A 439,917-nucleotide genomic window follows, 5' to 3' on the forward strand; every position below is an offset into this window, starting at 1 on the left:
CGAGCACAAGCACAAATTACACGCACACAAGAAGCACAACCTACCTATGCTACCCATGTACGGAGTGGAAGGATCAGAATGGGGAAGGTATTCCAAGTCCAAGCACTGTAAGAAGCGGAGTTAGAGAGAGAAGGCCGGAGATGGAGATGGAGATGAATGGATGGATGGATGGATGGATGGTAATGGTAATGGTATCATGGTTACTGGTACGAGTACCAGCAGGGAGGAACAGGATGGTAGAATAGGAACAGGAATAAGGGAACAGGATCAAACCCCGAGACAATGTCCGTAGAGTAGTTAGGTTACAGTAAAGTAGTCAATTCTCGTAATTATAATCTATTATCGACTGAATATGTTCATGTCCTACCAGCAAAGGAAAGATATATCTACAATCCTGCATGTACACTCCGTATATGCAGAGAATACACAGAGTGCAGGTTGCGCCATGCCTCCTTGACAGTATGTTGAACCGATGTATCTCGTACAAAGCAGCACCCATAGTATCCGTCGTAGTGAATTTATAATTCTTTAGCATTAGTGATCATCATTAACTATCATAATTACTATTATTTTTTGCATGTGTGTGTAGTGTCAGTGTCTAAAGAGGGTGTCGTTGGTTGGTGGTCGAAAAGCGGCCGAACCGGCCAGGGAAAAGGCCGACGACCGTCGCGAAGAGAAAAGGTGGAAGGGAAAGGGAAGGGAAAGGCTCTCTTCAACGTCACCGTCACCGTCACCGTCACCGTCCCCTCCCCTTGGACTGTAACTGTTCCCACTTATCATTCCTTTATTATGGTTCTCAAACCTTGACTCTTGATCTACTTGGACCTCTCGATCTGCGGGGAGCCCATGGATTCACCCTAACGCCACACCAGTCACCAGTACCGCAACCTCTCACCATTCACTTCCATAGACTTGCAACATAGGGGATAAATCTACCACTTCTGCACCTGCACTGTAAGCCGCCGTGGACCGATCGCCGTGGGCTTCGACTGGCCTGTCTTGGGGATCCCCCCTCCGTCCCGCCTCGTATGGTGTGCTCTCTAGGAGCCATTCTCTCCTACAAGCAAGTACAGTACATACCTCCTAGCAGTGCTTAGTAAAACCTAGCCTAGACTTGCAATTTCTACTGTGTATGTGAATCAAAATCTGCGACTTGCTTCTTTGCTTTTGCTTAACAAACCACCGCCGCCAAAGCCAAGTGTGAGTTCCATGCGCGATGGGGGATGATGGTCTTGGTGATGGGCTAGACCTCGATGCGACACACCAGTATGCATCGCCTTTACAGGGAGAGAGACCTAGAATCCCCATCTCTGCGCATACTTATTCTCGTGTTCCGACTACACGTTCTTCCTGGCTTCTCAACCGATGGGTTTTGGATGTTCAGAAAGGGCAACTTGTCCCGTGGATCGGTCGCCCTAGAACGAACGCATCTTGCCCACTTCAATTATTTTATTGCAGTAAACACCTCACGATAATAATGCAATAATTCCAAACTGCACTCGAATTCAACATCAGGATACCTTGATGAAAAAATGCATAGATATCTGTTGGGAGAATAGCAGCATTACATCATCGCCATCGCCGCCTTCTTCATCCGGGAATCCAAGTCTCGGTGGAGTGATATACGATGCATTTTGTTAAGCAGCCACGCAGCTTAGGTATAGCTTGGTAGAAAACTTCGACGAGAATGATCTGACGTTTATTGTTGGGGGAGCAGAATGGTGATCACGAGTGGGAATCCTTTAGCACGTGAAAGAGATGATCTGCAACCAATCCCGCATTCCACCTCGTCGTTAGCGGGATCCCCCGTAAACCGCATCGTCCTCTGCCTGTCTGGAGATGCCGAGGGCCAACCAACCACACTCGCCAACTTCCTCCTGTCCTATATCCTCCTCACTCACTCACTCACTCACTCACTCACTCACTCCATCACCTACTCATTACTCCTCCTTAATATCACTCCACATCCTTCTTCCCCCTTCTCTTCCCTCCTCCCCTCATCTAATATAACACGCCACCTCTGTGTCCGCCATCAGTCTTCTCCAACCATCAAAGAATTCCTTTGTTCTCAACCGCATTCCCCCCTCAACCCCCATAACAAATAATACGCCACCCGATATCCCGTCCAACCCATCCCAATACCAATAATCACGATCCAAACAATCTCCTCCGAAACAACCCAATTCTCGCCATCATAGAGCAATGGACACGCAATCACAGCCACAACCGCAACCGCAACCACAGACGCCGCGCTCCTCGACCCGACGATCCTACCCCAACCTCCACAACCTCTCCCTCGCCCCACTGAGCTCCAAATACCCTCTCGACGCCTCGCAGCCTCCGTCCCCCTCGGGCGAGGACTCCCACCACGCCGTCTCCACGCCCCTCACATCCTACATAGCGCAGAAGTCGGCCCCGACCACCCCCGGAATCCTCTCCCTCTCCCAGTCCCGCAGCAATTCGCGGGGTCCCCGCCGCGCGAACCACCACGGCCACTCCAGACCGTACGCCTACGACGGCTACTTCGCCCATGCCGGTGCTACCAACCCAGCGGGCGACTACTCCGTCCGGGAAGTGGGCGACATCCCGAAAGCCAAGAGCACGAGCGCGATGATCCCCCCGCCAGGGACACGCCCAGGCACAGCAGGCACAGCAGGCGTCAGTTTCGCCGCCGACGACATGTACCTGGAGGGCGGAGCCGTGCGACGAAGCACCACCCACCATCGACGGAAGGGCACCGCGCCGATCTACCCCCTCCGCGTGCCCATGACCCCGACGAAGCACCACACGAGCGAGTCGCACGAGGAGTGGATCCACCGCGCGGGGCTCGCGATCGCGGGCGAGACGCGCGAGAGCAAAGGGCAGAGCTGGCTTGTGAGGAGGGAGAGCTCGACGAGCCTCGTTGGTCAGACGGACGAGTACGAGGAGCATCCTAGTCATGATCCGAGGCATATTGCGCTGCTCTCTGGGGAGCATTTCATCGGGGGCGGCGCGGGGGATGAGCATGGGTTCTTCACGCCGAGGTTGGTGGGTTCGAGGGCTGGGAGCAGGCTGCAGAGTAGGGTTGGGAGTCGGGTTGGGAGTAGGGTTCCTAGCGCGAGGAATAGCAGGAGGGGGAGCAGGGTCGATCTGATGATGTCTGCACCTGTCGGCGTTGGTGGTGCGAGGACGCCTAGTGCTCGGCATAGTCTGGAGATGGAGAGGGAGTTGGAGGACGGCATGGTGGAGCCGGATTTCGTGGACGAGGTGGAGAGCGACGGTGACGAGGAGGAAATCGCGAGACTGGCTAGGGAACGGGGTTTCGGGCTGGGCAGCTGGATGGACAGGCTTATCGGGTGGACACTGTTCAGCGTCGACGAGGATGGCGAGGAATCGGACGAAGAAGACGACGATGACGATTACGTCGAGCAAGACACTTTCCGCCCTGAGAACATGACCAAAGAGGAACTCCAACTTAGACGCGAAGTAGAAGCCAAGAGACGAAAGCTCGAACGCGAGGCCATCATCGCCGCCGCAGCAGTGAGGTCGACGGCCGACGGAGGGAAGTCAGACGAGGAAGACATTGCAAAGTTGCAGCGTTCGAACGAGGAGCCCGGGGGCTGGCAAGATGCTGCGTGGTTATTTAGCGTTGCATCAAAGGTCATTTTGTAGAGACGACCTGTTTATCTTTCTTTCTTCTTTATCTCTTTCTCGAAGTGATCCCTTAGTCGGGGGTAGGCATTTCTGCGAATTTCTGCTACTTCTCGTTCGATATACAATCAAGAGATGCACAGTCTAGAGATAAGAGTATCTTCACTGCCACAAATCCAAGATCAATTCCACGAAGCCAACCCTTCGGACAGTAAGAGGCTGTTATATTATATACGTCAATTCGAACACCCCATTGAGACGTCCAGGTGATGATTGAGATAGATCAGATTAGATATCATACATACTAGAATCTCGGAACCTTTTTCAGTTATATATGCTTGATGATCCACCAACACATCACATAGATACATGCACACACATTCATTGATGCACATCATCTTCCATGTACGATACATATATCCCACAACACCATTACATCCTTCCTTCCTTCCTTCCTTCCTTCCTTCCTTCCTTCCTTCCTTCTATCCACACAACAATTCCTCTCAGAAGAAGGAAAAACAACCAACCTACAAGACTACCTCCTAACCCCCCCATCCAAACACCAAACCACAACATCCCCCACCCGCCTCCAATCATCATGCCAATGACTATTAAACCCCCTCCAACACTCGCCATACCTCCCGGCCCCCTTCCTCCCTCCCTCCACCTCCTCCCCCTCATCCTCCATGCCATTCCCTTCAATGAACCCCCTCAACACCCCCTCCAACCCCCCAAAGAAGACAAGACGGCTCGGCCACTCCCTCGTCCCCTCCCCCCTTCTCGCCGCATCCTCGACGCCCACCCAGTGGCCCGCCGTGCGCGAGGACCCGCGCCGCGCCCGTACGCGCGACACGTGCTGCATGTTGTCGCGGAGCCAGGCGGCGGGGTCGGCGTAGAAGACGTCGGCTTCGTCGAGGTAGGCGGAGCGGAGGGGGCCGGGCGGGATGGAGAGAGGGGGTTCGCAGGTCAGGGCCCAGGCGGTCAGGGAGGCGTGGATGAGGTGCGAGCGCCAGGGGGTGGAGTGGCAGGGGGTTAGGAAGGCTACGCTTGTTGTTGGAGACGTTGATGGGGATTGGGGGGAGGGGGAGGGGGAGGGGGAGAGGGCGTGTTCGTGGGAGGTGCGGAGGTAGGTGAGGACGGAGATGACGCCGCGTTGGTGGACTTGCGATGTGTAGTATGAGAGGGAGAGGTTTGCGGTTAGGAGGGTCAGGAGGAGGAGTTTACGGGGGAGAGACGGGGTGAGGAGAGGGGATGGGGAGGTGGTGGTGGCGGACGAAGCAGAGGAGAGGAAGAAGTTGGTCAGAGGCTCTGCGGCCAGGACGTGGAGGAAGGGGAGGATGGGGTACAGGAAGCGGACTTCTTTGTGGGAGATCAGGCTGAGGGTGAGTGTCAGAGTCACGGAGGTGTAGGCCAGGACTTGGAGAATGGGTCTCTTGGGAGAAGATGTCGTGGCCGTGGATGGTTTGACAACAGCCGCAGGAGAAGACGAATCGCTCTTGGTCGGTGAGGTCGAAGCATGTTGTTCCGTTTCCGGAGTGCTTGACACCAGAGCATGTCGTCCGTCGGTGTGCGTCTGCTCCTCATCTGAGCTGATCTGTCCACGTAGAGCCTTCCATGTCCCCACGAGGGCGAAGGGTAGCGCCGTCGTGAGCAGAAGCGGTAAGCCTTCGGTCAGGTAGTAGTCGGGTCTATTCTTGCCATAGAAGACCGCGAGCGACTGAGCAATGTTGAAGTACAGGAACCGTAGCGGCGGAAAGGTCCAGGCCTCGTAGTAGAGCCTATCGGACAGTGTCGAACATGCAACGACAACAGATCTAAACACACAACGTTGGATTCGATTAGCCTTAACGGCAATTGGGGGAAGACCCGTCCTCCCGCATGGCAAGAGACAGGATTGCATATACCGATGCCCCAGTTCTATCTCTTTTTTTTTTCTCCATCTCTCGCCAGCGGAAGTGGGAAAGGATTGCCTACCCGCAGAAGAAAATTTCGCGGACCAACACATACCGCTGCCGCGATGAGGCCTGCCACAGCGTTGGGACAGATACGGGAAGCCAGATCAGAGCGTTGGTTGGCCGCAGTATGCACGCGCTCGCCGCGAGTAGCAATGAACAACGGAGCCTGCACGATGCACTACTTAGCACTGTCTTCACCAGAAATTAGGACGACGGGGTCAGGGAGCCAAAACGCATTAGATGAGATCCAGATCCAGATCCATCGTCATAATATCATCGTGCAATGCACAAATAATATTTTTCATGCTTTGACTTACCGTAACAGGGAACCGATGTTACTCTGGACTGCATTCTGCGAACGCTCTGCAGTAGGACGTGGATGGAGCCATTGCCAGGGCCAATGGCAGACGGCAATGGACGTCAAGGTCGTTTCGAGGCAATTCGACAATGTGCGGGTAGAACAGAACCATTGCCACGGGCTGCATAAAGATAGTGCGAGCTATAGTTACTCAGACTCAATCATTAGAAAACCTTTTGCATGAGAAAGGGTGGGGATGATGCTTTTTTTTCTTGGGGGGACACATGAAGTGGGAAAAGAATGTCATTGACGAATGGGAGCATGGGCACAGGAACGTACAGTAGCATATGCGGTGCGACTTGCTCGACCATACGTCTGCTCTGCAAGCTTCCAGGTATGGAAATCAAGCAGCGCTGCAAACACAGCTTGGGTAACCTTCGGCGCCGCGATGTATAGTTCGGCCTGACTAGGGAGGTTCAAGCCGCATAACTGTGATAGCTTTGCCGCCACCAGATAGACAGCGGCGAATATGTCAGGGTGTAGGGAGGACCGCAATTGGTTTCTCCATTCCTACAGTCATTATTGTGAGACATGAACATGGACATGGACAGGGACTTGGAAAGGGGATGGGCTTGCGGGGACAATACAAATGCAAATGCAGACGTGGACGTGGGTACGGGAAGTGGAGTTAGATAGACGTGGATGTGGATGCGTGGATGAATTGTGAATTATTTTGCAGAAACAGGTACGGGCAGGAAGGGAGAGTAGGATTCGGATTTACCCATGTGATCCAGGCATTACTCTCTCGGCCAAAGACAAGCTGCCATGCTGGCTCGAGAGATTGGAAGAACTCGTCTGGCTGGAAAAAGGTCCTAAGTGTTAATGCATTGACGATGCGGAATGCGAGCACAAGTGCAAAGATGCCTAGCGCCAAGTCACGATAGCGATGAGGGTCCAGTGACGATGCGGAGTGGGAGTTGGATTGGCGATGGGGTTGCGTGGCCTTGATGGGGTCCCTCGCGGGATGTCGATGCATTGGCAATCAATTCGATCGAGGCTTGCGGTGCGCGACGGGCAACGGCGGATAAGCGTCGGGCGACGAGGGCACGAACGGGCGAGGTCAAAGGGCCGCAGAATAGAGTAGGGTAGACTCAGTAGAGTAGAGTCGATGGGTTGGCTGTGATGATGGCGGCGGCGGCGGCGTTGTTGGTGGTGGACGTTCGCTATTGAACGATGCAAGAGGGAGGAACAGATAGAGTGATGGAGACGAGGCTTTCGCTGGCTGGACCGCGGCCAGAATGACACACGGACGCAGTGACAAGAACTCCTAGACGCACGACAACGCAAGGGTTTTCTTGCTGCACGACGATGAATCCTATCGTATGGGAGTTTTCTAATTACCGAATTGCATTGTCTCTGCCTGCCTCTATTGTGATAGCCGAATTAAAGCCTATGCTTTGCCACCATGTATGTACGTACATACATACATACATACATGTACTACATTCTCTGTACGGAGTACTGCCTATCTACCTACTCAATCATTCATTCATTCATTGTCCCGAGTAGAGCCTGAGTATAGCTAATATATCAAATCTAATAGGCAGTAAATGACACCGGAAGGTAGAACACAAGCTGTTGTAAGTCTTTAGGGGTCACACAGAGTCAATGCACAATTGTGATGGCCTGGAGACTGAAAAATCAGTCTGGCCTATTCCCGGCGTAGGGGGACAAGCAGTCTAGGAGCCACGATGCCGTGCGTGCTGATGAAGTGGCCAACCCCACTAGGCCCAACTGGGTAATTCACGATGATTGAAATTTTCTTAGCGAAGGGTGTTGAGGAGTGAATCAACGAAATCCGCGTCTTCTCCGTGTTCCCCCAAGTTCCGTATGTTCTAGGCGCCCCACTATCCGAAGGTTGCGTGCTCACTCACATCACGGGGCACCTGTAGTCCTTTCTCACCAGGCCCAGAAGGGTAGTCCACGATGAAATTCTGGCGGTGTTGAGTCAAACTCGAACTCGCCGAACCATGCACAAACAGCGTACACGAACACAGACGACGCACTGTGACTGACCATTGCAAATCCAGCGCGGGGCCACACGCCGGCGGGAACTTGCATGCGTCGCGGAGCTCTGTCAGCCGTACAAACCACACACTATCGCCCAATGCGGTATTTCACGATGCTGTCGGAGGACAGATTGCTAGGTGTTGAGTTTTGGTCTGGCCAGCTGGACCCCTCCCCTTACCACCCAGCCCATCCATCCATCCGCTTCCCCCTTCTTTTTGCCGGCGCGAGGTGTGGAACTGAGCTGTGCTGCTGTACTAGATAGTAAGAATCTGCAATCGTGTGATACGACAGAAAAGTCGGCATGGGTGTGGTACGGATTACAGAGAGCGTCGAGGTGTCTGCTCCGTATGGATCGACGACCTGTCACAAGCAATCTACGTCAGAATGTCGTATGCACTGCGCTCCCCGGAAAAGTGCGAGTGGCCCAAATAGGCAGTGCACGATAACAGGGGCGTCTTCCGTATGGGTGTTGATGAGGGCACGCACAATCTCAATTCCCAGGTGCAAGAGTATTGTATGCACATTGCACCGTACACACAACAAGTACGCACTCCCGTCCCTCGGCTAGGCTTGCTGAGTGCCCTGCTAGCTCTATTGGAAGCGAAGTCGCATTCGATCAGCCAGCCGCCGCGCGCAATTCGCTTTTGGATGGTCTGCCCCGCTTGTCTCCGCTTGCTTGACCTTGCTATCGTGAGAATAATTAATTATGGCCTGAGTCCTCCGTACTCCCTTACAGTAATTAACCTGGCTTTGCGAGTAGTCTAGGCGATGATTAATTGTTGGTTCGAACGCAATATTACGCCGACCATGTACGATACTGTACCGTTCGTTTTGCCTGTAATAATGATAATGATAATGATGATAACAACCCGCCACACCATGCTACTTTGATCCGCGATAGGGAGCTTGCAGATTTCAGTGGTGGATCCGATCCACAGCTGCTTTGGATGAATGGGTTTTCGTTTCATCAGGGTGGATTTGACCCGTGGAGACCCTTTGTTCGCCCAAAGGTTGGCTGCTGGATCGCATCCCTCGCAGACTCCCCCGCCATGACGATGGGAGTGCTTGGCGGTTAGAGGGTATTGCTTGCTTGTTCGCAGCCGGAACTCGCGGATGAAGCAGGAAGGCTTGGTGAAGTGTGTCTAATCCTGATCCTGTGGGTGTTGGGTATGAGGACAGGTCGCAAAGCACGGGATGAGTTTGAAGAGAGTTGCGCACCGCAGCGAAGTGCAGCTTGTCAAGGGTTAGTTGGTTGGCTGGTATGCCTTGCTCCTCAGTGGACGAGAGAATATGGAGATGAGGAGGGAAAATCTGGGGAACTGCGGCTGGACCTGCTTTGCGACATGTGCAGGGTGATGGAAGAGGCAGCAAAAAACGAGCTTGGTGCAGGAGGATGTAGGATGTGGTTGGATAGATGAATGGTTTGGAGAGTTAGGCGAGGCAGGGCTTGGGATACGAGATGGATCATGGAGGTACGAAGTAGGTTTGTTACGAGAAGATGATGATGATATGATGGCACAGCACAGGTGCGGGATGGCAACATCCGAGTCGGGCGGTGCGTTGGGGCGGTTTAGGAAGTATGATATGCAGCATCCATCGTGCTGGGCCCAAACGATAGCGACGAGAGCTAGGTGAGAGGTTTATCAAGGCGCTCAACGCGGCAGCCATGTAATTCCTCCTCCTCCTCTTTCTCTTCTGACTCTCGTTACCATACTCGTAACCGGGCCCGGGACTGGGACCAGGACCGCCAGCGTACAGACAATCAATCTATGATGCCTGTGGCCCTGTTGGACTGGATCGGTGATGGGAGGAAAGAAACGAGGCAGCTGCATGGCTATGCATCTGCGGGCGGATAGCAGTTCTGGACGGACGGTATTGTTCATATTCGAAGAGGGTTCCTTGATTGTATGAATGAATGTCTACTCGATTTGTAGTAGCTAGAATGCTGTAGAGAACCTAGCGCATGAATATCATCATGGGTGTGATCCGGACTCGGATAGGACGATCAGTATTTAGTAATGTTGATTGATGGATGAGTGGTGAGTGCATGTTCTGTAGCTGAGTGGTGTAGTTCATTCGAGGGTGTCATGAAGTTAGTGAAGTCAGCTCGGATGGGCCATCCATCATGTGCGCCCATCTGAAGATGTGTAGGTGTGTAGTTTCAGTTCCCGATTAGTTCAGTGTAGTTCAGTTCAGGAGAGACGAACGATGGAATGGTGTTGGGTGTCAAGGGTATCAAGGGTGGTCAAGGTGGTGTGAAGGAAGGTGATGATGATCGCGTAGTGTATTGGAGACTGGAGAGAGTATACGGAGGAGTAGAGCGTACTCGTAGTTAGAGTGTAGAGAGTGCGCGCCGCTGCAGCTTGTTGAGCTCATCGGTGATAGGATGGTGATTCCACGGTTGGCCCGAGCGCAGACACATGAGCCAATAGTATCGAAAGAGGTGGAGAAAACCCATCGAGTGATCTAACCTCTATCAGATCTAGCGGCATGGATGGCCCCCCTGGTCCTTTGATGAGCTGCAATCACCTACATGGATGGATGGCATGGGGACGCCATTACTGTGTATCTTCATCTTGCACATTCACTCTACTCCACTACCATCTAATTACTATCCGCTCTACTCGTATGTATGAAGTCAGTGCATAGGAGAGAAAGAGGAAGAGAGTAGAGTTAGTATATAGTATCTGGAAGAAGGCGAGAATGGAGATATGGCAGGATAGACATGGCCAAGGCTCCATAAGGAGTTGGACATTGGTATGCAATAATGAAATTAAACTGTCTATTACCGTCTACAACGTTCCGTACACAGTATGTAATGACAACCGGAATCTTTGCATTCAAATCAACATACGGAACTGCCTCCACGGAGAAAGCAACCGCTTGTCCAACTACGAATCCATTATTCATCTACCCAACGAATTGTAATAATAAAAACCATAATGATGATGGACGGCGATGATGTATGTACGGAGTACAGTGTCTCCTTACTGCACGTCTACTCATCTCCTTTTGACAATAAATAAATAGTTTGCGTCCGTTCACTACTGCAGCTGCAGGATACATGTACGATGGCCTGCACTGCACGCACTGCGCTGCAGACAGGAAAGAAAAAAAAAGCAGACATCATCTCTCTGCATACCGGGATGGAAACCCGTCTTTCCCCAAAGGCACCCCCCAAAGATGACCCGTCTCTCAACATTGTGCAGTGAGGCTTGTGTCCAGCTACTCTGTTGAGACGTTGAGTATCTAGATTGTGTGGTTTTGTGTGTCTGTGTGTCGGTGGCCCTGTTGTCGTGTGCCTCTGGCTATGCCTTTGCCGGTATGCGTGTGTCACTCTTTTGCCCTTATCAGCATCATGGCCGCTCCGCAAATTTGCTTGTCTGCATCTCAATAATGATAACTTTCTCCACTACTAATTACTATGTGTACAGTAGTTAGGGGAGTACGGAGTACTACCACAATAGCTGGTAGTACTTGTAATTGCTGCAGAGATACTGTTGAATTGTTGGGACGCCTCTGTTTCTTGCTGGGGCCCCGCCGTCTCTTCTTTGTTCTGCAGACCCCGTCCCCCGTCCATCCCGTTGCTGTGTCTCTTCGGCCCTTTGGTCTCCTTGGCCGGTCCCAACCAACTGATTCGCCTCGCACCTCGCATCGCATGGCCAACGATCTTTAATCTCCTGCTGTCCAATTCCGTAGATGATAAATGACTTCATCATTTACAGTACATACAGTACATGCTGCTGTGCGGAAGTGAGTACGGAGTGCAGACATACGGGGCTGCTGCAGGAGTTCGTGGTCGTTGGTTTATGGACTGTTGAAAGTGTACGAGTACATAGACGGGACTGGTCACTGTAGGGGCTGCTGTGCGGGCTGCAAGCCTGGGGTCGCCACTGGGGGGTTTTGTTGGTCACTGGCTGCATTGGCGGGCGGGCGGTCTTCCCTTCCTTTCCCTTCCATTTAGCTCCTCTCCTCTTCCATACCATACGCGTATCATAGAATACTGTAACAATCAGATAAACTAATAGCGATATTGATGATGATGATACCTGGATGGATTTAGGCTCCTATCAATCTGAGGATTTTTTCTAGCTGCCTAACATAGGTAGGATTACGTGGGTATGTTTCTACGGAGTAAATGTCAAGTGTACGGAGTACATACTGTATCGTAATTCACAGTAGGGTATTTTAAGACAGGATGGGTGTGCAGTGTATGAGCATCAACCACGGTGGTGAGTGTGTGACCATCACCATAACCATCATCGGACCAGAACTCGATCCATCCTCCCATTCCCATTGCGGTATTACTCTACTCCACCCGCTCTGTACCGAGCCCGCAACAAGCCCCGTACAAATTGGTTAAGTATCCCTCGTAAACTTTATTACAATACCAGTACATACCTAGGTCGTGGTCAGGTATACTTGTACAGAAGATTAAAGCGTATCGTCTAGTTAAGTTACTATTCTGTTATCTTTCCGCCTACTGTCTACTACTGGAAAATAGTAGGTGGGTCTGCTATGCCTATGCCCACACAGTATGGGACGGATGGTGGAGTGGGTGGGTGGATAGGTGGATGTGTGTGTGTGTGTGTGTGCGCCTCCATCCCTCCTCCTCCCATCCCTCCCCTCCCTCTCTGATCTCTCTGTGACTCCGTCTAATACTCTCTTCCTGTCCTGTCCTGTTCTGTTCTGTTCCTCTGTCTTTTCGGTGCCGTCAGGAATTAGACGAGTTAGACGTTCGGCCGCTGATCTGTTCCTCTCAGAAGTCTTCGTCGCTCGCTCAAGTCCATGTCCATGTCCATGTCCATATCCATGTCCATTCCCCGTTGGCGGTCCCAATCAATTAATTCAATCACATCCACCCTCGCCCACCACCACCACCACCACCACCACCACTACTACGCCAACTACGCCTACCACCACCACCACCACTTAGATACAACCACTACTCTCCCTCCACCTCCATACTCAACTAAACTTTGATAGTCCCCCTCCTCTTCCATCCTCTCCCTCAAACACTCTCCTACCTACCTCTTAACCTTCAAGACACTCTTCTTCTGAGCCATTGATCCACCTTTCCACCTTACAACTCGGCCTTGACGATTCACCTCGAATCCTTCCATTCTTCGTCTTCGCCTTCGTTTCTCGTCTTCGCCGTCGTCATCGCAGACAAATCTTCATTCACATTCACATTCACGCCCACCTTCACGCCCACGTTTACGCTCACGTTCCCGTCCTCGCTATCTTCGCTATCTTCGCCGTCATCGATCCCCCGCTATACCACTGCGATAACCCACCCCAGCATGACAATAGCGCTGCAGCTACCCATACGCTGATTCAACAACCCTCGAACCCCTCCTCCAGCGTGGATATGGTTGTACGGATCGATTAAATAAGCTCGCGGTCGTTGCTGCGAACGAGCGGCTGTCGTTTGAATGAATCCGAATCTACCGGACGCTGAGTTGATGGGCGTCATGGGTGACCCAGGAACATACGTGACAGCGCCCTCCGATCCACATGTCGAACCACATCCGCGACAAAGTTCACCGGCGTCAGCCGTGTGCTACATGAATCTGGATCAGGCACAATTCCCCCGTCCAGATAACACCAGACCCGCTAGCGAGAGCCCTGGAGCAGCAGGTGTTGCCGATTTCCCTCCGTCAAAGGCAGGCGATGAATCAGACAACACACCACGTTCAGAGGTGCCTTCCACGGCCGACACGGTCCCTGCTATTCCGCCAGAGCTCCAGCACCTCAATGATGAGCCCAGCTACTTCTCGCCGCAACCATTGCGCATGTACAGTGGCTCCAAATTCTCTGCGTCCACTCCCACATCGACCAATCCCTCCCCCACCACGAGCAACAATGCGTCCTCCACCTCAGTAAATAAGACCAGGACCAGGACCCGGACCGCATCTCCCTCTTCGTCCTCGCTGCGTATCAACGCTGACACAGTTGGACGGCCAGGCGTCCAGAGGGACCTTTCCAGCACTTCCACAGCCAGCGTAGCGACAATACGTGCTCATTCCGTTGACCCAATAGCATCTTTTGCACCTCTGCCGAGACAGCATCAGAGAGATGGACCCCACTACCCCAATCAGTCCTATGCCGCTCTACAAAACCAACAACACTATACAGTTCACCCTCCGCATCTCCCACGCACACGCAGCACTCACCCTGCCCACTCCTCTTCCCATTCTGCCGCCCACATCTCCACATTCGGCATCGCACTCGAGTACCATCGTGACCTCATGGAGTCTGGCTCGCGGACCGTGGGAAATTCACCTGCGAGCAGCCCCGGTCTCTTCAGCCCGACAACTCCTCCCTTCCATCACGGCAGCGGACAGCCAGATGATGGCCATTACTCCAGCCCCTACCTGCACCACACTCACAGACAGGCACCTAAGGAGACCCACACGGCCGATGTCGATGTCGATCCCGTTTCCGGAAGGAAAATCATCAACAATTACGAGGTCATTGATGAGCTTGGTCGTGGCGTGCACGGCAAGGTCAAGTTGGGAAGGAACCTCGCTACTGGCGAGTTCGTTGCCATCAAAATTGTTGACCGTTACTCCAAACGACGGCGATTAGGCAAGAACACGAGCCACGAAGACAAGATCAAAAAGGAGATCGCTATTCTAAAGAAGGCTCGCCATCCCAACATTGTAAGCTTACTCGAGGTCATTGACGACCCCTCACGCAAAAAGGTATACATTGTGTTGGAGCACGTGGAGCTTGGCGAGGTGAAATGGCGGACCCTCGGCGAGAAAGAGATAGCACGTGTTGAGTGGCGCCGCTTCCAACGTCACTCTCAAGGCATCTTTGATAATGACAGTGCGGATATGGAGGATAACAGGATACTCCACCACGCTCGCCAAAAGCTCGAGCGCAAAATACGTCGACGGGCGAGAGAACAACACCTACGCCGTTCACAAGGAACTGACTTTGGCGGGTGGAGCTTCGAGCATGGAGGAGATTCGGACGATGATGCGTCGGAGAGCAGTCGTGACCAGCGTTCAATCGACGACAGAGCCGCGAGTCGCGACAACTTGCCCGACACCAATATGGAAACTGCATACCGCTCACCCACACCCCTTGCCAACTCTCGTCAACCGGACCTCGAACTCGGTCTGCTCGATGGTACCATGTATGGCGGTTACGACACTCAGCCAACCCGGGGAAGGGCGCCAAGCCTCGCAGAAAGCAGCTCGTCCCACCACACCGATGACGACGAGGAAGTTCCCGAGCACTTCCGCTATGTGCCGCTCATGACAATCCAAGCTGCGCGCGAGGCCTTCAGAGATACGGTACTTGGCCTCGAGTATCTGCACTTCCAAAGCGTCATCCACAGAGACATCAAACCAGCAAACCTCCTCCAGACGAAAGAACATCGAATCAAAATTTCCGATTTCGGAGTGTCATATCTGGGGCGCGGCAGTTCCGGAGAGACTACTGGTGATCAGTCAGAATCCGATGCTCACGACTACGATGAGGCCATCGAGCTAGCCAAGACTGTGGGTACTCCTGCATTCTACGCGCCGGAGCTGTGCCGGACCGATCTTGATGCCGACGATGCTCCACCACCGGTTGGACCTGCGATCGATGTATGGGCACTCGGTGTCACACTGTACTGTCTCATCTATGGGAGGGTTCCGTTCCACGACCACAACACATTTCACCTCATGAAGTTGATAACGGACACCGACGTCTACATTCCTGATCAACGCCTGAAGGCTGTCACGGAGCAATCGGGCTCCAGGCCAAACTCCCATGGACGGATGTATCACTCCATGACCACGAGCAAGAGGGCCCCGCACGATCTAGAGCATGAGGACGTGGGCGAGCTCCTCCGGGACTTGCTCAAGAGGTTACTCATCAAGGACCCACGAAAGAGGATCACAATCCCTGAGATCAAACGGCATCCCTGGCTGTTGCAAGGTCTCGATGATTTCCACTCATGGGTTGAAGAGACGGATCCCAACCGTTCGGCCCAGAACAGGATTCGCGTCACCAAAGACGATGTCGAGCAGGCCGTCGTCCCTATTACTCTCATTGACCGAGTCCGCTCAGGTGTTCGCAAGACCATCGACACCATGTTTGGGATGGGAAGGCGCGGGGGTTCCAGGCGGCGCGCACAGAGCAATGCTACCAATCCCGACCCAAACCATCCACTGACTGCGAATTCCTCCAGCAGCACCATCAGCCAAGAAGGCCGACGACCCAGCTTAGCCATGGGTCAGTCCATTTTCGAGGCCCTCAATCGTTCTCGAGAGCCCGATCATCCGCTTTCTCAGAGCGTGACCGCCAGCCCAGAGGTGGCAGAGCGTAAGAAGTTTTTTGAGTCATCTGGCTCCAGAACAGGATCGCCAGCTCATAGTTTGGAAGGCACAGCGCAACCGCTTACACTGGCAACCGCATTCAGGCCGCTGCCTGAGCGAGCAAACTCGGCAACGTCGAATACTACTGCGTCGGGGCGCACAATTATAGGAGACAGATTGCGATCAGGCCGACCAGCTTCCCCAATAATACCACCAGCATTACCTGGGACCCCTACTGCATTGGAAAGTCCGGGGGGCACTCACCTAGGAGGCATTTTTGGCGGAGCACCTCGCCGGTTTGTCAACAGTGTGAGGAGCCGAGAAAGCCTTCTCAAACCCAACCACCTCCATAGCCGGGCCAAATCGATCGATAGGTTGGTCAATCCTGAAGAGGATGCCCATGCAGGCCCCAGTCTCGCGATAAGCAACACACTTGCTGCTGGCCATGTTGACCAATCTGATCTCCTGAGAGAGATGTCCCCTGGTCTTGCGCGGGGCACCTCGCCAAGCATCTCCGACTTGCGGTCTCCGGATCCGACCGAGCGAGCAGCTTCGCGCCAATCATCCGTTTCATCCGCTGCCTCGTATCACAGTCGAATGTACGCCGCGCATCATCAGATGGAGGTTGGACCGACCGACTTCCTTTCCTTCAACAAGCCTCAACTTGACCGTGGCGCATCTAGTGAACGCTTCAACCGTGCCAAGGACGAGCTTGTACGACAGAGAGTTGAAGAGGCACGGGAGCGCCCGCGGTCCAAGAATGCATCGCGCCCTGTTTCCATCGCTACGCAGTCCGAGTGTCCACCCAGTCCAGACGATGAAGTATTCTTCCAGCGACAGAAAGTAGAAGACTACCTCAACCAAAACCCAGGCTCAACAGAGACCAGCCCTGGCGGATTTTCCACGACCTCTCAGGCAGTCGCTTTGACGTCGAGCTCATCAGAAGATCACTTTGCCTCCATCTCCCAGTCTACATCCAACCCATCGATTCCATCGGTAGCCTCGGCCAATTCATCAGTGGCCCCAGATGAGTGTTTGCAGATGCAAATGGGCGCCTATCACGTCGCTCCGGAGACTTCAGAAGACTCAATCAAACACCACTTTTCCTTACGTGACGACACCTCTGGCTACGATGGCGATCATGCTCTGGAGAGCGGCGACGATGAAGATTCGGGCGATGACGACTTTCTTGTCATGGGCAAGAGGAAGACGAATTCATCTACACGCAGCGGATCGATCAGCAATGGCGAGCTTGCCCGCAGCCACGACCGAAAAGTGTTCCTCGCTGAGCGACAAAGGTCCTCCCGAAGCGGTAGCAATGGGACTGTCAAGAAGATCCCACCTCCCGAAGCCTCATCAGACTCCAACACCCCGACTGCTCAATAACGTAATCTACCCTTTTCTACATGTACGACTACTTGAGGCGCAATTTTCGATTTAGTCCATGAGGAACAATTCGCTGCACACATGTCCAAACTGCCCGTATCGCATACTCCACGGAGTCTTCATGTACAAAAACAGAGTCGCAACCTTTCGATCACGATACCAAATATCAGCTATTAGTCATTTCCCTGGCGCCGGAGCCTTTTCTCTCAACACATAATCAGGTCTTAGGGTTGGCGCCTTGGTTGGAAAGTCACCACCGGCAGTCATCAGCTGTCAGATTTTATTATTTCGAATCTTCCTTCTAGTATATCCCTTTAGTCTTTTCTTTGCTCCCCATGCAGGATTAGGATACCAAAAGACGGCGTTTATTTTTGTCTCTCCTCATACGTAATCTCCACCACAGAGGTGGAGTTTCATATACTTCCTTCACATCTATTTACTCGATTTTTGCATTGCGAGGGTTTTTCATATTTTTGGGGTTCCAACCGGCGGGACAGGGGGAACTCATGACGATGATGGGACGACGATGGGATGACGTACGAATGGGCTGCTTTGTATACCTCTCTTCTTTTATTCATGTTTCGCCACACACTTCCGAAGGCCTGAAATTGCCTGGATACATGTATCTTGTTTTTTATTTTGGAGCTGGGCGGAGATATCATTATTGAATTGAATGGGAAGGGAAGGGAAGGGAAGGAACAGAATGGGAGGAGGGAAGGGAGTGAAATCGTACGATATTACTTGCATGCATGATAGAAACACAACCAAGCTCTTCGAACTTTCCATCCACACTACATTCACAACTCGCTGCACACGTGTCTTCGCTCCATTGTCAAACTCTAACATTTCCATGGCGCGCACCTAAGAAGAGCACTGCCAATTAGACATTTTCACAGCCTGGCGAGTCGAGTCGAGTCATTCTACAATCATACGATCGATGCTCAATCCCCAGCCAGTCAGTCAAACTACCTATCACCGTATCATTCTTGCTATCTCTATCCCTCCTTAGAGACGGAACGGAGAAAAACCTCACCACGCAATTGCCAGAACAAAAACCAGACATCCCAGCATCCATCACCAGCCCAGAGTCCAGACCCCTCCATCCCCTCCTTCAGGCAATCAATCTATCGACACCCCCCTACCGGTCAAACGCATAGGGCTGAACCCCCCTTTACCCTTTAACCCTTTCCCACACCGTTCTCCTACCCTGGCCGGCCCCCGATCGAAACCACACACCTTCTGTGCACTTAAAAGAGCAAAAACAAGACAAAACCACCATAACGACAAGGACGGGGGGGAAGGAGGGGAAGAAGGAAAAACGCAGGGTGTGGGCTGCTGCTCGCGAGCGAGGTAAATGCCTGTTTTTCCTCAGAGCGATGTTTCGAGGGTGTCTAAGGCCGAGGGTATGCGTGATCGGTGAGGGAATAGGGTGGTTTTTCCCCCATTCGTGGACGTCGCTGTGTCGCCCTCTCCCTACGCGGAGAAGGGGGTGAGGATGGCATGGCATGGCGCGAGGGGATGAGGCGATGAGGCGAATGTCTTTTTCTGTATTTACCGTTTGATGGATGGGGAAAACGGTTTTGTACGACTCTTCGAAGATCGTGCGTGTGGGGCGATCGTGTTTGTGTGCGTACGGACGGGGTGAGAGGTGTGAGGTGAGGTGATTGATCCCTCGATCCCTTGATCGGTGAGCGCAGCGTAGACAGCATTGAGGGGTTGGAGGATTCTCTTCATCTTTTTTTGCGGCGGTTATGGCGCTATGCGTGTGTTTTCTGGGAAGACCGTTATCTCACGCACGCATGCACGTCTACACGCCTGCATGCCCGTAACGCAGGGCGTTGGATTGTTTACATATGTACTCCGTAGGTGTGTGTATTATTACATTTTCTGGGGTGGTGCAGAGGCCGTTTGCCTGGGGGAGTTGGGGATCGGTGAGGTGCATGTAGGTGGTTCTCGGGGAGGTAAGGCGTTGGGGGATTTGGAATTTGGGATCGGTCAGGGGCACGAGGGAGGACTCTTTTGGGTGTTGGCTGAGCTGCGTTGGATTATAGTGGTAGGAGGTGGTGTTTGTTCCACGGGGAGAAGGAGGGATGCCGACGATCAGTGGATAGATGTTGATGCATGGCGAAGTGACTACTCGTGTGCGGTTGGCAACGTTGCACGTTCGATCCAATTCATCGCCATGGCTCGAGATTTCCTTTCTGGGCTGTACTTGATTGCAGATGTGACGTGCTTGATGACTTGCAGCAGTGTTGCCGGAATGTAAGCAGGTGCGATGGATGCTCCGCGGCTCTTCTATGGGTGGTTGTGAAGTACATGTCGTTACATGTTTCTCCAGTGATGTTGCCAAACGTTGTTGCTTCGTGACCTTGGTCAACACATGGTTAAAATTCAAATATAATCTTACATTGAAGATAAGTTGTAATGAAGGAAACCTCAATGGACCACTCCATTCGCAAAGTTGTATCTCCTGCTGCTGCCCTTTGAAGCAATGGCTACAGTGACGGGTAGAACGGCTACCCAGAAAGCATCATGCACGCTGAATCAACAACTATCTCTTCCAATATCATTAACGTGATTGTCATCAATGTGACGATCCTGCATTGCCATTTCTCCCGTCCAATCTGCCGTGCCTCATTATGTCCACGTAAGTAGCACCCTCCCAACGTCACAAGCTACCCCTATCGTCGTCACGACGACTGTATGAACGGAATCTACCGAAAAGATTCAACTGCAGCCAAGCCTCCACGATGCTTCTGATTGTTCCGAACATGCGGCTCAGCAGCACTAATTGATGGCAAGCTCAGTGGAGAAGAGCTTGATACAGCTGGATATCTCTTGGCAGATACGCAATCCTCCGAGGATTTAGACTGCAAGGCTGGGTTCCGTCGCCTTGGCATTCACAAAAAGCTTCACGATCCAGATCATGTTGGCGGTAACATGTAATTTGAATGCTCGTGGTTGGGGTGTTTTGTGGTTGTGAGGTCGGTGGCCTTTCCCGAAAGGGAAATCGCGGGCCGTGAGCGTCAAGCCTTCATGATAGGCCGCGTACGCCATGTCGCGGCCGCGTCATGCGTTTCTCTCGAATCCCATCTGCATTGCACGAATCTCAAGGGTTGGCCCGGGAAATTTCTTTGACACTGACAGCTAGACTTTGTAACTATGGCTCTGTGATTGGCTCATGGCTAGTCCATCCATGAAACGAAACGGGGTGGAGTCTTGATGGAGGCAGTTCAACCATCATGGCGCATGCTGTCTATGCTGCTTGTTCATGTGGGCTATTCACGGGTTGACTGCGTGGTAGATTGTTTCGAGGGGCATCTTGCGTACGCTTGTGACGACTGGACGGCAATGGATCGACATGTTGTTGAGGGCGTCAAACTGGGGATTATATAGAGGGAGGGAGACGGTCTTGAAAATCATCACCAACCTCAGTCCATCGCTCTTTATAAAAACATTCCAGTCGTTCCTACTCGCCAAAACAATCCCGCTTTCGAATCAGCATCATGAAGTTCTCTGCTCTGCCCGCTCTTCTCGGCGCCATCCTCGTTGCTCAGGAGGCTATTGCTCATCCCGGAGAGAGTGCAGCAGAACATGCACAAGAGATTGCTGAGCGCAATGCCTACTTCAAGACTCACAAGCGATCTCTCGCCCACTGCGCTGAAAAGCTGAAAGCACGTGGCAACGATGCGGCCATGCATGCTCGCCGCAGTGCCATGGTCGATGGCCTTCGTAAGAAGCGATCCATAAGCCAAGGCAAGTATCGAGGGTTGAACGTCGATGGCATAGTCACTAACAACATTCCAGAAAAGCCTTATCTCCACGCTCGCGACGCAGAGGAAGTTCTTAACAAGAACCATAAGAGCAACTTGACAAATGTCCACCCCGACACCGACCCGGCCATCCTCTTCGCTGGTAACAACTCTTGCGTCTTGACCCCTGAGACCACGCAAGGACCGTACTGGGTTTCCGGAGAACTCATTCGTCAGGACATCCACGAGAACCAGGAAGGTGTCCCATTGACATTGGACATTCAGATCATCGATACCAACACCTGCGAGCCTGTCCCTAAGGCGTACCTCGAGATCTGGCACTGCAACAGCACGGGTGTTTACTCCGGCGTCAACGCAAATGGCAATGGCAACACCAACGACACGTCGAACTTGGACAAGACCTTCATGCGAGGTGTGCAGCTGTCCGATGATAGCGGTGTTGTGACCTTCAACACTCTCTTCCCAGGGCACTACACTGGTCGTGCAACTCACATCCACGTCATGTCACACTTGAACGCCACGACCTTGCCCAACAACACCATTTCCGGGGGCTCAATTACCCATGTCGGCCAGACATTTTTCGACCAGGACCTCATCTCTTTGGTCGAGGAGACTGATATTTACGCCAGCAACACCCAGGAATTGACAACCAATGCAGACGACACAATTTTCTCGGGTGAAGCCGATGGCTACGATCCCGTCGTTGAGTATGTGCTCCTCGGTGAGGATGTCTCGTGTGGTGTTTTCGGCTGGATCGCGTTCGGTATGGACTCCACGGCTGCCTACAACATCAGCGCCGCCGCCTACTGGACCGAGAATGGCGGTGTTGTCAACTCTGATGCTGGTGAGGGTATGGGTGGTGGCCCTCCTCCTTCTGGTAGCTTCCCCTCCGGTGCTGCACCGACCGGCGCCGCCCCAACTGATCTGCCTACTTCCTCGGCTTAAGCAGTGACTCGAAGGTCAGGGATCCAATCCATGTAGTGAACGCAAGACATGGTCCGCAATGTCAATCCATTCGTTTATCCGGCATTTAGCATATGCATATTTAGATACCTCTTCTCTTGATAGCTTCAACTTCCACTCGTTTATCTTCATAATCATTCCACTATTGATGTGATCCGTCAATCCAAGTCCTTCAGTCCAGCCAGCAAAGCTCCAAAGCTCTTCTCCCTCGAATCTTTCTTTCCATCATCTTTCGGCCTTAATGCGACCTCCACCCCAACGACGTCACCCTTATCCAATCCCCGTAAAGCTTCCTCTCTCTTGAGCACTGCCCTCGCCTCTTCTAATCCTCCAATGTCCCTCACGTTCTGATATCCCAACTCTTTCAACACCTGGAGTGCAATATTCGACCTTCTTCCGGACCGGCAGTACAGCGTAATATCGTCTGACTTCTGTATATCGATGCCTCGTTGCGCGAGGACTTCAGGCAAAGTATCGATCAATTGATACTCGATGTTGATGGCTTCTGAGGAAATGTTCGACAAAGCTCCGGTCGAGAACTCTGCCGGCGTGCGGACGTCGATTAGGACGGTATTGGGCGTGGTCATGGTGGGAGAGGGGCAATTAAAGTAAATAAAGAGAAGAGAATGAGGGGCACGAGGTATGTTATGTGGGATGTATTGGCAGGATACGAGAGTGTGGGGGTGGTTGTTGAAGTGGGATGCTGAAGCTCAATACTTAGATTAGTTTAGCGTGCAAGGTTAGTTGTACCACCTGATCATCCCAACATTGCTTTTGCCCATCAAACAGGAAGCCTATCTACGGCAATGCTTCATAAGGATTACAGATTGTCACTGGATACAATGGAGCATGACGGCTCAAGTACAGCAAGTCTTTGTTGGTAAGATTGTATCGATGTTTAGAAATCTCCAAGCACATGCTTCTACAAGCACCTCTCAACCCATGTACAAGAAGGATTCCATGTCCTTATATTTCTTCGCAGTAAGGACCGTAAAAGAAGAAGACTACCTCTTCGGCCTTGTTTGGAGTTCGCTTAACGGCGGAAATGATCTCGGATTGCTTGATCATGACATCAATCAAAAATTCCCTAGGAAGTTTAGATCGATCGTACGCTCTGATATCGACATCGCCAATGCAATCATGTTCGATGCCGCTGCAAGACTCAATGTGCCAATGCACCATAAATTCTTTAAGTTTGCATGTCCCTGGCAGGTTTGCGTACGCAAAGATGATCGTATCTGGGGAAAGTGAATCTGGGTGCGGACTGCCATCCTCCAACCCCATAGCGAGCCATTCTATAAAGGTATTGTTCATCGATGTCTTGAATTCTGGTGCCACTAAGCGGTCTCCCAGAATGTACGCTTTCAACATGTACAGTTGGAGTATTTCGGGATGGAAAAGAAAGGGACGGTTGGCCTTCTCGACTTTATCGGAGTGGATGGGGCCCGATATGTCTTCCCAGCCCTCTGCGCTAGACGGAATATCCATCGTGTATAGCCACGACACGAACACTCTGACTTAATTAAACAACGTCAGATCAATGTCTTACAACGCTTACTTGTTAGAACTTACAGGTAGCTTCTTCCACGTCTGCAAGGCTTACAACGCCGGTTCGCGCCTCTTCCCATGGCCCAGAGAGCGCTTTCTTGAAGAATTCGGAGTTTTCAATGAGCAGCGACTTGTGGATATAGAATCGAGTCTTCTTTTCTCCAACTTCGACAACGCATGTTTCTTCTAGAGCAAGCGTGCTAGGTGTGGTGAGTTAGGATGTCAGATGGACGTGTGCTTGAAAGACATACATGAAACGCTTGCCGCGAGGAAAGTCATCGTCATAGAAGGTATCCATGGTGCCTGCTCATATCAAGACGGTCAACCCGAGCACAAGTAAGACAGGTCTGAATTAGAGAAAAGGCCAACGCAGGTGGGGGAAAAGAGGAGAGAGAAGAGATTGTCGCTGGTTGCCAGGAAGCGGTGATGGCAGGGAGGCGATCGCAGCAAATCCCTCCAACGAAAGAGGAAGTCGCGACACAAACAGATGCTTGACCTCATTACGGATCTCGCCGTCCATACTATTGGTTCGGGGGATGAGCGTTACCGTCTAGAGAAATTCGTTGAGGTTCATGTCTCTCGTCTCTCCAGTCAGTCATGTGGTTCCTAACATGTTTGCTAGTTAGCATTATCACCCTTCGTCACGAGTTATTCAAAAATGAAAAGCAACCTTTACCATAAACGAGAGTCACAAGAACTGAAATGACTACATGGAAGGCATTGTATACTTGAAATTAATATTTGTTTCGAAAGAAACCTAGATACAAAGTGACGTGCCTCTGGCGAGGATTTGTTCTCAAGTCCTTCCAACGACTACCTTTTCGATATGATGCAGGACACTTGGAATTCATGTCAACCCAAAGCTGAAACGACTCACGGGGCTGGAGCGACCCACGGGGCTGGAGCGACCCACGGGGCTGGAGCGACCCACGGGGTTTGAGCCATCGCTCGGAGTTTCCGAGCCTATGCCGTTCACCTGCCTTTGGTGGAATCTGTCTTCTTTCTTCCTATGGTAGGAGTACTTATAAGTTATATCGCCGCGGCACTCTCTTTCCATGATCCGAACATTTCTGGAATACCTTATCATTACCTGTACCAAGAACTCATGCGGAAGTTCTGAGTAGAGCTTTTGTTTCTCGGGCGTATTCTCAGGGATTTTCCCGTCCTGACACTCGCGCTCAACGATGAATTGCACCAATCGGCCTTCTTGAGGTAGATTGTCGTAGGCATACACAATAGCCTCGTGGCAAGGTGTTCTGTCGTTTTTCAGAATGAAGTCAATAAATCCGCCTTCGGCTGCTTGGACGAATTCAAATGCCATGAAGCGGTCTGCGAGGACGCTGCACTTTAGCAAAAGAACCTCCCACTTGTTCATGGCTTTGTCGTTATCTCGGTTATCATTTATGACTTTAAAATCGAGTTCTTCCATGATGTGTTCTGGTGAATAATCTTCAATTTCACTCGAGTAAAGCCATTGAACGAAAATGTGGACTATGGAATAAACAATTAGCAACAACCATGCGCCAAATAGTATGACGGGACTTACATGGTAGCTTCTCCACATCCGCAAGAGTCACAACACCTGTTTTGGCCTCTTCCCATGTCCCAGACAATGCTCATTTGAAGTACTCGGAGTGATCCTTCAGCATGGATTTGTGGATATGAAATGGCGTTTTATCTTCACCAACTTCGACGGTGCAAAAGCCTCCGAAAGGCTGGACCCTAAGATGAAGATTAGTGAAATGCATACGACAGCGCTGTAAAATAAATACCTAAAGGATTTTCTTGGAGTTGATTTTCTTAGAATCGCGGCTCCATTCTTTACTGGATTTACACCACTACAAAACATTTTTGGAATTCTTGGAGGGTTTGATAGTTTAGCTGTTTAAGATGAATTACGACAGAATGTGGGAGGAGGGTGAGCTTTAGTACTAAGATAATCGATGTCTATGGGGCCAGAAATCGTCTCCTCCCAATTTAGATTCTGCCTTCACAATGAGCATCTCAATTTCGATTCTGCGATGGCCTCCTTCCATCACTGGCCACCGACCCGTGGTGAAGACAATGAATCAGTGAGCCGCAAACCCGATTCTGTACACTTGTGAGTGATTGAAGCTGCCTGTACTATAATTACTTTCTTTACGCAACCCTTTAAGCAATTGAACAAAGGTATAATGCTCACACGTGAAGGTGAAGTACCCGTCATTTCTTTGTCCAGTCATACCACAATGCAGTTTGTGAGGAACGTCAGAAAACGTGAAGTAGAGTTTAATCGGCAATTTCCTATTGCAGAATACGATACAGCAACTAAACATAGAATGCAAAAGTAGTTCTGTGTATGTTGACTGAATGCGGCGCTGACACATACTTTGACCCACTCTTGGATATCAACTTCTGTAGCATCAAGATATTCTATTTCAGAGACCAAGATATCCTACTGGCTGTCCCCGTCTGCATCCTAGTTGTCCTTGGTACGTTAAATTGTGTAGTGTTATTTGCAGCAGCAGTAGTTCATTTGTCGAATACTCTACTTATGGGGATACCGTCATCATTCTCGTTCTTCGACCCGTTCTCGCTCAACCCGCTGCCCAAACCAGACAAACCCATCCAAGCCCATGCAATATCACAACCCTCCAAAAATCGTCAAACAACGAAAAACATGCCCTATATCCACCCAATCCGTCAAACACAATCAGCCCCGAAACACACGCGCGCAAAATCCGGGGCGAAACCCCCAAATCGCAAGCAGAGAGAGACCAGACAAACCATGTCGGAGGTCGAGGCGGAGGCGGAGGCGGAGGCGGAGCATTAGTGTGTATGTACTGCTCTTATTCTTCCTTACTTGCCCGCTAGTCTTATCTTATGACTATCTACGGATTACACGCGACGGGCGATATGCGGATCGCATAATATTGCGGGGTGGGAAATAAAAATCTCCGAGAGGAAGCAAGGGAGCGGGAGCGGAGTCGAGGAGAGGGAAGGATGGATGATGATGATAGGGATGATGCTGGCTGGGATTTGAGGTGAAACGGGGCGCAGGTTTGAGTGATGATCAGCGGGTTTCTTGTTTGGACTTCAACGACACGTCTAGACTTCAACGACATCACAGGTAAAGGCAAGAGAATGTGTGAGTTGCAAAGACAAAACAGTGATTTTGATTTCCGAGTTCTTCATGAAATGGGGTATATATTTAGAATTTAAAGAGGTTAAGATGTTTCATTCCAAGTGCGCAACCCAGTCAGACCGAATTGCACCTTGGACTGCGTTCCGTCCGACCCTCCAGAAAAACTCCCCCAAGACGTGAAAACATTTCCAAGGTATCCAAAGTTAATTCCCTGTATCTACCAAGATAACAGTTTACCCTAAATGTGATTTACATTGTGTTGAAGAAGAAGTAAAGTCAAACGACGACAAGATGTTCTTGAAGGAGTGACAAGAAGATAAAAAAGCGAAATGACAATCAATAAACAGTCAGATTCCCGCCCAGGTGTGCAACGTGAAGACGCCTGAATGAGTTGATTCCATATTGATTCGGAGACCCCAGTGGATATTGATCCGCTTTGATGGTGACAAAAAGTTCGTGACAATTCGTGCAAAGCGCTGACCTGCCTGCGCTAGCGATAGTTCGATGAGAAATCTTTGGGTATATTGTAGCTGCGCAAAAGGCTGGTTTGAAAGAGTCTTTTACGAGAGATTGATCGATGAGCGCTTAGCGCTTACGACTCGTACCAGGTGGCCTGGTACCTGGTCTTCTCGTCGGAGCCGGTGAGAGCCTTCCAGGCGGCAACGGAAAGATCAATGTCGTACTCGCCGGAGCAGCCAGGGCACATGTCCATGATCTGGGCCTGGATGGAGTTGCCGTTGTACTCAACAGTGATGGTCTTTCCGCACCAGGGGTTGGTGGACTCGCCAGTCATGACATCGTAGGTGGACTCGCCCCAAGCGCCCTTTGCAAGAGCGACGATCATGTCACCGTCGGTCAAGGGCTTGCCGCAAGCGCCAGCGGCACCAGTGTTGTCGTAGATGGTGATGTCTCCAGAGTGAGAGTTGCCAGTGGGTGCCTTGATGGGAGCGACGGGCTTCTCAGGGGCGGCAGAGGAGACGGGAGCAGCGCTGGAGGGGGCAGCAGGAGGGGGAGTGTAGACAGAGGTAGGAGCCTCGACCTTGGGAGCAGGGGGAGCCTCAGTGGTGGTGGGAGCAGGAGGAGGAGTGTAGACGGAGCTGGGTTCCTCGACCTTGGGAGCAGGAGGTGGAGGAGCAGCAGAGGAGGAGGGAGCAACGTAGACAGAGGTGGAAGAGGGAACGGCCTCAGTTGAGTGTGGCTTCTCGAAGAAGAGGCCAGGAGTGGAGGTAGCCTCGGGGACGGGTGCCTCGTCGTAGACAGTGGTGTAGACGACGATTGTCTCAACGACGACCTCGGTCTTGGTGACCAAGTCGCGCTGGCGAAGAGGGATGGCGGCGGCGATGGAGCCGAAGAGAAGAGCAGAGAGAGCGGTGCAAGTCTTCATTTTGATTGATTTTTGGTTTGATTTGGTTTGCTGTAGAAGCGGTGGATTTTTACTTTTGTCGATATTTGATATTCTGGAGGTCCACAGGGAATGACGATGAATCGGCTAGCGACTCAAAGGTAAAACTGATGATTGAAGCGTGAAGCTGTTGTCGATTGATTGACTGACGGTTATGCGTGATGCGCCGTAGAGACTGGTGGTGTCAGGATATGACTGTGGGAGATGACTAGATCTCGAAGGAATGTGGGGTTTGTTGAAAGAAAGTGGACGAATGCAAGACTTCAAGCCTGTAAAGAATGAACAGGGCAAGGAGGCAGCGAACGTTTGTACTTATATAAAGAGTGGGAAGTAGGAGAGAAAGAGAAAAAGCCGGAGAAGCCAGAGAGTGGAGAAGGAGAAACGAAGGGGAAGGGGAAGAGCAGAGTTTGGTTCTCGGGAGAAAAGAATGGTAGCTAGAGTAGCTCCAAGGGGGGGCTAGCGTGGTTGGCCGACAGGGACTAAAAGCAGCTAGTCTCTAACCCCATCTGGTATGACTCCAGTCCACGTCGCTGGGGCCACCGCTCAGGTACGACGACGCCGTCCAACAAGCACAACACACACACAACCAGACACCAGAGACCACACAATCCACAGTACAGCAGCATCAAGCAACAGTAACAGCAGCATCCCGGCCCAACCCAAGCCCAGCTGGTAGAAGGCAAAGCAACGGAACCAGCACCTGCGACCCCCCCTCTCCTCCCTCCTCCAGAGGATGTGCCGCCTTCCACCGTCCACGCATCCTACACACTAAGGCTTTCTGTGGGACCTGACATTCAACACTTTCTATGGTACCCTGGACGCGTGGTCGTGGACTCGTGGTGGTGGACCTGGACGACTGCCTACTCTGGCTCGTCATCGATTGTCACTGGTTTCTTTCTTTTTCGCTTTATCTCATCTTTTCCGTCATCCAGAGCTGCCTTTGTGCCATGTCTTTGTTCAACCCATCTGCCGTCCTTCACCCGACGAACAAGACCCTTTCAAAATCTCTTATGCGCTGCGGGCAACTGAGGCGACCGATGCGACTCATCTCTTTCAAATCATTGTTCGATGTGATCGTCATCATGCTCGGTCGATACGGGCAGGTCATCTCTCTCAGTCTCTCCTCTTTGGGGGAGTTTGTCATGGTGCCATCTAATAGTGACTGCATTTGTCCAATCTTCCTTCAAGCGACGCACATCAGCATTTCGACTAATTTTGCTCAATGGCTAAATCCAGGAGCTGATCTGACCTGAGCTGTGCGCATGTGTGTCTGTGTGTCTGCTGTTCAATTCCTGTTCCTGTTCCTGTTGGACAGTTGTGTGCCTGTTTCAAAACCTTGATCCCAACCCGTAACCCCGGCCAGGATAGGCCAGGACAGGCCGGGACAGGGCATGGGAAGTGAGACGAGAAGGAAAAAAAAGCAGCGGCTGCATACCCAGCAGCAGAACATGGCGAATGGCAGCCCCGGATCCCCCGTGGATCTTCAGGTCCCCGTTGCCTTAGCGCGCCTCATCCCGCCATGCCGCCGGAGCTGTGCGAACTCAACTTAAGTCGCAAGGATGAGACAGGCCCAGGGACAGGGACAGGGACAGGGACAGGCAAAGAATGGAAGAGAAAGAGAAAAGAAAAACATGAATGGTGAGATCGAATCAGCGGCGAGGGAACTTTGCGACTCAGTGGCCCAGCCCATCCCATCAAATGAATTTCTTCGACTTGATTCGAATCTTCATTCTTACAAACATGCTGCGCCTCATCACACCTTGCGCGGTGCCGATTCGTCGTCCTCGGGCTTAATACGGGACAACTGGGGCTGGTCGTAAACGTGGTGGACCGCGACGGCGCGGTTCTTCCTCCAGCTCCCGGCGTCCAGACACGTGCAAATTCGCCAGCACACATCACTTAGGTAGGCACACTCTTAGGTAGGTACTCGTACATACCTCACCGGCCTTGGATGCCTACACAGCACGGAGAGTACAGCTCGACACCTACTCACTGGCTGCCCTGGCTGCCCTGGCTGGCCTCGAGCTGTCACGTCACCCGTCGCCGGTAACGGCATACGAAATGAAATACATACTCGCATGAGAGCGCTTGCACAAATGTATTTGCCTTTTCGCTGGGGCAACACATGTCCGTTCAAAACTCGCAGTGGTCGTCGCGCCACTCTGTCGCATGCATGGCGCGCATCATTCGGACATGTCTAAGTATCAGAATGTGTTTCTAACGCTCGCGGCGCTGCGCTGGAACGACCGGTTATCGTTCTACGTAGCATCATTCACCTAGAGCAACAGTATCCAAAATGTGTACCTCCGTAGGGTAGGATAGGGTCTGGCGGCGGTCTCAGCCTGTTCAGTCTGTGTGCATACCTACTATTACCGACCATGCTTCGTCCTGCATGTTTCTACCGATTAAACGGGCTCTCGTCATAGACTGCCTTGCCTTGCCTCGCCTCTCGTAAAGCTGCAGTTAAGTACAGAGTACGCAGGTATATGTGTGAAGTGGTGAGCATGCAGTGGAAATGAAATGTGGACCTCGATTGATGGCCCCCGAGCCCCGACTGGTCAGTATGGCAAGACACTTGGGATGGCACGATGGATACACGTTGGGCTGGACTACTGGGCTGGAGTCACTGGACTGGCCATCAACACTTTTACCAATTGGCCATTTTGCCTCAGCAATCCGAGGCCTTAACGGCTATCCTGTAAACCCACCAGATCGAGGAATCAGAACTACTCCCTCATGCGGCCTGCCCCCATGCGACAGAGATTTCCTGCCTTATCCACTTATCTGCTCTATCTGTCCACTTATCGCTATCGATACCCATCCGGTTCTCCACAGCATCTCCATTTACCATGCTACTACTGTAGAATCAACATAGCGAAGACTACACCACTCTATGCATCCATCCTTCGCCTAGGTAACTTAATGTTGAAGAGTTTTCTTCTTCCTTGCGTCTAGAACATCGAGTCCTCACATCAAATCTTACCGTAGTAATTGCTTATTCCAAGTTTCTCAACTCTTTGCGCCGAGCCGATGCGGCAAATAATCCTCACTCGTCGAAGGATTCTTTCCATTCGGACCACCTTCCATTCGTTCATTACTGATTCTGCTCTCCGAATGGCGCAACTAGAGAACTGGCACAGAAAACTGCTCTTCTGTGCTTACAACATCAAGACTAACACATTTGCCTCGGGATCTCTTCCACCAACGAAAGTCGCGAGCAACATGACATTCTCTGGTAATCTAGTTCTAGCCAAACGTCACTCACCTCGTGCTAGAAAAATTGCAGGCAGGTAAGCAAGCCGTCTATGTAATCCTAACCGACTTGTACAGCATGAATAAAATGCGATGTGATTGGGTACTTGCGTTACCATGCAGTCGCGCAAGGGCGACGACCATCAGTGGTTCAAACTGTACGACTCTGTTCTGTGCAGTTGCAGTGTTGTGCAGTGCAGTACCGCATCGCAATTGTGCGCTCCACCACTGTCGTCATGATGCCGTATCATTCATGTACATGTCCTGTATCGTACTGTTTGTCCATCGTTCCCGCACAAACATGCATTAGATTTCCCCGATCGGCTGCATTGAAATCTTTCCCTATGGTGTTAACATACCGAGCGAGCACGCACGCATGCGCCATGGGGATTCCTTCCCCGTTTTCGTGGATAGCTCGCCGTTCGAATTATCGTGCGTACGTGTATTGCAGTGACTATAAGCATGCGGGCGTACATAAATCACCTATAAGGGTGTGTAGTCATACGTATACTTGCATGTACAGTACAAATGTCCGGATTAAATAGAAACTCGCCCAATCGCCTAAGAGCTGACATGTTCGGATCTGGATGCATTCATCGCTTGTCGTCGTAACTCATGTCAATGTCAGATCTAAATTACTTTATGATTCGTTCGCACGTAGATCAGAGTCTAGATGTGATTCATTGTACGAGTAAGGTAACTCATTCATTGGGTTTTATTTGAACGAGTGTAGCAATGATCGGAGCCGTTTGCGTCGAACGTAAGACGAGGGTTGTTCCTTGTAAACGAATGGATGTCGGGAGAAATGATCGTCGGTGTTGATCAACATGATTGACATAGCTTATGTGCACGACATGCATTTCCCTTTCTTGCGCGGGGTATGTGAGCCGTGTCGAAACTTCCATGCAAGGATGGGTTTGAGCTCTGGAGGACATTATTGAAGTAGTTTAGTCGGACTCAGTCGATTCAACGTCTTCGTCTATCATGCACACGGTATGCCTATCTTCAATTCGCAATCAATATATTTGACATATCCCATAGTGAAGATGATTTGTCGTGATACAAGAACCTCCACGTTCGTCATTCCACACCTCTCGCCTAAAACGAAAGTTTAAAGTGGTGGTCATCTGCCTCCATCGCTCTCGATGTCGACGCTTGTTCGTTCGTTCGTCCATCCACCTCGAAGACCATGTGAACCTTCTACATGCGTTCACCCGCATCGAATGTCATGAGGGGTCGCAGCATCTTGCTTAACCTGCATCTCAACATAACTGACCTCATGCCAACATTCACCAACGCCCAGCCGACCAAGTATGCAGACAATTCAAATCGAGACGAGAAGAGACAAGACATGACCGACCGATCAACAACGAAACACCATGCAAATAAGACAGCCACCTGACCAAACACATCCAACTACATCAACAAAAATCCCGCAGATACATTGACCGACACGGAGAGCTCTACATGGTATCATCCAATGACTTTCTCCATACTCATAGATTTCGGGACCTTGCAGACGCCAACTCAACTTAATTTCAAGATACACCCTTTACGATTACTATACCCTCTACACACTTTCTATGCCTTCTTTTCATAACGCCATATGCTTTATCTCCTCCTACCCCTCTTCTGTTGAACCTCTAAGACAGAACGCAGACGCGGAAACTGAACATGTGAAGATGAGTATTCTTAGGTGTCACATGCATGGCTTGCGAGATAACGATAAACCGTACTCGTCCAATGTGCTCTTGCAGATCGTGGACGGACAGCCGAGGATTTTGACGGCTTTTTGTGTGATCTGAACAATAGATTGGGGTACGATACTCTATGGTAGTGTACCTTAATTGTGCTGTACATGAAAGATGATGATGGTACTGACTTCGATGCATGCAATCTGGACTGATTCAAAGCCTCACGATACGACGTGCAACGGCTTTAGATAATTATGCTTCTGGTATAGATGGTTGGCATGTGAGATATTTAGTCAGTCAGCATTATTTGTGAAGTTGTCTAAGTCGTGTTCTAAGAAACAGTTTGCGAATGTGTAAGTTGGCTAACTAAGTTATTGATCAATGATAAAGACATATCATTTCGTCTTTGAAATGTTCGTGCGAGGGGTCGAGGTACTGCTGAGGTGATCTCTGAGATGGGGTGCAATTGCTCTTCGTAAACGAGATGTGGAATTTTTGCTTTTGCATAAATACGAACGATCTCGAGAAAAGAGCAGTAGATATATTTCTTGCTTGGTCGATCAACCATTATGCTGTATCGTGAATGGTCGTGGGGGACCCAGCAAAGACACGATAAAGGGTGTGACTGCCCACCTGAGCCCGTAATGATTGAAGATAGAATAGGGTTTGTGGGGTAATTAGTGTTCTTGTATAATATGGAAGATGTAGATAGTTCATAATGTAGCAGTTTTGGAGATCTTTTGCTGGATCAAAATCCTTTTCTGGTTCTTTAAGGTTTATATGGTATTATTTCCAGGATCCCCGACGATAAGAATTGGCGTTTCATCAGACCAAAAGAAGAACTGTGTAGACACATGGGTATGATTTAAGCAATGAGCATCATTGGTGTTTTGCAATTCGTAAACAAGGCTACGTGAAGCTTGTGTCCACTCTTCTCATGTTTGGGGCTAAGAAGTCTTCACCAGTACGCATTACCCCTATACTAGCAAATTGACAATATATTGCGATGATTCTTCAATGTTTCTACATTCAGCCTTTTACTCTCGGCGATAAATCTGATCACTGTGCGTATTCTACTGTTGAAGAGATAGCCCGTGAGCTCCCCAATAGAACTTGATAATAGTACTGCTTAGACATTGGAGAGAATTAAGTATATGTAAACTTTTGGCTATTATCAACCGGGGAAAAGGAAGGGATGGGTTGCCTTGCAATTGTTGAGCATTTGATGTAAAGTAATGTTTTTGCTCGCGGAGTTGTTGGACGTTTACATTGGGCAATTGGGCGATTGGGCATCAACATCTCGATCACTCAGCAGCATCTAAGATGACATCGCAGTTGCGAAATATGTCCTTTACACAACTGCTTTTCCGTACGAACCAGGCGCGTTCCCCTTGGTGAAGCTCGAGGTATAATTCAAAGGGGGGATATTGTTCAAAGTGGTGAATGATCCAATCAGCAATCGGAGGGAGACGGAGTATGCGTACCTACGTGGATTGGTACTATTTGCTGACCTCTCGCTGCAGACACCATATCGACCATACAAGTAATTATGTGATCCTTTGAATGGTGTCCTCGACGACGTGATTTGCCTATGAAAGCAGGCAATCTTCCGGATGCGGACAGACTTGATCGGTCCAGTTAGATACGAGTTGCGAACCAAGGGGCGAATGGTTCTATCATATGTTTCCACGTAGACTAGAGGCTGCAGATTTGTACGACCGTACTTACTATTGTCATTGTACTGTATACTGCATACGATGTTTGATATGTGTATGTTGTAAGGCTGAGGATGAGGTCGAGAAAGGTTTACGTGATCGACGTTCCAGTCGCTTCCATCTGATCCAGTGCACGATCCAATGATAAGGCAGGCAGGGAGACGAGGGCAGGCGGATGGCGGATGGCGCAACCAGCGGCCGGCGCTATCCTCATTCCATCCTCAAATCTCATCTTCCTTGGTACGAGGGATGACTACCCTATCTATCATCATCATTGACAATCCAAATCACACACTCACTACTGCTCTACTCTCCCAGCCACCTAACAGCAGCACTCGCTTTGCTACCCCCATCACAGCCCTCCCCTTCTCTAGGCTTCACTTCTCGACCATCGTGCTCCTTTCTATTCCTGGCCCTTCTTCTCGCTTCCTCTCATTTCGTATTGATTTACTACCAAACACGAACTGACCCGCTTGCTTACCGTGCTTCGTTTCACCAACTTTATGACCTCGACTTCCCCCTCCCTCCTCCTTCGTCATCCTACACTTATTCGACACACTCGCGCGGCGATTCCCCCTTAACGACACTCGACGCATACTATACAAGACATCTTCTCCCCCAGGTGTCGTCACCATGGACCACTCATTTTCAGACTCGGACGCTCCGTTGATCGCTTCAGAGCTGACCGTAAGCGACGAAATACCAGAGGAACCCGACATGTTCCCCCTCCCCGATGATGCCGAACAAAGCGGCGGGACGTTTGCGCCTCCTCCGCGGATTGCTGCTCGGTTCTACCGCTCCTCGAACAATCGCCGGAAATCGTCTGCGGCCTCGTCGCGTCGCAACTCCATCTCCTCTACCCATTCGCATACCTCCAACCGCTCCTTTCGCAGCACGTGTCAGAACCACCACGTCGCTCAGCACCTCCGCCGCGCATCTATTCTCGAATCACGCAAAGCAAGACTCGCAGACCGAGCCGCACATGCCGAACAGGTCCGTTTGCGGGCTGCGCTGGCCAAAGCAACACCCCGCAACTCCAACAGCGAAGAGAGGGTCTTGGCTGCCCAACAAGCTCGTGAGCGACACCTTGCACAGGTCGCTGCAGCATGCGCCGAAGAGGTTCGCCGCGCAAAGAAGGTTGCAGAAGACATGAAGGAGCGTAAGGCCGCTGAAGAGCGGAGGTACAGATTGGAAATGGAGGAACGGCTCGCTGAAGCAGAGAAGAGGAGACTTGAATACAAGCGCAACATGCGCCGGCCTAGGACCGCAAGCTCACCGACGAACGAATCCAAGAAAGCTATTCCAAAGCCTGTCCTAACCACTGATGCCGCTGCCGAAAGGATCCAACATGCATGGCGAACACGAACACGAAGGAAGCTAGTGGATGGCTGGTTGGACTTGGGTCTATCCATCGACAAGGTGCATGCGACCAGCTTTGAAGACATCACTGCGCTCCTTGCAGAGGACAAGGTGCTCACCGTAACCGAGAAGATAATGTCACATTTCGGCTTGCTATCGGAAGGAGATGCGACCTCTACTAAGTCAGCTGTACGGACCTTCCTCTCCACATACCTCATTCTGGGTCACCCAGCTCATGTGTTGAGTCGGGATGGCGACCAAGAGCAGGACCTCATCACCAAGGCCAAAGACCTCATAATCTCATTTGAATCCGCCCTCTCCAAGTTGGCACCTTCCAACCGCTTCACCCCCTCTCCGACCTGGTTGGAGACCGTCTCCCTGGCTCATGGCGCTTTCATGACTGCTTTCAATGACTGGAAAGCCAGAGATTCGACAACTCTCATCGAAACAATGATTGCTTCCTTCGTCAGTCTCGACGCCATCTGGCAAAGCGTCAAGGACGATACCGTAGACGAGGTAGCCAACGAATACAGGAACGGTATCAGAGATAACCAAGCTATCCTTCTCAGTAAGATCAAAAAGCTCGCAGGGCCAGACAGAGCTCTGGCTTTGATACGAAAAGCTATTCGAGAGAGCCGCAGGTCTCGACCGAAGAAGAAGCCCGCCGGCGAAATTGCTCGTCCTCGCGTTGCCATTGATTCAGCGTCTTCAGACACACCAATTTCCGAAGAGAGTGCAAGAGCGCAAAATGCAGCCGTGTCTGAACTATCCGAGTCCAATAACTCGCACAACGGTCACCAGGCGAACTCGCTATCAAAAGTCTTTACCGTAGTTCCAACCAACCGCGTCCTCGTGCACGAACTCTCTATCGATAAAGAATATCGAGTCGATGCCTCGCCAACCGCCGACTTGAGGGATGCTCTTAACCGTGAGCTTTGTGATGCAATGTGCCGAGGCTTCGAGACTGGGGAGGGTGCATTGTGGACGGTTGCTATGGCTGATAATATCAGGGCGAAACTGCTACGCCTGTTGAAGCCCGGCAACTCAATGCACACTCTTATCAGTGAGACTCTGGATCCGGATCTAATTAACAGACAATGCTCACAGGGCATTTTCTCATATGAGAAGTTCTTCAACTTCATCGCCAGTATTCTTCCCAAGCTCTGCGCCCCGTTCCGCGACGCTGAGGTGAACGCGCTTGCAACAGAACTGAGAGAGGATGGAACTGTTCCGGAAATGATTGAGAAGCTGTTCAAACTTCTTCACGTCATTGATCTTCTCTCTCTCGACTACTCCAACTTTTTGCTGTTGAGTGCTGCGCCAACTCTGATGAAAGAAGCTGCTGGTTATGAGCAGCGTATGTTTTCGGAAGACCTGGAGGCCGGAAGAATAACGCTGAAGCGAACACGACGGTGGTGGCGTAGTGCTGCTGTCAACATGCACACGGAAGCTGACCGCCGCGATCCATGGAACGACCCCAATCCGGTGAACCGCCCTACGCCCCAGAAGATTTACGCGCGTGGCTTGGTTGATCTCGCCATTGCGACAACTGCACTGAGGGACTCTGAACTTCCAGAGACACTGGAGCTCGATCGTACCCGCATCTCGCGCATTCGAGCAGACGCCCTTCGCATCACCACGATCGGCGGAATTCTTTTGACAGCCAAGAATCTCCTGAAGCGAGATGTTCGCTCACAATGGAAGCATGAGGCCAACCGTGTACTAGAGTCGCTAAAGGATGGCTACTTGAAGGACCCGGCTACGCCCTCCAAGATTCTTTCGCTTTTGGAATCCTCACATCCCATGCCACCATCCACCCGCGCGCAGCTTTCGTCGACTATCAATCGCCTACTTACCCAGGCTGAATCAGGCAAGCTGACCGACCCTGTCATGAAAGTCCTGTTCCAGCGCCTGAAAACTCACATCTTCAACCGTGTCTCTGCAAGCAGCTCGGGTGAGCGAGTCAAGGCAGCCAGCACCGCTACTGAGAGCCTCGCTACTACCGGTCTCCCAGAATTTGTCGGGCAAGTCGGCGACATTGTCGAGCAGCTTGGAAGGGTTAGTGAAGTGGACCGAAAAGCACACGGAAAATGGTACGAGGAGATTGCTGAGGAACTGGAGCGACAAGGTGCCGATGGCGAGGAGTTGAGCAGGTCAAGCAGCAATGACTCGACTGCCTCCACGTCAAGCTCCGCATGAAATTATTGATACTATATTTCTTTTGGGTACTCTAAATGGTTCTTTGGTCTGGTGCCAACTCCTATCTCTAGAGCCCTGACTATTTCTTATCGTTTGCACTGTCTTTTTATTCATTTGGGCTCGCCCGTATCTCTTTCACATGGCGTTGGTGAGTGGGAGCATTGGCATCACGCGAGGTTGGCTATCTGGGTTCTTATTTGCTTGGTTGAGATATCATCGGACTCAATGTCCCCGCACATATATATTCTTATGGTTACGGAGGGATTCTGGAGGGAGGGAAACAGTCGTTGAGCCCTACTCGCGATTATGCACTAATGACATTGATATTATTCTTTCACATTAACGCTTCGTGATTTGCCCTATTGATTTCATTCCCTCCGAATGTAGTCCACTGATGGAGGGGGCCCATCATATTGGTTTCTTTATCACTACCCTCCGCGTTTTGGTGTATGTGCGAACTACAAGCTTAGGTGCATGCGGAATCGGCAAATAACGCAGTAACTCATCGTCCACTGAAGTACGGAGTACCAGTTCGACACAGGTAAGCGTTACGATGGTCGATGGCCAGCCATTCGCTGTTGGGTCGGGAAGTGGGACCTGGGGATTAACGATGATCCCTCTCCCCAGATTCTCTTTTTGCCCCACAATATATCAATAGCTTCCGTGCAACATGCTAGCCCCAAATCAGATCTCTGTTTGTTTATCTGATGGCGAGATAAGAGTGAGAACTCCAGATATTGGCCATAATTTAAGTTCGAGGCGAATGGCTTGCAGGACAAATATCATGATCACATATTGAACATCATTCGAGCAGCAAATAATTTGAAAAGCGATGGCTCTATTCTCCATCTCTGATGATTAATGAATTCATCATATTCTCCTCATTCGGCATTACATGTCTTGTATACAATATATAGTGCCAGCATAAGAACTGGTCCTACATTCTTCAATATTACTTCTCATCTATATCATTCCCCTCTTTGAGAGCAGATTAGAAAGTGCCCTCCTTCTCCTTGACGGCCTCGCCCATAGCCTGGGCGTCCGTTCGGTATCCCTTGAACTTCCTGGCAGGGACGCGCTTGATGAACATCTCATCCAACTCCTGTTATCACGAATTAGCATTTTCTCCTTCAACAGTATCTGGAACGGAATGGTACTAACCTCGAAAGAGCGTCCTGCGGTCTCGGGCTGGTAGAACCAAAGGTAGACCAAGCAGATGACGGCCAAACCGCCGAAGATGAAGCCGAGGCGACCGCCGAGGTTGAGCTTGTCGGGGTTGAACAGGTAGGGGAGGACGAAGGACCACATCATGTTGAGCATGCTCTGGCAGGCGATACCGATCGAGATGGTCTTGACGCGCAGCCTCGACGTGGAGACCTCGCACAGGATCGTGTAGGCGGTCGCGCCGATTGTCACATTGTACCACCAGCAGTAGAGGAGGATCATGGACACGGCGCCCTTGTTGCCGCCGACGGTCTCGAGGGTTGCGAGGCCGGCCATGAGGAAGAGGATGACGGTAAGGATGAGGAGGCCGTAGAAGGTTAGGTTTCGTCGTCCGACGCGATCGACAAGATACCTGAGTCATCTCTGTAAGCATATACAAATAGGGGAATGGGTCGGGGGATCTTACCAGGACATGACGTTTCCGAGCAGGGAGATAACTTGCTGCACGATCTGGAGCTTGAAGCTCATCTCGGTCGAGAATCCAGCGAGCTGCATGTAGTAGGTCGAGTAAGAGGCGGCGAATGCAATACCAGAAAGGGCCTGGATCGAGAGCGGGGCGATAGAAATAATGGTACGGCGGAGGTTGGACTTGCGGAAGCATTCGAGATATGTTGTGTCCTCCGTCTCCTTTCGCACTTCCTGGAGTGTCACGTTGATGAGAGCAAGTTTCTTCTGGCCTTCAGCGCCCTTGTGTCCAAGCTTGTTCAAGGCCTTGAGAGCATCGTCGTGTCGCTCCTTGGAGGCCAACCACCATGGCGATCTGATATTTGTCAGTCATTGACTTCTCGTGACACGTGTTGATGCACTAACTCAGGCATGAAGGGCCAGATGAGGGCGGCGATGGCAGCAAAACCGTACTGAGCGCAGAACACGGATCGGTATGCCCATCGGTTAGGATACGTTCCGATGGAGTTGATAATGAGAGCGACTGTTAGGGGGCCTATTGAACATTTGGTTAGCATCGCCAACTAAGTTAAGACAAGATCTATGCTCAAGGAGCCTTACCAAAAGTGTATGCCAAAGCAGACAAGCAGGTCAACAGACCTCGAAGGGCTAACGGAGCAATTTCTCCAATGTAGGCTATATCACAATTAGAATACACACTGGGCAGATAACGTCAATAGGACGTTACTTACTGACGGTGAGAGATGCAAGGGCACCGGTTGCAAATCCGTTAAGGAACTTGCCGCCAAAGAAGAGCTCATTGGAGGTAGAGACGAATTCCATAGTGATCGCAGCAAATGATACAACCAGGCAGCCCAAAACAACCATGCGGCGACCGATCCAATCTGCGAGCTGACCGCAACCAAGAGCACCAACGATAGCGCTGAACGAGCATTAGCCTGTGGCGAAAATCATCAAGACCAGATAGAACACTCACGAAGCAACGGGAGCACCTTGGAAGGCACTCTGCCAATTCGCCTCAATCACATAACCCGAGCCATCTGGGAGAGGATGTCCGAAATCCTTTCGGAATTCAGGGATACTGATGACAACACCGGCGGCTTGATTTTCAAAAGAGACGAGCAAGACGAGCCAGACCGCATACAGAGACCAAAGACACGCCCAAGGATACTTCTTGAAGGAAGCAAGCTTGCCAGTCTCGTGATCTTCGGCGTTGGCAAGATGACCAAGTTGAGCGGCAGAGTCAGAGTTCAGGTCAACAGGGACATGTTCGTTTGTCTCCACAATCTCCGTCTTTTCTTGGCGAGAAGTCATGGTGGTAATGTCGATGAGGTTGTATGGAGCTGAGTAGCTCTGATTGTCGTGATGGTGAAGCAAGCGATGTCGATCTCAAAGGCACGTCCAGAGGCTTCTTCTTGTATTCCTGTGATGTCTCGAACCCTTGTGATGCTGGTGGTTATACGACCCCATGGGGGACAAGGTGCATCGTAGAAATTCTTCATTCGGCGGTTCTCCGGATAGATCTTCACCAACAATGCGGAGGAAAGTCTGGAGTAGTGTGTGTCGGGTGAGGGCCCAGAATTGTCTATTGGGTGGAGGACTCGGGTCTTATCCGCTTTGGGGACAGTCCAGCGCTGCGAATCGACCTCCATCATCATGTCGAGATGTTTTGGGAATTGCCTGGCACAACTTCGGGACTTGCAATTCCATGCCTTTTCCACGTGGCGCAGAGCCATGCGCATTCCAGTAACCGGTAGACCTGCCCAGCCCTTGGGCGTGAGGCCATCACGAGATCGAAGCAGAAATAAGCCTTTCGACCTGGAGGCATTTTGGGGCAATCTACTCGAGGAGGCTCAACTATTACTCGCCCTCCGCAGATTACTGTACAAGAAGCCCCTTTGACACCACCGCACTAGGCTCTATCCGATGTACCGTGTGTATGGGAAGAGGAGGGCGACTGCAGCACGGGTGTCTTTCCGCCTCTTGGCCATTCACTGCACGGGTATTGTTCGGCAAAGAATCCGTACATATTGTCATAGATTATTTGTACAGAGGCTATGACTTCCCATTTCAAGCATCAATATTCAAACTCCTCGCAAATTCGAGATCGTGGCGGCATCACATTGCGAAACGAGTCCTTTCTGGGCTTTGCTGGCCCAGGAGGCCATTGCTACGAGTCATCAACACCCGATCAGTCCACCGTTCATGATATTCAATGATCTTTAGATCCAGACCGATGACCGGACTCTGCTAATTCACCATCGCCTTCAATTTTTTTCTTTTTTCTTCAATGTTCAAGTCCGACCATAACCTACTCTTTGCCGAAATGGAGATGGAGATGGAGATGTAGAGAGATATGCGAGAAGGCTGAGGCTCCGCCTCGGCGGTAGTCATCTGCGCAACATCCTCCCACAGCCGAATACTTTCAGCCTAGTCCAATGAGCCTCACTCTTGTACCACCTCGGTGTGTGGCACACATGTATGTGGAAAATGCCCCTCCTTCGCCCCTTGACACAGAGCAAACAACATGTCAAAAGGACTATCCCAGACTTGCGGCTCACACAGAGACAAGCCTTCTATGTCACAGTACGGACGACTTCGAGGGGCGACCTTTATCAACAAACAATACACAAATCATGCATTCACTGCATAGGTCTCTTCACTCATCATTTGCGTTCGTCCATCATATCGACACAGCCTGCTCAACGTTTGGTGAATCAAAGTCCCACTGAGGCAGCGAAACCTGGGGAATCGACGTGACAAACAAACACGATGACAGTCACGATCGAGTCATATCAAGAAAAATGCGTTCACATAGGTCTTTTCGCCGCAAGACTCGCACTTATAAATTCTTTTTTCAAGACATGTATTGCATGTTTAGTCCCTCATCGATCGCCACTATACAAAATGCTTCCATATACCAACTCTATCCGCCTATTGCGGATCCACTCGAGTCGATGGAACAAACGCATCGTCTGCACACTCGAGCCCGCACGGTTAGACGTTTCTAGTCCTGTTCCCGAGTACGAAGCATTGAGCTACGTCTGGCACCTCCGCGGCGGAGTAGCCAAAATCACTGTAAATGGCCATACCAAGTTTATTCAGCGGAATTTGTACGATGCTCTTCAAAGACTTCGTTATAGGAATAAGGAGCGGGTTATGTGGGTGGATGCACTCTGTCTCAACCAAGAGGATATGGTGGAAAAGAGCAAACAGTTGCGAATGATGCATCATGTATATCAAAAAGCTTGTAGGGTGATTGTCTGGTTGGGAGAGGACGACCGGAACGAAGCGCACAAGGCCTTCGATACCATCTGCGCCGTAGCAAATACGCAAGTCGATAAACCACTTTCCTATACTTCAAACCACAGGCGCAACAGTGTGCGCAAGGTGCCATACTCAGAAGAAATACCGTCCCCCGAGGATGATCGGTGGCTTCCAGTCGAGACGCTTTTTAACAATGTCTGGTGGACTCGGATCTGGGTTCTTCAAGAGATCACCAATGCCAGTAAGGCTTCTTTCCTCTGGGGCAAGGCAATGATCGATTGGAACGTCATTAGGTATGCACTCGAAGCGTTCTACGCAGACTACTACCTTCTGGTACGACTAGAGAGACGTGGGATGCAGAATGCCTGGCTCATGCATCATCTTTCGATGGACACACTAAGAGGAGAGTTCCGGCCCTCATTCTTAGATCTACTTGATGTCGCAAGAGGATTCGACGCGACAAAGGAGCAAGATAAAGTCTACGGCCTCCTTGGGCTTCCAACAAAGACGGGCGATGTGGAAGAGGAAGTTTTCCTTCAGCCTGATTGCGCCCTCTCCGTTGCTGAAGTGTATACGCAAGTTGCTTTAAAGATGATCAAACAACAACAAAACTTGAACCTCTTGAGCTACACGGTTCACACCGACCCCGACTTCGATAGCCACGACAATGAAGTCAACTTGCCATCTTGGATACCGGACTGGACTGTGAAAACAGCAAGATTTTCTCTTATCGGCATCAGAGAAGAACATAGACACAACGCAGGAAAGGGCAGAGATCTCGATTTGGCCTTGCTCCCTGACTCTATGTCTCCAAAGTCTCATGTTTCACTCAAAGGCAGTATCTTGGACAAGGTCACAGAGATTGAGGACGGACAAAAGCCTGTTAGCATGGAGAACGCTCTACTCAGTCTAACGAGCCTCTTAGAATGGTGTCTAGAGCACGCCAAAGGAATTTCATTGCAGACGCTCTGCCAGACCTTGACTGCAGCGCGGGACGCCGATGGGCATTTCGATTTTAGTACAGACAACAAGTATGTTCTACACTTCGCCGCATTCCTGAACACCATCGACGCCGACCGACTTGGACCCGACATACTGAACGAGATTGCTGGGCTTGGGGATCTGGTTAAGTCGGTTGGTGACGGCAATGCCGCGCGGGAAGCAGTATGGAAGTACACAGCCTATAGGTCCATGTTCGTTACAGAACGCGGGAAGCTAGCTCTTGGTCCCACGGCGGTGAAGGAAGGGGACTCAGTGGTTGCACTCTGGGGCGGACAGATGCTGTATGTAGTGAGGAAAGCTGAGTCTGGGGAGGAGTGGAAGTTTGTCGGGGAATGCTACATCGATGGGTGGATGGACGGCGAAGCCAGCCAACTCATTGAGCGAGGGGACGCAGCGGAGACTATTTTCCAGTTCATCTGATCGTCGACATCTATTTCTATTCTAAGGATAGACCATTAATAATATCTTAATGTACATTTGCGCAAGCTTGCTCACGGGAACTGGCAACAAACCGTGAAGCTTTGCTCATCTACGGAGTGCTCCGTACTGCCCACCAAAGCTCTCAACCACCACCACTGAGCAGTTTCTCAACAAATGCTCGCTCCCACATCACTCCATGCATCCTGTGCACTATGTATACGCAACACACACACCACTGCATACTCCGCCCCTTTACCCCGGACAAGGAGGAGAAGCGCTCACATGCTCCCCATATACACCGGACGCACCTCGATTACACCCGCTGGGGGGAGACAAACCCACTCAACCCACCGTAGTCCGAAAGTCTGCAGCAACAGCGTCCTTTGATATGTCTGCACAGAGTCGAGCTGCGTCTCGTCCCGCATCCACTTTCCCCGAATTCCGCTTGATCATCTGAACATCATCCCTGTCCTGGGAGGGGAAGGGTGTGCCACTCGCTGCCGCTGCTACTGCTGCTACTGCCGTGTAAGACAATCATACATGGACACCACTACATCGTCACCCGGTGACCCGGAAACCTACATGTTCCCCCCCATGTCGACAATCACCTACCCTATGAGAGCCTGACAGGAGTACACACGGGCACTGCGGCGGGAAAGACTGGGCAGTAGATGAGAGGAGAGCGAGAGGGAAAAGAGGGGACTGCAGCATACAATGTCGTACACCGCATGGCTGAAACAATGAACCCTCACCCTGGCCGGTTTTGTGGACTGGCAGACCTTGATGGGCTGCCTGGGCGGTGTGGTTGCACATGTCTTCCGCGCGAGAATCTCGAACGCAGAAGATGAAGAAAAATATGATCCGTATGCATATACAATATAGGGCATCAGGAGTCTGGGGGAAGGAGGGTTAGGGGGGCCCTGTGAGGCGTGTGTCAAGTTTATGACGAACATTTCGAACTCATGGGGACAGGCGGGCGGGCGGGCGATCGCGAGGAAAATGAAAAGATGCATATGCGTCTAGAAAACCGGGTATGCCGGAATGTCTGGTTGCATGCCGTGTGGGCAGGATACAGGCAGAGCAGACATGCGGGAAGAGAAAGCTGAATGCAGATGGGGTGTGGGCTTGCTTGCCCACCATCTGCCATCGATCGGGAGGAGATGCGAGAATTGGGCTTTGCACGAGGCACCACCGCTGCGACCACACCTTTTCGATGGATGCTTGAGGGCCGTTCAGTGTGTGTGTTATCGTACTGGTGCAATGTGTGAGGTGGAGGAAAAAGGAATTTTTCTCTGCTGACCATTCTCACTCCTCCTGCAAAGACGTACGGTATATGTATTAATCGCATATGCCTTTGGTCTTTTTTGGGTGAGGTGATGGTAGATGTGTGTATGTACGAAGACCAATATGGACGGGGAAACGGGCGAAGAGACCAGCTTGGAAGAACCTCGCCAATCTGATCGACCGGTCGGACGTATTCTCTTGACGCAAGATGAGATCTCCGTCCCGAGACCAAAGAAAGAAAATTGCCCGGTTCGAAAATGCGCGGTCGATCCCTGTCACATTCGGTATTGGCAGCCACACGGTTGACAGGACATGATGCACATAACAAGCAACATACATACTCTAGCGACATAGACGAGAATTGCTCCACCACCTCGAAAGGGAAATAAACGAACGTTCGGATTAACGTCCCAGTCAGCCACCATTCTCCCCCATCATGCATCCCTACGAGAATAAAACAATCTACCGATATGGGATACTACGCTTGTATGCACATGTACATACACATACATGTCCATACATGACTTGGTGGTGGCAGTGGGCAGGATTCGCCGAAGACTTGTCTCGACTTGACTTTTTGACAAGACCACCACACATACACCACACAGGCGCCCACACACACCTCGTGCGCACCGCCCAACGACGCCAAACTCACGCAAATGAGCAAGACATGCATGCAGCCCGCCGCAGTCAAAACGACGACGACGACGATAAATCCCAACCCCCCACCGCCCACCGCCTGTCCCACAGTGCAGCGTGACCGACAAACGAGACATTCGAACCCAGCCAATTTACTATACCTGCCTGCGTCTTCTGAAATGTCTCAGCCCATCATATTGCCGACTCCAACGCCCAGGGACCGGCAGAGTAGTAGTGGAGTGTATGCGTGTGTTCGAAGTGGCTTTTTCTTCTAGAATCCCCCTCCAGATGCAGGACTTGAAAGTGCTGTGCCCCGTAGACTGATTTCACAACAGGTAATTCTATCCCTAGAAAAGAAGAAAATCCATAATCAAATTATGATATCCCCCTCTTCATCCAATCCTATCATCTGTGAGTCCGTCCGTATGCATTTGCGTACGTATAGTTCGTATAAACGGAATACAGATACAGAAAATGTCTCTAACACCATGGGTATACTTTCCGAAATAAACATACCATGAACAGAAAAAAGAGGCAGAAGTGCCATATGACAAATTCCCTTGAGCCACGCAAGCAAGCACGCACTCCCCGCGCCTCCCCATCTCCGCACAACCAGTGCGTATCAAGGCACGACGGCACACTAGATACACGGCACAGTGTGTACACACTCGCTTCGCTTGAATCTACCATATAAGGCCTGTCCAGTCTATCTGTCACGACTGGTCACCTCTTCTGTACGACGGCCCACTGCCGCTGCCGATGACGATGGCAAACCTACCGGGGGGCTCGCTATTCTTCACTTGACATACCGCTACTTGAGGGTTTCGGGATTCATATGCTATCTATGATGAGGCAAACAAGAGTGAGTCCTCCCCCGTGAAGAGTGGGCAGTGGGAAGGTCACAGCCAACCTATCTTGAAAAAAGAGAGGGTTGGGGTTGCTACCATGTACTCCGTAGTCCAAGCACAAGTACACTCGTCAAGATATGTCGTGATACCCTCGCTTGCGGGGAAAGCGAGAGAGATATCAGGGAGGAAGAGGGACAGGGAAGGGGAAAAGTTCGTTTGATTAGTTGCCGGGGTGCGTTAATGAGCAATGTCTCACAATAATAGCGAAGTGCCTTTTGCTCTGCTCTCCTGATTTAGTTTCTTTTTTGTTTGAGGGTGCGGAAGGATGGGGAGGCTGGTTTCACCGATTTCTGTGGTTTCTGCTTTGCGGTAGGGTGGGTGTGGTGACGTCGGGAGGAGAGAGATGCTGGGGTTTGCGCTCTTCTGCTTTTGGGAATTGCTGGGGAGTTTAGTTTTTGGTAACAATGATGTTGTGACGTTGGTTATGCCAATTAATCACATGCCAATGTCGCTTCTCGCCAGCCTGCCGTGACATAGATCAGCCTTGCACTACTACATGCGCATGCCAGCAAAGTAGTGCTGCAGATGCGCATGAGTGCATAGGTGGGCGTATGCATCATAGATATCGAGCAAGGAGACAAGAAGAAAGAAGCAAGTTTTTGGTTTTGAAGATTGTTTAATATTTGTTTCAGAAGCTAGGGAAAATATAAGCTATTGGTGGAGGTGGATGCTGGCTCTGGCGGTTGGCGACTGGTACCGCTCTGGTACCAGAGCCATGGGAGCTTTCCCATCCATCCATCCAGCGGTGTGGGTTATTGTATGAATCCTAGCTCGCGTTCCTTTCTTTCTTTCTTTCTTCTTTTTCTTTTGTTGTTTCAATCCAACCCCTGAGGGTTCTCTTTCAGTTTTGGATCACCACTGAACCCACGACTGCGCTTGCCTTTCAAAACCATGCCTGCCAAGGGACAGGTGTGTTTGTTTGTATGCATGGTGAAAGGCCTAGCCGCCGATACGCAACAATCAGGTCGCGTACTGCCACCTCTTCTCTGCCAACACCCTCCGCAGACTCTCCGACAAATAAAAGTTAAGCACTAAACATCAAACAACAAAGGGGATCCGAAAAGTCAACAAAGCGACTTCGGGGCGACTGCGGTTGGCGATGGGGAACAATGCGCGCAACGCTTGCGTGAACAATGCCGAAACTCTTTCTTTTTGCGTGCGTGGAATAACCGCTTACGCATCCAACCCTGGTAATAGCAAGGGGGATGAAAACGCCTGAATAAACAATAATGGTGCTAAGATGCGCGTCGAAACACAGTGAAGTGTTTATGTACATCTGCAAATGCCGTAGACAAAATATATACAGCCGTGTCTAAGTAATGTCTTTTGGTGAACACAAGGAAATTCGTGATAAGGAGCGGTCGTGGCTTCGACAATGAAAAAAAAAAAGGTCGAGAGCCTACAAAGTGATATCATGTCATACAAGTCGTACCTCGTGAATGGAGCAACTGGGTAACGAGCAGAAAGATAACAATCAAGAAAACGATAATCGCACAAAATATCGACAAGGTAGGGGAATGGCTCGCGGACAAAGACGATGCTCGCTGGCACTTGCGCTACGTCGAGATCTATCGGCTGCGCACACCAGCCGATGACCGACTGAGGAAAGAGGCAGGAAACTTCAAGTCGCTAAAGAATTTGAAGAAAGCACGTTTGCGGGGGGGAGTCTTCTGGATCTGCGCGGCGATCTGGACCATGGGGCCGACAATGTCTTCGTCGCCAAGCTTGGGGAACTTGCCCTCGCCCTTTGGATCGTTTAGGGAGGGCATCTTGGAGAGCGGGGCAGGTTCCATGGGAGACGTCGGCTCTGGCTCCTCGCCTAGGGCTGTGGCACGGGAGATGGCTAGATCGTTGTTGGCCTTCCACAAAGCGTCGATCTCTGCCCACTTCTGGTCCGTGAGGAGGTACGTCTTGGAGGTGACACCGTGGTGCTCTGCCGTCCGAACCTGGTGCTTGGTGAAGTTGTGGCGCGCCTGCTCCCAGTCGCTGAACAGCTGTCGAAGAGAAGCTTTGTCAAAGGTCTCGGGGAGGTACGGTTCCGGCTCGATGGTGAAGTTTGCGTGGCCTAGGATGTCGGTCCATTTGTCGTTGGGATCGGCCAACATGAAGGGAGGGATGTCTGCCGCCGGTACCATGTGCGCGGCTCGCGCCTTGAACGAGGACACGGATGGCTTCGTCGATAGGGGAGGTGTCGGGTTGGCGTGCAGCGGAGGACTGTCAGCTGGCGTCGCGGCCGTGGAGGCGTCGGCAGCAACCGTGGGCGACTGGAGGGGCGACTGGGTAGGGAGGTCATTGAGGCGTCCGGTGATGAGCATCGGGGGCAGCAGCGGAGTGGTCGCGTATCTTTCAGCCTCGATCTCTTCTGGGTCGAAAGCGATGGCATTTGCCTTGGCGACGTCGATGGGAGAGGTTGCAAACGTCTCGTCCAGGCGGTCTCTGCTACGGGCCGGGGTTGGGATGGGCATGCTCTGGGTCATGTCGATGCCCTGATACTGGTGGATGGAGCTGGTAATGGACGGCGAGCGGGTGGAGGCGGCGCGAATCGAGGCAGCCCTGGAGGGTGTTGCACTGCGAGAGGACTTTGCACCGAGCGTCGATGCTCGCTTTCGTTCCTTGATCTTGCGCGTGATGGTGGGGAATTTGTTTTCGAATTTGTCGCTGATGCTTAGCGTGGGTGACTCCAGAGATCGTCGCCTCTTGGAGAGGTTTGGCTCCGAGTCGTTGCTGAAGTAGTCCTCTGCGAAGTCGTATGCTTGGCCAAATATGGAGCGACGGGTGGGTGGTCGCGAATGGAAGCAGTGGGCGCCATCGCCTATAGATATTGTCAATACACATGCAGGACGGGGTACCATATAGTTTTTAAACATACAGGAGCAACGATATGGGTCCACTGTCACGTAGTCGTCTTCGCGCTCGATGGGTTCCTCGGTGAGCTTGGGCAACTTGCCGGAGCTGTTGGGGCCATCCATGGAGCTGTCATGTGTGGGCGGGCTTGAGGAAAGCGACGAGGTTGAGCTTGGATATCTGAGGTGGCCACGCGATGGGTAGCTGGGAGTTGGGGGAGTTGAGCAATCCGATACTGAGTAGAAGCCAGAGTCGCCGCTGGAGTGGACGGAGGAGTGTGGGTCGTATGCCATATCAAGAGAGCTCTTTGAAGATTTGCGTGCAGCAACGAGTTGTGGGAGCATCAGAGGTTTGATGTCGCGCATGCTGACAGTTGCCCGAATGGGGAGACGTGAATTTTTCGCGATGGGTGCTGGGGTCCCATTACCCAATTCACGGAGGGCGGGACGGGGGTAGTAATAGCAGAAGCTACAGCTACAGCAACCGCAACAGCACTCGCAGGAACAAGTTTTCAAGCCGATCAGTGACGAGTTGTCATGCGGAGGTCTGGAGGGGAGTGATGTGGAGAAATCCTATCTGGGTTGTGGAGGCTGGCAGGCGAGGGTTTTGGAGGGTGCCACGACAGAGAGAGAGGGAGGGTCCACGTAGGTTTTGATGATGGACGGGATGGGATGGCTTTTGCGGTGACGGGCGCACGATGTACGGTGAGTGAGTGTGAGTGTGAGTGTGAGTGTGTGAGGGTATGTGCAGCAAGAGCAGCAGGGCAGAGTGGGATATGTAATGCACAAAAGAGTACGAGACTAGGTATGAGTAGTAACCTCTACTCAGTAGTGACTCTAGTGAGTGATGAGTGGTGACCACCAGAATGTGCGTGTGCGTGTGAGTGTGAGTGTGTCTATGCGGCAAAGCGGTTGTGCGGTTGGGGCACCGGGGAGAGGGGCCTCGCTAAGTTGGTGGCCAGTGGTGGCTAAAGGTGCCTGAGTGGATGGGAGAAAAAAGTCAGCGGTTGTCGGCGACAGGAACCCGATTAGGATAGCCACGTGAAGTCGCACCGAACAATGGGCCTGGAACTGGCACGGGTGGCTATGCGTAGTAGGCGTAGTATGCGTAGTGTGGGATAGGATGGAAAAGTCGGGGAGGTTGGGCAGACACGGAGGCGAACAACCGGCCGGTGAATACAAGTAATTGTAATGGAGGGATGGTGATGAACAAAAATGGTACAGTAGTAGTAGTAGTAGTAGTAGTAGTAGTAGTAGTAGTAGTAGACGGGAGGGTAGGTAATGGGTGTGTAATAGGTGAGGTACTGTTACATAGAGTGTGTAGAATAGGTGTGTAGGCGTAGAAATGGTAGGGTAAGAATCAAGATAGGTGGGTACCAAGGAAAAAAAAAAGAAAAGCCGCCTACCAGTCGCTGGGTTTCCCGGATTGGCCAAAGTGCCGTATGTCTGTGTGTACTTGTGCTGGTTGTACCTTTTCTATGGTACAGCCGTGAATAGGTACCTTCTCAATCTGTACTCGGTCGAGGGCGCGTATTTGAACAACAGAGAGATAAGAAGAATGGAGAGATGAGGATGATGATTGGCGATTGGCGATGACGAGAGGGGAAAAGAGGGCGGAAGTGATGAGTTGTGAGGTGTAAGGTGTGAGGTGTGAGGTGTGAGAGGTGTGTGTTGTTCAGTTATGTGTTGTTGTGTGCGAAGGTCAGGTATTGTATGTTTTTTGTGGAGGGTGGAGGGGGGGATAGATGGGATGGGGGGAAGGCACAGCTGGGCCATGGCTAAGTGAGTAAGTCACGTTAAGTCACTACCGGTAAGGTACGAGGGTAGACTGTAGGCTGTGGTGGGCGAAAGCTTTCCTTTCCTTTCCCTTTCCCCTGCCCTGCGTGCCTGCTTTGCCCAGCAGCCCGGAACGACGGTTGGAACGGTGGACCGAAGCCTGGCTTACCTAGAAAGATATAGTCCCAAAACGGGTCAAAAAAGTCACTCACAGGGATAGGGATACATATGATGGTGAAGGGGCACGCTTTGGCTGAGATCAGATGGCTTGATGCTTTCGCACTTGAATAGGAATGGTTGTACGGCGTAGTGTGTCTGTCTACTAATTATCAACTTACCATGCAGACGAAGTGCATCTTCACAACTGTAACTGAAGACATAGTCAAAGTGTATATGATTACCAGGAGTAGGAGTTCATAAGAAAGTGTGTATGGATGATGGACCTATAGCGGCCAATGCAGTGGGACGGCAGGCAGGGAAGGAAGGAGCAGGGAAAGAGCTGGGAAGGGGGAAGGAGGGAAGGAGGGAAGGACTGCCACTAAGCGTAGCCTGCGTAGGTCACGACTAGGGAAGAGACTAGGAAAGGGACAGGGGGGTTGGGAAGGTGCAGGGTAACGTTAGTAGAGAATTGGCAAACGTTGACAGGGAAGCTGCCAGTGTGCATTGTGTGCAAGGTAAACAAGGTAGACAAGGTAGACAAGGTAGACAGGGTGCAAGGAAGCTGCCAGGTGCAAGGAAGGTGCAAGAGAATGGAAGAGGTGGGAAGGAAGGTGCCCCAACCGGCGGCCGCTTCCTGCTTTGCTTCTAGCCCTACCTCTAGTCCCCAGTCCGTCTCTTCTTCAACACACAGTAGAGACAAGAGCATCATCATGGCGCTGCTGAGATCCCCCAACGATGATGATGGTATGGATGATGCTGATGGAACCATCTACTCCATACTCCGTGCCTACACTACTGTTCCCGTCGTGCAGATGGGCTGCAGTTCTTTTCCAACTGACTGCAGGACGGCAGAACTCTACGTTCTCTGCTTGCCTGCATGCACGTTGGAAAAATGACTGTCCACGTAACCTACTACAATCATCTGTTCATCTATTCGCCGACAACGAGAACTGTACAGAGTACTGTGTCCTGTACTTCACCACACCAGCGCGGAGCAGTATCCCTCTTTTCCATCTCATCTATGATCAATCGCATCAATGGTAATATTGACCACGGCAATGGCAATTGCAATGCTGCCGAGAGATTCACAACTGACAGCACGTTGACCATTTCTGCCACTTACACAACCGTACCGTACCATTTTGTTATACTCCATTGTTGCAATTGATGTCAAATATGAGGTATGTATGGGGTATTTACGGGACTACTGGATAGTTGGTTGTCGGTACCAAGTTATCAAAGTCTGTACCATCTTTTACCGTGTCCGTCGCCTTACTGTACCAAACAAACCCTCCTTCAGCTTCGGCCTGATTCTTCCACCCACTGAATCGACTTAACCAACAATGTGTCATCATTGCGGAACCAAACTACGGCTTCACTCTCACAGCTGAGAGAAGATAACTTCCTCGACTCCAACGACTCCAACAACTCCTCAAACGGCCCGACGGCCACATGGCATCCTGCAAGAACCATATTGTAGACTTTTGTTATTTTAGCCTTTTGAATTGTGCAATGCTTTGCAGCTTTGGCCCAATGATAAACCCTCCCCCGGCTCAGAGTCAGTCTCCATCATTGATGCCCATACGAGTGACTAGTTGTGCGCGCACGAACTCCGAAGACACACAGACCAGACATACTCCATCTTGTCTCCTTTATCTTCACGATCAGAAAACTCGTAACTTGCGCCTTGCATCTCCCTTGACGAGCTATCTCATCGATGATCGTAGATCTATTACTGCTTTCTTCCCTCCCGCCAACTACCCTTTTCGTACCCGTAATCTTGTTACAGAGAACTGTGCGCACCGCCTATTCCAAAGCAGAACAAACCAACAACATCTTGGGACAATCAACACTGCCCCCGTCGCGATGATGCGATGCCTCTTTACTGCAATTAGCTAGCTACAACCAACTTTGATGTTCATGACTAGAAGTAACTGAGAGTCCTTTGCACGGTACACAGTACACGCGCGGCCTCCCATCGGAGACTACTTCCGCACTTCACCAATCACCATCCTTCATACACCATACGGAAGGCCATCAACCGTTCTCCCAGCACAAGTTAAAAAAATGGACAGCGATGTCTTCTCTCTCGTCAGTCTTGTCAATTGATTAATTGATTGATCTATTGACAGTCACCTTCGGACTTTTCCACACTCAACACTTCTTCATACCCAGTAGCAATTTTTTCATTCCCTCTTCAACTGTGTCGTGGTTGGCTGGATATTTGGTGGGAGTGGATACAATACATTCTAATCCCTCCCGTGACTCCACCGAACCCTCTATAATTTTTTTCTTCTTCATGCGAACCCATCTGGGCGCTCTTCCTTACAAACTACCAACTACCACCAACACCAGAACTACTGTTACTATGTTACTATTGACCCCCACCAACATCTACCTATTCCACCTCCCACGTACCGCTGAAGCCCCCAACGACGCCATACGCCATACGCCATACGCCCCGCTCCCACCCCATCTCACCACTAAGTACCCAGACACACAGAGAAAAAAGAAGAGTGACGGAATTTTAGTGAAGAAAAGAAAAAATGGAGAAATGTTCTGGACCCTTTTTCTTTCGCCTTCGATCCCGTAGTCGATTGAACGATGCCTATCTGCCTGAATTTGTCCTTACCATAGATATCCTCATGTACCCGTTCTTCAAGCGCACCCACTCACTGAAACGGCCATGTATGCAAGACATGTCAGAGTCAAAGTCAAATTTGAATTTGAATCCGAGAGTATAACTCTGGTAACTTTCCCTTCACCACATATGTTTGAAACAGCAAAGAGTCGAAATGATATTTCGAGCCGAGAACCGAAATCATGACCCGAAACTGTGACCTGTGAACCCTATCCACGAACTTACCCCTCATATCCATCTCCATTACCAACAAATGCCAAAAGTCCTTCTATATCATTGGTGCGAAATGAAAAAGAAAATACGAAACGATGGATTGTGTGAAAGAGCGAGAGGTAATTGCTCGGTTGAGTTACCAACTCTCGCGGGCAACTAAGTTGATAGTGAGGTGAGGACAGGTCAGGTGGCCTCCCTACAGACTACGAACCCTACGATACTTTGGTAGACATCCACACAGACATCTACTCCGTACACCGGTAGTTACGGTCTCAGATGGAAGAGAGAGGCAATCAATTGATTGTCTTCTGGCCACATAGCATCAGGCGATGCACGATGGAGGGAAGGAACTCATTGACCTCAATCCCAATTCGTGCGATTTATTACACAGTATAATTAACGTGGAAGGCCTTACAGCAGCCTTCCTTCATAACGGCCCCGAGTGCTACGATGGATTCTCATGCCATCGGGGCGCATCGGGAAGCTGTTTCCTCCCCTTTTGCTTATTCTTGTTGTTGCGACGGAGACGTTCGAGGCCAACGAGGGGAATTGATGATCGACGAGATCTTCGCGGGAGTCGAAACAAAACAAAAACAAACAAGTCCCATTGCGCTGGTAACCTTCATCGTCGTTTCGGTTTCAAAACCATGATCTGGAGTTTAATTCGAGTCATTGACATCCATATGTTTCGAAACGCCTGACTACTGCCCCTTGGTATGTTTCGACCAAAAAGTATTACCTATGCGTCTCTCTCCTCTAACTACCGTGCCTAACTACACGAATCGCTCTGCGACGACGGCTTTGGAACTCTGGGAGGGTGTGGTCATAGGAGCAGACTAAATCACTTAGGCCTTCTAGGGAATTCTAGGGCCGAATTTTTGCCCTCTGGTTTTTTTCTTCTCTTGCGCACATTTGGAATCAATCCAAAAAAGACCGTCCGTTACTAAATTAACTACCACATGGACAAAACGGCGAAGGGAAACTCCGGTGGTGGCTGGGAGAAGCCAGGTACAGGCCAGGGCAGGGGAGCCGAGGGGAGAGTCCGTCGTCCACCATTGCGGACCAATCGGAGAAGGGCGACGGGGTCGAGAGTGAAGAATCAAGCCGTTGCCCGTTTGCTGATTGGCGGGCTGTCTTTTTTCTTTTTGGCTCTTCCAGTTACTCTACCTACTCGTACAACAGAGTACTTGTACGAGGATGTGTACGGAGTACCGTGTACGAGTTGGAACGGATAGATGTATGTAACTCGGGCCTGCGAGGTAGATACCATAACCACCTTGCCGAGGAAGAGGAAGAGAGTTTAGGGAAAAGGAATCCTTTCTAGGCCTGGCCTTCACCCATCCTATGATTCCTGTCAGGCACACGCTGGCAGGTGCTCGTATCGAACATGCACGCCTCGGCTCACGCCTCATGCCTCACCTCATTCTCACCAACGTCAAGCACGGGTACCTAGGTAAATCATGTCGTAAGGCCCTCCAGGGAACCCGCCAGCGCATCCATCCCATCCTTTCCCACAAGAGCCGACAAGAAACGAACGAACGAACGACACTGCGCCAGCAGGATAACGCCCTGTCCTCTTTGCTTTCTAAGGGGGGAAAAGGATCCCGGAGGGTACTTCACAATTAGTAATCTTTGTTCAGTGACGAGCTGGTCGCACGACAGACGGGCGAAATATTATCTATCATTTTAAAATTGACCACCAATATCCTGGCAGACAAGCCATTGGAGGGAATCCTACCCACGAGTCGAGGTATCCTCCGCGCAACTAGACTTGACGAACTGCTCGTGAAAAGTCCGTAGTGTTGAAAACTCGATCGCACTGATGCAAGCCCAGCAGCCATAGCGGTTCGCGACGGAGGGCCGGGGCAGCGGGTGAGGAACGTTGAGATGATCGGTTAGAAGCTGTTCCTGTGCATCTCCTCGTACTCCCTACAGTTACCAGTACGAGTAGATACTTGCAAGGAGTGAGTGATTGCTGTGTTGAAGTTCTTCATGCCAAGCATCCAGGGCCAGGCCCGAAAACGATTCGTTGGGATTGATCGACCGCCGACCGGCCGATGCGACGCCGATCTTCGATGCCTCGATTCGCTACAACCAAGATGTGGTCACCACCTAAACACTACAGTACAGTTACGAGTACGAGTTGTTACAGCTCTTCCCGGTGCTCTGTCACCATCCACGCCCAACGCCCAGCACGGCACACTGGTCCTCGTACCCGTACTGTGCCGTACACAATCATCAGCCATCTCATCGACTATCTCAAGAGAATTCCCAATCACACTTCTCCCAACTCGTATTCTGCTCCCCAACCTCTCTCATTTCGAAACCCTCCATTTCATCGATGACCCCCCATGACGAAAAGACGCCCACAACGCCCATGACGACAGCGGCACCCATTCACCACACACACTCACCATCCTCCCGTCCGTTTCCCCTTTCCCCACCCGTCTTACATACAGTAGTCCTGTACACCCGCACACCCTCTCTCTTTCTTTTGCGAGCCCTGTTGGTGGTTGCCAATGCAATCTGTATGCCATGCCCCCCCGTAGATGATCACTGGTTCATTTCATACTTGACACCTGCATGGTTCTGTACAGAAACATGCATTTTCGCATAGCCCTACCCTCGTGCCTCCCAACGATTGAATATTGGATTTCTACCTCCGGAGGCGTGGCCATGCGACGCTGACGAGGGAGGGCTTGACATCCTTTCCAACCAATCATGTCCATCCTCTCTGCGCTCATCCAACCATCATTCGATGGAGCAGAAGAGAACTGAAATCAATAATAAGATGTTCATGCTCATTCCCTGTCGATAATATATCCTCAGGCCAGGCACGGCTGCATATCCTCCGCTGCTTATTCGACAAACACCTCCCTCTCTTCCAATTACAAGTGGCCATGTAGAGATACCTTTTGAGTTGAAGTACATATTACACGCAGCTGGGTCAGGCAGGATAGGCAAGCGAAGCAACAACATAGGCGCCGCGCCGGCAACGACACCGGGACTTGTGACGAGTTTCCCGGTTCATGTTCTGTCTAGTCCTGTCTCCATGCTCCACGTTGTCAAAAAAATCTACCGGTTCCTACCCCCATATTGATAAAGCGCATGCATCGCATATGCGGTAAGAGAAAACTACCATACTAGGTAGTATAAACGATAGATCATTTGAACATACAGAATACTCCGTACATACACATTGTAATTGGTCGGATTTGACAATTTTCCTGTGTTGTAATATCCAAACACTCCAGTACTCTGGAGTCCCCCACGATATTGCCCATTCTCATCCCCACGGAACCGCACAATTGTTCTCCAATCAAAATCGACCCTGCCTCTGTCTTCGACGTGGCAGAGCTGGACGAAAAGGGAAGAAATAACCACAGTGAGCTATCTATCTTGCACCGTCTTCCCTCGAACAATGTCATAGAGACGGTTCGACCAATTGTACGTTGCACGCAGTCTCCTCCGCGTAACCTGTCGATACAACGGCCCGATAATCAAACCCTCACCATCTGTCCTTCTCTCTTCTCATAATTACTCTTCTCGTGATGTCAAAGCCAAGGCTCTATATCTATTCATGTCTACTCCATGTGGTACAATTTGTCTACCTACACAGTAGGTACCTACGTGGCGCTCGTTGTCATTTCCTCCACATCACGGCCACGGCACCTCGTAAACGACGTCATATATCTCTTCACTAGTAATCCAAACATCGAACGCGGAGCCTTTCCATCCCCATCGTTCCGTTATTGCTCGTACTCGTATGAATAATTGCTGCGTAAAAGCACGAGGGCGATGATACAATGCGGACCGTTACGTACCATACATACCTGGGACCGCCAGTCTGGAATCTGGAGTCTTCTACCCGTTACCAGACACCATCGCGTCACGGCGGCGGGCCACGGCCACGGTGATGGCAACGACGTCGATGGCAACGGATAGCACACCTCGCCTCCCCTTCGCCCCAACCATGAGTGAGCGGGTGCTCGATCCGCAAGAATACTCGGGGCGTGCGGTTTCTGGTTCTTCATCCGTCATGTCAACCAGCGGTTCTCGAAAGCGCACGCGACCCTGAACCACCATTCCAAATTCCAAACCAGAACCAAAGGAGCAAGTAAGAAGGCCCATTCCATCCATTCCATCGGCGTTCACGCCTTCTGACTGGGCGGTTTTCCCCATGGTACTCGTACAACGACCAGAACATTCTTTTCCATGCTTCCTTCTATGAGTATGTATGGTACTAATTACTCCCTCTCAATTACTCGTATTGTTGTCTGCAAAGAACGTGGTATTTGGTATTGGTATCTAGTACCGTGGGAATTGAATATGTTCCCCCACACACACTCGATTCCCACGTGTTCTTGTAACGCATGCACGCACGCCCGTCCATACCAGCTAACCTTGAGATACCAGCGTCTAGGATGGAGTACCTACTAGATCGAATAATAATTGCGACTTTGTCTGTATGATACATACATAGATTCACTTCAACATTATCCTCATGAACATGAAAAATAGAAAATAGAAAATAATCATTCGCAATTCCTATTCTAGAATTCCTCTACGGCAAGATGGAAGAATACCATGTGAAAAGAATCAAAAATACACACAATCGCACAACACCAGTATTACTTTTTTCCATTGAACAAGAATAAAAAAACGTGGGGAGATCCTGCGAATGAACAACTATAAAGGTAATTTTCCAATTGCTCAACTCAGGAGCATCGAATTTTGCACAACAAATGGCTTTCCAAACACATCCTCGCAATCCCACATGCCTTTGTGTCTACCGAGGAAGTGCTTTTCCCCATCCACCAGAGGAAATGCGATTATGAGCTTGGCTGATGGGGAAGGTGTCATGTTTGTTACATCACGACTATGAGCACAACGACATCGATATCAACAAGCGGGTTCGTTTCACGTCGCAACCTTTACCATATGCTGCTACCGCTGCCGCACCGGGCTCCCCACAATCAAGCCAGTAAGCAGTATGTCCGTCATTGCATTAGCTCCAGAGTTTGTTTTCGATTCTTCAATGTGAATTTAATGGTGTACGATGTACTGTGTAGGTAGTAGGTACGAGGTAGATTGTAACATTGCCCTACAGTGTTAGGAAGGTGGGTAGGCCGTGGAGGATTAGACTCCGAGAGCATACATCTCTTGCCTTCGTCCCAAATAGGCGATTGCAACCATACACACGGGAAGCATGCAAGATCCTTAGCGAAGGTCAGAAACACGGCAACGAGAAAGAAAAGTCACGGAAGCGAAGAGAACACAGCGTAAAGTAGCTATGTGATCGGCAATTGTCTAGAACATTTGATCAACAGATCTAATGAGTGAACAAGATTGGAAGAAATGCGGGTCGGTAATGTTTAATCTGGTTGGGATATCAAGACGACGACAACTGCTCGATGGTCGATGGCCGATGAGTCGGTCGAGTGAACCGGCCTTGACCAGTTTTTTTTCCAATCTCCACAACGCCTTGCCTCGTTCTGGTGTTCCGTCGGGTGGCCTGTTCGGCGCCGTTCAAAGCCAGTAACGGCTCCACAAACGCTTCTGCTCGTCATTGCCTTCGAACTATTGATATTCCCGCTGTCAGCATCGATTTTGTCGTGTCATGCCGTTTCATCGTTTTTGTTGCGGATATAACACCGATCGCAGGTGCAATCAAACAAAGTTTTTGTTAAAAATGCAAGGGTTCAAACGACGTACCTGAAAGTCAACCTTAACGATGTCTTGGAATCCCTCCGCGTCCTGTGGTTCGCGGTAGCGTGACGCGTAGCCCGTGAAGGCGAGCTTCGGGAGAATTTGGCGGGACTCGGGGTTAGTCTATAATTTCTTAAAGTTAGCACGCACTTTGTGGAGTTCGTCTTGATGCCATGCCGCTCTGACGGCGGTCGTTCGGAGCCTTCCTGTTGCGATGAGCAACTGGTGGAGACCGTTCACGAAAGAATGACTTTGAATCATGGCTTGCTAGACGGGCCGTCTGCACTGAATCTGGTGTCGAGGATCTTCCATGTCCAGGCCGCATGGGTTTCCCCACAACAAATGATGCTGCCCAGGGACGTGCTCCGCAAGGTCCTGGCGTTGCAAGCATTCGCAAGCGAGCTCATGCAGCCTGATGCTGGGCAGACAAGGGCCGACAAAATGTGTTGGGAACGTACCTCCGGACCGACATTCAAGGCGCGAACGGTATCGTTGTGTTCGCATAGCTTAGGCGAGGCAGTGAAGAGGACGCATCTGATCGGTACGTTGAGCTTCTTAGCCAGGGCCGTCCAGTGCGCCCGCGTGTCAGGATCTGCATTGGTGTTGTCTGTCAACGTTGTTAGTCGACGGTGGGCTGCATGCCATCTGGAGAGAAATGTGATGAACGTGCCTACGACTACAGATGTCCCCTCTTGGATGAATGCCGTGGCAGCCTGTAGGCACTTCTCGCGCTGTTTCACACGGTTACTCAAGAGGCGGGGAGTGACACAGCACGTGCTGTGCTCCGGATACTATTGTAGGCAACACATACAGACTTGAGAATGTCTTGATTCACACGACCGTATCCCAGTGGCTGAAGATGCCTCCAATAGAAAGACGACTTTCCTGCACCCGGACTGCCGACAAACAGCACAATGTCGACCGGGTTGGTGTTCTCGAATGGCTTTTGGGCTGCAGCATCCAGATGTTAGTTGCTGAATGGTAGGAACTTCCCCCTGTGGCTTGCGGATCCATGTACATACTCGCAGATTCTGGCTTCGCGGCCACTTCGTCGAGAAAAACGGTTGGATCAAACTCTCTAACGAACGGTCTCACGCTCTCCTGCAAGAAGTATTCCTCGGGAGTGTGAAAAGCAATGCCAACGTTTGCAGCAAAGTCTCTAAGACATAGTTAGCACATGTTTTCTTTTCTCAACAATATTCCTGATATGCATGCAACACAATCGCAGGACGTGGGATTTTCCAGACCTGTCGCCACATGAATGGTCTTTTGGCACGCCTCCCGTCACTGCCTCACGGCCACCTGCATCTCCAACGAAAAAGGAGTTCTCTAGATCCACGGCATCTGCGGCTTCGAGGTCGTAGTCCTCAAGCAACTCCTGCCACATCCCCGTCCTGGGTTTGCGATACCCATCCCTGGCCGTTGCAGCATACACGGAGATTGACAAGTCCAGCTGCGTGAATACAGCTGAAACCTTCCCCTTGAAATCGGCCAGCCGTTTCTGGTCGCTCTTGACGGTCTTCGGGTTGGGCTTCAAACTTATGCCGCCCTGGTTGCTCACGACGGCCACGAGATACCTATCTCCTCAACAAAATCGGGTTAACGTTACTGCTCGTGCCATGTAGAACCAACTCGCAGAAGGCATCTTCGACCTCGCTAGAAGTCACTCACCCGTCGTCATGCAAGCTTCGTAGTTTCCCAGGGACGCTGCTGTGCCACCATTTCCAATCCGTTGCATCTCGGCCGAATCGCTTCCCAGAGGCCGGCGTAATCAATGTTGAATCCTACGGCGCAAATGAAGCATTTAGCACTAACTCATCCTGCCCAATCCTCGTGACAATCAACAGCTAAGGAGGACGTACGAAGTCAAATGCTGCTATTTTCCGTCTACCTGCTTTCGGTATGAGTTGTGCAGCAGCATTGTACCGACCGATGAGAAGACTTTCGTTGACGATACGCCATGTCATCTTCTCGGGTTCTTTCTTGGATGCTGGAGTAAAGAAATTGGCAACTGCCTTGCCTTGAGAGATTTTTAGTATCATTCGATAGCATCCCTGCGTGAGGAAGACTCACTTGTCGTTGTGGACTGCTGTTTGCGTTTTGCTGGCGGCGGCGAGACTCCGCGATCATTTGAGCTTGGCCGCTTTGATATTGCAGGGCGATCAGACATCTCGAATGATCAGTAGTAATATGCCTGCATTGATAGGCCCCTTTTTCACTAATCAATTTACACTCGTGGTCGTTGTCGATGACCTTTTGATGGTTGTCAGAGTGGGAAGTTACGGGATCTGATCGCGCAAAACGCGAACTCGCGTAGGCACGTGCAAGACACGATGATCACTCACCACATTGAATAGATATAACGTTTATTGAGTCTTGTCAACATGTATAGTTTGACTTATCTTTGCAATTTGATCAATATTATGCGGCACAGCATGTATAGGAATTAACTATAAATGTTTACTCAGGCACCTGCTAAGATCTACGATCGATGGGAATATATTCTCAGGCTCACATGAAATCAGTAACTGTCTACAAGTTTTCTCAAAAACCAAAAACCAATTTCGAAGCTTCTCAGATATTTCTTATTGCTGCTGTGTACCTAGGTGCCTAAGACAACTACTTAGAAACTATATGAACACTTTCTCTGGGAAGCTCTCCAAAGTGGGCCTATAAAGATGAAGCGCTTCAGCACTTGATGCGCCTTATCATTTATCCAGTCCCCCATGGCCTCATTAGGTCCTATTTGCAAGACGACCGAGGCGATCGAAAGCTACTCTGATGTGGTCGTACTGCCAGTCCACAACTGCATTATAGGCTATTGGTAGACCGTCGCATAGAGTTGAGTGCGATAGACAACACCGAATCTGCAGCGATTACCCAAAGTGTGCTGCGTAGAGAGTACTTCCGGCATCAACATTCTCTACCGTGCCGATACATAGCAGCTACTTCTATGTTCCGGGTCCAATCAATAGAAGTCAAGCAGGCCGACTCTGACCTGGTTATCATTACGAGCCGGCGACTCTCTTCAAGTACGAAAGGCATCAGTTTGTCCGTAGGCGTCTAGCCTTTCTGATATTAAATAGCCACATGCGAGTTTCATCGGGCAGCGACTTGATGATTTGGTGGGGCGATACCCCTCGGCTGATATTTTACACGTGTGTCCAACGTGAGTCGGTCTGGCACATGCAATTCCACACAACCTTTCATGTGCTTCTTGAACCCCTGGAGCTCTTGTATTCCCGTATCTAGCAGCGCAGGGTTGTTCAAGTCCTGTACGCGAATCTTCGCCTCGAGAATGTATGCCCCGCTCGGGTCTAGGGGTGAGAGTGCGGAGAAAGACGGGAGGTCTATCTTTGGCTCGGTCTCGAGAGATCGGACGCCAGGCTCGTGAAGGATGCGGTGGAGGAAGATGACGACATTTCCGAGCACGTATTGATTGCCCTCAATGTAGAACTCGGACACGAATCTGGCATGGAGTCAGTATCGTTCGAGGCGCAACGAGCGATTGCAACTTACTTGTTACCCAGAGCAATGGCATAGGCGTGGGCATTACCCTCGATAGCACCGCTGTTGGTGGTCTGCCGAACGAGCACGCCTCTATCTACCGGATCAGGAAGATCATGCCATTCGTGAGACCACTGCGATTCCGAAACGGCATCTTGTTTGGCTACGGCAGGGTCGTCCTCTGTGGATCGGGTGTTCTCGCGCTCGAAGCTCTCGGGCAGGCGCTGAACGAGGTGTGTGAAGTATAGAGGCTTCGAACCGCCGGGTCGAGCTGTGTTCTTCACAGCAACAGCTTGACTACCGCCGCGTCGCAGGTTCGAGCCTGGTTCCTCCGGTTCTCGCGTCGGCCTGTAAACAATGTGACGTTTGACGATCCGGCGGGGCTGCATGGCGGCAACGCCCGCGAGGACCTTCAGGACTTGCTCATGGCGGGTTTGGGGGACCTGGCCGTAGAGCAGCAACTCGTACATGGCGGATGGATGGACGGATGGAAGGTCGTGGCAAGCAGTATGCCCTATGGCCGTTGTTAGTCCGTAGATTTTCGAGAAGTAAGAGCTAACACGGGCACGGCCTGGGCCAGGGCATACATAGAAGGTTCAAGGTTGTGGGGGACGCGTGGGTGGACGCGTGCGCAAGCGTGGTGGCAGAGGGCAAGCTTGTCCGCGGCGATTTGGGGGATGTTTGCGATTGGATGGCATGTGTAAGTCGGTATGAGGAATGAAGAGATCCACCACGATCATTGTGATTATTACTATTGTTACTACGGAGCACTCCTAGAACTAAGAAGTGTATGCAATTGCATACGATGATCTATCTACGAGTAGAAAGAAATATGTCCAGGCATCGGAGCCGATTCGGATGCACACGCTGTACACGCGGAACCGTCCTATGAGCCCCGCCTATGGCGAAATTGAAGATGTGCAGTGATTCATGGTGGGAGAGGGGGAGGAGTTACGGGTAGGGCAGGGTAAGGCAGACAGGGTACGAGTACGAGTAGGTAAACTGGAGTAAGTATACATGGACATGTGCAAGTACTCCGTAGCCTGGAGGTGGTGTGAAGACTGCCTGTGAAGCATCCCGGGGCAAATTACTCCAAAGGGTTCACATAGTCTACTATGGATGGAGGTGGAAAGTGATACTCATAGGACGGGTAACAATGTTTGGGGTAATGGCCGTAGTAGGTAATGCAATCCCTCCTCTCCTCCATGTTCGGAGGTGGGGAGACGGATGGAACAAATGGATGTGAATAATGGAGAGGGCGGAGGGAAGAAAGATGGTCAGTCGACTATGGGATGATCTTCATTCTTGCGTCTTCCGTCTTGAAGCGGCGTATTGTCTAGAGGGCGCAAGTGTACTCCCACTCTGCAAGTGTGTGCGAATGATGGCAATAGATGGGCCATTCCATTCCGTTCATCCATTGAACTACGCGTTGTTGTCTCAAATGCTACGAGTAGTAATACACAGTACAGTACAGTAATACCAAAACAAGGAATCATGCAATAGTGACTTGACTGAAGGGCGCCCACCGATTCCGAACCCGCCCGTACCGCCCACGTAGCGAATTTTCATGGTTGGATGGAGTTAACAATTCGAGAATGGCGACGAACAATTCCGAGTGTCGGTCCTGCTTGGATTGGAAATCAGCCGGTCGCTAGTCTCCGTCTGTAACAATTGTGTGCCCATGATCCACGATCTATCCCATTTCCATCTTACTGTGTACGCGGGAGGAGGATGGGAGAGAATGAGAGAGGGCGGAGGGTGGAGAGGGAGGAGTAAATGCCTGTGGTGGGTGGGCGGACGGGTGGGTGGTGGTGCATTTGGTGGGTGGGAGCTCATCCTTCGAGTTCCCATCCATCTCTGGCATTATTTTATGTCTAGCCCGTCTCCCCTCCGCATCTTCCCTCTTCTCTTCCCACCTTCCCATCCTTCTTCTTCCAACACACCCACACTCACTCTCCACCCCCCATCCACCTATCGACAACCTCGATACTCACCTCAATTCGTACCATCGCAGCTTTCGACACATTTAGTTCACCCGAAACCGCCAATTCTCGAGTTGTTGCATTCGCCAATCCGCACCGCATACCACTCGCTCTCTCAGAAAGAACGACAGCTCTCTCCACAACCAACTACACCCACAAACAACACCACATTCACAATGAACGCCACTCGAGTTCTCCTCCAGCAGAGGCAGCCCATGATCCGCTTCCTCGGCAAGCGAGCCATTCCTTCTCGTAGGCGCGCCCTTCTGAACGAAACTATATCCATGGCAAGCGAAAACTAACATTACTCACAGAGGTTGACCACACCCCTCACGTCCACCCTGCCTCTCCCAGCCAGTCTCTCCCCGACTCCTTCGCTTCCTACCGCAAGAAGGCCCAGCAGCACGGTCCTTTGAACCAATCCTCCCAGTACTCCACCATCGGTGGAAGGCCTGGCTCTCAGCTTGGCCCTGTCGAGGCAGGAAAGGGTCTCCACTTCGACCGCAGCGAGCTCCCCCAGCGCTTCCAGCGATTGGCATGGACCCAGGCCGAGATCGAGGCGGTCGAGTCTGGCGGTGCCAGCACATACGCATAGGCGAATCCTCCGTGAGGGGAAGCCGATCACCCATGGATGGATAGCGATGTGCACAAAATGCGCACAACTCGACAAAAGAAATGGCACGGACGTAGCTTTGCCTTGCGCACGGGCGATGTAGCGAAAAGAACGTGAAGGATCGAGAGAAGACGAGAGAAGAATGATGAACAGCATGCGACTTTCATTCAACAAAAATGGTCATTGGGTCGTTTGGGTTATTGTGTTGTTACCACCCAAAAGCATTAGACTGGCTGCTATTGCGATGTTATACCCCCCAAGACTGGCATTCACGGCGGGCGGTTCTTGATGAGAAGAAATCGTATCAGACCTATACGGACGGCCTACATCCATATGAAGAGAGTATTTCTATGAGGTCGATCACTCAACGTATCACCTCCTAAGTATTATGTCCAAATCAAAAACATTTCAAACTGTAATATCATGTCCTCCTCCATCTATAACCGTGATATCAGATGAACGAAGAAGTCGAAACACGGAGGATGGCTGACCAATCACGCGTTGCGCGCATCAAGAACCAACCGAGGACCAACACATTATGCGTCTGTAGGTACATAATCATACTCGAAGATACAGCAGTAGCGCCCACAGTAATGCAGAATCAAAAAAACCAACAAGTGAACAAGTAACAAGTCAAGACATTTGATAGATAACCCAAGACCATTCATCCATTCACATATACCGAACCATGTGCAAACGCATACATACGCATACAGGACTCTCCAAAATGGCAATCTAGCCCTGCAGCCGAAAAGCAGCTGTCAAATCAGCAGAACATCTCGCCACCAAATCACCACATCCCCACACACAATCACGTATTCCAGACACTCTTTGTAGGCATCTCCAGGCTACTACAGGCAAAATACCTGTCTCTTACAGGTAAAACGCAACGACTCCCTTGCCTCGCCCGTAGCGGCGGACCACCAGCTCGGAATTGGCTACCGACCGATATCGCGCGCGCTCGCCCCCGCCCGCCCGCCCTGATAAGCAACGCAGAATGGGTGGGCATTGCCAATTGATATTCCTAATCTGACTTGCGCGTTGCCCGTTGGAGAACTCGTTCGCAGCGGAGCTCCTCCTTCTCCTCCACCTGCCACTACCACTACACATTATACTGTACAATTCTCCAACAACGATGCAGATCTGAAGCTCGCCCAGCGTGTGGACGCCTACACGTTTTTTTTTTTTTTCGAAATTAACTACGGAGTACTCGAATAATGTCAAGGAGCTAGGTGATGTAATTGTGGATGGGTGTCCATGAGTTCGCATGAGAGAACTATTACTATTAGTATCCCTACGCATAACGCACCAATTTTGCAGCACATTGTCCCTCTGTGTGGAGAGAGATGTAGTTATTGTATACTGTACTCCATACCAATTCCTATGCCATGCACACATATTTTGATATTCGACCATTATGGGAAACTTGGGAATCGAGGTTCCACACTTGATTCCTGCGTTCACCACAACTTCGATGCAACAGCTAGTTCTAGATACTGCTCACACTTACAACAGGGTTTCTTTTGTTCATCCGTCATGTCTTTCTCGTATTCCATGATGCAAAACGAAGAATGTACTTTGTATGCGCACACCCCCGTGCCCGTACCTCGTAAGCGAGTGCACCCGGACTACCGACGGCCTGTCAGCCCGTAGATGCTCCCGACAACGAGTGATCTATTTGATCGACTGATTCACATTTACATCTTAAACAAGCATGACCGCCACAGTCGTCATTATAGTAATACTGAGAACCGCAAGAATGATCATGCGGGGATCCTAATCTTACGTGGCGAAGAGGGAACAGAATGTTCGAAATGCTCGTAAGGCTAGGCTACATGCATGATGGAAGGGTTGAAAGAATGGTATGATATAATTTTAAACCTACGTATGTACTTACGTACTTCATTGAGGAGTTGCAACGAAGAAAGAGGTGGTGGTTCATTGCTCCGACCGACTCAATTGTCCTTTGCATAGTCTGGGCTATTGTGTTCATACATGTGCGGGTGGACATGAGTATTGTGAATATACCTACTTGTCTTTGGCCCATTGATGGAAACATCGTCAGAGGCATATTGTATGATGCGAAGGAGACATGGCGAGTAGCTAGGAAGGAGTGTTCTAACGTCATTTGACGATAGAAGTGCATGTTTCTTAGTTGACATGTCAAGCAAAAGACTCTTTCTTCTTTTCTTCGATGACATAGGGACGTGCCGTTACTTATTCCTCATGTACATGTATGTATGTACTTATCTAGGCAGAATTTTTCTGCTTCAGAAACTATACTGCCGTAGGTGATAGTTTTCCCGTTTTCCACAGGTTGGTGGTTTATATGTCCTCATCGCTATTAACTTATGGGAATACAGCATAGGTCACCGACTACGGGCCGTGATATCCGTTCGAAGCAGATCAAACGCTGTACCTTTAAAGTTCAAGCAGACTCGATGCTTTGTAGCTTGTTGTCTTGCTGTAATGTTCACTTGCGAGACGTGTGATTTTGTCCCTTGGGTAATTGGGTCGTGGAAGTAACTCCAGAATTACTTTCTTAGACTATGGATAGTTAAAACTAATAAGAATGTACGACCAATGCAATTCTCACTCTACTTTAGCATGAGAATACTGATTCTCACTGATTTTGAAAATGGAGATTGGCAAATAACTGAAAAGTTACTTGCTGTCTTGCGGGTCATAGATACATATATGTTTGCGTCTATGTGGAGGGCCGAGTGTGCCGAGAAATATACATGTCCCCATCTAGATAGTACAGAGCGTGAAATAACCTCTAGAAGCATGTCTCGAATTTTGGAATAATTTTACTGAAGGAAGTAATCTTCTTCCTCGAAATTGCTTCTGGCCCCCATTATCCGATCTCTGGTTGTTCGCATCACTGATGAACGCCCAACGGCAGAGTGACCATGTGAGCTGGCAATGCTAATGCACAAAAGAGGTATGCAGCGCCAAAACCCTTCGACATGCATACCCACATCCGCCATGTTGAAAATTACCGAGGAATGAGAGCGTGAACTTCCTATTCTGGTCCTCGCGTGTAGGTCCTTACTTGGACACGAGTGAGTCTAGTAAAATGCCCGCCATCCCAGCCGATGCAATCTATTCGATCTCTTAATCTGACGACTACCGCGTTGTAAATGCTTCACCCAAAGGTAGATAATATGATGATTGAATGGTTCTATTCTATCAACAAACGAGTCATCGTTAAGCGAGTCGGTCCGTATGAATCTCTAGCAACCTGAATGAAGGCAGACAAGACACCACTATATAAAGGAAGAAACCCACAATTGACTTGGCCGTGCAAAGACACGGCTACAACACCAAGTAACCGACAGGGAGATATCGGCTACACAACCAATATCAATCCATCGTCCTATGAAATCAAATACATTAACGGAGTGCTTGCTTGGTATTGCTTAGCATTTTCTCAGCATACGTCTGGGCACATGTAATAGCGCGGTAGTCCGCTATCCGACCTCCTGCCATCACCAAATATGTTTGCGGGGTCGTCCGGGGAAACAAGCTGGGAAACAGCGGCATTGGGCGAGATTTGGGCATTTTGGGATCTCGAACATCTATCCGAGGGCTTGGTACCAATTGTGGCTATGATAGAGTGACATATATGTATTCCTTGTCTTCGCTGGAGATAGAGGCCTAGAGCATCTCTCATTGCAACTCTGATAAAAGCACCAAGATGGCAGATAAAGATCTCCCCACTCACGAAGAGAAGATTGGAAACAATTCTCCTGCCACCTCGATCAATGAGGAAGTCAGCAACAGGGATTGGACACCAGAAGAGGAGAGAAAGCTAGTATGGAAGATTGACTTTAGAGTATGTCGAGTGCGATATATGAAATGAGTTGGACCTAACAGACTCAGGTGTTTCCCATGCTCTGCTTTGTCTTCGGACTTTCTCTCCTCGATCGCACCAACATCTCTGCGGCATATATTGCTGGCCTAGCGGAGGACCTTCGCTTGGACATAGGATCCCGTTACTCCATCGCCCTTCTGGTGTTTTTCATCGGCTATGCAATCTTCGAACTGCCCTCCAACTATGTCATCCGACGTATTGGCGCACGATGGTGGTTGAGCTTCCTCATCATTGCGTGGGGATGCTGTGTACTTGGAATGGGCTTTGTGAATGACTGGAAGGCCCTGACCGTTCTACGAGCCTTTCTTGGTGTCTTTGAGGCCGGTCTGTTCCCCGGTTCAGTCTTCATCATCGGATCGTGGTATCGTCAGTTCGAAACCGCTCGGAGAGTGTCCATCTTCTACATGGCTTCTCTACTCGCATCCGGCTTCGGTCCAATCTTTGCGTACGCCTTGTCGCTCATCCGAGTAGGAGACGGCATGTATCGTTCAGGCTGGAGATGGATCTTCATTATCGAGGGCATCGTCACCATCGTTGCAGGATTGGTGTCACCGTTCTTCCTAATCGAGTTTCCAGAGCGCGTCACATTCTTGACTCCTCGACAGAAGCACATCGCCATCACCCGGGTCAGGCAAGAGCGAGAGAATACCGAAGTGGTGCACCCCACCGCGAAGGAGTCCCTGAAGATGCTTTTCGACTGGAAGATTGGAGTATAGTAAGTTGCGTTTGCAAGCGACGATGAAATCCTACTGACCCGTACCCAGCTCCATTCAGTACTTTATCTCAGCGTCGAGCGTGTACTCGCTCGCTTTCTTCAAACCCATCATTCTACGTCAGGGCATGGGCTTCGACTATGCAAAGGCACAGCTGCTCTCCTCGCCGCCATACGTCTTCGCCATCATCTGCAGTCTCGGGATGGCGTATCTATCCGACAAGCTGAGGATCCGCTGGCCGGTAATGTGCTTTCAAGCGCTCATGGCCATCGTAGGTCTCTTGATCATTCTATACGCGGGACCACCGGGCGTCCGCTACTTTGGTTTATACCTCGCAATTTGGGGCACTCAAGCGAATATCCCAGGTACCCTTGCGTACGGCCAGAACCAGACCGCCAAACCGGAGAAGAAGGGCGTGGTTGCAGCAGCAATGATCAGTGTTGGTGCTGCTGGCGGTATCTGCGGATCTACCATTTTCAGAAGCCAGGATGCGCCCATGTATCTGCCCGGAATGTGGGCGACGATCAGCATGCAGATACTGCATATTATCTTGACCTTCTGTATGTCACTGTACTTCAAGCGACAGAACAAGCTTGCAGACGAAGGACACCGACCTGCTTTGGAAGGGGTGGAGGGATTTAGATATGCGCCTTAAGGAGACATGTAGATTTGAAGTACAGAAACATTCGGTAATGGTCGAGAGAGTGTCCTATTGGTAGTCGTAGACATAGGTTGACAAAAATTATGCTTGTCTCGTCGTAGGACGGGAATTCACAAAGGAGCGAATCAACATTGCAATGGCATCATGCTACAATTGATATAATAATGTGGTCGAAACATCTTGGAGAATAATAGGTTTACCAATGAGCATTGGTTTAAAATAATCCAGCTCTGTAATGGAGTGACACAGGGATTAGTGATACCATGCCGATCTTGGCGTTGACCTCATACAAACATTTTGCGGCAAACCTTCGGAAGAGACCAAACATCCTACAATTCCCCCAGATCCACCTCATATTCACGATGTTTTCGAGGACAGCTTTCTCGTCGGTAATTACCATCCCATCTCCCACCAGCCCCATAGCATAACACTAAAAGCTCACCAAAATGATCAGGCTTTCCGCGCCGCAACCCACACCGCTCGTGCCCTCCCCAATGCTCGCGTCACCCCACGGATACTCACGCCCGCACAAATCCGCCACCTCTCCGATGCGACTCGCACCGCCATCGACAAGGCCGTGGCCTCAGCGCCCGTTGTCTTGTTCATGAAGGGAACGCCTGAGACACCGCAATGCGGGTTCTCGAGGGCGAGCATCCAGATCTTGGGCATGCAGGGCGTGGATCCGGAGAAGTTCACTGCTTTCAATGTGCTGGAAGACAATGACTTGAGGCAAGGTAAGCTATGGAATATATGAATTGGGGATACAGGGATATGCTATATAGCTATAGAGCATGTCTGGACGATCGTTTGTGGCGGAGTTTCTGGATGGACGTCGAGCGGTTTGGAGCTTGTGCTGACTATGGAATCGCAGGTATCAAAGAATACTCGGAGTGGCCCACGATCCCCCAGCTCTACGTCGATAAGGAGTTCATTGGTGGCTGCGACATTCTCATGACGATGCACCAGGACGGTTCGTTGGCGAAGATGTTGGAGGAGAAGGGTGTTCTTGTGCCGGAGGAGAGCACACCGGAGGAGCCTTCGAAATAGAGCATGGATCTCTGAGTAGGCAATGTACGATAATCCTGTATATATCCCGGGATGACACAGCAGGAAGGCTATGGAAATGTCTAATGAATCAAACGTTACCCGTGGATATGGTTGAATAATGACACGTGATGTACGGCTTCTATTTGTGCTCATTACGACAATAGAGGTCGTTCAATCAGGGATTCCTATACTCGTGTTGGCTTTGATTTATCTATAGTCCCATTATGTGCCCGTTTGGCTAGCTTTCGGTCTGAGGTTGAGGGGTTGTGTGACGCGATCGTGCTTTCCTTCTTGTGTCGCCCCAACTCCATCACTTCCACCCCAGTGATCGCCTTCACCCTCTGCACATCTCAGAATGTCGGTCGAAGTTCCAGCACACCATATTGCTAAGGAGAGCAAGATGCAGAAGTCAAAACAGAGGTCCAAGAAGGAGACCGTCTCCGCCGGTGCAGTCTTCAAAGCCATTGGCAAGACTCAATCGAAGCACCCCAGAGCCCGCAAAACAATCACGGGCATTGCGACAAGAACTGTAGACATACCGAAGCCACAGGATGACAGAGCCAGAGTAGTCAAGCGGAATCCAGGGAAAGTAACTCAATTATTCGAACAGGCAAAGGGCTCGGAGAAGCACCCGCTTGTTGTTGCCTTCAAAGGTGAGCCAATTCTCTCACTTCAGTGAAATCCTCCACGCTAAGTTTCAGTGAAGATGCGACAAAGACTTATAAGACCACGCTTCGCGAGAATGCAACTGTACAGATCGATGAAACCTTTGATCGTCTCATCCAGGCTTTGACAGCTACAGCGACTAAGATCCCCGACTCTAAACCCATCGCTGCGGCCTCAAAAACCGCGCCTGAGCCTTCACTCACAGACAGGATCCAGCGGGAACGCGAAGAGCTGAGCCGTCCCCTCGGTGATGTTACGTTCACCAAAGCACGCGTCAACCACGACGGGAAAACAGAGACAGGCCTCGTAAGGATCGGGGCAGCGACAGGGATCTTCGAAGAGCATTCTGCCAAAGCAGAGGCTCGATTGCAAGAGCTGCAGAAGCGATGGGAGAGAATCGTCGGTGAGATATGGAAATGTGGCGTCCAGGTTCTCGGACGGGATGAGATGAAAAACATGCTGTTACTCGACATGGGCTCTGACGACCTAGGGCCAAATGATACTCAGGGAGAAGAACCACTATTCGTCTCACAGGACTCTGCCAAATCGAAAAGGCGCGTTACGACCAAGGAGCCCCTACCAGACTTCATCAGTCGACCATCCTCATTCAGCGTTCCTCTGCGTGCTCTGGAAGGAGTGTCAAGTGAGGTCGTTAACGATCTACGGAGCGAAGTGAGCGAACTTGGCGAGTCACACGCTGCGGACCTGGAGCAACAGATTGATGATTATCAGGACTGGTGGAGGCATAAGCATGCGCAGTTCCTCAGCATACTGAATGACTAGCTGATCTCGAGAAAGACACGGTGTATGCTGTTTATGACATAAGGCTGATCAATGTGCATGGACATATACGAAGCCTTATCTTTTCATAGACAGCTTTGAGAAGCTGTAACAATCACATGGAATTAGTTGTATCAATTATTGTAATCAAATAACATAAAACGGGTTCTGAAATGTATAATCATATACTACTACAACTACAATAGAAATCGCCACAAAACGTGACCGCAAAAGTGCTTCTATGCCACGAAACATCTCCTCCATCTATACATGCATATATGCAGCATCTAAGTGGATCATCTAGTTGGTCTAGTCGGGTATCTACGTTCTCTCCTCCCCGGAGACACTTGCCACCACGGGAGAAAATGCTCGTCTATCTCTAATCAAACGTCCCCATCGCACATTACACCCACGCACACTGCACAACGCTTAATCGAACGAGCTCTTGAACGTCCACCTCTGGTCCTCGGCGGCGACGAACGGCACGCCGAGCTCGAAGAGCCTCAACACGGCATCGGAGAACTCCTTGAAGAAAGCGTCGTTGTCCTTGGCGTAGCGCTCGACATGGGCCCTGAAAGCCTTGTCCTTGATGAGCGCCATGTCGGTGGGCAACATCATGAGCGACTTGGTCTTGACGTCCTCGAACTGCTTGGGGCCGTTCCACTTCTTCCAGGCCCACTTCTCGTCGAGCAAGAGCTTGTAGTAGTCGTTAGTGAGGGTGGTAGGTGAGAAGGTCCAGGGGCCGTCGAAGCCAGAGCGGTCGGAGTGGCAGCGGCCGAGGGCGTGGGCGCCGGACAGGGCGACCATCTCCCGGTCGTCGAAGCCCATGCGGCCGAAGATGGCGCGGATGTGGTTCTGCTCCTTGGAGGCGTCGGGGAGGCGGCCGTCGGGCGTGCAGAACGAGACGTCGCGGTCCTGTCGGCCGGGGCGGAAGGGGATCTTGGGACCCTGCATCTCTTGCACGGCGGCGACGCCGGAGAGGATCCAGAGGTCGGAGTAGGTGATCCAGGGGAATTGCTCTATGGGGAGAGTGTCAGTCATGTTATGCCATATTTTCGAGTTTCAATTGAGAGATTCTCAGACGACAAGGGCTCACTTACGCTTGATGGGCTCGAGGAAGTCACGCGCGGCCTTGAGACCAGCGTTGGCGCCGTGGTCGCTCTCGGGTGCGAATCTCATGGTTGCACCGTTGGAACCTCCAGTGCCAGTTGCAGCATCGTAGCTATTCATACAAGTCAATATGCCATTATTCAAAATTCGCACAGTGTGTGCATGGAAATCCAATTGATGGAAATACTTACGTTCCAGAGGCATGCCATGCCAGACGCAGCAGGACGGGTCCGTAGCTGCCATCGTCGTAGTCATCCTCGTCCGCGAGCTTCTTCGCCACGGCATCATAGACCTTCTGGTAGTCCTCGAACCTGGGTTGGAAGATGCCCTTCGCCTTTGCCTCCTTGCCGAAGAGCTCAGGCTTGTAGTTGTAGAGGCCGTATCCGGCGGCACCAACCAGCAATGCACCCGCTCCCCACATCATGGCGGAGGGGTTTCCCTCGTAGGTGTCGGCCTGCTCGGGCTGGGAGGCATAGCCGCGGCGAGATTGCTGACGGAAGGTCTGCTGGGGGATGGCGAATCGGGCGGAGCGGGTTGTGGTGCTGCGCAGGGTGGGAGCTGTGGTGCGCAGAGCGCGGGTGAAGCATCGTGATGCGGACGCCATTGTGGTGTTGTGAGATAAGCTCGTATCTTAAGCTCGGAGGTGGTCGATTGAATGAATAGATCGGTCTATTGATCTGGGTCCGACGCACGAGTTATAGGGTGTGGTGGATGTCAATGGCTCGTGATGGTCTTTTGCTGTGCGATATGGTGTGAGGGTGACGTGTGTGTTCATATAGATCTACACTGGGGGGAGGGGAGGATTGCTTTTGGGGGCAAATGAGGAAGAAACGGGAGAGAGAAAGATAAGAGAACAGCGGTTCCGCAGCTTTAATAGGGCGAGAGTTCCAGGAAGTCGAACCGATACTAACGAGGTAAAGACTTCGGGGAGAGAGGGAGAGATTCCAGCAGTTTCGTTGATTCCTGCTAGTTACCCCGTAGGCTGCTGATGCGATGCCGAAAAAGAACGAGAAATGGCCATCATAACGGCAACGTGTGGGTACCGCTGTGGTCCTGGGGTAGCCGTGTCGACCAATGGAGATGCGCCAATTCGTAAAAAACCTGTGCTATGACCGACTTCTAGAATGCTGATGCTCATCTAATCCATTCCCCTCTGCTTTCACGAGCCAGTAAATTGTGGCCGCCTTCGCCGTCTGCTTTGCAATCGTGCCTTTGGATGCCGCGGAGTAAGGTCGGTTGCGAAGGCAGATGTTATTTTTTCTTGTTCCGCCTCTCCAACCAACAGGCTTCCACTTCCAACTTCCAGGGTCCAGCGGCATGTTTCCTCCCACGTTACGGCATTAAAAAAAAGACATGCTCATGCTTAAACCTCGTATGAAGGGCCTGCTTATTCCGACCAATCTGATTGGCTCCTGTCCTTCTGATTGGCCATCCATCTTCAACCACCCACGCTCGATCGGCAAGGTACCAGCCTACCAGCCATACACAGCAAATGAGGCTCATCGATATGCATGGCCTTTTTATATCCGTCGAAACATCATTTGAGAATGTACGTTCACTTGTACTCGTGCCCTATGTATGTAGATTGACACCCACTGTTCTGTGTACTGTGCATAGGGTAGTATGAATTATCCACCTGTTCGTTGCTTCGTATCAGTGGGTCGGTCCCTCCCCCAACTTTTCGCTGGCTGCCAATCAAGTGGCATGTGAATAAGCAAATGCGGTCAACGTCATCCGATTGACCTAGTGCGTCAAAGGCTAACGCTTCCAGCCAATTCGTCAATTAGTAATGGGCCATCATCTAGCCCTAGACATCTTCATTCACCAATCTACAAATAATGGGCTCTCCGTGAACAGTCAAGATTGCAAGATTATGTGATATTCTGCTATTTTGATGGCAATTATAGCAAGAATCATGTCGAAGAAAGTTGTCGTGTAATTAGAATCTATCGTTGATCGTAGAAGAAAAAGGCTGCAAAATAATTCCTCCCAGTAATATCGTCATCATATGTGTTAGGCATATATCCATATACCGATATCCCATTATGCCCAGCTCGTGATAGTCCCGAATACCCATGTACCTAATGCAAATGTAGAAACACCAAACAGCCCATGCAGAGAAAACGCCATAGCTACTCGGGAAATATTATCTGAATAAAAATAGGAGAGTAATGGAAGTCAAAGATGAAAGTGGATATCTTCGAGATCCCATGCAAAGAATGAGCCATTTATGGATGACTAGTGGGCTCATGACGAGTGGGCTCATGACTGGTAGGCTCATGACTGGTAGGCTCAGGTGTAGAGAGGCTCGTCGAGACGCCACGATGAGGTATGCTCGAGACAGGTGTGCTCGGAACAGGTGTGGATGCTGGTGCTGGCGGCGGAGGCGGAGGTCGCGACCGTAGTTCTGCGACTTCCTTTTCGAGTTTGGGTAATAATGCTAGCCACGATGTCATGTTGGGCTCTTTTGGGATTGCGATTGAGCGGCGGAATGCAGGACACTGTTCCATCTCTCTCAAGGTGGTCGGGGGATCAAGGTCGAGTCTCGAAGCCTTGTCAACGAAATATGTCTTCCGGGCCTCCTTCTTTCCCTGGTAGTTGAACGCTTTGGATGCACGCGTGTTGTCCTCCCAGGTTTCCATCTTCTTGGCGAACTCACGGCGGGCCTCGATGACTCTCTGTTTCTGCATGAGAAAGGTACGTAGCTCTGCATGCCACGTTGCGCGGTTCTCCCGGGCCCCCTGTGCCATGTCGGCCACGAGCTTATGAACATCAGCCGCCAGATAGATGTTCTTAAGGGAGTGTGTCTGAGCTGGCCCGACCCCCACGAAATTGCACCAGGAATCAATGACACCAGACCCCAGAGCTCGCAGAACGTGCGGAATTTCTTCGTTGTGCATCCCCTTGAACAAGGCCACGGCCTCATGCTCCCGCAGAGTTTTTTTCTGCAGGCAAGGCTTGCACCAACGACGAAGAAATGCCCAGTAGGTCTTGCGGGTGGAGGGAGTACCGCAGCTCATGCAGCCATGGCCATGCCGTAGGTGAGCATATTGAAATTCGGTGAGTTCAGCGGGCGGATTCGGCAGGCTGTCTCCGTAATAATAGGATCGGCTGTGCTTCCATAGAGTAGGATTGTCCCGCAGGAAGCGATAGCATGAGGCAATCTTGGTGCGCATCTCTAGGAGTTGTGCGGGATCGGAGAATGACAAAATCGTAAACCAGGAATCGAGATCTATCCTTTTAGAAAGCGTTCGTCCTCTCCTGAACTTGGTTGGTTTTGATAATTGGGGCCTCTGAGTTGGGAACGACCACGGAAATACCGACCTACTAGGAGAAGACTGGTCGCGGGAACCATGACTACTTTGACCATGACTACTTTCCTGGTCAGGTCTCCGAACAACTTCCACAGCTTGCACATCTGCCACCCGCTTCCGCTTCCTCTCTCTTTCTCCACCAGATACCTTGAGCAGTACTGCTGGAACCGGAACCTGCTGCGAGCGCACCTCTTCCCCGCCCTTTAAACTCCGCTTCCCGCGCGGCTTACGGCAGTTAATCACTGTGGCATATGGAAGAGGTGGAGGTCCCTGTATCGGTGCCTGCTTATCGACTTTGAAAGAGACATTCTTTGAGTTGACCATGACTGGTCAGCAGGCCAGCTGACGGATGATGGAGACGCCAGGGAGGAATGCGCGGAAAAGTGCGCACGATGTATTACAGCTCAGTTGGCCTGCATGTGTGCTGAGTTCCACGAGAGAAGGGTTGTCGTCGGCGTGGGGAAGGATGTCAAGTGCAAAAATGCCAAAGGAAGGTTGACGTTGATCTTGGGTTTCTGTCGGAGCTGTGGCGCTCCGATTGGCGGTGATTTGGCTTGGAAGGGCCCTGGCACCCTGAGTCAGCAGCTTGGACTTTGGGTGCTGGGGGGCGTGAATTGCCGGTACGTATCATCATCTCAATTGGAATCAGCCTGTATCTATCTAACTGGCTTGCATTCATTCTGTGAGAACTTTGAAACGGATGAAAGGCATCTGGTCGCGGCAATTGCTCGAGCCTACAATCTCATCACCGCGGTTGCTGACGGCATTAGTTATGAGAAGAGGAGAGGTTCACTTGTCTACGCTCTACCTCGGACGTTGATCATTCTTAGAGTTCACTACCAATAGTTAATGACTGAGGAACTAAGAGCAAAAAAGCCACATGAAGCAAGCCACATCCGCCACCAAGGTTTCCTTTCTTCATATTTTCTCCACCTTGGCTGCTGAAGCCGAGCCGAACCAACGATATGCAAGCCACTATGAAACTCTAACATTTCGTGCATGCGAGGTTCGATTCAACACCAGATGTATCCTGATTCCTCCACATCCACATCTACCAACCATTTCATCGATCCATGCTTTGACGAATACTCGTGTTCAGTCGTCTACCCCAGACTATGAACCTGGCCAGGCTTGTTCCCGTGACGATCATCAAGCTACGTACAGAGCATGAGGAAGCGAGATGTGACGATGACATGCCTAGTTCTAGCACTAGCGCGAAGGAGTTTGCACGATAAAGGCAAGTGGTTACAACCTGATCTGTCGGGGATGCGGGGGAGAATGTAACTGTGCGGTTCGACCGACCTCGGCGGTTTGCCGCTGCTCGTTCCGAAAAGTCGATCATAACCCTAGGTTTTCTCTACTGTGTGACCTGATTTTTTTCTCATCCTTCTTTCCTCATTTCCTTCCATAATCCAGACGGAGGTCTTGTGTCTACTTGTTTTGTTTGTATTTGTAACTGGTGCCACATTCGAAGAAGACGATCAAGTTCTGTCATATTGAGTCCTCGGGCCGTAGCGTCATGTTTTCTCCAAACGAGAGTGAGTCAGTTTGAAAGTCGCAAATTGCTTTGCATATCTAATATGTATGCATCAGAGCAGGATCCTGAGATCCAGAACGAAGCCGGAGCCCCTGCACATTACGACGCCGACTACCAGGATGATCGTCCAGCAGTTGTCTGTCCTGCGCATACGACAGAGAGACGATTGGTATACAAAATCGACGTCCACGTGATACCCTATCTGTGTATCATGTACCTACTTGCTTTTCTGGATCGGTCCGTACATTAATGATTTTCAAAAATCTCTTTAGAGCATGGTCTGACCAAAGCGATCTAGTGTCAATATCGCCAATGCTAATGTCTTCGTACGTATGCTTGCGTCTTTGTTGTTGGCAGTGCTAACGGATTACTACAGGGCATGTCCGAAGAGTTGCATCTTTTGCAGAACAACCGATATAACACTGCGCTTGTCATCTTCTTCGTCCCGTACATTCTTTTCGAAATCCCATCGAATGTCTTGCTCAAAAAGTTCAAGCCTAGAGTCTGGCTTTCTATTTGCATGTTCGGATTTGGCCTAGTAACCATGATCCAAGGTTTCGTCAAAAACTATGCAGGACTTCTGGCGACTCGTTTCTTCCTCGGCGTTTTCGAGACGGGCATGTTTCCTGGTGCCTTCTACTTGATTGGAATGTGGTATCGGTAAGTTGGAGGCTGTTCCCGTGACATTGAGACCCAGCTAACGATGACAGACGCCACGAAGCTCAACGTCGATACACTTTCTTCTTCTCAAGCACAACCCTGGCTGGCGCATTCGGTGGTCTACTTGCCAGTGCTATCGGAAAGATGGACAAAATAGTTCCCGGGTACAGAGGCTGGCGCTGGATCTTCATCCTCGAAGGTCTTCTCACTGTCCTTGTCTCCTTCTTTTTCTTCTTCCTACTGCCCAACTTCCCTGAAGAAGTGAAATGGCTCCAAGAAGACGAGCGAGAGTTTGTCAAAGCACGCCTCCAGCTCGATCAGGGTCGATCCGCTGCCGAGCGTGACATTACTACCCGAGACGTTTTCCGTGTTTTTAAAGACCCCAAGGTCATTATCGGTGGATTGATGTACTTTGGTCTCATTGTCCCCGCTTATGGCTACGCCTACTTCTCGCCATCAATTCTTCAGAGCTACGGATACAGCCCCATCCAGACCCAGCTTCACAGCGTTCCCCCGTGGGCGGCGGCGTTCGGATTTGCCATGGTAATCGCCTACTTATCCGACCGCTTCCAGCATCGATTCCTGTTCGCCATCTTCCCCATCCTTGTCTGCATTAGTGGATTCGCCATACTCATCAGTGTTCACAACAACCGAGAGGTCCAGTACGCTGCTCTGTTCCTCGTTGCCATGGGCGCCTACACTGCTATGCCGGTCATTGTCTGTTGGTTCAACATGAATCTCGGTGGCCACCACCGTCGCGCAGTCGGATCCGCCTGGCAGGTTGGCTTCGGAAACATCGGCGGAATCATTGCCGTCTTTTCTTTCCTCAAGCCCGACGCACCGAGATACACTAAGGGTTATTCCATTTGCATAGCCTTCGTCATCTTCTCAGCACTTAGCTGTTTGAGCTACTTCATAATGTGCAAGTGGGCCAACAGGAGTAGAGACAAGTCTGTCAGGGACGTTGGTCTGACGGAGTATGAGAAAATGGAGTTGGGTGACTTGAACCCTGACTACCGATATCTATTGTAAGAGTTACGGCAGAATTGATGTGGAAAAAAATATCGCCTAGGAATGGGACCACGCTTCGATGCAACTACCCCAACTATCATATTGGGATTGTATCTGTGACCATACCTATCGCTCTATGGGCCTGGAAAACTTTGTAATTAATATCTGAAGCGAGCTACTTATCCAGTGAGCATCTTTTGCAAATGTCTAGTCGGCTTTCATATGTTCATTTGAGCATGCAGGCCTGACCTTTTACCCATAGTTGATGATACAATGCATAGCATTTATCAAACTGCCCGCGTTCCAGATGTTTGGTGTATGTGTACTTGATCCGACGCCGGATCTTTTTTCTTATTGACGAACACACTTTGTTTAGGTGCGGTCTTCCACCCATAGGGGGAAACGTCGAATTCCGTGATACAGAATAAAATGTGTGAACCTGCATCAGGCTACGTAGTCCTCGCAGACGATTCTTCAAGTCGCATTCTCTGTGGTGGTAACACTCATAGTGTCCACACTCTCACTGTCATGCCAGATTTCTTGACTCTCCTTCTCTACCCCTTTCATCGCCCGAGCCACCTCCTCTAATCTCATGACTACCTCGAGAACCCCTTTGTTGACCTGTTCGAAATAGCGATCATTTGCCTCTCTCCTCCTCCGACTCAATTCTTTGTCTTTTTCCGATTCCTCCGCCAACTGGCTTCGCTCCAGCATCCCACCGATGCCACCGCCTTTCCTTCCAGATGCGCCCTCGGATGACTTATCTACCCTATCCGCGCCGAGCATGTCAGCTGCATCTGCACCTTGCGCAGACTTCTTGTCTTCCACACCGTGGCCCGACTCCTCTGCCTCAGACCGCGCCCATGCCTTGGCCAAGTCAATCTGCGCTCGTCGGAGGTCGTCCAGCGCGCGCGTGTGCTCCGATCCGAACACAGTCATTCCGGGCCCTTTGATGGCGCTCAGCTCCACCTCCTCCAGCGTGTTCTGCATCTCCGCCCATATTGCCTCTGCACGACTTGATGCTTCCGCGTCGGCGGCCTGATTGGCCTGCTTCTGGCGGCGGATGAAGGGCGCGGAAGGGTTAGAGGAGGTGAGGCTGAGTTGCTCTCCGTCGTAGATTGAGTTGCTGGCTGTTGGAGGCAGAGGTCGTTTTGAGTCTGGGGCGAGCAGCGAGCGCTGACGCGTGAGTGGAGCTCGCGACGGCTTGCCGGCGTCCGCACCTGGAGGCTGGAGGGAGGCGGTGGAGGCATTGCGTGAGGATGGGCCGACGAAGAGTGCCGGTGCGGGGAGTCGATTGTTTGTAGATACTCTGTTCATTGGATTGGAAGACATGGTCGCCTTTGCACGTTCAAGGTTCACATTGTCGTGTAGAGGATTGGGAGAGAGATTGATCAACTTCTTAGATCCGTGTTAGATGACGAAGGCCCCGAGGCATCAGATTAGATCAGATCTCCCAGAGGAGCGTGATCCATCAATTCAGAAGTGCGAGCCAGGCTTAGTATTTACATCTATACCATGAAAAGAAGAGCTACTACGGGAAGACTGTTTGAAAGACACCAGACAGTACAATTATACAGGTGAACCTATCATTACTACTTATGAGTAATTCACATATCGAGTCGTCCCCCTCTGGGTTGTATGCTGGGCATGTGCAGATGGTAGGGTGAGATGGTCCGAGCGCCTGTACAGACCTCGTTTGGGCTAGCCGGCCGCCAAGCCCACAACAACTCTCTCAATTTGCAGAGAACTCAACTTCAACTTTCGAACTCGATATCCACCACTAACCACCCATTCACCCAGGATTTCCCATCGATAAATCGGTACGCACACCCCGAAACAACTGCATTTCTGCCCCCAGAATCGACATCACGATTGTCAATTCATTCGTCCGCCCTCCGTCACCTCCTCCACGCCCACGGTACCTCTTCTTTTGTCAATTTCATTGCTAACAGTACACGCAGCCATCATGGGTAAGGGACAGCCAAGAGGTCTCAACGCCGCGCGCAAGCTGCGCAACACTCGCCGTGAGGGCCGTTGGGCCGATCTCCACTACAAGAAGCGTCTTCTCGGAACCGCCTACAAGTCCTCTCCCTTCGGTGGCTCTTCCCACGCCAAGGGCATAGTCCTCGAGAAGGTCGGTGTTGAGGCCAAGCAGCCCAACTCTGCTATCCGAAAGTGCGTCAGGGTTCAGTTGATCAAGAACGGAAAGAAGGTCACTGCTTTCGGTATGTGTCACACCACGGATCGCGAAGGATCGAGATATTGAGAGGCAATGTTAACGAAAAATCCGCAGTCCCCAATGACGGTTGCTTGAACTTCGTCGATGAGAACGACGAGGTCCTCCTCGCTGGTTTCGGTCGCAAGGGCAAGGCCAAGGGTGATATTCCCGGTGTCCGTTTCAAGGTCGTCAAGGTTTCCGGTGTTGGTCTCTCCGCTCTGTGGAAGGAGAAGAAGGAGAAGCCCCGATCATAGACAATCAAATCCACGCGGGAATGGGATGAAAAAGACGAGCCGATTGGAGCCCGAGGCGAAGACGGAGGTTGTAGTCTACGGATACAATGGTGGATAACGGAGTCTTACATCTGGGATTTCTTCTACGGCATGAAAACAAAAACGTTCATGACAGTCTTGATGAAGGTTAGATAGAAAATCTGATCATTTCGAGCTCCAAAATCACATATGCGACCAACCTTGATGGGATTTATGCTATCATTTGACATATGTGCTATTTTCCCGAGTCATGCTTATATTTGGTTTCATTTACGTGGCAGTCCAGCTGCCATATTTTACATAGTCCATTCGAGATGCGTGCTCCTCCATTCCGTAACAATGACCATGCCGTCAATCTAAAGAAAGGGTATCTAATCTGAATCCGACAACTCCATGTATGCTTCGACCCTCTCATGCGTGTACCCAAAAAAAAGCGTCGTACGCTCACTTCGAAAAGAGCCCATTGAATGTGTCCTCCAAGCCTGTCGTCTTATATCCAGCATAACCCTGATAGTCGTATTTGAGCTGTGGCTTCTGAAACAGCTCTTCGTCTCTCTTCACAACCTTTGGAACGCCCTCTACGATCTTCCTCTGGGACTCCGGGCTTTCCCCTTTCTTCATCATGTCCTGGAAGAAGTTCCTCTTGTTTTCGGGAAGTGCAGGCGCCCAAACGCCCGGCTTCCACGGGTCGAGCTTCTCCCTGGTTGGGTTCTTAGGGAAGGAGGGTACCCGCTGAGAGAATGGATTTGGATCCCGTTGGGCGAATATGGAGTGTGGTTGTGGTTCCTGGCGAGGTTGTACTGACGAGGAGGTGGCATGGGACCAGGCGATCGGTTCAATGTCCTGCTCACGTCCAAACCTCCGAGTCGTGGGCGTCCAGTCCATGGCATCCTCGTCTTCGACAGCGTCCAAGTGTGTGCTTGGTCGTCGACGAGGCCATGGCGTGCTTTGTTCTGTGGCACGAGTGGATATTGACGCTTCGGTCATGGTGGGTGATGGCGGGTAGTCAATTTGTTGATCATCCTCGGGTCCAACCAAAGAAGTGGCGAACGAATGTGCCATTGTGTCATATGTTGTAGCATTCGGCCGCACGGAAGTGGTACCAATGGGACTATTCTTGTGAGATAGCGCCGCCTGCGCGCTTGGAAGATGTGGAGTTATGTCTTGCATGAAAGACCTCGTAGACTGATATTCGATCCAAACAGCTTTCCAAGATACAAGGACCGAAAGCAGTAGTACCACAACAATACCCAAATGCCCATACGTAAAAAGATGATGATTAGTTGCATTCTTCATATGTTCATCGACTTGGAACAGACTAGCAGTCCGGAGTGCAATGATGATGCTTCGTACAAGCCAAAGAAGCACCAGACCTCGCATACGCCCTCCACTCCTGTTTGTCTTCTCTGCGAGTTTGGGGTTCCACCATATTGTGAGGACATCCCCAACGACCGCCCAAATCGTCAAACGCGATATAGTTGCTGATCTCAAGCATTCTCGATCATATCTCATATTAGACCGGAATTGAAGAAGACATTCGTGCCATGAGATTTCTTCTTGCACCCCGGGTATGGCAAAATATTGTAGAAGATGCCAAAAGATGCCCGTGACAATGCTTCCCACATACACCCATTTCGCTAACGAGATCGCCCGGAGAGTCCAAATTTGTCTCGGTGTAGAGTACTCCAGCTTGGACTTCTTTGATGTCTCAAGAATACGCCGGAAGTGGTCCGCTTTGGCAGCGTATCCTGCAGCGCGCATCTGGTCATGGACACGGCCTATGCAGTTGTCGCAGACTTGAGGGTATCGGGTTTCAAGCTCCGCGCGATAGCTATCGGCAGTAGCTACATGCTGTTCGTAGCTAGGATCACTCTCATCAGGTATGTAGTCTGCGAGCGCCTTGTTTATAAGTATCTGATGTCGTTGGCAGGTGTCGCAGAAGGGCGATTCAGCGGGCATGATGGAGGGCGAAGCTGGCCGCGCATGTCCGTAAGAGGCTGGAGGAGCGTTCGTAGTTGTTTCTGTAGGAGGGTCTGCGATATCTCCCTTCTATCTCGAGTTAGAAAGTGTCACTTCCCAGTTGTTGTTGTTTATGCTATACGCAAATGTTTACCTACTTCGTCTAGATAATTCACGGCTTCGCATTGCTTACAAAACCACGATTGTGGAAAGCCAGATTTTTCGTTGCGGGTATATTCACCGCAATAGAAGCAGCGCAATCGCCGCCGTGTAATACGAGCCATGTCGATTTAGTGTAGCTGTTGTCAGTAGATTCATTCGCATCCCCCAGAGTTGTGTTGGCGACACAATTCTGCCAATTCTGACCGCCTTCGCCAAGAGGTAGCTCGGAGGTCGGGCAAAGTTTTGGCGACGACATTTCACGAAAGGTAGGCGTGACAACCAATCTCAGTACAAACCTGCGCGCTTGCGATTGGATTCTATCCAAGGTTGCTCATGTATCTCTAGGGGGGTATTTTTTGCATTGAGCTTCTCTTGCGAACGTATACCCGGTCCTTTCACCGCTGCACGATCTTTATTTTCGCCCATTTCGACCATTTTACGAACCCCCCCACTCGACTGATCCAGTACTCAACCATCCATTGCCTATATATTCCTCGGACTCGGCAAAATAAAAATGTCATCAGCAAAGGCAATCCGAAAGCTCAAGCACATAAGGCAGATTAAATATGCTCTTCGCCTGCGTGAGCTCGAGCGGGAGCGTCTGGCTCCCATCAAAGAGGAGAAACGAGAAACGAAATCGTACATATTGAGCACCATGTCCACAAAAAATATCAAACAGAAGTCAGCAAAAGATGCACGGAGACGAGCCCGCGAAGACTTCAATCTCGGTCCACTCCGCCCCAATAGAGCGGTTGGCAAAGGTGCTTCAACTTACGGTGCCATGAATCAGGACGAAATGCGGCTTCCCCCTATCCCAGACCATTGGTTCGGTGCATCTGAAAGCCTACAGAAGCGACTGAAGGGTAGAATACCGGACAACGTCATGCGCGACCATCTCAGCATTGTTGAAGGCGATCGTGTGGTAATTCTCAGCGGCAAGGACAAAAATAAGGTCGGGGTTGTAGGAAACGTGGACAGGTCTACGAACTCTGTCACTGTTGAGCATAGCAATATGGTAGGTTCACAGAAGCAGACTACAATACCTCTCTCCTAACATACTACAGATATGGGCAGAGGGCAGTCTTTTCAATTTCCTCACGAATCAGAAGACGCCAAAACGAGAGTGGACTATGGCATTACCTTACGACCAAGTTCGCCTCGTAGCCAAGTTGGACAATTATGTGCAGGATGGGAGCGGTCGTCCGATCAAGACGGTCAGCGATTGCATTGTGGAGGCGGTTGACGTAGAAAAGCACACCACGGGCATCAATCCTTTCACTGGAGAGGTGCAATTCGACATTCCCGAGGCTGAGCAGATCGATCCAGAAACCGAAGCGGTCCCCTACCACCGATACGTTGCCGGCACACGTGTCCGCATTCCATGGCCATGGGAGAACCAAGCGCGGAAAACCAACACAGCTGGTGCAGGAAAATTGGATAATGTCGCAGAAGAAGTGAAGAGAGACGAGTCGTCGCCTGGTATTTTTGGGAGGTTGAAGAACGCCGTCGGATTCAAGGGCAAGGCTGCAGTAGTTGAAGAAACTGAAAGTTTGGAGGACGTGGCAGCAGTCGAGACGGACCGGGACGCAGCAACAAGGCCCAGCACCAAACCTAGAGAGCATAAGCCAACAGCATGGGAGGGTGATACCCTGCGTAACGTGGTTGAGGGGCAATCATCCTGGATCCCCTCTCTTGTAATGCCCCCCTTCCCCGAGACGGTCGTCGAAGAGATCCGCGAATCCACGAGCGAGCGTTATAAGAGAGAGAAGGAATCATCCGAACATGCAGAACTGTTGCAAGCCCGCAAAGCCAAGAAAGCCGAGGGCAAAGCGAGAGAGGAAGAGGCAAGACAGGTGCGCATTGCGGCAATGAAGACACCACTGCAAATCAAATGGGAGCTTGACCAAGCAAAGAAGCAAAAGTACGACGCATCACAACCCCCGAAGGTGTCGAAGAAGTTCCTTTACGCGCTAGGCAAGCACATGGCAGCAAATGGACAGCAATTGAGCAGGTAAAATCCCATGTAGGATACGTACGATTGTCGCATAAGCACATCACCTTGTAGTATATTGTAGATACTGGTGTTCTTGTATTGTACTCTTCCATTCGCATTATTTCACCTTGGACAACGACCCTGGGTATCTATTGTTATGAGCCCATGAACGCCTGTGCTATGCCCTCAAATACCTTTCCCGACCTTATACTAGAATCCCCCAGTATTCCGCGTGTCCCCCTACGTACCCGCCTTCGCCCTCAAGCTCCTCCCACTGTACCAAGAATCGATCGACCACGCCGGCGAGCAGCTTCGCACTCAAGCTCAACGTCTTCACGCGAGCAAAGCTTTCCACGTATATTGTTCTACATTTACTCCTGCTGCTACATCCTTTCAGATTGAAGAACTTCGCAATGAGAGCAGCAAGTACAACGATGACGCCGGTAGCAGGGCCGTTCGTGATAATCAAATCGGGAAGATCCTGAGCTGCGATTTCATAGGGTGTTGTAGGTGGTAGGTTCGGATGAAGCCGATCTGAGCGGAACAGGGGCGAGAAAGCCGATACAAGAGTGACTAGAGACGTGAATGGCGTAGTTAGAAGGGATTGGTGAATCTTTCTGGCTCGCGGAATTGTCGCAATATTGAAGTGTTCTGCTCCAACGCAGAGCGGTCTCTCAGTTCCTCTCCTCCTCACCGTAGTGGCTTTATTGCGCGTCTCGCTGGCTCGATCCTCGAGCGTCTGTTCAAACTCTACAGCCCTTTGTGCGCTGAAGGCGTCTCCACCGCTGACAATGTACGTCCTTTGCGTGTATCTGCTTGTGTCTAGATCTCGCAGCAGGTGAAACATCTCATGTGTGTGACCACCAGAGCCGAGAACGATTAGAATACGGGTGGCAGGCGCAGCTTTGCGAGGTGCTTTGGCAGAGTGGCAAGTTCGACCAGGCAGGATGTTGATAGCACGAAGACAGGCCGCGACAAGGAGGGTGACGAAGAGCGCAATGAGGAAGGACGTTGTGTAGAGAGAGGTCAATTGCGGGGCCATTGTGACACGTAGGATGGAGATTGAGTTATGAAGGAAAGAATGGATCTAAGATGGTTGAAATAGAAGCAATCGCCGGATGGTGCATGCTCACTTGGGTCATACTAGTTGTTGCTAGGAAAAGAAAAGGCATGCAGAGCAATAGTTAATGAAGAAGGTTGATCTGGCACGTCTGGAAAGTAAATGTATGTTTGGTGATGATGATTACCAGCTAGAGCGAAGGGGGTTTAGTGTCACCCAGCGTTACAGCCAATTGACTTTCGCTCCATGAAGCTATGCTACAACCCGCATCAGAAAACGTCAATCTTGGACGAAATATCATGACCATTATTGTCACTAGTTTAATCCATCCTCTCTTCTTGCTCAATAGCTGCTACTTTTTTCTTGTTGTCGGCATCGTGTGTCTCTTCTAAGTGGGTAATCTCTGCGCCTAGCCCGACACAGATATGTTTCTTGAACTTCCTGGTTGCTACGCGTTCCTGGAACATCTCATCTAATTCTTCCAAAGATCGATACTTGGTCTCCGGTACGAAAAAGAAGACAAAAAGAATGGCCACGACTGAGAATGCGCCATAGATGAATGTGACTTGTCCACCAAGAGCCGACTGGACGTATGGATTGACAAAGTTGATCGGTACAGAGGTGACGAAACTACCCATAGAGGCTAAGAACAATGTTCGTTCCCTCAATTGGCCAGTACCAACTTCTGCGGCAACGATCCAACATCCTATCAAATGTGTAAGTAAGAGAAGATCCTAAGACTGTTGCTATTCTGGCCTTACCTGGTCCCCAAGTGAATCCGTAGATAGAGTACCATAGGATGAGCATGGCAGCACAGCCATTTTGTATCGATGTAGACAGTGAACTGACACTGCCAGAAGACGTCGCGCCGCCTACACCAAGCATCATAGCGGCCATACCAACCGAGCCAACGATCAGTGAGTTCCTTCGACCCATCTTGTCGAATGTGAGGAATGTGACGAAGTGAACAGCAAAGCCGCAGCCAGTAACAAGGACGTTCGTTCGTAGAGAGTCAGAGAATCCTAGCTGCTGCATGAAGACAACGATGAAGTTCTGAATGAATGATACGCCTTGGGCTTGTTGTAGAATTTGGACACCTATTATTCCCTGTCAGCGGATCCATCGAAAATAATTGGATAGAACGGGACAAGTTCCTGATGTACACAGAAGATATATCCCTGCATGAACGGCTTACCCATGGCGATGATAGTTCGACGCAAGTTGGATGTTCTGAAACAATCGAGTATCGATGTTGCTTTGTGATACTCCCGTTGCTCCTCAACTTGCAATTTGAGCAATTCCACTTCTTCTCGGATCGTTTCGGGTCGATTGGACAGCATTTTCATGACTTCTTCGGCTTCTGAATACTTCCCGCGATAGACGAGGTAGCGCGGAGACTCGGGTAAGAAAACGTACAACGCGATGTAGCCGAGAGGAACGAACAATTGGCACATAATAACGATTCTGAAAGAGTTAGCATTGTCATTAATGTAATCATATTGGTATACCGACAAATATTGCCATTGATCTGTCCTGTTGCGGGATAGATATACTGTTAGAGTCGACAAGAATACCCCCAAGGAATTGAAGAAACTGTAGAGTGCAAGAAAAGCTCCTGTGAATATGGTGTTAGTTATGGCCTGAAGCGTTCGTTTGAAAGACGACCTACCCCTAACTCGTGGAGGAGAGCATTCACTCAAGTACATGGGAACGACATTAGTTGCCAGTCCGATACCCGAATAGACAAGAATTCTGCCGACGACAAGCTGCCAGAACGAGGTGATAGCACTCGTCTCCAAGACGATACCGACGATCATTAAGGACGACATGACGAGGAAGGACTTCTTGCGACCCAGGATCGATGTAGCGAACGGGGCTATGATACAACCGAGGATGATACCAGCCGATCCTGTACCTGTCCCGACCGAAGTCTTGTATGCTGGTATAGCCCATTTCTCGAGCTTCGGGTCGTACGCTCCATACTTTCTTTTGAACTGTTCCAAGCCGAGAGCACCTCCCCACCACCCGTTGTCAAAGCCAAAGCCCATAGCACCCAGTGATGATATCAGGCCTATCATCACTAGGCGCCAGTTGAGGTCCTCATACAGAGGCGATGTCTTGAATGAGGCCAACATTGTGCTTGCGGGATGATTCGAGACGCAAAAATGCTGGATGTGAACCTTGAATTCACTCAATACTTGTCTGAATATATATCAATCATAAGCCACAGTGAACTCCCCACGAAGGATTCGCGATCATGCCCACGCAATTACCCATGAGAGAGTTAGCTGCATGCTATGAGCCGTCAATTACCATTACTGGCAACTCGAGGCACTTCTACCATGATGGGTTTCATCTCCAAGGATCGGAGGCATGATGTTCGCCTATTGCTACAAACGCGCAATAGCTCAGGCTTATCCTCCAATGTCGGCAGACATCCGGTGTTAGTTGTGACCAATCTACGAGCGGGCTACCACCGAAGAGGAAACACTCCAAATCGTCCTTTGGGACAATGATCTACATAGAAGTAACTATCGCGACGGTCGGCGTATTAGACACAGAGTAAAAGGCTTTAAGCCTTCGATAGGAAGGGCTGACTCCGCATCCCCACAGTAGCTGTTTAGGCAAACCTTGTGGGGAAGATAGTCGAATTCCATAGCTGGAGTGTTGAGTACCGCCAGTAGGTACATGTTTTTTCAAAGTACTATAGAGATTACAGAGATACAATCAAACACTTGAGCCAATGTCAAAGCTTGTGACACAGGTGCGGAGATTATGGCACGAACCTGCTGAGGCACTTGCTCATCTATTTTCAATTTTAATCGGGATCGAACTATTGAATCATAGCCACCATCACGCTCTTCAGAACAGGCTCAAAAACATGTTCCAACCAAATCCTACACACGAAGCTACAATTACGCGCATATCCGTAGGTACAAAAATGAAGTTTGTCAAGGCCACCATGGGCCAGATTTTCCATCCGGCTTTTGTAATCGAGAAGACTTTTTGTTGAATATCATGTATGACGAGAGGTGGGTCGTACCAATTGCCAATATTCATACAACTCAGAAATATGGTGTTCATGACGAACAGACCGATCAATTGGTCTAGTGCAAGCTTCGTGAAGACATTGACCCATTCGATGTCTGCGTGGGATTGTGGGCCAGGGAGAGCTTTGCCGGTATCCTTGCTCGCACGCGCATCGGCGTCGTTGGTTTGGGGGGTCTTCCGCGTCGGAAAAGAGCGCTCCAGCAATTGTTGCCAGAATGAATTGACAGGGGCAGACAATAGGCCAAACAGCGCAAATTGAAAGAGGCGGAATGTGTCGATGGAAGGTAAATGTGTCTCGCCCTTTTGATTGACCAATTGTATCACCAGGTTTGCGGTAGTCTTCAGTACAACTGATGCTATACATGTCTGTACTAGCTTGGACACCATGGCGATGATTTGAATGAGCTCTGTGATGATTTGGCTGTAGCGAGGAGGAATGAGCGACTGTGATGTCTTCGAAAGAGTTGGATCGTGTGATGCTTTCTTTGTTGTTCAACAATTTCTGGTGATGCATGGTCAAATATACCGGAGTTGCGCGCTATTTGCTATAAACTCCCAAAATGGAAATCTCAAGCACTACAGATCTAAAGATCATCGACACCCGACCATTTCTGACTCCACAAGCGCCTGTCAACGTGGGGGTTACTTTCCCGTCTCGGACTTTGATGCGAAACCGATACATCCGTTAGAAGCTTCATCCACTAGCGAAATGTATGGTTTTTGTTGCTGAAGGACTCGGTTCAGGAACTTGGTCGACACCACTCCCACGGCTTTCAAGTTAAATACCTTCCACAGTAATCAAATGGTAGGGAGGTAGAGCCTAATCCTCCACGCAATGGCTAATATGTTCTCACTTCGCCATGCATGGGTTCTGATAGCCTTCTATGTATCACTATGCTTCTGCAATCAATGTGCATATGTCAAGGAGCAACAAGCGAGGCGCCTGTTTGTCCTAAGCGACATTGCCAATGAGCCAGATGATGCGCAGTCGTTCGTTCGCCTGATGGTTTACAACCATGAGTTCGACATCCAAGGATTGGTTGCAACAACTAGCTACTGGCTCAACGATACCACTCGTCCGGATCAGATGCTCGACATCATCGACGCATATGCCCAAGTACTTCCGAACCTCGAGAAGCATGCAGATGGCTGGCATAGCCCTGATCGGCTTCGATCCTTGGTCAAGTCTGGACCTGCACTGTACGGCATGGACGGTGTAGGCAAAGGTCATGACAGCGAGGGCTCCGAATTGCTCGTGAAGGCTGTGGATGCTTCGTCCGAACCGCTATACATACCGATATGGGGCGGCGCGAATGTCCTTGCTCAAGCTCTATGGCACGTCAACGCTACGCGTTCTTCCGATGAACTCAAAGAATTTGTTGCAAAGATACGAGCATATGCTATATCCGATCAGGACAATTCTGGACCATGGATCAGACGACACTTCCCCTCTTTGTTCTACATCGCCAGCGTGCATCATTTCAACAAGTATGCTGTTGCTGCGTGGGGAGGAATATCGGGAGACAACTACATCCACTTCCCAAGCGCTATTAGTGACGAGACCATATCTGCGGTGTGGAACAAGAAGAATATACAGAGTCAAGGGCCATTGGGTGCGAAGTATCCAGACACCGAGTTTTTGGTGGAGGGTGACACGCCCTCATTGTTGTACATGATTCCCAATGGCCTGTCAGATCCTGAGCATCCTGAATGGGGCAGCTGGGGGGGACGGTATGGCCCTGTGAATTGGAAAGAGGGCCATTATGCAGACAGCGTAGATTCTATCATCAAGCCGTCCTCTGAAGCAAACGGCAAGCCGACAATCTATATGGGCTCGCAGGTAACGGTGTGGCGCTGGCGCGAAGCATTCCAGGCCGACTTTGCGGCCAGAATGCAGTGGTCACAGAGCTCAGACTTTTCGTCTGCAAAACACGCCCCAGTCGCTGTAGTAAATGGAGATTATACTAGGGACATTATCCGTATCGAAGCTAAGAGTGGGGAGCTTGTGGAGCTGGACGCATCTTCGTCTTGCGATCCAGACGAGGGTAATCTAACATACAAATGGTGGCAGTACTTTGAGCCGTCATCGAACAATAACTCGCCCAAACGAGACGTGGCTATTCTAACTATCTCAGAAGAGACAGAAGGGATTGTGAGCGGTGGGGTGAGGCCGGTTTCTGAAGCTTCGAAAGTTACAGTGAAGATCCCGGAGGAGGCTATCCTCCGTAAACCGGGCCGGGGTGCGCATCCCGAAGCTGACAAACATTTGCATGTTATCCTTGAGGTTTCAGATGGGGGGTTGGTCGGTTACCGGAGGATAGTTTTGAGTATTCGTTCGTCCAAGAGCGAAGTTGGTCACGACGAACTGTAATGGCAAGCATAAGCTGAATTGATCATGAAAACGGTGCACATGGTCATGAGCTATGAGAAGAGGACCTGAAATATATTATGTCAGTTACTTTTTTGCTCTCACTCTTCCTATAGCCCTCTTGAAGTAGAAAATTCAGTGTAGAAAACAAGAATATTACACATGGTATAGTTTGATCTATCCCACCTGGATATCTTAGCGGGAAACTTGATCAATTCCTTGCATGAGCCTCTTCACGTATATTGCATCTCCTTCGCACCTTCGGCATTTAATGGCACATCTCGACCTTTGATATAATGATTACCATTGTTTTACACTGTTACTATCGACTCTTCACCGAACACAAATGCGTGGGCAAGGAGGATTGAGGATCGTGCCGTTCCAGCCCGTGGAGATGAGGTTTATTACCGTCCTCTGAAACGAGTATCGGACACTGGACTTAGCAGCACCTTTTATATGGGGACCATCCAGTGTCGTATCTCTTCACAATATGTCATGATTGTGGCTCTAAATGGCAGGTGGCAATTGCTGGTAGTACTGAATTTTATCGCCTTGTACGAATTGTTAAGACGAGCTCGCGCAGGTTGCGCCGAGTACGAATGCAAATCTAGAGAGTGATGTCTTCAGGCCGGTAATGGTCTGCGACAATTCGGTAGAGGAATGACGGGGCATGGCCACCACTAGATGAGGGATTAGCGTGCTAGCCTAGATAGAAGTAGGAAATAATCTTACAGATTGGTGATGTACAGATCAACCAGATCGGCTGGGACATAGTCGAAAAGAGGTGCTTCTACATCCACTTTATCGACAAAATCGCCATCCTCATAGGGAACCACACTCGAGGCATCGCCATATTCAATGAGCTCGTCCAAGTCGAACGGATATACGGGGCTCAGCTTGTAGACACCGCTAACAACAACTACAGGGACCTGATGGTTCTTCGCTGCTTTCGCGATCATATGGGCACCTGCAGCTGCGACAAGGCCACCATTGGCCAGGACCGTGTGTGTGGCTAAGATGACCTTGTTGACACGAGACATGATAGCGTAGACGTGGGAGTCGGGAATAACGTAGACTTCAATTCCAGCTGCAATTAGTGGCTTCCAATCAGCTTCGTCTACGGTGGAATTCTCCCTCTTCTTTCCCGTCAACAGGATTCCGTGAGTGGCTGTGTGATCATGTGGGAACGTTTCAGCATGCACGACTGTGAATTTACGTTTCCTGGCAGCCGCAAGCAGAAATTTCTGAACGCTGGTCGAGGCTGTGTGCGTGAGGATGATTTCGTTCGAATGTATGTGGTCCAATGCATTTGCGGCGATCAAATCATCCGACTGCTCTAGTTCATCTTGCAACTCTCGGATGCCATCCATAACTTCTGCCTTCAAATCAAAGTTCGTATTGGACTTGCTGAAGTCTGTTAGTCGTTCTAGATTGAGTGATGTCAACATCCCCTTCCCGATGGGAGATTGCTGCCCGGTAGGTGTGTTGGAGGCTGAGGGCGTTTCTGGCTGTGAGAAGATGCCGAAGAGGGACTGGGTGAGGCCAGTACCAGCGGATGCGGCATATGATGTGTGAGAAGCGAGAAGTGGTGGTCGCTTTGAAATATCTCCCGAGTCTGATGTAGCCTCAGATTGGAAGCTGGCATCCATTGGTTCTGCCGCGGCATGCTTGAGTGGGCTATATTGCGAGATTGACGATGTAAGCAGCGGCCGATGGAGGGAATCATGCTGTGCGGGTGCAGGGTGTCCCGGGTCACTCGTCGCATTTGTTTCGCCGTCGATATTCTCGTCGACAACCTCCCTCACCAGACCAAGAACGCGGCGTACAATGTTTCCTACTACCACTTCGCGTGGTTGTGCCGACGTCAATTGCCGCCCCACTTCACGGATACGCTTGACCAACTTCGCAGCATCTCTTCCCTTGAATTCGCCCACGACGCGGAGTAGGAGAGCCGTGGTTGCGATCGCACATGGTCTGGAGTTGCGGATTTGACGTCGCTTGAGGAGACTACAAACTCAAATGTCAGGGATTCAATGTATGCGATCACTGTGGGGCTCAGGCCATACGAAATGAAGTGCTCAACCGAAGGTTCTACGGGAGTAGTCTTCAGAGATTTGAGAAACGATGAGAGCCCTGGGGCTACTATCACCGTCCCCTGTGACATTCTGGAGTAGTGCTTCGAGGGGATAGAGGTCGTTGCAGCGCCAGGGATGGATAGACGGATGGGTGAATAGTGTCGTCACGGCGTTTGTGGGGGGAGAAGCTGGGTGAATTGGCGTGAACGACAGCTGAAGCTCAGAAGCAGCAGTTATTTTTGGACTTCCAATGCGAGTCAGGCGCAAGTCCCTGCCGAGGATGTCAAGATGTGGTGAAAATGGGGGTTTGTAGATAGGATTGTAGTATCGTGTAGTGGGAAGTGTAGGTAGATATTATTATTTTTGGTGGGGTCGATGTTAAAGACTCATCGCACATGAAAGAGGATCGGGCATTTTCCGCGAACAAAAGGTCCGAGCTCAGGTTTCGGTAGGAGGAAGGACGCTTAGCGTATGAGCGCTTTCATTTCGGGGCTGCGTCACTGCTACTGAACATCTGCATTCTTCCCCTGCCACGATCCTACCCACTTCTTCCTTTCAGCGCATAGCACCCTCGGCTTGTCGCTGGCCTTAGGGTCTTCACTGTCGCTGTCTTCCAGAATCTGCGACACCTTTGACTGATCATTCATCTGCCAGGTTACACGGCCGACAACAGCAGCTCATACTCCTCGCCGGGGGTTCAATCTCGCACAGGGACTCAAAACCGGTGACACAGCAAAGCCCTTTGTACTGGTCGCGACCTCAATCATCCATTTGGCAATTGTCTTCTGTCTCTAAAGGCCTCTTGCGCACGTTGGCAGCTTGGACTGAACGAAAGAGCCCCCCGAAGTCCATACACAGTAGTCTTACACCGGGAACACACCACCACCCCCGTATCCGCCCTTTTTGAACGCGCCGCATCCAAACCAAACATACCCCGAACGCAACGACTCAGGAACTACTATATAACCTTCAAATGATGCGGGTGGAGATCTTGTAGAATAAATAAACAATTAGGACACCATGAGGGCGAATGCTTCTGCCTACGCCAATGCGGAACCGCTCCATTCCGGATTCGATGAGAAGACGCCACTCCTGGACGAGTCGAATGAGAAGCCATTTCCCGAGGCGCAAACGTCCCGAACATGGCTAATCCCGAAACGCATATCAGAGGCCGTCATAGGGACAGTAAAGGCGTTGTTAGCCACGGTCATTGCCCCTGGAAAGTTCGTGATCGCATGCTTCCATGATGAGGAGGGCCATTTCTCTGTATTGTCCCCTGTATACAAGATATCACGAACAATTACGCGGAAAGAACGAAAATCCAGAAAGGATCATAAGCTTGCGAAAGCGTATGCCGAAACGAACGAGAAAGAAAGACCACATCGCAGACGATCTAGTGTAGCACAATCCAAAACAAGAAGACCACGTCGGTCGCCTTCGATCGCTTCGACGTCCACAGCGGTGACCTCGGACTCGGAAATCGATAGCGAGCGTCCACTGACGATTGACGAGGAGACAGATTCTCCTTCCCGGCACACCAGGTCCAAATCGAGCGCGTCTGGCGCTGATAGGGTTGCTCCAGCCCAGAGGACCATGCACATTAGGCTCACCCAACCTGAGGAGGTGGAGGTGCGGCAGCGTAGGAAAAAGAATGCCTCGCGGAGCAATGTATCGAAGAATGGCTCGAGCCAGGTCTCGGCTGAGGCGGCTGCGGCATTGAAATCCCCCACCAGCCCAGCAACGGTATCTGCGAAACAATTGACAAAGTTCCCACGAGCTCCTCAGCCCCCGCGTCCCCTTGTCCCGCGGCGCCAGCCGTCTTATTCTACGGCAGGGGCTTCAGCCGTCGGCCCGTACCAGAAAACGTTGATCATTGATCTCGATGAAACCTTAATCCACAGTATGTCTAAGGGGGGGCGCTACACGACGGGCCATATGGTTGAAGTCAAATTATCACAGCCTGTTGGTGCCGACGGTCAAGTGGTTGGGCCTCAGATTCCTATTTTATACTATGTACATTTCCGGCCACATTGGGACGAGTTTTTGAAGAAGGTAGGCAAATAACGATGTTGCAAGCTGAGACAGTCAGTTGACAATAGGCTATAGGTGTGCAAGTGGTACAATCTTGTTATTTTCACGGCTGCGGTCCAAGAGTACGCCGACCCGGTAATCGATTTGCTTGAGAAGGAACGAAAGTACTTTTCGGGTAGATACTACAGGCAGCACTGCACGTTCCGAAACGGGTCGTATATCAAGGACCTCAGCCAGGTTGAACCGGACCTGAGCAAGGTAATGATCATAGATAACAGTCCCATCAGCTATGCTTTCAACGAAGGTGAGAACTCCCACACGGAGATGCCGCACGTACGTGCTAGTGCTAATACCATAGGTAGATAATGCCATTCCCATTGAGGGCTGGATCAACGACCCGACAGACAATCACCTTTTGCATCTGGTACCCTTGCTGGAAGGCTTGCAGTACGCCACGGATGTCCGCGCTCTGCTTGCATTGCGGTCGGGAGAGCCACAGCACATATCGTGAGAGCGGCAAGGATCGATTGAGTAGCCAACATTTTAATATTCATTGTATACTATAGAGCATTGTTGGCCTGCGACGAGCCGCTGATTGGAGGAGATACCCAAGAAACTTTTAATTCGTCACAATGCCGTTACCCAAATTAGGCCTGTTGTTTAGTGATGTGTGGTTTCGTTGACTGTACCGCGAGCCCGGTCACCCCCATACGGCGGGCCCGGCCAAAAGCATTCGGACTGCCTGAATTCCCTGCCATCAACTAAGGTGTGCTCAGCCTGTCACTCGCCCACGCCCACCCAGGCCAGCCAGGTACAGTCGAATTCATCTTCGTCTAGGGGTATGGGGTTAATACGGGTTCAATGTGGGGGCTTGGCCGTGGACGCCCCCCACCCGCCATTGCCTGGACGTTGTTTCTCCCTCAGACGCGTGTGGGTTTTACATTTCACCATGACTTGCTTCTGCAGGTACCTGGTTCCGCTTATCTGCCCTCCACCCGCGTCTCACTATCCCCTCTCCTCTCCTCAAAGCATCCCAAGTAGACATAATTATACCCTTCCAGCGTGTTCATCATACAAAGCCACCGTAGGCCGGGATAATGCTCTGCATATTGTTCGTCTTTTAGAATAGTCTTCTTACCCATTGATGGTGTTTCTGGAATTCTAGGGACCACGCAATTGACACTGCAACCCGCCAACCAATGCATCACCCGTTAGGACCAAGCTTGTCCAGTTCGAAGAGATGTCGCCCCAGACAATCAATAAATTGGCTGTAACGGATCAGAGGTTAGTTTTAGTCTACCGTTTGCTCGTATCCCGCCAACGATTTGTAAACTAAAACTTTTAGCTTGGATCCTCTGTTCGACGAGGCCATAGACGCCATCCAAAGCACACTTTTCGAGGAAGATCGTAAAAGCTTTCGCCACTATGCCGATATGGAATCCATGTTGGTTGATGTCCGCACCACAATTGACGCGGCCGGGGAACATGAAATGAACTCCAAGACTTGCACGAAGCATGTCGCACGATTTGCCCATGCTTTCAAACCATATTTTGACCTTGTTAATCTTTTCACCAATGTGCGACCAGATTGGCTTGGTTGGTTTTGGGGCATCATCGCATTGGTCTTCAGAGTAGGTAGTTGCAACAATGCTACACCTGTGACGCAGGTCATCAGGCAGTTCAATCAAGCACATTGTGCAGCTTACGATGCCGAGGATATGCTCGAATTAGTCTCTGACACAAATAACAGACAGGCAGCCGCTACGAATTACTTGTACAAAAGATTGCCGAGCTTTTCGGATCAATTGCGCGAGCATTACCTGAATATGATGTCCTGCTGAAGTCTGTGTGGCAGCAGTCCCATGCGCCCACAGACGATCGACTTACCTTGCTGTCCCACGTATATGCAGATATCGTGCGACTATGCCTGGAATTATATTGCATGTTCTCACGGTCCCAAGGTATGTCTCACTTACGTACGAAGAATCACTTCGTGGGGTCTCCATTGAGTACCACTCTCCTATTAAAGGTGCCTCCCACTCGCACGTGCAACTCGAAGCGGGCCCTGCCAGTGCTGGCATTATAAAAAGTCTTGAATACTGCATCGCACAACGGATTGCGTGGTCGTCGCCTCGAAGGCGTCAGTTTACGGTGTGAAAGAAAAGAAGAAGTCACCGCTGACCTTCTGCAGGGGCCAAATTGCGACATCGCTATGACTTTGCTTCAGCCGCCTGGAAGCCACTCGATACACGATTTACACACCTCCAGCAACGTCTCGTTAGACACAGACGATGGGTCGAAGCTACCCTAGCGCAGGACGAGGAGGCATCAGCGCGCAATCGCCAAAAATATATCGACGTCTTATTTCCAAACGTGCGTACAAATAGTGACGCTACGGCGGAGGCTGATAGAATGGCGCGTCGCAGTAAGTCTCCACTGCAATCGAACGTGCAACACTAACACCCCTATAGTACGAAGATTGGACAAAGTAAAGGGTTGGTTGTCGAGCTGTTGTGCTTACCGGGATACGTACGAGCAAAGTCTCAATAGCAGTCATTCCGGGTCAGGCTCCTGGTTTCTGAATATACCGGAATACTGCAGGTGGAAGAACACCCCGTTCAACGAGACAAATGCAAATTCTACGGATCATCTCTCAGAAACTTGGCTCGGTCGTCTTCTGTTCGTTCAAGGTATGTACCAATCCTTGTTCTGCAGAGTTAAAATCATTAACGTCAGTGTAGCAAAGGCAGGGTTTGGCAAAACTTTCATCTCTGGCCGTGTAATAAGCGACTTGAAGACTGATGCAGAGGATATCAACATCGGAGCTGAGCCTCCGACAACTATCTATTTTCATTTCAATGCTGCCCATCTATACTGTACACATCCCAACGACGCCTTCCGGGCGCTAGCAACACAATTAGTAAACATTCACCAAAACGACCGGCCTACATTAGACGCACTATCATTGTTAATTCGAACTGCGTCCTTTCAAGATCAGGCATCTTCAGACGACGTACTGTCTGTATTGTCCCTTCTTGTACGACAACATCCAACTTTCATATGCCTCGACGGTGTAGATGAGTGTAGCGATATCAATCTCCTCTTCGAATCACTACCAAAGATATGTCGCAAATCCGATGCTAGAGTTATTCTTTTCAGCCGTCCTACCATCACCCTACCATTGGAATATCAAGAATGGGCATCCGGGTTACCTCACGTTATCACATTGGGGGATGCACACAACGCCGCAGACATCGACTCGTACATAACAGAAAACCTTACCCGTCTAGCTGATCAAGGATTATTTGGTACTAGCCTGGAACAATCACTCATTGCAAAAGTCTCCCAGCATGCGGATGGTCTGTTCTTGTGGGCGAGTCTATTCCTCAAATTTCTTCAGTCACCGTCCCTATCTCCAGAAGAGCGACGCATGACACTAGACCATATCGAAAACTTCAAGGGTCTAGATCCACTATATCATAATATCCTACAGGTACTGTCCAGGCAGAACGATAGGGACAGGAGAGTAGCCGCCGACATTTTCCGATGGTTGGCGTTATCGTTCAAGCAGCTATGTGTGCCTGGCTTCCAGACTGCGCTCACAATGGTTGGCTCCAAAGATAAAGTTATATCCGATCTCGCGGATGCTGTGCCGCAGCTGACTTGCGGTCTGGTTGAAGTGACGCCGAGTAGCGTAATGTTCATCCACAGATCTGTCAAGGAATTTCTGCAGTCGCCACACTGTCAAGATTCCGAATTCAGCCTTCATGATGAGGACACAGTGCATGGCCACCTCGCTGCACGCTGTCTAGCATTCTTGACCAACGAAGTCCCGAAGAGGCCACTGCAAAGACTGCAGCCCTACATTCGACCCCGGCCCATCCTCACACAAAGTAACCAGTCCGTCCGGACAGGGAGTTCAAGAGACAGCGGATACAAGAGCATGTCGTCCGACAACGATGGACCATCAGCAAGTGTCCCTCAATCGCCTAACATGCAAGGGCTCGGTGCCGACCTGCCATTCCTGCGGTACTCGTCGCTCTGTTGGCCTATTCACCTCACTCGTGCGTTCGCTAGACCGGCACGCCATAACACGGACAAGGCATCTTCAAATATGACATGGCTACCTGCTCTTTCCCATTTCCTGACGGACCGGGTGGCGGTTACTACGTGGGCGGAGGCATCCTGGCGACACAGTCTTCCACCTAACCTGTCCCGGCTGATACCTCTCCTATCTGCCATCAAAAGCGAACTATTGCCTTCCACAATGGAAGGAAGGGAGATCAGATGGGTGATACAGGGATTAAGGGAGCTCAGCGAAGCAATGTCGGAACTACGAGAGGAATACGGTGTTACTCTTCGAGAGAACCCCAGTTTGATCTGGCAGTGGAGTGGCACAGATGGCAACCGAGGTTTCTGGCCGCTTTGGGACGAGGCGAGAGGGTGTATTGTTGGAGAGGAGAGAGGAGATTGAGTTGGGTAGCCGTACCTTTCGGATTCACAGATTCTTCGTCATTTTGTTCCTTTTCATATTTTCAATCATGAGTACGGAGTACCATTAGAGAGATAGATACCCAGCCAAAGAATATCGTACCAGCACACACTTCTCCGACGGACCTTCACACACTATGCACTTCTTGAAGGTTTTGATCATTAATCAGAGAACAACGGAAAGGAAAGAAGAGGAAAAAGAAAAGAAAATTAAAATGATTAGGAAAAGCCGCATACCTCCACGCCTAGCACCCATCCCATCGCTCAGCCCAAGACCAAAAGAACACCCAACTAATACCTCCAACACATTGCCCTCCCCCCAGCTCACGTAGCTCGCACTCCCGCTCTACCATTGGTCGCCCCTCTGCACGAGACCCTTCGTATTCACCCTTGGCGACCTCCCATTGGCCGCCCCCGTGACTAGCTCCGTTCGCAAAAAGGGCGTCGTAGGCGCTGCGATGGACACTTTTTGACCTCAATTGCCCTAAATGGCAAATTCGCAACGAGTTAAGCGAAGGGGCGGGCGGGTGTGGGTGAATGGGGGGGATGGAATTGAAGTGGGTGGTGGGTGTGGTTGGGAGGTCATAGGTGGGAATGTGCATTGCTTTCTCTTAAGAGGGAGGAGAGGATGTATAACTGACTACGGTGGACAGCGTAAAGTGTTAGATACTACTCGCAAGACTGTCGTGGTCTTCTGCCGAATAGAGCTGTAATTCTGAAGAGAGGCGTGAAGGGGGTCATTCCAATTTTACTACTATGTACGGAGTACCTACAATGCACTTTCCCCTCATCCCACTACCCATAGGACGAGGTGTGTATGTACGTACTCTATACCATCGACCTTGATTGGACAATGGGGGTATGGAATGAAGGGAATGGACGAATTGGGCCGAGGCCAAAATGTGGCGGGGGCATGGAAAGGACGAGAAAGGCATCTATTCGCGATGGATTTACTGCTTGAGGTAGGTTTCTGGGATGCGCGATGGTGCTACTAGGTGCCCCGCCGGCTGCCCTCCTATATCTGCTAATTCATTGGACAGCGATGACGGCTAGGCGGCGGGCGACGGGTGCTACTACATTCTACGAGAGATAGATTCTTTTTAGTATTATAAAGGCCTGCATTTGATGAATGGTACAAGTATGATAATTCTATGCAAGTGTTGTTCCTGATTTACCGCACTGTAACTAGCGACGTCGAGAGTCAATTGACTACGTTCTCGTAATTTCTTAATCATCGATTTGCTACGAGCAAGTGCGGGGAGATAACGAGTAGCTTCAAAGCTAACACCAGTACTTATTCCCCAACTCTGCGAAACGTTGCTCAAAAAGCTTTCCACACTGTCTTTCACTCAACTTGTAATCAACTCGTGCCATTGGAAAATGTCGTTTCTCGAGCTTGAGGGACTACATGCCTTCGTTACAGGAGCAACCGGTGGCATTGGCTCTGCAATAGTAGAAGAACTCCTCGGTGCGTGACTACAGCACTCGGAACCATGAATTATCAGACCACATCATTGACATGACTTGCAGCCAGCGGATGCAAAGTAACTGCTCACGATCTTCGCCCTTCTGCATTACCTTCTCAGCCCAATCTATATGTACTGCAAGGCGACATGAGTGACGAGAGCTCAATCTCCAAGTCCTTCTCGGATGCTGTTGCCCACTTCGGACCCATAAACGTTCTTGCTGCCAATGCGGGAATAACAGATGAATCTAACGCTTATCCCATATGGTCTACCCCCCTTGATCTTTGGGAGCGCACCTACGCCGTCAATGTACGCGGAACCTTTCTCACCATCAAGCATTTCTTGCAATCCGTCGATTCCGCCCAGCAACGAGACAGCGGGCGGGAATTGAAGAACGTGAGCATCGTGGTTACTGGAAGCGAAACAGGCGTGTTTGGGCAAGCGGGCCACGTGGAGTATGCAAGTGGCAAGGCTGGTCTTCAGTATGGGCTCGTCAAGACGGTGAAGAATGAGATCGTGAGGTTGAATTCGAGGGCGAGGATAAATGCTGTGGCGCCGGGTAAGCTTATGAGCATGCAATCGACTGAAAAAAAATGCTGATGGTGAATAGGCTGGGTAGACACTCCGTTGATAGAGGGTCGCCTAGACGATCCAAAAGAGATGTGGAGGGAGGCACAGGCTACGTTAGTCATCTGATCCGTACATCAATCTGTCGATATACTGATGTGAATAGTGTACCATTGAGAAAGATTGCTAAGCCTACTGACGTAGCACGGGCAGCTGCCTTCCTGGCTTCTCATCGAGCTGCAGGACATATTTCAGGCCAATGCATCTCAGTGGATGGGGGGATGGAGGGTCGAATTGTGTGGAGTGAGGAGGAGATCCACAAAACCGCCAACACCGAGTCGAAAACACAAATGAAAAGTACAGAGGGCTCATCATCGGCAATACCGCAGTCACTAGTCCTCCCTACTAAGTCGCTCCCAAAGATCAAAGTACTAATATCAGTCGACTTTGATGCTGTATCAGGCTGGTTAGGAACTGGAGCCCATCCAGACAACAACCTCGCAGACTACAGTACTGGGTTCTTCGCTGGACATGTTGGCGTACCTAGATTATTGAAACTGTTCAAGAGGATTGGTATACAGGAAAAAGTCACTTGGTTCGTTCCCATGCATTCTGCAGAAAGCTTTCCAGAGGAGTTCAAGGGCATCATGGACAGTGGGGCTGAGATCGGTCTACACGGATACGCTCATGAGGCAAGTGACTGACAATGACATTATCAGCATGTAGAATTGACAACGACCTCCAGGGAGCACCCCAACTGACCTTAGAACAAGAAGTCGAAGTCTTAACCCATTGTATCGAACTCTGCACAAAACTTACCGGTCGCAAGCCCACAGGCTATCGAGCGCCGCTCTACCAACTCCGCGAATCTACCATCGCCCTACTCGAAAAGCACTCCTTCCTATACGACTCCTCGCTCTCCCACCACGACTCACGTCCATACTACCTCCCCAATATTCCACCCATCAAAGCTCCGGACTACGTCCCATCTACCTCCGCCCTAGATTGGATGCACCCCGTACCCAAACCCGCACCACCAACTCCATCCACCCTCGTTGAGATACCAGGAAACTGGTATGTGGAAGATATGACACCACTACAGTACTACCCCAACACACCCAATTCCCAGGGCTACGTCGACGTGCGCACCATCGAGCAGATGTGGAAAGACAAGTTCGAATGGATCCGCGGGGAGAGAGACGAGTTGGGCGAGGGAGACACGATGGTCTTCCCGCTCGTGCTGCATCCCGATACGAGTGGCATGGCACATGTCATTGGGATGGTAGAGAGGATGTTGAAGTGGTTCAAGGGGTGGGGGGAGGATGAGGTCGAGTTCTGCACTTTTGAGGAGGTGGCTAGGGAGTGGAAGGGGAAGAACCCTGTGGAGGGGTAAATGTGTGACAGAGCTGAATGGATTACGTTGAGTACTATGGAGATGAACGGTTATGATCATCTTCATATTTTCAATGTGCCCAGAATATTCTTCTGCACTTGATTCATTACACATCGAAGGAATACTTGCGCTAGTTCGCTCGAATCAGAATTGGATCATAGACCTGCAAGAAGAAACCCTTTCAAAGAGATCTCCTGTATCCCATCAAATATAACATCATGTCCGTTTCTTTGACTCTGGACTTGAGTGCCATAGAACATCGAAATTAATGATGTTCTAACAGTAACTGAACATCCTGCGCGGGATTTGATTGACCTTGGAACTATAGTTAACAGAGACAGTTCGATAATGGTTACCACATTCAATATAATTCCATTCTATAGACGTAAGGGCTCTGCACCTGATTCGGCGCGCACAAGGCATAGGCAGCTACTTCTAATTCATGTGAGTTCATTGATCTGTCAGGTGATGTCCAACGCTGTCCTTGGCCATGTGAATTTGATATCCAGTTTCGAAAAAGAAACTCTACATCGCTTCATCCACGTCTTCTCTGCCCGACAACAAACAGTTCTCGACCTCGGTGATACGCATAAAGTTACTGATCTAGCCGACGTTCCGTTTAATTTGTCATTCATTTGTTCAACAAAAGTGAGACCAGACCAAAATTGACGCATCCAATCTAGAGAATGACAATCGCATCGGCGAACTCTTCTTCGTAAACGACTCCAAACCCACCACCGAGGACACGGCGATGATGATTGTACTACTGCTATCTCCAATCTCTCCGCATGGTCCCCAGCATCCCCAACCGACCCATCCGGCCGAACTTCCCGCGAGCTCTGTCCACCGCATATCCAGAGCTCGCCGACCAAATTATCTCCGAGCACGTGGCCGTCGTGCGATATTGCAGCCGTGATATCCCCAAGTAAGATCCGACTAAGTATTTGTCGTCGCTTACCGTCAAAAGTGCGTTGGGCGTTCGAGATTCCAGTGCAAGAGTAACAACAAAGAAATCATTCCCATCATCACAGATCGCTCGCACGAGTTGACGATTTCAAAGCAGCGATGTCAAATATTCCCCCACCGCCACACCCCCACAGCGGTAGGAGTAATTAGTACGTACATGAGCCACACCGAACCCGTTACCTCCACGGAATCTCAAATCACCGTCGCGAGTGCGAGGGGAAGAAGACTACCATACGTCATTGGTAATGCGTTTGTAAAGCCCTCGTAACAGAGGCTAAAGAGTTCTAGGACGAATTTGATCACACAGCATCTCGATTCGATCCTTCCCGTGGAGGAACTACTCACGAATACAGAGAGCTTACGGCAGGGGCGCAGAAAAGTTTTTCCATGCCCTGGCCCATGGCCTTGAAGCTGTGGTCGCCATGACGTACATGCATCGCAAGCCAGTCGTTGATGAAATTGGAATAGTGTAGATGGTTTGAATTTCTCCTTAAGCTAAGTCGGCGATTCCCTGCCTAAGGCATGTATCCTAAAGTAGCTTCATTCCTCCGCATGAGCAAACGCTTATACTATCGCCGCGAAGGGGGATTCCTAAAACTTCCAGACTAGGGACTCGTATCGATCGACACGATGGGTCGCTTAGAGAAAAGGCGGACAGAATAGATGAATGTACGCTTATTGTGTGCGTTTGGAACCATTCACTTAAAGCACCACGTGGGGCCATTTTTCTTTTCGGTGTGGGATCTAATGGAAAGGGTTTGTAGGGCTGAGCGCCCCCGAGTTTAGCGTCGCTTTTAGGGCTGAAAGGGTTGGATGGCACGACGGGCGGATAGCTCTGGCCGGAGGCTATGGCCGGTGTGCGTATGCATATACGCATACGTCGATTATTAAACTAAGGTGAGATGAAAGAGCGGAATACTCGTAATTATTTAGCTTCGATGCGACCAGTTCAGCACTCGTAGCACGTACTAATCGTGACCATTGCTTCTTTGGATCTCCTTCAGTGTGCTGGGTACGACGCGTTGCGTACCCGGCGATCCGGCGGTTAGAACGCTCCGAGTAAGAAGCTGGTGACAGAGTATGACTGCCTATTCAAACCGAAGAGTCACTGGCCTAGGTTGTGGCCGAAAGTTATTATTATGCATTGGATATCGATGACAGCAGGAATGCCTCATGCGGTAGCCTGTTCAAGATCAAATGATGGATGACGGCTAGCTCGTGAGGAATGCCTCGTTTGGATACATGCGAGATCTGAATACGAGCTTGTGCGGCCATTTCTAGATTGCCGAGATCGCATTGTCAGCCAGAGCGGAGGAATTCGCTGTGAGTGAGATTTGTGGATTACAATTGCCATAGCGGAGATATCGCACCAGCACGGAGCGGAGTATGCGGCTAGATTCATTGCTGAATTCTACGTGCGTAGTGAGAGGAAGCTGAGCATTGAGGCGGCGAGCGAGATTGCGTGTGTTGTCAGCTCTGCATGAGCCTCCCGAGGTCGTCGCAACAAAAATGTCGCGCATGATACTTCCTGATTCTGACAATTTCACACTGATTAAGGCCGTACACTTGGATTTGTAAACTTTCGGACAGATTTGTCCCCCGATCATTCATAAACTGCATGTTGGAGTGGTAGAGTGTGTGCTGCTCGTAAGACGAGATATTTGGATGGGGTTGCTAAGGACAAATCGGAAAGATACTGGGGCTAGGCTGAATTATCCGAACGTAGCCTTCGGGAGCGGATGGATCTCCTCGTATGTACGAGGTCTGTTAAGCAATCGGGAGGGCGGATGGCGGGCCATATTCCAAGCGGAGAGAATGCCTACACGCCTCAAGTGTCCGCTTCACCACTTCCCCTCCCACTCCCACTTGAAGAAACTCGGCCGACTGCATACGAGGCACAGCGGATGTTTTTGGTTTGGAATCATCCAAACCCTTATCACCGACAGCTCCTTACGTGTACAGAGCTGGTTAAACATAATTAATGCATGCGAATAACTTCGGTGCAATCTCGCACGATATGACGGCGATTTCTCTGGTGTGCGCAATCATTAATTAATTGTCTCCAGTATTGACGCGAGGCTTGTGCTTGGCGAACTGCCCACACTGCTGATAGCCAACATTGCGGATGGGCGGATGCTCGGTTCGCATTGTGTCATCCAAGCCTCGCAAGATATTGGGTAGATATTGAATTTTCTGGGTCGCAGGACGTTTTTCCACAGCTTGCCCTGCATATGCAAAGCTTGCTAGGTTCCACGTGAGGATGGCTGGCAGTACCCGTTTCCCGCTGCGTCACTACCGGTACAGCAATACAATATTAATAGAAAAACAAGGTAGTTTCAATAGAACATGCCGGGCTACCTGTGACGAAGGTGCAGCGGGAATCAAGCAAACAGGATTCAGGAATGCAAGCAAGCAAGCAGATTATGGCTCCACGTTGTAACGTGCGACCGGTTGCAGCAGAATGAGGCCTGAGGCGTTACGATCAGCGGTCTACTTTACCACACGAGGAATGTGAAGCGGATGAAAGTTTTATCGAGTCGATGCAGGGCAAGCAAGGTTTGCGTGAGTTTTGGATGCTCACGGTTGTCCTTGGCCCTGGATCTACCTACAACCTACCCGTCCAGTGGACTTTGGCTGATACGCTAGCATCGAAACTCACATGGCGGCCGCTGGTTTAAGGGTTTTAAGGGTCTAAGGGTCAGAGCAGCGCGGGGCCGTTTCCACCAATTGGTAGATCTTGCCCATCCTCGGGATAAGATCGGCAGTGACGATATCGATATGCAACGACAGTTCGGGAATCAGGGAAAACAGGAAAGTCCAAGTTATGTCGAGATGATAGAAGGGATACCCTCACAAAGCATCGCGAGTAGAATATTGACGATGATGAGGAGGCTCAGTAATTCTGCAATAATCAGGGCTAGTATGAGGCAGCGCAAACACAGCCTGAAGTATTATCAAATCCTGATGAGGGGATATGATGTGTGATGCATGAGTATTTTGGTGGTGGTGATGCGAGGATGAAATTTTTCTCGTGGTGATGATGTCATCGACGATCTGCCGTTGGCTTGGCGTGACACAGGCGACACGCTGAATGTTCAACAGAAATGTTGGCAAGAGGAGAAGTCACGAGACAGCAACAGCCAACGAGTAATGGATATGCCGAGTGTAGATACCGAAGAATGCCATTTTCCTTGTCGTAGGATGTCTCGTCCTCCTCCGAATAGACGCGAACGGATTGGTAGCAGAGCCTCGGTTCGGAGACGAGTGGCTCAGCGCCTGTGGCTAGTATCGGCATTCTATGTGAGGCTTGTTGCCAATGTAGATCAATAACATCTTCGTCGCATTCAATATTTTATCGGTCCGACGTGGTGCTGCTGTAACAAGTTTGATGGAAGGAGATGGAGCCTCGGAGTAGCCGTGATGGAGGAGAAAAACCAACAGACAGGAAAACTTGGTCAATGCATAGGGCTGGCACAGCCACGGACCCTGTGGCTCGCCAATCGCGATAACTCGGCAGCCGGAAGACGCATTAATTGTCGTTCCCGACCAATCATATGAGTACAAGTTGCTGGAACAATTAAGCCAGAGATCGGCCGACATGCAATGGAGAGCATGTACTTGCCTCTTTAGGTTGCGCTATCTCCGCACCCACGTTTTTGTGGACTTGTCACCCTAGGAAGTCTCGGTACCAGCTCCCCATCAAAAAAACTCACAGCATGGCATTCTAGATTGCTTTTCCATGCAAAATACCATACTCGGAGCCTTCCAGCGACGGAGGCTCCGTGGTCCCGAGCGAATAGTCGAGTGGTCACATAACTTTGAAGCTCGTAGCGAAGTGCTGCGACATCTTGACTTTGCTGCATACAAGTGTTATACCCTGTCGGAGGGCACCGATGCATTGAAAAAAATCTGTACGCGACCTGCAGCATGCAGCCAGCACTCAGCTCATATTGTCTGGCAGAACGTCGGGGGATATTCGATCAATAACAACGCATGCAAGTCAAATGCACAGCTCAATCTAAACCTCTAGATGTGGTGTAGTGGTTGTTGACATCCAGCGCGTTGGTCCGATCGACCGTTTTACGTACGATTTCGGTAGATACTAGGACCTGACTATCGGTAGATGCACCTTGCTTTGTTTTCCACCTACGAGGTACCAAGAAATCTCCTTTTGGAGTACATGGATTACTAGGATCTGTTGACTATTGGCTTTGTGGAACTATGTTTGGAAATAGGTAGCTCCTTTTGTTGCGCTGCTCTTGTGTTGCGCGTGGAGGTCCAGACTGGCTGGGGAGTCACCCTAACCAGCTGAAAGGAGTCACCACCCCGAATAATGACTTTGAGATGAATCACAGACTGAACGAGAGAACAATCGAGGCTGCATCGCTCAGGTCACGCGGAATGGTCATGTGGACACTGTGTACTATACAATAATGCAACGGCTTCGAAACGGTACGCGCGGAGTACACATGTTTGCGTGTCGGCGGACTTCGTGCGTACCGGGCGCCAAGAATGTACTTGAATACGCAGAGCACAGCCAGAAAGAGTACGACGTTTGTCCGTCTTAGAGCCGCGAGAGGCTGTCACCCAGTGGAGATCGTGTCTCACCAAAGTTCCTCGGTCGCGGTGGAATCCAGGGTCCGGCTGCAAGCATTTCTCTACGTGCGGAATGCGCAGTTGCTGACGATGATTGGGCGGTTTGGACATCACGGGGGATGGGTGGTAATAGTGGTAGCTGTATGGCATTGCATGGCATGGCATGGTATGACTAACCGACCGACCGAGTTGGGAAGAAGAGAGTCGCAAGCGAACACGTTGCGACGAGGATGTTGGATATGGGGTATGGCGCAGCAGTTTGCAAGCGATCGCAGATTTCCTTGTAGGTTTGCTACGCTGACATTTGATTGAAGAGTATTCTTGGAATGTTGTCAATCGTTACTCATGTTGTCGAAGAGGTCGAGATTGCGACAGCTCGGATGGCAGCCGAGGGAGCAGGGATGGGTGGGAGCGGGCGCATCAGCGACAGAGATTTTCGGGTGTCTAGATGTGAGTGTAGTGGTAGTGCAGAGTGAGCGCAGGAGATATTCTCTGTACAGTAGTTGCAGTAGTAGCAGTAGTAGAGTGGTAATATGTGGTAGCGCAATCGGGTGGTATGGTGTGGTGTGTCCTGCACTCCTGGTGCGTCCTGGTGGGTTCTGGAGGGTGCTCCCGTCGAGGCAGTGCACAGCCATCATTCGATCACTCAACTCACTAATCCATTATCCATCCTTTATTCTCTTTCTCCTACTGCTCCGGTACTCTACGAATAGTTACGGATAAACGTAGTGTTCACAGGGACAAAAAAATACGATAGGTAACTATTCGGAGAAAGGGAGAAAGAGAAACCAAAGTAAAGATGATTTGGCATTCTTTACGATGGGATGATTGTTATTGGGTGCCAGGTGGTTAGTAAACGTACCCCCTCCACTAACCACTCTCTCCGTAATGGAGTTATGATGCCTGTCTAATGCTATCCTAATGGGTGACCACCCCCGGCCACGACCACCACACCCTTAGCCTGACCCCCCCAGTCCAGCCCTGCAGTTTTTCACAGCGTGGGTTGCTGTTTAGCCAGCTTCTAGAAGGGTACCGATCTGCGTCTAGTGCCATCCACCATCGTCCACCCCGGTCATGCTATGACGCAACATACACTCTTCTCAAAAAAAGAGACCCTTTCCCTTTAGAAAACCCGCACTCATCCACATCCCATCCCACCATAACCCTAAGCCCCCCATTACACACCAAGACTGAGAGAGAGAGAAAAAAAACAGGAAGAGAACAAGAATTGAAATACACTAGGGCCGAAAACATTCGCTCAGCAATTTGCAATCATTCCCGGCCCGCATACCATCCCAACTTACCAACTACCACTCTACTACTTCTTTTCTCCATCTAAGCCCCGAGTCTCCGCCCTTAGTCTACATACTCTCTTTCCTTTATTTCTAAGTCGAGTTACCTCGTACGGAGTAGTCCTCATTCACATTCCACTACATTCCATTCATCATTGTGGGATCACCTCATCAAGCATCCCTACCCTACCATTCTACCCTTACCCTAACCTACCCTACCCTACCCTACCCTACACCCACCCTCCAGTATCGAATCGGCCAATTCCACTCCGAGTGTCATAGTTCACAAGGACTTTTGGTCTATCTCTCCGATCCCCCCCATCGACTACTTTTCCTATAAATCAACTTGCCACCCGCCCTGGGTCACTATCCTTCCCCTTCCAAGAACGATGCTGGCCTTTCCGCAAAGACGTCAGCACAATCCACTACCACACCACCACCACCACCAATACAACAACCACTACAACAACCAGAACCCCACCACCACACTACCTTCACCTCCTACCCCTACCACTACACTCTCTTCTACCGCCACATCTCAACTCTCCTACGATACTATCTCACAACAACTACAACAACCTCTCTCAGCACAGCAGCTCTACGACCAACAACTACTTCACGACTACCTCGAGTCACAGCAGCAACAGTCGTTCGTCACTGGGAACTTCGTTGACGCAGATTCGAACAACTCTTCCAACCCGTTCATGACGGGCGAATTCACCTTTTCGAGCCCTTCCATCCGGGTACAGCAGTCGACTCCAACACCACAGCAGCTGTCTACCAGCTTCGCCCAGACTTCCATCATGCCCGGTGCCACCGCTGGCTTGGACAATTGGAATGCATATCAAAACAGCAGCCAGTCGTTACAGACTCCACGATCAGTGAAGGCACATCAACGCGCGTCGTCTTCATCTTCGATAGGATCTAACGGCTCCCAGTATCATCCTGTACAACCTGCAGCCAATTACCAGTATGTCGCTCTCCCCGAGTCTTCGCCTCCGTCTTCAGCTCGGCAACATGCGCATGACTCTTCTTTATCATTACTGAACAATGCTGACGACACTTCAAGAACCTTCTCGAACCATCTACCAACTCCAACACACACTCCTACACAAGACTCCTTCATCAACTCCAACTCCAACTCCAACTCCAACTTCACGAACTTTGCGCCCAACACCACGGGCATGGACTCAGCCATGGCAGTACATCTATCAATGAAGCAGGCTCTCATGGACCAAAACAACCCAGATGAGGATGTCCCTGGCTTTGGACATTCAGCAAGACATTCCGTATCGAGCTATGGCCACGACTCTCCGGCCACTCCACATACCGCCCAAGGAGAGGACTTTGACGATCGATACAAGATGCCTACCACTGGTGAGAATACCCTTACGAAGGTGGAGTCGTGGTTTGACATGTACCTTACTTACGATGATGAACCAGACATGAGACAACATACTGTGCCAAAGTTCGAAAGGACTTACACGGACGCTGCCATTGACAACTTCTACGACCCGACCACAATGATGTCGCATGCGCAGTCATTACCACAGACCAAGCAGCCATCGTTGCTATCGCCTTATCGGGGCGCAAACCACAACGACATCGTTCAGAAGACTCTCGCAGCAGCTCAGATCGCCCGCTCCCAATCTCCTTCAAGTTCGGCAAGCCGAGGTGTATCACCATTCCGTCAGAACTCGCCCTTCCGCCAGACAAGCAACAGCTTCAACTCTCCTCGCATGAGGGTGGGTACCGCCGCTGAGGCACGTGAGCAAAAGGTCGAGGCCGATGCTGCCTACGCGATGAAATCCAACGTCGCATCGAACACAGACCCGGAGCCAAAGACCATCTCACCAAAGGATGCAATGTTGGACTACCGTGAGCCAGATGAGGAAGCCAAGGTACCATTGTTCCCAGAGGGCGGCGCAACCGAGTACGACCAATACAACCGCGCCAACCAATTTGGAACCGCCACCCAGTCCGGATTTGACACAACAACTGGACAGTCATTTCAGCAACAAGAGAATTGGGCAGCACCTCAATTCCCATCATCAAACTTCTCGACGACATCCGCCGCTACCTCTCAACCATCTTTTGCTTACGTACCCACAACCATGTCAAATAGTCTACAGGGTCTGCCTTTCACTTCAGCACCAGCACAGTACCGCTCAACGACCAGTATGCCTGCTGTCACCGAATCGACGCCAGATTTCCCGGCGCATTTGACATCGATGGAGTCTAGCGCAAGCGAGGCTGGACCCGAGCCGTCAAGCCAGTCTAGCGAACATCAACAATTCCTCCACAAGCCAGGCCCTTCTGCAGCCGATTCGGGCACATACACATGTACCTATCACGGATGCACGCTACGCTTCGAGACTCCTCAGAAGTTGCAGAAGCACAAGCGCGAGGGACATCGCAGCACCAACACGGCCTCGACGATTGGATCGAGCATGACATCAGCGGCTCTTTTGGAGCGGAACTCGCAAGCGGGGCCTCACAAGTGCGAGCGCATTAACCCCACAACGGGCAAGCCTTGCAATACGATATTCTCCCGGCCGTACGATTTGACGAGGCACGAAGACACGATTCACAACGCACGCAAGCAGAAAGTCCGTTGCGCACTGTGTGTCGAGGAGAAGACCTTTTCGCGCAATGATGCCCTCACACGACACATGGTAAGAGTCCATCGACAGAGTCCCAGGCACAAGAAGCAGCAGCGATGCTAACCAAGTCACTAGCGAGTTGTCCATCCTGAGATCGATTTCCCAGGCAAGCACAGGCGCCGGGGTGGAAATTCCGATTAGAGACATGGACATTATTGCTACTATTCCTTGTCCTGTCATGCCCTTGTTCTATTTTTTCCCTCTTGTCGACTTTGTCCGGCTACGGAGTTTAGAGAGATGCAACTATTACCACTGAGGTACCCACGAGACCAGTAGAGTGGAAAGAATGGGGGAGGGAGGCCCTTACCCGACCTACCCGACCAACCCGACCAACCAACACACGCTTGACTCTCCCCCACCCGTCGGGCGGGCGTCGGCGTCGGCGGACGTTACCCCCTTCCAGGCGCCCCAACATTTTGGTCCGGTGCATTCCAGAACGCACTGGATGCTGGGGGAGTCGCACTCACATCTGCATCCTGCGATATTGCCATCTCTTGCGACCGGTCGAGATTGGAGGCTTTGAACGTTCCTCAACGTTCTTGTCCTTGCACCATCGTCTTTTTTCCCACCCTTGTTCAGCGATTTGTAACTTTCTAGATGCATCTCGTCGCATCTCGTCGCATCTCGTCGCATCGCGCGTTGTCATTCCTAAAGATATTCCTGGAACTGGCGTTCTCATCCCTTATTATTTTTTTACACTGCCAAAATCCCGTTCTCGCTGGTCGGACAGGATGCTGGATACCGCCTGGCGTTGCATTGGGTGCGACAGCCCCCCATGACCTAGTCACAATTTTCTTGTTACCTCTACCTGTATGTCTAATTATCTGTCATGTTTTCCCCTGGTCATGGGGTTTTGTACTTTAATGGTTTTCCCTCTCGAGCGTTATAAGCGACGAGGTGGAGTGATGAATCGATACGATACGACATGGGACGCGAAAGGTCTTCCGACCGAACGCCCAAAAAAAAGCGACATGGGATTATTAGACGGTGTCTTTGGGTTTGGTTACAGATGGACCATTTGTCCAACATTATTGGCAAATCATTTTTTCTCGATGTGTTCTGTTCCTTTCCTGTTTTCAGTCTTCTTTCGTCTACCTATATCCCAACCATCCCTATTATTGGATGCATTATTCTATATCTGTATGACATACCATTTTCCTTCTCCCAATAAGGGGGAAAATATTCATTTGGTCCCATGGTTCCCTCAAATTTGTCTTTGATCGAATTTTCCTTCTTGCGTAGATGTCTGCATGTATCCCTCTATCGATTTTCATCTCACCGTCTTGCCCTGCTGTTGTACAACCTTTGTAATCGTACCATCATCCCACTTAATTTTTCCCCTTCCTTTGCGCGCGCCGTCAGCAATCAAGATCTTCCAGCCTCAGGCGCCTGTCAGCGCACACAGATAGCTAGCTAGCTACCTAGAATGTTTTCCCGCTAGGGCAGAGACCTCTCTAAATTGCACTATCCGCACACCTGTACAACCAGAACAAGCTTCGTCTTTGCCTTAACTGACTTCACGCCTGCACACTTCCACCAAAGTATACAACTATTTCACACGGACCTGATCATTACAGAAAGAACGCAAGCAAGGAAGGATCAGTGGCGCATGGTCAGGAGGATCCGGTACGACATTCGTACGGTGGATGGGCTGTTCTTCTTGGTAGCTTAGATTGTTAGGTTTAGTTTCGTGAGCAGAAGTCAGGATAGTTAGGTAGATGATAATCATGATTTTTCTATTCCATCCCTCGTAAATCTGCTACAAGTGTGCTAGGCCGTGACAAATACTTGAATCGGATAGTTTATCTCCTTGGAGGACTTTTCCGAGAATAATAGTTACATCGCCAGAAGAAGGTCTGACTGACTCACTGGAAAAGAGGATGGTCATACGTGCATAGTGTAACTGCAAGTAACTAGACGAGTATGCTACTCTTTCCCTCATCACCACTCATTCCCAGCCATTGTCCCCTTTCTTGATATCTTCTTCGAAAGTGCCGATATCCGAATAGATTCATCGCGCACTATCGTCCGTCGTTTTGTCGGGTTGTATCTAGTGGTTGGGATAACTACACGAGTAGATGTTACGAGGTGCTATTGTTGTTGCTGATCTACCTCGTAAAGCACACGTTACTTTCTCCCCATTCGATCTACCCAAGCGCCAATAGTTTATGTGCATGTACTCCGTGTGTATCTTCCGCATCGGTCTACGAATAAGCCTAGTGACCAGCATCGAATACGTGGGTTCGCAGACGTGTTTCTATTTCGAGATCTCGTTCTCACCGGCGAGTTTGGGATTATCGAGAGGATGGGTTGGACAACAAAAACCGTTGAGATTTGCATCTAGACTCCTTGTATGTACAGGGGGCAGAGATGATTACAGCACGAGTAGATCTAGCACTTGCAGGCAGGGCTGGGCTGGGCTAGCAGAGCAAGACCCGTCGTGGTGCAGCGCAACGCAACGTAGCGCTCGCTGTAGAGCGAAAGAACTCCCCGGTGAACAGCACAGCACAGTTAGTAGGTCATTACAGAAAAGTGACGTTCAAGTGGAGCACTACTCGTAATAATGACTGACTGTGCTTGAAAGGCGCACTGAGAATCAACTGATTCTGATTCTGATGTTGATACTGAGTCTCCTGTCGCATGTCCTGATAGCCAAGTACCTAACGGGTAGTGCCATCGTGCCATGCAGCCATTCAGAGAAGCGCACAGCCGATCCCGTCCCCGCGCGACAACTTTTTCCTCCTATGGGAAGCCAAACTACACGAGCCCTTGGGTTTCGGATGTCGTCACTGGTCCGTATCCGCGACTATCTGTCCCGATGCTGTTCTTTCCTTACTATCTATCTCCATCGCTCTGTTATTTAGTATTACGAGGTATGAAGCGATATCAAGATGCACTTCATATTCATTGTGCTATTTGGTAGTTTCTTCGATAGAAAATCATAGCATCCAATCGAACGGGCATTCCACTTCAGTCATGACTTCATCAATCCCAATCCAGCAGCATCCTCCGCGGCGGGTATTTCAACCCCTCTGAAATCGACAAGCCGACTCATCATGACAAGTCGAAACCATCATCTATAATAAATGAATGTTATTCTTCTTAGATGAACCCACCAGACTATATTTCGGGACTATGCTGATTCAACACGCGCTACAGAGATCGCAACAGACTACATCTACTTGCAGTCTCATTACCCTTCTTTTCCCGCGCGAGTGAAGCATAACCCGCACCCCCGCGGCGCGACGGTGCGTGTTCCAATGAGTGCCATCGACGTCACGATGTGGGTCCCCCGATCTCTTACTCTCCCTTACTTCACCTCACCTCACATCACCTTACCTTACCTGACTGATATTGAATTATATCCGACCCTAATCAGGGCATCTATCCCGTGTCGGAAAGAAGTGCAACACCCTTCCAATGACTCGGGAACAGAAGCATGCAGTTGTGGAGTAAGCCTCCGCCGTCATCGTTGTGGGGACCTCTATTCTGATAAACCTCCTCCTACCGTGTGGTGTAAGACGTGAACATGACAGGTAGCAAAATACGCGGTTATTATTTGCCGAGACGAACGGACTAGAGATTGAGTTTCGCTGCGAGATGAAACCAACAAGATACCGTGCCGTGTTCGTGCAATACGAAACGGGGGCAGGTTAACGCTTATTTCGTATGCTCTGTTGGAATAATGATACTGGTGTGCGACACACGAGGATGGATACGGCTATCATGGCATTTCGTTTCCCATGCTTTGTGTCATGTGGTCGATACTCGTTGATATCATCAACAAAACATGATGCGGTCATGATTGTTTGGTTAGGAGACAAAGGATGCTAACTTTTAGACGGCGCAATTAATTCACATCTCGCTGCATCACCTACTCCTGCACATCTACGAATATTTTACCCATCACGATGCTGACTGGTGGCCGGAATGTATGAACTATCGATCGGACGACGAGATTGGGCTCGCGCTCGATGGGTGATCTGCACATGACGGGGTTCAAAGACGATACAATGACGATGCTGATAAGTAATGATGCGTGGTTGGCATTCTCCGCGACGTGCGACGTTGGCCAAGGAGCCCATGATTGGATGACGTCGGAGGTGCCCATCTATGTCATCGCTTCGGGCTTTTTTTATTATTCAAGGGTCCTTACGTTACCAACAAGTAACACGACACCACACCCTAGCCTTAACTTTGTCGGGCTGTTCGGGTGGTGGGTGAGTGTGTCTCCTCTTTCCCTTCTTGTAGGGTGATCGGCAGGCGGGGCGATTCTCAACGACTGCCAACAAGAGCAACACATGGGTGTGGAGCATCGAGATCTACGAGTAGTGAAGTCGAAGGTGACAAGAGTGGCTTGTGACGGTTTCCTATCGCGCAACGCTGGGAGGTTCGTGAGGAAGACGAGTGCGGGGTTGGAAGTGGACCCTGCATCCTTCTTGGGATCGTTCGGTCTCCGGTTTGGTGAGATGGAGATGGGAAGCCTCGCGGGAAGAGAGTTGGTCTTTCTAATAGTAGTCGCCATGGAGATGATAATACCTCTTCCCAACAAGGGAATGTATGAGTTGCAATTGATAGAAAGAATAGGAGGATGTTCTGTGACTCGCTTCTTGCTGCACTTCACCTTGAAACAATGGACCATGTAGTCTTAACCAACATACGGGCAACGAGCTAAGCATGTTTATTATCCCGAACAAGAAATACTAGTACTATTCTAGTAGACTACAGGTATTATGGTCATTGATTTATTCTCTGGATTTTTTCTTTTGAGAATAACCCATGAAAGTCTATACGGCGTATACTGTATCGCGTACAACAACCGTATCCTATAGAACACAGAGGAACACCCAGTGGACTTGTTCATAGTACCGAGTAGCCGAGTTGAGCTTTGCTTCAAAAGTATGACCGAAAATATAAATGGCAGTTTTTCTGGTATGTGGATCATACCATATATAATTAGTAGTTCATCTTTACTACTTGAGATCTACTTTGACACAATGCAACTTCGCCATGGGCTCAGTGAGCTTGACAGAGCATTTGGTATTGGCCGCAAACAGAGTGATATTTGAACTGTTATCAAGTTCCAAGCTGTATAACGCGCGAGAAACCATTTGTCGAGTCATTGCAGTGATGGTAAACAGTGGGTGCCAGGCTCCATCCATTGCTCCCATATTGTTCTCTCTGAGTAGAATCGCTACTCGTACTATCACTTCAGTAATTGTGCTTTACAATGACTCACGTGGTTTTGCTTCATATATTCATGGACAAAGTAAATCTCACACATGTGTTATGAACCACATACATTGCAGTGATTGTCTCCACGATATGAGGTGGTCCATGCGAATCAATCCTCCACACTTCATATTTATTTGCGTTTGTGAGAGCTCTCCACCCTATGTTTGGTGGTGTTGGATTTGTGTTGATGAATTCACCGACAATTGTTAGGCAGCCACTGTCTCTTGTTCTTTTCCGTGTAGTGGATCCTACTTCCGAAGTGAATGAAGTGAAATCTGAAGTGAATTAAGGAAGCGAATGCGTAAACATCTACTGGACCGTGTCCAATTTCTAGAAACTATTTCACACGTGGAAAATGAGTGAATGATCGATGTCTTTCACTCATTACCAGTAGTAATAGTAGTATATAATCACTAACTATAACAATCCTGAGCAAGATTAAACAGTGCAACGACTCAATACAACCGCGAGAATCGAATACAACCTACATCAACTCAAGTAAGGACCGAGACGAAACCGCACCGATACCCTTCCCAATCAACTCCTGAAGACAGATAATGGAAACCTACGCGAATGACGAATTAAATCCTTTGGACAGCCCGTTTCTCCGAGACGTCGTCCAGGCGGCCTGCGAGAAGCGAGGATGGTCAATCTACAACACCTATGTGGCCATCCAACTTGCCAAGTTCATCGAGAATACTAGGGAAATGGTTGGCAAGCTCCCTCGCACCATTGCTGGCGTATGTCTCCTTACCGTGGCAGTACGCCTCAACACTCACGAAACTTTGCGCGAGATTGCCTATTGCGTCGGTATCACGTGGCAGACGGTGCAAAAGCGTTACAACGAGTATCATTACCTCTGGGATCAGTTCCCCTGGGAAGATTTTCCCCCACAAGAGTAGAAATTCTACGCAGAATGTGATCACTTGGATACCAATAGCTATCTGGAGGGATATCTGGGGAGGGAAATGCATGGACTTGTGTCGAGCAGGGCAGCGGGTGAAGCGAGTCGTGCAGAGTGGGGGAACTGTGTGACCATGCCGGCCTTGGTCTGAGTCATCAAGCATGACTGCAGTAGTTATGACTTCAGCTGGAGATATGTGCTTAAAAGAATACCCAAAGCACAATTTCACAAGTTTACCACCAATATAGACTCGTTTTATGTGACTCCTTACGCTCTTGAGCGAATTCCCAGACCTCCTTCTCTCTTGGCCAAGATGAAATGGTACAAACTCAAACTATCACGACGTGGGCGACGGGCGGTGAGCAACGCAGAGTCAGAACCGGATACCTCCAGCAACAATAGGGCGGGACAAGCAGTGCAAGTCACTGACAAACAGGAGGAGGGAGAGACGTCAATCGAATCAGTGCCAGAGGTTAGGAACTATGCCACGTTCTTCGATCTGCCGCCCGAACTGCGAGATCAAATTTACGACCATCTGTGGAATGACTCCTGCATCGTTCACGAGCAAAAGGCGGAAAATATACAAATCCTGATTCTATATGGGGCGGAAACGCAACACTATTACGCTGGATTGCCGAGTTGGATCAACCTGAGCGATCGATTCCGTGACGAATGCCTCGGGCAGCTCAATCGCGCCGGTCGACTTACGATTGCGGAAGACATTCTCGTACCGCCAGGCTACGGCGGCAATTGGTACAAAACAGACGGCGAACTCACAGTGGAAACGCTACGGCGGATGACAACTTGGGACATCAAGAAGCTGCAGCTGAATTGGCGCCTACAGCACTCAAATAAGCCGTGCTATTTGGAAGGCAGACACTATCCTGAATATGATCCTGAATGCTGCAAAGATTACTTGAGACTCTACTTCAAGAATAGTGGAGCCATCGTCGATAAGTTGCGATGGCTGAAGGGCAAAGGTGTTGTTCCAAAAAGAATCCCTATCAACATTGTGTTCCAACCTGACTATGCGTGGGTATTGGGTTTGTTCCTTTCAGGCAGGGTCGATGAAGAGGATATATTATATGATCTCGAAGTACTGAGTGCTCTACCGCAGCAGTTTGACAGGCTCGAGATTCGTCTCTCTGGGTCGCTGTATTTTGGCGAGTCATCAGAATCCGAGGAAGAGACTAATTCCAATTCCGATTCATTGGAAATGGATGGCTATGATCTTGCCTGGAAGCAAGTGCACCGCGAATTTTACCGCAAATGCTGGCGGCTAGTAACAAATCAGTTTGTTGAAACCATGAAGGAATTAACAAATGAAGAAGAAGAAGAAGTCAATATACGATGTTGCGAATCAGGAAATTCGGGTCTTGATAAAGACGCAATCTGGAATATGGTAATTGAAGGGCAAAATTTGAGCTAGCCATATCGATGATGGTGGACAATAGAAATATCGTTTGATATGTTTACACAAACAGTGTCTCTGATCATGGGAAAATGCTAGTCAGAACATCTCCATATTGCTTGTACGAGAGACCCATCTTCTCAATGTCGTAATCGTTCCAATATCCTCCACCCGCCAAAGCACCTGCCTTGTTCCAGTTCGTGAACTTTGTCCGCGCCTGCGCTGCAGTTGTACCGTAGACAGGCTTGGAATCATTTGTTACCCAGATCAAAGGCACAACCTTCAACCCAAGGGTACTCTGCCAGCTGGCAGGATTGTTGTTTGCTCCGCCGTCGTAGCATTGTAGGTAAACTCTGTCCATCAGAAGATCGGGCTCCTTCAGTCCTTGATTCAACTGTGTCGTGACACTTCGCCAAAAGTTTGTGTTGGTGTATGGCGCAATGGTGTACTTGTATCCAGCATTTCCAAGCATCTTTGCGAAAGTGACGGTGCTGGCAACATCGTAGAGAGATTCGTCGTCGTTGTTCACAGCATCGAGGCTCCAAGCTTTCTTCAATGCTGCAAAGTTTCGATACAAGGGCGTATCGACGCCCGGTCCTGGTTTTGACATCAAATCACGGACATGTTGTGAGTTCATTGAGATCTCGATGCGATTGATGCCCGTGTCTCCTTCTTTCAGTGAACGGACCTTCGCAGCCAGCGCGTCGCCACCAACGTAGGCACCTCCGGATGCAACTAGAACGTCACTACTTCCAGGGGTGTTGGAGTAGTACATAATGCCACCGTCACCGAGAATGCCTACTCCAAACATGATGACTGAATTGAAGCCAGATGTTTTCAACGCTGTGGTGTTCGATTTCATCACATCTTTGAACAAGAAGATGCTCCGTATGCTCGCAGCAAACGCATACTGCGCGAGAAGCTGCAACAGCAAGAGTCTAGCAAAAGCGTATAGTCTCATCCTTCAATACTGGTGATATTGTACGTCGTGAAACCCGATCGAGTAATTACAGGCGTGGGCTTAGATTTTAAAGATCTCAAAGGTTACATTACATACTTTACCTTCTGCAGGACCCATATAATTCCTATTTTTCCGTTCATCGTTTAAAGAGGGGTTTCAAATCGTTTCTCCACGACTCAAATATGCGGATATCATGTAAACCACTATTGAATGGGTTCGGCTAAATGTATGTACATTGAGAAAAGATGGACTGAGACCACTGTAAACGGCATTAGACCTTCTTTGAGGTGCCAAGAAGGCTTAAGTCGGAATGTGAACAACTGAAATGCCTTATTTCGGCAGGCAGTCGGGAGATCTGCACATACCCTGGGCTGGATGTGTTGTGAGGTTTGGGAAAATGGCACCGATAACTGGGTGGGCCAACGAAGTTATCGATATCTCTAGTACTACACCAGTTCCCATTGAAATCACACTTTCCTAATCTCTACTAGTAGCCTTTGATCTCCTGATAGTTCTATCCTTATCCCATGTCATTTTTTTATTCTACGGGCCGAATTATCTCCCTCAGCATCAACTATACTGCATTCGTCTTTGTATTGTATCCCTGTACTAAGTTATTGGTTGAAACTGGCGGTTGAATTTGCTGTTTTCAATCAATTCCTTGCAGTCACATTTGGCTTTGTTTTCGGCTTGTCTATGCAATTCGACCTTTACAATTTCTTAGTGACACTCCTGCACCAGCCTCTTATTTCTACATGAAGACTTCGATGATAGACTCCATTCATGTCTGGTGAGAAATACAGAGCGATGTCAAAGCTGTCCATGATTTCTTGGAAAACGTAAAACCTTCGCTCGTTAGGCCTTGCCATTCCAGCAGTTGATCGCAACACGTCACTATAAGTTATATAATAAACATAATGATGCTGCACACGGTATGAAAGACGGATTGTAATTCCTTCAGAAGGGGTTGATACCATGTAAGAAGAGGGCATGCTTGAACTCAAATGCAATGTTAGGTGGAATAATTTCGCTTCTAGAGATAGTAGATGCCCTTACACATAATCATTAGGTACCCAAAACAAAAGAAGACCTGAATACGAAGCAACATGAAAAGTGATCATGGAAAAATGTTAAACACTGCAATGTATACAATTGATTCTGTGTTTTGTCGCGGAATCGTGGAAGCCATTCTACATTTTGGCCTGGTGAGTCCTCCCGAAAGCTTTCTTGATCTCATGATCAGCCCGGAAAATCATTACAATCCTCGAATGACATGAGAAATTAGTCTACGGGAGCTCCATAAAATCTAGCTCACATATTCTGAATTATGGAAAAATGATGACTGTAAGTGAAACAAACGCCATAATCAACCAAAAACCATTGACTTGCGCTTGCCCTGTAGCTTTGTAACAGATTGAATCACATGCCGTCGGATACCGTGCGAACAGAAATCACTAGCCGATCGGTACGTGACCGTAGAGTGTACTACTTCCTTTATTTGGTTGCTTTGAAGTACAATGTTGTTGATTCATCATATAATTCAGAGCTGTCTTCAACATATCCAGGTAGTTAGGGGCTCAGTCGAGCCCTCAACGAAGATAATCATGTCCTTTTGGTTGTTCAAGGAATCTTCCCCCAAAGAAGTTCAGATGTGAACGCTGCTTGATGTGGGCATGATTTCTCAATAGTAACATTCTGATTCCCATTTGAATACGTATGCGAGACCTCGTGATTACAAGGATGAGAAAGTAAACAGGAGGGAGCGGATCATGTTAGAGAGATAATTAGGCCGTTTGGGGTAAGGATCCTTTGTTCTGGTGTGTGGAAGAGTATATATAAATGATATGATATTCGTAACAGGACTATATGCATTGTTTCCTTTTGGATCTATGTATGCAAATGCACCGTAATCGTCATAACTCCGTAAAGTGCGTAAAAGACAAGATGGTTCCGTAGAGTAAGGAGTAAATCACCTCATAGACCGCAGCTGAATATCCCCATGAAAATCGTCATCTCCGTTATTATCAGGAACCATAAGGCCCCTCTCTTCTTCTCCGTTACCTCGTTCCTCCCTTTGAGACGTCTTCGAAGGATCTTGTTTGTTCATCGCCACATATATGGCAGAACCCAAGATCAATGACGAGCCGATGATAGACAACCACCCCGGCGTTGTTCCCCAGACCAGTTTATCAAAGGTCAAAGCGAAGAGCATCTGCGTGTAGACCATGTTGGTAGCGCGACTGGACTTTTCGTATTGAAGGCCTGCGGCGAGGAGGAACTGCATGATGAAGCCGCAGATTCCCAGGAAGACGAGGAAACACCAGTCTCTAACTCCTGAAGGAAGCAGGAAGCCGACCTCGGGGATCGCAAGCATCATTACGACTGACACTATCGTGCACCAGATTGAAAAGTAGTTGACGCTGATTAGGGGATGCGCTCGCTTTCCGATCCATCGAATGGTTGTATAAGCACCTGCGGTGGTCAGAACATGGAAGTAGGGAACAGATTCACCAGTCTTACCTGCAGCGCCGAAGACCCCCAAAAGCGCAACGCCAACAGCTCCTGCACGCTGAGCAGGCGTGACGCTGTCGTAATTTGAAGCAATTGGGGAAGTTGCATTTGTCGGAGCAGGGAGTAAATCGGCATTTGCGCTATCAGGTGGAGGATCTTGAGTGTTTGATAACGAGGTGAATAGCGAGACGGGGCGTGCGATCAGCACAACTCCGAACAAAGATATGTATGCAGCTATCTGCTCCATGCGAGTGAATGGTTCTTTGATGAGATACGAACATGCCCAACATGCTAATGATGGGGCTAAGAAGGTGATGACGGTAGCATCGGCCAAGGGAAGATACATCAATGAATCTATCGGAGTTAGTGAATCCATTCCGTATGTCGTGAAGTCATACTAACAATACATTCCAAAAACGCCAAAGAACCCAGAAAGACCTCTCGCGACAAGCAAAGGTCGGACTTCTCTCATTCCGAATGGGAAATGCTCCGTCTTCTTGTACCACATGAAGAGCGTAGCAAAGATAGCGGTGATGCTCATTCGAGCGAAAAGTATCTATATGTTGTCAGATCCGCGAGAAAATATTAAACGAATGACATCGTACCTGGAAAGGATGATATCCCTTGCCATTGTTGCCTTCAACTTCGAGCATTCGAGTGGTGACGTTCATTCCGGTACCAAAAAGTTGTGAGATGAGTACTAGCGCCAGACCCTTATTTGCCTTCCAGAAGGCAGAGATCCTGCCCTTCAACGTCCGTGGTCTCGGAGCTGGCGATAGAGAATCATGTCGGTGGGAATATTGTACAGGCAGGTAGTCTGGTTGTCTCCCGAGTCGTATATTGTTGGAATCATCAATAGAAATGAGTGATGGGGCTGGGGAGGATGCTCGGATTCCCCCTCCCAAAGTGACGTTCAGAGCGCCCTGGTCCGACTTTGCCGCGGACTTAACAACGGAATACTGAGTCTGCTGGCCGGTAGCATCTTGAGACACAGCAGGCTTGTCATCTGATTCAAAGGGTTTGGACTTGGGCGATAGGCTCATGACGGTTTCATGGAATAAGCCTAGAGTGAAAGATATCGAAATAAAATGTTGGGCGTGTCGTTGAAGAGATTTGGAGGCTATGTCAAGTCGAGCTGCACATCAATCACACAAAAAGTGCGAAGGCTGATGCGGCGGCACGGTAGGTTGACTCAGTCCGTGACTATACGGAATCTGGCGATAGTGTTTCCTATGGCGGTTGGCGGTAGAGCGAAAAGTCATGGCAGAGAGTTTACGAAGGGAAAAAGGCGAATCAGAGAAGAGCATAGGCACTCGTAGGCACTCGTAGGCACGCGACCACCCAATCAATTCCTCTTCGTCCCTCGGATGCCTTATCCCCGGTTCGTTCATCCTTCGTTGTAGTCCGCCACCGAAAGATACCGAGAGAGCCGCAGAGTTGAACTGATTGCCAAAGGGCATGATGCTGATTGAAGTGCTTATGCTGCTGCTGTAAGAGAATTAGGTACCGGATTGTTGGAGATTGTAGGTCAATTGACAGTTACCAAAAAGAAAACAATTGACATTGAAAGTCTTCTTCGGCTATGCGCACTGAGCACATTTCAATCCCTTCTTCTTCACACGTTCCAAACTGTGGGGGCGGTACCGATCCACGTGTTAAGCGATTAAAGTCACACTTCCTGTACCATGGAACTCTGGCGCGTGTGTAACCTCAATATCAACTTCAACCTCATTCTCGAGTGCTATTCATGTTTCTAGTGTCTTATACTTGCACCGGGAACCTGTCCAGTGAATCGCCGATATGGCACTAAGATAATAAAATCCTCAATGTAGAAATCATCCGGCGATTGGTCAGACTCCAGATAAAAGTAAGTCAACTTGGTGAATAAATATGATAGCTTGGAGACCATTATGACGCACAATGCTACCGGAAATATAGTGAAGCTCGCTTGTTAAAAGGACATTTCAAAGCTGCGCAGCTTTTAAAAAAACGGGCTTGTGCCCGTTCGCTTTCGAAATTTTGTATGTGAACGTACATGAACCATATCTTATGTATGGGGGTTCATATCGCGAAGACAATCTTTTCGCGGATGCATTGAAACAATGTTCAATATTTCGCCAACTAATGGTCGATTGTATTGACCAACTGATCATCTTGTGCTCGTTCGGCATCTTGGACACGCATGATGGTGATACATTGACTCACTCGAACGTTGGGAACCTACGCTTGCAAGTATCAATTGAAAGGTCCCGCGAAGAGCATGTAACATCGTATACGGAGTACTACAACCAGTACAACGAGACCAAGCGGGAAGGCAAACATACAGTTTGGGGTTCCGTTCGTTTGCACCATACCGCCATGGTCAAACCTCCTCAATTTCCCCCGTTGATCCTGCAACTCATTCGGCCCTTCTTCTGCGACATGACCTGCATGCTGTTGTAGTCACATCTGCATGTCATTCCACACCGACCGATCAAGCCACCCGTGCCGCATGAAATGGTGAAGGAATGCAAGCTTCCTGGATGGTAAAGTAAACAAGGAGGAATTAAGTTGCAGGGAGTGGGAAGTAGTAACAGTTCGTTCCTGAGCGGTCGAAATCTTCCCCTGTCCCGCAAAGTTTAATCATTGCGTTTCGCAACGAGGCGAACGGGTACGCGGTAACCATTGAACCTTACCAAATGAGACATACTCGCTTCCTGAAAAGACATCCCAATGGCGGTGGGGACGAGAAGGGATAATTAAGAAGTAACCTCATCTAGGGAGCAACAGCGGATCCTAGCGCTGGTTAGTAGGGATGCCTAGCCCGCGAGTCCAACGTTCCTGTCAAACCCACAAAGAGCCTAGACGTCATTCCATCTTTCTCAATCATACTCCGATCAGCGCGAGGTCAACCTTAATGATGGAACTCTTTTCAGACGGGCAGGATCCACTGCTTCGGCGTGAGACGTCGAGGAACGAATAGAAGTAATCGGAAGGCCGGCGCCATGGCTCCGACTGCTAATTCTCCCATATACACGCCGAAAGTTTATCAAATTGATTACACTCCTGACTCCTGAGTATGGAGTCAGATGGGGAGAGATCCACCGGAAAATTTTATTGCGGACAAAAAAGGTTGCGCAGTCTCAGAAATGCAGTTCTCTCAAAAACTAATCCATTTTCAATGTCATCCTTTTCGCCGTGGAGAGCCATGCACAAGTGGGTCGATGGCGGCTGGGATTGCGCAAACTGTAATTACTTTTTAAAGGTGGCACTGGGTGGTCACTGGTGACAGTGACACGCTAAGGCTAAGAATTGGGTGTGAGAGTTCAGGTCCAGACGACCATGCAACTTGCGCTGTACCAGAACAACTCATGACTAACGCGCACCAATGTCTGTTGAATTGGAAATCCGTCAATTGAGAAGTGCATGATCTATTTATATCGGGTGCAGCTTTACAGTGTTTGATAATACGATACTGATATTATATCCGGAGAAGCATCTCGTAAGGCATCCGTCTGCCAAATTGCTTTCAGTACCTCCCACCGTCCGTATTCGTACAACCCATGCAGGCGAAATGGCGGCCGGCAAGGACTGGCAATCTGTCAAATTATCTTGCAGACGCTCATGAAACACTTTAAGGTTTGCAAAGAGAAAGAACGGCCGCCCGGCATTATACTTGGGCAGGAATTCCCTCTTGGGACAACCAGAACGACTCATAAACCATACAATAGTACAGGATCTTAAGGCACGGCCCGGAGCACGCACCTACGCAATACTGGTTCTGTAAAGTTCCCCCAGAGTTGAAGTGTCCAATCACCACGTGGGGAGCATTGGAAGCCGAGCGACAAGCCCTCATGCGAGTATATCTTGCACAGCTTGTTGTTCTTTACGTAAACCCAGGACTGGAGCTGAATATTTGCAAGACGACGTATCTCAGAAGATGTAAATGTTGTTGAGGAGATGAAAGGGTAGCCGGAGTGCTCCTCCGGCCAATTCGCGAGTCAAGTCAATCAGGCTGGCGATTCCGTCACTTTTCCACATCATCAGCTCTGTGACACAGCGCATGCATCTCTTTCTATGGCTGCCCAAAGGTAGTCTCGCCCTCCAATTCTTAACGCAGTGACCCAGTCCAGCAACATCCAGCCTGCGCGTGATCAACACGGGCCAAAGATCGCTGGTCGAGTCATGGAAATGCAACGACAGAAAGGGTACCACTTCGGTACTAGTGTGCATTGCGCCCTCGCCGATGATGCGGAAGGATGGTGAGGCGGTTATGGCGTAGCCATTCAACAATGCCTCTTTTGGGCATTGCATTGATGAAGAATGTCAATTTCCGTGCAACCCCTTGCCGTACGGATGGAATTCTTGGGCTCCATGAGCGAAAAGAAGGGAAGTCAGACATTTGGCAGGATCTCTACACCGTACTCGTACTCGTAGGCTGCAATGGGAATCCAGCATGGGCTACCAAACCAATCGGTTGGTCCCTGCTCATGCATATGGTGGGAGGAAAACGAATGTAGGCAATGCCTGTACCATAGTTGCACCCATGCCCACCAGGATCTCAAGATGCACCTCTGGAGAGCCCACATAGCAAAGCGCTTGCCACTTCGAGATAAGTCCATTAATCATTGTATGCGGCGCGGCATGCTTTTTGTTCGCTACGGTGTTGCAGGCTTGTTCAGTACGATCTACTCAGAAAGCCATAGCGTCAAGCTGATTGGTATGCAAACCGATTGAGATTTGATGAGACCTCACTCAACATATTACATCAGATGCAAACCAGGAAAGGTCATAATATCAGAAGGTATGTGCCATAAGATGTAAATCCTGAAAGTATAGTATGAGTGCGGCAACATTGGGCACTCACGACACTCGAATGATGACCCGCTGCAGGTCGCAGTTCCTTCTTTGACCTTGGGTGCTAGGACCACGCCATGATAACAAAGAGGGGTGCATTATGTTAACTGGCAAGACCGTTTGCGTTACACAAACTCACACATCCCCCGCTGAATCCCACGAGCGGAACGAAGTACCAAGCGTATCCCTGTCCGACAGTTTAGAACAGGGTTCTAGCAGCTGGCACTCACTGGAAAAGCACATGATCGATGTACGGATCTGTGATATGATGGGATATCATTTCCAACTGTGGGCGGCGAGTTGTCTGATGTGAAGAGTTTGAAGACGGGGACAAGGGGATTCGAAAAGCAATGCGGGTAGAACATTCGATCAGCCACAAAGGCAACTCAACCCCCCATGTTAATTGGTACGTCTCTTGGTCGCGTCCATAAAAGAGTTATATACCTTGTACGCAATTATGCCTGCTCATGCAGAAATCGTCAGCTTTTCTATCACGAGGGACAAAGACGGGCTCGAGTCTCGCATATTCCCGATGCATATAGTACTCATTCTGGAAAAGTTACAGCCATGGAGAACCAAAACTTGTTTCAACCCTTTAAAGTATGTGTGGAGGGAGATCCCTAATTCGGCACCAGTGGTGTGGTGCATATGCAGAGTAACCATGGTATACCGCACTACGTTGTGCTGGCGGGCTTTCCGGGGCGACGATAGGATAGGTGTTGCATACTTTACGAACGGAAGCTAGAGTTCTTGAACGTGGGATGGTATAATTTCACGGTGCTATAGCATGACTTTTAATACGCGCCGGTGGTGACACTACTGCGGGGGATGACGGTAAAGATCTTATCAAAGGAGAATAAGGTGGTTAGATGCTTGCTCTTGAACCAGTGACGATGCACTTGATTTGTGAGCACGAGCGCGGGGAACGAAAAGCGAGCTTTCAGAAAGCCTGTTACCTGCTTTGGACCGAGCCACAGCATGGTCAATGATGTGTTCACTGTAGTGGGACGATGTCAGTACAGGCATGATCCTACTCAAAGCGGCACTCCTTGTATCTGTGCCTACAAAGCCACTCTTTCTCAATCTGGCGGCACGAAGACTATCGCTTGCCCTGAAACCATGAAACTTCTTTTAAATACCGGCATAACGACTACCAACGCCGTGTAACCCGACAACAGCGGCATTTCGTAGCTGGCTTCTCTACCCTGTTGAACAAGGCCAAACTCAGTGCCCACCATGCATGTTCAGTATAGATACGGCATCCATAATGGTAACTCCAGGGACAGGACAATGTGGCTCAAGTAGTTGGTTCGGGGGCTCATGCCGTACCCACACACATGTCCACATTCGCACGGAGTAAAGGGAACGGATATGTGGAATATACTCGCAAAGGGAACGGTATTGATTTGCCCACGGTGCTGATCTGAGGGCAAAAGTAAGGCCATGGTGCCGCCGGCCCAATTGTGTTATTCTGGTTTCCCACACTACCCACTATGCTGGACCCCTTCCAAGCAACGACCTAATACTGTCAGTTGCGAATATGGGTCGATCTCCATTTCGAGGCGCCATTGTGCCCTGAACCTTTGTTTCCCCACTTCCGCTATTGGTTTCCTCATCCAAGAGCAGCGAATCATTCGCAGCCAAGACGTGGCGGCGGTACAGCTCTGCAATGCCACTCTTACCCTGCTCTATATCATCGACATCACTCACGCCGTACAACCAATATCGCTGTTCCGTCTTCCCGGATCCAAATGACTTCTTCAATGCGGGTACGCCGAGATAACTTGCGGTACCATTTTGGAGATCACTTGATGACGTCCCTGCGAATCTCGAATCTATTGGACGACCAAACGTTGCCAGTTCAGATGGGAAAGCCAATCCACCAATTCTTTGTAGATCTTTGCCACGGGAAAGCTTCCCGTCAATCGTGAAATTTCCACCCGCCAGCTCACTGTACGTTGAATAGACATATAGCGGATAAACATACTGTTTTGAATACCCGCTATCAGAGGCAATGTCAATACCGGATGTGGATTGGTGCGTTATTTGGTCATTTCCTTTGTTGGTGAACAGGCCATCATTGGAGTACGTTAAATTCTGATACCAAGAGACGGACCTCGATCCAGTAGAGGTTCGGATTGTGGACTTGATCTCAAGATATCGAGAAACAGATACAGAATACTCCAATGATTTCGCGGTGCTATTTGCATCTCGGCTCACGGATGAGTGAAGCTTTAGTGAAGGAGTGGGTGAATCGATTGTTGGTCGCGTTCCCGACGTGATGCTATCTTCGCTATCCAGCCACAGAAACAATTTTCCAGTTACCACCCAATTTGAGCCCACGGTATTGGTCAAGAATCCGCGCCCGCTCCCGTCGTTATCGATTCCGGCAACTCGGATCTCAAAGGTATGCTCCTGGCCATCCGATAATATGGGTAGAAAAGGAGAAATATCGATTTCGTCTTCACGTAAATCGAATGCATCGATTCCAACAACAGGCCGCCAAAATCCTGGGACAATGCCTCCAGTGAAGATGACTGGGAAGGGCCATGATACACCAGCAAGCGTTCCGTCAATGTACAGCTCCACTTCTCGCCATGGGGAGTGCCCATAAAGCGTGGTGTCATTGCCGAAGGTCTGCGTGTCCGACCATAACACATTACTCCACCAAAACTCTTCGGCCGCTTGACCACAGGCAGCGATGGAGAAAACGGCTTTCCGGGCGTTGCGCGGCAGGACCAATGAGTTGAGGGCCTTAGCTTCGGGGAGTGCGAAGGCGCTCGGGCTGTTTTCAGCAGACTTCCGGGCAGAGACAGGCATGATCACATCGGCTGGGTCCACATCATCTGCAGTGAAAAACGTCGCCGTCATGGTTGTATTCCAAGATCCAGTGTAAGTGTCGTCGACAAGGTTGCCCAGGTCAAAAATCAGCTTATGTGGATCTTTAAATAGAGTAAGATAACCACTCATATCCTTGGTGTACGTCCAGACGATACCGTTCTGGGTCGGTTCTGCTGTCGAGGTGCGCCAGACTTCCGTATCGTCTAGGAACATCAAGGCAAGCCTATCAAACTGCCGCCCAGATGACGTGACCGTGAAGTTGATTGTTATGCGGTTGAAATCGCAGTCTGGAGGGGTGTAGTCTCCGACAAATGGCTTTCCGTATGACCAGGCAAAGGTGTGCACCATTAATGTCTGTTGACAGCTCGGGTTTGATGGTGACAGAATCGGCGGAGAAACCTGGAGACACTGTAGTGGCGCCGTGCTATTCGCGAAGTTCTGAAGAACTGGCCCTGAAGCAAGCAAATCGGGTCGTTGCGATAGAAACCCACCCAAAACTGAACGTGGGAGCGTGATTAGTATTAGGAAGGACAAGATAATAGGGGATATCCGGTATCCAAACGTGCCGCCGTGAATTCCTAGCTTGGTACCTTGGGGCAAGCCCAGGGACTCAAGTTCGTGCCTAAACATATCGACAAGCGGAAGCTATCTCCTGGCTTTTCTCCCGCTTCGCCAGAGGTGCTTCGGGTGGTAAAGGGCAGGTATACGGTTAAGTGGCCCGAACAGAATTTGTTGTTAACGCCGGAAAGAGGTATCATAAGAAACATTCGCCCAAGAAACACTTTCCCCTACTGCACAATATTCGCTAATGAAGCTTTTGACTGAAAACGCTATCAGTTATCAGTGATGGCCCTTTGAATTGTCCGCCTGATACCTACCTCAGGAAAGGTTTGAAAAACTCCACGCTTGCTGAAAATTGTTAGTCAAAACAGCTTGGTGGACAATGTATGGAGAGCATACAAAGAGTTGACACCGATTATGGCTTGGGAGCATCCCAATACCTCCTTACCGCCGAGCGGACTAGTTCTGAATCCCCGAAGCGTGATTTGTAGTAGTTGAAGAGGGCGAACTCGTCTGGTGGAAAGATGTATGTGTTTGGTTGAGCTTGTAACTTCGCCCAAACCTCAGCTAATCTTCGTTCCAGATGCTGTGCGAGGCGTTGGTCAACTCCGCCTTCGCTATTTTGTGCAATGTGAACAGCCTGGCTGAGAGTGAGGTAGCCGTGGCCTGCTATATATTCTGCGTTACCACCCATGTCTGAAGAACTGCGGCAAAAGATAACAATATATTGCTTAATCTGCACGAAACCACTAGCCGAGAATGGAGTGGGAAGGAGCGAACGCAGACGGATTATAAACCCAGCTAAAGGAACAGAGGATACGGCAGGTGTGATCGATGAAAGGAAGTAAAAGGTAGGAATGTGAAGTGAAGATAGGCGTAAAAGTGAAGTACAGCAATTGGGCTCGAGTGGGGATCGTGCGGGAGTGGGAATATATACGGAGACGGCGTAGACAAATCAGTTCAGAGATGAGATCAACCCACGTGGAAAAGACAGGAAGATCCTGTGTAATAAGTCATGCAGCAGCGTAGGGCAAGGTGCTTAGCTGAAGCCTCAAACAGTTGGCTCCGGGAGAGTGCCGTTTTGGGCGCTTTCAAGGTCTGAAGCGAAGGGTGGGTGCGACACGATGCTGCAGGCCATCCGTTCAACGGCCGAGTGAGGCAGAAACCTTAGCTCGAGAGACAGGGACAGCGGTGCTGCCGAGCTTCGAATTGTAGAATTACCAGAGTCAGCCGGGCAAGGTGGGTATGCAGGCGGCCGTTCTTGTCAAAGAGGAGCCCTGACGGCAACTGGAGATGATGAAGCGCACCAGTGCAATCGGTGCAAGCTCAAACCACAGAGAGGGCGACCCGATCAAGGGGCTACTGCGGCCGAGTAAAGAAAGAGCAACTATAAGCCTGGGTAGTTGAATAAGGGGAGTCTTCACTCGTCAGCAGCTCGATACCGATGGGCCAAAGTTTGCGACTGGCGTCGTAACAGGGCTGGCACGCCGAAAACTTTGTTTCGCGGCAGCAAACCTTCGCAGGGCCCCAGCACGGAAGTCTCGAGCGCGAGCGACAGGACGGGCTGCAAGCCTGGTGTGTTGCTCAAATAACAAACAAAGCGGGCGTCGGATGCAGACTACAGCGCGGGCGACGAAAAGCGGGCCTTCTTCTTGGGGCGGGCGAGCGAGATGAGGGATGGAGAGAGGGTCGCCCGACGTTTGAGTGGATGCCAAAGTCGAGTTGACAAAGGTCGCGCAGGCCGCAGGGAGACGTGAGGTTGAGTAGCGCCGTGTCGGCACTCGACTGGTGGCGTCGGAAGCTGGGGAGGTGGTCGACTGTAGAGCAGTGTGAGGCGTGGACTACAAAGGAAACAGACCTCACGCCTGTGGAAGGACGGATCCTAGTAGCACTCGCGCAAGTGCACATCCATGTGCATCCATGTCAGGGTCGAAATAGGCTAATCAGACGTTGTGGGATGCTGCAAGTCGGTTGCGTCCGCACGACATCAAACGCCCCTCCATCCAGGAACTTCCATGCGCATGTGGGCCATTACTCGCGGCATCAAGTCGACCATTGTCAAGCGTCATCAGGTGATTCCCAATGCTGTGGATGCGAGCCCAGAGTTTGGCCGACACGATTGCAAGAATTGGGTTGACTGGCTAGAATGGCTCGGCCCCAGGGCGAGCAGTTCGCAATCCGAATATGTAATTGATGTTCTTTCCTCTCTTTGGACTGCACTATCTGTCACGCTCTCGCAGTTCTTGTTCCATCATGCTACAATTCGTGTGTAGATGTGTACACATCCATCGTTACGCATGTATGTATCGCATAGAGTGCAGGGGTGTGAAGTGTGCGAGTGGAAGGACAAGGAGGGACTGGCGACGTGCCATGTCCAAGCTTGCCCCGCAGTTTAACATTCATTTTTTGTAGACATCTTGGGCATGCTCCTAGGTAGGTGCCTGGCCTGGCAGCAAGCAACAATGCCGCGATCGCCGTGGCCCTGCTGCAAATACATGCTGACAATACCCAACCAACGACAGGACGGCGACCAAGCCGCGCCATGGTATAGTCATCAGCTAGTTAAAAAGCCTTCTTCCGTGGCATCAAGCAACAAGCATCTTGTGACAACTGATGCCAAATGTCGTGGTGGAGCTCTGTGCCGTTCCTGATAAGGAAATGCGAGTGGGGGGAATATGATGGGGGATTGCATTGCATATATGCATATTCGCCCGGACCTGTTGTCCGAGTCGCTTCGAGCAAGTGCTGTGGCGAATTGAAGCCAACGTCGACTTCGAGACTTTTCTGCAAATCCCTTGGCCAACTCATGGCTGATGCACTGTAGCAGGGTTTGTATTTGTATCGATACCGCACCACGTGGTGATATATACTCCCCTGCAAAGAAAGGACTTACTACCAACAGTTCACGCTGGGGTACCTATATTTGCATGACGCAGACAGGAGCAGAAGTGTTGTATTCCAATCGATGGAACTAATATCCGTTCGCTTTAAGCATAATTGCAAAGGTTAATCGCAGGGAGTGATGCACATCGACACAACGAGCAGCGCATGGACGAGTAGACCCAGTCGATGTTTCTTAGAACCGCCGTTGCCGACGAGATCTTGACAGGACGCCAGTGCTAGTTATCATCGTCATGCAGCCTCACCAATTTGCAGCAGCAGGTTGCTGTGGAATTGAGCAAGTACTGAGGCGAGCAGACCTAGGTTACCAGCACTCTGGGCGCTACGGTTTCAGGTCATTCAGTTAGTGGACCTGAGTCGTGCGCGACATTGCCTAGAGCCTGACTGGATGGCGACGCTCTTTGTTTTTGTCTCTGTTGTCATTCTTTCTAGTTGCAAGCAAGTAACCTATTCCGGGAGTGGATGCATGCATGTACGAAAGAAGAATACGAAAGCGCAATTCACACGTTCCTGGCCACGGCATTTGTTACCGATCAGGGGACATGAGTTACGAAGCAGGGGTCCTTGTAGGTGGAGCTGGTCCTTGTGCATCACAGTCGACAACGTCCCAGTTTGGTAACCCTAGAGTCTTTTAGCACATACACAGTACGGCCAGGTAAGGTTGCTCTCCGCTTGTCCGCGATTTTTCGGAGTGGTAATTTGGATGAGAGCGATCGAAGGTTTTTGTGTTTGAGTTGCTGGCGGGATAGTCGTGATGTCTGTCATAGATCTTGAACTTATGTCTTTTTAGTTGAGGTTAGAATTCTGGTCGTTAGCTATGAAGCTGAGTGTCAAGTGCTGTCCGCTCGGAGGTGTTTCGGGCCGATCGGAGCCTCCGTCGAGAAATTTATCCGTGGTATCATCATCTTGATCTCACACGCACAAACACGCGAGCGCATCTCTGACGTCTGTCGTGAGACACGCCCATCTCGCAATCAGCGTCCAATTCTCACCTCCTGTAACCTCATCATCGTAGAGATCGGCTCAGATTAGCTTTCACCTCAGCTATGAGGCCCTCCCGCTCCTTGTCGGAGCAGCTCCTCCGAAGCGTGTTCTATCCAAAGAGCTCTACCCCACGCCATGCAGCTTTGCGAACTTTCTTCACATCATCGCAGGCGGTCTCTAAGGAGGCTCTCTCTTCTAGATTGATCATTCAGAGACACCACCAGCTAACACGAAACCAATTCTTCCGTCGCTTCCGCTCCCTTCGCTTTAACAGTAACAAACACACCCCCTCGCAAAGACCGAATCCTACACCACACCTTGGAAGTCCCGAGCCAGCCCTCACCTTATCGCAGCGCCTAAAGAAGCTCTCACGAGAGTATGGATGGACCGCATTGGGAGTCTACTTCGCCCTTTCGGCTTTGGATTTCCCTTTCTGCTTCCTTGCCGTACGGTATCTCGGTGCAGAAACCGTTGGACACTACGAGCACATCGTTGTAGAAGCAGCGCAGAATGTTATCCGTATAGTGTTCCCGAACTTCGGAAAGAATAAAGGAGGGCAGGAAGCTTCCGTCAGTGGCGATGTTGCTGAAGCCACTGCCCGCGAGGGTGACTGGACTGATGAGCTCGAGGCAGCGGAGGCTCAGAATCAAGGGTCTGGTGCATGTATGATACTTGAGGAACCCAACCCCATTGTAAACTACGCCCTGGCTAATATGTTGGACAGCAATCTGGACTCAACTCACATTGGCCTACGTTATTCACAAGTCATTCATCTTTATTCGAGTTCCACTTACCGCGGCCGTATTGCCAAAGGTCGTCAAGACGCTGAGAAACTGGGGTTGGAATATCGGCAAGCGGAAACCCCGAGCGGGCTGATTCGAAAATTGCACACCCAACGCGATTTGACCCCTGCCCAATCGCTATGGCAATGCAGTGCTCGAGGCTCACTTTGGACTAGACGAGTAATAGGTGCTTGACTTTAGCGAGCGCATGTATGTATATGTACGATAGATGTTCGCCATGAACATGTATACTATGTAATCTATTATCACTAACCAAATCACCTGATATCGGTATTACCTTACCTAATTGTCTGGGAGGAAGGGTGTGGTCGAATGATCACGAACCGCCGAAACCCGGAAAGTCTACCCACAAAAAGATACTGCCCCTGACGCGCAGCTCTCGAACTTTGCTTGAAAGATATTTGCTTGACTCTCATGAACCCGACAGTATGGTCCTCAGTAGATATACTTTTGGCCCAGCAGTCGGACGATCATCCGCACCATATTGGTCTTGCAAGACGGCCACAGGATCCTTCGTTTAACGATGCGCCTCATCTCGAGTCGAGAGCAACAATGGGAGCTCGTTGTTATTGTCGCGCCAGAGTTTCCCATGATCGGCTTGGTGTGTTGCCACGTAGATCCATAACGTTCTGGCTCGGTACATATCCCGTTAGCCTGTCTGTATCCGGCATGGAAGAGTACAATGAGTCTGGTAATCGATGCATAGGTTTGCATGACCTGCGAGACTAGATATGCCTTAGCACAGTCAAGTTCAGATTTGGCTTAGATGCATCACACTTAAGAGGGTACCTGGATCTCAACCCGCGTCCTTTCGGGACTACCAGTTGCGCAAACCGTGGTAGAATTGTTAATTGCGAAGCCTACAGACAGTCAAGAGGTGCTTAGGGTAAAACTATCCGAACCTAGTGGCCAGCGGCCACGTGTTTTGACACTTGAGTTAGTTTCGCAACCCTATCAAACGGATTTCGCACTCCAGAAGTGATCGGTCGGAACTTGGAAGGGAATAGGGGCCTTGCTATAGCTATGAGCGTTTCAACCCGTCACACGCGTTGGAAAAGAACGTTTCGCGCTGGATACGTTGTTTTGGAGGATGTGTATAGAAAACGTCGGATGTCTCCCACCTTTCCCTGTAAAGTTCCATTACAGTTCGCAGCTACATCTCTGAACTTTACTTCAGATTATGTAGCATTATACTTTGAGGACCTCTTTTTTCCAGAAAGAATCACATTGTGTGCGGAGTCCGAAACAACCTTAACCTTAGTCTGTCGCTGACTTAAGTAGGCAAGTAGACGGCGCAATGGTAGCAGCGATCTTGAACGGAAACCCCCCAATAATGGCTATCAAGCGACGCCAACTTTAGAGAGCTCCGCCACGGCAATTGGGTTTGCTCTATTTTGTTGCAACGAAGCAAGAAACTTTATCAAATGCAGTAAAGGTCGGCTGAGATACAGACCGTCCGACTTCTAGTTTGACCTTACACGGGCAGCTGAATTCCCTTGCCTTGGGCTGCTATCAAGCCCCCAGCTTTGATGGGCTGTTTGCATGATTCAGACCTCTTTCTATTGTGTTGTCACATTTCACCTTGTAGTCATTAATAGACATATCTAAATGCGAAATACGAAATGCAGGTACTTTAGTGGGCGCACTGTGTCCGAAATAGTTCTTGTGTGGAGATCGCAATCCTTCGAGAAGGCGACATTTTTGACGTGTTAGCTCTCGACCTAAGACTAGTGATAGTATAATTTCTAAGTAAAAACACCAGAAGCCGGACATAGTGCATCTCAACACGAGTACGGGTGTGCCTTCGTCCAATGAATCAAAATGAAGGCTAACCAAAATTCACACAAACATCAGGTGGCCAATGGTGGCCAAAGACTGATTTGATAATCGCATCGCAACTCTGATTCAGCCGCACACCAGTCCTAGATCGCATCTCTGTACAAAAAAAAACCATATCATGGAATCAGTGTAGCCCATTGCTCTCCAAAGTCACTGACATATTATAACCGTAGTAGGGATTCTTGCTGATATCTGAGGATTCCAATGCACTTTCGTGATTAAGTTCAAAGTATGACAGCCTCGAAATTTCCACCGAACGTACGCAGCTTCTCCACTGGCATGCAGCGATCATTTTGGACTTTTAGCTGCCGATTAGATTGCAACAACCCCTGAGTCTAAATGACGTATATAATGTAGTGTGAACACCTACAGTCGTAAGCTCCCATCTAATCCAATCATCTCTACTATTGTGAACCATTGTTGTCTATTCGGACCGTATGCCATGAGGTATCTTAATGATCTCCGCCACGGCTCATGCATGGCTTCCGCGTGCCGCTTCTACCAACCACGTTTGGCAAGCGATTGAAGTAGCTTCCTTCGGTCCGATCAGGCCGTCTGTCACTCTCACAACATAACTTCATATGGAACCACCATTTTTCGGGAGGTTTCTTGACTTTTTTTTATGGAGACTTTTCAAGTTATTCTCCTTCTAGATGCGTGAGGACATCTAACGTACCATTGGCTTAAGCTCTTAAACTGGGACTTTTTGTGTGATATACGACTATACGACCCTAAGACCATCCTCAGACTAGAGAAGACCACTGGCACAGTAGAATAGCATATCGGGACAATTCAAGTCCGCAAACAGTCCGCAAAAGGCAACGAAGTCGAGAAGCTAGATTCAGGCGTCCCGGAAATTACATGCATACAAAGTCTCTTCGGACTCCATTCCGGACATCCGAATCTTGCCTTTGTCCTCCTCATTCGTCCAATTTGGGTAGCGTCGACCACCATCCGACGCCCACGTCCTCCAGGTCCTACCCGCTTCAGATCGTCGGCTGGAAGGATCTCGAGTCCTACCACCTTCAAATCATCGGCTGTAGAGATCTCGATCAGTCATGATGAATGGGCAATGCCGATCCTAGCCAGCGAGTGCCCTGTGAAATCTTTGCGCCTATTCCTCCCGTTTGTTGATCTTGAACCCAAGAGCCTCGCCCTCAGTTCTCACATATGATGCTCCATCGCGTTTGTTGATCTTGAATCCGAGAGCCTCACCCTCAGTTCTCACGTATGAGGCTCCGCCTGCTTCACGTTTGTTGATCTTGAAACCAAGAGCCTCGCCCTCAGTTCTCACGTACGCGGCTCCATCTGCTTCGCGTTTGTTGATTTTGAAGCCGAGGGCCTCGCCCTCAGTTCTCACATACGAGGCTCCTTCTGCTTCCCGTTTATTGATCTTGAAGCCCAACGCCTCCCCGTTGGATCTCACATACGATGAACTCCCATCTTCAACCTCACGCTTATATTCTATCATAAAGTCAACATAGAACTTGGCCATCAAATTGGTGTCACGGAGAACTCACCAGCTGGAGCGGCAATGACTGCGGATCCGAGGACTGAAGCGACCAGGAGGCTAGAGAACTTCATGGTGACAAGTAAAGTATCAATCGAAGATGTACTGTGAACCTGATGATGCTAATGCTAACCAGGCCAGTGAAGCTCCTTATATACTCACGGTACAAATGGACATGCAGCAGCCATCAATACGAATGACTAGAGCTGCCTTTTTTTTTTGCCAGTGTTTCTCGAGAAACAGCCACCACCCACCACCGACAAACGCTATCATCCTTCACAAGATCCTTCAGGATAAGACTATCCTACGAACACAGAGAATCAGCGTCCATCCCTTCTTCTAGACCAATACTCGAGCGGGGCAACTGCCGTTGTAGTCTTTGGTGATAATATACTTATTTGACGATGCGGACCATCCTGCAGCTCGGAACATACTTGTATAGGATGGAGAAACTCAACCCTCGTATAGCCATTGATGACCTTCCATATACAGCTTTGCGCAGGAATTAGAATGGTCATAGAAAAGGTGAGCCCCAACTCTGGACGCCTCGGCACATGGTGTTCTGAGGAGGGTGCCTCCGAGACGGGTGAGTATTCTACGAATCAGCGAATGATTTCATGCCTTGTCTGCAATCCTGCACGCATTTTAAGAACCGTAGTTGGGGTTGGCATCGGCAATTCCACGGATGCGCGGGTTTAGAAGCTTGGAATGATCAAGCTCGTGGGCTAGTTGCAGTCTGAAGATAAGCATTGATGGCGCTTAATTCCCTATTGTGATTTCTGTTGGCTCCGGTGGTAGTATACATTGAGGGCCTTAAAAGCAAGGTATCGCAGAGAAAGTGGGTGTTCGTTGTGATTGGTGATGTACGGGACAGAATGGCTATGTTGCCAAGGCGATCAAGTCACAATGGGAAGGTCGAAGAATCCTTCTCGCATGCTTTCCAAAAGAAGATAGCATCAGGCAAACACCTACAGCCGACATTTCAATCTCAAAGTTTTCCATTGACAACTTCATACCATGTCATCCCCTTCGATCTCAACTTGCTCCCTCTGCACACATCATGTTTGGGTCGCGAAGTCCTCACTATGAGAAGGTTGCACACTCAGATACAGAGGCCGGTGAAGAAGCGCCACGACAATTGAAGAAGTCTTTCATATCAAGGTCTACGACCTACTTCAATTTCGGATTCTTTGTCGTGAATACAATAATATTTGTAACGACACTATGGGCAAATGGCCGAAAAGGCGCCAATTGGGCCCTCAAACAGACGAATTATGACAGTAATATTGAGCCCCCATGCTTTGCTGTGTTTATGTTGACATCACGAAGCTCCCTTGCTGGATCAGTTCACGTTCAAAATGACCGATGTCAAGCAAAATGCCAGTCTATTCAACGATCCATTCACAATATACAAAGCCGACCCATCCCCCGAGGTAGATGCAGCGTGGGATGCGATTGCAGACACACCAGTGCTTGTATTTTCAAAAGAGGATATTGTTAGAATTGGGAAGGATCCTGAATATACAACGTCAGTGCCGGAGGAATTTGGTTAGCAACCCTTTCAATCGTGGTTTACTTTACTCAGAGAGCTGATTTGGACGTAGGGTATGGGACAGACAAATACTTTGGAGTCATGGACGGCCAGCACCTGATACACTGCCTGGACGAACTGCGTAGATTTGCGCACTACGATTACTACTACCGTGAGAAGTGGGGAGATATGTCAAATATTCCTCCTATGCATGCTGCACACCGATCACATTGTATTGGTGTACTGCTGAATGCATTGAAATGCCAACCAAGCTTGAACATTGTGACTTGGACATGGATGGAGGACCAGCCAGAACCATTTCCAGACTTCAATGCTTGGAGAAAGTGTCAAAATACGGACGAATTGTTTGAGTGGATAGATAAGAGGCAAGTTTCCAGACAATCCATCAAGGACTGGGACTGGAAGAGGCCAGAAGGCCAGAAAGAAATTCCATTGCTCCCCCAACTGAAAGAAGAGGAGGGTAAAGGGGGAGAAAAACACGCAGACTTGGGCGTGGCACATAATCATGGGCAAGGACATACACACGACTCTTAGTGAGCGTTGGTAATCCAATGGTACTCTCAATGCCCTCCTAGAAAATTGCCATGCAATTGCTCGCCGAAGAAACCCCACCAGGCATGTTGAATGGGGTTGAGCTGACAAAAAATGACCACCTGCCCAATTCCTGGCATACCTTGGAGAGGCTTTCGAGATCGAATAGCTCACCAATGGGCATACCCCAGCCTGCAAGAAGATACTCATGCAACAAAAGCTTCACATCCTTAGGAGGGTACACTTCCCATCCGATCGAGTCTCCTGCAACTGCCGCAAAACCGCTATCCCAGTGCCATCGGATCATATCTTCCGTAACCTCTAACCCAGCATGTTCAGGAGTAGGGTTCGCTGCGTAGGCTTTCTTGTCTTCTTCGTTCATCTTAGTGTCCCATTCTCTTGTTATGCCGATCCTCACAAAAAGAATATCACCTTTCCGAAACTCAATGTTACACTCCTTCGCAATCTCCTTGATCTCCGACAATTTGACCTCATGTTTCGAAAACGACGAATACTGAATACCCTTCCGCTCGGCCCACCACGCATAATCAATGAGTACACCACGACCTGCTATACCTTCTTTCGCCCAATGGTGAATTCCGATTCTAGTGTTGCTTCTGTCCATAATCTCTGCAATGGTGGTCCCACCGTAAAAGACACGCTCAGTTCGCTCCTTTCCGCCTTCTGCCGGGTTTGGCATCGAAAAATGTCTGAGCCCATCCCATTGACTGCTTTGCTGTGGGTTGAAATTGTACGTGTCGTCGTAGATAACGCCTTCCAGAAGCGGGACAATGTTGTGCTCGCATGCTTTCCGATTGAAGCCCGCCGTTTCCAGCTTGGTGAGCTCCCAGTTTAAGCAAACCCTCCGCCCGGTCCGAATTTCTGCGGCGGCTCTAGCGACGACGTCAGGTGTGAGAATCGCGAGTTTTCCAAGTCCCTCTTCACGGCTTCCTGGGGTACCCTGCCAGACCCGCTTTTTGTCAGGGAGGGCATCGTACGGCGTGTCAAAGAGGGATGTCACGTTCTGCTCAGTCATCTCTTTTGGTGCTGGGGATTGTGATCGTCCAGGTATCCGTGTATGTGTATTAGTGTACTTGTATGTGAAAGGCGGTTTCGCTGGCCTTTTTTGGTCTCGGTTGTTGTTCGATTGTTGGCGAATGCGTGCTCGGGAACTAGAAACAATCGAGTTTAGAATATGCAATATCACACCATGATCCTTGAGCTTCGGAGGGACGGATTTTCAAACGTCTTTGTAAATCAAATACCCCATGTTGATTTGCTCCGAGACCAGCGCGACTCAGGAAACCTGACACAGTCATTAATATTGTATCATTGGAGGGGGAAAAGGGCCTACTTTTGTATCAGATGTTCAGGCACAGCAGCTCATCTGGGAAAATTATTCTTTACGCGTTTCTTGAACAATAAATACCCTCAAACGGATCACAACGGAAGCATGCGAGCGAAAGCATTGGGACGACAAGTTAGGATAGTTGTGGAGATAAAGAGGGCCTTCCCGGGATTAAGTGGGGACGGCCCGCGTCAGCTTGATGATATGTCATCGAAGTACTTTCTGTGTAGGTATGATTTCAATTCTAGGTCAGTAAATTCATCATGAAGCAATTGATGGTCACTAAAATGAAGAATATGCATGCACGCTCGTGATATCAATCTCGACCATTAATCGGACACGGAATGAGAGATATAATTTGTATGGTTTGTGATGTCTGAAGCGAATTGTCCTGAATTGTGGGCATTACTAAAATAAAACAGATAGATTTGTCGTCGTGAAAATTCACAATGAAACTCGCAACAATTGAATCATTGCTCTCCTCCTAGAAGTTGACACATGGTGCTACGGGGCACCGCATCATGCCTTTACCTTTTCATTCTGCAAGACAAAATCCCACATTGCATCCGCCGCTGTCTTCGCTCCATCCATGTTCCTGATAGTTTCGCCTAATGTCCTCGCATTGGCCGTGTAGTTCGGGTCATTCAAGATGGTCTTTACTGCTTGCCTGATTGCTTTGGCCTTCCAGAACTGTCTTTGAATTCGGATACCAGCTCCGGCGTTCATGACGTTGTCGAGATTGGTCTGCTGTTCGATCTGCAGCGCGACACCGACAACTGGTTTACCTGCTGCGACAGCAGTCTGTACGGTACCTTGGCCGCCATGGATCACAACAACATCGGCCAACTTGTTTGCTGCTGGTGCCGGAATGAATCGATCTGTCACTAAGATTCGTTTATCGCCAGCGGCCACCTTGCGAGCGTCCTCGACATTACATATTGAAGGCGATGCGAGCACCACGACATTCCAATCGTCGTCCTTGGACATTTTGAATGCTTTGATGGCCTCGAAAATCCAATCTTCCGTCCCAGAGCTACCCATCGCAACGAGAATGGCGGGGCCCGACCCCTGCTTCATGTGTGCCGCGATATCAGCATCAAGCTCTTGTTCGTTCTTTGCGTACAACGGACCCGCAATGACAATGTTCTCCGGAAGTCTATGAGCATAGTCTGCATGGAAAATGGGGTGATCGTTGACGATGTTCAGATCAGCCATGTTCATGTCGAATAGCGAAATAGGACCTTTGATTGGCCAACCGCATGCTGCAGCGGCAGCCCCGAGTCTCTTCTGGTGGAATATTGGGGCCTTCAGCATTAAGCCGCTGGCCCAATATGCGAGTCGCTGTCGAGCTGGTCGAGGTAATCTTGTGAAGAGTGGCATCATGTCGGGGAGATCTCTAATCAGTCCATTTCCAAAACTGCCAGGATGCAATGGCACCGGAAGGAAGTTGATAGTTCGCATGCCTAGCATGCGTGCTGCAAGGCTTGCCGGAGCCCACATGCCATGAAACACGACATCAGGCTGCAGTTCGCGCAGTGCTGCGAGCTGCCCTTCAATGAATGTTTGTGCGATCTCTTTCGAGCCAAAGAATTCGGGGAAGTCCCATCCAAGGTCGTGTGCAACGCTGATACCTTTTACTCGTGGCTGAGCGGCCGCAATGGGAAAGCCAGCATTTGTGATGAGGTGTTCGAATCGACTTCCGCACGACAGGAAGGTTATCTTGAGATCAAGCCCTGGTGGGCAACTATCCCGGAATGCTATGGCCATAGCGATTGCTCGCGTTGTGTCGCCAGCATCCTGAAAAGCAACGCTGACGACCATATGAAGATCCGAAGGTGCCATCTTCTTGAAAGAAATCTAGTCTTTGAGAAAGTGAATTGAATTAAAATGCGAAGATCTCAATTGCAAAGACCAGGGTCAAGATATATGTCTTCATCTATAGCCCAGCAATGGGTACCACGACTACGACTGATCGTCCGAGCCACATCCAGTAGATGCAGGACAGTAAGACATGAAATCCTTCCTCCGATGCTCACTCTCCAATTACAGTTACCCTTGTGCGACGTCAACTCCGTCGTTATTCCTCCCGAAACAGATCCACGCCGGGATCGCAAGGACGATAACGAGCCTCATACGCAGGCCTGCGTCAATTTACGAGATAATGGCCCGATTTGTGCAGTTTGTGCTAAGAATAAGATCACGGACTGCAGCCGTGGGGAACCGCAAAAAGCAGTTAGAAATTAGTGGGGTAAGCTCAGGTAGAAAGAGATGATAGCAAACGATCGGCGGGATGACGCTAGGTGAAGTGGTAGCTCACCATATGGCCAACGCCTAGGGCTGACCACTCGTTCTCACAGAAGTCGCAGTAACTACCGTGCGAATTATGAGGTCGCAATGTCAATGCATCACAAGGCATGAGGATGTCAACACAGAATTGTGCAGCAATGGCTGATGCAGGCCCCCCGAAATCCCTCAATCTGCACACTTTCGCTTCGAGCGTCCAACTGCAGCGACAAACGTGGGAGCTCGAGGCCACCCGCCGTCTGCTTATCATGGCCTGTCATCGAGGTCCCTATAAGCAATTGCTTGACGCTATCGGTCCAGGGCCAGCGTATCTTGATTGGCATGGCACATTCGTCTGTAGAACTACGCCAATTAATCGTCAGATTGGAAGCAATGCGAAGATCTCCCAAGCTTGTGGCTTGGATTGGCCAAGATTGATACTCCATGTCACTGCCAATTGCAACAAACTCTACCGTATCTCAGTTTCATAGTCCGATTGCGATTCGAGCTATATGTCCCGATGAAGCCGCTACATCCGTCCTAACAATGTTGAGGTTTCCAAATCGATGAATTTCAGTGGGCTTTTGGCAACCACGGTCTCTGGCCCTCGTACGGCTGAATCTGCCAACCGCGGCCTGGGCTTGGAAGTTGCACCTGTGCTACTCAGGGCTAGTCACGTCTCAGATGACAAGAATGTGAAAGGTGACTGCATCACGGAGCACAGCACTCGGATGCAAAGCACAAAGTCATAGTCAAATGCTCTGAGACTGTACGCTGTACAACATCCAACACTTAATTTGTTTGGGCGAGTAGTCGTCCAAATTACACGCGTTGATGGTGGTGTAGTAGATACTTATCCATATGCAGTCTGCAATTTATATTGGGTTGGTGATGTGGTGACCAAAAATCCCATATCAACCAGCGCTGATCAATACCATTGTTCTGGTATATTTGGACTGACCATGCTGAGATCCATGTCGTCGTTCGGGGAGGGGGAAAGCCGAACGATTTCGTCAAGTTTCTAGATGCTTATTCCATTGATGAATTCAGCTGCTGGTGGGGGTTCAGCCTGACAATGTCGCACGAGGCATGCATTGAAAGTGTTTCCCGTTGTCAGCGGATCAATCATCGTTCAACCTTCAGAACATGATCCACTGAAAGTTCAGAAAGTCGAGAAACCATGTATTGTGCTGCACATATTTCGGCTGTAGAATAGTAAAGGAAGGTTCCTTAATTAATGCATGTCAGAAAGCAACTCTCCTTACTGGTATCCAATGGATTTGCTCTTACGTGCAGCGGACACGCCTGGTTAAGGGGCATAATGGTGGCCTCAAGCTTTGAAGCGGCGAAGTCCCATCCTTTGGTATCAACGGTTGGATACGATCACTTACTTGCAGAACCACAACGTAAAAGTAACATCAATGACTATGAAATCAAAAGTCAACGCTATGCAAATATCAGACCCCAACAACGCCAAATGCGTGAAGATACTGAATCCTAGTAATGATCGTCGCTTTAAGTATGCCTCGTGATGTATCATCTTGAAGTCCTCTCAAGTTCTTCTCTCAGATCTGGATTCATCCTCTTGACAAGGACCCAAGAATACTCTCCCACCATTCGGTAGCTCTGCCTCCAACTCTTCCTCTTGTCCCTATTCGGTGGCTGCAGCAGCTCCCCAACGCCATCACCATCCCCAGATCTCGACTCCCCAGCACCTTCATTCACAGTGTCTAGACGTTCCTTCGTCAGAGCTACGCCATCATTCGCTTCTTCGTCCGATCTCTGTTGCACAGCAGGTTTCTGCATTCCCTCCTTGACACTCCTCCACTCCATTCCCAATGCCGCAGGTAGCGCTAGGCACGCCACAATCAAACACGCAAAGAATGGTCCATTAGTCAGCGCATAGTTATACGCATCGACAACCATCTCCCTCGCACTCCTAGGGACACCATCCAAAACCGCCGTCGCGCCCCCCTTGACAGCCGCCCTAGCATCAACGCCAGGAATCCCCTCCAGCCTCGCCACAAACTTATCAATGAACGTGTTTTGCCCCACAGCCACAAAGACTGCACCTCCTAGCGTCTGTGCGAGAGAGAGAAGTGCCGTGCCGGTGGGAATGTCAGGCTTGGGCAGGACGATCTGAATCGCGAGGTTGGGGTGCTGCATTGTGAAGCCAACGCCGAGGCCCAGTATGACTTGGTATGAGATCCAAATGCGTGCGGGGATGGGGATGTTCCATGTCGTGAGGAGACCTACGCCCACACTCATGAGAACGCTGCCGATGATCATGAACGGCGTGTAGTAGCCGATTCGTTGGACGAGAGCGCCCGAGAGGATGGATCCAACGACGACGGAGAGGACGAGCGGGATCGTTCGGATTCCGGATGCCATGGCGGAGAGGGACTGGATGGCTTGGAACCATAAGGGAATGTACATTGATACTGTGAGCATGGTTGCGCCGACGGCGAATTGAGAGAGTCCGCCGCAGGCGACACTTCGTTGGAAGAGCACGCGGGCGGGGACTGTAGCCGTGGTATTGCGAGTGTAGGCTTGCCAGGCGACGAAAGCAACAAATAGGACGGCGAATACGGTGAGGAGGGCGATGATGGTAGGGTCGCTCCAGGCGTATTCGGTGGCTCCCCATTCGAGCGCGAGGAGGAGACTTGTTATGCTGGGTAGGAAGAGAATCGTGCCCAGGGGGTCTAGCTTCTTGAAAAGATCGGCCCAGGTACCGCTTCTTTTCTCTTTGCTCTTATCTTCGATATTTAAGAGGAATACAACGGATGCTATCGTGATGGCACCGAGCGGTAAGTTCATGAAGAAACACCACCGCCATGTCGCTTTGGATCCCGTGAATGCACCTCCGAGTAATGGACCTGCAACAGATGCAACGCCAAAGCAGGCACCGAACAAACCCTGTAACAACGGTCTTCTATGCAGCGGCACAATCTCAAGGATGATCAAAATAGCTCCCGTGAATATGCCACTGCTTCCGAACCCTGCAATCGCCCGGCCGATGATCAGCATCAGTGAACTAGTGGCCGCGCCGCAGACTGCGCTCCCAGCCTCGAAAAGGAAGATCGAGGAAAGGAAGACGTGCTTGGTTGGGAAGAACGTATATACTCGGCCGTAGAGAAGAATGAAGCCGCAGGACGTGAGCATGTAGGCAGAACCATACCAGCCTATGTCGTCGATGCTGTGGAACTTGTTCGTGATGGCGGGTATGGCTGGACCCATGATCGTGCGGTCGAGTGCTACGAGGAATATGGCGATGTACAGCGATATGAGAATGAGTGCCAATTTTGCTGGCGGGGGATATTGCGTAGCTGGCTGTTCTTGAGTTGGCGCGGTGTTGTCTTCATCTTTTGATGGTAGTGGAGGCGTCGGTGCGCGAGTTACAGTACGAGATGTGTATCTCGATGTTCGCTGCGATTGGGAGACAGGTCGCGACAAGGGATACTCGTCTGGGTCAAGCGGTTCGAAAGAGAAGGTGCTGGTAGCCCTTCTGTGACTACTCTCGAAGTCCTCCTTCTCCTGCATGCTCAGGCTGTGGAGCAAATCTTCGATGACATCGCGTGATTCTCGACCTTTCTTCTGGAGGGAGACAGCCGAATCTGTGATGTCAAAGTTCGTACGCGTCGGTGTAGAACACGAAGTCGACGGAACTGCTGGTGGAGTTGGAGCTGTGAGGGCATTGTATGTCTGCGGGTCCATGCCTGAGTGGGTATGGTGATTGGAATTGAAATTGGACAGCGAAGAGTGTGGTCTTGAGGGCCCCGCCGAGTTGAGCTCGTGAGCCCTATCTGCGTTGATAGTATTCGTGTCCGGGAATGGAGGCACTTCGTCCTCTTCGTCATACGTTGAACGTGACATTCTGGTGTGCAATAGGCCGAGAAACTTCTCAGATTGTGATTGAATGTGATATAGGTAGTTATGTGTACCTCAGAGGCAGGCCGCACAAGAAGTCACTACCAGTCAATCCGTACATCCGAACTTCAGAAGCTTGCGATGATGTGTGCCGGAAAGTCGAAACGACCCCGAGTATGAAGACAACGATCCCAGCGTTGCAATATCAGCTCATCAGCACCCACCCACTCCACATCAGGCGCATGAGCTCATGAGCATCGTAACGAACCCTTCGAAGTCCCGATTCACCGACTCCCAAGGACAGCACTCCACACCCTCATGATGTCCATCATGCTCATCTCATCCCGCTTGCCCCTAAAAAGAACCTACCTACCGAGATGACTCTTGGAAATATTTGCTAGGCAGGCGAATATCGAAAATTGCAAAAACAAAAAACACCAATCAATGATCGTGGGGCGGAAACATTGCATAGTGTTGCATGGCGGATCTGCAAGGTCGGAGAATGGATATGGGGATCCGGTCCGGGGTGGCTGTATTACATTATCGGGCGCTGATGCGGCAAAGCGACGAAGATCAGAGAGAAGGATCAGAAATTGATTACAATAGGAATGCAAGCATGCCGCTGAGCTCCGTGTTAGCGTGATTGGGAAGCATGTGGTATTGTCCATAAAGGGTGGGCATGTCGTTGGACGGAGGATGGGGAGGTACTTCTAGCGTGGGTGCTAAAGAGATAAAAGTCTCCAGCCAACTTGTCATATTATCTGCAGCGACTATTGAAAGTCGGAGACTCTGATATAGCGATTCACCGACTCGGGAATTGAGAATTGAGGACTGCATACTAAGAGTGTGGACGCAACGCGAGTCTAGCAGAAGCAGTAGACGGAAATCAAGCAATTCACATTGTCATGTCGCACAGACCCGGCCAGGTCCAAGTCAAGTCCGGAGTCTCCAATCTTACAGCATCTAACTCTTGCACATACTCAATAGTTACTCAAGATGGAACAATTCGTAAAGCGTATCATAAATCGACGTTCGCTGGCTTCACATCACTAATACTATATACAAAAGATTGGTTCGTTCTTACAAGACTCCAATGATGCAAATCCTACCCGCATTTCCATTTTCAGGTCGCCCAAGCATTGCGCTCAAAATCTCGCTTCGACTTTCTGCTCAGTGTCTTGGATAGCCCACTCACTCCTTGCAGTACGCGACCTGACGGAGTCGACCTGCTCCTTGGTGAAGCCCTTTGCTTGTGTGGCAGGGTTGTATCCGAGACCGTTCGCCTTGCCGACCTCTGCGTCCGACAGGTCTGTCGCCGCCTTACCATCGGCCCTCTTGTAGACGGTGCACACCACTGCACCACCGAGACCAAGGTTGTGCTGAAGAGCGACGGTGGTGTCCTTGACGGAACGGTTGTTGGCCCATCCACGCATGTGCCAGACGAGCTCTGCGCACTGAGCAAGGCCAGTGGCACCGAGCGGGTGTCCCTTGGAGATGAGACCTCCAGAGGGGTTGATGACAACTTTGCCGCCATATGTAATGCCACCCTTTCGGACGAGCTCGTGAGCCTTACCGCGGGGTGCCAACCCAAGGGCCTCGATTGTGACCATCTCGTTTGCAGAGAAGCAGTCGTGCAACTCGCAAACCTTGACATCATCAGGAGAGGTGTTGGCCTCCTTCAAAGCGGTCTTGGCTGCAAGCTCGCTCATGGAGTATCCGATCAACTCAATTGCGCTGCGGTTGAAAAGATTGGGAGTGTCTGTAGCGAGACACTGTCCGGCGATGAGGATAGCTTGCGACTTGAGCTCTGGTCGCTTGTCGAGGAAAGCCTGTGAGACGAGGACGGCAGCAGCGGATCCGTCGGAGGTAGGGCAGCACTGAAGCTTGGTGAGGGGCTCATGGATCATGGGCGCCTTCACGATCTGCTCGAGAGTGTACTCATCTTGGAACTGGGAGTATGGGTTGTTCTTGGAATGGGCATGATTGACGCGGGCAATCTCAGCAAAGTCCTCGAGCTTGGAACCGTACCTATTTCAATGGATGTCAGCGTTTAATATCCTATGCGCGAATAGAGGACCAAAGGGTCGCACTCACTTCTCCATGTGCTCTCGTCCTGCATTACCGAACATCTGTGCTGCACCTGGGGCCTTGGTGATACCCCTAGTTTCCTTCATGATCAAGCTGCTGGTTCCGGTAGGGTTTGCCCTATCCTGGAAGAATGTCTGCAAGCTACCGGGGAACATCTTTTCGAAGCCGACAACAAGCACGCAGTCTGCAGCACCATGCGCAATCATGTTCCTTCCCATGTAGAGACCTGTGGAACCCGTAGAGCAGTTGTTGTTGACATTGTAGACGGGAATGCCAGTCATACCGAATTGGTAGAAGACGCGCTGGCCGCAGGTAGAGTCGCCATAGCAGTAGCATGCGACGCCTTGGTCGACCTCGTCGTAGTTGATATGCGCATCGAGCATGGCCTTGACACCAGCCTCGAAACCAAGCTCGGGGTAGTCAACCTTGCCGCGGGGCTTGATGAACTTGGTCATGCCCACACCGAGGACGTAGACGGGTTGCTTTTGGCCGACCATGGTGGCGGTTGTGAGTATGAGAATGCGGTGTAAGATGGGATGGCTTCTCGATGGAATTGATCAAAACTCGCGAATGGGGATGCAGATAAGAATGAAGTTTGCAAACAGCGCCTTCGACGAACCTGTACGATATAGTAAGAGGAGGGGATAGGAGAAGTGGGTGTGAATGGGAAGGATTGACAAGATAAGTAGGTACCTGGTTGGTAGTTATCTATTCGTTACGGGTAGAGGAACGTGGAGAAGGCGTGAACCGAGGCAGGTTCCATTTGGGGAAAACGCGGGGACCGTCACGGCTACTACGCCCAACTGCTTTCTATCCACCCATCGACCAACAAAAGTCGACGGTTATGAATAGCCGACACTCATTCCATGTGCCTTGATTGCCGTAGCCGTAGCCTCATCCGCCACCATTAACCAGTGGCACATCATAACCACCACATCCAACATTTTCGTCCTTAAATAATGATAATAATCCTTCCGAGATGCGTAGATTCAGCTACTACTGCCAGCCTTTCACTGATGCAACAAGCTTTCGGCTTGTGGTACATGACAATTACAGGATAGGGCCACTGTGAGCCGAGCGAATGATCTGACTACTGACCAGCATAGCTCTAGTCAGGTCTCTGTCGCCTGTGGCACTGGGAATATCTGTCCCCGGTCAGCAATAATACCGTGAAGACCGAGTACTTCTAGTACCCCAATAGTAATCATCTCAACGGCAAACGTCCAAGCCTTGTTGAATTACCGTAAATTGCCGATTAGTCCCCATGGTACTCATAGTCGTGTTCGAATAACACGCATGTGCACGTTTCCGACGCCTCTCCAGGTGCATGATATGATTCAAAGATGATATATTATAAACAATTGTTGGGCGTCATTTATCGACATGTAGTTGATGGCAGTATACACAATGAGAAAAGTCTCAGAAAATTAGACTCGTGAGTCTGGATATCGTTCAAAATGCACCTGTCCACCCACGATGCTCCCTTCCCATATGTACCTTGATCCTCATTAAAAATTCCGAAATTTCGGTCCGTTTCCCATGATGATGTACAAAAAGGAAAATGTCGAAAGCGCGTGCGTCGCTGTGCGAGGCTGGGGATATCTCCCATGAAATCTATAACGCCATGTTCTTAACTCCATTCAGTTATGCAAGACACTAAAAAATAAAAATAAAAGCTCGTTCAGCCATCGTAGAACATCGTCATCAGGAAATGATTTTGAAGATCGTCCGTGCTCATGTTGTCCGATGATTAGCTCTTCCGTTGGGAGCTCCTTCAAGCCATATAGGCATGGTCTCAAAGGTAGGACTGTCGTCGTAGGTTGGGAAGCTAGATGGAGACTCAACGGCTCCAGTAGTTGGGCGACTTGTCGGCGTCCTGGCTTCCGTCCAACTGGACCGTTCTCGATGCTCACAGGGCGGCGAATCTGGGGGAGCACCTTTGTTGCCACTGATGCTGAGGCGCTTGAAGATAGCTGAGAACATTCTCTTCTTCTCGCTTGTCGGCATTGATTCTTGCCGAGACCGTTGCTCTAGTTCGCTCTCTCTGCGCGTTCGTTCGTCCCTCACCGGATCCGATAGCTTTCTTGCTATAGAATATAGATTGAGCCAAACAGGGAATAAAGTACCAGCAGCATAGAACGCGATCACAACACAGAACGCATACTGGGCATTGTGGGCTTTCAAGGCCCCGTACATGATTGGGGGTACGATAGCCCCGCCGCCAATTGCTGCCGTCAGAAGAGCAGAAGCGTCTTTGGTATGTTTGCCCATACCACGAAGGGGCTGAACAAAGATGTATGCAAATAGCGGACCTTCGAAAAACATCAAAAGCACGATCATGGCTGCTGGAACCATGTCATGCCCTGCCATGACTGCAGCTGCAAATGCGATCGCACCAAGGTAAAAGAAGAGTAAGAGGTAACGAGGCTTGATCCATATGTTCAAGAATGCTGCGAGGAAGCGACCTACTGCAAAGCCGGTGTGACCATAGGCTTGGTGCGAGACAGTCTCCAACCCTGGCGCAACGCGCTGAGTGAGAGCTGCAAAAGTCGTAGAAACAGATTCCTGGCCTCCAACGTAGCAAAACTGCGAGAAGATAGCAATTCCTAGCGTAATGTAGATGACCTTAACCTTTGAAGTACCTAGCGATATTTCGGCGTCGCGCGGTATCGGAAGTCTGGCCGATGCATCTTCAAGCTCTTTATCCGTAGCTTCGGGTAGGGGGACGTAGTAATAACAAATCGCGAGAATGACGGTGAATATGGAAATCCCAAGATACGTCCATTGGACATCGATCAAACTGTTTGGCGACGCCTTGAACAGAACCTTCTTGGCGAGGAGTGGCGAGAGGATGCTACCAACGGCCTGTACACCCTGAGATAGATTCAATCTGACTTCGGCATACTCGGGCGGCCCGCAAAGCGCAATGAAAGGATTTGCGCTGATCTCGAGTGTGGATAGGCCTAGTCCAACGATGAAATTCGATATGAGGAAAGCGGGAAACGAGGTGAGAACAGCAGAGGGCCAGAACACGAGGGTACCGCAAGCATAAATGAGAAGACCAACAGTGTAGCAAGCCTTGAAGCCCCAGTAACGAAAGACCAAGCGGCCAAAAGTCAAAGGACCCACAATGTACCCTACATAGTATGCTGAGTGCTGGGCTACCGTCTGACCATGGCTCATATTGGCGATCTGTTGAAAGCGGGCGTTCAGGGCGTCTAGGAGCCCATATGCAAAGCCCCATATGAAGAAGAGGAGGGTGACCATCAGTATAGGGAAAATGGATTCACGATTGGTCCTCAGTGTGATATTCTTTCTTTTGCCAACATTGACGAAATCAAAAAATGGCACCGATCCCCGTCGAGTGCGCCCACCTGTATTATAGGTTGCAAAGGTGGTCATCTGTTGGAGCTGTGGCATCTCGTTCGAGTTAGGCGTCGTTAAGAAATCCATCATGTCTATATGCTCTTCTGGGCCATGTTGTGGGGCTGGCATTGCGACGGGAGGTGGTCGTGTGGTTAGGGGAGAAACTGGGGGCTGACAGGGGTCGGACTGGTTAGATCTTCCTCGCGAGCCAGATCCGGGGCCGATTATATCGGGATGAAGTACCATGTCGTCGCTGGTGTTTGTCGTGCTCTTGTCGCGGATGGTATGATCCAGGATCCAGTGTGGCAGGAACCGAGAGGCCAATGGCTTCAACGCCGGAACGCAACCACACATGATTCCGACATTGATCTCAATTGCGCTCCACATGAATGACAACGATGCGTACCAGGAAAAATCATTTGCATCTCTCGAATCTGTGTTGTCTTCAGCCTGGTGCATCTGGACAGCGCGGAGATTATCCCTGGCTGCCTTTTGTAGATAGGCGATGCGAACGACATCAACCACAGCCACAAAGATACCAAATCCGAACGTAACAACGAGAATAGTCTTTTGCTTCTTGGGTAGTCGCATGCTAGTAAGAATCGGCATGGGTAGAAACAAGATCGCAAGATCGGTGATGATGTTCAAAGGCGCAGAAGACAGATAGATTGTGACAATGCTGGTGCAGGATGCGGTGTCTGGCGTGGGTGAAAGGTAGGCGGCAGAGACTGGTGAGCATTGCAGTGTGTTGAGCAGAGTCAGGGCGAGTCCACCGACATTGACGACGACCATAGTAGCAATTGTCGCCCAACGGAATACCTTGTGCGTCTTTGACAGCGTTAAATAAAAGGTGAGGATCGAGGTCTTGGTCGCCATGAGGGCCGGGTTGTACAGGACGGAAAAGACGTAGGCAGTTTTCTTCATCGGTGAAGACCAGTCGCGGGGAATGTCATGCTCATGACGACCGAGCCCATATCGAGTACCATAACATATGCTAAACGATGTGCCGAATGCCAATATCCATGCAAGAATCATGAAGTAGTCGTCCCATCCTGGCTTCTTTACAATCCCAAATCTTGATATCAAACGGAAGAGGACGAAAACCGTACAGCATACAAGGGTGGCAGCGGTGACGGCGAGTACGGCAGGTCCACGGGTCACCAGTTCGTCGGTCGCCATCTTGTGCAGTTGTCGTGAGGCGATCTAGTACAGATCATGGCTCTACCCAACCAAGGATGAGGTCAGAGGCTGTCTATCTTGAATGTAGTCGATAGCTCGCGCAGAGATCGAATCGAGGCATCCTCCGCCAGTCGCAGATGATTGATATTGATACAGGGAGATGACTGTGGAGGCGACAGCGAGAGGACGTAAGGAAGGTTTTCGAGTGGAAGAAGGATGACTGTGTTTGGTGGAAAGGCGATCCAAGATCCAGACAGATCGGTGGGTACGATGGTCAAATGGCCAGATGGTCGATGGAGGACGAAGACTCGAGATTGATGGGTTGACTGGGAGGAGCAAGAATATGACCAGTGCAGGCTCTGACTAGTGCCTGCTAAACAGCGACCGGATGAAGGACCAGTTGCCTGGTGCTGGGTACCAGGGTCCGAAGTAGATCCCCAGAATACTGCCGCGTCGGTGTCTGTGTGGTGCGTGCAGACGCGGGAGAGGGAGAGGGAGAAAGAGGGAAGACTAATCAGCAATCATGAAAAGCGAAAGGAGGGAGGGAGTGGAGTGTCATAGCCGACGGATGGAACGAGGTGGCATGGTTCCGAGAGCCTCGTGCGATGGAGGGGGGCAATGGACGCCGTATTGGGTCCGAAAGACGATAGTGTATGAGCGTCATTGGGAAGAGATTCAGAGGACGGAAGAGGAGTGGGAGGACCAAGTCACCGTCACCAAGAAAGAGAATTGGCCGAGAGTGAAAGGAAAGAGGATCTGGGTTTTTCTGCGGAGAAGATGACGACGGTGGGACGGAAGATCCCTGACTAGCGCTTGTCCTAGTTTCGTCTAGTGTCTTTGCCCCATCTTTCCACTTTCCACCTCCCATCACGATTCACCATCGACAATCAGACTATTACATACATCTACACAATACTACATCGTACTGACAACTGCGAGTATGAGTACCGCTCCCTGATAACAAGGTAGTATTGTAAGTGTAGAGGAAGAAAGGCTGGAAACAATTAAACATCGCGGAGCTCTGTTGGAAGCCAAGACCTACCCTACTATGCTACTCCGTACTCTTCAGCTAACTATTCCTCCAGACTAAGAAGCATCTACCTATGAGGTGACCGCAAAAAGACATAAACTACCCGCCTCCAGCCACTTGGTCAATCGCCCTGGCTAACTACTCCATAGCTGATGCCAATTATCTAAACTTCAAAGTACCTGAAAACTTCATATCGATTATTGACTTCTGCTTCCCATCTTCCTCACCATGATCAGTCCCTTGCTAGGTCACGTAACCATCACAAACGCTCTCAGTCAGACCAAATCGAATCCCTACATACGAGGTATCTCGATCTGATCAAAGCATGCAATAATCATCCTTCATATCATATATCATTGATAGCCAGCCAACCATCGATATCCAACTAACGGAGATCATCAATCTCTGCGGGGTATCTTATCCTGCTCCCCAGTGACCAGCTAGCAGCCAGTTCGACACGAGCCGTGATATGCACGCATGCATACATGACATGATGAGAGTGAGCACCATCATTGAAGATCTCACATCAAACGAACCCCAACATTGAGGTTGGGGCGCCTGCGATCCCCCTCCAACTCCCATCTCTGCCCAATGGGGAGCCGGGATAGTACGCAAATCCAACACTTCTCAACACCACCCTCCAACGTCCTCTTTAAATCCCTCTTACACCAAACAAGAATAATGATGCGACCAAGTCTGTGGTTCTGTTGGGTTTGTTGGAATGATACGGAGTATAGAGTACGATCGCGTTGATTGAGCAAGAACTACCACAAGCATCACCGTCATCTTCTCCATAATCATTATTATCATCATGCGCTTCATTGTGCTGCGTTTCGCTGGGCCAACTGCCTTGCACATCGTTATGCAGCCCGTCGTACACGCTACCTGATCGAATTCCTTCCCCAGCCGTGCGCGCGCACACAGCGTGCGCCTGTCGCGTGGTGCTTACGTCCTGGCTCAGTCCGTCTGCAGTCTACTCTACTCGTACCTACGCTTTGAATGTAATGGTCTCTCGTAGTGGTCTCTTCCCCCAAATCCGTTGCAATGACTTCCCGCCAAGCGTCACACTTGGGTACGCCTGGTCTACCGCGGAGGGTAGCATCTTGCGCACCGGTCAAAAAGTAGCTCAAAGGCATGCGAGCAATCCGGCATGAGCGAGCATACGAGCAGGTCGCCCTACTTTTCGCGGCACCGCCTTTCTACTCCGTAATAGTCCATACCCTTTCTCCTACTCGTCCCGTACTCTTAGACTCGGTGTCGATTCGGCCACTCCACTATTCTCTCAATACACAGGCCCACATCTTGCCTTTTCTCTTTTGTCGCCCCTTTCGGTAGTTCTTTTGAGCGTGCAAGGGAAAAAAAAAAGCATTAGAAATCGAAATTCCTACCATACGGACGAATGTTCTCGTCCTTTGCAATACATAAATAGAAGCTCAACAAAACGAACGCCAAATACTGCGTCACGATCGTCAGCATCATCACCACGAAACGAGACTGAGATACGAGTACGAAAACAAATAGATAGACACCAAGACATGACCAAACAAGACATGACCAAACAAGACATACAAATGGTCACATGAACCAAACCGAAACCCAGTCATCAGTCTCGCCTCTTAGGCTTACGGTTTACCTACACTTACCTGGCTGGCCCCTCCCCTTCGACGCAGCGCAATCTCTGGGTTGTACCGGCCTAACGAATGCGCCGCACACCTGGCCTCTAGGCTCTCATCCGACTCGACCTCAAGCTTCGCCGCAGCCTCGAGCCTCGCCGCAGCCTCGAGCCTCGCCGCAGCCTCAATATCCACTTCTACTAAACCAGAACCCTTGTCCAGAACAAATCTCGTGACTGCAAACCTAACTGCGACGACAAACTCACCACGTAACACTCTCGTGGTCTTCTTCACAGTCAGTGACAACCAGCCAACCAGCGAACTAACTAAGACTCATACCCATTCATCCATCTCCCCACAGCATCCGATCTCAACACAGGCCGTGCAACTAATTCCGCTCCGTGGAGGACCGAAAAGAGACGGACCCTGACTAACTACTCCATACTCGTGCTACGCTTTCTCTTCCTAGATCTGGAGCGGGAATAATTGTGGATGGTTCAGGGTCCTTCTACTTGCTCTTGGTAGCCAGCTCGGTGGCCTGAAGGTAAGGTCTGGTGCTGTCTGTTCTTGCGCATGGTCGATCGGCCATTCCTCGACCATGTCAGGTAGGATGAATGGAGAAACAAAGTATTGTGGAGAAGCGACTCGACCCTATACGCGAAAACAAATCATCCAATTAAGTCATAGGATCATCACCAATGCGAATCAAGTCAGGGAAAAGAAAGGCAAGTTTTGTGTGAAGGTTTATGAAATGCAGACAAACGCTCCATTCAGATGATATCAATTACAAGAAACGACAACCCTATCAACACCCCCTGTTCCCCAGGCCTGGGAAACAGCTCCCTCATTTATTATGATCCACCTCCCTCGGCTTTGGTATCTCCAAACTTCCCCAACTCTCTGCGCCTAAAACATACACAATCCTTTTCCCCCTGGCTTCAGCTTGAGCTTCTTACAAGAGACCAGCAACACCCATGAGGAGAGCCATGACGCCGCCAGCAGGGGCGATCAAGGCACCGGCAGCACCAGGGCTGTTGGTGGCGGACTGAGCAGCATTGGTTCCGGTAGCGGTGCTCCAAGCATCAGAGTTGGTAGCGGTAGGGGTGGAGGAGCCAGCAGAGCTGGGAGGAGCAGTCTTTCCAGCGGCAGCGGCAGAGGACGAAGAAGCGGCCTTAGCACTGTAATCACGAATCAGTACACGCGCACGCAACCAAAGAGTTATTACATAGGAGGGAAACTTACGGAGCGGCAGCGTCGCAGTAGCTCCTGACCTGTTGGTCGACGGAGAACTTCTCGGGGAGCTTGGGGCAGTTGTTGTAGCAAGTGGCGAGGTTGGTGTAGTTGTCGCAGAGGCAGATCCAGTCGTTTCCTTTGCAGTTGTCGATCTGCTTCTGGATGCCCTCCTTACAGGCGTCGACAATGTTCTGGGCGTCGCAGCCTCCGGTGGAAGCTGGGGCGGCGGCAGAGGAAGTCTGCGCGGCAGCGAGGCTGCTGAGAGCGGCGATGGCGAGGACGGTGTAACGCATGGTGATGATGGTAGTAGTTGGTGGTTGTGTTTGAATTGATTGATCGTATGAGATGATGGGATGGGATAGAATGCTTTTTGATTGTTGACGATGATTAAAAAGTTGTTATTGTGAAAAGGAGCCCAAAGCGAGTGATGGGTCGATTGTTTTTATCCCTGAGGAAACGAAGAATGTAGATGCAGGAAGTAACGTTCAACGACAGACGGAGAGACGAGAGAGAGAAGGAGAGGAAGAAGGAGTAGTCAGTAAAGTAAGAAAGTAGTTATTAGTAGAACAAGGGCGCGGAAGGGGGTCACACTTTCTCCTAACAACACAACACGACACAACACGAAACGAAACAGACGACGAAGAGAGTCAGCCATTGATTATTGTTATTACCCTACCAACCCTACCTACTCCGTGCAGTACATTACCACCCTTTCCCTATTCCATTCATTCCCTTGCTCATGTGGCTCGGTCTTTGCCCGTCTCCCGTCGGCTCCTGCTCTCCTCATTCGCCTCTCCTCAATCCCGTTTGCCCTGTGCTGGATTGAAATTGTATGGATGGGAGTAAACTAACTACACTGTATATTGGTCGAGCATAACAATTATCGTGAGACTAACCCCAAATGGGGCGTTCGATCGCTGCTACGAGAATAGTTCCCCTAGTTTTCCCCCTTACATCTCTCAACGCACAAGCCACAATACAATCCAGCAGCCAGCCAGCCCAGCCTGGACATGGGAAGACGGGGACTGGGACTGGAAGGGGGATTGGAATTGGGGAGTTGAAAGTTGGGGAGAGACGGAGACAGGACCAGATTAATCTACTGGACGCTTTTCCTGTTCATCCAGAGTACGCAAGTATCGTGGTATAACCATAACTTAACATGTCTCTCCCGTTGGTGATACCACTGGGATCCAAACGTTGAATTCGGATCGCCACTCCGATAATGAGGGGTTGCAAAACATTGGCAAAGTAGATTGACTGTATTGTACGAGTACAGGGGTTTCTCTTGGGAGTATCATAAAGCCATTCTAGGAATCTAGCATAACCAACAACCGCACATCCCTGAAAGCATTTCAAACAAGCGGAACGTGGAGCAGCAACAGCAGTAACAACCGCAGCAACAGTATGAATTGAGGAGAGCAAGTCAGCCAACAGTTGACCATTCGCCCGCGCCAAAAACTCAATATCTCGGAGCCACGGGTCGGCCATGCATTATTGGCTCGGCTCTGGGGCGGGCGGGCATACCTAGCCGAGAGAAAATAGCTGGGTGCCTCTCCCTATTCCACACATTTGCTCTGAGTAACGTACCAAGTAATTAATTGTCTACCTATAAAGATATAAAAATGGAATGGCGTGTTCCATGTTTCCCCCGAGTCATGCCGCGACCGGGGTGGACGCCTACTTGGCGTTGGGAAACAACAAACAACGACGATAGTTGACAAGGCTCGCGCGAACCACAATGACAATTATGGCAATGCTGATTGATTTAGGCATACAGCAGTAACGGGACATCATTGACCATCATCTATTTTATGCGGAGAGTAACTATACTTCATAGCCCTCTGTTTTGACCGCAGGCACCGTAAGGTCAGCTCTTTAGTGCTAGGCGAAACATGCGCTCGATAATGCGGTGCGAGACATTGCGAAACGAAACCGTGAGGCGGGACGACATAAGCCAGTTTGTTCGGCTCACGACAGCCACTCTACTCAGCCTCGGATGCTATGCTTTAACATAACTACTATGCGCTTGTATGATCAGCCACATAAGATATAGAGAGAGAATGAAATATATCATCGTAATCCTCACAGCCTCGGTGGCCTACTAACTGGTACAGCAACAGCAATATTCACATGAGAATGGAAGCAAAGGGCAGAGTTGATCAGAAGCTCACCAGGTATATTCACGAGCTACAATCTACCATCTACGCGCGACTATAGTCCCCGTCTATCTCCCAGCGAAGATATCACAATGTCCACCCATCGAATATTAATTGTTACTCAGGTTAAGTCAAGTATACCCTACTCCGCAAATCAACATCAACATCAAAACCACAGACGAGCATCTGCCACAAAACCAAACTCGTTGAACCATGACCAGACCCGTCTCAAGAATACGCAGAAACGACGTAATCAAGGAAACTTCGTCTCTTGAATAGATGAGCACCCGTGTCCATCAATATAGTCCCCACCACCACCACCACCACCAGCGCTATCAACAGTATCAATCCATCACTCCAGAAACACTCCATCGCGTCAAAACTCACAGGCAACAACAGTAAACAAAAAAAGCAGCATCAGCAGCAGTAACGACAGCCCATACATCGCCATTACGACAGAACACGATACAATACTAACCCACGCTCACATGAAGCAAAAGCCGAACTTGACCCAAATCCACCAAGATTAGCCATGTAACAAACACCAGCCACAGGCGATGGGTACTTCATACTACAGTAACCCCTATAGTACCGTCCCATCAGACATAGAGTCAATGAGAAAAAGAAGCGGATAAGTGTACAGACGTACATACCATGGACGATTCGACTAACATGAATGGCTTCACGGGTTGAGTTTTTAGTTTTAGCAGTGTGTCGTTGAGGGTTGCCGAGGAGATCACTGAGGCCGTTGAGATATTAGTTCGCATGGAAACTGGACAGAAGCAAAATGTGAAAGGGAGGATGAAAACAACCCATCTTTATCGACAGTTGAACAGATAGAAAGACAAGATATCAAGCCAAAAAGAGTCACTTCGAGCAAAATCAGACCAGTCGAGAAAATCCAATTAGATTTATTTGGAAGAGAAAAAAGTATATGTGTGACGCCCGCTCCTTGTTTAAGAAGAAAAGAAAAGGGAAAGGGGGAAAAGCAGACGAGCAAAATCAGTGACAGACAAACTACCAACAAATTCCCTGGGCGAGGAACTACCAACCCATCTCTCTTTCGCATGCGTGCGCATCGCACCTACACGGGTCTCGCAGGGAAATAGATTTTGTTTGTACACAATGCATGGGAAACTCGCTCCCCCCCTTTTCCACCACACAGACATCGTCATCCAGATCGCTTGCTTGCTCAGCTTCAATGTATCTCTTTCTAAGTCGTCGCCGACAGAGTCCTCCCTGCTCGAGAGCAACATCACTTCCCCTTAAACAATGAACGTATCTGGCCTCTCACCGTGCCGCGTATATACCATAGCACATTTCCATGACAGAATTTCGTCGTCTCCATTCTCGCAAACATAAAAATGATGAGATTTCTTCAAGTTCCACGTAGGAATCTTGCTGTTTTGTCTTTTTACTCTTGTCCGAATCCAACAGTCTCCTCAACGGCAATGGTAAGTTTCTGGTTGAGAGACTCGAAAGACTTGTAAGGCGGGAGGTCGAGACGGTTGAAACTACGCCGAGCGTTAGTGGATGTATATCCTAATGCTGGGTTTGCAGAATTGAGAGATAACATACCAAGTATGCGACTTGGGCAATTGATTAGGCTCACCAGCCTTCTCAATCGTAAATCTACGCGGTCCGTCGCTACCCTGCAAATCCTTGAATCCGTTGACGGGGATACGCGAGGTACCCGTCGCGAACTGCAACAATCTTGACTTCTGTTCGGCGTCCCAGCTTCGGATGCACTGCAAATTCTCGAATCAGCCTTTCGGTTCGATACCACATAACAAAATGACAAACTCACCTTCCAGAAGTGGACAACAACCTCGTCATTCTCGGTGTAACCACGGTAATCGGTGTGCTTCTTCCAGTCTTCGACATCGATATCGGCGATACCGCCAATGAGGAGCTCGAGCTCACGCTCGTCGAAAACGTTAACTAGATCCGGTGGGATGAGCTCATTGAACCCAGACACGAACGCCTGGAACTGCTCCTCCACTCGCTTCTGAATGCGCCACTCGGTGATGAGGCTGTGATGATCAGTGCTTGCTTTTTGCATAAATGATAGAACTGCGCCACTTACTCCACGTATTCTTGCTTGTTTTCATTCGTGACCTCGATATTCTCGCCTCCAGGCTTCAATTCAATGCTGACAGTCTCGCCGAACCTCTCGTCATCGGTCGAGAAGGTGAGCTCTAGTGCGTCCGTGATGTCGTTGTTAAGCATCCACTCCAAGTTACGGTGGAAATCGGCATCCACACCCTCCATATCTTGGAGAGCGACCTTCTTCCTGAGAATCATCTTGTAGAACGCTCCAATGAAGAAAGCATCCAAAAATCTACGGTGGAAAATCGCTAATCCGACCACGCGACCAATGAACTTGAAGTAGTTGAGATGTTCGGGGTTGATGCCGGAGTGAGGGTTGATTTGGAGGGTGTAGTTGTCGTGGGCGGAGTACTCGAACAAGCAGTAGAAGGGGTTGAACATTTCGTGAGAGAGCAAGAAGAAGAATTCACTGTAGTAGATATTAGCATCGCTGTGTCGAATAGCAACAGGAAAGGACCGAAAAGGTTGTACACATACCGAGAAAGACCACCATAATCTAGACCGTCTTCACCGTCAAACTTGATCATTAACCGTTTCTTCAAATCAGCAGCACTTTGCCTCATGATCTCGTGATACGAGTCCTCGAAGATGTGCGTTCGCCTAACCTTCACATGGCACTGTCCAGAGACAATACGGAGCGCCGGCTGTGATCGGAAGTAGATCAGCTTACGGCGGAAATCACGCTTGTACTGTGGCACGTTCTGGTCCAGGGAGGATGGCAATCGCGGGTCGTCCCAGGTAGTGGTCTTGGTGTTGTGGTCTACGAAGTACACACGAGCAGTGTTCGTGAGGCGCATTTCCCAGCCAGATGGAAGAGGTCCAAGTTGCGAAACGGGTTGCTGTTGAATAGTGCTGTTTCCACCCGTGGCCTGTCCACCATACATCCGGATATACTGCTGCCTGCGTGGGTCGACCCAGGTGGTAGTGCGAGTGTTATGGTCAACGAAGTAGGCTCGTCCCTCCGGAGTATGTCGCTGCTCCCATCCCGACGGAAGCTCTCCAGTTCCAGCCGTGGTGGCTCCTGTAGCCATCATGGACACGGCATTGGAGGAAGGACCTGGAGGGGAGGGCTGGCGCTCTGACAACGTGGGCGAATTGGCTCCGGTTCGGTCCTCGGGCAGCATACGGTTCTGATGCCGGGTTCGCTCCTGTTGCGTCTGCGCGGCCAAAGCATTCCTCTGATCCGTCTCATTGAAACCTGCGCCGGGTCTGATCCAGGTCGTTTGCCGGGTGTTGTGATCAACGTAGTAGGTCCTGCCTAGATGATCTTCCCTGCGCTCCCAACCAGCGGGCAAGCGGCCCTGTGCGTCTTCGAAAGCACTGTATCCGCGTGTCGACGCGCTTGGCGCAGAGGCGCTTGGCGGGGGTGGCCCCATGGCGTTCGTGGGCACGGAAGGTGGGGGTTGGCTGAGGCGTTGGGAACTGTTCTGGGCGGGGGGCTGTGGACGTGCCTGTCCAGGGAATACGTCTGGGTGGAGGTTCTGCGAGGACTGGTGAGGGGTGGAGGGACCTCCCGGGGCGAGGCCGTTGGCGGAGGGGTTGGTCGATGCTGGCGGGCGACTGGCAGTGTTGTTCGCGGGTTGGTTGATGGGTGCGGCCAGATTGGTGGAGAGATTGAGAATGAGCTTTCCGTGGACGACCATGTTGTCGTTTGACTTTTTAAGGTCGCGCGTGAGCATTTCTATAAGAGGGGAAAGTTAGCTTGGTGATGATCAGGGCGTGTTTGTGTTTGTGCATTTGCGGTGCAGCGGGGGCGAAAAGAAGGGTGTTTGATTACCATCTCCGCCGGCATCGAGTTCAATAACGCTCCCTATGCGCACATTGATGACACCCAAGAAACCCTGGTCCTTCTTCTTGAACTTCTTCTGGTCAAAGATCTGTACCGCGAGAACGCTATCTTCCGTCACTCGCCTGTGTGTGTCTATGTTAGCTCCTCTTCTGCACATTGTTTATACGATGCACCGTCTGCGGCGGCCGGGGGGGATTTCACGCACATGTCGAAGCTCTCATTCCAGTAAGGGTTCAGCGTCTTTTTAATGACGCTCGTGGTGCGAGTCTGCTCGCCATTGATGGTAGCGACGGCGAAAGGGTCCGGGAATCCTAGAAGGGAGGAGTGTGAGCAGAATAGCTATTGTTGGGGAGAGGGAGCCAGGAAATGGCAACGTACGAAAGACATCACGCTTGTAGAGGCCATCCGCGGCAATGACTGTAGATGTTGTTAGTGCGATGTTTCATGGGCTGAGAGATTAAAGGTCGGGGGATTCTGGTACGCACTTGTGATCCGCAGGTTGGGTTGGCCGGCACCGTCCATGGTGGGAGGAGGTGTTGTTGCTGTTGAAGATGAAGTCGAGTCGGAGAGGAGAGTGTAGACGGAGAGGAGAAAGGGCGAAGAGGAGGAGGAGGAGGAGGAGGTAGAGGCGGAGAAGGAGGATGCAGCGGCTCACAGAGCGCGCGGAGAGGGACCAACCGCAGGGTGTTGCGGCGATGAAGGTGAGGTACGAGTGAGAGGAAGAGGAAGAGGGAGAGGGAGAGAGAGTGTGGATGGATGGATGAGCGGGCGGGATAGGTGGGTGGATAGATGGGAGGCCACAGGTAGCCTATGAAGGCGTTGTTGTGAGGATAGAGGTGTAGTCAGTCCCAAGAGATGTAGGTTAGGTCTAGGTAGTGAGTAGGTAAGTAGGTAGTTGGAAGTAGTAGTAGTGGTAGTAGAGTGAACTGACCGAGTGGTAGTGAACTGACGAGTAGTGGAGGGGAGGGGAAGGGACGGTCGGTTTGTTGGTTGGATGGGAGGGTGCGAGGGAGGCTGAGCGGTTCAGACGGGGGACGTGCGCGCCTTCTCTGCCCTCTTTTCTCCAAAACAGTGGCTAGGTACTTGACACTCGGTGGTACTCGTGCATGGGTGGGAAGATAGGTAGATGGGCAGGTACCTACATGAACGAGGAACTTAGGTACGGAGCATACGAGCACTGTTGTTCCGCCACAATCGTGGATTCCTGAGCAAAGTGCGTACGGAGTAATCGAGCAAAGTGGAACACAGGCGAAGCTTATGCAATGTCTTGCAAATCTTTCGATAATCAACTCTTCTACTATCGTCTTGCAAAGCTTTTACTATCCCCTTTTCTTACCTTTCCTGGATAGCAATCGCATTCATACCTCTACCTCTTACTCGTACTGTAGGATCTGCTTACATGATATCATATGTACCTACTCTGTTGACCTCCCTCGTTCCTTCCTTCATGATTCGCCCTCATCTTGGCGTTTCTACCCCACTTGACCTGTTTCTTCTTCCAGGATATCAAACTCTCACTACGGAGTACTCGTACACCAAAACATATACTGTGATACAACAACTCTAACAACTCATAACAACACTAACATTTGCATCTAAACTAACACCATCACACTTGCAACACGCACGCTCGCCTTTCTCCGTAACCGCACTCGTACCATCAACGCACCCCTGTCACGTACCTATTCTCGCTCGCTCTCGTTTGACATCATTGCCAAGCTACCTCCGAGATAGAGAGAGCTCATGTCTTCGCTGTGTACCGGATGGACACCTCCCCATAATCATCCCATCACGTCACCCCCTTCCAGCACCAATGGTTCCCTCCTCTAAATGGCAACTCTACTCTCCTGTTCTAGTAAACGTCCACTCATAGACCAATTTTTCGCAATGCTCATTGGATCGCTTTTAGACTTACATGTACGATCGATCAATATCTTTCCTCCCTGATTGCTTGCTCGAACCCAGTATCCACTGCGTAAGTATGTACGTAGTATCAAAGCCACAGCTCCGACCGTCATATCATATGTACCTAGGGCGACTCGACTCTTCCACGAGCTAAACTCCCATGGCTGTCTGTCCATCCGCTCCGCGCCGCCACAGTTAACCTCCCTACCTATGCGCGCTGCCGTGCATATGCGTACGTACGTGCAGTGTGGCGTCGCGCAAACCCATCCGTCTCATCCATCCGCCAGTGCCGAGTCATCCATCCATGTTCTCCTTCCTGTTCTTCCTCTAGAATGCTGTTATTATACTAACACACTAGGTAGGTAGGTAGGTAGCGATCGTGAAATATCAACTTGAATATAATGTCGTGCACGCTCAATTCATACCAATGCTGAAAGTCATTGCGAAGAAAAAGAAGAACAATGAGAAGAAAAGGGGCCCTCTGTGGTAGTGTATTCTTTGATTCGCCGCTGCCGTCCACACTCGTTTTCACACAAACGTATGTACATATACATATCAACAACGTGACACCTCTCCCCTGTGTCTACTCTACTACTCTTTGACTTCAATTCCGCAACAAGTCCGTCCATTCATTCATCCCTCAATCGGCCCCATCCCCAATGCTGCCCTGACCCTGAGCCAAAGCTCGAACCCTCCAAGCTTGACTTCGATCCTGAAGTGCCGTCCCCATGCCCTCAGGAACTGCCAGAACCCGCGCAACCCCAGGATCCCGGACGCCTTGAGGTTCTCGAGCTGCTCCTCATACACCGTGCGCGACGCGTACCGGGCAAGAATGAGGAATGTACGGAGTGGTCCCTGTCGCGTGTGGAGGTTCTCGTCAAGGGAGCGTGCTAGAGTCGAAACGTCAGCATTTCAAGATTCTTCATATGTAGATATGATGTTGTAGATGGAGACTTACTCAGATCGTTGGTCTTTAGGATCAGAAGAATCACGCGAGGGACCTTGCCCAACAATTGAACAAGTTGTACAATCATGCCGTCGCCCAGCGCATCCGTGATGTTCTCCTTTTCCTCTTTACTCCTCTTAGTAGCCACTCCGGTCTCCGACTTTAGAACAGACCAGTCTCGTCCCGTGATTGCGCTCGCAAACAGAGGGAAGAGTTCGCTGTCGATCCCGGCGACTTCGTACGCGTACTTGCGCATGTTTGGCTCATCAGAATCAAGCACGGCGAGCCACAGCTTCGCATAGCTCCGGCGGATGTCCATGGGGATGTCCCGGTAGAGACCATGGTCGTACATGATGATGTCGAAGTTGCCCTTTCCAGGCCGGGACGGGTTGTGGCGCACAGCGATGTTGCCTCCGTGTGGATCGCAATGGAGAGGTGCATTGGTGCCGAAGATCATTTCGTTGAAGATGCGGGCCAGAGCTGCGGAGACTTCGTCGCGGTCGATGTTGTGAGAATCAAGATACTCGAGATCATCCGGTCGGTGCCCGCTCACATACTCCATGACGAGGATCCTTCGCTTCGCCCAAAGAACCTCGGGGATGATGACGGGGGCGTCGCGAACGTTTTCGAAGTATCGACGGGCGCGAATCGCATTCTGTCCCTCACGAGCAAAATCGAGCTCTTGAGGAAGAGAAACCTCCATCTCTTCGCTCAGCCATGTCAAATCATACTCTGGGAACCAGTATCGCAACGTCTCGAAAGTGAATCGTGTCAGGGCAAGGTCGAGTTTGGCCCACTCGTCCAATGCCGGATGTTGGACCTTGACCGCCACTTTCTGCCCCGTGGCTCGAACAACAGCTGTGTGTACCTGCGCCAGCGACGCTGCGCCAATTGGCAACTCATTGAACTGCGAAAAGTATTCAGACAAGGAGTGACCGGTATCATTGCGCACCATCTCTTCGATCTTATCATATGACGAGACAGGGCATTTGTCTTGAAGAGGGATGAACGTATCGCACCATTCGGATGGCAGGAGGTAGTTCAAGCTACTCAGATGCTGGCCCAATTTGATGAATATGGAACCGTTCTTCTCGAGTGTCTTGAGTGTTCGTTTTGCGCAGCGGAGGTGGCATTCCTTGAGGAGGTTATCGTAGTCGGGATCGGAATCGCGTTTGAGCGTCTGGCGGTAGTCGTAGATATTCTTCCCCAGCGTGTCCAGCACCCTGGCACTCCTCCTTACAGCCGTTACAGCGTGTTTGGCATCCTCGTTGACTGCCAGAAGTCCTCCTGCAACGAGCCCTAGTCCAACACCTATCACGAGGCGTCTTCGCTTCTTGCTTCCGCCGCTCTTGGGTGTCGATGCTGGTGTCGCTGGTTGTGCATTTTTTGGTAAGGGTTTAGAGGCCGGTGCCTTGAAGGGAGATCGTTTTGTAGCGAAGCTGTTCCGTGGTATCTGTTGCGATATTCGACTCGTGGGTGTACGTGCGGTGGTAGTCTGGCGGCGAAGACAAGCACGGCATGTCCATCGTGCTGCCGCCGAGGATGCAGGGGCAAGAAACGTGAGGCTCAACATTGTTCACTTTGGATCTATGCACTCATTTTGGTAGACTGTCGCTTGTATTTTGGTGGAATGTCGCGCTGCAGCTGGAGAGGTCGTACGACCAACTCTGGGTGCGGTTCGAGGGTGGGCAGTTATGAACCGATAAATTACGTCTCTTCGAAGTTGCTCCCGGGCGGTCAATTGCTCACGATACGAAGATGTTGTTGTAGGAGGCGAAAGGCAAAGCAAGCAAATGCCTGTGGGAAGTGTGCACTACGAAGCGACCATCGGAGTCTGGAATATGGGGGAGACTGTTGAATTGGTGGCGGCGAGATTCAGAGGGCAGGGACACGGACCCAAAAACTTTTTAGGCGGTTTTCTCATGAGGCAAGTGCGAGGCGAGGCGGTGGGCAGATGGAGGGAAGGAACGACGTAATCGCAGTCTAGCGAATCATCCAAGCCTCGGCAGTGACTTTTCGATAACCACAACACAACCGCACCTGAGAGACATCAACATGTTATTAGTACATCATGTAGGCATACATGTGACCATTTCCTCAATTTCAGCTTTCATTTGCGTGCAATAACGATCCTCAATTGATTGATAATTGCCACGGAGATGGACTTTAACATGTTGCATATCTTGCAAACTTTCTAGGTATATAGCTAGCGGAGTATCACCACCATATCGGCATATCTGCCTAGAGCCAGTGACCCTTAACGTAATCTTAGCCAAAAGCCTTCATAAAAGCTTTTCATATCGCTGTGTGAAAACCAAGGACAATGGGAAAGAAATCAAAAAGCCAACCCATCTCAATTCCCAGTCTGTCTATATTCATGCCGAAACCCAATCTTTCAATTCGACTCACGCCCAAACCTTGAGACTCTCCCCAGATGCATGATGGACTTCTCCTCAACTATTTCTCTTCGATGAATAGAGAAGAGGTATTGAAGGGGAAATGAATATGATAATGAAATAGTGACCGTTATAATTTTTGCACACGCCAATCGACGCATTGTTGATGAGACAAGAGGTCCGAACAACTACATGTCAATAGTCTCGTTGAATCGTAAGACACCATTTGATCTCAAGAAGCCATCGACGCCATTGGGAACCGATTCTCGACTTGGTCTCGCGATCCCTAAGCTACCACTACTGCCGGTGTTGTTATCGGAATCCGAGTTGTCAGTTACAAGAACAAGGCCCGCCGTTTTGATAGATTCGATGAGTGCGGGTGCAAGATCCTGTCAAGGGTTAGAGACCTCATTCAATTCTTGGTGATATCAATTGGACAACGTACGAGTAGACGGGAGCTGCATATGAGACCCATGAAGTTGTTGTCTCTTGCTATCTGCACAGCCTCCTTGACGGACGTAGTTGTACGTCCGCTGCTGCTGATGGCATCTGCACGAGTTTGTAGCGCCGAATTTGAAGCTTCAGCGCCGAGTTCGTTGCATAGAAGGATGGGATCTGAACCGAGTTAGTTGTCATTCTTTCACGTTGTGGAAGGGGTTACAAACAGTTAGGTTGCTTCCAGTTGATGACCGTGCAGATGTCCTGGTTGAAAGAGCTGAAGACAATACTGCGCAGGGTACCGTCGATTTCGCCTGCACCATTGTCTCTTAGATCTCGCGCATGCTCGAAGACGACCGTCAGGATGCTGTCGGCAAAGTCATTCAGATCTGGTGTTGGGCCAAGCTTGAGCGTCTCTTCTTCTGCGCGCGAGGGGTATAGTACATGGAGCTCGATGTGTATATGGGCAGGCAACAGCGCCAGAGCTTCCTTGAGAGTAATGAAAGATGATGCCATGGCAAGGAATATGCTCGGTATATCATGGGAAGTGGCATTTTGTAGAGCATCCAATTGAGATCCAGGTCTATTCTGGGACGCTCCAATGGCGGTGAATTGGGCATGTGTGAGAATATTCACAGGAACTTCAAGACCTTGGTGGTTGATCTTCCAAGTCGGATAGAGCACGGGAATACCGTCCGCGGTCAACTGCACAAAGAGACGAACATACTCGCCGGATAGGCTTGACCCGGTGATCAGGGCGTGAGGTTGTGAATCTAGCTGGCTGGTGGCCTTCCAGTACGTGGCGAAATGTGTGATTTCCAAAGGTATACCCAAGAATGGCTTGACGACTTGGTAATCGAAGGTTACTCGACCTATCGCACGCAATCGGGGGTCAAAAAGCTCCAAATGCCATTGGCCGGAACTAGTTGCCTTGTGAGTGAAAACCTTGGAGGACGCGACTCCGCGGGCAATTATTTTCGAACCAAATGTAGGAAAGACGTCGAAATCTATGGAGAACGAATCGATGTTTTCAATCTGGAAGGAGATGACTTTGAACTCGTCTTGGATCGGGAGCATTATATTTCTGGGTATCAAATCGGAGCTTTTGGAGGAAATCGTAAGTCTAGAGGCGGGGTACTTTTGGGCATCGTAAAATTGTATTGCGTCCTTTCCGAGCTTTTCGAAACTGATGACTACGAAAGTCTTGGTGTCCAGAAAATTGTGACCGTATCTCCTAAAAGGTATTATGGGGGGTGGTAGAATAAATTCGGGAATGCCTTCTGCATCGCCTTCTAGTTCCATAGGACCAGGCATGGTACCTGATGCGGTCGCTGTTGATATTTGAGGAGAAACCTGATTTTGAGTTGTCAATCCGACACCACGTCCGACTGAAGCGAGGAGTCTCATGCACTCGAGATGTCCTTCCCAGGTGGCATAGTAAAGTGCAGATAAGCCCTTCTCGTCAACAACATCGACGTCAACCTGACATTGGAGGAGGGTTTTCACGCACTCGACGTGACCTTCGCTTGCGGCATGGAAGATTGGTGTCCATTGGTAGAGTTTGTCTGCCTGATTGAGATTGGCGCCATATTTTTGGAGGACGAGCAACATCTCAGGAGTTTTTCCGGAACGAGCGACAAGATGTTGAGGGTACAGCCCTTCGGCGTCGGGCAACATCTCGGCATGTCGCTGGAGCAGTAGCTCTACGATATCTATTGACGCATACTGGCAGGAAAGATTCAACGGGATGTGTTCCCCTGGACCTAGGCGGCTTATGTCGGCGCCATTGGAGAGTAAGATCTTGACGCAATCCAATTGTGAATGCACAATTGCATGGATCAATGGGGTGAAGCTGTCCTGGTCGCGGAAGTTGACAGTGTCAGGAGCTGTCTTGATGAGCTCTTGAACTATGTCGACGTGGCCATGCATGGAAGCGTAATGCAGAGGAATGCGGCCATACACGTCGGTTGCGTGTACATTGACATTAGCTTGAAGGCCGTGGTTGATTATGTCGCATCGGCCGTAGATGGCTGCTTTGTGCAGGCAGTTTCGTTCGTTGATTTCATCTTCCTGTCGGAGGTCAACCTGGTTGGTGTCTAGCAGGATCTTGAGTGCCGCCTCTGAGCCCTCTTGTATCGTGCTGAGGAACGCGCGCGATATGCGCTCTTGAGAATCCTGCAGTTTTGATAACCTCGAGAGACACTCTTCGATTTTTGAGATGTTTGAAGTGTTGATGGCCTGGACAATCTGGTTGTCTAGTTCGAGGTTGATCTCGAAGGAGGGTTCAAGAACCCTTGCCTCGCTTTGTTCGACATGCACAGGCGCGGCTTGCATCTTGTCACCATCGGCCCAGCCCGAGAAATCAAGAAGTGCTTGAGTGGCTTGGTCGGAAAGATTGCTAATCACATCACGATTGAAACAGGGTTGGACCTCGACAGCTCTTGAGAGGTAGAGTTGCTTTTCCCGTGACTAGACCAAATTAGAACAGGAGTCAGTGGGTGGGTGATAATTGAAGAGCGACTAACCTTTGACATCTTGTCCCACTACACAGAAGCGTTAGCATGGCGGTAAAGACTACGAATAGATATGGATATTCACAACGAACCTTCTTCAGTATTTTGGAGAACGCAGTCGCGTTTATCTCGACAAATTGCTATCACTGGTTAGCCTTGTCGCAGGATCTACCAACCGGGCCAATCACCTCGAGCTTGTTGAGGTCCATGCTAAACTGCTTTAGGCCCTCCTCGAGCGCAATGTATCTCGATGACGACTTGGAGACTGATTGTGGGTGCTGTTGCATGTTCTTTTTCTTGTCAAGCAATGTAGTTAGGCGGAGACGGAGCTACGGCCATGGTAAGTTACTGCCAGTGAATACAATGGGACCGGGATTGTGCGGATATACCTCTGCTTCTTTCTGTAAATAGAACTTGTTGACCTTCTCAAGTTCTCGTTCCTATGACGAATTAGATATTCACACATGAGTGATGATCACCTATGATAAAAGAGTAAAGCATACCACCCGGAAGAAGAAAGAAGCCTTATTGGCTTGTAATGAGGTCTGAGGATCAAGATGTTCCGGGCCATGGCTGATTTCTCCTTGGGCAGGGATGATTGGAGTTGCGCTGAGCTTTTTGATAAGCTGGCAGAGAGGTTAGAAATCTGGATGATGAAGACGAATCGTGGAATTGAGAGTAATGGTGGCGATGGAGGAGCAAACCTTTTTCAGGGCCTTGTAGTCGACAAAGCTGGCAGCATATTCGGGAATCTCCAGCTGCCGTTTCTGGATGTGCTTGCCAAACTTCCTAGAAAAGCGAGCTGCGTCAGTCTTGTCCTCCTTGGACGCGAGACTAGTGGAAGAAGCAGTCTTCCGTAGCACGGCGACGACAGGGACGGTGCGAAGGCTAGGGGAGTCCATAAGAGTAAGACATACATTTTGATGGTAACGAGAAATGAAAGACAGATGGAGGTCTTTTGCAGGAATGTAGCAGCTCAGCGCATATGATGCACGGACTAGAGTGCGCGGCTTGGAGACGGCGTTAGTTACCCATACACAAACAGCGTAGACAGGTTGTGGTATTTGGAAGACGCCGATAGGGTGAGGTAAGTGACCGAAAAAAAGGAAAGAAAAGGAAAGGTGAAATCAGGATGAGGCTGTTGGCTGTCGGGGACCTGGAGGGGAAAGGATGGGGAACGAGTTGCAGGTGTAGGCACTGTGCAGGAACAGGGCAGTGGCAGGAGCGGCAACGTGCGTGTGCATGTGCGTAAGGTGCCTCGGGTTCGGTTCGTAAGGAATTCGGTCGGAAGTAGAGGAAAAGGAAAGAAGAGAGAGGGGGGCGAGGAATGAGAATGAGGTCACAGCGAGGGGAATAGCGCTGCTAAATTTGGGAGAGGAAGGCGATGCGCAAAATTGGAAAGGGAAGTGGGAGAGTGGGGGGGAGGGGGAATGATGGAAGTGGAAATGAATGAACAAGATAGAGAGAGAGAAAGAGAAAGAGAAGGATACAGCAAGGGAGAGGAAGAGAGGAAGAGGATAATTGGGTGGGTATGATGCAGCTACTGCCAGGGCTGGAACAATCAGGAACAGGTATGTAATGTAAATACATGTACATACACTGTACAGGCCCCCGGTCTGGAAGTGGAAGTGTGACCATGAGTAGTAGTAGCAGTAGTAAAAGTAGTGGAGGCTGATGTGGGTAACTATATGGATGTGGTGGTGCTTGTAGTAATGGATATACTGTAATACTTAGAGATACTTACCTAAAGAGGTACCTGCTGATATACCCAAAGACTATATAACGTCTTTTGATATTGCAGATGTCGTTCCGTCTTCTTCCACGTGCGAGATCCCTCTATCTTCTGGTCAATTGATGATGATAATGAAGAAGAAGAGAAGGGCAAGCCTGTACGACCAAGATGTACAGGACAGGACAGTCCAATCCAAGGGCCTCTCGGAGATCAGATGATGTGAATGGACGGAAGTGTTAGGGATGTTAGGGATGGGAGTGCTAGGCGCGATGGAATATTGCAGAAAAACCTAGGGAGGGGCGAATGACGGGAAGCGAGAGAGAGGGGTTCATTGTGAGGAGGCCACGAGACGATGCATGTGCATGATAGATAGAGTGTATAAGGCGTGTGAGGTGGATATAATGGATGGTTTTTTTGGTGCTGGTAAGTTTTCTGGTGAGATGTGGGCGTATGTTGAAGTGGAGAGTGGTCGTCGTGGTAGGCTGTTGAGTGTCGTCCGGAAGAGATGAGGTTGAAAGATGGTCCTGTTGGAACCAATCAAAGGCCCCACGTGCCCGGGAAAGCTTGGCCTTGGTATCCGCAATCCACTGGGTCCAATGGAGATTCAAGCATCGTACTAGTCCCCTTCGAGATAACTAACCGGGGACCTCTACTTGTATTAGTTACCTACTTGTACTTGTGGAAGGACTCGAAGAGAAACTCAGAGAGAGAGAAACCCTTGCTTTGCCCTTAGTACTTACACAGAGCACTACTACTTCTGGACCACGTAGTAATACGCGTATAGATCAACAGTACACACTTACCTCTGATTCGTAATTGGCCATAGAGTTATACTGCTGACAATACATTACAGAGTACGGAGTAGTGTCGAATGTCTTTCTGTACTGTACAATTGGAAATAGACATCTATATAATTCAACACTCTTGTAATTCAGAACAATCCCCCACTCAATGCCATAGTCTCATACCACCCATGTCATGTAACGCATCTCTCCAACCAAATCCTGACTCTCTTACGAGTACGTTCGCTGTAGGCAATATCCCCGCCCATGTCCCGTATAATCGGATAATGGGATGCCCCGCGCTAGTCCCCATCCGGAGCACTATCATTCCTCTCTCTTCCTTATTCCCTAGCGCTATATTCCCTCCTCTGCTACTCGTGAGTCGTAATTCTTCTTTTCCTCATCAACCTGTCTAGGTAAGTATTGTCCTCTGCACCATAACGTTACATCATCTGTATGAATAAAAAACTACAAGAAAACCACCAATGACACTCCCACCGCCATCCAGGGTCCCGCCCGGTCCTGTACCTACAAGTCATGCACTCCCTCCCCATCTTGAACTAGCAATGATCAATCCAATAATCGAATCACCCGCCATTCGTTCCAGAGCCTCCTCCCAAATTCCCCATTAACTAAAAATCCACCCATGACTAAAATGATCTCGAACCAATTGGAACATCCGAAACCCTGTTCTTCCCTCGTAAGATCTACACCTGCATGCTGCTACCGATTGATGCCTTTCGGCGTTGGCCGATGCAACTCTCGATCATCGAGAAGAAGAAACGGAACAGCACGAAACGCAACTAAAATGCAGCGAACGAGGAAGCATTTTTTTTTTTCTTGAAGAGAGAAAAATTGACTATGTTCAAGGGAAGGAGTGTTTCCACTTCGCTTCGTCCGCCTGCATGCTTCCGGACCTCTTCCAGACCAGGCTCATGGAAGCGCCAGCTTGCCTTAACTATGGACATCAACCTTTCCTCCGGAGGTAGTAACTACGTACCCAATTGAGTAATTCCCTCGGTATAATTCCCAAGTTCAAAGCGTGCTCGAAACGTGACTTCATTACCCCGATGGCGGAGAAAGTAACTATGACACTCGAAGATGACAGAGAGTTCGGAAATAAAACAGAGTACCGTAGCGCATGTAGTCGGCCTAGTGTGAAGAAGACCCGGTGCCCCCACAACCGCATCACTAAAACGCGAGCAAGGCGGGTAGGTGAAATTGAGGAATATAAGCAAGCCACCGGCATCATCTGGGCGATCTAATGGAACAGCTGGGGCGAAGGAGTCGGGATGGATACGCATCGTGTGCGAGGGTGTGTGCTTTTATGTCATCAAATATATCTTTGAATATAGAAAATCCATCACTTCGTCATATCGGTTACATTATGCAGTCTTGCACATTAGAGCTTTCTGTCGAGTCACATGTGAGCCTCGCACCTTGCAATGATGCTTGGATAAAGAAGAACAAGAATGGAGAAGTCATTTCTACAGCTGTTGTCCAGGATATAATCATCTTCTTTCCTAACCTTGAGAAACCTAACCTTGCCTTGCTGCCTGCATACCTGCCTTATACTTTTCAATACACAAAAAGGATTCAATCGAACCACCCTTGCCTTCCTGAATGGTTCCCACCTCCTCCGATCATCTCGTCAAAGGTCGAAATCTACGTACAAGACATGCCCAATAGTGGCATTGACAGTTCCCATCCAGATAGACTAGCCATGATCATCCATCCATGACTTTGGATGGCAACCGGGCTCATCTGACATGTCACCCGAATGTGCCCGAATTGGCAATTTCTTCTACCTCTTCGCCCCTCTTGTCCAGGTTGTCCCAAGGCGTGCGCATCGCAGCACCCGTCTCCAGCTCTTCATCCAGTCACAACTCATCATCGTCCATCTCCGATGGCTTCAACAGACCTCCAACCTTCATCGCTCGTTCACGCTCCTCCTGCTTGGCCTTGTTGGCGGCCTGCTCCCGCTCTTCGGCGAAGAGCTCCGCGTTGTCGCCAGAGAATTCTTTGAGCGAGATCAAGAAATCACGCAGGATTATCTTGAAACGGTTGAGATCTGAATTGGTTGCGAACAATCCATCGATGAAGGTGCTAATTTGTGCCCTGGTTCAATGTTAGCAAGTCTGTTCTTGCCTTTCTTTCCCAAATGGAATGGGGGACTTACGTTTGAAGGTTCGGGAATGCCGTAGCCAATAAATTGCCGACAAAGTTGCGTAGGAATTCCTTGTTCGAAGTGCCGGCAGGTGCCATATCTGGGGAGGTGTAGATTGGCCCCTGCAGCTTGTCGGTCTCAACAAGCCAGAACATCTTCGCCAGAAGAATCGACTGTGACTTGAAACCGGCCTTGTGGTCGCTGTCCGTAATCACAAAGAAGACGTCTTGCAATATCGATGTGAAGAAGGTCTGGAAGAAGGTATTGCTGACCTGGGGGTCCGGATGGTCGGCCATGTTGGAGATCAACTCGAAACACATGGAAAGACCAGCACTTTCGACCTCACGGTTATCGTGCTTACTGGCCCACATGCATGAGTCGATAACAAACTTGAAGGATCGTGCATCTAATCGCAGAAGAGCAGGGAAGCAGCGGAGGTTAATCGTTCTCAAAAGCTTGAAGAATTCGACACGATGTTCAGGGTATTCAGAGAAGTCCTTGTTGATCATGTCCAGTGTGCACTCGAACACACTGTCCATGATGTTGATGATCTGGTCTTCCATCAAGCTCTGTAGTAAAGTCAGCGAAATCATCCAAAAAAATTCCCAGCGAGGCCAACCATATGTTTGCTCAGATTGGGTCTCCAACGTACATGTAATTTGTTGATGATCGTGGTCATAACATTCAGGACCTCAGCCTCGCGTGCGTCAGGAACATTGTTTTTGTAGTCGATGAGAACAGCCTCCAGGAGCTTGGGAACGAGATTGTTGTGGATCATCTCGTTATCATCAGCCTTCTCGACGTAGGTATTGATGAGCTTCAGGATCTCCTTTTTGATTGTTCGTAATCCACGGACTTTAGGCATCTTGGTCGCAATGTTACCTAGCAATCGTTAAAATACTGCATGTCTTAGAGGGGAGGGCTTGAACAAACCTTCTCGCTGCACGGCCTCATCGATGAGAGAGCTGCTGGCGCGGTACATGGTAAGCATGTCGAAGTAGATGCGGCCGATTTGTGGATAGAAATAGGATCCAATCGAACTGCAGGCGGCGACGTTGGTTTTCATGATGTTTCCGACAATTTTGATGACTTCCGCATCCTGAAGACAGATGGGGTTCTGGTTGGCTTGTGCGATGATGTTGTCCCACTGTATTCCACATTAGCAACTCTGTCAACGAAAATTAAGGGGGATTACTAACAGCTTGGTTGGGAAGAGCCATCAAATCGGCGATCAACCGCTCCTGCATACTCTTTTGGCCCTGCGCGCTGATCATGTAACCACAGGCCTCGTAGAAAGTGTGAACCTGCTGCGGAGATAGATCTCCTGTAATCTTCCGGAGCGTGCGAACGATCTCATCAATGAAAGGCTCGGTCTCGCCAGGCTGGAGAGCGACGAAATGCCGTCTGCACTTGTTGGCAATTTTGATGAATGTATCGCAAGCCATATCCTGGACACCCTCATGCGTCTCATGCATGAATTCGAAAAGCTTATTAACCACAGTCTTGAGGAACTTCCAATGCGCTTTGAGGAATCGGGGGTATTGACCAACAATGTACATGATGTTACTGGCAACCACAGCCTTGTTGTCTTTACCGCGCTTCATCTCGGTGAGGCCAAGGAGATCCTTAATGACGGTGACCAGGAAGCGCTTTTCGGTCTCCTCATTCATGGCACCAGAGATGGAACCAATCGCCCAGCAGAGGGTATTGCAGTTGGCCCATGACCATTCGCTGCCATCAACCTGTCGTGCCAACTTCTCAGACATGATCTGCTCAGTGTCGTTAACATCCAAGTGAGTCAGGAAAACCAGGCACTCGCGGGTCGACTTGTAGAGCTGAATGGTGTCGCTCTCTTTCACAAATTCTCGGACGATTTCACCCTCGTCGTTCTCCACAATCAAGACTTCTTCGGGTCGAACCATCTTCTCGATCATCACGGTTCGAAGATTGGATAGGATTTCGGCGTATTTGTGCTTGCGAAGGGGGTAGTTGGCCAGGACAGCAGGATCCCTTGCACCGCCATTCGTGGAGACCAGACCCATGTTCAAAAGCGGGTTCATGTCCGTGATTGGAAGGGACTGCATCTCATCATAGAGCTCGGAAACCAACTTTGTCCAATATTCGAGACAAATCTTGAAAATTTCGCGGTCGTCGATCTGGCTGATGCGGATCAAGTAAAAATGGCCATGCGTAAGGAAGTCCCGGTTCATAAGGTTCTCGATGACATTGAGATGCACAGTGAAGAAGTTGCAGAGAAAGAGTGCAAGGTTTTGCACAAACTCCTGGTCTTGGCTGTTGCTAGAGGCGTACGTAGTCTTGAGATCTAGGGAAAGAGGAATGATCTTGGAGATGGCGGTCAAAGTCTCAGTGAACATCTGAACGAGCTTATCGTCGTACGCTGGCTCGGTGTGAAGGCCAGCAATCTCAGTCAAACATTTCAAGGTGATGTTACGGAAATCAGGGACCTCAAGGAATCGGCTCCTTAAAGTTTCGATCAGACTGGCACCGCTTGGAGGAGTCTCGAAAATGTACCCGAGGGGGATCCAGTTCAGGAAACGAAGTAGTGTCTCTAACGTGGCCTTGATGAGGCTGGCTTCAGTGGCAGTCCGGAGGACTTCCGAGCAAAGCTGGTAAATTGAGGTGAACTCGTCGCACATGCTCTGCTTCAACTCGCGTCGTTTCGAAGACGTCATTTGATCCTCCGAATAGTCAAAGACTTCCTCAGACAATAACCGCAGAATTGCCATGTTATTCTCGCAAATCGCAAGGCTGCTGTGACAGGAGGAGATGATCTCGTTGATGAAGGTGGGCCAATTATGGGGCCATTCCTGCTTTAACACCGAGACGAGGACGAGATTCAACTTGTTCAAGAGCGTGCGGTCGGCCCGTCGTGCGTCTTCGTTATTGGATAGCTGAATGATGAAGTTTACAACAAAGTTGCGAATGCCTAAAGGTAGTCAGCAGGCTGAAGGGGGCAGAAGAGTTTCAAAACATACCCTGACACTGATCGCGCGGGAGCACCTTCCATCTGGTCATTATAACACCATCCAGTACCTGTAATCCCAGATCTAGGCTGCGTTAGCGAAAAGTCCTTCATCACCTAAAGAGAAATCCTACATTTTGTCTGTGGATACTGCGCCTCCTGAAGAATCTTATCCACCAGAAGCCATGCATCTGGATTCTCCTTGAACTACCTGGGGTCAGCGGAGTTTGGTATGCTTGGTGTATTCGGCCTACCTGGTTGAGTGTTGCTTGGGCTTGTTTTTGCTGTACACAGAAAGATTAGATGAGTCTTGTCTACTGTCATATGCAATATAGCAAGAACATACCGTTTCACCACGTCCTTCGTAGAAGGTACGCACGGTGGCGTCGAGCTCTTCGATCGACAAAGACATGACGCGAGGGTGAAAGCGAGCTCAGGCTCCTGAATAGCCTTGCGCGATTGGATTGTACCACAGAAGAAGCTCTAGAAAAGGCTGTGGAACAGTTAGTCGTGATAAGTAGCCTTGATCGGACGTTGTGGTATGCTATGTCAAAGTATGGAAGCTTCGCGAGGCAATGCAAACAAAGTGCCGCAGAATGGACAATCGAGCCACAACGGAAGCTATACCTACCAGCGCCAAGGAATTTTAGACGCCCAGGAGTCCAAAGTTTGACCAAGGTGAGTCTGATCCAACCGTTATCCTTGATTCCAACTATATCGGCAAAGGCCTTGTCTGTTTTGCCTTGTGGTGTTGTGTTTCGGTAAGGTGCAAATCGAGTGGTGGGGTAGGCGGCGGCGGACGAGATGCGGGGGGAGATGCGAAGCGGTTGACGATGATGAAGGTAGATTGTGGGTGGGAGCTGATGTTGATTCCAGAGAGAGGCAATACAGCCAGCTTCTCGCTGGATCAAAAGCTTGCAGTGTTGTCGAAGTTGAAGAGGTTGAGGGCGGAACAAGAGATGCGAAGTACTGGCTGGCAAAGCGCGTCGTTTCCATGCGCACAAGCCGACCCAAACCTAGCGCTAGTCCAGATCGGGACTGCTTTCATCGATTCCACCAGAAAGATAGAGAAGCTTACGGGGACTACGAGTCCGCAATATGGTTTGGATTGTATGTAATATCAATCTCTTCGGAAGCACGTGTACTCATAGAGTTTTGAATTAGACCTTTCTCAACGTTGGTGTAAACCTCAGTAGTACCGGTGGCCAAGCAGATGGGATTTGCATGTTTAGTTGAGCCTCATTTGATTAGTAAGGAGATTTCCCTATGATGGATAAGTCCCATCCTGGACGTCATAGAATGGTTTCACATTTCTCTTGGGGATTCCGAGGTATTATTTGATCTGAAACTTGAGCTAGAGCGCATGATATTTGGCTGTGTTCATATTTAAAGGTTTCAGAGCCTCTGATAGCTGTTGGTGTTGATTTGTCGAAAAAAGAACATGACATATACTTTGAGTCTATCCGAAGCCCATGATTGCCTTTACAATCCTAAATGTTGGACCAGTATTGGCCATGCAAGTAGCTAGCGGCATCATAGATGCTAGAAATGCCATGTTGTATGTCTGTACATGCAGATATGTACTGGACATGTATGCAGAACTCCTTCAGTAAGATTGGAGTAGTTACCATCTAAATTGGCAATAATATTCATGATGAGCTTGAAAGGCCGAGTATTTCGTGGAGCTCATACACAGCTGGATCATCCCAAAACTGTATGGAGCACAGAGTACGGAGTATTCCGTACATCCATGTCATTCAAAGTAGCGGCAAGCAAAACACAAAAGAATCCTAAGCGCGGGCCTGTGAAACTGATCCTATGCCTGATCAATGGACGGTACTCCGTACATAACTCTATTGTGGGGGATAAAATTTCCGTGGACTCATTCCGCCCAGGATACACAACAGACGTGTGGTGTGGTTGTGGTGAGAGGATAGAGTTCAGAGGTGGTTGGTGGCGTGCTAGCACAAGTAACTTGGTAAACAGCAGGTCGGACCCGGGAGTGAGATGGCGATGACGCTTTGGCCAAGTACTCAAAACTACAGCCGAGGGGCGGGTCAAACATTTAATCAATCAGCACGCAACAGCACAGCCGTACATTAGCAACACAGAGTTCACTTGTCGCCTGTTGCAAATCTGCACCGTCAATCGCAGCCACGTCTTATAGCCTCCGTACAACCCCAGACTCATCGCTGTCGCTTCTGTATTCGACCCCTGCAGATCTCCACTCGCCGATTCCCAGGCGTACTTGAACGAGCCTTTCCCCCGCAAGTTCGTGATTCCTGAGCAGAATCTCGCTCGCTATGTCATACTCAAACTCGATGGCAACTCAAAACGCTCAGCGCCCCTCGGGAAGTCAGACAACAACTGTCCAGTCGCAGCCCGTATTACGCTTATCAGCGCCGACTGTCACACTTCGATTGCGTGCTGAGCCTACCGAACAACGTCACATTCAATGGGCAGAGGATGTAGTTGACAACGAAGGCATGGGCAAGAAGTCCTCAAAAGGTTCGTGATTAATTCTACACAAAACACTCAACCGGTCTAACATTGCCTAGTTTGCTGCATCTACCACAAGCCACGTGCCGTCGGCGAGTCTTCCGACGAGTCGTCCTCAGATTCCTCTTCCGATTCCGATTCTGATAGCGAGCCCGATAACAGCACGGCACGCCCTGCTGGAGGACGTCCAGGTGGAAAAGGAAGAGGTCGTCGACCACACAAACATGACGAGGATGGCCACAATCATGACGGGGACGGCCATGGTCATGGAGAACCATCTGGTGCCCCAAAGCCGCGCCGCCGCCCACACCGCAAACCTAGCCCAAACGCTTACGAAAAGATGCCAAAGAATAAATGAAAGAGGACTTGATATCATAACGACATTGACGAAATCACAATAGGGTGCTATTAAAACACAAGCAATCCCATTAAGACATGAGATCGACGAGCGTGGAGTTTGGGAGTTTGCGCAACAGGAAAAAGGCCTAGTATCTTGCATTTAGTTACCTGCGTATTGATCCAGGAACATCAGGACCGACTGCAGCGGTTCATGCATTGCAGCATTGGGCATTTATAATAGTATCTTACTGGCCCTCTAGATGCCCCCTTATTTGTAGAGATGGCTCGAATTGACATTGAACAGGACTCTGTTTCCTGACCACATCTTGACCCCACTGTCTGCGGCTGTGAATTGTGCCATTTGACCTGAGTATCTCAAGAACAGCTTTTCACCTTCTGTGTTACCCAATCCCGTGCACAAGTTGCTTGGGCTGACCTGCATGCTCTGCTGATGCCTTGTAACTCCAAAGACGCTCTAGATGCGCTGCTCGGTCCGAGTTGTACATATCTTGCTGAAGCCTGCACATTATCGTCTGAGTGGTTTTTCGTCCAATTGACGTGACATATCGTGTGATAATGCACTTCATTCGGGAGCGCTTCCAGATGTAGGTTGCGACATGAGCGCGGGGGCATGCTGCGTTGGGATGCGAACAAGGGTCTGTGGGAGTGGCAGTCCGGAACTGTTATCCTTGGTTCCGTCGTCTTCTTCCTTGGGCTTTGGTAATTTCGCTACATGTTGCTCAACGAATTGCTCGCAATGATTATCGGGGCGTGCGGGCGAATGGTAACTTACTTGACGCCATGTTAATGGCACGAAGTACATTGTGCCAATTTGACAGGACTGCTGCGACGGCTAGGCATGAACACGTCAACATACACCTTCTCCAACCACAAGGTCTGCTGCACAGCCCATCGTGACCAAACGTGATTGGAATAACTTACCTTCTGTGCCATCTGATAAGGTATCAAGTTTATCAGCCAGAGTTTGCATCTGGTCCGCCAGTCCTGCACTCAGCGCTTGCAGCTCCTTAAGATTTGCGAGCTCGGCCTTCTTCTCTGCGATGCGGGCAGCTAGTATGGGAGAATCGCGTTGTGAACCACCGAGAGAAGATGATGGGTTTCGCAGATGGGAGGGGAGTGGGCGGCCGGAATACGACATCTTTCAATGGGTATGGCGTTCGAATTGAGGAAAGTAAATATCACACGAATTGTGAAAAAGTAAATATTATACGGAGTATATCTAGTACTTTCTGATAAACATAGAGGAGGGGCAGGTTGTCGAACGCGCTCGACGACTGGTCACGTGGTTACCGATTCTGCGCCATTCCTTTTTCGGCCCATAGCAACCAAGTTTGTTGTGGCTCATCGCGCATCTACACAGCAGCAACGATCGCCGCATCTCCGCGATATTCACGACCAAACACTCCAAAACCTCAACGAATCTATAATTACCTGGACATACCTACGTTGCGCTCATGGCGCGCCTCAATGAGCCACCCGCCGTTCAAAATGGCCCTTCTCTAGATACCGTCGACGCCAGTAAGTCGCCCATTGTTGGTGGCGGATAATGTTGTTTGAGCAAGTCCACTAACACGATCCGCTCCGCAGTCAAACGAAGATTTCTACGACAGAACCGAGAACTCGCAAAGTATGTTTTATTTGCAGAGAAGTGCGTCTTGTACTGTGTCGCTGACGAATTTAGAATAAACTCGCAGCAGTCAATTCGAATCCGTACCCTCGAGAACGAGGGCTCACGACTCCTAGCTGAGAATCTCTCATTGCGCGAACAGGTCCTCCAGCTTCAAAATGCACTCGAAGCGCAGCCAGCTCGTCCATCATTCGAAAACATAGACTCCGTCAAAGACAGGCTGGAGGCCAAGATTCAGGAACTTGGAGGTCTGGTCGCCAAGCTTGGACAGCTCAAAACTGCTCCCGACTATTCGAGATGGAAGAATCCACCCACAGCGACGCGTAAAAGCCCGGAGGAAAGACAATGGAGAAGTGGGCTGTGTTTGCAAGAGGTGGAGAATGCGATGCTCCCTACAATTGTCGAGGATAAACACTACCCTAGGAGGACTATGAAGTATGCAACCGGCCATCAACGCGATTTGATATTCACTAACGCGTTCTAGTGCGGAGGAATTGCAGCAGATATTAGAAGGACCAGACAGCCAGTCACCAGATATTGGACCACCACCCGTTTCGAGGATCGAAAATGAGGGCCCTATCGCATTCGATCCTTCGCCTCCGCCCGATAATGATATGGGGGATCAGGTTGAAGAGCAAGACCCGGCCTTATCCATCAATCTTGAGACGAGGAGAAAGCGACGTGAAAGCGGCCCTAAGCTGCACATTCGTCGTCTGTCCCTGTTCGAACCCCAACCTGAGGGAGCAGAAGAAAAGACAAAGGCAGTTAGGACTGGTGCAAAGCGGAAATTCAGCGTACAAGAGGACAACGACAAGCCGGAAAATTCCCCAGATTCTTTCACGTTCACTCGCAAGAATGACACCCAAGACAGCGCAAAGGACGAGAGCAAGGAAGTCCGGCTACGATCTCCCGAGCGTCCAGCTCTGGGAAGCAGTAAGGATATCTACCCATTAAACCCTTGTCAAGATACTAACCCAGCTAGAACCTGTCAACACTGATCCTATACTTTCTCCCAAAAAGCAACGTTCATCAGCCCCAGAAAAGGCGGACAAGAAGCCTACAACGCTTGGGAAAACGGGACGAGGGAGGTCGGCCAGCACCCGCAACGAAATTTCTACCCTTCCCCCATTGCAGCTGCCTACTGAGACCATTGGCATTACCGAAATACGCCTTGATGCGTTGCCCCCGAAGACTCCGGCAGTAGAAGACATTTTCTCACCACCAGTGACTGAACCATCCGCATCGCGACAAGAATCGAAAGATACACCGCCCCCAGCAGGCATTGGATCAAGCGATTTGACCAATGGTGCACGACCATCGCGACGTGCACGGCCCCAAGTGAGCTATAAAGAGCCGAGTCTAGCTGCGAAGATGAGGCGACCAGGAAAAGAGTTGGTAGATGCAGTACAGTCAAATCGACGGACAAGCACCGATCCGACTCCTTCCGCCTCTGGATCCGCCACCGGGAAGCGTGAGAACAAAGAAGTCGACTCGACATGGAAAGGCCTGCCCACAAAGGCTAACGGCGGTGATGATGAGGCAGAGATCGGTAGCCCTCTCAGAGAAAAACTAGGGAGACGAGAAGAGGGCGTCACGATTGCGGAACCAGCGACATTAAATCCATCTGCGGCCTCGCAAACCATATCGGCATTAATGGCGGGAAGCAAGAGAAAAGAAGCCAGTACAGCTACCAATACCACGGCTGCTACCGCCAGTGTTCGCTCGGTCGAGGAGAAGCCTGTCAAGAAGGAGTCTTCTTCGACAGACAAGGCACGGAGCAAGGACAATCTCGCGATTTTCGACTTCACCGACTCGTCTCCCAATGACGGAGCAGCACCTACGCGACCTCGAATCGACCTTGCAATGGCGTCAAGAAATGCTCGACGGCACAGTTCAGTACCAGCTTCGGCAACAAGTGAAGAGAGAAAGTCAATCTTGAAAAGAAAGGAGGACGGCCTACCAACATTGCACTCGAGAGCGGGTAGCGGCAGTGGCGCGTCGACCAAAGCTTCCAGCTCTACCGGCCTCTCCAGAACTTCAAGAGACAGAAAGGTGAACGACCTTCCAGCGAGTGGCAGCGCTAGTGACTTGAAGGCTGCCGCACTGGAGGATAAAGAGAGCAAGACACATAGTCTCCGCGCCGAGCGAGCGGCCAGTCGACGAAAGAGCATGATGGTGTGATCTGTTGGGTTTGGCACAGCGATTGTGTTGCCGCTATTTCGAATTCATGAATGTTTATGATTTCCAGATTTGTCCATTTCATAGGGAATTCCCCCTCCTCTTTGGCACGTGGTACTGAGCGTTTTTACTGTTTTTTGCTGTGCTTGGAGATTCAAGCTACGCCTTAACGCATGGCGATGGCGTTAGTTTACGTTAGATACCCTTGTCGATCATTTCTGGACGTTGTTTCTTCTTCTTTTGCCTTCTATCTTTGCATTGGGAGCTAAGGCATGACCGAGATGCCCGATGAACCCCAAAATGTCACACCCTCATTTGGAAGCAGAAAAGAACTAGGCAAATTGAAAAGTGGATATATCTATTATTAACGGGGTATCATCATTCCTACATACACCTTCCAACTCCGTGACGTTTCCCCCATCTCCTCACGACCCCTTCCCAGCGTACCTCACCCTCTCCAACTCCCCCATATCCACGACCCGCAGCTCCCTCCTCGCCCACAGCACAACCGCCAGCACAAACCCCGGAACATACCCACCACCAATCATCATCCCCTCCCTCCACGACCTCCCGCCGCCCAGCAGCGCCTCCGCAACCGCCCACGCAGCACACAGCGCCGCGTTCACGGGGATCGCGTACCTGCGCAAGTACTCCGCCGTATCGGGAGACACGTACGGCACTTCCTTAGACTGCGGGGCCGTGAGGAAGACGGGGATCGTGGCGTCTTTGCGGGCGTGGGAGCCGTAGATCTTCGGTTTGTTCGCCGCTGTCGCTGTCGGGGAAGTGTTGCTGGAGGTGGCTGGGGGTAGCGGGAGGAAGTACAGCGTATACGCCGAGGCGAGAAGGCTTGCTATAGCGAGGAGGCTAGGTATGATTGTCGCGACGCCGAAGAGTCGGGGTATATACAGTGCGATGGGTGCGAGGGGGAGGAGGAGCAGGATCTGCGTGTAGAGCTTTGTGGAGGAGGTGTCGCGGGCGGAGAGGGTTGTTATTAGGGTTTCTTGGTCTGTTGGCGTGTTAGGTTGGATTGAACGGGAGCTTTTTTTTGAGGAGGGCTTGGGGAGAGGAGAGGGGGAGGAGAAAGTACCTTGTAAATCCATGCCTGCCTCCACGGCGTCGTTGTCCTCGGAGTCGGAGGGGTAGTGGAATGTGCGGCGGAGGCGTGTTGATGCCATTTTCTTTGATTGTGTATGGTTACGATGTCTTTCTCAAATGGGGCGATAAACTCTAAGGTTTTGTGTTGCAGGTAGAAGCTCGTACGGTGCGCTGTCTGCTTTGGTTTACGTGGAGATTGCAATATCTACAGGCGGCAGTGGAAAAGCTGCGGAGGTTCGCGGTGGTCGTCTCGTTCAGCCACAGATGACGCAGTGGACCCTGGAAAATCGAAAGTAGACTAGCGCCAGAATGCTCACAACGTCGTTCACTGCATGTATCAAAGGCTGTTCATCGCCCGTGAATAACTCCTGGTTGAGGTACCTGAATTTTTGAGAGTCATGTTTCTATCAAAAGAGTCGATATTGTTAATTTTCGTGTGGAAGTTTGAGTGATAGTCACGGTAATGGATATTGATTGTACAAAGGAACCCTTTTAATCAAAACACCTTTCAAGATATACAAAGAGACATCTTCATCGGTGAACAAAGAAGTATAAAGAGAGTAGGTCATTCAATATATATCTTCCAACATTGCATGAGAGTGAATATATCGCGTCTAATCATCACAACACCATATATGACCCCACAACTGGTGAGTCCACCGAAGCCCAAATCTATCTCCTCCGTTCCCGGCACAGTACCAAGATACTGACGAGAACAGAATAAGCGACGATGTTGAACCTCCGATGGTACAAAGCCCGCTCGCTCTCAGTAAGATCCGGACCGTGTGGACCTTCCATCAAAAGGAGCGAAGGAGCCACATAGCACAGGCATAGAGCGTAAGCCACATAGCGAGAGTGTCTATAGCGCCCCAATCGACTCTGGGAACGATGGCGCTGGGTTGAGGTGCATCGACAGGTCGTCCGGCGCCGTATCGTTCTCGATGGTAGCGTTCGAATTCCCATTGGAAATAGGTTGCTAGATGCTCGTGGGCTTCCATGTGATGGTTTAGAATAGCCCACTGGAGCCCATGCATCGATTGCCTGCTTTCCCCTAATGCAACTGCTGTGTCTTGCGTTGTCTCTGAAAACTCCGAAATCAATTCATTCGGTCGGACCGGATGTTCCGACGTTGTCGTGGGTGTGGTGTCAGTCTATGTTATATCGTGTTGCTGGAGGATGGCAGCGTCCTGGGTTTCAGCACAGGCAGATTCGGTTGGGGAGGCTTCGTTCTCAGAGCCGACAGCATCATCCGTTTGAGATGCTTGACTGTCCTCATCCTCAGAGGCAATAGCTTCGTCCGTCTGAGACACTCCACTGTCTTGATCTTCATCCTTGTCTGTCCCCGACGCTCCACCCTCCTAATCCTCCAAACCAACAGCATCATTTATCTGACCACCGGAGGTATCAGCGTCGTCTCTTTGAGATACTCCACACTCCTCATCCTCATCCCTAAACATGCGAGCAGCATCCATCATACACGCCTCCACGATTTCCTCTGCGGTGAGAAGAAGCTCCCCTCTCCCCGGCACTCGACCGTTCCATTCGCAACCTCTTGTCCTGGACGCTCGTCCCCACGGTCTGCCGTGCTGTCGTTCTCGTCTGTCTGCGATGCTCCATGATCCTCGGAGGTGCCAACATCGTCCGTATGCGACGTTTGATTGTTCTCACCCGCATCTTTACACGCACTGTCATCCTTGTCTTTTGGAGATACTCGACCGTCCGGGTCCTCAGAGCCAACAACATCCTCATCTCCATCCACCCGACCCACTCGACCGACCTGAGAACCACCCTGAACATGGGCAATGGCTTCCCTTTCCGACCCAGCGTCGGAACCAGGCAGCGTGAAATGGCGGAGCATGCTCTCCCTGCGAGGGCTAGCATCTACTTCGGACCCTCGGCGCGGTCGCGGTAGGCTGTGCGATGAGGTGAGATGGAGGGGAAGGGATAGTCTGCGCGGGAAGGGGTCGACGGGCTCCTCCGGAGAGGTTTCGCTCAGGGGCGGTGGTGGTGCGTTTGGCGAAGTAGGACTTGTCGATGGGGATATTGGGTGTTGGGAAAAGGTTGAGACGTTTGTTTGGAGGTGGATGTGTTGGACGACTTCGGGGCGTTCTTCGTGCGGTGCTTCACTGTAGAATGTTACTATGTTGCTAGTAGAAGACGTACTAGGGCTTGTTAACACATCGGGGGTGTTTTCTATTGCCGCTTGGGGTGTATCGGTCTGTTGGGGATGAGGTGATGGCAGTGGAGAGTGACTTCCATTGTCCACCTCGTGCGGCAATCCAGACAAACCAAGTGCATCCTCATCATCTCCATCAATATCCATCTCCCAGAACCGAGACTGTCCCCACTCGTACCCATGCGTCTGGGCATTGAAGTCGAGCCCTATCACGCGCTGCAAGATATCCGCCCTGTGGTTCTGACGAGCCATATACGATGCGAATTCACGCTCGCGTGCGGGGCTGTGGATCAGAGGTACGTCGATCTCGTCGGGCGCTCCTGAACACCATGGTTCCTTGCAAAGACGGGGGAGTACTTTCTGTGCATACGCGATCTCTTCCCGGGTCAGTATCCGCGGGATTTGCGTGAACCATCCGAAGAACAACTCCCCGAAGTTCTGGATGATGGTTGAAGGTCCGTCGAATATTGGTGTGGTGTCCTTCGTCAGCGGATAGGGAGCCGCTGGTGGACCGATCACTTTCCATTGGAAGGCGAGGACTTTATTAAAAGGTACATAGTTAGTCCAGATCCAGTGTATGATTGTCTCCAAGTGTATAACACCATCCTTGGAGATATCACATGCTACATGGAAAAATAGACCTCTATCTGGGCCGTCCGAGATCAGAAACGCCGTGTGCGGACCAATAAAGGGGGGATTCTTGGATTCTGTTTTAATATGAGGAATAGTAAACGGTGCCTTCTGTTTATTGTAACCTGAGATGAACCGAGAGTTTTCTGGCGTGGCTGCTGGAGAGTAATCGGCGAGAGATTGGAACATTTCGTTAGGCTTGCTTTCCGTCACAGACTCTTCCTCAGGAGGCGTGCGAGATGAAGAGACCGAAGATTCCCGGATGCTTTCGCGAAGAGAAGGCCCCTTAAATCGCGACTGGAAGTTCGACATATTGCCACGACTATACGAAATTTAAGACTGCGTGTACCGATATCTCTAATTCATCGGGAGAGTTGAACTCAACTATAAGCTATTTTCAGTGCTATTTGCGGACTGAAAGAAGCATGGGAGATTATATAGTGTAGGAGGTAATGAATGAAATCCGGAAGGCGTAGAGAAGTCGTTGCCAGCCGGAATGCTACTGAGCAATTCATATCCAGGCCAGTTGTGGCTACCTAAGGTATAAATTGAGAAGAAAAGATCAAATTTACGCAGAGGATGCTTGCGAACTTATAATGAGCAAGTATGTTTGGTTGTTGACTTAGCATGTACATTCTAGAAGATGTTGACATTGTGATTGCTTACGGGACGGATTGTGAAGAGCTTGCCCCAGGCTGAAGGCTCCTGTTCATATCTGGTCGCTAATCTGAATCAGTAAACAAGTGTGGTGGAAGAATTGTGCAAGCATTCCCCCCTTTCACGAAGTCATGAGGGCATTGTGCACGAACATGGTACTGGAACTCAGACAGTCTCGGAGGGTTGAATCACTGCTACTATCAGCACTTACAGAGCATCTAGTAAAGCAGTTGAAATGTATGTCATGTATATTCCCTACTTGATATCCATATACTGTGGCGCATCTCAGATAATGTATTGCTAAACCCATAGTACCATTCTGATTATAGCTATGCTTGATCAGTATCGTTATTATCCCGGGTATGATCCAGAATCGTAGAGTGTTGTCAATTATTGGAGGCATGTATCGCAGTGCCTCCGTTGTGTGTGATGCTTCCCATACGTGTCAAATCCAACACTCGCTCTCGAGCAACGGCCTCTTGTTCCTGGTAAAAGTCTACCAAATCCAATGTACTCTTCCTTACACTGACAACGCTCATAACTTCTTGACCATCTTCGTACTCCGTCTCACGTCCCAAGCTCTTGAAGCTTGATACAATGCTTGCTCGGCTGATGATGCTTATGCGACTCTCACGCCTTGAATGCTTGAACCGTGGTGGGAGAGTCTTTGAGGACAAGGAGTCTAATTTGGATGGGAACGATTCTTGTGCATTATTTGTTTCTGGTCGTGTTCGTGATGACTCTGCCCGAGCCAGCTCACCAAGATCTGGTTGCGACAAGCTGAAATGGTCAAGGCTGGGGCGAGGAAATCTTGGAACGCAGTTCTTGTAGTAAAGAGACCACACACGGGCTCGATCATTTCCACCTTCTGAGTCGGCGGCACCATCAAAAATTGCGTTGTTGCTTCCTTCGAAAGAATTGAGTTTTGCCTTGGACTCTTGCGGTTGAGTGGCAGCTTCAGCTGGAGCATTGTTTTCAGGGCTGAGAAAGGGTTGTTCTTCTCGGGAACTTCCCTGTATTCTGCTGAGCTGGCGAAGGCGCGTGTGTTCCGATACTCCTCTTCTCCATACATCTGGCAACACTTCAAGCTCCGGATATTCTAACATACCCCCCGTGGTTATCGAGCTACGGTGGCCGTGACCATGCTGTCGGAACTCTGTACTCTGGCTCCTGAACATCCTGGTGTAATTTTTGATGAACTGCTTCCCGAATGTCATGGAATGACTCTTTGCCATGCGAGCATGGCCAACCCTCTTCTTTTTCCTTTTTGCACTGCCATTTTGGGATATTTCTGGAGTGGCTGTCGGATCAATGTCGTCCTCTAAATCACCTTGAGCGAACTTTATGGCCGTTTCAAGCGCAAAATCTCTCGTCATCACTCGGTCCTGATGACCAGCACTTCCTGTACGAGCGGGACGAGTATGGCTAGGATAAAGTCCCCAGGCACCAACAGTAGCCGCGTCGTCCTTTTGTCTGTCGAAGGCAATACGCAATGCATCATCTGAATCAATGTAATTATTATTGACATTGACGACTGCGCTTCTCCGGGCAGCCGGTAGCGCATCAAATGGTCCTGCTGCCTTTGGCTCTTGTTCACTTCCACCACCCTCTATGGGCGCGTGCACGTCGTCCTGCGTTACCAGTGGAGACACACTAGGAGAGGCCATGGACCGGCGGCGGGAAACGCTAGAGCTTCTCTTCCGATAGAGAGGCCTTTCAACGGATAGTTGATTGTTCTGGGGTAGAAACATGGACCGTCGCTCATCGTGGAAAGCTTTGAGAGCGTGTTCCCAGACAGGGTCAGAGTCAGGGTTGAGCTTTAAAACATCCATCTCCTTTTCTAGACTGATTGCAGATTGAGACAGCTGCTCTTTTCTTTCTCCGTCATCAACAGGGTCAAAAGATCCGTCTACCTGACCCTCACATCTCAACTTGAGATTTGTGTCACTTTGGCTGCGCTCCCCACTCTTCGGCTTGAGTATCTTCAGAATAGAGAGCGCTGCTGTAGATCTCTTCCGCGGAGGGGACGGACTGAAATCTTCGCGGAACTTTGATCTTTTCGTGTCGGCTACGCTGTTATTGCGAGCAAGAGCCGGCTGATCATCAACAGACAATCTATCAAAACTCTGAATATCAGCCTTTAGCGTTGCAATGCTGCTGAACTGGGCAGGTCGAGGTGTCGCTTCGGTGCTCCCATGAATGCTTCCTCGTTTGCTCTCTTCTTGGATGCTCGATGTGGTTTCCTGGGACGTATCGCATTGTGTGACAGGAGTTGAGAGATTTGCTGTGGAATCCTCGACGCTGGCTGGAGGACTGTGAGGCCTGCTCGAATATATCGACGATATGTCTTCTGGTTCTTGGCCAGGAGATATCACTTTGCCCCATTTGCTTGGGACTTGCGCACTCCCGAATCCAGAGCTAGAAGTATGCCGATGATGATTTGAACGTTCACCTTGTAGCGATGCTCGGTTGGTATCTGGTAAATTCGTCTTGTGATCAGGCCCGGTCGTGGTTGGGCTTGTCGAGTTGTCGGCAGCCTTTTCCCATGATAGCAAGGAACCTGAACGTAAGTGGTGAGAGATTCGCATACTGTATAGATGGACTGAGTGACGTGGATTCTCATCTTCATTGGACAAGCAAACGTTGGCTCTCAACCCAACAGGCTGATGGACGCAATCATTGGAGTCCAAAGGATTGGGTAAGGCGGTACTCTCTGCACTACGTATGACTGACTGTCCGCTGTTTGACTTTATTGTCAATGGAGGACTGATGGTTTGTTTTATTGGTTCATCGTTTTGCGTAGAAGGAACGTCATCAATGATTTTGGTAGTCTCAACACCGGAATCCAGATGGGGTGCTTGACTAGACAACTGGAGACTCCATAGAGTGGCGGCAGACCACGGCATGGTATCAGAATCTCTGAACGACATCCGCGGTAGGAGGTCTTGTAGCTGCGAGGAACTTGCTCTCTCGATCGAGCTGAATGAGTGGGATCTTCGAAGGCTACGATCTTTATCCCTCGAATCAGGAATTCGGAGATTCGGAGAGCTACAGTACTGGTTCCAAAGTGCATTTGTCGATGTCTTGCTCAAGAGTGGAATGGGGGCTAGTTGATATTGACCGGGTGTGACAACGAGATCCGAGTTACGACGGGAGTGTGGAGTGGGTAATTTGCTAAACGCAGTCAGCACAGAAGTTAGTGAATTGCCTGAGTAGGACATACGTCGAAGGTGACGATGCCCAATCGATACTATGGAGGCTCGTCCTCTTGGAAACCGGCCTACCAATCCTCCTGGCTATGCCCTCCAACACTTCGGCATCCGAATCATATCCGCCCTCTGAACGTCCTTTGTCAGTGAGAAGATTCCTGCGTAGATCTTCCTTGGTGATCTTGAGCTGCAGGTTAGGACCATCATGAGGTTTTCTGAGAACAGTGTCCGGTGCTTTGTCTGTCTCCTTTCCCGATGCACGACCCTGCGAGGGTCCAGCCAGATTTAGTTTCGACAAGTCTTTCGACAGCTTTCGTTTGATGAGAGCATGCACGCTTTTGATCTTGTGCAAACTGGGTAGACTGTGAATGGAAGATCGCCCGAATCGCGTGCGGTGAATGTTGGCCGGGGGTGTGCGATGTACACCCTCATTTTGGGCGTTGTTGAAAATGAAACGCAGCTCGTGAACGTCTTCCGATTGCGTGCTCGTGTGGTTGGATGCTACAGATGGCGAAGCATCATGAAGAAGAGGAAGTCGAGCAGGAGTAGCCTCGTGTACCCGAGCATTTGGGAGGACAGGGGAGTCCGATCGTTCGTCTTCTGCAGTACAACACAATGCTTTCGTCGCCATATCTCCTGATCATCAGAGTTCGGTCATTGGTGCCGGGATTAGTGGAAAGGAGGGGTTTGCTCGAGGTGTTTAATCGAAGTAGAGTATATTGCTGAGCGATGTTTCCAAGGGCAACCCCAACAAACGAAGGAATATACCAAAACAAAGTCTGGCTTGAACAATGGAAGAGAACGATCGAGCAGAGGAAGGAATAGTTGCGGTCGATGTGAACAGTCGTTGGAGTGATTGTTGTTGTCTGTTTTGCAAGTGGACAGGCGTCGATGGGCAAGAGCAACGCATATTGGCAAGGACCAATCATCCTCATTGGCATTCACGCCCGGGACATGAGCAAGAATCCAATGAGAGTATAATACCCCAAATTGAGTGTTCTGCACCAAACAACTATACAATTTCCCTCAGGTCGTTCGACGCATCGGTGAATGACACATCACATGATCTTCCAAAGCCATCACTCAACTACCATCCAGCAAGATTGCCTTACATACCTCATCGAATTTCGGAAAAAAAGAAAGCGATGAAGGTGTTCCAATAACTCTAATGGCCCCGACCCATCTCTTGTGAAATCCCTTTCGTTGGCGACATCTAAACCTCAACCCATCATTTTCTTACCACTAGCATCATCCTCATACAACCCACTATCCCTAACCCACTCCGCAACCCCCTCTGTACACAACCCCCTCACCTCCTCCCACCTCCCCCCCTCCGCCGCCTTCCGCACCCTCGTCGAGCTGATACCCACGCCATCCTTCCCCTTCACCATCTGAATCTGATCGACCCATTGACTCTTGAACCCCTCCGCCTCCAGACGGCCGCTCTTCAACCCTTGCAAGTACTCCTCTTGCTCCGCGTCCGTGCCGTACGCGCTCGAGGATTCGTCGTGCGAGTCGGCGGGACGCTCCGTGACGCGGAGTTTGTGGCCGGCGTCGAAGAACGGGGAGAGCGCTGATAAGGGGGGCGAGACGGAGCCGTAGTATTTGGGGTTGCAGAAGCGGATCAGGGTGTCGTAGCCTACGAGGTGCACCTGGGTGGGGTTTGTGGAGTAGAGTGATGGAGCTGATTCCGCGATAGCGAGGGATTTGTCGGTGTAGTAGGGCTCGGTGGTCAGGCCAATGTCTATGGAAATGTCCTCCGGGGGCGTAGTGGAGCCTGAGGAGGTTGATCTGGTCTTAAGGATATGGGATAGGTCTTCGGCAAATAGTGTCATGAGGGCGAGGCGCTGGGTGAAGCAAGCTGGACTTGGAGCTTTGTCGGCATTGTGTGTGCTGAAGAGAAGCAGAAAACGATGAGGTTTCGGGTCTGAAGGTGCGGGCTCTGAAAGAGCAGAAACAGAGAGCGCAAGGTGGGCAATGGATGGCGGGTTGAAAGAGGAATCCAGGACGTAGAGCGTTTTCGGTCGGGTTGAAGTGGAGTTGACGGTGCGGACGATACGGAATTTAGAAGAGGAATTAGTGAAAGAATGCAATGCGCTTTCTAATTCTGGGAGTTGCGATTTTAATGCAGCTATTCTTGAGGCCATTTCGGCCATTCTTAGGTATGTTATTTAGTTATAGCTATCGTGGATCGTCGGACGTCGTCAGTGACGTCTGGGGTTGAATCGGCCAAGCAATAAATAAAGAGGACGGAGAGCTCGGGAGCTCGGGAGCTTGGGGTTGGAGGGGCTGAGGGGCACAGGGGGTTGGTGGTGGGGTCACCTGGAGAGCAATTGTGAACGAGTATGAGATAATGAGGAACAGAGGCACTGCATATAGGGCGGCGAGAAAAGAGTCTACAGGGTCTCAAATGTTAAACATGTGATTCAGTAGGTAATGTTGACGAGCAAAAGCAGGGACTACATCAGAGTGATCAGAGTTGAAGGTGTTGAACTTCTTTATTAATTCTGTCTCAAAGACATCAACTATATAGCATCAGGCATCAAGACAGCCTTGTTTAATCTTGTCCAACTTCCATCATGCAGATTGCGAACAAGTGCATCTGCTCTAAAATGAGAACTTAAGTCTTTTTGATTTTGAGACTTTTTCGACGCCGACCCATGAAGCCAAAGATTGCCAATTACGCCACGTTGGATCTCAAATACTGACGCTTACTATCCCTCTCCTGGGGATGAACGCCGATGTTGAGATCGTTCATATAAGCCCCTACCCGCCCGTTGACCAGAAATGCAGGTTGAACTTTTTGGTATCATGAACACATTACACACATTACACGCAGCTGTTGATATGCTGCTTTCCCAGACACGCTGATGAAGGATGTCTAGAATTTTGCCTCAATAGGCATGCTCCACATGGGAATGAGGAGCTTAAGAAGAGTACTTCTCGCGGTAGAACTTGGCGGCGTTGACCAAGTTGGTGAGCGCAGCCTTGGTCTCCTTCCACTGGCGGGTCTTCAAACCGCAGTCAGGGTTGACCCAGAGCTGCTCAGGCTTGAGGTAAACCAACATCTCGGCGAGACGGTCCTTGATCTCCTGCTCGGAGGGAACACGAGGGGAGTGGATGTCGTAGACACCAGGTCCGATGTGGCGAGGGTAGGCCTTGTCCTCGAAGACCTTGAGGAGCTTGGCGTCGCTCTTGCTGTTCTCGATGGAGAGGACATCAGCATCGAGAGCGGCAATGGCGTGGAAGAAGTCCTGGAACTCGGAGTAGCAGAAGTGGGAGTGGATCTGGGTAGAGTCCTGGACGCCAGCGCAAGCAAGCTTGAAGGAGTCGACGGCCCAAGAGAGGTACTTCTCACGCTCGGTACCGGAGCGGAGAGGGAGACCCTCACGGAGGGCAGGCTCATCGACCTGGATGACGAAGATGCCAGCAGCCTCGAGGTCAACGACCTCGTCGCGGAGAGCAAGGGCGAGCTGCTGAGCCTGGACAGACTGGTGGACATCGTCACGAGGGAAAGACCACCTGAGGCAGGTGATGGGTCCAGTGAGCATACCCTTCATGGGCTTGCTGGAGACGGAGGCAGCGTACTTGGACTCCTTGACGGTCATAGGGGCGGGACGAGAGATGTCACCGACGATGATCGGGGGACGGACGCAGCGGGATCCGTAAGACTGGACCCAACCGTTGGTGGTGAAGACGTATCCGTCGAGCCTCTCGCCGAAGTACTGAACCATGTCGTTACGCTCGGGCTCACCGTGGACGTAGACGTCGAGGTTGAGCTCATCCTGGATCTTGATGGTGTCCTCAATCTCCTTCTCGATGAACTTCTCGTACTCCTCAGCAGTGATCTCACCCTTGGTGAACTTGTTACGCTGGATACGGATCTCCTTGGTCTGGGGGAAGGAACCGATGGTGGTGGTGGGGAAGAGAGGGAGCTTGAGGTGGGTCTTCTGCTGGGCGTAACGCTCAGGGAAGGGAGACTTGCGCTCGTGGTCAGCAGCAGTGACGCTGGACTGACGGTCCTTGACGGCCTTGTTGTTGGTGCGCTCGGAGGTAGCACGGGCGTGGATGGCCTGGGCGTTGGCCTCAAGAGCCTCCTTGACGGCAGCGGGGCCCTCAGTGACGGCCTTGGCAATGACGACGACCTCAGCAGTCTTCTGGACGGCGAAGGAGAACCACTCCTTGACCTCAGCAGGGAGCTTCTTCTCGCTGTCAAGAGAGTGAGGAGTGTGGAGGAGAGAGCTGGAGGTGGCGACGATGACACGGTCCTTGCCGAGCTTCTGGATGGCGGTCTCAACGGTCTCGATGGCACGCTTGAAGTTGGTCTTCCAGATGTTACGTCCATCGACGACACCGGCGGAGAGGACCTGGTTGGGGCCAAGCTGGCCAATGACGGCCTCGAGCTGCTCGGGGTTGCGGACGAGGTCAACGTGGATGGCGTGGACGTTCTTGAGAGCGGGGAAGACATCGAAGTTGTGAACGATGTCTCCGAAGTAAGTAGCAAGGACAATCTTGGGGAGGCCGGCAGCTGCGAGCTTCTCGTAGGCGGGCTTGAAAGCGTCCTTGACCTTGGAGGGAAGGTCGAAGACCAAGACGGGCTCATCGATCTGAACAGTCTCGGCACCAGCAGCCTTCAGCTTCTCGAGGAGCTCAACGTATACGGGGACGAGCTTGTCAAGGAGAGAGATGGGGTCGACGGACTGGCCACGGTCGGCCTTTCCGAGGGCGAGGAAGGAGACGGGACCGATGAGGACGGGGCGGGTGGTGATGCCAGCCTCCTTGGCCTCGAGGAACTCGCGGACGGGCTTGGGGTCCTCAGCAAGCTTGAAGGTCTGGTTGTCCTGGAGAGTAGGCTTGACGTAGTGGTAGTTTGAGTCGAACCACTTGACCATCTCCAAGCTGGGAACGTCGACGCCATCCTTCTGGTGGCCACGGCCGAGAGCGAAGTACTCATCGAGCTTGTGGAGGTTGTGCTTGGTGTATCGCTCGGGGACAGCCTGAGATAGAGAATTAGAAGATGCTCGATTGATCACGAATGACGGGTGCGGTATGGGGTTGTAAACTTACGTTGAAGAGCTGGATGTGGTCGAGGATGTGGTCGTAGAAAGCGAAGTCGTTGCTGGGGATGACGTCGACACCGGCATCCTTCTGGATCTTCCAGTGCTCGAGACGGAGTCTCTTAGCCTCCTTCAACAAGTCATCGCGAGACAGCTTGTCAGCCCAGTAAGCCTCGTTGGCCTTCTTGAGCTCACGGTTCGCACCCATGCGGGGGAAACCGAGAACTGATGACTGGACCATATTGGCGGGGTTGTGAATGTGTGAGGAAAACGGGGAAGGGACTGGGGTATCTAAGGGTTCAATGGGTGATGAAAAAAGAAGAGAAGAACTCTTCTTGGGATGGAATTGGTTTTTTTTTTTGAAGAGATGGAAGAGGATAGGGAGGAGGGAGGATGGAAGAAAAAAAAAGAGGAAGAGGTAGGAAGAGGAAGAGTATTTAGCTTTCCCCTCTGTCCTCCCCAGTAGTACTAGTACAGTCCGAGCCTTCAGAGGGCCAAAGTGGTGTGCTTGCGCTTTGAATGGTTTTTTTTGTTGGCTCAACGCGCGGGGTGATGGCGCTAAACCGCATCCACACACCGCCTTTAACAAGGACAACGCCTGCAGGGCCCTGGGATAGCAACGACCAACGTCCTCCCATGAGATGAGTCTATGAGTCCAACAGTCCAATGAATCCAATAATGAGTCCAATGAATCCAGTAAAGAGTCCAAAGATGAGTCCACAATGGCAACAATTCTACCCTAATCCTCATCGTCTAGACGCCTCTTCACTGACAACTCGTTACTCCTCGTTACGCCTTCTCCAATCTCCAATCCATTTTTCTGCCCACCAGCATTGACTCTTCGCCCCCTCTTCGCCATAATTGCTCTGCCACGAAAGCTGTACGAGAGCTGCTGCCACCAACCTTGCCCCATTCCCCACTCCCCTGTACATAGGCTGTTCCGTACTCCGTTGCGTCAGACTGAGTCCCCTCCCATACGGATCCTTACGGGGAATTTGTGCTGTGCTCTGATGGTCATCCAGAAACTTCTGACACTACCATCGGAATCTCATTCTCGTACGGCAACATAAGATCAGGCAGTATACATAGAGTACACTTGTGCTATTGAGAATTTTTTTAGCACCTGCTTAGAGACCTCGTCTCTCGTCTCAAGACGATAACTAGCTCCAATAATAATATGAAGTAGGACGAAGTGTAACTTTTTTTTATTCCGACTTCGGCCTGGCTGCGTTTTGGAGGCGGGAGGGGGAGGAGGTGTCGCACCATTATTGGCTGCGGCCAGCGGGTGCGTGTCCTGCTTATCGTCTCGTCTTCTTTAAGGGTCCAAATGTCGGAATCCACAACTACGAAGAGGCAAAGGCCGATCCTCTTGGGATATTCATGGATCTTCGTCGAACATCAGACAATTGGCTTAATGCATAGGCACGATGACAACATCTCATTGTTTCAGCAGGTAATCGACCACGGACTTTCTGAAATGCAGAAACAAAAGCCTCTCAGCAGCATTCAGCATGCTCACACACACACGAACACGTTCTGGCATGCAAGGAAAGAAAACCCTCGACCCAGGGATGGATGAGGACACCGAATCGATCCGGATCCAGACTATTTTCTGCTTTTCTACTAACCAATTCCATCCCGTTCCAGTAGGATGAGATGCCTGTTTCGATTATTGTCGCCCATTAATTATTTTCTTCTTCAACCGTGACGAGTTCTTTGCGCTGCCCCTCTATGGCTTGGCATCTGGTCCTCTCCAGGTGGCCCCTCAACACCACAAAGATGCATCGTGAGAGGACGGAAAATAATCGTACCGCGTGCAAAGACTAACACAGGTCCACCAAAATGTTCTTCCATAATCTCGTGCTCTCTCCACGATGGCGGAGGAATTGGCCGGCATTACTTGGCCCGAGGGGTTTACTCCACAAGCTCCCCTCGTGGTCCTCATAAATACTGCCCCGCCATTTACTGCTCTCCACGACCTCCTGCTCTGATCCATCCCCTCAAAGTGATATATTCTTTCTCCATTCATCGCTCCGCTCGACCAATTTCACAATGTCTAGGCCTGCTCCAGCCCGCACCGCATCCACGAACCTCGGCAGCAGCCCTGGGCACAGGGTTCTGGACGGCAAAGTAGGAATCGTCACTGGCGCATCAAGAGGTATGGTAGCTCGACACGAACGGGACGCAGACCTGGACTCACGCAACTCCTAAAGGTATCGGCGCCGCCATCGCCCGCAAGCTCGCCAGTCAAGGCTGCAACCTCGTCCTCAACTACACCTCCGAATCCTCCACCAAGATCACCGAAGACCTCGCGAGCGAGCTAAAGTCGGAATATGGTGTTGAGGCGGTTCCGGTACAGGCGAGCATGGGCTCCGAGAATGGCCCAGAGCACATCGTCGAGGTCGCCAAAAACCACTTCACCCACCCCAAGACGAACAAGTTCCAGATCGACGTCATCATCAACAACGCCGGTGTAGCTGGAAACAACGTCCTGGGAAAGATCAAAGCGGATGACTTCGCACGGCAATATAACATCAACGTCAGGGGACCACTCTTCCTCGTGCAGGCAGCACTGCCGTACCTCCCCCACGACCGATCGGGCCGAATCGTCAATCTCTCCTCCGTCAGTTCGTCCCTGGGCTACATCAGCCAGAGTGTATACGGTGGAACAAAATCAGCCCTCGAAGCCATGACCCGAACCTGGGCGCGCGAGTTGGCCGAGCGCGCAACGGTCAACGCCATCAACCCGGGTCCCGTCGCGACGGACATGTACACCAGTACGGACGAGGCGTTCGTGGACCAGAACAGGCCGTTCATTCAGCACACTCCGCTGGCCACACCTAGGGAGGGCATCGATCCCAAGGAGGTCTGGCACCCGCTCGAGAAGACGGGCGGACGCGCTGCGTACAGCGAGGAAATCGCTGGGGTTGTTGCCATGCTTTGCAGCCCAGAAGCAGGTTGGAGTACGGGAAGCGTAGTCTGTGCCAACGGCGGCATGGTGTTCAGCACCGTCTAAAATAAAATGAAATTGCCATCACGGCACAATGGTGAAAGGTAGCATCTCGTCTAAGGTCTGGCTGCAGAGACTAGAGTATGATAATTTCTCTGCAAGCGGGTGGATACATAGTAACATAAGTAGCCAGCGATATGTAATGAACGTAGGTTCTCCATACGAGTTCCGCAACGGCATAGCTTCAACTTTAATTTACATCAATCAAGATTCCCGTTGCCGCATTTCCAGCCAACGTGCCGGGACCGCCTGTCCGTACGATATGTGCATGCTACATGTGTAGATACGGAGTAGCATTATGGAGTAGCGTGAAATTGAACAGTTGGGGAAAACATGTGAGAGATACTCATGATAACGATACTCCGTACAGCTGTCTGCTATTCATAATACCTACGGATTATAGACTCGATTAAGGTGATAAGGCGCAAAACAGTGTGTGTAACCTTTATTTACTTGTTATATTGAAGAAGACCAGAGAGTGATGCCAAGAATGCCCCTCCAATTGCTCGTGCAGGCTGGTTGTGTTACTCCAACCTCGCCTCGCCCTCTCCCTTCCCACGACCAACAACAAACCTCCCGCCTTTCCTTTCTTCGCAAGCAGATGCAAAAGCCTCAAAATCGATCCCATCTCCACAAGCGCCTGTTCCTTCTCTCCACTCCCAACAGCCGCGTTCCCGTTTCTAGACCGTTCATTTGCTTCGGGGTTATTATTTGTCGCTGATAAGCTGGGCGGAGGCGTCATGGGAGGGCTGGAGGGGAAAGTTGCCCCAGCAACCCGTGTTTACGCTCTGGCATGCTTCGCCGGAAATGGGCTGACCACCGCGCCTAACTTTGCATCCGGCTCCCGATGCATTCCTCGACATCTCTTGCGGACGCCATCCCAGCGGCTTCATTGGTCTCTGCCTTGAATTTCTTCTTCTTCTTCTTCCTGCATGTCCAAGTCCGGGCCGCCACCATCGCCCATCTTGCGTTGCGCAAGCAATACATCTTAGGGTGGCTGGGCTAGGCCTCTGTTTACAGACCCGCTCACTCTTACACAAACCCACACCATTGTATCCATCCTGCCTCCCCCATGTCATCTCATCTGTGCGTGAACCGTTGATCTACCCTAAGATACCTCCTTCAATATACTCTCTTGCCTGCTATCTACTGTCCATCGACCCAAGTCTCTGCAACGCCTTGCTCGCTCCACCTCTTCGTGTCACCGTTGTCTTGCAAAATCCACTTCCACAACGTGGCTCATGGGGCAATCCACACAGTATTCGGGCTGACCGTCCTCATCACTCCATATCCGGCGATTGCCATCTCAACATGCACCCGTTAAATGCGCTTCCTGCCAGCAGGATGTCGTTCGCGTCAGGACAGCTCCTCCTAGCTTCCCTCCTCGGGCTCGTCTTCCCCATGGCAATGGCCCAAATGCCTTACAATCCGACTCGAATATTACAGAATGGCACGACTCTTTATGTCTTTCGACCATCAACTGACTCGTCTGGCCAATTCGAGCTTGGGTCAATCGATACATCTTCCGAGATCGCAGCCACCAAAGTGCCCTACACGACTCTGTATTCAAGTTTACCATTCCTCGATGACGACAAGAAGATAGCATTCACTCCATTGCTAGACAACGGTGGGAACATGACTGTATATGCAGGGGACTGTTCCAAGGGCGCAAGCGGCGGACAGCTCTGGAGCTTTGAACCCGCACGCTCGGAACAGAATGGAAATGGCAGCTGGCGACAAGAAGATCTTTCCTTTGACCAGGACGGCAGACATATCCCCGCCATCGGGGCCAACTTCCTCAGTGGCGGCGTCAGTTTCTCCGCCGTCGTGGGCGACGATGCTATGGGCACCGGATCCTACGTGTTTGGCGGCATGTGCCCCTCCGCTCAGGCCAGCAACGACTGGCAATCATCTGCGAATTATTCCAATCTCATGGTTACCCTGGAGCCTTCTGCCGCGGATTCTCTAAAGTATCAACTTAGTACATCCTCGAGTCGCGGACCGCCTATCGCAGAGGCTGGTTTTACCCTAACTGGATTGTCACCTAGTTTCTCTAACAGGAGCGACGGCACGCAGACCCAGCAACAAAACTTTGTGCTCGTAGGCGGTCATACAAGTACTGCCTTTATAAACATGTCCCAGGTAGCTCTATTCTCCCTGCCGCAACAGAGTTGGACGTTTGTGGGCGTCGAGCAACCAGATTCGGGGAACTCTGATTTACGTACCCGTGACCAGGAAGTCGAAGTCGAACCTCGCTCTGGACACAGCATGGTTCTTACCCCTGATGGTCAGCATCTCATCATGTTCGGAGGCTGGATCGGAGATACCAAAACTGCAGCCGAACCTACGTTGGCTGTCCTCAATATAGGAGAAGGTTACGGAGGCCAGGGTTCTTGGAAGTGGACAGTACCGCAGCTTTCAGGAACTGGTCTCGCCAGTAATACCGGTATATATGGCCATGGAGCAGCGATGCTTCCAGGAGGTGTGATGATGGTCATGGGAGGTTATTCAATTCCTAGTCCGAACGCCCGCCGACGCAGGGCTACACAGTCGTCTAACTCTCAGACCCTCTTCTTTAACACAACATCTAACACCTGGATCACTAATTATGTACCTCCACGAGAGATCACGCCATCAGCATCCCAATCGAATGGGCCCCTCTCCACAACGTCACAAAAGGCCGGCCTCGGTGTTGGCTTAGGTGTAGGACTGGCTGCTGTCTTAAGCTTGCTCATTTTCTACCTATGGTACACTCGACGGACGAAGAAGCATCGACAAGCTCGAGAAAAACAATTACAGGAACTAGCAATGAGCACTCATCGCTACAATCTGGACTGCTTGTCTCCTGGTATCGATGGCCGCGGCGGGCACGCAGATGCTGTAGACTACCTCGATGAGCCGAACGACTCGTACTTCTATCCCTCCACAGGCTCGCGTAACCAAGGCTGGAGAAGTTCCAATGGCCACGAAGCGGAGCGTACCGGACTTCTAGTTGAAATCCCAAGTCCAACCCGAGGGCTACGCAGGAGTTTGGGTGGACGATCAGGTTATCACATGTCTCGCTATGACGAGAGACGAGTCAAGGCATCCGGCGATATTCACCCCATCGACGAGCTCGAAGAGGACCAAGAACATGAGAACACACCACTAACTGTCTCCAATGAGATGACAGAGCGGCCGAAGAACACCTCTATATTCGACAATGCGCCAGTGCTGGACCCATTTACGGATAGTTCCCGTGGAATAGGTAGAAGTAATCAGCGGTTTGCGCCATACTCTGCGCCAACATCACCCGCGCGAGAGACACCACCAGAGAATGGGCATCTTCTGAGCGACTGGCAGCTTGCCATGGGGGCCTTGCTTGGTCGGCGACCGAGTCCATCAGGAGGTAGACTCTCACCAGATCGCTCTGATCGAACACGTTCGGATCTGAGTGACCGTAGTTTGCATTCAGACTTATCATCCACATCGGCCGGTGGCAGCATCGGTCGCAGTGTCTCTATGCGCTCCACTGCCATGGCGAACAAGGCTAATCAGAGCAACCCTTTCACCACTCCGAACGCCAGTCCCACCAGCAGCAAACCCAACAGCAACCATGAACAAGGCTGGGAAAGTCCTACCCATCCTCGCACCCAATCTCTCACAAGTGTTCGAAGCTACGTTCGGCCACCTATCGAAGATAGAGAGTCGTTCGCAACCGCTCGCACTTCGTTCATGCAATTACAGGCCGAAGGTGAAGTTTTGCTGGGAGGGAATCCCGACCGAGGAAGGCCAGGAACATCATCCACCTCGAACGCGTCGACATCACATACTCAGCCCACTGCTGATAGCACGTTGAGCCGCACAGGAACGATCACAGCGGCCACCTCACTCGCTGATGGCCTCACAAGACCTCGAAGAAAGAGCTGGCTAGGAAGCGTACGACGAGCACTATCTCGCTCTGGTACAACTGCAAATGCCCGGACTCGATCTCTCACAAATTCAACGCCTCAGCTAGAGATATACACAGACGATCCTGTATCTGCAGGAGCCGAGAACACCAAGCGCATGACGTTCCCTACAGCTGCATCCCCACCGAGACGTGCAGCGAGTGATGCTAGTTTCTGGCGTAGCAGACGCGGGCAGCAAGACTGGCTTGACGAGGAGCTTGACCCCAACGACCCTCAGGCTCGCTGGCGACGCAACAGTGGAGACGACTGGGGTGCTCCAGAAGACGTTGCCCACACCGAAAGGGAACGTCGAAGACGGGAATGGCGAGAACGTGGAAACCTCATCAGCCTTGGCGATGAAGAACTTCCCACTCCTCGTACCCCTATCCGATCTGATGACTTGGGCTCAGTGGCCGACCCGCATAGACCAAGCACACCCGCAGACGAGGACGACTGGGACGTCGAAGCCGCAGTCGAGCGCAGAGTAGTCCAAGTGATGTTCACCGTGCCCAAATCCAAACTCCGCGTCGTCAACGCAGACATCGACAGGAGCAGCCTCATGTCGCTACCCCGCGAGAACTCCGACGAGAACATCCAGAAAACCGAATCCAACTCGAACAGCCCCGGCCGGGTCCGCGACCTCGCCGGACGCTTCGAACAACTCGGCTCGCCCAACAGCCCACGACTCGCGCCACGACCGAGCCCCAGCCCCTCGATCAAGAGCGTCAAGCTGAGAGCGCAAGGCAGCTCGCCGTCCCTCGCTCCCAAGCATAGCTCCGCGAGCCTCGGAGCAAACGCCAGAGCCAGTAGACTCCCCAGCGAGGACATCACTACCATGAACCGATGAGATCCCCTCCTCCATCCATCCATCCATCCACCTACTCGCCTCGGCAACTCCTTTACCAACATCTTTATCCTGCTTTTCACGGGCCTTCCTTCGCCCCTTCGCACTTGATATACCCCAAATCTACCTACTTCTTTCTAGGCCTATCTTTGGGGATTTTTCCACTCGCTATGTATTTGAAATTTAGGGTTTTAGCGATTGGTGTTTTTTTCAGGTCCATTACATGGCGTTTTGATCGATTGGTCGATTGGTCGGTCTTTTTCATGAGACTTTGTCTCTCGGAGGAAGGAAGGGAATGAATTGGACATTTACGACTGCTTGCTTCGATCTCGCCCCCAACGCACGGAGGATTCATACGTATGTACGTGTTGAAGACAAGAAGAACGAAGTGGTCGGAACATGAATGATTCCGATGAGATCTGATCTTTATAGCACGAGGTGACGGGATGTTTTGTTCATAGCTACCTAGCTGTCTTGACGCATATTGAAGATTAAGAGACGTGTTTATGCAAATGGAAATGGAATGGTCGATTTAAGTGTGCTGTGAATGCAATCTTTGTAAATGTTTTCGTGTGATGTTTTTCAAGGGAGGTGTGCGTGTGGCGTATGTATTGAGGTGACTTATTCAACGATGTCAGATATATAGGCCATATATATTACATCGAACTAACTGTGAGAAGAGTGCTCGCTATCAATCGCATTAGATAGCCATAGGAAGTTCTGACCGTGTGTTCATAATGGACAACCCTTCTTTTGAATGATCATTTTCACCATGTCAACTTTTACATCGATTAAGGAAGGACTGTACAACCCCGTTTACTAAAATGATATATTTATGATCAATGTGTATCATGCCGTCCAGAATATATGCAGAGTACCTCCTCTAGAGATTAACGACGGAAATCATGTCCACAAGCTCCCCTCTTCCCCTTTCCTGGAATAAACACGTTTCACATATAAAAGACGGAACTAAGTTAAACGAGAGAAAAGGCAACCAGAAAAGGATTTATACCGGCGCCTGCTTGATGTATGCTAGAGTATATAGATATATGGATGTATACAAGACGAAATCCTCGAAAACTCCCACTGCATGTTGACAATGCAAAAGCGACACAACCCAAGGCATAGATCTATTACATGAATCCGGAAGTAGATACACCATGAAGTGAGAAGGGGGGTGTAAGTCATTTCATTACAATTCATATCGCTTCGTTCTCTCCACCTTGCTTCAAAGCACCCATCCTTCGTCATGTCACCTCCTCCACTTCGTATCCTTCTCCTCGATCTGGCTGCCCTCGCGGTCGATGACGAGGTCCACCTGCTTGACCGGGTGCAGCAGCATGGCGGGCAGACACATGCGGCCCTCCTTGGCGAGCTCCTCCTGCTCGCCGCCGTCGCCGTCGACCTTGTAGCCGAGCCATCGCTTCCACATGTTGGGCGCGTGACCCGCGTGGTAGTACCACGTGGTGCCGAGGAAGTTGTGCTGGCGCTCGTCGGAGAAGACGGAGAGGCGGGCGCCGCCGCTGGCCCCGTTGCGCCCATTGTTGAAGATGGCGGCGAGGTACTGCACTGGCCACTTGCGGTCGATGAAGACCGGGTGGGGCGCGTAGACGGCTTTCAGGCCGTGGTGCAGCGCGCAGGACGCTGGCCACATCTCTGAGAACATGGTGTGGCGGTGGATGGTCTGCTCGCGGTGCATGGTGAGGAGGAGGCGTCGGGAGAGGCGGCCGGAGGTGTTGATTGCGGTGCGGCGGGGAGGGAAACCGCGGGTGCGGTTGTAGCCGGTCACGTCCTCGGCGAGGATCCAGTTCGTCTTGTCGGGGTCGAAGAGTGGGTTGAAGACGATCAGGTCGGCTTCTTCGTCGACTCCCCAGGTGTGCTTGTCTTCTGTCATGGTTGTCTTTGGCTTGACGGCCGGGTCGATCTCGATGTCTGGGTAGTCTTCTGGGATCTCAGGGCCCCAGATGGGCTTCTCGGGTTTCAGGGTCTCTGCGTGTGGCATCTTTGGGTTGGGTGGGAGGTGAGATGACCATTTGTTGGCTTGGCTGTTTGTGCCGTGCTCTGTCTGGACGCGGACCATTTGCGAGAAATCTTCCCACGAACCGTGAACAGCTGGGACATAGAACCGGGAGTTGCGTTCCCAGAGCCCCTTGCGAGGTTGCTTCGATGCCCACTTGGAGATCTTGTCGAATAGATGATAGTAGTGGCCGGTGTATCTGACATCCATTTCCCAATGCCAGAAGTGGTCGTATTCGGGATGCTGGTACGCAAAGTATGAGACCGGCATGAATGTGGAACGGTAGTTGCCGTAAAGAGGGAGGTTGCGGAACTCTGCTTGATCCATGCCACCGTATATCAAAAACATTTGGCGTTCTGACCAAAGTGTACCCATGCCCCAAAACTCCTTTGGCAGTGACTTCTTGAGAACTTCCTGGTACACCTCCTCATCTCCCCAGATCTGTTTGTCATCATCTTTGACGTGAACGAGGAAATGTACATCGTATTCACCACCAGACTGAATTGACAGTTCGGCAATCAGGGAGCGCAGGAAAAGAAGATCTTCGTCGTCATAGTTGTAGTCCCACCATGTTCTAATCAAGACTGCAGTGCGAGGAAGCAAGTGTCTGTGTTCAGCCTTGGGCTGAGCCTGGATGGTAGGTTTCTCTGCGACTGACTCTGCAGCCTTCTCTGCGGTCTTCTCGACATTTTCTTTCGCCAATTTCTCCGCGGTTGCTACGGGAGTCTGCGTAGGAGACTCTGCAACTTCAGTTGCAGGTATGTCCACAGCCGGTTTGCTTACTACCTCCTCTCTCTTCTCTTTGTTGTCCTTGACATCCTTCTCTTCTGTTGGCTCTTTGATAGAAGAGAGACCCCTTCCTGCTGGTGCGGGCTTGAAGCGGGCCTTGTTCTTCTCAAAGCAGCGGCGCGTGACCTCGCCCCAATTTACATTTCGGTAGTCGACCTCTGGTACATCTCTCCAGACCTTCTCGATGCCCTCACGGTCGCCCTCCAGAGCCGCGCCAGTGCCTCCATACTTCCTGCTGTAGCCCAGACCGTACGGGCCAAGGCGTCCGAAACGTTCGAAACAAACGTCATCGCGGAGTCCGAAAAGTTCATACGAGCCCATCACGTTGTCCGGCGTACCTGCAGTAACACCCTTATATGCCTGCATCGGAGGAATCTTGATGGTATTCTTATCGTCCAGATAACATGGCTCAACGGGTCCATAGATATCGACATAACCAATGCTCTTGTAATCCGGAAATGGGTTGAACTCCTCCGAGGGCGGGATCTTGCTGCCATCTGCGCGCTTCTCCTTTGCCTTTTTTACGGTATTGTCACTCTCCGGTGCATCAGGATCGATGTCTTGCTTTGTAGGGTATTCGGGTACATTCTTTTCCCGTGGTGTCAATGTCCTTATTCCACCGTGGTACCTTTTCAAGAAGGGAAAGGCTTCCCACACCCGCGGAGGTGGCGGAGGTTTCTTAAGCCCCAATTGAACATTTTTAATCGACGAAACACTTGCATTCGTCAAGAACAGCATGAAGAGAAGCAAGGTTGTGCCCACCGCCAGCCCTAGGTATCTTGTGAACGCTCTTGGGTTTCGATAGCTGTATGCGCTCACGGCTGGCTTCGATATCGATCGTCTCCGAGGAGGATGTGTAGCCGAGGCTGCTCTTGAAGCATATGGTGTGGAATCTGCGGAGGAGACATAACTCTCATCGTCGCTGTCATATCGTTTCTCGTCGTAATCGCCGTCCTCTAGATCGTGGTTCGGGACCTCGTTATATTTCTGTTTCCGCTTCGAGACGGACAGCGGCCGGAATCCCAGCATTGTGAATATGATAAACTACTGCGGTATTATGACATGCGAGGGTCGCAAGACCGTTTGCACGTTCCGATCGGAAAGGGGTGCGGAATGTAGCCAACACACGAGCAGGCGCCTGGACTGCTGTAATGCTTGTTACGTGATTTCCTAGGTTTGTTCGTGATGTAGAGAAGGCTCTAGGAATTATGTATGAGCGTTTGAGTACTTAATACAACATAGAATGTAGCCTTTTTTTGTACGGTGAGTCGTGAAATAGTCGACAGGGAAAGTTTTAGAGACCCTTTAGGATCGAGGTCATCGCCAAGCCAAAAACACAGGCCGCGGGGCCGGTTGTCCCAGCAGCCTCGCGTAAAGTAAATACAGCGACGTTCGTTTGGCATACGACTCTATAATCGGCATCCTTCTGGACTGCGAAAACTTTTCGAGGAAAATCAATCCAATAATCTCTAGCTTGTGCATCTGCCATATAAAGTATCATGTGAAATTGAGGTACCATAAAGTACTCCGTACCCTCAACACCATTAGTAGCACTCCCGCCACACCAAACATACTAATTACGGTTCATGATTTCGTAGACATACCATAACCGAACTCGTACAGCGTTTAAAACTTCGAGTTCAGTCCTCTTCCCTTAGCAGTCCTTCCATCCAAACCCCAAGCAATGTATAATCCTCCTATGATAAGCCTATGAATTACCCCAATACTCTTCCCCTCTCTGAACTGCACCAACGCATCAACCAACCCGACGCAAGTTCCCCAGATAACGAGCATGGTGTCCACGCTCTCGAGTTTCCCTTGCATGAGAAATGTACATATAACGCAACTAAATGCGATAGTGCGGGCAGACGCGTATGTTGCCACTGTCTGCGCTTCCTTTGATGATGCGGTAGGCTCCGAGAACCCAAGCTTCTTGATGGTGTTTTCGGTATCAAAGATCGTGCTGACTGCCGTCAGGAGTAGATATGAGGAGACACAAAGTGGTATCGAGAGGTGGTATGTGAGGTTCTGGAAGATGCCAAATGTGAACGCATCGTGGGCTCTGTAAAAGAAGTCCATTGAACTTGAAGGATTGCAGACGAGACAATGTTTTCGAGTGTTTTCGATGGTTTTATGCAAAACAGACGCGAGTAATTCTGGTATATGCAGCCTTGTATCGGGGAAGGAATGAAATGAACCAGCTTTTGGTAACTTGGAACAATGCCCATGTTTAAATTATTTTGCAAACGATGATCACGCCTAATTCTGTCACATCATTCGGCGGCCGAGGCGTATTTCTACAGTATGTGGCAGTGCAACGACTGCCTACCGTGTAGGTAATTTTCATCGACAAGAAGTGCAAAATAGATCTTTTGACCAGAATGAGAGATAAAATTGCGGCTAAAATATACGTAACCACGCCACAGCGGATTAAAATCCCTTCTGTCGAAAGCATCCTCTTAGTAGGAACGTCTTTCAAATAATAGTTAGAATTCCTATTTCCAGTTTCATGACGATACCTTACCTATCATTTGCCATGCTCCCCGCGAGTTAGTAGTTGGTACAAGCACAGCCCTTTGCTGGGCAGCCAAATGCTGATGATCCTTGTCAGCGAGACCATATAATACCGTAGAAACTCTAGAGCGACGAATGACTTGAGGAAGCACTAAGTACCTGGAAAAATCACACAGCCAGACCACCCCGTCTTTCTGCAATTTTGTCCTCGCGCACCGCAGTCTAAAAATCACGCGTCAATCTTTGTCGGCATTCAAAGTTGTGATGTTCTCACTTGTCGCTGAGCATGGGCCAGTATATTCTGGGTACGATCCGTATTGATCGGTACATTCGTCCCGCGACTTCAACCCTTCGAGCTGAACGGCCGAAGCATTCGCCGCAGTGAAAAAGGCAAGGCTTAGTAGAGCTGAGGTAAAGAAACGCATGTTGAACTCGAGTTCAAATGATTGTCGAGTTATTCCAATACTGTTCGAATCTTTCTCGTTTATGATAAGATTCATTGTTATTCCTCAACTTATATAGCTTTGCCAAGTACATCTTTGCGTCCAGCCTAAGATCGAGGCTATATAAGTTGCAGCTCTTGTCCTTTGCTGCCAATGTTTCTTTTCGCGCACTTACGGACGCAAAGGTTGCCATGAGAGGTATTTATGACCTCCCAAGGTATACCAAGTGTCGTACAGAACCGCATTTGTGCAGATCCTTGGGATCAATTAACAGACGAACAGTACCGCCTGTGATCTCTTCATGATCATTCATGTGCTTGACTCAAGCCCTTGGCGATAATTGTCCCTCGTGCAAATAAGGTTCGGCACGGCAGTGGCTTCGCCTTTCCCCATTGAATATCCGTCTTCTGGGTTGGCAATATCTAGAATGGCTCGAATCTTGGTGGGGCACAGAGAGCAACATTGGAAAAAGAGCCTCTCCGTGCCCAAATGATTTTCTCGGCAAATCTTCACGTCTGCACTGTCAGTCGTACGACGTCACTATACATGCAATTGCCGGGTGCCAATACGGAAGAATTGCACCCATATACCTTAGGATGTAGACGGTCGATTATTGAGATACTGCAACTTGAGGCTGAAGCCAAAGCTTCTCCATGATGATACGTGATTGTCTGTCTCATGAGGTCACTTCGCATCCTCATGTTATGACATGACAGAGTATTGGCTCAGCAGACACTTTGTTATCGGATCTATTGCCATAATTCTGGTGGCCTTGAAATCCCCGAGATCTACGAGTCCATTTTTTGGGCTCTTGGTTGAAACGCCCTCTTTCGGGGTGTGATATTAGAAGCGGCGACTCTCAATGTTCGAACTGTCGGGAATCTTGGTTGTCGTGACAGTAATCGTTCGAAGTCGTCTTCACATTCTCTGGCTGCATTGAGTGTGCATGATACCTAGATACGATTCGAGCGGGGTGCTCAATCAGAACTTCAAATGCCAGATGCATGCAGCATATCATGGGACATAAATGGGTAGATAAACTGTTGCCTTTGTTCTATTAGCTATCTTACTGTGCACTTTGTATTGGCTAGATATACTTATAGTGTTTCATGGAGCCGGATTATCGTGTAGAAAGGAATACTGTGTACATGTGCTACAGACAGCCGCAGGATTCAATTGCGATTTCTAGCCCAAGCAACATCTATAGTGGTGAAAGGAGGCATCGATCACATCGGGGTTCATCATGTTTTTATTCTGCAGACGTTGGCTTTCATGGTGAGCGATCTATGTTGGGCAGGGCATGTTTGACGAACCACGGCGAATGGAGAAGGGCCCTTGAGCGGGTCAACGGGCGCAGTGTAATGTATGAGTATAGGGAACATGGCCGACGCTAGTCACGTACGTTCAATTAAGAAATGTTGGGAATCAGTGGTAAAGAACAATAATTGACATTCTGACGCAAAAAATGTCATATCGCAGGATTTGTATTCGAAAGCCAGTAGATCTCAACAGAGCGAGCGACCGCTCACATGAATCACGATTGACACGGAGAGCACATGTGCAAGGCAAGAAAAGCAGGGAGAGCTCAGCATAACGATGGAAACATGCATATCCATAAGGTTGCCGATTATTGATCGCTTGCGAATGTACAACTTCGAGGAGTTTCTTGAACAAGTAAGTTGTCGCTACGAGTACTCCGTACTTGCGTATTCAAATATCGAGATGACTTGGCTTGGATGGATCTTCATTTCGCTTGGGGCACGGCTAAGAGAACAAATCGGTAACAGTAAGAATCGGCGCATTTCATTAAATGGTCTGGCTACGAGTACCAGGTTACCAGCAAGCTTACAAGTTCTCGTGAGCATCAAATTCAAGAGTGCTACAACTGACCTAGGTCGAAATATCACTCACTATATTCCGTATGCCTACTCATATTTTGTAGCCATTCAATGGAGCCTGGACATATCTTTCGTAGGAGAGTGCATGAACATCAATGCCTGGCTTAAGTAAGGTCAGAACCAGGCCTTGATAAGGGAACCGAGTCTCATGGCATCAATACCCCTAAGGAAAGGATCGTTGCTTATTCTTACATATCAAGCTGATACTGGGTTGCTTCCTTACAGTTACTGGACGTTCGATTGAAGGAAAGCGATAGAACGCACCAGATCAGAGGGAAACCAACGCTCAGGTTCGACACATGCATCAAAGTTATGAAACAAAGTGATGATCACCAAATCCACGCATTACTTTCGCGTCTAGTCTCCCCTTCTTCCAGGTGACAAAGACTGCCCAGATTCCCAAAAGTCTGCAAAATCACATTGGCATGCTGACACTGCTCCATAGAAGCTCCATCTTAGGTTAGCAGGCCATTGGAGGTTTGCCACGAGATAGGGGCCATAGTCATCCCTGTTTGATTCCTGGAAAAGATCGACAATGTGTGCAGCATGAGCTTGCCTGTGATGTGCGTTCGTTGGGAATATGAAGTAATACATCAGATTCCACAATCAGATATCGAGTAGGCACTTATATACATAACAAAATGTCAACGTTCTCGTGAAATTGCCTGCGTTTTCTGGTTTCTTTTTGGAGGATGTTGGGGCCTTTTCGACCTGACCAGTTCGCTGCCGTCTACACAAGGCGGCCCCCAACGTTAAGCGCCCCTGCATTTACGCCCCGTGGGCTAAATTAATACCGTCCGTAGCGTGAGCCTCCTCCATAGGTCAGCCTTGCGATCCCCCATGTTATGGCACGTTTGAGGTACAGCGGGGCGAGTTTCCCATGATTTCCAACGGACTGCATCAAACAACCACCAACACGCCTGGCTGTCCGCTATGACCCGGTCGATGGATTCTCTTAAATCTTCCGAGCATGCTGCAGGCGCAGCGCCTTATCTACTATGATGCGACCTGTGTAACCTTCTTCTGCTAGAATTTCCTCTCCATCTGCATTTGATGACATCTTGTTGTTGCTACGAGTATCATTCGCCAAAGTTCCAACGGACTGGAACAACTACTGAATATGTCGACAAATAACGACGATAGCACTGTAAGTATAATCTCAAAGATTCGACCGAGCCATGAAAAAAAAAATGAACGGGACCTAACGTGCAATAGTCATATAGTCACTCAACTCTAGAAGCAGTGCCCAAACAATATCCGTCAAAATTCACAGTACTACCAACGGCGGATGATACCCCCAAATACTTCTATGAACCTCCCCCAGCCGAATCTTCACCCCCGTCTAAGGCCGCACGTTACACAACCCGGCCCTTTTTAATAATATATGCCATTTTAATCGCGATCATTGCGGGTGTAGTGGGAGGAGTGGCAGGGAAATTTATTGAAGCAAACAACAAAGGTGTCGATCCGACTCGATGCAGCTCTGGACAAAGTGGGAGTCCACTGGAAGCTGTCCCGTCGCTATGCCCTCAACCCCCGAATCCAACGAAAAATGATACCAACGCGACGGCACAAGCGATAACGATACCCTTCGTCGACTGCGATAAGGTAGACGAGCAATTCGTTACCTCTGATCTGTCCAAAGTTCCGTACCGTATCTTCTGTGACGTGGACTGGTCATCTGGCCCGGACCCGCAACCCGACATTGTCGCAATTCTCGCAGCGTCACCTTCCGAATGTATAGAAGCATGCGACAGTATCAACATATTCAACGGTTCCAGTGCTCCCTGTGCAGGGGGCATCTATGTTCCCGAGTGGTTCGATGGCGAACGTGCCATGGCGGACAACAACAACAAGCCTCAGAATTGCTTCCTGAAGCCTCGGTTAGCCAGGTTACCCAAGAGAAACACGAACCACAAAATCAAACAAGTCTTGGGTCTGTGCGTTCCGAAAGCATGCCCTGATCATAAAGGCTGAAGACTTCGACATGCAGGCCAGCTATAATGACCAATGGCACTTCCACCCAAGCTGCCGCCTAATACTCTCGAACGGCTTTCATAAGCCACTATAGATTTGAGAAACAACTTGTGGCCTTGATGCTGGATGCAATACCTGGGGAGAACATGTTCATTTCAAGTCAAGCCTAGGCCACCGAGTTGTTCGGAATTCTCCAACGAAACCATGAAGTAGCACCATATTCATGCTACGATGTTGTACATACTATATATAACAAGTTTTAATATCAAGGACCTGCAGATGACGACGGACTGGAATGTAACATCTGATGCCACCAAGATTCAATTCTGATCACAATGGCGCCCCAGGGCAACACTGAAGTGACCTCGAAACCCTCAACAATTACAAACCGTGCCCTCCGCCGGCAAGTTTCCGCATATCGCTCTTTCAATCAAAGTACAGGGTGCTGATCGGGATATCACAGACCAATGAGGAGACCAGATCGCACTTGGTTCAGTGGTTGTGAAATTCTGTGTACCCGTGTTTGATGGGTACGTGCCTGAATGGTCCTACTTCAAAAGTCGATCGTAGAAACCACTTCTTAGAAGAAATATCACACTCAATTTGCATTGATGACCATGTAGGTTGCAATTTTTCTGATGCAACCCTACTATGCAGCATATTTTTTTTTTATAAATATGAACAAGAACCCCTCACAACTAATATCAAACTAAACCTTTCAACATGCCTTCATCCTCCAAGAAGCCGGTTACTACAATCATGACAAATGTTTATTATGACCAACAAAAGCTTATGCAAATTTTGAAGGACAAGTTCGGTGACATTTTCGACAATAAGAAGTATGGTGTCACGGTAAGCTGGAGATGATATCTACAGCAACGTGCAGCAAGCAGTTCGTGCTAACAATCCATTCCTGATGATAGATGGAAGATGGAAAGTACACGATCAACGCTCCGGAGCCTGTAACTAAAGTGCGTATCCCCAGTTATCACTCTGCTAGGCACACACCTCCCCTTGAACGATACTGAAGGTTCGCAGGGATTTCTCGCACCCGCTCAGGTCTAATCATCGCCCCCATGCAGAACAATATGAGGAGTCTATGCATGCACAGCCCTTCTTGTCGTACTGCTCAATCTTCTCGCTCGGACAGAATACAATCTCATTGCATCATGTCAAATTACGACTGTGGGCTTCGAATACTCTGTATAGCATTTGATCAATTGATGCCCAAGGCAGATGTAGCGATGCATGTGCTGGTGGTTACCTTGATGGCGTACGACTCATTTGTGCGACTCATTTATGGGGAAATGGGTCACGAATTGTCCACAGCATAGATAGTCCTACAATTTATCTGTGACAACCAGTCATACAGTCGCTCAAAAGCGTGCAGTCATATTGTCTTTTAACGACTTGTGGTCATATACTGTTAATCAGGTATCATGTCGGTCAATGCACTGGTTAGTATTACTCACTGTCAAATGTTATAAGTACCTGAGAATGTGCCCTCCTTGAACAACCTCACCCACCACGTCTACATCTCGGCCCGGAATTCTAGACTGTATCTCACTACACCAAACCACTCTTCGAACATTCCATTTGTACCCAATTGCGAACTTTCAGAGTTACCATACGCCTTGACTTGGCCGAAAAAAGCAATGTCTTGGCCACGCTACATTGCTAAGGCTACGTCAGACAGAGACAGAGAGGAAATACTGAACGACCGATTCAGTATCCCAGGAGAGTTTCGTCCCGATCACCGGGATGTGGCAGTACTTCGTCTTACTAGCGAGCATTCGGACCCGCAGAATCAATCAAAACTTGAGCTGATGACTCTGGACTCCTCCCAGGCTTCGGAATTTCATGCTCTACTCAAGGTAAACATTGTCACAACATCCACGCACTGCTAAAGCAAGAGCTATGAGCATACATTTACAAAGTGATCAGCTTGAGGACGTGTCTCAATTCGTATTCTTTTTCCAACCAAACTCTTTCCAACGACTGGACATCACGAAAGATGAGTTTCAAAAATATGATGATGCCATGCATCCTTTCGAACCACTATCGCGGCTCCTGAATTCCTTCGGTCATACGAACTTTGACAACGAATTCCAACACCCTAAGCTTGCTTCAGAAGTACGTGGGAACAAATTAGGTAAGGAAGAATCTGCATGATGGAAGTGCTCAACATTCCAAAGGTTGTGAAAAGAAAACATCCCAATCTCATACTAAAATCGACGTAGAAATTGCATACATGTGGCGACGCATAGAGATTCATGAAAATGGGGCGGATAAGTGGCCCCCATGGAGGATTAGAAAGAATGGAGTCTATTCCAAGATCATATCCAGCAAGGAATCTTCTCCGAATACAGGCCAGCCATCATTGACGTTGGCGAAACATTTGATCATTGGCCCTTCAAAGAACCTTGCCAAGGAAATTGAACACCTTGATAATGCAAGCAAATTTTCGAATCAATAGATCACACGAGCGTCAGATCCGTGGAAGTTCTATAGGGACTTGGTGATTGAAGGGCTGTGGAATTGGGCAGAGTATTTCTCCTGGATGTTTCAAGAAATTGAAACGATGGTGAGTCGCACATCTACGTACTCACAATTGTTGTCCACACATTAACCAAACATTGTGTTTCCGATAGGGCCACAAAGCCGCTGTGACCGATTTCACAGATTACTTTAGAAACTGCGGATTTTATCCTGATTTGAAGGGTCGCCAAACGCTCCTGAGATATGAAGAGCAGATGACTGAAGCCCAAGTCGTTCTTTCTGGGTTATTGAATACTGTGCAAGAAATCACGAGATTGTTCATCGAATCTAACTCTGACCCTTGCAAGGCCCTACTAGAAGATTTCCACCAGGCTGAGGCAGAAATAAAATTACAGCTGGACAGGTCGGTGCTATTAAGACAAAATCTCTCAAGTGTTATTGCATTGGTAAATGGCCCTTCTTAAACCAACCCAAGAAAACAAAATGACTGACGAGCAAAGTTTGACCAGTTTATGGCTTACGAAATGGCGTGGAATATGCGAGACGCAACGAACGAAGCGCGTGAGGAAAGTAAATCCATGCGCTTTCTCACGGTAAAAGTCCCAGCTTGTTTAGACGTAACGACAGGGTGTAATCTGCCCCAGGAGAGAAGCATGCTCGACGCGTCGGCCATGAAAGCCTTGACTGTCATTAGCTTGATATATCTTCCGACTACAATTGTCGCGGTATGTTGTCGACTTATCCCCTATGTACGGTGTTCACCAGCTAAGACAAGCAGAACTTCTTTTCAACAAGTTTTGTACAGACGAGCGAGAACGGACATATGCAAGTCACATCAAATGCTTGGATCCTTGCTGCGATAAGCGCACCTTTGACAGCAGCAACTATCGCTTTGTGGGCGGCCTGGGTAAAATTCACTCAAAACACTGAAAGGGAAGGGGACCAAAATGAAGACAACAGTCTTTATGTCTCGCATGAGACCGGTCATGCCTAGAACTGGGCCGAGGTACCCGATTCCCATGTTTCCACACAATCTTCCCCGTTTCCTATGCTTTCCTACATCACCCTTACTCTTCTCATATGCCTTTCATCACCTCTTTCTTTGTGTTTTCCCTAATGCTTCCCTTATGTTGTCCCATATTTAGACCACCTACAAACCCTTGTCATGCCCCAATCAATGCCCGTTATGTTCCCATCCATTACCTTGCAGCCAAATCACGATTTCTTCAAACCCCTTCTTAGATTATCTTGTTGTTGCTGTATCAATATGATTTAGACATAAATAATTTGAACATCTATTCTTTGAATATGGTATCCCGAGATTGCTGCGATGTTTCGTGACAAGTAAGAATTGAATTGAAATGAAGTTTCCTATGAAGGTGCCTGAGTACTAGCAATTCGTTTGCTCGATTCGTTGTTGATGGTTTCTTTGTGAGGAAGGGATTACAAGGAGTGTTTTCATTGTCATCCCAAACGCAGCTATCCCAAAGCCCCACAAACTACATGTGAAAACGAAGGGATTCATTCATTCTTTGGGTTCCGACTTTGGTCGTTTGCTCACATCCAGCAAGCGTCTATGCAACTGTAGCTTCTCAAAGATTCTAGCATGAAAACCTCCGCGAAACAGGGAGCAAGCCCTGAAGCTATTTGCTCAGTCGAAAACAGCGATTTCTTAATAGATATAATGCTGTAACGCGGGTCTTCTTTTGCGATACCATCACAAAAGTCCAACCTGATATCATTTCTCCACGCGTGCATTGTGCCCTAACAGAGCGCGTGTTCTTCACTGAAGAATAGACCATCACAAATTCTTTCCTAAACCTAAACCTTTGCGTCACACTCTCAAATGGCATCTTCTCACGAAGGAAAAGCTACAGCGACCGGAACGAAAAGCGGAGGCACCGATCAAGCCGTTCCATTGCCAGAAGGACTTCGCGAGAAGATGAAGAAAGTGCTTCTGAATATAGAAGAACAAATAGGCTTCTTTCGGCAACAGGAGATTAATGAGATGTTCGAGGAAAAAGAGATCAGGGAACTTCTCGCATCTTTCCAAGACAGTGTCGACAAGGCAGCGTCTAGAAAGAAGAATGAAGTCTCATGGATGACATCACGAGACGGGAACCGTGACTTGGCCGATCGCTATAGGATGCTATTTTCCTATCTGGTCTACAATGACCAGGGCGAACATCTATTCGAGCTGGTTACCGAGTTCTCTGAAGGAATGCCACTTTCTGATGCCGCAAAAACTTGGCTTGTAGAAAAGCAAGAGGAAGCGAAACCACGCAGCTTGGCGAGTCTGATCGCAAAACTCAACAGATCACAGCGGCTTTTTGACGTCTCCTTCTTAGATGTCGCCGGGGAAAATGATTTCGGTCCAGAAGCAGTACTGCCGTATGAAACAGATCCTGGTTCAAAGACTCCCGTTGCCTCTGCTTCTACCGCTAACGTTTATGTAAACACCCTACGTGGCGAGTTCTGCAATCTCTTTCATACAGTAAGTCACCAAGCGAGTTCCATTTTGTGTTGTTGTGACTAACCATAGCACAGGTATCAGCAACGACTATACCAGGAAAACACAAAGTTGCTGTCAAAGAGATGAGATTAACGGATGAGAGGAAGTTCGTCCGCGAGCGAAGATTCTTAATGATGCTGGGAAAAGCCGCACAGCTCCACGACTACGAAAAGAACTTGATCAATCTGCTTGGTACATATGTCCAGAAATAACAGTTCTATTACCTCATTTTTCCCCAGGCAGAATCCAGTTTGTCGCAGTTCTGGTTCGAGCACAGGGATTCAGAGCTGAGAAATTCGGAGGACTGGATGATAAGCACAATGATTGGAATGACTGGCGCATTGTCTGTGATCCATACTCATAGATCATCTGGCCAACCGGTTGCAGAGACGCATAAAGAGACACTCGGTCGTCATGGTGATATCAAGCCGGACAATTTTCTTTGTATTAAGCGGCCCGGGGGAGCTGATGGTGGCTCTGAATACATCGTCAAAGTGGCAGACTTCGAACGAAATTACTCTGATAATGAGTGCCGTTCAGCTGTTAAGATTGATGAAGTTGAAACATGGGCACCAGGAACGGGTACTTACCAAGCCCCCGAGTGGGGAGATGATGATTTGATTTGCAGCAAATACGACATATGGGGTTTAGGTTGTGTCTACCTGGAATTCATCATCTGGCATCTCCAGGGTTGGAAAGGGATAAAAAGGTTCCGGAAAGGAAGGAAAGGGCTGAATGAACATGGTATTAAAAGCGACACATTCTACAACATGAACAAGAACTCGACAAAGCCAGGTTCGGAGGGGTCCAAATCACCAGAGCCCAAAGAATCTGTCAAGTTTCGGATCAAAGAATTGCAAACATCCGCCTCTCCCCGGGTGGAAAGTCTGCTGAAGATCATCGGGGATCGAATGCTTCTACCCTGGCCGCCTACGAAACGTATCTCCTCGACGGAGTTGCTATCAGAGTTGATGAAAATCCAAGGTGCACATGTTAAGCATACAGCTTAGCACAAACTCGCATCGCCTTTTGAGAGCTCGTTCCGTCGATAGAGAGTTCTGGGGGCGCATTGTGCACTGCGATAGTGCACGAATTAGAAGGCAGTTGTGGTGGATGGGGATGTCTTTGCAACGGTTGTCCAGATGTAGCAGCTGATGAACCCGTGCGAAGTACTAGACAATAAAAGCACTTGTCATTGGAAATTTTCCCAAAGAATTTTCCTAGAAATTCTTATCTGTGAACTCCGCCTCAGGATTGTTGATTGACGTGAAAAATGAATTGGAATAAATATGTATTGACTGTACGGCTTGGAGTCCGATTCCATGGACCCCCCAGAATCAAGTTTCAGGAAACCTTGGTAGCACTTTAAGCAGTGGCAATGTCCATGTGGGTCACCGCTGATGGCGGAAGATAAAATCGGTCAACTCGCTACCTACATACCACAACCTCTGTAATCCCAGTCGTGATTTATCCAATGTGAGGAGTTCCTGTGACTTTCCGATAGAAACTCCTGATAGATCCAAAAGGCAAGAGCATCACGATCCTCACCAATTGATTGGCTATATGCCTATCACTGCCACCGATCCTTTGCATAGAGAAAATGAGCAGAAGTGAACCTTTCATGAAATGCATGTTGCGAATACACCAAACAGGCGGTATGTACCCGGCTTCTTCGCAGCGCCTGGAGAAGAGGTTCATCCTACCCCAACAATACCAGTAGTGAATTAACATCAATGTGCCACTGTGCTTGACGGGATTATTTAGCGCGTAACGTGGGAGAGGAAAAAGATAGAACTGTAATTGTTGATAAACTAATGCACATGGGGCTGGTAGTGCTGCGACGCCCTAGATGTACATAAGATACTTGCCTTACCCCAATGTAGCTATGCGAACCCATTTAGTATTACCATATCTCACTTCCAATTTGACTAGTATGCACTGATCATATCCACCCGGATCTGGGGATCTGACTTGATGTGCATAGAGCATCTAGATTTCTCACCATTTCTATGCCACTCACCTAACATAGCTGTTAAAGGGTTTTCAATAGCAAAATAAGGAGGTTCAGACTCCAAGAGACTACTAGAAAGCCTCTGATGTGAGACAGGTGACTGAATCGTGGAGAGATTCAGTAGTACAAATTGGATCAATCTGACCTTTAGAAACTGACCATCCATACAAGCACTTGTACCACTGCTCTTGTGACCCTAAACCGCCAATAGCGGGTCGTGTGGACGTGAACACCCTCTTATACTGCCTATATCAAGGACGTCGTAGCAGGGTCTGGGGAAAAGAGCAGATCGCGTGGAGCAACCTTGGATGATGAGCAATTAGAAATGGGGTCAGATGGATGATGTCGTCATTTTCCTACTGTCGCTTGGTCGCTCAGCATCAAGACGGTAGTTCCGTCGTTGATAGAAGTGAACCCCGTACAAGTATCAGTAGAAGTATCTGATTCTCTCACGGCTGTGAACAGGAACAGGACTTAATGCACACAGCCATCCCTGAGCGAAAGCACATGAGCGAGATATTTCCCGGGGCCGTGGAACGCCTGGTAATACCATTAGACTGGATCCTATTCAGTTACACGATCGGATGCACTGGCGAGGGACATAAGATCCAAGACAATGCCATGGAATCACAACACTGTCTGGTGCTCGTCAACGCAAGCGATGCGGAAGAGACGGCGGTGGCATGCTTTTCACATGTCCATGATGATGGTGAATCTGGTCCTGTCGAAAATGACGTGGATCTCCTGAGTCGTTCGCAATTGTTGTCCGTGAACCATAAGAGGAAGTTGGAAGTGTCAAGGGGGGGACCAGTGGGCATCAGTGGCGTAGGATTGTCTATGAAGAGTCTTACCTTCCATAATATCAAAGCAATATTTTACTCGGGATCGCCGTGGCTTGCTTAGAGAAATGGGTTGAGTCCAATAATAAGCAAGAGATGAGGAATTAAAGAATCCTCAAAAGAGGCAGACGACGGTGGTTCAGGACACAGCGCCGCTCACGTGCAATCGCGTTTCTCTCAAGACGAAGGGAAAACTTCCTAATTGGGTTCTAGCGCAGAGTGATGAATTTGCAGTGTCAATCACGTCAACGGCACCACCAGCAAAAAACTTTGAATAAGTTGGGATTACGAGGATTCTATGAGTAAATTCCAAGACTTTTTCCACTTGAGCCCCCAACCTCATTCACACTCCACTGCTACTTGTGACACGCTAGGACTCTAGGAGTCTGCCGTACACTGCCTACGCCTACCTACACTACACTACACTTAGACACTACCTACACTTCCCCCCTTCTGGCTCCTCGTTGGACCACCCCCAACATCTGGGCATGCTAATGGCACATCGCATAGCCGCGCATCTAGTCGGCTTCGATTCCTTCCATACCCACGGATAGAAGCATGGATGGAGCATGGATAGACGGTTTGTGTAACACTACATACACTCTCGATGCACGCTTGGATCTTTTAGGGGTGACACGCTGCCATGGCGCCACGCTGGGACGGAACGCGCCATCGGAATCGACCACCTAGATTTCTTGAGGACTTTGTTGTTATGCATTTCGTGATATTCATATATATATTGAGACACCGGCGGGGACTAACTTTTCCCTCTCCCTCTCAGTATCCTTTTTCTACCCTGGATCAGCTATCCATTACCTCTCTGATAATTGGACACGGTCTCTCAGGCCTTCACCATGTCCAAATACTTCTCCCAGTTCAGCAGTGACCCTGTGAAACGGTCCAACAGCTCAAAGGATGATGCTCCACCTGCCCAGGTCGATGGTGAGGAGGGTATGTCTGACCACTTCAAAAGCTTGCCTCAACGGACCTAACATACATGTACAGGTTCTCTCTACCAGGTCCGCCGTCAGGAGAAGCGCCAGATCGGTGTTGTCTCAGCGACTTTCCTCATCTTCAACCGCATGGTTGGAACCGGTATCTTTGCGACCCCCGGCACAATCTTCTCTCTATCCGGCAGTGTTGGACTCACGCTCTTTATCTGGGTCGTTGGTATGATCATTGCTGCTGCCGGTATGGCTGTTTACCTCGAATTCGGTACTGCGATCCCCAGGAACGGTGGTGAGAAGAACTACCTCGAGTTCGTTTATCGACGACCTAGATTCCTGGCTACTGGTATTTATACTGGTTACGCTATCTTGCTCGGTTGGGCAGGATCGAACTCGGTTGTATTCGGAGAGTATATTCTTCATGCTGCCCAAGTTGAGGTCACCCGATGGAATCAGCGTGGTGTCGGACTTGCATGCATCACTACCGCGTTCATTATACACGGAACCGCACTTAAGTGGGGCCTAAGACTTCAAAACTTGCTGGGTGTCATTAAGCTTGGTATTCTTCTACTGATCGTTGTTTCCGGCTGGGTAAGCCATTTTGACCTGAATCTCAATTGAGAACATGATTCTAATCGTTGACAGGCTGCTTTGGGAGGTGCTCTCAAGATCGACAAGCCCAACAACTTCACCAATGCCTTCGAGGGTACCACCGGTAGCTCCTACGGAGTCGTCATGGCCGTGAACAACGTTATCTGGAGTTACATCGGATACAGCAACGCCAACTATGCCCTCAGCGAGACCAAGAACCCGGTCCGCACACTCAAGCTTGCTGCCCCCATTGGTCTGGCTGGTGTCGCCATCCTCTATATGTTCGTCAACATTGCCTACTTCGCTGCCGTACCGCTTGACGAGATCCGTGAGGCAAAGCGCCTCGTTGCCGCATCTTTCTTCCGCAACGTTTTCGGCGAGAGTGCTGAACGTGCCCTTTCGGTATTCGTTGCCTTGTCTGCCTTCGGTAACGTCATGAGCGTCATTTTCTCCCAGGGACGTATTGTGCAGGAGCTTGGTCGCGAGGGTATTCTTCCCCTATCAAGACTTTGGGCAAGCAACCGTCCATTCAACGCACCCCTTGCTGGTCTCTTCGAGCACTGGCTAGTCTCCGTCATCATCATGCTTGCACCTCCACCAGGTGATGCGTACAACTTCATTCTCAAGTATGGCTCCCCCATCACTAATATCGGAAACGCATGACTAACATAATCTGCAGCATCATCACCTATCCGTTGACCATCATCAACGTCTTCGTTGCAGGCGGTCTCGTCCACCTTTATCTCAACCGCACAAAGTGGAACTGGCAGCCTCCGATCAAAGCAACTCTTCCAGTCACCATTTTCTTCCTTCTCTCCAACATCTACCTCGTCATTGCCCCTCTCATCCCCCCGCAGGACGACAACAGCGTTTACGAGACCCTCCCGTACTATCTTCACTGCATTGTCGCCGTCGCTATCCTTGCCGCAGGTGGTGTATACTGGCTCGTCTGGGCAGTCGTCCTTCCCAAGATCGGAGGATACAGGCTGGAGAGGGAAACTGTCGTTGACGAGATCGACGGCTGGGAGAGGAACGTGTTCAAGAAGGTACCCAATGGCACGGTCAGCCGGCCGGAGGAGACTGCATTTTAGACAATCAGGCGAGGTTCATTGAGAAAAGGTTTACCAGGATACCACAACATTGCTTAACTATTAGTCGTTATCAGAATACCACGCTTTAATAATCCATCCCTATCGGTTGATCCCTCAGTCTATAATTGTGTATCAGGAACAAAGTTTGATATTGAACCCCAAACAGGCGTCTCACATTGTGATCAGAGATAACGTCGGCAGAATGTAGTTAAACATGTGAACAGCTCGGCCCTTCGCAATATGATTTATAGAATCCAGAAGCCGAAAAATTCGTACGGAAGGTCAACATCCTGGCTACATGGAATATGGTGCACAGCACTACTCCGTACTTCAATAAAAAAGAGAAGTCCGTCGGGAACTGTCGTGAATGTTGAGCACATCCAAAATACTTCGTGATTGAATAAGTCTATCATGTAAGTCACATGCAAATCTCGTATTGGTATGGCATTTTATTTCACCATCTGGACACGTATTGGATTTTGCCATTTCTCCATTGTTTTGTCTTTCGTTCGCGTCGGGTAAGGGTAAGGGGTGGCTATGCAGGTCGTCTGTGCGGGGTGGCGAATACCTGGAGTACTTACATCATGCCCGCAACGCCACAAGCAACACTCCCATTCACGACGCACACTCTCTCTTTGACCTGCCATCAATCACACGCGCAATTTTCTCAATTTACTATCCAACATGGACGAAGACACAATCTTTGCGATCGCTATCCTCTCGCTCTACGTGGCAGTCCCGGTCCTCATCACCGTGAGCATCACATCCTGCATTGCGTACTCGCGCACGAAGAAATGGGACAAGGAGCGCACGCAGAAGCTCACAAAGGAAGAGTCGGCCACTCTCCTCGATGGCGAGGTCTCGGACGAAGACGATTTCTACGATACCGAAGATGAACAAGAACATCAGGAGCGCAAGCGCGAGGAGGAGCAGGACAAGCTCTTGACGTTCAATCAGAAGTTCAGGAAGGAATACAGGAAGGTCTGGAATGGCAAGGGAGCGAAGCAAGTCATTAAGGAGAAGGAGCGTGAAGAGAGGAGGAAGTTGGCGAAGGCTGTGGCGAAGGAGCTTGATCGCAGGGAGAGGCGTAGGGCTAGACTCGCTGCGGGTGACGCTGCGACCAGCGAGGGGCTTCCACCATATCCTAAGAATTAGACGGTGGGGGAGGATGAAGGTGCTCAGCATTATGAATGCATGAATTGAGACCTTTTAGGCGTAGAGTTTCTCACTTGGATCAAGACTGATATACCCATCTGCTCGTTTTTACAATGTGACAAAAAACTATAATACAATATGAATGGCTGATTTCGCCACCAACCGAATTGACCAACAACCACTATCATTACTATGTTAAATTCAAATTACTCGTATAGCATCGAATACCTCGCACTCGTACCAGGCAGCAACTTTGTGCTCTTGACCATGTGTTCAAATCTCTTTGCGCTCCGTTTATTTATCGTTTCCATGATGTCTGACGCGGCGTCGGCCTGTCGAATGGTCCGACATCCTCCATGCGGACACGCAGCCTATTTGTGTAAGGCCACCCTCAATCAAATCTCTCGTCATCAGTATAGACCCGAACATGGTCATATCCCGTAGGAAACCATGCATTTAAATAGGCCATTAGATTCTTGTCCTCTTCCCAAAGGTCGAAGATTCCACCATGTCGAAAGTGCCTACTGAAAACAGGCACCGTTTTGGTCCAAATGACGAAACAACACCACTTCTTCCTAACGTAGAAACTGGTCCGATATTGGAATCGGAGGAACGAGAGATAACAAAGCCAGTCTTGGAAGACAGTCGAATTGAAGATGATACACCCCTGCCTCGCAGACAGATCTTTCTATTGTGCTATGCGCGTCTCGTGGAACCAGTAGCTTTCTTCGTCGTATTTCCCTACATCAACCGTATGATCGAGAATGTCGGTGGAATCAAGCCCGAAGATGTGGGCTTCTACTCTGGACTGATCGAAAGTCTCTTCAGTGCGACTGAGATGTGCGTCATGATATTTTGGGGCAAGGTACATCACGAATAAACTGAACATCCTTATATCGAGACTAACCAGGCTAGGCATCTGATAAATGGGGGAGGAAACCGGTTCTAGTCACTTCTTTGCTGGGGATCACGGTATCTACCGCTTTGTTTGGGTTGAGCAAATCGATCTGGCATATGATACTTGCACGATGTCTCGCTGGAGTTTTCGCGGGTACCATTGTTACAATCCGTTCAATGTTGAGTGAGAACAGTACGAAGAGCACGCAAGCAGTGGCGTTCAGTTACTTTGCCTTTGCAGGAAATCTGGGTATCTTCATTGCAACATTCCTGGGTAGGTCTATCAGATGATAACAAAGTAAACATGAGCTAACACATTCTGCCTAGGTGGTGCACTTGAAAGGCCGGCTGAGAAGTTCCCGTCAACATTCGGAAAGATTCGATTCTTCCACGATTACCCTTATGCTCTACCAAGTATCATCACTTCATTATTCGCACTATCTACGGCCGTTACGACTATTCTATTTGTCAAAGAAGTACCACATCATCAATCTTATAACATCACCGTACTCTTCTAACGACTTCATAGACACTCCCAGCCCGTAAGGACGATGACGAGCCCGACACTCCACCCATGACGGCATGGGAAATGCTCAAGCACCCCGGAGTTACCCAAGTAATCGTCATATACAACTACGTAATGCTTCTAGGAATCATCATGACCACCATCCTCCCAGTGTACTTGTACACTCCTATCCGACTCGGCGGCATCGGATTCCAACCAGCGCTTATCGCTGTGACAATGTGTCTCGTGGGCATCTTCCAAGCGGTGTGGATGTTAGTAGGTTATCCAATCTTGCACAAGCGTGTCGGTACAGGGTCAATACTGCGAATAACTGCTTGGATCTGGCCGCTCTTCTTCGCCATCTACCCTTGCTTCAATATCCTTCTGCGAAATCATCTCAACGTCCTCTTCTGGGTTCTCGGAGGACCAGTCACGTTCCTAGGTTGTGGTGTCGGTATGATCTTTAGTGAGTACTTCTTATACAATACCCAATCTCACATTGGAGCATGCCTCTAATACCAATTGCAGCCGCCGTTCAAATCGCTATCAACGACATCTCTCCATCTCCAGAGACGTTCGGAACACTCAACGCCATCGTCCTCGCCATCACGAGCGGACTGAGAGCCTTTATGCCCGCGGTTACGACCAGTGTGTATGCCGCGGGCGTAAAGTACCATATTTTAGGCGGACATCTGTTTTGGCTGCTTGTTGCAGTGTTGTCGCTGGGACTTGTGGCGTTGGTGAGAATTCTTCCTGAGAAGGCTGAGGGGAGACCTGAGCGGGATGGCGAGAGGAGAAGAACTGGTGATGCTCAGGAGATATGAGTTTGAGGATATCTATTCACTTCGCATATGACTGGAGGCTAGACAATGTCAGTCGTGTCGTAGAACTTACCTATAGGAATCACTACTATTGGTGTTCGAGCATCATAGAGGAATGCTTGCCTTCGGCTTCTTTGATAGATTCCAAAACAAATGTCAATAGATACCATACTCAATGCCACAATAATAGGATGAAACTACATATTATGTAGTAGTACCCTTTCACAATACTCGTATGTTTGACTTATAAGTCATTACCACAATTCAACACTTACAAACACTTCCTTACATCAATTCTCACTCTATTATTGCTTGGGTGACACATCCAATCAAGATCCTACTGTGCGTACAGACGGCCACTAGGATGAGGGTTGTGGAGTACTAAACCCTTTTTGTCGTGCTAAAACCTGTAAGAATTATGACGCCAGTCCAGGGAGGGCTATAAGAGACTCCAAAGTACACCTTCGTAGCTCAACGATCCAATCTTATTAATTAAGGTCCATCAACTCATTTCTCTTTAATCACATCCACCATGGGAACGCCCATTGCACCCGTTAAGTCACTCGATCATCTTGTGCTGACCTGTGCGGACATCTCCACAACCGCAGATTGGTACCACAACAATCTCGGCATGAAGATCGAGAAGTTCTCTTCCGAATTGCAACCAGATGTAGAAAGAGTAGCCTTGAAATTCGGCTCGCAGAAGATAAATCTCCACCAGAAAGGCAAAGAGTTCGAACCAAAAGCAGCGGTTGCTCGTCCTGGCACAGCTGATCTATGTTTTATCCTCCAAGGGGGTACCGACCTGGAACAAGTATTGCAGAGGTTGAAAGACAAGGGTTTAGAAGTATTGGAAGGAGGAAAGGTTGTGTCACGCACGGGAGCACAAGGAAAAATACAGAGTGTATATGTCCGAGATCCAGATGCCAATCTGATTGAGTAAGATCTATACCGAGCGAAAGTACGCCAAAGCTAATCCATTGCTCAGATTGTCTATTTACCCTTGATATGAAGCCATAATTATTACTGGGATCATAACAATCACAACATCCTCTACTCGATCTTGCAAGTCGAATGTATCTTGTCTCACACTCTTCTGTCTAAGAAATGCTCGATGGCAGCGATACTAAGACTATATTCACATTATCATGATGTGTTAGAACCAAGAGTAGTCCTGTTACAACGGTCTCTTTCGAAGAGCGATGTGAAGAAGAGAAAACACGAATCGGCCCATAGTTCTTTCTGACTAAATGCCAAAAGTAATGCTTTTGATCTTGATGGATAAGGGATGTCAGCCATTGTTTTTATTTTTCCATTAACAATTATGGGACTAACCTCAAGATACTCATCGATTCCGATTGATGACCCCTATGACGTTCAAACATCATCAGCACGTTGGATATAAATCACAGGCTGAAGAATAAACTTACCTCTCTACCTTGGCCGCTTTGTTTGACACCTCCAAATGGGGAAGCGACATCACTGATTATTCCAGTATTGACACCAATCTGTCCACACGTCATTCGTAAATGTTTTCATAACCCGTACGAGTTTATGCTTACCATTCCAACTTCAACCCCTTCTGCCACCTGCCACGCTCTTGAAACGTTCGTTGTGAAAAGATATCCAGCAAGGCCAGCCTCAAGCTTGTTAGCCAATGTCATCACCTCATCTTCCGTCTCAAACTTGAACATAGGCAGTAAAGGCCCAAAGGTCTCTTCCCGTGCACAAAGCGCGTCAAAGGGAACGTCGAGGAGAATTGTTGGCAGATAGAATGACTCCCCCAATTGGGGTGCTCGCTGTCCCCCAACGAGGATCTTTGCTCCTCTTTCCACGGCATCTCGAACATGATAATCGACTTTGTCCACGGCTTGTTTGTTAATCAAGGGCCCATGAGTAGTCTCTGGGTCCAGTCCAGCTCCGAGCCGAAACCGTTCAACCTTTGCTTTCAGCATTGCCGCCAGCTTGTCATATATGCTGGATTGGACGTAGATCCGATTTGCACAAACACATGTCTGCCCCGATAATCGGAACTTGCTCATTAGTATTGCGTCCGTTGTTCTTTCTAAATCAGCATCCTCGAATACAATGACCGGCGCATTGCCACCAAGTTCCAAGCTTACACGCTTGACTGTTTGTGTACACTGCGAGGAGAGGATCTTCCCAGCCGCAGTGGAGCCCGTGAATGAGAATTTGCGAATCAGTGGATGTTGCGTTAACACCTTACCAATTGCTATGGTGTTCTTACGGGTGGTCACGATGCTTATCGACCCATCAGGAAATCCGGCTCTTGACGCTAGGTTTGCGAGCGCGAGCGCAGTTAGGGGTGTTTCCGGAGCAGGTTTTACAATACAAGGACAGCCTGCTGCAAGCGCAGCCGCAACTTTCCTCGTAATCATAGCTGCTGGGAAGTTCCAAGGAGTTATGATTCCAACGATGCCAACAGGTTGCTTAATGGTGATGACTCGGTTCGATGGGTTTGATGCTTGCTCGACCTTCGGCATCCGATTATTAGTAAATGGAGTCGCTCCTCTTGCACAAATGACAACGTACCGTGCCGCTTATTCTGGGCGCAGCACCTGCAAACCAGTCAATGAAATCGCTGGCGTACGAAACCTCTCCCTTCGCCTCTGCGAGTGGTTTTCCATTCTCTACAGTGATGAGTTGTGCGATATCGTCCTTCGATTCCAAAACCAATTCAAACCATCTCCTAAGTATCTGGCCTCTCGATTTACCAGTGAGGGATTTGAGCTTCTCTGCTGCAGCCGAAGCACCTTCAATAGCTGCTACGCATTGCGACTCATCGAGATCTGGGACTTTTGCTACCACTCTCCCAGAAGCTGGATCTATTGTGGTTTTAGTACTTTGACATTAATTATTAACTAGAGTTGAAAATACCATAGATATCGAAATACTGGTTAGATTGACTTTGAACCCATTCGCCATTGACGTAGGCCGAATCCGGCTGGATCAATGAGAAGCATACGCTCATGATGGGTCTGTGTTCTCTAAGTCGAACTCGATGATGAGAATGTTTGCAATAAACGATATCTTTATACACTTCAAAAGTACATAAATCAAAAGAAGTATTGACCATAAACATGTAGGTACCTGATTCAATACCCGGGCTTCTTGACACCAGATTGAGGACTAGTGCTCCAACTCTGACTCGCACCTAAGCTGCAAGGCTACTTTAGTACCCCAACGCCCCATCCGCTACCCCAAAAACCACAATGATGGCATTGGCGAGCCTCGAGCCCGGCACAAAACGCACAACTTCACATAGGTAGCAACATAGGCAGATGAACAATGAATTTTGGTGAATTGGAGTATCTTATCTCGCGGGCAAATGCCACTCACTGCTTTTAAAGTGCTTCAATAGTTCAAGAAGGTAAGGTAAATGATAGAATCAAGTTCATTCAATGGATGGCATTATGTAATTCAACTTGCATCAACATACAGAAGTGATGTAACCTCAAATTTTACTATGTCCTCCCAGGGAGTTGAGAGATCCCGGCCAGATCGCGTATTGATGCTGTCGAAAATATAATAGGTCATGGGCCAGTACAACATCAACTATATCAGAATTGTGTTCAACGCCTTGGTCTCGCAGCATGCGGATTCTCTGCACTGTGTCCTCTGCTAATTCCCTGTCAACATGTATGCATACATCAAGACCGTTTTCCCACCATGTAGCCATTTCGCTCATGCCATCGAGGATGTCTTTGTGATGGCACGCATCACCTGCCAGGTATACCCACTTGCACTTTCCCACCTTGGCCAAAAGATTGATATGTCCTGGAATATGTCCTGGACTATCCACAAGATAGACGAGACCATCCCCATAGAGATCAATCACATTGTCGAAAGGATGGAGTTCTCTCCACTGATGTTCAAGGATTGGGACGAGTGACGTGAGACCTCTCGTTGGTGGGAAGGTATTCTCAACTGGCTGTTTGTGTTTGGGTATCTTATTTTGAATAGGCAATTCTATAATTCGATCCATGGGAAGGAGATCTGGTTCAAATTTGGCAGCTGAATGATAATTCATTCCGAATTTCAGAAGATGCCTCGTTCCGTAACCCACTATGAACTTTGCTTTCGCAAAGTCGGTAGGGGTACCGACATGATCGTAGTGTACATGACTCAGTACGACAGCATCGATTTCAGAAGGCTGTAGAGAGCCTGCCCGAAGAGAGTCGCCTACATCTGGCACGGTGTATATTGGTTGGCGCGACTCAAGATGTGGTCGTATATTTTCCGGATATAGATTCAGGTCGCGTCGTAGGCCTAGGTCAAATACAATTTTATGTCCGGTAGTAGGGTGCTGAAGCAGAAAAGACATAGAAGGAACAGTGTTGCGTACACTTTCATCGTGTTGGTTGGCGCAGAAACGGTGCTCAGGAAGAGTCAAGAACCCACTTGGAAGGATAGATACTTCGACGAAAGCTGCAGAGCGAAACATCTCACAGAGACTGAAGCGATGATAGGCAGCGATTAAGATAAAAATGAGAAGAAGTGGGCTGATTCATGAGGTGTCGTGCAGCAACTTAATTGTTGCAACTGTGAAGACTACCCCATCATTTTACCCCAACTCTAACTTTTAAGCGGGGATACATGTGGGGTGGGATTCGCCGTGTCTATAGATACTAAAGTCCTATCTTTGAGGAGAAAAGATATTCAATGACCGATCACCTGTTAAACAATAGACAGTGTTGGAGAGGCTCCCTAGGAAGAAATACATTTGAGTACGCATTTGCAGGCCCAGTTTGGCGGTCTGAGGCGGGTTCGTGAATTATATTACTGAACTAGCTAGTAGCACAAACAAGTCAAACAATTGAATCTTCCTGGGCCCGAAAGAAAATATTGGTCTAATCCTCTAATTAATAATGGTCCTAAAAGGGCGGCTTTCTCATGTGCTGTCTCGTACTAAAGACGCACTGGTTGCGTGTATCATAACAATACTCATGTAAAATCAAGGGACATCAATGATTGTAGAGAATGAATAACAATCGATTATACTAAAAATGCTTCTCAAGAGTTTTGAATAGGCCATCTCTGACTATAACTTAGGCATGCTGTCGAACCTCGACTTGTTCTGGTTATTCCAGCTTCGCCTAGCTTATGGAGAAGTAGCCGAGCCTAGGCTCTCAACTAATCCTTAAAGCAAACCCCGGATTCTCTGGCCTGTCGATTTAGCCGTTTCCCCAGATCTACTTTTACTTATTATGAAGTCGCACTACCAGTGTATAACCAGCAACGCTGTTCGCAATGGCTCGAAGTACAGATCGGACTGGGGCGCATCCATATCGCTGTAGGCACTGTTCTCGAGTTTTTGCTCGCTCTGAGCACCTTACTCGCCATGAGCGTACGCGTAGGTGACGCCGAGCAAATTCATGGCCTCTCAGGGAACACCTACTGAATTAATCCGCTTTATAGATACAAAGGAAAAGCCCTTCCGCTGCGAACAGTGTCCCCAGGTCTTCTCGCGTCAGGACATGCTACGGCGACATGAAATAAAGTCGCACGACGACCAAAGTCATCAAACGAACGCCCCTCAGGCCGTTACTCAAAGCACTGTTTTCTCACCCACCTTGATCTTAGATGGGCACGCTTCGTCCAATGTACATGCTTCTACAGGGCTAGATGATACAGCTCCATCATCGCTTCCAAACCAATTGCCAATATCTCCCAGGATAGCCGACTTGGATAGTTGGTTAGGTGATTCAATGGTGATCGGCTTTGACAATCAAGACCCTCACCATAGTGGTCTCATTCAATCTGGCTTAGGGAACGATGTACAGTCTTGGCCTAACATTTCTCAAATGGCTCTGCATAGTTTCGAGTCAGTCGACAATGGGATTTTCCAGGAGCATATCCCATCACCCAGAGATTTCAACTCAGCCGCCCAGAATGCAACGCAAGCAAATTTCCCAAGTCATGAGAGCAACCAGAAGGCTTTCTCGCCCGATGGGATTGTCTATAGTGATATAGTCTCTACACCAGGATCTGGATTCACAGATCATGACGAAAAGGCGATGACCGAGGCATATTACCAGAGCATGCAAGACGAAATATCCAAGTCGAGTTCATATGCCCTTCCATCACGGAAGCTACTATGTGGTTTCATTAAACGATATTTCCGGAGCTTTCATCGCCACCAGCCATTCCTCCATGAGCCAACCTGGTCTCCCAATGAATCTCCTTTCGCTCTGGTGCTCGCGATCTGTGCAAATGGAGCTGTATACAATCTGGAGTATTGCATAAGCCAGGATCTTTATGCCCAAGCTATCAAGCTTTTCCCTTCGGGAAACTCTGGCCTCACTGCGCTGCAAACAATGATGCCCTTAATAGCATATGCTGCATGGGCCGGAGAGCGTGACGACCTCTGCTTGGAGTTTCCTCTATATAGTAGGATTTGTCTCACTCTAGGTCGTGAATGGAGTCTTTGTGGGAGATTGACATCCACCGAGGAGCCTACTTGGAAGGATTGGCGTGAAATGGAAGCACTGAGAAGGTAAGATCAACGACCTCGGCATCGCGGTCCAAACAAAATTGAGCGCTGACATAGTCTATCTCAGAGTAACGTATTGCATACTAACTGTTCTGAATCTCATTGCAATTGCATACGACTTGATGCCACCTATCAAGATTGAAGAACAGTATGGGATGCCATCATCCGAGGCGCTCTGGACCGCGGCCTCAGAACAAGAATGGAATCAACTATTTAAGTCCTTTCCCCAAAAGCCCTGGAAATCAACAGAAGATCTTTTCAAGACATTATCCGACCCTTATCTCCCTATTCCTTCAGACATTGGCCCCTTCGGGTGTCACGTTGTCATCTTACACATATTGCAAAAGGCTTGCTTCTTGCAGAAATTATCAACCAGCTTTGACGATCACACCGAATATCGGCTCCAGATTTTCACAGCTCTCGAACGCTGGAAGATAATGTGGGAGAATGAACCGGAAGCCTCTCGTTCGTTCGATTTCCAGGCCAGCCCAATCCTATTCAATTGTACAGCTTTGTTCCGGCTCACGCATGTTCGCCTGTCCACGGATTTCTGCGAAGTTCGTAAATACTTTACATTCTGTTCCGAAGAGCAGATAGTATCACGAATTAAATCAGCCGGGCATCCACTTAGATCAGATCAAATCACAACAGCAGCATTTCAGGCTTGCCAATCTCTCCACATCCCTTCACAAATGGGGTTCAGGCTTGTATCGAAGACAAAGTTCTGGGTATGGAGCGTTCAACATGCACTCAGCTATTTCGAATGTGCTCTCTTCCTATCCAAATGGCTTCAGACAGTGAAGGACGCAACTGAAGTCTCAAGCAAAGAGAGAGAGGTTGTGAGCATGGTTCAGCAAATGCTCGCAGAGTCATCTTCACACCCAACTACCCAGACCTCTGCGCCTCCAAACTATATTATGATTCTATATCGATTCGCTGAGCTGATCGATACTGGAGAAACTACGGTATGGAAAATAGTACCACGAATGGCGCGTGTTTTAAGATCATATGCGGAAACTCTTTCAGAAATGCATCAGACTCAATAGATTTTATTATCTACTATCTGATATTTGTATGATCCTAGTCCCACCCAAAGTTCCATATGTCCGCAGACACCCAATCTCGTGGCTAGAATAGCTCCATGGAAATACATGCTATATTCAACCTAAAACTACCCAATGGTCCTCAGCGACTCTTATGGTTTGATTGTTGCACCTTCCTCAGCCATCTTCACCAGCACCTGCTCGGAAGCCTTGAATGCCTCCATGCCAGCAGGAACTCCCATGTAAATGCAGACTTGCACAAGAATTTCTCGAATTTCGGTCGCGGAGACGCCGTTGTTTACGGCCCCACGAACGTGGATGGCAAGTTCGTGGATCTTGCTTGTAGCGGCAAGCATAGCGATATTGACAATAGACCGTTGCTTGCGATCTAATCCCGGACGGTCCCATACGGCACCCCAGCAGAAGGCAGTGGTAAATTCTTGCATTGCTTTGGCAAACTCTGTACCACCGTTCTTAAGCGCATTGTCGACATATGCGTCACTCAGAACGGCGCGGCGAATAGGCATGCCGACCTCGTAAAGGCCTTTCTGGAGTTCTTCGCGCTTAGAAGCCATTGTTGTGTGAATTCCTCGTTTGCGTTGGGGTCGAGCAGTGATCTCGAAAGGTGTGTAGCCACGCGAAAATTTGACGGAATAAGGGGTAGTGAAGAAAAGTTGATGAGAATGTTGTCGGAATTCTTAGTACAGCAGCAATACCACGCTTTAATGCTTCACGGCCAAATACTAGAAATATGTAATTTTCCAATCTCCAAGAGCTACTATAACCTCCCACTAGGATGATGGGGTACCCCACGAGCTGATTGGGGAGAGACTAGACCTACGGGGTAGCATAATTCCAGTATCATCATCGCAAACCCCAACTTCTCCATTTTCTGGGGAATGGAGGCCTTGACTTTATCAAGAATTCGACCGGGTAATAGACGTAACAGTACCAGCTATGCTCCACCAATTGGCATTATTTTCAAAGAGATAATGGACATCATTCTTCTTCCAACCTCGCGCGAAGTGAAACACTTCTAATATTGATAATTGGAGCAATCATAAGCCGGTGTCTTTCGAAATTCTGTTCCTGTATCTTCCTTTCGTGTGCAACGCGGAGATCTAGGCAATTCAGATGCACCCCAATTAGCTGAACGATAAAAACGTATACTGACCCTCAATCAACCTTTCCTATCCCTTTGGACCGACGAATAAATCAAAACCATCTTTCCAGACTCCGCAAGTATCTCATCCAAAATGGGTAGTCTACCAATTGTTTCATATGGATTTATCGGTAATCAACGCAATCTATCAAAAGTTAGTCTTGAAATTACTGACCTGATGCTACAGGTCTCGGCCAAATGGGCCACGGAATGGCTAAAAACATCCGACTGAAGATTGATCCGGCATCGCCTCTGGTGATTTACGATGTAAACCCAGATGCCATGGAGCGCTTCATAAATGAGCACCCAGGATCTAAAGTTCTTGCTGCCTCTTGTCCTCGAGAGGTCGCTGAACAAGCTGTGAGTATGACATGCGTTAGACTTACCTTTGCTAACAAAAATAGGATATCATTATGACGTCCGTTCCGCAAGCGAGACACGTTCAAGCTGTATTTGAGAAGGAGGACGTGGGTCTGCTCGCAGCTTCGAAGGCTTCAGGTCAGCGTAAGCTGTACCTAGAGTTGAGTACAATTGACGCCCAAGTGTCCGCTCGCATCGCGAAACGAGTCATCACTGAAGGATTTGGAGATTTTGTTGACGCCCCATGCTCGGTACATTATCCCCAAGACCCGCTGTAATAGCCACTAGCTAATCTTGTTTCACCCGTTAGGGAGGTCAAATGGGAGCGGAAAATGGAAACTTATCGTTCATGGTAGGAGCGCCAGACGAAATCTTTCCACGAGTGCTTGAGATATGCAAGCTTATGGCGAAGGAAAGTAGCATCTTCCACTGTGGAGATCTCGGCTCTGGCCTGAAGTCCAAATTGTTGAATAATTACCTCTCTTCTCTCACGGCCTTGGCTACTGCAGAGACGTTCAACATCGGCATTCGAGGAGGATTGGATGCAAGGAAGCTTAATGAAGTCCTCAATGCTAGCTCAGGCATGAACTTCAATTCCAAGACAAACAATCCAGTTCCTGGTCTGACGCCAAAGAATGCGGCTAGTAATGGATATGTTGGTGGATTTTCGTTGGAACTCTGCCTTGGTGTTTTGGAATTGGCTGTCAAGGCTGGTGAAGATTTGGAGGCTACGATGATTCTCGGCAAGCCTATGCTCGATGCCTACCGGGACGCAGCAACTAAGGCGGATTTCCAGGGTAAGGACTCAAAGATAATCTATAAGTGGTTGGGAGGACAGGACCCTTAGCTATTGTCGACATTGTGTCGACAATTGTGTATTGTGCATAATACAGAAATTAGCATCGCAAGTTGTCCCTCACAAATTACATGTTCCTTGATGCAAGTTTGTGAAATTGACGATCCCCGGGAAATCCATTACGGCTATCGAGACCATCTGTTAATACCTTGAAACCCCGTTTGCCCATTGATGCCTCTGCAATAATGTTTCACTCATTCATGTGCCAAAAAAAACCATGTTGAGTCACTGATATACGCCCCAAGATAAATGTGGAATAGTTCTCCAATTAGAACCCCAAAATATGAGTGCACTAGCCGTGTTGCAGGCTGTGGAGAATGGGGCAAATGCCGACTTTGCCCAACCCCAAAGCTTCCCGCTAGCTTACCCCGGACCCCAGATAATGGCGAGATATTGTGCATACGTACTGATCAGAGGGAAGCTTTGAGGGTTCGAATAGATAGGATTGCGATGAAGCCGTTTCACTATAAGGATCCCAACCCCTCCAGGTCATTATTGTCAGGGCAGTACAGTGTCATCTACACTGAATATTTACCTTGTTAATTTTACAAAACATGACGACCGAGACCGATACCAAGAATACTATGACCGAGCACCTTGAAATGGTGCAGCAAAAACACGAAGATGGGATATTGCCCGAGCTGCAAGAGTGTGGTCAACAGCATATGATAATCGATGGAGATTACCTTCGCCATGAGAGATCGCTACGTCGCAAGCTCGATTTGACCCTCATGCCTATGGTTTGGGTGCTTTATCTTTTCAATTATCTTGACCGTAACAACATAGCGTGAGTCCACTCCTTTCTACGTCAACATCACCTCTTGATCTTTCAGCATTCTTACAAAAGCTGTTCTGCTTGCTAACCAGAGAGATAGTCAAGCCAAGCTGGACAGTTTTGAACGCGATCTGGGATTGAAGGGAAACGAGTTCAATATCGCCGTTTCAATATTAAACGTTGGGTATGTCGATACCATTTCAAGTCTGTCTTCGTCCGTTCTATAGTTCATTCAACTCATACCGGCGCAGATATATGCTTATGCAACTTCCGAGTAATATGATTCTTACTCGCGTTCGCCCATCCCTCTTTATACCAACTTGGGTATGCCTTTGGTCTTGTGTGTCAGCTTCTGTAGCTGGCGTTCATAACTTTAAGGGTCTGGTCGCCGTGCGATTTGTACTTGGAATTACTGAAGCACCCTTCTTCCCCGGTGCTTATTATATTCTATCTTGCTGGTATACGAAGAAGGAACTTGCACTTCGCATTGCTATCTTGTATTCTGGACTGGTATTAGCTACTGCCTTCTCAGGCCTGTTGGCAGCCGGGATATTTGCGGGTTTGTCTAGCGTTCACGGTCTAGCTGGGTGGCGTTGGCTTTTCATCATCGAAGGTTTGTGAAGAACAGTGAGCACGACGACGAAAAGCAATAATCACTAACTCATTAGTAGGCGCTGCAAGTTTTGCTTTCGGTTTGATCGCCTTTTTCATTCTACCAGACTTCCCGCAATCCAAGACGGGCTCAACAAAGTGGCTCTTAACCAACGATGAGCGCAAGGTCGCGATTGATCGAATTGCGAGAGATCAGGTTTCCAACCAAGACTCTAATAGGTCAGTATGGTATGGCCTCAAGCTTGCAGTTATTGACTGGCGTGTCTGGGTATTTGTAAGTAACAACAACAGCCGTCAATCGGTGCTTTCTTCAAGTTCTGCGCGTCATGCTGATCAAAATAGGCCTTCATCCTCTGCGCAAACCACACAGCGTATGGTTTCAATAACTTTTACCCAACAATTGTCAAGGGATTTGGTCTCGGCACCCGAACTATCACGTTACTTTGCACTGCGCCTCCATATTTAATCGGTGCAGTCATCTCATCCTTGTCGCTTGGTCGAGCGACAAGAGGGGAGACCGAAGCCTCCATATCAGCATCCCAATGGGCGTTGCAGCGGTAGGGTTCATCATCAACGTCTCTGTCTTGAACAATGGCGCTCGATATTTTGCCTCATTTCTGTACATCTCTGGATGTTTCGCAGCCAATTCGATCGTGTACAGCTGGGCATCTTCATCGGTCAGTCAAACTCCAGAGAAACGGGCAATTGCAGGCGCGATTATAAATCTCATGAGCCAATTGGGCAATATCTGGAGCCCATATTTCTTTTCCCCTGGGGACGAACCGAGATATGTAATGGCCATGCTCTTGATGATTGGATTCTCAGTGGCAAGTATTGTAGGTTGCATGGTTATGCGGTTCACTCTCGCAAGGGATAACCGAAAGTTACTCGCTAGCTTTGAGGGTACTGGGGTCCGTCCTAATCTATATACCTTGTGAGATTGAATTGCAGGTTATATGACGAACACATACAGCAGAATGTATTCAGGCAGGCCAGTGCAGTTCAAAAGAAGTATATTTTATCAACTAGATAGTCATACGTACTACTTTGAGAATCAAGCATTACTTCGACGGAAATGAATCATTATTATTTTCGCTCGACTATAATTACCAACCTTCAACGGCTTCGTTCTACGTGACTATGCTTTTTCTATTGGTGCAACAGGACTGCTTTGTAGTCAAGACTAAATACGAGAGCATACGTGTCAGCTATGGACATCTCGTGAAGGAACACGAATCATGAAAAATGTCCCAGAAGAGAATAAGCCAGAGCTCCGACGAGCCTATGCACGGCATCAATAGGCGAACGCCGGATCTTGAGGTGTATTTGCAACTTGCAAGTAGACAATGATATTTGCATTGATGAAGGCGTTATCGAATGGAAAGCCCATCAGCATAACAAAATTGATTCCGCGCAGTTATCATAGCCATGAACTCAGGAGAGAAGTTTTTAGCGTGTATACCTGGTACATTATATTTTGACATTCCCGTTTCGGCCATCATTGCCGTCTGGGCGTTGCTGGGCGCTCCGAACATTCACATTTTATTGCTGTTAAGCTTGCGCTACTTTTTGCTTTTAACTCAATTTACTACGCTGGACAAAATAAATTTATTGCAGTTGCATACAGCTTGCTCAATGTAGTCTTTTAATGAACTACCAGTGACGATCGCAATGACAACATCAGAATCCAGAACTCATTACCCTCAGTTCTAGTCCCTCATATCATACCGAGGCTCGGACAAACTCTACACCTGGCGTGGAAAAATGTCCGATACTCGGCATTGAGGACATGGAGCCAGGATCCTGATACCTAGAGACAAACGAGAAGGTAAACGGATTATCAACCAGGAATTCGGATTTGGCGATAGCAACGCCTAATATTTGCCAGCTTCGGTTGCGTGCCGGATTAGGCAGGTTGGCTATGGCAGGACCGATTATGGGCGTAATAGCTTATGGGAACACAATGCGCAATGGCTTCATTTCCAAAGCATGGATATGTTCGATGGGAGTCATCGTCGACTCATGATGTATTTAAGTCAGAGATGTGCACGCATACACAGCATCGACATCGCAACGATCATTGCACTGCCAGCGTACAAACGACCGCCTACAAACAGTCGTATTTAAACAGTCATTACTACTTTCTTCCAATTCACAACCGCCACTATGCAGTTCAAGACAATCATTTTCTCATTGCTAGCCGCCTCCACTGTGGCTGCGAAGCGTAACTGTGGTACACCTTCGCCCTCAGGGGAACAAACTCTCCTTGCTCAGAACCTTCTTTTGGACGAGCAAGCGCAGTTGCAGGCGGGAAACTCATCACGACTGGCTTCTGTTGCTGCCGTCGAAAGCATCACCATCAATGTATACTGGCACGTCATAGCCAGCGCGAGGAACGTCAACGGCGGTTACCTCGCCCAGGAGACACTGGATGCTCAGCTCAGTGTTCTCAATGATGCATATGCTCCCCATAACATCCAGTTCAAGCAGGCTGGAGCGGACTGGACCATCAACACCCAGTGGGCAAATGATCAAGGAGAACTGGCTATGAAACGCCAGCTCCGAAAGGGCACATATGCTGATTTGAATGTATACTTCATCCCCGGAACACAGTATCTGGGATACGCATACTTCCCAGAAAACGCTCCCCAGGGATCTCAGGCTTTCACCCTCGACGGTGTAGTCATCTTATCTGGCTCAGTTCCTGGAGGCGCTCTGCCAGAATACAACATCGGCCACACTGCCACCCATGAGGTTGGCCACTGGCTTGGTCGTAAGTATCTCCAGCCCCCTCATTTGAGAGCCTATGCTAACGTGTGAAAGTTTACCACACTTTCGAGGGCGATACTTGCGGAGGCAATGGCGACTTCATCGACGACACCCCTGCTGAGGCCGAAGCCGCATTTGGATGCGAGCTCGAGAGGGATACCTGCCCCAACGATCCTGGAAAGGACCCTGTCACCAACTACATGGATTACTCCGACGAGTACGTACCCCACCGCCATGATACAAGACCCTACTAACCATTGTACAGCGCCTGCTTCACTGGCTTCACCAAGGGTCAAGAGACCCGCATTTACAACTACTGGGATCAATTCCGTGCTCAGTTCCAGCTATGATTTTTCTTCCCATGGCATTGATGATAAGGCGTAGGCGATTTTGAAGGAGCATATTTGCATCTAGTAGCGGCTGTATTTGGATTATGAGGTCCATGTTCTCTATTATTGTTAGGGTTTTCGGTATTTGATGTTGTTATGAATATCAATTTGCATATCATCATTATTTGAGCAAGCATGCACATCATCAGTGATTTGAAGTCCCACACAGAGAAACCCAGACCAATTTTCGACATCGATCAGGCGACTTGTATTGAATCCTTCGAGGGGGGATTAAGGATTAGAGACACCCGCTCCTTCACGTAGCCTGCTTATATCAAGCAATCCTGCGAGGAATAATGTTTCGCGCCTCCCGTTGGTTGGGAGCCAGCTTTCGACATTTTGTGATGGCTGAGATAGGAATGGATTTATCGCCCTCTCAATTGCTTGCAGGATAGGTCTACCTGAAAAGGTCTCGCGCAAGACCGAATACCATTCAGGTTTTCATCGCACTGCAATTTATATCTGGGAAGAGAGAAATGATCTTTCATTCAAGGCCAAGTACCCTGACCTTGTATGTGCATTGGAGGCGCCATATGACATAATTCAACTGGGACGTGACAAACTATTTAAAGAGGGGAGAAACAAGTGGTGTGTATTCATAGTGCTGTCTATGGGTATATTGCGGTCTAAATAATCTGGAATCGTGGTGACCTCGTTCAGTCGCTATCATAATCCTCCTCATCACTCTCTATTCCAAAGGCTTTGAGCATTCTTTGTTGATCTTCATCAGTCTTGGTACGTCCGCTGACCGGGAGGACACCGCCGTCGGTATCTGTCGTCTTGTCGACTCGCCAACCGGGATGGCTTGCAAACCAGCGATCGATCTGTTCGAGACTCTTACCCGCCGTTTCCACGACGAAGAGATACACGAAAGGAACGAACAAAGCGTTCAACACGGCGTAAATGAGGTACAAGAACCATCCTAGGTGGTGGATCCCAAGCGGCGTGGTCTGAACAACTACGAAGTTGAAAAGCCAGTCGGAAGCGGTAGCCAGCGACGCACCCTTAGACCGCATCGACAATGAGTTGATCTCGGCAGGGTAAAGCCACGGAACGGAGATCCAGCCAAAGCTGAAGGCGATGAAGTAAAGGAACATGAAGACGGTTGCGACAATGCCGGGGACGAGATGCGATGCCGGGTTTGCCTGTCCAATACCGACAGATACCGCGATTCCCACGAAGGCTACTGACATGCATGCGGCGGATACCATAAGCAATGGACGGCGTCCAACGCGCTCGATGATCGTGATCGAGGTCCAGGTAGCAGACATGAAGCAGACAGCGTTGATAGTGGCGATGACACGCGACGTCAGTTCCGGAAGGCCGACAGAGCGATGCAAAACTAGTGGAAGGTAGTAGCATAGTACATTAATTCCAGATAGTTGTTGTGCCTGTTAAGAATTAGCAATAATTGCGAACATTAATGTTTTTAACCTACCATCTGGAGCAACACGCCCAAAGACACCCGACGTGTGGCTTGCCCGCCCGCAAAGACTTGTTTCCATGACGCTTTGGTAGCCTGTTCGATGCGAACAGATTCCTTAATCTTCGAAAATCCCTCTTGCACCTCTTGCTCGCTATCAGCAAGAGCAGTCAAGACAATTTTCGCTTCGGCGTCTCTTTTCCTCATGAGCAACCACCGGGGACTCTCAGGAAGGATCCAGATCATGGTCAAGATAACCACGCTGAATAGCAACTGCACGCCTAGTGGGAATCTCCATTGGTACTCCGACTTGGATCCGCTGAAGAAGAGCGTGATGACGTTACTCATCACAAAGCCTCCGACATTGACGGTCATCTCCTTGACCACGGCTCTGCCCTTTTCCTCGCTCTTGCTGCATTCCACATGCCACACGGGCGCCGTCGCAGTGTTCCCACCATTCCCAATGCCAGCGATCAGGCGCCCCCAAATGAGCCATTGCATGTTTTGGGCGGCGGTTTGTATAACGATTCCTGTCGTCATGATGATCGTGAAAATGATCAACATCCACCTCCTCCCAAGTTTCTCGCCGATGAAAGAAGAGAGTATTGCACCAGCAAAACATCCGAGGTCGTAGACGGAGGTAACGAAGCCCAGCACAGACGGGGAAGGGTCGTGGAAGAACCTCAGGAAAGGTGGTCCAACCATGATGCCTCCGAACACGCCTTGTTCGTATCCGAAGAGACACATAACGGTGCCTGCTGCAACAGAGATCGCAGTATGGAGTGTCGGACCCGTGAAATAGTATGGCTTGTTGCTCGATCTGGTCTTGAAGGCTCCATCTTCGTTGCCGTAATCCAGGTTGTATTGCTCGCGTGTGCCTGGACGGCTGTCTCGACGGCCGAGATGCGCATCCGCATTTAGCGGTTCAGCTTCAACGGAGGAGTGGAGGGGTGCGTAGGACATGGTGTTCGGCGGTGATGAGGTCGTAAAGGGCACTGCATCTGGAGGGCGATAGGCGTGGTATTCAAAGAGAGGAGTGAAACACAGGCTTTCGAGTGTTGCACAGGAGAACTGAGAAGGGGACGCGTAAAAGCCGTTGTTCCGCTTCGCTTCCTGATTCGAGCTGAGATCCTCGGGCGCCCCAGTGTGCGCCCAGCTTCGGACTACTTGGCATTCGCGACATCTTTGATTTCAGGAGGCCGAAAGGTCTAACAAACTACATTATGATTGATGCGGGAATTTATGGGGCGGACGCGGGTTGTTGATTAGTGGAAAGGTGGTTTTATGCGGGGGGTGTTTAGGCACGAGCTAATATCCACATTCCCCCAACTTACAGAACGCAACTCGACTTTAATTCGCTGGTCTAATCGATCGTTCAATTATTTACTATCTACGAGGTTTATTGTGGATTACTGAGAACAGATTGGGCAGGGTTGGGATTCAAAGAGCAGGCATGGAATGAAAGACGATGATACAGCATTAGTTTTCTGAGCTAGGATGCGGAACACCGCAGAGCAGAGCAAAGCAAACTAGATTATCTCGCATCTCAAGAACTACCACTAGAACCTTGGAAATCAGTGAAATATATCTTCGGGCTCGATTCATCGGATAAAATCTTTGCTGGGCCATACCTACCTCTACGTAACGCAATTCTTCAAGTTGAGATGCTAACATCGTCATTTTTCCTTTTGTCGAGGACAGCGGTTCGTACACTTTCGAAAAGGATGAAATGTGGGATTGTTTTAGCGAATTAATAAAAATTTAAAGTCTATCAATACAATCTGGAAAGAAAGATATTGAAACTACCAAGAAGTACTGCCATCCTCCTTGCCAATCAAGCTCCTGAAGGTTTTGAAATCGTCTTGCGTGTAGAAGATTACACCACTCTTCCCATTACCAAAGTGAGTATCGATTCCAAAGAAGTCGTTGGTGAATGGCACCGCCGTATTATTTTTCTTCAAATCCCAGACTTTCTCGTATAAGTCTCCTTCTCTTAACTCCGTCTTTCCCCATACTATGCTCGCGATCGCAAAATTGTTGTCCTTCGGGCCTTGTCTGGTGATCTCCTGCGCATTGGGGAAAGGACCCACGCGTTCAGGTACCAGAGTGAAGACGCCGTCGCCTTCGCAAGCAACGAACGTACGAATACTGGTGCCCGCTTGGTGAAGGATAGAGAGACACTTGTTGGTCCCAAACCATGGATCTGGTTCTGCCCATGGTCCCTTGTCATCCATGTCCACAACGAGATTGGCTCCCTGTTGCAGCGAATTTCGGGCTTTTTCAGTCACGTCGTTTGTTGCATAGATGGCCTGTAGTATCGTCACGGAGGCTGTTGCGCTACTAGAGGCCGAAGATGTTCTTGAAGTCGTAGTAGCGGAAGAAGAAGAGGGTGTGCTAGTCGTAGCTTGTGCTGTCCGTGCTGTCTGTGCTGTCTGGGAGGAAACGATTGAGGAAGCGGTTTCCGCTGGTAGCTTTGTGCCCTCTAGTCATTGATCTTTAGCGAAGCTCTATGTAGAATCATAATTATATCCATTTTTGTATCAGCACTCACCATTATTACTACTTTTGGTCCTCGTCCCAAGCACCACGCCGACAACAACACCGACGATGATCAAAATTATACCAACGACAATAGCGATTATTACTCCTCGAGAAAGGCCTAGAAATCTCTTCTTAGGCGGCGATTGTTGCACTGGCGGTTGTGCCTCTACACCTTTCTCCTGTCCATAGTAGCCCTGTGCATAGTGCGGTTGGTTGTAGTCGTGATCCGGCCCGACCTCATATTTGTGGACCACTGGCGGTGCTTGCGGTGGTGGTTCTGCTCGCATGTGGACTTCTGGGCTTGAGTTCTGGAATTCCGCATATGCGGGCGTTGGGGTAGGAGATGCCATGAGGCACGTTTATCAGTGTGAATTCGCTGCGCGCGACGTGTAGGGGCGTGGGCGGGCTTTTCCGCCCCAACTTTTGACGATGTCCTGGGAACCCAAGAATGTGGGACAGGGCTGGACCATATACCTCGATCAACGTTGAAATAAGGCATCCTGTACTGGGGGGATCGCGTCTGCATAGGCGAAATTACACGTGCCCAATTCGGTTCTCTTCACAAGTATAGTATATTAGCTATCATGTTTTGCCTGGAAGGGGTCGCATAGGAAACTGTCAGAGCACAGACGTTTAACGGATATTCTTGTCGTTTGTCTCCAAGTAAGATCTATAATACCAACAACTACATGTAAGTTGCTGACCGGACTTCTGATACAGGAAGTGAATGTATTGGGGAGACTTCGTCTTCCCCTATCAACGATACTAGTGATTGCTACTATTCGGATTGTGCTCCTCCATGAAACATTTAAGTATTGTCAGCGTGGTCATGATGCAAAAATGTGAGTTAAAATACTCTACTCCGTACTGCATACTCAGAATCAAGAATCAAGACAGGCAGACACTCACACAAGCGATGCAAGCATCAACTAGCGTGTCGGTAGATGGCCTGTTCAACCTCAATTCTGTTTCGCCCCCATCCTGCTCTCGTATTCTGGGGCTTGGAAGCCTGTGATTGGATTTGGAGCATGAGGATTGCATGCGACACGTGACTAGCTGAACTCTTCCCCTCAACAAAGGGGAAAAGTCCTGGCCCCAGGGGTGGCTTAGACAATAAAGAAAGGCTGACTCTGTGCGCTGGTGTTGACCATTGTGCCTTGCGTCCTGGAACCTATCGTGGATGACTTTTTCAAGAGTGTATCGAAGGATGATCTCTGATGGGCATTCATTTCACCGTTGTGCAGCGAACCCCGGGGCGCCCCAGGTGGATTATGAGTATATTCCAATGCCCGGTGCATGTACTCCGTGCAAGTATGTCGAATCAAGCATCTTGCATGCGCATGGTGTGGGATACCATAGAGCACTAAGATCTTGCATGCCAGGGAGGAGATTCTGTACTCCGTTCAACAATGTAGTATCTATGTTTGTACAACAGACTCCATAGAGTGCCTTGTTCGCGCCATATTCTGATCACGTGTTCGATTTATTCACCTAGATATCACCGCTCTCGCACTTAGACTAATCGGGGTTACCATAATGTCATGTTTGTTTGTTGACCTCAAGGTCTCCCCAAAAGTTGCGAACCTTCCAAGGCGTCAAAGTAAGTCAAAAGGAGGCAAAAGTAAGCACTAATAAGGACGTTAAATTACGTGTCGTTGCCAGTAAACTGGAATCCCCCTTATAACCGGCGTTTCTTCCACGCACACGCACACACCCCATTTCCACTGTTAGATAAATTTCTGACACAAGACCTCTGCTATCTTTCAAAGTTTTGGGGCTCTACCGAATAGGATCGTTAGCCACCAATCTTGAAACCATGCTTGAGATGCATCCTCAGCCACTCTCCTTCCCGCTTTTTGCTCACCTTCCTCAAGAATTGCGCGACTTGATTTGGTACTTTGCTCTCCCAGAACGGAGCGATTCTGCGCTCTATATTTACAAACCATGCAATTGGATCCTGCGTCGACTTACCGAGGGCGACGACGGATATTACGAAAGCGACGACACCCTGAACTTGGACCTCATATTTCGTGATGATTTGATAGACCCTGTTTACTTTGAGTTGCCAATGGCATTCGTTAGCCATGAAGCACGCCGAATCGCACTCGCCTGGACTCGGAAACACGACATAAAGATGCAGCGTACCAGGGGCAAGATATATCCCTGTTGTATACAACCTTTTGATGCGCAGTCTGATGCACTCTATATTTCCACCAAGAAGTGGCACGAATTCCTGAGTGAATCCATCGAGCGTGGATTTGAACCTGACCTGCTCGGCCGTCAGCACGGCGTAGTGTCGGACATCAACCATATCGCTATATCTGAAGAAGTATTGCGATACCAAACCGAAGAGTTGGCAGAAATTTTTGTTAGCCACCAAAATGTGCACACTATCCTAGTTGTAGTAGATGCATCTTCGGATTTGGAGTCGGCATATACACTTAGGGAGCCTGGCCAATCACAATGGAAATACGAACCAATGGAGGACTCAAAACTCGTTTGGGACTGCAATAAAGCTGTATTCATGTTTGAACGGGACGCTTCTTCTGAGCTCCATCGATCTCGTAAGCTTCTGGAGGAAGTAAAAGAGCAACTCAACAACAGCATGCAGCAGCCGCATACAGAGCCCCAAGAACTGGAAATTAGGCTTGTATCTGCTTACAGAAAACAGTTAGATAGTACCTCATTAGTTGGTTGAAATAATGTAAAAATACACAAAACAGTGTAGATGTTCCCACGCCCCAGGATTTTATATGTTGTTGTCCGCATTGATATGAACTATAGCGAAAACGATCAGGTACCATGCCCTAAGTCATCATCTTTTGCGTCACAAAGAGGACCAATATCCAAAACAAGTACGCGCATAACACTCGTTGCCGTATAAAGCTGATGCGCAATAATTGTCACCATATGGTGCGATGACTAAACTGTCATAGATGCAGCCAGTGTGTTTCAGTTGTGAGGTAACGCGAAGTTTTTCCAACCCCACGATTTCTGTTGACAATATGTATGTTGCTATCATTGAATGGTCACTCCTCGATGATCTCGAAGTGGTCAGCACGAACGAAACGAAGTTTCTGTGGTGGCAGAGTGACATCGTTGAGTGCTGGTATTCTCTTGCTCTTGATATCGTCCAAAATCATCTGAAGGTGTTCTACAAGTTCGGCAGCCGTGCAACGGTCATCAACCTGAATCTGTAGAAGTTTATCCTGGATAAGCTTCATCAAGGCTTCCAAAGCGGTCCCATTTTTACATCGAGGATCCTCCCGGAGTGCTGTAAATGCCGCCAGGACGATTGGTTCGATTACGGGGGTTGGCTTCATCAGAAGATAGAATTCGTGGTGAGGTGCCTTCCTTGCCCGACTCAGGCTTTCGATGGCCTCGTAATCGTGCGAAAGCCACAGTGTATACTCGTATAATATGCAACCCAAAGACCAAATGTCATATTTGCGAGATCTTGCCTCATCTTCCTTGCTCAAGGTTTCGGGTGCCTCGTATGAGCGGGTTGTGGCACGGGTGCTCGTTCCCGCAGCGCGCATCTCGGTGGCTTCCCGATGTGTTCGAGACACACCAACATCTGCAATAACTAATTTCCCGTCACCGTCGTCCGTGAAGTGGAAGATGTTTTCGGGCTTGAGATCTCCGTGCCGGCAATTGACTTCGTGTAGGGCTTTCAGGGCTTCGGCGATATGCTTCATCTGTTCGATCGAAGATAACATCAACTTATCATCACGAACGATATGATCCAGACTTTTCCACATGTTCACCAAATCCCCTCCCTCTGCGAAGGGAGATATAATGCAGTAACTCTTCTCCTGAGTGTATGTAGCAATATGTCGAATGAGATACGGGTGGTCGAGTTCCTGGAGTATTCTCAAGTTTTTCAGTTCTTGGTTGAACAGCTTTTCTCTCAAAAATCGTTTGATGGCTATTGTAATATTATTGTTGCCTCCCTACAAATTCAATTAGCCCACCGATCTTCAGATAGTGTGCAATAATTCGTACTTTTCCACCCCGGTAGTGAGAATAGTGTATTTCACCTTTGTAAAGCACGCTAGAATGCGATCCCGTGAGCGCTTCGATGTTTGAAAAGGGCAGAGGACAAAGTGACGGTATGTCGAGATGATTGCGCGTTGAATCGAAGGTTGGGGCCATCACGATCCACTGCTTTTCCAAGAAAGAGTCGACTACGGAATCATTCATGGTTTGCAAACTTTTGAACCTTTTTGATTTATCGTGAGATAACAGAACTCCGCTGTTTTCTGCCTCTCGACGAAGTGGAAGGTCGCTGTCTTTTATACCTTCATCTAGCAATCCTTTGATGCTTTTAGATTCATTGATATAGACCAGGATGGTAAAAGCCTTCTTCGCGTCTCTGAGTACCGTCGTGGGGAGATCCCCTTTGGAAACAACTTGCTTTACCTTTCCCCAAAATCCAAGCCCAAGTTCAGCCTTTATGTTCTTCTCGGTGATATTGTCCTCGATGGCGCTTTCGGGAAGAAAGAAATGAGTGCCATCGAGGTGATACTTTGCCTCAGACTCCTTTATGCGTTTGTAAAGGCTGATAGAAACTTCATCGCTTCTCATTGTTGTTTCTGTCAGGGTTCAACGGTCGGTTTGAGAGCCGGTGGTGCAAAAGTGGGGTGAAAGAGTACAGAAGAGTGATTCTTCGGGGGATGTTTGTTTTCCCAACGGCTTTACAGTTACGCATTGATGAGTGCTCGAATGCCTAGTAACTCGCGGTCTAATATGAAGAAGTGATGAGGTGGGGCTTGATGATTTGAGTGATTAGGCATGTCTAATTTACCAACACGAGAGAGAATGACTATGTGTGTAGTCAAGAAATCTATGGAATACGAAAAGGGGAGGTGGGCGGGCATTCCCAACACTTACACAAGTGCCTACGAACGCTACACTTAATCAAACCGAGCTCTTGGAAACTACCAGTTAACGTCGATCAGGCCATGATCTTCGCAGGAAGACCCTTTTGTACTCTTGTTGTATCCGCGGTGGTCTGCAATCCGTGAAGGCGGGAGACTGCACCCCAATCACGTTCAGACACGTTTGTGTACAAGACTTTAGGGCTCCACGAAAGTGGGAGATTCCTGAAACCCACCTTGAATAGAAAAGGTAGGGAGCTTATGTCTATGGTTAAGTACAATATTAGAAGGATAAGAAGGATGGCAGTAGCTCAAAGTGATTGAAAGCTGGAGCGCATAATTCATGATTTTACTTTCGAGTCTTTGGGCGAATTTACGATCTATCGGTGTAGTAAGTAACTCCATCTCTTGTTTATTCCCCCATAGTAGGCATGTGAGTTCACGGTTGTCTCTTCCATGGTTCCTGTTCGGCAAACAAGAGCTCTGTAGAAAAGTACAGGATGGGGTTGAAAGATGGATATGCTATTTACTTTTCCCCGAACCCTCATCTTCCTTGCCCTTATTTCATCAGTTCCGCACAACTACTTGTATTCGAAAGGAAATTGCTAACAATGCATTGTTTTTGATACAGGCTCGCCGCGATAGGTGTGAACAGAGAATTCTACAATCAGAGGAAGGGGTGACAAGAGAGGAGCAACCCGCGGCACAAACTCTCTTTGAGGAACCAGAGCCTCATCAATTTCTTCAAAAGATAAGAACTTCCTCCAGCGTGTCATCGATAGCCTACAAAAGGTCCAACGAACCTAAAAAGCGCCAACCTACAAATGAGAGCTTGAAATCCCTTTCCAACAAAACGATTCGTAGCGGCGCACGCAGAAATACAGGCAATAGCGTATCTACTGTCACCAGCATAACCTCCTTCCGACACACTCATCGTCCCAGGGCTTGGAATGCTGAAAAAATGCTAGGGAGGAAAGGCTCCTGCCTTAGCCGCGGAAATTCGGCATATAAGAATATCAGATCGAAACTTGTCCCTGCAGACAAGGACCAGGGACGATTTATTCCAGAGACTGAGCTTCTCAACCTGCTAACAGACGATTTCATCCGTGAAGCGTTACAGATAAAGGGAGAGAAGATCATTGACTCTAGGCTTATTGACTTCATCAAAAACAAAGCCTGCAAGGTATTCGGCATACTCATCTACATTGACGTTGAGAATTTGATCGAGGATTTCTTTCAGTGTGGATTTGGCGACGAAAAGCTTCCACTTGATATCAAAACAGGCGCAGAGGATGTCGACGTGTACCAGCTGTTGTTCGATAAATCGCGTCTTATCGACCGCAATGAACACCCCTTCAACGATTCCCACCTTTGGACAGATGAAAAGGTAGATCGATTCAGGGACACTCAGTGGTTGTTTCTTAGCCCAATTTTCAAAGAAGGACCTTTTCGTTGCCATATCCACCGGCAAGCCCCGATGCCATTTGTGGACACTGAATGTAAAAGTGAAAGGGAAAGCAACTTCAGCGTTGTGCAAGAGTGGCACATTCATCGAGATCATCTCAGTTCATTTCACTACAAAGTAAGTAGTATCACGAAATTTGATGCGTTCGCATCGCTTGTCACATCGCTAAATTAGCCATAATAGTATCTCGCAAATGAGCCGCATTGCCATCCCACTGTTGCTATCAAGGAGTTAAAGAAATTGGGCATGAGCTCGGATGAATTTACAGCTATTGCGGAGAGAGAGACTGAGGCACTTGAAACGTTGCGAAAAGCGGCCAGCCCGCACTTGATCAAAGCAATCGCTTACTACATTCAAGACAACAAGCATTATGTAATGTTTCCCTGGGCACAACATGGCAATTTAAGAGACTTCTGGAAGTGCGACCCACCAACTCTAGATTCACAGTACATCGAATGGCTGATCGCTCAGTTCCATGGCTTGTCTGGTGCGGCATGTGAACTGCATGGCAAGAAGGAAATTCTGTGGCGGCATGGCGATCTGAAGCCTGAGAACATCCTCTGTTTTGACGCCCAGGATGTGGTTGCTAGTTCCGAAGAGCGGAGCAAGTTCTGCCAGTTGGTCATCGCAGACGTAGGTCTAGCGAGAAAGCATGATACAGCCACTGAAATGCGTAGCCATGCCACCAAGACACATAGTGGTACCATCATGTACGAGCCTCCAGAGGCTGACATATCCCTCAGCAGTCCAAGATCACGCCGCTACGATGTTTGGTCACTCGGTTGCATTTACTTCGAATTTCTAGTATGGGTATTATACGGTACCCAAGGCTTAACATATTTCAGGAATGACCTAAGTGAAACTTCGAGATTCTACATTGTGGAAACCAACTCGACCACTGGCAGAAAGTCTGCACAGCTCAGTTCACCAGTGGTGGCTTGGACTACCTGGATTCGAAAGGACCCCCGGTGTCCAGAAAACACGGCTATAAGAGGCCTCTTGGAGCTCATAGTCAATCGGCTGCTAGTGGTAGAGGTTGGAACCAAGCACACACCTTCCGTTATTCACGAGTGCGATCCATCTAAGCCAGCCAATCCATCCATTGTTCGATCATCGACCAGTCGCTTCTCCTTAGATCCTCGAAACGATGACACAGCTCCTAATCGAGCCGATTCAGAGGAGATGTACACAAGTTTGGGGGATATCTTAGGAAAAGCAGGTTCTTCCAATCATCCTGAAATGATATGGTTGAAATTTGGGCCTGCGCCGAAAGGTTATCCTAGTAGCCATGGTACCAGACTCGACCCGAATACTCAGCAGCGAAGATCAGATCAAGGAACAAAATCATTTGAGGTAAGACAAGGTATATTTTGCTTAGTCAATGTAAACTGATCTTATACTTGAGTAGCAAGATGAATATGTAAGCTAGATGACATCAATCAGAATATTTTAAATGAGACTGACGGAGATTGTAAACGATCAGCGGGTTACTGTAAGTTATCTTGGATTTCTCATATCCTTAGCATTGCCTGACAACTACATGCCGGAATTCAGCCATTGAGTAATTATTGGGAATACGCCCCTGACATGGAATTGGCACATACCATATTTGCTGATGCAAACCTACGATCAAATTCACAACGCAAAGGCAAACCATCAACGCTATGTACAAGGTGTCATGAGCTGCGAATCTGGAACTCCGCGTGCATCTTCAGCGACACTATGACAAAGCTGCAATCTCGCTGTGGAAATTGCGACTTGTGCGGTCTTTTGCACAGTGTGTGCAACGAACGGGACTTTGGGTGTGAAAGCGAGATCCGATTTTTTAAAAGAGGATGTTACATCTTTGCCGACAATGAGCCAAAGAAGCCCATCTTGTCACTTTGCACCTTGCCAGCTGCAGATACTCTTGGTATGTAATCAAAAAGTATACTAAACGAATACGGAGCCTAATAAATGATCTTAGATTTTCAAAGAACGCCACGTAACGTGCAGATCAGCTTTCCAGACCTTCCAGAGCCATGTTCTACGAGGCATTTGAACATTTTGGAAGGTTGGATTCAAAATTGTGACCAGGCTCATCAGTGTCTTCCCGCAAAGAACACATTTCTGCCTACTAGAGTCATCGAAGTTGGAAGCGAAAGAACCCCGATGGTACGCTTGTACTGCGATACTGGAGGTGGCACTGGGCCTAGAAAATATGTTGCGTTATCTCATCGGTGGGGATCACCGGAGCAACACTCGAAATTTTGCACTTACAGGAGCAACCTCAATCAGTTCCGGACAGGGATTGAGTACGCTCTTCTGCCGAAGACTTTCAGAGATGCTATTACAGTAACCCGTAGCTTGGGCATTGAATTTCTTTGGATAGATTCATTGTGCATCGTTCAAGATGACCCGCACGACTGGGAAATTGAGTCACGACTCATGGAGCAAGTGTTTAGCTCGGCATACATCACCATTGCGGCTACAAGTGCCAAAGGAACAAGCGATGGGTTTCTGAGAAGTCGTCCGGAGAGGAGGTTTGTAACCTTAATCAAAGATGGTCAGGTGCCATACTTCGTATCCACTGCAATCGACAATTTAGATGTGGACGTCGAACAAAGCGAGCTGAATCAAAGAGGCTGGGTACTACAAGAAAGAGCACTTTCACGAAGGACAATCTATTTCGCCGAGACCCAAAGCTATTGGGAATGCGGATGTGGAATACGATGCGAGACCCTGACAAAGATGAATAAGTAAGAACTCATACAAGTCTCCTAGAACAGGCGTTGTTGTATTAATCTAAATAGTCGCAAAGCATCGTTCCTCGGCGATGCCAACTTTCCACATTCTGTCGAAGCATACAAAAAGGGTCGAAAGATACAACTCTATCAGAATTTATACGAGCAGTATTCGCATTTAAACCTGACTTTCGATGGCGATAAACCCATTGCAATCAAAGGCCTGGAGTCACGTTTGGTTCAAGCACTACAGACACAAGGGGGATATGGGGTACTTAACAGTTATCTCCATCGGTCACTCTTATGGCAAAGGTCTGGTGATAGTCTAAGAAGGATCACAGCATTTCGCAGTGGTGCAATACCCTCATGGTCCTGGATGGCGTATGCCGGCGGCATCCGGTACATGGACATCCCATTTGGAGACGTCTCCTGGGCGGATGATGTTTCTTCACCGTTTCCGGTGGATGAATCACTTCTCACGATAAGTCATGGTTTGGATTCTGCTAATAAACCCTTGAGTATTTCTGTGCGCACATGGGATGTCAAAGAAGCACAAAGTGGTCGTATTATATTTGATGAACCGGATTGTGCTCTTGAAAGACCATTGAGGTGTGTCGTCATCGGAACAAGTAAAGACTTGATACCACAACACTTCGTGATTGTTATTGCATTGGTATCCAGGAACCAGAAACCAGTATTTGAGAGAGTTGGCGTTGGCATTCTGTTACCAGGTGATATTGCACGAAGTCAAGGAAATTACTTGATTGAACTTTGTTGATTTTGGCTGCTTCATATTAGCAATTCGATATACTTCAGAGATTGACAAGCTGTTTTCTTACTAAAAGAGCATTATCTCGTCATCATGAACATCAAGATAGCGAAGTTCCCGCTTTCTTCCACCACGCTGTATAGCCAAATACCAGAACAAGTTTACCTATCCCGAATTCTCACTTTCGACACGGCGGTGGGAAAAGCATTGTTATTACATTGTTGATCGCCTTCGTATGACACCCGGGGCATCGACAGTACTAGATTGAATGCACATGTTTAGAGTTTGGGGTTAAATCATTAAGACAGACCTTGAATCAGCTAACCTTTTCTGCTCCTGGATAGTTTGTTGCAGTACCTTCATGCTCAACACACTTGATCATCGCCTCCCGCGTCACGTTGGTTCCTTGGGCTACCTGAGCGATACATTGACTGGAGTTCATTACATCCTGACATGCTAACTCATTCTTCGGGCAACCATCTTGGATAGTTTGCGATTCTACAATGATAAAAAATAGGGAAATAAAGCTGATCCGAAGTTGCAGTTTCATTTTAGAGAGACGTAAAAGAAGTCGTAGTATCCATTCAAGAATCACAAAGTCAGCCCTCTGCAGTCTATCCTTTGTATTTAAGCCCCACCGTTATCCATCATTCCACATCCTATCGCTGAACTCACCCTGCGTCATTGAGATTAAAATAATTGAGAAACCATGCAAATTGCCCCACCTCGGCATTCAGTGATCGTGCTTCCCGCCCCACAAGTGCCCAGGAACTGGAACGACAATCAACGAGCGAAGAGAATCAGAGCTTTGCTCCTGATTTAGTCTCAAGCTCAGCTGTGGATTTCTTTTTTCATCAACCGCAATTAGGTGCGATTCAAATGTCGCATTGCCTTCCGCTGAATTCGATTATAATGGAAGCGATAGTGAAGAAGTGAACCATGATCATCTTGTGAGGATAGGCAGTGTGCTAAGTGTGCAATCAATGACCCTGCACTCAATCTGAGCAAGCACCGTTTATAGGACGATGTTATATGAGATAAACTACCCATACCTTGCTATGATTGATCTCAGGTAGCACAAACTCGGCAAAAAGAGAGCATATACAAACTTGCGACTGAAACTCGAGAAGGTCATCGTGAACTTCACGTTGGATTTCCTAAGTAAAGTGTCTATCCGAGTGTCGAAGATCAACGAACATGAAATGGAATACATTCCTACCGGTGATGCTCGCATCATCGAGCGTCGCCCTTGTCCGATTTCACTGCTCACAGTTGGTGGTTGAGAGACTTGATCCTTTAGTGAACCCGGGTCAGAGACCTTCAGCACATGTTCACCAGATTGTTGGTGGAGTGAGTGCAAACCATGGCGACTTGTGCTTGCTGTTATCTAACGTTTTTCACAGAACTCTTTTAACGCGACGATGGAACCTACGAAAGACATGCCAGGTGAATCAACGTGCACAAGCTGCCAATTCAGTGACGACTTCTCGAATTATTGGACGGCGGTTCTGTATTTCCGGGCACAGAATGGAAGCTACAAACGCGTACCTCAAATGGGCAATAATCAATTCGAAAGGGCGAAAGGGGGATTGACTATCTATTACATGCAAGATGCTATCTATGAGACGAAGCAGACGTCTAAAGTCACTGCCTTTAAACCAGTACGTGCCTTTTTTGTCTTTCCCTTTCAAATCGTGACCGGTACTAACCGAGCGATCAATCAGGGATTCCGCATGTTTGTTGGCGATGTATACGCTCGAACGCTTGACGAAGCAGCCCGCTATCGGCAACTTACGTACACTTGTTTGGACACGTTTGTAACCCGTGCACCCGAGACGATCGCCTTTCCCACTCGGAAATGTAAAGAAGGAATCATGACTTCCCTTCGATTCCCAACATGCTGGGATGGTAAGAACCTGGATAGCCCTGATCACATGGCACACATGAGTTATCCGGAGACAGGAACATTTGAAAGCAGTGGGCCCTGCCCGGCTACACATCCTGTACGTACAGCGCAGGTCATGTACGAGGTTAACTGGGACACAAAACCTTTCAACAATCTAGAATGGCCTGCAGATGGAAGTAACCCATTCGTTTGGTCGTTTGGCGATGCGACAGGGTATGCGAATCATGCGGATTACATGTTCGGATGGAAGGACGACAGTTTGCAGAAGATCTTGGACTATCCATGCCATTTTACCACAAATTGCTCAGAGAGCGGTGCAAAGATGCAGAGCATCGAAGCGATGAACAAATGTACCCAGCCAGTTACAGTCGACGAGGACATTGATGGATGTAAGTACAACTGTGAAACCGGAACATGAGCGGTGGAGGAACAGTCTCCTGCAAATTTGCTGACATGATAAATCATAGGGCTTTCGGAACTTCCCGGTGGATATCAAGCCCAATATTCTCACGTGTCTTGATGATGGGTCTTGAAAGAAGTAAGAATACCAAATCGGGTAAACCATGGGGGTCTAATGGGCTGTGATGGAATCAGTAATTGTGCAGAAATCGTCGGTTTGGATTTGATAGACAGATGCAGGCGCGGCCATTTTTGATGTCTGAATTTCGGTACCAATATAGGAGGTCCTGCGCATATGGCCAATCCCCCATCTCCTCCCGTGTTGTTCAGTTTGAATGTTGTCGAGAACTTGGTTCATCAGTTCAGAGAGTACCCCGCCCGACCTTTGGGACTATCTGACACTACTCGTACGTCGACCTCCCACACAGTGTCAAGCCTCCATTTCAAATAGATAGGCTGAAAAATCGGGTGGCAGGAGAACTAAGTGCATATTGATACTAGAGATCGAAGTGACTGTATTCTTTAATTCGCCGCGCTGAAAGGTGAGCAGATCGATGCTCACAAAAGGAGAAGCAATAGCATTGGATCGATAAAATCTGATGCCGAGACGGGTACGGCACTTTATGACATGCAAAAATCCCAAAGTGGAGTTGGCATACGTTGACTTTGAATGAAGAGAGAGCTGACGATCTCCCCACTGATGATCGATTGTAGTCTAGTGGAGACTCTCAGGCGCCACAATCGTCCATGACATCATCCCGAATCGCCAACCACAGCAAATCCCATACGTTTCCCATTGCTTTCCCCATCATCCATTCACAAGACCCCTTCCGTGATCATGGGCCCTTGTGACGATCTGATGCTTGTGCTTATCCTCTTGTGGCTTTGGAAAGCTCGCCAGTCATAATGAGATAACTATTCGCTTCGTTAATTATCCCCACACTCGTCCATGAGTTTTGCTCCCAAAGGACCTCCACGTCCATCTCTGGTGTGGTCAGGCATCATTCCATTCGTAGTATCGCTCCTTAGGTAGTACCGTGGCTGTCTTACGCGTCGCTAACCGCGGAACAAATTGTAGGCTCATTTCATCATAATTCGATGTGTTTTATCAAAGCCCATCTGCGCTGTCTCCACAAGCTGCTAGCTCAAAATTCCCATGATAAAAAATCGATGACACTGCTTGTGATTTGCAAATTTAGCTTCCGCGTCCGGACAGATGAGATCAGCCACTGTCGTCGTGGGCGGGTTAACCTACAGTATTGGACGCTACTCGTTTGGTGTGGTCAGCTATGGAATGAACTACTGACATCCACCGTACACTGAATAGATATTCAACCTTTATCTTCAGCCCCTCTCTTCGGTTCCCATCTTCCCTTTGCGCAGCATACAACGGATTTGCTTGACGCAGTTCAGACTTGAGGAATATCCGACTCGGTACATAACATCCATCAGAAGACCATCACATCTAGTGATCATTCTAAACATTACCCTAATCATATTTTTCCCATCTCCAAATTTGGAAACATGGGACGTCTAGGGAATATCCTCCCTCTTCACAAGAAGGAAACCTCGACCGAAAGCCATAAGCAAGGACATACAAAAGCTTCAACTGCTGCAAATTCAAGAAATGCTCCATTGACAAAGAGATGGCGCAATGAGTTTGTTGCAGCTGCTGCAGAATTCGCTGGCACTTTTATGTTTCTTTTCTTCGCCTTCGGAGGAACCCAGGTCGCCAACACCTCTGCTACAGCTGCCGATCCCGCAACTTCAGGTCAGCAAGGAGGAAGCATAACACAACAACCAAACACGAGTGTGCTGCTTTACATTGCGTTAAGCTTTGGCTTCTCACTCATGATCAATGTCTGGGTTTTCTTCCGCGTCAGTGGAGGACTTTTCAATCCAGCTGTAAGTTAACTACCTACCATATACTTGGGATATTTGGCTCATGGTGGTCTGCAGGTGACTTTAGGACTTTACCTTATTGGCTCTATCACCCCAATTCGAGCTTCTCTTTGCTTCCTCTCCCAAATGCTCGCAGGAATGTGTGCCGCAGCCGTCGTATCTGCGATTCTACCCGGACCACTTTCTGTGTCCACTACACTTGGCTCAGGAACGACAGCTGCCCGGGGGGTTTTCTTGGAAATGTTTCTCACCGCCCTACTTGTGTTTACGATTTTCATGCTTGCTGCGGAAAAGCACAAAGCGACGTACCTCGCCCCTATTGGCATTGGCCTGGCTCTCTTCGTCGCTGAATTGATGGGCGTTTTCTATACTGGCGGCAGTCTGAACCCGGCACGCAGCTTTGGTCCATGCGTTGCTACGAGGCGATTCCCTGGATACCATTATATTTACTGGTTTGGACCTCTTATGGGAACCCTCTTAGCTTGGGGGATGTATAAGATTGTCAAGACAGTTGAGTACCAGACTGTCAATCCAGGTCAAGACTTCGATGACCACGAGGTAAGCCGATGACAACACAGCATAATGTTGGCTTTTTGTTTACTAACTATGACAGGCTGCTGCATTCAAGCCCCCGGAGAACCCGGATTCTGCAGACCAAGTCGAACGCCCCAATGTCGCTGCTATCGCTGCCGAAGAGGCTGTACGCATGGCATCGCGAAGTTCCGGGGGTAGCAATACCGCGTACGATGGAATCGAGGGAAGAATGTCGCAAGACGGCCCCGGCGCAAATCGACCTTCGGATACCTACACGGGCGCGAGTCGCAACCTATACACTTCCTCGGCAGGGCCTAATAATATTGGACACGATGGTGTTGCAGCGTATGGAACAAGGGCATAAGATCGAACAGATCTATGGACCCCTCTCTTCCAGAGATTAAGTGACTAATTGAATGGGTAATGAGTCTGGGCTGTGAAAAGTTAGGCGTTGGTGATTTACGAGCACATGATTTATGACATGTTAATTTCGTACCAAGCGCGGCGTTGTACCATTCTTCTATTTCGCTTTTGTTTCTTTGTTCAGGGCTTGTGCTGGTTCAGGTTCACGTCTATCACTTTATACCCGATTGTACTGTACTAGGACGTTAGTTTCCACAGTTCGTCTTTGCAGCCGATCACCTAATGCGTACTGTCAAAATGATCTAAAGACGGATGGCAACGTCCAGAATGATCGTGCGGCAGGGAAAACGGTTGGCCTTTTATGTCTCTCTTACAGACTACTGCTTCTTGAAAAACACTCCCTCACATTCCCGTCCAGTGTATTATCAACGCGTGCACAAACACATTCTCATCTCACCACCTCTCAATAACCCACGTCTCACATCGCCAAGTCTTGACTCAGTCTTGTATACCACAAACCAAGCCATGCAATGAGCAATCAGAACCAAGATCAGAAAGACGATCAAGGCGACAGACATCAATTGCAGTGTAATCCATGCCGCTGAAGTGGCCGACAAAGATCGTTCTGATGTGCGCCGTGGAATCGGAGGACTTAATGTTTGAGCCATGGGTTCGGTTCTTGATCTGCCAATTGGCTTGATTGTCACGTCGTGAGGTGAGAGAGGGTCGTGAGACGAGGGAGGGTCAATTGGTGTAGGTAAAGGAGGAGGCGGTAATCGTCGATATGTTCCCAGAATTGCTGCCGTGCCTGGACTCAATGCGCCGTTATATGGTGGCCCATTATCGCTCCCTTCCAGCGCGGGTAGGTCGTCACTGTCGTGCCTCACGAGGTTGTTGAGACTCGCTGGGAGATGTAGCTTGGGCAACGATAGAAGTATTCCTTTCTTAGGCTCGTTTTCGGGTGGCTGGGTTGGAAATGGTGGGTTCCAAGGCTTCCGTAGTGGGTTCTGATTTGGCTCTTGACTCATGCTGGTATCGTTCCCACCATCGAGACCTGTCTGTTGCATCCAAGTATGAACGCGGGAACTAATCGAGTATTTGTGGCGCTCCAGCTGTACTGTCACGAACGGGATAATGATCAGGACGAAGGCGAGGAGAAGAAGCATGCACTGGCGGTGGACAAGTGTAATAAGAAGTCGCTGGGGCCTGCAGAGTGTGTGTGAACGGTATCTAGTACGAAGTTCAAAGGTGTTGCTATTATAGAATACGGAGTTTCAGTGGAGGGAACATGCAATAGAGCAGATATTCGGATTTTAGGTGCGGAGAGTTGTTTTAATTTAGGTTACTGGCGTAGAAGTGATTCGTACAGATACCTTCACGGTGCATCTGCACCTTCCTTCAGCCTCCACCATCATCAAGATCTTCCACCCACCCCAACCTTTCCCGAGAATCGTCGACAACTCGCGCAAATTCGAGAATCAAACGATAGACGTATATCAACATGTCTTCCCTTCGCAATACCTTTCTGGCCCATTTCTGGCCGGTTTTCGCGATTTTTCTTGCTTGCTCATCATGGCCAACACTCCTTGGTCCTGTTTTTTTCCAGACTATTGATTTCAGTATGTTCTCAGGTACTGCCCCATCAGTATTAGAGATATCATCCCTTTCACCCGAATTGTCGTCTTGGTGGTTAGAAGACCAAGGAAGGAAATATTCCATGATCCCCAATAAATCGATGAACGTATTGTCCATTGGAACATAGTGTACCCAAGGCTTAATCCGTGCATCGTACCATTGACGATACACGCTGCCTCTTAAAGTAACAAGTCCATTCTCAAGAGCTCTGGTGAATTCCCCGCCATCGTCGCCACCATTGCCATCAACCACCGCTGTGTATTTGTGCTGTTCGATATCCCTTCCACTAGCTGCCTGAGCAACGGAGAAGAAGGACGAGGGGCATCGTGGTGATTCTTCGCCCGAGAGTTTCTCACAGTCCAAAGTTTCTGTTCGAAATGATGCATCTGCCCAGCTCGAGACCCATGCCGCAAGATGGTGGTCATGGCGAGAAGGTAAGAGATATGCATCTCTAGAAGGGAGGCGGAAGGTCCTGCTAGAACTAATATCTTGTCCGGAGGTCGTTACATTAGGACTCTGGTCCACCATCAGGATGTTTGAACCATTCAACATGCCTACGAAGCGGTGTCGATGTGATCGGTTCCAATTACTCTTACTATACTGTCCGCCTGTTGCTGGGCCACGCCAGAACAACTTATCCTGTCTGGTTGCCCAATTCACTCCAACGGAATGATCTACCGATGATGATATTTCTGTACGGTTCCATTCCAGGGCTCCCGGCAACAAAATCTCATTGCTCATGCTGAATTTGCTTGCCCCAAACAACGGAAACATTTTCTCACTCACGCTCATGTGCTCGGGCGCAACAAAAGCTCCATGAAGTCCTTGCAAATGACTGTGTCGACACACGTCCGTTGCTATTGTCCAGTTCTTCACATATCCCCTCAAGGTTCCTAGCGGCCAGCCACCGGGTGTTATGTTTACAGCCGAATGTGCTTCGCTGGTACGTCCGTGTAGGTCCCAAATATCAGACATTATACTGTGAAGTCTTGATGGAGACCTTGGGTGGCAAGCGGGCCGTACGACTGTCCAGTATGGACGTGGACCTAGTGCTGAAGCAGGATGGGTGCGGCGAGGACCAAGCCATTCCGGGTCGAATCCAAAAGTCTCGTTTGCTGTCGTTTCGGGTGTTTCTAGATCTGTGAAGCTAGTCTGAACGTCTGCGATCGATGCTTTGATCCGACGGGAAAACGATAGCATGGTATCGATGGTCTCCCAAGGCACCGCGAGCGCAGGCTCTTCATTGACATTGAATGGTAAATCCACGTCTGGAAGTCTTACATGCTTGTGAGAGGAAAGAGTTAGAACCATGTCTGTCCACTGCTGCAACTTCGTATATGCACCTTGCGGATCTGATTCGACTTTTCCATTACGGATGGAAATCTTGGGTTTCAGGCCGTGAGCTTGTTGGCGTAGAGTGCTCGGATTGACGCCCCAGAAGGGGCCGAGATCATGATAAATCTGGTCCCAGAAATCCTCAACGATGACGGAGCCACTGGACGAAGCAAAATTATACCAAGCGTCAAAGTCTGGCGGTGGATGTCTTCCCCTTTTCCTGCGGTACTTGGCAGCGGCGTCCTTCAGGCTCACAGCCTCGGTTTTCAGAAGGGCAGAGAAGCCCTTTTCGGCATCGGCGATGAGTTCATCAATCGGATGTTTGCCTGGTGCTCCAAGACCTCCAACGTTCGAGATCCCCTTTGAAATCCCTTTCTTGACATCCTCCAGCGTCAAGCGCGGAAAGTCTATCTGGGGCAACGTGGGTAATCTTTCTCCCACGTACAGCTTGATGGCCCTGGTATCTGATATCGAGTGATACGCAATGATAAAGCAAAGCACGGATGAGATCAGTGCAAGAAGCTGCAGCCCCTTCCAGGTGGGATGCAGCAATAACCACCCTGCGTACATCTTGTAAGGCTGTTGTCTTATGATCGTAGGGAGTACTACGTTCCGCGGACCGGGATTACGGATGAGACTGCGAACGCAACGTGGGATCAAATGGCATGGCTTGCCAGTGTCTCAGGACAAAGCGCTCGAAGCGACGGAAAATGCAATGCAAGATAGAGGTACAAGGGGCAAAGGTGAAATCTTGTGCGGCAGTGAAAAGGTATGGACATCATGGAAACATGCGGGAGTGCTTGTGTATATATCTAAATGGCACCTGGTGAAGATTAAACCAGGCTGTTGGAGGGCCAAATGAGGCGTCCAGGGCACTCAAAAGAATCTGGGGTAGGAGGGCCAGGTAAATTGCGAGCAATGGCTCAGTACAGGCGACGCATTCAGCCGCTTGTAGATCTCCAATCTACCGCACTTGGCATGATTGGCACAAAATATGACTTAAGCGGTTTCATAATAATCCCGATGGAACTGTGAAGGAAAATGGAATGTGAGATGTGATCCAAATGGAAAAGGTATCTTCAAGAAATGTATGTAAACCACCAGGGCCCAAGTCGAGTCGGGGCGGAAAAGGCCGAGCAATCAGTACCGCTCATTGTGGCCCTCCATTTCTTCTCCCTCTCCTTCACCCTCTTCATATCCTTCCTCATACTCCTCGCCCTCATCATAGTCCTCTCCGTCTTCCTCGTCCTCGTCATCACTGTCGTCACTTCCGCTCCCTTCACTCTCTGCATCGCTTGCGGGTGGCTCGTAATCCTCCTCATCTTCATCTTCCTCGTCTTGTAACAACCTCTCGGCCTTGGTCAATTCCGATTCCTCGTCGGCCCCACCAGCAACTCCATTCTCATTGTCCGCCGGGGGGTTGATGTTGAGTTTCTGGGCTCTTCTGGCCGCGGCCATGCTAGCATCCTGCAACCCGTGCTTTTGCACATATTCGGTGATACCCGGATAGTCTTCCTGATCAATCATGCTGAATTCAAATTCTTGGTCGACAGATTGGACGACAAGATTGAAGGTATTGCGGAGGACGTTCGTATACGATATCGAGGTAATCGCGGCGAAGTCGAAGAACAACAGCGGTTTTTTGAAGCCGTATAGAATGCCTATAGAGGTGAAGAATAGATAGCCTAGTGTAATGCATGTGTTAGTACGAATTCGCAATTACGAAATCGCAAGGAGCCTTGTGAAAGGCCATAGCCTACCTTCTTTGCTACCCCTATGTGCTTTCACATGATATCCCTTTTCACCTTTGCGATGGCTTTGAACGATCGCACTCACAAACTCCTCTGGGTCTGGGAAAACAACTTGCTTTCTGATGCCAGCTGACTTGACACTCTCATTTATGGCAGATGCGATTGGACGTGGACCAGGATCCTCTCCCTCGATTATATTCTTCCCCGATGCTTCCTCGAAAGTCCAGAGGATTGGGTCAGGTGGTGGTGCATCCTTCCGATCTTCTGGAAGAGGGTTCACACCGTCGCCGTAAACAGGCAGTACGATGAAATTGTGTTGTCGCTTTGCCTTCTCCGGCACGGGAAGACAGAATATCTGATCTGCCGCGGGCAATGTCAGCATATAGATCGAATGAAAGACCAAGGCTTGCGCAAAAATAGCATGACCTTACCAACATCCTTCCAAGCAATCCCAAACTCCACCTTCCCATCAGCGCCAATACCCCTTACGCCCCCTCCTTTGCCAGACACCAACTCCAAAGTCAATTTCTTGCGTTGTGGTATCGAGAAGCTCACGCCCGTATATGTCTTCCATGCTGTGGTGGATGCACTGAGGAGATTTGCCGTGTCTGCCCCTTTTGCTGTGCCGTTTTGTACGCCATTGTTACCGTTGCTGTTGTCCAATTTGCGCTTCTTTGATGCAGGCTCGGGTACACTTTGAGAAGTTCGATTTAGAATGTAGGTTGATATGTCGCGAAAGAGGGTACTGTGCTTGGGGTTTTGATCTATCAATGTAATGAGTTCATGAGTCTGATTCTTTTCTCGATCAGAGAGACCAACCGATAGCAGCATGGACTCGTTTGCGCAGCTCAGGATTCCCTGAGAAGGCGATATCAATCTCTTCCGGATGTGCCGATCCCGCCATTCTGTAGGGAAGTATCTAGTATCTAGACAGGTAGTTGGGCGGTGTTGCGTAATGGACAGCGAAGATGTACAAACTTCCGGTTGATGGGCTTCTGGTGAAAGTTCGGGGGAGGCGGCGGCGGCGGCGAACGCGTCGGGCCGTGAGTCGCGTGGGCTTTCGTTTAGCGCATTGTGGAACCACCTCCTGGTACCTCCTCCTACTTTGTACGTCACTCTTCACTCTTCACTCTTCACCGCCAAATATCATAGTTCACGATCGAGATTTCTTTCGAGGAACAATACTAACTTGCTGGTTCATCGTCTGCTTTTTTCAGTATGACACAATTGCTGCTTGAATCGCAAGTATGGCTTTCTGAGATGGTGAAGCTATGATTCACCAAAGGCATGGGATATTACTGAAGATGAGTGTTGTAGCTAACAATACTCCACCGGATAGAATATCAATGAGTAGAGAAGGCCACCTGTCAGACGATATCGGCGATGGAATCCACCTGAAGTAGTTGCGTCCATGTCACATCTGCAGACGCCGAGATACTCAGTATACTATTCGGCCCCGCCTTCATAAAAGATTGCAGTGGAGCAGTCTCGATTGTATGGAAAAAGAGGTATTATAGTTAATATCCAACATGCAACGGAAATCATTTGTCGCAACCACAGAAACGAGCTAACCCATTGTCGCGCAATACCTTTTGCTGGGCGAACTACACATGCACTGAAACCATTTGGCCATTGACTCTTTCGATGTGACGGAACTCTTGCACAGTACCATCTGCAATGGCTTTGTCCTTCGGTACGTACGGCTGGTTTCTCTGACTTCTGTGAAGCTGTTGCTTCTATGATGCAGGAATCAGCTATATCATTGCGGAAATTCCAAGCACCTGGTTGAAGTATATGCTCAAGCCCACGCGAACCGTGATCGAAGCTCTCATGCGTGGGGTGTGGGAGCCAGCACTTCCGAAAAGGACTGCTCTGACCATGTATAGGCGATGTTCACTATCAACAACACAAAAATATCGCGGCACAAACAGCCGATCGAGTTGTGTATTCTACCGGCAGACGGTACATGGAGAGAACTTATGCCTTGGTGGCTGATGGTTTGATCAGTGTGGGGTATGGTTGCTGGTAGATCGAGCATCGCTAGCCGTGCTGAATCGACATCTTCACCTTCACGCACTGCACAATACGGAGTGTATGATACGTCGACCTTAGCTCCGCGAATATAGCACTCGGCAGCTTCAAGCAAGCAAGCAAGCTTAATAGGGCAATCTAAGCTTCGAAGAGAGGTTCTTCGCGTCGAGCGGTTCTCGATCTAATTGAGTCCTGGGTGACCGTGCACGTTGCGATTATCTTACACTACCAGTTTCAACAACAGTTGGCAGCCATTTACACCGTTTTGCCGTTGCTTGCGCATAGAAACCTCACTGAAAATGGGCCATTGTGGAACAGGTTATCTATGCACGGCAGCGAATGGCAGCCCTATGCCAGTTCCTGCAGTATCACAGCATTAGGCCCAGCCGCATCAGATATGGATGCTATCCTTGTTCTGCGCACTCCATGTCTGGAGATGACAATTGAGTACTTATCCACGCGTGCTTCGTGATACTATCGCTGTCTTGTGTCCGTCTGTTTTATTTACTAGTCGCCTTCTCGAATGCCTTGTTCCACAATTTCCGATCGAAAGTCATTCTGGGTTTCCCGCTTCAGGAAGGATTCCTCCGACATCAAATCATCGTGGTTAGAGACGTTTGCGGGCCAACGTTCAACACACTAAATACGCCTTCGCGCCTTGGGCGCTTTTTTTCCTTCTTGTCTTGCGAATTTTCCAAGGCTCTCCGCTCAAAATACTACTTACGATCTGGGAAAGGCGCGGTGAATAAGAATTATCATGGAACAGCCAGCGAACAAGATGGCCAAACTCGCCGAGAAGCTCCCCTCTTTCTTGAGGCCAAAACCAGTTTTCAATCAGCGCGTGGACACTGAGAAGAGATATCATATCTCTCGCGCGCTCTACATCACTTTCTTGGTTGCTCTGGTCATCCTTTCCACCGGCGTTATTGGACTGAAGGCCATGACACTCAACTTCATTGAAGACAACGAGAACACGGGTTTTGTGTTCGAGACTGAGGATGCCGATGTGGATTCTACTATACTTGCAGCATTACCAAGGATGCTGTATACTGCACCAGCAAAACTGGCAGTTGTGGCAGCCGCTATCAGCATCTTCGTCGGTTCTGGACACGCAGTTTTTGTTGTCATGGATTGGAAAGAAGGCAAAAGAGTATGTCATACCACAGCACCACTTTCCTCGGCCAACACTGACTTTGTTAAATAGACACAAACATACTCCTTTCGACGCAACATCATGTTCCTTCATTTTACCAACAGCATCATGGTACTATTCTCGTTGGTATCGATATTTGTCACGCATAAGTCGACATCGCATTTCTTCGAGGGCTATGTCATTCGCAAGGCTGACCGCCCCGGAGAAGGTGTGCGGTACAATATTGGCACATTCGATCTTGAAACCTGGAGTTGCGAACTGAAGACCGTGGAGGGTGCGAAGATGGTATGGGAAGATTATTCGAGACAGTGCGACATCGAACAAGCAGGCCGGGCCGTTATGATTCCCTTCATGATTGTTGCATTCGTAATCGCTGCTGTCGGCATTGCAGACATGATGAAGTGCCGCCGCCAGGACGCGAATGGTCTGACGATGAAGACAGAAGACGTTAACGCAGAATTCGGCAAGATGAACGCGGTTTAACTATCTAAGCCGATCTTGCTATTTTTCTTGTTTCTTTGATGCTCTTAACAGTAAACGCAAAGTTCTGGGCATTTTCGGGTGTTGGTGGTTCGCTGCAATTATCTTACGTCTCTACGAGTGTGTTCCTTTACTTGCAGACATAATTATCGTCGCGCGCAGGTGCGATCCTCGGCGAATATTTTGTTCAACTCGAAAATTGTACGCGCTACAATACCGACCTTCGTTACCGTAGACTGGACACTTCTAGCCGGCCTAGTTGTTTGTCAGTCCCGGGTGGGTTCTAGACCTTGTCGCTCGTTCATGAATCTTAGAATCGGCTATTCCAAGTGTTGGACGCCGGGATGTTTGTTCTGTTCTTGTTGTATTAGATCATTACCTACGTATTCATAATGAACCCTACTGGAAACTTGATGAAATTCAATAATCCTTCGTGACCCATCCCTTATCATTCCCGAGGTCAAGCATGCGTTGCACCTCGCAAAACGCCTCTGGGGTTCGCCAACAAGAAGACAAATGTCTCAGCTTCACCGATGTCATCAACTTCAGACATGTACATTGAAACTGCTCGAGCTAACCTTGAGAAACTATTTGGAAGCAACGTGTCGTCGATACAAGGGACACTCTTTTCATTTAGCGAGAGAACGTAGATCCTCCACAATGGCACTTCGTGTTTGGAAATGCCGAGCATGCGCTGGCACGGCTGGCTAAGTTTATGCATAGCTGTGGGAAGAACGCTTTGGTCTAAAATACAAATACGGGGCCTGTTCAACTATTGCTAGTGTCACTGAAGCTTCACCACGCACTCATGAAAACCTGGGGAAGCAATAGCACTGGACAAAGAATCATGCATTAAGGAAAATCTTACTCAACAGAACAAGGTGACTATGTTATGGCAGTCTCGCAATTATCTAAAGCGAAACGTCCCTATCCAAAGAAGTTCATCTTTCTCTAATTATTCTTGTCCTTGACTAACCCATACAAGCCATTGTCTCTGTTAACCTTTTCAATCGCCTTCCTCGCCCCCTCCCACCTTTTCCTCTTCCCTTCGAACAACCTAAAAACGTGGGGACTGTATATCCCACCCATAATCATTTGGCATAAACTCCTATTCCGCAACCAGAACACCCACCCTTTCCATCTATACCCCAAGTTCTCATTGATTCCCGTTCCAGCAGCATCATTCGCCCATCGCATCCACTCCCCACCCTTCACAATACCAGGATAGACACTCCCATCTTTCGCCATGCCGCACACCCATTCATGGTGTGCGTCTACATCATCGATCATCTCATGCCGACCAGGCAGGTTCGAATTACCTTTCCAGATCTGCGCCAACGCCATGGAAGCGATATCGTACGTTTGAAAAGCAGGGCTCGGAAATGCGACCGTACCCATGAACGCCAGTGACTCGGGCTTCTCTAGTGAGAAAACGTTCCTGTACAAGCGTGGCAGTGGCTTGCCGTTAGAACCATGGGCTTCGGACCATTTCTGCGTGGTGCGTGTCGTGGGATCGTATTTCGGTTCGAGGAGGGAGTAGTCGATTTTGTAGCCTGTGCAGTATATGATGGTGTCGACGTCAAGTTTTGTGCCATCACTTAACTCGACCTGATTTGGGCCAGTTACCTTCTCCAACCCGGCAACGGATTCGATGTCGCCCTTTTCAAAGCCATCCACGAGGACGTCGGAGATTATGGGGATCGACTGCTTCATCGAAGGTGCAGGGGAAAGTCCCCATTCAGGGCGGATTGTAAATGATTTGTTCTGCATTTTTGCTAAAAACGTGTTGAAGATGTATTCGGCAACTCCAGGAGCATAGTACCAGAGGGTATCCGAAATAGTTTGCTTGCGATAATTTAGGCCGTGGTCTATTGACTGATTGTTTTGCTTCCGGGGTAGCTGTATGGAATCAATGCATGCCATTTCCAATGAGGTCGGCAGATAGGAATATGGAATAACTAACGATGACTCCGCCGTGGCGATGTGATAGGTAAATTTTGGAGGCGTTGCCTACTAGCTGTGTTGCGGTGTCTGCGGCAGTGTTGCCGAAGCCGACAACGAGGACTTTCCTGCCCTCGAATTCTTCTGGCCTGAAACACATGTTAGCGTTTGTATCCTGTATATCAGGGGTGACCATTACGAACCTTTTGAAGAATCGAGAATGTATGCACCGACCCTCAAAAAGGTCAATGTTTTTCACGTTCGGAATACTGGCAACGGTATTGATGCCGGTAGCCATAACGACCTTGTCGAAGAAGATAGGGTCTGAGCCTTCAATATGAACAGCCCATTTCTGGTGCTCGTCAGAGTATGTCACATTCTTGATTGAGGTGTTCAGTTGGATTCGTGAAGCAAGATTGAAATGTTTCACATATTGCAAGAGGTATTGCTGGACTTCTGCGGCTGTGGGATGTGTGCGGACACCTGCTATTGACTTAGCACCACTTTTGAGCGAAGACAGCCAATGTGTTTACCGACCTTCTTGAAAAGGGAGATCAGTGAAGCAGCCCTTTGTGGAATCATTAGTACCTTCCCAAGTCTAACCAAATGGTCGCCCGCTCACCCGTTCCTTCGAAACATTAACGATGGTACTTTGCAATACCGAAGTCTTGTCATCCTCCGTATACTGCCAGAGGCCACCAACATAGGCATTGCGCTCAAATCCAGTCACATCGAATCCCTCCTCCAAGAGGTTTTTGATAGTCACGAGACCAAGAGCACCTGCAATGGGCAATTAGTACATTTGTCCTGTCCCGATCATTTGCGATATGTACCAGCGCCGATAACAGCCACCGTCCTCCGTTCTGCCATTCTTTTTGTTGTACTCTTCTGGGGCGGGAAAAGAATATAGAATATGAAAAAGCAGCAAGAGTGCGGGACCTACGATGTATCTATAATTGAAACTTCCCAAGACTCACATGTATTAGGTCCATATCCACCATGCACTGAAAAGCATAGTGCAGTGGGGCATGCTCGGAAGGGTGCAGTAGAAACGAGACGCTAACACACCAATGTTCTTCTCTTATGCCCGGCCTTGCGTTGTTCTTACGTTGTTGTTGGTTGTTGTTGGGCATCACATTCTAAACTTCGGTCCAATGTCGAGCGACACAGCTCTCCTTTGAATGGTATTCGGTTTGCCAACTGAAACTATGAAACCCACCGCAGCCTTCAAAGTTACCGGCTTGCACGATCATACGGAGGTTTGTTAAGCGGGACATTTAGGTACCCATTCATCCGACAGGATCCTCATCGGAGCACTCACATCAGCTGGCATCCCCACACATTATCTATCGGATCAGTGTCGGATCAGATAATGGCGCAGCGAGGGTGCCCACTCCGCGCAGCGTTCCTGGTTCGAGATTCGCTTGATTATGCTCCTTCGGGCAGAGCTTAGCGAGTTGGAGGGAACATCGGCAGCCTGTCGGACTGTGGTCGGCCTCATTTTTGGCTCACTGAATCATATTTCGAATTGTCATACTAGATAATCACTCAACAACTTATTCTTTATGAGGAACAAGGTAGTTGGAAGTTAACATCGGTTCAGAATCGCAGGGCTGTACTCCTCCATGAACTGAGCACTTAGCCCCAACATAGTCGCACATAAGCAGTAGTTTACAGCTGAACATATTGTCTCACCTCGATCATATCACGTGTAGCCTAAATCTGTATCTCAGGCAACAACGGGCTGTAATAGCACTGTAGTGGAAAGGGCGTCTAAAGGGCATTGTAGCAACTTTCAGCCCTCTCACCAGAATCTATCTCTATTTTAGTCCGCCTTGAAACTAAAGCAACAGTATCCTTAAGATAGGCAACAGCCAAAGCGACAATATATCATTGAACTTCGCTCCAACCCATCACCACGGCCTACCATAAAGCTCATACGTTTTAATCTATGTCCCAGCATCACACGTTACCAGAAATGGGTACTGCGGTATCTTCACCTGCTACGATCAGCACAGACACGGTACCACCAGCCGAGATCCCCGAGATCCATCTTCTGTGTATGGTACCAGAGTTCATTACCGCATTCGAGGCTGCAAAGGAGAAATACAACCTCCCCTCCTCGGTGAAGGTTACAATCCATCACAACAACCTGAAATACCTTCCGACAGACGTCAAATTCGACGCCATAGTGTCTCCCGCGAACTCTTACGCGCGGCTCGATGGTGGCTTCGACGACGCATTGTCTCGAGCATTCGCACCACGAAACGACTACCATGCGCTCACGCGCGTAGCGCAAGCCAAAGTGTACAGAGAGTGGCGCGGATTTGCCCCACCGAGCAGCTGCACGATGGTCGATCTTGACCACCCAGATCTAGTCAAACCTGGTTGGGGCTGCAGGTACATGGCTCTTCTTCCCACGATGAAGACGCCGCAGAACGTCGGGTGGGATAAGGAAGTGGTTTATGAGTGTGTGTGGGCTTTGCTAGCTACGATTGACAGACATAACCGCGCTATCGCCGAAGATCAACACACGAATGAGAGGCGCATAAAGAGCATCTTGATGACTCCTCTAGCGACAGGTTGTGGGCTATGGGGTGCGGAAAAGTGGGCGGCGCAAACGGTTATTGCGATCAAGCATTTTGTAGAGGCATCCGCTGAAGATGGAGAAAATAAGTGGGGGAAGATGGACTGGCGGGAGATATCCGCACCTTGCGAGGAGGTGGAGGATACATATGATCTTGAAGGATGAGCTGACAAATCTTGATTTATCAGCATTCTTATCACTACAAATTGGAAAATGCACTCTTCAGTCAGTGCTTGATTTATCTTCAAATTTATTCCACATTTTCGTCGATTACTATGTCCGACATACTTACAATAGATGTTGGCGGCTAAGAGATTGGTGCTATCTAACTAACTCAGCGGATCCAAATGACCAAGCAAGAGGATGCTATTAGATTCCGGATAACCCTCAAAACCCTTCGACGTCCCAATTTTGGACCCAACGCATGTACAATTTTCAAACCACGGTTTGAGCGAAGTTAAGTCTCAGACTTTTTCGCATCCGATTCATCGACTTGCGAGTTTGGCTTTCCCGAATTACTCGTCTGAGCCTCCGATGGTTTCGTTTCCACGGCCACAGAGACTGGTGGCCTTTCCGTATGGCTGAGCTTCAAAGTGAGCTGCTCCAATCTTTCTTGTAGTTCTTTCTCGCGCTCGGCGTAGCGTTTGTCCAATTCTTCGTCACTCAACTGTTCCTCGGGGGTCTCCGCGGTAGGAGTCTTCTCGGCCTCGGCCTCGGTTTCGTACCAGGTGATGCCTTCCGCGGCGGCAGCATCGTACCTCTTTTTGAAAGCTTCCAATCTTAGGCGGCTGATCTTTGGCCACACCTTCTCCGGATCGAATCTCGCTTTCGCCGTGACTGCGTCTTCAGGAAGGAGAACCCAGTCCAGTTTGTTATCAACAAAAGAGTGGATATCCGGGGGGAGATAATTTGGATGATCCAAGCATCCAACAGAAACATTCATCAAGCCAGGTGCCCAACTTCCAGCTCGCCATAACACGGTCCTGCACTTCGGGCACTGGCCCAGCGTCTTCCATAAGCCTTTGGTGGTCCTTTCCAAGATGATCTGGGGTTTCGTCTCGCTGGTCACTTTGATGAGATCTGCTTCTATTTGCGCTGAGACCGCAAAAGCTGACCCAGTTTCCTTCTGGCAGTCGGTGCAGTGGCAGGCGTACACGAACAAAGGAATCGTTTCCAGTCGGAATTTAACTGTGTCGCACGCACAACCACCTGGCATCGCAGGATAACGCCTTGGTTTAGACATTGCAATGCAGGCAAAGATATCGATTGGTATCTGAGAAACTTCTGAGTATCTGATAGCCTGACCAGATAGCTAGAGCTGTATCGGAGTTTGCGCAAGACGAGATTCTGATGACGTTTCAGGTGTGTCGAGCTTAGGCATCACTAGACTCAAGCCCCGCCATGTCAGATCCGGTTAGCTTATACGCTAAACTACGGTACATGTTGGTAACTATCTCTTTTGACCTGTAACTGAGGTCTTTCCTCTATTTCAGATTTCCCTTCCGTTTTATTAAGAGCAGGTGTGCGTGATTTATTATTCCTCCCTTGCTTCATCGAGTCGTTCCATAGTAGATTCGGCCTTCAGCACAGTGCTGATCATCGCCCACTGACCACATTCAAGACACCTCCATCCACCGCAATGATCTCGCCATTTACATAGGCGTTTTTGGTAAGGAACAGTACTGTCTGGGCCATTTCTTCGTCGCTTCCAGCCCTTCCCATGGGAACATGGCCTTTCTCTTGTATCTTTTCATCTGGAACCTGACTCTTCATCCGCTCATCACTCTCCTTTGCTGTCATCTCGCTAGGGAAGTATCCAGGAGCAATCGAGTTGACGCGTATTCGGACTTTCTGGAACTCCGCAGACATGAGCTTCGTCAGGTGAACAGTTCCTCCTTTCGCGGCGTTGTATGAGAAATGACCTTGGGAATCGCGCATTATTCCTGACATTGACGAGATGACAATGACCGAAGCAGACAGGTGGCCGTGGCTTTCTGTTCCCGCCTGGAGCAGGGGAAGAAGCGCAACTGTCGAGAAGTAGACTGCAGTAACATCTGTGTTGTACGTCTCATTCCATTTCTCGAAGGTCTCGTTTTTCCATAGCTTTTCCTTGAGAGACGTTGCAGATTCCTGGTCCGGCTCGGCTTTGGTGCCAGAGATGCCCGCCGCACAAATTAGTAAATTGATGTACTTCTCTTTTTTTGAGAGTTCATCATATAGCTTCTCCAAATCTGATTTCTTGGTGACGTCGTAAGGGCCAATTCTTGCCGAAGTCAGAAAAGGTATAGAGATGTGACGAATGGACGACCTACGGGATGATCTTGCCATTACCATCGGCTGGGCTGTGTTCCTTTGCCGCCTTCTCCAACGCCTCGGCACCTGGGACGCTGCATTAGTATTTCATGTATTGATGGTACCTTTTCCTTAAGTAGGTGCGGGGGCAAACCGCTCGTAGACTCACGTCGACCGGTGATGTAGACTTTCGCACCTGCGGGCGTATTAGAGATCAAAGTTCCATCGTCTGTATCTTATATCCATACCGTTGGCAGCTAAAACTTGAGCGGACATGAGGCCAATGCCTGAGCCGCCTCCTGTGATCACGCAGACATAGTCCTTCACAGAGAATAGCTTCGCGGCGTGCAAATCCGAGGTATTGGCCATCTTGGAGAAGAGTTGTGTGATTGTTCAGCAAGAAATTGCAGAAAACTATCAGAACTGCGATTGAAGTGCTTAAGAACAGAGGGAAATTTGTAAGAGAATAAAAGAAACGTCACCGAAAGATGGTGTTGATTATTTCGGTATGACGTATAGTTATTTGTGTACCCTCGAGGAGGTTAGCGCGATACGGTAACCTGGCTAGTACTGGTTACCACAAAGCTTTTATCTACGAACAACCTTGGGATATCGCCGCATATTTCTAGATAAATATATTTCTTGAGACATTCTTCCGCCTGTTGGTGTTTGGCAGGGAAACACTTGCGAGTAAGCGGCGTTGAACGGGCAATACTCACAGAGTTAGTATACAATCGCGATATGCGAGTGGCATCGAATGCTGGTTTCCCTTGCCCGTTACCCCTAGCTAAATATATATATTGATACTGGTAATATTTTCATAAAAGGTGCTCGTGAGGCTGCCCAGGCGAACCTTAGGTCATGTGTTGATAATCGTACCATCTCCCTACTTATTTTAGAGAGATGGTAAGCTTAACCCTTTTATTTACCCAATACCTAGGTATGTATCACAACGTAATTTGCAGAAACCCATCGTGCATTCCAATATGGATATTAAATTCACCGTTTCCACTCCATTAATCCGAACGGAATGAAACGTTATTTGCGGAGGGGTTTTCATAAATAAACATGATCTTTCTCCATGACGCTTGGATGGGACATGTGTGAGGTAGGTTAGCCGCTCGTCCCCTTGCAGTCATTTGAGGAAAGGCGCCACGTGCAATTGACACATCGTTGCCCATGTTGCACCCTACAGCAAGAATAAAATATACAATGAGCAGTCGAGAGAGCTAATACTCCGTAATAACGTCTTGTTCTCCTATGTAACTACTTTGCTTTCCCACCAAGGGCGTGCCAATTGAAACACGCTAGACTGTTCTCGGCATCCATAATGCGGCCAGCCTCGCCAAGTCATCGTCTGCCCGCGGATCAGGAGAAACAACAACACCGAAACATCTTACCATGTACGATCGACGTCATTGTCAATAACCTTTGGTAATGTCAACAAAGATGGCTTAAGTAAATCTTCAGCCAACGACCAAAATCACTACAGTAAAACGAAGAGATGCCTCGCTCAATTCCATCCCGAAAGATTGGCGGTCCGCGAACGCAAACACGGTCGAAGTGTAGTCGCTGCCACAATCTGGACCCTCGCGAGCATGCGAACACTTTGTATCCCAAAGACAATTCAGCGAACAAGAACTATGCAGTTTTAAATCTGGTCATAGATGCACTTGGATTGTCTAAAGCAGCAACTCCTCCGTATACTGGGTCTGGATGCAGGTTCTGTAAAGTACTGGCTCAGGCACTGGATGCGTTTTCCAAAGTTTGGCGAGACTTTCGCGGGCGGATCCTCGTTGAGATCAAAGAGAAGGGAACGATTAAGGTTGTGCTAGACAAAGAAGAGTGGAAGCATGAGAGTATTGAAATTTACGCGATCTCAGGTAAGACTTGTTTCTGTGTTCATCAAATCTGTTTTAGCTAGCAACTCGCTTCTACCACTACTCTTCGAGAACCCCTTGACTGGGACAAATATCTGCTGTATAAAGGGCAGCGGAGAGACATATGCAAACAACTGTGGAAAGGTCGAAAGAAATTCTTTGGAACGCTGGCATTGATATCGAGCAGAGGCACGGTCACCTTGGCCCATGTTGGGAGCCGCCCGCCGTATCCCTATCGACTCTGGATCGGACGAAACCTTCGACTTTGCTCGTCGTTGTATCCAAGATTGCTTGACAAACCCAAAGCACGAGGCCTGTAGGAGAACGTCCACCTCGACGGTTCTAGGCCCGAAGCGTCTGATAGATGTTGGTCGAGTTGGGCGACCCATTCGTCTGATCGACACTCATGAAAAGAAAGCCCAATATGCAGCACTGTCCCATTGTTGGGGCAAAGGACCAACCCTGACCGCAACCAAATCCAACTGGCAAAAGCTGTCCTCCAATATACCCTTTGATGCACTACCTTCCTTGTTCCAGGACGCAATTATTATCACACGCCAACTTGGTCTTCGCTACCTCTGGATCGACTCTTTATGCATCATACAAGATTCCGTCAGAGATTGGGAAACGGAGTCGACTAAAATGGGTTCGATCTATGAGAATGGCCACATCACCATATCGGCGACCAGTTCTGGCGATGGCAGCGCCCACTGCTTGCAAGAAAGACGGAAACCAGTCAAGATCAGCTATGAAAATACGAAAGGAAAAGAGCACATCATGGGTGCAAGGCTGGTTCTTGAGCACCATCCTAACTTGGAAGAGTGTGAGCCCGCAAAACCCTTTGGGCCCCTGACTAAACGTGCGTGGACTCTTCAGGAACACGTCCTCAGCACTCGCGTTTTGCACTACACCCCAACAGAGTTGCTCTTCGAATGCAAAACTTCGTACCGATGTGAATGCCTTCCCGCACGCAAGAATTATCCTACCACGCCAGCATTGATCCCTAAAGCTTTGTCATCCTTGAAGACAAATAAAAAACACGATGGGATTTGGGATGTGTGGCAAAGGATTCTTGAAACATATTCGCACCGCAATCTCACCGTAGCCAGCGATAAACTACCCGCTATATCCGGCATCGCGAAAACAATTCAAAAAGCTACTGGTTCTTCGTACTTGGGTGGTCTTTGGGCTGATCACCTCGCATCAGACTTACTATGGAACAGTATGTTGCCGAGAACGGGGGAAGGGACCTCCTACGCTTTGGAGAGCTATCGGGCCCCAACATTTTCATGGGCTAGTGTGGACGCACCCATAACATACTACGCCCCAGACGACGATGAACGCTTGCACTTCAAGTCCTTGCTGAAGATCATTACCACGACGATCAGTCCTGCTGGTCTGAACCCCCTTGGTACAGTCTCTGCTGGATCGATCAGAATACTTGGGCCCTGCATCACTGCTACTCTTGCTTCCGAACATGGAGCGGAGGGTAACTGCACTTATACCTTGTTAATAAAAGGAACGAGCGCGATGCAGATGTTGCCCGATTCTTTCCTGGTGGAGAGGGAAATTTGCACGGCGGCGGGTGAGACGCAGAAGACTGTACGAAGAGCACGATCGGGTGACGAACTTGTCAACTTCAAAACACCAGTCCTTTGTTTGGGGGTTGGGTTATACGATCACTGGATAGGGGGTCTCGTACTTGGTATATCGAGCCGGGACCCGGAAGCGTGGGAACGACTTGGCACTTTTTCTGCGGGGACAGAAGTGTTTGCAAGCGCTGAGAAGCAGGAGTTGACGATGGTTTGATCGCATCAATGATTTAATACGGTATACGGTCCATTTTCGTTGTATAATAATATCGAACGTCGTCCTTGCGCTCAATGCACACACGAGTCGACATATCGCTTGCTACCCTCGAAGAAGCCAAGCGGCCGTTTCAAGCAGCGCCGTGAAACAACCCAAATATCGCTTCGGGTCATTCCCGCCGATTCCACCACTCAACTGAGTCCATCGTAGCCACCAAAGAGCTTTATGGAAATGTTTAGTGGATACTCGTAACCCCATCATTACCTGTCAGAATATACTCACGACAAAAAGTTCCGAGCCGGCGTTCTAGACAAACACCAACGCACTGGATTCAAATGACCTAATTAATGTTTCATTATTGCAGGCCCTCTTATAAGACTGACGATGTCTGGCCAATCTCGACATCTTCACAGCTTTTGTCTTCACATACACTTTCTTTCTTGGCGCGAGTCGCTGGTCATTCGTTTTTACATTCACTCGTTCCTTATTCGCTCGTTCAAACAGTCATTCTTTAAAGCACTATCACCTGACCCGATCGCATCATGTTGCCATCGACCCTCTTTCTTTCCTGCCTCGTGGGCGCAGTGACCGCGGCTTTTAGCGACAGCTCTCTCGAAAAACATGCCAACGTTCTCAAGCTTTCGGCCTCCTTTAACCCTGTCAAGGAATCTTACTGGACTGGCTATCCTCATCATCGCCGTACTCCCTTTGCCGTTTCGCCCGATGGCAAATCCGCATATCTAGCATACCTCGATGCTAGCGGAACCAACGTACATATCCAGCAAGTTGATCCTTCAACCTTCGCTTCCGTCGGAACGGCTACGACCGTTACGGGCGGAAAGGAGGCTGCTGGTCTCGTTGCTCACAACGATGGTTTCGCTTTATTGACTAACGAAGCTCTGCCTGCTGGTACCGCAAATGCTCCCACTGATAACATGCCCGTTCCTGTTCTGTACCGGTACACCTCCGGCAAGCAGACCTTCAAGACTTTCCTCGGCGGCCCAGGCGTTCACGAGTCCGCTGGCCTTCATGCTTCCCCTGATGTCAATGGTGATCTCGCCTATTCTGAGGCAGCTGGTATCTATGGTGCTTACTTCGTCGTCACTGCCTACTCTGGGGCTGCCGCTGGTCATTTCGGTGATGCCATCCAATACGTTGGAAACGACGGTAAGATCCAGCAGATTGCCGGAGCCAGCTCCACCTGGGGTTGCTCTCACAACACTGGTATCGCCTTTGAGGCTGCCGACTCTGCTCCTTTTGCTAGTATCTGTTCCGAAGATCAGGGTGCTATCTGGTTGAACACTGCCACCCAGAGTATGAACGGCGTTAAGATCTCCAACGAGAACGTCACCAACGGTGGAAGTGGTGAGCCCATGGGAGGTATGGGTGGTTCTTACAGCGGCCTTGCCCGATTCCAGGAAAGCGACTCTTACATCTTCACCTGGGTCTCTCGCGGCGCTAAGGACCTCTACCCCAATGAGTGGCTCGGTGGAGGCTCTACTCGTGCCATTAACCGAACAAACAACCGCAACGTCGCTATTGCCCAGATGTCCGACAAGAAGACTCTCGTTGGTGAGCAGGCTACCTCCGAGCTTGTCGCCGATGGTGACTCCCAGGTCAACTGGATCACTCAAGGTACTGCCGATTGCTCTAACGCACACGTTGCCACCTTCGACAAGAGCAACGCACTCGTCACTTGGGAGGAGATCGCCAACCCTACTTGTGACTTCATTGCTATGGGCTGCAAGGGCGCTTTCACCGGCTCTTACTTCCAGTTGGTCAACGATGGAAAGAAGGTCGGAGAGCCCATCAAGGCTATGGATGTTACCGTTGCGGGTGACATGGTCACCATGAAGGATGGCCGCATTTGCTGGCCATACATCGACATGGAATGGAGTCTTGACGGCCCTATCCGTAATGCTGCGAGTGTGTCGTCTGTCAGCTTTGCTTGCATGAACTTGGATGGTTCTGGAAGTACCGCTCCACCAGCTTCTTCCGCCCCAGCTGCTTCATCTGCGGCACCATCCACCTCTGCTGCTGCCGCCCCTGCTACATCCAAGCCCGCACAGGAGCCAACCTCTGCTGTCGAGGCTGAGGCTTCCGCCGCTCTTCCCGTCGCCAGCGGCCCTTCTTCTGCTGTAGAAGCCCAGCCATCAACTTCCGTTGCCCCCGTCAACAGCCCTCCCAATGACGATGATCTCCCGCCCTTTGAGATGGTTACTTCGGGTGCTACCATCACTCCTCCCTCAACCAGTGCACTAGCAGCTCCAAGTGCGCCAGTATCTTCATCTCCTGCTGCGTCTTATTCGGCGGAGACTGGATTCATGAGCATTGCTCCTATTCCTTCTTCATCGTCCCCGGCTGCCCCTGCACCCGTCCCATCGGCCCCTGGTTCAGTTGCTCCTGTCCCTTCTGCTCCTGCTCCATCAGCTCCTGCTCCGTCAGCTTCTGCTCCGTCAGCTCCTGCTCCGTCAGCTCCCGCTCCATCAGTTCCCGCACCATCCGCTTCGTCTCCATCAACTCCATACCCTTCGGCTCCAGCTGAATCAGAGTGCGCGCCTCGGGTCACTGTCTCGGTCACGGCGACTCTCACTGTGACGATTAGCTCATCCACCCCCGTTGCCGGAACTCCTCTCTCCCAAAAGCCATCCAGCAGTGAAGCTGCTCCATCTTCCACTGCTCTGCCCGCACAAGAGCCTCCCTATCCTCTTCCCTCTGGCTCCGGCTCCGGATACCCGTACCCATCCGGCACTGGCGTTTGGCCCACTGGCAGGCTTCGCCCAACCCGGCGACCTCGTCCCACCTTGCGACCTCGCCCTACCGGCCCGCGCGGTGGCCCTCGCCCCAATGAGGCCCCTTGCTCTTTCGAGACGAGAGTCAGGCCCACACCTTCAGCAGCTACATACTAGATGAGTAGCTGCTCAGATCTCGATGGTTAAGATCGAGCGTGCATTACCACACATGACTGGTTTTGATATGTCACATTCTTGTATATATTTAGCTTAGCTTCTCTAAGCGCTCTACATGGCTTGCGTCCTGGTATCGACGCTGTCGAAGTCGTCAGAAATAAAATTCTTTTCGTCTTCGCATCATTCTCTCATCGAATCGGGACTACCTGGATCCTGCTCGTACACGCTGTGATAATGTTACGCGTAACTGTCGTCAGAGGATAGGTACGCGCCGGGCCGGATGCTTATTAACTTCATGCACCTGAACTAGCACGTTCTGGTAACTATGTCGTCGTATCCAGTCAGAGCCTCAAGATTTCCTTTTCCTGTGCCGTATAGGTACGAATAACTCCGAGACGTACGCTTCCCTTCTAGAATACTGAAGAATATTATCAGTCTATTTACAGCAGCGTTTCACAGAGGTTAAGTTATTCATCAAACCCTAATAGGTAGCTCAAATCCGGCAACCCCTAGAGCAAGGAGATGTAGGGGTCATCGATGTACGCTACTTTATTGGATAGATTGCACATTTTCCTAACGTATGTAAACGCATACTGCATCCTAGGTAGACCCATATATAAATAGTCAAGACAAAAGAGTGTCCCACGGGCTTGATTGCTGCTAGATTGTAGGGCTTATGACTTGTCTTGTCTGACGCAAGAGACATTAAGGGCAGAACTCTCAAATCGCAATTCTCATCTATTTCGCAAGTTCAATAGTTGGAAAAGGTGGATGCCACGGCATCTCGGCAACAATATTACGTCACACTATACTAGTAACTCGAGAACTCTTTTCCAGGACAACCATTTTGATAATAAACCGCAAAATGTCGATAATATAATTATACAGAATTCAATATGGCTCCCAACGTGAGTCCTTCGAGGATACGCGTCGCCATCCGAGACTTTACGACACAATGGTTCCTGATCGCACAAGGCACGGGAATTCTAGCCATTATCCTCCACAACCTAGCCTACCAGTTCCGTGGCCTGGGGATCATTTCGACCATTCTTTGGGTTCTGACAATTGTCGAGCTATGTGTTATGGTGCTCATCTATGGTATCCGTTGGTTTCTCTATCCCACCGAAGCTGCACAAGCTCTAAAGACCCAGACTGCGGAACTCTCCTGTCTGGCCAGCCCCGTCATTACATTTACGACTATTCTCATCATGATCGTTCTTACTCTACCTGATACTTGGGGTAAAGAATGGGGCATGGTCGCGTACGTTATGTGGTGGATCAACGCCCTGTTCGCGCTCATAGTCGTTACCGCCATTCCATACTGTTATGCGGCATTGGAACTCCAGGACATATCGACCTTCCCTCCGTCGACGCAACTCCCCATCATTTCGACCTTGACATGTGCAGCGGGAGGAGGTGCAATCTGCAATTTTGGGGAACTCAGTCCGGACCTTCAAGTGCCTGTCATCATCGTCTCGTACCTCTTCGTTGGCTGTGGGCTTCCGCTGGCATTGACCATGGACGCGTTGTCATTATCCCGCATTCTAACTGGATCAGCGCCGACAACTATAAAAATCAACCAACACATGATCCTCTGCGGGCCATGGGGACAAGGTAGCTTTGCATTACAAATCCTTGGTTCGGTCGTCATGAAGGGCTCATTTGCGGCGTATGACCAAGGTACATGGATTACAGAGGCTGCAGCTGGCCCCATAGGCTATGCCAGTATCTTCGCAGGCTTACTTTTCTGGGGCCAAGGCACCTTTTGGTTCGTCTTCGCCATGGGACAGATCACCCATGTTCTGGTGGCAAATCGCAAAGAGATATCGGGTTGGGGATTGCCCGTTTGGTCATTGGTATTCCCGATGGTGAGTAATGGAACCTGGTCCTAAGAGGTTGTAACACATGGAAGATTAACGTGTTACAGGGAGTTTACACGAACGCTTGTATCCAGCTAGGTAAATTATTGGGGTCAAGAGCATTCAATGTAATATCCACCATTTTGGCTGTTGTTTTGGTCATCATATGGCTTGTCAATATGGGTTTCACAATCCAAGGCATATTGAGAGGGACACTATTCGGGCTTGAGAGTGGGTGGAAGGTCCCACAGGTTGGAATACATGATGCCCAAGAGAAGGATGCCGGCAGTGTCCAATCAACTGGTCGTCTTTCCCAGCATGCTGGAGGCCCGGACAACGGTCACACAAACGACCGTACCAATGGGTCTGCAGATAAGCAGACCAATGGCCTCACGAATTCCCACTAAGAAGGTTACTCAATTGAATGCATCAATCAATTTTCATACTACCTTACTCGTACCATGAGCAGACATCGATAGGGAAGTCTTACATTTACAGACGTCGTGTGACGATCGGGTTAACACCTGGCACCCTTCTCAGAAATTCGTTCTAGTCTTCTGATACTGTGAAAATAGTTCATAATGATATCGTCTATCGATGTTTAGAACATGAAGCTTCTTCTTTACAAATCCTCTGAAGGGTGTGGTAATATCAAGATTGGAATTCATATCGCAAGGGAGCCATATGTTGTTTAGAGACTAATTACGCTGAACGCAGGAAGATATTGAAGTACTGACGGGGACAAAGGAAAAAAACCAGAAAACATAGAATAATGGAGTGGAGTGGAACATGAATAGATAGGTGTCCAATTTGAAGAGTTAATGTGATGGAAGTGAACTCTTCAATAGAGTTATAAGAAGCTTGACTCCGTCTAGCCTTATTCTGCAGCATAGCGCCTTCCTTTGATCAATGGAATCAACATGAAGATACTCGCACCCAAAGCCGCGCCGAGCACTGGGCCCAGCCAATATATCCAGTGATACCCCTTGAATCCAACCACAACGCTGGGACCGAAACTCCTGGCAGGGTTCACGCTTCCTCCGGTGTAGTATACACTTCCCATCTCAGCGATAAAAAGTGCAAGACCAACGTAGAACGGTTTGCCAGCACTGGCAGGGACAAAAAGAACAGCGAGGACGAGTTGTGCGGTGATGAACATTTCGAGGAACAGACCGCGTGAAATTGACATGGAATCGACGAGCGTGGTTGCAACCGGTAAGGGGCCGGGTAGAAGCGCGGAAACTACGAATGAAACGCAAATTGCTGCGATAAGTTGAGCAAGAATGGCGTGGATAGCCCGCTGCCAGCGGACTACACCAGCAATCAGCAAACCCGTGGTGACCTATATTATTAGATCAAGAGAGACCTGTGCGATACTCAGTAACATACCGCAGGATTAAACATTCCACCACTCACGTCTGCGAATATCGCAACGTTTACGGCAAGGGAGATGCCAAAACAGAGGTTGATGTACAAGAGTTTGGCGGCATCGGGTAGGGTAGAGTCCGCCGAAGGAGCCTCAGCGGCGATCTGAGTTCCCGTGAAGGCAAAGAATAGGAACATAAATGTTCCAATAAATTCGCCAACAAATACGGTAAGCTCCTGTCGAGCATAGTCGGGACGTCTTGTGTGCTCGACGCCATTGGTTGACGGAGGTGGCAAGCCAATCGACTCTCGCTTTTCAGACATGGTGATCAAGGCTAATAGTAGTCCTGGCGAAACTGCAGGAGTATAAAAGTGCTGCCGACAGTTTGTGTTTCTTGAATATTGAATGGTTGTTTAGGACCTGGACAGCTTTGCAGGAGTGGTGGTTTATATAGCGACACAGAGGTTAAAGCACCCAGCACTTCCAACACAAGTGACGATAGTCTGGATTACCATGGCTCCATTCTTACCTTGCTTCTACCGAGAATTGCATTCAATGTCTTAGAGCTAGTTACTGCAACTGGCTTACCGATAATGCAGCACGAACTAGATTTCGCTTTCTCTGAGGGCAGTGTCACGGAACGACAGAGTACTGATTGGGCCAGAACCCGACCAGTGCATCATGAGAAAACTTGTGAAGGGCTGGAACTAGTCCAGTACTTTGGTTGCTCATGCCGTATGAACTCATTTTCCCGAAGATGAGGTTCGGTAGGCCTTCATTTCAGTCTAGGAAACTGGCCAAAGCAACTCAATTGGCAGCCGTTCATAATTGTATCACCACACATAATTCGAAGGTCTTCAGACGATGAAGAATTCTCACATCGCGGTGCTTTGATACTGTGCCACAGCCGAAAGAATCCTTTGATGCCTTGCTGTCTAAGTCTCTCATGGTTGCAGCAAGGCTGTGGGCAAGATACTACTATTGGTCAGATCGAGATGCCTGATAAGGTAAAGTTTCCCTGTACCATTACATCGGAACCACAAACATGCGGTCTAAAGACGTCTCATGCTTGAATCTGCAGTATTGTTCGTCAAGTGGTTGGGTTTCTGAATCTGCAATGTAGAATCGAACCATTGATCCCTGCGCGAAGGTATTACACAGTACGGTCGCAGACACAGAACCCCTTCCGTATCAGCGCAAAACAGACAGATTTCAAATATCCGCCCAGTCGGGGAGAATCTCAAGATCATAAATATTACGCAAGAGGCAGCCCTGGAGAGTCACTTCATCAATCACTCTTGCCGATCTTTTGCTTTATTCACCTGGAGACAGATGGCCTTCACAGCTAAGAAGTGATAGCATGAACAGGGTCCAGATGCAAAAGCATTTTCGCGCAGCAACCGCATACTTCTCTCCATAAATTCAATCGGTCGATCCCGCCCATTTCACCATCCTTGTATTCTTTGGCAAGTTCGCCGCCGTGCAGATCTATTTCCAGAACGTAGTGCTACAGTACAACACTTCTAGGCCCCTTGACTGAAGTAATGGAAAGCATCGGAAGATTTTGACGGTCTAGAAGCATTGTTTGCGGTCAGGAAAGACCCTCAATGCAGCCATGAAGGGTGGGTTGCCTCTTTGACAATGTCCCAGCTCAATCTTCCACGATATCCTCCAAATGAAAGTGGAAAAGATCAGTATGTGAGAGCAACGTAGAGCAGGTCGTATCTCCGTTATGTCGTCTGGATTGTCTCAGTGACAGCACAGTCTACGTGCGATTCGAGTAAGACCGCCACCATCACCTCTGCTAACCGCATCAGGAGAAACATACACGGCCAGTGCAGTGAGATGCATGCTGATCTTGCGGGAACAGCCGGAACAAATGATCCCAGAAAGAAGGTTTGCAAGTCATGTGTGTGTTACTGCTGTTAATGAATATGGTGAACAATGCTGCAAGGGAGGTAAATGAACATCTGATGTCAGTGATGAAAAAAGGGACACCCTTTCTTTCAAGAAGAACGAACTGCTAAAGGGAAGTAGATATTACTCATGAGAAATAAAAACATCATATGCCGTTTTCTTCTGAGTCGAAAGATACCCCGATCTTCAGATAGATTCGAGCTCCACACGTGTGAAGAACATAGCTCACTGCAGCTTGGTTACACATACCCCGCCCGCCACATCGTATTGATGTGGGGACCAACGCGAGCGCCGTTGCCGTTGAAGATGTAGGCATATGCCAGCTTAGTATCTGCGGATTGCGGGATTTCATGCGGCACGAACGTGGACAATGTAGCCAGGGGTCTGTAAGGGTAAGTTGTGTCAAGCAAACCTCTCCTCCCTTAACATATGACTGCCATCTGTCACTGACTGATATGCTGAATAAATAAAACCAAGTGCAAATATCGTATCACTCAACATATTAAGACATTTATCGTACTCTTAGGTTAGAATCTTAAAACTCACGTGCTTGTCAAATGAACCGCCCGCTGCTTCATCCGCGTCATTGCCGCGTGCATTCCTTCGGGATCTCATGCCATGATGTGGACAAAACGAGGAATGTATCAGCACAATACCAAAAGCGATCGTCTCAAGCTCTGGGTTTTGCACCTGACGGACCGTGATACTGGGTATTTTATTGGTTTCTCAAAAATCTCCAGACGATATTTCTGCACCAAACATGCTCAAACCTGCTCACAATGAAAGATTCAGCCATGAGGATACGACTTGGAAACAGTTGTCTATATAATCGAGAATTTCGCTCCTGGTTCACACCGCAAAAAGGGGCGACAAGAGCTGGCCACGTACGACAGAGGGGTGAAAACCTGTCAGAGATTCAAACAAAGCAATTGCCCGATATCTGGAATGTGAGTATGCTGCTCATTCGATATGTGATAGGACAGACTGATGTGTCCATAGTGTCACCAACCAGGGGTAAATCTGAATGACGCGGATTGAAATGCTTGTAGATGTGGACCTGTCCTCATCTGCAATGGCCCCTGTAGCGATGCAGCTGGTCTTGTAATATAATAGTTTGAGTGCGCTCACATTCATTTCCTTTTCCATCGGATTGTCCTCGAAGGTAGGACGTGCCATCGATCTCAAATTTATCAAGATGAAGTTCGTCTCGTTGCTGCCATTTGCGTCCCTTACCTCAGCCGCTATCCATACCATTCGTGTTGGAACCAAGGGAGCAGATACATTCACTCCTCCTGCGCTTAATCCAAAAGTTGGTGACATTATTGTCTTCCAGCTTGAAAGCTTCCATAACATCGTCGAAGGAACGTTCGACAGCCCATGCCAGCCTAAGCCAAATGGCTTCTATTCTGGCGAGTTCCCGGACACCGACAAGGGAAGACTCCGATTTGTTACCAGAATCGTTTCTCCCGATCCCATATACTACTATTGCAGTGTTGGAAGGCATTGCCAGGTTGGCATGGTCGGAGGCTTCAACACCCCGTACGTGATCTCAACTTCTCAAATATGTGTTATTGAAGAAATTAACCGCCTCTAGGACTAGCGGAAAAACACTAGCAGACTATGCCAGTCGTGCGAAGAGCGTCGCAGAGGCTTCAGAGCCAGATGAGATCCACGGTGGAATCCTCATCGATGCCGCTCAGGTTCTTAAATTGAATGGAACTGGCTCAGCACAAGTCGCCGACATTGACTCCTCAGAGGTCGTTGGCGCGATGAGTCGCGATGTCGCTGCAGCGTGAGATCGACGTAAACTCATCGAATATTTCAGTGTCTAATCTGTCATTAGTGACGCAATCCCTCCGTGGTATCCTGGACAGTTCCCGGGCGTGGGACTTCCGCCGCCATATGGTCTCCCACCATTTGCCCCCAATCCAGTCGCTGGCGGACCTCCCCCAGGCGTCACTGGTCCACCACCGTGGTTGCCAGGTCCCCCTCCTGGTGTCGTTGGATCCCCTCCTCCATGGTCGCCTGCGGCTTTCTTCAACAATACTTCACCACTGAGCTTCCTGCCTCCGTGGGTGCATGCTTCTCTATTTAACGGTACTGCGGGATTGAGCTCCTTGTCCACACCTCAGGTCGGCCAGCTCTTTTCGACGATTCAGCAGGCGATTGGGAACTTCTTCGCGTCGCTGCAGAACAATGCAACTCAACCTATTCGTGGAATGAGGAGGGATGAATATTAAAAATTTCACATTAAACGAATGTGAGAGATTTCAACGAGAAGGTAGACACATGTTTTTCATTGGTTTATCACGAACGGGGCTAAATGAATGTTCTATCATGTCACACATCACGATTCAAGTCATATCAAAGTCGATCAGATCATAGTTTTATGGGTGATGAAATTTGGTCTTGTTTAATTCAAAATCTAATCGTACAATCTCATTGAGCATTACGCAAATTGCTATTATATGCTAAGAAATGCCAAACATTATTATATGTAATTATGATCCACTTTCCCACTATTGGATGGTGATCTGTCTGATCGTTGGGGCAGGTGCCTTGGGCACAGTGATAGACAACACTCCGTTCCTCAAGGCAGCACGGACGTTGCCGGCATCGATACGCTCCGGGAAGCGGAAAGTCCGCTCGAAAGAACCATGGTTCCTTTCCTTCACCAACTCTCTGTCCTGAGACTCAGTTGGACTCTGGGGTTGCGCTACAGGCTGAACTGTTGCCTCTGCATTGTCTGTCGTTTCAACAGCCTTCTCCTTGCCCTTGGGCTCCTTGGGCGTCTTGTCTTCGGTAGGCGTGTAATGTTCGGAGATTGTGGATGAGGTCTCAGCACCTAGATCTTCGAAGTCGTCTTCAACGGTTGCCTGGTATGACTTCTGGGATGAGGTGTCGCTTTCCACCGTCTCGGGCTCATTCAGAGTGACTCCATCCATCTCGGCATCCTTTGTCTTCTCAGCCTCAGTGGACTGTTGCGGCTCCGTGGGAGCTTGCTCTGGTGCTGCGGGTTGTTCCGAAGTCTTGGTGGTCTCAGTGTTTCCAGTGATCTTTAAGGTGTGCTCATCCGTAACTTCAATGGAGATGTGCTCCTGCTCAAAGCCGGGGATGTCGCCCTGAACTTCGTAGCCTTCCTGATTCTCGCGGACATCAAAGCGAGCTCGGAATGCACGCTTCCGTTGCTGGCGTTGCTGATGCTGTGCCCGACGAGCCTCGCGGTCAAGCTCAGTGAGAAGATCATCGACCTGACTCAAGAAAGGCGCAAAGGATGGGAATGCTGGCCGAGAGACGACGCGGCGATATGAAGGACGTTGCACTGGTGCGCAGAAGTTGAATGGGCTGCAGGCTTGCTGTTGGTAAGCGGGCGCAAAGCGCGGAGTAAGGAAGAATGCCATTGCTTGATTTGGAGTTGTGGTGTGGTTGTGTATAAAAGAAGTTATAGTTGCAAGTGTTGTAACTTGAAAGTTGTTTTGAGAATGCTGGATGGAGCTCAAGAGTAGAGAAGTTGTTCTTTGAAACTGATGATGGACTTTAGGAAGGCCCTGGGTCGAGCATTTATAGACATCTTGAAGGGTGACAAGGCAACAGTTCGCATGCGTGGCCACTGATTAGGAATCGTAGATCTCATAAGCTGTGGAGAATGCTGGAAAGATGGAGATGGCAGTGGATGGTTCGCGTTGTTTGTCAGAAGAGGCGACAAGCGACGGGAACTCGCGGGAACATCCTGGAAGCTTGTGGAGATTGTCAGATCGCGCTAGTCCGTATACGGTGGATGAGTAATTGGGGACATCGGCCCAATGCAACACCGATATCATGTGATCAGGCCATTCACCCATCTCAACTCGACCTAGTCCAGTTTTATCGGTATTATCGGAAATAACAGGCTGATAGAGAGAAATTCATGATAATCATCTTGGATTTAGGTCTAAGTCTCACATCTCGTGTTCATCATATCCGGTCTTTCAAGCTCTTCCGAAAGGTACCCTGTAATTGTGTCAAGGCCTCATCTCGCGAAGTTCTAATCCCTGGACATCGGAGCTCAACTTTTTCGCAGCAATTGCGAGGCCATCTGATAAATTGCATGCGTGCGGTTCTCTTGACCGACGATGGTACGCACTGGGTGAGTCCTGCCATGAAGGTGACTTCAATGTCTTGACCTTCTTGTATGCTTCTGACAAAGACATGCCCTCGAGGACCTTTGTCCCTGAAAGCATACCGAGAGTTCCCATGCCCCTCATAAGAGCCCCACAGAGTATGGATCCGCATTCAAAACTTGCGCTGGGAGCGATCCGACACTCGTACACTTCGGAGCGATACTTGTCAAGCAGCTTGAAACACTCTCTGGCCAGTCTTTCAATTGCTTTCTTCCGCCTGGTGTTTATGGCATCTTGCTTTTGTCAACATATTGTACGGAGTGAAGACGCTCTGTGTTTACATACTTTCAACTTGAACTGATATTGGGAGTTCGAGAGAAGAGAAAGGTCCTACGCTGTATCGGATTGCAGCCTTTGTGACCTTGTGGAAGATGGCTGGGTCATCGAATACCCATGCTACACATAACCACAAAACCAAATCTCGGTCGCAAATAGTTGGAATTTCGTGCGTTTTCTTGACACTATCAATCCATGACTTTGAGTAAACTTGGATAGCCTTTGCACACTGGTAATAGTCGACTAAAATGGCTAGGTGACAGAGCAGCTCCAGCGACATCTCTGGCTGAGCATGGCCATTTTGAAGATGGAGAGCGTCGAGAAGTGTAAGTAGTGCGATTTCGTCCCATTCCTCAGCCGTGATGTAGAAGCGATCATCGAGATTATTGCGAACCGCCTCTGCCCACCTCCCACCTGAAAGCTGCGCCTCGAATTTGGGCGATACTATTTTCAAATGCCGAGAGGAAACGTAATAATGAATGCCGCCCTCAAAACGCTGTGTAATGCCGTCTTGTAGATACGATCTTGTTGGCTTCTCTTTTGAAAGGCTCTTGCCTTCGACTTGTTTCATCTCATTTGGAGCCATAGCCTGCACTGAATTATTGCCATCGGAGCCTACAACAATCTCGAAATTTTCACCATAAAAGTTACTGTGTGCATCTTCTGCATACGCGAAATCTTCCTCGATATCTCTACTGTCGCTTCCGTTGTGAACACTGGCATGTGTTGTCTTCCTCCCGTTATTGCCGTCTTGGTTCTCGTCCCATACAGCAATTGGAGCATTGGCGTTTTGAAGAACGATGACTGTGTCGGCGTCGGGATCGATCTTATATATCTTCTCCGCCCTATATGGGCTTGTTTTGGGACTCCCAATCATTTTGATTTTCTAGTGAGGTGAGAAGGGTTGTCATCAACAATCATTGCTCAGCAAACATATATTTGTCTGCGATAACACAACGCAAGGGATGGTTGACCTTGCACCCCGCACAGTGTGCCACAGTGTTATGAGGAACGTTAACATTCTTGTGTAAGAGTCCCTGTGGCATGGGAAGGTGTCTAGATAAGTTAGTTGCCTTCTCCACAAGGAATTTTGCTTTGCTATTAGAAGCCCAAGGTGTGAAATGTCTTCTTTGATTGGGCTAGCTGAATGTGGGAAATCGACTGCATCCCATTGCCCGAAGTCTGGCGCGGATAATTGGATTTTTCTTCTATTCCTTACTAACACTCCATCAGTGTTTCTCCAGAGCGAGATAAAGTGGTTAGAGTTCACACGCTGTCTATGGGATTGAGAGTCCTTGAATCTTATTCAACCCCCTAGGTGGAAGTACCGTGTTCCAGCATTCGTGCAGGCAGTACTTGCGCAATAAAGCTTCACAGATTGTAGAAAAGATTGTAGAAAAGATCGCAAATGCCACCTCGCGGCGCCTAGAGATCTTGGTTCATTTGTAATATTTGACCCCTCATAATTAATCAATAGGCAACTTGGCTATTCTTATTGTAAGGCTTGCAGTCGCAAACTCTAAGTGGTTGTGGCTTTCGCGTGAAATAAATGATCGTCATGCAAATTGCATTTCCGGATCTGGTAAACCCAGCATCGGCAGTTGCATGTTAATTCATTGTGCACATGTAGATTACTTGAAGCTGATGTACGTACAAAGGTATAAGATAATCTTGGTTCCGGATATTGGTATGATCTGCAATAATCGCAAGTTACCAGTAAACTCCCCAACGTTCATTTCAGCTCGAAAAGTCGCGCCAGAAACTTGAAGTTTGCAATGCGCATCTGGTGGAGTACAGTATGCGCTGAGGCGATATGTTTGGCCACCGTCCTTGCCAACGGCACGCTCAACGAGCTCGCTCGGGATCTGGAACGTGTAGAGTCAATTCGAGCGATCAAGAATGTACAAAGAACATACTCGCAACTCGCGCAATTCGGACGTTACGATGACATGGCGACGCTCTTCGCGCCTAACGGAACGTTGCGATGGGGCAATTCAACGGCGAATGGAGTACCTGCTATTGCAAGCTGGCTGCACGCCGATTCTGGCCAGATGAACGGCCTGAATCCTGGTTCTCTGGATACACTCATAGCAGAAAATCCAGTTGTGAGCTTATCCGTTGATGGACATACAGCCAAAGCTCGCTGGAACGGCTTGCGCTTCCAGGGCGACGGGCAAGGCGCAACGCGTATTCAAGGTGGTATATACGAAAATGAGTACATTCAGACTGACCAAGGTTGGAAACTCTCTCTTCTGAATTACTACGCCATGTACGCCGGGCCTTATGTTGGAGGTTGGCGAAACGTTGGCGGTGGCTTACCGATTGTTCCTTACCATTTCACACCGGAGGGATCTGGCATCCCCATTCCAAAGCCAGTGGGTGAAGCTCCAATGACCAACCATAGTATTGCGGATCTTGAAAAACGAATTGGCCGTTTGAATGATGAGGATAGCGTTCGAAATCTAATGCATGCTCATGGATATTACGTGGATCGACGCATGTGGACGGATGTAGTGGAGCTGCACACCACGAACACCACAGTTCAGATACACCGTGGGGCAGATACAACAATTTTCACCGGACTCGCAGGTGCTCGTACAGCTCTGGAGCGTATGGGGCCAGAGGGATTGGTACAAGGGATTAATAACGACCACCCAATTTTCGATATGATTGTCGAGGTAGACCTCAGTGGCAAGAAAGCCATTGCTCGCGGGGTCGAGATTGCCATGGTTGGAGATGCGAAGAACAGGACAGCTTCATGGGAGTTCAACGTTTTTCGCAATCATCTCATCAAAGAAGATGGTCTGTGGAAGGTACAAACGATCGATATTACGCCACTTGTTGTCGCAGACTACTACAAAGGATGGGGCGATGGTGGTATAAATCCTCACAACACCCATGTGCCACCATTTTTAAATAGATCTAGCCACAATAACCCAAACAGTGCGAATATCAATGATACGGAGACCAGCTTAGATGAGCTTAATCGTCGTCTCGCTCGCTCAGCCGGGTTCGATGGAGCCGAGAACCAATCCCACGCGTACGGATATCTCCTGGATGACCTTCAATGCGGACTAATGGGCGACCTTTTCGCAAAGCGTGGCCACAAAGCATCACCATTCGCCGGATTTTTCATCACTCCAGAGCGCATCACCAAAGCATGCTATACCTCGTATGGTACGAACAGGTCTGCACTGAGATCAAGCATCTCATTTCACTGGCGTCCACAACCAGTGGTACTTGTTTCCGAAGATGGCCGTTCAGCTACCCTGAGGGCGAGATTGCTCCAACCTTCGACTTCGACCACGAGAGCGGGGAGTTTCAATGGCGCAATATATCACGACCAAATGGTTCTGGAAGACGGCAAATGGCGACTGTGGAGTGTAACGATCGATGAATTCTATTGGCAGTCAGCGTCTTGGGAGGGAGGCTGGTCGGACGCGAAACCAAGGAATAGCAGCGAGCCAAACCCTGGCGGTGCAGGGTGGACCAAGAACTATCCCCCGGACATTACCATCGCTGATATTGGAGAAAGAGAAGCAACCTTCAGAGGTGGTAGTGGTCAGTACATACAGTGGCCGGATATCCAAATTATGTGGTGGCAGTATCGCAATCCCGTGAGCGGCCGCACACCGGACTATTATTGGCCTGGATGTGTTCCATGTCAAGCGAAACCAGACTGGGCGCTGGAAGCAAACGGATTCCAGGAGCCTCCCACGGGTCCAGTGAGATTCAATACCAGTGGCGAGCGATGAAACACTATACAGTCGTTGCGAATGAGGGCTGGGCGGACGAGAATCGTAAATAAATATACCGGCCAATTCCATATTATTTTTCAATCTCTTTTGGTCATCCTGGAGGAGGCGGTGGCAGTCATCTGGGAAACTAGGGAGGTGGGTTGGAAACTTTTGTTGATTCGCATTCGCTGTAAATCTAACGAACCACATTCACACGTGGATTTGGGTATCTTATAACATTCATGGTCCTCTATGACCTTGCCACCGAGCACAAGATTATTTATCTCAAGTTCATCGGGGGTCCATCCCGATGCTTTCTTTCCCAGCAAGCCTGCCGTATCTCGACTTGGATCTAAGCCTTGCTTGAACGCTGAACATCGCGATGATAACGATAGCATCGAGCATGATAATGAGTTGCATCCATTTAGTCGCAGTCTTTGCGCATTAGTCAATATGCGGTCATCCACAATATCTCCAAGAAACTCACAATCATTTGGCAGGTTACGGGAATAGCCCACGTTTTGATGTCTGATTTCTCCGTGGCCTGGTTGCGCCACTCCGGCAGCACATTGCAAGCACCCATTTCTCTTGTGCACTCGTAGACCTTTCCGCCTGTGGCATCTTTGTACGAAGTACATCCGAATTGATCGTCTCCCTTAGTTGTGTAGTGTACAATGATCGTGGCAAGGGCAGAGACGGCCACGCCGCCAGCCCAGAACTGAACGAAGGCTACCCAAAATCTACGTCGCGGCTAGAACAGAGGTCAATCAGCATTGACTGGGTGGAATTATGACAGGATCCGTCACCCACCTTGTTGAGTTCGAGATCCATATTGCCTTTTCTCAGCTTGGTATATCCCAAAACGCACACAACGCCAGCGAAGATACCGATCGCAGCAGTTGCGACTGTTGCATCGGTGGCAGGGGTGACATATTCAATGAGAGATTCGTTTAATTCCGGCTTTCCAGGAACATCTTTGCCTTCGAGGAAGTATCGTGGTAGAACCCAATCACCGAAGATCCAGTATGTCGTTGTGAGGATTGTCGAGACGAATGAGAGGACTAGAAGCAAAATGGTCGGCACTAGCGTAAACGAGAGGATGCGTTCGTACCCCATATTGTTGCTATGATAGTCGCGTCGCGGAGGTTTCGTGAATGGGTGAAATATTTCGTCGAAGGACAGAGGATAATGAGGACGGGAAACAAGCAACTGTCAGACGTTTATTCGGGTTTCCTGCGCTGTGGTTTTGTACTACATGAGCAGGCATGCATTCAGCCTTGCTGATATCACCCGAAATACACTGCCACCATCCTACCATGTTCCACCTAATAAGGCCAACCGCTCCCTAACCTGAGATGGATTCTTTGACATGGGCGGAAATGAGCCCTCTATGTTTCAGGGATTAACAGAAGGAATACAAATTTATCCTGATTGGAGCAACTTGGCGTTGTTATACTTGCCCGCCTATTGTTCATAGGAAATTTACTCCGTACTTGTACAAGAATTACTTGCAGGTAGGCTCAGTATCAGAGCGACTTGTTGGTGTTACAGGCTTCCAATGCTGCCCCACATTTTTTTTCAACTCATGGACTTACCTTCTCCTGGGATTGGTCCTGAATACATTTTAACAATCGGTAACAAGTGAAATTCTTCCAGACATGCATGCCGTGAAGAAGAAGTCGAAGAGTGCCTGGGCTCACTAAGATACAACACATTATGTGGACAGGTAATGGGATGCATGGTGTTCATTTATTAGCCACACAACACTGTGAAGACCAGAGCGACTGGTAGGGCAAGCCGCATCGATTGAGACATGGGATTACTGCCGGATCATGGGGCAACGGGCTGGAGATCCGCCAAGTTCTGCTGAGCGTTCACAATTCCGGTCGAATGTTCTGTTGCTATCGATGCCATTTTATATGTTAACAATGTCGATAAACGCTTCGGTGGCATTGGAATCATTTTTGAGTTTTTTTTTCTGGTTGCGATTGCGCCGCCGTGGCCGATTATATTTAGTCGTCACAGCTAGAGAAAAGATTGATCGCAAGGCTAATGACGAGCATGTAGCACTGCTTTACTAGAAATACTAGATAATTTGTAGCTACAACAAACCATTTGATTATCATGTTGTAGTGCGTCACGCAGCTCAACAAGCGTCGGAAGATGATGATGCTAAAGTAAGACTGGCAGCACCGGATGCGAATGTATTCGGTTACATCGGCCTGCTCAAGGGTTCAAGGCGACGTACAAGATTAATGTGGGTTCTTCCATTAGATAGTAGACACTATGCTCTGCTTGTTCGAATGTAGTTACTGGCAATGTTCCGTGGACCTGTCAATCGGTCCTGGTGAAGCAGGTTCGTTCTTTGGCTGATCCGTTCTTGAGATAATTATAGAAATGCCAACTCTGGGGTAGAGAGTAGCTATGAATGATTGAAGATACTGATCTCCATCGCCTAAAGCTTGGAAACCCCTCTCTTATCTTCTAAATCGGAACCGGCAACAAGGTGTATTTGCACACCACGTTCTCAACCGCAAAAATTAGGTCAAGATGGCCTTGAGCCAGCGAGTGGTCTATCCCTTGCGCTAGTAGCACCGAATTGGCCGTGTGGAAGCGAACTTTGACCGAGCCACCTCTCACACTACTACGTAGCCTCTTTCTACTGTGGACTTTTCGCATTTACTGTGTAGGGTTCCTGTTTCTCGAGATTCGTTCTCGCATATGCAAACCGTTGTTATATGAACATAACAGCTTCCCCAGCATGGCTAATACGTTTGTAGTCATAGCCCAGGCTGTGCAGAGACGTTGCGCGGTCGGAGCCCGGGGCGCTCAACACCATGCAGAAGTCAGGGGAAATCAAAACAAGAAAATCTCGATACAGTAGCCCAATTCGCATACAACTCAGCCTCGAGCCAATCGGAGGACCTCCCCATCGCCATGAGGTTGGCCTTAACTCAAAATGGTGGTGATGAGGCGCCAAAGTGTGCATAAATACACGAGAAAACGGATGTGGACCTAATCTCAATCTGCTCAGGGGCTCCACCTTCTATAATTGCAACGCTTCTCAAGGGTCAAGCCACAATCTGTTCACGATCCAGAGCCAAGCAACGCGATGCTCTGGCAAGAAAAGGTTTCCCTTTAGAACCGGAAGCGCCTCATGGTGGTTCTCATGATGTTGAACTACTTGGACATCTCCGAAAATCCGCCATGGTTGGGCATTTCCGGGTATGGGGAGAGAGGCATTTGTGTCCAGCGATGAGTCTCTATTGTGTAGACTACAAGACCACAAGTAGATAACGGCGATGGTCCTATAGTAGCGTCCCGTCTATGGCGTAGGCAAAAGCCATACTAACACGCGTCGGCTGATACTTTGTCAGCCCCTGTGAATCACACTTATAAGCCTCTATCGCTAGCCATGTGCTAATCAAAACACAGCTCCCAAGTATTCACTCGTTCTGCTTGTTGCGCACGCTGTGCGATCACACTCGTTACAAACCAAAACTTTTCCAGTCACTCATTTAATAATATTTTTCTTTTAATCATGCTTTTTCAATATCTGCTTGCGGCTCTGCCATTGACGCTCGCCGCGCCCCTTGCTTGCTCCGCCCCACCACGACCTTCAAGTGCCCCAGTTATCACTCCTCCCAAGGGTCAGGTGATCCCCAACCGGTATATCATCAAGTTGAAGAACGATGCGAGGAGCGATGTCATCAACGAAGCTGTAAAGCTTCTTCCTAGCAAGAAGGCCGAGCACGTGTACGATTTTGGCTCCTACAGAGGCTTCGCGGCCGAGATCCCAGATGATGTTCTCCCCTACGTTACCGGCCTTCCAGGGGTAAGTAATCTCGCCCACAGTCGAACTGCAGCGCCAAGTCTAACGTTGCGCATAGATCGATTACATCGAGAAGGATTGCATCATGAGCATCGATGTTGATGTTCAGCGTCGTGATGTTGTCACCCAGCCCTCTGCCCCCTGGGGTTTGGCACGTATCTCCCACGTCCAACGTGGTAGCACTTCATACGTGTATGACGAGAGCTCAGGAGAGGGCACATGCGCTTACGTCCTCGACACTGGTGTCTACACCCAGCACCCCGACTTTGAGGGCCGTAAGTCATATCCTACATCATTGAAGTAATTGTAGCTAAATCATGCAGGTGCCGAATTCCTCGCAAACTATGCCAACGATGGCAATGATGAGGATGGACATGGTCACGGTACCCACGTCGCCGGAACCATTGGATCCAAGACGTATGGTGTTGCTAAGAACTCCCACCTTTTCGCCGTCAAGGTCTTCAATGCCACCGGAAAGGGACCTAACTCTGCTGTGATTGCAGGCATCCAATTCGCGGCAAATGATCGACTGACCCGCACTGGTGCATGCCCCAAGGGATCTGTTGCGAACTTGTCTCTCGGAGGTGGACAATCCGATGCTGTCAATGCCGCGGCTGCCGATGCTGTTCGATCTGGTCTCTTCATGTCTGTCGCGGCTGGAAACAGCGGTGTTGATGCCTCTGAGTCTTCACCTGCTTCTGAGTCCTCCGTCTACACTGTCGGAGCAACTGACTCAAGCGACAAGATTGCTTGGTACAGCAACTATGGTTCCTATGTTGATATCTTTGCTCCGGGCACTGATATCGTCTCTCTCTGGAACAACGGCGGCACTGTAAGTCTTATTTCAGCTTGGTCGTTATGCCCGACATTGCATCATTTGCTAACCTTTGTCCGTAATTAAGAACACCATGTCTGGTACCTCTATGGCTGCACCACACGTAGCTGGTATCGCCCTTTACCTCTTGTCCCTTGAAGGTCAGAGGAGCGTTGCTGCCTTGAGCGCCCGTCTTTCCGAACTCGCCACCAAGAACATCGTCACTGGACTCCCCGGAAACACCATCAATGCATTGGCTTTCAACGGCTACGGAGCTCCCGCTCCAGGCACCCCCACCCAGTCCGTAAATTCCACTCAACCTGCTGGTCCTACTGGCACTGGATACTTCCCAACTTCCACCGGAATCTCTCCTACCGGAATTTCCACCGGCGTGCCCGTCAGCGCTGGAACCGGTGTTCCCACCAGCGTGCCCACCACCATCGTCCCATACCCGACCTCAGGCTACCCCTCTTCAGGATACCCGTCCAACCCATCTAACCCATCCAACGGATATCCAACCTATAACTACAACTCCTACAGGGTTCGTTAGAGTCGCCCGTAGCAAATACATAGCCAATGTTTCCTTTTATATGACTTGTCAGCCATGTATATCATCCGGCCCTGGTATGGAGCCTCCGCAGGGAAATCTCGTGGTCGTTGAACAAATTCTACTTTGTATTCGTCCACTGAATGAGGTGTGCACATTTTATCTTCTCATGTTGCACCATTTGTGGCGCAGCAATGTATGTATGTTTTAATTATTGAACAATTCTGCGGACAACATAGACGGTACACCTTTAGTATTTTCTAGCATCTTCTGTTAGATACCAGGTGTAGTGAAGGATATCATCGTCCTTCGTTATGCATCTTGCCCTGGAGTCCACCAGTGGGTGGATTCGAGGGACAGTTTTGACAATGTGATTACATTAAAACTAACAATGTGGCTTTCACTAATAAAGTTGTGACAGTGATTTGTTCTGTTCTAGGTCGGTCATATTTCTAATCGCAGTACCCACACATCTTAGATTGGCGCAAATCCTGTGTGTGGGTTGCTTGGTCTAAACATTTCTGCATTGCGTCCAATGAAGTTATTCTAGGATAGTCACCACTTATTGCCATTCATGAATCAAGAATAACTGCACATCGATTCCGACATTCTATATACAATTCGGGTCGAATCTGAAAAGTGCAAAACTTCGAACACATCCACAACATCTATACCCTCCAGTCTCGGGCTTCGGCCCGCAGGCCCTATGTACAGTTGCACTCAAGAACCGACTAAGTAAACACTTATGCCAGAGGCGGGTTGGCGTTCTCCAACAACATCTGGAAATACGCCTGGAACCAGTGACCGGCCTCGGGGGCGGGCTTGAAAGCGGATGGACGACCGCAGTGAGCATCGTACCTGTTAGCGGAAGTATCGGATGTACCATCGGACTGCCAGTCATTAGCTAATGTCATTTTCCAAAATATGTGAAGCTTACCTCGCCACCCGGCTTCACCCAGACAAAGGCGTCGACGAGGTCACTGCCAGTGTTGGTAGTAGGGCGGGGGCCAAAGCCAGCTCCACGGACGTTGCACCAATCACCCCACTGCTCCTGGGCGGTGGGCTGCTTTCCAGATCGACCGACATCGACAATGAAGTGGGCGGGGAATCCGTTGGCCTGGAGCAAGGGTGCAAAAGCCTTGACGAACCTCTCCTCGTCGCAGTTGGCGTTGGGGCTCGTGAGGGCAGGGCAGGCACCGATCTTCCAAGCATTGTAGTTAGATACGTTAGTGACGATACCGCGAACACCACGAGGGGAACCGGCGGCCTTGAAGACTTCGCCGAACATCTTGGCGGCAGGCGTAATGTTTGCTTCCCAGCCGAGCCAGCCAGCGTGACCACCATCGAGGTACATATCGACATTGTCGTAGTTGAGCTTCTTGAGGGCATAAGATGTCAGGTCGCGGTAGTATGGCGCTGCACGCTGGCACTTGGCAACATTCATGTTGGTGACCATGTTGGCCAGGGAATCGGGTTCTAGACAGGTTAGTAACCTCCAAGTATATATTCGGTGCTAGCCTACCAATAGCGAGATTGATCTTGATGTCGGGGTACTTCTCGATGATGGCGGCGATCTTGTCAATGTAGTCGGTCTTGTAAAGCTCCACTCCGTTCTGATCGATGTGAAGTTCTCCGTTGGAAGCCAGAGCGGCACAGTCTCGGTCGGGAAGGTTGTACACTACGAAAGTTCCCATGAGCTTCTCTCCGGCAGCGTTCCGTTCCTTGATGATCGCAAGGTATTCGTCCATAGTAGGAACCTTTGCGCGGGTATCCATCCAGACGAAAGAACCGACATTGGCCACCGCGGAAGCAGCAGGATGCAGAGAAGCTGGTAGTGAAGGAATAGCCAGCGAGTGCACCTCAGAGGAGTAGTATGGGTTGGCGTAGAAATCATAGCCTTCGAATGGGTTGCCTGCTGCAGCGCGTGGTGCAACAGTGACCTCACTTGGTGATGTGACTGTGGCAGTCGGAGCGACAGTAGGCTGAGGAAGCGCCTGTACGACTCCCAATGCAATGGTGGCGAGGGAAATGAATCTTGCGGACATCTTGACTATTCTGTACAGAGATCGAAGAACAACTCGTTGAACTGATGAGGCTCAACAAGTGGACATGCGAGGTCGTATTTATACATCTTTGTCTTCACGACGAGATTGATCATGAAGCTGTTTAAACAACCCAAGACTCGCTATATAAACTGTTCCCGCCCATCCGCATCATGTAGATCAAAAGTTAAGCTCCAAGGATCGTGCCAACGTGTGTAAACAACGTCGTTGATCATGTTGCCCCAGTGTTTTCTGGAAGAAATCCAAACTTCCATACTTGAGCCCCATCCCATCGCACTTCTGTAATAACCATTGTCGGAAGCAAGGTAAAGCATTCCGGCCGCCGAGCAAGCTATCGAAGTCTTCTTGTCTTGAACAAGAAAGTTAAGTGGGAAATCCTGATGTAGCGACTTGGTAAGATCTTGAAATGTCTTGGACGCTAGCTTCCTATAGAACAACCAAGCAGTCTATTATCTCCTATTCATTTGTTTTCTATGACGGATTTACCATAATTCGGTGCTTAAGGTCCTGTCATATTCACACATATTCATATTGCTCAATTTCACTCAGGCAACCAGTTTTCATGAAGGGAAAATGAGGTTTGAAGTTGTCTGTAACTATCTAGGCAGTTAGCAGTTGTCCGTCTGACTAACTGACCATCCTTGTGCCCCTCAAAAACGTTAGTTTGACAACGAAAAACCGCTACTCGTAGTTCATTATATTCCCCACGCTCTCTTTACAACAACATTTGGGTTGTATGTAGATCTAGCAGTATTGCAATATGTTGTTCAATTCTACTTGTAGGACTTGACACCTTGTAATGTTCCGCTTGATCCGACCGCGATACCCTCACCCAGGTTTGAGTTGCGGGTCAAATCTAAATGCTGGTAATGGCGTAGCGGCCACGACTGGGTTGCGACCAGGGTTGTGTACACGGATAATCTACTCCATGCGACACATAGATAAGGCCAAGCCCACATGACGCTGCCTCTACGGGAGGATACCTTCATTCAAAAGGCATATGTCGGTCTCAAGTAATTTCGCCCCTGATACGTTCCTTGAGTCCATGGGGATATTTTCGAGGAACGATGCTACAAGTAAGTGAAAAAAGTCCGATGCAAGAAATCCCCTCATGTACTCCTCTGTCAATCTCGCAAAAATTGGATGAAACTGTTTATGCTTATAATATCATTGTGTTCGTGTTTGCCGCGAAATTTAGCGCCGGTATCATTGATAACAGAGTGTTGTTGGATTATTCAAAATTGCAACTGAACCTCTTGACTTGTTTGATACATAATCGGCTTGATCAACGTCTGAATATGACCTCGTTGGGGCGATGTGATAGATGTGCATGCTGACAAGCTGAGAGCGCCGCAGCGCGCCATGAAGATGATAAATAGGTGAGCATCCCTTCGCGTAGCCTTCGCGTAGCCATCGCGTAATTCCCATTCTCTGTTGCGTTCCCCATAGGCCCCAAAGTTGTGTAACATGTCCTCGTCAGGACATGTGTCATAAGCTGCATCGTCGTTCCCTATTCGTCCACAATTACCCCGAGCACAACGAGAACGTTCAATTGCCGACTCCAGTGGAGTGGAAATCCATTCGTCCCAACAAACAATAGATGCAGTGCGTCAGCAATTCTGAAAACCCCTCCACCCATATCAATCAGCAGTTTTGGACGGATTCACTCGCTTCGAGAACGTGGAGATAAGAAAAACTCCCCGATTCTGTAGATACTATCGTATGCAAGCTGTATCTATCGCAGAGCCTCCTCAAACTGTTCTGATAAATTTCGAGCCTATGGTTCTATTTTTGTGGATCGTTCGCATTTGCGGATCGTTCGCATTCCAGCCCACCGGATGCTCCCGAGGCGAATCTCACTCTCCGATTTAGGTCGAAACATGTCCCCTTGCCTTCTTCGCGATGTTGCACGAAAAATAAGCTGGGGGCTGAAAATCAGCCTATTGCATCACAGTGATAACTTCACATTTGGGTCTTCACGCATGCTATATTGTTGGTTTTACGAGCTCAGCTTGTGTTATTAGGGCTGCACGAGTACATAGATAGGCTTTTGGGGGCTTGATTCCCAAATCAGGTGGCGATCCAGAAGCAAGCGTACAGCATAAATGGAGGAGGAAGGCCAGCTAAGAGCGAATCTCCTGCCTGAATCAATCAACTCTGATCGCAATTGTATCTAGTTCTTCAAATCTATGAGCTTCTAGTTTATATACAGTTTTGACACCATGTCTGAGCTTGATTCTCAGTATGTCAAGCGCGGAGCCTGGACCAATCTGGCCGAGGGTCCAGTCATGGGGCGTACGATTACAACAGATACGCGAACTGGAACAGTGGTAGTTGCCCTTCTCGCCGTACTATCAGCGCTAGCAGCATCCCATCTCTGGAGCATTGTGGTCTTCACGTCTCACCAGATTCGTGCTCACGGAAGACCAGCAGATGGTCTGTTCCGACAGCAGCAGGCTTTACTCAGGACGAATCCCCCGCCATCAGCACTACTGGCGGATTGGATCAAGCTCTGGTGGGTGTGGCGCAAGAGAACATCTCGAGCCTCCTGGAGATCGACTCCACTGCTCGTTTTAGCTGCTTTCTTTGCAACTGCAACGATCGCAGTGAGTATCTTCTCATCATACATCGTACGCAGTGCAAATACCATAGTTCTGGTCAAAAGCGATGGCTGCGCGCCTCTAGATATCTACGAACCCTTCGTAGGCGACTATCTAGAACACATTGAGGGGATTACAAATTACAGGAACAACTTGTACGGCCGCAGCAGACTGTTTGCCCAAGATTGTTACATAAACTCCACATCTCTTCCCGCCCGCTGTGGAATATACATCCGACCGAACATACCGATAGAACCAACACTTGTCGATTGTACATTTGACAAAAGCATATGCAAACAATACGAGAAAGGAGGTGCCAGTGTTGATTCGGGTCTGATCGACGTCAATGGAATCTTTGGATGGAACTTGAAACCATCGGACCGAATTCGCTATCGACGTAAATCTGTGTGCAGTATCATTAAAAGCGAAGGTCACTCGTCAACCATCGATGCTTCCAGCTTTGATTACGGCTCAAGAGACTGGCTGCCCGGTGAACAACTTCTTCTCACTCATTATGGTGAAAGCCGATTTTCAACAGTCTGGACAAACACTACGTTCATATACAGCTTTTTGGCGGGTAATATCTCTAGTTCTTTTGGTTCCGGGTATGTATAAACAATATGTATCATGAAAAGCATGGTTTTAACAATTTCTTCACAGCACCGCCCAACTCTTCCGAACCCCACAGCTGGACGGTTGGAACGACATAAGCACCACACTACCTTCCTTAAATGTCGAAAACGCCGATCTGGCCCTTGTACAGGTCAAACCAAACAAGTTCCTGTTCGGAAATCCGGTAGATGATCCACTGTTTGCGGCGCATGTCCCATTTCTCAGGCGGGGCTACGACGACCCAAATTTAACGCACTATCTATCCGATAATGCTGTTTCTACGCTTGGGTGTAATCAGCAAGTAAGTGTATCTTTTCCCTGACCATATATTCGGAAAGAATCTAAACTGTATATAGTATCAATATTGTTACTTGAGGAATGGAAAAGATGAGTACTGCACAGAGCTGGGACCTGTCCCTGGAAACGCGTCCTCCATTCAGTTTCCTGGGGCCTCCGATATACAGAGAGCCAGTATGCAGCTCTTAATAACAGGAGCCCTGTTGACCGAAAGTGTGGTTGCGGCATCGCAGGCTTTTGAAATAAAGGAAAAGTCTCGGAGCGGATATATAGCATCATTGCCAAACGATCAATGGATCCGTGAAATCACCACGTGGGAAAGATTTATCTGGGCATCACTGCAGACCTTTATTGCGGATTACTCAATCGGCTACCACCACCTCGAACCCACTGCAAAAGCGCATATGAGAACCAATATGACGGATGCAGAAAAGTCTCTGTGCGGTATGCAGAGAATGAAAAAGGCTGGTGGTTTCATGTGAGTCATGCATATTTGGCCTGATCTGATGGATTGTACTAATATGAAAACTAGGAACATCAACGTCTTTGGCCTCACCTTCATCATTGTCTTTTCCTGTGTTATTACTCTAGTGGATCTCTTGCTTCTCAAGTTCTTGATCTTCTTGAGCCGCTTTCGCAGGGCTGTTGCATTCCGCATCGATCTCTGGATCCAGGACGGTGTATTTCAACTCCAGAGAAAGGCATACGAAGGACACAACCAAGAAAGCTGGCAAATGGTGGACAAGGAAATACCGGTTCCTGTCAAGAATGATAAACTGGAGAATCTCCCGCTACAGATTGACCCCGTTCGATACAGACGTGTGGTCCGCGCTCAAACTGATCGCACGGTAGTTGAGGACGACACAGAAAGCGAGAAGGGAGATAAGATGCGCACTTTGAGCAATGATTCTTAGAATCTGACTCAACATGGCAATGTTTATTATAAGATGCGGGTAAGAGAGAGGAGATTTCACGTATATCTCAAATTGTATACTAGCCTGTCGCTCCTGTAAGATGTTAAGGAAATTATGCGGACTTCGGTCTCTTCTCGAGTTGTAGTAGCACGCCAAGTCATTCCTTCCAGTATCTTAGATGGCCTTATCGACCTCCGTTTCTTAGATAAATTTAAGCAAGCAATCGGCCACCATCCGTATTCGCCTCTGATCCTGTGACAAAACGGTCTTTCATAATCCAACCATACGCCTCTGCTGTATCTTCCGGCTGCCCCAAGGTTTTCAACAATCCGCTGTTCATCCTGAGATTATCCAAGGCCTTTTGACCACCATTCGCTGTGATTCGCTGAAGTATCTCGGTATGAATCGTTCCAGGTACCACTACATTGACGCGGATTGGACTAAGATCCACAGCGAGACCGCGAGTGAGACCCTCCACTGATGCAGCCCAACCTGTAGCAAGTGACCTGCCCGGTGCAGGCTTTTTGGAAAGAGCTCCGCCGGTAATGGTAAAAGAGCTGCTTGGGTCTTTCGACATGTATTTTCCAAGTGCAAGGAATTTAGCGATCATGGCAGGGCAGAGAAATCGTATCTTAAAGCCATGCATAGCGCTATCGATATCCATCTCCTCAATTTTAGGAATGCTTGGGACATCGCCTGCTGTGAAGGCTATGTGATCGATCTTTTTAGAGCCTTTATCTGTGACCTTTTCAAAGAGCGTCTCTAAGTTGGCTTCAAGGTTTGACAGGTCGAGAAGCTCAACGGCAATTCCAGAAACCCTCTCGGCTGGTAGTTCGGGATAAAATGAGCGGAGTTTCGAAATCTTCTCGTCGACCTTGGGCTGATTGGAGCCAGAGATTGTAACGTAGGCACCATTGGAAACTGCCATGTTGGCAACTGCGAAGCCAATTCCAGAAGTACCGCCAAATACGAGTACTCGAGCATCTTTGAGACGATTAGGATGGGCCATGGCTTCCTCGCCGGAGATAATATGGGTTGGAGGGTATAATTATAGTTATTCGATAAATGGTGAAAGTAGGATTGAATATTTAACTCCTCTTGTGCATATTTCACTTGTATTTATGGTCTTGCCCGGAGAATACTTCTTCAATGATTTCCTTCGCCTGTTGCCCTCCCATCCTTGCATCATGCCTCATCCGGAACTGCTCGTCCACACGCCTTGGACCAAGCAACGACAAGCACGTAAATAAGCTCGCCCTACAGCTGATAGTTCTTACGATGATCGGAGTTCAGTATGTATTGCCTGCGTCCGTCTGTCTTTATTGGGTGACACAGTGCCGATCTTGGAGTCAGCATCCACCGATCGCGATCATTTTGGTTTAGCTCAGAATCGAACGGACAAATAACCGGACAAATTGTGCCTCAAGCCTGAGCGGATGGATATCAGATCAAGCCGTCCGTAACAATCCTCTACAAGTCAGCTGCGACTGTTACGAGATTATTTTAGAGGCAGAGAGGCGTCGTATCGTTGTAGATACTAGATATATATTTACATGCACTGTAGCACTTTGAGAAGCGGAACGGAGCATATCCTATCCAACCTTACTAATCCGTAAGAATGGGCATTGGCTCTAACCCTTTGGATAGTAATTAGATATAGAGCTAGGAACGTGTAGTGCTCGAAAGATGTTGTGCGCATTGAGTTCAAGATATTTTTGTTCAATGCATCGTGCGGCCGCGCTCTGAAGCGCTCGAGAACCTGACATCTAGGATACAAGTAAAGTATGCCACTCATTCATTAGCGATCAATTTGATCATGACTAACAGGCGAAGGTCACCGAATGTGGACGTAGAATTTAAGGGGCCGTTTTATGCGGTTAGCATATGTCAAAGCGTAAAAATGGGAAAGCGGGATAGAGATCGGGATGTAGCGAAGTACCAAAAAAGCACACTGTCGAGCATGTGCATCTTCACGGTTCAGCAGTTCTGAATCGATTCCAAGATATCGGAATGGTAACTCGCACCTCGTATCGTATCGCGACCAGATTGGTGGGATTCCTTCCAGACGGAAACGGTCAGACAGAACCTGATCAAAACAATTCCCCAGGAAGGCTAGCGCACCAGATCCGATTCGTGCTCTAGCCCTATCTGACCATGTCCATGTTTCATAATGAGGGTATGGTGGGTTGAGAACCCGTCTGTGTGATGATTCAAAACATTGAAACAGTACCCATTCTGCAAAGCGTAAAACCTTAAGGCTTGACAGATGTCGACAGGAACAACCCTTCCGCGCACACAACCTGGCTTGGTCAATCCATCGGTCGGAGGTGTTCTTACCATATCAACAGGCGACGCGCCGTGAGTTCCGTGTCAGGGGTTTATTGTCTAAATGATTCGCATTGGTGTAGAAACAAAAAGGTGTACGGAGTACTACGATCATGCAACAAACTCTGTGGTTTGAGCAACTATTGTACCTAGATGACTTAACGGGTAACGCACCCTCTAGATCTTTTTATCTTCCATTCTTCAGAATACAGGAAACAGGCAGAGACAATGTGCTGGAACCTCGTTTCTTGGCAACCAAGTAGACGGTCGAATGTTGAAACAAATGGTGGATTCTAACGGACGCTAGCGTTCAGAATGACAGCCTCTCCACGCGCTTACACAGGAGATAAATGCATTTTCAGGCAAATGACCGAATGTGAGGTCTAGAGTATGATCTACATGTCTGCCTGCAATTTGAGTGCATCGCATCATCCCCCATATAATGCTCCTGCACCTCATGGCTGAGTTTACGATATCATTCATTCGCTTTCTGTCATTCGTTTCTCATCGACATAATCCCAAGTCAACGGATTGATTTTCACTCCTTTTCTCTCGTTAACATTCTTGAGCGAATCTTCGGCCGGTCTGACTAAACGCTCACTCCTTTCTCCACGATCAACATATCTCACTAGTCTCTCTTCAGCTCCGTTGCTATCATATCATTCATCATGAGATTTTCGTTTATCGCGATTCTCGCTACCGCGGCGAGTGCAACGGCTCAGAAAGTCTCTGGCACTGCGTATGGTTTTGCCACAGGTGTGACAGGCGGTGGAGCCGCTCAAGCCGTGACTCCAACCACGAACGAGGAACTTGCATCCTACCTATCCGATAGTACTGCGCGAACTATCCTCCTTACCAAGACTTTCGATTTCACTGGCAAAACTACAACCGGAGCAGGCTGTGACAGGAAGTCTTGCAGTGTCTCAGGTGGTGGACAATACTATCTTGGAGATCTTTCCTGCGGTGGATCTGACAACGTTGCTGTTAGTTCTATTACCTACGATCCTGCTGGCCCGGGCGCCCTACCTGTTGGAAGCAACAAGAGCATCCTTGGAGTTGGAGGTAAGGGTGTTATCAAGGGCAAGGGCCTCTCCCTCCAAAAGAACGCCAAGAACGTCATCATCCAGGGCATCGAGATCACTTCTATCAACCCAGGTGTTGTTTGGGGTGGCGATGGACTCGATTTCCAGGGTGGTAACGACGGAGTCTGGGTCGATCACTGCAAGTTCTCTCTCATCGGCCGCATGTTTGTCGTCAGCCATTACGCTGGGTCTAGCATTACTTTGTCGAACAACGAATTCGATGGCGTTACCACTACGTCGGCCACCTGCAACGACAACCACTACTGGGGCCTTATGTTCATCGCCAATGGTGATAAGGTCACTTTGGATAAGAATTACTTCCATAACTTATCTGGTCGTGCACCTAAGCTTGGTGCAGATGGTGTATCCGGTACATTCCATGCGGTCAACAATCTCTTCTCCAATATGAAGGGACATGCATTTGACGCATACAAGGGTGCCAATGCCCTCATTGAGGGTAATGCTTTTGCATCCGTTAGCCAGCCTTCGACACAATCCGCAGCTGGAGTCTCAACTTTCGTTGTCAATGCTGGAAATGCATGCTCGTCCGCTTTCGGCCGGGACTGCCTTGCCAACAGCGTCGACTCGTCAAGCGGAAAATTGAGCGGAGGATCCACCACCAGCTTCGTCTCCTCGCTCGCCAAATTCAAGATTCCTAATGCTCTGTCCGCCGACAAAGTCTCTGCCCATGTCAAGGCCAACGCTGGTCCGGCCAAACTTGGCTCTACCAATGCTGATGCGAACGAGGGTGCTGTCTCCAACCCCAAGCCCACCCAGGCCGCTGCTACTACATTTGCAACTAGCACCAAGGTTGCCGCTGCCACCTCTAAGGCTGTAGCCCCTGCACCATCCGCACCTGCAACAGGTTCAGGATCCGGAGTCAAGACAGTAGCTCTCTATGGACAATGTGGTGGCTCGGGATATACTGGACCAACCGCCTGCGCGTCTGGAGCCGTCTGCAAGAAGCAGAATGATTGGTATTCTCAATGTCTCGCATCATCCAAGGCTCGCCGAAGCTTCCGTCGGTTTGCACTTTACTAGATAGAGTGAGCGGTATCCGAGATGGGACAAGTCCATGAGTTCAAATGTGTTGAATTCTTGTTCATATTTTTTGCCATGCACTGTAAATACGTTGCCTAAATAATTCTAAACTGTATCCTATGCGACACCACAACTTATGTGCAAGCTTTCAGCAGATTCTTGATGGAACACTATCCGACAGTTAATTCGGTGACAGGGGTTTCTTGTTCATGGATCTCCTACGTGTCGATCACTAAAGGATTGCAACCTAATCGCAGCTTCTACTGTACAATAAGATTCATTCGTTCTCGAATTCGACTACATGGCACTAAGGGCTCGCGTCCATTCACGCTCTGTAAAGTTCCAGATCTTGTCCGCCCAGCCAGCGTTCCGGTAAGAGACGACAGCATCATTGTCCGGTATTACATCATTAAGCTTATCAAGACGCCATGATCCGGGCTCGAACTGACCACTCGTCAATACGTATGCATGTCTCTCGCCAGACTCATCAAGCGACATCCCAGTGAGTCGAACCATGAAATCTGCGATGTGAGAAAGAATCAATAACCCCAACCAACGAAACCACCCTTTCGATGTATCAGGTCTCTGCTTTCGGCTCCCTGTATTGACAAGACCTGGAGTAACATGGAGATAGACGACTCGCTTAGAATGGTCGATCGTTGCGAGATAATCGAACGCTAGACTTGTGAGGAGCGTGGAGTGATCAATCATTGGTACAATGCCCCAAGACTTTTCAAGTCCAATGTCATCTTCCTTGATGCGTTTTTCCTTAGTTCCGTTAAGAATCGACAGGACGTGTGGCTGTTCGGACTTTTGGAGAAGTGGCAGTAGATTAGAGACAAGCCGTATGCGCGAGAAGTAAGAAATTGCAAAGTTTGCCTCTAGACCCTCTTTGGTATCTAGGCACATATTGTGTCAACAACTTGCACCCAGAAGAAAATGGGTTGAAACGTACAGACAGGTCCTTGCCACGGTATGCCGCCGGAGCTCATGCAAAGGTAATCTATCTTCGTCTCGGACGTGAGAATTGAATGACAGGCGGCGTCAACCGCCGACATCAGCGATACTTCTTCTTCGACGAATTGATAGACGTTGCTGGGATTTATTTTAGTCAATCCCGCCAGTTGGTCGGAAAATCGGGATCTCGATCTTCCTAGAATGTAGAACATCGATTCGTGCAGCATGAAGGCTATTTTCTTCAAGGTGGCTAATCCGATGCCAGCAGTTGCGCCTGCGAAGACGCACACGCGTCCGAGATGGTGCTGTTCGGCAAAATGCGCGTTGCTCGCCACGATAGTAGAATAAGTAACCATAGTAGTAGTATCTGCTTCGGTGTTAACTCATCTAATATTGTTACGAGGATCGCGAATATGTCAAGCCTTACCACGAAGTGTATTTATCTAAGTGGCGGTGATACCACTCAATACAAAAAATCGAAGAAATGAAGTGACACGAATTATGGGTAATGATGCTTACGATGCTGGAAGGGTGCAGGTAGTTGTTCTAGAAGGGGATGTTGAATTATATAGGACAACATCACGTTGGACATTTCGGACCCGAAAAAATATGAGCTAGCCACATTCTCAAAACCCATCATATTTCACAACACGAAAACATACATGCCTGGTAGAGTAGGCCATAGTGTGCTCGATGTATCCTTGCAAAGTGTCTACCGACTTCTCCGTCTTTGAAGCAAGTCGCGAAATCACGGAAATTGGTGTTATTTTGGCAGTCATTATGGTTTGTAATATATAACCCGTCATTAAGCAGCACATAATGTTGTATCAGCTAATCCATTGAAATATGTACGAATAAGACTTCAGTATGCCTCTTTCGTGAAATTTTCTCCAAAGGAAGAACATGGAATGTGAAGGATTTCATTAATGTAACTTCATATGGCCTGAATCTGGGTAGACCGTGGAATCCTAAAGGAAAGTCCTGCAGGAACACGCCTCCTCCTATGCCGTAACACATTATAACATACTTCGACCCTCGTGTAGGCTAGATTAATAATTCTACGTGAATAGAAGAACATTATCTAGCAATGATAGAAGTTTCGATGATGCGATGCTTTGGAGTTCCTTCAGATCTGCAACTTAAACATCCGACTTTTTCATCCTTCCTTAGACCTCGAAGTAGCCGAAAATTCTACGATCATGAACAACGTAGCTTCGAAACACCGAGGTTTAAATATCGTAAAGTTCTTATCTAATGAGAGCTAGTACAATTTTGCTAATGAACAGGGCCATGAGTCATTAATCGGTCGCGAGTGCGATGTCGCTCGCGTTCAAGGCAACGAAAGTAAAGTAACATAGTCCATGATGTTCAGGGCGCGAAGGCCTTTCAGAAAATGATCGCGTCTCATAAGCCATAAGGAGAGTGAACCATTTAGTGAGCCGAATACGAATGAGCTTTCCCTGGGTTTCTGTCTGAAGCAAGTGGGCGCTGCTCGCAATGCCTTCCCTGCTGGCTTCATGTTACACACATGAATTATTTCTGTGCGAGCTCAAGTTTCGTTTCGTGCTCGACGATTTGGTTTCTGAATTCAATATTAAGGCATGAACAAAGTTATAATGGGATTCGTGTCTGACGTCAGATCCAAACAAAGCTGGCGCAATTCATGTTTCGTACCCCAACGTTCTGCTTTGTCGCTTAAGAGACAGAATCCTACTCGTATCATTGCGCCACACATCAAAGCGGCGCAGACGACAACCCTAACGAAGAATGCGGTAATGCCTTTTTATGGATTCAATGGAGCATCGTTCAAATACAAGGTTCTCATTGCTGTTTCATAGTCCAACTAACTCTCGCGACGACAAAATAAGGAAAATGCATATGGAAGTAAATTTCCGACGTCTCAAGCCACAAGCCACCCTCGCAAAGACATTCCCCTGTGATCGTAAAATAGAAACCAAAACATTACCATCCAAACAAAAGCATATCATGGGTAGAGGTGTGGCTGATATGTACACTGCCGACGATTCATTTACAAGTTGCTCTGAATGAACGGAAGGAGGGTGCCAACGCGGGCATAAACACCAGGCTTGTTTGGTGCAGCACAGCCCTCACCCCAGGAAACAAGTCCGATGAGAACACGGCTGGAGGTGTTGATGATTGGGCCGCCGCTGTCTCCCTGGCAGGAGTCCTTGCCTCCAGCGGTGAGACCAGCGCAGAACATGTTGTTGGTGATCTCAGAGACGCTGTACTGGCTCTGGCAGGTCGTGCGGGCGACGATGGGAACATCGACCTTTCGGAGAGCTGCAGGGCTGGAACCGCCCGAGCTGGTAGTTCCCCTTTGCTTCGTTAGTACTCAGATCTTGCAAATATTGCATCAAAGATTACTTACCATCCAGCAACGGTGGCTCCGGAGCCGGCAGCAGGGTCAGACCCGGAGGCTGGTAGAGCAGCATATCCAATGGTGGAGCTCGTAGGAATAGGCGTAGAGAGCTTGAGGATGGCAACATCATTGTTCAAAGTGGAGCTAGAGAAGCTTGGGTGGATGGTGATAGAGGCAACATTGGACAAGGTTCCACCGGATGCTTTTTGCTATGATTTTCCATTAGTTTCAAATATTTACAATTGGAAGATCTGAAAGTGTGACTTACAAGACTTCCTGCGCGAACCCTGAGGTTGGAGGCCGACTGGCCAACAGCGCAATGAGCTGCAGTCACCACGGTGTTGGCATTCAAAAGAGAGCCTCCGCAGAAATGAGAGCCACCGCGTTGCAAACTGACAATGAACGGGAATTCACCAGCAGTAGCAGGAACACCACCGACGATCTGGACTTGAGCTTGTGGGACAGCTGCAGCCATGGAGACCGCGGGAATCGCAAAGGCGATGACAAAAGACTTGAGACCCATGGTGGTTGTTTGAGGTTGGCGATTCTCTTTAGAGGAGTGGTAGAAGATAGAAAGTGAATGACTGGATGATGATTCCTCTGGAGTGAACATTGATCGATACTTATACAAGTTTTACGTCTACTCCATCGTGATGCCTTATCGAGCAATAGACTGTGCATACAATGTTTCTGGGGGAGTAATGCTAGCCAAGACAACGCCATCAGTCGTCCTTCCAATTCCAGATCCACCGAGAGCCGGCGCAGGCGAGATGAGGCATACCTCCAGTGGCTATGGCCGATTCCACTACATGGCACTCCTGGAGGAACGGGCGGAAGTCACTAAAGAAGGAAGCTGGTATGGCGTCTTATCTGACGTTTGACTTGCTCCTTCAGCCTTTCTCCACAAGCGAATTGCCCCTGTAATGTTAGTTTGACGTACTTCGACATCGCCTTGAAAGCGGAAGCATTTGATATGTATCTTCTTTACACACGCAGCATTAATCTGTATATTGCAGTACAGATCCTGACGACAAAAATACATGAACTTCATATGAAAAACGTGGACGCATAGGCCTTGCTCTGATGAAAGTTACCTGGTTCTCGCAAGACAAGTGAACCCATTCGAAACAATCGATCCCTGAGGATTGCAGTCGGGATCTTCGCGCCCTCGATAAGATCGGCAGTATAAGCTAGGCACATGATTACATACGCATGATGTGAATTAAGACGACCTGCCACAAAGGGCGAATATGAGCACCTTGGAAAACAGCGGAGGTATCGGCGCAGCGATAGGCGTGCATATTTTAATATCGAGCTCGTTAAGGAATGCAGAACTCCCCGGCTATTGGACCGAGGCTGTAAATTGGAACTAGCATTGCTTGAAGCGGAACATCCAATGAGGATATCTACTCGATCTGCCAAGTCGGACAATTGCATAGACATCCCTAAGTGTAGACCATGCGGGTGATCCTGCAGGGATCGACCAGCCGACACCGGTGTTCGATGTTAGCGCCCCCACGCCCGCGCCCAGGGGTTCACTGGGAGGAAGGGGAGGGCGCATGGCTTTTCCAGGCAGGTGTCAAGACTTCTGCCTATGGCATCGGTAATGCCCGTAAAAGGTACTTACCTTCCTACAAAAGGTTTCAACTTAAATGACCATGTTCTGCCTTCACCCTTGGCGATATATACTAGTCCAGTAAATGTCAATGACCCAGAACGAACAACCTGCGAAACACACTCGAAAACAATCTCCACGAATGCCAGCTGGACGTAAGCGCACTCTTTTCACTTGGTCGTCTCTGACCATCCCGTTTCTATTGTCTCTACCGAGCCTTGTGCAGACAGAAGTCATGCATAGCCTCAGCTCATCTTTCACGATCGAGGTCGGTGGCAAACCGATTGCCAGCGTCGGCGAAGGTACTGCAGACAAAACCCAGGCCAAGGTGGGCACCGAAGGAGCTCTCTTCACACTCAAAGACGGCCGTCTCCAAAGTGGAGACTGGATTCTCGGTCGAAATATAACCGAAGACCGCAGTCTTCTTCCCAAGCAACTTCTCTGGTTCAAGTCGACCGAGGAGAGCAACAAGCAAGTCCAGCCCGTTGCGATCCAACAGGAAGGAGATTCATTCCAGATCACATTTGCAAGTATGTATCGATGTAGTTCATTCAAGCCTGCGAGCATGTATCTAACAGAGATGCCTAGATGCTCCTCTCGTAGTCGAGGAAGACCACGTCTTCGCAGACATTCAATCAGGTATGACGAACAAGTTTAACTCTCGTAGAAAGCGTACTAAACAAGTTCAGAGGATCATTCAAACGTAGCGGTGAAGATTCAACAGTAAAGCCAATGGAATACGTTCAAAGTATTGTACTAGTTAGTCCTGTTTAGCTTAGAATTGCATGATCACTCGGTATGATTAACTACCTCAACCCGAGAGGGCCACGATATCATCCTCAAATAATTTGCGCAGCTCGTGACTTTCCCTGCTCGTTGACTGCCCGATTTGAACATCATCGCAATATCAATCTTCGCTTGTCAGCTTACCATTGTGTCATTGAATGCGCCCCAATATAAATGCTCCCTGGCGATGAGATCCAAGATCAAGTGTAACAGAGCGCCACCAACTCAGGCAGCGTCTCATCCCGCATCTGCACGCATGGACGCTGGTCCGTCAGTGGGCCCCGGCGCCTCCCGCGTAGATCTGACGCCGAACTATTGATATCTGATTTATCCAGCAGTTTTCAGGTTTTGGGCTGTTCAAAAGCAAAAGAGGAATACTAGCGAACAACTCGCTTCGAATATTTGTACAGTGGTGGATGCTGAGCAACGAGAATTTCGTTTGCCATGACCGCGTCTCCCGCGATCAGGCTCATTCACACTTGAGTTGAATTTGATCTTGTCGCCTATGCGACGCGCTTCGCATCCATCAAGCTTGAATTCCCTTATCGAGTCGTAAATTGAATTTGTAATAACACAAAGCGATAGGGTTGATTGTTTGACCCCGAATGGAGTTTAAGTCTTGGGTTGTACGATCCGTTTGGTGAGAACCGTAAATTTGATGCGAACGGTCTTTGTCAAGGGTTGATTTGCCTTGGAATTTGTGCCTGGTATGACAAATGCAGGCCCCGCACATTTCAGCATGGGTGTATTTATACCTGTGTCATGGTAGATCACAATTCCATTTGTGATAATCCGGAAATGCTTCCGGGCACAGTCGACTGATTTTATCATATTTGCATAGTATGTTGAAGAGATGTGCCGACATCCGCAAGCTTGAGTGAAGACTCGAAATGCTATTAAACCATTTCAGGTTGCTCGGGCTATCTACTTTCCGTGATTAGGAGCCTGCCACGATATCTTCACCACACTTCTTCCCCTTCAAGAAGCTGTTGATATCATGAATAGGGCAATTGAATTGCATTGAGTTCCAGTAGTATACTACTTAGATGTCTTCACGATGTCTTATCAGTTACGCAACACTGGCGGGTACACGATAGACCCCTCAATTGTCGGCGTCTACGAGCGGCGCGATACCTAATTTGGCCCACCGATCCGAGGATACTCGCGGACAAAAGTGACCGACGAAGTCCGTACTTTATGCGTCATACAGAACGAACAATAACAACTTCAACCTGTATGCATGCATCGTGAACAGAATCAATAAGCAATTTATCTTTTGTCGCAATAGGAATTAGGTATACTACCAATTCTCACCCTGTCTCCGTTCGTTAGATTAGACCATTAATGAAGTCTTGCTAAACGTGTTTGCAGGATGACTGTCACTGTACGCGCAGTAAAAAAAGAAGACGAGGAGAAGTGGCGTCACTACTGGGATCTCTACAATCAATTTTACGAACGCACCATCCCCGAGGAGACCACCGCCATAACCTGGTCCCGGTTCCTGGACGACAAGGTCGACCTCTTCTGCGCAGTAGCCGAAGACGACGCTTCCAACGAAGTCATCGGTTTTGTTACCTGGTTCCCACACCTTTCCACTTCAAAGCCGAAGGGAGTTGTGTATCTCAATGATCTATTCGTTGATCCCGACGTCAGGAGTGCAGGAACGGGCGGGAAGCTGATCGAACATGTGTACGAACATTCCAAGAGCGAACTCGATACTGCTTCGGTATACTGGCACACCCAGCATTTCAATCACAGGGCCCAGCTCCTCTATGTCAAGAAAGGTACAAAGACTGATTTTGTACAATACTCAAAGAACTTGTAAGCGGGTAGCGGTGGCATTCTGGGGAGGAGATAAATTCCTCATTTGATCAATTTAAACATCAATACTAAACTTGAAATACTATTAATCCCCATCACCTGTCTTTAAATGTTCGCATAATCCTGAAATTTCTGAAGACATCGTAGTTTATGATAGCATTCTAGATAAACCTAGTTATGTAGAATAACTAAAAGAATGTCACATAAATTCACGTTTTCTGATTAACTCCGAAGCTCGTCAAATGGGGCCAATCTATAATTGTGTAAGCATTCAATCCCGAATATGTAATAACCATACTGGATAAACCCACCAAATTTTGTGCGTTTAGTGTTGACTTGAGATACGAATGCATTCTGTCCAACTTCGAAAGTCTTCCCCATCGCGGATCCAAAACACCAGCCATAGCGACCAAATACAGGACTGTACTTCGCGCCAGCATCAACACGACGATCTTTGTTGATCTTCTTCCAAACGAGCCCACGATCATCGGAAGCGGTTTTTCCCGTGTTGAAATCCACAGTGATACTTTGACATCGGTAGCAATTAGTTGTCAAGGGCATTTGCACCCCATTGGCAAACGTCAACTCGCCCCAGAAATCCTCCACATACGGACCCGAAGAACCCTTGACAACCATATTAGGACGAAATTTTGTAATATCCATTTCAAGATCTCCTGTGAACCTGGAGGAGACGTCTTGGTTGGATTCTTCTGTAACCACAAGATAATGGGCAAGGTCGTTGAAAACCAGTCGCTCGGGAGAGTGACCTAGAAATGGAACTGCTCCACGGATTCGGTTGAGTAACCTGGCTTTCCTGAGCCCTCCTCTGCTGTTCGGGGCCAGAGTACCTAGTACTGGTCGGGAACCATCGCCAATGTATGCAAGCCTTGTTTCGAAACCCAGTCTCTCGGTAAACCATTCTGCCAGTTCATCGCCCATGTCAAACGCGGTCGCTGCACTTCCATGAAGATCAATCTCGAAGGATATACATCCTGATGTAGCTGGATACAATGGGAAACGTGTCGTGTCCTCTGAGATGGCACCTTTCTTCTTGTCGAAGTCGGTACATCGACCTTTCCATTGCACTACGACATCCGCTGCTTGGGACTTATCGCATGCTCTTTTGTTGTCCAGGGAAACGAGGAAGAGAGAGAGCTGCAAATAGTATCCTATCAGCAGTGTTTCATACCTAGTTATGGTATCATCTTCCTGACTGCGGTGAATTCTTTGCAACGAAAAGATTCGATCGCCTTGAAACCCGTAGCGGCCCACATGCGCCGTTTTCAATGACATTCCTCTCAGACCTTTCACAGGATAGACATATAGCTAAAGTTCGATTGTTAACATTTTACTCGAAGTGAAATATGATTAATGATTTACCTGCGTTATCTCCAGACTATCGCCTTTTGGCCCTGCTCGAAGTCTGACAGTCCAAATCAGTAGAGCGAAGGCAATGGCCGCCAAGCACCACCACCACATATGAAGCGCATTCTGGGAAAGATCCATCATGTCACTTGGCCTAAAGAAAGATTTTGATCGGGGTATTTAATGAATAGGCGATTGGGTCTCCGAAGCGATGAAGCCGTTGACCCGTTGTGATGATTCAAGTCAATGGGTGCACATTCAAGCTCAACAGTAGCTATTGCAGCAGATTGTTTTTCGATGTACAGTCAGAGCCGCGATTATCATGCTGTTTTCATAGCCTTACGATACACCGTCGATCTAATGGAATTACTTCCGCATACGTGATATGTGTGGGTATGCAAGAAACATAACTGTCTGGGTGACCACATGTTCGCGTATCGCAATTTTGACTTAATCTTTACCTACCTTGGCCACGGGGTAGACAGGCTGATCGGATGTCGCATTACTACGCATCCGATGGGCTGGTCTTGGTGGAATCGTTGTGTGGGGAAGAAGGATCACACAGTAGAGCAAGCCGAGATGCGGGGCAAGATTGGTAGGCACTGCGTACTGACGAATGGATAAGCGTGCCTTTGGAGAGGCTAGCTGGAAATGGCAAAATGATAGACCAAACCAATGCTTGGTGTCAGCTTCATCGGCATTTTGGAGGACGAATATGCTTTTTGCAGTTTCCGCCTGTTGACCTGTCAATTCGCACTTGGCCGTTACTTTCCAACACTCCAATTAATATCACAGAATATGTACATTCCCTCTAGATTCCCCCAAACTATGATTGGTGATGAATAGAGGAGTAAGTGATATGTAGTGTTGCGAATGCCAGGATTTCCAATTGGTCTCATCAGCTTCTGCGACAAGCGTTTGCTAAAGTTTAATCAAAGGTCGTTGAGTATTTGTATCGTATGGGTGCCGAGCCCAGTCTTGGCATGTATTATCATAGAGGTGGTTCATTATCCGATTGTTATACGATGTACGAGTAGAGGCAACGCTTATGAGGTCGATCGGTACACACTCGGGCATACCAAGTCAGACCCCGCACGCTGGATCCTACCTCGTACAACGAAATCATAGATCGTACCTGCTGATATACTATCCCTTTGTGCCCATACATAAGTACTTAATTATACATCCAAACAGCTGCAACGTTCTTACAAACAGCTTTTGTGTTGAGTTATTAAGAATGGACGCATACACCCAAAGCCCTCCATATAGCTATGACGCAATATTGCCTTGGTCAATACCAGTGACCGAAGATGCCATCAACGACGAACTGGTCCTCACACCTAAATCCCCGAGGCCAAATAGAAGGCAACCAGGCAAATCAGGGACAAAACGCATACGAATAGTGGAAGGATCATGCTGGCCATGTAAAAAAAGACGGATTAAATGCGATCTGACCAAGCCCTCATGCTCAAGATGCTCCCGCATCGGCTCAGAGTGTAACTACAATTCCCGGCTCATCAAATGGAGCACACGCCCAACAGCGACCGCTCCAGAAATTTTCCAGGCGATTCCCCGTGACGAGCGCCTGTCCGCTTCATTAGCCATCTACGAGAAAAGAGCTCTCGATTATTTCCACGGCCGTTTCTGGCCGCTGCTGACAACCTCATCCCAACCATGTACCCCACCAACCTTTGTCGCTCTCGAACACCGCGTGGTTCTTCTTGCTACCTGCGTTTTGGCCGATTCACATCGGGTTCTGCAGGACGGACGAAATAGTCAACGAAATCTGTATCTAAAGAGGCTGGACTGTCTGGCTGCCGTTAGGGGAGAATTGGGTTGCTGCTATGCGGAAGAAAATGGACCTCTCATGACTCTTTTGTTTGCTGTCCTTCTCTTATACTTCCTGGATGGCTACCTTGAGTGTACTAGAGATTTCGCATCCACATCCAGCCACCATGCTGGGGTGAGAGCTATAATCGAGCGACTCGGCGGTATCACCTCAGTCATGAGAACCAGCGAGGCATCGATGCAGATGCTGCTTTCCGAATTCGCGTCCACCGATCTTACGACCGCGATGCTCCGAGGCACGATTCCTCACTTTCCGCCCGAGTTCTGGGATTCGGTTGAGCAAGGGTCGGTTTGGTGGGGACGCGACTTATTTGGAAGGTCTTCGCTGGCCAAAGTCTTCAGAGAAATGTCGACGATGATGTTCTGGCGTGAGGGCACAATCGTCGGTGCGGAAGAATTCTCAATCGAGCAAATTAGAGTCTTCGAGGCCGCGCTTAGACCTGTCTACGCCACTCTGGTTGAAGATGACTTTCAACTCACCGGCTCCATTCCAGATACGCAAGACAATGATAGCGCAGACGTCGTTGCTTGCTACACGCTGACTAGAGCTCTGCAGCATGCGGCTCTGATCTATCTGTACAGAGCAGTATGCAACCTCCCAATCACGCATCCACAGGTTCAGCAACACGTTTTGTCATGCTTGGACTGCATCTTCGCAATACAAAGGCCGTCCAAGATACTCAATTGCGTCCTGTTCCCGCTCTGCATTGCAGGTGCTCACGCTACCTCCGCAAAGTATCAACGAACTGTCTTGGATCTCTTGAACCTAGTTTACGACGAAATGCGATTTGCGTCAGTACATTCCATTTCTTCTGCCCTGGAGGCTATCTGGAAGTCCGAGGAGGACACTCTTTCATGGGTAAATATGTTTGCTGGTCTGAGTGAGAACACACTTGTACTATAACGAGATTAAAAAGCAGCTACAATATGTCCATTGAGAAGATTACCATAGTCATCTCGAAATACCTCTGTTGCTATGTATTCGTTGCTATATCGGAACATCAGAACATCATTTCCATATTGAGACAACCTCCCCTGTGTAGAAGACATGAATAGTTGAGGCTAGCACCCATGTAACGCAGCCTGAATACGAGACCGCGCAGAGGGTATGCCCGCGATCACCACCGTCATTGTAAAATAATGTCATAAGACGCTACGTTGCCTTTGAAAACAATAATAGGTTATGCTATGCTTTTGCAAAGACTGCAGAGCTAGGGGCCTTAACCAGAAATTATTAGAGAGATAACACATGCTGTATACTCTTAGATAGTTAGTTCAATGCCAAAGAATCTTCACAAGGAGACGTGATAAGCTTAGAGAAACAACAAAGCAATGCATTTTTATTCTATATTCTAGACCCAACAACATGAATGACAAACGGAACCAAAATACCAAAACAAAAAACCAAAACCCGATACACGCTCTCGATCGTGAAATCAATAGCTAGATAAACGCCCAGAGAAAAAGTACCCCCCGACCATGGCTCCCACGCCTCTAAAATGGCTTAACAGTACTCCTGTTGTGTTACAAATAACCTGGGCCAAAATATTTACAATCTGGGCGAGCAAATGGAACAATTGTTGAACATCCGTGGGTGTTTCTTAGGAACCGGCGGGGTATTTCTTCTCCTCTGTGATCGGAATTCCCCTTCCTTGCAGAGTAGGCTTCTCAATAGTAGCATAAAAGCTTTCGCGCCTTGGACCTTGTTGAGTCGTGGCCAGAACCGTCGATTTTTGTGCGTAACTAGCCCACGCCCTGGAGATCTCAGCCCATGCATCTACCCAATTCGCCACTCCCTCTGTGTGTGCGCATCCTGACTCCCCGGCTGTAAACTGGGCCTTGGTGACACAGAACTTTTGCAAAGTCTCTTTGTACTGCGGTTTCGATGATGCCTTGTCTGCCGCTACCGCTTTGAAAACTGCGGACTCGACTATGCCCAATCCCTTCCCTTTAGCGACCTGGAAGGCTTGCTTTGGGCCAATGCCTGAGTGCATCATAGTCAGCGTGGGAGGAGGACCATATCTACTGATGGCCTTGAAGGCGTCTTGGAAGATCAAGTTCTTGAGTGCGGTGGAAAGAGCACGAGCCTCCAAATTGCGAGTCTCCAAGGAGGCAACTTGCCCATCAGCATGAGCTGGCAGTGCAGAGACTGTGGAGACAGAGAGGCCAAGGGCAAAGGTGAGGATGTTGGAGAAGAGCATCTTGACTGGTAATGTAAATGGATTTGGAACTTGTGGTTCTGAATGTTTGAAAAGAGTGAAAGAGTTGGAAAGTTGCTGAATGAGTGGCTGAGATGTAATGAGTGGATGATAGGAAAGGAATGAATGAATGAATGGTTGGATGGAGTCTTAAATCTGGATTAGAGAGGACATTTATATTCCTCAAAGGCCACTCTTTTCCTTGGTCGATATGAAGAAAAAGGGAACCGTCAAGGCGGATACGCATAATTGCCCTGCGCATCTCGAACTTGATAACAAAGCCCGATGAAACTGTAGCGACCCCGACGTGTAGTCTTTTCTTCATCGTCCGTAAGTAGATCATGTTGTGGAATTGTCTCACGGATCATGAGATTTACCCTACGTCGGGCTGGCAACCTGCTAGCTTCGTCTATCTTGTATGCCTCAATTGGCAATTTGAGAGTATGTTGTAGCCGAAATTAATGGTGTAAAGGCCTTACGGTTGTAAGGTTTTGTAAATATACAGTTAAAGGCTGATGATACATGTATCTTATATATCCAAAGTAGCATTGAAGGAAGGTACTGTCCATACTAAACTGTCCGAAGGCTTCGTGAATGCACAACTGTGGGCATTAAAGATTAGCAGGGAGCCAACCCGACATGCCTGCCCTGCGCACCTAGAGTGGACCTAGGATATCCATAGTGATTACTTCTTTAGGAGATGGTGATGAATATACTTCACCTCTAAGGCGCATGAGCACATTCACTTGATTGGTCAAATTAGAGATGGTCTGTGCGGGCTGGCGTACTTTCAACGTACATACATACGTGTACCAACGCCGCCGCTAGGCAAAGGAAAGAGAGAATTTATGCTCTATTGCTAACGCAGACTAATTAATACGATGGTCCGAATCTATTGCGAGGTTGTGTTTGTGTCAGGGTGGCTGTTACCTTTTCTGCGCTACCGCAAATCACGGGAATGGTGAACGTTGGAACTACTTCGTATTCTCGTTCCGCCCCACAGAATCAATGTCCCGATGTCCGGTCAGCCGACAATTTGATCTGGCATACTGGGTACATGAGTGCCTAGTCCTTCTTGTAGGTACGGGGTCTTCATCAGGAACCTATCAATATTTGCATCGCTCAACTCCTCGTTTCGACAAGATAAATCCTGCATCTTGGAATCTACAACGTCCACGCAACACTTCATCTATATCAAAGTACACGCAACACCTTCCCAGATAATTACTCTTTACTATCCAACCAACAATCTGTGCTCGTTAGTAGGACTGTTTCTCCACATTATGCAAGCACACTAACCACTCCGTCATCTGCAAAACCCACAGGGCCCGAAAAGCTCCCATCTCTCCGGCCCATCGCCACGGGTTAGCCCTGGCCCAGCGATCGGCATCCCGAGTTGTCTATCATTAATATCCCTGATTTCGAAGCGGCCACGTCACTTCTGCCGCTTCTACCGAGAACTCTTCTGTTTCGGAATCTCAAAGAGCTCCGGTCGGGACGTGCTTTGGTTAAATGAACCTGCAGAGATAGGTAGTCATTGCCTTTGTCCATGTTCTTTTACTCTCTCCTACAACACAATTCGTTCCTATACCAAACATACCGTATCCTTACATCGTTTACTTCCTACTGAGCTTCAATCCACCAAGGCACAACAGTAGCAGCTATGTCCACTCGTACAATTGGGCGCGCGCTGCTCCACGCTTGTAAGCAAGGCTCACTGGCAGAAGTTAGAACACATACACCTCGGTTGCTTGCAGCTGGCACTCTTGTACAGACTGTACCACCTCTAAAGATTGCCATGGCCGAAGCAGCCTACGGCGGCCATTCAGATATCCTTCGATACTTCATGAATAATACACCGAGAACAGACGGCCAGAAACCTTGGAGCCCATACGTGGAAGCTGAGACGGATCAGATTCCCAAAGAATGGGGGTCTGCAGTGCTTCCTGATCTCGTCGTTTTGTATGCTGCTAAGGGGGGGAAACCGTCAGTAATGCAGACGCTCATCGATTACGGACTTCACGTGGACCATCAAATGGATAAGATAGGCTCGCCACTCGCAGTTGCAATTATTAATAATAATGTAGAGCTGGTTCAGTTCTTGCTCTCCAAGGGTGCGGATCCAAATGATATGTATTGGATTCCGCAAGACACGTTCCTTTCAGCTGCTGCTGCACTCCCATCAACGGAAATACTTACTCTTTTGCTGGATCATGGTGCAGATGTTGAAAGCTCAATGGCTTTGAATGGTGCTGCGGAGAAAGGCCGCATTGAATCTGCGAAGATCCTATTAGATCGCGGTGCCGATGTCGATCAAATCTTGAGTTACCCGTTTATCGAAGCAGTTCTTGGAACGGCACTTCATGTTGCTGTGAAAAATGAACAGGAGGACTTCGTCAAGTTCTTATTAGAACATGGTGCAAGGAAGGATTTAGTCAATGCAGAAGGGCTTACGCCAAAGGATTTAGCTGTGTCCCTTGGCTGTGAGAAGATCGCAAAATCGCTGGAATAAGTACAAATATTCGAACCAATTCCACAACAAACACAGCACTGAGGTTTTGCAATGGGCCTCGTGGGCGATGCACATGGTTTAAATCAAGTTTCTTAGACATAGGCGACTACAAATTAGAGAGACAAGTTTTTCCAATCATTACGATATTCAAGTATGTAGCGGCAGGCCTGTCATTTCGCAGGCTTTGTGGATCCCACACGTATTCTGAAACCTTTCCCAAAGCCCGTTAAAAAGACGTTAGTATTAACGGACTGCTCTTTTCCCACTAGTCAGATTATCCCTAGGGGATGCGATGTGATACGAGTGGAGTGAATACAAAGACCAGAATTTCTTAAATGCCGGTCGGACACTTTGGTTGACTAGCTTGTTAGTGGTTCCGATCAGTCGCGTGCTCGCATACAACATTTCCAAAGGTTCGATGACTCTACAATCAACTAATGAATATCGAAGACTATACTATACACTGATATCGAGGTGTTCTGTTGTATGTACTCCCGTAATCTAGTGCACTGGCTCCATTGTCATTTCTCAGCTTATCCCTTCTCTAATGTGAGCGTCAGGGATAGATTGATATTTAGAGATTGTTTCCCACCTTCTCGAGAGTGAATCGGCTCCAAGCTTTTCTATGAAGAGCCAATGCGGATGACCCATAGTGAAAGGTTTTAGAGGTTGGAGGAACTTTTATGGATAGTAAGTCGCGCATTCTTGCCATGTTGTTTTGAAGATGTGTACTAGTGATTAGCTCTTGATGTGGCTCGAGAATGGTTGGTCCACAGTACTCCGTAGATGTATTTGTTACTGCCTGAATCAATCTCTATGCCCGACTACTTAATGCTATTCAGCTGTATCAAAAAAGCTAGGATAGACTACGAAGATTGGGCGATGATGGGCATGTGCTCTTGATACGGCGTTGCAGATGATGCTCAAGAGCCATACAATCCACATAGAACAGGCGAAGGTCGGGACGGACGTGACCCAACCAGGCAGGACGCTGTGGCCAATCTTGGCGTATCTCCATCAAGGCTGCGATGGTAAACGGCAGTCTTGTGTCACTTTACGATCCTACAACAGCCAATGATTAAATCATTTCAGTGCTTATTCTGTACCCATGGGGCAGGGGTTTCCCAAAAAATGTTTGTACTTGGCAACTTTTTTCAGCTTGACATCCCCCCCGCCTTTTTCGACGTGTGGTGTTTTGTTTACACCCACCAGCGTTACTGTCAACATGAGAAGATATCACATGAATGATCCCGTTGACATGGTGCGGCAGAATACCGGTCTGAACAAGGGGCAATGGGCACGTTTCAATGTAAGTTTGCGCTGAAAGAGTACGGAGAATATCGGTGGGGTTTGACAGAGCGGAACAGAAGATTGTGCACGACGAGGGACAGAACCTGTGTGATCGGCTTGGGAGATCTTTGACTTGGCCCAATGTACCCTTCAATGAGCAAATTCGTGTTTTGGAGGCGGTAAATACCCGACTGGTAAGGGAAGGGATTCCCGAGGTTGAGATGAGCGCTCTCCGATGGCGCATGTCAACCTCTCTGAAGAGGATAAGTGAGTACCTCCATGTGTGGGATGCCTATGTAAGCTATCCTTTCTAATCGACACACAACTGTATAGAGCCCAAGGTCAGCGGCGAGGGAAGCGCGGCCATCAATCAAGCAACGGCATCCTCGAAGAGCCTACCGTACGATCCAATACGGGACAGCTAGCCTGTCCAAAAGGCGGGTCAATGTGTTGTAGTATTACACACATTGCACGTACGGCGAGATGGGGAGATGTAGAATGTGTATGTTTTCAGACAATATTGTATTCAAGATTAGCGAATATATTTGGTATCCTACAATTTCAGGCCCATATTGATGTGAACTGCCTTCGTTTGTGAATATGCCTCCAAGCCCGCCGCACCAAGTTCGCGTCCGATACCACTCTGTTTGACGCCACCGAATGGAACTCTGATATCGGAATCGTTGGAACTATTCACCCAAACCATACCCGCTTCCAACTTAGCGGAGACACGGTGCGCTCGCTCCACGTCTTGTGTGAATAGTGCTGCCCCCAGGCCATAGCAGGAATTGTTGGCCAATCTCACAGCTTCTTCCTCAGTCTTGAAAGGCGTGATAACAACGAAGGGTCCAAATACTTCCTCTTGGAAGATCTTCATATTCTCGGTGACGTCCGTAAACACCGTCGGCTCAATGAAAAATCCCTTCCCGTTGCCGACATTCTTGTGAGGCACGCCTCCAGTCGCGAGCTTAGCACCCTCGGATTTTCCAGACTCTATGTAGCTCAGAACTCGCTCGTACTGGGCTTGGGTGACCTGAGGGCCCTGGAAAGTATCGTCGTCGAAGGGATTGCCGACCTTGTTGGCGGCCACAACGTCCTTGAACTGCTTGATGTACTCGTCATATACATCCTCGTGAACAAGGATTCGCGATGTCGCAGTGCATACTTGACCTTGGTTGTACATAATGCCAACATGTCCCCATTTTGCAGCCTGCTCGATATCTGCGTCCTTGAATACAACAAGAGGGGATTTGCCACCAGTTTCGAGTGTGAGGTTTTTCAAATTGATGCTGGCGCCCTTCATTACGGCTCTTCCGGTGATGGTCGACCCGGTAAATGCGATCTTGTCAACGTCCTGGTGGGACACGAGCGCGTTACCGGCCTCTTTTCCGTAGCCGTTGACGATATTGATGACGCCTGGTGGAAAGCCGGCTTTGGGAATAAGTGTCGCGAGGTACAGAATCGACAGCGGGGTCTGTTCCGCAGGCTTGAGGACAATTGTGTTACCACATGCAAGTGCAGGGCCGAATTTCCACGCAGCCATCATGAGAGGAAAATTCCAAGGAATAATCTGTCCGCAGACACCTAGCGGTTGCTTCAATGTGTATGCGAATTTCTGAGGATGTGTTGGAATAGTGAGACCGTGAATCTTGTCGGCCCAACCGGCATAGTATCGGATCACAGCGATGGTCTCGGCGAGATCTTCGTTAAGAGACACACTGTAGGCTTTGCCATTGTCCCATGTTTCTAATGTTGCGAGAGTTTCCTTGTGTTCTTCGATGAGATCCGCAAACTTGAACATCAGCGCGCCACGGTCGGTGCCGGATATTCCACCCCATGCTTCGGATTGAAATGCAGCTCGCGCTGCCTTGACAGCCTTGTCGACATCCTCTGCCGAAGCAGCTTCTACGGATGCAATCTCGGACTCATCACTGTATCGTCACAGACATCGGTTAGGCGATACCTTTTGGTGGGAGCAGAATGTGGAACATACCTCGGGTTGATACTTTTGATCTTGTCGCCGGAACTCGATTTCACGAACTCATTGTTAATGAAAAGACCGGTTGGTAATGTGATCTTGTGGCCATTTGGCGCAGTGAGGTTGACTTCAAGGCCCGTCATTGCTTTCTGTTGCTGCAAGATTACAAGCGGATGGTATGTGTGCTGGACAACGACAATTGCCACGAACACACTGCAGCAAGCGGGTGTCTCGTTATTAAATGGAATATCCTAGCGCAACGTCTCTGCCCACGGAGCTAATAGAGGATCAAGATCACACGCAGGTAAGCTATAGCAACTTGGATAGGCACCCCTCCTTTCATCGCTATCTGGGTCTTGCATGTTGCGGGGTCCATTCCGTCACTGGCTCCCCCGCTGCAACGCGATATGGGTGGTCGCGCCCGCAAGCCACAGCCACGGGTACGAGGCTTGTGCTGATATGCCGCGGCCAAATCGGGAAAAAAGATAGGCAACTTATCTATCACGAGCAGATGCGCGTTCATCGCTTGGGCAATGCAACCAAGCTGGGCAAATCTTCCTGGACCCATGTCAAGTCGACCGATTATTTACGTACTGCGGTTTGTAGCAAGTCTTCTGTGCGAAAACATAATCGTACTGGCTGTAGGATTCGCCACATGCCATGAGGGGTAAAACGCAGAGATGCGATGTTCCATTGCCCCGTCCTGATATGTGCAGCTTCCGCAGGGTGACCTGCGCATCATGTAGTGCAAGTACCTCTTGAAAATATTATCGAACTTCAGAATGTGATGACAGTCTGCGGGACTACATTAGCTCCTAGAAACAATATCTCACGGGTTGTTCTAGAAAGCGCGATTTGATATGCGCCTTTTTCGTTTCGCATTGAGAGTATTGTTGAGCCATTTTCGGTGACAGTGGCATCGCCAATTCGGAGATTGAATACCTTGCTCCGTCGTACTAATTGTACTCGACGCAAATTTTCAACAATCCCAAAAATGCCTCTATGGCCTTGTAGGTATCGATGATTTACCGTTGTCACCAGCTTTTGGCCTAGAGGATGCCCGATGACTTGGTACTACGGCTAGCTTCGAGGCTGACCTGATCGGGTATGTAGATGGGCATTGTATAAAAGAGAGCCAGATTGACCATCAGAATTATTCGCACACGTTAATTTTTTGAGCATACCCGGATGGCTTAATTGTTTCCCTCATTTTCCTTGGGTTTTATGAATCATTCGGTTTTGTGTCCTTCGGTGGTACCTCGACAATGGTGACTCAAACACTAACTCACGCCGTCTCTTCACATCCAGTTCACAGTCCTGCTATAGAGGCCCACGCCCGGTAATGTGACTGCGAGTCGAATGTCACAGGTTACACTCCTGGATCAAACTTCACGATACGTAGGCACATGGTTCTGATTACATATTTTTTAGGACTTGTGCCGAAATGCAATTGGATCATATTCGCCAAAGCACAAATGGAAGATCCACAGCTGTTGATTCATCTGCTTCAATTTCATGACAAAACATGCTCTACACAACCTTCCCGACAGCCACCTAAGGAATAGCTGCTTCAACCTCTATCTCAACCTGCATCCCCTCCAACCCCAGCTTCCCAATCTGAATGCAAGTCCATATCGGGCGATGATTAGGAAACAGTTTCTTGAATTGCGCCGTCATTACATCGAAACTCTGGTCCATGTCCAAGTGATATGACCGGATAGCGTAGATGTTTTCTAGAGACAGGCTCTTGTCGACAGCTTTGAGAGCCTTCTCCACATTGCCAAATGCTAGTGCAATTTGATCCTCCAACTTCGGTGTGATACTTCCGTTTTCGTCCCATCCCCCTTGCCCTGCTGTTTTGACGGTGTTGCCAATCCTTACGGCTTGCGAGTAGTGGTAGTTTTCCGCAATGCTTTCGGTGCCAGGGTAGTTGAAGTATTGGACTTGAGTCATGCTTGTAGTATGGTAGAGACAGTGATAAAAACTTCTCAAATGATGGAGTGAATTGTTATGAGCCTTTTAGCGGTACTCGGACTGAAGCAAAAGATAAGGAACAGGCATATTGATGCTCTGTTAACTGGCAGCAATTATATACTCGGATCCGACAAGAGCCAAGGTATTAAAGTTGAGGAGTTCATGGGCCAAATGGCGGAGAGCAGTATGTTGACAATCGAAATACCCGATCTAGATCAAGGGTTGAAACCTAGCATGCTGAGTTCCCCTCATGCCAATATACCTGCACGTGGCAGCGTGCATTACCAAGATAATGAACATCCAAGTTTAGTTACTCGTAGGCTGAAAACTAATCTGATCAAACCACAATACTAGTATACTCGGATAGTGTAGCAACCGGTATGAAATATCTCGGTTATTAGACTATGCATCGATATTCTATCTAGAGGCCTCGACGGATGCTAGTCAAGGGAAGAGAGTGGGTATTTTCGAATCTCCGCATATTAGTCATGGAATTCCAAAGTGTAACTATTTGGGACGACATAAACATCTGTATCACCCAATTACAGTCATCAGCTGAGTTCTTATGCCGGCCATCCGTCATTTCCCACTCGCGCTTTTCCACATCTGTGTAAGCATTTTGCGGGGTATGGGAAATCGGGAATTACGATCTCATTCGTGGTCACTAAACATCGTTCAACCAGATACATTTGATACTCTCTAATTGCATTCATGATTGGCTTTGGGATGATCTACATGGACATATTGATTTAAACCCGTTGTCATATGTTGAGCCCTTTACGAGAACGCAGACCCTACTATGAAAAATGCACAGCCAATCCGATCTAGTATTTCTCGCAACTAGAATTTCCATTGAGTCGATAAGCAGGATGTCGGCTCTTTCGTGTGGTTTCTTTCCATCTTGACCTCATATTATGTTCCTCTTCATAGAATCTTTCCTGCCGTTTCCCCCTTTAGGTTTGAATCTTTGATTTCGTCTTTCCCTTTCACGTTGTGTTACACAAGTAACATAACTCCTTTACACGAATATCGATGAATACATAAGCCACGTTTTAGCTATATCAGGAAATTGAGCATTAATAGGCGGAAGCTAAGATTTCCAGGTTTAAGAAAGAACTACTGACTTTGTACTAAGATCTCCAATCGGCGCTCAACATGGCAAGGTACCGGAAAACACTGCTATGTTCGATGAATCGGGCCGTTTACGAGGTAACTTTCCCCGCATCCCCGCAAGTACTAATGGAGGCTCCGCTGCATACATGCACCCCTTCTTGATCTAGAAAAGATAAGTTGAGAAAATAATCTCCATTCATAAGAGATGTCTTTCCCGACTATGTCCATAACTCAATTCTCATGTCCTCCGTCTCGTCAAGCCCCTCCCCTACACCCCCGTCGTCAATCGCATTATCCGGAACACTACCCACAATAGACACGGTGCTCCTTAACACTATGAGCGAAACAATCACCCATATCGTGCTATTCAAGTACAAGAACGACATATCATGGTCGGACTTTGAGGCCCATTTTGCGTCATTCATGGCATTGAAGACGAAGTCGCTCCACCCTGTCACTGGCGCGCCACTCATCAAATCGTTGAAAGCGGGAAAGAATCGATCATGGGAGTCGTTCAATAAGGGAATGACGCATGGATTTGTTCTGGAGTTTGCATCTCAAGAAGATCTCGACTACTATCTCACAACGGAATCTGTTCATCTGCAATTCTCAAGAGATGCGAAGCCATTGATCGAGGATTCCGTGGTTGTAGATATTAAGGATGGTGTGTTATTCGGGGCCCCGGCGGAGCATCCAAACTTGAAAGTTCCCGGAACAAGGAAAGGAACCTGCCATTGCCAAGGTGTGAAGTGGACTGCAAAGTTGGACAAAGCAGAGCACGTGTTGTGTCATTGCTCTACCTGTCAAAAATTGGGCGGAGGGCCTTACTCATGCAATCAAATCATTCCACGGGAGGAACTATCGATTGTTGCCGGTCAAGAGAACGTCGGAGTTTACAAATATAAGGGAGCAAGTGGTATGTGCACATTTCACTGCAAATGCATCATCGAAATGGGGTTAACCAGTTCTTAGGCAAATTTGTCTCATGCTACTTCTGCAAGACATGCACTAGCCATATCTACCATCACCAGGATGTTATGCCCGAGAAGGTGATCGTCCGAACACTCTTGCTTGACGGAGGTGAAAAGATGCCTGCGACAGGCGAAATCTTCGCTGAGGGCAAATTAGGCTGGGTTCAAGAGATCAAGAACTCTTTGGGGAACTAGGGATTGCTTCTCAAACGCAGAAAACGTTGATGTAATGTTAAGCATGCGCAGGAAGTATCGATCGAGTGAGCGAGAAAGAGCTGCTCCGGCTGCGTTGTATAAATAGAGAGCGATGAACACTAAGACGATGGGGGCCATGAGCGGTGCTCAGCATAGACATTTTGAATTGTGAACAATAGACCATCACTCGAATTTTCATTTTAAATCTGATGAAAGCTCTAAGACATATTGATTATTTAATTTGCGTCAAAGTACCTACTGTAAACAAACATCCGGTGTCTTCCGTTTCCATGGACGTCGTCCCGAATTGGAGAAGTCACAGAAACCCTGGAGTTGAAGTGAGCTTACCTATAATACCGGCGGTCTGGAACTCCCAAGTTCAATGAAGAGCTATACTGGAAGCATAAGTCTTTTCTCACCTTTAAAAATAGCTTGATCTTCTAGTGTTAGCACCGAAACCACTGTTCTCTCACTCTGTAAGGATGATCAAATAAGTCATTTGTGGAATGTCACGACGTCAATGACGTGCTACAACAGCCTTGACTACGTGTTTCAAACAAGCTACGCTCATGCCAACACGTTGAACACGTGCTGATTGATTACTATTCAATTTTCTTCAAACAATGAATAGGAGAACCACTGCAACCACTACATATTTCTCGGGATTAGTACTTGCACTCGTGTGACTATCTTCCAAGACGCTTGTCTGAGGCTGGTACTGCACGATTATCAAGATTTGAGCCAAGATCATTCGGAATAATTCATTTCCAAAGCAGTATGACAGGTTAACGGCCACCAGTAATCTAATGATGGGTTCGGTGTGGCGCATCTGCTTTGAGAATAGTGCCATCATAAATTAAACTGCTAGAGAGCGAGATTACTGGATCTGGAAATCGTCCGTGCAAAAACATCGCCAAAAGAAGACATGCCCGGGCAAAGGACTGGAATCGGTGTTTGACATTAAGTGGTCCGTTAAGTCTCCTTAAGTCTGTATGCTGGAATACTATGCTGCCATCTACAACGATGTTAGCCAATTTGCAAACCCTCTTTCTAATTTATACCCGTTGCGATTTTGCTGCCGTGATCCGTGGCGTTCGTCCCCGACGGGAGGTTTCTCCAAGCCACAAAATGTCATATCGTACACAATAGGAATTCATAGACACGTTCCACTTTGGCTGTGAGAAATGACTCGAGGAAAATTGGGGTTACCGGCCAAGGGGGTTTATCTATATCAAAGGACCTTACAAGTTGGTGTGTATAAGCAATCACTCCGGAACTAATCATCCGAATACCTATATAATAAACATAGCTAGACCGTCAATATTGTTTCCACATTCGTTGCAAATTACATCGAAACATGAAGTCAAGCTTCGCAACTTTGATTCTTGCAGGTGTACCGGTGGCATTTGCCCAGGTCAAAAATGCAGCATTCGGGTTTGCTGCAGGAACGACGGGTGGAGGGACGGCGACACCAGTCTACCCAACAACCACGGCTCAGTAAGTACACTATCAGGGTTCTCGTTTAGAAAACGATAATGCAGACGCTGACTGGAACAGGCTTGTCTCCTACTTGACTGACAGCTCGCCACGGGTGATCATGCTTGACCGGACGTTTGATTTCCTGCAAACGGAAGGCAGCACCACTGCTCAATGCTGCAGCGACAACAGAACTACCAAATGTCCCGGAGGTACCTCAGCTGGACAGCTGTGGATCGGTGACACTTGTGACTCAGGAACCTGGCAGACATGTACATACTGGAATGCACCCAGGAAACCAATTGATGTCAAGAGCAACAAGTCCATTGTCGGCGTGGGGAGCAAGGGAGTGATTCGGGGTAAAGGATTGCGCTTTTCAGGGGGAGTCAGCAATATCATCGTTCAAAATATCCACTTCACGGTATGAAGTACCCGCTGCATGCAGACTTCTTACTACAAGCTAACGCTTATGAAGGAACTAAACCCTCAATTCGTCTGGGGAGGAGATGCTCTCACCCTAGATAATACTGACAGGATCTGGATTGACCATAACAAGATATCCTTGGTTGGCCGACAGATGATCGTTTCAGGCTGGGGTAAAGCTGGCCGAGTAACCATCTCAGATAATGAGTTCGATGGCAGAACTACGTGGTCAGCCGGTTGCAATGGCAAGCATTACTGGGCTGCTCTACTTATTGGCAAGGAGGACTACATCACCCTTGCAGGAAACTATCTTCATGATCTCTCCGGTCGTGCACCTCATCTCGGCACGGATAACGCTGCTAGCGTTGTTCATGCCGTCAACAACTACTTCAAGGTAAGCTCGATTGTGAGTAAACATGTATACGAAGTTGACTAACCGTGCTTTAGAACATTGGGGGCCATGCATTCGATATCGAAAAGAACACTTGGGCTCTCCTCGAGGGTAACTACTTCGAGAACGTCGACACGACCCTTACTCCCAACACTTATACTTCAGGCGGCCAAACTTACTTCATCCAAACTGTGGCCGATGCAAGCAATGCGCAAAGCGCACTCGGATATATTCCAGAATGGAACCGACTTGCTGGAACGTCGAAGGCAATGAACCCAATTACCAGCTCGCAGACACTGAGTAAGTTCAGTCAATACAAGAGTCAGATCACGTGGAGTCACTGGAAAGTTGAAAATGTCCCGACCAACGTCCTGAATAACGCCGGAGTTGGAAAGGTATAGTCATGTAGTTTCCGATTATGATAGCAAGATGGAATGAAGACTACATATTCGCAAAGTGAACCACTTTCGAAAATATTGCATGTACAATTCCCAGCATGCCTTCCCTAGAATCATTCACTGTACTGGCTGTAGCATCTCTTAAACCCAGTTCTATCTGTACTACAATCCGCCCGCGCACAGCCTTCAACACGCTGCAATTTTGTTGACAGACTAAGCGCATTGTTGTCTTTGAATCCAATGACGCCCTCCCCGTTATTTTGCCCATCGCCTGTTCTCTCGAGCGTCAAATTGAAATGGAGCTTCAAGCCGGCTGGCATGAAGTACATTTTACCGGGATCATGTCCTCCGCAACTTGGTAGACGGTGTCCGATATCTGTTGCTTTGCGTTGGACTTGGATTGGTTGGGTGCCGTTTGTTGGGTTTGAAAACTCAGCAATGAGAGCAGGCCCGGTCTCCTGTTCATTCTCAGTATCCCTTTCGAGGTCATGGCAACCGTCCGTTATTCCTTTTGTCCTGGAAAAGGTGGAAACTCACATTTGCGGAAACCTCGTAGTCCCAACCAGCAATCAAAGCCACCGTTGCTCTGATCCCACTGGTTATTGAGAGACTACTCTTGATCTCCCATTCGTCGAACCTGAATTCCGTAATGTTTCCATGGTATCGAATGGTACTCTGAATATACCATTCTCGAGAAACGATCGTCGCCTTATCCTCTGGTTTTAATCCGAGAAGATATGCTGGGTTAGCTGCATCGGTCGAAACATTTATGCGCATAGTGTAATCATTAGAGATAGAAAGTCCCAAGGCTGGTCTAACTAAGGATTCGTCGTACGGTGTCCACATGTAAGTACTTTTGTAGCTGAAGAGATCCGAGGCTAGAGTTGGTATCGCAAGTTGACAGAATATTGCCGCTACAGAAGAGGTGGACCGCATGGCTTCTGATTGCCTCTATGCGCTGTTCAACTGGATTTGCAAAGTATCGCGTGGTTCGTCAGCTAAATAGCTAAGTTTGACCTCAAAGAATATACTGAACAGCTTCCTGTTTGTACCTTCTTATGATCCATGATAGATTCTCCATATCATATACAAAATGAGCAAAGAGAGCGACAAGGTATGCAGGCAATAACATTTAATTACAGTTCTCTGGAGCATCACGCGAATCACATAAGCAATAATCTACCGCACTATTGCACAAGAACGTCTCGAGATTGTTCAAGCGGATGGATTTCCGGATGTGGCACAAAACACTGATGCAACCAACGTGCAGATGACCCATCATATCTCGCAGTCATGTATTGGGGCGATCCGGAAGATGTAGAATCATTGTGAACCAAAATGCTATTACATTTCCAAAACTTTAAGATCTTCTTCCTTACTACTTGTTGATATGCTCTCCACCTCAATCTTTGACTCTTTTGTTTGATACATTCTCTTCTTTATGGTACCACTTTCAAATGCAAACACAAGATTCAGATCTAAAATCCACGTTCTCAGAGCCTTTAGCCAAAAATAGTTCACTACATGGGTACCTCTTCTTGTGCAATCAACCAGATTAACGCCCCGAAATCTAGATACAACATTCAATAATGCTTTGCAGACGTTGACCTCCATCAGTCCTCCGCCGGCTTGATACATATATCCGGATTGTATCAAGCACTGCAAGTCTGCTAAGTATTGTTCTTAGTAACTTGTATCCGCTATCCGCATGGGCACCATGTTGACTAAATTTACTGCTTTCCTATGCTTAATTGCCCACGCAAAAGCTCATTTCACAACCGGCCACCTCTTTGTGAACGGAACAGATACTGGCCTTTGGAAACATGTTTTGTACGTAGACTCTCACTATGAGGAACTATTCCAATGACTCTAATTATCTCGAAGAGAAGTCGCTATCGAGGGGAATCCCCTCACCAACGGTGGATTCCCTCCAACCAACCATTTCTTGAAAACCACCCCACAATTCGCCAAAGCTCTCGACACAAAGAACATAACCTGTGGTCGAGCTGCATTCAACTCCATGGAGAAGACTGAGATCGCAGATGTCGAAGCAGGCGAAGAGATCGGCTTTGGAGTAATGACGTTCGAAGAAGTTGGCCACAGTCTGAGAGGAATTGATGGCAGATTCTACCACCCTGGACCAGCGCAAATCTGGCTCTCGCGGGCACCCGGTGACGATTTGAAAGCGTATCGCGGAGATGGCGATTGGTTCAAAGTCGCCTGGGCCGGACCTCTGAATAACACCAAGTGGACACTTCAAGGCGGATTCTCTGTAAGTTGGCCTCCTTACATAGTTTCCAAATGATAGGGAAGAGAACTCTTACAGAAATGTGACAGTATAACTTTACCCTCCCGCTTACTACACCTCCTGGGAAATACCTAATGCGCTTCGAATACCTGATGCCTTCTGTCGGACTCAATCAGACTCAGTGGTATATCAATTGCGCCTTGATTAATCTCAAAGGCCCAGGAGGCGGTACTCCTACAGGATTCGCCCGATTTCCAGGGGCTTACAAGCCAGACGATCCCGGTAAAGCTTTTTACATGATTCAATAAGAGAGCTCCTACTAACATGAAATTTAGGCCTTTGGATACCTTGGAATCAGGAAGAGGGTGCGCTGCCGGACGAGTTGATGCGTCTGATGGATTATACACCGCCGGGACCACCTGTTTGGAGGGGCTGAGGGTTTCTCATCACATCTTTCTTTGTCACATGTTGCCAGTGATTAAGATTAAAGATCGGAAGTATTCAATGAGCAAGACTATTTGAGTTGCATTTAACACCACTCTGACTGTTTATGTACACTATCTTGCTACTCGTCCTACGAGAATCCCAATGACATAACTTTCCCAGGAGGGAACTAAAGCCCGGGTGCCCGGTAACGATGGAATTAATAGTGTACATTCCTCACGTGCGTTCATTTTTGTGCCCCTTAAGATAAGCATGTGAACAGGGTCCGGTGGCGAAAGAGACCAACTTTGGAGCATCTCACGATCCAAGCTCCAGATACCGTCAGTGAATAATACAAGGCAACAAAGTATTATTATTATTATTCTGCATCAATCTGGTATCAAATTACAATACCCGCGATGGAGTCAAAAACAGAAATACCAACTCCGGCAGCATCCGAGAGCTTATCTTGGTTGATTCGAAAACGGTTGGTTAACAGGCTGGCTGCCTAGGGGTGCGTCGTGCATGACGTTCGAACCTCCCACATTTGCGGTTGGGTCTGCCCGTTCTGCCTCGTTGTCGAATGTGTTCTGCTTGAACGTGGATCCCTGCTGGCCGGATTGATTCGACATAGGGTCCTTGCTTTCGTGCTGGAAGGGCTTTTTGATCTTGTCGAGCAGCTTGTTCAACGAGTTGCGGCGGCCAGCAGAAGCGTCAGGCCGGGTTGGGGTAGAGTCTTTCATATGATTAGACAGGATGGTCTCACGGAGGTAGAAAACATATATGGAGCTTACCCTGCATCCCTGTTGTAACGTCACGATTATCTGTCATTGTAGCGGTTGTTTTGGGATATTTTCAAGATGGATGGCTTTCTTGTGATAGAATGATTTGCTCGACGAGAACGATGGAGCTCGCTCTGATAACCCTCGAGCTTATTTATGTCTGTTCCCCCCAGACAAAGGGATAGGCTACGTCATGCCGCTCAATGCCACCACTGAGAGCGACTATTCCACGTCTCGTGATCACGGGATAGCGTTCGTTCTAATAGAGGCTGTACAGAAGCGGGGAAAGGAAGTCGCCGGAATGACAGATGCTGGCGAGGCACCACCCACTGCGTAATGACAATCCGACACATGGTTCGCCATTCCTCAACAGGCATAGAGTATTATGTGTTTCAAAAACCTGTGATTGTCTCCAGTTCGCCATGATCGCGATTTCTCAGCCCGTCAAGCTTCAGAATTCTGCGCTCGTGCCGCGGCCATCAACCTCTCCTTGCGCCCCTCTTTCCAAACCTTATCCAATGCTTCAATCTTCCCACCTAGGATCTGCGTGCGTCCGGGCTCCAGCATGAGTACAGCTCTTCGCACATCAGCGTTTCTGATGACTAGCTTCGTGCCCATGCTAATTCCAGTATGGAGTCCATTGGTACCACTTAGGTCGAGGGCGTACACCTTGGTGCCCTTGGCATCTTGTAAGAGTATCTTGAACGGGCCTTTACTGATAGTCGAAGTTGGAATTGCACCATTTGGCTCGTCGTCCGTTACTCGTATGATTTCACGTCCCTTGGTGGTCTCCCCCCGCTCGGTGGCTTCGAGACTTTCGACCTGCGACCAGCGTGAACTGCCAATGTCCTCGATATCAAGGACCTGGCATACAATTGGGCCAGCCAGGAAGCGGCTTTGCGCCTTAGCGTTCAGGACGTCAGATGGGAAGAGAGAAGACTGCGGCTGGTCGAGCGAGTTCGTGATATCCGTTGCTAGCAGCCGGAAGAGACATGTCTGCTTCAGTGCAGGAATGGGGGTATTCGGCCGCACTGTAGATATAAAGGTCTGCAGCCAGGCGTCTGTTGGATGTAGATGGCGGGAGCTCAGATGGACTTTTAGTTCTGTGCAAAGATTGTTGGCCATTCTGGCTACCGCCATGGAAGACAATCAGATCTGATTTGTGATAGTCTTCGCTGGCATCTTCAGAATCTTCGATTGTCGTTCACGGAAGATGTTGAGGTTTTATTCTGGAAGCTATCAAAGCAGGTAGGTTTGATATGGTAGATCTTATACGCAACGGCGCTACAAACGCGTCGTGCACGAAGGACCCACAAGCTTTTAGCGCCAACAGCCCAGCCGAGAGACAGCTCACCCGCAATGACCTACCTCGTCCAGATTCCATACGTACTCGTACTGTGTAGTTACTGTATAATATGACACAACAATAGTAAATAGAACTTCATACTCGCCGTTACCTTCGTGCGATATCAACACCACAGGCTCCAGCCTCCCAAAATCCACCATGTCGACCATAGCCTCCCCTCGACCATCCTCCTCCATCCGCTCTCCCTCCTCAACCCGCACATCCTTCGAAGCCACCGCCCGCCCAGCAGCAAACCCTCGTCGCAACCGCGCCGCTCTCCGCGACTACTACGGCCTCAAGAGCGCCGCGGCCGCGCCCAAAGATGCAGACTCCAAGATCTCAGAGGAATCCGCACGCACAGATCTCGGCCCGGAGCTCGAAGAAGAGACGCTGACGGAGCTGGATAAGCAAGGCTTCGACGCCAATGGCTTTGTGGACAACATCCTGGCGACCAGCGGGCTCTCCGGCGTGCTGAAGGTAGAGGCGGACCTGATATCGCAGATCAGGAACCTGGATAGCGACAGGAAGAGTCTTGTGTACGATAATTACTCGAAGCTGCTGTCGGCGACGAGTACGATTCGGAAGATGAGGACAAATATGGATCCTTTGGCGCCGACTACGCATACACTGGGCCCCGCGATATCGCACATCGCGGAGACGGCGGCGGGGCTTTCGTCGTCAATGCAGGCGTTGCAGAAGCCGGCTGGTCTTGGGATCGAAGTGCAGGTGGAAGGGGAGGAAGATGCCGAGTTAGCCAGGAAGCGAAGTCGGAGAGATACTGTGCAGTGGGTGCTGGACACGCCACGAAGGCTCTCGGCGCTGGTCGACGAGGATAAGGAGGAGGAGGCCGAGAAGGAGTGGGCGGAAGTGAGCAAGATATTGGATAAGTGGAAGGGGGTTCCCGGTGTTGACGATCTCCGGCAGCAGTGCGAAGAGATAATGGCCGAGGAAGAGGAGTCTGAATGAGCAGCGAATGCAAACATGAATTTACGTTGAACCATGGCACTCAGCGCAACATGGTCGAGGATCTTGCGAAGCTTCTCGCAACAATCTGGCCATTCACCAAATCAACGTTCCCATACGAAGATACCCAATTGATTTCTCGTGGCCCGAGCCGAATCGGAAATGTGAGAACTTCCCCGCTACCTCCCTCGCAAGCGATGTACGAAACGGTCGATCAAGCTACTACTCCGGTCACACAATTCTACCAGAATTACAGGATATACATTCCGATTCGAGAAACGGACTGTCACGATTGAAACAGGAGGCATGGACGAGTCACCGTACCTCGAACCAACCACACGTACATCACTATCGGGGGGTCTCCAGGGCATGCAGAAGCAGGAAGAGATTCAGAGTTACGCGCTCGAAATAGAGCAAAGTTACAAACTTCTATTGCAATGCAGAAGCGCATCGATGATTGATCTTAGTAAACAAAAGAAATGATAGCCTATGTATATCTATGATATATACAGCCGGATATGTGATATCGCCCGAACCCAAGTCTAATATGAACGCCTTCCCAAAATGCACACATGCACCCACTATGTGAACCCCCTTCCACACATGAGTGATGTACCGCCAGAATATGCAACAAAAGAGATATATATAGTAGTCGTCGAGACCGAAAATGGTATATGATATGCGGTTAGTCTTCCCCCGTCATGCAATGCAATTTTGCGAAAATCAAGCTGCGCACTTTTCCTTCCCATCATGCCGTTCCACACCAGCGCTCGCCACAACGGCGCATTCCTGTCGCTGACCGACGTGGTGGTGGTGCTCAATCTCCTCCACCTTCTCCGCGCGCTGGTTGAGGAGACTCAGGTATGTCTGCCATCCGATTGCGATGACGCCGCCGAAGATGCTGCGGTACTCGATGGGGATGAAGCTGAAGCTGAACGCGGTGACGGCGGGCCAGAGTTTGCAGGAATTGATCCAGGACGTGGGAACGGTATTTTGTAGGCGTTCGAAGAGGTCGGCGAAGGAGAAATCGGAGGGGTGCGTCGTGAGGACGAACTGCATGCCGAAGAAGTAGGAGTTGAAGATCGGGGTGAAGAGGAGTTGGTTGACGGTAACCTGTGCGGTCGGTGTTAGCTAATTCGACCTCGGATTGAAAGTGACAGTCTTGTAAAATATATGTACCTTTGTTGTGAGACTCAGGATCTTGCTGCGGTAGTTAAAGCTGTTGGAAAGCCATAGGAACCATTTATATCCTGGGACCGCTGAGAAGCCTCCGATGAGCAGCGCTCGTACTGTCCTTGCCCAGTCCCTATCTTCGGCCCAATCGACCACCCACCCCTTTGATTCGTCCTCCTCGGCCGCAGATGAATCGCTGACCTCTTCTTCCTCTGCGGGTGCCTTTCCGATGCTTTGCGCCACGAGATCTCCCACAAAGTACACCGTCAACGAGCTCAGAAACTGTGTCATGTACGGACGTCGGCGCTGCGCCCGGCCGTAGGCCCGGAAAGGTTCATATATGGGCTCCAGCCACAACCATGTTGGTCCGGGTATCGTCTTCGATGTCTGGGGCGCTGCTTGCGCGCATGGGTGTTGGGTATCGCATTTCGTTGTTGTGCGCCTGCGCTGGAAGGTCATCGGAGAGGGTCGGAACGGGGAAGGGTTGAATGCGACGGAGTGCGGGTTTGCGTTGCGCCCTGAGCCGACAGCCCAGGCGCGAGAGATGCGTATCATGGCGGATATGGATATGCAAACATTAGAACTGGTAAAGTGGAGAGTGTCGTGTAGGTCTCTTGGAGGAGTTGAAGAGGAAGGGAATTAAGAAAGCGTGTAAAGCGTTAAGATGTCGCCATCCTCGGCTTTCCGAAGCTGTTCCGGCCGTTCGCAACAGGAACGGAGCAATCAGGGAATCCCTAACTAACCCGTATTTGGCAGCCAAGCACATGGACACTTTACTCAGAAAGGAAACCCTCGGTAGGGCTTCCGACGAATCAAAGCATCTGTTCGGACTCACCTGCCAGCATCAGATGAACTGCCCAGACGTCGGGGATATCAAGAATCAGGTAACAACGAAATAGCACAGGTCACGATCACTTCAAGAGATAGAAAAGCAGCAGATGACTTCATAGGCAAGGGGAATTTTGATATTCCATTCGTCGTGTAGTTGTATATACAAAGAAGTGAACATGGCTAAAAGATGCCATTCTAAATCGTCAGGGACCAAAATGCCCTGTCATGAGAAAATACTTGATGTGTCCAGAACAACAATAAGAAACCATCCACGACGCCGGGTCATGCAGTTTTATGGAGTAGTAGTAGATTTGCATCATTCAACACCCAAGATGCGAGACGCCTAGAAGTTGAAAGCGCGGGCGTGAGCGCGGCGGAGCTTCTGGGCAGTAGGAGAGCCAGCGTTAGCGCGAAGCCAGGTGATGAAAGTGTCAAGAGTGAAGGTCTTGGGAAGAGTGCTCTCGGAGCCCTCGTTGCCATTGCCGGCGCCCTGAGTAGGAGCGGGAGCAGCAGGAGCGCTGGTAGCAGCAGGAGCGCTGGTAGCCGCAGGAGCGCTGGTAGCAGCGGGAGCAGTAGGGTAGCCGGTGGTAGGGTTGGCGGGGGTGAGAGTGGCAGCAGGGGCAGAGGTGGGAGTAGGGGCAGCAGAAGAGCTGGCGGCGGGGGCGGGAGCAGGAGCAGGGCTGCCGCTGGAGGCACCGTCCCAGACAGCAGGGCCAGGGATGGGGTAGGAGGTGAAGGAGTTGTAGATGTCAAAGAGGACGCCCTTGTCGTCAGCCTTGTAAGCTCCAGGAATGGCGACACCAGCGGGGAGGGTGGTGGAACCGCCAGAAACGGTGATCTGGATGCAGTTGGGGTAGAACTGGGCACCACCGTTACGGTTACCCTCGTGGAGGGCGAGGATCTCATCACGGAGGATGTAGTCACCGTCGGCGAGGTCAGGGAGGGTGACGGAGTGCTTGCCCTTGTTGTTGATGAGGTTGATAACAGCCCACTCGCCGTTCTCGAAGCCCTTCTCGGCAATCTTGACCCAGACATCGCCCTCACCGTTGGAGGCAGCGGGAGCAAGGTAGGTCATGATGGGACCCTTGTGAGAGGGGTCGATGATGTCGTCGCCACGAGTGTTGTGGTACCACTCGATATCAATCTTGTCACCTGCCTTAACGGCAAGGGACTTTCCGGCCTTGGTGCTGCCACCAACGTTGCAAGTCATATCCTTGGAGGTCACATCGACGACGGGAGAGTTGTTGGGAGCCTCGCGGATGTAGCCACCGGAGCCAGTGCCAACGCCCTGGTCCTCGCCGTTAACCCAGACAGCGATGGGGCGAGAGTGGGCAGCGACCATGCTGGCACCGGCCAAAAGAGCGAAAGCGGAAGTCTTCATTGTGAGTGTAGTGGTTGGTGTTGTTGTTGTTGGTTGTTGGTTCGGTTTTGGACGGTAACAAGTATTTACTTCTCAAAAGTTGGTAAGAACGAAAGACGAATGGAAACGAATGTTCAAAGAATGTCTGAAAGAGTGTGTAAAAAGAGAGTGATGCTTCAAGCGTGCCCATTCAATAATGGGGATCGTGAGGCTCTTATACTGACTGCTTTACGGCCGTCCCCCCATCAACTTCGCTTTGAGGCAACAGCGTCAATAGCGTTGTTACTAAGGTCGTCAAGGGCATGCTTTCTGCAGCCAAGATGAATGTCAATCTATTCAGCGGGCGCTAGAGGCATGTAGTCCTCAGCAAGGCCCACCCTCCGCCGTATGCCGTTGGAATAAGGCTGGCGTGAAATCACAGCCAAGCCATATTCATCTACTTCGCCCGAAATGGGGTGCTCTAGGCGCGAAACCATTTCCTTCGATGGATTTCCGAGCGAATAGGCGTGGCGAACGGCAGGAAACGTGAAACCTCATGGCATTGCGTGAGTGGCAGAGGTGGAGTGTTCGAAGGAGCACGAGTAGTGGTCGGAATCTCGGCGATAAACGAAACCTCATACGGTGGCTACCATAAAGGGATGAGTTCATGCGACAAGTCATTGTTCTCTCTCCTGCTATCGTTTCACCAACAATAGCAGCAAATACACGGCACAGTCGGTCAGAGTTTGCACACAATGGACACTATTCATCTCGATTGCAGACAACTTGGTGGAGTGCATGTCTACATCGGTTTTTTTGGTTAGCAACGGTCGCGCAGTTGGGGACAAGATTAGCAGGAATACTCCACTTCATCTCGGTTCTAGAAGATTGTAATGATGATTGACTAGCGGTACAAGAGGGCGACACGCCCATGCCGCAAAGGAGACGGAGGATGGGGTAGGAGTTATTCCGTCTTGTCGAAGTTGCATGAAACGGGACCCCCTGTCGAGGAGGAAATTTGAGTGAGGTCAGGGCTTGTTTCGTGTTTCAACGACCCACTGCCATTAATGGCGTCAATGATCGAAAGGTACAAACCATCATGCTTCGATATTAACTGCAATAGCAGAACATTTTAACTTATGAGGTGAGATGAGATGAGATGAGAAGCCATGCATTGGCGTCGAGTGATGATTTGTCTGTTGTAAGTTGGCTGATGTTTGAAGTTAGTCGTTGGGTGAACGTTGAAGAGGATGAATAACATGGGGTGCCAAGGCTGGGTCGTTGCTGATTGGCTGTTTCGGTTCCTTTGGTTCCTGGTTGGCGGGTTTCGGTTCCGGTGTGGCTGCAGCTGTCAACCCTGGAATGAGTCTGGCTTGTCCTTTGCCCTTTACACAGGAACCAGGACACTCGAGTTATCATCCCGCCCCTATGGCATTGTTCATCGACATCTCCACCTACCTAGGTAATTACTCAGGAGGTAAGGAGTAGATAGCACTACCATGACATCGTTAGTAGTTATTAGTACTCCGTATAATACTTAAAATCTTACTTGTAGACCAGCCACCTCGCTTACCCGGCGAGACGCTCACGCTGAGTTGCAGACTCAACCGTCAGGGGCGAACTTAGAGCCCATCGTACTTGTACAGGCAGAACCGGCCTCACTATCGCCGCTCTCGTTTGGTTCTGTCTCTTCGCCGCATGCTGTTCTCAACAGAAACGTCGTGCAGGACTTCGAAGACTCTCCCGTGCCTGTTGGCGTCTTGCGTCGTGACTAGCTGCCGTGGTGTTCTCTCCAGATATAACTTCCGTGCGTTTGCCACTGCGTATAACTATTAGCTTTGGTTCTCCTGGATTGGAACGATTGAAATCTTGCTGTCGGAAAGGAATTTCTGCGTTCTAAGTTGTACATGATCAGTGGAGGTTTGGGTGGATTCTAGGAGTTGCAACCTTCTAGGGACTCATGTTGCCTTTTAAACATGGCCAAGTTGAACCGAATGAGCAATTTTGAGCATTCTTGAGCTCGTTAGACCTGTGCTAGCTCACTAGTAGGGTCTTGGATGGCACTTGACGATATTGATAATAATATAATCACATAGATACATATGTAAGTGTTGCAATGTAATAGATCTTGTCGCTGCACATACATGTCCATTGAATCACTACAAATGCGATCTCAGATGTGCCCAAAATATCAGGTACGAGAGCAGTGAAGACCTCCCTCTTCGTTCTGCTATTCGCTTTAACGCCAGCCAATCGCCTCAACTGTACGTCTCCCTGTATCTCATCATTGCTCAGCAAGAACTTCTCTACCTCAGCATAGAATTCAAATAATGTCTGGTCTTTAGCCATAATCTTAGCAATTGATTATTGAATCAAGTGAGCCCTGACCACCCACCTATGCACTACAAGTATGAACACGCGGTCATAGCGCTATGAAAGTTATCAAGGTCTCCGTCATATATCTGTATTGATAGACAACCACCGCGACTGCGAAGTCGAATATAATATTAAGAACTATTTATTGTTTACCAATATTGGAAGAAATCAATTTGGTTCGCAAATGACCGTTGGCGCGGGTTGCACAAATTTACGACGAAATTCAATGATACTTTTCACCGCCGAAGAGAGTACGTTGTTTTAATTACACTCTATTAATGGACTACATCCAAACCGAACAAAAGAGAAAACCAAAACTATACTGAATATATATTTAAAAGTCCCATTTATCATTGATTCCGTCTTTTTCCTTATTCAAATGCTAGATGCCTGGTTTGCAGTGATGTACCAGTGATGGATGGCCGGGCCAGAAGGGGTTGTATAGCGAATGATACGCATTCCATGTTCATGCGCCCTGTCCTTCAAGCCAAAATAACCAGCAAGGTTAGATACTCTATGTAAGTATGATACATATAGAAAGCCACAGGCAAATAAACAATAGTCGTGTTTGTGGCTGATCGTTACAACCACTTTTGGCTAGCGCTTGAAGTGGATGAGTTTCGACTCTGCCTGCAGCAGGGTCTGGTGACAAGCCCCTCAACACCACACTTCACCCTCACCATAGCTGTTCGGAAACTCGCGATGCCTTCAACACGTGGTAGCTTCGACGCCCAGATGCTTCGCTGCAGTGGTTGAAGTTTACCAACTCTTGACTTGTGTTGAGACGTCTCTAAAGTCCCTCCATGCAATAGTTCCTCTCTGTTAAGGTTGGCTTCCCAGACACCTTCGGTTTCGCCTGCTGTATCTCGCGTTTGAGCATCAGGAAATGCCGGGGGACATAGTCAATGCACGGATGCGGCAGATCACGTTCGCGTTAATCTAATCTATGATAATGTCTTGAGTTTTTGGACGCAACTCACATATACCTTCTGCGTCCCAGCCATGCGACGCGACAATGCTGAAGTTTGCGAGCTTCGAGGTTCACACCGTGACCTCAGTCCTTAGGCATACATCAGTGATGCAGTTTTGAAGGCATCAAAATACGACATAGATACCTTATTTTTACTTTTTAAATACTCCGTTGTTTAATACATCCTCGACATTGCGCTGGATCGCTCACATACTTAATGTACTAATTAAAGAACCACGGAGATATATTCGAATTAGACTCGCCTTCGAAAGCTACGATAGACAGTACCATTTTCTGAAAATGCATCGAACATATCTTCTGCTGCTGAGCGCCTGCGGCGTCTCACTTGCACGAATGCACCCATATCTCTATGGTGTACCGAAAGGACCTGGAATGGACATGGAGGAACTTGCAGTGGTTGATGTCGTATCGCTCGCATTGGACAACTCAACATCATTGAATGCTACTCGGCCTCGTCCGACATCTCCCTCAGCTGTTCCATCGACACCCGCTCTTGCTGAGCCTTGCGCCGTTGTCAGCAGCACAGTGCAAGGACTGCCACCTGGTTCACGGAGAATTGTGCCCGCAGAGCTAGGTATGCGATGCTTGAAATCGGTTCCATTAGATCAAGAAGGCAATGTCAAGTTGATCGACGATCTGAAACTGTATCTGGCATGGCAATCCAACTTGGGCTTTTTGAAGAATCCTCCAGCAGAGTACACCGAGGCCCCTGTGGACATAATAGAAGAGATGAATGGCATGCAAGAGCAACTAAAGTCCGGTGGCTACAACAGCGAATACGATTTTCAGACCGACTTGATGTCATTATTCAATCGTGCATACGACAACCATCTAGCGTGGCAGCCGGACATCCTCGCTGGTGTTATTCAATTCCAGAGACCAGCAGGGACGGAGCTTGTGTCTGTCTCTAGCGATGGACGAGCGCTTCCGGAAATCTTCGCATATCGCGACTTGGAACTTGCAAATCGAGATAAGTCATTCCAGCCTTCGCCTGTCAGGACGATCAACGGTCGTGGTGTAGAAGAGTACCTTCAGAGTGTTGCAGTCCAGGCCGACTTTCACGATGCTGACACCCGCTGGAATGCCCTCTTCCCAAGCCAGCCGCTAATAGCATCGGGAACTACTTTCTTAGGCTCATTCAGGACAGGAGAATACCAAGGACCAAACACCACAATGGCATTCACCAATGGAACAGCAAAGTCAATGATCAACCTGGCTGTGGTCATTGCGGACTTCAATGGTGTCAACAGCGGAGCAACCTTTTTCCAAAAGTTCTGTCGTGGACCTCAACCCGTGGCTCCCCCAACAACCACTCAAGCGCCACCATCTGTGTCGGTCTCACCACCCTCAAGCACACCAACTCCAACGCCCTCGCACATTGGCTACCCCAAGGCAGTGATCCTGCATCCGAATCTCTCCGTTGGGGGCTACCACATCAATGAGACCGGATATGATGATGTTGCAATCCTTAGTATTCCCAGCTACGACTCTCCAGATGTGCAGCTATTCCAGAATGTCATGCGAGACTTCATCCGTCTATCTGCTGCGTCAGGCAAGACAAAGATGATATTCGATCTCCGTGGCAATGGAGGAGGCAATGCTATTTTGGGCTACGACTCCTTCAAACAGGTTTTTCCCCAAGCGGATCAAGAGCCTTTCGGTGGGACCCGATATCGAGCGAACGAAGCCCTGAATATGGTGGGGAAGATATCGGAGAACTTCGAAGCAGGAAATACATTTGTGCAGGGTAACCAGACTGCCTTCCTTCAAGCCTTTGGGGCCAGCACACCGGAAGATATCTCACTATTCACCGCCGGGTTCAATCCTGTGCACCAGCTCGACGTTAACAACGAGAGAATTGACACCTGGGATCAGTTATTCGGACCAGAAACTATTAATGGCGATCAATTTACGACGACTATCCGATATAACTTCAGCGACGAACCTTCATACACTTATCCTGGATTTTCCGTCATTGGCTTCTTGAATAACACCAACGAGACCGCAACCCCACAGCCCTTCACATCCGAGAACATGGTCATGGTATGCTATCTACAAACTCAAACAGCGATCTTACATAATGCTGACCTCTTCTAGCTTCACGATGGAATGTGCTCGTCAACCTGTACCATCGTTTCCGAGCTTCTGAAAAACCAAGGCGGTGTCCGCACGATTGCGATCGGTGGCCAACCAAAAGTCGGACCCATGCAGGGCATAGGTGGTACAAAAGGCGCACAGTCATTCAACTGGGATGACGTTCAGATCCGCACTCAGATTGTGTACTTGTAAGCTCATCACCCCTCAAAATCATCGACAACATCAGATGCTGACATCGAGCAGTACCGGTAGCCCTGAAGAACAGGCACAGTGGAATAACACCGCGCTTGGCCGGACTGCATTTGCAAACCAGCTCTTCACTCGCACGGCGTACGCTGGAGGGCGACCTGCCGGCGGCATCAATCTACGAGATAACCTGCGTCGCAACGACAGATCGAAAACACCTCTCGAATTCGTCTACGAAGCGGCTGATTGCAGGATGTGGTACACGGCACCTATGATCAATGATGTCACGCAAGTGTGGAAAGGCGTGGTTGACAGGATGTTCACGGCGGATGATTCAGGCATGCAGGGCTGCGTTCAGGATAGCACGGGTCATAAGAGCTCTGTGAGCGGTGGTGGACAGGCAAAGAGTGGGGAGGTGCCGCCGCCGCCTCCCCCGGAGGATGAGAAGGGCGCAGAGCAATTGACTGGAGCGGCAGGATCGCTCGCCGTTGTAGGTAAAAGATGGTATGCTTTGTTGTTACTGGTAATATCTGTAATTCTGTAGACTCATAAGGCGGGCGTTTTGGGTAGTTTTTTTGGAGCTTGTTAGGGATTCACGATCTCAATTTCGAATTGCATTTACGCAGACGGACACCAAGACGTCTGCATGTACCAATATACCCAATCAAAATGTTAATACAGTATCAGCATCACAACCGTTTGAACGCGCCAGAGTTGAAGTATCCAACGATTGCTGGGGCCTCAATCATTGCTGCCAGTGACTGACGCCCCGAGGGTTGAGTTCCGCCAAACCCTATGTCCCATACGCTTTGAAAATGAGGCCATTCAAAATTCCCATTAAAAGCACGCCAGATCTTAATAGATAGCATAATACCTCACGTTTAACGATTGCCAGGTACGCGAAGTCCGAATTCCAGGAAACCGGTACTGTCACCCGAGCCTCAAGTCATGACTGAGACCAGATCTCTAATGTACTGCTATATCCGATGATCGCATAAGAACAATAGCTAGTACTTGCACCGTATCAGATTGGGTGGGATTTTCGGATGAGACGAGTTTGGGGGTAAGCGAGTGGTTGATCGGATCGATCCGTAGAGTGTCGCATTTAGCCGCATTGCTGCATCGCCGTGTATGTACGTTGATGGAACGTGTTCACGGTACTCCTTACTGATGTTACACGTTGTTTTATACGGTAATGGCTCTAGATGCAGGTTCATTGTACCGGAACGACTCTAACGTCCTGCCGTATGTACGCCCTACAAGAACTTGACATCACTTCATGATTGTTGGGGATGCGCGCATTCTGACACCATTGAATGATCACGTACGTGTTCCATGCAGACTTCTAGCTTACACTCTCCTTGATGCTTTCCTTGTCTGGCAATAGATGATCCGCATTGGGAATGCTCCTGGCAAGGGTCTATATGCACGCGCGGCATGATTGTAGGTACCCCCACGTTGACTCCCGTGCTAATATTGCTGGGAGAGATTGATGTAGGGGCTTTAAAGCAATGGAAACATTCAAGAAATGCTTAAGACATAGCATAATGCGCATCTAATTAACTGAAGTCGTACAGTTGGTACCTTTCACGCTGATGACGCGCAAGTGAATGACGATAAGCTTATTCCGTGCTCGTAGAGATATGGGAATGGGGATGAGTGTTGCCATTGCGACTCTTCGCTTGAGAAGTGCTGTATTGCGCCATTCCTTCTAAAACCCAATCTCGAGGGCCTACGGTGAGAAAAATCGTCTTCGCCATTCTCTATACGCTACAGCACTGACCCGCTATTTGTCTCATGATCACGGCGGGATTCGATAATACATTTGATGTCGTAATATTAAGACGGAAAATATAGGGAGGTTGGCCATTGGACTTCATTCTGATTTCGTCGCCCTTGTACCTATTGAGATAAGATGAACGATGAATCTGTTTACTTGGGTATTACGTGGTCTTTCGCCTCAACGCCTGCCTTCCATCTGTATGAGCTTCCAACATGATTTGGTAACGTGGCGCTTTGCCCCTTTGTCTTGTAGAAGTTCTCTCGATACGTTCCCCCCGGTACAGCATAGTCATCCCAGAACAAGCCGCGTTTCCTCAGCTCCGGTATCAGTAGCTCAATCACATCAACAAATGTTCCGGGCTTAATGGCATAAGCGATGTTAAAACCATCAACATCTGCTTCGCGGACCCAGCGCTCGAATTCGTCAGCGACCTGCTCGGGGGTGCCGACTACAGTTGCTCCGAGACCCCCAATACAGATGTGTCTTCCGACAGTCACTTTGGTCCATTTTGGGATACCAGGCACAGCATGAGACCATGCCTCTACCGCGGAACTATTTGCACATTAGCTTTGCACTTAGCTGCGACCCAGCACATAAACTTACCGAATTGCGTTTGACTCGACATGGCGTAGCTCCTCATCGTCGCTGTACACAGCAAGGTCAATACCTGTCCAGCCACCAAAAAGGGCTAGAGCGCCATCGACATCTCCATACTGTATGTAATCATCGTACTTCGCTTTCGCCTCTTCTTCAGTCTTTGCAATGACTGGACAAATCAACGCAAGAAACTTCACGTCATCTCTCCGGCGCCCGAATCCCTCTGCAAGATCTCTGATTTCAGCAATGTTCTTCGCAATCGTTGACGGACTGTGGCCAGCAACGAAGATTGCTTCAGCATGCTGTGCAGCAAATGTTTTTCCGGCTTTTGACGTGCCCGCCTGGAGGAGGAGAGGAGTCCTCTGAGGCGAAGGCTGGCAAATATGCGGACCTGGGACGGTGTAGTATTTGCCTTCATGGTTGATCTCCCTGACCCGAGATGGCTCAGTGTAGATGCCCCGTTTTCTGTCGAGTACCACTGCATCATCGCGCCAGGAGGATTCGAATAACTTGTACAACACCTGCAAATACTCTTCTGCAATTTGATATCTTTTGGCCCGATTAGCACAGCCCATTATAGAGGATGCTGTTCTCACCTTTCATCGTGTGCAGGCTGCTCAGTGTGACCGAGATTTCTCGCTGCAGAATCCAGGTAGCCCGTGACAATGTTCCAACCCAACCGACCTTTGGTGAGATGATCAATCGTACTCAGCCTCCGAGCAAGATGGTAAGGCTGTTCATATGTGGTTGCAACCGTGACTCCAAACCCCAAGCTCTTTGTCGCCGCAGCCATGGCAGGCACCACAGCAAGTGGTTCGTTCACAGGCCATTGCGCACCGCTTTTGATTGCTGGCTCTAGGTTACGTGGGCCTTGGTAGACGTCGTAACCTCCAAGTACATCTGCAATGAAAATACCGTGAAACTTGGCAGATTCGAGCAGCTTCGCAAGTTCTACCCAGTGTTCGACTGAGTTGAATTCCGAGGAGTGATCATCGGGGTGCTTCCACAGACCAGGAGATTGATGCCCGGAGCACATCTCCACGAAAGCATTCAACACCAAGGGCTTCTTTGGAGATGATCCATTTTGAGTGTCTGCGGTCATTTTAACGCAACTTGCAAAGATGTTCTAGCGCTTGTATTCAATTCGCTCTGGAGATGATCCTGAAATCAAAATTCGAAGATATTTTATTTGGGTTCTTATGGTCTAGCAATGGTAAGAGTGGCAGTTTAATTAAGCTCTTTAATACGAAATCATCACGTGTGAATGCGGATCGGTCGCGTGGGGATGGTTCACACAATCGATTGCAACATGCGGGGATAAGTTGTCGTGATAACATTCATTTCACCAACCAAGCCGAATTCAGTTTAGCGCAGCATCGAAAACCATAGCATCCTCTGAAAGAACTCAGCTCCGAATGGAGGTTCTGAGATTATACTTGAGCGCATAATATAGACTTCGAAATTATCGACTCTGTGATTTGACCGGCGATTCTGGAGCTGAAGTTTCCAGGCCCCCTGTCGAACAATTGCAGGACCCCACGCATATCGCGATCACAGCACAGGATGATATCGATCAACGGTGCCCACGAAGCTATTGGACCGGTTGCAGTACGATTTGATGGCGGCCCAATAGGAGAATTGAGTCGCCCTTTTATGGATTGACATCAGGATCAACGACAAAGCACCTTTCGTCCTATCATCACACCATGCTGCGCGCGCAATTGTCTCCGGCGATCGTTCATTGCATAGATCCAGGCGCCACAATTCTTTCATCCCATGCATCTTAAGTATTTGTGCAAGATTTGTGGTTCCAGACCAGCTAACCCAAGGAACGGTCAAGGGTCAACTTGACTTCTCCGCATTCGCGTCTTTCTTCACGCGATTGAAACCACTGATAACGTGCTCAGATCAAAATGTTTGCATAGAAATATGTATGATGATGCATAAATGACTGTACTTAATCAATGTATTTTCTCTCCATTTCCCTGACCTTGACAGTATGTTGTAGGTCTGGCGAGTACAGCACGCAAGTATCCTGGATCACCCATCTCAAATCAGACATATCTTCGAGAATATCAGCACCTCTTATTAATCTTTCTTTCATTACGATTGAATTCCATTAAGTGACGCTCTGTTGAAAGGACTGAACGTCCATTGAGGATCAGTCACTATGGCTGAGTTGATGAGTCGGCAAAACGGCGAAGATGTCGTAGTACAACCGCCATTGTCCCAGGCCGTTGGTTATGTGGTGGTTGTAGTGATTGGGCTCGTCATAGCAGCCGGTATGTTGGGAGTATCAGGTACCGCAAGTGGGAAGACTAACATAAAAAGTCATGGTCTTCGTAACAAAAGTCCTCAAGCGCACTGTTGGCGAAGATAACCGCAAAACTGAAATGTAAGTGCCGGCCAGCATCAAAGTTTTCAAACATAACTGATGACGAAACCAGGTTCATGACTGCAAATCGAAGCGTTACGCCTGGACTTACGACATCTGCTGTTGTATCTTCATGGCTTTGGTCGACTGCCATGCTTGGTTCAACTCTAGTTGGATATGTTAACGGCGTATCTGGCCCATTCTGGTTCGCCGCTGGATGTAGTCCAATGATCGTCTTCTTTGCCGTCCTCGGTATCTCATGCAAGCGAAAGATACCTGAAGCGCATACGCTATTAGAAATTGTTCGCATTCGATATGGCACGACTGCGCATATTGTTTACATGTTTCTTTGCCTCGTCAACAACATTATTGCGGTGGCCAATATGCTGCTCGGGGCTTCCTCTGCAATCTCTGCTATGACTGGTATGCATATCATCGCGGCAACCTTTCTGCTACCGGTCGGTGTTGCCGTATACACTTTTGTGGGAGGCATCAAGGCGACCTTCCTCACCGACTACATGCATACATTTACGATTCTCATAATTCTCTGTTACTTCTCGGTCAAAGCCTTCACCTTGGAGGAGGTCGGTTCCGTCTCGAATCTATACGAACTCCTGAAAGCAGCTAGCGCGCGACATCCGGTGGCAGGCAATGAGGATGGATCATATTTGACGATGACTTCCAAAGGCGGAATCCTCTTCGGCATCATACACATCGCAGCGAACTTTGGTCTTGTCATCATGGACACAAGCTTCTTCATCAAAGCATTCAGCGCGAGCCCGAAAGCAGTGGTTCCTGGATATGTTATTGGTGGTATTGCGTATTTTGCCATTCCTTGGGCTATGGGAACATTGGCAAGCTCAGTGGTGCTAGGCTTGGAGAACAACCCCATCTTCCCCACCTATCCTAGGGTGAGTCTTCTTAAATTTCTACAAAGAGCGCAGCTGATCATTACAGCGTATGACTTCATCAGAAATATCAGGTGGATTGGTCTTGCCATACTTCGCCATAACGATCGCTGGCAAAGGTGGCGCTGCCGGGATTTTGCTCATAACCTTTATGGCCGTCACCTCAACATTGTCCGCCCAGGTCATCGCGGTCTCTTCAATCATCAGCTTTGATATGTACCGAACGTATTTCAACAAGAATGCGACGGATAAAGACGTGATTCGCTGGTCACATTTCGGTGTTATCTTTTTCGCATTGTTCTCCTCTGCATTTTCAACAATGCTACATTATGTTGGCGTTGACCTCGGGTGGACGCTCTACATGCTGGGTGTTTTGACCTGTCCTGGAATCTTCCCCACGACCTTCACTATTCTATGGAGGAGACAATCAAGAGCCGCAGCAATCATCTCTCCTCTGCTTGGTATGGTGACCGGAATCGCCGTTTGGCTGGGCTCGGCGTACGCACTCTATGGCACGGTGAGCATTGCCTCTACTGGCGCAACCGTGCCTTGTGTGTGGGGAACTGTGGCCTCCGCAATCAGTCCGTTGCCTTACTCCGTGATCATTACTCTATTCAAGCCGGAGTACTTCGACTGGGCAGAATTTCGCAAGGAACGCCTCGCTTTTGAAGTTGATGATACACAGTCAACGAATGAGCGTCGCACAGACATCGAAATCAATAATGAAGATGTGAGCGAGTCACAGTCTTTGCTGAAGCGATGGGGACGTATCGCTGCGATCTGGGCGCTCGCAACGTTCCTGGGACACTGGGTGTTATGGCCATTGCCGATGTACGCGAGCAAGTATGTTTTTGGCAAAGGGTTTTTCGCAGCGTGGTTGGTGATCTCTATAATTTGGCTATGGGGAACGCTTTTCATTGTTGGATTCTATCCCATCATCGATGGACGTCAACAGATCGTTGACGTATGGAAGGCGGTTAGGCAAGGTGGTCACAGAAAGCGGACGAAAGATTCGACTGCCGATGAAAGTAGCAGTGGTGCAGTGACCCCAACGGTGATCCAGGGGGACAAGAAATAGGATACACAGTAAAGAAGATAGAACAGTGTAGATTTATAGAAGGAGGATGGTATATTGATAATCAGAATAGCGTAGATTTAGACTAGGAGAATGGTATATTGATGATCTCGTTTGCTACGTCAGTTCACTGTCACCTGTGTATTAACTAATGCCCAATCCGGTTGGTCTGTCTGTTCATCCAATCAACCAGTTCACGTCTCAGCCCCAAATGACAGATCGAAGTACAAAACAACAACACCACATCAAGAGCTTCATCGCATGCTAGATCTTAACCTGCAACTAAGAGTTGGAAACCTTCCCAAATCTTGACCTCTCGCAATCATGTCTCTCATCAGACACCTGAAGCGCTTGGTTTATGGTTTATCAGAATACGCTCTTAGCCCTGGATCCTCTGAAGAACATCATCACTACACACCTGATTACGACGATGTTCGCGCTGCGCGTACAATTCTCCAGTCTCTCAAACTTCCCACCGAGCTTGTGCTTGATATTTTGGATCGCGCGCGGTATTGGCCATGCGCGCATTTCGTCACGAGGAATCGTAAGAGCGTCAAATCGGGAATGAATATTGTGTCCGAAATCTGTTTCGAAGGGCCCGTGTTTCCACCGAGTGTTTTGGAGTCCTTCCAGGGGGAGAAAGTCAAATTGAAAGAGATTTCCTGGTACATTATGAGTAAGGATCAAGGTTGGACAAGTGAAGGCACAGAAGGTCTGTCTCCATTGTACCTTCAACCTCTGAATGCCGGAACATGAGCTGAGTTGACCATAGGAACCTTTCAAACCCATTCGTGGACGGATGTCAGTATTTTGCGCCCTCTGGGAGATTCTAGAGACCCCTGTCTCAGCGCTGTTGAGCTCGCGCGCACTTTCGGAGAAGTCACAGAACTTATGGATATACTTTCACCTCGTGGATGGACCATGGTCCCACATCAGACAGATGACGGCCTTTCCCATACGTGGCGTCTACAAGGCAATCGCGTAGCGGGGCAAAATCCCGAAAGCTACCATATCACCTGGTCGCAAGATGAGAATAGGGTCATTGCCGACGACGGAGCCGGAAATGGCAAGGGATTCATTGACTTAATTCAAGAGGGAGATCGGGTGGTAGTGTGGGCTCGATGTCAGGTACGTGTCCAAAGATTCTAAGTTTGAATATGATGGAGGATGCTGTCTTCACCACAGAGGAGAATGCTAATCATCATCTAGTATCCGGGGTGGTGTTGTGAAGTCCACGAACTCGAGATGGCGTTGTTCTATGGATTTTGACGAGGTTTGAGGTTTTAACTGCCCTTGTTCCTTTTTTTCTTATATAGATACCCTTTTTGGTCCTGTAGACTTGATTAGATTCCTCACAAGGTCAAGTTGCGGGAGGTGTTTTCCGGTGCATTTGCCCCGCATCTGCCCCACATATGCTAATGCTCGTCCTTCTCGTTGCTCCTCCCGTCGGATGTGTCCAAAATTGGGGTAAAACCATGTCAAGAGGATAATTCTCCAGGCACAATGTTTAGTAGTTAGAATAATGCCAAGTTGATGAACGAAAATCTCCCACATATACTTGTGCGACCATCCCTTTCGTTCGTCATTCAAATCTTTTTGTGCTACACATATCGCGCAATGGCAACTAATCCCAATCATCCGCCTGGCCCTTATGCGCCTGGTGAGCATATTGTCCCGCCTCCACGAGCACAATCGCCAGCGACAGCGGAATATCGCTTGAATCACCTTATGCTGCGAATAAAAGACCCTGACAAGAGCTTGCGCTTCTACAACGACTGTTTTGGGTTGCATGTGGTGTTTATCTTTAATACGGGACCTTGGACTATCTACTACCTTGGGCCACGTGATGTTGGTACGTTTCAACTTCCTACTTTATCGCCAGTGGCACGGACTGAATAGAATATGGCACTGATACTGAGCAGAAATTTCAACGACCGGAACTAACAAGGGCCTTCTTGAATTATATCACATACCGTCCGACAATTTGACGAAGTACACTTCTGGCAACGACTACAACAATCCGAGGAGTATTGGATTCGGACACATTGGGTTCACGGTACCAGATGTCGAAGAGACGCTGAAGCGGGTCCAGAGCTTTGGGTTTGAAGTCATCAAGCCACTCGACGAGGCAAAGACAGAACAGATGGCCGTGAATGATTCTATTGTAGGGGGAAAGGAGGGGTTAATAGATGAAGGGTATAAGCACGTGTTCAGGCAGTTAGCTTTTGTGAAGGATCCCGATGTAAGTCTGTTTTTAATATAGTATACTAGCATAGACCGACACTGACGGATGTACTGGATTTTACTAATAACGAGACAGGGGTATTGGGTGGAAATAGTACCACAAGCCATAAAACCTCGACCGTAATACCGACAGATATACATTGAGAAGTACTCCTGCTTTGAAATCAGAACCCTTTTCTTCAAAAATCAAACAACTGCCTGCGCTTCGTATCACATTTCGGCTAAGATGGCCCAGCTTCAGTGGGTGTGTTCGAACTAGTAGTTCTATGCTCAGAATTTCCTGGCTGTCTTGGTGCTTCCGTAGACTTTTTTTGAGGTGCTGTTGAAGCCCTCTGTGGAGGCGAACTTGCAGCTATTCTTCGAGGAATACCTGCAGGTCTTGTTGCAAAATTTGTACGGGCGTCCGGTTTTGGAACAGGCCTAGTAAAAGGTGTGCCAGCAACCCCTTCTTGAGCTTGTGTATTCGGTATCCTAACCTCGCTATTGGGAACTTGAAAAGACTCATTCTGTCCAGGAGTGAGATTGCCTGTAGATAAAGAATCCTTATGCGAAGGTGTGTTCGGCACAGTGGTACCACTATTATTTAGCAATGGGGGCTGGCGACATTCCAAGTATCGATCTTTGTCCCAAACGAAATCTGACTGCCCCTGACGCTGCAACAACCGAAGCGAAAATTGCAAGAGAAATCTCCTGGGCAAAGTATGCTGAATGAAAACGATTCCGTCGTGCCCTAAGAAAGCAACGCAGATGTTTAAAACCATTTCCTCGGCAAGGCCTCTGTAATCTTGATGATCTGAGAACAACCGTGTGACTATTTCTGCCAAGGGTTCCACTTCGTTGGGACGTAACTTACCCTGAAGATTCTTGTAAGTAGCCTCGAGGCGATCGAACATTTCCGAAACACAGATGTCTCTGGTTTTGGAATCCTTGAACACGACGGCCATTGCATAGATTGTGGTTATACATCCTAATTGTTGGCCAAGGTCACCTTCAAACTCTGCAATCTCGTTCGTGATAACTGTTTCCAGGTATCGTTGCACCCATTTGGTGTTCCAACTTGAAAGAACGAGTGACTTCGGAGTTGCTTCTGTGTCGTTAACAAGTTGTTCAGCGAAGTACTCTGAGCGCTCGGTCAAAAGTGCTTTGTGTATCCAAACACAAAACCCAGGCTTTTTTCCAACTGAGACAAAGATTTGCCGACTGTTAAGGAAACCGGGTTTAGTCATCTTGCGGTTGGACGAAAGATGTCTTGTGAGTGTAATGCAATAGAAATCAGATTGTATATAGTCGTATATAGGACACATTATGAACTGAACACCGAGACACAATTACGTGCCGACATTGTACGTGAACAGTATACAATGTTCATTGTGTGATACCCTCAGAGTAATCCAAAAATCAACTGCTGGCGTTCTTGTTTAAGTATGATAAGCATTGTTGGAGAACACCTTTTGTAGACAAACTAGTGGTGAAATCACTCTTTGTCGATAACAATTGTTAATCTTGTCTCCTACTGTCTAACAACCCTTGGGATTGACGACTCAAATGAAAACCGTCATGGCGTGGATTGGACAGGATTGATTCTCGCCGAAATGGTTTCGAAAGAGCACTGTCAATAAAACACAAGCGATGCCGTTAGAAGACGAACATTGTTGATGGGAAAATTAACAACGTCGATGAACACCAAGCAAAGCCGACAGCAAACTTCCGCATGCAGTTCTGTAGGAGAAGGGTGAATGGCTGCACCTCGCGTGACAGATTGTTCACGTACTATCTGGTTATGGGCTGGCCACATTATTGCCCACAGCGCTATTCCGGCATTAACACAATCCCTGGCTTGCTCTACAATATATGAACGAACAATTATTGGGGCAGTCATTGAGAACATCGCGAGGCCTCATCGTCGGATTGACACTGCCTGAATGACTGTGTGAGGGAGGATCTCTGTGGCGCAGCGACCTTAGCGCGGGTGACTCATTTTGGCTCATCTGGATTATCCACTCTGTCGTCTGTTACTCCGAAACACCCAGCACGAAAGACGAAGACTCCACAGGCTGGCCGGCGAGGAGTCATCTACCATGCATAACCCTTGTCCACAAGCCACAGCGTGGCTCTATGCTGTATACTACACGACACAGGAGCGACTGGGCAGCTAAAGATATATAGCTATCTGTGCGAATCACGAATAACTTTGTTTTTTTTTTCATTATACCCATTTTCATCGCGCATTAGAGACCGTGAAAAAACCATGGCGGCTACCAGAGACTCTTTACCTCACACAGCGTTTGCATCAACGTCTTTCGATACTGCCCTTTGTGTGATTCCTCCTGCGAACAAATGCCAGGAAGTAGACCAATTACGAGCGTTATACGACAAGGGTTTTGGCAGATGGCCTCCTCACATCAACCTCATCTACCCATTCGTACATCCAGAAAATCTATCAAAGGCAAAACAACAAATAGAGTCACAACTCTCCAATATCAGCTCAGAACGCACACTCGACATTGCACTCGACAAAGCCGGTCACTTTGTGCATCGTACCAACAGCACAATATGGTTGGGTGCAAGCGACAACACTTCTTCGGGAGTCCTGGAAGAGCTTCGGTCGAGTGCCTTGCAAGCACTTGGCCAGGAACCATCACCATATAATTTCCATCTTACCATTGGCCAGTCTGAGGACAACACCGACTCATCACAGAACTTCCTACTTGGAAAAGCAAGACTGCTTCCCCACTTACATTTCCCTGTTGGCTCTCTTGCTATTCTTGTACGAGAGCGAACTCCACATAGGCAAAACTCTTCAAGTAGAATGAAACTTTGGGGTACCATCGATTTAGCGCCATCTGATGCAGCAGAGGCTACACCAATGACGGAATTTTGGCTTTCAGGAGCTGATACGACCGAAACCTCGAGGGAAGATCTAGACCTAGAAGATGAAGATTTGGAAGAAGGTCCAACCACAGCCTACGATCGCGAAGCTCAGCCAGGGAAAACTTACTATTTCGATGCTTCCTGCTCTACTTGGCTGGTGAGCCATCCGGAAGAACCAGAGCAGGCACTATCAACCAATTTGACGATAGCCAGTTACAACGTCCTCGCTGATTCAGGATATCCACCAGCTCATGATAGAAACGCCTTGCTGGTTGATGCAATATTGTCAAAATCAGGATTGGCAGATATTCTTGTCTTACAGGAAGTCTCGGATGTTTTTTTGTCTTATTTGCTCGCAAATGAGCAAGTACAAAACCCATACTCATTTGTCTCTCACGGACCCCCCGATCAAGCTGATCTTGGACCTCTTCCGAACATGCGCAATATCGTCATACTCAGCCGGTGGCACTTCGACTGGAAGCTACTACCATTCAAGAGGAGACACAAGGGTGCTATAGTGGCAGAGTTTAATGGATTGCATCCCTCTCAACCGCTCATACTTGCTGGTGTGCATCTCACTAGTGGGCTCACCGATGGATCAGTAGCAGCAAAGAAGGTTCAGCTCCAGAACATCAGAAGTTATCTAGCCCATGAGTATCCCTCAAGTCCATGGATTGTCGCAGGAGATTTCAACATTACTACTTCATCTTACACCATTCAGACCGCCTTGAAGAGCAAGTCGATTTCTCAGCAAACTTCAAATCATCTCTCAGCCATTGAGTCAGCTTTGGTTGACGCAGGATTCATCGATACATGGACTGTTGCAAGAATTGAGGGAACGGAAGTGACCACTACCGATAATTTCGATGACCTTTTTGAAGGTGAAGAGGGCGCTTCTTTTAATCCAAGAGAGAATCGACTTGCGGCAGCTACATCAGGAACGTCGAACAATCGGCCCCAAAGGTACGACAGAATCCTCGTGAGAGGTCAGAACACTCTTCGTGTGCATCAATTCAACCAGTTCGGCCTTCCTGACAATCGCGATGGAGTGCAAATTGTGGCAAGTGATCATTGTGGCATTAGAGCGGCTTTCAAGATAGCCCCTCTAACTTCTACCGAATCCACAAAAAGGCCAGATAACCTTAACCTTCTTCCGGTGAAATTGCAACAATTGTCAACCGTTCTCTCTGAAACATCAACACTGGAAACTACCTTAGAGCTACATGGCATGTTCCCTACAAAGGAAGAGATCGAAGGTCGCCGAGATGCATTCGCACTAATCAAGAAAATCATCCTTGGTTCGTCTAATGACGAAGAGACTATTGAATCCGACATTCCAATGGTCATGGTGTCCGTTGGGTCTTATGCTCTTGGCGTATGGACATCTGCATCTGACATTGATTGCCTCTGCATCGGCTCTATCAGTTCCAAGACTTTCTTCAAATTGGCTCGTCAGCGCATCCACAGAGCGCAAGACCAAGGAGTTCGTTTCCTTCGTCGCGTTGAAGCAAGTACGGGAACGATGTTTGAGATCTCCGTGAACGGAGTGAGCATGGACCTGCAGTATTGCCCTGCTGCTCGAATCGTCGAGCGATGGGCAGAGCTCCCGGAACTCCATCACACCGATCCGATTTACAATCTGTCCATGCTCTCGTTGCGCAAGTTGAAGCCCTATCGGGATATAGCATATATCCAACGCACGCTCCCTTCTATCCCAACCTTCCGCGTAGCCTACCGGTGCATCAAGCTTTGGGCAGTCCAGCGTGGAATCTACTACTCTAAATTTGGCTACCTTGGTGGTATTCACATTACACTGATGCTGTCCTGGATTTACAAGCGCCTCGTGCACGATGTTGGTGCTGTTACCGTTCAGGACTTGGTTGCCACGTTCTTTCACCACTACGCTAATTTCGATTGGGAGAACGAGATCCTGTACGATGCATTCTTCCACAGACAGAAACCGCGATATCACCGAAGCGCTAGAGAGCCAATGGTCGTCCTTGGTTTCCATGCCCCGAACGCCAATGCAGCGCATACTTCAACAGCACCTGGCCTACAAACCATGGTTAAGGAGCTAAAGATGGCCAGTGAGGCTCTTGCGCAAGACTCTATGACTTGGTCGAGATTCTTTAGAGATCCAGGAAAGACCGGCATGTCAGAATTTCTCACTTCCTATCAAAGTTACGTTCAGATTACGATCCAGTACTGGGGTCGGTCGTTGGGTAAGGGGAAAGGCCTGGTCGGATGGGTAGAGTCTCGCTGCTTGCTGAACGTAGTCGATATCAACAAAGCACTTCCAAATCTAGACGTACGCATCTGGCCCGCTCGTCTTACAAGCAACAATGCATCAGAGTCGGAGACAGATTACCAGGGTTGCTACTTGATTGGTCTCTCCCGCCGGGAATCCTCAGAAACCAACGATACCGCTGAAGATAAGTCACTCGCGAAGCAAACCCTGCAGCAATGCCTTGATCGTTTCCTCGCTCAACTTCAAAGCGACGAGAAGTATTACGATCCATCTACTTGCTGGATCGACGTGTCTCTTGTACAGCCACGTGCTGTAAAAGACCTTCAATTAGACCAGCGCGAATGGGGCGACTACACACCCGACATGGACATCGACTCCGACGATGAAGAGGATGCCGAAGAGACTGACGAGACTTCCGAAGCACCATATGCTCTGCCAATCCGCACTAAACCTTCATCGACATCCACTTCGCAGTCCGCGAACAAGTTACGACCTGCTTCGGATGTCCTTAATCGCTTACGTTGGGATTCAAACCTCGATCCAAGCAATTACATCGTTGGCTATGAAGATAGGTTCCTCGGCGCAAAGGAGACTGGACTGGAGAGGTGGAAGACGGAGCAAACTGACGAAGAATTCATCCCCCAACACCGAATTCTTTACTTCAAGAGGCGAGATGATGGAGTTATCGTTTGGGAGAGGAAAAGTAGGACTGACTTGATATTCAAGAGTGGAGCAAGTACGGGAGTCGGCGACCTTGAATAATGCGTCTCACTTGTCGTAGTTGATGTCAATCAAGAAGATCTGGGAAAATGTTCCCGACCAAAAGTTTCCTTTAATCATATCCATGTGAGGACCCATTTCGACAAATCTTAAGTTGTAATAGCAAAGATGGTTTTGCGAAGTGGCCGGGCCCTGCACCAATGGGTCAATCAAAAAGGAATAGCTAAGCAACATCTTTCGCAAGGAAATAAATCCTCATGCTGGATAGGCAAATAATCCATCTTCAAGCCTTTTTGAATCTTGGGTGTAGGAAAATTCGAAGTCCAGTTATTATCGTAATCCTCCAATCAGAGAGAGCAATGATTTTCGTCATACAAGTGAGAAGTTCCCTCCACCTGCACATCTACTTCTACATCCATCGAACGTCGATTAGCCGCAGCGGCTCGGGAAATTCACGGTTCGATCATGACAGGGACCTCGCCGTGGAGTGGAGTTCGGTAATCTCAGCAGTGTGGCAGCTTACCAGCAGTTTGACAAGCACTATCCTATCAAATTGTATTTCATACCCAAACCGGTAGCAGGCTTATCGCCATGGGCCGGGGAGCGGGGTCCAATGAGACTACAAGGCCCTGTAGACTAATCCTTTGAATTTATATACAAGGCTTCTTGTCTCTTGCTACAAAGTACTTGCTATTACCACGAGGCTGATTGTTTTTCGAGACGTAGATTTCGGCCTTGATCGTGTCACCATGATCGTCAACTCGTACGTTCAACATCCACATAATTCACATTCAAAATTGTATATTAATTCATCTTAGGCTTGATCCCAAGAGCGACAGTCCGATAAAGTCCCCATCCCCACGTAGGCCGAAGTTAGACATTACTTCGCCGACTTTCGAAGATGTGTATCAGCTTTCACTTCGACGAGTGATGAACATAGTCATAACCGATCAAGATGATCCGCCCTATCTACTGTTCCCTACGGCAGAACATACTCAAGTCCAATTCTTCACCGAGAGCGATTGGAAAGAGTTTGGCAACATGGAACTAGAGGCTTCGCGACTCAGGTTCACTCTCACCCGCTATCCGGAAAGAGGCCCGCCGCTTGCATGCGAGACTACGCTGAAGCTATTACTTTCAGAGACTTCCATTCTCAAGAAGTGGTTAGAGATAGTTGGCGATATCCAGAACGAATCCAAGCAGGCCATGATGGAGGCTCACAATGCCATGCTAAGCCAACATTCCGACGAAAGAGAACCCAACACCAAAGAATCTTTCGTAACGGTTCCCGTTGGGTATGTCACCAACGATAAGAGTGTGGATCTTCAACTCCAACTGTGGGAGCGAGCTCTAGCAGAGATTGCAGAAGCGCTCACTTCCTCGGAAGTGCAGAACATCGACCAATTTCTGCAAATCTATTCCTTCCTGAAAGACTCTATCGGAGGTCTGAACGTCTCATTTCAGCCTCGAATCGCTCTTTTTCAGCGGTTGATACAGGACGTTCACAACACAATTCCGGACAAAATCCTAAGTACCGAAACATGGAAGCTGGTCGCTGCACAATGCGCAGCCGAGTCATCATTCCTAGCGATTGAGAAGCTGAAGAAGGTATCATACATCCACTTCACAAATCATCAAGTGCTACCATACGTCTACGTATCACTGCGCAAGCTTCCTCGCGCGGAATTCTCTGTACCAAAGCGTGTACTAGAAATCGCGATGGAGATGGTTTCGAACAGCACCCCAGAACGCCTATGCGACATCGCACCAATCACAATTGCATATGTCGCTCCGCTGAAACATGAGGGGAAAATGTTCAAGGTTGTCATTGACGGTAACAACCGGGTGACTGCTATTCTATTATTGCAATTTCTGGCCGCTTCGTCGTCGTTGGACAGCTTCGACGTCGGCGCGCTGCAGCAGTTCTGCGACGACCTGGGGCTGGGCATGAAGTGGTTCCTCGACATGAAAGATGTCGCCGAGGAGCTTTTCAGCCGCAGCGAATACTTGGAATCATTCAGGTCGCATGTGCCAGTCCTTCGCTCGTTTGCACAGGTGTCGCGTGTTGCTGCCTTGGTTGTTCAAGAGCAGGAATTCCATACAATCTGCATGAGCCGAACGACAGGGTCCAGGCTAATTTTGCTGCAGCCAATGCATCAAGCACTGTACAACGATAAGACGCTTCCTTTCGGGTGGGCTGCGCAGCATGGTCAGGCCCATGGCCGGTCAATGGGTTTCAAGCCGCTGCTGCCACGGCGATGAAATAGGCACCGGTGAAATAAATTAATGTCCTGTTCGACAATCATTTCCATTTCCGGCGAGTTGTGTTAGGCTGGAGCTTGCGTGTCTCTCTTGCAGCTTGCGAGAGTTCTATTACTCCAAACAGCTTTTGGAAGGACAACCCTTTCAGCTGCAAGTCAGCTCCGACGTGGCTTGCTCCGGAACATGTCCGATATGCAGCAACTTTAATCGAGGTAATTCGGAAGGAAGCAAGGCGGGGCAATTTATGTTGGTACCAGCAAAGTTTTGACATTTATCGTTTCGTTGTACTAGATTACCTTCAGCTTCTTCTTCATCCCTACTCGTTGACATCTGGTGAACATCATGGCCTCGCAGAAGGATCTACCTCCGTACTCTAGACCGTTGAGACTACTCTCACTCGGTGAGATGCCCCTTTGTGTTGTGAATCGTCCATCCCAATCATGCTGATAGTTGGTAGACGGTGGAGGAGTACGCGGTCTCACTGAGCTACTCATATTGAAGACCTTGATGCATCGAATTCAACCACAGACAAAAGATCGAGCTCTGCCAAAGCCATGTGACTATTTCGATGTAATCTGCGGGACTAGCACTGGAGGGTAAATTGGCATCGATCAGGTTCAACGGCCATAGAGGCTGACATTGAGTTAGTTTGATTGCGATTATGCTCGGCCGACTGGAGATGTCTGTCGATGAGTGCATCGCAGCATACATCGAACTTTCGAAAGAAATCTTTCCTAAGGAAGCGATAGGACAAACAAGCTTGTGGTCAAAACTTCAAAGATTTACTTCTGCCTACCGAGAGAAGGCTTGGTTCAGTGCCGACAGACTCAAAGAGTGCTTGCAGCGAACGATTGGTGATAAACTGGGCAAGACCGAGACCGAACAAGAATTCCTCAGCGAAGACACGAAATGTAAAGTGTAAGACGACATCCATTTCCACCCGATGGTTTGAGCTAACAGTCCATTGCATGATACAGGTTCGTGTGTTGCACTCGATCTGCTAACGTAGGTGCAGCGATCCTCCGAGCCTACGAGTCCCGACTCGTCCCTCACATTCCTTGCAAGATCTGGGAGGCGGGCCGAGCAACTTCGGCTGCTCCGCTATATTTTGAGCCTATCTCGATTGGGCCTCTTGGATCAGTCTTCGCAGATGGTGGTATGAAAAATAACAATCCTGTTTGGGTATTGTACGAGGAGGCTCGCAACGAGTGGCCAGACGCGGAGATAGCCTGCATTGTTAGCATTGGGACTGGAAAACCGGAAACGAAGCAGCTGGGGACAGGACTGCAAGAAGTCATGGAATCTTGCGTTTCCATCGCTGCGGAGACGGAGGAAACAGCGCGGTTGTTCCGCAGTGCCCACAAGGCTCTGCAAGGTCGGTATTTCCGTTTCAATGTGGAGCAAGGCCTTCAGGGCATCGCGCTGGATGAATGGACGCATTTCGATCGTATGGATGCGGCTACACAGCAGTACCTCACAGACATTGCAGACGATCTAGGTGCTTGTGCGGCCATACTAGCAAGATATGGAGCATCATGATAGATGTTAATCATACCGAGATATTCTAATTTCTACCTGTTGTTTGTTTTTGGGGCCTTTTTTGACCATGTCATAATTGCATTCGCCCGAAGTTATGCAAGATCTAACATCTTTGCACTGGGCTAGTAGTTCTTCAATGCCTCATTCTACGTCGTACGAGATCTTGGTATTGCCCTTTGATGCAGCGATCTTTCGGACCACGACTTTGACCAGTTCAGCTGTGCTGTGAACGTGCGTGCCGCCGCAAGGATATCCTCCAAGGTCACCGATCTCCACCACCCTGGTACCATTTTCGGCAGGAGTCTTTCCAAAGCCATCGGGAACGTGGACGCCCTTCTCCTTTAGCTGCTGCATATTCATCCAAGAAATGGCAACGGGCAGATCCTGCTTGACAAGGTCGTCCACCACCGCTTGGATCTTTTCCTTGAAGGTTCCGGCGATCTTGCCGCGAAACTCGACAAAGGCAGCACCTGGGAAGTGCTGTGCCTTAGTTTCGCTAACATCTGGAATCTCGTCTGTCAGCTGGCGAACAGCGAGGCCAAGAAGATGGCCAGCAGTATGGATACGGGAGTGAAGTTCGCGTTTCTCTCCATCGATGGTCTGTTCAACAATGGAACCTGGAGAAAAGGCACCATGGCCCTCTGATTCGGCATTGCTTAGTGTGCCTTGGTGCAGTATGACCGCTTTGCCATTGCGACGGACAGCTTGGACGTGGAAGCGGGGAGCACTGGTGGAAATGTTCCCATCATCGGTTCGAATCATCATATCACCGACATCATTAGGCTGGCCACCGCCCTGGGCATGGAAGATTGTTTCATCGGTCGTCACTACAAGATCGGTAGGTTGGGCTTGTTTGAATAGGCCGCGTTCGGCTTCTGACAATGTCTCGACGGGAACCACTGAGAGAATTCGTGCCTGTAGAGTCCGCAAATCTCCATCGGATTCGTACACAGGTCGAGTCGGTACGACTACAGCCTAATTGCAAAGATTATTTGGTCAGTGGAACTGGTTACTATTGGTGGTGGACGATGAGGTAACTTGCCTCGTCAGCCATTGTATCGAAATCTGGATCTGGGTGTATATTTGAAATCAAAGTTGGGTTTGAATTTAGATGTGAAGTTGAAGTCGAATTCGGAGGTGTGGTTAAATTTAGAGTCGAGTTGGTCGTTGGATTTGAAGTTGATGGAGCAAAAGACGGGTAGTGTTGATACCACCGGTGAGGCTCTTTGCTACGATGTCCACAGATAATTTTGGCACAGATGGCGGGGTGGTGGAGAGAGCAGTGACGCACTGTCAGTGGGAGCAGGGGCAGTCGTGGCAGTTTCAGCCGAGTGAGAGTGAGGTTGATAATAACCATGACCATGGCCACTAAAGAGGTCTGGACCGATGCACATGGCTTGATTAAGAGTTCACGGGTTTGATCATGGGTATGCGTATGCGTGTGCTATTGTGTGATCGTGGCTGCAGCCTTGCGAGATACGACGGACATTGCCGTCCACTCAATCATTCCGGCACCCTCAATCAACACATCACGACTAGGCAGCACGATAATGCACAGCCGTAAATGGGCTTGGTACGCTATCTGAAAGAAAAATCAAGTTGTCTGCGTTCAAAAGTGTCTGTTACACAACATACGGCCCGGTACCAATCATGACAAGGGATTCTCATCGCTGTGCTCCATGGCCCCCATGTAGTGGCTTCAATTGACCTGCGCCATGATAAATCGCAAATGAGGTGGAGGATTAGGCTGGAAGGCTGAGCTTGCCAGATGAAGCAATGCCCGCCGACCTCTGGGAAATAGACTTAGATCGCACACCTAGAAGAGAGTTCGAGCCTCACCAGATGGTACGATTTCCACTGCATGCCCCTCCTCGAACTTGGTGAACAGCTATCCGTATACGGTGATGGTGCGAGAATCCTGGAATCACAATGGATCAATCGCAGTCGCAGTCGCAGTCCCAATGTCGCCCTTTGAGAGTACTTTGTCTTGGTGAGCAACCTCTGTCCTACTGGGTGTGATATGTTTCTAATTCTCGAGGTTAGATGGAGGTGGTATTCGTGGTCTCTCTGAGTTGCTTGTACTCAAGCGGTTGATGTATTGTATAAGACCTGGCTCCTCCGGCCAACCTCTTGTGAAGCCATGTGATTACTTTGATATTATATGCGGAACCAGTACTGGAGGGTAAGCTACTTCCATCCCTTCCGGCATGCCGTAAAGGTTGACGATAGATCGAATAGAATTCTGGCAGTCGCACTCGGCCGTCTGCGCATGGATATTGATGAATGCATAACCTTCTTCTGTGATCTGATGAAAGAACTATTTCAAGAGCCTGAAGCGGTTAAGCTAAGGAACTTCTACCCACAGAATTTCATCAAAGGATCATGTAGAGCTTGGTTCACATCACAGACACTGGTGTCAAAAGTCAAAGTGTTAATTGAAACCCAACTCGGACCAGATCAAGTTGACGCACAATTCGAGCAACTCGATGAAGGATGCAAAGTGTAAGTTTACTTTTAATGGCGCGCAGCAAAGCGCAGAGCTCATACACTCTTAGGTTTGTCTGTGCCACACGAGCTGCAAACCGTGGATCAGCAATTTTTCGATCGTACCCATCAAATCGAGAGCCGCCACTACCATGTACGATTTGGGAAGTAGTCGCGGCAACCATGGCCATGCCGCCTTTCTTCGACCCAGTAACGATTGGGGGATTGGGCGCTGTATTCGCCGACGGAGCAGTGAAGAATAACAACCCTATTTGGGTTGCGGTTGAAGAGGTCCGGAAAGAGTACCCTGAAGATGCCATTGCATGTTTAGTGAGTCTAGGTGCCGGAAAATTACGGACACAAGGCCTAGGGTCGAGTATGAGGGATCTGCATCGTGCCTGTGTAGACATTGCGAGAGATACCGAAGAGGCCGCGAGACTCTTCTTGAGCGAGTATAAGCCTCTCGCCGAGCAGGGGCGGTACTTCAGATTCAACGTCGAGCAAGGTCTACAAGATGTGGGGGTAAACGAATTCCCCAGCTCAGTAGTCGATCTGATAGATGCCGCAACGGCCGATTATCTTGGGATGCAGCAAGACGACCTTAACAGGTGTATTGAAATGCTCAAGCTTCCCACAATTCCCAGCAGACGTAAGGTTTCATTCAATAACAACCACGAAGTCTATCAATACTGACTGCCATGTAGGACCAAACGTTGAGGGACGCCATGCGAGCAATAGGGATTTGCTTATGTGGATCGATGCGATTGACGAGTATGAGACACTCTGGCAACTTTGGGCCCCGGACGAGGATAGTTCAGAATACTCAGAATCCGACTTCGTTCGGAATAGCTCCCTGAGATTTCCAGGTACATGCGACTGGATAAAGACCCATGAGGACGTCTCCGTTTGGCTGTCGTCACCAGAAACACAGCATTGCTTTTTGCATGGGATTCCTGGATCAGGCAAAACTGTTCTCGCAGCTTTTGTCGGAAAGTGGCTTCGTCAAGTACGATCGAACGTACCAACTTTGGTTTTCTTTTGCGACAGCAAGAATGAACGGAAGTCAGCAGCGGACAGCTTCTTCAGAAACGCAATTGTGCAGCTACTCTACTACAAGCCACATCTAAGCCATCTTTTAACGGTGGAAATGGGCAAGACCGGCAAAAAGAAAGTTCTTTCCTGGGCTCACCTGAAGTCAATATTCTTGCAACTACTTCACGAGTTCGAGAAGGTCTACATCGTCGTCGATGCAGTGGACGAGATGAACACTCTTGGACAGGATGTTCTCTCTGAAACCTTTTCCAAGCTTAGTGCCTCCCTTTCGGGCTCAACCACAGTGGCAACCTTTATGACCAGCCGCACAAGGGCAGACGTTTTGGCGAAACTCTCATTTTGCCACCATAATGTCGTCCTCCAACGAGATCCCTTCGATAACGACCTCCAGATCTTCGTATCTCTATCTGTCGATCGAAGTGAAGAGCTGCAAGCCTTGTTTGAGGGAAACTCTACATTCATACGTGAACTTAAGGAGACTCTACTGGCCAGGTCCGAGGGCATGTTTCTTCTGCCCAAGCTTTTGCTGCAGGAGCTTAAGTCAAAGGAGACAATGGAACAAATGCGACAGGTCCTTACGGACATACCTCAATCCCTTTCCGAGTATTACACCCAGTTCATGGATCGCATTGAACCCTCGAGGAAGAACTTCGCTATGAGGGTGTTCAGCTGGCTCGCCTGTACTCTTAGGCCACTGTCGCTCGACGAGTTGCAGATCGGGCTTCAATCGGAAACGCAGATCCTAAAACCCGAAGCGCGATACGAGCTTGCAAACATCAAATACTCCATTGAAAAGGCCTGCAGTTGCCTCGTGGTTCTGCATAAAGGCCAGGTTCAATTGGCTCATTCTTCTATCAAGCGGTACCTCTTGAAGCCTCAGACACAGGATGACGGAAGTAATCATGAAAGCTTCAACTTCGATATTGCTACAGTTCATGAAGGCATCGCTCTAGTCAGTCTGAAGTATCTACTGTCACCAGACTTCTCTATGCCACTCTCTGGCGAAGCGCGCTTTTCCACGAATAATATTGATAATCTGAAGACCGAGTATCCGTTCTTACTTTACGCCTCTCAGAATTGGCACACCCATGTCGGAATGAGTCCCCGCAAATCTTTCCACTTACTTACCACCCTTTCCGAATTTTTGGGTTCAGTAAATTGTCGCTCGTACATCGAATTGGTGTTCTCTTATTGGACGTTTCCTAACGTAACTCTTGAGGATGTGAGCAACATCCTGATTAGTTGGGTTTCCAAGGAGCCTGACTGTGAAGAAGAGGCTTTCATCTTTAATTGGGGTCGGGACCTCTGGGATATCAACCTAGAGATGTCAGGCCTCTTCCAAGAATATCCATCCGAGATCCATTTCCTCCGGGATCTGCTGCCCAGTACTGCTGTGTACGATGAGGACCGTGTACAAAGATCATTTCTGATTATCCCACAGTCATTTTATGCTGTACATGGAGCTGGAGAAGCAGTAGTCCATGAAAGTGCGGATGCATCTGGACAAAGCGTTGCTCCAAAGTCAGACAGATTTCTTCTGACCGAATCCGCGATGATAGACTGGGAGTCTACAATCTCAACACCGCATAGATACCTTCAAAACATTGGCATCCGATGGGAGGTCAACGTCCAAAATCTGCAGACGCAAAAGCGTTACGCACGTCATTCCCTTTCATTGTGTCGGCGAGAAGGAATTTGTTGCTCTGTAGCGGTTGCACCCAACGACCAGCACTGTGCCGTATCATGGCCAGAGTATCAGGACGATGATGCCACAGAGCCGCTGAAAATCAAAACCTACGCATGGTCTCTCCGCTGGGATGAATCAAGATCACCAGTATGGAGGAAATGGGAGTGGACCGACCGTGCGTATGGCTGCGACTATACGAGAGCTGCTGGTTTTAAAAGAACCAAGAACTCAATTGCTTTCACTGCAGACTCTGAAATTCTGGCGACTCCTGGTGGCTTCTATAATGTGACAACGGGGAACTTGGCGTATGCACCTCCGTTGTTTACTGACACTACAGTCTCTGGGCTAACCTTCAGCTCTAACGCGGAGTATGCGTGGGGATCTAAAGGCGGGCAGCACCTCATTGTTTATCGCCGGGATTCGGAACAAATATTGGAGGCAAACAAAGAGCCGTACACTTTCTGTGAAGTTATTGGTGTTGCCCCCGATGGCAAGTCGGCCATTGCTCTTCTTCAACGAAGGGAAGACTCTGATAAGGTCGCATTCCTAGCTCTGGTGACTTCTCGGTCCAACCGTTTCCAGATAGACGAGATCCATTCCTTTGAGCAACAAGGAAAGGTACCTGAATTACACGAGCAATGGCAATATATCCGAGGTTACTACGCTTCTGGAGGACAGATCCACATATCCAGCAGCGGAAAAGTCGTACTTGGACTTCCAGTATCGCACGTGAGTCAGTACACGGCTCTGATGTTTAACATACAATCCCATCGGTCCCCTACCCATACTTCCCTGCATAGAGCCACCCTGAAAACACCCAAAGACTCTAAGATCTTAAGTGTCAGATATCAAAGAGGAACTGAAGAGCTGTACGGTTTGACAGATCAAAGCGTAGTCTGGAGGTTCACCTCAGAAGCAAGCAACAAGGCCACTAATACGCCGATCGTTTGGGAGGCCCAGCCACAGAGTGACGATAGAAAGCTTCGCAACTTTTTCATATCGGACTATTCCGTTGCAGAGAAGAATATGATAGTTGCGTTGCAATTAGGGTAGGATATTCTATTCGTTCGGAACAACAGCTGCTAAATCTTTTCCAGAACCACTCGACCGAAGTTTGGCTCTGCATCCTTGCACAAAGAGCCAATCGAATTTAGTTTCCAGATCTCTCCGGTTACAAGGCTCTTAGAGCTCATTCAATCTCTCCAACGAACAGTTGTAACAGTTGAGCTAGGGGCTTTGACTAGGTGCTATCGCCAAAATACCAGCATCAATTCCTTGCGACTTCTAGGATTGGGTCAAACGTCTACTCGTAAACTCGAGAACTTCATCCCTCTGTCAGATCAGTTGGTACGCGATATCGCGGATAAGAAATTAGGAGACAAAACAACATTGCAGTTCTACTCCCACTTCACTGCGAATGAGGACGGATCACTGGTTGCTTGCCCTTCGGTGTATGTGTCCGAAGAGGGTACTGGCCCGAAGGATGACAGAAGGATGGTGTATGGCCATATCTCACTGAAATGCTTGAACTCCGGGAATCTAGCAAATTTCAACCACCGTCTCGGGTCACTCTCCAATGACGAGAGGATCATACATCATGACTTCATTGTAAGGTTTGACGAGAAACGTCAACTCATGGCCTTCGAGGTCCACATAATTACAACTGCAGGCCTTGAGGAACGAAGAGTACGCTACGATATAAACCACATAATTGCCTTATCAACGGCATTCCGATCCTCAGCACGTTCACGATCACCGTCGCCAGTTGTGGGACTTTTCAATGCCCCGAAGAAGCGCGAAGCATTGGCACTTCCTAGCATCGCTGAACTGGGTAAGGCTCACATCCATGTCACATTCGTTGAGAGTGTCAGCTAATAAAGCAGACCCTGCTATGGAAATGACTTTCTGCAGTGAGAAGGAACGTCTGTACTATCTAGAGCGACCAACAGGCGTTCTGGTGTCCGTGTCCACCTGTGAGGGTCATGTAGGTACTTTCAATTGGTCGATTCAAATCTTTGGAGAGTGGCCTGTATTTGAGGCCCACCATATGACCATATCAAACAATATTTTGAAGGTTCTCGGCCTTACATACGAGTACATGCTATGTTTGGTGGAATTGGACCTGCAGAAATTTGAGGGGCGAAGGCGTTATGTATCGTCTATGTGGGGTTCCAACATGGGAGACCGAGCAACTGTATTTGCGGAGCCTATCGATACCCCAGACAAAGTTGGTCTGAATATCATTGTCTGCCGGAATCAGCAAACAGACGTATCGAAGAAATTGGATCCGGAGCAAACAGAGGCCAAGTTTAAGCCAGCTGTGATTTTCGTGCCGGAAAGGGCAATGGGACCATGGGTGCAGATGGCCTGGGAGCCACCGGAGGATTCTACTTGAATTGATAGTCATATGTTGCGAAGTACGACGAAATTAATTTAAACATGCATCAAATGAATTCATCCAATATTGTTGCAACACGAGAACTGGGATCTGGATCACCTTACATCTTTCTGACGGTACAAAGTCCAGAATCAGTGCTGTAGGCACCTCCGGTGCAAGTTTTGTCGGAAATCCCGAGCCAATCACATTCAATTGCGCCGTATCTGTTGACAGTCATGTAATTGATAACAAGTTAGGCCCACTGACAATGCGGGGTGGACATGACATTGCAGCAGGCTGAGCTATTTTTCGTTTGCGTACGGCTGAGTGCAAGGTTCCGTCCGCCTTATTTGCCCAGAAGTGACACAAGACATCGGAATGGAAGACTTGCAGCCTTTTCTGGCCGACTTCACAAGTCCGTTACATCCAAGTTTACGGGGTTCCAGGATGAAAAATTTGACTATTGCAACTCAGCTGGCATTTCAGCCTGGCCACTACATACGGAGGAGACCGACTTTAAGCCTCAACCATTCACCGGTCAATGTGCCTGCATGTGCAGAGGGCAATCACATAAGCACCTCCGGTAGAGACACATGTATGTGCCTTTTCACTCGAATAATATACCATTCGTGCATGAAAACAGAAAACCTTTCTACCACTCCAAGAAATTCTTCTTTTGAACAATGCCATGATGTTGTCTACCAGACTCTCATTTCGCCGTGTTGTCTGCCAGCCACGTCTCCTAGCATATTCCTCCTGCAACCAGAGACGTTTCAGCCGCTATTCGAATCCGGTGTCAAACATCCAGCCTGCCTTGGTGAATGATCAACACGACAGTATTTCGCCAATTGCGCCAATCCCAAAAATTCAAGTCACTTCCAACTGGCATACGCTTCAGGACCAACCCTTAACGAAGGATGCAATCTGGAATCTCTTCAACAATGTAATTCCATCCATTCGACACACGGGTTTTCTCTCTAGCGATGAGTGTCAGAAAGTGGCCGAAGTGATCCAGTCCCATAGAGTTGTAAGTTAGAGTATCCTGAACCTTCACCAATTCGCGAGCTCATCATGCAGGGCTGTTACGATTTAAAGATGGTCTTTCCCCGTGTTGGATCTGTCGGAATCACGCAGTTCGATAATAGATATGGTAAGTAAGCAAACCTAATCTTGCCCATTCACTCTGACCAATCCAGACAAGAAGGCATATTTCGAGGGGATCGAAGAAGCAAACAGCCTGCAAGATCGCATAAAGGCTGAAACAAACATCGACATCGTTGGCCGAGTCGCTGCTGCACTCCAGGAGATCATGGGCTTGGAAACAAGAATTGCCCTGGAAGGGGATAAGAAGTACTTCTGCGGACTACTGAGGGTGGTCGACAATTACATTCAGATCCATCCGGACTTCGGTCAATATGTAAGTTTCTGTGATGGATAAGTCCAGCTTTCAGTGTCTGACAGCCAGCGCAGGACGGCCCAGATTGGGAGATAGGAAGGATCGCCGGACAACTCACATGGAACATTCTGTTGAAGAAGATACCAGGCGGCGATACAATCATCTACGATCGTCAGTGGCAGGGCGTTGAAGATGATCGGAATTTTCAGAAAGAATTCCCCAGATATGCTTATAAACCGACGGGCGTTCAGGGTCATCTTTTCAAGGCGTTGAGCGCAATCGAAGGTGACCTTACATTCTTCAACCCGCGGTAAGCTTGTCTCTCCAAAGTGATCAATTTCATTGCATCTAATTAGAACTTTCAGAAACTTTCACGAAGTTAAGCCATGCGATCGAGCATGGGATCGACCGGAGGAATTGGTACGGTACACACTCAGTTCGTTTGTGGGTCTACTTCCTGGGGAAAATGGAAAGCCGCCGACTCTTATTCTTTGGTCTTGAAATTGTTTCATGATTTCATAGATAGACATGGTTTGCAAGAAACAAGCGCTTGGTGATCTTTTCTCATAGTGAATCTAAATCTCGTGGTTGGAGATTCAAATGAACAAACGCACAGAGAAAGCCGTTCAGATTAAGTGACAATCATCATGCCTGCTGCAGTTGCGTGGAATGTTGGAGTTGGAATTCGTACTCGATAAAAATAGACAGCCAGGCGACCAGGAAATGACTCCCAATTGAATTAGCACAAGACGGAATAATGTGCCTCGATCCCAATGTGGAAAACATTTTCCCTTCAGCTGAGAGTTTGTGTAACACCAGATTTGTTTTTCGACTCCGATTCGCTTCTTTCCTCCCATTTTGTACTTCGGCGCTTAAGCGTATCGGGGCTCCGGTAACATCCTTTAATATCGGACCCAGTCCACTCTCGTACCAGTAAATCGCATTTGACCTTGTCATCAAATACCGCCGGCGGTGAAACTTTGATCAATCTACGACCTTCCCATTCAGGTGGGAGCAATTATGTCCTGCGGCCAAGCGCTGGTTTTCGACCAGGCAGAACAGGTAAGTAGCATTTGGCCACGCATCTCAGGAGTCTGACAAGGTACAACAGGCCTGAGAGTGCATTTCTCGCAGAGATTTTACGCCGTGCCTGCATTTAATTAGAGCCCTCTGGGCCGTTAGAATGTAAGGACATATACAAAGTAAATCTTCTGAAAATTCATCTGCTGTTCAGGTGCAAAGTTGCTAAAATGCCTGGCCCAGAGTACAGTACGCACGCCAAAACCTCTGAAATCGATAACAAGAACGAACTCCAAGACAAGAATCGGTCCTCAGTGGAAATTCAATCGAATGCCATACACAATGGAGCCCAGGAGGAACATGATGAAAAACATTCTCGCAATATTAAAGTCTATCTCTCAACCGACTCAATAGCGTTTTTCTTGCTAGGAATGCTGGTATGACGCTCGAATGTAGAGATTTCCCCAGTTGGAATCTTAGACACTCATTCTTTTCACAGGTTGGCTTACCCTGTACGACAATAACTGCCGCTGCAAAAGCCATGTTTACCGGAGTGACAGGAGCTTACGGTCTATGTGCCTTTGTAACCGCCGCGATCACATCTTTTGCGACTCCTCTCTTTGCACACTTGATTCCATATACGCTCAAAACTGTTATACTGGTAGTAGCAGGTGTAGCATCTTTCGGTATCTGCACTCTCGGCTCAAATGTAGCAGGCCCCGTGGTGGGAACAATGCTAGGAGGGGCAACCTACGCGTTTGGTTCCAATACATACCTCGCTGTTGCCGCTTCCTTCCCACAATTCACAGTGGTGTCTTTCAGCAGTGGCTGTGGATTTTCCGTTGTGTTCGGCCCAGCCTTATACATTGCCCTGATGAAGCCCTTAGACCAGTCCTGGAAAAAGGTATTCTGGACATGTATGGCCCTTCCAATCGGGATGTGCCCTGTCTGGTGGATAATGTTGAGCAGTGAGAGGAGGAAAGAGGCCGAGCGTGTACGAGGGCTCGCAATGGATCGTCGCGACTCACCCAGCGGGGATTCGACCGAGTCAAACTCAACAAAGAGCGAATTCAAATCGACCACGCCTCTGCAAGTAGAAAAGAGTTGTCCAGGAGGCTTTGGCAAAGATCGCTCACGTCTCGGGCTATTCTTCAAGATCATTCTTCCACGCTACGTTGTTCCATTGCTACTTTGCACGACTAGTGCAATTACAACAATGCTAGGCCTATCCCCTACGCTTCAGGACTTGAGGAGTTTTAAGGGTTCGCCTCACGGGGACTTGCAGTTTGAGATATGTTGTAGGTGATCGTGCTCACGCTAGATTACAGATTCAGCTAACATGCGTTGCGACAGATCTTGCATATGGGTTTGGTCAATTCCTCTTCTCCACTTTGTCAATGAGGTTCAAGCTTACATTCATCTGGGGCTGGGCTATCATGCAAATCGCAATTGTCGTCATCGGTGTCATCCAACTCTTCAGCCCCTTCCTAAAATATTACCCTGCCTGGGTTGTTTTCCTGTTCCTAGTAGGTGGAGGTGTGGGTGGAGGTGTTACTAACACTAACTACAAGATTGCGGACGATTTCAGGCGTCAAGGTGAGCCGGAGGAAGTTAGGAGCTTTGCCATGAGTTATGGAGGCTTGGGGAATTTTGGCGGTGATGCTTTGGGTGGAAGTCTTGCGATTCTTGTTGAAGTCCTAGCAACGAAGTATCTGAAGAAGCACGTACATTAGATTTTAGAGATGATTTTCCCATCATTCAATGCTGCGCTGAAGCGGACTTTAGAATTATACGAAATGGGCTTCACTCCCTTGGTAGTCACTTTCAAATAGCATTGTCTATCTTAGAAGGAGCAACAACCCAATCGACTTTTATTTCCCCCCATCAGGATCGATGATATCAAAATGGACACCTGAATGAGGAAATAAGGTCTCGCTTTGAAGAACCAATACAATCATGCTTCATGAACAGAATGGTATCCACAGAATATGGCATGTATGTCTCTGAATATCTCCCTAAGGCCTTCCTATCGCTGAGATGCATAGGTCGGTTGTCGAAACTATTTCACTTGTCTGATGAAGTTGGTCCACAAGGCTTGCCGCTTGGTGCTCCCATCCAGTTGCAGAGATCATTCGGTAAACGGCATCATAGGAATACGATTGACATATGTAATCGCTTCCAATACCAGCGGAACACCTCATTACTTATCTATACTCGCGCGCAAATTAGTGATGGCTATTCAGAAGATTGACTGTGACTTTGAAGTCAGGCGTGCTGCTCGGAACAACACCCGCCTGGTCAAATACATTGACGATCTTTCCTCTCTGATTATAGGTCTCCGAGCCTGGTAAAATCCTCCAAAAAGAATTCCCGCTGGGCTTGTTTCTCGGCGCCGGAAGTCTCCTCGACGTAAATAGCCACGTAACGATGAAGGCCGTCGTCATACTGGGCTCGAATTCGAAACTTACGACCGTTCCAGCTCAAGAAAATCTCGCCCACGGCGTTGTTAAGAATCTATGGTTCACCAGTCTCCATATTAGTCTCAATCAGACCTTTGGGCATGGCATAGCCTTTTTGCGTTACTTCGTGTCCCTTGGCGGGTGCGCGAAAACTGATTTACACGCCAAGTTGTGTATTCCTTCGCGTGTCAATTCCGTGACAGTATTACGGAAGCAACATCCAGGAAAATCAGCCACTCAATGCTAATAAACAGTGAAGTGGCAGTGTGTATTATTCCCCGTTGTGGCTGAGATGTGCATTAGACGATCCAAGGTTTCAAGGCGTTCTACAGATTTGTGGAATCCGGGGTTGGGAATGGGTCAAACGTCTCTTGGTATTAGGCCACACATACGAGATATGTGTACTAACAGTCAGCCTCGAAATTATCCTGTTGGTTCCAACATTGGCTCGGAGATATTACGTTGTAGAGAGAGCATCTCTACGCTTCAGCGTATAAATAATAGCTTGAATAACGATTACGGATCCAAGAATCAACAAGCAAATCTCACCCTCCACCCTACAACATCACAATACAACAGATAGATCCAATCCAAATAAAACCAGTATGTACAAGTCCGGCGCGTTCTGCCACCAACTCCCTGCTAGAGTTACGCTTTCTAGACGATCGCATTTATTCGCAATATTGACAGTGTGCTTACCAAAAATTAGTCTCAAACGACTCCATCCGACAACATGCAATTCTCGACAATCCTCTCATTCTTCGCTTTCGGCGCAACCATCGCCTCGTCATCTCCCACCATCCGCAAACAGGCAAGACAGCACAACTGTGTCGACTGTGAGATCCAAATTGCCACTCAAGGCGTATGCTCAAGTGTCGACTGGTGCTGCTGGAAGGAACAAGTTTATTTGCCCGCGAACAACGGTATCTGTGGAGGATGCCCTATTCAAGAGGAGGCAAGCGCGAACTGCCCATAAATCGAACCAGCCCATAATGGCCAGGACAATTGTATCTATGTATGAGTTGTAAGAGGGTACATAGGAGTAATTTATTTAGAGGACAGTCGTGTACTCAAGTGTTCATTATAGCAAACATCACGCAAGTTGCACAGCGATCAGCGGTATGCCTTGTTTTCTGTAAATTGTTCCATGAATCTACTAAATCTTTCATCACATAAATATCAACATACGCGCAGCAATTTCCCAATATTCGCACAGTTACTCTAGTCACTCAGGTGTAATTGATGCGAACATCTGCGGCGAGAGACTCATAGCCGAGGGAATCAGCAGCAACCACGTTAAAAGACGAAGTCACATTAACAAGAACAAGGTTCATAGTTCTGTACGCAACTGTGGGAAGGCAGGCAGTCAGTCACTACAGAATAATATTCTATCAGTTCATATCGCCCGGTCACTACTTCAGGGCGGACAATTATTATAATTTCGAAATGCTACTAGAACAACTGAGTTTCGTTCTCAACACACGATCCAAACGAAAGCGAACTATAGGTGTCATGTCCGATACCGAAATATATATTTCTCTGCTAGGGGTCCAATTTGAAAAGGGAACTCCCAGTTCAGAATTTATAGTTGCTTAGCGTCTCCGGGCAAATCGACTGTACCCGTCATAAGATACTTCGCGATGGAAGTCTAGATCCCGGAAGAACACCGCTGGATAGAACCTAAGAGGGTATTCAAGATACCGATGCGACCTGGAGTAATTCAGCTGTCCTTGTGTCGAATACGTTGGGTCGCGCTTATATAAGGACGTCGAGAGGTGTCTGTTCTATATATTGCTGTTCTGGTGGCACCGCGAGACAGACATAGGGCCGGGAGTCATAAGACCTTGCGATCGTGTAGTCGGAAGGATGTTGCGTGCCCACGAGCGACGGTTGGGTATGGATTCGTGTCTCTCCCTTCTATGACATCTAGAAGCAAGACCAAGATGCGAGACAGTATGCAGCGTCCTTCCGCTGTGAGCATTGCGCGGGTCCATGTGAGCATTGCATCGAGTATGAAAGTGAGCAACTTGCTCCCTTTCTTTTCGCGTTTCTTGAAGTGCTTGACTACTGCCTCTGCCCAATCGGAACATCATTTCAGGTTGGACTGACAAAATCCCGGGTTCCAACCAAGAAATGTCAAGAGAGGATTCCCTCACCCCTCCCGGTCCGACATTTATATATGAGACCTGCTAAGAGCGTCTAACCGGAAGCTCTTGGGTGGAGTATTTTAGTAGTCGTCCTGAAGCTGCCTAGATGAAAGGGTAATGGTGCCAACAGTTTGTTCCAACAGTTTGGCGCCGCTGGGGTTGGTACTTGGCTGAAGGACGACGTAGCTGCACCAAAAGGAATCGGCCGCCAATCTGGCCCGACTTTCTCTCGGTGAGAATGTATATAATCTGTGCGAGATCTTCGCACTAGGCTAGTCTGGATTAAGTCTCTGGTAGCGACCACATCTGCACATGACCGCTAGGCCCTTGCAGCAAAGGGGTGACTATGTGGACGGCTTGGAGATATATAGAGCGCGAATGCCTCTTGCCCGTTGAGTGGGAGATCGATTGTGTTGTTGCTGTTAGGCATGATGTCTTATTGCAGACATGATGAACCCGGACAGCGACGGCTTGCCTTTGCTTTGCCGTGGAGGTGTCATAGATATAGATATAAAGGGTAACAGTTGGGTGTGCCAAGTTTGCAATGCATTCAATGCTTCATCGTACTTGATGAAGAAGAAGACGTATGAAAATCTTCATCCATGCAATCGGTGGAAGTTTGGATTCGGCTTGGTGGTCGTGTGGAGATAACCGAGATGAAGTTTCCGTTCATTATAGCGAAGACAGATCACAGAAAACCATGTCTGCATCATGTGTGCTTCAATCGAAGATGTATATGTATCCTTTGTCGTAGAAGATGAAGGAACGGGATATATATCGTGAAGAGTCGACAAAACTTCCGTGTATCTGGTCCGAGATCTATATTTTCAAGTTAGCAATGAATGTACTCAAAGCAAAAAAACCTTCATTGCAGAATTCCATTTGGACAACGTGTATAACTTACACCACAAAGTCGCGCATCAGGCCACATAATCGTTGAATTTTCCCAGGTGCGTCTTCAAACAGCCTTTTCCTTCCCATTTCGCTGTCTCTCTGAGTTGTTCAAAGTCCAGGTGGCGAAGACTTGAAAGGTTTGCCACGGGCAGAAAGAAAGTAGCATGAATGTTTTGCTATAGGACAAGGCGGTCGACCGCATTTTCCGCACGTTCTCGTCGTGGATGATAGTCCCGTTGAAAGGGGCTAGGAATTTTTGGTCATGTTATATAGCGAGGCGGACAAGACAAGAGCTGTGGCGAGAGTGGCACCCAAGTTTGCACGATGATTGACGTGGGTTATCGTCGACCTGGTAGAGGATGGACGTGGGATGTTGGCTGACTTGTGATCAAGGAACAATCAGTAGGAGTCTTTCGAACGGGCCTGGAAGAATAAGGTTAGTAAATGATTGCCATCATCTGATGGAGCAGGGGAAATGAATACTTTCTGAGCGATCGCGTCGCTGGGGGTGGTGGGTTATAATTGCGACGCTGAGAGTAGAGGCACCTCCCGCAGACTGAGTGCAAACAGTTCCAGATTAGCGTAGTAGTCAATCAGGCAAGGAGGCCATGAGAGCGCGAGCAGTTAGGTCAAAACTATGAAAAGGGGGTATATATAATATAGTTGTATCTGATCGATCGATACCTTGAGCAGGTTCGACGTATATATGTGCTGGAGAACAGAGGACAAGACCTCTGCCGTTTGCTACCACCAGGCAGCCACTAAACGAGGAACGGCGGGATCCCGAAGGATAGGACAGCACATCCACCAGTGCTACGTGCCAAGACCCATGGCAAACAAACCCAACGCCACGGAAACAAAAAAACCCAGAAAAATGTAACCTCCAGACCGCATACTTGGGATGAAGTGACGAATCATTCGTGCCAGACACTGCTCAATCTCCTGCGCCTACCTCCGACGCGGAAGCTTCCGGGACTGATTCCCCTCTGTCCGACACCCGTCCCAGCAAAACTCTGTTCCAAAATGGCGTCTTCCAATTCGTCTTGCTCTTCTATCCTCTCGCAGACAGATTGCGGTGGCTCCTCTTCGAACACTTTTTGCAGATCTGAATGCGGACTGAAACTCTTCCAGCTCCAGATGCTCCATGTTTCGCGCTTGGACGGTCCGAGCGTGCGTTGTGGGCGCGGAGCGTTCCAGAGGTATTTGCGCTCATAGAGGGCGATGAGGAGGAGAATTGGGGCATTAAGTATGCGGACGAGGGTGATGTTGATTTTGTGAAACCAGCGAGGTGTAAGGAAGAATTTGAGAGGGAGAAGGATGAAGAGGGCGAGGATGTTGAAGGGGGGTCGGTATGCAAAGAGAGAGTCGGATTTCACGCCCTCGAACGTGGTGACAGCGCGGCGAAACTGGATTTCGGCGGTAGCGGAGGCGGCGATCTTGGAGAACGTGTTGGAGAGGATCGAGACGAGAACTGTGAGGAAGAGCGTATTGCCGAGGAAGGCATAAATCACCATCAAGGTTGGTCCGAGAACTTCATGGAAGCGCGGAGCCTGTTGAATGCCAGTGCCGTCAAGTCCGAACCAAATCCAGAGCATCCATTTGGAGATGGTGACGGGTGCGGGAGAGTCGGCGAAGTCGATGTTGGGGTTCCCCATGGAGAGCCACTTGAGTGCGAGGAGAAAGCCGCCGAAACACCAAACAGCGATGAGTGTAAGTGCGGTAAATTCCTTCACCATGGCTCGGAGGGAGATGAAAAGCATATTCTCTGGCATGAGGTTGAAAGCAAGACGAGGAAATACTACTGGGGATGCAATAGCAAGAATGTCGAGTGCTTGCCGCCCAGCTTCGGCATCGCCAGTCACAAATCCGTAGATCCGCAATATGAAGTAAAGCCAGTAGATAAAGACGAATGTGAGATCAAGGAACGCCCATAGTTCCTGAGTATGGACGACCCATCCATGTTCCAGGACCGACAGGCATTCATCCAAAACCCAGCCAGCAGCATACACCATGAACCACGCTTCGGGTGCAGTGAAGTTGCTATTGGCGGTGCTGTCTCTGTTCATCATGCACAAGCAGTAAAGACCCAATAGAACTATGAACTGAACGACTTCGATAATGTTACGGTTCCGGGGTACGATGAGTCGGTACTGGTTGAGCAATGGCGCTTTGCGAGGATCGTATAAAGAGATAGGCTTATGCTTGTAATGATCGGGAATGATATCGAGGAATGCAGTTGGCGTATAAACGATCCTACCGCGATACACAGCATCTATAATCTTCTGGGACGCCGAGCTGCTAAGGAATAGTTTGCTTTCAGATACGATCGCCACCTCCAGAGCGGTCAATTTGCCCTCGTAGCCACCTTGCTTTTGATAGTGCCATTCAGATCGCTCGGGACAAACCTCTGGAGGAGCATTCTGGAATGGTTGGAATGGCGCAACAAGAATGTTGGCAAGTCTAAGCAGGCCTGGTCGGCCGCTTTTGTCCTCGTCGTATAACCGCAGCATCTTCAAAGCTACCAGTTCGCATAAATTCGCACGCGTGAGATTAACACTTTGATGATGGGGCTGGAAAGATTGTTCATGAAGGAATTGCATCCTATTAACCAACAAGCAGTAGACTTATCATTAAGGTTAGTCGATACAAACACGATCGGAGCAAAACCAGCGCAGACTTACCGACTGAAACATCGTCCTCATCGTACAGCCGATCTACAAGAGGCTTTACAATCAGAACGTTCATTCTTGGCTCCTTCATTTGTTCAATGCTGTACGGGTCATCAATGCTCGCTAGTACCAATCTCCTTACTCGATGAATAGTATAGTAGACATCGAGCGCACTGTGTGGGTCTGGATGAAAGACTTCACGAGGTCCAAGTCGACTACTGTCTTCTCTCAAGCAGCCATCTGGGTCCGCGATTTCATCATCAGTGAGGAGCGTTTCTTGCTCCTCACGGCTCCGTACTGCTCTCATCGCATCACTAAGACTACGGTGATTAGCAGCGAGGTGTGGACGCTGCAGATGCTCCGCCATGCGGACATGCTTGGACGAGGTTGCGCGTTTGGAGGAATCGCTGAGATCGTCATCTTTCTTAGTTCCATCTTCATTCCTTCCATTCTCAGTGCGTTGCGCAGCGGTCGTTGAATTGTATGATGCTTGATTGGCATTGAGCAACAAAGGTGATGTCACCGTTGTCGCTGAATAAGTTGCATCTTTTCTGGTGTCGCCATTGGTATTCCCAATGCCATTTTGCTTACTCTCTGCCTCGGTGCGATCGGTGGCTCCATTTCCATTGGCAATTCCCGCTCCATCAGTGTCAGAAGTGGATCCCTCCATGTGCTTGTTCTTGGCCACCTCTTCCAAATCCCATAGAAATCCGATCCCAATTTGCCGCGCTTCGAGGGAAAAAAGCTATTCGATAGATCTGTGGGTCTCCGCTCGTTCTCGCAATAAGCCGTACTCCACAGAACGTATGATATTGAGTGATGAAAATGCGCGTCGCGTCGAGCAGACGGCAACGTGACACACGGGTGAAAGAACTCGAAACAAGCTTCCGGCCCTTCTCTGCTTCACTTGTGGAACTAAGCCCTTAAAATCTCTAGTGTTGACTCGATAGGCGAGGCGAGGGGGAGAGGAAAGGAAGGGAAGAGCTGGCTTGCTTCCAAAGGATCGGGGTGGGGCACCTGGCCTCGAGTACTTGTGGTCCGTGGAACAGACGAACTCTGCAGGATGTGTAGAATAAAAGGGGGCCCAGATCGTGCAATGAGTGAGCCAGCTATTAATAGAGAACTCGAGGGTTGTTCTGGATGGCTTGGAGCTCGAATTGATCTCTGATGGTTGCACGGAGTACAGTGGAGGAACACAAAGAAAGCAAATCTTTGTGAGGGCCACTTCTTATCTTTCGGTGATGGAATGAATAGATAATGGGAGAAACTACCCGGCCGGGATTGAACTGTCGTAGCGAGAAAAAGCAACGAGCAAACGGGCGGGCGGCCGGGGTGAAAGATAATCTCGAGATTCGGTGGACTCAATTGATGATGACGGTTGGTAGGAAGATGAGAATCGAACTAACGCTCAAGGGGTTTAGTCCGGATGCTGCAGGAGTAGACCAATCATACGAGATCGTAACTGTTTGCATTGGGTGGGGGCAGCCATTTCCAACCACACCTAACTTGGACGACATGTCACTGTCGCGGGCACGTGGAAAGGTTAGAAAGCATTTACGATACACTCAGGTAAAGTAGTTGGATAGAGGGAATCATGGTGCTGTTTGGACATGTGATAGAAAACGCATACTGAACGGGTTGACTGCCTCGTATTACGCTGTTCTGTATCAACACTTGATCTATGGATTAGGTACTTACATACTTTTGAGAGTGCATACTAACTTGCAAATAAATGAAAGTAAATTATTCAAGTACCCCCCAAAGTCAAACCTACCTTGTGAAATCCAGTGCCTCTTCCGGGTGTATTCCTACAAATTGTTATCAATTCAGTCATGCATGTACAGTGAGCCATAGTCCACCTCTTGGTGGACAGATAGCTATGTGTGTGAAGATGAGAGAGGACAGGATGTCGAAAATTCTGAGTAGGCGACATTGCAGTGAGTATTTGGGTGTTGGGCCGGAAAATTCTAGTATGATTGAAATAGCGGACGGCGACCCATTGCGAGTAATTCGTTCTTGATGCAGAGACAACAGGCAGTCGAGAGATACGGTGGGAGATGTCCACAAAGATAGGTAGATTCGCATGGAACCCACGTTTGATACTTGCAGATAGTGTAGTCAACCAGCCCGGTTCATGTAACTAGAGTAAGGTTTGACTGGTTTAATTCTCTCAACTCCAACAGTGGCGATCGCATGATAAGAAAAGTCGGTCACTGCTCTGTATGCAACGTGAAGATCGACGGGACGAGAGGTCTGGTTGCTTATGTTTGACGGCTTGACGGCTTATTTAATTGCACGATTGGCACGAATTATTGGTAATGAACAATGCGGATTGCCCTCCAGCAGGACCGAACACAAGTTTGGATCAAACAAGTAATATCTAATTTGGGCCAATACTAAGCAAGGTCACACGAATGAGGGCATTACCGTGAACATTGTTTTTGCATGAATGCTCTGGGATGGCATGCGACTGGTAGATCGCTAGACGTTACGAGATCATGCAGGACGTGCATCAACAGCGCATGAAGCGTGAAACTGACATGGACGCTCACAGTTGGTGGGTTGGTGAACTCAAGCAATTAGAGTACAAGTACTTGTATGTACTCCGTACTTGCTTGCCGATCAAGGGATACGAAGGTTTTGACAAATAAGACGGGGGGAACTAGCACGTATATGGCACGGCACGAGGTGTCAAAATGACGAAATCATGTGTCTCGGGGGACAGAACAACGGATACTTCGGAAAGATCGGGGCTAATTGGATTTTTCAAGTACACCTTGTAGTCGAGAGTAGTTTGCCGATGGTGAAGACTTTATTTTTTGTAGTTGTGTGTACTCCGTACTTGTGCATGCTTGGGGGCGCCGGCGGAAGGGTGGACTGGTAGAAGGATGCAGCTACCTCAACCGCCATGTGGAGACTATGGAAAGAGACGTGAACAATAGGAGAATAGTGGCAGAGTATGTCATAGATAGCGGGTGGACGTAAAGAAGGAATACGAGACGGATGGAGGACGGGAAACATCAACGGCGGTACTGGCTTTTTTCGCTCCCGCATGTACCTGGGATGGGAGAGTGGAGTGGACTGGAGCTAATTCCAAGACGAGGGGGGAGGGGAACATGCACTATGCAGGTATGCAGGTGTATGGACGGGGCAAGCCAGGCACAGGCACAGGCATAGTGACAATAATCATTGGTAGGATGTTATTGTACGAGTACCATAGGTTCTGTACTGGGCGTGGCGTGTCGGTAGCGCAATGACATGCCTACTCCGTAGATAGTTACTGATTGATGCTGTAGATACGGAGTACTGGATGTACCTTTGTTTATAGTGTATATCACATAGAATATGACAGATAGGTACTGGATACCTAGGTAGATATACTGTGCAGTATGGTACTGGTAAGTACCTAGTAGAAGAGATCAGTAGTTATCTGAACGCACTTGTAAGCTATAGGTATGTATCTGGTACCCCTACGCTATAAGTAGAAGGCATTTTGTAAGAGTTTGGTACTTGTAGGGTACGTGCAAGTTACATGGTACGGCTGGTGGAACACTGGACGGAAGTACTAAACCCCCTAGTCCCGAGCTATTCCCCATTCTCATCTTCATCCCATCCCCATCTCATCTCATCCCAGTCCAAACACTCCCAGCTCCCTCCATTCTATGATCAATTCACCCCCCCTTCTCCTCACTTGTCCTCTCTTTTTCTTTCTCCTTCAAGCCCCCCGTTCAAGCCTCCCTCCCCTCCCCAGTCCACACGCCCGTTCAAGCGACTCAAGCACCCCCGTTAGCTCTTCAGGGGCCTCAGAAACTTGAACCCCCCTGGGCCATTCAGTGGCGCGACCTCCCTCCAAGCCAGAACCAGACACAACAGAACAGAACGGAACGGAACAGGTCCCAGGCCCTGAACCCTGATCCTGACCACCCCCAGTCCCATCATGCTGCATCTGCTGGATGATGGCGCCTGGTTTGCGGGCTGACTCCTGCTCTCTGGCTGGCCCTGTCCGCTTGGTGCTGGCTGTTAGATACCTACCTAGGTACTTTACTTGTACTGCTGCGGTGTGCTGTGTGTGCTGAGTGCTGCGTGCTGCATGCTGAGTTTCTGACTGCTGAACGACAGCCTCGAAACAAACCCACGCACACTTGCACTTACACCAACATACACCGCATCTCACCTCACCTCTCCCACCCCCTCCCGCGAACCTCCGTTCGCTGTCCATACCTCACTGCAGCATGCTGTCCGGCCTTCTCACGGCGTCATCGCTCGACTAGAACGCCAGCCCCTTTCGTCGCTCGCTCGATCGGAGAAGAAGCTCGACCAGCCTTCCATGTGCATGCACCGCCCACGCTTCCCCCCTCGAACCGTAGACTGGGTCCAGCCCTTTGGCCGTCGCACGATAGACTGAGACCAGGCGAGTCCCGTCCAAAGGCTCTCGATCGTCGAGCTCATCCAATTTTTGAAATATATCCAGCCGCACGCTGGCCGGCATCATTACGCCATGCTGCCTTTCCGCAGCAGCTCGCGAAACTCGCGGAGATCGCGTAAGAGCCTCGAGGCCCATCAACAACACGAGAACCCCAATTCGCTCGAATGGCAACCCGATCGGGATCAATACATAATGTCCTTCCCAATACATCCTCTATCTTCCATGCAAGGGCCGTTCGAGGAGAGCATACTAGCTTCCACAGTCGAGGGTGGATATGTTCCTTTCCAAAATCCAAATAAGAGCGTGGAAAAGCGACAGGAAATGATCTGCAAGGATGGAGAGGCCTCGGAACTCGATTGGAACTTCACATACAATTGCCACTGGCGACATCACGCCAGAGGGAAATATCACCCGCTTTTGATGACGATAGCACAAATCGTCTTTGGCGTTCATCTCCTACATCAGCACCTGGAGAAGTCGGTGGCTGACGTGGCCGAGATCCTGCTCAAACATGTCAATGAGCTTGATGCTTTCCTCCAGCGAGCTAACGAAGATATCGAAGGCAGTCTTAAGGACATGCTGTTCCGCCGGAAGTGTTTGAAGGTGCCAATGGAGCATGTGAACGAGTTTGACCGTTTGCTGGACGATCGCACATATCGTGCACAGCTCCTGGACGGCAACATCACCATTGAGAGGACCATAAACCGGATGTCCCAGATGCTAAATGATTACCTCGTTGATATGAGTACCTATCGAGACGCAAATACTGAACTAGACATGTATCTCGCCAGCATCGGGAACACCTGGACCAGCCACAATGACGACGTTGCACGAATATATTCCGCCATGTGTGGAAACACCGCCGGTTGGTCGCAATTCTTACAGAGCCTCGTTGCCAAAGCAGAGAAGCTCGGCGTCGTTCTCGTCCAGGTCAGCAGCTACTGTCACGAAATTGAAAAGCGGTGTGGAGCGGCCAGCCGCCGTAGTATGGTAAGTGTACCTTTCCCCCAGCGATCTACACCGCATCGTTGGACGTGTAATTTCCGTTGCCTCCTACTGACTTGAGTTATCAAGATTGCGAGCCGCTCATCGTCAAGGAGCACGAGTTCGAGAGATGCTGGACGGTCTTTTCGGAATTTCGCGGACAATAAGCCGCTCCCCATGGTCCCCAATGAGCGACCGCCCTTCATGCCGTCTTCTAGTATGCTAGGTGAGACGAGATCCGGGGATAGTACCCCTCCCAGACCTGGAGAAGTCCACCAGCCTCGTGGGCGGACAGGCCGGATACGGACAATCGAACATTCAGACTCCGACGACTCGCTGCAACGCGAAGGAGGATCCAGGCAGCTCTCGGCGGCTATATCTTCACAAGCCTCTAGTTCCGACGTGACTGTGTTGCCGCGCAGCCACGAGTCGCAGTCATCAATGTCACGAGACCTAAGTTCGAGTGCCTCTGATCGCCAAGTAACTGGAAGCAAAGAGCCCACAGGTGAACCATACCAAGCGTCAACTCGCGTTTTACAGCGTTCTGAACCCCAACCTTCCACTATGCCCCTCGAGACATTAGAAGCAAAACGTTTTGTGATACACCCAGCAAAGGACGAGCAGAGTCCACCATTAACGGGCAAAGACTCTGCATATTCTTCTGTGTCCGGTGGATCTTTTGCCTCGCCAACGGGCCTGCCACCACGATCCGCTTCGGCACAATCATCCCATCCTCGTGCACAGTTTGGGTTGTTCCCGAGCAGTGGGCCTAGCACACCCAAGCTCTCCTCATCAGGTTTGCATGTTGCAATGTCTCCTCCAGCTTCGACGAGTCGTTCCCGCCCAGCGCCGGCGCCAGCACAAGATCCTGCTCCCCGAGCGCAGTCAGCCATGGAGTATCGCGCCCCAGAGCTGCCAGCGTCCAAGGGCTTGTTAAGAAAATCAAGTCTTTCGTCCTTCAAGCGGTTGTTCAGCAAGAAGAAGCAAGAGTCAGTGGAGACGATTGCTGAGTGAATCTTTCTTGTATGTCTTTTCAGCGGGCATTCTGTCGCCAGTTTTGTTTCGTTTGGCGAGTCTTGCACTTATATACCCAACTCGTCGGCTTTTTGTATATTGCGAAGTAGCCGCGCGCGCGTATGCGTCTTCGCTCGATAATGTATTATAGTAATGGCTTAAGATCGGTGATGAGGCGATGATTGTGACCGTTTATCGACGTCTCGGTTTGGATGTCTCCCTTGGTTGCTCGTAGGTTTTGCGGCGGAGGCGGCGCGCGGTGGATGGGAAAGCAGCTATAGCTATGAAGAAAGAGAATCATGAAGTAAGGAGACTTAGAACAATGCGGACTTGACAAACATCAACCTAGATTTCGTTCGATCCATTGCCCCGGCGACCTTCTCGGGAGTTACGCTTGCCAGGTCCTCCTCAAGTCGGACCTGATCGAAGAGCAGAAAGTCGATGCACCATGGCGGCGCGCCAATGGTGTCTATGTCGAACAGACCCCGGGGTACGAGAAGAGATAGAGTCTTGCGATGACGGCGAAGGGCAAGGGGCAAAGGGCAAAGGAGAGATGCCAAAAATCTTGGATGGAAGGGTTTTGTTCCGCGGATAGTGGGCAGCAGACACTGTGTGTATGTTGGTGAATGGCAAAGGCGTAAGATCACGTTGATGAGAGGCAGACGCAAAACATCAATCAGGGATCCTAGTAGATAGTAGAAAGGCCCGGAAACCCATGCAAAGACTACTTTCTTTTCCCCGTCATCACCTTCTTTCTCGTTCCTTTCAGTCATCTTCAAAGTCAAAGCAAAGTCGTATTCCTCCTTTCTTTACGGTAGGGAAAGGAGAGGAAAAGAGCAAAGAGAAGAGAAGGTATTGGAGAAGGTATTGGAGCCATCGCCATACTTTCTTTCTCTCCCATCTCCTGCACCTCACCAGGTCACCATCTCCATCCTCATCGTGTTCAAGCTGCCTGGCCAACACTGACTGCACCTGCTGCCTCATCATTGGCATAGTGAGCCGACGGCGAGTGCAAGAGCAAAGACAGCTGCGTGCTTGCTTGCTTGATTTCTGGCTTTCCTGCTTGCTGGCTTGCTTGCTTGGCCGCCCACCTGCCTATCTCCTTCTCTCACTTCCTCCACAACAATCATCCCATCACCCTCAAACTCTTCTTGCCCAAGCCCACAAACTTCTTTCTCCTATTATCCCACCACACGCAATAACTCTTCCACTCCTTTTGGCAGACGCTCCTAGCGAGTATACTCATTGCATACTCATCTCTCCTTTGGATCCGAAGGACATAGTATATTTTCTCGCAGCATCTGTTTTGGTTTCTGCAGGAGCACACGCCTTAGCCCACTTTCACACCTACCTCCCTAACCCAGCAACATCTTCGCTTTTCCTCTTTCACACTTCTTATCGTCTCCTTTCATTCAAAGCATCTTACTCTTCGTCCACTGCTGGACAATAATATGTCTACTGCAGACGGCAACGGTGCGGGTGATGGCGATACCATCAACCCTTCTCGCCCCTCGCCAAGCTCGCAGCGTGACCAGCAGCACGAACACCCTGTAAGTGAAGCAGCATCGATGGATCAGCCTGAAGATCGGGTTGCTCTGCAGTCTAATGAACCTCCTGCACCTGGTCCGGTCGAGAATGATCCTGGCGGCTCGCTGCCTGCAGGACATCACCAAAACAGCCATGGTGACGGACACGCCAGCAGGGGCTCTCACTTGAACACCAACCCTCAGCAGCCCCAGGCTGTGGCACCTCAAGGTACCCAGCCTCCGGTGCAGATACGACGAAAGGCAGTACCGCATCCAGACAATACTCATGACAATCGTCGACGTGAGCCAGTCGCGCGCGATGACGGCCGCGCCAGCAGAGCCTCCAACCTCACCTCGGGCTCCGTCCATACCCAGTCACAGCCAGCACGCGGACGCAACGCGCCTGGCCCCCATGGCGATGGACGAGCCAGCAATGTTTCGAACCGGTCGACAAGCTCAACTCCATATCGATGCTCTGATGAAAGCTTCGAATTGCAAGTGATTAATAGTCCTGCAGTGGCGGGAATGATTGGAAATAAGGTTGACCCTCTCGTTCCCACCATCTACGAAAAACCGCTAGGAAGCGACAGGAACAATACCTTGGACAGCGTATCACGAAATCTTGCTGCCATGAACACAACACAGGCAATTCAGTCCCAGATACTCGGCAACACGTATCATATGACACCGTTGACGCAAGAGACCCCGCGCGCGTCCGAAGAGTCGCCCTTTGATATGAATGCCCATCATGCCTATTATGTCCCAGACACGAGCCGTTCCAATACTCATCATAGGTCGTCAGCAGCCGACCGTCGCTCTGGAAGCCGTCCTCGTGGGGCCCATGATCAGCAGCAATTCCCAGAAAACATGCGGGAACACCCAGTGCCGCGGCGCATGCCCGGTCCGAACCAAGTTCCCCCCAACTATCGCCCGCACCGAGGTCATCCAATGCCTAGGAGGGCGGCACAACCAGATGGTCGTCAGGGTTTGGAAGTTGATATGCGCAGACCTGATAGGCGCGGACCCGATAGGCGTGTACATGACATGCGTGGACCCGATATGCTTGGACCTGATATGCGTGGACCTGATATGCGTGGACCCGATATGCGTAGACCGGATATGCGCGGCCCTCATATTCGCAGACCCGACATGCTTGGACCTAGTGTTCAACGAGATTCCTTTTCCGATCGTATCAATTCTCGTTCTGGATCAGTGACACCCTTGCCTGTTGCATCTGGTTCTATTCCTCGATCCAACATCACCATGGGCCAGAATCCAGGTAGAATGATCGACTTGGCCAGGGGTGCCAACCAGCAAGCATCCAGGCAGTGGTCAGTACCTCCTGATGGCAATCTTCGCCGTCCACATCTGCCTGGCGCTGTTAGAAATGCACCAACTGGACTTTCAGGTAATGCTCTTGAGGGAAGACCCTCCGGTGACAGTTCGAGGTCCATGGATGGTACCATCCACCGCGGCCCTAATCATTTCCAAAGCACGGCGCTGCATGGCATTCCAGAGCTCGCAACACCTTCTGCTTCACGTGGCCAGGGCATGCTCCATCCAGCTCAAGCTATTGTGGCAGCCCGTAGAACTTCATTGGCGATCGAGTCAAGGGATATGCTGTCTTCTCCCGTTCAAGGTGGGGTTGTACCCGGAGCTCGCCCTTCGGACCAGGACGTCCAGCAACGCATTAATACAACAGAAGCCGGTGAGTTGCAAATTTAAGCAGCCCAAAGTAGAAATCAAGTGCTAACCTATTCAATAGTCAATCCTGCAGGAAATTCTCTTCTGATGCCACCAGCCACACGTAACGGTGGGGCCCAGGATGCTTTGCGTTTGGAGCAGTCTCAGGATACCGCGAGGGTCGAGCAATCTTCGCCACTCAACGAAGATACCGTTACGCCTGATCGTGCTGGTTCCGTTCCCTCGACGACCACTGGAGACACACCCCATACGCACTCGGATGGTGCCTCTCGTGTTCCTGTCCCGGAAACACCCCTTACATCTCCTACTTCTGTGGATGATGTGCATCATCTTATCTCGGAACAGACCAACTCATCTCCGGGCGTCCAGATCTCCCAGCAGCATTCGGAGCCCCAATCATCAATTTCGAATAACCCTGCTGGCCCTCGGAAGGAAAATTCTATCAAGAGATCCATTCGCCGCTTTACTAAGATTTTGACTCGACCAGGCTCTAAGAAATCATCAGCGAGGCAAGAGCAGCAGGATGCATCTCAGACTACTCAGACGGCCTCGCCTCCACAAGCTTCGTCTACCTCTGATCGTGTCGTGCAGCCACGCGATGCAAGTGGTACACAGGGCTTGTCGCCATAGAATGGTAGGGGGGGTGACACGATTCAGGCAATTGCCGCTCCTGATATCGATACGGACCCCCCAATTCAAAAAGGCGGCACTGTTGAAGCTACAGAATCGGAAGCCCCAGCGCACAGTAAGGCTGATGACGTAAATGCAGCCACACGAGGCTCTTCAACTGATATCCACGTTTCCCGCGTTATGTTACCCGAATTTTCACAACCCGACTGTTCCATTATAGATACGATGAGTCGTTGCTTGTCATGTACAGATACTCAGAAAACATTCGAATCCGTGGCAGATGAGGAATGTCAAGTCGATAGGTCCTTTGGACCAACTACCTCGGATACTGTTTCGGAATCCACTGATAAAAATATGTATACTAGTAGCGTGTGCCGGGGTTTTTCTTTTCCAATTTCGGCGGACGCGTCTGTCTTTGAGCTGGGGTTTTCGTCTTATGGGCCGGTGGGACCGAGTAGCGATGGGCTCTTTCCTTTGATCGAGGACTCTCACGAGGACTCAAGCCTGAATAGTTCAATATCTCGAGCTGTCTCCAGTGTCCACTTTCGACCTAAGGGTTGTCCACGTTCATCTAGAATGCTTTCTCACAGAAGTAGCATCCTGCAAACGAATAGTCTTCCGCAGCTCAACTTTAGTGATATGGATCTCATAGCCAGCTTCAGGGAGGCTCTCCAGAGGCGCTCACTTGATATTATAAGCATCGATCTTGCTGCAAAAGAGAACTCGGGGTATGAGAAGTTTCGATCGACCTATAGCCAGGACGTCTCGGCTGGGTATATAAGTCTCATCGCAGGCTTGGAGGGTTTGGAGAAGGAGTATAAGAGAACTGGCACGAAACCCGACCCCACCGCATTTAGGACCCTGCTGCCGTCGCGTTCATCTAAGAGCACAGAAATCCTGAGGGATGTTGAGAAGCTGGATGTCCCTTCCCTTTGTGGCTTGACTAAAAGACTTTCCGAGTTGCTTCCCGATCTATTCGAGTATCCTGAGGGTCGGCTGAGTAGCTCATGGTATGACGATGACCAGATCATGCAGAGCACCAGGAAGGAACTGCAGGAAGTCGCACCTGTACAGAAGAGGTCATCTGCTCGTTTGCGACCATTTCCCGGTGCCGATGGGATGATCGTGATGGACGACGATATATTTGCGGAAGTCAGCAAACGCGAGAGAATTGGTTCGAAGCTTGTGGTTGATGCCGATCCAGGGAAGGAAGTAAACAGTGGTGAGGCGATGGCCCCGGTGGAGGCTGGCAGCGAAGTCAACGAAGACGCGATACTTTCAACTGATCCCAAGGCTGCATCTCCTTCAAGACCGCGAAAACGAGCTCGAACACTCAATCACAACGACCTGCGACCTTCCATCGAGACCAAGCTGTCGTCGAGACGGTCCTTGCAATCATTGAGACGAACGGCCACAGAGGGCAGCACCGAAGTGCGCCCCTGGAACAAGGAGGACAATTACACTTGGGCGAAAACAGGACTTGACGTTCACCTTGGACTGAGGTCGCCAAAATCAGTCTGTCGCTCACCTCAGGGTGGTGCAGGGGGTCTTTGCAACTCCCTGCCAACCTCTTGTTGTGAAGGAGATTCAACCCCCTCTCACTTTGAGTCCGACTCCCCTACCACCTCCACCGACCTCACCCTCCTCAACCCCATTCCACACCCCCAAAGTCTTTTCCCACATCCACAAAGCCGCCTTTCGAGGCAAAATTCTCAAACCAAAGGAGTGGACTCGCGTTTACCCACCGAGGGTAAAACGGCACGAACTCGGACTCGCTCCAAGTCCCTTTACACCCAGTCTCACAAAGTGGGCGAACGGTACCCTACCACATCTTGCTCCCCACCACCAGAGTACAACATCGACCAGGTGGGCGCAAACCACAGTCAGATCACAGTCGGAAAGGCCGACGAGCAGATCCTGCTGGACAATAAGGGTATCGGAAAACTCATCTTGCGCAGCAAATCGACGCGCAACACATCACCAATCACTATCAGTGAGAACGGCAACATGAGCCAGCAAATTTCAACCGCCCGCGAGTATCGCCGCCAGACTTACAGCGGAGCTCAAGGAATGCCCTCGTTTGCCTACCGCCGCAAGCGAATCGTCGAGAAGATCAAGAAGCACTGGCGAAAAGGCATCAAGAGGATCACTCGCCGATCCTCTACCCATCAAGTGTTGCATGATCCCATTGGTACGTCGCGCATGTGATATCATCCCTCCCAAGGACCGGGTGGTTCTGGACCGTAGTGTCCACCCGCCTTCAAAAGGCTCGAAAGGACATGAGCTTTGATCACTGCACAATGAACATTCTCTTACAAAGACATCCAGATCTGCAAACAAAGAAACGGCGTGTGAAGCACACCATCACGAAGCGACTTCCCAAGTTCCGACGCAACTGATAATGCCTGGCCAATGTATCGAGGCTGGACGGCACGGAGCCGGAGGATTCGGAATCCCTCTCTCATGATCGCGACATCATGGGGTTGTTTTAATAGTAGTCCCTCAGAGGACATTATGCATTGGCATCATTTCGGGCATTGTATGATAAGAATTTGCACGGGAGAGGAATTACGGAGGTAGCCTTGAAACGCCTCTAGCTTTTAGTCAAAAGATATGTTTTTTCAGAATATGGTGTATTCACTTGAACGTGACTTGACTGTGGATGTGACACGGATAGGCTGACGAACATGACTGACGAATCACGGGTTGAATCACAAGTATCGATATTCACCTTGTAGCAACAAAATGGTTATAGATTGGGTATTATCCTGCTAACTATCTAATGGACACTAGTACAAACAACACAACGAATTCAAAGCGCAGTGTCAACAGGAAGAAATCCGTTCTCCCCCTCATCGACGAAGACATCATACCCCGACCCACCACCACCACCTCCCATCTCCTTCTCCCGCCTAGCCTCGAAACTCTGCCTCATGTGAGCTAAGAACCGCTCGACACTGCCATTCGGATCCTCGATCACACTCGTTCTCCTCGAGGACGAGCTCACTGTCGTCGGTGGCGTCGAACCGCTCGAACTAGGTGAGGAAGAACTCGTACTTCTGGACAGTGAGGGCGTTTGTCCCTGTCCTTCTCTCTCGCGTTCGTCTTGAGTTTGTCGAGTTCGAGTTGGACTTCGAGGTTCGTACGTTTGGTACGTTTGACGGCAGTCGAAGCGGGATTGGACGATGCGGAAGGGCGATGCGTTGTCGTGGGTCGTGTGTTCGATTTTCAGAGGCGATCGTGATGGCGCTTCTGGCGTCTTGGTTTTTGGTTTGGCTTTTCTGAGGAGGTTGCGGGGGGGTTTTTCTTCCTTGTCGTTGTTGGGGTTTGGTGGTGGGGATGGGGATGGGGGGAGGATTTGGAGGTGGGATGGGGCAGGGGAGGTATGTTGTTCGCGGAGGGTGAGGAGGTATGAGTGGTATTGTTGTGTCGTTGCTCGTGATGTTGTGCTTCCTGGGGTTGAAGTTGGGGATGGTGGTTGAGGTTGTGGGGTGGTGGTCATGTTTGGGATTGTGGATGTGGTTTTTGGCATGGGTATATGTGGATGGCGTGTTGAGGAAATTGGCAAAGTGAATGTAAGTTCGAGTCTGGTTCACTGCTTGATGGGATGGTATCGTTCAGTCTATTCGATAGAGAGAAAAGAGGACGGAGTGATTGGTGGTTTGGCAGTGATTGACTTCTTGTGATCCGGTTGTGGTGGAGTTGAAAAAGTGAATGATGATATGCTCTATCCTGTCGCCTGGACTTGGATTGGAGTTGAGTATCGAAGTGAGTTGATTCCAGCAATCATTCCACGATTCTCCTCCATTTTATACAATCCAAACCCTTCTTCTATCCTACTCATCGCTCTGCGCAAGGACATACACACAGACGGACAGAAATACCTTTGCCATGATGTCCTGTAGAGGAGTAAAACATTCACCGTGTCTCTGCTTCGTCTTCGTTTCCACGAGACGCCATGTCTGGATTCTTTTGACATCGCGGTGTTGGTCTCGGTCGCGGTAAGGTAAAAAGGTGCGGAGGAGAGCGAACGTGTCACTCCGATACCTACGGCACCCTACGCACTGAACGTACACACATCTCTGTGTAGAACGCATCTTCCATTTCCCCACACATTGACGACTGGGCGAGCAGGAAATAGAAGTCCGACCAACGGTTGGTCGGACGCAATCGAAACAAACAAAAATCTTGGGATTGGCAGTGTGGTCTGTGGGACTAGACGGTGTGGTCTCCACACCGTGCGCTCGTTGGCAAAGCGCTGTTGTGCGTGTCTGCTTGGTGGTCTTGGGGGAAAGGGGGGGTTGGTGGAGGGGTGGCCCGTCCGAGACATTTTCGTTTATGGTGTTTCTGGTTCGAACATTTGCGTGGAGGCACGTTCGATGTTTGGGAATTTTGGACAGACATGTCAGTGTCTCTATGGTATTTTTGGAAAGGAGTGGGGCATTGCATGTTGTGGCGGTTGAACTTCGTTCGCTTGGATTTGGTAGGGCTCAATGGTGGTCTCGGTTGGGGAGGCCTGTGAGTGGTGTTGGGTGGATAGTTTAGGGGAGATGGTTGGAGATGGGGATTGATGTAGTAGTGTGGTGGGTAGATGTGTGATTTGGTAGGTGGAAAGGTGTTTATGATGGATGAGTTTTATTCAGGAATCGATATAGTTCGTGTTGGGGTTTAGAAATTCTATACAAAGTCAAGTTTCGAGGGGGGCATTGTGCATGGCTAGAAGCAATCAAATATATTGAAGATGGGTGAGTAAGAATTACATGGTAGGAGAATTATCACATGTGGACTCAAAGAAGGCAGTGTCGCTAATAGCAATAAATTTAAATGCATCACGTCGCTATGTATGTACTGCCTTCGATTCTCGGGTATAAACTCTTCGTTGCGCTCGCTCAAGTCATGTAGCAACTAACGCAGTGCTCTTCGACCAACGTTAGAAAACTGCACCGCCGATGATGAAAACCCTCTCCTCCTCTCGTCGAACCCACTGCACAATCTTGTTCGCACTCTGTGCCAACGCGGCTCGACTCGTCGCAACGGGTGCTACGGCGTACAGTTCGAATAAGGGTGTGCTCCACGCGAGACTGATGTTTGTAGCACTGGTTTGATGATGGATCTTCAATGATGTGGGCTTTGCGTGGAGTTGTGTGTGGAGAGTGTTGTAGAGAGACATGAGTCTGGTTATGTGTCAGTAATTGAGATACAGTAGGTGTGCAAACGAAAGGGCTGAAAAGAGAAATGAAGCATACCTCCTTCGTTCGAGAGGGGACTCAAAGTAGGGTTCCCAGGCCGGCATTGTGAACTGTACATTTCCCCTAGACTTGTACAAGAAATGTCGGAGCGGGCTCCCGGGGACAATGTCAGTGCAGCGCGGTCGGCCAGCTTTCACGGCTTCGCGGATGCGTGATATGGACGAATTCTTTTGTAGTTGGTCGACGAGTTGGTCTCTCATTGCGCGCAGCTCAAAGAACCCTTCTTTGTTGGGGCTGATGAGTAGGATTGCGACTTCGTCTGCCGCACCACCGCCCTCACGACTCTTCGGTCGTTCTGCAACTGGTGTCGTCGGATCTTCGAGATTGAGAAAGCTCACGTACATGTAGAGGTACCCGGTGTTGTTAAATCCTGGTAGGCATAGAGGAATCCAGTTCTCGCCACCTCCGGCCTTCACGCTACCGGCTTCGAAGAGCATATTGAAGATGAGGTGGAGATCCCCTGGATGCAGAGAGTGCTTCTTGGGGCGGACGACAGAGACTAGTTTTCCTGATGCTACGATAAGACCGTAGAGGAGGTTCTCTGATCGAGTAGATAGGAGGGTTTTATTGATTGCCTGTCGGTGTGTTTTGCGCAGCTTGAGACATTCGAGGGCGGAGAGGAGCGTGGATGGCGAGCCTCGGGTGAAGCCATCAGAAAGTGCAGAGAGAAGGGTTTCCGTGCCTTGAAGGGGTCGGCGGAGGTCGTAGTTGGCTCGCGCAGCGAACATTCGCTCCATGCTCGGGAGAGTTAAAGTGGACAGAATCTGCATATATAATGCATCCAGCTGTCCTCGTAACTGTGCATCGCTTTCCGGCAAGCGAGAAATTGCAACCAGATTCAAAGGTCCTCTCGAGGAGATGACGAAGCGTACGTCTCCGGCAGTGAACCCCTTGAGTGTGTCGTTCTGGCTTTGGTAGAATGATATGATGGTCTGGATGACCCCGATATAATTTGTGACGAGCTGGTCGTCGCCATGCCGGCTGTAGATAGGTTTTCCGGCTGAGGAAAGAATAAGGAAGTGCTTCAACTTGGCACGCCATTGGAGCATGATTTGTTCTATTACGCAGAGGCAATCAGCGCGCGTTTGCTATATTTAAATATGGCAACAAGTGCACAAGCAAAAACGGGGACAGGATGTATTGACGGCAAAGTGATCTGACCTTCGTTTGATCCATCTGATGCCATGCCCTCGATCTCGTCGAACTCGCGGTCGAAGGCCGACTCGAAGTTTGGGTCATTCGGGAATAAGCTCTCTGCTTCCTGGTCCGAGAATTTATGGCCCAGAGACTGTAGTACAGATTTCTCATGATCATCCATGATTCCAGCCAGTGTGCTCTCCGAGTCTCCTCCACCGACCTCGATTGTGGTGGGTGCGTAGCTCTTCACGCTGGCACTATCGTCGGCGTCGCTAGCAGTGCTTCGTACGTTCAAGCCAAAAAAGTTCCGCGCGCGGGATGCACCTGACGAAGGTGAATCATCTCTTAGGTCGTTGTGTGTCTGCGTGTTGGTGTACGAAAGCTGTGTCGTTGCCTTGGAGACAAGCTGCGGTCTTGAAGGAGCTACCGAATGGGAGGTGGAGGGTCTTGAGTCCAGAAACGCGAGGTTCATGGGCCTAGGGGGCAAAGGCGGAGGGGTTCCTTCCCTCGAGGGGAGTGTAGTACGAGTAGATAAAGCACTTGTTGAGGTCTTCCGAGATAGGGTCTGTATGATGTTAAGTGTAGGGTTGACGAAATCTTGTTGTTCAACAGCGTCTGGCTTCTTCGGAGATATCTTTGGGCTCGGGACGGGGCTGGCAGCCGCACCATTCATGGGGCCGGCCGCATTGCGCTCGGCATTGTCTGTCTCGTCCATCGAGAAGATGGTGGCACTGTCTGTCTAAGGATCATAGGAGGGATCTAGGGGTTCGGAGTAGCAGTGACGTTGTAATTGGTTGCAGCACCATTGTAGCGCGCGGGGGTGGTGTGCGTAGGTATGTATGGTACGTGGGGATTGTTGGTGCTGAGTCTGAAGATGTTGGGGAAAGGAAGTTGGTGATGTTGACGATTACGACAAGACAAGATTGGGTCCCACGTCCGTCTGGTGGGTGACGTCCCCATGGAATTCTTAGTTCCCGCATGTGCGCACGGACTTTGTATTGCCCATCATCCCGGAGCTTGATGCCGTCCAGTTACATTCATCCATTCAGCATATTTTAAAGTACATATATATAATATAACACCATATCAACCATACCTAATGTACCTGCAATTGATACGTCCATTTTTAGGGCTAGAAGAAGATACCAGTGTTGATATCTCATACTCTGGAATGCCTACAGTGTAGGTAGAGACAAGCTTGCTTTTGCAGACCCAATGTACTCAAACATACGTGATCAATTGATTAGGTACTCATCTGTTTTGATGCACATCATTATTCTACATTTCTATCATATCCATAGATAATATCATCTCCAATATAGTTCAATGGTCATCCACGCCAAGCAGGACGACACTACTCATAACACATACTTTTCTACGAGGTAATGCGCAATGGGAATGAGATCTACGTTAAGATACGAAACAAGTTCCGATATGTACCTGTAGGTATATATAGCTCAAGTGTCGTGTACTCATGCTAGCTATGAATACTCTCCCGTGTGTTCGGATGAAGATGCTCGTGGCATACTAGGTATATACAGTGCAGCCTTAAGCTACGCAATTATGCTGCATAACCGCGACACCACCGTTTCGATAGGGTGACGCAGCAGAGCGAACAACGAAGTGCGTCCATTGTCTTACCTACCTTCGTGTCGAATCTTGTAACCGTGGGGCAGTCCACGGCTGCGACGCGACAGCAGGTTCGACAGCAATGTGAGCGCCGGTAGAGAGACCCTGATGCAGCTGGCTTTGCGATCACAGATGACTGCACAAGCTCCACCCGTCCAAAGGCGGATACTTGTGTCCCAACACGGTTCATGTCTAGATGTATCCATATGTAGAAACCACGGATCGGGGACTATGGCGTGTTGCTTGCGATTGAGTCGTTTCGATGAATCGTGGTCGGTACGTGGGGTTCAATTGCTGAACTTCCGAATTCTTCAACTCAGTTTCTTGGAGGCTTCTTCTGCCATGTGAGCTCGCGGAATTGATTCTTTACTTCGGTGCGGAAGTGATCGAAAGCGGACGGGCCGGTCCCTGACAAAACAGCGTCAGTCAAAGGTGTGCCTGCTGTGGAGCTGACGGAGCACATACTTCCGTGACCATTGTCGGGGCCCATGGGTGGCAGACCATTGATCTTGCGGTAGGCCTTCTGGACCATGCTATTGAAGGCAGGGCTGCGGAGGAGCTGCAGAGGGTGGACATCAGTACTGGCGACGGGTACGATATTGGTCAGAATGAATCGGGAGGCGTACTTTCTGGACGGCCCAGGCCTAGAGGAAGACAGTCGTTAGCTACAGGTAAGTTGATACTTCGGTGGAGCTGCGGAATAGACGCACCTCGAACAGTAACATCCACGGAGCCTTCATGGTGATGTGATGGAGTCTACATCAAAAGACGGGTTGCAAAAGCGAAGCGAGCCCTTGGAAAAAAAGGCCAGTGCAAACGCGCAATGGGCGCAAGGTGTCGGGCGCGTTTGGCGGTGGAAGGGAAGACCGAAGACGGAAATAGATGGGTGAGGCGAAATAGAATAGGGAGAGCGAGAGCGATGGAGAATCGAAAGAATCGAGAGAATCGAGACCGAGATGGATGATCCAAAGACCCAGAAGACGATGAGGCGACTGCCATGACTAATAGAGCTAGCCCCTCACTAGTTATCGGCGCCATACACAAATCTATATACTTGTACAATAAGTACCGACAGCGCGATCGTCAATACAATAGGTACCTCTTTACCAAGTATCTTCCAAAGGCGTCCCTAAACATAGATGCACCATATGTACACTTGTAGCCATACACGCGAGTAATTACCAACTCCATGAAGCCGCCCCTTATGGACAACTGCCTGCTAGCGATGATAGCTACCTGGATAATAATGCCAACATTAATTGATCGATCGAGATAATCCATCGTGGGATTGGACGCATTTGCCTAATCGCCCCGCCGCCTCCCCTTCCCCCGTTATTGACAAAGTGACTGACTGCCCGAAGTATCGTCTCCGCCATGTCTACCTTTGGTATTCTAACTAATCACTAATGACCTAGGTATCTTGCTAGTAGATGCTAGAACTATTCGTTCCTCGTCTCCCCTACTTTTTGTATAATAATTATGGGGTCCCTTAGCCGTGCCTAACACCCTATTCCCTACAAGTTCTCCCTACTTGTGCTTAGACTTGCCATCTCGTCTTCTACCTGGTCTCTACCTACTCGTGCCTGTGTCAGTGTGTACCTATCTAGCAGGGTAGATACTTTTATAGGTAGATAGGTCGGTCGTTCTTTCCTTCCCTCTCTGCTTCTCCCTCCCTCCCATCTAAACTACCAACTACCCTCTCTCTACTCATCTCTCGAACTTCTTCCTCCCTACGCAATCTCACCATCGATCACTCAATCAATCAATCGAGCAATCAATTACACGCGCACGCACACACGCACGCACACTCTTGCACTACCGACCTGGTAAATTGCATCGGCAATCTACATCTTCAGCCCTACCCAACGTGCCGTCCTATCCCTTCTGCTGGAATCCGCGCATCGGCCGCTCTCCGGTCCTCCGATACCCTCAACCTCGAATGACAACCCCCACCAGCAATTTCACACTTTGATCGCGAGACATCTAGCGAAATAGTCAACCCGGTCACTGGCACTGCGGTTGATTCAGCCCTCTTTGGTGTGACATTTTCGCATCAGTCACATACCACCAGTCAAACGGACACACACAGTCGCCCTTTGATCAAAGCACTATACTATACTGCTGTCACCTGCGCCAATACATATATACCACTTCTGCCGCATTAGAGCAACACCTGCACTCCTTCCAGACACTGCGTCAATCCGCTTACCGAAATTTCCCAATCGATCGATCCTCCCCCTGCTCTCGCAGTTTATCCTCGTCCTATCATTTCGAGTCCTGCAAGCCATCTCACGCGCGCAACCCCGGGAGATCTTCAACACATTTACAGTCCCACCTACTCCTCCCCGCACAAGAAACTACACTCTTTCCCAGCGACTGTGGAAATTGTGTCAAGCTGCATAAACTTCGCGCCCTACGGCGCAAGGCCATAGCCAGGAGCGGCCTCAAGCCGGACTCAGAAAACATGTCGTCCACAGGCTCACTCGCGGTGCCGCCGTCGCCATCATCGTCGAAGCGTTCGCGCAGTAGAGACAGCTCTCGATCCGCTGCTGCTTCCTCCGTCAATACGCCCTTCGTCACACCGAGCGCCACACCCTCCGCGAGCGCCCCGAGTCTCCTGATACCTCAATCGAGCTCTCAGACAAGTTCCTTAGCCGATCAGGAACCTCCAGATCTGACACCATACCCGGCATTCTTGCAATTGAGTAAAGCAGGCAGGTAGCTTCGGCCTTGGAATACTGCAGCAGGATGGAATGCTAACAAGAGAGATAGAAATTCTGGAAAAGTATCAAGATCTCGAATGGCAACAGCGTGAAAGACTTCTCCCTAATGGCCGGGCCGTATCGCCGACCTCGCAATGGGCAAAATGCACAGGGCCTGAGGTCGCGCAACGGAACCGATATGTCAATGTCGATCCCTATCAGAACAATAGAGTCAAGCTCCAGGTGCCAGAAGGGTACAGCGACTACATCAATGCGTCACCGATCGTGTTGGAGTCCACCAAGACAAAGAAGATCACCCGGTTCATCGCAACACAGGTAAAATCTCATGAGGGCACGCATCCACGACGTTGACTAATAAAAGATTAGGGTCCAAAACCAGAGAGCTTTTCGCACATCTGGCGCATGATCTGGGAGCAGACAACCTCCCCTGCCGTAGCTATCATGCTCACAAAAACTCACGAGGGTGGGCGCGAGAAGTGTTTTGCGTATTATCCCCAGTCTTTGCAGATGCCGGATCTCAGGATCAATGCGCATGACGAATTCAAGGACGGGATCATTCACAACTTGCACTTGGCCTCGCTGGTCGATAACGAAGAGGTGAGCGCGCAAGTGCGCGAACTGGACATGTCGACCGAAGACGGTAGCGAAACGAAAAAGATCTGGCACTTGTTATTCGAGGGTTGGCCAGACTTTTCCGTGCCCGAGGATGCGAATCAGGCTGCCCTCCTCAAGTTGATAGACCTTTCGAGAGAGAGAAACGCAGACAATGCGAACAATCCCCGAATTGTACATTGCAGCGCTGGGGTTGGCCGTAGCGGTACATTCATCGCATTAGATTGGCTTTTGCAAGAATTGGAAGAAGGAAGCATGGACAACTTGCACGAGGACGACGATCCGATTCTGACGGTTGTCGATAACCTACGACTGCAGCGCATGATGATGGTACAGAGTGAAGCTCAGTTTATCTTTCTCTACGATGTCATACGCGAGCGCTGGCGGGATCGGTGGGTCAAGCAGAATCCCGAAGAAGCGGACCGCTTAGGGCTTGACCTGGTTCGAGAGCCTCGACACAAGAGAGCGAGGCCGAGCCGGGAGATCGAGATTAGAAGAGATGACGATGCCCATGCCGAACTGGAAGCAGAGCTGGTTGGCAACCAGATGGAGTTCGAGCACGGAAGAACTTGAGGATCCCGCCCTTTCACTGTTATTGACTGGTCATACTTTTTCTGGCGGTCCCATGCCAGGATTCATTTCCCATTCCTTGTTACCTTTTTGTTCCCCTTTTCAATGGTTTGCAGGAAAGATATCCACGACTACTTTTTGCACGCATAGGCTTCGGCCATTACGATTCCCTGCTTCACCTTTTCATATTTCATTCCTCATCAGTTATGACCATAGTTATGCTATCATTAGCCTTGGAGTAATGTAACTTGGCGAAATATTCTCCTTCAGACCGGTTCCGCCCCTATAGATTTCCTGACTCTATTCTCGATAGCAGTAGAGCTGTCACATATGGAGTAAATTCACATTCATTGGTTGCCCAACCAGACTCGATCTTGAGACTTGCTTCTCAGTACTCATGTGCAAATTCATATATCTGTAAACAGACATACTTGCAAGAAAAGATCTCATGCGTGACGCTTTCCAACCCAAATCCCAAAACGCTCCACGTATCCAGCCCCTTCACGTCCAGCCTATCTGTCTAAATCGAAAAGTTCGCAATGATATGGTGACCTATCTCTCGTATACGCACGCAAGTCCACACGCACACCCTCAACCGGAGAAGCACTATCTTTCCCTCATAAACATCCCCATAGGCCAAACTTACCCGCACCACCACCTCCCAGCACTTCCCCAATCAAGTGTACCGTCCCATCATCTTGCCAACACCCTCTGTCCCTCCACAGAAAAATGAACGCCGCAAATACACCCCCTCCGATCGAAACCTACCCGTCGAATGCAACGCAACACTATCCCTACCTAACCCAGCCACATGCAGTCCATGTCCCTAAATTACACTATAACTCCCATTTCTACTCTGCAACCAAATCCCCACAGACATTGCCGCCCACCGAATTCACTCTACTTCACGTCAATTCACCCAAGCGCGGCCAGGGACGAAAGGGGAAGGGGGAGGGGGAGGGACAACACACACTTCACCGCGCCACGGACGTACGTTTGTTAGTAGTGGGATCCTGCATCGTTGAATTAATAGGGAGGGAGGGAGAGGTTGCTTTGCCGCGCCTAGACATAGTGATCGGTGGAGTAGTCGTTTGAGTATATGTATCGAGGCGTACGTAGATGGGAGGTTGAATGAAAGTCCCAAGTCCCAGTGTCATACACGACCACATTCACGACACCCTGTGATCACTGCCATCACGATCTATAGACTTGAACGCAGAAAACGAGAAAGAAAATCTTACACGAACAAGCGCCGCCCCCCCCCTTCTTCGTCCATCTTCACGCTATAACTATAATACCCGCGGCCTCGCCCCCTCGGCGCATGATGTCGGTGTCTTCGTGGCGACGGCGAGGCGAGATTTTACGACACTGCGCCGCGGAGATGCATTACATGACATTGCGATTTCTGGAGCGAAGGGAGAGGAAAGTGACACCCCGTGACGCTCGAGACGATGTGAATAGAGGCGCGAGCAGGCACGTAGATCGAATGGGAGGGTACCAGTTGCTAGGAGATAGGCATGAGTACAGCTGATTTACCCGCGCGTAGGGAAGAAGGAAGGTGGATAGAGGGATGGGATACGTGGATCTACGGCGGCGTTCATCCTTGATGTTTGCGAATATGGGGTTGTTGATAGGGGTTTTGGGGACTTTGCCGCTCAGGGACGATGTTGGACGTGGTTGATTGTGTTGGCTGTTGGCGCTGTGTCGTGGTGGGTTCCGCTTGGTTGGAATGGAGGAAGTAGATCGATCGGTGGGATGGGGTGGTGAGGATGGCTGGAAGATTGTATTTTTCTGAAATTGATTGGAGTACAGGGGGGTTGGAGGGTTGAAGGGCCACTGTCGAGCGTGGTGTTCTCGAATGAGATTGATGTGTGCTGGCGAGGAGTACTTGATTTAGGTGTGTTTTTTATGAAGGTCAGGTAAGATCACTCCTGGGGGTAAGAAATGGCTTGTGAGATGGTCAGTTTAGTCGTCGGAAGAGCATTGTTGTGTTGATAAACGATATGAAGTGTAGATTATTTACAACTGGGAAGAACATCGCGGATATTTGAATTTTAACACTGAACAAAGATTCAACATTCCAACATGGTTTTCGACACCGAATTAAGTGAGACCAATTCATCTCTGACTTCTCACAAGATTATCTACTTTAAGTTGAAATCACACGGTTGAAAGTTCTTTCTTTTTGGGTGATATCATCCCTCTGTATCTGTTCCTCGTTCACCATCTTTTTCCAGGGAAAATCTCGCAATCACATGCACTTTCGATTCGTCCGAGGTCAAGCATTATCCCTTAAGCAACTATCATCCCTCGAATTCTGAGATAGCATTGTTTGATAGAACCTTCAGGAGTGTGTCAATATAAATCATTATGATCGCAACTAGAGGAGTTCATCTAGATCACGACCATTGGTAACAGACTGAATCCATAGTTACGGCTTCAAGTCGTGGCTCGAATTTACTCGAGATCTAGCCAATGGTGAATTGAGAATTTAGCTCTCAGTGGCTGTTCAAGAGTCCATCACAGCGATTCTTTCTTTGCTATGAAATAAAGTCTACGCTTTCACATACAATCACGAGCACTAAGCAAGTTCCATTCTCATGGGAGGGACAGGATCACGAAAGATTGTTGCATATGTAACTATCGCAATAGATTCAGGATACATCGTCAGACTGTCCGGACCATTGTCGTCCGGACCAGCACAGCACTTTGATAAGTTCCGTCGAAGCGAACACACGCGAGCCACAACCAACCCTTGATATGACGGGATCTCACGATGAGTACACAGTTTATGACGCTGTATCTGAACTCCTTTGGCTTGCTTGTATCGAGAAGGATGCACACAAGAAACCCAAGACTTTGCAAAGCTTTGTCACTGCATCGCTTCGACGGCGTTCACTCTGAATTCGTTTCTCATTGCAGGACTTCGTCGTATTGAGACGTCACCGCTGAATTGCATCCGTCACAAAGAGACTAACTATCCATCCTTCTTTCAAAGAAAGGCCTAAACTGACGTATTGATGCTCTGGCACGGCAAGGAAGACGTCAGTCGGGGAGAAGAGACTTCACCCGGAAGCACTCAACGCTTCAGTGGCGCATGCCCAAAAAAGCCACCAAAAGACGAGGAGGCTGAACGAAGAAGTCCGATCCGACCTTCTGTTATACGCTAGGACGAGATCTTGATGCTCGAGCAGTCAAGCCACGAGCGAAGCCTTACGACTAGAATAGAAGAGCCGCAACCATGTAGGAAGCACCGTACATTCGGCCGGGAGAGCCAATCAAGACTATCCTGCCGGCTTGAGAGCAGCGGAACGTGCGGTGTGAGAAGGCATCGTCGAGCTCGCTTTGGAGCAGGTAGAACAGAATGTGGGTACATATCTCTAAAGGCTTGCATAGGTACGCATGGAAGGATCCGAGGATTGGAGTGCTTGGTCATTAGCTCTCCCATTGCCGTACTCGGATTCAAACAGCCTACGCCTTATATACCTACCGTAACCGAGACAATACGTATGTGCCATAGTGGATGGTGATTGGTAAATGCAAGGGCACTACATTCAATCGTCCCACATAAAGCTTCGAGAAGAAAAATTGACCAAGCCGCCAGAAGGATTTCATACATGCACCTAAGCCTAATGGCTTTCGACGGAGATGCAAGTGAAGGATTGCTGGAGAGACGTTGCGAATATGGAAATGCGAAGAGCAGATCCAGTCATAGCGCTATAACTCTCACCCCGCTCCGCTGTGGACCCTGAAAAAGGCGTTGAGGAAAGTGTCTAACTACATGGCGGTTTGGCAACCAGATGCGAAAGGTCGGGCCGATATTGAAAGGCCAGAAGAGACAAGGAGGAAAAGAGACAGAAAAAAGGATACGATAGGTAGAAGAGTAGACTGAATTCCTCATTGGATGTCCATTTAGGTACTGTACTGTGTAGACTTCCTTACCATCATTGCATGTGGCTTGGTGCCCTGCAGCGTTATGGTTAGTCATGATGCTAAAGGCGCGGTAGTCAGCCACGAGGGAGCCGATACGAAGGATACCAGCCATTATGGGAACAATAAGCGGCAGGTGCTCCGAACCAACCATCGGATGCATTTTGCGAATTGGAGAAGATACCAGGTCTACAGAGGAGAAGAGGGGGAGGCACGTTGAGGAGCTGGACGCCTGCTAGCCTCCTGTATCTTGCTTGCTAGAACTGGCTATTATGGAGTATCGTGCAGCTAGTTGAGAATCCACAAGGATTGCTTATGTACAGGACAATGGCGAGCATGAGATGCTAGCACGGGACCAGACCGACGTGGTTAATTTCTCTAGTTTGAGATCTACTTAGATTCAAGAAGGCAGATGTAGACCGGGGAACTGGAGAGAAGGATTGATTGGCGAGCGCTTGCGTATAGATCTCGGGTTGATATTGGGTATTTCTTCAACATTTCTTTGCTGGACGTTACTCGCAATTCACGACACAGCGGACAGGCGAAAGTATGAGTCGTGGTGTAAGTGGACCTTCGCAGACCAATTTCCTACATGGGAACGGGGCTTGCTGACAGCTGAATTGAGACCTTCGCCGGCCTTGCATTGTGGATTGTAGAGACGGGAAGACATGCTCGAGTGTGGAGCATATTCTGACCAGCAGAACAAGCGTCCAGCTTATAGCGTGCGTGTGCCGTGCGGCGTCGAGGATGCCGTCGAGGATGCCGTCGAATGTATTTCCAGAAACTAAGGTTTTCCCTTTTCATGTGAGCAAGATCCACCTGCATTGAAGAGTTTCTCCGGCGAGCAGGTTTGTGCAGATTGGAGGCAGGATGGACAAGTTGCAGACAACCAAAGCCGCTTTGTCAATTATTGTTTGCCAGAATAGGGGGGGAAGGGGGTGTCGACTATCGAGGCCGATCCTTTTGGGTTATTTGATAATCACTATTGAGCGAGAGCGAAGGGAAAAAGCACTGTGCTGATCGCACCCTTTCGGAACGGAACGAAATATGGACAAAAAACGACGAAGACGGAAATATGGACAATCCCTCATATTACTTTGTGGGTAGAGTCAATGCCTGAAGTGCCGACGGGAGCCTCGTGGTCTCATCGTCGTACAAGGAGAGCGCGGAACACGGGCATTCATGGCTACCGAGAAGTGCGCGGATCCCGAGCCAGCCAGCGAGCGAGAAATTGCAAAATTCAACAACTATAGCTGAAGCTTGAATCGAATGATGTCTGTCCTAGGAGCATAGTTAACAATTGCGCAAAGACAGTATTAACAAAATTCAATGAAATTAAAAACGAAAAAGGGAAATAGTAATTGGTGCGTTGGGTGGACCTTTTCCCTTATTGTTCGCTTGGTGTGGTCTGTTTTGGTGATGCGTACGCGATGCTTTGGAATCAGTCTTGGTAGACTGTAGCGCATAGCAACGCATTCGAACCGCCAAAGAGGCTTGTAATCTACCTCTCCATGGAACCTCGACCCAAAGTGACGGGTTGCGAGATCTGCGCAGGCGTACTACAGCGATTGAAGAAAGGGGGTAGGGCGTGCGTTATTGGGATTCTTTCGCACAGAGTTACGTCCAAGTACAGTAAGATTTTCAGATAATCAGGGAAGCTGTCGCGGGCCTGAACGCCCACGAAGACACGATTCCGCCTGGGGGGGTTTTAGGAGGGACGATAAGGCAATGCGAGTTGCCCAGTAGTCGTGGCATTCGTGGCAGAGTTCTCGTGACCTGGGAGGCGGCTCTTGGAAACACCTGGGGGATCGTACTCTATACCTGAGATGGATCTTGGCCAGTATCGGGGAGAATGGGCAGGACTTGGGTCCAGGGTTTGAGCCTTGAGGGGTACGAAGGTTTGGATGGTGATGGTAATGCTGATGGAGGAGAATCGTACTCTCCCCGTAAACACAGGAACATTATTGGTTCGGCCACTTGTAGGTCCGTCTCCTGTCTACTCTTTCACACTGCCCCCTCTCGTTGTCTCTCTTTCAATGCCATTCTTAACTTCACTGGTTGACTCCGGGCATTCAGAGTGGTGGTGACTTGTGTGACGAGAGATCCGGTGTATAATGTTGCGCGGCGTTTCGTGGCGAAGTGTATGTGCCGTGGAAGGCTCATATCAGTCGAGCATCATGCGCCGACTGGCGAAGGATTCTTGAATTGGAAGCAATTACGCCACCATTTCCATAGTTGCCGCGAGAATTCAGCGAGGACTACGGGAATATGGTGTTTTGTGTAGTGCTTGCTATACACAGTACGAGAGGAGTGGAGATTGTTGACTGGAATAGAAACATCCAACCACCCGTTCATTCATCTATCTCCAAGGTGCGTGTGGCGGGCTTGTGGCTAGTAACCCTGGGCTCTTTCATGGCGTATCGTGGCGTGCGCCTGTTACTGGACAGTGTCCACCTGTAATAGTTATCTACGAGGTATCTACGAGGTATCTGCTGGGTAGTCTAGTGTTCTGCTGCTCGCAATTATCCTATCCTATCAACCACAAATACACAAGGTCGTACAGACTCGCTGGTGGGTCTAGAATCCCTACCCCCCATCCTCCTCGACTCTTCGTCAACGTCATCAACGTCCCAGCGTGTATCGATTGTGCGCGTATAGTAAGTCTCCGTATGCTTATTCAACCCAGCGGGCCATACCCAAAACGAATCCCACAGGGCGACCGGACCATAGACCCCTTCCGTCCCAGGTAGGCATGTACACGCAGCTGCATAATGGGGGAGGATGGCTGATTAGCTGGCAGCCACAGTTATTAGCCAGCAATCCATCCTTTTCCAATCGTGAGTGCGAATGCGCTGGGGCTACTGGGATGTACTGGGATGTGCATGGTCGGACCATCGTCGTCAACGTCCTCCAGCACGCACGCACCACCGGACTTGGAGCAGTACGAGCGAACGTTGCAACAAGACAGAATGCAGGCAATGGCAATCAATGACAAGAGAAGAAGTTGAAGAAAAGCTATGGCATAAGTCGGATGTACGATGATGCCATCACTCTTTTTGCACTGGGCGTAACTCTCCGATCGCGACCCGAGTAAGGGTATCCCCAACCCATGGCCCCCCCTGTACATCTTGGTACTCGTAAGATGCCTTATTTTTGTTGGTCTTTGTGAGCCTCCATGGTCTCCATGGAGGAAGTTCGTTCTTCGCTGAGAGCTCGGAGAGAAAAATGAAAATCCAAAATCCAAAATCCAAAAATCAACACGAAAGCATCGCCCTTCGTCCGGAAATATGCATCTGGTGATTAGCAGACCACCAGAGCGCTAGATGATTTGGGGCTGTTGGGATGGATGTGCTCCAAGAATAGGGAACGGAAAAAGAGCATTACAAGTCCCCGCGTAGTAGTGCTGTGGTTCCCAATCCGCAGTGACCTTTGGTAGCTCTCTACATGGTTCCCGCCCACTGAGCCAGTATTAAATGTGAGTTGGTTAGGGAGGAGATGAATGAGGGGGATTTAGAGAACGAAATGGTCTTAGTTGGGATGAGATGAGATGAGGTGAGGGGGATGAATGAGGGGATTGAGAGGGGCAGAATGCTGCTTCTCCTCATTCTGTAGCTGTGGCTCGAGTCTGGACTCGAGAGAAAAGGCCTCTTCTCGATGCTGACCCTTTCGTTTGAAGGCAAAGGTAACGTTAGGGCGTAGGTGGTAGAATCCGATGGGAATGTGGGGTAAAATCAGGCGACGCTGAAAGCAGTTTCGTGGGTGAAGAGCCCAGCAAAACTCAGCAGCTCAAGCAGCTCAGCAGCACCCCCTCCCCCCAAGAAGCTCTTGTCCAAACGGTGATCATCCAAAGATGGGGTAAGCCATTGTGATGCTCCGCATCGTGCACCAAGCTCCCCTCCCCAATCACTTCACACCGGCTGCGTTCCGCGCTGGGAGCTAGATATGCTAGACGTTGCTAGACATTGCTAGTGTTCAAATCATCAACAGGGCAACCAGAACTCGAATCGCCAATGAATGCAATCAGGGCCTTTTTCTTTTTGTTGATTGTTTTTCTTTTCGCGGGAACGAAGAGTGCTGGTTGTTGGTAAAGTCTCGCCTTTGCCCGACCGAATTATTCAAATGCGAGAGATGAATGCGAAATGCATGCAGGCGGTTGGTTGGCTGGTTGGTTGGTTGAACGGTTGCGGGTTCCATTCACCCCTCTCCTGCCCTACCTACCCATCTTTTGATTCTTGTTGAATTCAGACACATCGTGGAGCGACCAGAGAAATTCTGCATGATAACCAGAGGCAATGGACAATGCGATTTCCTTGCTTCGCATGCGAAAATAATATCTATACAATCGGACGGTAAGCCATGGATTAGGGCTTAGTCAAAGTGGGTGGATGAGATCGCGTAGGTTGACATGCATTTCAAGGGAGCATTGATTCGACTTGATGGATACAGCTTGTTCTCGTCTAATCGTGCTATCTAGGTATCTGGCAATCACACGATGATCAAAGCCTTGTTTAGCCTGGGTCATCGAATGAGATAAGGTTTCATGCAAGGGCGCCTGAAATGGGAGAGATACGTGATGATTCGTGATAGGTGATGTGGCCTTGAGATATCGCCTTAAGCTACGACGAGGCGTAAACAAGTTCGGCACAGAGCGACGAAGCGAGCGCTTTGTCGGGGAGATATTATGAGTGTTATTATAAAGAACCCAAAGCGGAGGCACAGTCAGCAGAAAAGATCAATCACATCATCAGGAAAGATGCTCCTGTCTAGCTGCGTGTTATCATGTATGGATTTGGAGCTTGATCTGGCCTACCTACACTGCGATATACAGGACCTGTGCATACATACACCCGGCAGACTGCGACCCTGTGGCTTTGCTATCGCGGGCGCCATTAGAGTGTATTATTGTAGCCCTTGTTCTAAAGTCCACCATCGCAACTTCGCATGCTTACAGGCTACAGCTCTCTCCCGCTTCCCAAACGGCTGACGTTACGCATGTTTAATGAAGCTCTGCACCGCCATTAGTGGGGTGAGGGCGTGGGATTGGATTGGATTGATTGATTGATTGATTGATTGATTGATTGATTGATTGATCCTTCAACTCGATCTCGCACTCGTTTACATCAGGCGTAAGTGGATAGGCGCGAAACCGCCTGGCTCGTTAACTGCTATACGCTGAGATACGGTGGGGTACGAAACCTCGCAAACCTGTTACGAAAGCGGTCGTCCTGAGCCACGCTTGCCTGACGACGACTCGCACTCGGTTCAATAAAGTCTCAAACACTGCTCAATTTCATCAGTCTCCAATCGAGCATTAGATAAAAGCTTAAATCTGTGCAATAGAGAGTGAATGGCAGAGTGTCGCAGAGGAATGAATTGATGAACAGAATTCCCTTTTGCCAAAGAGTCTGCCTCGGCACACGGTACGCTCAGTAATTCCCCATCATTTTTCACTCATCATGAGTTTTTGCGAATGATAATGCAGGGAAAAGTCCTACAGGGCTCGGCCCCAAGCGTAAGGTGGGAGTCTACTAGGAGCCTAGGAGGTGATCGTGTTCACGGTTCACCTTCGTTCGGGAGCGAAATCAGCCCGGTACCGATATTCTTGTTCCTTAGCGGGGCTGCCAGGCGTTGGCCATGGCTAGCATACAATCCATACTATCACAAAGGTAGTTTAACTCGGTCATGATGAGAAATTAAGTTGGGTGGATGACAGGTGCGGGTACGAAATGGTCCATCTGGTACATTGTACTGCTGTACAACCGGAGAGTTGTGTTGAATAAACACACAATGTCGGTGACAATTGATACACGCACTGCAGGGCTGGGGTGAACGATTATTGCTAAGCAATCCAGAGGGGGTAGCTAATACTTGTAACCTCACGGGTCGGGGGGAGGGTCTGCATTATACAAGAAAAACGCCGTGGGGGACTTGGATCATCTTGGTCGTGAGGGCGAACGATGCGACTGGCCAGTTGTTTGGGGGTGGTTAAAGCCTGCCTTTGAAAGGGCGTCGCACACATGTGAAGAGTCATACCCGTGTTGGCTTTCTCGTCAGCAGCCCTGGATTGGTGATGTGGACCAGGATGGCATTATGCTGAATATGGCTTCTCGGAGCTAACGATTGACAGACGACCGCTCGCTTTATTCACAAAGACCAGTCCAGAGGGGGCGTTTGACTATGGCCAGCGTTCGCGCACTCGCTCTTTGGATGGCCGACTGCATGGTGATAGGCCAGGATGGGTGATTCGAGGGTGAGGGACAAAGAGGTGCTCGTCCGAGTGCGTCGTCGTCGTCCCGGAGACTCGGCCATTCCCACGCTTGAGATCCTGGTCTGGGGACGTTTTGGAATCAAGTGATTAGGATTATATGAGCCATTTTTCCTGGAAGCGACATGATCTTGTAGCACGCCCTGAACAATAATGATTGCGAATGTGCGCTTCAGCGGAGAATGTATTATACGGAGACTTGAAGATGTGCGCTCCCACGCTTCGGCCGAGACCAGGTAGTTGAGGTTAAGAGTGGAGTACACAGACAGAATGATGATTTACTAGTTACTGGAAATAACGTTTGGAAGAAAATTGCATGTTGATTCAATAAGAAGGGATGTGACCTGCTCTTCGTAACAAATTCAGCCTTGATAATTGCCGTTCGGCGCCTGGGCAACGTTGGTAAGTAATTGAGATCAAGGGGACGTCGATCAAAGGGCCGAAGAATGGCTGCTGGAAATCGAGCGCGATGCTTCGTCCGTGAAACTGAGCCTCTGATGCCTACGAGTCGTCGCACATCGTACATACAAGGAGCAAATTGGTACGGTACGTGTATTACATAGGGGGAAGAATGGGTGTTTTGATCGTGGGCGGGTGTGGAGAAGTCCCGACATCCGAATCATTGGGAGGGAGTGTGTACGATGATGCGCTCCAAACATTTTTTGTGCTGTACGATGCGTGCGAAAGGGGGCATGTTGGGGATAACGTTTGTGTGTTGTGAGAGTGTTTCGAAGGATGATCGCTGTATCGTGTCACCTCTCATACCGCCTAACGTATGGCATAGTTATTACTGATTACTGGTGTTGCTGCACCATTCTGCTCTTTGATCATCTTGGTGAGGACCGATTTAGGTAATACTAGATTTCAGCCCAAATGTGGACTTGGACTGGACTTGGAATTTGAATTTGGACATCAACAATCATGGACCAGGCTGCGAGATGAAGCACGATTTCGACCAAGGGACAGAGAGGCCGATCCAACCATAACCTTAATTCTTCCCCCCGATGCCCATGAAGAATCTTTGTGTGTCTTGACGTGGTATGATCGTGCGTGCGGAAACACGCACATACCTACACCTCATGCATGCTCGCAGATGTTGGCTCGTTCAACCATAGACGCCTCTTAGTATCTACCTAGTGGGAGATGGTGGTAGGAATGTCGTAGTGGCTGACCCACTCCTCTACACTCTTTCTCTCTCTTTCTTTCTCTTATGTCCGCTGTGCAACTTTGGAGGAAGCTGGAAAAAGTGGATTCGTCGTAAAGGCCAATTCGTAGCCCTGGGTATGGGTATGGGCGTGTGCATGTGTGTGTGTGTGTGGTAGCCACCCTCCCATCCATGATCCCCCTCTCGTACCCTACCCTACCCTCCCCTGTGCCAGGCCGGTCTCGCGCCGCGCTTTGTCACTGCTCAGCGCTTGTCTATACTCGCTCGACCGAGCCCAAGTGCGTCTTCGTAAGGTTGGCGCAGTAGTACGCCAATCCTGGTCCCCTGTCTGCGGCCAAAAAGTAATCGAACCCGGTCCGACGTAATGGATGGATATCGCCGAATAAGGGAGCTTTCGCAATCCGGACGTCGTCTCCGCGTCAATATTACGCTTTTGTTACACGCACCCAGCGCCGTTGAGTCCGAACGTCCGCATCCACCTACCTTGTGATGCAAAAGAGATATAATCCCATCCTGCCCACTCAAGCCATGGCCTTATTTAGTTTTAAGGAACTCCCACCCCAGGCTTACAATCATCATCATCAGTCAATCGGTCAATCGACATCGATCAGCATAAGGATATATATCACCCTGATACCTCCTTCACTGCCTCAGCCTCCCCCATAGTATACACATCTACTCCAGTTTGTTACTACCTACTCCACCCAACAAGACATCGAACTTGAACATCGACTACACTTCCTGTCCTGTCGACCTAATAGTACTGTCGATAATTACCATATCACCACACCATCTTCACACAAAAGACTTTATCAATGTCCTCTCAACGATCTACTTCAATGGAGGCCCAAGATAACATTCGAAAGCGTGTTTGCAAAGCATGCGACCGCTGCCGTCTAAAGAAATCCAAGGTACGTACTAGTTCCCATGCTGCCTTGCTCCACGTGATTCAATGTATCGATTTCTAACCTTAACCAGTGCGATGGCGCGAGCCCATGCAGTAGGTGTAAAGCTGACAACGCTATCTGCGTTTTTGGTGAGAGGAAGAAGTCGCAAGACAAAGTCTATCCCAAAGGGTATGTCTCTCTTTCCTCTTCAACGTTCCTTAAGCTGCTATCTTGTGTTCAATTGCTCACATAATCTCTACAGATACGTTGAGATGCTTGAGCAACAACAATCACAACTCGTTGCAGGTCTCCGAGAGCTATATTCACGCCTCCAGACTGGCCAAGGGTGGCCTGGTGCACCTCTTCGCGATGCTCAATCTGGACATCCTTTGACACACGACATCCTTGAACGCCTTGACCTTCTCCACCCTACCAGTGATAGCAACAGCAACTACGAGGGATTCGAGGAGGACTGCAGTCGCATGCAGCGCAAGCTTCTTGAGCGCGGCGCACCATACACCCGCCGACGCGGATCGATAAGTTCCAATTCGGATCACGACCACACCTCCTCGTCGGCATCTTCCTTCAGCGGAACACCTACTACTAGGATGCTTGCTTACAACGATCCCTTCACGCGCCACATGACACCACCAACACCACCAATGCAGAGCCCCTTCCCCAAGCAATCGCAAATCACACCATCCGTCAAGCAAGAGCAAATCACCCCGGCAGCGTTCATGAACAACGGTGCGTTAGATCCTTCAGCATTGAACCGACAAACGTGGGAGCCCATGATGATGGACGAGCCAATCGACTTCGGCAAGCCCATGTACCCATTCGATTCGTATAACAGCTTCGACTCGAACGGCATGGTTCTCGATCCATGTGTCATCCCCGGAGCACCAATGATGTCCGAGTGGAACGAACCTAGCGACCTCGACTTCAGTAGCTTCATCCAGAACCCGATGAATGCTTAAAGAAAGAAGGAAGAGATTCTTTTCTTATTGTTCTCCCCGCAAAGGAAAGAAATTGCAGGTTCGCTACCTTTCCGAGATTGACATTTATTGCTGCAAACGTCCCGCGTTCTAGCGTTTTGGGTATGGTTCCGACTTATAGAATTTTTAACGACACTTTTTGGAGAATCCGGCCATGGATTGGTTTGGCGTTTTAGTAGCTCCTTTGGGAGCCAACAAGGGAATTGGAGAGGGAGAGAGGAGGGGGAGGCTTAATCATTCTCCTGCATTACTCATCTTCCCAATCGGGGTGGATCAACAATCAGCTTTGGGAAGAGGATGGAGGGATAAGGATGACGTTTAGACCGGAACGCTAAAGATGGTCTCGACCTCAACCGCGACGACCTACCCGTTCCACGTCCACCGTCCACTTTGTCCTCTGGTGGACCAATCGAACATGACATTTATCATCCATTCATCCACTCTCCGCCTCGGGGATCTGATGTGTTACAGATGGGACGACGTCTTGTTGACGATCAACGGTTGACAAGATGAGGGAAGAGAGCTCGGATATTGCGACCGGATTTAAAATCATGATTAATCACCTCATCATCATCATCATCATCATCATCAACTCTAGTACTACTATCACTACCACTCAGCAGCTGTGCTCTGCTTGATTGTCTTGTACCAACATTCATTGTATATACCTTTTTATGATTATCATCGTTATTTTCATCTTCACATTCATCTTCATCTTCATCTTCGTCTTCCTCATCTTGAATTTGCATCAAAAGTTTCTTAATACGAATAGCGGAATTTGAAGCTTTGTAAAAAAGACGATAAAAAAATAATTGATAATCTCGCTTAACAATTCACATGTGATGAATAAAGGAAAAATAAAAAGGGACCGGGTGGGGATGAATGATTATCAAGCTTCCGTATGCAGAGATTGGGAATGGGGATGTGAATGGGGAGAGTCGAGACGGGACAATGAGTAATGGACGACGAATGGACGAACAGAGGACGAGCTGGTTTTGCACTTTCCATTCCAAATGGGCACGCACAGACCATCAGACCACCCATTATCGCTGCTTTCGTCCATGATACTTATCGACCAATCAAAAAGCGCTATGCTCGATAGCCACGCAGCCACTTTCAGCCACTTTGAGCCACATCATTTCATCCTTGCTATTTGTAGACATTTTCAACACCAAAAGAGACTATCGTGATGCTCGTAGCGATGATGACGGTACTTCCGAGCCCTCGGCAGTTCGCACCACATCACTAAAATATCCTTTCATTGTTTTTTCATCGACTACACACCGTCCCTACATTTCCTCTCCCATTAAACTGCTGCAAGAGACATGGGAGCTCACGTGCTGCTACTTCGGCTCCAGCTAGCCCATTAGCAACTCCACACCGGAAGAATTGCTGCTGGATTTCTCCGATCCATTAGGCTAATTGATCACTTCACCTGTCCTCTCTCTTTGCTACGACGTTTATAACTCACCCCAGCTGCTTTCCACGCATAAACTTCCCGACCGAATCAATTCATCGCCAGCTAGCTGTGCCAATAACCTCCAGCTTGCTCGTTGAGCGTAAGTCCTTCAATCTTGCCATCATTCTTCGATCATGTCATGTCAATATTCCTGGTCCATTACACCTTTAGCCCCGCCGCGCGGCAACGCGTCACAGGGGGAAGGGAGGGGGGGAAAGGTCACAGCTACCCCACCACCGCAACAGCCTCCAGCCAATCAATTGCCAATCACCAGCCTCAGAACTATTGAAAATTGATATCAATCTGAACATATCAAGATTCCGTCGAGCTAACACGGCAGCCACAGTTAATCAAGAAACGTCATTTTCATTGGATATCAACACAAGCATCAATACGAGAGAGAGTTACTAGTACGATCAAGTCATGTCTCCCACCGACGCCTTCACCTTCCTGCCCCTGGGAGCAATCATCCAGGAGTTCAAGGTCAAGGGGCAGAACATCGTCCAGGGGTTCCCCACAGCCGAGCTCTATAAACAGCACAATGCACCTTACTTCGGGGAGACCATTGGCCGGATCGCCAACCGCGTATCGGGAGCTAAGATCAACTCTCTGAACGGCAAGGAGTACCCATTGGCCGTCAACAACGGCCCCAATTCGCTGCACGGCGGCGTCGAGGGCTGGGGGAAGAGGGTGTGGGAGGGTCCCACCGCCGTCGAGAGGGACGGAAAGCAGGCGACGCTGTTCAAGTACACGAGCGTCGACGGCGAGGAGGGCTACCCCGGCACCGTGGAGGTCCGCGTCTGGTACACGCAGGAGAAGGCGTCGCACGACGGCGTGGAGAAGGAGATCCTCTACATCGAATTCGAGGCCGAACTCGTCGGTGACGAGGTCAGCGAGACGGCAGTCAACATCACGAACCACAGGTGAGTAACCCGCGTGTGCGTATGCGAGTTGCGTGTACGACTCACGCTAACGACGAGTGACAGCTACTTCAACCTGACCGGCGCGTCGTCCATCGCCGGCACGGACGTGACGCTCATCACGAACAAGTATCAGGTCGTCGACGACGGCGGCATCCCCACAGGGCCCATCGAAGAGTACCCCGGTGTCACGTCGAACAAGACGTTCACGCTGGGCGAGAAGGAGCCCGACATCGACGACTGCTTCGTCGTCAACACCGACTCTGCCAGCATCCCCATCGACACGCGCTCGCAGCCGTTGAACACGGTCGCGTCGTTCTACCACCCGGACACGAAGATCCACCTCGAGGTTGGCACCACGGAGCCTGCCTTCCAGTTCTACACGGGCAAGTACATCGACGTGCCTGCTGTAGAGGGCGTGCCCGCCCGTGGTGCGCGCTCTGGGTTCTGCGTGGAGCCCAGCCGCTACGTGAATGCGATCAATGTGCCGGAACACAGGTCGCAGGTCGTGCTGAAGAAGGGCGAGAAGTACGGGAGCAAGATCGTGTATCGCGGGTGGGCGGCGTGATTGGTGGATAGCATTGTAGATTTTTTGATTCCAAGAATAGATGGTTCGACTTTTTGATTTCCAGCGACGTTGAATGTGTTATGTCCTGGATATCAAATCGTTATTCCCGGCGACAGAATAGACAGTGAGAGCACACAGACACAACGACATAAGGTAGCACATACATGAACGATACGATGATCGTCCCGAGCAAGCGAAGTGGTATTGATCTCAGAATGATCAAATCCAAGTTGGCCGATTTATGGCCGAGTATCTGCTCAACTCGTTCTGCAACCCTGCCCTGCCCCTGCAATGATTAGATTCGAGAAGAGGTCACAGCATATCCGGCGCGCACATACCTCTCTCGGATGCACGATGCTGTCATTCTTCAACCTGCGGAAGCGAAGGGCTACACGACAAGCCCATAGCTACAAGCCTACTCGTCCAAGTGCTAAGTTCCTAATCACCTAGTGTGGATATCCCGATTTCCCTAGCAGATTAACCGCGTACGCTTGGGCCGGTTCTGTTCGCTTGGACTCACCGTGACTGGAATCTCCTCAGCCCTACAAGGGTTCTGTCCCGCACTTCGCGCTCGTACGAGATGGCCCAACCATTCTACTATCCAATCACCCAATCACTCATCCACCCTAACCACCTTGGACTACGAGAGTCGCGCTCTTCGGCCTTCACAGAGGTCCGATATCGAAATGTGGCTGACCGGGCCTTGCCTATCCCTCCCTTCTCACTGGCCACTAGTCCCTTAGCGTGGAAGACACGAAGAAGTTTCTAATACGAGGATGGATGGAGATGGCTTGCATGATCTTCGTATTCTGCGAGAAAAGTAATCACGCGTCCGAGCAATGTCCTTCGTACTCGTAGAAACCACTTCTCACACCACATCATTCACTAGCATTCCCTTCCTGCGACTCTGTCGTTCGTCATGCACCATCGCAGAGCCTCAACAATTAGTCTGCATCCGCTAGAGCCGTTGGAAGGAGATCCCATCATCTCCCCATGTCCCCTTCGCCTCCCCCACAAGCTGCCTCAGCAACTTGCATCTCTACCAAGCCCGCCATCTGCGTCAAGGACGAGAGCACGGTCTTCATTATCCCAAAGATGCAACTTGAATTCATTACTGCGTATTGATGAAGAGTGTCCAAAATGGCATTATTCGAGGTGAACTCGAGGATAGTCAACTCGTAATGCGCGCCTGTGCACCACCACTACCACCACCACTGTCGGTTCAAGTCAGCCGTGCCCTGCCCTGCCCTGCCCTGCCCTGCCCTGCCCTGCATATCGTAGTATCTCCATCAACGACCGTGCCGACCTCGACATTCAGTCCCGGCGCAAGTAACTACACTACGTACACATTCACCGTCTATCTACAGCCTCGCAAAGCATCAATCAAGCCTCAGCTATGGCGTGAGTCGCACACCTACCCTCCCTTCTAATTCCCATACATGCATATATGCATCTTTTATTCCCGACGCAGCAGCCTCCGGGAAACCCACCCTCAAACCCCTACGTCATCCACGCACGACGATGCTAGCTTACACTCCACCCTACCTCCTCCCGGCTCCACCCAACTACACTCTTCCCGACCAGAAACTCTTGGCCGCAGAAAGCTTGGCTATAATCTCATTGTATCCTTCTTTCCCACCTTTGCCCGGGGAGGTAGACTATATTCCCGCATGAAGAATCCCATACGTGCGTACGTATGCCGCCGGCCTGACACCGAGTCGAGTCGAGTCGAGTCTTGGAAGGTGAAAGCTTGGCTCTCGTATCGTGTGCTTGTTTTTCCTGTCTTACTTCCACGGCCGGCCGGATGGGGTGGGTCCGGTATGTGACTCGGTGGTTCATGAAGTCGTGACTTGTTACTCCATGGAGAAAGCCGCAATCAGGCCCTGAGACTTTTCTTTTCTTCCCGTGCCGTGTCATGGCGGGCGGGAGAGATGGATTGGTGGTAAATTGAGAATGAACAACGGTGTATCTATTGGACGCATAACTGCGTTGTTTTTTTTTCTCATCATAGGTGCGAGAAATCACCGAGATCGGGCGTGACAAGGTAGCTGATGTCAAATGCTATTATTCCCCAGACTAAACAGCCACACGCCGGATATAGCGAGGGCAGAGAGGTAGGGCACGGCGACAGAGCCACCTCCGCTTTTTTTTTTTCCTTTTGGTGTGAAGGGGCTATTTTTGGATTCTCGATGAGTAGAGTGGAGAGTGGAGAGTACGTGCCAAGGATTGATCGAGGGGTGGATGGGATTGTTTCTCGTTCTTTGTGCTGCGAACTTACCTCCACG

General features: G+C 49.3%; 166 protein-coding genes across 166 annotated transcripts; 83 read left to right on the forward strand and 83 right to left on the reverse strand.

Moving 5' to 3' along the window:
- Nucleotides 1-2,235: 2,235 nt before the first annotated feature.
- BU24DRAFT_323065 (uncharacterized protein) lies at nucleotides 2,236-3,651 on the forward strand (the record flags this gene model as incomplete). Its single annotated transcript, XM_033522951.1, has 1 exon — nucleotides 2,236-3,651. A coding segment is annotated over one exon (1,416 nt), but the record flags the coding sequence as incomplete, so codon positions are not given.
- A 141-nt stretch (nucleotides 3,652-3,792) lies between these two features.
- Nucleotides 3,793-6,919, reverse strand: BU24DRAFT_461117 (glycosyltransferase family 22 protein; the record flags this gene model as incomplete). The annotated part of the gene is made up of 5 exons (XM_033531869.1): nucleotides 3,793-3,832; nucleotides 4,269-5,408; nucleotides 5,903-6,084; nucleotides 6,223-6,453; nucleotides 6,665-6,919. 5 exons carry the CDS (start codon nucleotides 6,917-6,919, stop codon nucleotides 3,793-3,795), a joined length of 1,848 nt encoding a protein of 615 aa, XP_033386490.1.
- Nucleotides 6,920-13,520: 6,601 nt separating this feature from the next.
- Nucleotides 13,521-17,657, forward strand: BU24DRAFT_343342 (kinase-like protein; the record flags this gene model as incomplete). The annotated part of the gene is made up of 1 exon (XM_033523364.1): nucleotides 13,521-17,657. The coding sequence occupies one exon, from the start codon at nucleotides 13,521-13,523 to the stop codon at nucleotides 17,655-17,657; it is 4,137 nt and encodes a 1,378-aa protein (XP_033386491.1).
- Nucleotides 17,658-18,457: 800 nt separating this feature from the next.
- BU24DRAFT_166098 (uncharacterized protein) lies at nucleotides 18,458-19,214 on the forward strand. Its single transcript, XM_033521437.1, has 2 exons — nucleotides 18,458-18,612; nucleotides 18,667-19,214. Exons 1-2 carry the CDS (start codon nucleotides 18,595-18,597, stop codon nucleotides 19,009-19,011), a joined length of 363 nt encoding a protein of 120 aa, XP_033386492.1. The 5' UTR covers nucleotides 18,458-18,594; the 3' UTR covers nucleotides 19,012-19,214.
- BU24DRAFT_166099 (uncharacterized protein) lies at nucleotides 19,215-20,147 on the forward strand. The gene has a single exon (XM_033521438.1). It carries the CDS (start codon nucleotides 19,417-19,419, stop codon nucleotides 19,921-19,923), a length of 507 nt encoding a protein of 168 aa, XP_033386493.1. The 5' UTR covers nucleotides 19,215-19,416; the 3' UTR covers nucleotides 19,924-20,147.
- A 1,016-nt stretch (nucleotides 20,148-21,163) lies between these two features.
- On the forward strand, nucleotides 21,164-22,527 carry BU24DRAFT_432628 (protocatechuate 3,4-dioxygenase beta subunit; the record flags this gene model as incomplete). Its single annotated transcript, XM_033529931.1, has 3 exons — nucleotides 21,164-21,413; nucleotides 21,465-22,274; nucleotides 22,499-22,527. 3 exons carry the CDS (start codon nucleotides 21,164-21,166, stop codon nucleotides 22,525-22,527), a joined length of 1,089 nt encoding a protein of 362 aa, XP_033386494.1.
- BU24DRAFT_166029 (uncharacterized protein) lies at nucleotides 22,464-23,170 on the reverse strand. Its single transcript, XM_033521436.1, has one exon. It carries the CDS (start codon nucleotides 22,978-22,980, stop codon nucleotides 22,552-22,554), a length of 429 nt encoding a protein of 142 aa, XP_033386495.1. The 5' UTR covers nucleotides 22,981-23,170; the 3' UTR covers nucleotides 22,464-22,551.
- A 22-nt stretch (nucleotides 23,171-23,192) lies between these two features.
- BU24DRAFT_449675 (uncharacterized protein) lies at nucleotides 23,193-24,248 on the reverse strand. The gene is made up of 3 exons (XM_033530966.1): nucleotides 24,193-24,248; nucleotides 23,966-24,141; nucleotides 23,193-23,910 (listed from the first exon to the last, which is right to left on the reverse strand). Exons 1-3 carry the CDS (start codon nucleotides 24,237-24,239, stop codon nucleotides 23,360-23,362), a joined length of 774 nt encoding a protein of 257 aa, XP_033386496.1. The 5' UTR covers nucleotides 24,240-24,248; the 3' UTR covers nucleotides 23,193-23,359.
- Nucleotides 24,249-24,788: 540 nt separating this feature from the next.
- Nucleotides 24,789-25,730, reverse strand: BU24DRAFT_491180 (uncharacterized protein; the record flags this gene model as incomplete). Its single annotated transcript, XM_033533767.1, has 1 exon — nucleotides 24,789-25,730. The coding sequence occupies exon 1, from the start codon at nucleotides 25,503-25,505 to the stop codon at nucleotides 24,789-24,791; it is 717 nt and encodes a 238-aa protein (XP_033386497.1). The 5' UTR covers nucleotides 25,506-25,730.
- A 154-nt stretch (nucleotides 25,731-25,884) lies between these two features.
- On the forward strand, nucleotides 25,885-26,859 carry BU24DRAFT_449677 (uncharacterized protein; the record flags this gene model as incomplete). Its single annotated transcript, XM_033530967.1, has 3 exons — nucleotides 25,885-26,042; nucleotides 26,342-26,412; nucleotides 26,443-26,859. The coding sequence occupies 3 exons, from the start codon at nucleotides 25,885-25,887 to the stop codon at nucleotides 26,751-26,753; spliced, it is 540 nt and encodes a 179-aa protein (XP_033386498.1). The 3' UTR covers nucleotides 26,754-26,859.
- A 390-nt stretch (nucleotides 26,860-27,249) lies between these two features.
- Nucleotides 27,250-28,833, reverse strand: BU24DRAFT_421160 (uncharacterized protein). Its single transcript, XM_033527659.1, has one exon. The coding sequence runs from the start codon at nucleotides 28,447-28,449 to the stop codon at nucleotides 27,658-27,660; it is 792 nt and encodes a 263-aa protein (XP_033386499.1). The 5' UTR covers nucleotides 28,450-28,833; the 3' UTR covers nucleotides 27,250-27,657.
- Nucleotides 28,834-32,342: 3,509 nt separating this feature from the next.
- BU24DRAFT_166150 (uncharacterized protein) lies at nucleotides 32,343-32,789 on the reverse strand. The gene has a single exon (XM_033521439.1). The coding sequence runs from the start codon at nucleotides 32,652-32,654 to the stop codon at nucleotides 32,421-32,423; it is 234 nt and encodes a 77-aa protein (XP_033386500.1). The 5' UTR covers nucleotides 32,655-32,789; the 3' UTR covers nucleotides 32,343-32,420.
- Nucleotides 32,790-35,322: 2,533 nt separating this feature from the next.
- Nucleotides 35,323-39,006, forward strand: BU24DRAFT_421165 (Tcp11-domain-containing protein). Its single transcript, XM_033527660.1, has one exon. The coding sequence runs from the start codon at nucleotides 35,762-35,764 to the stop codon at nucleotides 38,684-38,686; it is 2,925 nt and encodes a 974-aa protein (XP_033386501.1). The 5' UTR covers nucleotides 35,323-35,761; the 3' UTR covers nucleotides 38,687-39,006.
- A 671-nt stretch (nucleotides 39,007-39,677) lies between these two features.
- On the reverse strand, nucleotides 39,678-41,629 carry BU24DRAFT_432630 (general substrate transporter; the record flags this gene model as incomplete). Its single annotated transcript, XM_033529932.1, has 7 exons — nucleotides 39,678-39,788; nucleotides 39,848-40,262; nucleotides 40,317-40,670; nucleotides 40,721-40,850; nucleotides 40,916-40,990; nucleotides 41,047-41,237; nucleotides 41,292-41,629. The coding sequence occupies 7 exons, from the start codon at nucleotides 41,627-41,629 to the stop codon at nucleotides 39,678-39,680; spliced, it is 1,614 nt and encodes a 537-aa protein (XP_033386502.1).
- A 1,130-nt stretch (nucleotides 41,630-42,759) lies between these two features.
- On the forward strand, nucleotides 42,760-45,102 carry BU24DRAFT_166208 (HET-domain-containing protein). The gene is made up of 2 exons (XM_033521440.1): nucleotides 42,760-42,794; nucleotides 42,888-45,102. Exon 2 carries the CDS (start codon nucleotides 43,088-43,090, stop codon nucleotides 45,002-45,004), a length of 1,917 nt encoding a protein of 638 aa, XP_033386503.1. The 5' UTR covers nucleotides 42,760-42,794; nucleotides 42,888-43,087; the 3' UTR covers nucleotides 45,005-45,102.
- Nucleotides 45,103-45,702: 600 nt separating this feature from the next.
- Nucleotides 45,703-47,068, reverse strand: BU24DRAFT_166224 (uncharacterized protein). The gene has a single exon (XM_033521441.1). It carries the CDS (start codon nucleotides 46,728-46,730, stop codon nucleotides 45,945-45,947), a length of 786 nt encoding a protein of 261 aa, XP_033386504.1. The 5' UTR covers nucleotides 46,731-47,068; the 3' UTR covers nucleotides 45,703-45,944.
- A 2,189-nt stretch (nucleotides 47,069-49,257) lies between these two features.
- Nucleotides 49,258-51,197, reverse strand: BU24DRAFT_166291 (uncharacterized protein). Its single transcript, XM_033521442.1, has 2 exons — nucleotides 50,705-51,197; nucleotides 49,258-50,647 (listed from the first exon to the last, which is right to left on the reverse strand). The coding sequence occupies exons 1-2, from the start codon at nucleotides 51,042-51,044 to the stop codon at nucleotides 49,404-49,406; spliced, it is 1,584 nt and encodes a 527-aa protein (XP_033386505.1). The 5' UTR covers nucleotides 51,045-51,197; the 3' UTR covers nucleotides 49,258-49,403.
- Nucleotides 51,198-53,301: 2,104 nt separating this feature from the next.
- BU24DRAFT_166297 (uncharacterized protein) lies at nucleotides 53,302-53,861 on the forward strand. The gene has a single exon (XM_033521443.1). The coding sequence runs from the start codon at nucleotides 53,349-53,351 to the stop codon at nucleotides 53,655-53,657; it is 309 nt and encodes a 102-aa protein (XP_033386506.1). The 5' UTR covers nucleotides 53,302-53,348; the 3' UTR covers nucleotides 53,658-53,861.
- A 4,738-nt stretch (nucleotides 53,862-58,599) lies between these two features.
- Nucleotides 58,600-58,982, reverse strand: BU24DRAFT_166306 (uncharacterized protein). Its single transcript, XM_033521444.1, has one exon. The coding sequence runs from the start codon at nucleotides 58,893-58,895 to the stop codon at nucleotides 58,632-58,634; it is 264 nt and encodes an 87-aa protein (XP_033386507.1). The 5' UTR covers nucleotides 58,896-58,982; the 3' UTR covers nucleotides 58,600-58,631.
- Nucleotides 58,983-60,758: 1,776 nt separating this feature from the next.
- Nucleotides 60,759-63,425, reverse strand: BU24DRAFT_421176 (PNK3P-domain-containing protein). Its single transcript, XM_033527661.1, has 10 exons — nucleotides 63,250-63,425; nucleotides 63,039-63,196; nucleotides 62,848-62,960; nucleotides 62,424-62,753; nucleotides 62,199-62,335; nucleotides 61,988-62,127; nucleotides 61,847-61,907; nucleotides 61,635-61,783; nucleotides 61,183-61,299; nucleotides 60,759-61,047 (listed from the first exon to the last, which is right to left on the reverse strand). The coding sequence occupies exons 1-10, from the start codon at nucleotides 63,344-63,346 to the stop codon at nucleotides 60,997-60,999; spliced, it is 1,353 nt and encodes a 450-aa protein (XP_033386508.1). The 5' UTR covers nucleotides 63,347-63,425; the 3' UTR covers nucleotides 60,759-60,996.
- Nucleotides 63,426-64,275: 850 nt separating this feature from the next.
- BU24DRAFT_344776 (uncharacterized protein) lies at nucleotides 64,276-65,153 on the reverse strand (the record flags this gene model as incomplete). The annotated part of the gene is made up of 2 exons (XM_033523415.1): nucleotides 64,276-64,645; nucleotides 64,696-65,153. The coding sequence occupies 2 exons, from the start codon at nucleotides 65,151-65,153 to the stop codon at nucleotides 64,276-64,278; spliced, it is 828 nt and encodes a 275-aa protein (XP_033386509.1).
- A 1,688-nt stretch (nucleotides 65,154-66,841) lies between these two features.
- Nucleotides 66,842-67,260, forward strand: BU24DRAFT_461131 (uncharacterized protein; the record flags this gene model as incomplete). Its single annotated transcript, XM_033531870.1, has 2 exons — nucleotides 66,842-66,917; nucleotides 66,980-67,260. The coding sequence occupies 2 exons, from the start codon at nucleotides 66,842-66,844 to the stop codon at nucleotides 67,258-67,260; spliced, it is 357 nt and encodes a 118-aa protein (XP_033386510.1).
- Nucleotides 67,261-70,487: 3,227 nt separating this feature from the next.
- Nucleotides 70,488-72,523, forward strand: BU24DRAFT_389902 (MFS general substrate transporter; the record flags this gene model as incomplete). Its single annotated transcript, XM_033525062.1, has 3 exons — nucleotides 70,488-71,116; nucleotides 71,164-71,870; nucleotides 71,920-72,523. Exons 1-3 carry the CDS (start codon nucleotides 70,979-70,981, stop codon nucleotides 72,521-72,523), a joined length of 1,449 nt encoding a protein of 482 aa, XP_033386511.1. The 5' UTR covers nucleotides 70,488-70,978.
- Nucleotides 72,524-72,874: 351 nt separating this feature from the next.
- On the forward strand, nucleotides 72,875-73,645 carry BU24DRAFT_421182 (monothiol glutaredoxin-5). Its single transcript, XM_033527662.1, has 3 exons — nucleotides 72,875-72,918; nucleotides 72,984-73,263; nucleotides 73,401-73,645. The coding sequence occupies exons 1-3, from the start codon at nucleotides 72,892-72,894 to the stop codon at nucleotides 73,574-73,576; spliced, it is 483 nt and encodes a 160-aa protein (XP_033386512.1). The 5' UTR covers nucleotides 72,875-72,891; the 3' UTR covers nucleotides 73,577-73,645.
- A 230-nt stretch (nucleotides 73,646-73,875) lies between these two features.
- BU24DRAFT_491192 (uncharacterized protein) lies at nucleotides 73,876-75,098 on the forward strand. Its single transcript, XM_033533768.1, has 2 exons — nucleotides 73,876-74,229; nucleotides 74,283-75,098. Exons 1-2 carry the CDS (start codon nucleotides 73,932-73,934, stop codon nucleotides 75,023-75,025), a joined length of 1,041 nt encoding a protein of 346 aa, XP_033386513.1. The 5' UTR covers nucleotides 73,876-73,931; the 3' UTR covers nucleotides 75,026-75,098.
- Nucleotides 75,099-75,183: 85 nt separating this feature from the next.
- Nucleotides 75,184-77,163, reverse strand: BU24DRAFT_389909 (class II peroxidase). Its single transcript, XM_033525063.1, has 3 exons — nucleotides 76,324-77,163; nucleotides 76,123-76,244; nucleotides 75,184-76,041 (listed from the first exon to the last, which is right to left on the reverse strand). Exons 1-3 carry the CDS (start codon nucleotides 76,734-76,736, stop codon nucleotides 75,452-75,454), a joined length of 1,125 nt encoding a protein of 374 aa, XP_033386514.1. The 5' UTR covers nucleotides 76,737-77,163; the 3' UTR covers nucleotides 75,184-75,451.
- An 819-nt stretch (nucleotides 77,164-77,982) lies between these two features.
- On the reverse strand, nucleotides 77,983-79,962 carry BU24DRAFT_421185 (uncharacterized protein). Its single transcript, XM_033527663.1, has one exon. It carries the CDS (start codon nucleotides 79,768-79,770, stop codon nucleotides 78,361-78,363), a length of 1,410 nt encoding a protein of 469 aa, XP_033386515.1. The 5' UTR covers nucleotides 79,771-79,962; the 3' UTR covers nucleotides 77,983-78,360.
- Nucleotides 79,963-80,791: 829 nt separating this feature from the next.
- On the forward strand, nucleotides 80,792-82,902 carry BU24DRAFT_166558 (MFS general substrate transporter). Its single transcript, XM_033521445.1, has 5 exons — nucleotides 80,792-80,984; nucleotides 81,040-81,220; nucleotides 81,282-81,309; nucleotides 81,360-81,643; nucleotides 81,694-82,902. The coding sequence occupies exons 1-5, from the start codon at nucleotides 80,966-80,968 to the stop codon at nucleotides 82,673-82,675; spliced, it is 1,494 nt and encodes a 497-aa protein (XP_033386516.1). The 5' UTR covers nucleotides 80,792-80,965; the 3' UTR covers nucleotides 82,676-82,902.
- Nucleotides 82,903-83,128: 226 nt separating this feature from the next.
- On the reverse strand, nucleotides 83,129-83,971 carry BU24DRAFT_345841 (uncharacterized protein; the record flags this gene model as incomplete). The annotated part of the gene is made up of 1 exon (XM_033523461.1): nucleotides 83,129-83,971. The coding sequence occupies one exon, from the start codon at nucleotides 83,969-83,971 to the stop codon at nucleotides 83,129-83,131; it is 843 nt and encodes a 280-aa protein (XP_033386517.1).
- A 649-nt stretch (nucleotides 83,972-84,620) lies between these two features.
- On the forward strand, nucleotides 84,621-85,126 carry BU24DRAFT_345027 (ribosomal protein S12/S23; the record flags this gene model as incomplete). The annotated part of the gene is made up of 2 exons (XM_033523431.1): nucleotides 84,621-84,879; nucleotides 84,948-85,126. 2 exons carry the CDS (start codon nucleotides 84,621-84,623, stop codon nucleotides 85,124-85,126), a joined length of 438 nt encoding a protein of 145 aa, XP_033386518.1.
- Nucleotides 85,127-85,405: 279 nt separating this feature from the next.
- Nucleotides 85,406-87,420, reverse strand: BU24DRAFT_166597 (uncharacterized protein). Its single transcript, XM_033521446.1, has 2 exons — nucleotides 87,262-87,420; nucleotides 85,406-87,193 (listed from the first exon to the last, which is right to left on the reverse strand). Exons 1-2 carry the CDS (start codon nucleotides 87,385-87,387, stop codon nucleotides 85,589-85,591), a joined length of 1,731 nt encoding a protein of 576 aa, XP_033386519.1. The 5' UTR covers nucleotides 87,388-87,420; the 3' UTR covers nucleotides 85,406-85,588.
- Nucleotides 87,421-87,530: 110 nt separating this feature from the next.
- Nucleotides 87,531-89,551, forward strand: BU24DRAFT_491198 (uncharacterized protein). Its single transcript, XM_033533769.1, has 2 exons — nucleotides 87,531-88,280; nucleotides 88,330-89,551. Exons 1-2 carry the CDS (start codon nucleotides 87,780-87,782, stop codon nucleotides 89,278-89,280), a joined length of 1,452 nt encoding a protein of 483 aa, XP_033386520.1. The 5' UTR covers nucleotides 87,531-87,779; the 3' UTR covers nucleotides 89,281-89,551.
- Nucleotides 89,322-90,451, reverse strand: BU24DRAFT_491199 (glycosyltransferase family 1 protein). The gene has a single exon (XM_033533770.1). It carries the CDS (start codon nucleotides 90,298-90,300, stop codon nucleotides 89,464-89,466), a length of 837 nt encoding a protein of 278 aa, XP_033386521.1. The 5' UTR covers nucleotides 90,301-90,451; the 3' UTR covers nucleotides 89,322-89,463.
- Nucleotides 90,452-90,638: 187 nt separating this feature from the next.
- On the reverse strand, nucleotides 90,639-92,475 carry BU24DRAFT_440852 (putative high-affinity glucose transporter; the record flags this gene model as incomplete). The annotated part of the gene is made up of 5 exons (XM_033530391.1): nucleotides 91,988-92,475; nucleotides 91,831-91,933; nucleotides 91,514-91,782; nucleotides 91,080-91,415; nucleotides 90,639-91,024 (listed from the first exon to the last, which is right to left on the reverse strand). Exons 1-5 carry the CDS (start codon nucleotides 92,451-92,453, stop codon nucleotides 90,639-90,641), a joined length of 1,560 nt encoding a protein of 519 aa, XP_033386522.1. The 5' UTR covers nucleotides 92,454-92,475.
- A 523-nt stretch (nucleotides 92,476-92,998) lies between these two features.
- On the reverse strand, nucleotides 92,999-93,851 carry BU24DRAFT_421191 (putative peroxisomal membrane protein 2, pxmp2). Its single transcript, XM_033527664.1, has one exon. The coding sequence runs from the start codon at nucleotides 93,754-93,756 to the stop codon at nucleotides 93,181-93,183; it is 576 nt and encodes a 191-aa protein (XP_033386523.1). The 5' UTR covers nucleotides 93,757-93,851; the 3' UTR covers nucleotides 92,999-93,180.
- Nucleotides 93,852-94,110: 259 nt separating this feature from the next.
- Nucleotides 94,111-95,936, forward strand: BU24DRAFT_421192 (DUF1593-domain-containing protein). The gene has a single exon (XM_033527665.1). It carries the CDS (start codon nucleotides 94,205-94,207, stop codon nucleotides 95,738-95,740), a length of 1,536 nt encoding a protein of 511 aa, XP_033386524.1. The 5' UTR covers nucleotides 94,111-94,204; the 3' UTR covers nucleotides 95,741-95,936.
- Nucleotides 95,937-96,042: 106 nt separating this feature from the next.
- Nucleotides 96,043-98,282, reverse strand: BU24DRAFT_166746 (translation initiation factor eIF-2B subunit beta). Its single transcript, XM_033521448.1, has 3 exons — nucleotides 97,804-98,282; nucleotides 96,470-97,744; nucleotides 96,043-96,417 (listed from the first exon to the last, which is right to left on the reverse strand). The coding sequence occupies exons 1-3, from the start codon at nucleotides 97,899-97,901 to the stop codon at nucleotides 96,345-96,347; spliced, it is 1,446 nt and encodes a 481-aa protein (XP_033386525.1). The 5' UTR covers nucleotides 97,902-98,282; the 3' UTR covers nucleotides 96,043-96,344.
- Nucleotides 98,283-98,832: 550 nt separating this feature from the next.
- Nucleotides 98,833-100,354, forward strand: BU24DRAFT_408125 (NIF domain-containing protein; the record flags this gene model as incomplete). The annotated part of the gene is made up of 3 exons (XM_033525842.1): nucleotides 98,833-99,864; nucleotides 99,919-100,147; nucleotides 100,206-100,354. 3 exons carry the CDS (start codon nucleotides 98,833-98,835, stop codon nucleotides 100,352-100,354), a joined length of 1,410 nt encoding a protein of 469 aa, XP_033386526.1.
- A 630-nt stretch (nucleotides 100,355-100,984) lies between these two features.
- BU24DRAFT_166726 (uncharacterized protein) lies at nucleotides 100,985-104,448 on the forward strand. The gene is made up of 6 exons (XM_033521447.1): nucleotides 100,985-101,127; nucleotides 101,189-101,474; nucleotides 101,594-101,804; nucleotides 102,035-102,268; nucleotides 102,315-102,533; nucleotides 102,585-104,448. The coding sequence occupies exons 1-6, from the start codon at nucleotides 101,084-101,086 to the stop codon at nucleotides 104,315-104,317; spliced, it is 2,727 nt and encodes a 908-aa protein (XP_033386527.1). The 5' UTR covers nucleotides 100,985-101,083; the 3' UTR covers nucleotides 104,318-104,448.
- A 1,054-nt stretch (nucleotides 104,449-105,502) lies between these two features.
- BU24DRAFT_421198 (NAD(P)-binding protein) lies at nucleotides 105,503-107,962 on the forward strand. Its single transcript, XM_033527666.1, has 5 exons — nucleotides 105,503-105,802; nucleotides 105,865-106,359; nucleotides 106,411-106,483; nucleotides 106,534-107,059; nucleotides 107,113-107,962. Exons 1-5 carry the CDS (start codon nucleotides 105,715-105,717, stop codon nucleotides 107,758-107,760), a joined length of 1,830 nt encoding a protein of 609 aa, XP_033386528.1. The 5' UTR covers nucleotides 105,503-105,714; the 3' UTR covers nucleotides 107,761-107,962.
- A 2,008-nt stretch (nucleotides 107,963-109,970) lies between these two features.
- BU24DRAFT_421200 (uncharacterized protein) lies at nucleotides 109,971-110,265 on the reverse strand. The gene has a single exon (XM_033527667.1). It carries the CDS (start codon nucleotides 110,244-110,246, stop codon nucleotides 110,004-110,006), a length of 243 nt encoding a protein of 80 aa, XP_033386529.1. The 5' UTR covers nucleotides 110,247-110,265; the 3' UTR covers nucleotides 109,971-110,003.
- Nucleotides 110,266-114,790: 4,525 nt separating this feature from the next.
- BU24DRAFT_166892 (uncharacterized protein) lies at nucleotides 114,791-117,465 on the forward strand. The gene is made up of 4 exons (XM_033521449.1): nucleotides 114,791-115,501; nucleotides 115,553-115,584; nucleotides 115,684-115,991; nucleotides 116,058-117,465. The coding sequence occupies exons 1-4, from the start codon at nucleotides 115,004-115,006 to the stop codon at nucleotides 117,338-117,340; spliced, it is 2,121 nt and encodes a 706-aa protein (XP_033386530.1). The 5' UTR covers nucleotides 114,791-115,003; the 3' UTR covers nucleotides 117,341-117,465.
- A 3,644-nt stretch (nucleotides 117,466-121,109) lies between these two features.
- Nucleotides 121,110-122,005, reverse strand: BU24DRAFT_166913 (uncharacterized protein). Its single transcript, XM_033521450.1, has one exon. The coding sequence runs from the start codon at nucleotides 121,917-121,919 to the stop codon at nucleotides 121,416-121,418; it is 504 nt and encodes a 167-aa protein (XP_033386531.1). The 5' UTR covers nucleotides 121,920-122,005; the 3' UTR covers nucleotides 121,110-121,415.
- A 1,064-nt stretch (nucleotides 122,006-123,069) lies between these two features.
- BU24DRAFT_479574 (uncharacterized protein) lies at nucleotides 123,070-123,448 on the forward strand (the record flags this gene model as incomplete). Its single annotated transcript, XM_033533079.1, has 1 exon — nucleotides 123,070-123,448. One exon carries the CDS (start codon nucleotides 123,070-123,072, stop codon nucleotides 123,412-123,414), a length of 345 nt encoding a protein of 114 aa, XP_033386532.1. The 3' UTR covers nucleotides 123,415-123,448.
- A 205-nt stretch (nucleotides 123,449-123,653) lies between these two features.
- BU24DRAFT_479578 (uncharacterized protein) lies at nucleotides 123,654-124,877 on the forward strand. Its single transcript, XM_033533080.1, has one exon. It carries the CDS (start codon nucleotides 123,730-123,732, stop codon nucleotides 124,843-124,845), a length of 1,116 nt encoding a protein of 371 aa, XP_033386533.1. The 5' UTR covers nucleotides 123,654-123,729; the 3' UTR covers nucleotides 124,846-124,877.
- Nucleotides 124,580-125,959, reverse strand: BU24DRAFT_421205 (uncharacterized protein). Its single transcript, XM_033527668.1, has one exon. It carries the CDS (start codon nucleotides 125,786-125,788, stop codon nucleotides 124,910-124,912), a length of 879 nt encoding a protein of 292 aa, XP_033386534.1. The 5' UTR covers nucleotides 125,789-125,959; the 3' UTR covers nucleotides 124,580-124,909.
- Nucleotides 125,960-127,623: 1,664 nt separating this feature from the next.
- On the reverse strand, nucleotides 127,624-129,654 carry BU24DRAFT_440860 (uncharacterized protein). The gene is made up of 4 exons (XM_033530392.1): nucleotides 128,905-129,654; nucleotides 128,702-128,855; nucleotides 128,309-128,653; nucleotides 127,624-128,260 (listed from the first exon to the last, which is right to left on the reverse strand). The coding sequence occupies exons 1-4, from the start codon at nucleotides 129,340-129,342 to the stop codon at nucleotides 127,758-127,760; spliced, it is 1,440 nt and encodes a 479-aa protein (XP_033386535.1). The 5' UTR covers nucleotides 129,343-129,654; the 3' UTR covers nucleotides 127,624-127,757.
- Nucleotides 129,655-131,707: 2,053 nt separating this feature from the next.
- On the reverse strand, nucleotides 131,708-132,379 carry BU24DRAFT_421207 (uncharacterized protein). The gene has a single exon (XM_033527669.1). The coding sequence runs from the start codon at nucleotides 132,132-132,134 to the stop codon at nucleotides 131,949-131,951; it is 186 nt and encodes a 61-aa protein (XP_033386536.1). The 5' UTR covers nucleotides 132,135-132,379; the 3' UTR covers nucleotides 131,708-131,948.
- A 1,761-nt stretch (nucleotides 132,380-134,140) lies between these two features.
- Nucleotides 134,141-136,990, reverse strand: BU24DRAFT_421211 (uncharacterized protein). The gene is made up of 3 exons (XM_033527670.1): nucleotides 136,937-136,990; nucleotides 136,855-136,885; nucleotides 134,141-136,797 (listed from the first exon to the last, which is right to left on the reverse strand). Exon 3 carries the CDS (start codon nucleotides 136,604-136,606, stop codon nucleotides 134,627-134,629), a length of 1,980 nt encoding a protein of 659 aa, XP_033386537.1. The 5' UTR covers nucleotides 136,607-136,797; nucleotides 136,855-136,885; nucleotides 136,937-136,990; the 3' UTR covers nucleotides 134,141-134,626.
- BU24DRAFT_461156 (uncharacterized protein) lies at nucleotides 136,765-137,231 on the reverse strand (the record flags this gene model as incomplete). Its single annotated transcript, XM_033531871.1, has 3 exons — nucleotides 136,765-136,806; nucleotides 136,855-136,881; nucleotides 136,986-137,231. The coding sequence occupies 3 exons, from the start codon at nucleotides 137,229-137,231 to the stop codon at nucleotides 136,765-136,767; spliced, it is 315 nt and encodes a 104-aa protein (XP_033386538.1).
- A 3,253-nt stretch (nucleotides 137,232-140,484) lies between these two features.
- Nucleotides 140,485-141,298, forward strand: BU24DRAFT_432656 (uncharacterized protein; the record flags this gene model as incomplete). Its single annotated transcript, XM_033529933.1, has 2 exons — nucleotides 140,485-141,028; nucleotides 141,147-141,298. The coding sequence occupies 2 exons, from the start codon at nucleotides 140,485-140,487 to the stop codon at nucleotides 141,296-141,298; spliced, it is 696 nt and encodes a 231-aa protein (XP_033386539.1).
- Nucleotides 141,299-143,710: 2,412 nt separating this feature from the next.
- Nucleotides 143,711-145,037, reverse strand: BU24DRAFT_167078 (uncharacterized protein). The gene is made up of 3 exons (XM_033521452.1): nucleotides 145,009-145,037; nucleotides 144,585-144,878; nucleotides 143,711-144,528 (listed from the first exon to the last, which is right to left on the reverse strand). The coding sequence occupies exons 2-3, from the start codon at nucleotides 144,646-144,648 to the stop codon at nucleotides 144,179-144,181; spliced, it is 414 nt and encodes a 137-aa protein (XP_033386540.1). The 5' UTR covers nucleotides 144,649-144,878; nucleotides 145,009-145,037; the 3' UTR covers nucleotides 143,711-144,178.
- Nucleotides 145,038-145,545: 508 nt separating this feature from the next.
- BU24DRAFT_449707 (uncharacterized protein) lies at nucleotides 145,546-146,660 on the forward strand (the record flags this gene model as incomplete). The annotated part of the gene is made up of 3 exons (XM_033530968.1): nucleotides 145,546-145,854; nucleotides 145,904-146,122; nucleotides 146,179-146,660. Exons 1-3 carry the CDS (start codon nucleotides 145,635-145,637, stop codon nucleotides 146,658-146,660), a joined length of 921 nt encoding a protein of 306 aa, XP_033386541.1. The 5' UTR covers nucleotides 145,546-145,634.
- Nucleotides 146,249-148,117, reverse strand: BU24DRAFT_389955 (uncharacterized protein). The gene is made up of 2 exons (XM_033525064.1): nucleotides 148,012-148,117; nucleotides 146,249-147,963 (listed from the first exon to the last, which is right to left on the reverse strand). The coding sequence occupies exon 2, from the start codon at nucleotides 147,691-147,693 to the stop codon at nucleotides 146,698-146,700; it is 996 nt and encodes a 331-aa protein (XP_033386542.1). The 5' UTR covers nucleotides 147,694-147,963; nucleotides 148,012-148,117; the 3' UTR covers nucleotides 146,249-146,697.
- Nucleotides 148,118-148,410: 293 nt separating this feature from the next.
- BU24DRAFT_408138 (glycosyltransferase family 1 protein) lies at nucleotides 148,411-149,847 on the reverse strand (the record flags this gene model as incomplete). Its single annotated transcript, XM_033525843.1, has 2 exons — nucleotides 148,411-148,413; nucleotides 148,537-149,847. The coding sequence occupies 2 exons, from the start codon at nucleotides 149,845-149,847 to the stop codon at nucleotides 148,411-148,413; spliced, it is 1,314 nt and encodes a 437-aa protein (XP_033386543.1).
- Nucleotides 149,848-151,733: 1,886 nt separating this feature from the next.
- On the reverse strand, nucleotides 151,734-153,828 carry BU24DRAFT_440864 (major facilitator superfamily transporter; the record flags this gene model as incomplete). The annotated part of the gene is made up of 2 exons (XM_033530393.1): nucleotides 151,734-151,939; nucleotides 152,014-153,828. 2 exons carry the CDS (start codon nucleotides 153,826-153,828, stop codon nucleotides 151,841-151,843), a joined length of 1,914 nt encoding a protein of 637 aa, XP_033386544.1. The 3' UTR covers nucleotides 151,734-151,840.
- Nucleotides 153,829-155,174: 1,346 nt separating this feature from the next.
- BU24DRAFT_368564 (thiolase-like protein) lies at nucleotides 155,175-156,952 on the reverse strand. The gene is made up of 2 exons (XM_033524374.1): nucleotides 156,250-156,952; nucleotides 155,175-156,183 (listed from the first exon to the last, which is right to left on the reverse strand). Exons 1-2 carry the CDS (start codon nucleotides 156,738-156,740, stop codon nucleotides 155,301-155,303), a joined length of 1,374 nt encoding a protein of 457 aa, XP_033386545.1. The 5' UTR covers nucleotides 156,741-156,952; the 3' UTR covers nucleotides 155,175-155,300.
- Nucleotides 156,953-157,570: 618 nt separating this feature from the next.
- BU24DRAFT_167121 (MFS general substrate transporter) lies at nucleotides 157,571-161,049 on the reverse strand. The gene has a single exon (XM_033521453.1). It carries the CDS (start codon nucleotides 160,786-160,788, stop codon nucleotides 157,978-157,980), a length of 2,811 nt encoding a protein of 936 aa, XP_033386546.1. The 5' UTR covers nucleotides 160,789-161,049; the 3' UTR covers nucleotides 157,571-157,977.
- Nucleotides 161,050-164,047: 2,998 nt separating this feature from the next.
- On the reverse strand, nucleotides 164,048-165,138 carry BU24DRAFT_421221 (uncharacterized protein). Its single transcript, XM_033527671.1, has 2 exons — nucleotides 164,674-165,138; nucleotides 164,048-164,609 (listed from the first exon to the last, which is right to left on the reverse strand). Exons 1-2 carry the CDS (start codon nucleotides 164,955-164,957, stop codon nucleotides 164,384-164,386), a joined length of 510 nt encoding a protein of 169 aa, XP_033386547.1. The 5' UTR covers nucleotides 164,958-165,138; the 3' UTR covers nucleotides 164,048-164,383.
- A 2,633-nt stretch (nucleotides 165,139-167,771) lies between these two features.
- BU24DRAFT_421223 (putative ubiquitin-protein ligase) lies at nucleotides 167,772-171,671 on the reverse strand. The gene is made up of 9 exons (XM_033527672.1): nucleotides 171,204-171,671; nucleotides 171,097-171,135; nucleotides 170,924-171,029; nucleotides 170,707-170,840; nucleotides 169,407-170,610; nucleotides 168,907-169,338; nucleotides 168,628-168,853; nucleotides 168,399-168,568; nucleotides 167,772-168,334 (listed from the first exon to the last, which is right to left on the reverse strand). The coding sequence occupies exons 1-9, from the start codon at nucleotides 171,238-171,240 to the stop codon at nucleotides 168,235-168,237; spliced, it is 2,448 nt and encodes an 815-aa protein (XP_033386548.1). The 5' UTR covers nucleotides 171,241-171,671; the 3' UTR covers nucleotides 167,772-168,234.
- A 1,333-nt stretch (nucleotides 171,672-173,004) lies between these two features.
- BU24DRAFT_491222 (ABC1-domain-containing protein) lies at nucleotides 173,005-175,491 on the reverse strand. Its single transcript, XM_033533771.1, has 2 exons — nucleotides 173,582-175,491; nucleotides 173,005-173,513 (listed from the first exon to the last, which is right to left on the reverse strand). The coding sequence occupies exons 1-2, from the start codon at nucleotides 175,140-175,142 to the stop codon at nucleotides 173,257-173,259; spliced, it is 1,818 nt and encodes a 605-aa protein (XP_033386549.1). The 5' UTR covers nucleotides 175,143-175,491; the 3' UTR covers nucleotides 173,005-173,256.
- Nucleotides 175,492-183,310: 7,819 nt separating this feature from the next.
- BU24DRAFT_479594 (uncharacterized protein) lies at nucleotides 183,311-186,992 on the reverse strand (the record flags this gene model as incomplete). Its single annotated transcript, XM_033533082.1, has 9 exons — nucleotides 183,311-183,548; nucleotides 183,610-184,166; nucleotides 184,250-184,479; nucleotides 184,531-184,744; nucleotides 184,797-186,544; nucleotides 186,594-186,665; nucleotides 186,715-186,787; nucleotides 186,835-186,864; nucleotides 186,927-186,992. The coding sequence occupies 9 exons, from the start codon at nucleotides 186,990-186,992 to the stop codon at nucleotides 183,311-183,313; spliced, it is 3,228 nt and encodes a 1,075-aa protein (XP_033386550.1).
- A 1,137-nt stretch (nucleotides 186,993-188,129) lies between these two features.
- Nucleotides 188,130-188,740, forward strand: BU24DRAFT_167305 (uncharacterized protein). The gene has a single exon (XM_033521454.1). It carries the CDS (start codon nucleotides 188,232-188,234, stop codon nucleotides 188,595-188,597), a length of 366 nt encoding a protein of 121 aa, XP_033386551.1. The 5' UTR covers nucleotides 188,130-188,231; the 3' UTR covers nucleotides 188,598-188,740.
- On the forward strand, nucleotides 188,387-189,806 carry BU24DRAFT_449717 (uncharacterized protein). Its single transcript, XM_033530969.1, has 2 exons — nucleotides 188,387-189,088; nucleotides 189,139-189,806. Exons 1-2 carry the CDS (start codon nucleotides 188,884-188,886, stop codon nucleotides 189,435-189,437), a joined length of 504 nt encoding a protein of 167 aa, XP_033386552.1. The 5' UTR covers nucleotides 188,387-188,883; the 3' UTR covers nucleotides 189,438-189,806.
- A 195-nt stretch (nucleotides 189,807-190,001) lies between these two features.
- On the reverse strand, nucleotides 190,002-190,577 carry BU24DRAFT_343550 (uncharacterized protein; the record flags this gene model as incomplete). The annotated part of the gene is made up of 3 exons (XM_033523375.1): nucleotides 190,002-190,147; nucleotides 190,212-190,271; nucleotides 190,361-190,577. 3 exons carry the CDS (start codon nucleotides 190,575-190,577, stop codon nucleotides 190,002-190,004), a joined length of 423 nt encoding a protein of 140 aa, XP_033386553.1.
- Nucleotides 190,578-191,118: 541 nt separating this feature from the next.
- Nucleotides 191,119-193,247, forward strand: BU24DRAFT_345095 (uncharacterized protein; the record flags this gene model as incomplete). Its single annotated transcript, XM_033523435.1, has 3 exons — nucleotides 191,119-191,501; nucleotides 191,626-191,999; nucleotides 192,049-193,247. Coding segments are annotated over 3 exons (1,956 nt in total), but the record flags the coding sequence as incomplete, so codon positions are not given.
- A 336-nt stretch (nucleotides 193,248-193,583) lies between these two features.
- On the reverse strand, nucleotides 193,584-194,570 carry BU24DRAFT_421229 (uncharacterized protein). The gene is made up of 2 exons (XM_033527673.1): nucleotides 194,332-194,570; nucleotides 193,584-194,250 (listed from the first exon to the last, which is right to left on the reverse strand). The coding sequence occupies exons 1-2, from the start codon at nucleotides 194,417-194,419 to the stop codon at nucleotides 193,670-193,672; spliced, it is 669 nt and encodes a 222-aa protein (XP_033386555.1). The 5' UTR covers nucleotides 194,420-194,570; the 3' UTR covers nucleotides 193,584-193,669.
- Nucleotides 194,571-195,570: 1,000 nt separating this feature from the next.
- BU24DRAFT_421230 (uncharacterized protein) lies at nucleotides 195,571-196,240 on the reverse strand. Its single transcript, XM_033527674.1, has one exon. The coding sequence runs from the start codon at nucleotides 196,195-196,197 to the stop codon at nucleotides 195,811-195,813; it is 387 nt and encodes a 128-aa protein (XP_033386556.1). The 5' UTR covers nucleotides 196,198-196,240; the 3' UTR covers nucleotides 195,571-195,810.
- Nucleotides 196,241-198,188: 1,948 nt separating this feature from the next.
- Nucleotides 198,189-202,091, reverse strand: BU24DRAFT_479598 (uncharacterized protein; the record flags this gene model as incomplete). Its single annotated transcript, XM_033533083.1, has 4 exons — nucleotides 201,038-202,091; nucleotides 200,363-200,889; nucleotides 199,457-200,254; nucleotides 198,189-199,303 (listed from the first exon to the last, which is right to left on the reverse strand). Exons 1-4 carry the CDS (start codon nucleotides 201,640-201,642, stop codon nucleotides 198,189-198,191), a joined length of 3,045 nt encoding a protein of 1,014 aa, XP_033386557.1. The 5' UTR covers nucleotides 201,643-202,091.
- Nucleotides 202,092-203,341, reverse strand: BU24DRAFT_167451 (Nucleotidylyl transferase). Its single transcript, XM_033521455.1, has one exon. It carries the CDS (start codon nucleotides 203,165-203,167, stop codon nucleotides 202,232-202,234), a length of 936 nt encoding a protein of 311 aa, XP_033386558.1. The 5' UTR covers nucleotides 203,168-203,341; the 3' UTR covers nucleotides 202,092-202,231.
- Nucleotides 203,342-203,498: 157 nt separating this feature from the next.
- On the reverse strand, nucleotides 203,499-206,430 carry BU24DRAFT_421233 (cobalamin-independent methionine synthase). Its single transcript, XM_033527675.1, has 2 exons — nucleotides 206,079-206,430; nucleotides 203,499-206,008 (listed from the first exon to the last, which is right to left on the reverse strand). The coding sequence occupies exons 1-2, from the start codon at nucleotides 206,307-206,309 to the stop codon at nucleotides 203,939-203,941; spliced, it is 2,301 nt and encodes a 766-aa protein (XP_033386559.1). The 5' UTR covers nucleotides 206,310-206,430; the 3' UTR covers nucleotides 203,499-203,938.
- Nucleotides 206,431-207,468: 1,038 nt separating this feature from the next.
- Nucleotides 207,469-207,666, forward strand: BU24DRAFT_421234 (uncharacterized protein). Its single transcript, XM_033527676.1, has one exon. It carries the CDS (start codon nucleotides 207,483-207,485, stop codon nucleotides 207,645-207,647), a length of 165 nt encoding a protein of 54 aa, XP_033386560.1. The 5' UTR covers nucleotides 207,469-207,482; the 3' UTR covers nucleotides 207,648-207,666.
- Nucleotides 207,667-207,776: 110 nt separating this feature from the next.
- BU24DRAFT_421237 (NAD(P)-binding protein) lies at nucleotides 207,777-209,297 on the forward strand. The gene is made up of 2 exons (XM_033527677.1): nucleotides 207,777-208,226; nucleotides 208,282-209,297. Exons 1-2 carry the CDS (start codon nucleotides 208,121-208,123, stop codon nucleotides 209,082-209,084), a joined length of 909 nt encoding a protein of 302 aa, XP_033386561.1. The 5' UTR covers nucleotides 207,777-208,120; the 3' UTR covers nucleotides 209,085-209,297.
- A 1,170-nt stretch (nucleotides 209,298-210,467) lies between these two features.
- Nucleotides 210,468-213,803, forward strand: BU24DRAFT_326247 (uncharacterized protein; the record flags this gene model as incomplete). Its single annotated transcript, XM_033522984.1, has 1 exon — nucleotides 210,468-213,803. A coding segment is annotated over one exon (3,336 nt), but the record flags the coding sequence as incomplete, so codon positions are not given.
- A 1,043-nt stretch (nucleotides 213,804-214,846) lies between these two features.
- BU24DRAFT_421239 (uncharacterized protein) lies at nucleotides 214,847-217,939 on the reverse strand. The gene has a single exon (XM_033527678.1). It carries the CDS (start codon nucleotides 217,684-217,686, stop codon nucleotides 215,104-215,106), a length of 2,583 nt encoding a protein of 860 aa, XP_033386563.1. The 5' UTR covers nucleotides 217,687-217,939; the 3' UTR covers nucleotides 214,847-215,103.
- A 232-nt stretch (nucleotides 217,940-218,171) lies between these two features.
- BU24DRAFT_167500 (uncharacterized protein) lies at nucleotides 218,172-218,946 on the reverse strand. The gene has a single exon (XM_033521456.1). The coding sequence runs from the start codon at nucleotides 218,734-218,736 to the stop codon at nucleotides 218,284-218,286; it is 453 nt and encodes a 150-aa protein (XP_033386564.1). The 5' UTR covers nucleotides 218,737-218,946; the 3' UTR covers nucleotides 218,172-218,283.
- Nucleotides 218,947-222,450: 3,504 nt separating this feature from the next.
- BU24DRAFT_449727 (uncharacterized protein) lies at nucleotides 222,451-223,777 on the forward strand. The gene is made up of 2 exons (XM_033530970.1): nucleotides 222,451-222,659; nucleotides 222,728-223,777. The coding sequence occupies exons 1-2, from the start codon at nucleotides 222,633-222,635 to the stop codon at nucleotides 223,487-223,489; spliced, it is 789 nt and encodes a 262-aa protein (XP_033386565.1). The 5' UTR covers nucleotides 222,451-222,632; the 3' UTR covers nucleotides 223,490-223,777.
- Nucleotides 223,778-225,144: 1,367 nt separating this feature from the next.
- BU24DRAFT_461182 (uncharacterized protein) lies at nucleotides 225,145-226,982 on the forward strand (the record flags this gene model as incomplete). Its single annotated transcript, XM_033531872.1, has 5 exons — nucleotides 225,145-225,363; nucleotides 225,434-225,622; nucleotides 226,141-226,434; nucleotides 226,489-226,713; nucleotides 226,767-226,982. 5 exons carry the CDS (start codon nucleotides 225,145-225,147, stop codon nucleotides 226,980-226,982), a joined length of 1,143 nt encoding a protein of 380 aa, XP_033386566.1.
- Nucleotides 226,983-227,834: 852 nt separating this feature from the next.
- On the forward strand, nucleotides 227,835-229,510 carry BU24DRAFT_408161 (uncharacterized protein; the record flags this gene model as incomplete). Its single annotated transcript, XM_033525844.1, has 3 exons — nucleotides 227,835-228,482; nucleotides 228,536-228,692; nucleotides 228,744-229,510. The coding sequence occupies 3 exons, from the start codon at nucleotides 227,835-227,837 to the stop codon at nucleotides 229,508-229,510; spliced, it is 1,572 nt and encodes a 523-aa protein (XP_033386567.1).
- A 2,626-nt stretch (nucleotides 229,511-232,136) lies between these two features.
- On the forward strand, nucleotides 232,137-234,468 carry BU24DRAFT_368599 (high affinity methionine permease). Its single transcript, XM_033524375.1, has 5 exons — nucleotides 232,137-232,301; nucleotides 232,356-232,888; nucleotides 232,943-233,514; nucleotides 233,568-234,098; nucleotides 234,155-234,468. The coding sequence occupies exons 1-4, from the start codon at nucleotides 232,205-232,207 to the stop codon at nucleotides 233,977-233,979; spliced, it is 1,614 nt and encodes a 537-aa protein (XP_033386568.1). The 5' UTR covers nucleotides 232,137-232,204; the 3' UTR covers nucleotides 233,980-234,098; nucleotides 234,155-234,468.
- Nucleotides 234,469-234,621: 153 nt separating this feature from the next.
- Nucleotides 234,622-235,345, forward strand: BU24DRAFT_421242 (uncharacterized protein). Its single transcript, XM_033527679.1, has one exon. It carries the CDS (start codon nucleotides 234,664-234,666, stop codon nucleotides 235,132-235,134), a length of 471 nt encoding a protein of 156 aa, XP_033386569.1. The 5' UTR covers nucleotides 234,622-234,663; the 3' UTR covers nucleotides 235,135-235,345.
- A 146-nt stretch (nucleotides 235,346-235,491) lies between these two features.
- BU24DRAFT_421243 (MFS general substrate transporter) lies at nucleotides 235,492-237,558 on the forward strand. The gene is made up of 5 exons (XM_033527680.1): nucleotides 235,492-235,999; nucleotides 236,050-236,305; nucleotides 236,359-236,507; nucleotides 236,561-237,002; nucleotides 237,065-237,558. The coding sequence occupies exons 1-5, from the start codon at nucleotides 235,643-235,645 to the stop codon at nucleotides 237,358-237,360; spliced, it is 1,500 nt and encodes a 499-aa protein (XP_033386570.1). The 5' UTR covers nucleotides 235,492-235,642; the 3' UTR covers nucleotides 237,361-237,558.
- A 262-nt stretch (nucleotides 237,559-237,820) lies between these two features.
- On the forward strand, nucleotides 237,821-238,645 carry BU24DRAFT_440879 (Glyoxalase/Bleomycin resistance protein/Dihydroxybiphenyl dioxygenase). Its single transcript, XM_033530394.1, has 2 exons — nucleotides 237,821-238,296; nucleotides 238,346-238,645. Exons 1-2 carry the CDS (start codon nucleotides 237,890-237,892, stop codon nucleotides 238,362-238,364), a joined length of 426 nt encoding a protein of 141 aa, XP_033386571.1. The 5' UTR covers nucleotides 237,821-237,889; the 3' UTR covers nucleotides 238,365-238,645.
- Nucleotides 238,504-240,349, reverse strand: BU24DRAFT_343106 (aldehyde dehydrogenase; the record flags this gene model as incomplete). Its single annotated transcript, XM_033523354.1, has 5 exons — nucleotides 238,504-238,725; nucleotides 238,788-238,865; nucleotides 238,920-239,852; nucleotides 239,911-240,203; nucleotides 240,256-240,349. The coding sequence occupies 5 exons, from the start codon at nucleotides 240,347-240,349 to the stop codon at nucleotides 238,504-238,506; spliced, it is 1,620 nt and encodes a 539-aa protein (XP_033386572.1).
- Nucleotides 240,350-240,832: 483 nt separating this feature from the next.
- BU24DRAFT_479615 (Metallo-hydrolase/oxidoreductase) lies at nucleotides 240,833-241,822 on the reverse strand (the record flags this gene model as incomplete). The annotated part of the gene is made up of 1 exon (XM_033533084.1): nucleotides 240,833-241,822. The coding sequence occupies one exon, from the start codon at nucleotides 241,820-241,822 to the stop codon at nucleotides 240,833-240,835; it is 990 nt and encodes a 329-aa protein (XP_033386573.1).
- A 1,360-nt stretch (nucleotides 241,823-243,182) lies between these two features.
- On the forward strand, nucleotides 243,183-244,917 carry BU24DRAFT_491239 (uncharacterized protein; the record flags this gene model as incomplete). The annotated part of the gene is made up of 2 exons (XM_033533772.1): nucleotides 243,183-243,874; nucleotides 243,939-244,917. 2 exons carry the CDS (start codon nucleotides 243,183-243,185, stop codon nucleotides 244,915-244,917), a joined length of 1,671 nt encoding a protein of 556 aa, XP_033386574.1.
- A 149-nt stretch (nucleotides 244,918-245,066) lies between these two features.
- On the reverse strand, nucleotides 245,067-245,489 carry BU24DRAFT_408170 (CMD-domain-containing protein; the record flags this gene model as incomplete). The annotated part of the gene is made up of 1 exon (XM_033525845.1): nucleotides 245,067-245,489. One exon carries the CDS (start codon nucleotides 245,487-245,489, stop codon nucleotides 245,067-245,069), a length of 423 nt encoding a protein of 140 aa, XP_033386575.1.
- A 681-nt stretch (nucleotides 245,490-246,170) lies between these two features.
- BU24DRAFT_408171 (uncharacterized protein) lies at nucleotides 246,171-247,283 on the forward strand (the record flags this gene model as incomplete). Its single annotated transcript, XM_033525846.1, has 4 exons — nucleotides 246,171-246,207; nucleotides 246,264-246,436; nucleotides 246,481-246,687; nucleotides 246,747-247,283. 4 exons carry the CDS (start codon nucleotides 246,171-246,173, stop codon nucleotides 247,281-247,283), a joined length of 954 nt encoding a protein of 317 aa, XP_033386576.1.
- A 674-nt stretch (nucleotides 247,284-247,957) lies between these two features.
- On the forward strand, nucleotides 247,958-249,617 carry BU24DRAFT_479620 (MFS general substrate transporter; the record flags this gene model as incomplete). Its single annotated transcript, XM_033533085.1, has 6 exons — nucleotides 247,958-248,079; nucleotides 248,168-248,251; nucleotides 248,319-248,680; nucleotides 248,739-248,953; nucleotides 249,022-249,153; nucleotides 249,189-249,617. 6 exons carry the CDS (start codon nucleotides 247,958-247,960, stop codon nucleotides 249,615-249,617), a joined length of 1,344 nt encoding a protein of 447 aa, XP_033386577.1.
- A 1,122-nt stretch (nucleotides 249,618-250,739) lies between these two features.
- On the forward strand, nucleotides 250,740-251,798 carry BU24DRAFT_479621 (extracellular metalloprotease; the record flags this gene model as incomplete). Its single annotated transcript, XM_033533086.1, has 3 exons — nucleotides 250,740-251,452; nucleotides 251,503-251,665; nucleotides 251,714-251,798. The coding sequence occupies exons 1-3, from the start codon at nucleotides 250,846-250,848 to the stop codon at nucleotides 251,796-251,798; spliced, it is 855 nt and encodes a 284-aa protein (XP_033386578.1). The 5' UTR covers nucleotides 250,740-250,845.
- A 695-nt stretch (nucleotides 251,799-252,493) lies between these two features.
- On the reverse strand, nucleotides 252,494-254,007 carry BU24DRAFT_432681 (general substrate transporter; the record flags this gene model as incomplete). The annotated part of the gene is made up of 2 exons (XM_033529934.1): nucleotides 252,494-253,228; nucleotides 253,276-254,007. 2 exons carry the CDS (start codon nucleotides 254,005-254,007, stop codon nucleotides 252,494-252,496), a joined length of 1,467 nt encoding a protein of 488 aa, XP_033386579.1.
- Nucleotides 254,008-254,976: 969 nt separating this feature from the next.
- BU24DRAFT_491241 (uncharacterized protein) lies at nucleotides 254,977-256,361 on the reverse strand. The gene is made up of 2 exons (XM_033533773.1): nucleotides 255,812-256,361; nucleotides 254,977-255,742 (listed from the first exon to the last, which is right to left on the reverse strand). The coding sequence occupies exons 1-2, from the start codon at nucleotides 256,149-256,151 to the stop codon at nucleotides 255,063-255,065; spliced, it is 1,020 nt and encodes a 339-aa protein (XP_033386580.1). The 5' UTR covers nucleotides 256,152-256,361; the 3' UTR covers nucleotides 254,977-255,062.
- A 976-nt stretch (nucleotides 256,362-257,337) lies between these two features.
- Nucleotides 257,338-258,499, forward strand: BU24DRAFT_449734 (uncharacterized protein; the record flags this gene model as incomplete). Its single annotated transcript, XM_033530971.1, has 2 exons — nucleotides 257,338-257,401; nucleotides 257,571-258,499. The coding sequence occupies 2 exons, from the start codon at nucleotides 257,338-257,340 to the stop codon at nucleotides 258,497-258,499; spliced, it is 993 nt and encodes a 330-aa protein (XP_033386581.1).
- Nucleotides 258,500-258,830: 331 nt separating this feature from the next.
- Nucleotides 258,831-260,388, reverse strand: BU24DRAFT_408177 (kinase-like protein; the record flags this gene model as incomplete). The annotated part of the gene is made up of 2 exons (XM_033525847.1): nucleotides 258,831-259,754; nucleotides 259,807-260,388. The coding sequence occupies 2 exons, from the start codon at nucleotides 260,386-260,388 to the stop codon at nucleotides 258,831-258,833; spliced, it is 1,506 nt and encodes a 501-aa protein (XP_033386582.1).
- Nucleotides 260,389-261,642: 1,254 nt separating this feature from the next.
- Nucleotides 261,643-265,647, forward strand: BU24DRAFT_343516 (HET-domain-containing protein; the record flags this gene model as incomplete). The annotated part of the gene is made up of 6 exons (XM_033523371.1): nucleotides 261,643-261,981; nucleotides 262,069-262,263; nucleotides 262,330-263,523; nucleotides 263,701-264,062; nucleotides 264,123-264,884; nucleotides 264,939-265,647. The coding sequence occupies 6 exons, from the start codon at nucleotides 261,643-261,645 to the stop codon at nucleotides 265,645-265,647; spliced, it is 3,561 nt and encodes a 1,186-aa protein (XP_033386583.1).
- A 1,215-nt stretch (nucleotides 265,648-266,862) lies between these two features.
- On the forward strand, nucleotides 266,863-267,962 carry BU24DRAFT_345327 (uncharacterized protein; the record flags this gene model as incomplete). Its single annotated transcript, XM_033523441.1, has 3 exons — nucleotides 266,863-266,988; nucleotides 267,042-267,299; nucleotides 267,363-267,962. The coding sequence occupies 3 exons, from the start codon at nucleotides 266,863-266,865 to the stop codon at nucleotides 267,960-267,962; spliced, it is 984 nt and encodes a 327-aa protein (XP_033386584.1).
- Nucleotides 267,963-269,285: 1,323 nt separating this feature from the next.
- On the forward strand, nucleotides 269,286-270,899 carry BU24DRAFT_167638 (aquaporin-like protein). The gene is made up of 3 exons (XM_033521457.1): nucleotides 269,286-269,848; nucleotides 269,903-270,403; nucleotides 270,459-270,899. The coding sequence occupies exons 1-3, from the start codon at nucleotides 269,468-269,470 to the stop codon at nucleotides 270,741-270,743; spliced, it is 1,167 nt and encodes a 388-aa protein (XP_033386585.1). The 5' UTR covers nucleotides 269,286-269,467; the 3' UTR covers nucleotides 270,744-270,899.
- Nucleotides 270,900-271,167: 268 nt separating this feature from the next.
- Nucleotides 271,168-272,044, reverse strand: BU24DRAFT_479648 (uncharacterized protein; the record flags this gene model as incomplete). The annotated part of the gene is made up of 1 exon (XM_033533087.1): nucleotides 271,168-272,044. The coding sequence occupies exon 1, from the start codon at nucleotides 271,906-271,908 to the stop codon at nucleotides 271,168-271,170; it is 741 nt and encodes a 246-aa protein (XP_033386586.1). The 5' UTR covers nucleotides 271,909-272,044.
- A 120-nt stretch (nucleotides 272,045-272,164) lies between these two features.
- BU24DRAFT_323317 (glycosyltransferase family 90 protein) lies at nucleotides 272,165-274,033 on the reverse strand (the record flags this gene model as incomplete). Its single annotated transcript, XM_033522954.1, has 2 exons — nucleotides 272,165-272,327; nucleotides 272,442-274,033. Coding segments are annotated over 2 exons (1,755 nt in total), but the record flags the coding sequence as incomplete, so codon positions are not given.
- A 531-nt stretch (nucleotides 274,034-274,564) lies between these two features.
- BU24DRAFT_421250 (Rtt106-domain-containing protein) lies at nucleotides 274,565-276,474 on the reverse strand. Its single transcript, XM_033527681.1, has 4 exons — nucleotides 276,283-276,474; nucleotides 275,895-276,227; nucleotides 275,473-275,823; nucleotides 274,565-275,397 (listed from the first exon to the last, which is right to left on the reverse strand). The coding sequence occupies exons 1-4, from the start codon at nucleotides 276,365-276,367 to the stop codon at nucleotides 274,853-274,855; spliced, it is 1,314 nt and encodes a 437-aa protein (XP_033386588.1). The 5' UTR covers nucleotides 276,368-276,474; the 3' UTR covers nucleotides 274,565-274,852.
- A 1,798-nt stretch (nucleotides 276,475-278,272) lies between these two features.
- Nucleotides 278,273-279,525, forward strand: BU24DRAFT_440884 (uncharacterized protein; the record flags this gene model as incomplete). The annotated part of the gene is made up of 2 exons (XM_033530395.1): nucleotides 278,273-278,644; nucleotides 278,699-279,525. The coding sequence occupies 2 exons, from the start codon at nucleotides 278,273-278,275 to the stop codon at nucleotides 279,128-279,130; spliced, it is 804 nt and encodes a 267-aa protein (XP_033386589.1). The 3' UTR covers nucleotides 279,131-279,525.
- A 483-nt stretch (nucleotides 279,526-280,008) lies between these two features.
- BU24DRAFT_449739 (FAD/NAD(P)-binding domain-containing protein) lies at nucleotides 280,009-281,938 on the reverse strand (the record flags this gene model as incomplete). Its single annotated transcript, XM_033530972.1, has 6 exons — nucleotides 280,009-281,026; nucleotides 281,091-281,217; nucleotides 281,272-281,551; nucleotides 281,606-281,636; nucleotides 281,691-281,848; nucleotides 281,902-281,938. The coding sequence occupies 6 exons, from the start codon at nucleotides 281,936-281,938 to the stop codon at nucleotides 280,079-280,081; spliced, it is 1,581 nt and encodes a 526-aa protein (XP_033386590.1). The 3' UTR covers nucleotides 280,009-280,078.
- Nucleotides 281,939-283,046: 1,108 nt separating this feature from the next.
- BU24DRAFT_461205 (macro domain-like protein) lies at nucleotides 283,047-283,820 on the forward strand (the record flags this gene model as incomplete). Its single annotated transcript, XM_033531873.1, has 1 exon — nucleotides 283,047-283,820. The coding sequence occupies one exon, from the start codon at nucleotides 283,047-283,049 to the stop codon at nucleotides 283,818-283,820; it is 774 nt and encodes a 257-aa protein (XP_033386591.1).
- Nucleotides 283,821-283,966: 146 nt separating this feature from the next.
- BU24DRAFT_167720 (uncharacterized protein) lies at nucleotides 283,967-285,074 on the reverse strand. Its single transcript, XM_033521459.1, has one exon. The coding sequence runs from the start codon at nucleotides 284,896-284,898 to the stop codon at nucleotides 284,113-284,115; it is 786 nt and encodes a 261-aa protein (XP_033386592.1). The 5' UTR covers nucleotides 284,899-285,074; the 3' UTR covers nucleotides 283,967-284,112.
- Nucleotides 285,075-285,251: 177 nt separating this feature from the next.
- BU24DRAFT_432689 (NAD(P)-binding protein) lies at nucleotides 285,252-286,316 on the reverse strand (the record flags this gene model as incomplete). The annotated part of the gene is made up of 4 exons (XM_033529935.1): nucleotides 285,252-285,918; nucleotides 285,968-286,034; nucleotides 286,117-286,143; nucleotides 286,196-286,316. 4 exons carry the CDS (start codon nucleotides 286,314-286,316, stop codon nucleotides 285,252-285,254), a joined length of 882 nt encoding a protein of 293 aa, XP_033386593.1.
- Nucleotides 286,317-287,451: 1,135 nt separating this feature from the next.
- BU24DRAFT_345832 (HET-domain-containing protein) lies at nucleotides 287,452-289,636 on the forward strand (the record flags this gene model as incomplete). The annotated part of the gene is made up of 2 exons (XM_033523460.1): nucleotides 287,452-287,830; nucleotides 288,015-289,636. 2 exons carry the CDS (start codon nucleotides 287,452-287,454, stop codon nucleotides 289,634-289,636), a joined length of 2,001 nt encoding a protein of 666 aa, XP_033386594.1.
- Nucleotides 289,637-290,178: 542 nt separating this feature from the next.
- BU24DRAFT_344419 (uncharacterized protein) lies at nucleotides 290,179-291,807 on the forward strand (the record flags this gene model as incomplete). The annotated part of the gene is made up of 1 exon (XM_033523401.1): nucleotides 290,179-291,807. A coding segment is annotated over one exon (1,629 nt), but the record flags the coding sequence as incomplete, so codon positions are not given.
- A 1,602-nt stretch (nucleotides 291,808-293,409) lies between these two features.
- BU24DRAFT_491253 (uncharacterized protein) lies at nucleotides 293,410-294,931 on the forward strand. Its single transcript, XM_033533774.1, has 2 exons — nucleotides 293,410-294,413; nucleotides 294,473-294,931. The coding sequence occupies exons 1-2, from the start codon at nucleotides 293,442-293,444 to the stop codon at nucleotides 294,809-294,811; spliced, it is 1,311 nt and encodes a 436-aa protein (XP_033386596.1). The 5' UTR covers nucleotides 293,410-293,441; the 3' UTR covers nucleotides 294,812-294,931.
- A 350-nt stretch (nucleotides 294,932-295,281) lies between these two features.
- BU24DRAFT_343039 (aquaporin-like protein) lies at nucleotides 295,282-296,093 on the reverse strand (the record flags this gene model as incomplete). The annotated part of the gene is made up of 2 exons (XM_033523348.1): nucleotides 295,282-295,746; nucleotides 295,794-296,093. The coding sequence occupies 2 exons, from the start codon at nucleotides 296,091-296,093 to the stop codon at nucleotides 295,282-295,284; spliced, it is 765 nt and encodes a 254-aa protein (XP_033386597.1).
- Nucleotides 296,094-298,556: 2,463 nt separating this feature from the next.
- BU24DRAFT_167778 (uncharacterized protein) lies at nucleotides 298,557-300,067 on the forward strand. Its single transcript, XM_033521460.1, has 4 exons — nucleotides 298,557-298,634; nucleotides 298,687-299,226; nucleotides 299,282-299,479; nucleotides 299,531-300,067. The coding sequence occupies exons 2-4, from the start codon at nucleotides 298,883-298,885 to the stop codon at nucleotides 299,925-299,927; spliced, it is 939 nt and encodes a 312-aa protein (XP_033386598.1). The 5' UTR covers nucleotides 298,557-298,634; nucleotides 298,687-298,882; the 3' UTR covers nucleotides 299,928-300,067.
- A 100-nt stretch (nucleotides 300,068-300,167) lies between these two features.
- BU24DRAFT_421256 (HSP20-like chaperone) lies at nucleotides 300,168-301,216 on the reverse strand. The gene has a single exon (XM_033527682.1). It carries the CDS (start codon nucleotides 301,086-301,088, stop codon nucleotides 300,207-300,209), a length of 882 nt encoding a protein of 293 aa, XP_033386599.1. The 5' UTR covers nucleotides 301,089-301,216; the 3' UTR covers nucleotides 300,168-300,206.
- A 369-nt stretch (nucleotides 301,217-301,585) lies between these two features.
- On the reverse strand, nucleotides 301,586-302,172 carry BU24DRAFT_421257 (uncharacterized protein). Its single transcript, XM_033527683.1, has one exon. It carries the CDS (start codon nucleotides 301,920-301,922, stop codon nucleotides 301,689-301,691), a length of 234 nt encoding a protein of 77 aa, XP_033386600.1. The 5' UTR covers nucleotides 301,923-302,172; the 3' UTR covers nucleotides 301,586-301,688.
- A 1,072-nt stretch (nucleotides 302,173-303,244) lies between these two features.
- Nucleotides 303,245-305,931, forward strand: BU24DRAFT_479663 (uncharacterized protein; the record flags this gene model as incomplete). The annotated part of the gene is made up of 4 exons (XM_033533088.1): nucleotides 303,245-303,355; nucleotides 303,932-305,684; nucleotides 305,729-305,848; nucleotides 305,891-305,931. The coding sequence occupies 4 exons, from the start codon at nucleotides 303,245-303,247 to the stop codon at nucleotides 305,929-305,931; spliced, it is 2,025 nt and encodes a 674-aa protein (XP_033386601.1).
- An 83-nt stretch (nucleotides 305,932-306,014) lies between these two features.
- BU24DRAFT_167832 (uncharacterized protein) lies at nucleotides 306,015-307,102 on the reverse strand. Its single transcript, XM_033521461.1, has 3 exons — nucleotides 306,671-307,102; nucleotides 306,348-306,611; nucleotides 306,015-306,295 (listed from the first exon to the last, which is right to left on the reverse strand). Exons 1-3 carry the CDS (start codon nucleotides 306,974-306,976, stop codon nucleotides 306,152-306,154), a joined length of 714 nt encoding a protein of 237 aa, XP_033386602.1. The 5' UTR covers nucleotides 306,977-307,102; the 3' UTR covers nucleotides 306,015-306,151.
- A 416-nt stretch (nucleotides 307,103-307,518) lies between these two features.
- On the forward strand, nucleotides 307,519-308,003 carry BU24DRAFT_167845 (uncharacterized protein). Its single transcript, XM_033521462.1, has one exon. The coding sequence runs from the start codon at nucleotides 307,693-307,695 to the stop codon at nucleotides 307,939-307,941; it is 249 nt and encodes an 82-aa protein (XP_033386603.1). The 5' UTR covers nucleotides 307,519-307,692; the 3' UTR covers nucleotides 307,942-308,003.
- A 74-nt stretch (nucleotides 308,004-308,077) lies between these two features.
- On the reverse strand, nucleotides 308,078-308,579 carry BU24DRAFT_421258 (uncharacterized protein). Its single transcript, XM_033527684.1, has one exon. It carries the CDS (start codon nucleotides 308,537-308,539, stop codon nucleotides 308,345-308,347), a length of 195 nt encoding a protein of 64 aa, XP_033386604.1. The 5' UTR covers nucleotides 308,540-308,579; the 3' UTR covers nucleotides 308,078-308,344.
- A 746-nt stretch (nucleotides 308,580-309,325) lies between these two features.
- BU24DRAFT_421259 (subtilisin-like protein) lies at nucleotides 309,326-311,475 on the forward strand. The gene is made up of 4 exons (XM_033527685.1): nucleotides 309,326-309,695; nucleotides 309,751-309,967; nucleotides 310,016-310,524; nucleotides 310,595-311,475. Exons 1-4 carry the CDS (start codon nucleotides 309,402-309,404, stop codon nucleotides 311,054-311,056), a joined length of 1,482 nt encoding a protein of 493 aa, XP_033386605.1. The 5' UTR covers nucleotides 309,326-309,401; the 3' UTR covers nucleotides 311,057-311,475.
- A 321-nt stretch (nucleotides 311,476-311,796) lies between these two features.
- On the reverse strand, nucleotides 311,797-313,098 carry BU24DRAFT_440893 (glycoside hydrolase family 6 protein; the record flags this gene model as incomplete). The annotated part of the gene is made up of 3 exons (XM_033530396.1): nucleotides 311,797-311,943; nucleotides 311,991-312,529; nucleotides 312,576-313,098. 3 exons carry the CDS (start codon nucleotides 313,096-313,098, stop codon nucleotides 311,797-311,799), a joined length of 1,209 nt encoding a protein of 402 aa, XP_033386606.1.
- A 2,240-nt stretch (nucleotides 313,099-315,338) lies between these two features.
- BU24DRAFT_390046 (uncharacterized protein) lies at nucleotides 315,339-317,731 on the forward strand (the record flags this gene model as incomplete). The annotated part of the gene is made up of 4 exons (XM_033525067.1): nucleotides 315,339-316,321; nucleotides 316,377-316,629; nucleotides 316,685-317,103; nucleotides 317,158-317,731. 4 exons carry the CDS (start codon nucleotides 315,339-315,341, stop codon nucleotides 317,537-317,539), a joined length of 2,037 nt encoding a protein of 678 aa, XP_033386607.1. The 3' UTR covers nucleotides 317,540-317,731.
- Nucleotides 317,732-317,750: 19 nt separating this feature from the next.
- On the reverse strand, nucleotides 317,751-318,562 carry BU24DRAFT_368645 (NAD(P)-binding protein; the record flags this gene model as incomplete). Its single annotated transcript, XM_033524376.1, has 1 exon — nucleotides 317,751-318,562. The coding sequence occupies exon 1, from the start codon at nucleotides 318,546-318,548 to the stop codon at nucleotides 317,751-317,753; it is 798 nt and encodes a 265-aa protein (XP_033386608.1). The 5' UTR covers nucleotides 318,549-318,562.
- Nucleotides 318,563-320,532: 1,970 nt separating this feature from the next.
- On the forward strand, nucleotides 320,533-321,963 carry BU24DRAFT_329366 (carbohydrate-binding module family 1 protein; the record flags this gene model as incomplete). The annotated part of the gene is made up of 1 exon (XM_033523015.1): nucleotides 320,533-321,963. A coding segment is annotated over one exon (1,431 nt), but the record flags the coding sequence as incomplete, so codon positions are not given.
- A 321-nt stretch (nucleotides 321,964-322,284) lies between these two features.
- On the reverse strand, nucleotides 322,285-323,300 carry BU24DRAFT_479686 (uncharacterized protein; the record flags this gene model as incomplete). The annotated part of the gene is made up of 2 exons (XM_033533089.1): nucleotides 322,285-322,886; nucleotides 322,943-323,300. The coding sequence occupies 2 exons, from the start codon at nucleotides 323,298-323,300 to the stop codon at nucleotides 322,285-322,287; spliced, it is 960 nt and encodes a 319-aa protein (XP_033386610.1).
- A 1,673-nt stretch (nucleotides 323,301-324,973) lies between these two features.
- BU24DRAFT_344698 (trypsin-domain-containing protein) lies at nucleotides 324,974-325,799 on the reverse strand (the record flags this gene model as incomplete). Its single annotated transcript, XM_033523413.1, has 3 exons — nucleotides 324,974-325,280; nucleotides 325,334-325,533; nucleotides 325,593-325,799. 3 exons carry the CDS (start codon nucleotides 325,797-325,799, stop codon nucleotides 324,974-324,976), a joined length of 714 nt encoding a protein of 237 aa, XP_033386611.1.
- Nucleotides 325,800-326,863: 1,064 nt separating this feature from the next.
- BU24DRAFT_421262 (uncharacterized protein) lies at nucleotides 326,864-327,858 on the forward strand. Its single transcript, XM_033527686.1, has 3 exons — nucleotides 326,864-327,469; nucleotides 327,528-327,578; nucleotides 327,629-327,858. The coding sequence occupies exons 1-3, from the start codon at nucleotides 327,031-327,033 to the stop codon at nucleotides 327,664-327,666; spliced, it is 528 nt and encodes a 175-aa protein (XP_033386612.1). The 5' UTR covers nucleotides 326,864-327,030; the 3' UTR covers nucleotides 327,667-327,858.
- A 1,072-nt stretch (nucleotides 327,859-328,930) lies between these two features.
- BU24DRAFT_491265 (acyl-CoA N-acyltransferase) lies at nucleotides 328,931-329,672 on the forward strand. The gene is made up of 2 exons (XM_033533775.1): nucleotides 328,931-329,020; nucleotides 329,097-329,672. The coding sequence occupies exon 2, from the start codon at nucleotides 329,098-329,100 to the stop codon at nucleotides 329,548-329,550; it is 453 nt and encodes a 150-aa protein (XP_033386613.1). The 5' UTR covers nucleotides 328,931-329,020; nucleotide 329,097; the 3' UTR covers nucleotides 329,551-329,672.
- Nucleotides 329,653-331,442, reverse strand: BU24DRAFT_479691 (uncharacterized protein). Its single transcript, XM_033533090.1, has 3 exons — nucleotides 330,927-331,442; nucleotides 329,858-330,872; nucleotides 329,653-329,799 (listed from the first exon to the last, which is right to left on the reverse strand). The coding sequence occupies exons 1-3, from the start codon at nucleotides 331,053-331,055 to the stop codon at nucleotides 329,756-329,758; spliced, it is 1,188 nt and encodes a 395-aa protein (XP_033386614.1). The 5' UTR covers nucleotides 331,056-331,442; the 3' UTR covers nucleotides 329,653-329,755.
- On the forward strand, nucleotides 331,338-333,663 carry BU24DRAFT_440896 (uncharacterized protein; the record flags this gene model as incomplete). Its single annotated transcript, XM_033530397.1, has 2 exons — nucleotides 331,338-331,506; nucleotides 332,285-333,663. The coding sequence occupies 2 exons, from the start codon at nucleotides 331,338-331,340 to the stop codon at nucleotides 333,661-333,663; spliced, it is 1,548 nt and encodes a 515-aa protein (XP_033386615.1).
- Nucleotides 333,664-334,170: 507 nt separating this feature from the next.
- BU24DRAFT_479697 (uncharacterized protein) lies at nucleotides 334,171-335,104 on the reverse strand (the record flags this gene model as incomplete). The annotated part of the gene is made up of 1 exon (XM_033533091.1): nucleotides 334,171-335,104. A coding segment is annotated over one exon (744 nt), but the record flags the coding sequence as incomplete, so codon positions are not given.
- Nucleotides 335,105-336,755: 1,651 nt separating this feature from the next.
- On the forward strand, nucleotides 336,756-337,469 carry BU24DRAFT_461229 (ankyrin; the record flags this gene model as incomplete). The annotated part of the gene is made up of 1 exon (XM_033531874.1): nucleotides 336,756-337,469. One exon carries the CDS (start codon nucleotides 336,756-336,758, stop codon nucleotides 337,467-337,469), a length of 714 nt encoding a protein of 237 aa, XP_033386617.1.
- A 1,062-nt stretch (nucleotides 337,470-338,531) lies between these two features.
- On the forward strand, nucleotides 338,532-339,315 carry BU24DRAFT_421265 (uncharacterized protein). Its single transcript, XM_033527687.1, has 3 exons — nucleotides 338,532-338,778; nucleotides 338,837-339,026; nucleotides 339,093-339,315. Exons 1-3 carry the CDS (start codon nucleotides 338,695-338,697, stop codon nucleotides 339,182-339,184), a joined length of 366 nt encoding a protein of 121 aa, XP_033386618.1. The 5' UTR covers nucleotides 338,532-338,694; the 3' UTR covers nucleotides 339,185-339,315.
- Nucleotides 339,296-341,010, reverse strand: BU24DRAFT_368656 (aldehyde dehydrogenase). The gene is made up of 2 exons (XM_033524377.1): nucleotides 340,753-341,010; nucleotides 339,296-340,690 (listed from the first exon to the last, which is right to left on the reverse strand). The coding sequence occupies exons 1-2, from the start codon at nucleotides 340,878-340,880 to the stop codon at nucleotides 339,313-339,315; spliced, it is 1,506 nt and encodes a 501-aa protein (XP_033386619.1). The 5' UTR covers nucleotides 340,881-341,010; the 3' UTR covers nucleotides 339,296-339,312.
- Nucleotides 341,011-342,291: 1,281 nt separating this feature from the next.
- BU24DRAFT_408212 (endoribonuclease L-PSP) lies at nucleotides 342,292-342,690 on the reverse strand (the record flags this gene model as incomplete). Its single annotated transcript, XM_033525848.1, has 1 exon — nucleotides 342,292-342,690. The coding sequence occupies one exon, from the start codon at nucleotides 342,688-342,690 to the stop codon at nucleotides 342,292-342,294; it is 399 nt and encodes a 132-aa protein (XP_033386620.1).
- A 1,338-nt stretch (nucleotides 342,691-344,028) lies between these two features.
- BU24DRAFT_479699 (dabb-domain-containing protein) lies at nucleotides 344,029-344,990 on the forward strand (the record flags this gene model as incomplete). Its single annotated transcript, XM_033533092.1, has 2 exons — nucleotides 344,029-344,740; nucleotides 344,797-344,990. Exons 1-2 carry the CDS (start codon nucleotides 344,065-344,067, stop codon nucleotides 344,988-344,990), a joined length of 870 nt encoding a protein of 289 aa, XP_033386621.1. The 5' UTR covers nucleotides 344,029-344,064.
- Nucleotides 344,991-346,347: 1,357 nt separating this feature from the next.
- BU24DRAFT_479701 (polysaccharide lyase family 1 protein) lies at nucleotides 346,348-347,681 on the forward strand (the record flags this gene model as incomplete). Its single annotated transcript, XM_033533093.1, has 4 exons — nucleotides 346,348-346,487; nucleotides 346,548-346,887; nucleotides 346,942-347,283; nucleotides 347,337-347,681. The coding sequence occupies 4 exons, from the start codon at nucleotides 346,348-346,350 to the stop codon at nucleotides 347,679-347,681; spliced, it is 1,167 nt and encodes a 388-aa protein (XP_033386622.1).
- A 110-nt stretch (nucleotides 347,682-347,791) lies between these two features.
- Nucleotides 347,792-348,455, reverse strand: BU24DRAFT_461235 (uncharacterized protein; the record flags this gene model as incomplete). The annotated part of the gene is made up of 2 exons (XM_033531875.1): nucleotides 347,792-348,136; nucleotides 348,216-348,455. The coding sequence occupies 2 exons, from the start codon at nucleotides 348,453-348,455 to the stop codon at nucleotides 347,792-347,794; spliced, it is 585 nt and encodes a 194-aa protein (XP_033386623.1).
- A 940-nt stretch (nucleotides 348,456-349,395) lies between these two features.
- BU24DRAFT_408215 (lytic polysaccharide monooxygenase) lies at nucleotides 349,396-350,362 on the forward strand (the record flags this gene model as incomplete). The annotated part of the gene is made up of 4 exons (XM_033525849.1): nucleotides 349,396-349,508; nucleotides 349,563-349,950; nucleotides 350,016-350,208; nucleotides 350,262-350,362. 4 exons carry the CDS (start codon nucleotides 349,396-349,398, stop codon nucleotides 350,360-350,362), a joined length of 795 nt encoding a protein of 264 aa, XP_033386624.1.
- A 1,213-nt stretch (nucleotides 350,363-351,575) lies between these two features.
- On the reverse strand, nucleotides 351,576-352,256 carry BU24DRAFT_408217 (RecQ mediated genome instability protein Rmi1; the record flags this gene model as incomplete). The annotated part of the gene is made up of 1 exon (XM_033525850.1): nucleotides 351,576-352,256. One exon carries the CDS (start codon nucleotides 352,254-352,256, stop codon nucleotides 351,576-351,578), a length of 681 nt encoding a protein of 226 aa, XP_033386625.1.
- A 193-nt stretch (nucleotides 352,257-352,449) lies between these two features.
- On the forward strand, nucleotides 352,450-353,802 carry BU24DRAFT_168004 (uncharacterized protein). Its single transcript, XM_033521463.1, has one exon. It carries the CDS (start codon nucleotides 352,636-352,638, stop codon nucleotides 353,440-353,442), a length of 807 nt encoding a protein of 268 aa, XP_033386626.1. The 5' UTR covers nucleotides 352,450-352,635; the 3' UTR covers nucleotides 353,443-353,802.
- A 450-nt stretch (nucleotides 353,803-354,252) lies between these two features.
- BU24DRAFT_322817 (uncharacterized protein) lies at nucleotides 354,253-355,032 on the reverse strand (the record flags this gene model as incomplete). Its single annotated transcript, XM_033522948.1, has 2 exons — nucleotides 354,253-354,552; nucleotides 354,619-355,032. Coding segments are annotated over 2 exons (714 nt in total), but the record flags the coding sequence as incomplete, so codon positions are not given.
- A 529-nt stretch (nucleotides 355,033-355,561) lies between these two features.
- Nucleotides 355,562-357,137, reverse strand: BU24DRAFT_168018 (lytic polysaccharide monooxygenase). Its single transcript, XM_033521464.1, has one exon. The coding sequence runs from the start codon at nucleotides 356,822-356,824 to the stop codon at nucleotides 355,787-355,789; it is 1,038 nt and encodes a 345-aa protein (XP_033386628.1). The 5' UTR covers nucleotides 356,825-357,137; the 3' UTR covers nucleotides 355,562-355,786.
- Nucleotides 357,138-360,171: 3,034 nt separating this feature from the next.
- Nucleotides 360,172-363,077, forward strand: BU24DRAFT_168046 (uncharacterized protein). Its single transcript, XM_033521465.1, has 3 exons — nucleotides 360,172-362,192; nucleotides 362,247-362,434; nucleotides 362,490-363,077. Exons 1-3 carry the CDS (start codon nucleotides 360,429-360,431, stop codon nucleotides 362,974-362,976), a joined length of 2,439 nt encoding a protein of 812 aa, XP_033386629.1. The 5' UTR covers nucleotides 360,172-360,428; the 3' UTR covers nucleotides 362,977-363,077.
- BU24DRAFT_421272 (uncharacterized protein) lies at nucleotides 363,073-363,682 on the reverse strand. The gene has a single exon (XM_033527688.1). The coding sequence runs from the start codon at nucleotides 363,299-363,301 to the stop codon at nucleotides 363,122-363,124; it is 180 nt and encodes a 59-aa protein (XP_033386630.1). The 5' UTR covers nucleotides 363,302-363,682; the 3' UTR covers nucleotides 363,073-363,121.
- Nucleotides 363,683-364,336: 654 nt separating this feature from the next.
- On the reverse strand, nucleotides 364,337-365,966 carry BU24DRAFT_368672 (putative xenobiotic compound monooxygenase, DszA family). Its single transcript, XM_033524378.1, has 3 exons — nucleotides 365,409-365,966; nucleotides 364,819-365,361; nucleotides 364,337-364,767 (listed from the first exon to the last, which is right to left on the reverse strand). Exons 1-3 carry the CDS (start codon nucleotides 365,912-365,914, stop codon nucleotides 364,365-364,367), a joined length of 1,452 nt encoding a protein of 483 aa, XP_033386631.1. The 5' UTR covers nucleotides 365,915-365,966; the 3' UTR covers nucleotides 364,337-364,364.
- An 825-nt stretch (nucleotides 365,967-366,791) lies between these two features.
- Nucleotides 366,792-369,259, forward strand: BU24DRAFT_491277 (uncharacterized protein). The gene is made up of 4 exons (XM_033533776.1): nucleotides 366,792-367,094; nucleotides 367,144-367,207; nucleotides 367,260-368,097; nucleotides 368,144-369,259. Exons 1-4 carry the CDS (start codon nucleotides 366,983-366,985, stop codon nucleotides 369,170-369,172), a joined length of 2,043 nt encoding a protein of 680 aa, XP_033386632.1. The 5' UTR covers nucleotides 366,792-366,982; the 3' UTR covers nucleotides 369,173-369,259.
- A 133-nt stretch (nucleotides 369,260-369,392) lies between these two features.
- BU24DRAFT_421275 (uncharacterized protein) lies at nucleotides 369,393-370,868 on the forward strand. The gene is made up of 3 exons (XM_033527689.1): nucleotides 369,393-369,881; nucleotides 369,942-370,297; nucleotides 370,379-370,868. The coding sequence occupies exons 1-3, from the start codon at nucleotides 369,494-369,496 to the stop codon at nucleotides 370,436-370,438; spliced, it is 804 nt and encodes a 267-aa protein (XP_033386633.1). The 5' UTR covers nucleotides 369,393-369,493; the 3' UTR covers nucleotides 370,439-370,868.
- Nucleotides 370,787-371,537, forward strand: BU24DRAFT_432717 (Glyoxalase/Bleomycin resistance protein/Dihydroxybiphenyl dioxygenase; the record flags this gene model as incomplete). Its single annotated transcript, XM_033529936.1, has 3 exons — nucleotides 370,787-371,021; nucleotides 371,092-371,411; nucleotides 371,490-371,537. The coding sequence occupies 3 exons, from the start codon at nucleotides 370,787-370,789 to the stop codon at nucleotides 371,535-371,537; spliced, it is 603 nt and encodes a 200-aa protein (XP_033386634.1).
- Nucleotides 371,538-371,583: 46 nt separating this feature from the next.
- BU24DRAFT_491280 (uncharacterized protein) lies at nucleotides 371,584-372,639 on the reverse strand (the record flags this gene model as incomplete). The annotated part of the gene is made up of 1 exon (XM_033533777.1): nucleotides 371,584-372,639. One exon carries the CDS (start codon nucleotides 372,637-372,639, stop codon nucleotides 371,635-371,637), a length of 1,005 nt encoding a protein of 334 aa, XP_033386635.1. The 3' UTR covers nucleotides 371,584-371,634.
- A 936-nt stretch (nucleotides 372,640-373,575) lies between these two features.
- On the forward strand, nucleotides 373,576-377,541 carry BU24DRAFT_421277 (uncharacterized protein). Its single transcript, XM_033527690.1, has one exon. It carries the CDS (start codon nucleotides 373,662-373,664, stop codon nucleotides 377,292-377,294), a length of 3,633 nt encoding a protein of 1,210 aa, XP_033386636.1. The 5' UTR covers nucleotides 373,576-373,661; the 3' UTR covers nucleotides 377,295-377,541.
- Nucleotides 377,542-377,955: 414 nt separating this feature from the next.
- On the forward strand, nucleotides 377,956-379,831 carry BU24DRAFT_491282 (uncharacterized protein). Its single transcript, XM_033533778.1, has 2 exons — nucleotides 377,956-378,015; nucleotides 378,071-379,831. Exons 1-2 carry the CDS (start codon nucleotides 378,002-378,004, stop codon nucleotides 379,512-379,514), a joined length of 1,458 nt encoding a protein of 485 aa, XP_033386637.1. The 5' UTR covers nucleotides 377,956-378,001; the 3' UTR covers nucleotides 379,515-379,831.
- Nucleotides 379,686-381,124, forward strand: BU24DRAFT_168107 (FabD/lysophospholipase-like protein). Its single transcript, XM_033521466.1, has 4 exons — nucleotides 379,686-379,914; nucleotides 379,972-380,110; nucleotides 380,163-380,425; nucleotides 380,530-381,124. The coding sequence occupies exons 1-4, from the start codon at nucleotides 379,857-379,859 to the stop codon at nucleotides 381,051-381,053; spliced, it is 984 nt and encodes a 327-aa protein (XP_033386638.1). The 5' UTR covers nucleotides 379,686-379,856; the 3' UTR covers nucleotides 381,054-381,124.
- Nucleotides 381,125-381,194: 70 nt separating this feature from the next.
- Nucleotides 381,195-382,183, reverse strand: BU24DRAFT_491284 (alanyl-tRNA synthetase; the record flags this gene model as incomplete). Its single annotated transcript, XM_033533779.1, has 2 exons — nucleotides 382,092-382,183; nucleotides 381,195-382,021 (listed from the first exon to the last, which is right to left on the reverse strand). The coding sequence occupies exons 1-2, from the start codon at nucleotides 382,105-382,107 to the stop codon at nucleotides 381,195-381,197; spliced, it is 843 nt and encodes a 280-aa protein (XP_033386639.1). The 5' UTR covers nucleotides 382,108-382,183.
- Nucleotides 382,184-382,598: 415 nt separating this feature from the next.
- BU24DRAFT_491285 (uncharacterized protein) lies at nucleotides 382,599-388,672 on the forward strand (the record flags this gene model as incomplete). The annotated part of the gene is made up of 7 exons (XM_033533780.1): nucleotides 382,599-383,043; nucleotides 383,097-383,235; nucleotides 383,292-383,555; nucleotides 383,609-384,186; nucleotides 384,242-387,326; nucleotides 387,375-388,108; nucleotides 388,161-388,672. Exons 1-7 carry the CDS (start codon nucleotides 382,983-382,985, stop codon nucleotides 388,670-388,672), a joined length of 5,373 nt encoding a protein of 1,790 aa, XP_033386640.1. The 5' UTR covers nucleotides 382,599-382,982.
- A 673-nt stretch (nucleotides 388,673-389,345) lies between these two features.
- BU24DRAFT_345926 (uncharacterized protein) lies at nucleotides 389,346-390,551 on the forward strand (the record flags this gene model as incomplete). The annotated part of the gene is made up of 4 exons (XM_033523468.1): nucleotides 389,346-389,681; nucleotides 389,856-390,071; nucleotides 390,125-390,360; nucleotides 390,416-390,551. 4 exons carry the CDS (start codon nucleotides 389,346-389,348, stop codon nucleotides 390,549-390,551), a joined length of 924 nt encoding a protein of 307 aa, XP_033386641.1.
- Nucleotides 390,552-391,300: 749 nt separating this feature from the next.
- BU24DRAFT_461254 (uncharacterized protein) lies at nucleotides 391,301-392,803 on the forward strand (the record flags this gene model as incomplete). The annotated part of the gene is made up of 3 exons (XM_033531876.1): nucleotides 391,301-391,507; nucleotides 391,570-392,368; nucleotides 392,424-392,803. The coding sequence occupies 3 exons, from the start codon at nucleotides 391,301-391,303 to the stop codon at nucleotides 392,801-392,803; spliced, it is 1,386 nt and encodes a 461-aa protein (XP_033386642.1).
- Nucleotides 392,804-394,066: 1,263 nt separating this feature from the next.
- On the forward strand, nucleotides 394,067-394,529 carry BU24DRAFT_421282 (uncharacterized protein). The gene is made up of 2 exons (XM_033527691.1): nucleotides 394,067-394,132; nucleotides 394,239-394,529. The coding sequence occupies exon 2, from the start codon at nucleotides 394,263-394,265 to the stop codon at nucleotides 394,503-394,505; it is 243 nt and encodes an 80-aa protein (XP_033386643.1). The 5' UTR covers nucleotides 394,067-394,132; nucleotides 394,239-394,262; the 3' UTR covers nucleotides 394,506-394,529.
- A 2,938-nt stretch (nucleotides 394,530-397,467) lies between these two features.
- On the reverse strand, nucleotides 397,468-400,031 carry BU24DRAFT_168205 (uncharacterized protein). Its single transcript, XM_033521467.1, has 2 exons — nucleotides 399,252-400,031; nucleotides 397,468-399,193 (listed from the first exon to the last, which is right to left on the reverse strand). The coding sequence occupies exons 1-2, from the start codon at nucleotides 399,907-399,909 to the stop codon at nucleotides 397,485-397,487; spliced, it is 2,367 nt and encodes a 788-aa protein (XP_033386644.1). The 5' UTR covers nucleotides 399,910-400,031; the 3' UTR covers nucleotides 397,468-397,484.
- A 2,825-nt stretch (nucleotides 400,032-402,856) lies between these two features.
- On the reverse strand, nucleotides 402,857-403,598 carry BU24DRAFT_168231 (uncharacterized protein). The gene has a single exon (XM_033521469.1). It carries the CDS (start codon nucleotides 403,456-403,458, stop codon nucleotides 402,955-402,957), a length of 504 nt encoding a protein of 167 aa, XP_033386645.1. The 5' UTR covers nucleotides 403,459-403,598; the 3' UTR covers nucleotides 402,857-402,954.
- On the forward strand, nucleotides 403,599-405,820 carry BU24DRAFT_168225 (uncharacterized protein). Its single transcript, XM_033521468.1, has 2 exons — nucleotides 403,599-404,655; nucleotides 404,740-405,820. The coding sequence occupies exons 1-2, from the start codon at nucleotides 403,738-403,740 to the stop codon at nucleotides 405,661-405,663; spliced, it is 1,842 nt and encodes a 613-aa protein (XP_033386646.1). The 5' UTR covers nucleotides 403,599-403,737; the 3' UTR covers nucleotides 405,664-405,820.
- A 2,210-nt stretch (nucleotides 405,821-408,030) lies between these two features.
- BU24DRAFT_421286 (uncharacterized protein) lies at nucleotides 408,031-409,847 on the forward strand. The gene is made up of 2 exons (XM_033527692.1): nucleotides 408,031-408,897; nucleotides 408,955-409,847. The coding sequence occupies exons 1-2, from the start codon at nucleotides 408,057-408,059 to the stop codon at nucleotides 409,521-409,523; spliced, it is 1,410 nt and encodes a 469-aa protein (XP_033386647.1). The 5' UTR covers nucleotides 408,031-408,056; the 3' UTR covers nucleotides 409,524-409,847.
- Nucleotides 409,848-410,697: 850 nt separating this feature from the next.
- BU24DRAFT_421288 (uncharacterized protein) lies at nucleotides 410,698-411,869 on the forward strand. Its single transcript, XM_033527693.1, has one exon. It carries the CDS (start codon nucleotides 410,754-410,756, stop codon nucleotides 411,729-411,731), a length of 978 nt encoding a protein of 325 aa, XP_033386648.1. The 5' UTR covers nucleotides 410,698-410,753; the 3' UTR covers nucleotides 411,732-411,869.
- Nucleotides 411,870-412,335: 466 nt separating this feature from the next.
- On the reverse strand, nucleotides 412,336-413,183 carry BU24DRAFT_479726 (uncharacterized protein; the record flags this gene model as incomplete). Its single annotated transcript, XM_033533094.1, has 1 exon — nucleotides 412,336-413,183. Exon 1 carries the CDS (start codon nucleotides 413,053-413,055, stop codon nucleotides 412,336-412,338), a length of 720 nt encoding a protein of 239 aa, XP_033386649.1. The 5' UTR covers nucleotides 413,056-413,183.
- A 1,056-nt stretch (nucleotides 413,184-414,239) lies between these two features.
- Nucleotides 414,240-416,837, reverse strand: BU24DRAFT_421289 (DUF254-domain-containing protein). The gene is made up of 3 exons (XM_033527694.1): nucleotides 415,934-416,837; nucleotides 414,770-415,829; nucleotides 414,240-414,697 (listed from the first exon to the last, which is right to left on the reverse strand). Exons 1-3 carry the CDS (start codon nucleotides 416,622-416,624, stop codon nucleotides 414,454-414,456), a joined length of 1,995 nt encoding a protein of 664 aa, XP_033386650.1. The 5' UTR covers nucleotides 416,625-416,837; the 3' UTR covers nucleotides 414,240-414,453.
- A 1,017-nt stretch (nucleotides 416,838-417,854) lies between these two features.
- Nucleotides 417,855-418,278, reverse strand: BU24DRAFT_461261 (uncharacterized protein; the record flags this gene model as incomplete). Its single annotated transcript, XM_033531877.1, has 4 exons — nucleotides 417,855-417,946; nucleotides 418,004-418,097; nucleotides 418,165-418,182; nucleotides 418,249-418,278. 4 exons carry the CDS (start codon nucleotides 418,276-418,278, stop codon nucleotides 417,855-417,857), a joined length of 234 nt encoding a protein of 77 aa, XP_033386651.1.
- A 1,724-nt stretch (nucleotides 418,279-420,002) lies between these two features.
- BU24DRAFT_343309 (uncharacterized protein) lies at nucleotides 420,003-421,446 on the forward strand (the record flags this gene model as incomplete). The annotated part of the gene is made up of 3 exons (XM_033523360.1): nucleotides 420,003-420,243; nucleotides 420,305-420,576; nucleotides 420,628-421,446. 3 exons carry the CDS (start codon nucleotides 420,003-420,005, stop codon nucleotides 421,444-421,446), a joined length of 1,332 nt encoding a protein of 443 aa, XP_033386652.1.
- An 11,947-nt stretch (nucleotides 421,447-433,393) lies between these two features.
- Nucleotides 433,394-434,923, forward strand: BU24DRAFT_168352 (C6 transcription factor-like protein). Its single transcript, XM_033521470.1, has 3 exons — nucleotides 433,394-433,714; nucleotides 433,782-433,879; nucleotides 433,953-434,923. Exons 1-3 carry the CDS (start codon nucleotides 433,619-433,621, stop codon nucleotides 434,665-434,667), a joined length of 909 nt encoding a protein of 302 aa, XP_033386653.1. The 5' UTR covers nucleotides 433,394-433,618; the 3' UTR covers nucleotides 434,668-434,923.
- A 1,644-nt stretch (nucleotides 434,924-436,567) lies between these two features.
- On the forward strand, nucleotides 436,568-437,632 carry BU24DRAFT_346035 (galactose mutarotase-like protein; the record flags this gene model as incomplete). Its single annotated transcript, XM_033523470.1, has 2 exons — nucleotides 436,568-437,067; nucleotides 437,131-437,632. 2 exons carry the CDS (start codon nucleotides 436,568-436,570, stop codon nucleotides 437,630-437,632), a joined length of 1,002 nt encoding a protein of 333 aa, XP_033386654.1.
- Between the last annotated feature and the right edge of the window lie 2,285 nt (nucleotides 437,633-439,917).

This window comes from Aaosphaeria arxii (assembly GCF_010015735.1).
Source record: "Aaosphaeria arxii CBS 175.79 unplaced genomic scaffold BU24scaffold_3, whole genome shotgun sequence".
NCBI lineage: Eukaryota > Fungi > Ascomycota > Dothideomycetes > Pleosporales > Aaosphaeria > Aaosphaeria arxii.

Coding starts and splice junctions, on each gene's coding strand:
- BU24DRAFT_166099 (XM_033521438.1), top strand. CDS start 19,417: ATGCGTGTGTTTTCTGGGAAGACCGTTATCTCACGCACGCATGCACGT.
- BU24DRAFT_166029 (XM_033521436.1), bottom strand. CDS start 22,980: ATGACCACGCCCAATACCGTCCTAATCGACGTCCGCACGCCGGCAGAG.
- BU24DRAFT_449675 (XM_033530966.1), bottom strand. CDS start 24,239: ATGGATACCTTCTATGACGATGACTTTCCTCGCGGCAAGCGTTTCAT. Junction 24,142..24,192: donor CCTCGCGGCAAGCGTTTCAT/GTATGTCTTTCA, acceptor CACCACACCTAG/CACGCTTGCTCTAGAAGAAA. Junction 23,911..23,965: donor AGACGTGGAAGAAGCTACCT/GTAAGTTCTAAC, acceptor TGTTTAATTAAG/TCAGAGTGTTCGTGTCGTGG.
- BU24DRAFT_421160 (XM_033527659.1), bottom strand. CDS start 28,449: ATGAAGACTTGCACCGCTCTCTCTGCTCTTCTCTTCGGCTCCATCGCC.
- BU24DRAFT_166150 (XM_033521439.1), bottom strand. CDS start 32,654: ATGTCCTCCAGAGCTCAAACCCATCCTTGCATGGAAGTTTCGACACGG.
- BU24DRAFT_421165 (XM_033527660.1), top strand. CDS start 35,762: ATGGACCACTCATTTTCAGACTCGGACGCTCCGTTGATCGCTTCAGAG.
- BU24DRAFT_166208 (XM_033521440.1), top strand. CDS start 43,088: ATGACAGTCACGATCGAGTCATATCAAGAAAAATGCGTTCACATAGGT.
- BU24DRAFT_166224 (XM_033521441.1), bottom strand. CDS start 46,730: ATGCATGATGGGGGAGAATGGTGGCTGACTGGGACGTTAATCCGAACG.
- BU24DRAFT_166291 (XM_033521442.1), bottom strand. CDS start 51,044: ATGCGCGACATCAAACCTCTGATGCTCCCACAACTCGTTGCTGCACGC. Junction 50,648..50,704: donor GGACCCATATCGTTGCTCCT/GTATGTTTAAAA, acceptor CAATATCTATAG/GCGATGGCGCCCACTGCTTC.
- BU24DRAFT_166297 (XM_033521443.1), top strand. CDS start 53,349: ATGATGATGGTATGGATGATGCTGATGGAACCATCTACTCCATACTCC.
- BU24DRAFT_166306 (XM_033521444.1), bottom strand. CDS start 58,895: ATGACATTGTTCGAGGGAAGACGGTGCAAGATAGATAGCTCACTGTGG.
- BU24DRAFT_421176 (XM_033527661.1), bottom strand. CDS start 63,346: ATGTCTGATCGCCCTGCAATATCAAAGCGGCCAAGCTCAAATGATCGC. Junction 62,128..62,198: donor CGCGAAGCCAGAATCTGCGA/GTATGTACATGG, acceptor TGGATGCTGCAG/CCCAAAAGCCATTCGAGAAC. Junction 61,784..61,846: donor GGGGACATCTGTAGTCGTAG/GCACGTTCATCA, acceptor CAACGTTGACAG/ACAACACCAATGCAGATCCT.
- BU24DRAFT_421182 (XM_033527662.1), top strand. CDS start 72,892: ATGTTTTCGAGGACAGCTTTCTCGTCG. Junction 72,919..72,983: donor CGAGGACAGCTTTCTCGTCG/GTAATTACCATC, acceptor CAAAATGATCAG/GCTTTCCGCGCCGCAACCCA. Junction 73,264..73,400: donor AGACAATGACTTGAGGCAAG/GTAAGCTATGGA, acceptor ATGGAATCGCAG/GTATCAAAGAATACTCGGAG.
- BU24DRAFT_491192 (XM_033533768.1), top strand. CDS start 73,932: ATGTCGGTCGAAGTTCCAGCACACCATATTGCTAAGGAGAGCAAGATG. Junction 74,230..74,282: donor GCTTGTTGTTGCCTTCAAAG/GTGAGCCAATTC, acceptor GTTTCAGTGAAG/ATGCGACAAAGACTTATAAG.
- BU24DRAFT_389909 (XM_033525063.1), bottom strand. CDS start 76,736: ATGGCGTCCGCATCACGATGCTTCACCCGCGCTCTGCGCACCACAGCT. Junction 76,245..76,323: donor GCATGGCATGCCTCTGGAAC/GTAAGTATTTCC, acceptor TTGTATGAATAG/CTACGATGCTGCAACTGGCA. Junction 76,042..76,122: donor CTTCCTCGAGCCCATCAAGC/GTAAGTGAGCCC, acceptor CTCTCCCCATAG/AGCAATTCCCCTGGATCACC.
- BU24DRAFT_421185 (XM_033527663.1), bottom strand. CDS start 79,770: ATGGTCAACTCAAAGAATGTCTCTTTCAAAGTCGATAAGCAGGCACCG.
- BU24DRAFT_166558 (XM_033521445.1), top strand. Junction 81,221..81,281: donor CTACTTGCTTTTCTGGATCG/GTCCGTACATTA, acceptor AAAGCGATCTAG/TGTCAATATCGCCAATGCTA. Junction 81,310..81,359: donor TCGCCAATGCTAATGTCTTC/GTACGTATGCTT, acceptor GGATTACTACAG/GGCATGTCCGAAGAGTTGCA.
- BU24DRAFT_166597 (XM_033521446.1), bottom strand. CDS start 87,387: ATGGCTCGTATTACACGGCGGCGATTGCGCTGCTTCTATTGCGGTGAA. Junction 87,194..87,261: donor CCGTGAATTATCTAGACGAA/GTAGGTAAACAT, acceptor AACTCGAGATAG/AAGGGAGATATCGCAGACCC.
- BU24DRAFT_491198 (XM_033533769.1), top strand. CDS start 87,780: ATGTCATCAGCAAAGGCAATCCGAAAGCTCAAGCACATAAGGCAGATT. Junction 88,281..88,329: donor CTGTTGAGCATAGCAATATG/GTAGGTTCACAG, acceptor AACATACTACAG/ATATGGGCAGAGGGCAGTCT.
- BU24DRAFT_491199 (XM_033533770.1), bottom strand. CDS start 90,300: ATGGCCCCGCAATTGACCTCTCTCTACACAACGTCCTTCCTCATTGCG.
- BU24DRAFT_421191 (XM_033527664.1), bottom strand. CDS start 93,756: ATGGTGTCCAAGCTAGTACAGACATGTATAGCATCAGTTGTACTGAAG.
- BU24DRAFT_421192 (XM_033527665.1), top strand. CDS start 94,205: ATGGCTAATATGTTCTCACTTCGCCATGCATGGGTTCTGATAGCCTTC.
- BU24DRAFT_166746 (XM_033521448.1), bottom strand. CDS start 97,901: ATGTCACAGGGGACGGTGATAGTAGCCCCAGGGCTCTCATCGTTTCTC. Junction 97,745..97,803: donor TCGGTTGAGCACTTCATTTC/GTATGGCCTGAG, acceptor TTGAGTTTGTAG/TCTCCTCAAGCGACGTCAAA. Junction 96,418..96,469: donor GATCTGTACATCACCAATCT/GTAAGATTATTT, acceptor TCCCTCATCTAG/TGGTGGCCATGCCCCGTCAT.
- BU24DRAFT_166726 (XM_033521447.1), top strand. CDS start 101,084: ATGTCGCCCCAGACAATCAATAAATTGGCTGTAACGGATCAGAG. Junction 101,475..101,593: donor TCATCGCATTGGTCTTCAGA/GTAGGTAGTTGC, acceptor CACAAATAACAG/ACAGGCAGCCGCTACGAATT. Junction 101,805..102,034: donor CATGTTCTCACGGTCCCAAG/GTATGTCTCACT, acceptor GACCTTCTGCAG/GGGCCAAATTGCGACATCGC.
- BU24DRAFT_421198 (XM_033527666.1), top strand. CDS start 105,715: ATGTCGTTTCTCGAGCTTGAGGGACTACATGCCTTCGTTACAGGAGCA. Junction 105,803..105,864: donor AATAGTAGAAGAACTCCTCG/GTGCGTGACTAC, acceptor CATGACTTGCAG/CCAGCGGATGCAAAGTAACT. Junction 107,060..107,112: donor TACACGGATACGCTCATGAG/GCAAGTGACTGA, acceptor AACGACCTCCAG/GGAGCACCCCAACTGACCTT.
- BU24DRAFT_421200 (XM_033527667.1), bottom strand. CDS start 110,246: ATGCGCGACATTTTTGTTGCGACGACCTCGGGAGGCTCATGCAGAGCT.
- BU24DRAFT_166892 (XM_033521449.1), top strand. CDS start 115,004: ATGCTGGCCTTTCCGCAAAGACGTCAGCACAATCCACTACCACACCAC. Junction 115,502..115,552: donor AGACTCCACGATCAGTGAAG/GCACATCAACGC, acceptor AACGGCTCCCAG/TATCATCCTGTACAACCTGC. Junction 115,992..116,057: donor ATACAAGATGCCTACCACTG/GTGAGAATACCC, acceptor ATGATGAACCAG/ACATGAGACAACATACTGTG.
- BU24DRAFT_166913 (XM_033521450.1), bottom strand. CDS start 121,919: ATGGTCCATTGTTTCAAGGTGAAGTGCAGCAAGAAGCGAGTCACAGAA.
- BU24DRAFT_479578 (XM_033533080.1), top strand. CDS start 123,730: ATGAAATGGTACAAACTCAAACTATCACGACGTGGGCGACGGGCGGTG.
- BU24DRAFT_421205 (XM_033527668.1), bottom strand. CDS start 125,788: ATGAGACTATACGCTTTTGCTAGACTCTTGCTGTTGCAGCTTCTCGCG.
- BU24DRAFT_440860 (XM_033530392.1), bottom strand. CDS start 129,342: ATGAGCCTATCGCCCAAGTCCAAACCCTTTGAATCAGATGACAAGCCT. Junction 128,856..128,904: donor AGGGATATCATCCTTTCCAG/GTACGATGTCAT, acceptor GACAACATATAG/ATACTTTTCGCTCGAATGAG. Junction 128,261..128,308: donor GGGGGTCTTCGGCGCTGCAG/GTAAGACTGGTG, acceptor TGACCACCGCAG/GTGCTTATACAACCATTCGA.
- BU24DRAFT_421207 (XM_033527669.1), bottom strand. CDS start 132,134: ATGAGGGCTTGTCGCTCGGCTTCCAATGCTCCCCACGTGGTGATTGGA.
- BU24DRAFT_421211 (XM_033527670.1), bottom strand. CDS start 136,606: ATGTTTAGGCACGAACTTGAGTCCCTGGGCTTGCCCCAAGGTACCAAG.
- BU24DRAFT_167078 (XM_033521452.1), bottom strand. CDS start 144,648: ATGAAGTTCTCTAGCCTCCTGGTCGCTTCAGTCCTCGGATCCGCAGTC. Junction 144,529..144,584: donor AGTCATTGCCGCTCCAGCTG/GTGAGTTCTCCG, acceptor ACTTTATGATAG/AATATAAGCGTGAGGTTGAA.
- BU24DRAFT_389955 (XM_033525064.1), bottom strand. CDS start 147,693: ATGACTGAGCAGAACGTGACATCCCTCTTTGACACGCCGTACGATGCC.
- BU24DRAFT_368564 (XM_033524374.1), bottom strand. CDS start 156,740: ATGGTCGGCCAAAAGCAACCCGTCTACGTCCTCGGTGTGGGCATGACC. Junction 156,184..156,249: donor GGACGAGAGCACATGGAGAA/GTGAGTGCGACC, acceptor CCATTGAAATAG/GTACGGTTCCAAGCTCGAGG.
- BU24DRAFT_167121 (XM_033521453.1), bottom strand. CDS start 160,788: ATGGCGACCGACGAACTGGTGACCCGTGGACCTGCCGTACTCGCCGTC.
- BU24DRAFT_421221 (XM_033527671.1), bottom strand. CDS start 164,957: ATGCGTTACACCGTCCTCGCCATCGCCGCTCTCAGCAGCCTCGCTGCC. Junction 164,610..164,673: donor TACTGCGACGCTGCCGCTCC/GTAAGTTTCCCT, acceptor TCGTGATTACAG/TGCTAAGGCCGCTTCTTCGT.
- BU24DRAFT_421223 (XM_033527672.1), bottom strand. CDS start 171,240: ATGGACGGTGCCGGCCAACCCAACCTGCGGATCACAA. Junction 168,569..168,627: donor TTGTTGTCCACTTCTGGAAG/GTGAGTTTGTCA, acceptor GAGAATTTGCAG/TGCATCCGAAGCTGGGACGC. Junction 168,335..168,398: donor TTGCCCAAGTCGCATACTTG/GTATGTTATCTC, acceptor CGCTCGGCGTAG/TTTCAACCGTCTCGACCTCC.
- BU24DRAFT_491222 (XM_033533771.1), bottom strand. CDS start 175,142: ATGTTGAGCCTCACGTTTCTTGCCCCTGCATCCTCGGCGGCAGCACGA. Junction 173,514..173,581: donor CCTAAAGACCAACGATCTGA/GTAAGTCTCCAT, acceptor TTTCGACTCTAG/CACGCTCCCTTGACGAGAAC.
- BU24DRAFT_167305 (XM_033521454.1), top strand. CDS start 188,232: ATGATGAGCTTGAAAGGCCGAGTATTTCGTGGAGCTCATACACAGCTG.
- BU24DRAFT_449717 (XM_033530969.1), top strand. CDS start 188,884: ATGTCATACTCAAACTCGATGGCAACTCAAAACGCTCAGCGCCCCTCG. Junction 189,089..189,138: donor GGGCAAGAAGTCCTCAAAAG/GTTCGTGATTAA, acceptor AACATTGCCTAG/TTTGCTGCATCTACCACAAG.
- BU24DRAFT_421229 (XM_033527673.1), bottom strand. CDS start 194,419: ATGGCATCAACACGCCTCCGCCGCACATTCCACTACCCCTCCGACTCC. Junction 194,251..194,331: donor GGCAGGCATGGATTTACAAG/GTACTTTCTCCT, acceptor ACACGCCAACAG/ACCAAGAAACCCTAATAACA.
- BU24DRAFT_421230 (XM_033527674.1), bottom strand. CDS start 196,197: ATGCTCCGCCATTTCACGCTGCCTGGTTCCGACGCTGGGTCGGAAAGG.
- BU24DRAFT_167451 (XM_033521455.1), bottom strand. CDS start 203,167: ATGGCCGAAATGGCCTCAAGAATAGCTGCATTAAAATCGCAACTCCCA.
- BU24DRAFT_421233 (XM_033527675.1), bottom strand. CDS start 206,309: ATGGTCCAGTCATCAGTTCTCGGTTTCCCCCGCATGGGTGCGAACCGT. Junction 206,009..206,078: donor ACCACATCCAGCTCTTCAAC/GTAAGTTTACAA, acceptor TCTCTATCTCAG/GCTGTCCCCGAGCGATACAC.
- BU24DRAFT_421234 (XM_033527676.1), top strand. CDS start 207,483: ATGCATAGGCACGATGACAACATCTCATTGTTTCAGCAGGTAATCGAC.
- BU24DRAFT_421237 (XM_033527677.1), top strand. CDS start 208,121: ATGTCTAGGCCTGCTCCAGCCCGCACCGCATCCACGAACCTCGGCAGC. Junction 208,227..208,281: donor CGTCACTGGCGCATCAAGAG/GTATGGTAGCTC, acceptor CAACTCCTAAAG/GTATCGGCGCCGCCATCGCC.
- BU24DRAFT_421239 (XM_033527678.1), bottom strand. CDS start 217,686: ATGCTGGGATTCCGGCCGCTGTCCGTCTCGAAGCGGAAACAGAAATAT.
- BU24DRAFT_167500 (XM_033521456.1), bottom strand. CDS start 218,736: ATGGACTTCTTTTACAGAGCCCACGATGCGTTCACATTTGGCATCTTC.
- BU24DRAFT_449727 (XM_033530970.1), top strand. CDS start 222,633: ATGTCGACAAATAACGACGATAGCACT. Junction 222,660..222,727: donor CAAATAACGACGATAGCACT/GTAAGTATAATC, acceptor AACGTGCAATAG/TCATATAGTCACTCAACTCT.
- BU24DRAFT_368599 (XM_033524375.1), top strand. CDS start 232,205: ATGTCCAAATACTTCTCCCAGTTCAGCAGTGACCCTGTGAAACGGTCC. Junction 232,302..232,355: donor CCAGGTCGATGGTGAGGAGG/GTATGTCTGACC, acceptor ATACATGTACAG/GTTCTCTCTACCAGGTCCGC. Junction 232,889..232,942: donor TGATCGTTGTTTCCGGCTGG/GTAAGCCATTTT, acceptor AATCGTTGACAG/GCTGCTTTGGGAGGTGCTCT.
- BU24DRAFT_421242 (XM_033527679.1), top strand. CDS start 234,664: ATGGACGAAGACACAATCTTTGCGATCGCTATCCTCTCGCTCTACGTG.
- BU24DRAFT_421243 (XM_033527680.1), top strand. CDS start 235,643: ATGTCGAAAGTGCCTACTGAAAACAGGCACCGTTTTGGTCCAAATGAC. Junction 236,000..236,049: donor TCATGATATTTTGGGGCAAG/GTACATCACGAA, acceptor TAACCAGGCTAG/GCATCTGATAAATGGGGGAG. Junction 236,306..236,358: donor CTTCATTGCAACATTCCTGG/GTAGGTCTATCA, acceptor CATTCTGCCTAG/GTGGTGCACTTGAAAGGCCG.
- BU24DRAFT_440879 (XM_033530394.1), top strand. CDS start 237,890: ATGGGAACGCCCATTGCACCCGTTAAGTCACTCGATCATCTTGTGCTG.
- BU24DRAFT_491241 (XM_033533773.1), bottom strand. CDS start 256,151: ATGGCATCTCCTACCCCAACGCCCGCATATGCGGAATTCCAGAACTCA. Junction 255,743..255,811: donor GACCAAAAGTAGTAATAATG/GTGAGTGCTGAT, acceptor ATCAATGACTAG/AGGGCACAAAGCTACCAGCG.
- BU24DRAFT_167638 (XM_033521457.1), top strand. CDS start 269,468: ATGGGACGTCTAGGGAATATCCTCCCTCTTCACAAGAAGGAAACCTCG. Junction 269,849..269,902: donor GAGGACTTTTCAATCCAGCT/GTAAGTTAACTA, acceptor GGTGGTCTGCAG/GTGACTTTAGGACTTTACCT. Junction 270,404..270,458: donor AAGACTTCGATGACCACGAG/GTAAGCCGATGA, acceptor TAACTATGACAG/GCTGCTGCATTCAAGCCCCC.
- BU24DRAFT_421250 (XM_033527681.1), bottom strand. CDS start 276,367: ATGGCGGGATCGGCACATCCGGAAGAGATTGATATCGCCTTCTCAGGG. Junction 276,228..276,282: donor ACGAGTCCATGCTGCTATCG/GTTGGTCTCTCT, acceptor TTACATTGATAG/ATCAAAACCCCAAGCACAGT. Junction 275,824..275,894: donor GATTGCTTGGAAGGATGTTG/GTAAGGTCATGC, acceptor TGCCCGCGGCAG/ATCAGATATTCTGTCTTCCC.
- BU24DRAFT_167720 (XM_033521459.1), bottom strand. CDS start 284,898: ATGTCTAAACCAAGGCGTTATCCTGCGATGCCAGGTGGTTGTGCGTGC.
- BU24DRAFT_491253 (XM_033533774.1), top strand. CDS start 293,442: ATGGCTCCCAACGTGAGTCCTTCGAGGATACGCGTCGCCATCCGAGAC. Junction 294,414..294,472: donor GGTCATTGGTATTCCCGATG/GTGAGTAATGGA, acceptor AACGTGTTACAG/GGAGTTTACACGAACGCTTG.
- BU24DRAFT_167778 (XM_033521460.1), top strand. CDS start 298,883: ATGAAGTTCGTCTCGTTGCTGCCATTTGCGTCCCTTACCTCAGCCGCT. Junction 299,227..299,281: donor GTCGGAGGCTTCAACACCCC/GTACGTGATCTC, acceptor AACCGCCTCTAG/GACTAGCGGAAAAACACTAG. Junction 299,480..299,530: donor AGTCGCGATGTCGCTGCAGC/GTGAGATCGACG, acceptor ATCTGTCATTAG/TGACGCAATCCCTCCGTGGT.
- BU24DRAFT_421256 (XM_033527682.1), bottom strand. CDS start 301,088: ATGGCATTCTTCCTTACTCCGCGCTTTGCGCCCGCTTACCAACAGCAA.
- BU24DRAFT_421257 (XM_033527683.1), bottom strand. CDS start 301,922: ATGGGAACTCTCGGTATGCTTTCAGGGACAAAGGTCCTCGAGGGCATG.
- BU24DRAFT_167832 (XM_033521461.1), bottom strand. CDS start 306,976: ATGGGGTACGAACGCATCCTCTCGTTTACGCTAGTGCCGACCATTTTG. Junction 306,612..306,670: donor TGGATCTCGAACTCAACAAG/GTGGGTGACGGA, acceptor CCTCTGTTCTAG/CCGCGACGTAGATTTTGGGT. Junction 306,296..306,347: donor CCGTAACCTGCCAAATGATT/GTGAGTTTCTTG, acceptor TAATGCGCAAAG/ACTGCGACTAAATGGATGCA.
- BU24DRAFT_167845 (XM_033521462.1), top strand. CDS start 307,693: ATGGGGCAACGGGCTGGAGATCCGCCAAGTTCTGCTGAGCGTTCACAA.
- BU24DRAFT_421258 (XM_033527684.1), bottom strand. CDS start 308,539: ATGCGAAAAGTCCACAGTAGAAAGAGGCTACGTAGTAGTGTGAGAGGT.
- BU24DRAFT_421259 (XM_033527685.1), top strand. CDS start 309,402: ATGCTTTTTCAATATCTGCTTGCGGCTCTGCCATTGACGCTCGCCGCG. Junction 309,968..310,015: donor GCACCCCGACTTTGAGGGCC/GTAAGTCATATC, acceptor TAAATCATGCAG/GTGCCGAATTCCTCGCAAAC. Junction 310,525..310,594: donor TCTGGAACAACGGCGGCACT/GTAAGTCTTATT, acceptor TCCGTAATTAAG/AACACCATGTCTGGTACCTC.
- BU24DRAFT_421262 (XM_033527686.1), top strand. CDS start 327,031: ATGACCCAGAACGAACAACCTGCGAAACACACTCGAAAACAATCTCCA. Junction 327,470..327,527: donor ATTCCAGATCACATTTGCAA/GTATGTATCGAT, acceptor AGAGATGCCTAG/ATGCTCCTCTCGTAGTCGAG. Junction 327,579..327,628: donor CTTCGCAGACATTCAATCAG/GTATGACGAACA, acceptor AAACAAGTTCAG/AGGATCATTCAAACGTAGCG.
- BU24DRAFT_491265 (XM_033533775.1), top strand. CDS start 329,098: ATGACTGTCACTGTACGCGCAGTAAAAAAAGAAGACGAGGAGAAGTGG.
- BU24DRAFT_479691 (XM_033533090.1), bottom strand. CDS start 331,055: ATGATGGATCTTTCCCAGAATGCGCTTCATATGTGGTGGTGGTGCTTG. Junction 330,873..330,926: donor ATAGTCTGGAGATAACGCAG/GTAAATCATTAA, acceptor ATCGAACTTTAG/CTATATGTCTATCCTGTGAA. Junction 329,800..329,857: donor CACTAAACGCACAAAATTTG/GTGGGTTTATCC, acceptor ACACAATTATAG/ATTGGCCCCATTTGACGAGC.
- BU24DRAFT_421265 (XM_033527687.1), top strand. CDS start 338,695: ATGAGAAGATATCACATGAATGATCCCGTTGACATGGTGCGGCAGAAT. Junction 338,779..338,836: donor GGCAATGGGCACGTTTCAAT/GTAAGTTTGCGC, acceptor AGAGCGGAACAG/AAGATTGTGCACGACGAGGG. Junction 339,027..339,092: donor AACCTCTCTGAAGAGGATAA/GTGAGTACCTCC, acceptor ACAACTGTATAG/AGCCCAAGGTCAGCGGCGAG.
- BU24DRAFT_368656 (XM_033524377.1), bottom strand. CDS start 340,880: ATGACGGGCCTTGAAGTCAACCTCACTGCGCCAAATGGCCACAAGATC. Junction 340,691..340,752: donor ATCAAAAGTATCAACCCGAG/GTATGTTCCACA, acceptor GTGACGATACAG/TGATGAGTCCGAGATTGCAT.
- BU24DRAFT_168004 (XM_033521463.1), top strand. CDS start 352,636: ATGTCGACCATAGCCTCCCCTCGACCATCCTCCTCCATCCGCTCTCCC.
- BU24DRAFT_168018 (XM_033521464.1), bottom strand. CDS start 356,824: ATGAAGACTTCCGCTTTCGCTCTTTTGGCCGGTGCCAGCATGGTCGCT.
- BU24DRAFT_168046 (XM_033521465.1), top strand. CDS start 360,429: ATGCATCGAACATATCTTCTGCTGCTGAGCGCCTGCGGCGTCTCACTT. Junction 362,193..362,246: donor CATCCGAGAACATGGTCATG/GTATGCTATCTA, acceptor GACCTCTTCTAG/CTTCACGATGGAATGTGCTC. Junction 362,435..362,489: donor CGCACTCAGATTGTGTACTT/GTAAGCTCATCA, acceptor GACATCGAGCAG/TACCGGTAGCCCTGAAGAAC.
- BU24DRAFT_421272 (XM_033527688.1), bottom strand. CDS start 363,301: ATGCTATCTATTAAGATCTGGCGTGCTTTTAATGGGAATTTTGAATGG.
- BU24DRAFT_368672 (XM_033524378.1), bottom strand. CDS start 365,914: ATGACCGCAGACACTCAAAATGGATCATCTCCAAAGAAGCCCTTGGTG. Junction 365,362..365,408: donor CAGCCTGCACACGATGAAAG/GTGAGAACAGCA, acceptor TCGGGCCAAAAG/ATATCAAATTGCAGAAGAGT. Junction 364,768..364,818: donor GTCGAGTCAAACGCAATTCG/GTAAGTTTATGT, acceptor ATGTGCAAATAG/TTCCGCGGTAGAGGCATGGT.
- BU24DRAFT_491277 (XM_033533776.1), top strand. CDS start 366,983: ATGGCTGAGTTGATGAGTCGGCAAAACGGCGAAGATGTCGTAGTACAA. Junction 367,095..367,143: donor TGGGCTCGTCATAGCAGCCG/GTATGTTGGGAG, acceptor TAACATAAAAAG/TCATGGTCTTCGTAACAAAA. Junction 367,208..367,259: donor GATAACCGCAAAACTGAAAT/GTAAGTGCCGGC, acceptor TGACGAAACCAG/GTTCATGACTGCAAATCGAA.
- BU24DRAFT_421275 (XM_033527689.1), top strand. CDS start 369,494: ATGTCTCTCATCAGACACCTGAAGCGCTTGGTTTATGGTTTATCAGAA. Junction 369,882..369,941: donor GACAAGTGAAGGCACAGAAG/GTCTGTCTCCAT, acceptor AGTTGACCATAG/GAACCTTTCAAACCCATTCG. Junction 370,298..370,378: donor TAGTGTGGGCTCGATGTCAG/GTACGTGTCCAA, acceptor ATCATCATCTAG/TATCCGGGGTGGTGTTGTGA.
- BU24DRAFT_421277 (XM_033527690.1), top strand. CDS start 373,662: ATGGCGGCTACCAGAGACTCTTTACCTCACACAGCGTTTGCATCAACG.
- BU24DRAFT_168107 (XM_033521466.1), top strand. CDS start 379,857: ATGGCCTCGCAGAAGGATCTACCTCCGTACTCTAGACCGTTGAGACTA. Junction 379,915..379,971: donor GTTGAGACTACTCTCACTCG/GTGAGATGCCCC, acceptor GATAGTTGGTAG/ACGGTGGAGGAGTACGCGGT. Junction 380,111..380,162: donor TGCGGGACTAGCACTGGAGG/GTAAATTGGCAT, acceptor ACATTGAGTTAG/TTTGATTGCGATTATGCTCG.
- BU24DRAFT_421282 (XM_033527691.1), top strand. CDS start 394,263: ATGCAATTCTCGACAATCCTCTCATTCTTCGCTTTCGGCGCAACCATC.
- BU24DRAFT_168205 (XM_033521467.1), bottom strand. CDS start 399,909: ATGGAGGGATCCACTTCTGACACTGATGGAGCGGGAATTGCCAATGGA. Junction 399,194..399,251: donor TGAGGACGATGTTTCAGTCG/GTAAGTCTGCGC, acceptor CTTAATGATAAG/TCTACTGCTTGTTGGTTAAT.
- BU24DRAFT_168231 (XM_033521469.1), bottom strand. CDS start 403,458: ATGGACAGCGAACGGAGGTTCGCGGGAGGGGGTGGGAGAGGTGAGGTG.
- BU24DRAFT_168225 (XM_033521468.1), top strand. CDS start 403,738: ATGCTGCCTTTCCGCAGCAGCTCGCGAAACTCGCGGAGATCGCGTAAG. Junction 404,656..404,739: donor CGGCCAGCCGCCGTAGTATG/GTAAGTGTACCT, acceptor TGAGTTATCAAG/ATTGCGAGCCGCTCATCGTC.
- BU24DRAFT_421286 (XM_033527692.1), top strand. CDS start 408,057: ATGCGGGAACACCCAGTGCCGCGGCGCATGCCCGGTCCGAACCAAGTT. Junction 408,898..408,954: donor CATTAATACAACAGAAGCCG/GTGAGTTGCAAA, acceptor CCTATTCAATAG/TCAATCCTGCAGGAAATTCT.
- BU24DRAFT_421288 (XM_033527693.1), top strand. CDS start 410,754: ATGGCCCCGGTGGAGGCTGGCAGCGAAGTCAACGAAGACGCGATACTT.
- BU24DRAFT_421289 (XM_033527694.1), bottom strand. CDS start 416,624: ATGGACGAGACAGACAATGCCGAGCGCAATGCGGCCGGCCCCATGAAT. Junction 415,830..415,933: donor ATCAGATGGATCAAACGAAG/GTCAGATCACTT, acceptor TCTGCGTAATAG/AACAAATCATGCTCCAATGG. Junction 414,698..414,769: donor TCCCCTCTCGAACGAAGGAG/GTATGCTTCATT, acceptor ACACATAACCAG/ACTCATGTCTCTCTACAACA.
- BU24DRAFT_168352 (XM_033521470.1), top strand. CDS start 433,619: ATGTCCTCTCAACGATCTACTTCAATGGAGGCCCAAGATAACATTCGA. Junction 433,715..433,781: donor GCCGTCTAAAGAAATCCAAG/GTACGTACTAGT, acceptor AACCTTAACCAG/TGCGATGGCGCGAGCCCATG. Junction 433,880..433,952: donor GACAAAGTCTATCCCAAAGG/GTATGTCTCTCT, acceptor TAATCTCTACAG/ATACGTTGAGATGCTTGAGC.